Genomic DNA, 576,716 nt, shown 5'->3' on the forward strand with positions numbered 1-576,716 from the left:
TAGAATTATTTGAGGTTCCAAAAAGCACGTGGGCAAGGGTGATCTGGTGAACATAGTTTACTTAGACTTTCAGAAAGGTCCTACACCAGTGACTCCTAAGCAAAGTAAGCAGTCGTGGGAGACAAGGGAAGGTTCTTTCATGGATCAATAACTGGTTAAAATATAGGCAACAAAGGCTACGTCTACACTGGAACTCTATGTCGAAATAGCTTATTTTGACGTAGCGAAATCAAAATAAGCTATTTTGATGCGTAGCGTCCACACATCCTCCAGGACTGGTGTTCAACATCAACATAGGAAAGCACTAGGTTTAAATGGGCCCTGCAGGGGAGCGTCTACACACAAAAGCAGCCCCTATCGGAATAAGAGGGCTAGGAAAGCCTGTGGACAGGGTCACAGGGCGGACTAGCCCTTCCAGGGCAACAGCAAGCTGCTCCCTTAAAGGGCCCCTCCCAGACACACTTGGCCTGCACAGCACAGGTCCACAGAGCTAACAACCGGTTGCAGACCCTGTGCACACAGCATGGACCCCCAGCAGCAGCAGGAGCCAGACGTTCACATGGCAGTCTCTGAGGCAGTGGCTGCCCTGCTCAGCGCTGCGGAGGAGGCTGCCCAGCACCTCCTGGAAGATGATCTGTCCTCCTCGGGGGATGAAGGAGCTGCCCCAGACCATCATGTGGCCCTCCTGGTCCCCCCCCACCCCGGGCACACTGCCGGCTATGGAGGTACCCCACCAGGACGGAGTGGTGGAAACACCTGGTCCTTGAGCAATGGGACAACGACTGCTGGCTCCGGAATCTCTAGATGAACCGGCAGACTTTCCTCAAGCTCTGCCAGTGGCCCACCGCTACCCAGCGGCACCAGGACACCCCTATGTGGAGTGCCCTTATGGTCGAGAAACCATTTGGCATCACTGTCTCGAAGCTGGCCACTCCAGATGGCTACCGATCCATAGGATCGCAGCTTGGTGTGGGCAAGACCACCGTCAGGGCTGTCGTCATGCAGGTAAGGGGACCCTGGGGGGGCACCCCTAGGGGAAGAGAGGAGCCTGGGGGCCAGCTTGGGGGAGGGCCAGGCACACCTTGCTCACCCTCATGGGTGCTCATGTCCTCCTCCTGCAGGTGGTCCACATGCTGAATGCTCGTGCGGCTCGGGGACCTGGATGCGGCCATCGCGGGGTTTGCCGGTATGGGGTTCGCCGACTGCTTTGGAGCACTGGACAGGACCCATGTCCCCATCCGCACCCTGGAGCACAGCGGAGGATGCTTCCTGAACAGGAAGGGCTACCACTCGGTGGTCCTCCAGCCCCCGAAAATCATGGCCACCAAGGGAGACTTCCCCTGTATATCTAAAAGACCCCCGACTATATCAGCCGCTGGAGACTTTCCCCAGGCTGCTGCCAGCTCCTGAAAAACCTAGCTGCCAAGGGAGACTTCCCCTGGATGGCTCAAAGACCCCCGACTGTATCAGCCGCTGGAGACTTTTTTTCAGGCAGCTGACAGCCCCTGAAAATCTTGGCCGCTGAGGGAGACTTCCCCTGGTCAGCTGCAAGGCCCACGAATAGCTGCCAGCCCCCGCACTGTCCTAGCCACCAAGGGAGACTTCCCCCACCCGGCTCCAGGACCCTCACCATGCACAAGCTGCCTGGCACCTTGTGCAGCATGTCCTTTTATTGGTCTCGGTCAAGCCATGTGATTCATCTGGGCGTGGGGAAGTTCCAAACTCTGTGGAGCCTCTGGAGGGAGGGAAAGGAGGAGATGTGGCAGTCAGGACAAAATGTAAATGGCTGAAGAGAAGTTTCTCATCCTATTATAGAAGCACGACCCCCACCCACAGCCTAGCCACTACATGGTGCAAGGGAGGGAAGGGGCAGTGACTAGCCCTGGGCAGGGGCTAGCACCAGGCAGTGCAGAAGTAAAAAGAACGCTAGCAGCGGTAGGCACAGAACCACAGCCCCCACAGTGGCTAATAGCAAAGAAAGAAAGATTTTGCAGCCTCTCATACAAACATAACCCTACTGCCACAGGCTTCCTGGTGCTGTATTGAAATGGTCTTACTGTTGCCTAATTCCTCCATACCTGAGAGCAGTGAAGAGGGAAGAGGCCAGAACAGAGAACTGTGGGGCATTGTGGGGTATATATGGGACTTCTCTGGAGACCAGTGGTTTCAGTTTAAAGACATGGCACTTCCTCACTACTCTTCATTCCAAATTTTAAATTCAGACTGAACACTGCACCTGTCAGGTTAATACAATATTATGATATTGAAATAATGTTGATTTCAGTGCTCCATAAATCAAGCTAATGGAATTTACAGTGAAGACAGGCACTTGGTAAAATTGGGCTAAATGCCTTAAGATCAATATTATCTCATAGGCTGTTTCTACACAGGCAAGATCTTCTGGAAGAATGGTGCCTTCTTCCAGAAGATCTAAGGAGCATCTACACATGCAAGGTGCTCTTCCAGAAGAAATCTGGAAGAAGGTACTCCCTCTTCCAGATTCTGTACTCCGCTGCAGAATCAGGAAGAGGGCCTTCTTCCGGAAGAATCTTCTGGAAGAAGGCATGTGTAGAAGTTCCTGGACCGCTTCTTCCGAAAGAAGCGGTCTTCCATGGTGGCAACCTGGTGGAGAGCAGGGCCGCTCTAGACACCTCCAGCGGGCCTCTATAGTCTCCAGGTCCTGCAGCTTTTAAAGCTGCAAGGACCCGGAGACCCTGTGGTAGGAAGCTGAGAGTGGGCAACAGGCAGCACGTGCAGGGCTGCCTGCCACACTCCCCCGAGGTCCCGCACTGCCCAGCGAGCCCTTACCTGCAGAGATGGCCAGCAGGCCAGCACCCTGCATTGCTCAGGAAAGTTGCAGGAACCCAGATGAGGGCAGCCAAGACCCAAACCGGGCTCCAAAATGGAGGGCCCCCTCTTGGACTGAGCCAGAGCTCCAGGACCTCCTGGGGCTCTGGTGTGATGAAGAGGTCCTCTGGGACACCAGCGGGCACCAGAGGAATATCCCAGCTTTTGCCCACCTCGCCCAGGGCCTGTCTGCCTGTGGCCACCCCTCCCGGACACCAGAGCTAGTGAGGTGTAAGGTGAAGGAGCTGCAGCAGGCGTACATGCGGGCCTGGGACAGCACCTGCAGATCCGGCCGTGCCCCTGCCAGCTGCCCCTTCTACTGGGAGCTTTGGGACCTCCTAACTGTGGATGACGCCTCTCCACCCCATTGCCACCATGGAGATAGCCACACCCGAGCCCCCTGCCGCACCAGAGGAGGAGGGACCTGCCACTGTGGATATCCCATCTGATGGGGAGTCCACAGACGGATCCCTTGTCATCGCGCTGCCCTCTACTGCTAGCAGCCAGGCTCCCTCCAGTCAGGCATCACCCGACATATATGAGGCCACCTCGGGTAAGTGCGCAGAGTGGCAAAGCACAGTGGTGGGAGGGAGACACCTCGGCCCAGGCCCTGAAGCCCTAAAGTGCCTCCCCGGTCAGGGCCCAGGGCGCACCCATGCCTGCAGGCCGCACCCGGCTCCCTCTCCCATGGAGCACTCCCTCAGCATGCTGAGGCCTCCCAGGGCAGCACAGCCGCATCCGGAACCCCCCATGGCTGAGCCCCCGCCAGCTCACAAGCCCATTGTCAGGGTGGGCCACCATGGACAGCGCCCCGGCTGTGGCATCATGCCACAGGGGCTGCGGCGGCAAGTGCACACAAGCCCGCACAGCAGCCTCCCCTGGCACATGCCTGTCCTGTGGGTTCATGGAGGGTGTAACCAGCTGGGGAGACTGGGGCCATGCCACCCAGGTCCCAGATGTGGCACTGACTCCCCCCTCTATCCCCACCCTCTCTTTCTTAACAGTGGTACCATCCGAGGGCTGGGGCAGCCGGATGAGGAGCCTGGGGCCTGCCAGCCCCATCCAGGCCAGAGGACCCAGAAGCCAACTATCTGGGCCTGCACCAGGCCCCCCGCGCAGCGGCCATGGGTGCGTTGGACCAGATGCAGCCGCTGCAAGGATGAGGTCACGGCCTACACTGTGGCCCTCCGCCACCAGAACACCCTCGCCGAAAGGCGGCTGGCCCTCGATGAGGCCGAGCTGCAGTTGAGGCGGGACACATGGAGGGAGGTGGTGGGGATGCCAGCGGGCCAGCCCCCAGTTGTTCCCCTGGTGGTCCCCCCGGAGGCCTCCCCTGCATTCCCCTGCCCCTGCTGGCCCCTCAGCTGCTCTCGTCCCCACAGCCCATGACCCTGAGGCCCTGGCCACCCTACTGCTGCCGGGCCTGCCTGATGCTGCACTGAGGGACCTCACAGCATGGCTTGTGGCTCCGGTGGGACCTGTAGAGGGTCCGCTGAGCCACAACTCGCCCCCTTCCGGCTCCTCTGCTGAAGCTGGGCCAGGTGCTGACCGGCCCTACCTGCCAGTGCTTCTGGCCCCATCAGTGCCCTGCAGGGGACTGCGCACCTGGGGTGGGAGGGACACCCGCGGGTGCCAGGGCTTGCTGCCTTCCACCCCTGTCCCTTGAGGGCCCCCACCATTCCTGCCCCAGTTCCTGTCCAAGTTTAATTGCCCCTGCCCCCTTACCCCCATGTATATAGTTTGCTCCATATGAAGTTTTAGTTGTTATATTTGTATTATTCCCTACTTACTATTTATATTGGTCACTGCTGTTAAAAGGTGAGGGTTAAATACATGTTTACATTTAGCACCCCCCCATGTCCCTGATTACTGTGGGGAAGGGTGGGGGGATGGGAGGCGGGGTGTGTGTGCATGGGGGTATGTGTAGTGGGGACCTGTGGGAAGGGGTGCAGGGGTTAGTGGTCCCCTCGGCTGAATGCCTCCCAAAGTGCCTTCCAGATCCGGAGCCCATCACGGTCAAGCCGCTTGTCAGGGGCTGCAGTGGGCTGCTGGTAGCATGGGGGCCACCTCCACCATCCATCCCTGGGGCAGGGTCCCCTCATGTGCCTCAATGAGGTTGTGGAGCGTGCAGTAGGTGGCCATGACCTGCGGGATGTTCTCCATCCCCACATCGAGGCACATAAGGAGACACCTGAACCATGCCTTCAGACGGCTGAAAGTGCACTTGACAGCATACCAGCCCCTTGTGAGCCGGGGGGTTAAACAGCTCCTGGGAGGGTCTGAGGTGGCCCATGTATGGGCACATCATCGAGGGCTGGAGTGGGTAGGCCAGGTTGCCCACAAGGCAGAGGGGCATCACGACGTTCCTGACAGTGTGCTGTCATTGGCCGCGTCTACCCGTGCACGCTACTTCGAAGTAGCGGCGCCAACTTCGAAATAGCGCCCGTCACGGCCACACATGTTGGGCGCTATTTCGAAGTTGAAATCGACGTTAGGCGGCAAGACGTCGAAGTCGCTAACCCCATGAGGGGATGGGAATAGCGCCCTACTTCGAAGTTGAACGTCGAAGTAGGGCACATGTAGACGATCCGCGTCCCGCAACATCGAAATTGCGGGGTCCGCCATGGTGGCCATCAGCTGAGCGGTTGAGAGACGCTCTCTCTCCAGCCCCTGCAGGGCTCTGTGGTCACCGTGTGCAGCAGCCCTTAGCCCAGGGCTTCTGGCTGCTGCTGCCGCAGCTGGGGATCCATGCTGCATGCACAGGGTCTGCAACCAGTTGTCGGTTCTGTGGATCTTGTGTTGTTTAGTGCAACTGTGTCTGGGAGGGGCCCTTTAAGGGAGCGGTTTGCTGTTGAGTCTGCCCTGTGACCCTGTCTGCAGCTGTTCCTGGCACCTTTATTTCGATGTGTGCTACTTTGGCGTGTAGACGTTCCCTCGCAGCGCCTATTTCGATGTGGTGCTGCCCAACGTCGAAGTTGAACGTCGACGTTGCCAGCCGTGGAGGACGTGTAGACGTTATTCATCGAAATAGGTTGCTACATTGAAATAAGCTATTTCGATGTAGCGTGCATGTGTAGATGTAGCCATTGAGGCACACATGTCCTGGCCTCCATCCTGCAGAACAGGTCAGAATTCCACAGGATCCGCGCATCATCTGCCCTGCCAGCCAACATAAATGTCTGTGAACTTCCCACGGGCATCCATCTACATCTATGTAGCAGCCCTATTTTCAAATAAGATAGTCCAGAGTAGCTATTCTGAAAAAAATTAGGAAGAAAAGTGCTTTTGAAATCAGGGCACCATTTGAAAGGGACCCTGGCTGCATGGCTATTTTTAGTTTGCAATCAGCACTTTCAATGGGCTGGGTGGCTGTTATTATGCAAATGATGTATTGAATATTCATATCAGTGCCTAATTTGCATTTCTGAATGGCCATAATTTAGTCTGCACACATATAGCTTATTTTGAAATAGCTATTTCTAAAGTGCCATCCCATGTCTTAACAGCACCTATTTCAAAACAGTTATTTCGAAATAGATGCTATTCTTCCTGTAGTGAGGTTTACCAATTTCAAAATAACACACCCACTATTTTGAATTGATTTCAAAATAGCATGTGTGTTGTATAGAAGACAGAAAAGTTTATTTCAAAATAACAGCTGTTAACTCGAAAAAAACTTGGCTCTGTGGCCAAAGCCTCACAGCCCACTGCTCTAGTCCCTGTTTGTTGAACTAGAAGTTTTGCCACAGTAGTTTTTCCTAATATGTATAGCAAGCTCCTGAAAAAGTCTAGCAGTGGCCCTTGGGGCCCAAATTATGACATTTACAAGTGCAGTTCTGATGGTGTTTTGAAGGGCTGAAGGAAACATTTTGTTGGGCAGGCCCTAATTCTAAGACAAGGGTAGTAAAATCCTGCTCTCTATCAGAGAATAATGGTTTGCTTTGCTCCACCTTATGGCCTCTTTTGCAAGAGTTAAGGTTTTAGGAACATGAAAAAGTAGTGCCTGCACAAAATAATTTTTCTCACCTGGGAGCAAAATGTAACTGAGATAGAATCATAGAAATGTAAGGCTAGAAGGGACTTGAGAAGTTATTTAATCCAGCCCCACAGCCCTGATGCAGGTCCGTGTAAAGCTGTCCTTTTAGATTAAGCCCATTTCTGTTTGTCCTACCTTCAGTGGACATGAGTACTGTCCTCTTCATAATAGCCTTTGACAAATCTGATACAGCTGGAATGAGCATGAACTACTCGTGTGTAGCTCTTTAAAAGCTGGTGCACTAAAATAATTGAGAAAACAAAGGATGGAACAACACACACACTGAAATAGGAAGAAAGGTTTGAGATAACCTTCAGTTCTAAATAACCAATTTTTAATATTTTTTCCTAAGGCCCAGATGCTATTCGTGATTACAGAACAAAGCTGCCTGAGTATACTCGCTACATCGGAGCAACCACTCCAGCACAAGGAGCCACCGGTGACCTTGAGTACATGTGGCGGACTGCCCCCTGGACAACATCTATACTACCCCACAAATGTTACTGTCCTGGACAAATTGGCTGGGGAGTAAGAGAATTTAGCTATCTCAACAGAGGAAATCTGCTCAGTGGCATGCAGATTAAGGTAACTACTCAAATATTTCTCCAGAATTTTATCTGATGCCAGCTAGATGACAGCTAGATGACATGTCTTGCTTTGTAAAATTATGCTTTTTGATTGTATTACAATACTAATTGGACAATAAGATAGAACACATGTATATGATAAAAAGGGCACCGTTTTTAAGATCACAAACAATCAATGGTTACAACAAATGTATGAAAGTGATGGTACTTGAAATTATACGGAGCATTCAGAAATCATAGCTTTCATGAAACAAATTAAATGGGAAAGTTGTGTTGTATCATGTAGGCTACGTCTACACTAGCCAAAAACTTCGAAATGGCCATTTGCATGGCCGTTTCGAAGTTTATAATGAAGCGCTGAAATACATATTCAGCGCCTCATTAGCATGCGGGTGGCCGCGGCACTTCGAAATTGACGCGGCTCTCCGCCGCGCGGCTCATCCAGATGGGGCACCTTTTCGAAAGGACCCCGGCTACTTCGAAGTCCCCTTATTCCTATCTGCTCATAGGAATAAGGGGACTTCGAAGTAGCCGGGGTCCTTTCGAAAAGGAGCCCCATCTGGATGAGCCGCGCGGCGGAGAGCTGCGTCAATTTCGAAGTGCCGCGGCCACCCGCATGCTATTGAGGTGCTGAGTATGTATTTCAGCGCTTCATTAGCAAACCTCAAAATGGCCATTTGCATGGCCATTTTGAAGTTTTTGGCTAGTGTAGACATGGCCGTAGACGTGCAAGACAGCCATGCAAAATATTAGCATCTTAAATCAATTGAGCCTAGGTGTTTGCAGACATCAACCCACACTCATGAAAGCTTGGGAAACATTTTCAAAAATGTGTACCTGAAGTTAGGCTCTCAAGTGCATATAGAAGCCTAAATAAATGGCCTGATTTTAGGCAATGTTGCAGGCACAGCATTTATTACTGCTGTTAGCATTAGACATCCATTTTTGAAAATTTTGACCTTAATGGATATGCGCTGAATTTTAACACCTTGCTGGGAAACTGACCACTCAGAAGTGTAGAAGGAAGAAGGGACCAGAACAGCTGGGACAAGCTAACTTTAGGATGGAAGTTTCCCTTACAAGAGTTAGAAGGTTCACTTAAGGGTTTGAGATTAAACTTGAGCTTCAAGGTAGACCACTTCTAAATACCATAAAAAGAATGGTAGGAATGAGTTTCTGAATATTTCTTTCAGAATCCTGCCAGATTTGCACAGGTCTAGTACTCACTACCTCTGAGAACTCTCTTAATGCTTTTGTGGTGCTCAGCCTTTTGGAGAGCAGAAATAGACTAAACAATGAGAAGTCCTTTGGCACCATAGACAAACAGATTTTTTGGAGTGTAAACTTTTGTAGGCAAAGACTACACTGCACGCATCTGATGAAGTGGGTCTTTGCTCACAAAAGTCAGTCTGTAAGGTGCCACAGGACTTCTCATTGTTTTTGCAGATACAGATGAACACAGTTACCCCTCAGGTACCTGAAATAGAGACTAGAATCTCCAGACATTCTTGAGCTTGCATACCTCCTCTCTGGGCGCTATTGAAGTCATTATTGGGACACTTGACATATGGAAGGATTGCAGGAGAATGCCCTCAGTGTTCAATTTTTGCAAACTAGTTTAGTTTATATAGCCTCCTAAAATAAAAGTCAATTAACATAGTTAATCTCCCCCAAATTTTCAATTCTGAGTATATGAATTCTTATTCAATTCATGGGGTCTCTTTGTTTTCACGTTCCTCCACTGGATGCAGTTTCTTTCCCCACCCCTCCTCATTATTGTCGAAGGGAACAGAAACAAAGGATGGAAGAGCCTGGCCTGATCCTTCTTCCGACGCCTGGTGAAGAAATGCTGTAAGGGGGCAGCTCCCCTGGTTCAGCCCCTTCCCACCCAGATGACAACAAGGAGGAAAAGGTGGCCCCTCCAACCTTTATTCCCTCCCCGCAGGAGCAGCGTGTATACACAGACACAGCTGAAAAGATAACAGATTATTTTCTTTGGTGGATAGGTAGGAACTGTCAGGGTCTGTCTACACTAGCCGGCTACTTCGAAGTAGCTGGCACAACATCGAAATAGCACTCGTCGTGTCTACATGCACCATTTATTTTGACGGGGAGCACTTGTGTGTATAAGATCCTGAATTATTTGGGCATAGGAGCCTTCCTGGCACTATTGCCCTAAAGAAGAAGGAGTAGCGGGGTACAAGCTACAGCATCATGTTTAACCGCTCAATTCAATCTACAGTAATAGGGGGATAAGACCTCAATCATCTGGGCCAGGAAACAGCTGCATAAAATGCACAGTTCACACCCTATGCTGGTTTATCTCCTTTGCTCTCTTGGGCTGCGTCTACACGTGCACGCTACTTCGAAGTAGCGGCAGTAACTTCGAAATAGCGCCCGTCACGTCTACACGTGTTGGGCGCTATTTCGAAGTTGAAATCGACGTTAGGCGGCGAGACGTCGAAGTCGCTAACCCCATGAGGGGATGGGAATAGCGCCCTACTTCGACGTTCAACATCGAAGTAGGGACGTGTAGACGATCCGCGTCCCGCAACATCGAAATAGCGGGGTCCTCCATGGCGGCCATCAGCTGGGGGGTTGAGAGATACTCTCTCTCCAGCCCTTGCGGGGCTCTGTGGTCACCGTGGGCAGCAGCCCTTAGCCCAGGGCTTCTGGCTGCTGCTGCTGCAGCTGGGGGTCCGTGCTGCATATACAGGGTCTGCAACTAGTTGTTGGCTCTGTGTATCTTGCACTGTTTAATGAAAGTGTGTCTGGGAGGGGCCCTTTAAGGGAGCGACTTGCTGTTGAGTCTGCCCCGTGACCCTGTCTGCAGCTGTGCCTGGCTCCCTTATTTCGATGTGTGCTACTTTGCCGTGTAGACGTTCCCTCGCTGTGCCTATTTCGATGTTAGGCTGAGCAACGTCGAAGTTGAACATCGACGTTGCCGGCCCTGGAGGACGTGTAGACGTTATTCATCGAAATAGCCTATTTCGATGTCGCAACATCGAAATAAGCTATTTCGAAGTTGGGTGCACGTGTAGACGTAGCCTTGCTGTCTAGGATCTATATGGCATGAACTTGGCAGATATTAGTGGAACCCAGAATTGGGTTTAACAATTGCTCTCTGCCCTCCTTCACTGCCTCTTTGCCTATGACAAAGAAGCAGCTAAATTTAGTCTAACCTCTGTAACAGGTTTATTCCTTTATCAGAGAGCCATTAATAGGATGACCATTTTAAGCATAGAGATCAATACACAACTGTTTTTCCTATAACAGTTTTCTTATTTTACTGGATACTTCTAAGTCAGCTTCTTCTGGAACTAAACATGATTTTGAACTTCTTTCCCATATAGAATCAATAACATACATGGATTCTATGTCTCTCTCCTAAATGCCATATAGTCTTCAAATAATTTCAGATCCCTCATTTCTGATCTGCAGATGTTGCTGTCAATACAAATCATATGTATAAAGAATATCTTTGGATTGTAGATATGAAACTAGCTTTTAAAGCACCTTTTAAAGAATCAGACAGCTCTGTTGCTGCGAGTTTTCATTTCACTTAAATATTATTTACTTTCTTTTGCATCACAGAAGTTCGTGGTTAAATCAGATACACTAACCAGGCATACAAGACTTCAGTCTCTTTGATAACCAATTCTGTTGTCAAAGTGGTGCTGGCTGACTCCAGCTGTTCTGGTGCTGTAATGTTTCTGAAAATGAAAACAAACTGGGCTTGTCTACACTGCCACCTTCCTTCGAAGGAAGGATGGTAATTAGGGTGTTGGGAGTTTACTAATGAAGTGCTGCGCTGCATATGCAGCACTTCATTAAGCAAATTCCCCGCCCCAGCAACTTCGAAGTTTTAAATGAGGAGTAAAGTTTTACAAGGAGTAAAGGGACTTTGAAGTTGCCCCGGCACTTCAAAGTACCAGTGGGTGAGCCGCAGTTAGACGTGTGCTGGTACTTAAAAGTTTAAAACTTCGAAGTTGCTGCAGGGGAGGATTTGCTTAATGAAGTGCTACGTGTGCAGTGCAGCACATCATTAGTAAACTCCCAACACCCTACTTACCATCCTTCCTTCGAAGGAAGGTGGTAGTGTAGACGAGCCCACTGTGTTTCAAAGAAGAGCCCTTCATGTTCGCATTGGCTACATCTACGCTTGGCCAAAACTTCGAAATGGCCATGCTAATGGCCAAATTAGAGAATACTAACGAGGCACTGAAATGAATATTGAGAGCCTCATTAGCATGCTGCTGGCTACAGCACTTTGAAAGTGCCGCGTTTTGACAGCGCACGGCTTGTGTACGTGGGGGTCCTTTTCGAAGGACCCTGCCAATGTTGAAATCCCCTTATTCCTATCAGCTATTCCCTGTTCCCCCCAGCCCTTAATACTGCCGGAGTGCGGCGTCACTGCTGCTATGACAGCTGTGGTAGATGAAGCCCTTCAGCTGATAGGAATCAGGGGATTTTGACGTTTGCAGGGTCCTTTTGAAAAGGATCCTCATGTAGATGAGCCGAGCGTGAGTGAAACACAGCACTTCCGAAGTGCCGTGGCCGGCAGCATGCTAATGAGGTGCTGAATATTAATTTCAGTGTCTCATTAGTATTCTCTGATTTGGCCATTAGCATGGCCATTTTGAAGTTTTGGCCAAATGTAGACACGGCCATTGTAGATAGAAACCTCCAAACCTATATTCCTGTTGCCATCTTTGTATCACAGAAATGAGCTGAAAACTATGCTGCTTCTAAATGGCCAGCTGGGGTGGGATGAGAGGGGGAGAAGGGTGCAGTTGCCCAGGGGTGCATCAAAAGGGCCCTGGGCTTCACCTACCATAGCTGTCATAGCAGCAGTGATGTGGCACTCTGACAGTACTAAGGGCTGGGGGGTGGGCACTGTGTGCTACAAGTGGTGCTGAGGGCCAACTGCCCTCGGTTCTGCCCCTTCTGGGAGCTTGGAGTCAGCATTCCCCCATTGCCCAGGGGCCAATGGAGGCAAACCTGTTTTAGAGCCGGGCAAACCTGTTTTAAAGCCAGATATACTGCCAAATTCTGTTCTGTTCTACCAGGGTAAATATTCAGTAGCTTAATTATTTTGGATTTGCTGCCATGCAGCTGAGGGCAGAATTCATCCCTGAAACTTCTTCTTCTTCTTAGTCATGAAATATTTTGCTTTATAAACCACATAAACTAGGGAGTCACATATTTTATAGTCTGTATTGGTTGAGCTCATTCCACACACCTGGCTGGAGCGTCTCACATTCCTGCATTACACTTCACAAGCTTCCCATGTGCCACCCACCCATCCCCCAGGGGCTCAGGGGGCTCTCTGCAATTATCCACAGTATCTCCCATGCTAAACCTTCTGTGTGCCACTTGTCAGGCTCCCAGCAGGAATGGAGGGGAAGAACTAGAAAGAACTTGACTGTTTCCTTTCTCGTGGTCAGTGATATTTGTGGATATTGAGCCAGATTCTCTTCTGGCCCTCTGATCTGTCCTTCAGAATGGTAGTTGTTTATGCACCTATGTAAACACAATTTATTTTGACAAGTAACACTTAAGTGGTAACCCTAGAGCTTACTCCTGGTTTACCTGATGTAAGTGAGACAACTATTGCCTTTGTTTGTGTTACTATTCGGAATTATTCTGCTTTGCTGTCTTTTTGTGTGTTTTGAATTTTCATTCTGGTTTATTTTGTTTTCTATGAATTGCTGTTGCCATAGCAGCTAGACTTATAAAAATCTGTCAATAGAACAAATTTCATGACAGTGTTAGCACTGTAATGTTGCTGAAAAAGAAAACAAGCATTAAGTGATGGCAACCTAATTGCCCTTTGCATTACTGTCACCAATGTCTTATCAGCTACTAACACAAAAAACTCAAAACTTGAACCAAAATAAGAACTTAATTACGGTTGCCAACTCTGACTGAAGCTACTTCAGGATATTCCTTTCCACTCCCCATATGGTCTAATGTCATTTTCTTATTGCACCCACTTAAAATTTCCAGGATTACTTTTAGTGGTCACAAGGAGAGTGATGCCAAATCCAAGAGTCTCCAGGCCAATCCTGGAGGGGTTGGAAACCCTAGCAATTCATACAAACCATTCTTCAAGGGCCTACTGTCAGACCCTGTAGCTTGCTGAACTTTGGTTCTGACAGAGCTCTAAGGGGAATAAATTCTGTTGGTGGAGGCCCCTCACTGGAGAAAAGCCTACCACTGGCATTCAACCCTGGCAAGGTCTCACCCATGAGCCAACAATACCTCTTTATAGACACTACCTGTGTGTCCATCACGATGGTGTTGAGGCCCCAAACAAGAGTCACTAGTACCAAAAGCTGCTTATCTAATTAAGACACCTATCACATGCCTTAACCTGGTCTAAGCATACCCCATACCTCAGTAAAGATAAAAACAGAAAGCTAGATGATAAATCCTTCAGAAGAAGGATTGTTATTTTCTGTTTCCCACCACAGTGGGCCCTGTCCCAACTGGGGCTTTAGAGTGGCATCATAATTTGAATATTTAATTTTTATTTTATTAAATATTTAATATAATTAATATTCACTGCTATTGTTATTACTATAAATCGTCACTTATTGTTGCCCCAGTTAACCTTGTTTTGTTATGCTGTTTATCTGTTACAGCTTGTGCTCATGTGAAGTTTTGCAAAGCTCCCTTTTATTGTCCTTTGTCCTCATGCTTTTTCCAGTACTTGCAGGATGTTCTGGAAGAGCAGCCTGTGCTTGTGGGGGTTGAGGACCAGGGTGGGCGGCAGCCCCTTCTCAGCATCCCTAAGTTCCCTGTAAGACACGTTGTTCTGCCCCTCCCCCATTGCTGTGCTGCTCCTGTCTTCTGGCTCCTGCTTGCTGCGCAGAGGAGTGGGGAGGTGGGGTGAACAAAGGGGTACTGATGTCAGAATATCACCCCCATCCTGATTAAGCACCCCACTCTGTACCTCATCTCCACAAAGCAGGATACCACAACTGGAGATTCTTGAGTCTGAAATTCTTGATCTACAATACTGTTTAAAAGGGCAGTGTACTTGAATTTAGTTCAGTGTATTTAAAGGAGCAATGTGCATATGCCTCTCTTTCTTACACACACACGCACAGAGTACATCTCTCTCTCACACACAGAGGCTATGTCTACGCTACTGCAATCTGTCAGTAGAAGTTACTGTTGGAGGAGATCTACTGGCAAAACTTCTGTTGACAGATTGTGTCTACGCAGAAAAACAGATCGAAAGAGCAATCTGCTCTGTCAGCAGAGAGCAGCCAGACTGCCCGTTCCTCTCGCAACATAACGGCTGACCAGAAGCTCTTCATGGTGAACTACAAACCCTGTCTGTTGCCAAAAGGGCCCTGAAGCATTTACGTGGCTATTTTGTCAACAGAACTCTGTAGAGAGAAGTGTTATTCCTCAACGCAGAGAGGGATAACACTGTCGGGGAAAGAGCTCTGTTTTATGGAGACTGTCAAAAAAACACCTTTTATGTGTAGATGCTGCCTGAGTTCTGTTGACAAAAGCCCAGTTTTATCCACAAAACTCTGTAGTGTAGACACAGCCACAGTGTGTGTGTCTGTCTCACACCACATCCCTTGGCACTGTGCAGCTGTGCATGCACTATGAGATAGTGTGGATTCATCATCATGTCCAGTTTCTGCAGGGAAGCATTTACAGCCATTGCCATGCATCTCTTGTGTTTACTCTGTCCTGTTTCAGTCCATGCTACATCTAGAGTGTGAGGCTGTATTAAGAACAACCCTTGAGGCCTCTCTGAGCGCTAGTTCATCATTTAGTTCTAAGACATTCTCTGGGGAATATTCCACCCTCTGACACCATCACCTCAGCCAAACTTCACAATGATCATTGCTGTGTGCAGTACTAAACTGTTTGTTAAAATCCATTCAACAAATATTCTGTATAAGTATATACTGCCTTTTGTCTGCTGAATTTCCCTGGAACTTACTCCTCTCCTATTTACATAATTCTCCTGGGGAAATTGGATTTGCTTCAATAAGCATTTTTCAGTAGCATGACTACAATGTGAAGTTAAGAGTTACTGTACCTCTGTGCCTGTATACTTAGCTGTTCACGTCTTCCAGGAGGGATCATCAAAAAGGGCTCTCTCTCCAGGTCTCCTTCCTGTCTCACTCAGAAGCAGGGGGTGGGTGTGCCTGCTGCACGGCATAGTAGCAGCCAGCCAGGGAAGTTGGAGCTCCTTACGGTGTCCCTCTGGATACAGCACTCTGGGCAAAAAGCATAGTTTACCTGGCCCTAGGATCTGCCCTGCAGAGCGGTTGTTGTTTATGAACCCCCAACAGCGTATCTGAGACTGGAGTCTGTGCCTTATGATTGTGTACCTGTCTCAAAGATATTTTTATGGGAAAACTGAGATGGGGTGTACTGGCTCAGGAAGCTTTCCTGTAAGACTTAGAAGACCTGTGTCTTATGTTTGCATTTAGTGGCTTCTGAACAAGCCAGTAAGGAGGCACAGAGGGAAGGCTGGACAATGGATGCTGGATCTGCAGTTACATGACTCCAGTGGTCCTAACAAGGAGCATAAGTGAGGATAGGGGCAAGTAGGTGGGCAAGCGGGGAAAAGTGAAGCATAAAGGAAACTGTAGCTGGTCTGCTGACCCATAGCATGGAGTAACAACCTGCACCATACTAGGGATGTAAAATTATCCCATTTAAGCTGCGTCTACACGTGCACGCTACTTCGAAGTAGCGGCAGTAACTTCGAAATAGCGCCCGTCACGTCTACACGTGTTGGGCGCTATTTCGAAGTTGAAATCGACGTTAGGCGGTGAGACGTCGAAGTCACTAACCCCATGAGGGGATGGGAATAGCGCCCTACTTCGACGTTCAACATCGAAGTAGGGACGTGTAGACGATCCGCGTCCCGCAACATCGAAATAGCGGGGTCCTCCATGGCGGCCATCAGCTGGGGGGTTGAGAGATACTCTCTCTCCAGCCCTTGCGGGGCTCTGTGGTCACCGTGGGCAGCAGCCCTTAGCCCAGGGCTTCTGGCTGCTGCTGCTGCAGCTGGGGGTCCGTGCTGCATATACAGGGTCTGCAACTAGTTGTTGGCTCTGTGTATCTTGCACTGTTTAATGAAAGTGTGTCTGGGAGGGGCCCTTTAAGGGAGCGACTTGCTGTTGAGTCCACCCCGTGACCCTGTCTGCAGCTGTGCCTGGCTCCCTTATTTCGATGTGTGCTACTTTGCCGTGTAGACGTTCCCTCGCTGTGCCTATTTCGATGTTGGGCTGAGCAACGTCGAAGTTGAACATCGACGTTGCCAGCCCTGGAGGACGTGTAGACGTTATTCATCGAAATAGCCTATTTCGATGTCGCAACATCGAAATAAGCTATTTCGAAGTTGGGTGCACGTGTAGACGTAGCCTTAATGAGTTAATTTTTTAACCAAATAAACAGAGGGGGAAGGAGTGGGGAAGGCTTGCCAGGACAGCTGCAGCACCCCTGCCTGATCTGTGACACTCCTGAGGCCGCTTTGGACCAGGGCTGTTCCCTTTGGAATGGAGCACCCCTGCTGCTGGTGGACCCATGGGCTGGAGCAGCCCACTGGCCGCGGTGGGCTACTTCAGCCCCTTCCTGTTAATCATAACCAGTAAGCCCCATCCATTTAGGGTGAGGCTTACTGGTTAAACATTAACATCCCTATGCCACACAAGGATTCTGTTATGGTTGTTGTTTCTCATCCCCTCACACTTCATTTATAGCATGTATGCATGGGGTTTATGGCCCACTGTTCAGCAAGGTACATAAATACGTGGGCATAACTTTAAGCACAGATTTCCATGCAACTCCTCTCATGCATAAGGGGCTTGCTCACATTGCTGATTCAAACCCTTGGGATATGTTCATACTTCAATAAAAGACTTGTGGCATGGCCATAGATAGCCTGTGCTACCTCAGGCTTGCAGAGCTTAGGTTGTGGAGCTAAATATGCAGCATAGACATTTAGGCTCAAGATGGAATGCAGGCTTTGAAACTCCATGGGGTGGCAGCTTCACAATACCCATGACATTCCAGCCAGGTCCAAATGTCTACACTGCATTTTTTTGACCCGCAGGGTTTGAGCTACGAGGCTAAGTGGCTGACCCAGGCTTTGAGGTCAGTGCAGCAGATTTTTCATTGCAGTGCAGGCGTACCCTCCATGAGGGAAATACAATTAAAGGTAAAACAAAACAGCAGTGATGTAGCATTTTAAAGACTAACAAACTAATATATTAGGTGATGAGCTTTCGTGGGACACACCTCTTTCTTCAGATCTCTAGTATTTCCAGTCCAGACTCAGTTATATAGGACAGAGGTCCAAAAGAATTGCAATAAAAACTGACAAATCAAATACATGGAACTGAAGGAGAGGGGTGAGTGATGTTACGTGTCTTGCCTGAGATACATTTAACATCGCCCATCCATCACCCACCTCTTTCAGTTCCATGTATTTGATTTGTCAGTTTTTATTGCAATATTTTTTCGACCTCTGTGCTATATAACTGAGTCTGGACTGGAAATGCTAGAGATCTGAAGAAACAGGTCTGTCACACGAAAGCTCATCACCTACTATATTGGTTTGTTAGTCTTTAAAGTTCTACATCACTGCTGTTTTGTTTTGTTTCGGTTACAATTACAGATGTCATTCTTATATACGCAGACTCACTATTACAGCATAGCATGGGTTCACCTTTAAAAGATGTTTTTTTGCAGCCATAAGGAATAGAAATGTAACTTTTTTTTTAAATCATAAGCATAAATTCTTCAGAAGCTGAGAGGGGACCCAAGATAAGTGCTGGCTTGTCATTACAATTCCTGAGAAAAACATAACCAGATGTATCAGAGAGGTATCCATATTAGTCTGTATCTTTGAAAACAAGAAGTCCTGTGACACCTTACAGACTAATAGATATTTTGGAGCATAAGCTTTTGTGGGCAAAGACCCGCTTTGTTACATGCATCTGATGAAGCGGGTCTTTGCCCACAAAAGCTTATGCTCCAAAATATCTGTTAGTCTATGAGGTGCCACAGGACTTCTCGTTGTAAACAGTTGTGAGGCTGTAAGGGGAAACAGGACAGGAATGGCAACAGCAAGCAGGGAGACAAGCAGCAAGTTATGAACTGGTAAAAGCATGACATGAAGACAGGGTAAATTACAAATTAGGGTACTATAGTTCCATCACAATTGAAAATTCAGTGGGTTAAACAAAGAAGCTCATCAAAGCAAAAACAACACGGACAAGAGAATGAGACCAGGCAATAATTATGTGGCAAACTTGCTGCTGTTTTAGCAGTGGCTGGCATTTTCAGTGCGGGACTGCATAACACCTGCAACCATGGGCAGTGATGAATGTGATTTAGAAAGAGAAAAGCCAACGAAAACAATGAAGACATTATAAGATGCTTGAATTTCATAGATATCATTGAACTTAAGATTTAGAAATTTGCATCAGAATTGTTTGCAATACACTAAGTTCTGCCCTTGGATAACGAGCATTATAGGAACTGAAATGAGAAATGCTTAGACTGGCTTTCCTATTTTAATTTCTACCCTCGGATATATCAGTAGGTAAGATGCATCTAAGGTTCAACTTGGGAGAGAGATGGAAAGAGACAAAGATGGGTAAGAGTGGAGTGGGGAAAATAGGATCTAGTATTCAGGTGTGTGTGTGTGTGTGTGCTGCTGAAAAATGCACACTGTAGGCTAAATAGTTGCTTCCCCCATCAAGACACATGTACAAGAGTCTGACACACCAATCTTGCTGAGCCAATATAAGTTTTAAAAAATTACTTCATATAGATTAGAGAGCTTCCCTTTTGTTCCAGATTTCTCCTTTATGTGCCCATACTGGTATTTTCTGCCCTGCCCTCTCTGAGTTGCATCCTGTTGTGAGTGTTTGTTATTTTCAATTTTATGGTCCCCATAGAGGACCTGAGATGCAGTGGCTCCAATAGGCACCATGGGCCCCAGGGCAAGCTGAGAAGGGAGGAGTGGGGAGGAAGGCCCATTTCCGCACCCTAGAAGAGGGCTGGGCCAAGGGTGGAAGGGGCAAGACCTGGTCATTGAGCTCTCTGCACTGCCTGGCCCACAGCACTGACCCACGTGCAGTAGTGCGGCTGTGGCAATTCAAAGAGACCTGGGCCTCTGGCTGCCCCCTTTGAATTGTCTCCTCTGCTGCCCCCATTGTGTTTGCTTATTTATACAGTACCAGATATTACTCAACTCTTGAGTATTGTATTCCATTGCTTGAGACATTGCAGATATATTGTCTTACAATTTCAGTTTTATTGTCTTCCTTATTTCTTCCTCTCTAAATTTTAAGGGGGCCAGAGTACCGCCCCCAGGATGCTCTCACACTTCAAGATAGAGAACCATAGCACCCTTCCTTGCTTTCACCTATGTTAATGGATTCTCTTCCCACGCTTACTCTGACTGGAGAGGAATGGACAAATATAGTCTCAATTCACCTTGTCAATATGCTGTGGTTTTCTTTCTCTTTGACAGACTGGAGAACTCCGTCAAGCTGCTGAAGATGAGATAACCCATCGATACCAGAATCCATGGTAACTAGTGATGATTCTAACAAACCTCCCCTGGTGACTAGCCCACTGTTGCAGTCTACAGAGTTGCTTAGATTTCCCTGATATGTGAGAAGATCTGGAAGAGGCAAAACAGTGGCATGGTTGACCTTGGAGCAGTATGTACTTAACTGCTACATATGTCATTGCTAGAAAGACTCCGAGTATCTACTGCTGCACAAAAACCCTTCCTCAGAAATGCTGGTGCAGTGGGAGTGGCTAAGCAACTGGGTTTATAATAACCACTTAAGTGATGTGTTGTTATAAAAGAACAGCACTATAAATTAAGGGAACCAAAACCAAACTGTAGAAGAGGAGTCAGAAACCTTTCCAAGCGGAGTGCCTAAATTTGACCTTTTGACCTCTATGTACAGTGCAAATGCTGGTGGTACTTTTTAAAGTCACTAATAGTCCTACTTACAACAGCTGCATTAATAAATGAAGAGGAAGAGCTTTACCGTTTAGGCGGTGGCCGGTTACATTAGCTGGTCTTTTTTTAATCCACAGGCAGCATGGCTTTGAGCAAGTTCCCAGCTGCATGGGGGTGAGTGGTGGGGCTCAGTTCCTACCTTGCATGCTAATGAAAATTGGCTCATATGCCACTCTTGGCATGCATGCTGGCCATGGGGGTGGGGGTGGGAGTTGTTCCTGACCCCTGTTTTAGAACTTAGGGCAAACTCTTTGGGACTCCTGAACACTACTGTCAAGAGAAAAATCTTACTTTTCAGGTCACCTATTACTTATCAGAGGGAATTCCTAATCTTGCTTTTGCTTATAGGGTCTATCACATTACACCAAGAACCAAGTCAGTACTTTACAAATATTTATTAATTTTTGTTAATGATAATTTTAGGTAAAGCATGAGGGGAGAAAGAGCCTGAGGAACTCTGTGGCAGGAAAGAGAGTGAGGTGATTTATAGAATTCTCCTTGAAGAATAACCTTGCAGGGACTCCCAGCATCATAAAACTAATCCTATTGAAATGAGCACTAGGTTGTCACATGATGATCTACTCTGAAAAAGGGGCAGTGTCTAATTATGCTGCACTAGGAGAAACTTGTGACTCAGAATTGTGGTCTAAGTTTGCCTGCTTGCTCAATAAAGGAAGTAAACTGCAGCCAACCCATCCTGACACACTGCCATGTGTCCTGATACAGCTCTGCCAACTGGTGTGTGGCAGATGGGTGGAGTCAAGGCTGTCCTCTAGTCTGTGCTTTCTCTTTTTCCTCACCCCCTCTCTCCACCTACCTACATATGATGCGGGGGAGTAATGGTTCCTTGGATTTTGGTAAACTCAGAGAGCTGGTAGGTAGGGTCCCATGGGAAGCAAGACTAAGACGAAAAACAATTGAAGAGAAGTTGCAGTTGTTCAAAGGAACATTATTAAGGGCCCAGAAGCAAGCTATGCTGCTGCATAGGTAAGGTAGAAAGTATGGTAAAAGACCACCTCGGCTGAGCCAGGAGATCTTACATAATCTAAAAATCAAAAAGGAGTCATATAGAAAGTGGAAATCAGGAGAAATTACGAAGAATAAATATAAGCAAACAATATGCGTATGCAGGGGTAAGATTAGAAAGGCAAAGGCGCAAAATAAGCTCAAACTAGCTAGAGACATAAACACTGTGGTCACACTTGGCCAAAACTTCAAAATGGCCATGTTAATCGCATGGTGCCAGCTGCGGCACTTCAAAAGTACTCCTTTTGAACACTCGCAGCTCGGTGCGGCTACACAGGGGTCCTTTTCAAAAGGACCCCGCACATTTCAAAATCCCCTTATTCCTCTCAGCTGATTAGCATGGCTGTTTCGAAGTTTTGGCCAAGTGTGGCCACAGCCAAAGGGTAATAAAAAGACATTCTATAAATATATTAGAAGCAAGAGGAAGACCGAGGACAGGGTAAACCCACTGCTCAGTGAGGAGGGAGAAACAATATCAGGAAACTTGGAAATGGCAGAGATGCTTAACAACTTTTTTCTTTCAGTCTTCACTAAGAAGTCTGATGCAGAAATGCCTAACATGGTGAAGGCTAGTGGGAAGAGGGTAGGTTTACAGGATAAAATTAAAAAAAAATACAAGTTAAAAATTACTTAGAAGAATTAGACGTCTGCAAGTCACCAGGGACTGATGAAATGCATCCTAGAATTCTCAAGGAGCTGTAAAGGAGCTGATAGACAAGGATCTTTGAAAAGTCCTGGAAGTCAGGATTGATTCCAGAAGACTGGAAAGGAGCAAACATAGTGCCCATCTATACAAAGGGAAAAAAAAAGAACAACCCAGGAAATACAGGCCAGTCAATTTAATGACTGTGCTGGGAAAGATAATGGAGCAAATAAGTGAGGAATTAATCTGCAAACATCTGGAAGAAAATAAGGAAACAGGTAACAGCCAGCATGGATTGTGAAGAACAAATCATGCCAGACCAATCTGATAGCTTTTTTGACAGGATAACAAGTCTTGTGGGTAAGGAAGAAGCGGTGGATGTGGTATACTTAGACTTTAGTAAGACATTTGATACAGTTTGGCATGATCTTCATATCAATAAACTGGGCAAATATAACTTAGATGGGGCTACTGTAAGGTGGGTGCATAACTGGCTGGATAACTGTTCTCAGTTAATGGTTCGCTGTCATGCTGTCATGTAAAAGTGGGGTTCCACAGGGGTCTGTTTTAGGACCTTTTCTAGTCAGTATTTTCATCAATGATTTAGATATTGGCATAGAGAGTACACTTATTAAGTCTGTAGGTGATACTAAGCTGGGAGGGGTTGCAAGTGCTTTGCAGGATAGGGTCAGAAATCAAAAGGAGCTGGACAAACAGGTCTGGGGTAAACAGGATGAAGTTTAGTAAGGAGAAATGCAAGGTACTCTTTTTAGGAAGGAACAATCAGCTTCATACATACAGAATGGGAAGCAAGTACTAGGAAGGAGTACTGCAGAAAGGGACTTAGGGGTAACGGTGGACCACAGGCTAAATATGTGTCAACAGTGTGATGCTGTTGCAAAAAAAGCAAACATGATTCTGGGATGCATTATGTTGAGAGCAAGATGTGAGAGGTCATTCTTCCGCTCTACTCATGCTCATTAGGCCTCAGTCGGAGTATTGGGTCCAGTTCTGGGCACCGCATTTCAAGAAAGATTTGGAGAAGATCCAGAGAAGGGCAACAAGAATGATTAAAGGTCTAGATAACATGAGCTCTGAGGGAAGACTGAAAGAACTGGGCTTGTTTGGCTTAGTAAAGAGAAGACCTAGACGGAACATGATAGAGGTTTTCAAGTACCTAAAAGAGGGTTACAAGGAGGATGGAGGAAAATTGTTCTCCTTGGCCTCTGAGGATAGGACAAGGAGCAATGGGCTTAAACTGCAGCAAGGGAGGCTTAGTTTGGACATGAGGAAAAATTTTCTGACTGTCAGGGTGGTGAAACACTGGAATAAATTGCCCAGGGAGGTTGTGGAATCTCCATCACTGGAGATATTTAAGAGCAGGTCAGATAGACAACTATCTGAGATGGTCTAGACAGTGCTTGGTCCTGCCATGTGGGCAGGGAACTGGACTCGATGACCTCTGAAGGTCCCTTCCAGTTCTAGTTGTCTATAATTTCCTCTCCTGTGCTGCAGCCCATGGTATAAGAGCCAAGACATTCCCTTAGTTACCCTTACTTCCTTTGTGTGGCCACAGAATGGATCACCTGCTAGCCTGTGCCTACTGTTTCTTGTGTCCTGTAAATCATCAGTACAAAGCCATAAAATTTCTAAGTGCGTATTTGGGTTAATACAATGGAATTCTGTTGATGTTGCTGGATTCTGGTGACAGGTTATAAAATAAACAGCTTCTTCATTACATATTCCAACTGCTGCAAGCTAATGAAATATTCAGAGTTCCATGGGCAAGGACAGCTAAAGCAGTCACTTTCAAGAAGGCTTAAGAGTGCTTGTCCATCTTTTAGTGCCTTCATAAAACATTCATAAGGCATTCATATTTATCAAGAGTTTTGAAAGCCATCCTTGTGTATAACAGTGGTAGAGGGATTAATGTGTGGCTTGTTATAAAAGACATACTATAATTTACTTTTACCAAAGAAAGGTGGATAGGAAATCACAATGACTGGCATTTAAACACAGTAATTAAATGTGTGCAATCAGCTAATGGAATGTCTCACAAAAGGATTCACTATTAAATAATTAAATTTTGTCTAGTATGCTGCAGGTCTTTAAGGCATGAACACATTTTACAGGAACGGCATAAAATATTCAGAGCATTTAATTCTTACCATTGGATCTTTAACATATAGCTTCAGTGCTGACACTATAATATCACTGATTCTCTGGTCTTGTATTCAATACAGTTCCTCTCTGTTACAGTTCATTACAAGTATTTCTAAGTGAAAAAACACCAGTAAAAATCATCAGTGCAAGGATAATACTTCCATTAGCGTTAGTTATTTCAAACACAAAATATTCTCTGAGATCTGTTGCAGTATCCATTTTATATTTAGGACAGTTGCTTAAGAGTTGCATGTTCATTGATGTCTTCCAGTTCCACTTTTCCCACAAAACTACTAGAAATGTAAGCTAGAATGATCAACTGTCTTAACAATATTGATATCACAGTATTATTCAGGGCAATGGCTGCATGACTTTATATAATTTTCTAATAGCATGATGCAAATTCCATTCATTGTAAGTATAGTTCACTCTCTCTCCTTGTTACAAACTTTTGTGCCATTTCTTACTGACATTTCCTGAATTAGGTTACTTAGTAGAAGTCAAAACTATCAGAAATTCTCTGAAAAGGTACATTTTTATTGGGAAGAGAATCTGAAGTCTCCCATCTTAAGAAGCAGACCCAAAGTAGTAACTCGTCTATGCAGGAAGAAGAAATGACACCAGGAAGGCTGCTTTTCAGCTGGAAAAAAGTGGATGACCACTTCTACACTACAGCAATCCTTCGAAAGAAGATATTCCAGAAGATCCTCTTTCTAAGGCTCACGTCCACATATAAAAAGCAATTGAAAGAGTAATCTGGTCTTTGGAAAGAGTGTGTCCACACAGCCATGGGTGCTGTTTTGGAAAAATGGGCCAAGAAAAGCTGTGGACAGCGTTGCATGGCTGGAAAGCCATCCATGTTCACCCTTAAAAGACCCCTCCCAAACATCCCCCTCCCTGCACTTGCTGCTGAGGCCTGCTGAGCTCTTTACAGTGAAGCAGAGCCTGTGCCTGGCTCTGATCCTTGCCTCTGAGAGCCATGGACCACCTCAGCTGTAGACCCAAAGGATCACCCTGGCTTGCCTGCTGGCCATCCTCCTTGTGGCCATCGTTTGCCTCCTGCGGCACTGGAGACCTGGCCCCAGGGGTTGCAACCCACCACGGCCCCTTCCGCTACCCCCTGGGCCATCTAGCGTTTGTGGACCCACCCCATGAGCTGCAACTGGTGGGACCACGTGGTCCTGGCCGAGTGTGATGATGTGCACTGGCTGCAGAACATTCGAATGAAGAGAAATACCTTCATGGAGCTCTGCAGTGGACCCCGCCCCCATTCTCTGCTGCTAGGACACCTGGATGTGGCCAGCTCTCTTGGTGGAGAAGTGCATGGCCATTGCCATCTGGAAATTCACCACCCCGGAGAGCTACCACTCCTTTGGGCAGTAGTTCGAGGTGGGCAAGTCCACCACTGGGGCCATTGTCCTCAAGGTAAGGAGGATTCTCAGGGGCCGGGGCGGGGGTGGGATGGGGTGGGGAAGACTCACCCTGGGGGACTGTGACATTCCACCCATACACAGGCCCACTGCCAGTGGGGCAGCCTCAGTGGGGAGGGGACCAGAGGAGGCAGGGTAAGGGGGGCAGGGGCAGAAGTCCAGGAAGGGGACAGGGCACCCCTGTTCACACCCACAAATATGCTTGTTCTCCATTCCCTGCAGGTCATGAGAGCCATCAAGCAAGCAGGTGCTGCTCCCTAGGCTCATGTGTGTCAGGGACCTGTACACGGCTGTCTCAGGGTTCACTGCCCTTGGCTTCCCCCATTGCTTTGGAGTGATCAACAACATGCACGTATCCATCGGAGCCTCAGACTACCAATGCTACATGAATAGAAAGGGCTAACATTCCACTGTGCTCCAGTTAGTGGTGGACCAGCCTCTACTGCAAGATGGAGGTCGGGACCTACATCCTATAGTAGGACTGTACCGTAAGGGATGTCACCATGCCCCTCTGTATGTTGGGCAACCTGGCCTACCCCTTGTGGCCATGGCTTATGCAGCCATACATGGGCCACCTCAGTCCCACCCAGGAGCTATTCAATGGCTGTCTCGCCCAGGCATCCAGGTACCCCATGGAGTGCGCCTTCAGTTGCTTGAATGCAAGATTTAGGTGCCTCCTCACATGCCTTAATGTCTGGATGGAGAATGTCCCCCATATCATGGAGGCCTGCTGTGCCCTCTACAACCTCATTGAAGCCAGGGAGGAGACTTTCCTCCAGAGCTGGATAGCTAAGGCCGGCCCTGGCTCCACGCAGCCTGCCGTGGACCCCAACCACCATGTCCACTGCGATGGGCCCCACATCCAGGAAGCTCTCTGAACGGCTTTTGCCCATGGGCCACAGTGACCCTCCCCAAGGCTCCTACCTCTCACCGCTCCTGCCCCCTTCACCGTTGTCCCCCAGTAACGGGAGGACATGGGGGTGGTGAATAATGAAAAAAATGACTGGAACTTTAGAGAAATAAAAAGTGTAATTAATCATCTTCAGTGATGAATGGGGGTAACTATGTACATTGCGGGGGTCTTGGGATGGGGGGAATCTCAACCTGGGGAGCAGTGGCTAGGGGGCATTATTCTGAGGAGGGTGGAAGGCCATGAGCCCCAGTGGCTGTGGGAGCCCCTCTCATCTTGGGGGTAGGGTCCCTATGGGGACATGGATGGGGCTGGAAGCATGGAAAGGTGGTTGGGGAGTGCAGTGGGCTCAGCCTTGGCAGGGGGATGGGGAGGGCTGCCTCAGCAGGGCCCACCTTGGCCATGATTCAGGCCACAAGGCCCCACAGAGCAGCAGGGGAGATGTCTGGTGGGAGCTAGGCAGCTACAGCAGTAGGGGCACTGGGGGAGTCCACTAAGCAGGGGAACCCATTAAGCAGGCGGTGTGTTGGAGGGAGTCTCAGGGGGCAGCTGGTGGGGCAGCAGCTCAAAGAAGGCCATGCGCAGCAGGCCCACAGCTTCCACCCATGTCTCCCACCACTAGGCCATGTCGGCCTCATCCAGCGCCAGCCTCTGCTCCATCACGGTGTTCTGGTGGTGAAGAGTGGCCATATAGGTGGCAGCCTTGTCCTCCACCTACCGCAACATGCCCTCCACCTGCAGGCCTGCCCAGACAGCAGTTGTGAGGCATGGTCTGTCCCTCTGATGGCCTGGATGGGGCTGGTCAGCCCTGTGGGTGTGCTGGGTCTCTCCCGGCCCTCTGATGGTGCAGCTGTTAGGGATAGAAGGAGAGAGACAGAAGTGGGTGTCCTGGGAGCAGTGGCATGTGTACCCCGAATGGCAGACCATGGCACACATAGCCTCTGCGACACCTCGGGGATGGGGCTGACTGTTGTGGGGCCCCTCCATCCCCCCTGGGGAATGAGCTAGTGGGCATGGGGGGTTTGTCTGGGCAAAGGGGAGTGTCCCAGATTTGGTGGCAGGTGGGCTGGGCACTACCTGGCCCTTCCCACCTACGCCACATGTGTGCAGCTCCCAGCGCTGTCCACAGGGACTGGGTGTCACCTGCCATTGTGCCCAAGAGCTGGGGTCACATTCCTGGGTGGGGTGTCTGGAGTTGGGCAGCCACCCATGTGCCTGGGCTGCCTCAGGCTGTGCTGGGGTGGGATCCCCCCACCACCATCCCAGGATATGTGACACACGGGGCACTTAGTGGAGATCCCTTGAAGAGGTCAGAGATGCCGTGCTCGAGGTGGCATGGCTGGAGGGTATGAAGGGCACATCGATGACGAGGGTCCCATCTGCGGACTTGTCCTTAAACAGGATGTCCAACTCTGGGTCCATCACACTGGCCTGGCTGGTGGTTCCAGGCTGGTCCCCAACCAGACCTGGCTCCCACTCTAGTGCAGCAGGGGGCGCTGGAGCTGCTGTGTCCAGGAAGCTCCAGGGTGGGGAGCTGCCCTCGCCAGTGAGGAGCCTGTGCAGCTCCTGATAATGTGGGGAGGTGGCTGGGGCCTGCCCCAATCCACTGGCACTGTCTCAGGCCTGCATGTGTTCCTTGACCTTGCACCTGACCTGTGTGGTGGTCCAGGCAGGGTGGCCTCGGCTGGCCTCAGATGGCCAAGCCACTGGCCAGTTGGGCATAGGTAGGGGAGTTCTGCCAGTATCCCAGAGGACCTCCTCATCTTGCCAGGGCCCCAGGAGTTCCTGGAACTGTGGCTCAGTCCATGAGGGGGCCCTCTGATTTATGCCACAGGTGGGCTCCTGTGGCCCCTTGGCCAGCTCCCTGGGGGCCCTCTGAGTGTTGCAGGGTGCTGGGTGCTGGCTGTGGTGACTTCTGGTGCTGCAGTGGTGGCTGGAATGTGTGGGTCACAGCAGCACATGTGCACGCTGCCTCCATGCACTCAGCTTCCTGCCATGGGGTTTATTGGTCCTGTGGCTTTCAGAGTGGCCAGAGGCAGAGCCCATAGAACCCGATAAAGCTGGCAGGGGCATTTCTGTGCTCCTGCTGGCTGGCACCATGGAGGACCCCTCTTTTGAAAGAGGGGCCTGTGGAGTGTCTACACGCACTTTTTTTCAAAGATTCTTTCAAAAGGTGCTCTTCCTGATCCAGGATCCGAAGAGCACCTCCGAAAGAAAAGCTGCATTCTTTTGATTTACTTTTGGAAGAGTGCATTTTGTGTTTAGACACTATGCCTGTTCTTTCAAAAAAAGGCCGGAGTTTCAGAAGAACTTACACGTGTAGACGCAGCTGAGGAGTTGCAGATTTCTGATTCCAATTTGTATCGGTATCTGAAGTTTTCCAGTTTAAAACATGATTAGATCTGATGTCTTGGTTCCAGCCTATGAAAGGAGATAGATTATATATGCATACTCCAATATCTAGAGTAGATTATCCATGAATTTCACAATGAACCCGCTAAGCATATTACTCAGTGTCAGTCCCGGAACGTAAATAAGATGGAGGGAAAAGGATGCAGATAAAGAAGGATTCTGTATTGGCCTAAACCAACATTTCACCAGTAACAGGCTCACCAATGTACAGGAAAGGGTAGGAGTGTTCAAAGGTCTAAGGGGGGTTTAGGTTGGGAGCAGAGCAAGTTGTGGGGGAAAATTCCACAGACAACTTTAAAGAGAACAATTTCTCTTTCCCTCTGTTTTGTTAGATTTCCTTGGAAATTTTCAACTTTTCATTCCAAAAAAGTTAAATGAGTTCCCATCAAAATCAGTTAGGACCTGGCCTGCTTGAAAGAGTTTGTGTGAATAGAAGCAGCTGGCTAGAGACAGCAGCCTGGCAGGGTAGCTGGTTGCAGAGGGAAAGTTGGATGGCAGATAGCCTAACTGCTGCAAACTGAAAAACCAAGAGCTGTGCGTAGCCACAGTCTGTGGTTGTTAGAGAGCCTGTAATGGCAGCAGCAGAAAGAGGATACAGCTCTGCAAGAGGAGGGCATGGGACATGTGGATGGCATGTGCACAGTCCAGAGGGGCCAACTGAAGAGCTGAACCCTGGTGGAGCAGGCCTTCCCAGATCCAAGAAAGCACTGAGAATACACTTAACTTTAAGCATGTGAGTAAAGCAGAGCTGTCAATCCCAAAAATTTGTGATTAATGACAGTTTTAATTGAACTGTTAAACAATAATGGAATACCAGTTTAAATTATAAATAGGTTGGGTGTTTTTCTACACTTTCAAATACCTTGATTTCAATTAAAGCACAGAATATAAAGTGAGCACTACACTTTGTATTATTTTTATTATAAATATTTGCACCAGAAAAGAAAATTGAATCTTCAAGTTGAAGCATGCAGGCGCATGTGAATATGAAGAGATATATCTGATATGTAAATACTTTGCAGTGCTAGCTGCGCTTTCAGGTGATATTGGCAATAACAACAGAGCAACATTATCCCCTGTAAATGTAAATAAACTTGTTTGTCTTAGTGATTGACTGAACAAAAAGACTAATAGGCTCTAAAGTTTTACATTCACTTATGTTTTTTTACATTACTTTGCTCAAAATTAATTCATAGAATTCCAGGCTGGAAGGAACCTCAGGAGGTCATCTAGTCCAGGCCCCTGCCTAAAGCAGGATCAACCCCAACTAAGTCATCCCAGCCTTCAATATGTCAAGCCAGAACTTAAAAACCTCTAGGGGTGGAGATTCCATCACTTCTTCGTGCAACACATTCCAGTGCTTCCACCCTCCTGGTGAAGTAGTTTTTCCTAATATCCAACCTAAATCTCTCCCTCTGTAACTTCAGACCATTGCTCCTTGTCCTACCATTTGTCACTACTGAGAACAGTCTCTCTCCATCCTCTTTATAACCTCCTTCAGGAAGTTGAAGGCTGCTATCAAATCGGCCCCTCAGTCTTCTCTTCTGCAAACTAAATAAGCCCAGATCCCTCAGCCTCTCCACATAGGTCATGTGTTCCAGCCCCCTAATAATTTTAATTACCCTCCTCTAGACCTGCTCCAATACATCCACATCCTTTCTATACTGGGGGCCCCAGAGCTGTATGCAGTACTCCAGGTGAGGCCTCATTAGTACGAATAGTGGGGAATAACTACATTTGTAAGTTCAGTTTTCACAGCAGAGATTGTACTACATTACTTGTAGATGGTGAACTGAAAAATATTTCTGTTATGTTTTATGGTGCAAATATTTATAATAAATTGTAATGTAAAGTAAGCACTGTATACTTGTATTGTGTGTTGTAACTTAAATCAATATATTAGAAAATGTAAGAAAACGTCAAAAATATTTATAATAAATATCATTTGGTATTCTATTGTTTAACATTGTAATTAATCACATTTTTTAAAATGGAGTTAATATATTTTGAGAGAAACTCTTGAGTTAAGTGAGATTAATTGATAGCTCTAATGTGCTTAAATTTAATCACATGCTTTTCTGATTGTGGAAAGAGATGAGCATTGCAGCCCTAATCATCCCATATGTGAGCAAAGTATTTCTAAATGGATCAGTACTTTGAATGTTTTGAGAATGCATAGATACTATTGCTATGGAAACTGTTTCTGTAGCTGTAAGAGAAGGAGCTCCTTGTAGCTTGAAAGCTTGTCTCCTTAATCACTAGAAATTTCTCCAATAAAAGATATTACCTTACCCATCTTGTCTATATTGTGGGACCCACATCTCAAACTTAAATGGTAACAGAGAGGTAGCTGTGTTAGTCTGTATTCTAACAAAACAAACCAGCAGTCATGTAGCACTTTAAGGATTAACAAAATAATTTATTAGGTGATGAGCTTTCATGGGACAGAACCACTTCTTCAGAGCTGCATTTCCAGTACAGAATAACAGTTATATAACACAGTGGTCCAAACGAAAGAAAGAAAGAAAAACTGACAAGTCAGATACATAGAACTGAGAGGGGGGAGGGTAAGAGAAACTGAGGCTGCATCTACACTATGAGATAAACATTGAATTTAAAGGTGTTAGCTCAATATTAAAACATGACTGTCTTCACACGTCATACTGTTAACTCGATTTATTGAGATGTGATACTGATTACAAAATATTGATATTAGGGGATGGGTATAGCGTTAAATTCAAATTTGAAATCTCATATTAAGGCTGGTGTGGAAGCACCATGTCCTTAATTTTAATTTATTAGTCTCCAGAAGTGCCTCATATGTATCCCACAAAGCCACGCAGTGACCCTCCAAGTATGGCCCCTTTGTTGTGCACTGCTATCAGGTGTACAGGAAGAAGGTCAAAGTAAGCCTGCAAAGTTTTGATTGAATTTGAATTGGAATTCAGCAATCCAGCACTGAAAATATAAAGGGGCACCCATTATGAAAAAATCCCTTTGCCCATCGCATCGTACTGCATCAATTGCCATCGCACTGCACAGGTAGCACTTTTCGGTAGCCCTGTACTGCAATCATGAGCACTCAGGGTGATTTGACAAGCACCTCTCAGGTTCTCAAGAGAGCCGCAGCTTGGCCCCAGAAGGAGATTCTTGAGCTTATTGCCATGTGGGGAGACCAATCAGTGGTGAAGAGACTTCAGGTGGCCAAGAGAAACACAGCCGTCTATGATCAGATGACGCACCAGATGACCGTCCAAGGTTACTCCTGGAACTCTATGTAATGCTGCGTGAAGGTGAAAGAACTCCGGCAGGCCTATCAAAAAGTCTGGGAAACCAACCAGCAGTCAGGGTGGCTCCACAGACCTGCTGCTTTTATCAACAGCTGCACAGGCTTGTGGGGAGCGATCCCCATGCTGGAGCCTGGGCTGAATTACAACACATGTGGAGGCCCTGGCATGGAGTTTAGGGTGAGCCAGGAGGAGCAGGGTGGCCCAGAGGAAGAGGGCAATGGAGAGGAGGAAAGGAGCAATGAGCAGGGGACAGAGCAAGTTTTTCCAGACAGCCCAGAACTCTAAACCACAGACCTGGAACCAGTCTCCTCCATAGCAGTCCCAGAACACCCTGGAGCAAGCGGTTCAGGTGAGTATTTATTCTGCCTGCTAGAAGCAGGTTGGGGGTGGATATGGCTATAAGGCTGTGTATAACTACAGGTTTGCTAGCTGTGCTTCTGTGAACCTCAGAACAGTGTGTTAATGTTTCTTGGGATAGAGTACTTCTCCTTTTTGATCTCCTTGAAAGCCTCGTACAGGCACTCTTGTATTTTTTTTTCACAAAGTTTTTGGGCAGGCCTGACTTGTTCCGGCTTCCACGATAGGACATTTTGCCATGTCAGGCAACTAGATAGTGATGTGGTGTTATGGTCCCACATAGCATTTTAGCAAATTTTCCAGGCTTTTGGTCACACAGCAGGATTAACTGTTCTTTCTCTGTATCTGTTAGTTTTAGGAGGTGATGCTGTCTTTGGTAACTTGCAGAAGCATGGGAATTTGCATTTTTTTTAAACATGCTTCCTGCCCTGTGGCTGCCAGGGTCTGCTGGGCTTTTCCCCCTCCCATGTCCCCTTCCCCCAGCATTTCTTTTCCAGCATTTCTTTTCATTTTTCAGGACTCTCCCGCACCCTGTGGCTGCCAGGTGTTTCCCCTCCCATGTCCCTTTCCAAGCACCATTTGTTTTCAGTTTTCAGGAATCCCTCACACCCTGCGGGGCATTCTTCTGCTGTGCTTTTCCCCTCCCATGCCCCACCTTACATCCAACCTTTCTTTGGATTTTTTTTTCCTTTACATTTCTTTTATTGTACATCGAACCCCACCGCACAGCCGTCTATTTTTTCACTGCCACAGGATACCTGGCCAAGACACCTGGTGGCTTCGCTTACTTTGCAGACCTCCCCTTCCCACCATAAGAGGACAACTGCTTATAGCTTACCATGTCCACAAAGCAAAATACCCATTCATTGCACTTCAAAGCACGTTACATGAATTGTATCTTAGTTTTTACTTTCATTTTGCAGACCTACTGCCCAGCATTCCAGAGAAAAATAAAAGATGCAAGAAATGCAAACAAGATCTGATCCTGCAGCATTAGGAAAAGACTGAGGCATAGCATGCAAAGCTGACAAAGGACACTGACAAAGAGCACTGATGAAGGACACTGCTCAGTGGTGTCACAGTACAGCTGAGTGGCGTCAGAGTCAAGTATACTTTAATGAGACAATGCTTGACCTCCAGCAGCAGCGAGTGGCAAAGGTGAATGAGGCTGCGGCAAAGCTCGTAATGGCCGTTAGTGAGCAGACAGAGGTCCTGCTCTCCTTGCTGCAATTGTAGATGGACTCCCAATCCAGAAGTGCAGCATCCACTACCTGCTGGCCAGGGTTCCCTGAGGAGAGGTTGCCCACCGCCATCCTTGTGGTCCCCGCACAGGGGAAGGGAGGGCAAGGCTACCCTGCCGCTCCAGCCCCAAGGGCCACTGCAAAAGGCTATTCAAGTACCCTTGAGAAGGTTTCTACTCCTGGCCCCTTAAACCTCTCTTCCCTGCAAAATAAAATCCATTCCTTTGAGCTCAGTGTGATTTCTTGTCATGCAGGAGTTGGGGGGAAACACAAATCAAACCAGGAAGGTTGGGCGTGGGGAGTGGGGGTGCTGAAGGCACAGCTTTCCACTGATACTTCCTGGTCCACAGCAGATGAATGGCTGAGGGAACTGGGCAGGTTTTGGGGGGAGTGGCAGAAGGCACAGCTGCCTACTGGTACTCTCTGGTCTGCAGCAGAGGTGCAGCTGAGGGAACCAGGCAGGTTGGGGGGAGGAAGGGGCTGCTGAAGGCACAGCTGCCTGCCACATGCATTCTATTTACTGCAACTTAACCCCCTCCCACCAAGTAAAAGCATTCATTCATTACGGCATGGTATGATTTATTGGCATTATGGAGGAGAAATACATAGGTAGCATGTGTGTTGCAGATCAGTCATGAATTTGTTTTTTAAAGTGCCTTTATTGCTGCTGCCTGAGCATGGCTACTGGTGGATGGTTGTGTTGGCGGCTGTGAGTCAGCCCTGCCTATGGCCTCAGCTTCAGAATTCCAGATGGATGGGAAAGTCTCACACCCTCGATTCACATATGTTGTGCAAAATAGTGCACTCTATAATAACGGTGGGGCATTACCTTCAGAAATGTCCAAATGTGTTAATAAACATCTGAACCTCGCTTTTAAACATCCAAAGGCGCATTCCACCACCATTCTGCACCTGCTGAGTCTGTGATTAAAGTTTTCCTTGCTGGGGTCCAGGGCTCCTGTGTAGGGTTTCAGAAGGCAGAAAAGCAGAGGGTTAGCAGAGTTGCCCAATGGGCATCTCCATTTCATCAATCTTGATTTGCCAATCAGGGAAAAAAGTCCCATTGAGGAGCTTTCGGTACAGTCCCAAATTTTGGAATGTGCACGCGTCGTGAACCCTCCCTGAGCAGCCAGTGTTGATGTCAGCAAAAGGACCTTTGTGATCTACCAACCCTTGCATCACCATGGAGAAGTACCCCTTTTGATTTATGTACTCTGAGGCAAGGTGGGCTGGGGCCATGATGGGGATGTGCGTGCCATCTATTGCCCCACCACCACTAGGAAACCCCTGGGCAGCGAAAGCCATCCACTATGGCCTGTACATCTCCCAGGGTCACAGTCTTCCTGAGGAGATGCCAACAGATTGCATGGACCACCTCCATCATCATGGACCCCCACTATAGATATGCCCACCACGAATTGATTTGCCACTGACAGATAACTGTCAGGTGTTGTAAACTTCCACAGTACGATTGCCACTTGCTTCTGAACCCTTAATGCAGGTTTCATTTTTGTGTTGCTTCAGGGCAGGGGTCACCACATCACAAAGTTCCATAAAAGTGGACTTGCACATGCAAAAGTCCTGCACCCACTGCTGGTAATTCCAGGACTCCAAAACGATGTGGTCCCAACAGTGTGTGCTGGTCTGTCGAGTTCAAAACTGATGCTCCACTGTCACCAATGCAGCTAGGGCAGCCAGCAACTGTGAGTGCTTGGACCACAGTTTGGAGAGTTGCTCTTCCAAACCATCCTTGTCATCATCATCAGCATCACCACCATTAGGATATCTAACCATCACTGACCTTTGAAATTGAAGGACAAATTGCATGACAGCCACTGTGGTTGCTGAAATGATCTGTGCTATGAGTTGGAGCGTTTGTGGATCCATGCTTATGCTGGAATTCTGCAGCAGGAAATGGTGCGATCTGCAGTTCTTTTTTTTGTGTGGTTACTGATGCTGTAAATTCTGGGACAGTGCTTGGAATTCTGAGATTCCAACATGAAACACCCTCAAGCAACTGGGCTAAGACACTGTGGGACAGGTACCCACAATGCTCATGCTGTCAAACTTGCACAGGGAAATGGGGATGTGGAAATTCTACACGGAAGATAGATGGCTTGAATTTCAAGAAGCTTTGTAGACACTTTATTCAAATTCATTATATCGAGGTTAAATATTCAAATTGATGAAATATTGAATTTATATCATAGTGTAGACACAGCCTAAGTGTACTGCCTGAGATCATTATGAACACCAAAGGAAGGGAAAGAGTCCTTGTAATGCGTGAGGTAATTGCTATCTCTATTGTGGCCAAGTGTTAAGGTGTCGAATCTGAGTAGGGTTTCCCTTCCTTTGGTGCCCACCCCTTCAGTGCTGTGTGTCTGATTTTATGCATCTCTGGCTCTGCTGTTTCTCTGGTGCTCGCCCCAGCTCTCCTCCCCATCTCCCTGGGCTGGCTATTCTTTGCTCTGTCACCTGGGAATGCCTCACTGTAAGAGCAGCAGAACTAAAGCATGACCACCTGTTGGGATCTTTCCCTGCTGTTAAGAAACTAACATGCTGTCACACCACAAACATTGCTTAAATTCAAAGATGGAAAAAGTACCCAAAAAGTTACTTTAGTAAAAGTGCAGGTGCTTTTACTTCTGGATACTTGAGTACAATAAAGATGTGATGAGAGGGGTGTGTGATTAAAAGTGCACAGGTAGTTTTCCAGTGGGACATGGGTGACTAGTACTAAAGTACATCTCCTTCCAAAGCAGCTGCACTTTTACTCACATAACTTTTTGGGTACTGTTCCCACCTCTGCTTAAATTACATTTAAAACTTTCCTATTTACTTCTCAACTTTCCATTTTGGGGGAATGACAGTATCCCAGGGTGTGGCATCTATTCTTCCATTTAGTTCCACTTTGCAGGTGTCTGAGAGACTTTGTCCTTTTCAGTGGGCTGGGTCAGATTACCTGGTAGGGCCCAGGCTGTTACCCACATGTTGGATTTTAAGCAGGACAGCAAATGCACTTTTGAATTCTAAGGATGTTTTCTCAGAATTTCTTTGCTATTGGTTACTCTGCAGAAACAACAAATCCTTGCCCTAAGCAGCCAGCTCTTTTACTTCTTTTACAGCCTTTTTACTTCCTTCTTTTACAACTGGTAAGTAAGCTACAGAGAGAGACAGAGGGAGAGAGAGAGGTGGGGAGCCCAGCCACACACACAAGAGAAGGAAGGAGCCCAGCCACACATGACAGTGGAGATCAAGAGGGGAAATTGGCCCCTGGGCCAGCCTTTCAAGGGCAGCCACATGAAGCAGTTCACAGCAGGTGGAACAGTGTTGTGCCTCTCTACCACCCTGTCAGTTTGGGAGGGGGCTTGCCCTTAGCTCTGCCCTTTCCAGACCACCTCCCAACTTGCCCTGGGGCCCAGCGTGTCTGTCAGCCCCATTGTCCCTCCCCACCAAACCTGAAATGATGCCCCTGTTTGAGATTGCAAATTCTATTTCACATAAGTAGAGAAGAAAAGGCTGAGAGGGTCATCCGAAGGTACAGAATCCAGTACTCCTTAATGGAGCGAACAGGGGGCAGCAGCTAACAGGGAAGGGAGTTTGCCTCTGGGCAAAGTGTCCTAGAGGAGCTTGGGTGAATGTGGGATTTGGGGGGCTGTGTGGTGAGCTGGTGGGTGAATGTCTGTCTGTCTGCAGCTTGATCAGCTGCCTAGGTGCCTGAGCTTGTGCTGTGCAGAGAAGAGCAGTTTGCAAGGTGTGAATTGGGGGAGTTCCCTGCCAGGTGAGCCTTCAAGGGCTGATTAGACTGGAGGCAAGGCTTTGAGCCAGGCCTGACCAGCTGGGAGCTCTCCCTATAAGAAGGGAGCTCCCAGTGAACAAGGGGTGAGCAGCGAACAGGGAAGGGAGTTTGCCTCTGGGAGTTCGTCGAGGGAGGAGCCCCGTGTTTGTCTTTTTCAGGTGTGGTGTTCCACCTGTGCCCTGCAAGGCAGCACTACCAGGAAAAGGAGTCTCTGAAGAGAAGAGCCTGAAGAGCGATGGGAGAAGGTGGACCTGGGGGCACTGAGAGCAGCTATGGGGACAGGAGCCAGTGCAGTGAGGAGGGCGGACATGGGAACAGATGGGGGTAGTGGGTTGGGGAGGGTCCTATGGTGATGATAGCTGGGGGGAGGGGCGGTGAAAGGTGGGGAGGAGGGTCCTGGGGATATGGGGTCATTGCTCTGCAGGGAGCTATGGTGACTCGTGGTGACAGAGGTATGAAGTAGTGGGATCCTTAACCACATTCTCCACACCCCACTGCCTGGTGGGTTATCCTGGGAAGGAGAAAGGCTAAGGGAATAAACCCTGACAGAAAATCCGGAGTGGAGTCCAAAGGCGGTTCGGTGTCAACTTCTGGCACTGTCCCGGCAACTCCTGCAGCTTAGCTGGTACCAGACGTGGAGGTTATCCTCTCCTTTGGACTATATCAGTAAAGCCGAGAGGGGGACACTGGTGTCTGGGCAGCCCAGAGTCTCCATAATAAGTGCCCAGGCTCACGCCCGGAGAGGTACTCCGGCATCGCTGAACAGTGTTGCATCAACACGGGAGGCAACAGATACCAGTTATAAGCTCTTGCTCGACTGGCGTAGAGAACGAGCACCAGGGGTTGCCTTTGACGGTGGGAGAGATCCTCACATCTCACTGGACAGTCACCGCCCGCCTCAAGCTGGGCAGCCCCCAGCCAATAGGGTACTGTTCCGCCACAGTTCACCTGCCTCTCTGGGTGCGTGAGGCTTAAGGTTCCTGAACCTGACAAGTGACTGAAATTTGGGCACCAGGCAAACCAATAAGAAAATCAACAAGAAATGAGAAACATCAACAATTTAAGCTTGCTTGCTGGAATGTGCGGACCATGCTGACCAGCTTGACTGAAGATCTTCAGGCCATCAGTGACACCCGCAAGACTGCTGTCATCAACGAGGAACTGAAGAGGCTCAGAGTTGATATCGCTGCACTGCAAGAGACGCGACTCGCAGATTCGGGATCTCTGAAGGAAAAGGACTACACCTTTTTCTGGAAGGGTGAAGCCCAAGAAGAACCCAGAGAGCATGGTGTTGGCTTTGCTGTCAGAAACACCCTTCTACAAATGGTTGATTTAGTCATGGGCGGATCAGAAAGACTTCTTCGGATCACGCTTCAAACTTGCATCGGTCCTGTCCACCTGATCAGCGCTTATGCTCCAACCCTGTACGCCACACCAGAAGTAAAAGACAAGTTCTATGACGTGCTTAGTGCTGCTGTAGCGCAAATACCTGCTCGTGAACAACTGTACATCTTGGGTGACTTCAATGCAAGAGTTGGAGCTGATTGGGCCTCATGGCCTTCCTGCTTAGGACACTTCGGTGTGGGAAAAATGAATGGCAATGGACAGCGTCTCCTTGAACTGTGCTCGTACCACAATCTGTGCATCACAAACACCTTCTTCCAAACGAAGCCACAGCACAGAGTGTCATGGAGACACCCATGCTCGAAGCACTGGCATCAACTAGATGTGGTCATCACTAGGTGTAATAACCTCAAAAACGTCCTTCTTACACGCAGCTATCATAGTGCTAACTGTGATACAGATCACTCGCTAGTTTGCTCCAAGCTCAAGCTGAGACCCAAGAAGCTGTACCACTCTAAACCTGCTGAAAGGCCCCGCATTGACGCCAGAAAGACGGCAAACTCGGAGAAAGCTGAAAAGTTCAGAGAGACCCTCCAGGAAAATCTGTGCAGCTGCCGTGGGGGTGCCGATGCGACATCCAAATGGCAACATCTTAGGGATACAGTTTACAACACGGCCTTGTCGGTGTTTGGAAGAAGAGCTAGAAACACGAACGACTGGTTCGAAGCTAACTCCGATGAGATGATTCCAGTCATTGAAAAGAAGCGCGCTGCACTCCTGGAGTACAAACGTTCACCGAGCCAGAGTACCCAGGAAGCACTTAGAGAGGCCAGAAGAACGGTACAGCAGACAGCCAGGTGCTGTGCCAACAACCACTGGCTCCAGCTATGCAGCAGCATCCAGACCTGTGCCGACTTTGGCAATCGCAGAGGAATGTACGAGGGTATGAGGAAGGCATTAGGACCCACCCAGAACAAGATGGCACCTCTGAAATCCAAATCTGGTGAAGTCATTGCTGACAAAGCCAAACAGATGGAGCGCTGGGTTGAGCACTACTCCGAGCTGTACTCATGCGAGAATGTTGTGGTTGACGCAGCCCTCGATGCCATCGAGCTCCTACCAGTAATGGACGAACTGATCAAGAACCGACTGTGGATGAACTGAAGAGAGCCATCGACAGCATTGCAGCAGGAAAGGCCCCTGGTGAGGATGGTATACCACCAGAGGTAATCAGATGTGCCGCGGACACACTTCTGGAACCCCAACATGAGCTACTGTGCCTGTGCTGGAAAGAGGGTGAGGTTCCACAGGATATGCGCGATGCTAACATTGTAACGTTGTATAAGAACAAAGGAGACAGAAGCGACTGCAACAACTACCGTGGAATCTCCCTCCTAAGCGTCACTGGTAAACTGTTCGCTCGTGTCATCCTTGGCAGACTCCAGAAGATTGCTGAGGGGGTGTACCCCTAATCGCAGTGCGGATTCCGCGCAGAGAGGTCTACCGTTGACATGGTCTTCTCTCTAAGGCAGCTGCAGGAGAAGTGCAGGGAGCAGAGAAAGCCACTCTACATAGCCTTCATCGACCTCACCAAGGCCTTTGACTTGGTCAGTAGGGATGGTCTGTTCAGACTGCTCCACAAGATAGGCTGTCCTCCACGGTTACTCAAGATGATCCAGTCGTTCCACGAAGACATGAGAGGAACCATCCAATATGACGGCGCATTATCGGATGCTTTCAGAATCAGGAGCGGTGTCAAACAAGGATGCGTGCTTGCTCTGACATTGTTCGGGATCTTCTTCGCACTCCTCCTGAAGCATGCCTTTGGATCTTCAACAGAGGGCATCTTACTGCACACAAGATCTGATGGGAAACTGTTTAACCTTGCAAGGCTGAAAGCTAAGTCTAAGGTGCGAGAAGTCCTCATCAGAGACATGCTGTTCGCAGATGGTGCTGCTGTAGTGTCTCACACAGAAGACCAGCTTCAAAAACTACTGGATCAGTTCTCCAAAGCATGCAGGGACTTTGGGCTTACCATCAGCCTAAAGAAGAGAAACGTACTCGGTCAGGATGTTGCTGAATCCCCATCAATTAGCATTGACAACTATATGTTAGAGGTTGTCCACGAGTTCGTTTACCTTGGGTCCACCATCACTGACACCCTGTCGTTGGACACTGAGCTAAATAGGAGGATTGGAAAAGCAGCCACAACTCTGTCCAGACTCAGCAAGAGAGTGTGGAATAACAACAAGCTGTACACTCACACCAAAATGCAAGTCTACAGAGCCTGCATCCTCAGCACCCTCTTTTATGGCAGCGAGACTTGGACCCTGTATGCCCGCCAGGAAAAGAGGCTAAACGTCTTCCACTTGCGCTGCCTCAGGCGCATCCTTAGAATATCATGGAAGGACAGAGTGACCAACACCGCCGTCCTCGAGCAAGCTGGAATCCCAACCATGCACACCCTCCTCAGGCAGCGTCTACTCCGCTCGCTTGGCCACGTCCACAGGATGAGTGATGGAAGGATTCCAAAAGACATCCTGTATGGTGAGCTAGCCTCTGGCAAAAGACCTCCCGGACGCCCCCAGTTGCGCTACAAAGATGTCTGCAAGACAGACCTCAGAGAGGTAGACATCGAGCTGGACAACTGGGAAGAACTAGCAGATGACCGCAGCAGATGGAGGCAGGGGTTACACAGGGGCCTTCAGAAGGGTGAGGTGAAGATCAGACAGCTAGCAGAGTAGAAACGAGCGCACAGAAAGCACAATAAGGACTTGCCAGACACCCACTACATCTGCAAGAGATGCAGCAAGGACTGTCACTTTCATGTGGGTCTTCATAGTCACAATAGACGCTGTAAATGAAGTCCTCAATTGAAACTTTAAAGGGCGCGATCCATAGTCTATGCAGACTGAAGGATGCCTACTACTCCTTAATGGAGAGTAAAAATGATGGTTAATGAACCTGAACATTCTTTTACTACTATGAGCACACTGACCCTGTGGATACTGGATAAGATCATTTACAGTGAAATGTGCCATATTTGACACCAATAATAAAACACAGTTGGTTATATCTTGTGCTGGCAGAGGCATACAGGAGCTATCATTGTTCAGTTTGGATGGAAGCAATAGAAAAAGAGAAGCTGTTACTTTCAGAGAAAGTGTTTACACTTGCCTGTGTTTGAGGTCCAGAAAAGATGTTTCTTCATGAGTACAGAATGATGGGGCACACAGAAGACAAGCCAGATACCTTCAAGGAAAAAGTGTTCCGGGAGTTGTATGTGTACTAGGTCAGCATGCTGGCTGTAGCACCTGTGAAGTTAGAAATATTCTTAACCCTGGCAAAAAGAAAAGCAAATTCTTCTGTTTTCTTCTTGCATTCAGGTTTTTTTGTTTTGTTTTGTTTTTTTACAGTAACAAGTCACATTTTCCCTGGTGGAAATGTGATTTGCATAACATGGAAAATTTCCACTCATCTTATATTTATGATTGTGCTGATGTGCATTTCATTCATTTCATTACATTAAGCCCTCCACCTTTTAATTTTTCATGGGGTCCAGAGAACTTGGCAAACATGGTGAAATTTGTGGACAAATTCACCTCTCTCCCAACCCTATTTCCACCAGAAAACAGCAAGTAGAAATGGTACATCTTTGCCCTGTATATTCACGTAAACCTTTGTTTTAATGTGAATACTCTCAAAATTGTCATAAAGCCCTCTAGGCCTCAGCACCGCATGGACATGTTTAATTGGACAGACTTGATCACTGATTACTTCTAGTCTTCTTTGAATCTATGCTTCACCATTACAGTGTATTAACAGACTATCTCAAAATGTAAACAAACCATAACTATTAATTTACCATTAATTTCCAGGGAGTTAATTTTTGTTTGGGAGAGGAAGGAAATTTCGTATATGCTCTTCAATTTATGTGACTTTTAAAATCTAAGCTCCTGATCCTGCTTACACTGATGTAAATTTAGAGCAACTTTATGGAGTTAAATAGCTTTCCTCTGAAGTTTCACTCATATAAATGAGATCATAGTCTGGCCTTGCTTTCATTCCACCAAAACCAAATATTATAAGATCATATAGAGGCATACAGACTTTTAGACACTTAAGATCAAGAAAAAAAGTAAAAGGAGGAGGGTGGTGTTAACAGCCTGAAAGGAACTGAGCTGAAGCACACACATAATCCCACAAGCTCAATCGTTTGTCATGGATATGGTGATACACTCTTTGCTCTCTTGAAATAAGTATATTCCATGAAGGAATGCAATATGAACCAGTAGTTCAACAAGCACAGATGTTACTGGAAATATTTAAATTTATTTACTTCATGTTATTAGCGATCAACTGTGTGATTTTTGAAGGGGAGTCTTCCTCTTGATTTCACACGAGTCATACTATTTTCCTAGTTAGAAGGAGGCAATGACTATATCAGAGGCAGTAACAGAGAGGTACTCATGTTAGTCTGTACTCCAACAAAACAAAACAGCAGAAATGTAGCACTTTAAAGACTACCGAAATAATTTATCTGGTGATGAACTTTTGTGGGACAGACCCACTTCATCACATGAATCTCATTTGCAATACAGACTGACATTTAAAAGTACAGAGGACCAAAAAAAAAAATTGCAGTAAAAACTGACAGATCAATTAGGATAGAAGGAAGGGGGTGAGAAGTGGGGGGATGTTAATTGTCCTGTCTCAGATAATTACAAGCATGAAGGGAAGGGCGCAGTCCTTGTAATGCTTGAGATAATTGATGTCCCTGTTCATACCACGTGTTAATGTGTCAAATTTGAAAATGTACTCTAGCTCATAGATCTCTCGCTCTAATCTCTTGTTAAATTCTTTGTGTTGCAGGAACAGATTCTCAGGTCTTTAACAGAATGGCCCAGTCCATTGAAGTGTTCACTGACTGGCTTGTGTGTATTGAGTTTCTTGATGTCTGCTCTGTGTCTATTTATTCTTTGACAAAGGTTTTGCCCAGTTTGTCCATTCTACATAGTGTCAGGGCATTGTTGGCACATAATTGCAAGAGACTGTGCCTTTGATCTTGTAATGTGGTTAGGTCCAGTGATGGTATCCCCAGAAAAAATATGTGGGCAAATTTGGCAGCGCGGTTTATTGCAAAAAAAAGTTTCAGGATTCGTATTACTGTGATGTAGCCTGTGATTGCCGGTGAGAATCTTTCTCAGGTTAGGAGGTTGTCTGTAGGAAAGGCCAGGCCTGTCACCTAGAGCCTTCTGGAGTGTAGCATCCTGATCCAGAATAGGTTGCAGATTTTTAATGATGCATTGCAGGTGTTTGAGTTTGGGGCTATAGGTGATGACAAGTGTCATGACAAGTGTTGTTCTGTTGTTGATCTTCTTGGGCCTATCTTGAAGTAACTGGTTTCCGGATATTCATCCAGCCCTGTCAATTTGTTTTTTTTACTTCTCCCAGTTTTACAAATGCTTGGGGGAGACAGCTTTTGTAACTTAAATATTTCAGTCTGGCAATGTAACTAGTTTGCCAAAGTATGCCTCTTCCCATGCCTGGTCTCTTCCTCTCCCTACCCTCCCAAAATGACCAGCCTTATATCTTTTCTCCAACTATCCTTGAACCCTCAGCTTCTTAGTCTCTCTCTCTCTGAAAGCCACCAGTATGCTCAGAGAGGATCTAGCTCCATCTTCCCTCTGTGGTATCCAAAGTTCAGTTTGCTGTATTGCTACTTCTAAATTATTTTAGGGACCTAATCCTTACAACCTGAGGAAGTGGGAGTGGTTCCTTTGAGAGTTTGATAGACATCCAAACATGGGATCTCCTACACACAAACTTGCACTGGTTTAATTATAAACCTCAGTGTGGACATACTTACAGTGGTTTAAAATTGGTTACAGTGGCATAGCTTGCTTGTGTATTACTAGGGTTAAACTGAGGTAAGATTGTCTAATCAAAAATGCATTAATTTAACTAGCTTGCTTTAGAAACCCCCTAGTTTAGGCTTGTGCAACTTTGGATATAGGGATTCATGGCAGAAGTAGGTTGTTAGCAGCTGAGGCTTGGTTCTCTCTTCCCTGAGCCTCCAGATTTTCAGAATGAAAAATATGGTATCCCATATTACAGTAAAAACCAGACGTATGGGGAAAAGCTTTTTTTTCCTGTTCCCTTCATAGTGGTCACTCGCTGTACTATATTTGTACTCCAGAACATTATTTAAATGTGCTTTTTATTTATTAGTTGACCTCCTGTAAATCTTGCTTCCCTCTGTAGCAGTAACTATTAGCTGCAGTGGCTATCGATCTCTGTCAGATGGTAGATCTGACCTCTTGGATCAGTAGCTTATTTGATGTGCTAAAACTTTATTTCCTGCTCTCAATCTCATTCCAGCAGCCCTGTTTCATACCCTTCATGTCATTGCCCTTTTGTTGACTTTCCAGACTGCTCTCTCCTTCCCTTCCCATCCTTTCCTTCCTCACTTTACCTTCTGATGGTAGTTCTCTCATATTTTCTCCCCCGGCTTTTCAAATTACATCCTCTTTCCCCCTCCTTGATGTTTTGTGCTCCCACCTCAGCTGTCCCTTTGGTAGGCTAATGAGTGTGCCAGAGCAAGCCTGGAGAATGGGCACAGAACCCATTTCCCCCTCCCGCAGATGTTACAGGTTTACTGGGGACTCAAGAGAGAGGTGATGTATAACTGGGTTGGCTGGCAGTAGAGAGGGGAGTTGTTGCAGGGAGATGTACCACATTTTAGTGTTCAAGTGTCCAGAGAAAAGAGGGGCTTAGAGAGGAAAATTGGCTTGGTTTTTCTCCCTACCTATTTAAAAATGAGAAAAGGCAGCACAGGAGCTGCCCTGTGAGATATTAGGTCAAAGCCTTTCTGGGACCGCTACAATCTCAGCCACTCACATGCTGAAGGGGTTGACTGCTGTGCCTTTCTTGCAGGAGATTTCTTTAGTACCCAGCCAGCACTATACTTTAACAGAAGCACTTTCACTCTTGCCAGATTTTAAAATTTTCTCAGGAAAGGACACAATGATTCTGTTCTTACACTTGTGTAATTCTATCAGTGTCAGCAGAGTTACTGCAAATTTACATTGGCACAAATGTCAGAATGAAGGCTATCGATATGTAAATATTGATATTTTTTTCAGCATGTTACATAATTGCACATGCTGTCCTATACTCAATGAGGTGGTCAGAAGGTTACACAAATTGGAGTCTTATGTTTTATCTTTCCTCTGTATTAAGTCTTGTCCATACAGCTTCACTGCAGCAACATGTTTTATTCATGTGTAACTTTCAGGGTCAGATGGCAAAATGTAATCTGTACAGCCTGTGAAACCTCACAGAAAACTCTAACTTGCTGAAATAATAGGCTGGTAACATTCCACCCTCTTTCATTGGGATTTTTCACATCAAACATTCTGAGCACGTAGATCAGAACATGGCTGGCTCTTGTCATGCTGCCTGCGGCAGATTGGCTATGTAACTGTCAGAACAGGGCCAACTCTCTCAGCCAGCAGAGTCCACTGAGACTGAAAAACATGACAGTAGGAGAGGCAACTACAGAAGGATGTTTCTACTGAAAAAAGCTGGAAATCTACTCTACTCTTTTTCAAAAGATCTTCTCAGGCAGGGTGCTAAGTGTTTTACACATATGTAACCCTTCAATGGAACACAAACCATTGATGAAACATGGTCCATGCTGAGAGATGCAATATATGAATGTGCCAAATTTTCTTTTGGAACATGTAAATTCTTTAACGAAGACTGGATCGATGACAATGCTGACATTCTCAAGCCTCTTCTTGACGAAAAACACAAAGCACATCTGAATATCATAAAGAACCCATCTAAAAGCACAAGGGATCGACTTTGACATACGAGAGCTGTTCTTCAGAGAGTATCCAGGCGGTGTGTGAACAAGTATTGGGCTGATCTATGTTCTAATATTCAAAAGGCATCTGATTTGGGCAACCTGAAAATTATGTATGATGGATTGAAGAAAGCACTCAGACCAAACATTACCAAAGTCCCCCACTGAAGCATTTAAATGGACAGGTGATCACAGAGAAAAAGCTGCAGATGTCCAGGTGGGTGGAACACTACTTAAGTCTTTATTCCCACAAGCGTACAATGCAACCTGCATTTGACTGCCTCATTCCAACTCTTCCAGAAATGTCAGAGCTAGATGCAGAGCCTACGGAGGAGGAACATTCTCAAGCTCTTGATGCTTTCTCCAATGGAAAAGAACCAGGAAACGACAGAATTCCAGCTGAAGTCCTGAAGGTAAACAAGGCTGTGCTCTTCCCCTTCCTCTATGATTTACTCCTAAAATGTTGGAGAGCAGGAGATGTCCCACATGACATGAAGGACACAAACAACATCACTCTCTATAAAAGCAAAGGCGACAAGGGTGACTGCAACAACTACAGAGGCATTTCATAACTGAGCATCACAGGAAAAGCATTTGCCCGTGTCATTCTCAAACTCCTGCAAAGACTCACAGATGGAGTCTATCAAGAAACACAGTGTGGCTTCAGGGCTGGCAGGCCAACAATGGACATGATTTTTTCACTTTGACAACTCCAGGAAAAATGCAGAGAACATGGCATTATTCATGGCATTTGTGGACTTTAAAGTGTTTGACACAGGTACTAGATCAGGACTATACAGAGTATTAACCAAGATTGGCTGCCCACCAACCCTACTCAAGCTCAAAACTTCCTTTTGAGAAAACATGAAAGCAACAGCACAATATGATGGATCTACATCAGAACCTCATGCAATGAACGGCGGAGTCAAACAAGGGTGTGTTCTTTCCCTTACTCTCTTCAGCACATCCTTCTCAGTTTCTACTAAATTACGCATTTCAAAACTCATGCAGCGAGGTATTTATCCACACAAGATTAGATGGCTCTGTTTACAACCTGGCAAGACTCAAGGCCAAAACTAAGGCCAAGAAAGTCCTCATAGGGAACTCCTCTTCACAGCTGATGCAGTTCTCGTTACTAATAATGAAAACATGCTACAGTCACTGATGGATTCTTTGTCCAGAGCCTGCAAGTTGTTTTCCCTTGACATGAGCATGAAGAAAACTGTGTTGCATTCGCTCAAGGTATACCTCAGCAACCCAATGTCATTCTGGATAATAGCCCATTAGATGTGGTTCAATAATTCTGTTACCTTGGATCTACTGTCACCAGAAACCTATCCATGGACAAAGAAATGAACATCAGAATCAGGAAGGTGGCTCCTATTTTTGGCAGGCTTAGGAAATGAGCATGAAACAATCCTAAACTGACAATGAAAACAAAGATACTAATCTGCTAGGCATGTGTATGGAGTATCCTGCCGTATGGTTCTGAGACATGGACCACCTACTCGAACCAGGAGAAAAAATTGAACGGCTTCCATCTTCACTGCCTCTGCAGAATTATGAATATCAACTGGCTAGATAAAGTTTCAAATGCAGATGTCCTGTCAGAATCTGGCATATCCAGCCTCATAGCAATCCTCAGTAGCAGAAGACGACAATGGCTTGGTCTTGTGAGAGGAATGGGTGACGAATGTCTTCCCAAAGAAATCCTCATCAGTGAACTGTCATGTGGGGTGAGAACAAGAGGAAGACCAAAACTAAGAGTCAAGGATACGTGCAAAAACGCCATGAAAAAATTCCACATTGATCCAAAAAATCCTGAGAATCTACTTTGTCAGATTGAAATACCTGGTGACGATTGCTACGACAGGGCACATCCTCCTTCGATAGTATATGTGGAAGCCACGCAAAAGAACTTTGTCTTAGAAGGAAAAACTCTCAGACTCAAGAATTTGGAAATAGACTGACATGTGCTTATTGCAATCAACCGTGCAAATCCAATATTGGATGGATAAGCCATAAGAGAAGCTGCAGACTCAAACACTGCCCAGAGGTCACCACCGCTGCTGCTAACCACAGTCTCTTGAGATGAAAGGGGCCATATAACCCTTTAATTAATGGCAGGTGACCTCCAGAAGGGCCAGGTTCAGTTCCTAGGGGTTTCTGTCATTAATGAAACCAACTGGCTCGAGCCTCCATGCAGTAACCTGGGACAATCTCACCCCACCTGCTGGATGCCTGTAAAGTCAGTTCTTACCCTCTCACAAGCACAGAGTCTGAGATAGAAACAGCTTGTCCAATAACAATAGCCTACCAGGCATTTACACAGTGGCACATGCAATGTGCCTAAACAAAGGAGAGGTAAACCCCCACTAAGCAAGGCACTGTCCCCAGAGTCAGCTGAGCCACATCTACATACCCCTGCTATAGAGTGTACCTCCACCTCAGCTCTCCACTCACAGTATAGTTCGGTCCGTACCAACCCATAGATTTCAGCTCTAGGCCAAGCCACAAGAATCTCAGTATCCATCAGGGTGGATTCTCACAAAATAAAGGCAGAGACCAGCATTAGTTTAAGCTTTAGATCTGTCTTTGAACAGTGGGGGGAAGGACTGGACAAACCAGACTTTTGGCTGTAGGACTTATGGCTTATCCATCCAGTATTGGATTTGCACAGTCAATTGCAATAACCACGTCAGTCCATTTCCAAATTCTTGAGTCTGAGAGTTTTTCCTTCTAAGACAAAGTTCTTTTGCATGGCTTGCACATATACTATCAAAGAAGGACCTTTGGCTGCTGGTTCAACCACGTACCCCCTCACCCTCTTCTACTTCTCAGTGCTCTGCTGAGCAGAGCCCTGTGTGAGCCACATCTTACATAGTGATGATGACCACCCTGTACCCCCACAATAATCTCCAGCATTGGTGATATTCCACAACTCTTATACTGGGTGATAAATTAACTTGTGACTTTACAACAACAATTGTTCACAATAGACAAAACACTGCTGCTTCACCTGCTACCCAGAAGCTCTTGCCAAACAAAGAATTTATTTATATTCACACACCCTGCAACTCTTCGCATTTCCATGTGAATGATCTCAAAAGAACACATTCCTCATCCTTCAGCAGGATTGAGCTCCTGCTGCCACATTCCTTACACACATTACTGGTCAGTCCCACTCTCATGCATGTCATACTTTTTTCTAAATGATTTGCCCCGGCCACATGGCAAGGCTATAGCAGAGAAAGGATCACAACTCCTGATTGCTAGTTGAATATTTTAGCCAAAAGATCATCCCTCTTCCTCCCTGCCACTGACTTAAATGCTAAAAATTAGTTTAACACATAGCTGTGACTCAGACACACAATTAGCAGAATGTAGCTGGCCCCCATATTAGTGTGCCACCATCCTGTATCCCCTTATTCAGAGGCCAGTCAGTCACCCTTGAAGGACTTGCTATCCCTCTGTTCAGAACAAGCCACTCCACAAGGGATGGCGAGAGGCAGGACCTTCCTCAGCCTTTGAACTAGCTAACAGAGCTGGCCAGTCAGAGGGATGTGAACATTGGATCCTCCTGAAAGAGTGCAGGGGGTGAGCTTCTTCACCATGCTGTATTGCTCAGGCATTCATTCTATCTCTCTAAGTACTTGCTGTGGTAGAGTGGCTCTGCATCACCGCTCATGCAGGACTGTGATTTAATGGCATAATTCAGACCAACCTGTTCTAAACCACAAGCTGTCAACTACAGATTTAGAATCAGAAAGTAACAGAAGATTTCAGTGGGTCCCTCCCTCCCTGAGCAGATGAGGGGCTTGGCCACAACACTAATATCATACAATGTTTGCAAGTACACAGTTTCTTTAAGATCTGATTCAGTTGCCCTTAGAAATATGTTGGAAGAACAGGGATGACACCCAAGCTAGCTATGTCCACACCCTCAACATAGGTGGATGTTTCAGTATTTCTACTACTGTTGACTTCAGCAGAATGCCTGCCCACACACCAGGTAGTTCCCAAGGTGGCATTTGTTTCTATCTTCAGCTAACAGTAGTAGGTTCACATTTGGAAGACTTCCTCCACCAGTGGGGGAGGGGTGAGGGTGGGGGATGTCCTTTTCCAATCCTCATCTATGAACATACTTCAGTATTTCTCCAAAACTGAGTTCCACCCCTCCTTGAATTTTCCCTTCATTTTAGAAATGAGGAATTACAACTCTAATATTCTGTGGACTAGGTAAAAATAAGGTCCTTATGCTGGGCAGAATCCTGAGCTGCAGTTTAGCCCAATTTTGAAGAAAAGAAGTGTTAGAAGAAACTTCTTTGTGTAAGAGCTGTCTGCTAGGAGCTTGAATTAAATAGGTTTGTAATACTAGCAAAATAAAAAAAAAAGTTTAAACAATCTGACTTAACATCCCCGTGCTTTCCAATTGAGAATTGAGGGGGTGAAGGGGAAAACCCTGGTGTTAAAAAAATCAGTTATGATTTATATTAATCACTGAAGCAGCAGACAATAAAGAATAGACATGTGTAAATCTGTTGTCCAAGAGATTGCCAATTTTACAATAGAATTGTGCCTTCAGTTCTGCATAAATGGGGTCACCAGACAAAATGTCAATACTTTCTACCAAAACCACTGACTTTATGTAATCCCTAGTTGGCCTGTTTATAATACATATTTATCTACCTTCACAGCATGTTTTTGGAAGTGCGGTTAATATTTGCAAATACTTTGATGTACTCAGCTGTGTATGGAGATCTTATTTAAAATTATGGTAAACAGTCACTAGCTTTTATATGGATAAAATAAAATAAAATATCAATCACAATCTTTCAGTTAGTAGGAAAGTGTTTTTCCTCTACTTTTGACAGCTCATGCTCCTGTACTGCAATGTTTAGATTCTTGCAACATTCTGCCATTTCTCGAATGTCTAGGATTTCCTCCTCTGCATTCCTATTTTCTATTCCCAGAGAGTTATGAGGCATTTCCAGAGCATATAGATTAGATTTGCATTCTCTTCTTTACATAATCTAAAGTTACAGAGGGGGAGGAGTAGGTTGGATATTAAGAAAAACTATTTCACCAGGAGGGTGGTGAAGCACTGGAATGTGTTCCCAAAAGAGGTGGTGAAATCTCCATCAAATGAGGTTTTTAAATCCTGGTTTGACAAAGTCCTGGCTGGGCTGTTTTAGCTGATCCTGCTTTAGGAATGGGGTTGGACTCAATGACCTCTTGAGGTCCTTTCCAGCCCTAGAAGTCTATGATTCTATATCTTTTTTTTCAAGTCTCTTTTGCTTTCCTTCTGGACAATTTCCAACACGTTTCAAAGAATTTTCTGCTGGAGTTGCAGCCCTAAATCAGAGGTGGACTTATTGCACAACTTGATCCACCACATAATATTAACAAAGTTTAAAGTGTCTGCTCCTTGTCTCTGGTATGCGGTGTTATAGCCATGTTATTCCCCGGATATTAGAAACACAAGGTGGGTGAGGTAATCTCTTCTTATACTAACATCTGTTATGAGAAATACTTTGCAGCTTACACAGAGCTCTTAGTTAATGAGAGAATAATTTTGTAGATTAATGTTTGTAAATTTTAGTCTTTCCTAACAAATGTAAGCAAAAGGATGGAGGCTCAGCATACATGGGGTGGAAATGTTACGCTACTATAATACTCATTCTTTGTCTTAGTGATAGGTGAGGAGTGATTCTTTCTAAATGAAAGATTTATCTATCATAAAAGTGAGAGTCATTTGTATGTAAGGATTCTAAATATTCTGTATTAAAAGTACTGAAAACAGGGCCTTATGAGTTTATCAAACTTAAAACTTTTAAGTTTCAATTTTCAGTGTCAGATGTTCATCTCAAAACTGTTCCTGGAAGTTTCAGCTAGGATAGTTCTGATGTTTTTCAGGTTACATCTACACATACCAGGAATGTTGATGGCTGCTATGCAATTTTAGGTACGCAAACAGAGGTGGGGACAGAGCGCTAAGCAGGAGGGTCTGGCACAGTCTCCTCTGAACCTGGCATTGGGTCATATTCTTGAGTCTCAACATTGCTTTGGCATAACATGAAGCCCACTGGCAAGACGTGTGCCTCCATCCCCCTCACATCCTATCTTTTGCATATGTCTCTTGGCAATCTGGTGTTCTTTTAATAGTTTTTGGACATAAATTAAACATATTGCAGCAGTACCTCAAAGATGCCACAAGTTGGGCCCCATTGTGATAAGTAGTGATCAGCATACATAATATACAGCAAGTCCTGGTCAAAGTCTAAAAATTCTAACTTGAGATGTTCCTTTTATGGAAGGATTGGATAAACAATTCCTGTCCACAAACCAATTAGGGGTATGTGGGTGAGGGGGAAAGCATCACTTTTAAACATTGGGATTTTCTGTACAAGGTGGAAAGTAGCAATAACTAATACTGTCTACAAAGAAGGCCAGTCTTGAAAGAATTAATGCTGTAAATGGCACAATTTTAAAGTAAAGCTAGTTACCATAGTTCTGCTTCTGACACTGACACAAATGAGTATTCAAATGGCATATGACACATCCAGATTGGTTCAGTAGGAAACAGGTTTTTGGCTGTGTTTTTTTTTTTTGATGTGTGTTTATGGACAGGGAGAACCAGATGGATGAGGATTGTATAAGTACTGTCAAAGTTAATGCTGTTGAAAGGGTGACACAATTTGTTAAGTTAAAGCTGGATGCTCGGCTTTTCATCAACATTAAATTAAAATTGCAATCTGAATATTCCACTCTATTTTACAAGTTCATCGGCCAAAAATGTGAGCACATGAACAGCAGAGACTAGACTATTTTCCCTTTTGTGAATAAAATCAGTGCATAATATTTAAAAAAAAAAAGAAAAGAAAAAAGCAACATCAAGAACCTGATTTTTGGCACATTACACATGTAAGTCACACATAGGCATGCAAATAAGCTCATTTTCTAATTTACAAGCACTGGTAATATGTAAGGAAATTGTGCATGAAAAATGGACGTGCCTTTTTCCCCATCTACATTGCTGTGATTGTCCCCCTCAAAGTCGGTTGCTCTCTCTCCATGATGGGGAAAGGAAAAGTTGGGCTTCCGGAATGGCTTAAATACAGACTGCTTTAGTGACTATGGCTCCTCTGTCAAGACTGAAAAAGAAGTTAAGTCTCTCCACATGATCAAAATCATCAAATGGTCTGAATTCTAGATGAACGAGAAGCTCTGGCTGTGTCTATACTAGCTCCCAACTTCGAAGGAGCTTATGCAGCACTTCATTAAGCTTATTCTCCCGCATGGCAACTTCGAAGTGTGAAACTTCGAAGTGCCGGCTTGCATGTAGCCATGGCTCACCCACCGGTACTTTGAAGTGCCTGGGCTACTTCAAAGTCCCTTTACTCCTCAAAAGTGTACCGCAGCACTTCATTAGTAATCTCCCGACACCCTGTTTACCATGCTCCCTTCAAAGTTGGGAGCTAGTGTAGATACAGCCTGTCTTCTGAACTGTTTTCTGTCCGTTTTCTCAAATAGTTGCCCAATGCTAGGCAAGGGATTACAGTCATGTCCTTTAAATGCCTTCTAATTTCTCTGCAAGAATCATCTTCAGCTTTGATTTAATGAAAGATCCCCCGAAAGACCTAACACACTGTGCTATAGCTCCCTGGGAAACTCCTGTCCTTCACAGGACTTCTATTGTGTCATGCCCGAGGTTTGGTTCAAGAAAAAACAATGTGTTCAATGACCTTTACATGGTTCAACCAACAGCATGAAAGTTAGCTTTACTTCTATGTTGGGAGAGAAATAATTTGACCAGTAAGTAATTTTCTCCCCACTCTTCCCCAGCTTCTGTCGTATGTACCTGATCTGTGAGTTTTGATTTCAGTTTTTTGTTTTGTACCTCTTGGCTGTATAATCGTCATGCCAATTCACTTTCAGCACTATCTCCAGGGCTGAAGAAGTGGGTCTGCCCAGCCAAGCTCATCACCTAATAAATTATTTTGTTAGTCTTCTAAAATGCTGCATGACTGCTTTTTTTTTTTGCATTTTTTTTTAATTTAACCTTGAATGTGGTCACTTGAAGGCAGGCAGGTTTAAGTAAAGGAGGATGAGGAGGTAGGTGGAGATACTGAAGGGGACTTCTGGGCATCCCTGTGCCAGCTCCCAACCCCCAGCTGCCTCCCTCCCCTGTAGCTGCACATAGCCTCTGCTCATCAGGAGGCAGCAAGCGGTACGTGTCCTGGCCAGAAAATGTCAGAGGAGTAGGGAGCAGCTACGCAGCTGCAGAGAAGCAGCAGTTTCCCCTTCAAAGCACCATTTCTTTCCAACCACTGTCTGCAAGATCTCCCCCTGCTCCTCTGGAGTCCTCCAGCCAGCACCCAGGAGAGGAATGCTGGCCTGGCTCCTTCCACTCTTGCAGCTCTCAGTGCTGCGGCTACTCCAGCCCCCGGCTCTGAGCTGTCTGTGCCACAGCAGAGCATGGCCACCCCCAGCCTGGCAGCGGGCAGCAGAACCTCCATCACCATGGCTGCTGCTCAGCGCCATTGCAGACAGCGGCAGCTGGGCACTGACATGCTCCTCATGCACAGGGCTGGGGAAAGAGAACTCCTGCTGCCTGCCACAGGCCCGGCCTTTCCCCTGGCTCCTCTGGCCCTTGTGGTCCCAGCTGCTGCAGTGGCCCCTTTCACCATGGTGGCCCCAGCCACTCAGGCAGCTCCTTCAGCCCCCTCAGCGGCTCTCTTGAGTCTCTGGCATTTATTTAGGAGGGAGCGGGTGGAAGCATCCATTATTTCCAAAGCCCATTATATTAGGGTCCATTAAATCGACGGCTTGTGGTATATCCAGATTTGTCAGTTAAATATGCAAACCCATGATTCATATGCCAACCAGCACTGTCCTTAGCTTGGAATCTCTAAGACAAATTCAGTCAGGTGATTTCAGTGGCGTTACATCAGGTACATTTTTGCATCTGTGGCTTCTGCAAAACAGCAACATTTGAGACCTCAGAGGACCCCTCCAAAGCGTTCTTCCTTTTGAGACAATGGATAATTGAGAAAATATGGTAAGAATTATCACAATTCCTCCCACCACCTAGCCCCGTGAAGGGATGGATTGAGCCTAAAGGCCCTCTGCTGGAGACCTCAGGTCTCTGCCACACAGTGTTCCCTCTATTTTTTTCAATTTATTTGCAGAATTAGTGTTATATGCGTTGAAGCCGCTGTAGATGGGCATCACCAGTAGAACCATGCTGCTGGCTCTGTGTGCTTTGCTAATCGGGTAGGCAGCATCTGACTCACTCCTGGATGGCCATCTAAGTGCTCAGCTGACGGAATGCTGCTGCCACAGCCATCCCAGGAGGGCGGAAGCAGTAGAAGCAGTGGAGCGGTCATCCAAGCGGGCTAGAGGGCCTGCATAGGTAGCAACCCATGCATATAAATAGGAGTGGCCAAAGCCAGCAAGGGAGAAAGTAAGAGTTGTTGGGCTGAGCTGGCACTGGGAGCTAAAGTCTGCATGCCCAGCTACCTGAAAGAATTGCAGCACAACAATAACTACATGTGGGCGGGGACTGGCAAGTGAGTAACTTTTGCATGGCTGCTTAAACTAGGGGAGGACTGAGCCCAGGGAGAGCCTTAGGAGACTAGTGTCTCCAAGGGGGAAGTCCTGTGGACACAGCCCCACACTAGAGCTCATCTTATTTAGGGACAGAACCCCAGCTAGGGCTGGAAAAGCCACTTGTGACACACTAAAATGGGGTCACTAGAGGATACAGAACATGGACACTCACTCATGGGGGGTGCCTGTGAACGGTGGGTGTTGACCCCATCACACCCCCTTATCATGGTATCTGCAGTTACCAAAAAACGTTACACCCATTACAGAGTGCAGACAAGTGCCCTGCTGTGATGAGCTTACAGTCTAATTTTAGACATGTCAAGATGAATAAGAGAAGGAATACACCAAAGGACTGACAAGGATTATAGGCAATAAGCTCACTGTGATTTAATTTGCACATGTCCACATATTGATGTCTGTTATAATTATTGTTGGTGCCCCTTGTGGGCAATTTCTTCAATGACTATTTCGACCCCACTCAGCATAATTTATAGTAGAAGGAGCTAACCACAAGGACTCACCTTTCCCTTTCATACAGCACTTCACCATTAAGTCTTATATTTATGTACTAGTATCACTTAACGGCTACGTCTACACGTGAATGCTACACCGAAGTAGCTTATTTCAATGTAGCGACATCGAAACAGGCTATTTTGATAAATAACGTCTACACGTCCTCCAGGGCTGGCAACGTCGACGTTCAACGTCGACGTTGCGCAGCACCACATCGAAATAGGTGCTACGAGGGAACATCTACACGCCAAAGTAGCACACATCGAAATAAGGGTGCCAGGAACAGCTGCAGACAGGGTCACAGGGTGGACTAGCGCTTCCGGGGCAACAGCTAGCCGCTCCCTTAAAAGGCCCCTCCCAGACACACGCAGCCTGCACAGCACACGGTCTGCAGAGCCATAGGCACGCACACCTCGAGCGACGCAGTCATGGACCCCCAGCAGCAGCAGCAGCAGCAGCAGCAGCAGCAGCAGCCAGAGGTCCACCCAGCCACCCCTGCAGGAGCAGTGCTCACCCTGCTCCATGCCATGCAGGAGACAGCTGAGCACCTCCTTGCCACAGAGGAGGAGCTGCCCGCAGGGGAGGAGGACGCAACCCCCAACCCTGCAGCACCCCCCACCCCCCGCCGCACACGCCGCTGGCTGTGGAGCTACCCCACGAGCACCAACTGGTGGGAGCGGCTGGTGCTCGGAGAGTGGGACGACGACCGCTGGCTCCAGAACTTTCAGATGAGCCGGCAGACATTTCTGGAGCTATGCCAGTGGCTCACCCCCACACTGAGGCACCAGGACACCTTCATGCGGCGTGCCCTCAGCGTCGAGAAACGGGTCGGCATCGCTGTCTGGAAGCTGGCCACTCCAGACAGCTACCGATCCGTGGGGCAGCAGTTTGGCGTCGACAAGGCCACCGTCAGGGCTGTCCTCATGGAGGTAAGAGGACCCACGGGGGGAGGCGGGGGCAGCCCTGGCAGGGGAGGTGGGGGAGGCAGCCCTGGCAGGGGAGGGCCACACACACCCTGCACACCCCTCACTGGTGCTCTCCCATGTGCTTCCCCTGCAGGTCGTCCACGCCATCAACACCCTGCTCCTCCACAGGCTCGTGAGGCTTGGGGACCTGGATGCCGCCATCGCGGGCTTTGCCACCCTGGGCTTCCCCAATTGCTTTGGGGCTCTGGGTGGGACTCACATCCCCATCCACGCCCCGGAACACAGTGGAGGACGCTACTAAAACAGGAAGGGCGACCACTCAGTGGTCCTCCAGGTCTTGGTGGACAGCCGGGGCCATTTCCTGGACATTTATGTGGGCTGGTCTGGCAGCACCCACGACGCCCGGGTATTCCGGAACTCGGGCCTGTGCCGCCGGCTGGAGGTGGGGACCTACATCCCCCAGTGGGAGATCCCTGTGGGGGACACCACCATGCCCCTCTGCATCATCGCAGATGCAGCATACCCCCTCCGGCCCTGGCTCATGCACCCGTACATGGGCCATCTGTCTGCCAGCCAGGAGCGCTTCGACCAGCACCTGAACCACGCGCGCCAGGTGGTGGAGCGCACATTTGGGCACCTCAAAGGGCGCTGGAGGTGTCTCCTCACCCGCCTTGATGCGGGCCCCACCAACATCCCCCAGATTGTGGGCGCATGCAGCACCCTACACAACCTCGTGGAGAGCAAGGGGGAGGCCTTCTTTCAGGGCTGGGCTGTGGAGGCCGGCAGGGCCGATGTGCAGCCACTCGCTGCCCCCAGTCGCCAGGTGGACCCTGAAGGGACCCGGGCCCGGGAGGCCCTGCAGGCCTAGTTCGATGAGGCCGTGGGGTGAACTCTGGCAGGCCCCCCACTGCCCCCCCCATCCTCCACAACACTCCCTGCCCCAACGCCCACACCACAGAGCACCCAAGAGCACCCCCCCCACTTTTCTTGTAAATAAAAGCAGACAGTTGTTCGTCAACTCAAATATCTTTAGAACTCTTATTATTATTATCAACAAGACTAACTATTTACAGGGAAAATCTAACTTATATATATATATATATATATTATAAAAATAGGGATAACATGAAAGGGGAAGACGAGGAAGGGGAGAGCTATTTACATGGGGGGTAAGGATCAGCATTGTAACAGGGGTCAAATATACAAACTATTTACAGCAAACTAACTTAAAACTGGGGGTAATATATACAAAGGGGCGGGGCCACGTCCTGGGCCCCACACCCCTAAAGTCCAGTGCTGGGAGTGGGCGGCTGGGATCCCCGCCTCGGCCTCAGCCCTGGCTGGGGCTGGCTGGGGGCCGGGCGGACCGGGAGATACGGCCGGTGAGTGTCAGCTGGCCCCAGGTCCCCCTTGGCGGAAGGGCCCTTGGTGGCGGGTGGTGGTGCGACGGCGGACGGCGCAGCGGGTGGAGCAGCAGGTGGAGCAGGCAGGGCGGGTGCTGCGGCGGCCGGCGCGGCATGGGGGGCCACGTAGTCCACGATACGGTTGACGGTCCGCATGTAGGCCCCCCATGCCTCCTGGCACCAGGCCAGCACCCGCTCCTGCAGCTGGAGGCGGCGTTGCTCCACCCGCAGCCGCTGCTCGGCGACCTCCAGCTGCCAACGGTGGAGGGCCAGCAGCTGGGGGTCCGTCGCCCTCGGCTGGTGGTGCTGGGTCCGCCGTCTTCCTCGCCGTGGGGCTGGTTGGTCCTCCGCTGAGGGGCTGGCCTGGAGTGATGGCCCCGGAGGGCTGTCCGGGCCCACTGACGCCTCGCCGGCGCTCTCCGGTCCTTCCGATGGTGCAGCTGCGGAACACAGGAGCGGGGGAAGAAGAGTGGAGACAGCCGTTAGTGTGGGCCCCGAGCCATGGCCCTTGTCCCCCCACCCCTCTGCTGCAGGTTCCCCATCCCCGTTCCTGGGAGATGCTGCTGTGATGGAGTTCAGGGGTCCCCCTGCACTGTACCCCGTCCGCTGGCAGGAGTGACTCTCACTCAGCAGGTACAACAGGAGTTTTATTAGGCAACAGATGCCCAGTTTCTCACAGAGGCGACAGTACAGCAGTCAGAGACAGTCCTTCCAACCCATCCTGGGGAGAAGACCCCGAGGGGTGCCCCTCTGGGGTGTAGCTTTCCCCCTCCTCAGGCTGGCTGCCTTCTAGCTCTCCCTTCCCCTAGCCTCTAACTGCTGCCCCCGATTCAAACCCAGCTCGGCTCCTCCCTCCTCTTTGTTCAGGGCAGAGGTGTAACCTGCCACTTGTAGCCCCAGGATCATCCTTAGCCACTGGGAGCTATTCAGCTTGTTTCTCATATCGAGCCTGAGTCTCGCATTTGCACTCCCCCCACTCCATCACATGCTGCTGCTGCTGCTGCTGCTGCTGCTGGGTGTCCCACCCCCCTTCCCCCTGGGGGACCCTAGAGGTTCTGCTCCCCCCAGCCCCGGGGATGGGGCATGGCACTGTCGTGCTGTGGGTGGGGCAGGGGCTGATGCACTCTTCTGAGGGACATGCCACTGCTGTCCTTGGGGCCATGGTCATCTGGGCATGTGGAGGGCCCTGGTCATATCTATTACCCCCGCCCCTCAGCCCCGGGGGTGTGCACTGGGGGGGTGCATACCTGACGGTCCACTCCCACGGTCGGGGGACACCCGGGGGGGGTGGACGCCTGGCTGGAGCTCCGCTATGGGATGGCGATCCTCAGGCCGGCATCACTCGAGGAGGACTCCCCCTCCTCCTCCTCCTCCGGTGCCCCGGGGGTGGGCTCCTGGGGGGGCCCCCGGGGTGCGGGGCTTGCCTCCGGGGCCTGCTGGAGCTCCTCGGCTGAGGTATCAAAAGTGGCTGGAGGGGAGGAGGTGTGCCGGGGGCCCAGGATGTCCCTGAGCTCCCTGTAAAAGGGGCAAGTGATGGGGGCGGCCCCAGATCGGCCGGCCACTTCCCAGGCCCGGGCGTAACCCTGCCGCAGCTCCTTCACTTTACTCCAGACATGATCCGGAGTGCGGGCAGGGTGACCCCGGGCGGCCAGGCTTTCGGCCAGCCAAGCGAACGCATCTGCATTCTGCCTTTTGCTCCCCATTACCTGGAGCACCTCCTCCTTGCTCCAGAGCCCCAGCAGGTCCCGAAGCTCGGCCTTCATCCAGGAGGGGCCCCACTGCCGCTTCCCCGCCTGGCTGCTGGGCTGGGAGCCCTGGCTCCCCTTGGGGGGGTCCCCTGGGGGCGCTTAGGGGGCTGGCGTGCGGCCATTGCGGCTTGCAGGGGGTGGCTGAGGGACATGCAGGCTGGCCGCGTGTCTGGGCTGCCGCTTGCACGTTCTCTCAGCTTCCTGCACAGGAAGGGAGGGGGTGGGGAGCTTTAAGGGGTCGCTCCACGTGGCCACCATCGAGCTCGGGCTGGAGAGAGTGTCTCTCAACCCCTCAGCTGATAGCTGCCATGGAGAACCCCACAATTTCGATGTTGTGGGACGCGCAATGACTACACGTTCCCTACTTCGACGTTGAACGTCGAAGTAGGGCGCTATTCCCATCCCCTCATGGGGTTAGCGACTTCAACGTCTCGCTGCCTAACGTTGATGTTAACTTCGAAATAACGCCCAATACGTGTAGCCGTGACGGGCGCTATTTCAAAGTTGGCGCCGCTACTTCGAAGTAGCCGGCACATGTAGACGTGGCTAACATGAAAGACCTACTCCCTTTAAATGGGCAATATTTGTAGTAGACTCTATAGCTGTAAGGACTCTGAGGTATCTAGTTTAATGTGACTATAGTAAACAAAGTATTTTGGAAAGTTAGACAGATACTATATTTGAAATATTTTGGAGAAAGTCAATATTTCCCTGATTTGTGAGGAATTTTAGTCAGGTGACCTTGGCAATGAAGTAGCTATTGGGGGAGTCTTCCGAAGGGTTAGACAGGATTTGCTTAGCCTGCACTGCCTATGAGTAATCAGAAGCCCAGCTGGAACCCATAAGCAGCTATCAGCTTAGTCTTGTGATGTCACTGTGGCACTGGGAACATGCTTCGCAGTCTCTGACAGCTTGTATTCAGGCTGCTAGCCAATGGCGCTTATTAAGCAATCAAACGACAGATAGTGAAGTATTTCATTTTTGCAAGCTAAACTTTTCATTTTGCTGGGGTAATCATATATTGACTAAGCTTTTCGAATGCAGTGTGGGGTGTATATTTTTAAAAATGTCACCCTTGTCAGCCAACACCAGATAAGCTCAAAAGTATGAGAAGATTACATCAAACTGTGAAATCATATGCCTTCCATAGCCATTTCTTCCTCCTCCCCCACCGCCAGAGGTGACTGTCTAGGGAACATATTTCTTAGTTGTAAATATTACTAACTAGAATGTCAAAAATTCTGTGCAACACACTTAATACTTAGGCAGCATTTTAGCCAAAGGAATGACACTTTTATTTCAGTGGTGGCAGCTTTTGGGAATAATATGATTTTGAATACCAGTGGAGGTAGTTTCACAAATGATGAATCAGCCCTATGGTACTGTAACTATAGTCTCCCTTCCATTAGGCTGCAGTACAAGCCCACAGACCAAGGTTTCATGTTACGCTTTTGGGAGTGTGGCTGTAACAGGATCTCTACTCACCTCTGACTCACTCTAGCACAGTTACATCTGGGGAATCGCTCCACCTAATCTGACACCCTCTGCTGCTCAGGAGTTGCAGTTCTTCCTCTAAGTCACTTGGGGGCACTGCTTCTTTCTGGCTCAGCTCTCTGACAAGATCACTATTGTTTTCCCCTTTCTGGGCTATCAAAGTTTCAGTGGACTGGCTATTAATGACAGCCAGGCTACGTCATTTTCCTAGTGGCTGGTAGGGGAACCCAGATTCCCACTCCCAGGACACCAGGTTCCAGGCAAGGGACCCTTGGATCAGTGGCAACAACCTGCAATGTCCCAAATATTGCTGCCCTATCCCTGGGCCATTTGCTATTCCACCTTTACTAAATGTTCTCTCCAGCCATCTTTTGGGTAGAACTTTCCTTCAGGATTTAAGTCCCAGGCCTTCTTCACTTACCCTGGATTTCTTCCTCTACCACACTCATTGCAGAGATAAATTGCAGGATTCCAACTGCAGCCTTCTGGCTCACATCCTGCCCTTATACCAGCTCTACTGCTCTGGCTTAGCTGCACTCCATGTACGTTCAGTACATGCCTAGCAAGCCAACTTTCCCTCAGGTATGGCCTCTCAGGTAATTTAACCCCATTTGAGGCACATCAACCCGTTCAGGGCTAGCGTGGGGTAAACACAACATCACAGGAAGTATCACTTATCAGTCTTTCAGGTAGAGAACTTGCATCTAGTCACTTCAACTAGAGCTCTAGGTACTATTTCTAACTCAAATATATAAGAGCCAAGTACATTGCTAAAGGCTTTTGGAAGAAACATGCATCTTAGGTGCTTGTGTAATCCACATTAATAAATCATGTCATTTCTACAGGTAAAGCATGGAGAGAAGCTTATGAAACTGCTTGGACTTCCCTGTGTCTTTAGCTCAAGTGGGAAAGACTCAATTTGCACCCACACCTCCCAAGCAGAAGGCCCAAACAGTTGTTACATTTGGCTGTGTTGCCCCTAATGACTAGACCACAATCTGCTTCGAAAACCCTGGGGGCTGGATAGAAGGGGGAGGGGAGGAGATGAGAAATATACTCAGTCCTGGTGACCATCATTCTACTGTTGTAGCACAAGGAAAAGAGAGTTACCTGTTCTGTAACTGGTGCCCTTCGAGATGGGTTGCTCATGCCCATTCCAAGTTGGGTGTGTGTTAGCACATGCCCAATTGCCGGAAGCTTTTTGAAGTGGCATCGATATGGCAGCCAATATATGCACCACCTGACTCCACCCCTGCTCAGTTCCTTTTTGCTGGCTACTCTGATAGTAGGGTTTCAGAATGGACATGAGAAACACGTCTTGAAGCACATGCCATAGAACAGGTCTTTGCTTCTTTAAGTGATTGCTCATGGCCCTTCCAAGTTGGGTGAATACAAGCCAATGCCTAGGAGGCAGGGTCAGAGTCCCAAATGGACTGCAGGACAGCCCTGCCCACCTCAGCATCTTCCCGTGTGTACTGCATCAAAGTGTAATGTGCTGTAAACATACGACTTGAGGACCAGGTGGCCGCCCTACAGATGTCCTGGATAGGCAACTGTGCCAAATACGACACAGACGACACCTGCGCTCTTGTGGAGTGTGCCCTAACCGGAGGGGGAGGAACCCCCACAAGCCTGTAACACTCCTTGAGGCATGTCACTATCCAGGAGGAAATCCTTGGAGGAGACCGGAAGGCCCTTCATCCTATCAGCAACTGCTACAAAGAATTGCTACGTTCTTCTAAAGGGCCTAGTCCTATCCATATAGAAGGCCAGCACCCTTCTAACATCCAAGGTATGTAAACATTGCTCCCTCGGGGAGGCATGAGGCTTTAGGTAAAATACCAGTAGGGAAATGTCTTGGTTAACATGAAACAGAGAGACCACCTTAGGTAAAAACGTGGGGTGAGGTCTCAGCCTGATCTTATCCTTGTGAAATAGTGTGTACAAGGGGGCCCACTGAAAGTGTCCTCAACTCAGAAACGCTCCTGGCTGAGGTGATTGCCACCAAAAATGCTGTTTTATAACTCAGAAAAAGCAGGTAGCCAGTGGGTCCCCATAAGCTTGTCTAACACCAAATTGAGATCCCATGGGGGCAGTGGTGCCCAAATCTGGGGTTTGATTCTTTCTAAGCCTTTCAGAAATCTTTTGATGATGGGGTCTGAGAACACAGAAGATGTTCCATGACCTGGGTGAAAGGCTGAGATAGCAGCTAAGTGTATCCTAACAGAGGACAGGGATAAGCTTTCCTGTACCAGACCCCATAGGTAATCTAAAACCAATGGGATGGGGGCTTGTGAGGGAAGTAGCCCTCTGTGAGACACCCACACCAAAAATCTTTTCCACCTAGCCAAATAAATCACCCTTGTGAAGGGTCTTCTACTATTTAACAATACTTCCTTTATGGGATCCTAACAGGCCATCTCCCGGTCCCTCAGCCATGGAGCATCCATGCTGTGAGATGCAGTGACTGGAGACTGGGATGTTGCAGTCTCCTTTTGGTGTGTTAACAAGTCCGGCCGGGTTGGCAGCATCATTGGCTTGCAGCACGACAGGTGCAGGAGGGTCGAGTACCCGTGGTGGCAGAACCGTGCCAGTGCCACCAAAATGATCAATGCCTCTTCTGAGCGAATCTTGAGGAGGACCCTGTGAACTAGTGGGATCGAAGGGAACGCATACATCAGCCTGGTGGACCGGAGACACTAACGGCATCTGCCCAGGACCCCAGGCTCTGGTTGCAGAAGGAGCAAAATGTCCTGCATTTCACATTGAGGTGGGAGGTGAACAGGTCCACCTAGGGATATCCCCACCTCCGGAAAATAGAATGAACGACCTCCAGATGGAGAGACCACTCGTGATCCATAAAGGACCTGCTGAGGTGGGCTGCCGGTGAATTGTGCGCACCTGGCAGGTAAAGGGCCTGCAGCATGATGTTGTGCTGTAAGCAGAAATCCCAGAGCACTGTGGCCTTGTGACACAGGGGAAAGGAGCGTGTACCCCCGTTTGCTGATATAGTACATTGCTGTTGTGTTCTCTGTACTGACTGACACGCAATGTCCTGCCAGATTGGCCTTGAAGGTCACACACACTAGTCTGATGGCCCTGAGCTCCCTCACATTTATGTGGAGCCAAAGGTCCAAAACACTCCAAAGAGCCTGGGTTTGTAGCTGACCCAGGTGTGCTCCCCACCTCCTGTCCGAAGCATCTGTTACTAGGGAAAGTGAGGGCTGCTGAGGGGCAAAGGGGACTCCTGTGAGGACGACCCCCCTCGTCTAACCACCAGTGCAGGGTCAACGAAGTCCGTGCCGGCACCGTAACCACTAAGTCTAAACTGTCTCTTACAGGGCAATACACTAATGCCAGCCATAGCTGTCGAGGGCGCATCCTTAACCTGTAGTGCTATACCACAAAGGTGCACACTGCCATGTGACCCACCAAATGCAGGCAGCACCTGGCTGTCGTGGTGGGAACTGCCAGGATGTCTTGGATGGTGTCCCACATGGATCTGAACCTGTCACCTTGCAGGAATGCCCTGGCATATCTGGAGTCCAGTTGTGTCCCTACAAACTTTATTGATTGTGATGGCACCAACACTGACTTTGCCTCATTGATCAAGAGACTGAGGCGTACAAAGGTTTGATGGATCAACTGTACATGCTGAATCACCTGCTCCCTGGAACGACCCTTGACTAGCCAGTCATCCAAGTATGGGAACAGCTGCACCCCTTGCCTGTGTAGGTGTGCTGCTACTACCGCCGTGCATTTGGTGAAAACACTTGCGGCCGCAGACAGATCGAAAGGCAGGACTGTGAACTGATAATGGTCCCCATCTGCCATAAACCCAAGAAAGCTCCTGTGAGGAGGGTAGATTGAAACATGGAAATATACGTCCTGTAAGTCGACAGCCACAAACCAATCCCCCCGCTCCAGCATCAGGAGTATGAGACCCAGGGATATCATAAGAAATTTTATCTTTTTCATGAACTTGTTGAGACCTCTCAGGTCCAGGATGGGTCTCAAGCCCCGTTTTTTGGTTTTGGAATTAGAAAATACCAGTTATAAGACAGCTGTCCCCTGAACCTGGGAGGAACTACTTGTGTGGCCCCAGAACTCAGGAGAGATTGCAATTCCTGCTGTAACAGGATCTCGTGAGAGGAGTCCCTGAAGAGGTACAGGGAAGGGGGTTAGGAAGTGGGGTAGGAAGAGATCTGAGTGCGTATCCCCTCTCTACTGTACACCAGACCAGTCTGTGGTGATGCTGCACCATGGCTATGTCTACACTAGGACAGTAAGTTGAAGTAGCCTATTTTGAAGTAAGAACATCAAAATAGGCTACTTCGACATGTATCGTGTACACATCCTCCAGGGCTGGTGCCATTGACGTTCAATGTCGAAGTAGCAACAGAGAATGTCGAAAGGAGCTGCCCCGGAAGGAAATGCGGAGCATCCACACACACAAGTGCTCCCCGTCGAAATAAGGGGCCAGCAAAACACTAAGCCGCTCCCTTAAAGGGCCCCTCCCAGACACACGTGGCCTGCACAGCACAAGATCCACAGAGCCGACAACTGGTTGCAGACCCCGTGCACGCAGCTTGGACCCTCAGCAGCAGCAGCGGCAGCAGCCAGAAGCCCTGGGCTAAGGGCTGCTGCATGCGGTGATCATAGAGTCCCGCAGGGGCTGGACAGAATGTCTCTCAACCCCTCAGCTGATGGCTGCCATGGAGGACCCTGCTATTTTGATGTAGCAAGACGTGGATCATCTACACACGCCCTACTTTGACGTTGAACGTCGAAGTAGGGTGCTATTCCCATCTTCAAATAGGAATACTGGTTTCGACGTCTTGCTGCCTAATGTCGATTTCAACGTTGAAATAGCGCATGGTGCATGTAGACATGACGCGTACTATTTTGACATTTTGCCAGCTACTTCGAAGTAGCCAGTTAGTGTAGACACACCCCATGTGTGGTAAAAGGGGGATAGGTGGAATGAAAAAAGTGGGGATGCTGGCATGGGTGAGATCAATTCGACTCTCCTGACTTTGCCATCAAAACTGCGGCTTGGGTCCCTGTGGGCCTTTCTGGTGGCCCTAAGGTGGTTGGCCTGATGTCACCTGCCCACCCTGTTCCGTCTTCTACTGCTGTCCTTTTGTGGCTGCAGAAATTGTCTTTGCTGAGGATGGGGTTAAAATGTCTGCGCTGTGTATGCAGGCCCAAGGAGTGGAAGGTGTCCCTAGAGTCTTTCAGACCATGCTGTCTTTTATCTGTCTTATCTGAAAGTAGGGTAGGGTAGGGCCATCAAAGGGGACATCCTGGATTGTCTCCTGGACCTCATGAGGCAGGCCAGAAACCTGCAACCAAGCCCTGCTGTGCATTGCCACTCCGGAGGCCATAACTCTCATGGCAGCATCTGCAGCATCCAATGCTGCCTGCAGGGCTGCCCTTGAAATCAGTTTGTTCTGCTCCACCACAGCTAGGAAGTCCTGCTTGGCTTCGGGTGGCACCATTTCAGAGAACCTAGACAGGGCGCTGACTGTATTATAGGCATACCTACTAACCAGAGCCTGCTGATTAGCAATTCTTAATTGCAATCCTCCCATTCTTCCTCCCATAGAGGTCCTAGCGTTTAGCTTCTCTGTTTTTTGGGGAGGGACCCTGGAATCATTGGTGCTCTCTATGGTTAACAGCATCCACTATCAGAAAGTAGGGGGAGGGGCGTGAACTAATGTTCATTGCACTGGGATAGGACAAAGTACCACCTCTCATTCTTAAGGGCTGTAGAAAGAGTGGAAGCAGGGGTCTCCCAGACCATTTTAGCCATAGTGGCAATTGTTTTGATTATGGATGAAGCCACCCTGGTGGGACCTACAAAGGACAAAATGTCCATGAGAGGGTCCATTTTATCCTGGACCTCCTCCGCTTGCACCCCCAAGTTTTGGGCCACTGTCTTAAGGAGCTGTTGAAAAGCCCTGCCATTCTTCAGTACAGGTGAGGCTGATGAGCTTGCCACCGCCTCATCTGGGGAGGAAGACGATGATAGCCCTTGCACCTCCATTTGAAGGGGAAGGGCAGCAGTGACCTGATCAGGCACTTGGCCCCCTCATGGAAATTATGGGCAAACCGGGGGTGGGGGCACCATAGGTGGAGCTGGTCATCGATGATGCCGAGGTCAATGCCAACGAGGTAGAAGCAGGCGGCTTCACGATGACCACCACTTCCTATCTTTGTTCTGGTTGTGGGGTGCCCAGTGACACTGACGGTGCCGAGTGTGGGATTGGCGGTTCCCCAGCACTGTCAAAGACACTCCAATGGCCTGGACCTGCACCTTGTAAAATTCCCACAGGGTCCAGAAGGCTGCTGCTGAGTTGCCTGTGCAGCTGGTGGCCAACCCGTATTGTCCAAGCAATGACTACAGTGCCTGCAATGGCTATGGTGCGACCTCGAGCTCCTGCTCCATCCGGAGCTCAGTAGAAGGAGTCCGACTCCAATGCTGTTTCAGAAGCAAATGGCCACAGTGGGGCCCTTGGAGTTGGCACCAATGTCATGCGCGCTGAGGGCGGTGCCAGTGCCAGAGTATAGGGCAACTGAAACTGGCCGTCCGTCTGTTGGGTTGGCACCGGAGTGCACGGCACCGAATACAATGTGAGTGCCAGCATCGATAGGGGTTGGCACCACTGTCATGTCCATGAGCCCCGATCACTCCGTTTCAGTGCTATGGCACCTGTCCTCCACGGAGAAGCACCCAGCACCGTCATCTGTAGAAGTCCTTGTGCCACTTGAAATGCCTTTGGCATCAAGGGCAAGACCAGTGTCTGTGGGCTCCCACTCCGCATTGGCTTCAATGGACGCACCTACTGCCCTTCAGCAGTGTGCACCGAAGCTTTGGACTTGAGGTCACCCCACTTCTTCAGCAAGTGACGCCTCTCATGCCTCAGCCTCTTCATTGGACTTGGAGATTGACACCTATGGTTCCAAGAATCTGACGTTGCCTGTATCTGCTCTTGGTGCTGGGAGTCCTTAGGCGGCACCGTGGTTGATGGTGCCAATGTACTTTGCACTGAGGAGGCTCCACTCTCCGCTCCTGCTGGAGACTCTTGAGGCCTTAAAGCTGCCTCCATTAAGAGGACTTTAAAGAGTTGGGCCCTATCTTTCAAAGTTCTGGGTTGAAAGGCCTTACAAATAGGGCAGCGATTATGCAAGTGTCTTTCCCCCAAACAAATCAAACAGGCTGACTGAGGGGTCACTTTTGGGCATATGTTTGACGCATTTTGAACAAGTCTTAAAGCCTGGGGAGCCAGGCATTCCCCAGCACCAAGGCGCTGAGGGAGACAGAAAGCTCCGCCTTGGCTATTAGTCAAAACCCTAAGGCTGTGTCTACACTAGCCAAAAACTTCGAAATGGCCATGCAAATGGCCATTTCGAAGTTTACTAATGAAGTGCTGAAATACATAGTCAGTGCCTCATTAGCATGCGGGCGGCCGTGGCACTTTGAAATTGACACGGCTCACCCAGACGGGGCTCCTTTTCGAAAGGACCCCGCCTACTTCGAAGTCCCCTTATTCCTATGAGCAGATAGGAATAAGGGGACTTCGAAGTAGGCGGGGTCCTTTCAAAAAGGAGCCCCGTCTAGACGAGATGCGTCAATTTCAAAGTGCCGCGGCCACCCGCATGCTAATGAGGCACTGACTATGTATTTCAGCACTTCATTAATAAACTTCGAAATGGCCATTTGCATGGCCATTTCGAAGTTTTTGGCTAGTGTAGACACGGCCTAAGACTAACTATCAAGTACTAAACTATTTACACTTCTTCAAGAACTATTTACACTACAAGAGGTTACTAGCTAAAAATATGAGCAGAAAAAGCACGAGCTCCAATGATTGGTAGTGCAGTGAGAAGGAACTGAGTGGGGTGGTGGGGGTCCGGCAGTGCATGTATTGGTCGCCATATTAGCACCACTCTAGGGTGCACTGACCCTATGGCTACTGGTGAGGGCAAAAAGCTTCCGGCAACTGGGCGTGTGCCTATGCACACCCAACTTGGAATGGACATGCGCAATCACTCGAAGAAGAACTGTGTCATATGCTGGCAATGTTTGTGTTGCCTTTGTCTGTGAGGACTAATCCACAGCAAGGATAATATGCATTCTACTTCCAACCAGAAACTGCTCTAGCAGAAGTGTAAGCTGTTTGGCCTATAGTGCTGAAGATTGTGGGGTCAAGCTGTGGCAGACTGCTTGTCAGAATAATAGTTTGGAGATTTTGCTATTGTGTCCAGACACTAAAAGAACATGCCTGTATCAACTGAAAAAAGGCCAACCTTGTTTTAACGCACACACACACCCACACACATCCACCCACCCACCCCCGTTATAATAATTTTTCAGGCCATCTCTGCAAAGGTGTAACATTGGCTACAGGAAAGGATTGCACAGGGCAGGGTGAATGAGCCAAAGAAAGCCTTCTCCCTATAGGTTGCCAGTCTGAATGCTGCCATAATTGGCAGAGATTGCGAATTCTTGCAGTTTAAGGGACGCATGATGGAATCTCATTCTTTATAGAACCCAAATTCCAGCTCTCTCATCAAACACACCACTCTACTTTGCAGTAGACTGTTAATGTTTTGGGACAGCAGTTCTCTTGATTTTGATTGCTACACTGCCTAGCATAAAAGGGCATAACTTCAGCTCTGTCCAGGCTTCTAGTCAGAGCTTCTACTGAGAAGGCCAAACCCTAGAAGTTTGTTTACTGGTTGGTTTTCAGCTCCTGTGGGTGTTTTTCCTCACCTGAAATCAGACATTTTGGTGCAGGTAAACTCTTTAAAGAAGAAAAAAATCCTGATTTTGGACAAAACCAGGAAACAGGGAGTAGAGAGCCCAGAACATACTTGCGGAATTGTTTTGAAACAATTCCTTTCAAAATGTGCTTCAGCAACAGTAGCTTTTAAAAGATTGATAGCATGTTATGAGTCAAATGAAAAAGCAATAAGAGGGAGGACATATATCTCTTTGGCATACAGATGCCTGAAGTTCAGTAGACCAGAAGCATGCTGCTCTGGGATATGACCACACTGCACATTTTACTTACACCTTGCTGCCTCCTGTAAAGCTATTGTGAAGGCCAACAGGAAAATTACCACATAAATTATGCCATAAAACAGCAGAAGAGTAGGTATGACTGTTCAGAGCATGCCAACATGCAATCAGATTGGTTTGTTATCCAGCAGGACTTGAGGGAATGGTTGGTACAGTTTTGTTGTAATGACATTTGGGGTTTTTCTGTTGCCACAGCTTCTCAAACGTCAAAGTCTTTTTTTGCCAGTCACTCAAAGATAGAAAAATATTGCTATAGCAGTATTCATATGCTAAATACTTTAACAAAGTCTCTGCTACAAGTGCTACGCATTGATTACAGTTGTGAGTATAAACAGACAGAAAAGTACAAGGCACCTCAAAACAACTGACAATTATTTCTCACCTTTTGGAAAAGTAATGGGGGAAAAAGCAAGTCTTTTGGGATGTTAAATACTATCCCTCAGCCTTGCTGACCTCAAATATTTGTTTCGTTCCATACAGTCATCTCTTTAACCAGGGCAGTGTGTCCAGAAAGATGGCCCAGTGCTAGAACACTGTCTGAAACTTGAGTTTAATTTCCTCCCCAGTGAGTCTTGTGTGCTCTTGAGTCTTTAAAAATGAGGATACTACTACATTGCCTAGCTCCCAGGGCCCTTGTGAGGAGCTGAGACACTGTGAACAGATATCATTATACCTAAGGGTTTATCTAAAGTACAGGGTGAGCCTAGGCTCAGATTCATCATCTTGGCTACAGCCACGCAGCCAAATTATTTTGAGAAAACTGCAGTTTTTTCAAAATATCTTTACTGTCGTCTACACCACACAGATACTATTTCAAAATAAATGTGAAATGGTGGGAGTTTTATTTCGAAACTGGTAATCCCCATTGCAGGAAGAATAGTACATATTTCAAAATATCTTATTTCAAATTAATGCCGTAGTGTAGACATAACCCTTGAAACCACATCCCACTTCTGTCTATATGCAAATCTCACAGACTCTGACTTGGACCCCAGATCCTAGGAGCCTGTGGGGTTGGAAGGTTTGAAGTCCACTCAAGCCAGGATCCAGAGTTCAATCCCTATTGCTTTGCAGCATAGACAGATCCCGCTTAGCTCAGACCCTAGGAAGTCAGACTGGACCACAACCTTATGTGCCAACTTCCTTTGTCCTCTCTATCCAAAGAGCACTCAGCCGCGCCAGGGAAATGTAAACAATACCCCTTGCTGAAGTGCAGCAGCTTGGCAAGTGACCGTTTAACCCTGCCACTGTTTACTGACTGTCAAATTGCGTACACCTTTGGAAACCCTGGTGTGTTTGCAGTGACAGGTGACCAGATGAAGTCTTTTGCAAAGGACGCTGCTTCTTGGTTGCAGCCACACACCAGATTTTGTGAGGCCAGTGCAGCAGTGAATTTCAGTAAGAGTACCAGGAATGACCATATCTACCAGCAAAGAAGCGGAAGTGAAATTTGCTAGACCAGTGTCTAGTGCAGGGAGCAGATCGCATGGCTCAGGACTGAGTGGCAAACAAGCAGACATGAGACGTGTACCTTGGGCAATTTGCCCATCCCATGCCCACCTTATGAGGAGGTGGGCTAGATACTGAGCTGAGCACACAGTAAACAGTGGTGCATGATGACCTTATGTTGCCACATCTGTAAGTCTGCTGCTCTGTAATCTTTCAATGGTGTAATGAGCTAGTTGGAAACAGTCAACTGTCGAGCAGGCTATAGGTGATAATTATATTCCTGTTTACACTCTCACCCATTTCAGTTAAAGGCAGCCCACATAGTCTATAGGGCTACAGCCACAAAGGAAAGTTATTTCAAGGTAACAGCTCTTATTTTGAAATACCTGTGTGAGCGTCTACACTTGCAGGTGCATTATTTCGAGTTTCATAAACCTCGTTACAGGAGGCATAATGCCTATTTCAAACTAGGCACTGCTACGACACATAATAGCACTATTTCAAAATAAGCAATAATGGCGGTCAATGGCACTATTTGGAAATAGGCACTATGGCCGTGGCTACATTACCCCTCCCTTTCAAAATGGGCGTGTAAATTATGGCCATTCAAAAATGCAAATGAGGCTGATATGCTATATGCTACTTTTTTTGGGCAGATGGGTGCTTTTGAAATCGAAGCACCCTTTCTACAGAGCCCCAGCTACATGGCTATTTTTAGTTTAAAAAATCAGCACTTTTGACAGACCGGGTGGACGCCATGTATGCAGTATGGTGCTGAATATTCATATCATTGCTTCAGTTGCATTTTTGAAGGACCGTAATTTACGTGCTCCTTCTGAAAGGGAGGGGAAGTGTAGCCATGGCATCTGTGGCCAGGCATGCTGTTTCGAAATAGCTGGGTGCTATTTTGACATGCATTCTCTTGTGTAGCTATTTCAAAATAAGCTGTTTTGCAATAGCTATCCCAGAGTGGCTTATTTCAAAATAACACTGCTTTGTAGATGTGGCCTAGGTGCCAATCATTTGACTCAAATATAAGCAGGGTTTGAAATTTTGAGCAGAAGTGTGCCAGGGAGGGAGGCAGGGCGAGTGGATGGGGCAGGGGGGAATTGCAGAAGAGTTGTGCAAGCATGCACTATTAAAAAAGCATGCTAATACAGCATCCTGATGATTTTGCCATCATTCTTTTTAACCCAGTTCTGAGGGCCACTAGCTGCACCCTTTCCTGTCGTGGGAACATCAGCTGGATAGTCACATTCTGAGGGTCTCATGCCACATCCATTCACCACTAGAGGCCATGTCCAGAGGTTAGCTCCTCTCAGTCCTGGAAGCCCCCTTCTTTCTACTGCTTGCTGTAACTCTGAGTACTCTGTGTTCTTGGCTTAGCCCTTCAGCCAAGTCACTACAGACTACCCCTTTCAGGATGTCAGACTTAACCATCTCAGTGTGCCTTATGAGCTTCTGCTGTGGCTGGTAGGGGGACACAGGCCAGCTCAGTGATCTGTGTTCTGGTCCAGAGGCCCTATACTTGGTAACTGTGCAGACTCTGGTGCTCTTTCCCTGGACTCCTTCCTACCGGTCCCTCGTATATGTGTATACCAACTCCCTCCTCCCAGGGAGTAACTACAGACTACTGACCTCCATACTTTCCAACTCACCTCCCTACCCGCAGAGAGTGACTGCAACTAACCCCTCCTAGTCTCTGATTACATCTATTCTAGGTCTCAGGCATCTAGCAGGCACCTGTCAGGATGGAATTACACAATTTCTCCCACTCTTACACTGGACTTTGTGTTACAATCTACTATGTATCCACAGCAGGTTTGCCTTATGCCCAGACTCTGCAATTCTGTTCCCTTTGGGACAATAAGTTGTAATCAGTGACCAAACAGCTTCCTTACAGCATATTTTTATTCATACAGAACAAAAGCATTCAGAGGAAAAAATGTCTTAACAATAAACCGTGCATGTCTGACTTCCCTAAGGCAGCCCTGGCTCTGGGAAAGTCCTACTACCTAGACTCCCTCCACAGTCTTGCTGTGTGTCTGCTGGGCTCCCTTGACAGTTATGACAAGTGAACTTTTTAACTCTTTAGCAATAACCAAACTCCCAGCTTCAGCAAAACAATGATTGCAACTTGCTAGAAAGAGGATCCTTGAAGTTCACAGCTTGCCCCATTGTCTTTCAAGTATATAGTAATGTTCTTTTCTTGAAAGCCATGGCGTTGACTGTATACACAGCACCCCCCTCCCCACTGAATTCACATATTATAACCACAAACCCTCCATTATCCACAGTGTACGGCTCACTGACCAGGACACAAAAGGCATGTCTACATGTGTGCTATGTTGAAATAGCAGGCACAACTTTGAAATAGTGCATGTTGTGTCCACACACGTCACGCTACTTTGAATTGACATTAGGTGCAGAGATGTCAAAGTCATTATTCCTATGAGAAGATGGGAATAGTGCCCGACTTCGAGGTCTAACGTCGAAGTAGGACGTGTGTAGACTTCCTATGTCCTGCTACTTTGAAATAGCGGGGGGTCCGCCATGGTGGCAATCAGCTGTTAGGTGGAGAGGTGCCAGCCAGCCCCTGTGGCACTCTATGATCTCTGCTCCCAGTGGCTCTTAAAGCTGCGTGGACCTGGAAACCGTGTAGCAGGATGCTGAGACCGTGCAGGTAGCAGCTGTGCCATGAGGTGCCCCTCTACGGCCCACAGTGAGGAAATGGCAGCCAGCCAGCCCCCTGAGGGCCCCCCAGGGCCCCCCGCCTCCGGGACATCCCAGGGCTCCCAGGCCTCCAGCCAGTGGGGCAGGAAGCGGGGCCCATCCTGGACTGACTCCAAGCTCCATGACGTGCTGGGGCTCTGGGGTGAGGAGGAGGTGCTCCACATAATGGGGAGCAAGTGGCAGAACGTGGAAGAGCTCTCCCAGCTGGCTGAGGGCCTGACCACCCGGGTTCACCCTGCCCACACGCCTGACCACATCAGGTGTAAAGTCAAGGAGCTGCAGCAGGGTTAGGCCCAGGTGTGGGACTCCGCCAGCTGGTCTGGGAGCTGCCCCCCCTGCTTGCCCCTATTATCGGGCGCTCAGGGCTATCCTGGGGCCCTGGGACACCTCCTCCCCCACCCCGGCCAGCCTCAACACTGCAGCCAAGGAGCCCCAGCAGGATGTGGAGCCAGAGTTGGGACCGGAGGCCAGCTGTGCCCCACCAGGGCCAGAGCCAGGACCACCTGCCCCACCACCCAAGTGATTCAGTGAGGGGGTGGGGTGCTCATGATGGACGTCCCCTCCTGCAGCTCCAGCCAGGCATCCACCCGACGGGTCTTCCCAGACCATGGCAGTCGACTGTCAGGTACATAGCCCTCTGAGCACGTACCCCCACCCCCAGGGCATGGGAGCGGGGAACCATACATGACTGCCCCCTCCCGCCCCCCACCTCAGCCCACCAGGGCTCAGGCAGACCATGGCCCTGGGAAAGTGCCACGGGCACCGGTGCCTGTCAGCACCTGCACCCGTGGCCAGCACTGCACCCAGCCCTGAGAGCAGGGGTTGTGGATTACAGAAAGGGGCCGTCCATAGGGACACTGCACGCACTCACGGGGGGTTGGGGCAGGGTATGGGACCAGATATCCACGGGGGTGGGTGGGGAATGGCGAGTGTGGGCCATGGGACAGGGCTTAGTACTCATGGTCTCCCTCTTCCCGCCCCACCCCCCCACCCCATGTCTGCAGCTGCACCATCTGAGAGCCAGGACAGCATGGCACCATCCGTGGTGCCGGACAGCCTCCCCTGGATCCTCAGACCATGACTGCCTGGGGGCACTGCCGGTACCAGGATCGGCCCACTCCCACCGGAGCCAGAGGCTTACCTCCCTGGACCCCGAGGTGGCCACTGCCCTCTGGTGCCAGGCGGACAGCATGGAGTGGAGGCTCCACTTTGAGGAGCAGGATGCCATCTGGTGCCAGGAGGCCTGGCAGGACTTTATAGCCAACTTCAACCGGGTGGCCACTTCCTTTGAGGAGCTGGTGGCCCAGCTGCCCTGCCTGCCAGCTCCCCAGGGCAGGAGCCCACTGGGGGCCAACAACTGGGCCAAGGACCTGCCCTGGCTACACCTTCCCATCCTCCTGGGCCCCCCGGCCAGCCTTGTCAGGGACCACAGACAAGGGTGGGAGCCGCAAGCCAGACATGGCAGGGGTTTTACCTGTCCACCCTGCCCCCCCCCCGTCCTGAAGTGATGGGTCAATGGCTGGCCCGGCCATGTGCCCCCCCCTCATGTATTATACTTATCCCCTTCTTTATAGGTATTGAGCGCCTCCCCCATATACATAGTTATGGTATTTATTAATTGTTCCATAATCATAGGTGAGAATTTTGATTAGTTAACAAGAAATCAGTTTTATTTTTCCCAACCCTCCCCCGGTATGTGTGCTTTTGGTGTGGGTGGTGTGCAGGAGGCCTGCCAGGGATGGCCTGGGTGGCACTCACTGGGCCCCCACCCCCCAATCAAAGTGCTCTAGCAGGGCCTCCCAGACTCGGACCCCCACCCCCTCAGTAGGCCTGGCACCTAGGGTCGGCGGCTGGCTGCGGGTAGCCAATTCTGGCCTTCACCTGCACAAAAGCCTCCCCCTTGCTTTCCACCAGGTTGTGGAGCATGCAGCATGCACCCCGCAACCACAGCAGGGGGGGTGTTTGGGAGGCCCACATCCAGGTGGGCCAGGAGGCAGTGCCAGTGGCCCTTCAGGCGCCTGAAGGCCCGCTCAACCACTTGCTGGGTGTGGTTCAGACGGGCATTGTAGCACTCCTGGCTGGCATTGAGATGGCCAGTGTAGGGATGCATAAGCCAGGTCTGGAGGGGGTAGGTCACATCTGCCATGAGGCAGAGGGACACGGTGGTTATACTGATTTGATAATGTGGGGGAATGTATGTTCCTGCCTCCAGCTGGCAGCATAGGCCCAAATTGCAGAACACATGGGTGTCATGGGTGCAGCTGGGCCAGCCCACAGATGCATCCTGGAAGTGGGCCCGGCTGGCCACCATGGACTGCAGGACCACAGAGTGGTAACCCTTCCTGTTATTACAGCGGCCACCACTGTGGTCAGGGGACATGGATAGGGATGTGAGTCCCCTCGAGGGCCCCAAAGCAGTTCAGGAACCCCATGGCAGTGAATCCCGTGATGGCTGTGTCCAGGTCCCTGACTCAGATGACCCTCTGGAGCAGCAGGGGGTTAAGCATATGCGCCACCTATGGGGAGGGGACATGGGCCCCGCTGGCCCCTCCCTCCCGGGTTCCCCTCCCCAGCCCCCACACCTGGGCCCCCCCCTCTGGCCCCTCACTCTCAGGTCCCCCACCCCCCCGTGGGTGAATGCCCAGGTCTCCTTACCTCCATCATGACAGCCCTGACTGTGGCCTTGCCTATGCCAAACTGATGGCCCATGGAGCAGTAGCTGTCTTGAGTGGCCAGCTTCCTGACAGCAATCGTAACCCTCTTCTCAACAGTGAGGGCACGCCCCATCCATGTACCCTGGTACCTCAGGACCGGGGTGTGGGGGTGGGGGTGGGCGTGGGGCCTGAGCCACTGGCAGAGCTCCATAAAGGTCTGCCAGCACATGCAGAAGTTCCGCAGCCACGCGTCATCACCCCATTCTCCCATGACCAGGTGCTCCCACCACTTGGAGCTGGTGGGGTAACTCCAGAGCCGGTGGAGCACACGGCTGTGTAGGGCGGGGGGGGGGGGGAGCAGGTGGGCCTGATGGTCTGGGGTATCCCCTTCTGCCCCCGGGGAGGGCTCCCCTGCCAGGAGCTGCTGGGTGGCCATCCATGGAGCATCTAGCAGGGCACCAGCCCTGCAGGAAATGGCTTGGCGGGCTTCCAGCTGCTGCTAGATGTCCACATCTGCGGGTTTGAGGTCTGCAAGGCTTGTGTCACCAATGCAGGGCTCATGCTGTGCAGGCCAAGTGCATTTGGGAGGGGCCTTTCAAGGGGTGGCTTGCTGTTGCCTCAGAAGGACTAGTCAACCCTGTGACCCTCTCTGCAGGCTTTCCTGGCCCCTTATTTTGAAAGGGGCCACTTGAGTGTGTGTGGACACTCCCTTTTCATGTCCTGGGCGGCCCCTTTCGATGTAGCACAGTGCCACTTCGATGCTGAACGTCACTGGCACTGGGCCAAGAGGGTGTGTAGATGTTATGCATCAAAGTAACATATTTTGATGTCTCTGCTTCGAAATACGCCACTTAGACGTAGCAGGCTAGTGTAGACGTAGCCAAAGTGTTAATAAAATTATATACTGTTATTTGTATTACATATCACCTTAGCAACTGTTACAAGTGTTTCCATACAATAGAACAAGGTAGTACTCCTAGGCCATGTCTGCACTAGCCCCAAACTTCGAAATGGCCACGCAAATGGCCATTTTGAAGTTTACTAATGAAGCGCTGAAATGCATATTCAGCGCTTCATTAGCATGCAAGTGGCCACGGCACTTTGAAATTGACGCGCCTCACCGCCGCGCGGCTCGTCCCAACGGGGCTCCTATTCTAAAGGACCCCGCCTACTTCAAAGTCCTCTTATTCCCATGAGCTGATGGGAATAAGGGGACTTTGAAGTAGGCGGGGTCCTTTCGAACAGGAGCCCCATTGGGACGAGCTGCGCGGCGGCGAGGCGCGTCAATTTCGAAGGGCCGCGGCTGCCCGCATGCTAATGAAGCACTGAATATGCATTTCAGCGCTTCATTAGTAAACTTCGAAATGGCCATTTGCGTGGCCATTTCGAGGTTTGGGGCTAGTGTAGATGTAGCCCTAGTTTCACAAGAGGCAGGAGCTATGGCCCTGAAAGTTAGGGGAGAGGCTGGTTATACAACTGGAAAGCCCTACATGACAAGTCTGTACAGCATGCCTACAAGAGAGATTGTATGTGGCTCAAAACCTTGGTGCCTTCAAGTTACATCCTCTGTTGAAACAAGCAGGCATATTTAGAACTATAGGCCTCTTTCTCTAGGGGAAGAAGACTAGGTGTAACTATTAAGAGGAGATAGCTTGTTAAGTCCCCCGTCAACAAGTCTTTAGAATTAATAACCCATTTCCTATTAGAGATATTGAACTAGTATGTAAAGGTTTGTGAATGCTAATACAGTAGGGTCTCAACAGTCATGAACCTAAGGTTCACAAATTCAATTATTCGCAAGTGGCTGCTTTCCCAGTGCCTGCAGCCACCACTCACCCAGGGCCCCAGGCAGGGAGCGGTTGCCATATTTGCGAAATTCAGCATTCGCAAGGGTTCCCAACACAGAACTCATGCGCATGTTGAGACCCTACTGTACTGTAAACCCTCGATTTAACAGACTTTGGACATAATGGACACTGTCTGCCAGCCCGTCCCCCAAATAAATGCCAGCAACTCACCAGAGCTTCTGGAGTCACTGGAGCTGCCTGGGCTGGAGAAGCTGCTGGAACAGGTGGGGCTTCCAGGGCCGGAGAAACCACTTGAACCACCGCAGCAGCTGGGCTGCCCGGGCCAGAGGCACCACCAGCAGTGCCTGGCCTAATGTAGCTGATGAGTGGCTCATGGCAGGTAAACAGCACAAAGAGCCCGCTGCATTCCTCCCAGGCAGACAGAGTGCTCCCCAGTGCACATTGCAAGGCACTTCCAGTCCTGCAGATGCAGATGTAATGGACTTTTGCCATTAACAGGCATCCCGTCCCCGACGTCAGTCCTTTAAATGGAGGGTTCACTATATTCAAAATAGTAGTATCAGGAACAAAAACCTGATTTTCAAGTTTTTTTTTTGTTTCCTTTTTAAATTTTAGGCAGCCTCCACCACATATTCTTGACCTACAAGGCTGCAACACCAGGGGCAGGCTTGCCTGGAATTGCAATGACTATAACAACTTCTATCAAGCAAACAGCAAATGGGCTGCAATGACCAGGGATAACTGGTCATCAACGCCATATGCACTTCCCAAGTTAAAGGTACAGTACTTTCTCTAATGGTTGTATAGTCAGATCAAGGCTGCGGTCATGTCAAGAAAATGATAGATGCAGGTAGGAGGCAGGTTTCTTAAGAGTTGTGGAGTTTGGTCCTTGCACTGTAGCGCTTTGTGACACTTTTAAAATAGGGAACATCTTGCTGACTAGAGAATCATATACTGAGTGCTATAAGAGAGCTTAGCTGTATACACACTCTTGAAATGAAAGTGATCAACATCAGCAGGACAGGCTCCAGGTTTTTAGGGCCTACGCAGAATCTCAAAAAAATGGGTCTTTGCCCCTGTTGTGTACAGTATTATAAGACCATGGGAATAGTTGTAGCATTATAGTGGTCTACCTCATAAACCTGGAAGGGACCTTGAGGGGTCATTGAGTCCTGTCCCCTGCACTCACAGTAGAGCCTGTTACCCTCCCTGAAAGATTTTTACTTTAAATCTGTTTTGCCCCAGACCCCTAAATGCCCCCCTCAAGTATGGGGCTCATAACCCTGGGCGGAGGGAATCAATGCACGGACCATTGAGCTATCCCTCTCCCTAGCAGTCACAAAAGCATTACTGATTTGTTAATGATAAGTGAACAAATACCAAGAGGACAGTAACTGTCTGGACTCGTGTGCATGTGTGTATGTGCCTCAGCCACTACGTACAGCAGTAAAACAAAACGGCCCCACAGTTCAGATCAGAAAAGAAATGGTTATAGGCAGCATTGCAATTCAGCTCCAGACCAGGGCCATACTTTTTTGCTCATTAGCTACCAGCTCCAGTCCTCTATCCATAGTTGGATACCCCAGTCACCTCAGCAATCTGTGGTAGGAGAAATGCTATGAAAACAAAATACTCCTGAATCCATTTTCTACAACTGAAAACTGTTCACTCCATCCATAACACAGCAACAGATTGTTCTCTGTACAGGAATCTCTTCTCTCACGAAGGAACCCAGGAACTTTATGACAGAGGAAAAGGCTTTTACCGATCACCTTGTTATTGATGTAAATTCAAAATTTAGTTTATAGGACATATAAAGCTTGAGAGTCACTCATAAGCTCTCTAGTGCTGTCTTAAGCTTGAGGGATCGCTGGACAACATGCAGTCCACTACTTCTGCTACTTAGACTGTCTTAGTCCTGGGATTCTGCCAAAGCAGAAAATTGACTGTGACATAATACAAGAGTAGCTTTCCAGCATGTAGATTACAAGCATGTGGCAATTAAGCTAATTTTATGTGGGAACAGGAGTATCATAGGTCAAAGACTTATGCTTTGTTTACCAACCCAACCAGCTGCCTTTTCCCACATCTAAAAGCCTGTCTTACATTCTTAGTTTCACTCCATTGCTTTTCCTTCAACTGTGTATGTATACAGAAAATAGAAGAGTAAGACTATATTAATCCATCATTCGTTGTTGAACTGATTTCATCCTACCCATATTGTATCACATTTCCTGCACAGGAGTGAAAAGCTATTCTTTCAAAGACTCAGAGGGGTAGCCGAGTTAGTCTGTATCTTCAAAAACAAGTCCTGTGGCACCTTATAGACTGACTGATACTTGGAGCATAAGCTTTCATGAACAAAGACCCACTTCGTCAGATGCGTGAAAGCTTATGCTCCAAAAATGTGTTAGTCTATATGGTGCCACAGGACTGCTTGTTGTTCTTTCAAAGACTATTTTTCACCTGACTAAGTAGAATTGCACACAGTATTTCCAGTGCTTTATTTGTTTAAAAAAAAAGAGCAGACAGTACTCAGGCAGCTACCTGCCAACCCCACCTATGGCTAAGTACCACTATATATTATATACATATATATATTAAAAAAAAAAAAAAAGCACTGAGTAGCTCTATCAGTTGCAGACTGCTGGGGTTAAAAGAAATCAGTTACAATTACAGTTGCCATTTATTTTATGGAAAATAAATCTCAAACCATGTGTCTGCCAGTAGTATCAGGGTATTTCATTTTGTGTTTTGTTTCAGGGCACATTTTTAAACAATCATGAATATTGTTGGCAAGTGGCAAATCATGGACTTGAGGTTAATACTGAGAAATTACAACCCTAAGCCTTGACTGCCTTAATGGGGTTTGAATGTCCTATCTGTTTTATTACTCATTGTCAATGTCAGTTTTTTTTAAATTTACAGATGTACATAGACTCTCCTACTTCTGACCCTTCTGTTTGGGTGCTGCATGTGTATTAATCTACAGCTCCTTTTAGCATTCAAATGTATGCTCCTGCATCTTGTCCAACTGCAGAAGTTCTATTCCAGTCTCAATCCTTCCTTTATTCATAAAATTTACCCTAAAACAACAACATTATAAAAACTGTTAGGGGCAATGCATTATCTAGAGTCTCAGCCCTTTTAAATAAATATCAGGTTTATGGATGCATTCTAAAGCTAGTTGGAAGTTTGCACTGAACATGACTCAGCACCAGTGGTGCTCTGGCTAACGACAAGGGAAAGTGCAAGTCAGGATTATGACCCAGAGGCATAACTGTTCAAATGTACTCTGCACACTACCAAATATCTTTGATCTTTCAAACGGTTCACAGGTTTGGTAAGTCCTATGGAAGGGCAGTTCACCACAAAGTGAGTGAGAAATCAGATACAACACAGTAAAACAAGTAACAGGGAGGTAGCTGTGTTAGACTGTACTCCAACAAAACAAAGCAGCAGAAATGTAGCACTTTAAAGATAACATGATTTATTCGGTGATGAGCTTTCGTGGGACAGACCCACAAGACGACTTCTTGTGGGTCTGTCCCACGAAAGCTCATCACCGAATAAATCATTTTGTTAGTCTTTAAAGTGCTACATTTCTGCTGCACAGTAAAACAAAGTTGTGTTCACTCATGTCTATATGAGAGAGAGCTTGGTACCACACCAAGCACTGTAGGAGATTCACGATATGTCAAAAGACTGTAAAGTTTACAGTTAGTGCTACAAAATAAAAACCTGAAACCGTTTCAGGGAAATGTATGGCGAGAACTTCTTGATGCCATAAGTTATTTTTCTTGTGCCCTTTAACCTAAGATCTTACTAATCTTTAGGGAGTTCACACTGAAAATGGGTGGAAAGGCTAGAGAGACAGAAACCAAACTGTGGTTCGCCTGTATTCCCAAACATAAAGGTGCAAAAAACAATCAATACATTAATCCTCTCTCCTCTTTTCCTTGTATGTAGTCAGTGGCTGCACGGCCCCAAAGAGCCATTCTCTTTTCATTTCTCCATTTAAATCTCAGGCTGCCCTGAGGCCTCTCGCCTAGGCTGCGTCTACACGTGCACGCTACTTCGAAGTAGCGGCAGTAACTTCGAAATAGCGCCCGTCACGTCTACACGTGTTGGGCGCTATTTCGAAGTTGAAATCGACGTTAGGCGGCGAGACGTCGAAGTCGCTAACCCCATGAGCGGATGGGAATAGCGCCCTACTTCGACGTTCAACATCGAAGTAGGGACGTGTAGACGATCCGCGTCCCGCAACATCGAAATAGCGGGGTCCTCCATGGCGGCCATCAGCTGGGGGGTTGAGAGATACTCTCTCTCCAGCCCTTGCGGGGCTCTGTGGTCACCGTGGGCAGCAGCCCTTAGCCCAGGGCTTCTGGCTGCTGCTGCTGCAGCTGGGGGTCCGTGCTGCATATACAGGGTCTGCAACTAGTTGTTGGCTCTGTGTATCTTGCACTGTTTAATGAAAGTGTGTCTGGGAGGGGCCCTTTAAGGGAGCGGCTTGCTGTTGAGTCCGCCCCGTGACCCTGTCTGCAGCTGTGCCTGGCTCCCTTATTTCGATGTGTGCTACTTTGCCGTGTAGACGTTCCCTCGCTGCGCCTATTTCGATGTTGGGCTGAGCAACGTCGAAGTTGAACATCGACGTTGCCAGCCCTGGAGGACGTGTAGACGTTATTCATCGAAATAGTCTATTTCGATGTCGCAACATCGAAATAAGCTATTTCGAAGTTGGGTGCACGTGTAGACGTAGCCCTAGAGAGTTGCTGGGTGCACTCTGAACAGTACCCAGAATGGAAGCTTTAGAAAGATGACAGATTTGGCCCCAGAAGCTGCCCCAGAACAGGGGAAGTCTGATTGTTCAGAGGCGAACATTTTTTAAAAAAAATACAGGAAAAAATAGCACAAAAATATAAATCCAGGACTTGGGGCTCTTAGGGCACATGAACAAGTATAAATAGTTTCGTTTTTAAAACAAAGTCACAGCTGTTACAACAAAAACAAAAAACAAAAACAAAAACAAACAAAAACCTTCTGGCCAGTTCAGAGGTTGCTGTTGACACCTGAACATTTACACGCTGGAACACGTTAGTGTGGTGGTAAATGGAGCCAGAGAATGTCATGCAAGTTGGCCCTCCCCCTCCATGCCTCCCATCTCACCAATGTCCCATTAATGTGGTACATTTCCCAAATAATTCCTTTTTTAAAAGATGCTTTAAAATACATTGGAGATTGGATTGGGGAATAACAACTGAAGCAGGAAATGACCCCAGGCTCATGTGAAATCTATTGAGTTAAAGGATACTTACTTCTGTCACAGAATCTAATTAGTGAGGACATCTTTGATTGCTAATTTTCATTTCTGCACACAGACCACTTTTAAAGTGCAGTAAACCCCGATCTGTGCAATTTTGACTTGCACTTAACTTGTGCTGAACTCTACCAGCTCCCTGCTCCAGTCCCTGGCTTCCCTAGCTGGGGGAAGCCAGGGAGAAGTCACTATGGTGTGGCGGTCCGCCCACCTGGCTCCCCTAGCTGGGGATTCTGGGGGACAGACTGCAGTGGCAGTGCAGCTTGGGCACTAGCGCTGGTCATTTCCCCAGCTCCCACAAGCCCAGGGGAGATGGGAGTCGGCTGCACGAGACTTGAATTACTCGAGGGTGCACAGGAGCACAACCCTCACGCAAATTCAGGGGTCTACTGTATTAGCATTTGTCTTGGTATAAATAGGGAGGAGTTTCTATGGGCTTGATTAGGGTTTAGATAAGAGAACTCCCCCAGATCTTGTGAACACTATTACAATAGCATATCTTGCTGCTGGTCTACTGATAATGGTTGAATGTCTCCTGTCCAGCAACATCTGTAACCTAGCATGAGTTTAGTTAAGTTACTTTTGCGCGTGGCCAAATTTCCTACAGTCTCCAAGTTTGTTTACAGCCACCAGTTCTGGCTTTCAGTGTTCTGTGTTGTTATTTAGCTGTAATTTACCCCTAAATGTCTTCCAAGAACCCAGTAAGCAGTGGAAGTGTTGGTAATGCTGCTAGACAATATTGATCTCCGATAGTATGGCAAATTCTCTTGCTTGGTACCAGTCAGGTCCCAAAGGTGCCAAGGTGCCAGACTAGAGAGTTTCAACCTGTAATCAGAAAAACACTGAAAAGGAAAAAAATGCCAGACAACTTAAACTGAATTCAGAACATTTATTGCACTGAATATCTGCAAAGAAATAGACCAAAGTGACACTGTACATTAACAGCAGCAAAGAAAAAAATCCATGCTATTTGATACAGGTACTCATTCAGTCAATCCTCAAAAATAAAATCCTCTCATGAAATACACAATAGCAATACAATCAGATTTGCTTCTAGTCTGGAAAACTAGTTACATCATCTTAATCCATTTAATGGGAGTAGCTAATGGATAGCCATTTAGACTCACTTCTGATTTGAGTCTTTTTATGTCAAGAGTGAAGGATGAGGAGAGGAAAATCTTGTTTTTTAGATAGTGACCAAGTCATGTCTCCTTTACATGCAACAGTTTGGTGTTTTTGAAAAAAGGCTTTTCACTTTCCAGGGTGAAAATATACAAGCAAAACAACTTATTTATAATTTTGTCCTCCACATTAGAGCTATAAAACACATTAAGAAAAAGAACTATATTTAAAATGTATTAATATTTGGGAAGCTATAAACTAGATTCAAATGTTTAGCTCTTATTAAAACTGCTTTAGATTAAAAGATTTCAAGTTGATACCAGTCTTACAGTTTAGGCTTCACCTGTATCAGCATTTGTCCCCCAGGTTTGTAACAAGTTATTCTGAAGAGTGTATGTTCTTTAAATTGTAATGTGTAAACTTCATTTCTGTGGGGTTTTGAAAGATTATTCAACCTCAGTTGATAACAAGAAAAAACGCATAAGTAGTTTACAAAAGATTTATAATACTGATTAAAAAGAAAGCTTTGAAATCATGAAGATGTAAGCTACATTTTTATTTCACTGTTTTAAATATTTTCCCCTATACATTCATATCACTTTTCATTCTCTTAAAAATAAACTGAAACATGCTATAAAGATGTCTAACACAACATTTGTACTTACTGCTCCGTCATGCTACACTAATTTGCCCACCAGCAAGATGCTACAAAAATGTTCAACAGGTAAGACTTACAAAGTTGAAGCAGCCCTAAAGATAGTAACCCTGTCAACTGAGGTAGTATATTTGGTGGGAGGGAGAAATATTTAATTTTTTTTAGACTAAATCCACCATTTTTTTAAAAAAAAACATACAAACCTTAATTTTACAAATCATATTTGAGACTAAAAACAGGGCAGTCTCATTGTGTAATTTGTAAAGAGCAAAAAAGTGTTATATAAAAGGCAGTAACTATACTGTAAAGATTTTGAATCATCAATTCATACATATTTGTAAATTAACTTATAATCTTATCAAACAGCAGCATTTTGGGGGGGTAAGTACTAAATGAATGATTTCTGATTCAGGTACTAATCCTGCAACATGACGTGTACAGGCTGACCTGCATTCAATGGGTCTTCGTGTGGATACACTGGTCCACTTGCAGGCATCTGTGTAAAACTGGGACTCAAGTCAGTTCAGACTAAGCAAGACAAGCCACTTTTTGTTGAACATCAATGGGAACAAGACAATTATCATGAAAAACCTGCATGGCATGAAGTAAGGAGAATGCATAAAACACAGAATTCTTGAGCACTTCCAAGAGAAAAGTCATTACACATAGCTACACTCACACTAAGTGGAGAGAGGAAGATTGACCACAGGTGCACTTTCTATAGGATTTGTTTTCAAGCTAACTATGAAGTGGAGGTTAAAGCAGCTCAGGGGACCTAAATCACAGCAAACCAAAATTTCTTCACATGGTCAGCCCTTGGGTGCTTCATTGCTGCGTAGGCATACCCTGAAAGTATGAAGCAAAAGGAGGCACCTGGAATGTTACATTGTTGAAGGTCTGGGTTCTCCAATCTTATCCGTTTAGAATCATACCTGCAAATTAAGATTCCTTCAACTTGAACACACAAACCTTCTGCACAGCAATTTCTTCACAGAAAGAGAAAGACTAAGAAGGCAATTCTGTCACATTTAGAACAAAATGTAAAAGCACCATAATACTCACCTTTTCTCACTTCAGTTATTTCAGATTCTCTTTAGAAAACCCAGTCACCAGGGCAGTGTGAGAAACTCTGATTAAATGTGTCCCTCCAACGTTGGGCATTCTGGACTCACCAGCAAAGATGGGTCAGTTAGTTAAATAAATCATCCTAGCAGGCAGGAATGATTCTGGTATAAAAAGTTTGTATTTCTAAACATGTATTTAGACTGCTAGGTAGCAAGAGCCAAAAGTGCCCTGTATTACTGATGTCTGTTCCACCACAGAATGTTTGATAGTCTAACACTCTGCTTGGGTGGGTTCCCCTGCCTCTTGCTTCCTTGTTTTAAAAATAAATTTTATTTCCCTTTGCCCTTTCTTGACCCTAAGTAGTTCATATGCTGCTCAAAAATGTTTCATGGGTGAATAAATGTATCTATATAACTTATTTTACATCCATGACATGTAAATAGAAAAGTTAATTATGCTTGTGAGCAGAGCATATTAGATAGCTGTGTAATATTGTGTGGAGCCATAAGAGACTGGTGGAATGAACTATTGGACTTACGGGCAAGTTTCTTCTTCAAAGCAGTTAGTCCTTACAGAAGGCACTGAGATGATAGTGCAAATATCTGTTGAATCATAGTGGATGTTTGCAAATGTTCATACCAATAAATCATGAGGTCAAGGCTTGCACTTCTCCTCTTTGTTTCACTTGAAAATAGCCCATCCTTTCAGTGGGAATCGATTCATCTCCAGATAGCAATGCATTTACCAAGTGATTTTTTTATATATACTTTTAAATTTATGCCTACTGGTTGGTGTAGATGCACAAACACAGAGTAACATATTTGGTAGCATAGGGTACTTAAGCTTTTCAAAACAATTCTCAGCTGGCAATATCTGACTTAGGATCAATTCCCAATTTTGCAGGTCATACAGAAACTTAAGAAAAAAATCCATTAATGTTGCAAATGCAACAATGTAAACTTGTAGTAGAAATCCCAGAAGGTTTCCCAAAAAATCCTCTTCTCTCAAAAAGTTTTCTTCATCCTAATATTGGGGTGGCACTAATAATAATCAGAGCTCATTCAGTTTCTTCATCAGTAAAACTAGCAGCACCTGCAGCTTCCTTTTATCTTTACAAAAAAATCCTACAAAATAAATCTCACACACACCACATAACTCAGATGCTGAGTCCAACCTTCTTGTTTTGAGTTGGCCACTATTACAATACAAAAGGATATTTGTGTCCTGCAAAACTTCAAGACCCATCCAAAACACCTGTGTATTGGAATGCTATGTACATAGTATACAACTTTAGTTCTGCAACCAGAGAAGCACACAAAACACCATGCGATCACAAGTGCAGTATTAGAAGACCCATCCTTCTTCATCTGTTCTTTGTACTGCAACATTAAAGTTCTGGCAGTATTTTCTGCTGACAATTCAATGTTTGCTGTAGTGTTTACTTTTGTCACTTAAAAAGACTGCAAGGATGCTTTCACCTTCATGATTTGTTAACTCAGAGGTGGGTGTTTAAAACATTAACCTGAATACCTTTACATTATGTAAACTGAAGTCTTCGGATAAAGTGTCCAGCTGAAAGTCAGAATCAAAAGGTGTTGGAATGCACTGTCATCACTTGCTCCCCTCACTGTTCCCCTTAGTCAGTGCTTGACACTTCTATTCTTCATTCAAGATTCTTGTAGCTTTTTTGGGGGAATGACTATCCTGAGATTTAAACTATAAGAGTATTTGAGCAACATATGGGGAATGAGTGCTTGCAATAGCAGCCAACAGAGGCAGGTCATTGGATTCAATCCTAGAAGGTTAAGGAAATGAAAAGGTTTTAAATATATACAGCCACCTTTTACAGGAAAAATAAGATTTTCCTCCTCCTCCCAAGCCCACACCAGAAATAACTAGAGGTCACTCCTTAGTTCACTGTTGATTTAACAGGCTGAAGTGTGGGCTCTTGTCACTAAGTGTCCATTAGTTTTCTTATTATTTGAACATTCTTCATTTAATAAATCTATAACAATATTATTCCATTTGTAGATTTTTACAGAGTAAAAGATCAGTGTCACATGAGTGCAACACTACCTTTTCTTGCTTTAAAATTTCTTCACAAAATTCACAAATTCAACTTACAGCTTCTTCCAAGTTGGAAGTGTGATTTACTCAGGTTTTACTACGTTAATACTAACACCATTTTGAAAAATATTGTTTTTTCAAATGATACATAGAAAATCAAATCACACGCTCAGTGGGCCAGCACCACAACAGCTTTTGCTCTCTCTGAGGCTGAATCTACACTCACCTGTTATATGATGCACCGCAATCGATCTCTCAGAGTTTGATTTTGCCAAGTCTTCACAGCAAAAAAAAAGAAATCGATTTCTCTGGGTTCAGCTGTCAACTGACATTGGTGCAAGCCCAAAGAATGCTGATCTACAAAGGGGCAGGAAGTCAACCTTGATACGTCAATTCTAGCTACACTGACTAGCGTAGCTAGAATTGATGAATGAGGATCGACTTTACCCCTGTGTAGACCAAACCTCAGATAAAGATTCATATGGTTAGGTCAGCAGTGGTGCTTTAGCACTCTAGTTAATACTTAAAATTCATTCACCCAGACTCTCCAAGACTGCACAAACTGAGAGAATAGCCACACCAATAAACAATTTAACATTTCAAATAAATGTTGCACCAAAGTCTCAGTAGATGTTCTCTAGGACAGCTTCTGATCTGAGCAGATTACAGCTGAGGTAGCTTGACAAGAAAAAGCACAACCAAGTTAGTTTCTAATCACTTCAGCTGTGGCATAGTGACTGGGACATGGGAGGGAAAATAAAAGAACAGAGAAAGCAAAAAAGTAGAAGGGAGGTAGTATGACCTAGTGGCTAGGAAACTGGACTGGGATTCAAGAAACTAAAATTTCTATTCCAAGCTCTACCACTGGAACACTGAGTGTCCTTGGGCAATTCATGTCACTTCAGTTTTTCCCTTTGTAAAATGAGAGTAATGATATATGACCTCTTTGTGAAGTGCTTTGAGATCAGCAAATGAGGAGTGCTATAAAAGAGCTAGATATTACTGCTACTATTAAAAATAAAAGGGAACAATAAGAAATGCCCAGTGGAACTGTAAGCTTTTTTTGTACATGTTTGTACAGCTCTCAGCACAGTGTGGTCCTGGTCTATGATTAGGCTCCTAGGTGCTACCGTAATTCAAATAATGAACAACAATAAATGTAGGACTGACAGAAGGAGAAGACAAAAATGGACATAGTTTCTTAATTTGGCTCTTGGAGCAGAAGAATAAAGCTATAAAGTGAACAACTGAGAAAAACCTCATAAATGAAAACAAGTTATGATCTTAGTGACTGAATTACTGTATACAGCCGCTTTAAAAATAAAAATAAAAATCACTTATCCCTTTTTTTTCTCCACTCATGATTAACAGCAGCAAGACTCCAAGGACTCAGTGACTGTGGTCACTAACTTCTTATTTTATATTTAAACAGGAATGCTAGCCTGTATTTTTAACATTTTAAGCAAGTTAGTATGAGAACTGATTTGTGTGTGTCTTGTTTCTGAACACAGGATTTTAAATAATTGTGGAGAACAAAATCAGTGAGAAAGGGGAGCAGAGAACAGAAGCCCACCTGACTAGCACACTAATGACAACTGTGTGTGTTTGGTCTTCAGGATGTCAGACAGGCACACATGTACAGTCTGCATGTTGAACTGAGAACTGCTATTCATTTCCCACACTTGCCTTTCGTGTCCAGAGAAATGAATACTGCTCACCAAAGAAACCCCTCAGACATTTGGTCACACTGCTTTTGTGTACCCTCAAACTAATACAAAAGAAGGAAAAAGAACAGACTGACTGATAGCAAAATGGGATTTTGCTTGTTTCATCTTGACAACTTGCCTATGAAAAGTCTGTTAATTTTTCTTCAAGGAAATAAGGACGAGCAATTTGTTCTTAAATGTAAATTTGAAACAACTCAATTAGAAGTCCAGATAGCTGCTATTACACTTGATTTAGCATCTCATTGTCCACTAGGTTTGTGTGTGTGAGAGAAGCAAGCTTTTCACTAAACCTTAGGGTAGCATATGAACTTTAAGGGAGCTTGGTCACCCAAACTTGCCAACTATTTATTGCAGCTTTGAATCTTACTTACCCTAATACAGTTCCTAGCTCTTTTACATGAACTCTTGTATGTCCTCGCAGGTATTCGGAGAGCATTTTGCTTTTGAGGTACATCTCTTGTAACCTATCCTCAAGATGCATTATGCACTGTGAAAGCACACCAGAAATTTCAATAACTGATTAGTAATCAAGTGAAATCACTATAAATATGTAAGCTCATAATTTTAGCAACTGTACCAGGAGGAATGATGCATGTTTAGTGCAACTTAAAAGAATCTAAAGAATGGGCAAATTGCTTTTTTCAAACAGCCAAAATAATTTTAGAAAAATAGATTATTTTTTCATAGATTTGAACCAGTCTTTCCTGACTAGCACATTTATTGCACGTCAGTCGAACAGACAAATTCAACTCTTGCTATAGTCAATAGCAGTCTTTTCACTGACTTAATTAAAAGCTGGATTAAACCCAAAAGACATTCAAGACAATTATTTACAACTGAAGCCTGACAATATTGACTTGGTCATCTTCTTTGAAAATTACTGTTTTTCTGAAAGATACAACTTAAATAGCTGAACTTTAAATATCAGAACTTTTAGGTCAGCAGAATTGCCATTTTTGAAGAAACTGAGAATTTTAAAAACCAGAACTCTGTTTTATTATGTATTTGCAACAAACTACATGAAGACAGTAATCTGTGCTGTAGTGACAGGTTCTTTTGTTTATTAATATACTCTAAAATCTCATTTATGAACCCTTGGTAGATATTTTGCACTAATACAATTTGAACATCTCTAATCTGGAACGTTCTCATCTGGCAACATCTATAATCTGGCATGATTTTTAGTTAGGTGGATGACCACTTATGAGTGTGGCCAAGCTTCCCCTGGTCCCATAAAGTTTGTTTCCAGCAGCCAGTCTTGGCTCCCAGTGTTCTGTGGTGTTATTTAGCTGTAGTTTACTTCTAAATGTCTTCTAATAGCCTAGCAAGCAGTGGAAGTGTTGGTAATGTGTTAAACAATATTGACCTTCTGGGGTCCGGCAAATTCTCTTGTCTGGTACTGGTCAAGTCCCAAAGGTGCCGGATGAGAGAGTTTCAATCTGTAGTACTAAAGGAGTTTTAATATTCTTAAACTCTGTTGAAGCAAATACTAATTTTCAAAAGGTAACAGTTGAAATTAATTGGTAATTCAGTAATTAGACTTTTATAAATCATATTGTCCATTAATTTAATATGGTCTAAGTATAGTTGCATGTGCTTTTTACAGATTGGAGAGAAAATTTAAATGTCTGTGGAATTACCATGTAAGAGAGTGATGAAATCCCTGGTACCATTGAAGTCAATGGCAAAACTACCAGGTGGCCAGAAAAAAACAGTATTTTTAGTGCTTCAATGGGAACGGCTAAGACACTATTTCATATATTGGTTTGGCATACAGGGTGTGTATTAAACTGGATACATCCTCTTTCTGCAGCAAAGACCAGTCCGCCAAAATCAAACTAATCCAGTGCTGCACGCTACTAGAGATGAAGGCCAACGGCGTACATAGTATGTCATGTTGCAGAGTGCATCTGACCAGGAGGCAGCAGTTAGACATGCATCAGCAGCAAGTAACTTTATGTCTCATTAAGTGTTTCTCTGACATTTAAGAAGTAAAAACACTACATTTGCTAAAGCATGTGGAATTCTTAACATCGTCCTACGAATTTCAATTTCCTTTGGTATTTTATGCTAACATACAACACATTTTGCTAACAATCTAAAAGAGAAGAGAGCTGTGTTTGGCTAGGCAAGGCAGCATATATTCTTTACATGTCCTTTAGCAGTAAAAAGACTTGAAAAAACATTTTTCAGTTCATAATGGTTCTTGTATACTTCAGAACAGACAACGGGCCAAATTTTTAAATGTACTGGGTAATAGGAAAAAGAAATGCCTTCTCACCACATTGCTGAATTGACAACAGCATGACTTAACGTTTTCCCTTAATACCTAAATGACAGGGCACGGTCAGAACATGGTATAAATTAGGATAACACATTCTCTATAAATCTTCCAATATAAAAAGAATTCCATTAATGCATCCTTAAATCAGCTGGGTTAGGAATAGATACCCAGAATAAACAGGGTTAGTAGGAATTAATTCCATAAATGCTTGTCATCTCTTGACATTTGCATATCTATAGTTTACTTTCCTAGTCCTGCTATTACTCATGTGATATGGGATTTAGAATTTTAGGAAAGTAAAGACCATAGATGGCAGGTAATGAAAAGAGTTTACATCTTTGTCACACCCTATTCTAAAGAAGAATCAGCAGCACCACACACTCTGGTTATGGTACTTTACAAACAGAACACTTCCATGCACTGAATATCAGCTAAAAGTCAGGAGCCGCTTACGGATAGGACACCCCATCCCCGCCTCATGAAAAATGGGTTATGAATGTAAATACAATCAAACTCTTTCATATCCAGCAGCCCTGGGACCGGGAGGTTGGCGAATATTTAAGTATGCCAGACGACAAAATTAGTCTCCTCCCCTCACCTCCCACCCCTCCCCCAAGTGCCAGCTTCTGCTCAGCCACTGCCCAGTCATCCTGCTGGTGGGGATGCCAGGGAGCTCGGGCATGGCTGCGCCGCGCAGGAAGCCATTGCTGGCAGCAGGCACTGGGTGAGGAGCTGCTCTGGGGGTGGCTACACTCTGCTCCAAGGGCCGCTGTCACATAGCTGCTCTGGGTGGTGGGCACTGGGTACAAGAGCAGGGGGACCACCAGCCACATACGTACTTAGAGGCCACCAGAGTAAGAAGGGAAGGCTGGAGTGGGACGGAATGCTGGTTAATTGAGAATTCTGGTTGTTTGAATACTGGATAAAACAGAGTTTACTGTATGCACAACTCAGATGCTTTGAACAAAGTGTCTTGGGACCTACAGTTTTCAATGGTATAATCTGCTGGATATACCTATTCTCATGGAACTGGAAGGGACCTTCAGAGGTCGTTGAGTCCAGTCCCCTGCCCTCACACCAGGGCCTATCACCATCCCTGACAGATTTTTTTTTTTTAATCTGCCCCCGATCCGTAAGTGGCCGTCTCAAGGATTGAACTCACAACCTTGGGTTTAGCAGGACAATGCTCAAATCACTGGATCTGTAAATCCTATTTTCATGCAGGTATCATTTTGGTAATTGAGGCGACAAGAATTGCCTGCATTTTTGTGTTCCAAATGTTTGTCTCTATGAAGACTGAAAAAAGAGGTCTGACTACCCTACTGTGAGAGCATGACTTGTGAGGGGATAGCAGTATTTTGCTAACAAAGGGCCTTTAATGGGTGTCAGTTCACATCTGAAGAACTTGGCTGTCACGTTCAGACTTGAGAGTAGACAATGGCCGATTGCCTAAAAAGGAGAGGGACAGCTCATTTCACTGTTATGACAGTCTCCATTTTGGAGAACACTTTTACATGAAGAGAACAACATAATTCCCTTCACAGAGGAAGGATATATAGACGGCCCTCGGATTCCTCCATCTTTTGTCTTCAGCCTGCTTTGGAAATTGTCTGACATACCCCAGGAAAGACAGAATTTTACTGGAGACCCAGGTCAGGATAAGTTTATTTCTGATACAAAAATTTTACTTATACAAAGGCAACTGTTTAGGGTAAGGACTCATGAGTAAATAGATTTTTAGGGGAACAGAATTAGAGGTATGTGTTCTCTCTTTTGTTTAATTTGGTAACTGGCTGTGACCTGCTTGCTCTCATTTATAACTCTTTAAATCCTACTGTTTTGCTCAATAAAAGCCCTTTTGTTTATACTGAAGCCATTGTAAATGTTTATCATCTGGGTGGGGGGGCAACCACTCTACCTATCTCCGTTTCATTTATAAAGGAGACATATCTAATGAGCCCTCTCTGTGCATGTCTTTTGCACAGAGAGAGATGGATTTATTTGGGGGCTTTGATCCCTTCTGGGGGTTCATTTCCTGGATACTGTACCCTAGAACTGCATCCACCCAGAGCAGTGGTTAAAGAGTGTCTGCATTGCTTTGCTGGATGAGGGGTGGCTAGCTGTGCTCTGGCTGGGGGAGACCAGACAATCTGGCTCAGCAGGACAGGATGGTGGGGAGCCCCAGAGAGAAAGAAGGTGAGTGTCAGGCTACATCTACACTACAAAATAAAATCAGTTTTAATAAATTCCACTTTTTAACCTCAATGTTATGAACTCGAAGTCAATTGTCCACAAATCTTCATAGAATCATAGAATTCTAGGGCAGGAAGGGACCTCAGGAGGTCATCTAGTCCAGCCCCCTGCCTAAAGCAGTATCAACTCCAACTAAATCATCCCAGCCATGACTATGTCAAGCCAGGACTTAAAAACCTCTAGGGATTCCACCACCTCTCAGTAACACATTCCAGTGCTTCATGATCCTCCTGGTGAAATAGTTTTGCCTAATATCCAACCTATATCTCTGTGACTTCAGACTATTGCTCCTTGTTCTGACATCTGTCACCACTGAGAAGAGCCTCTCTCCACCCACTTTAGAGCCCCCTTTAAGGAAGTTGAAGGCTGCTATCAAATCACCCTTCAGTATTCTCTTCTGCAAACTATATAATTGTTGCTCTCTGCTGAACCCTCTCCAATGAGTCCACATCCTTTCTATACTGGGGAGCCCCAGAACTGGATGCAATACTCCAGATATGGCCTCACCAGTGCTGAGTAGAGGGAAATAACTACTTCTCTAGACCTACTGGTCTGCTGGAAATGCTTCTCTTAATGTACCCCAACATGCTGTTAGCCTTCTGGGCTACAAGGGCACACTGTTGACTTATATCCAACCTCAGATGCACTGTAATCCCCAGATCCTTTTCTGTAGCATTGCTACTTAGCCAGTCAGTCCCCAGCCTGTAACAGTGCTTGGGATTCTTCCATCCCAAGTGCAGGACTCTGCACTTCTCCTTGCTGAGCCTCATCAAATTTCTTTTGGACCAATCCTCCAATTTGTCTAGGTCATTCTGGACCCTATCCCTATCCTCCAATGTATCTACCTGATCCCCTAGCTTAGTGTCATCTGCAAATTTGCTGAGGGTGCAATCCACCCCCTCATCCAGGTCACTAATAAAGATTTTGAACAATACCAGCCCTAGAACTGATTCCTGGAGCACTCCTCTTGAAACCGACCATCAACTAGATATTGAGCCATTGACCATACCTGTTGGGCCCATCCATCCATCCAGCTTTCTATCCACTTTACAGTTCTGTAACGTCGACTTAGTGTTTCTCTGCGTCAATTTACCGTGTCTCCATTGATTTATTAAAGTTTGACTGTCCAAACAAAAAGCAGTCAAGTAGCACTTTAAAGACTAGCAAAAAAGCCAGCTCGGCTGTTTCTCTTTCCAGAACGGTGTGATAATTCCTTTTCAGTAACACATATACCTTTAGGTCATTGACAGAATGCCCCATTCCATTAAAATGTTGACTAATTGGTTTGTGGATCTGGAGTGTTTTGATGTTTTTAGCCGCGCTGGCTTTTATATTCAAATTCGGCCCATTAACACATGGTTTAAATAGTGATGGGAACTTTCTGAGTCACTATAGGGGCTCATCTGCATACTTGGCTCAGTCTAATTCTTGACCTTCCCCCCGACCCCTCCACTCTCTGATTTGCTCACCTTGATTATCTTTTTCTGATTTGTCCTCCTTGCTTACTGTTTTTGGTTCTCTGTGCCTTAAATATTGAGTCTTTTCTGGTCCGAAGAAGTGGGTCTGTCCCACGAAAGCTCACCTAATAAACTATTTTGCTAGTCTTTAAAGTGCTACTTGACTGCTTTTTGTTTTGATAGTGTATAGACTAGCACGGCTTCCTCTCTGTTACTGTTCAAGTTTGACTGTTTAAGCAATGCAGTGTAGGTACTTATCACACAGTGCCTTAGCCATGTGGCATTCTGGGAGTTTTGTACCATTGTCTTGTGGGGAAAAAAAATTGCAGCAGTTGCTAGTGGGTGTTTGATGTTAGTATCCCAGAGTGCAAACCACTATCCTAGAATTCAGAGCACCCACTAATCATGCGAAAACAAACAGCCCATTGCACCATCTTCTCTGGCACAGTGCTAGTGCAAGCATGGCTTCAAGTCTTTGCATGGGCTGTTATGGCCACTTCCTGGAATGTCATGCAGTATTTGCTTTGACAAAGGCAGTGGACTGATATGATGGTTGTGGATGAAGAGGACAAAGATTAAATCAATGAACTGCAGACCAGAAACTTAAAAATGGTGGCTGCCCTGGATGCATTGCATACAGTGGAGCAGAGTTTTTGGACTCATGAAACCAACACACACTAGGGGGACCACATTGTTTTGGAGATCAGGGATGACCAGCAGTGGGTGCAGAACTTTCACATGCTCAAGTCATTTTCATGGAGCTTTGTGATTTGCTGGCCTCCCCCCTGAAGCGCAACAACACAAGAATGAGACCGGCTTTAACGAGTGACCGGTTTTAACAAACAAGTGGCACTCTCTCTCTGGAAGTTTGCAACGCCTGACAATTACTGGTCTGTGGGAAGTGAATTTGAGGCAGGCAGATCTACAGTGGGGGCCATGGTGACGCAGGAAGCCAATGCAATCTGGCGGCGTCTCCTAAGGAATAACGTGACCTTGGGAGATGTCCAGCACATAGTGGATGGCTTTGCTGACACGGGGTTTCCTAACTGCAGAGGGGCAATAGATGGCATGCACAGCCCCATCGTGGCTCTGGACCATGTGGCTTCTGAGTATATAAACTAAAAAGGATACTACTTGATGGTGTTGCAGGTGGTGGTAGATTACAAAGGTTGTTTCACCGACATCAGTGTGGGATGGTTGGGAAAGGTTCATGATGCATGCATCTTTAGAAATTCTTGTTTGTACAAAAAAGCTCCTGGATGGGACTTTTTTCCCCAGACCGGAAAAATCAAGACTGGTGATGTTGAGATGCCTAAAGTAATAATACTGGGTGACCCTGCTTACCCTCTGGCTCCCTTGCCCCATGAAGCACCCTGGACCACAGCAAGGAGCACTTCAACTACACACTCAGCAAGAGCAGAATGGTGGTGGAATGGACCTTTGGCCCTTTAAAAGCAAGGTTCAGGTGCTCACTGACCCACCTGGACCTTTATGAAACTAATGTCCCCACCATGGTAGCAGTGTGCTGTAGCTGTATTTTGCATAATCTTTATGAATCCAGGCGGGAAAATTCAATGACCGCTGGGATTGCAGAGGCAGATGTCATGAGCAGGGCTTATGCGCAGCCTCCCAGAAGGGCATTCACCAGTGTGAATGCAGAGGCAGTAGCAATAAGGGAGGCTTTGAAAAACAGCTTTATGAATGACTGAGCAGCTACGGAATTCTGTTGTATTTGACTGTTGTGATACCACCCCTGCTCCCCACAATGATTTGTGCACCCCACCAAATGTGAACCAATAAATCAGACCATGGCTTTCACAGAACAAATACTTTTATGTGGGGGGGAGGGTTAAGGTGCAGGAAAAAGAAAGGATGCAAAGGGACGGTTATTTTCACAAAAATAATGTTTGTATTGTGGGGGATGAGGGAGGCTAAGGTTTTTTATAAGCAGAGGTGCACACATGCGTACAATAAGCCAGGTTTGGCACCTGGCTTACCTGTGCCTGGGGGGTCAGGTACCACTGGTGACCCACCAGCCCATGATCCTGGACTCTAGGCAGTGCTTCCAGGGTCTCATCTGCCCCATCAGCTTTGGCAACCTCTACCCGTGCCCAGGTCTCTCTGCCACAAATCCTCTGTGGACCTTTGTGTAGCAGCAGGCAGTTGTGCTATCAAGCCAGAGATATTCTGTGACCATATCCCTCTCATTCTTGATGGCTGAAGAGTTCAGGCTCATCATGCCTACACAGGCATGAGAAGTGCAGTGGAATTTAAGCTTCCTTAATAAAAGTACCATTGAATGAATGCAAAATTATCCAGAAGTCAGAATTAATATCAGTGGTACAAGTCGGACCTCCCTGCTCCGGCACCCTCAGGACCTAACCTATCCAGAATGATGCAATTTGTTGGATCAGGGGAGGTATCCTGCCTCTGGCCTTCCCCAGCCCATTGCCCTTTCCTGATGCCAGATCTTTTTCTGCCATGGCTAGCTCCCCTGCCTCTGGCTTGGCTGAGCCACCAGACACTGGTCCCCAGCCAAACTGCTGGACTCACAGACACTGGTTCCAGCCTCAGCTAACCCCACGGATGCTGGCCTTGTTGGGCTTCTGGTACAGCAGTGACGCTAGTCCCATCGTCATCAGGCTCACAGCTACTGGCCCTCTTGCAACTAGGCTCACAGCCCTGGGACTCTCTGGTCCTGGAACATCCATGGTCCTGCTGAACCAGGAATGTTGCTGGACCAGAGTGTCCTGATTTTGGGAGGTGTAACCTGTACTAACAAACTGGGATATAAAAGTTTTGTGTGAGACTTCTTATTAAAAAGGTGCATTTTAGCTGCATCCATGCGGATTTTAACTTGTTCTTTCCACTCACCACTGACACGCTGAAACCCACACAAAAGCCAGGATTTAATACCATCACAGATTTTTAAGTGCCACAATGAACACACCATTGGGCTTTGTTGCCTAGAGCTCAGAGCTGTTCTATTTTCTGTAGTGCCGTACAAAATACAGTCTGTTGATGTGCAAAATGCGTGGGTGGTTCAGAAGAAAAATTGACAAGGGAGACAGCCCTGCTAAAACAAGTTTAGCAGCATTATGCTCATCTTTGGCAGAAGTTCTGGGGGAAAGCAGTATGTGATCACGTAATTCAAGACTGTAGCATAACACAGGCACACAAAGGGTCTGAATTAAAGTTGATCAGGCAATTCTAATTCTTGCATTTGTTAACATGTCCCTGACTTTGCAATCTTAATGTTCTTTTAATACATTTTTGTGCATGTAGTGTATCTGTAGTTGGGCTGCACTGTTGTACCTTTAGTATACTGATTAAATTGTTACATTGTAACTGAAATGAAATCGGTGAATTCCTGAAAGCCCTAATATAAACAATTTAGCACATATGACCAAACAATTGCCATTAGCCACAGTTGTTCATAAGGAAATACTTACAAAATCAGCTGGGAGGTTGAGTTTGTAAAGCTGTAAAATGGACTGCAGCAAACTGGACACTTGACTGGAGACTAAGACATCTTTGCCTAGCTTCACATTGTCCATCATCTTTCTCTGGCTTGTAGCCACCTGAACATTCCATTTATCCATATCAGCTATAATGCAGGCAGCTTCTGCTATAGGCTCATCTAGTACTGGATGCTGTAACAGGTACAGAACAAGAACAGTAGCTGTTCAGAATATTTTCAACTGGTGTTCACAACTGAGATTAAAAGGCTTCATTAGTACTTAAGTTTTTGCAGAGGGGAGGTTGGGTGGGAACAATAAAGAAGGAAGAGTGCCACCCAAGTGAGACCAAACACTGTTTTTGTCTAGAAAAGAAGGTTTTTAAAAAAATAAAGTAGCACAAGAACCATGGAGCATTTGGACTGGATTTTTTTAAATAGTGAAATAACTAAAAAGACAAACTTGATTTGGGGCCAAAGTAAAAATACACAAGATGTATTGATTTTTTTAAAGAAGGATGTAAAAGAGACAGTTATGTACTGATTCATCACTGCAGATTCCTTTAATCAAAAGGAATCGCCAACTCCTCTATTAGACCAGCTTTAGTGTTGCTTTCTAATACGGGGGAGGCACAAAGGATTAGACTGGGGGCTAAACCTGTGCCCTGTGTGTTTCAAAGACAAATTTCTGTTCTGTGAGCATGGAAAAAATTGCAATTTCACTGCTCAATTCAAAACAAATCCTTTAGAGAAGCATGATTATTTTCAATGCTTACATCCTGAACTGCTACAGATAGCCAAAGGCATTTAATGCCACTAGGGCTTATTAATCTTTAGTCAGCATTTATTATACAACTATAAATGTTAATTTTGTGATAGATCAATTACAATAATTTACATGTTTTGAACTACAAACAGAGCAAAACGCAGTCACTTTAGACATGGTCTAAGAAACAAGGAAGCTTGTGCTTATAGCCAACTGCAATCTGCAGTCAGTTGTATGTGCTAATGGCATCTGGCAAAATCTAAGTCTTTGCAAGATTTCTCATATCCATAGTAACGTACTATATTAGGTGGCAACTCTATTAACAAGCTGCCAGGCACCTGCAGTTGTGTAAACTGCAGTACAGTCAGCCTATTAAGGTGACTGAAAAGGGAAGCACTTCAAAATATTTTTCCTATTATAAAGAAATAAACCAGCAGTCACATAGCACTTTAAAGACTAACAAAATCAAATTAAAGTGCTACATGATGGCTGGTTTGTTTTGTTAGAATACAGACTAACACGGTGACCTCTCTGTTACTACTGTAAAGAATAATTCTGTTCCATTTTTCAAGTTGTAAATAGAGAATTAGATTTTTCCCCATTTACATTGGTGTTATGAAAGATTTACACCATACAAGAGAAAGACTCAAGTCAAGAAGTGTGAAGTCTCCCTATTGGTGTGTGAAGTCTCCCATTAACAACCGATTTTTTTGAACAGTAGCTATCCTCTATCTTTTCTCCCATCTAGAATATGTTCTCAGTATGATCCTACCATTCCTACTACTAAGGGGTCAGTGGCTCTGAAAAAATGTAGGGAAACCTACATGCACTGCATGAAGCAGATCTGCTGGTAACCACTGCTTGAGTTTTTCATCATTATTTATTCCATGCAGTACCAGATCAGGCATGTATGTGGGACAGTAACCACCGAGAAGTGACCTTCCAAAGTTTTTCACACTTGGACTGCTGATTATGTTGGATCTGAAACAGAAGAATATGAAGCCCATTCACAAGCCAAAAGCACAGCCATCCTTAAGACCTCTTTTCCCACTATAGGCACATTAAGTATGGTGACACTGTCAGCATAATATACTTGTCACAAAATCTTCAGGTACATGAAACTGATACAATTCCTATCTGGCAGAATACATTTAGATACTGTTGAGAGATCTGACATCAACTAGCCCGCAGGCTCACTCTGTGCCTGGCTCTGTAGCCTGTTTAAATTTTGCATAGCAAGGCCTTTGGCATTTAAAATTAAGCGGTACTAAATGAAGCCATACCCCGTCCTCCCAAAAAATGCAGAGCTAATATTGGTGTAGGGCTCTTAACATTCCCTAACTAATTTTAAACAGGTCAGAACATTTTAGTTTCCTAGATATTAAGAAAAGATGACAAGCCTGCAACCATTAGGCCTTGTGCAACATATAAGCTGTTCTGAAGCTCATTGGCTTGCTGAACTTGAGAGTTCGTTGCTTGGGTCAACGAACACTTGAACTAAATGAATCTGCAGTCTCAAAAAAAGCAGTGGCATCCAAATCCAAATTATGCCTGTGTTAAATTTTAGATTTTATCAATTCTTTGTACCAAAAATGCTATTAGATTTTTCTTTTTTTTTAAAAACAGGAAAAAAAAAAGGATGAATAAAGTATTTTGCTCAGGCTTTCACAAATGTTCACCTGCTAGACCACAAAGATGGAACATTTCAGGATCAAGGGAGGAGTTTTTAAGACCCTAAACTAAAATAAAGCTGAGCATAGTCCACAGAGCTTTGCCTGGTAATAAGGGCTTCCCTGCGAAATTCAAAGCTTACATAATACAAGTGAGGTGGGAATGGAGAAGTTATAATGGAACTTGTTTTATAGCCCTAACTCTAATAATGACTTCTAGCAAATGCTAAAAGTAAATTTAATGTACATACTCCAAAGCAGTCAGATTTTTTGGGGGGTTGTTTTTAAATAAATGAATTTAATGCTCATGCTAAGCAGAGAGGGAAATTTTCAAAGCAAAAGGCAGTAACTATGTGTACTTCCCAACACACCAGCATGTGTCTCAGCCCTGCTGAACGATCAGAAATATCTGAGAAAAGAAACCCTGTCAAATACACTCACTGTCTGCCAAAAGAATTATCTTACTCAGTCTCAGCCTTCTGCTGAGACTTCCAACATGGGGACCTGGTTGCAACAACAATTTTTACAGTACGGGCACATCAGTAAGAAACTGAGACCCCATGAAATTCACGGACCATTGAACAGCTCTTGGGTAGCAACAGTGTTTGACCCCAGCTGCTACAAGTCTTATTCTAATACATTCTTTACCTTGGTAAAGGAAGTTCTATTTCTGTAAACCCTCCGTGCCTATTGCAGACATGGCCTTGAGTGTGTAGATCCGAGATACATGAAGCACCGTCATCGTCGCTGTCTCCAAGGGCACTATCTGAACTTTCATTCCTTGGAATAGCCCCTTCAATTCTGAAGGGGTTTTTCCTTCCAGCATCCCCATAGGGGACATCTTCAGCAACAGAGACCTGTATGTCAGAACTTGTTTTAACAGAGTCATGTGAATGGCCCTCCGCGTTCTTGGAGTGCAGAGTTTTAGCTTCGTTTAAGGTTTCTGTTTTTATAGTTTCTCTTTTGTTATTAGATGGTTTACGTGGTTCATCTGAGAAGCCCAATAGCGTAGAAGTATTTGCTACATTCATTTCAATTTTACTATCTTCAGCAAAATACTCATCAAATCCACTTGCACTTCCTTCACATGATGGAATTTGTGCATAACAGATATTACTCCTGACATGCAATGGTTTAAGAGAGGGTTTGGAAGTTTGTTGGCTCTGGGAAGTTTCAGCAGGCACATCTGGTGGTGTTGAAGTACAGCTTTTTTTGAATGCCCTAAAACTTTCATCCATTTCCCTTCTGTGACTTTCTAAATCTGACTCTGGTGATGTAGAACTTCCAATCTGGAAGGTGACCCTTTCTAAATGAGGACTTCTCTCAACAAATCTCTCACAACATGGTACTGCAGATGACCTGTCAGATGGCTTTTTTGCTACTTCATGTGTGGTGGCCTGGTTGCTATTTTTCAACTCAGCCATTTGGTCCTCCAGTTCAATTCGTTCTTCAAAGTGGTTGGACTCAGCTCCTGTATCATCAACTCCCTTCCCTTTCTTATTGTCACTTTTAGACTCAGGACCATCAACAGCACGGTCTTTGGATGCAATACAGGAGACCCGGCAGCTCTGATCAGTCTTTCTTGTTACTTCTTCATTCTTTTCTTTTGAGGACATTGGTGTAGCAGGAGAGCTCCCTGGGTTACTGACATGCCCCATGGTTTGATTTCCCCCATTCTTCAGAGGTAGGACTGGAGACACAAAGGCAGATTCATTCTTAACCGTGACAACCACATAATCAGATTCCTCAACTTCTCCCTTTTCCAATGTAGTTGTGATATTGCTTCCATTTACCAAGTGTTCCTCCTCTCCAGCTTTCCCATTCCAGGTCAGTTGATTTTCCTGTAGCTCAGAGCACCGTAGGAAGTAGGTCAGAACGTAGAGAACACGTTGAACTAATTCTTTATGTTTTCCAACAATCACAGTCCGTGTCAGCCTAACAGGAGAGCCTATGGCACCATACAGATCACCTATATAAACATATAGGGAAACAGGTACTTCACAAATGTGTATATAGTTACACTACATGCCTCAGAAGTAGAAAACAGACACAATGCATTCTTTGTAAGAATACACCTACTTACATAATCTGGGCAATTCCTTTTTAATAAAGTTTTAAAATGCTTTTTCTGACAAATTAATGGAGACTTGAAACATTTCAAAGGTTTTTCTTTTTTAAAACTACGTATTTCCTCTGTTTGCCCCCTGTGTGTTTTCATAAAATTGATCATGAGCACGAGACTCCTGGCATTCAATTTCTTTCACTCCCCAATAATTGGTTTTTGATTTTTTTTTCCAAAACAAAGCTTACAAGACACTATTTTCATTTGGAAATGAAGACAAGGAAAGTAAGTCCTTTTACTTAAAAGCTGAGTGCAGTTGCTGTGGAAATGACATTTTGAATAGGAGTTTCTAGGAATAAAAGCCAGATCAAAGCCTCAATCCTAAGAACATACTCACAAAATTAACTTTATGGATGCAAATAGTCCCATACGGAAGGAACAGGTTAAAGGCTATAAATAAGCTACAAATACAGAAGTTGGGAGGGCCTGACAAAATTGTACCTTAGGGTACTTAAGGAACTAATTGATGCAGTCTCTGAACCATTGGTGATGATCATCAGAAGCTCATGGAAGATGGAGATCACAGAGCACTGTGGAAGGGCAAACACAGTACCTATTGTTAAAAAGAGCAACAAAGGCTTTCTACACTAGAGCAAAAGTTGATTTTAAGGCACTTGATTTTACAGTGGGACCGTCTTCTCTGCAAATATCATTAGGTTGATTTTAAGGGGTGCTAAGGTCGACTTTCTTGCCCTGCCCCTCCAATGTGGTATAACACCAAGTTTGAATTCACAAGGTCAAATTAATGCCAGTGTGAAAACAGGATTACATTAAATTGATTTTACCAGCCTCTAGAGGTGTCCCACAATGCCCCGAGTGTCTCCATTCTGGCTACTTTCACTTCCAGGCATTCAGGAAGTTGGAAACAGGAAGCCCAGCAATTTGAGTTAATTCTCTTTCTGGCCAGCGTAGAAATCATATCTAACTATGATTTCTCTGGGTTGCAAAAGGGCTCCAGCATGGAGCCATCAGGAGATCCAGGATTCTCCATTAAAACAAAACAAAAAAGCTGCTTCTTTCCATAATGCAGATGATTCAAACAATTTCTCTCAGCTGGAACAAAGACTTCTGAAAAATGGCTGTTTGTTTTCAATGGCGGTGGGAATGAGAGCAATGCAGTCTGTGAAGATGACATAACACACCTACAACTACTTGCAGAGCATTTCTTCCCATCATGCACTGTCAAAAAAAACCCAGAATGCAACAGAGCTGAAGGAACTATGACATAGGTACCCACAATGCACTGCTGCAACAGTCAAACTTCAGCGATGTACTAGAGATGTACTAAGACAATTTTGTGAGCAGGTGCATACACGCAACTTCGACTTTATAAAATCCAGTATTACAAAGTCGACTTTAATACATTCAACTTTATTTTGTAGTCTAGACATAAGCAAAGGATATCAGGGAAATTATAGCTAAGTCAATCTTACTTCCATACTTGTTGGAAAGATACTGTAGGCAATTACTAAATTATAAGTTTTTACGTACAAAGAGGATCATAGGGAGAACAAGTAACAGCCAACAAGGATTTGTCAAGAATAAATAATCCAGAGCAACCTAATTTCCTTCTTTGTTGGGGTTACTGGTGAAGCTGATAATGAACAGGGAGCAGCAGTAGACATGATGTGGCTTGATACTAGTAAGACTTCTAATGAAGCCCAAATGATGTTCTCATAAGTGAACTAGGGAAGTGTCATCAGTTATCAATGATTCACCTTCAATGAGGCTGTATCAAATGGGATCACCCAGAGGCCTCTCCTGGATCCGGTACTATTCAGTATTTTCACTAATGACTTGGATAATTGGGGAACTTATAGATGACACCAAGTTGGGAGGGGTTGCAAGCAGGTTAGAGGACAGAATCAGAATTCAAGAAGTCCTCATCAAATTGGAGCACTGGTCTGAAATCAACAAGATGAAATTCAATAAGAGACAAATGCAAAGTACTTTGATTAGGAAGGAAAAACAAACAAAATGGGAATAACTGGGTAGGCAGCAGTATTGCTGAAAGAGATCTGGGAATTCTAGTACATCACAAGTTGAATGTGAGTCTATATTGGAGGCTGAAAAAGGCTAACCTAATTCCCGGTTGCATTAACAGGAATATCATATATAAGACATGAGAGGTAATCGTCCTGCTCTACTTGGCACAGTTGAAGCCTCAACTGGCGAACTGTGTCCAGTTCTGAAAGCTAACCTTTAGGAAAGAGGTGAACAAACTGGAAAGTCCAGAGAAGAGTAACAAAAATGATAAAAGGTTTAAAAGGCCTGACCTATGGGAAAATATTAGAAAAACTATGTAACCTTGGTCTTGAGAAGAAAGGAGGGGGGCCTGAGAACAGCCTAAAGATATATTAGACACAGCTATAAAGAGGATGCAGCAAGAAAGATTTAGGTTAGATATTAGGACAATTTAACAATAATGGTAGTTAAATATTGGAATAGGTTACCAAGGGAGGTTCTACAATGCTCATCATTGGAGGTTTATAAGAACAAGTTACATAAACACCTGTCTGGTTATATTTGGTCCTGCCTCAGCATGGCATGATGGGACAGATAACATCTCGAGATCCAGAAAGCATAAAGTTTTATGTTTCTGTGACTGACAAGTAAGTGTTAAAAGCAAATGCTTGCTTGCAGCATTCTGGCCTTAGTTAGTGTTATATACATATAAATCTACTTACAAATACTCTTGGAGCATTAATAATATTAGGGAAACAACAGAAAAATGTAATATAAAACTAAGGTTTGCACAGATGAAGCAGCTTCTTCAGCATTAACAATATAGTTTTATCACTTCTGGAATGTTGCAGTTGACAGAAATACAGGATTTACACAAAGCTTTCGATTTTTAAAGCTACGTGCAAATATTATATCCCATCCTTCCAAAAGGTATGTTTTTAGAAAGCACTTTTGTAGCATGAAGCCTGTTATTTGAGGAGGGACCCACCAGAGGGCAACATTTTACTTCATACTACATTCAAACTACAGTGAATACCTGAATTCTCATTTTTTATGCTGAGAATAAGAGAAAGAAGCTATTTTGAGATCAGCCATTTAGAATTTGTCTGGGTCTTTAAAACTAGCCTATTCTGTCACATGCTATATTACCAGATCTGAGCTTGGGTAACAATTTATTTTCCTTTTCCTATAAAACTACTGGCAACTATTCCTAGGAGACAGGACAAGACCCACTGGTCAACCAGGCACCCTACAGTGCCACTCCAGCTGGCTTATGTACACCCCAGCTCTGGCTTCTTATTCCCCAAATAAGCTTCCACTTTCCTGAACCTCAAAACACCAAGTCCCTTCCTCCTTTCCTCAGCTACTCAATAACATTTTAAAATCCATTTTTTTTTAAAGCAAGCAATACAATTCTCCACTAAATATCTATATCTATATAGTGAATTTAGGAATCCTCAGTGCTAGAGTGGCTACAGATAGAAGATTCTCATCAAGACTCAATAGAACCAGGCTAGATAATAAGCAACAGAAATGTGATGCTGACATAAAACTACAGTTATTCAAAAGTTCCTTCTTTAGAATTTCACTGCATCTGCTGGATTGTTTTACACTCAACAGACCACGTGTAAGAGGAAAAAATGGAGGGGTGAGAGAAGGATTACCCAAGTAATGGAATTTTTGAGTGTGTGATTTTATGCATATGACTATCGACTCTGCAAACATTCATGTCCATATATGCTGGCTCTGAAATTTTCATAGATGAACAAAACTGCCAATTACAAATATGCGGCCAGTCCTAATTCACTTGCTTCTTGAATAGAAGTCACCTGATTCTACATATCAAGATACTTAGAACATTATATTGGTGGAAGAGAATCACCATATCTGAGAACTTAGAACCAGATTTTCTAGCCAGTTTACTGTAACCCCTTTGTGCAACTGAAATGGAGAAAAAGGACTGTAATCCCACTGCCAATGGCCAGCAGAAAATTTGGGGAATTCTCTGCATGCTCACTTACACTATACCCAGGCTCTGTACCTTTCTCATGCTTCACCTTTTCCGGCAAAGAGATTGCACGTCAGCTGTATTGTGATGATACTCCACTGGCAGAGGGTCCACCACAGACCATAAACCAGTAACAGACTTTAGTGCTGCCTCACAGCAGCTTTAGCGTATGTCAGACAAGAACAGGCCGAAAAATCAGAGAGCTGGAACCAGATCCCTGACAACCACCCACCTACCACCATCCCCGACATGCTTGCAGGGGAAGTACATGTTCTCAACTTATCTGCCTCTGCAAAGTTCATGTTTACAAGGTATTTTTTTTTAAATATTTGCTTATGCCCAGTGATATATTTGTGGAGAAGTGCAAGTTTTCAATTAAATAGGTTCAAGTTTAGTAACTGTTTTATTTCAGATTGTTTTTAAACTTTTTCCACTGACCGAGCTGTGCCCAAAGAGGATTATAAGGATGCGATTTTGCCAACAGATTTACACATTGCGATGTTCCTTTCTCAGAGAAGGTCTTGGAGGGAGGATGGTCAACTGGCATTACAGTTGGGACCCAGGCCAGGTGATACATCAGCACAGCCGTCAACAACGCTGCTAAGAACCTAAAGAAAATAATACAACAAAAGTTAGAGATATGGGGGGGAAGGCATTCCATATATGCTCATATCTAGATGCTTCTATTATGTTTGCATGCATTAGAACACAAGTTACTGCAGGGTTAGGGGGATAATACAGGAGGAAGCATACTGGTTTTTGTTGATCTGTTCTATCAGAAATGTAAATTCTTTAAGAAAGCGCTGGCACAGCTGGCTCTTTTCTGAAGTGCTGGACATCATTGTAAGCCATACAGGTTCTGCTATCCTTGGAACTGAGTACAGGTTCCAGATTGTAAGCCTACCAAAAGAAAGAAAAAAAGAAACTATTAATCTGTGAACAAGGTTGCTAAAATATATGGAATTAAAAAAAGAAATGGTTTTCTTCCATCTTTTTAAGAACACCTATTAGGAGTTCTAAGAATTACATGAGTTCTTTGCAGTGAGTCAGAGGCTCCACGCATATGAGAGGTATTCTGTAGGACACTAAATTATTTGAAACACAAGTGTATCTACAATACTCTAATCACTGCAATTGTAATCCCCTTGACAAAAGAGAGCATTCCTCTGAGCATGCAAGGATATTTAAGGAGGATCTGAAATTCATCTCAGCACAAGCTGAACAGTTGGACTGAATATTATAATGTTTTAACAAATCAAAATTTATTGCTGCATCAAGTTCAAGAGGTTAGTTTTATTCAGCAGCTGCTTCACATATAAGCAGCATTTATTTCATCATACTTTCTGGTATGTGGCATCATCAAAGGATGGAAACAGATTCCAAAAGTACCTTTAAGACCGAAGAACTACACTGTTAAGAGTAACTCAATGAAATCTGCAGTTAAGTAGCCAAGATTAATCTAACAACCATCCAGGTATTTTTCCAACTGAGTAAATATGCCAGATTATTAGTTAATACAATGGAATTGCAATTTTAGAGGTACAATCTTAGACATACAATGATTTCATGGGCAAATTGAGAGCAAAACCCATCACAAAGTGTAGCCATCTCCAGTAAAGCTGTCAACATATCTCTAGTTTAATTCCAGACAGATTTGCATGAACCACAGTTAAATTTCAGGTTGAAGAGATTACTCGCTTCTACGTGTTTAAAGGTTTTGTTTAAATATTCTTCACAATTTAGCAAGATCAGAAATAACCTTACTGTAGTGACAATTCTGGGGCTTTCCAGATCTAGTTAAATTTTCTGTTGGTTTATCAGTGGCTAGCACATGACAAATTTACAACAAAACTTTGTCAATCTTGCATTTAAAAAAAAATCTACCATTTACTACAGCAACCTAACCCTGTGTCCCCAAGCAACTACTTGTGGTTATATGGAGTGTACACATATAATGTAATTTGTGTGTTTAATTTCTTTCCTTAGATATTCGCGTAAGTTAATTTTACCTTTGATCTGTTGTTTATGCCCATTTTACATTGTGTGCATACAATTTACTTTTTCAAATTTGCTAAAATCATGCCTAATGGTCAGGGCCAATGATTATAGTCCCTCTTGCACTTCAGTGTGCCCTGAACCCCCTACAGAGGGTTCAGCTAGGTCATCTTCTTTTGCTAGTACCCCTTCGTCATGTCCATCCCAGTGCTAGGCATGGGGGAATCGGTGCACAGGGAAGCCCGTCTCAGGAACCTCAGAGTATGTGAGGATGAGATGACGTGGCTTCAGTCCACTTCCTGCTCACCTTTTCCTGGACCACCTCCTACCACATCAGATGCATCAGTTTGGGTCAGAGCTGTCACTGTTTCACTTCCAAAGTCTTGGGGCTGATGCAGGCAACCCTCTCTATCCCCTGCATATGGTTCTCTATACCTGAGGCAATATTTCAAGGAGCAAGGGGGAGACTCACAACAGACCTCGTTAGAGGCTTCTTCTCCAACAGTTGCAGGACAATCCTTCCTCAGAAAATTGCTTCTCTCCTTTCCCCTTGCCTAAGCTGCTCATCTACTTTTTATATTGCTCTTTTCCCCCAGAAGTACAGTTGGCAGTGCCTGAGAGGCAGAGTCTTCCTGACCTAGTACTGCTCCAGCCCTTCCTCCGTCTCAGTGTGCCAATTATAAACCCCAACAATCTTGAAGGATAGGGAGCAGTATTCTGCCCCCCATTTTATAGATGTGGAACTGAGGCACAGAGAGATTAAGATAAAAAATACTCCCTAGTTTTGGGTGCTCAATTTGAGACAGCTAAGACAGGAGCCTTCACAATTCTTAGCCTTATATAGCAATGTGTGTTTGAAACACAGCTCTTCCTAACTTCAACTGTAGATTTGAGAGTTCAGCATTTCTGCATATCAGGCCACAAGCAAATGAGTCAAAGACCTGTGAAAAGTTGGGTTAAGAGGCTTTCCTAGCATCACACAAGAACTCTGTGGCACAGGCAGGAACAGAATACAATCCTCCTGCAGGGCAACATTCAACTGCCTTATCAGAAGACTGTCCTTTTTTGTTCTGCAACCTCATTCCTCTCCACAATCCCGGGCACTACACACCTTCCAAATTCTGCAAGTAACAAAGCAGGGATCCTACGGGCAACAAACTCCTTTATTATATAATTCTGATTCATTCCCAGAGCACAGTCCATGCTGAGCTTTAAATGAAGCAGAGATCTTGAAGAAAAAGTACTTTGTGATTATGTTCTTACAAAGATTTCTTCACGCACAGGAGGAGGCCATATTAAATGGGTCTCTGGGTCTCAGCAATCTTTAGACCTTTAGATCCACAGAACAGACCTATACCACTTTATCTAATAAAGTATCTGATAACAGTAATAGGCTGTTACCCTGTGTGGATAAGTGGCTAGAGTAGCACCAGATACACACTTTGCCAGTAGATTTCACACCTATCTGCTAACTGTGGAGGATTGTTAGATTTATGGTCAATGGGAGGAGAGAGTGGAGCAGGTCCAGCAGAGGGCAATGAAAATGATTAGGGGGCTGGAGCAAATGCCCTGTGAGGATAGGCTGAGGGATCTGAGCTTGTTTAGTCTGAGGAAGAGAAGACTGAGGGGTGATTTAATAGCAACCTTCAACTTCCTGAAGGGGAGTTCTAAAGAGGATGGAAAGAAACTATTTTCAGTGGTGTCAGATAGGAGAACAAGGAGCAATGGTCTGAAGTTGCAGAAGGAGAGGAGTAAGCTGGATATTAGGAAAAACTACTTCACCAGGAGGGTGGTGAAGCACTGGAATGTGTTGCCTAGAGAGGTGGTGCAATCTCCATCTCTGGAGGTTTTTAAGTACCTGCTTGACATAGTCTTGGCTGGGATGACTTAGTTGGGGTTGATCCTGCTTGGGGCAGGGGCCGGACTAGACGACCTCCTGAGGTCCCTTCCAGCTCTGTGATTCTAATGGTTATAGACCCTTCTGCCTTTGTGCCCACAGCTTGGCCATCTCCTCTACTCCTACCCATCTTCTACCTTATCATCTCTTCCACTCCCACCTTGAAACTCCTGCCTGCCTCCTTCCTTCCACCTCTGCATTCCAGTCAGGTGCTCTTCCCTCTCCTGCACATTGGGGACCTGAGAGACTTGGGGTGGGGAAAGGGGGGCAGGATGGAGACTGGGACGTTGAGAATACAGGAAACAGATTCCCTGCTCTCAGTTTCACTATCCAAGACCATAGCTGCCTCTTGCAGCCCAGGGGAGCAACTGCAGGGAAAGTCCTATTCAGTCTGTGGGCTGAAGCACACTCCTTGGTTCTGTGGGGATGGTGCATGTGCAGTCCTGTTGGCAGGAAAAAGCCACAATGAGAGATTGGCTATTGGATTACCCATCTCTCCTGAGCACATATAAACTGAGGTTTTTACAGAGACTTATCACCAGGCCACATGCGGGTGCATTTTCCATAGGGATGGCAAAAGTTACACCTCACCCACCAAATTTCAAGTGTCTGCTTCAAAAGAGGGAAGCATTCAGTCTGAGGCACACACCTAACCCAGAAAAAATTTAGTCCAAGTGATCACTTTAGCAAAGTTACCAGTAACTGAAAAAATAGGGTCTTTCCCAATGACCTTAACTTTAAGTGATACTATCTGCCTTCCCTATAACAACAACGGCTTACCTGAATTCTCCCAGGGCATCCGTGACACAGCTGATATAAACTTGTACTCTCAAGCTGGATTCTGCTATTTTTCTAGAGAGGATCATGGCCTTGAAGGAAAAACAACAACAAAAAGTGACCTCCTGAGGAAGGCGGGGTAGTTTATATCATCTTATAGCCTCATCAGCATGTCTGAATTGATGAAGAGACAATGTGTCTCTAGCCTTGACGCTATGTGGCCAGTTAGAATAGCAAAGGCTGCCCACGTTCCCATCTGCGATTGTGTATGACCAATGTAGAGCCTGTGACCAGAGCGTGTAGAGGGAGGAAAGCCAGGAATGTGTACCAGAAACTCTCCTCCTCCCAACCCTTTCAAAGCAATGTCGAACAGTGACAGAGCCATGTTAGTCTGTATTATATCAAAACAAACAAGCAGTCATGTAGCACTTTAAAGACTAACAAAATAATTTATTAGGTGATGAGCTTTCATGGGACAGACCCACTTCTTCAGATCTTTGGATTATTTTGTTAGTGTTTAAAGTGCTACATGACCACTTTTTTCTTTCAAAGCTAGTGTACACGCTTGTCTGCGATACATCCACTTTCTGAAAAAAACATCTAAAATGTGAGAAAGAGCCACACCTCACCCACCCAGAACATGGGAGAACAGGACACACATACAAATCCTCCTTTCAGGACAAGGAGAGAAACAAGGGACGAATTGTGATCCTGAGGTGCAACTTTTCTGCAGATTGCCTTCATCCCCTGATTACTTGTACCTCTGTAGGGCTCGAGATCGTTCCATCCCTGCTTAGCGCTTATACTCCACTGAACAGTATTCTGTACCTTTTCAATTGAGCTCTTTAACTTGTTCATATGGGATTCAAACAGAGGGAAGTGAGAGAAAAAGAAGTCCTGGAAATTCCTCTGTGAGTCTTCTTTTTCAGGCAGGGAGAAAATTATACTGATGGCAATTTTTTTCCTTCGAATCATTGCAGGATTGGAACTGCAGCTTTCATCAGCCATGCTAAAAGTCTCTTCAGTGGACCTGCAATGAGAGAAGTGATAGGCTAGTTACTCCGTATTCTCTACACTTGTATACATTTGTCACCAAGAGATTCTAGCCATACCTCTATGTCTGCTGCAATGCCCTGAAAAAATTTTGCCCTCACTTATTTCCCTACTTAAAATACCACATGCTCACAGGGAGCTCAATTTTCCCAGTGGCAGAACTCAAACTACAAAACTCTTTGCTAGAAGGCAAGAAACCTTTTCATGAAAGATTTCCTCTAGCAATAGTGCCCATAAACAGAACTCCTACAAACACTTTGGTGTGTGTTTTTCTGATTGACATCACGCTCATATTCAATTCCTTAAAAAGAATTAATCAATTTATTATAATGCCCTCCTACAAACTCCTACCTCAATGCCTTTAAATGGCACAGCAGTGACCCTGTTTTGACTGATGGTGAGGACAGTGGAATGTATTCTTCAGCATGTTCAACCACACTATTAATATGGTCACACTGCCAATCCACACAGTTGTCCTCCCTCTTGAAGTGGGTGCTAGGTAAGTTGAGGAGGTAAATGTGCCTCTGAGCATAGCCAGGTGCATGAAGAAATGGCTAAAACATGAATCAACAGGCCCCAACTCCTTGTGCGCTCCATTCTCTAATGATGGTGTGGAGAGTCTTAAATCTTAGTCGTCAGAAAAAGGACTTACCCTTATATCCTACAACTGTGGGACTATATATATACACACTAACTGCGGGCCACTGATGAGACACAATTCAATCAACCATCTGATGGAGGAGAAAGCAAAGACAGCTCTGGTTTCTGCACAACACAATAAAGAAAGGAGATAGAAGTGAAGTGGAGAGACAAAAGTACTATCATACTGGGAAAAAGAGGCGGTGTAAGAACCACTGAAGGAATTGGCTTCATCATCAAGAAGGAATGGTCTTCAAAAGTCATCTCCTGTAAGTTCAAGTCATCATGTGTTGGAGTACTACACCTCCAACGGAACAAGAATAGCACCCTCCACATCATGTAGAGCTATGCTCCCAGAAGCACAAGTGAAGATGATGATATGGAAGAATTCTGTCAGTAGCTTGATGAAATCCTCACTCTGAAATCCACATATATGATTGCAATGGGAGATTTCAATGCCATAGCTGGAAGAGGAAAAAAAGCTCATTTTCTGAAGATATGACATCAGTGAATGGAATACATGAGGAGAGTGACTGGCAATTCTGGAGGAGACAATAAATGTTTATTGGTAACACCTGTTTCAAGAAGGCAGCGGACATGGATTGTGTCTTATGCAAAGAATGAGACTGACTATATTCAGACTGATTGTACAAGACATCACAATAGTGCCATCATTTAATACTACTAGGGATTATCGCTTGCTCAGAGCATGTCTCAACTTCTATGAAAAAGAGGTAAAGTAAGTGCTGCATGCGAGGCTAGTGACCAGCAGCAGCATGACCAGCTGGGAGCTGCAAACGGGGCTGCTAACAGGGGAGTCTGCCTGGGAGAGCAGAGGAACCCCACTGAACTAGGTGAGAGCTACTGGGTGTATTTATTTCCTGGGCTATTTGAATTTGAATTCAGTTACTGGTTGATCTCAGTTACTTGTGGGTGAGTTTGACTGAATTCCAGTTACTGTGGCAGTGACAGAGAGACGAGGATTTCTTCAGACAACTAAGAAAAGCTTCCAAATCTCAGGCCCTAGTTCTCACAAGACACACTGATCACCCAGACATTTGCTGTGAGATCCATAGAGCAGCACACAGACAGTCCAGGAAGTTTTTGGAGATGGTTGGGTTAACTTCCCCGTACAAGTGCTGAAGGAACCAACCAGGGGCTGTGCACAGCTTGACCTGCTGCTCACAAACAGGGAAAAACTAGTGGGTGAAATAGACGTGGATGGCAACCTGGGCTGCAGCAATCATGAGATGGTGGATTTCAGGATTCTGACAAAAGGAAGAAAGGTGAGCAGTAAAATACAGACCCTTGATTTTAGAAGAGCAGACTTTGACTCTCTCAAAAGAACTAATGTGTTGATTTCCTGGGAAACTAATATGAAGGGGAAAGAAGTTCAGGAGAACTGGAAGTATTTTAAAAAGGTCTTATGGAAGACACAGGAACAAACCATCTCAATGCGCAATAAGAAAATCAAATATGATAGGTAACCAGCTTGGCTTAATGGGAAATCCTTGGTGAGCTTAAACTCAAAAAGGATGCATACAGAAGTGGAAGCTTGGAAAGGTGACTAAGGAGGAGTATAAATATATGTGTGGAAAGTGCTGGGGGATAATCAGGAAAGTGAAAGCACAATTGGCACTGCAGCTAGCACGGAATGTGAAGGACACAAAGAAGGGTTTCTACAGGCATGTTAACAAAAAAAAGGTTATCAGGGAGGCTGGAGAGAGACTGTTCTCAATGGTGACAGATGGCAGAACAAGGAGCAGTGGTCTGAAGTTACAGAGGGAGAGGTATGGGTTGGATATTGGGAAAATCTATTTCACCAAGAGGATGGTGAAGCACTGGAATGTGTTACTGAGAGAGATGGTGGTACCTCCATCCCTAGAGGTTTTTAAGTCCTGGTTTGACATAGTCATGGCTGGGATGATTTAGTTGGGAGTTCATCCTGCTTTAGGCAGGGGGCTGGACTAGATGACCTCCTGAGGTCCCTTCCAGTCCTAGAATTCTATGATTCTATGAGGTGGCAAATCAGAGATAGTAGCCAAAATAATCAATGAGGCAATTTTGACAGTAAACGCTTCCAAGGAAGACTGGAATCTTAAAGATCATTGCAATGAGGGTTAAAACCTTCACTGATAAGTAGCGCCAATGCATGAAATTGTCCAAGAAAGGAAGACTGAAAAGAGTGAAGGGAAGAACGAGAGATGAAAGCCAGAACTTGCTAGAGAGGTGCAGGAATATGAAGTGAGAAGATGGTGACAAGCCTGGGTACTCCCTCCTCTGCAAGCCGATATGAAAACAAGTAATGGAGAACTTTGAGATGTATCAAAATGAGAGGCTCTTAAAGACAGCTGAAAATTACAGAAGCCTCAAAAATGCAAAAGGGAAGTGACACTGTACAGTTCAGTAATAACGGTACTCTGGAGCCAGGATGGAAAACCAGTAATTGACATACCAGGGATAGAAGTAGCTTGCAATATTGTTCCTCAAATAAAAAGCCACAGTACCAAAACTCTTCAACAGATCAATAAGCACACAGGCACAGTCCCTGCCAGCAAAGTCTGACACGTAGTTCACCAAATCAAGGAAGGAAAAACCCCAGGTATGGATGGAAATTTCAGCACAATGGGCCATACTTTCACTATAAACTAGCTATTGAAATCAAGGGTATACAAACTCCCTTTCCGTATTGTGTTCATCAACTATGAACAAAAATTGACCACAGAGATCAATGCACTGTTGCCCTGTTCTGCAAGAGCTTTCACTGACACCAACTATATCAAACTATTAAAGGAAGCAAACTGTGACTGAACTAACTATATTAAACTTTACTTAGTATGTGTTTTTACATCTCAACTAAGAAAGATGTGAAACAAGGAGACACTGTTTCACTGAAACGCTTCACAGCCTTTTTTGAAGTGGTATGAGGTGGATGAATTGGAGGGTGGAGTCTACATTAATGGAGAACAGTTAAACCATTTCAGATTTATAAACAATATTGGGTTGCTTGATTAAACTACTATCAAACTACAGAAAATGCTGTGGGAACTCAACACAAAAAGCAGCCAAGTCAGAGTGAAAATGAACCATTCCAAAATGAAATGTATGTGGTCTGATGCCTGGCCCAATTAATAGTCAAAGAGGAACAAACAGAAGAAGTTCAGCATTATTATTTGGGCCAAGAAATGAACATGCACCACAATCAGGAAGGTGAACTCTTGCAAAGGAAAAAAAAGCAGGCTGGTGCATATTCAGTTCTGCTAAGGATGTCCTCCATGGGGGGGAGGGGGGGGGGGAGACTGACAAGGCAACAAACACTAACCTCCTCAACAGTACTACTAGCAACGCTGTACAATGGTGAAACGTGCACTGCTGAAGACCGAGGAGTAGTAACTGTCTCAGGCTGCTGCTACACTACCACTCTCCCGTCAGAAGAGCCATGGTAATGAGGCAATTTGAAGCAGGCTAATGAGGCACTAATGTGCATATTCAGCACCTTATTAGCATAATGGCAGCTATGCAAAGAGACTTTGAATTGCAGATTGACAGTGAAGATGGGGGCAGCTTCGAAATAAACGCCCCACTTCGACATTCGCTTACTACCACAGAACTAGATAAGGGAATGTCGAAGTGGAGCGCTTATTTTGAAGCTGCCCCTATCTACTCAGTCAATCTGCAATTTGAAGTCTGTTTGCTTGGCCACCGTTATGCTAATGAGGTGCTGAATATGCACATTAGCACCTCATTTTAGCCTGCTTTGAATTGCCTCATTACCATGGCTGCTCTGACAGGAGAATAGCAGTGTAGCAGCAGCCTCCTAGGGGGCAATATAAAATTTTTGGGAATTTCAATTCACAACTACGTCCCCAGTGTTTAGACAGCAGAGTGGAGTGCAGGACGTTGTTGTTGAAAGAAGGTGAAGTGAAATGTGATGGACCAGGCACAGAGCGAGGCTCATTGACAACTGATGGACTACAACTGTTGCCAAATGGTGCCCATGGGAACTAAAACAACTACTCAGCGGACCTCCAAAGAGAGGGGAAGATTTTATTGTGAAAAGACCCTGCCACACATGCAGAAGGAGGGCCAGTATATGAGAAGAATGGAACATGTGTTGTGACTGGTGCAAACTACATGAGCACTGAAGGACTGACTGATCAAAGTGAAGATGATCATAACATCTGTGTGTGGTAAGGGCTGTTATTGTCATTTTACAGTTTGGGAATTAAAGCACTGGGCATATTAAATAACTTCCCAAAGATCAGCAAGGAAATCTGTGGCAGATCTGGGAAAGGAATCTTGTTCAGTTGAGTCCCAGGCCAGCGCCTTAACTGCAAGGCCATTTTGTCATTGAATTCACACAACTGTGTTCATGGTGCAATTCAGAAAATGTATAAAAGACACAGAATTAAGTATCTGCTCCAAGGAGCTTACTAATTAAGAAATAAAAAAATTATTGAAGACAAATCACCACTACTTTGCAACTGAACTGGTGTCAGGTATCCTCATATAACGTGCGAGTGGAAAAAACAGATCGTCATTTCTTTTTTTAAATGATGTGGTTAGCTACTAAGCCATAGGTGTGCGGGGATGTCATCTTGACCTCAAAGAGCTACATCAAGGCAAAAGATTGCTTGTGCCTTGTCTCCATCATCAGGATGGTTCTGTCAAAGTTAAAAAGTTTAAAAAAAAAAAAAACAACAAAAAACAAAGACTTTTTTTTTTTTTTGCAGCACTGACATGGCCTTGTTTTGTGTATTGTTGCACAGGGCCAAGTTAAACAGGCAATTTAGCTGCTTTCCTTCTCCTACCATCAGTCCTCTCTGTTTCCTTTCTATCTTGTTCCGTTGTGTGCTAGCATCCCCAAGCATCAGTAGTTAATTTTAAGTACTTCAGAGCAGTAAGGAAAGCTCTAAATCGACCAATAATTAAGTCATGGCAACTGCACAAAGCAGTCTTAATAGAAGCCACAGAAATTTGTCATAGAATAATGCAGGATATTTCAACCTGTAAGGTATGACCCAAACCCACTCTTCTCTGGATTGAGTTGTGATATTCTTGAGTTCTAGGCACCATCTCTCTGACACTGGCATTTCATTAGGCCACATATATACTGGCTAGTTCATCCAGAAGAAGTCGTCACTGTTCAGAAAGATCCCAGGAGCATCTACACATGACAGCTGTTCTTCCGGAAGGAATCTGGAAGAATGCAGCATCTCTTCCAGAGTCCTTACTCCGCTCCTGTTTCAGGAAGAGTGTCCTCCTCTGGAAGAAGCCTCCAGAAGAAAGGGCGTGTAGATGCTCCATGAGCCTGTCTTCCGAAAGAATGTTCTCTTATGGCGCCGGCTGCAGGGAGCATGGAGACGCTCTACACAGCACCAGTGGAGATCTATGGTCTTGTCCTCCAGCCACCTTTAAAGTGGCAGGGAGTCCGAGACGACATCACACGACTGCAACTGCATTATATGAGCTGGGGCGTGAGCCAGGACATGAGCCACGCACCCATCTGGCCTCAGCCCCACCTGCACCCACCCATGGGCAGCACACAGCAGCCTTGCGACGCAGAGGGGCCACACAGGGAGATGGGCATGGGCTCACAGCTCCTGTCCCATGACCACCCCCTGCACGGCGCACTCAGCACTGCACAGCTGTCAACCCATCACAGCACCAACACGGCCAGTGTGAGGGACTCGCTGGGAAGCACCTGGTGTGTCCTGTGAGCTGCACATCCATGGGGAGTGCCTCAGGACCGAACTAGCCACGCATGGCCACATGCCACCCAAGCAGGGACCCCTGTGGCCAGGCAAACCTCCTGTCCCTCAGCCTGTTCCCTGGGGGGGTACACAGCCCTCTGTGACCAGCTGCAGGACCGACATGCCATCTCCCCCTACCCAGCCATCCATACAGTCACACCATCTAAAGGCCAAACGGGACCCACCCACCCTACAGGTAGAGGGATTGCTGCCCTCTCAACCCCCATGGAGGCCCAGGGTGCACTGTCCAGGATCACCCCCACAATGTACCTGCATCCTCATCCCTGTCCCACGCCACCCCCAGCATAGACCGGGCACCCCTCTGCATAGGTGGGAGAGAATGGTGCAGCCTGACAGCATTGTGCCTGCTTTAGCGACATTGTTTATTTTTTACAAAAAGCTATCTAAGTCACCTACATTACCCAGGGCCCTGAAAGAGCTCTCACAGCAATATATGTAAACCTCATTCAAGTAGGCCAAGGGGAGGATGGGCAAGGGAGGCATGGTGGGGATGAGGTAGTACGGTACCCAGCAGCCATGAGGAGCTGGCCTCAGGTGCGCAGGGACTGCTCACAGAGCCTCGCAGACCAACTCTAGCCAGCGAGCGTCCCAAATGTGGAGTGCCATGAGACTGACTTGGGGGCTAGGGGCCATCCCTGCCCTCAAAGAGTTTCTGCAGGACACAGCAGACCACGACAACCTGGGGGACATCTTCCACCCCTACGCTCATGGATGTCAGGAGGCTCCAAAATCTTGCCCGCAAGCGGGCAAAGGCATTCTTTTATGGGAGAGTGCATGAGCCAGGTGGCCACTGAAGAGCCCCTGGGAGGGGTCAGGGTGCCAGTGTAGGGCAACATCAGCCACAGCAGCAGGGGGCAGCCTGGGCTGCCCACCACACACAGGGGCATGCTCATGTTGCCGACCACACGCTCATCCTGCTGTACAGGCTGGAGGTGTGGAACATGGATGCTTCATGGGCCGGGCCCAGGCTGCCCACATAGATGACCATAAAGATGGTCCACCAGCACCTGCAGCATGACGGAGTGATAGCCTGGTGGTTCACGTAGTGGTCGGGCACCAGTCTGGGGCATGGATGGTGATGTGTGTCACATGGAACGCGCTGATGCAGTGGGAGAAACTGAAGCCCGCAAACCCTGTGACCACCTTGTCCAAGTCCCTGATGCGCTAAGCCTCCAGAGCAGCACATGGGTGATGGCTGCCATCGCCTGCAAGGGATGGAGTGTGGGCACACTCATGGCTAGGCACACGGCTGCTCCTGCCCCCCCCGGCTCCACCATCCATGGGCCCCCCAGGGAAATCCACCCTCTGGCCAACACTGCCCCTATACAAAGTGATTCCCCTTCCTGTTGTTGGGACAGTTGTCACTGTATGCTGGGGCCCTGATGGTGATACGTATGCCATCGACTGCCCCGAAGCAGTGGGGAAAGAGGAGGGTGGTGAACCCCACAATGGCTGCATCCAGGTTCCCAACATGCACCAGCCTCTGAATTAAAACCCAGTTGATGGCTCTGATGACCTGCGGAGAACAGAGTTGTGGTTGTGAACAAGGGTGCCCCTGCCCCCTTCCAGGCACCCCCACTTTGCCCCTCCCCCAGTTCCCTGGGTCTCCCCCATAGTGTGGCTCCCTGGCAGGGTGCCTGTGTAAGGGTGGGATGTCCTGGTTCCCCTGGGGCTGGACGTCCCGGCCCCCTCTTCGCACCTCTGCCCCCCAAGGGTCCCCTTTGCCTGCAGTCCCCTCCCCATGCCAGGCCAGAGAGTGCCTTACCTGGAGGATGGTGACTCCAACAGCCACCTTGTCCACCCTGAACTTCTACCCAATGAAGTGGTAGCTGTCTAGGGTGGCAAATTTCCACAAGGTAACAGCTATGCACTTCTTCATGATGAGGGCTGGACGCATCCGGGTGTCCTGGTGTCAGAGGATGGGGGCGAGCCAAGTGCAGAGCTCCATGTAAGTGCCCCTCTTTATTGTGAAGTTCTGCAGTCAGCATGCGTCATCCCTCTCAGTCAGAACCAGCCAGTGCTGATGGGGTGGGTCCAGACCTGCTGGATGGTGCTGGCAGGTGTCAGTGGGAGCTGTGGTAGGTTGGAGCCCCATGGCCAGAGTCTCCAGCATTGCTGGAGGTGTAGGAGGACTGCCAGAATGGCAGGCAGCAGGCATACTAGGGCAATCCTGGAGGTCTGTAGCCGCTGTAAGTCCACGTCTCTCGCAAGCAGGGGTCAGAAACGGGCACAGGCTCAGCTTCACTGTAAACAGCTCAGCAGACCTCGGCAGCATGTGCAGGGAGGGGTGTTTGTGAGGGGCCCTTTAAAGCATTGTGTGGCTGGCACTCCCGGAAGTTCTTTCCAGCCATGTGACCCTGTCCACGGCATTTCCTGGCCTGTTCTTTTGAAAGAGGGTGTACGGCTGTGTGGACTTACTCTTCTGAAAGGACGGGTAGCTCTTTCCAGCTGCTTTTTATATTTAGAAGTGATCTTCCAGAAGACGATCTTCAGGAAGACATCTTCCAGAAGATCACCTTCCGGAGGATTGCTGTAGTGTAGACATGGCCATAGTGTCAATGGATACAATAGGCACCAATTTGCAGTACCAACTGTTTGATCAAGGATGAGAAAGACAAGTCATCAGAAAGTGCTTGGTGCTAGATATACAGAAGCTGATGGCACAGGATGAAAACCAGGAACCACAAGTGGACAGGCTTATCAGTCCCTACCATCCTGAGCTCCTCAGCAGTGGCTGATCCCAGCTTCTCTGAAAACATGACAGTGTTAGGTTGGATGCTCTTTTCCAGCTAACTTCCATCAGGTGAGATGGAAAGCCTGCACCAACTTCATGTTGTTCTTAAACCGCACAAGTGGGGGTGGGGAGGGGAGCATGGGTCTCAGTTCTGTGTGCCTGCATAAACATATGCAGGCCTGTGTGTGAGCAAATAGGAGGAGGTGTAACAGAGAGGTATTCATTATCTTGCTTGGAAAAAACGAGGCTGCTTATAAGCTAAGCAAGTCTTTATGCACTCTGTGAGGTTTTCATTATACCAATGGCAAATGTGCTAAAGCTACTAAAACGAGCGTTTGCTATTGTTTCTTAGTCACAGTTCTTCCCTCCACCCTAAGGCTGTGCTAAAAATCATTCTTGCAGCATCCTGTATGTACCAAATGGGTTGTCACCATCTGTTACGCCAAGATGTGTCAATTAATCACAAATCAGATTTTGTTATAATAGAATATAATTGTGCCGCTGATGTCATTAAGTTCTCCTTCATGTCAACAGGAGTTCTATTCTTACAGTAACAGCTGAGAGTTTAATTGTGTTTGAATAGGTGCCATGGAGACAAAGGATAATCCTTCATTTGAAATGTGTTTATTTTCAGCCTCTGTTTGTAGGCACCCATTTGTAATAATCTTAAGCAACACCAAATACTAGGAAGTAAGAGAGATCAGACCATTACTAGGATATTTTTAAATTGACTTGCCTCTTTAAGAACAGAGGCTTGGTCAATATCAGCAAATGCAGCCTGTTGGCTATTGTACCCCAGAAGGTAGATGTTCCCAACACTCACCATCTTGGAATAATCCCATTTTCTAAACTTGTTGTTTGACTTCGGAGCCAGCGGCGCTGGTAACTACTGGAAGAGGAGGAAGAGGAGCTTGGTGATGGGAATGGCGTAATCAACAGACTGCTTAAAGAGGCTGTCAAAAAAGCACACATATTGGCATTTTGTAGAGTGCTGATTAAAACAAAATATTTCCTTCTGGCCAGGTTAACATGAATGTAATTCTTGGTTATTCATTTTCTTATAGGCTACATCTACACGGGCAGTCTCTGTCGACAGAAAAACCTCGGCAGTACCTCTGTAGACAGATTACATCTACACACAAAAGCAAATTGAAAGAGCAATCTACTCCGGCAACAGAGAGCAGCTAGCCCGCCCAGCCCTCTCTTGACAGAATGGCTGACTGGAAGCTCTGGAAACACGGCTACCTGGAGAATTGGAGGCCCTCCGTCAACAGAAGTGTCTACATGGGCACTCTGTTGACAAAACACTGTCGCAGGGTGCTATTCCTGATCGGAAACAGGGATAACTCTGCCAACTGAACAGCTGAGTTTTACTGGCAAACTCTCAGAGCGCTTTAACCATGCAGATGCTCAGTTAGTTTTATTGACAAAGGGGCTGTTTTGTTGATGGAAGCTGCCCATGTAGCTGAGGCCATAATGTTAAAAAAACAGCAGCTTTCTTTTCAGTCTGACTAGCTGGTGAAATAAAGTATTCTTTGTTTTTAATTTAATTTAATTTTTATTCTATTCTTTCCCCCTTATGAAAAAAAGTCTTCTGCAGGTTGAACCTCTCTAGTCTAGCACCCTTGGGACCTGATCAGTGCTGAATGAGAGAATTTGTTAGACCACGGAAGGTCAATATTTTCTAGCACATTACCAACAATTCCATTGCTAATAGTCAGCTCTTAAAAGACTTTTAGATGTAAATTACAGTGCAATAATAGCACAGAACACTGAAAGCCAGAACAAATGGCTGTAAACAAACTTTAGGAAGCCACAGGAAACCTGCCCACACCCATGATAAATGGACATCTGGCTAATGAAAATCTGAAGCCATCTGCTTAAAGAGACATTCTCAGCCATGAGAGACCATGTAACATCTACATGCTGTTTTTATTCCCACTGAGCAAAAATCCTCTCCCCTTGCCTCTTCCATGGAAACACGCCTACTGATTTCTTCCATAGCTTATACATTTATATTACTGAATTACTACATAGCCGAGAACCATGAGTTAATGTTGCAAAGGCAGAGAATATCACAAAATAAATCTCCCTTCTTACTGATTTTACAGGAGAAAGGGACGAGTGCGTTCTAGTGATGGACCTGATAAGCAGAAACCCAGTTTATTGATCAGGGAACTGCTCAACACACCTTCAAAGTTGGGTGGATGCACTATGAGCAGCAGCATCCCAACTCTACCCCAGTGGCTGGGCAAAAGCTGAATCTGTTGAATTGCTGTGATAAAAGCTTTGCTTTCATCAAATGGGAGAAAAAGAAACACACAAATACCTGACCGAGCAATACCGCTGTCTCTGTCTTCATTTTGCCCTCTGCTAGGCATATCAACAGGTGTGCTATGTGCTAAAGTAAACAAAGCAGATCAACAAAAAACATTAGGTGCTGCCTCATATTGTTGTCAGTGTTGAACAAATTTTGTATTTATGGGTCACACAATAGCAAAGTCACATCCAGTGCAGTTAATTAAAGCAACAGCTGTGCCCGTAGTGTATGGGAAGAGTAAAAAAAAATGTGTTTGAAGAACTGATAGCAAACATTTCAACACTGAACATTAGTACTGTGTTTGCCTATTTTTATTTTAGGCTAAAATCTCTTAAGCATCTTGAGGAATCTGATATATGCTGAAAAGTCATACAGCTAAGAACCAGCCCCCCACCCCCCCAAATTGTCTCAGGTGGACGATGCAAAAATGGAAGCACCCAAAATCTCTAGTCACACTTTAAAACCCTGACTCATTTGATTTTCTAGCATCAGTGGCACTGAACAGACTAACAATACTTTATATGGGTAGGTGAGTATCAGTTTCAGCTGTTTTTTAATTTTTTTGCTTGCAAGTTTCCAACATGATGAAGTGAAAACTCAAGGTTGTGTAGATCAGCAGTCAGTGTTGTTAGTACATAGTCATGTAACTTCTGAAGCATGCAAAATTTGTGAGGGAAATGAAGTAACTTTTCATTTTTGCAATTAGCATTATCAATTAGATCCAAGGTTCCCTCAACAGCATGAAGCATCATCACGCCACTAAGAGGACCCTTTCATATGTAAAGGAGGCTAAATGCTACTTTTGAAATTTAAGATAAAAGTCTTTAATATTGTAAAATCAAAACTTAAATCCTTTAGACTCAGTTCAATAATGTCACAAAGAGTAGTGCCAACAAGTGGAAACAAAAATTCCACTGGTCAAAAGAAATTGGAGGAAAGCAAAAAGAGAAAGAAGCAAAAGGGAACTGCCCACCAGCAAGACACCAACTGTAGACCAGGAAATATAAATCCTCTTAGAAACACAAGGGCTCATTTATTATTGAATACACATTACATTAGGAAATTTCCTTAATGTGAACATTTGTGGTAGAGGAGACAGAGAAGAACAGGAATCATTTTAATGCAGCCTGGTATTTCAGGAAGGCTTGAGTCAACACATAAAGCCAATATGTGCCTCTCATCAATATCTCCATCACTTTAGCCCTTTGTTTCTAGAGCGTAATTATGGACCTCCTGCCAGGATTCAGGAGGAGCTGGATTAATGTGGGTGGGTGGGTCACACTGTGCTCAGCATTCCACACAAACCTGCAAAGAAAGAAGCACTCCGGATGAGCCGGAGGGGAACTCCTTCAGATACACCCTGCAGCACTTTGCTGCTATACAACTGTAATACACCTAAAAACAGTAAGGCAGGAAGAGTGCCAGGCAAAAACAAACAAAAAACAATTAAAGACAATACAGAGAAAATAATTTAAAAACCAAACAAACAGATGTCATCAGGAAAAGAGTTTCAAAAACAAAATCTACCTAGATTACTTCCATTACGGCAGGTACCCAAGCCATTTTGATTGGAGGTCAACTTTCCCACATTGGGATCTTGATTGATGCATTCAAAGCTATCTTGCAAGCTAAAAAAAGAGAGAAATATCAATGTTTCTAAGGAGGTGGATAGAAGGTTTCCATTAGTATCAAGCTGCACTCAGTTTGTTTGCTTTATGATGTAAATATAAACTCAAGGATTAAACTAAACTCAAGGATTACCAACAAAACAAAGCAGCAGAAATGTAGCACTTTAAAGACTAACAAAATGATTTATTCAGTGATGAGCTTTCATGGGACAGATCCACTTCAACAGATCAATCTTATTTCCAATACAGACTGACATTTATAAGCACAGAGGACTCCCCACCCCCCCAAAAATTGCAATAAAAATGAACAAATCAAATAGAATGGAAGGAAAGGGGTGAGAGGTGGGGGGATGTAAGTTGTCCTGTCTGAGATAAATATGAGCATCAAAGGAAGGGAAGCAGCATCCCCCCACCCTCTCACCCCCTTCCTTCAATCCTATTTGATTTGTCAGTTTTTATTGCAACTTTTTCTCTTTTTGATTTTGGTCTGCTGTACTCATATGTCAATCTGCATTGGAAATGAGATTGATCGGATGAAGTGGGTCTGTCCCACGAAAGCTCATCACTGAATAAATCATTTTGTTTGTCTTTAAGGTGCTACCTTTCTGCTGTTTTGTTTTGCTGGAGTACAGGCTAACACGGCTACCTCTCTGTTACTATTCAAGGATTACCAGATACTTCTATACAGGTTGAAAAAGTCTCTTGTCCGGCACACTCTCTTCCAGGAGCATCCTTGGCGGCAGGGAGCCTTGCTGGCAGCCTGCTTTGGGGAGCCCCCAGGGGAACCAGGGCATAGAGCACTGCCTGCAGCTGCATAGCCGTGGGGACCTCAGTCATGGCAGGGGAGCCTGGAAGCCCCAAGAGGGAGCCATGCAGTAGTGCCCCTCCGCCCCTGCCCTCCAGGCAGCCTGGGGGCAGGGAGCCTATGGTGGCCAGGAGAGGAGCCCAGCCAGCAGGCTGGTGGGCCCCCACAAGGCAGCCAGGAGGCCTGACCTCTTCTCTTCCTGCAAATCCCCTCATTCGGGAACCCAAGGGTGCCAGATGAGGCAGATATAATCTGTATTACAGCAGATACTACAGTTGATTTTAGCCATAGAAAATAGGCCATGGAGGACTACAAACTTTAAGACTGTGCCCTTTGGAATTAACTAACTTTCCAAGTTTGGGTTCTGCTCAGTGATTTTTAGGGCTAAAGGGGAACAGAGGAAAATCTCATCAGCCAGTTTCAAAGAAGAGAGAAAGGAGGGAAAACTTTTGAGTTTCACTTACTGCTCATGCAGAGCCACTTGTATAGTCTAAGGGCATATCTACACAGCAAATCAATACCCACTGTAGGCCTGGGTCATCTGACTCTGGCTCGTGGGGTTTAGTGGCCGGGGGGTGGGGCTATAAAGTTGCCATGAGGATGCTTGGGCTTGGACTGGAGCCCAAGTTCTAAGGTCCCACATGGTACAGGGAGGATCCTGGAGGCTGGGCTCCAGCCTGACCATCTACACTGCAAATTTTAGCTCTGCAAACCAAGCCATATGAGCGCAAGTCAGCTGACCTGGGCCATTCCACAAGTCCTTTAGCGTAGATGTTCCCTGAATGATCCTGTTTGGGACTACTAGAGGTCAGTATGAGAATACAGCTTGGAAGCAGTCTCACTCTCTCTCCCTTTCACTCCCAGCCAGCAGAGATTCGGTCACTTGGTCTGACAAGCCCTCCAGTTTTACACAGACCAACCATACAAGCAGTGACAGAACCACCCTAAAAGGACAAAGGAAAAAAATACAGGAAGCAACTTAACTTACTTATTTGTGCTGCCACTGAAGCTTCCCACTCTGGCTGAGAACACTTTGCTTATCATAAGCTGCGGAGGAGAGCTGAAAGGATAAACAATCATCATCTCAGTGACTCAGGAATTCCAATACTTTCTCCTTCTCCGCATCTAAGCATTTGGCAATACGGAAAAATCCTAGAAGAAGAAAACAGACTTACCGTATATAGTGGATTTTCAAGGTACAGCCTTTGTAACTCATTGCCACTGAGCCAAACATCATTTCGCCAAGCATGTTGACATCGGAGGCTGGCCTGGTGTACTATAGGTAGGTGAGTTAAAGAAAAAGAAAAAGGAAAAGCCAGTCTCAGCTCATTGCATTAGTTTTTGGTTGCTGCTCAGCACTACCAAATTTTGAATGTAAAATACAAGTAATTTCTGCTTCCTGGTGAAGAGCAGCATATACCAAGAAGTGTTTGTGCAATGTGTGCATACAGTTACAGTATGTAATATATTTAGTTCTTTAGAGAGGCCCACTAGTTCCTTATTTGCATGGAAACTCCAAAAGGTATGCAATGAATAAATCAGCACAAGTTGTTTTATATCTTCTTGCCATACTCCTTTATTGTAGGCTGTTGCTTGAGAAGGACGGCAAGCACTGCAGGTCTGAAGAGCCTGGACCATTAAATTAACTCATTTAAATGGCAAGATATGCTTAGAATGGCTATTTTTACAAAATAAAATAAATCCTGTTTCTTATTACATTCCAAAGATCTCCAACCAGAAGGAGGATCAGCTCCTTACACATAAGTTCAAACCATAGTAAGGGTAGTATCTTGTATTTCAACGCAAAGATACATTCCCCTCACCCTTCTCAACATTACCAAATTTCTTTAAACAAACCCAATCTGCATGAAGTCTTTCACTTGTCTCTTAACACGAGAAAAATGTTTGCCTGGTTTGAGAAGATTCACACAAGCAACTTTAGAGAGGTATATTGGTATTAATGTAAAACATTATCTTTTCCTGAGTCTTGCATGTTCTTTTTTGAAATAAGCACCTAGAAACTGGTAGGTGGTAGGAGATTGGAAGAGTGCCAAAAAGCAACAAACCTTGCTCTGTGCAATTAGAAACCTTGCTTTGACTAAATTTAAGAATTCACTTACTAGGGCATGGCCACACTAGCGGATGTACAGGTACAGCTGCATCCCTGTTAGCTGTTTAACAGCTAATATCCACTATGCCACCAAGAGAGAACACTTCCATTAGCCTAACTACTACACCCCACATAAGCAGCAGAGGATGCATCAGTAGAAGAAGCTCTCCTGCCAACATAGAGCTATCCACACTGCACTTATGTTGGTGTAACTTATATCGCTCACGAGGTGATTTATCCCCCACATGTGATATAAGCTATGCTAACATAAGCTGTAGTGTAGACGTTGACTCAGTGGCAGGCTTCTAGGGATTTTGGAGGAAAAAATAAAGCAGAATATGGACTTTTTAAAGAAAAACTGAACATTAAAAAGTCACTTCCAACTGAAACATTTTTTTAAAATGCCCATTGTTAGGGTAAGTCTGTGTAGCAAAGAAAGCAACTGTAGCAGCAAGTCTCAGAGCCTGAGCTATCTTTCTCAGGCTTGTGCTACACCTAAAAAATAGCAGTGTGCATGCTGCTGCTCGTGCTGGAGCGCTCAAACTCTACTTCCTCACCAGTTTTCAGGGCCCAGGTTCCAGCTGGAGCCCAAAATGTCTACATTGCTATTTTTAGCTTCACAGCAGGAGCCTGAATCAGATGACCCCAGGCGCAGAGACTGGCTCCATTATGGGTCGAGGCGGTTTTTTTGGCTGCATAAATGTACCCTAAGATTACTAGAACCAAAAAACTGAAGAAAAGGAGCTCATCTACACACACAAACTTGCATTAACTACAATAATTAAAAAAAAAAAAAAAAGATTTTAGTTACATGTGTAAACAAACAAGTTTTATCTAAGGCCTGATTCTCTTTGTATATTTGACAGTATTTTGTGTAGTCAGTTTCACCGTTTCCTCAATGCAGTTAACACAGCACTGACTTAACTGAATGTAGGACAAGGCCCTTAACTTTTTATATGGCAGCAGTCACACTGAGTGCAGTGTGGGTGTACATGCTTTACATCTTTATAGCAACTTTACCTTAGCTTCTCATTTACATGGGACTTTGAAATGTCAGATCACAGGGGATGTTTTTTAAACAAACAGGGAAGAGGGCAATTGCCAGTTTTTGTGGTTTTATGGAGGGCCACATGCAGAACCTGAAAGTATTTAGCCCCTTTTAGAAGCTGACTAGATTTCACATTGACAGGCTCCAATTAATTTAAAATCTCTCTTATAATCAGTTGGGTTCAACAGCTCCTGAAGAAATTATGAACATTGGCTCTTGCAATGGAGATCCAAGACAGATGCAATATATTTTCTAGATCAAAATGTGGAAAGCCACAGAGCACTTACATATTTTTGGAAATTTCTAAATTGTAGTTGTAACATTTTTCTGTGATGTTCAGATAAACTGAAGAAATATGAAATTTTAAAAACTGGACATTGAAAGCTCAGGAACTACTGAACTTACATAGGAGTTTAACAATAAAATAAACCATCCCTTCTCCACAGCTACTCAACACATGGAAGGAAAGAAATGCAAATCAAATCACTTACTAAAAATTCTCCCTAAACATTTAAAAATATATTTGTGAATTTAACATGTTAGTATCTTTAGTCAGACTGTGTGTGTGTGTGTGTGTATATATATATTTGCATAGATGTGTTAATGTTACCTGGTACTTTGGAAGCTGGTCCTTGATATGCTGTGTGCAACCCACTGACGGATTATGGAAAGAAATACTATTGGTCCCACTGCTTGCTTGGCAGCACTTGGCAGAAGCCTTTCCTGGAGCATCCTCTACTATTTTCTGTGTCAGAAAAGGTTTATGATGAAAGTAAGTTTAACAGACATGAAGACTTGGGTTTTTAGCTGTACTGCTGTGATCTCAAAAAATTCTGGTTAAGAAGATAATTGGAGCAATTTCAAAGATTTTGTTTGTTGGTTTAAAAAAAAAAATCAAGTCATATTAGTAACCCTGGCTTTTCAACAGAAAGAAGGTAAGTGATGCCTAAAAGAAGGTAAGTGTAGGATTATTCTTGAACTTAGTCTACCAATGAATTAAACTGTTGCAGAAACACATGGCACATACATTATATAAATACTCTGCTTCTACAGTCATTGTGATCCTGGTCAAAGTAGCACAAATCTATCCACTGCAAACTTTTATTTTCTTCCTGTTAACATACATTTCTTAGAAAAATCAGAAGTGAGCTGTATTCTAACAATTTGATAATGTTTATGCAAATATATCATTTTATGAGCTGCTTTCTATGGATACTGTGCGGTCATTATTTTAAATTGCATGGGGTTTCTGATTCACAAAGTACAGTAGATTTCTTCAACAGAACAGCAGCAAGCACATAATTAGCAGGAATATTAGGATGAATAATCACTTGAGCAGAAGTTTAAAAACCAGCCATTAGCCGGTTGAATACATGCAATATTCACCTGTCAACAACTGCATTGTCAACTCCCCAAGTTTACTTGCATTGTTTTTCTTGCTCTATGAGGGAGCTTTTACTACAGGAAGACTTAACAACTGCATGCTGTTTAAATGGATAACATTGTGCTAAATGTTACTAAGCAATCATAGAATACTAGAACTGCAAGGAAACTCAAGAGGACCTCTGCACTCGTGGAAGGAACAAGCACCAACAAGACCATCCCTGAGAGGTGTTTAAATTTCACAATAAAATTAAAAATAGAAGTTTTTGCCTACAGAGTTGCAATGTAAAAACTGTATTTGTTTAAACACACCCACCCACACCCCTCTTAGCTCTCCATCAAAAGCGCTAGTTTGCCTAGAATGAATGCTTTCAATGCATGCATTTGGCTACATCTAAGCTAGTAGTGGGGGATATAAAATACTGTGTTCTTGTAAAAATATTCATGGCAGCTTTCATCAAGCCAGGATGCTAAAAACAGTAGGCTGGGGGTACAGCATCAGCAACAGCGAGCAGCAGCATGGACTAGCCACTCTGAGCACACACCTATGGGGTTCAGGCAGGTTTCTGCTTAGGACAGAGAGAACATGCAGCTGTTTGCTGCCACCTGTGCTGCCCCAACTAAACAACTGTTTTTAGAGGGCGAACTCTGACAGCCAGCATGGGTATTTCTATATGGGCAGGGAATCACACCCCCAGCTCCAAGTGTAGATATATTCTCCGAAATGTTTTCACTCCCTTAAAACTACTAGCATTGCGATAACAAAAGAGCTCAATCAGGACCTCATTGTACTGGACACTGTACACCAGGGGTGGGGAACCTACCGGAGCTGGTCTGCAGCTTGATCTGGCCCACAAATCTTAGGGCTCATTCCCGCACCCTCTCCACTGGGGCACAAGCTGATACTGGCACTCCAGCCACATGGCAGGCAGGCCGGAGGACACCATAGCTAGAGTGCCAGCCCCAGCTGGCTTGTGCCACGGCAGGTGGGTGGGGAACCCTGAGCCATGCAGGCCCAATCCCAAGAAGCTGGGATTAGATCTGAACTGTGGGCTGTGCCTGGTGGGCGGGGAACTGCACCACGATCAGTCCCGTTGGCTAAATTGTGGCCAATGGGAGCAGCTGTTCCCTGCACTGCACAAAGCCATGCAGAGCCATGTGGGTGCACACCCTTAGGTGTCCCCATCTCCTCCCAGCAACTGCCCCGACCCCATTCCCCAACCACTGCTCCACCATCTCCTTCCAGACCCTTCACACACTCCAGACCTTGCCCCCACCCCCAGCCAGACACCACAATCCAGCCTGCACCCCCATCCCTCGCCCTACCCCCACTCATGCACCGTCTCCACCCGAGCTTGGCACTGAACCCCTCATTTTTGACCCTATCCAGAACAGGGGGGACCCCACAAAATCTACTAGCCCTTGTCCCTCTGAGCTCCAAGGTGGAGTTTTGGCTACACGGACAGCTTCTGTCAACAGAGGTCACTGTCGACAGAGAAACCCCAGCAAAACTTCTGTTGACAGAATGCTTATGAGCGCAGATGCTGATTGAAAGTGCAAGCCGTTCTGTTGACAGAGAGCAGGCAGACTGCCCAGCCTTCTCTTGACACAACAGTGACTGAAAGCTCTGCAAACAGGGCTGCCTGGGGAACCAGAAGCCCTCTCCATCAAGAGAGGTGTCTACACAGGCACTCTGCCAACAAAACACTGTCAACAGAGGCGTTATACCTGACTGGGGAGAGGCATAACGCTGCCAACTGAACAGCTGAGTTTTGTTGACAAACTCTCAACAGAGTGCTTTCACTGCGCAGATGCTCGGCAAGTTTTGTCAACAAAGGCCCAGTTTTGTCGATAGAAGCTGCCTGTGTAGACGCAGCCTTTGAGAGTAGTGAGGTGAAAGTCTTTTCTGTTTCTCAGCTGGGAGCCATCTTTGCGATGTTTTATAGGCTTTTTCCTTTCTCCTCACTTCAGGGGGTAGGTTGCTTCTCAGAAACATGTGGCCCCTGACTGATTCTTCTTTGGGTCAGTGGCCTCCAATCCCAAAGTGGTTCCCCACCTCTGCTGTGCACAAATGCAAATGAATCTACAATCTCTGGCAAAAGAAACAAGCAGTCATGTAGCACTTTAAAGACTAACAAAATAATTTGTAAGGTTTCATGGGGCAGACCTATTTCTTCAGGTCTGGGGATAGTGCTTTACTGGAAATGGCAGGACAGTTTTATAACACAGAGATACAAAAAAAAAACTGAAATAAAAACTGACAAATCAGATAGATAGGACAGAAGGGGAGGGGCACGAATGATGGGGAGGAGGGGGAGAGAGTTACTAAGTATAAGTGTCCTGCCTGAGATCGCTAAGAACATGAAAGATGGGGAAGCTGTCTCTGTAACATGTGAGGTAATTGCTGTCTCTATTGTGACCGAGCTTCAACGTATTGAATTTGAGCATAAATTGCAGTTCACAGGTTTCCCTTTGTAATCTGCTGTTAAAGTCTCTTTGTTGTAAGACGCATCGTCTCAGGTCTTTAACAGTATGGCCCATTTCACTGATGCGGAGTAGGGTATAGTGAATTCAGTTGCATCTGTGTAAACTCTGCATTTTATGAATGCATTAGGAGTTTGCAATGAAACAGTTGTGACTGGATTTCCTTAATGTGACAGGGTTTTAGCAGCTGTCAAGAAAAAACGGAGAGGAAAAAACCAAAACCAAAAACCAGATGGGTAAACAGGGATAACACACGCTGTTGTGTTTCATGCAATAAGCAGCACATCTATTACCTAACCAGCATTAACTGTTTCATACATCTGATCATGGTAAAAAAGGAGTTTATAAAAGGGATAATAAAGTTCTTCCAAAATTAGACGTCAAATACCGCAACCCCCTGTTTTTAAAAGAAATTATTGTGCTCAAGCTAGCAGCCTGACTATTAAGTGAAGTGACAGTTACAAAAGCTAGAAAAAGGGAATTTAAGACAAGATCAGAGGGAGGAGGCAGACACAACCTAGTAGTGTAACCTTGTAATTCTGGAGAGGTGAAATGGGTTTGGACTACAGCAGCAGCAAAAGGAAGTCCTTTTACAATCAACTATAAAATGAACCAGATGTGTGCAGAGAATTTTGTTGTTTTTTCTAAATGAGGCTGACTGGTCTGTCATATTTTACTACATATTCGCATTCCTTTTGTGCTGCTTTTGCTTGGCACTGCATTTATGTAACTGCTGCTTACATAATCCCCAATGTGACTGTCATTAGGTGGTTACAAATGCACAAATGTTCGTAGTCATGTGCTTGACACAAGCTACTGACAAAAACGGCCTTAATATAAAAAAGTGTTCTCCTCTACGCTACCCACAGCAATAGAAAGAGTAACATTAAATATACTACAGCATGATTGAATATACATTTCACTATCCTTGTTAAATAGAAGATAATCTGCCTCGTTTCCCAAATAAGCAGATTTAACGGTAAAACTGCCATGAATCTCTCCTGTATATATGAAGGGGGAAAGCTCCATAATTCAAGGCTTGATGCTGTTCCAAATTTAAGTCATTTTGTCATAGACAAAATGCTGCAAGTTTGGGACCAACCCTGGAAAATAAGAGTGCACCAAGTACTAATTAACTCAGCCATGAAGCCTCTGAGGGTTCCATGCCAGTCCCAAGCCTAGATAAAGGAGGAGGGTTGGTTAGATGAGTGACGATGGGCTGACCATGACACAATAAAAAGAATGATGCCAGTACGACTAAATGATAAAAGATCCCAGCTCAGATGTTGCCCCAATAAACAAGGTCCGTGACACCAATCAAGCAATCAGGGCTGGGTCGATAAGTTCGCTACTGAAAGAAAATTACACCTAACACATTCTATCATTTGGAACATGGAATGTCTGAACACCGTGGGTGACTTGAAAATTAGAGCTGCTTCGGAAGGAGATGGAGAGATACAGATGTAATATACTTGGACTGGTGGAGATGCGTTGGATGGCATCAGGAGAGATGTGTGATTGAAAAGTCATTTGGTCAGGAAACGAAACGAAGCATGAGGCAGGAGTTGGACTCCTTCTTAGCAAACGAGCTAGAGGAGCATTATTAGTATACAACCCAGTGAGTGCAAGAATGATGGTAGCAAGATTCAAAGCAAAACCATTTAACTTCTTGATCATTCAGGTGCATGCACCCAGGCTGGACATTACAGAGGAAGAGATTGAGCTATTCTGTAAAGACTTGACAAAGACGCTGGAGGAGACAGTGGAGAGAGATGTGTTGATCATTGGAGGAGACTGAAATGTGAAGGTCAGAACACATAAAGGTTGGGAGAGGGTCATGGGAAGGTTCTGATATGGAGAAAGAAACGAACGAGGTGAGAGACTACTAGAGTTTGCTGCAGAGCATGAGATGGTGATCTGCAATGTGAGATTCCAACAAGAAGGACTGCAGGAAGTGGACACAGCGATCAAATGACAGGAAGTCTAACAACATGATAGATACAATTTTGATAAGAAGTTGGTAACATCAGTACAACAGTGCTGAATTTTCCAAGGAGTGGATATACACTCGGACCACAGCCTAATAATCATAAACATCAAGATAAAACTCAAGAGAAAGTGTAAGACACAGTTTAAGAAGAGAAGAGATGTGGCAAGGCAGAAATAGGGAATGCACATAGAGAGCACTTAAAGAGAAGATTAGGAATGTGGCCACAGACAAAGATCTAGATAAGAGAGTTGAAGGGATAGCCACAGCTATAGAAGAGGCAACTGAGCAGACTTTTCTGGAAGAAGAGAACATCAGAAAGAAGTAGATTATGCAGGAGACACTGAAGTTGGTCCAAGAGAAGAGAGCACTGAAGATCAGAAGGGATGTTTCTGAGAGTGTGGAACAGCAATACAGGGTGAAAAGAAATGAGGTAAGGAAAGTGGCAAGAAAGGATAAGGCAAAAGGGTTAGAGGAACAGTGTGAAAATACAGAGAGGTATTACGGTGAATGTAAGACCAAGGAGGTGTATAAAATGATCAGGAATATTAATAGGAAGTGGCAGCCAAAGCAGATGGTGATCAAAGATGAGAACAAAGAGGTGCTCGTGAACAAGAAGATTCGTGCAATATCTTGTCCATCACTGCACAATCCATACAAAGCACAGTTGGACCTGGGGTGTCTCAGAGAGACTGACTGAAGAACTGAAAGAGATATCTCCACTGAGCATCAAAAGCGAGACCGATATTTCGAAGGAGGAAGTAGAAAGAGCAGTGAACAAGATCGCTGGAGAGATGATCAAATACGGCGAAGAAAGTATAATTCAGGAAATACACCAACTGTAATATAGCATGGAAAGAAGGGAAAGCACCTAAGGATTGGACAGGATCTGTGCTAGTGATAATACACAAGAAAGGAAGTATATTGGAATTCCAGAACTACAGAACAATTGCCCTAACGAGTCATCCAGGCAAGGTACAGGCAAGATGATGATACTGATGGAGAGCCTAAGATTGCAGATAGAAGAACATCTAGCAGATGAGCAAGAGGGGCTCAGGAAAGATAGAAATGTATGAACAGATTATGAACATCAATAAAACAAAAACAAAGGTATTTTGAGATGAGGAAATAGGAAGGAAGATCAGTGTAGATGGGACTGAACTAGAGAATGTAGAGAAGTTCACATATCTGGGGAGCAACATAACATATCATCTAGACGTAAGAAGGAAATAACAACTAGAATAGTGAAAGCAAGTGCAAGTTTGAAGGTGATGGATAAGATCTGGAAAAGCAAAGCTTAGGAACGAAGCTGAGCATCTTGAAAACGTGTGTATTCAACAGCATGTTGTACAGAGGTGACACATGGGTGATAACGAAAGATTCAAAGACAAGGTTATTGGCATTCAAGAGGAGGAGTTGTAGAAAGATTCTGAGAATGGGATGGATACAGAAGGTCACCAACGAGGAATTATATAGGAAGATACAGCAAAAAGAGTACCTACTGCAGAAGGTTATACAACAGAAGTTACAGCTATTAGGGCATATTTGCAGAATGCTTGATGACTGAAAAATCAAGACCCTGGTATTCGGCATAATGGACAGCTCGAACAGGACAGGCAGACCCACAGAGAATGAGTAGATGATATAGTAGACTGACGTGGAGCTAGTCTACACAAACAAAGCCATTTCACGTTGGACAGGGAAAGATGGAAGGAAATAGTGAGAGAGGCATCAGACACCAGCAGGCACTGAGCCCATGGCTGTTGATGATGATGATGATGGATGATGATTAGCTCATTTAAAAGCCACACAGTCTGACATGCAATTCTGAACATTTATGCTTTAAATGGCTAATTTCAGTGTCTGATATGAAAATATGGTGCTATTTTTGTCTTCAGTACATCCTATACCAAATAAAAAGGAGAATCCCTCTCTATGGAAGGACAATACTTACGTGTCACACAATTAGCTTTCCTGCTTAAAATGTTTATGCCTCAAAGAGGAGAGAAACTTGTTTGCAGAACTGTAAATACGCCTTCCCGTTTTTCTAAAGCAAATGCAACGTGGGGCATCAAACCCTTTGATATGCAGTGCTGACCTTGGTATTGGGGCTAATAACAGGGGTGAAAGTAACATAAAATTTCTTACAGGTACAATCCTATTGCGACCCAGATCCTTGCCAGCTCTTGAAATAGCTCCCTGCCACCTTTTGCCACAGATCAACCAGGCCACACCTGCTTATTTTCAGCTCTGCTCTTGACAGAAAGAATGGGATTACTCCAGGCTGCTCTGACATGTTAATCCTGTTAACTAGACGCTCTGTCATGCCCACCACGTGTGCCTTACTAATGTGGGGTAAGCCAATATGTGAGACCCATGCAACTTAATTTACAAAATGCAGTTTCAGATGGCTGTCTAAACTGTATCATGAGAGCAATTTCCACAAACAACTGCTATTTTAAGTTTACATTATAGCTAGTTTTACACATTGATTGTACCAGTCAACACATTCCAGTCAATTGTATTAGCTGTAATTTGAAATCCATACAATGAAACTGTTTTAAAACAAAATGGAGTTTCAGAGTAGGTCCATGCTTAAAATGCCGAAGCTTCTCCTGTCAGTGTAGTTAATCCAGTTCCCTGAAAAGCGCTTCCATGAACATACAGCTGTCTACACTGGGCATTAGGTCAATATATCAGTAGTTATGATTTGAGGGGTTTTCAGAGCTCTGAGCGACTTAGTTAGACTGGTAACAGAGAGATAGCCGTGCTAGTCTATGTACTATGAAAACAAAAAAGCAGTCCAGTTGCACTCTAAAGACTAACAAAATAATTTATTAGGTGATGAGCTTTTGTGGGACAGACCCACTTCTGATCTGAAGAAGTGGGTCTGTCCCACGAAAGCTCATCACCTAATAAATTATTTTGTTAGTCTTTACGGTGCTACTGGACTGCTTTTTTGTTTTGTTTGTTAGACGGATGTAAATTTATAGTGTAGGCCTGGCCTCAGAACTATAATTGAGTAGAAGAAAAGTGTAGCTAACAAGAAAGGCCTATTGTGTCACTTCTGTCTTTTTAATAATACTTTTAAAGTATTAGAATACTTCATCCTTGTTGAGCCAGGTAGCGGCAGAGATCAGGCCATGCCTCAATTGTACATTTCCTTGCACTTGCTAGTTTGTGTACTGTCTAGCACTGTCTCAGTCATGGGCACATACTCTACAAAGAGTAACAAAACTGAGTTCTACCATTTTTTTTTAAAAAAAGTAGTGACTTTATTGCTTTAAATAAGGAGATCCAAAGGAGAAGACTAGTGCATCTGTACGTACACCAACTCCCTTCAGCAGTGCCTATGAACAAGGCCATATTGTTTTATATTAGTCACCATATTTTTTAAAAAAGGCAGTAAGCTGCAATGTGTTTTTTTAGTCTCTTGGGTATGGCTGTAGGTGTGTCCTGCAGATTTCAAAAAAGGTTGCAGTCACAATAAATGCAGCAAAAACTTCCCAAGTAAGATACAGAAATGCATATTTAAAAAAATAATTTCCATTTGGGGCCAGAGAACAAAAAAGAATCAAAGGACAGAACCGTATCAGCATTTCATACCTGAGCTGCCGCCTCACCAACTTTGCGGACTGCTTTGGAATCAAACAAGACTTGTCTGCCTCTTCTCTCACAATCCTGGTAAACTATCAGGCGGATTTCATTCAAGTCAAATTCTGAACAGGACCAGCTGTGGATTGCAAATACAGTCAGAAGTTATATTATCTCACCAGAAAAAATTGAGGCATAAGGGACTGGCAACAGAGGGGGGTTTAGCTGGCAGAGGCATGTCCACACGGCCTCTGTACTGCCTGCACCCCGCTGCGAACAGCAAAATCTCACGTGACTATGCTAATTAGCTGTGCGAGTTTGCAGATGGTCCTCCATTTGCAATTCCTTGAACTGTCATTAGCATAGCACTGCCAGCAGTGGTACTGTGCTAAAGGGCCATCTAGACGTGGCCTTGCACAGTGGCAGCAGGAACCAAATTGAAATTCAGCTGCATCTGAAGAGAATTTCACAGCATCCATGTTTTGATAATGAAAAAGCCATGTTATCACAACAAAGTACATGCAGGGAGGCAGTGCAGTTATAGCAGAAGCAACACAGTCTTTGCTCCAAGGATTTTTAAAATCCCTCTGTCACAGCCTCCTGCCCCATGTTTCGTGAAAACTGGCATCTGACCAAAGATGTGTGAGACAAAATGCATCATGCAATATACCATTTTTAAAATAATCCGCTGAATGTGTATGCTCTGTTTGGGTGTGTCTACACGGGCACAAATCTTCGAAATAGCCATGCTAATGGTCATTTTGAAGATTACTAATGAGGCGCTGAATTGAATATTCAGCGCCTCATTAGCATTAGGACACTTCCGGACACAGCGCTTCGAAAGTCCCGCTTTCGAAAGCATGCGGCTCGGCACGGCTACACAGGGGTCCTTTTTGAAAGGACCTGCCCCTTTCGAAATCACCTTATTTCGATCACTGATCAAAATAACGGGATTTCGAAAGGGGCAGGTCCTTTCAAAGAGGACCCCCTTGTAACTGCGCCAAGCCATGCGCTTTCGAAAGCGGGGCTTTCAAAGTGCCACAGCTGGAAGTGTCCTAATGCTAATGAGGCGCTGAATATTCAATTCAGTGCCTCATTAGTAATCTTCGAAATATAGCTATTTCGAAGACTTGCGCCCATGTAGACACAGCCTTTCTGTACGTGTATCATTCTTGTATGCGAAGTTTGAAATATGAAGCATACATCTGCTTATAATTCTAAAAGTCATAATGAAGGACATCTTCAACACCTAACGAATTTGTTAGTTTTTAAGGTGCCACTGGACTCCTTGTTTTCGCTGAAATAGATGAACACTGTTACCTCTCAAACTAAGAGGCACCATTACTGAAACTCTGGAAACTTAATGGCCTAGTGCTCAAAGTAACAATGGTTTTGTTTTTCCTGTAACCCTGAATTGTGGTTCATCCTAGGAAGACGTGTGACTATGCCACTTGATGTTGGAATCCTTCTTGAATTTAATATTTTTCCATGGTGATGGGGAGGCTAAACAAAGGGTTCCTGCCCTGAGGGAAGTCTGTTCAAGACAGAGAAAGAAATCGGGCTTTTGTCTTCAGATAGCTTTTGAAACTGCCTCCCTACTTTAAGAGGACACACATGAAGAAACCTGAAAACAAACAAACAATCTAAATAATTCTAAAAAGGTGTATACCCCAGCTAGAGAGAAAGAGAAACAAAAAACCACCAACATGGTCTTGGAAAGATTTTACCTGAAGCAAGGAGAACAAGGTCTCTTACGCTATGTCTACACTACAGCGATCTTTCAAAAGAAGTCCTTCTGGAAGAGATCTTCTGAAAGAACTTATTTCGAAAGAGTGCGTTCACATTCAGAAAAGCAGATCAAAAAAGTGATCTGCTCCTTCAAGAGAGAGCAGTCACGCAGCCCTCACTCTTTCAAAAGAGTGGGCCCAGGATCGAAAAATCAGGCACCATGAGAACTGCTCTTTCAAAAAAGGGCCTGTGGAGTGTCTACACATGCTTTTTTTTTTTTCCCCCTAAAGAACCTTTTCCTGATCCAGGAGTACTAGAGGGCTTCTGGAAGAAGGGCTGTGTTTTTTCAATTTCAGATCGAAAGTGTGTGTTTTGTATGTAGACGCTCCACATGTTCTTTCGAAAAAGGGCCAGATTTTCCAAAATAACTTGCTAGTGTGGACGTAACCTTAGTGTATTAGGGTTTATTGGTGTGTTTTGCTTATTTTGGCTTAGCACTTTATTTTGATCTGAGAGTTTTCACTTGCAATCTCTTAAATCCTACTTTTATACTTAATAAAAGTCAGTTATTATCAAGCCCAGTGTAAATAATTGTTATGTGGAGGGGAACAATCATTGTGCATAAATAAATAAAGGGGATGAACTTATGAGCTTTCTCTGTGTAAACCTTTTATACAGATTAAGATGGATTTCTTTGGGGGTTTGGTCCTCTCTGGGGGCTGTGCTCCTGGGTGCTGTCCTTAAAGCTGAGCCCTCCCAGACCTGAGCTGGTTCAGCATCCACGTTGCTCTGAAAGGTTTGGTGGGGGAGGGGAGAGACAGCTGTTACCCCAATTCTGTGCCTTGGCTGGAGGAGACCAGAGCTTCTGGCCCAGCAGAACAGGGCAGTGAGGTGCTCCAGAGGGCAGGTAGTCAGGCTCAGTGGCATGACCAGAACACCTGATGACAACCCTGGGGGGGCCCCCGTGATTCAAACCATCACACCCTCTTAACTAACAGCTGCGCTAGCCACATATTGTCAGGTATCAGTTATCCTCATATACTAAAGGAAGACCCTAAAGAGAGGGAAGTAATGTTTCCCCTATTAAAAAAAACCTGAGTGTTGAAAAAACTAAGATAATAGAGCCAAAAGGAAATTAACAAGAGCAAAACCATGAATAAAGATGTGCCACAGGGATCCTGAAAACCCAGAGAGCCACCAAATGCACTGGAACTTTAAACTTCTTCTGGAGAGGGGAGGAGACACCCTGAAGGCCACAGGCCACATACTTAACAATGGCAGCATAGGGATGTGTGTGTGAATAAAAGCAAATATGCTTTTATAATTACAAGAAGTTAAACAGTGGTAGTGCTATGGTCACATTTGAAGATAAAAGCAGACCCTTTACAAGGTACAAGAGCCTACACTTTTAAAAACAGCACTAACTGTGCATTTTTCTACAAGTCTCAGTTGTTTTCAGGAGGATTTTCAGCTGTGTGTGAACCATAAGTTTGGAGCTTTGCCATCAGAAACGTGGAGGCCCTCAACTGATTGTTGACCTATATCTAAGTTTTATCTCAAATAAGCATGTGACACAGTCAACTTATTTTTGGCCAAAGTGCAGTGGAACTAAATATTTGTCTTTGTTCGAAACACAGGACCCAAGGTTTCGGCATAGGTGTTTACCCACAAAAAACAAAAAGCCCTTCTTTCTTCAGTTCCTTACATTATTAAGGACCCAGGTTTAAAAATCACATGAACTAATAAAATTTCATAGATAGAAACTATGTGGACAAGTTACACCAACCCCTCCATCCCCACCAAAAAGTGTTTTCACTAATGACAATGTAAACTAGCAATTTAAAGGTACACAAACCTGTGCATCAATTTATGTCAAAAATGTAACAATCATTTAGAGATTATACATAAATGCACCATGATCAGAAACAACAGCAACTGCAGTAGGTAACTGTACTGATACCAAGACAAGAACTCTGTGCTAGTAGGTGTGAAACCTATGTATAATTAACATGTCTCAGTAATTCTCAAAACCTTTTTATGTCTTAATCTGTAAATTCTGAACGTCAAACTTGCAGGGTTCAAAGAGGCTGCAAACTTTGTGCCCTCAGCCTAGGTTAACCAACATATGTTAACAAAACACTGTTACAAGCATTCTAATTACAGAATGACTACTATGGAGATTTACTGCTATTTTATGCTTTTTTTCAAGTGGTCAAATATCTTAAGTGAAAGATTAAAGATTAGAAATATATCTTCACCTTCTTACACTGATTTCTTATTTTGGACTTCAAACAAAAAATCCAACAACTCTACTAAGTGTGAATAAAATTAAATGATCATAGACATGCCTGGTTTGTTAAATATGAGACTACACTCAATTAAATAAAACCATTAGAAACAGCATGTCATGGATGTGGTAATGATGCTCATTCAGTAACATGGTAACATCCTGCTTACTAACACAGAGGTAGCGGTGTTAGTCTGTATTCCAAAAAAACAAAGCAGCAGAAATGTAGCACTTTAAAGACTAACAAAATAATGTATTTGGTGATAAGCTTTCATGGGACAGACCGACTTCATGAGATCAATTTCATTTTCAATACAGACTGACATTTTATAAGTATAGAGGTCCAAAAAAAAAAAAAGGGGGGGGCAATAAAAACTGACAAATCAAACAGGATTGAAGGAAGCGGGTGAGAGGTGGGGGGATGTTAATTGTCCTGTCTCAGATAATTACGAGCATCAAAGGAAGGGAAGCAGTCCTTGTAATGCGTGAGGTAGCTGATGTCTCTGTTCATACCACATGTTAATGTGTTGAATTTAAATATGAACTCTAACTCACAAATCTCTTGCTCTAATCTGTTGGTAAATTCTTTTGGATTCAGGACAAAAATTCTCAGGTCTTTAACAGAATGGCCCACTCCACTGAAGTGTTCACTAAATAGCTTATGTCTATTGAGTTTCTTGATATCTGCTCTGTGTCCAATTTATTCTTTGGTGAAGGTTTTGCCCAGTCTGCGCCCCCACTCCTCACCCACTTCCTATTTGATTCGTCAGTTTGGTCCTCTGTACTTATAAATGTCAGTCTGTATTGGAAATGAAATTGATCTGAAGAAGTGGGTCTGTCCCTCAAAAGCTCAATCACCCAATAAATCATTTTGTTAGTCTTTAAAGTGCTATATATAAAAAAATTGTATAATGGAGATACACATCTCCTGGAACTGGAAGGGACCTTGGGAGGTCATCTAGTCCAGTCCCCTGCCCTCTTGGTAGGACCAAACACCATACCTGACATCTATTTGCTCCAATTCCTAAATGGCCTCCTCAAAGATTGAACTCACAACCCCAGCTTTAGCAGGGCAATGCTCAAATCACTGAGCTAACCCTCCCCCCGCCCCGTAACTTTGCTCTCACCCACAATTATTTCTGATTTGGGGACAACTTTTACACCTCCAGATTAGTGGAACTGCTATGGGCACTCACATGGCCCCACAATATGCTAATATATTTATGGCTGACCTGGAACAATGATTCTTCAGCTCTCGTCCCCTTTTACCCCTCCTCTACTTAAGATACATTGATGACATCTTTATGATTTGGACCCATGGTATAGAGACTCTAGAAGAATTCCACAGAGACACTAACAATCTACACCCCACCATCAACTTATGCCTCGACTACTCCACGCGAGAGATACATTTCCTGGACACTACAGTACAAATCGAGGATGGCCTGATCAGTACCACATTCTACCAGAAACCCACTGATCACTATACTTACCTACATGCTTCTAGCTTCCATCCTGCACACATAACTAGATCCATTGTTTACAGTCAAGCCCTTAGGTACAATCACATTTGCTCTGATCCTACTGACAGAGACCAAAAACTACAAAATCTTTACCAAATATTCATAAACCTGAATTACCCACCAGGAGAAATAAAAAAAACAAATCGACAGGGCCAGACAGACACCCAGAGACCAGCTACTCCAAGATAGGCCCAAAAAAGCCAAGAACAGAACACCACTGGTCATCGCCTACAGCCCCCAACTCAAACCACTGCAATGCATTACTGAAGACCTACAACCTATTCTTAATCAGGATGCCACACTCCAGAAGGCCCTAGGTGAAGGCCTGTTCTCTCCTGCAGACAACCTCCCAACCTTATGAGGATTCTCATCTACAACCACAGTCTATATAGCAGGAACACCAGTCCTGGAACTTTTCCTTGCAACAAAGCCCGCTGCCAGCTTTGTGCACATATCTATTCTGGAGATACCATCACTGGACCTAACCAGGTTATGCATAGAATCACGGGCACATTCTCATGTTCCTCAACTAACATCATATATGCCATTATGTGCCAGCAATGCCCAGATGCTTTGCATATTGGACAGACTTCAAACTCTCTTAGACTAAGAATTAACAGGCATAAAACAGACACAAAAACACTCCTGGATCCACAAACCAGTCAGCCGCCACTTTAATGGAGTGGGCCATTCTGTTAACGACCTGAAAGTCTGAGTCTTACTGAAGAGGAGTTTTCACAACCCTTTGGAAAGAGAGACTGCTGAACTCTCTTTTATATTCAAATTCGACACATCAACATGTGGTTTGAACCAGGATGGAAATTTTTTAGGTCATACTTGGCTTAATCTAATTGTTGACTCCCCCTCTCCTTCTGCCCCTCTACTCTCTGATTTGCTCACCTTGATAATATTTTTCTGATTTGTTAACCTTGATTACTATTTTTGGGTCTCTGTGCCTTAAATATCGAGTCTGTTCTGGTATGGCTATGGTCTGAAGAAGTGAGTCTGTCCCATGAAAGCTCACCTAATAAATTATTTTATTAGCCTTTAAAGTGCTACTGGACTGCTTTCTTGTTTTAATAGTATATAGACTAGCACAGCTCCCTCTCTGTTACTATTCTAAGAGAAGTGGAAATGAAAAGATGTTTATAATTTTAATTGTGTATTAAAAACACATTTCGAGAAGTAGTATTGTTCTCCTTTGAAAATCCCTCTCTAAAATAGCATGTGGAGGCAGTTTTCTTGAATTTTTCACAAAGCTATTGTATATTTAAATGCAACAGGGCCTAAAAAAATTATTGGTGCATCAGATGAGGAAGAAGGTGGAGAGAGAAAAACAAGAGAGACAATACTTCTGAATCTTTCAGGCAGTCAGACTATATATGAGAGAGTACTGAGATTTGAGTATCTTTCTTAGGTCAAATAATAGTTTTCACTTTATGTCGTGAAAGAGCGCACATGGATTTGAGCTTATGTAAGAAGCTAGAATGACAGATGCGCACTGTAATCTTTTATCTACAGAGCAGCACAGATAGCAAGAGTATAAATCTCTCCATATACCAGGCAACGTGGTTAGGTGATGTGCCATGTGCAAGCATGGAGCCCCAAGTGCTTCAGCTCATAACGCATCATTTCTCAATTTCACCTTCAGTTACAAAGTTCAGCGATGGTTTAGTATCAAGATGATGGTGATGATGATGACGATGATGACAATGATGGTTTGTATCAGAGAGGTAGTCATGTTAGTCTGTAGCTTCGAGAACAACAAGAAGTCCTGTGGCACATTATAGACTAACAGATATTTTGGAGCATAAGCTTTCGTGGGCAAAGACCCGCTTCATCAGATGCATGAGTGGGGGTGGTGGTTTCAGAGCGGTATTTAAAGAGTGGGGTCCCAGTAAGAGGGAGAGCCAGAGCTGACAAGGTCTATTCAGCAAGGTGGAAATGGCCCAGTACCAACAGTACTTATCAAAAGAGTTAAAAACAAGTCAGATCAGACAAGGGGATGTGAGCCTTTGTCAGAGTCTAATGGGAAGATAGCACCCAGAGCAGAGCCATTTCCACCTTGCTGAATAGACCTTGTCAGCTCTGGCCCTCCCTTTTACTGGGACCCCACTCTTTAAATACCCCTCTGAAACCACCCCCCCCACTCATGCATCTGATGAAGCGGGTCTTCGCCCACGAAAGCTTATGCTCCAAAATGTCTGTTAGTCTATAAGGTGCCACAAGACTTCTTGTTGTAATGATGGTTTGGAAGAGCAAATCTCTCAACTGTGGTCCAAGAACTCACAGCTGCTGGCTGCCCTGGATGCATGGGTGACAGTGCAGCAGCGGTTTTGGACTCATGAAATCAATATACACTGATGGGACCACATTGTTTTGGAGTCCTGTGACGACCAGCAGTGGGTGCAGAACTTTCACATGTGAAGGTCCACTTTTATGGAACTTTGTGATGTGCTGGCTGCTGCCCTGAAGCACAGCAACACAAAAATGAGGACTGCTTTAACGGTTCAGAAGTGAGTGGCAATCACACCGTGAAAGTTTGCAATACCCAACAATTATGGGTCAGTGGCAAATCAATTTGGGGTGGGCAGATCTACTATGGGGGCCGCAGTGATTCAGGTGGGCAACGCAATCTCTGGGAATCTCCTCAGGAAGACTGTGACCCTGGGAGATGTACAGACTATAGTAGATGGCTTTGCTGCCATGGGGTTTCTTAAGTGCAGTGGGGCAATAGATGGCATGCACATTCCCATCATGGCCCCAGACCACCTGACCTCTAAGTATATAAACCGAAAGAGATACTTCTTGATGGTGTTGCAGTGGTTGGTAGATCACAAAGGTTGTTTCAACAACATCAACACTGGATGGTCAGGGAGGGTTCATGACGTGCACATATTCTGAAATTCTGGGTTGTACAGAAAGCTCCTGGGTGGGACTTATTTCCCAGACCAGAAAAGCATGATTTGTAATGTTGAGATGCCAATTGTAATATTGGAAGACCCTGCTTATTCTCAGCTCCCTTGCATTTTGAGGCCCTACAAAGAAGCCCTGGACCCCAGCAAGGAAAACTTCAATCACAGACTCAGCAGGTGCAGAATGGTGGTTGAATGCGCCTTTGGCCATTTAAAAGCGAGGTTCAGATGCATACTGACCCGTTTTGACCTTTCAGAAGGTAATGTCCCTACCATGATTACAGCATGTGCCATTTTGTGCAACATTTGTGAATCCAGGCGGGAGACTTTCCCGTCCATCTGGAATTCCAAAGCTGAGGCCACAGGCAGGGCTTACTCACAGCTGCTTACACAACCTTCCACCAGTAACCACACTGAGACAGCAGCAGGAAGGGGCACTTTAAAACACAGCTTCATAAATGATCTGTAACACACATGCTAACCATGTATTTCTCTGTCGTAATGCCAATAAATCATACCATGTCTTAATGAATGAATGCTTTTACTTGGTGGAAGGGATGCAGTAAGTAGAATGCATTTGGCATGCAGCTGTGCCTTCAGCCCATCCCCAAGCTGCCCAGGTCCCTGTGCCATGCATCTGCTGCAGACTTGGGCACAGTGGAGGGCAACTGTGCCTTCAGCACTCCCCCAACCTGCTTGGGTTCCCTGGACCACAAGTCTGCTGTGGACCTGGGTGTAGCAGCAGGCAGCTGTGCCTTCAGTCCTCCCCCAACCCCTACTATGATTTTTGTTCCCTACCACTCCTGTATGCCACAAAAAAAAAAAAAAAATCACACCAAGCTCAAAGGAATGATTTTATTTGGGGTGGGGAGAAAGGAGGAGTTTAAATGGCAGGGAAAAGCAGCATTGTTAAGGGTGCTTGAATAGCCTTTTGCAGTGGCCCTTGGGGCTGGAACAGCAGGCTATCCTTGCCCTCCCTCCACGCTTTCGGGGACCCATGACAACAGGGGGTAGGCGACCTCTCTTCAGGGGACTCGGGTAGCTGATAGCAGGTATCAGCTCTTGCAGTGCTGTGTTGAGTCCCTCTACAGCTGCAGCAGGGAGCGCAGGACCCTTGTTTGCTCTGAAACTGCTGTTAGGAGCTTTCCTGAGGCCTCAGTCTGCTTTGTTGCTTGCTGTTGCTGGAAGTCTAGCATTGTCTGACGCCACCAAGCTGTACTATGATGCCACTGGGCAGTGTTCTTTGTCAGCTCAGTGTGTTCTGCTCCATGTGCTGCAGGACAGTATCCTACTTGCACCTCTTTCTCTTTCTGTTCCTCTCTCCTCCGCTGGGCATGGCATCTGGAAAGTGAAGGTCAAAATTAAGATACAGTTCACATAATGTGCTTTCAAATGGAATGAATGGGTCTCTGCATCTACTATCAGGGAAAGTTTCTTTTCTGAAGGCTGCTAAAGGCTTATTAAGGATGGGATAGTAAACCTGTGTTTCACAATACATCATTCGCCATCACTTATCCAGCACATTTCTTTGTGGACCTGATAAGCTATAAGTAACTGTCTGTTTTTCGGGGGCAAGGGAGCACTGCAAAGCAGGGGAAGGCAGGTGTCCTGGGACAGGGGAAAATTTTTTTCAGACAGTCCTGGAGCAATCCTCCCCAGTGAGCAAGCTGGGGAGAGGGGATGGTGGGGAAGGGCTGAATTACAGCTGCATGGACAGTTGCTTGAGGGGAATCCAGGTAAAATAAAAAAAGAATAAAAACAAAATACCTTAAAAATATCTAAAGAAAGGGACATGGGAGAGGATAAGCCCCACAGAGGCTGCAAGCCACATTGGGGGGGTGGAGAACAGAGCACCCACCAGCTGCTGCAAGCAAAGGTAAAGGGGCAGGAAGCATGTTAAAAATAATCCAATGCAAATTCCTGTGCTTCAGTAGATTGCCAAAGAAGATATCACCCTCCTAACACTAAAATATATGGAGAACGAACACCTGCTCATGCTGTGTGACCAAAAGCCCAGAAAATTTGCTAAAATGCTGTGTGGTGCCATGACACCAGATCGCTATCTGGTTGTCTTGCATAGCAAGATGTGGTACCATGGAAGCTGCAACAAGTCAGGACTGCCCAAGAACCTCTTGGAAAAAAAAATACAAGAATGCCTGGATGAGGCCCTCAAGGAGCTCTCCAAAAAAGGAGAAGCGCTCCATCCCAAGGAACATTAACACGCTTTTCTGATAGGCACAGAACCATACCAAACCTGTGTCCCTACCCAATGCTATACCTATAGCCAACCCACAACCCGCTTCTAGCCTGCAGAATAAATACTCACTGAACAGCTTGGTCCAGGGGGCTCAGGACCAGTGTGGAGGTGACTAGCATGGAGGGACTCAGTTCCAGGTGTATGGTGAAGGGCTCCAGGCTGTCGGGAACAACTTCCTCTGTCCCCTGCTCATTGCCCCCTTCCTCTTCTCCGTTGCTCTCTTCCTCAGGGGCACCCAGCTCCTCTTGGCTCACCCAGAACTCCAGACCAGGGCCTCCACAAGTGTCATAATTAAGACCAGGATCCATAATGGAGTTGCTCCGCATAAGTATGTGCAGCTGTTCATAACAGCAACAGGCCTGTGGAGCTGCCCCTCAACACTGGTTGGCTTCCCAGATTTTTTGATAGGCTTGCTGGAGTTCTTTCACCTTCACCTGGTATTGCATAGAGCTCTCATGAGTAACCTCGAACGGTCATCTTTTGCAACACTGCTGCATTTCTCTTGGCTACCCGAAGTCTCTTTGCCACCCACTGGTCTCCCCAAATTGTAAGAAGATCCAGAATATCCTGGTGGGTCCACGCTGGGGCTCTCTTGTGACCCTGAGAAGTACTAGGCAGATCACTACCCTAAGTGCTCATGATTGCAGTAGATGGCTAATAATGCGATTGCTACCAATGCAGTGCAATGTGACAGGTAAAGGAATTTTTTCATAATGGGAGCCCTTTATATTTGCAGGCCTGGGAGCTGATGAATTCAAATTCAAATTCAATCAAAAATTCACGGGCTTCCTGTGACCTTCTTCTGGCGCACCTGGATGGAAAGCAGTGGAGAAGGAAGCAGCCATACATGGAGGGTCACTGAGTAGCTTTGTGGGATACATATGGGACAATTCTGGGGGCTAATATATTCTATTTAAGGACATGGTGCTTCCACACTAGCCTTTATTTGAAATTTTAAATTCAAAATTGACGCCATACCTATCCCATAATAATGACAAGCTAATAGTATTTATAGTGAACACAGTGACATTTTAATATCAATCTAACTCCTTTAAATTCAATTTTACCTCATGGTATAGATGCAGCCTCAGAAACCATAGTGCTAATCTACTGAAAGGGGGACCCACACTCCTTTAAAACAAACAAAATGTAATCTATGCATGCAATATCTTGAATAAATTGTAAAGCTCCAAATATGTACCAAGCTGGCTGCTTTATCTACCTACGGATGCAAGTTTCCCCATACTGCCTCATGTATTTTTTACATGACCATCAAAGACACACACTTAGGGTGAATCTCTGCTTACTGGATGATCAGCCATGCTGCCATTGATCTCCAGTTTGATTTTTCTGCATCAGTGAAGATGTGGCAAAATTGATCTCTCTGGGCTCAGCCATTGACGCTGGTACTCCACACTACTGCGTGGCATAAGGGATGTGGGAGTGAGCTTGAAGAGTCCTGACCTACACCAGGGTACAAAGTCTACCCTGATACATAGATTCTAGCTGCTCTGGTGGCATGGCTAGAATTGTGTATCTGGGATTGATTTTGATTCCTAGTGTAAACCAGGCCTCAGACAGTAAGGCAATAGCCTTTGTCCAAGAAAGCTAAAATTCAGTCCAGTTCATTATATGTTATCAGCCGCTTAGGCACTGCATCCAGGTTTTCCAATCACAGATACACCACACACTAAAAACAATTAGAAATCAATACAAACTGACAACTTTGAACTCTAGATATTAGCCCATTCAGGTGATGTTACCTAAGCCTCTGTCAAGCAGATAACGACTCTTGCATGAGAGGGGACTGCACTAATTATACATAATATGCTGAATCGAAAGAAGGAACTTCAGAGAACGCTTCTCAAATTATTTTGTGGTGTTTTATTTTGACAGAACAAATTTTAATATTCCTAATTACACAGGGGAAGGAAAAGCAGGGAAATATTTCTTTAACAGTCTGGTTTCACACTACAGAAATAATCTCATTATAATAATGGACAGATCACCTATCCTTCAAATATGCATGGAAACACACACAGTAGTGTCATGTTCTTGTGGAATTCCTCACATAAGATTCTCACATAACTAGCACTTTTCCCCCTTCACAAAAGCAGATAGCTGTATTTCCCTACTGTATCATCTAGGCTGTTTCACATAACGCACAGCTCCAGCACTTTACTGTCTGATTATTCAATCATTTCCTACACTTTTGGTGCCCTGGAGTCTTATACACTGCTTTGTAGGTCATTGCATTTGATATACATTAAATATAACCATTACTATTGTAACTATCTATTGACCAATTTCATCCTTTTTATGAAAGCCTATTTTAGGCTTAGCCTCATGCAAGAGAATTTCCCCTCAACTATAATATAATTTAGCATTGCAGGAATGAGTCCATGTAAATTATAGCAAACTTGTGCTCTGGCAAATTATCTGCTGATGTGTAATGCACATTTATTTTGTTTAAGGGCTTGTTGGAAAAGAAAACCCACCCTCTCTTGCATCACTGATTTCTAAATTGCTGAGAAAGAATACTCAAAATAGAGAATTTATACTTTTATCCTGAAGTCCAAAGAGAATGCCAAGTGTAACTCAATTGTTTACTCACAAACCACTAAAAAAATTCTATTAATTCATTTCACACTATTTACAGAAAAATTTAGGAAAGCATGGTGCTTAATCAGTTCTAAAGCATGTTTCCAGTTCTTCAATTTCAATGCATAATCTAGTCATGGATATGCTTCAGTAGCTACATCTACATGTGCTCAGTTGAGAAATTCAAAATAGCTATTTACTTTTGTTCTGTATTCACTGTTCTCTATTAACAGATGGATCAGCTGTCTGCAATTACCTAGCTGCTATAGGGAACTTCACAGACATTATACAAGACCCAGCAAGCATTAGGGCTATTTTTGGACACCTGCTTAATACTGAAAGTTTTAATTTTCATACTAAGTTCACTTTGAGACAGTTGGAACTAAACAAAAATGAGGTGGTGTGATATACAAAGAGGGCGCTAGGGCAGTGTTTCTTAAATGCTATCGAGACCATGGAACAAATAATATTTTTAATGCAGAACATCTATGGAAAACTTTCTTACAAAAAAATGTTGTCAGACAAAAGGAAAGTCAAACTGCAACATACACAGCAAAATCAAAAACGAAGTACTTTAATCAGGTATCATAGCAATGAAGAAGTAACATTGTATCTGATTTTAATAACAGAAAATATATGCCATCAGCATGTGATATCAAACAAGCGTCGAGCCTGAAGCACACCTGCGAGTCGTTCACGGAACACCAGTGTTCTGTGGAACAGAGTTTAAGAAACACTGCCCTTGGGCAAGCTTCAGGCAGACTAAAAACTGGCAATGCTGGGTAGAAGCAGATCATCCCAGTGTATAGGAAAGATGCTAGAACTAATCATTTCAAATTTTAGAAAAATATTCAATGTTCATATAGCTTTTCCATAGTTAATACATAAATAACATGCTTCAAAATCTGTTTGTGGTAACATCATACACTCAGTATAACAAAGACCATATTTAGATTTTTTTGGGGCGGCGGGGGGAAGAAATGCTTAACTAAAAGCTAACTTATTCAGGGTTTTTCCATTAGGCTGCTAATTAGAATTATGTTAAACAAAAACCCAACAACACTCACCCTTCCAAAAATGGTAGCAAAGCTGCTTTCTTAGGCTTATTCAGATGTCTTATGCTATATGTAAGAGAGCCTATACTTGGAGATATGACCTCTTCTGCTTAGGAGAAAATTTATCTGCTTTTTAAAAACCCTGATTGCTGTGTCAAGAAATACACTTAGTTACTATATTATTTTCCATGTGTACATTACTATGCTCTGAAGGATAAGATTTTTTTAAACAAACTAGAAGTGTAATGCCAGTTGCTTCGGAAAATGTAAAGCTAGATCAAGATGTTAAATCAATTAAATTCTACATATTTCTTTTAATATTGGTCACAAGTTAAAAATTGATAATTTCACCCTACTGCACTCCAAATGATAAATAGAAAGGTGCAAATACCTAGACACCTTACCCAGCATACAGTAAATGCCCAATATATGCAATTTTGACTCATTCCAGCCCCTGGAGCCCCCACCTGAGGGAAGCTGGGGAGAAGCTGCCACAAATTCTCCCTGGCTTCCCCCAGTTGGAGGAGCCGGGTGACACAGCCGCACCACTGTGGGAGCCAGGAAACTGAACAGCCCTGGTTTCTAGTATCAGAGAGGTAGCCATGTTAGAATAAATCTGAACGAGGTTTATTCTACCTGGTACCCAAGATCCATAAACCTTGGAATCCCGGACGCCCCATCATCTCAGGCATTCGCACCTTCACCGCAGGATTGTCTGGATATGTGGACTCTCTACTTAGACCCTATGCTACAAGCACCCCCAGCTTTCTTTGAGATACCACCAACTTCCTGAGGAAACTACAATCCATTGGTGACATTCCTGAAAACACCATCCTGGCCACCATGAATGTGGAGGCCCTTTACGCCAATATCCCACATGAAGATGGACTCCAAGCTGTTAGGAACATTATCCCTGATGAGACTGAGGCACAAATGGTGGCAGAGCTTTGTGACTTTGTCTTCACCCACAATTATTTCAGATTTGAGAACACATTATACCTTTAAATCGGTGGCACTGCTATGGGCACATGCATGGCCCCCCAGTATGCCAAAATTTTTATGGCTGACCTGGAACAACGCTTTCTCAGTTCTCATCTCCTAGCGCCCCTCCTCTACCTGTGCTACATTGATGACATCTTCATCATCTAGACCCATGCGAAGGCGGCTCTTGAAGAGTTCCACCGTGATTTCAACAGTTTCCACCCCACCATCAACGTTAGCCTGGACCAGTCCACACAAGAGATTCACTTCCTGGACACTACTGTGCAGATAAGTGACGGTCACATAAATATCACCCTATACCAAAAACCCACAGACCGCTCTGCTTATCTACACGCCTTCGGCTTCCATCCAGGGCATACTACACAATCCATGGTTTACAGCCAGGAACTCAGGTACAACCGTATTTGCTCTGATCCATCAGACAGAGACAAACACCTACAAGACCTTTACCAAGCTTTCCTCTAACTACAATACCCACCTAAGGAAGTGAGGAAACAGATTGACAGAGCCAGACAGGTACCCAGAAGCCACCTGCTACAAGACAGGCCTCACAAGGAAAACAAGAGAACACCACTGACCATCACATACAGCCCACACCTAAGGCCTCTTCAACACATCATCAGCAGTCTGCAACCCATCCAGAACAGTGATCTTTCAACTCTCACAGACCCTGGGAGACAGACCTGTCCCTGGCTACAGGCAGCCTGCCAATCTTAAACAAATCCTTACCAGCCACTATAGATCACAAACCAGTAACTCTAAGCCTGGAACCAGCCCCTGCAACAATCCTCGCTGCCAACTCTGTTCACATATCTACAACAGTGACATCATCACAGGATCTAACATCAAGCATACCATCAGGGGCTCCTTTACCAGCACCTCTACTAATATAATATATGCCACCATGTGCCAGCAGTGCCCCACTGCAATTTACATTGGCTGAACTGGACAGTGTCCGTGTAAAAGAAAAAAATGGACATAAATCAGACATCAGGAACAGTAATGTACAACACTTCAATCTCCCTAGACAGATTTGAGAGCGGCAGTCCTGAAACAAAGAAATTTAAAAAAAATCAAATGGAGAGAGAAATCCCAGAGCTGCAATTTATTTTCAAATTTGACTCCATTAACCAAGGATTAAACAGAGACTGGGAGTGGCTCGCACTTTACAAAAGCAGCTTCTCTGCCCTGGGTGTTAATATCTCCCCATTAGACTCTGACATTTGATACGTGCTGTTGATAATGGGCCACTTTCACCTTGCTGAATAGACCTTGTCAGCTCTGGCCCTCCTTTTACTGGGACTCCACTCTTTAAATACTCCTCTGAAACCACTCCCCCACTCATGCATTTGATAAAGTGGGTCTTTGCCCATGAAAGCTTATGCTCCAAAATATTTGTTAGTCTATAAGGTGCCACAGGACGACTTGTTGTTCTCAAAGCACTGGTTCCCGGATCCCCCTCAACTTGCACAAAATTTGAGTTACATGAAGTTGCCCAGAAACGCAACCCTTGCATAACTAGGGGGTCTACTGTCCTGTTTTTAAATCATCAATTCCTTGCAGGGGTCAACTGAACTCTGATCTCAACAAACAAAGCCAGATGACCTTCACAACAGCCAAACATATTCTGAAATCTGTGTATATTCCAGCTGAACAGCAACCCATTTGTTTGGATTGGAGAAGTATTTCAATGTGCTTTAAAAACATTATTTTGAGATGGTACAAATGGACCAAATACAGAATGAGCTGTTGGTATAGTGATGTCATTTTGAACACAAGTCAAGTATACTTAGTAAGAAAGCTTCTATTTTTAAACTCAGGTTGGAAGGGAAACAGTGACACAGTTTAGTTGCACAGTAGCGTAAGAAAACAATACAACTGGGAACATAACAGTTTCCACTTACAAGTTTTATTCATTGATTAAAAACATCACTACGAAGTAAAAGTTTATGGAGAAGGATTTGGTCCTGGAGATGTTCAGTAACTGAAGCAAATGTTCCCCTCATTTCACCACTTTCTCCCCCCTTCCCCTGAAAAATGTTACTGACTGACCCACTGACATCGGGCAGGCAAAGATCAGAAATGGTCTTAGGAAGGGAAAGAAAGTTTGTGCTACAGCTGAAATTACTAAGATTTTTCAGCTATGGTCATTTAGGACCCAGATTACATGTATACACAATTTGTACTAAGGGTCATAAATTTAGTCTCAGTAACCAATGAAGAGTTTTGGATTATGGCCCATCCAGAATTAGAAAGCCCTACTTGGAAAACAGATTTTGAATTTGTTAACTTCATAGCATTTTAGGCACTTGGTTTCATTTCCAGTAAAATATAAAATAGAACACCCACCAGCTGGCCTATTTTGCAAGCAAAACAAACTTATTTCCTTTGTCAAAACAAAAAGCAGTCAAGTAGCACTTTAAAGACTAGCAAAATAGTTTATTAGGTTTAGTAATAGTTTATTAATATTAATAATTTTATTAGGTTTATTAATAGTTTATTAATAAACTATTTTGCTAGTCTTTAAAGTGCTACTTGACTGCTTTTTGTTTTGATAGTGTATAGACTAGCACGGCTTACTCTCTGTTATTATTTCCTTTGTAGTGATGTTTTTATTCAATGAACAGAATTCTTAAGGGCAAACTGTACAGGAATTCCAAGTTGTATTGTTTTCTAACGCTAAGATGCAGCAAAATTCTGTCCATCTTTCCCACCCAACATGGGATTAAAAGAAAAAACTCTTTTACTGAGTATAGTTGAAATGCATTCAAAAGACATCACTAGTCCAACAGCTCATTCAATATTTGCTGCAGTGAAACTTCAGTTTGTATCATCTCAAAATAATGTTTTAAAGCGTTCTCAAATCTAAACAGCTCAAATTTAAACAACCATCTAACCTTACCTGTTTCGACACGTGATGCTCTCTTCTGCCACCAAAGGTTTTTTAGCCAGTCCCGCATTTGAGATATTACTTCCCACTGGGCAAGAAGCACCATCGCTGTTTCTTGCTAGGTCTATTTGCCCTCCTGCGCTCTGTGCAGTCTTTGGAGTACCTCCACACATCTTCTCCGTGCAGACGTACTTTCTCAAAGATCCTTGAAAACACTGAACTTACAAGACAGCTTTAAGTGAGTTGCTTCGCTATGGCTCAGCATCTAGCAACCACATTTTCTTGCAGAGAAGAAATTCAACCAAGCCTTTTGCAGCAATTCACTAGGTTTCTTTTTTCAGTACAAGAGTAGCATGTTCTTTCAACCAATAATTAAGGAAGACAATTATATCCCATGTAATGTAGTATTTAACCCACATAAGTCCATCACACAGAACTTTCAAAGCCCATCCAAGATTATCTTCTGCTGCTGGAGATTTTCCACCCAGTCTGGTACAAGGCGGTCAGCAGATACAGCAGTTAATATTGATTTTAACTACCTTTGTTTCCTGGTGTGTGATTATGTAGCTGGCAATTATTTATTTGGTCACAAGACCAAACCATATGGCCTCTAAAAGAAAGAGCATAGGTGCTTTCGCACAGACTCACCCTTAGCTGCCAGGCTGTCCTAACACTGGCTGCAACACCCTCTTAATGGCTCTCATGTGAGCGAGTGTCATCTGACAACTCTTAGCAACCTCTTATGGCTCAGCAGCACACTTCAAATGCAAATAAAAATCTGTCATCAATACCCTACAGTTATCAGTAAGGAATGATTAACACCAACAAACACCCCAGAATTTTTGCACAGTAATGTTTTTACTCTGTAAACAGCCTGTGCTCAGGTAAGAACTTCATACGGCTTAAAAACAAGCAAACAGCTTTTACACAGTGGAAGGGAAATCTGTTCACAGAATGCTTATGAACATACCAAAAAGCAACATTTCACTTTTACACTTGCTTAAAAAATGTGTCCCTTAAAAAATAAAAAGACTGATGTTTTAAAACCAAAATTGGAGATATTAAAAATTGTAGTACAATTAAAAACAGCAAATTGGAAAAACTGGTTGAGTACTAAAAACCAGTTTTTACAATATATGGCTATGCAATCCCTTTAACAATATAGTAGGCCAAGGACACATTTTATACAAACTCAACTAACCTCATCCCTGTAATTGTTCCTTTTGGCACAAAAAAAGATTCCCCCCCCCAAAAAAAAAAATCCAAGGACCCCTCCTCCCCATGCCCCCCCCACAAATCACCATTTCCCTCTACACTTGCTATTCAGTACAGTCTACAAAAAAAAGAAGAAGAAAAAAGTTTGACTTTTATAAAACCCTTTTCATCCACAGACCTGAAAGCCCTCTCTAAATATTATCCCTGGGACAACTGAGGAACAAGTAGGTTAAATGATTTCCTCAAGGTCACTCAGCAAGTCCAGGATAGAGTCAATAACCCCAAGGACTCCCAATTGCCAGCTCAGTCCTCTTGATCAGAGTGACCAAAGTGGGAGACTGGGACTGGGGATGTGAAATTCTCTAAGGGAGGAGCAGTATGATTGGCTGATGGCTGATCAATCAGGCTCATTCATCTCATTAAAAATGTTGAAATATGTTACTGTTTTTCTGCATGTGTATGGACATTTATATACCACCTGAAGTTTTTACATGTGCCAAAAGGGGGTTTTCATATCAACATAACCAAAATTTCTGTCTTTTTGGCTTACATTAGACAGGTCAGGGAGGCCCTGCTAACAGCGGGGAAGTAAAGTGAGGGCTGATGTAAAAGGTGTGCTCACTCCTGCTCTCTATCACAATTGTGCCAGTTCATGCTAACCATGTTCACCTCAAATCTTCCCCAAAATCTTGGAAACTATGCTTCTAACCCAGCCATTCCCAAGTCTGTAGAATGACTCTGGACCACTTTCTACATGGCCACTCCAGTCTAGGCTATGGAACTAAGCCGCACACTAGAGGTGCAGCTCTTTAAGGGCTCACTTGTGGCTCCAGATGCTGCTGCTGCTGCTTTCTCTTGCAGTTCCCTGCCCTGCTGCCGATGAAATAATGGCACTAAATGTAATTCATTTAACAGCTGGCAGAATGGCAGGAGAGATCCGGCCATTAAACCAATTAAAGGTAGTTCCATTATTTCAGCGGTGGCAGGGCAGGGGGCCACCTGTGCTGCAGGTGGGGGAAGTGCTAAGCCTGCAGGAGAGCTGGAGGGAGGAGCAGCCAAGTCTGCCCCTGCTGAAACCATGGAGCCCTGCTGAGAAGGAGGCAGCAGTTGCAGAGGAGCAGCAGCAGCAGCACACAGAGCTGGCAAAGCTCATCAGCTGAGGCGGGTTAATCCTTGGTGGGGGGAGAAGTGTGCAGGTTTGGGTCTGAGAAGGGTTAAGCCTGGGGATGGGGAGGGGATTTGTGGGATTGGGGACCCCCATTTCCCACTGGGTAGCAATGTAAAGCATGGGGGAAACAGAGGCACGGGGCGTTAAAAATAATTACCACTTTTAAGACAAAAAACAGTTGTTTCTAGACTTGCACCCTTTTTCCTGCACACCTTCTGATTATGATCAACAAAAGCGTAGAAGTGAAACTTTGAGAAAAGACTGCATTTCAGCTCAACTTGAAAAGACTAGTGAATGTGTAGAACCTGCACTTGGGCAGTACTGTAATGCAGTGAACTACCTGAGAATGCAAAATCTAGCACACACACACACAGCGTACACTGGGGAGGGAAAACTAATTAGACATGTAATATTATAGTAACACAATTCCAAGATATTACTAATACTGAATGAAAAGATACAGATTTAAAGATATTATATGTAAGTGACTAACAATTTGAGGACAATAGGCTAAGACTAGTAGAAAACCAAAACAAAGATGCTGCCAATTGGACTACAGTAAACCCCTGAGTTAATCAGGGGGTGTGTTCTGCCACGTCCATGTAACTCAAATTTTTATGCAAGGCAGGGGAGACAGGAACCAGGCTGCCCCCTGATTTCCAGCTCCCCAAGGCTTGCAGGTACTTTATTTAACTGAGTGTCTGCAGGCACAGCCACGCACAACTCCTGATGGCCACAGTTCACTGTTCCCAGCCAATGGGAGCTGCATAAAGTGGAGGGCCAACCCGTGCCTCACAAACTGTGTCCAGTCCACAGGCTGCATATTGCCCACCCCTACTCTAGAAGATTCCTCATCCACATGCCACAGAAGAATGCTCAATTAAATCTACTGGAATCAAGATACAGTATCAGTGTCTGGTGCTAAAAATCAAAGAAATGTAAGACTGGAAGGAACCTTGAGAGGTCATCTAATCCAGTCCTACCTTCTGAGGCAGGATCAAACAGACAAGTCATCCTGGACAGGTGTTATTCTAATATTCTTAAAAACCTCCAGTGACCAAGATTCCAAGATCTCTCTTGAAAGCCTGTTCTAATACATGACTATCCTTGTAGTTAGAAAGCTTGTCCCACTATGCAATCTAAATTATCCTTGTCAACTGAGGTGGTCTAAAACACGAATCAAAAATAACTGCCTGATATTCGAAAATGCAGAATACTGAATTCCCACTGACTACAATGGTGGCTACAGTTAGTCAACATAGACTGACATTGGGCCACTTAGTTCTCTCATCATCTACTCATGACTTCATTTGACCTTTTGATTGGCATTGTCTGTCAAGGAGAAACATGGATTTATAGCATTGACTTCCTTTTTGCTCTTTCCTTTGCTACTAATGCCAAGTCTAAGGGCTTCTTGGTAGTCCATCATGCCTGACAATGACGTCTTGAGCTTGCACAGGCTTCTCAGTTGTGGACTCGCAGTCCAAGCCTTGAACAGCATAGGCATTCACAGTAGGAGTAAGAGAACTGTCCTGGCTCTGTCGGTGCAGCTGTTGCTTTCCTCCTCTCATCGCCGCTCTTCAAAGTTGTTATACGCATGTCATACAAGAGCATGCCAGCCTGTTTAGTCTTCTGCATGCTGCTCTAGCTGCTTTGGCTTTAATCCAGCATGTGCAAAGCTGGCCTTAATGCAGTCTTTATACTTCTTGCGAGGCCTACCTTGAGTCCTTTTGCCCTGGGAGAGTTCACCGTAGACGAATGGCTTAGGGACTCCTGACTCCTCCATTCGCATGACGTGCCCTGTCCAGCAAATCTTCAGTGCTTGTGGTTCCTACTCTGTCAAGGACTTGCAGGTTCGTGGCTCTGTCCTGCCATCAAATGTGCAGTATTGACCTCAGGCTGAGTTTGTGGAAGTGCTCCAGCAGTTTCACTTGTGTCCTGTACAAGATCCAGGTTTCACATCTACACAGGCAACCGGTCAGGACTACAGCCTTGCACACTTTCAGTTTAGTGGACTGTCGGATATTGTGATGATTCAACACTCGTGTTCTCAGACGTCCTAGCGCCTGGTTGGCCTGGCAGATCCTGGCATTGATTTCTTTGTTGAGGGAGCCATCGTTGGCTATTATGCTGCCGAGGTACTTGAACTTGCCTACTGTTTTTAACTCTGCTCCTTTAATAGATTTTAAAGTGGGGAAAACAGCAGATCCTGGAGCAAGGCTGAAACAGCACCTTGGTCTTTCCTAGGCTGATGGTCAAACCAAAGAGGCGAGTAATTTCAGCAAACTTGTGGACGATGAGCTGGAGATCAGATTCCTTGTGTGCCATGAGCGCTCAGTCGTCAGCCAAAAGGGCTTCAAGGACGAGCCTCTCTAGCATCTTGGTTTTTGCACTCAAATGACGAAGGTCGTAAAGTGACCCATCAAGCCTGTATTTTATGTAGGCTCCATGGTCCAGGTCCTTAAGTGCGTGGCTGAGGACACATGTGAAAAAGAGGTTGAATAGCACTGGGGCCAGCATGCACCCTTTTTTCATGCCAAAGGATATCTCAAATAGATATGAGGACTCTCCATTGGAAAGAATAAAGCCAGTCATGTCATCGTGGAACAGGTGTATGAGGTTAACGAATCTTCTTGGGCAGCCAAATTTTGATAAGATAATCCACAGAGCTTCTCTGTCGATGGTGTCAAATGCCTTGATCAGGTCTGTAAAGATGGTATACAGCTCCAGGTTCTGCACTATGCACTTTTCCTGAGTGTAAGGGGTTGTACAGGGAGTGGTAGCATCTCTGCTGTGGGGGACTTGTCGTGTCTCTTTGGAGGCAGTTTGTGCATCTTTGGTCTCCACCTGGCACTCAGCTCCCACCTGTGCCTCCAAATAAACAGTAACAGCCACCATATTGGAGGCATCAAGTGATTACCTGCTTACCAGCCCAACACTTCAATAGTAGCTCACCACTTCCATTCTCAAACTAATTTTTGAAGGATACTCAATCCACAATGCAAGATCTAAATAAGACATTAACCTATGGGAGACCAGACAGCATGCATAAAAACAGTGAATCAGGAAAGCTTCCCACCCTGCAGCTATAATCCATTTCCCAATGGAGGTTAGGCATTTCTTTTACATGACTATTTGACAGTATGTCATCCACCTATTTGTAGATTACTTCTCAACCTAGATAGACCTAACTCTGTTCCTTACTTTGATTGCTTTTAAAATGGCAGTACTGGATATGCATTATTAAATTCAAATGTAATTTCAACAAATACACCTCTCAAATGCCTCACAGGATCATGAAGTAGTTCAATACGATATAAATTTCTGCACCAACCATTAAAGTCCAAGTGTTGTTACCTTAGGATATTGTAGATTCATTCATATCTTTAGTAGAATATTCTTTCCCACACTCTTTAGAGACAAACTAGAGATATCTACAGACAAACCAAAACATACACAAAACTCCTTGCCAAAAGGGGAGGCACAACTGGGTAGTTCTCCTAACACTGAAGCGATAAATACAATAAATGAAGCCAGTTAAAAGGTAGAAAGTAGTGCCAAGTAGTTTGTCATATTGATATAAAAATACGGAAACAGACATCAGCTTTCATGTCACCTAAAGATAGATTTCCTTCTGTTCCATTTGTTTGTGGCACTTTCAGACAAAAAACCACCACACATTTACCAATCAATACCACGTGGCCCAAAATACACTTCGCCCCATCATGACCGTGCACATGCAAAACTGTGACATGCTATATAGCTGCATTCTTTTCCTTATACTTATTCACCTAAAAGAGCCCAGAGACAGTGTTCACATCAGCTCAGGGAACAAGCCACTGAACCTACATAATCCATCTTGTTTAATGTTGATGCATTGTTACCCATGTCATACAAGTTAGACCAGATCCTTTCTACATTAGTCATTCAGGTGAGCAAGCATGTGATTTACACTACCTATCTTTGGCTTCAGATTTTCCACATAAGCAGGGAAGGAGTAACAATGTAATGAGGAACTTGCTGTGGAGAAAGTTCTTAACGCACCAGATTAGAAACAGGAGAACTACATAAGAGGCAAGCAACGTGAATTTCAGAAAACAATTTACTTTACTAAATGAAACACCTAAGTAGTACCAGATGAGGGTTAAAATACACACTTTTAGGGACTACTTGTTTAACACAAACCATGCCTACTATTGGTGCAGGAGGAAAAAAGAGTATATTGAATATTCGCTTGCTTAAATGCAATTTGAACTATCTGTAGATTGCCAGAAAACAATCCCTCAAAGAAAACAAACTGTTAATGTTTCTTAGGCTCCAAATTAGATCACCTCAACTCATTCCCCACTGAATGTAACACAGTTGTCATAAATAACAAGAAAAGGTGTAAATAAATAACTCCAATATTTCAACTCCACCAACTTCAAGACCTGCCTTTGGCATCTTATCCTAATCTATTGAACTCAATAGTTTGGGAGCTAGCTACGAAACAGATCTGCAAACATAACATGGAAAACAGGAATAGTGACACTGAGGACAACCTGGACAAGGCTAAGTGGCAAAGAATGTTTACAGCAATAGCCCCAATAAAGAAATTTCTTGCCATAGAGAACACCCAGCCCAAGTATGGCTGTGTTCAGCTCAAAAAGTAAACATATATTTTCAATAGCAAAATAAGGGCCTTTAGCGGAGTAATTTTAATTGGTGGAAACTTAATACTGAATAAAAGAAAACAAGGACGGACAAAAAGTTTAATTACAACTCCATCTTCATCCCAATATTTTTCTGGGCAAAGAAAAGTTACATACAAGCAGAAATAATTTCCTTTATCTAAATAAAACTACTGACCATCCACTCCCAACTAAAAGATTGTTAAGAAGCTTGTTTGCATCAGCTACTAGCTCCCAGTTTATCATAAATTCATGTTATGTATTTTTTCAGATTTAAAAAAGAAAACCTCTTCGAGCTGTTTTCATTCTAGAATTAAAAAGGCATATTTACTTAAAACAAATAAACAAACAGGTCAAAGTACATATTTGGTAATCAAGTCCAGCCTTTGGCCTTTAACACCAATTTCATATTTGTCTGGACACCAACAGCTTGACTGAAGCCAGCAGTATTTGTTCAGTTTAATATGCTCCAATCGGCAGGAGAGCTCCACCTCATACAGTCAGCTCCCTGTCTTGGTCAATGCATCAGTCATATGTCACTTGTTCCAGAGAGAATCAATCATGTGATCAGGCCAGCTTACAAGAATGCAGCTTCTAAATAAAGATGCTGCCAAGACACAGCTGACAACTGCTTTTGCCAAAAATGAGGATGTGGTAAAATCTCATACCCTGCCAACTTTACCGCCCAGACACCTACCAGTCTTACCAGTTGTTGTAACAAGTATAATGGATAGGAAGAGGAAAACTACACATTGTACTTTTAAAGAAGGCCAATTTAGCCAATACAGAAGAAGATCAAAAAAAGGGGAGTGGGAGAATCTAGTATTGTTATACTACACCAATTCTTGGTATATTTTTAATCAAGTAATAAGGAATCAAATAATGGTCACCAACAGACATACCTGGTGTTGCTCAGGTCTTTAACTGAAATTGTTGGGTTTTTTGGTGGTGGTGGTGGGGGCGGGGGGAATAAATGAAAAATGCACATGCTGCATTTCAATGACTATTTTCAAACAGTGACTGAAATGAAGGCTGGAGTGTGTGTTCAGGAGTGCGGAGGGGAAAGTGGTTTAGAGCGGAGGGATGGAAGGTGCGAGGAAACTAAAGGCAGAGGGCTGGGAGCTTACCCAGGCTGTCCATGGCAGCAAGGGTGGTGCTGCTCTGGTGGGGGCTCCTCCCCAGGGGATGGGGCTGTGTGCCCCAGCCAGAGGTTCCTTTGAGAAGCCAGGACTGTGCGCTTGTTGAGCAGGGCCTGAGACTCAGTGGGATGGACCCAGCTTCCAGCCAACCCCTGCCTGGCCTACAGCCTGTTAGGGGAGGAGGTACAGCATTCTGGGGGCAGCCCCAGCCTGGTGTTGGTCCCTGGGCCACCAGCTGTTCTGTGAGGGCTGCGGTAGTTACTGAGGACAGTACCCTTCCAGCCTGCTGTAGGGGCAGTGGCAGCTGCAGGCTGGCTCTGGCCTCCAGCTGCCCCCTCCTTCTTGCAGCCTATTTGTGGGGACACTCCGAGAGCTGGTCGGACTCTGGAGCCTGCCCCTGGCTTGCAGTGCCCCTCCACACCACGGCCTGCAGGCTGTTGGAGGGGAAGGAGGCCAAGTTCTCAGGGCTACCCCCAGCAGCCTGCAGAGTTGGAGGCGAGGTGCTGAGGCTGCCCTGGCCTCCAGTGTACCCCCTCAACCCCAGTGACCTGCAGCCTGAGGGATGAGGTGCCAGGCTCTCAAGGCTGCTCCCGCTCCATTGTCCCCTCCATCACCTGCAGGCTGTCAGGGAGGGGGAACCAAGCTCCAGGGGCTGTGCTCCCTCCACTGCCCCCCCCACGACGCAGGCTGTCGGAAGAGTGGGGCCAAGCTCCAGGGTGCTCCTCCCCGCCACAACAGCCCTCCCTCCATGACCTGTAGGTTCTCCATGGTGGAGACAGATTCCAGATTTGGGGTAGGGGAGCTACTTACCAGGTCTTTGGGGGTAGGCAAAATAGCAGAGCCCCACCCCTGCTGGCCACTCTCAGTGCTGCAGCTGCTCCTACCAGCCACTTTCAATATCACGTTCCTCCTCTCTGGGCCCCTCCCATTCACATCTCTCCTCACTCTGCCCCCTCCCTTTCCATGTCATGGAAGATCAGTACTTTTTTGTTTTTTGTTTTGTTTTGTTTTCCGAAAGAGGATCTGGCACTCGGTCGCTCCTTGCTCCCCACCTCAGCCAATCCCATGGCTGGGGCTGCGAAAGTTACCAGTACTCAATACCAGCAAGTACCAGCACAAAAAAAAATAAAATAAAACCCACTGTGGAAGAGAGCCCCATTCCTGGCATTTCCCATCTTCTGGGAACAACCAAACCCTGGTTGAAGTTAGGGTAAGAGGAAGCAGCATACCAAATTTGGTGGTCCTAGCTCTTATGGTTTAGGAGTTCTTGAACAAATGGACTCATAAAAGAACAAACAGATGGATCTCAGACACACTAGCTACAGCTACACTAGCCCCCGCCCCTTTGAAAGGGGGATGCTAATGAGACACTTTGGGCTATGCTAATGAGGCACTGCAATGAATATGCAGTTCCTCATTAGCATGATGGCCACTGCGGCACTTGGAAAGTGCCACTTTTGATCGCGTGTGGCTCATCTACATGGGGTTCCTTTCCACAAGGACCCTGCAAACATCGAAATCCCCTTATTCCTGTTTGGCTACAGGAATAAGGGGATTTTGACATCTGCAGGGTCCTTTGAAAAAGGACCCTGAGTAGATGAGCTGCACACGATCAAAAGCGACATTTTCAAAGTGCCACAGCCACCACTGTGCTAACGAGGCGCTGGATATTCACTGCAGCATCTCATTAGCATATCCTGAAGTGTCTCATTAGCAGCCCCCTTTTGAAAGGGGGGGTGTTAGTGTAGACACGATCACTCTAAAATATATAAGAGAAGATTTCAGAACCTAAGGTCAGCAGAAACCCCTTCACAACATCATGCAGCTGACAGCCTGGAACATGGGCTTGCTTATTCTTTCCTGGTCTTTGACCCTCATATGTACAACCTATGTTATGTAACAGCCATACTGCGTCAGATCAAAGGTCCATCTAGCTCAGCATCCTGTCTTCTGACAGTGGCCAATGCCAGGTGTCCCCAGAGGGAATGAGCAAAACAGGTATTCAACAAGTGATCCACTCCCTGTTGCTCTCTCTTCTCTGTTTAATGCTCTTGAACATTTACTGTTTATTTTGCAACATACGAGGGAGGATGTACATACCCATTTGAAAAAACCAATCACTGAGAGAGAGAGAGGGAGATTCAGACAAAAGAAACCCAGCAACAACCCTCTCTCCATTCCCTCAGCACAAAGATAGCCAACAAGGAGATGAATACCAGGAAATCCTCGAGCAGATGAGTGAGGCGATAACTGCAGACGGATGTAGCGTCAAAACCAGAATTTTCTCTAGTTTTAGCCAGAGACATGCATTGTTCCTCTTGTTGGTTTTAGGACAGTTTGCCTGTTTTGCACAGAACACTTTCTTTAACCCTTTCTTGTAAGGAAGGATACTGATGAAATATTCTGTAAAAATACTGAAAAACTTTAATTAGTTCTAGGACAAAGCATTAGGGCTCTTCTGCTACATCACCCTAAACTCAGTTGCTAGAGGCTTTTTGGATTGTAGAAGAAACCACAACGTTGACTGCTGAATTTAGGTCCACTTTGCTCAAAATGACATGTGCCCTGACTAAATTCAGACACCAAGTTGCAAAATACATGGATTTCAATTCTGCTTTAAATAAAGGCTTAGGACAGGGACGGCCAACCCACACCTCTTAAGCCACAAGTGACTCACTGAGCCATTAAATGTGGCTCCTCCTCAGAGCCATGCGCCGAGAGTGTTGTCCACTGCCCTGTGCGTGTGCCCCAGTGCTTGGTGGGAGAAGTGCTTGATGGCTCTGGTGAGTTGCAAGCATCGAATTAGAGTAGGGGGGAGGGGAGGCCTGGTTCTGGGGGAGGGCACTGAGCCATGTATTATATTTTTTAAATATATCTATCGATATAGATAAGCATATATTATATCCTGATAGATACAGAGACATATAAATAGATAAAAATAAATAAATAAATACATAATTTTGCACTTTGCACTCTATCCGTGGCTCTTCCTCCCTAACTGGTTGGCTACCCCGGCTTAGAATATTACCTATGAACGTTTAAAAGAAACAAATTTTATAAAAGTCCAAGTGTGCAATACACATAGCCAGGTATGTGATCTTGTTTCACAATATGCAAGCTATTGAGAGTTTAAGCAATAAAAAGTTTTATAAATACAGTGTAATAAAAATTATCTTACACTCAGATGCCAAAAGGTTGGTGCAACCTAAGAAGCTAGTCAGTATTTTGGAATTCATTGAACTTGCCTGCATAAACACGTGCAAGGCTAACTACATCTAAAGACTGGTGGCTACCTTAAAATGTAGAGGTCTACTCTTCAAATGTGGAAAACACATTGCTGTTTTAAGATTTTTTTTTCTAAAGGCTGCCAAGAAATGTATGGTTAAATGGACAAGTGTTGAACATTGGCAACTCTTTTTTGACTGTAGTAAAGAAGGGACTGCAGTATAGCTAGAGTTAAAATTCTCAAATTCTTACTTCTTGCCAACTAAAAATTTGTCAGGACAGCTGGCCAAATCTCTGTTTCACATCATTGTTATTTTAATATTTCACTAATGCAAAATAAAAAAAGCCACTGTTGTATTCAAATATCTAGCAGACATGCCAACACCTCATTTTAATACAAATACAGTATTGTTCCTTTACACCACTGGAACGAACTGTAGGTACAGATCAAAATCTATGTTTCATCCAGTGTTTTGTTTTACCTTTAAAAAACAGGATGGATAAAGCAACAACAGTAATTTGTACCTGCAAGTGAACTAATGGGCATTAAGAAATAATGGGTATTAGAGTGAACTATGGGTATTTGTCTCAAGTTTGAAAGTTCTATTTCTCGTTTTCTTCTCTGTTACACCATTCGCTGCGGAATATTTTTTACTATTAAGACCAACAGTTATGAAGAGGGTGGGAAGGAAATCAAGAGTCTTAAAGAGATGGGAACGCAATTTCTCTCTCAAAAGTGCCTTACTCTCCACCGTTTCCTTATTAAGCTATTTTCATGAGTGGAATTGTTTGCAATCATTTCCATGAACTGAATGAAATACTCTGCAGCTGCCATTACTGGGGACAGAATGGTGAAGTACAGAACAAAACCTGTCAGTAAGAGACCACCACCTAGAAAGTCTCCTCACCTAGTTCTCATTGCTCCCACCTGGATAGTTTGGCCTTGAGTTTTGGCTCACCCTTCAAAATTGCTACCAAGAGTGGTCTCTTCAGAAGTTATACTTAAACCTTTTTAGGGATTTAGGGCCAGATTTTTTTTAAATATATTTGTTCAGTTACTTAGTGGAATTTCTGGCTACTATTGGAATCAGGATATCTACAAACAGCAAGTAGTCCAGGTGAAACCCAGTGAGATTATAGGAATCTACAGAATTAAACAGCAAGCAAACAAAACAAAACATACAGGTAAACTCAACAAACCTCACTACTGGTTCTTTCCTTTTAAGAAGAGTGGAATGCTGCCAGGCTTGCAATAAAGTCCTGTGAAGTACTGCTTAACAAATGGGACCAAAGGAATCACTTGTTTCAACTGCCAAGTGGATGATATCATACACCCAACCTAACAAACGATTACCAACTAAGGACCCTGCACAGTTAAAATACAGCATTCATTCCATAATGGACACTAGAAGCGCCAGTGAATATTTAAATCTTAAGTAGTGGCCTGTTTGCCAGTTTCAAACCCAGCTGAAACACCATGATCTCATCTTTTACAGCATGCATATTAAATGAAACTACAGTATATCCTCTTTTACAACACCCTTTCGCTCAATTCCCCAACAACGAGATCTTACAGAAGTCATGAAGCTGAGACCACACACTTACCAACCTAAATGTAATCCAAACAATCTGCTTTATTTTGCTTTACACATTCTGATGTGTTGTGTAAACTGTTACCTTCACACTTGTTTCCCTCTCTCAGAATTTTTACACAACTGTAGCCCTCAGCTTTCTGTAGACAGATTCACTCTCTAGAGTTGGAGGATGCAGAACACCATTAATATGAAATCTGGTTTAGAGCCAGAACAGGATTACCATTGTCATGAAATGTAAAACATGATCAATTTATCCAAAACCAGTCATTCATTTCTCTAGAGTCGCTACCCTCCCACACACAAATGTTTCACTTGCATAATTAAAGTAAACCCTCAATTTTATGGGCCACAATTTAGTGGGCTTCAGGATCAACAATGTTTGTCTGCCATCCGTTGCTCCCAAAGTCCTCTGAACTGGGGCCTGTAAAATCCTAAATCCACCCCCACACACACCAGAAAAGTACATAGGGTGACTTATGGCTGCCACAGCTGGATGGTCTGTTGTTTCCACTTGGCGGAGCCACCCCACGCTTCTCCCACCAGGACTGTCCTGCATAGGTGGGCAGACAGTATTAGCATATGTACCCCACCCTGGTGGGAGGAGCGTGGGGTGGCTTTGGTGGTGGAGATGCCTCCTCCAGGCGCTGACAGAGCCTTCAACCGCATGGGGCTCCCAGCCGCGGTGGCTCTTGCTGCTGTTGCAGAGGAGCTCCCAGCCATGGCAGAGCCTCCAGCTACAGTGGGACTCCCGGCCACGGCGGGGCTCCTGGCCACGGCAGAGCCTCCAGCTGCAGTGGAGCTCCCAGCCACAGTGACTCCTCCTGCTGCCACAGCAGGGCTCCCAACCACAGCAAAGCCTCCAGCCACAGCAACAGTTCTGGCTCCAGTGGCTGAGAGACACAGACTTTTTTTTGGTTGAGGGGAGGAACTGGCAGAGAACTGGGGGGAGAGGGGGCAGTAAACCCTCTATTTAGTGACTTTCAGGTTTAAACGGACATTAGTCCATAAAATCAAGGGTTACTGTAGTTGAAATACATGAGCATCTCGCTGAACGGGTTAAATTATGGTAGGAAGCTCCCTTACTGTATTACCCTCAATCTGCATTTCTGGCTTTCTTAATGGACTTTCTGCTGAGCTCATGGATATCAGAGCTTCCCATAACCTCTAGTAGCTCATTCTTTGAAGTGCAGTAAGAGCCTGTAGTAAGGGTTTTGAAGCATGTTTTCTCTCACACGCCTAAGATCAAGATTTCTGAGAAAGTTACCTGCAGCCCATCTAAGTTTTGTGTGTGTCCAGCAAGACATTTTATCATTGACCATGCGCAAGGGTGCCAGACTCCACTGCTTTCCATCTTTGTAGTTCTTTTTCCTTACCACTATTATTAAGGCAAGGGCATGTAAAGTGAGATGTGTGCTGACTGCAAACAACATTGAGCTGTAGCAGCTCTTCATTTTGCAGAGTATGTGGCTCTCACAGTCAATTGGCACAACCCACAAATTCTAGGTACTCAGGCACGCTTAGCAAAGCTACCCTATCCCAAAAGGTGGCCTTGATTAGGATGACCTTGCAGCCCACTGAGATGAAGCATGGCCACTCACTAGCTTAAGTTGCCCCTCACTGAACTACAGCCATCAAAAGCTTCTCAGCTGAAAGTAGCAGATATACTTTTTTTTTTTAAGTTATGAAGATGGTCTTATTTTTAATGTTATACAGAGTGTGTTTTCCTCTGAACACTGCTAAATGATGGAAATTAAACAGGCTTCAGAAATTCTTGTTACCCTACTGATAGATGACTAACTTTTCACGTGAAACAACAAGGATGTTTCATTTTCTTCAGAATTTAAATTTTCAGTTATTTAAAAAACCACAAATATTTCTCACCTTTATAGGTTCAAAGATAATTTTCAAAAATGTGATTCATACAGTAATGTTTTGCCAAGTTGCAGACTGACAATTTAGAATGTAAGAATGACCATATGTGGTCAGATCAATGATTCGCCTAGACCAGATGTCTTCCAACAGTGGCTGGTGCCAAATGCTTTAACGGGAAAGAACAGAACAAGGAAATTTATTGAGTGAACTAACCAGCATTGTACAATCCCGGCTTCTAAGGGTCAGAGGTTTAGGAATATCCAGACCCTGAGATTATATCCCTGACCATCCTAACTAATAGCCATTGATGGACTTATGTAATTCTCCTTTGAACCCAGTTATAGTTCTGCCCTTCACATTGCCCAGAGGCAATGAGTTGCACAGGATGACGGTATGTTGTGGAAAGACGTATTTCTTTTGTTTAAATCTTCTCTCTATTCATTTCATTGAGGGACCCTTGGTTCTTGTGTTATTTGAAGGGGAAATAATGCTTCCACATTCACTTTCTCCACATCATTCATGATTTTTAGAGCTCTCTATCACCCCCCCGCTTAAGTTACTCTTTTCTAAGAGTTTCCATTCTTTTTAAATTTTCTTCATTTAGAAACTTTTCCATACCCTTAATTATTTTTACCACCTCTCTCAGTACTTTTCCAGTCCTAATAGGGGTGGTACCTCTCTATTTCAGCACTCTTGGGACCAGACCAGTGTCAAACCAGAGGATTCTTCAGACCCCCAGAAGGTCAATACTATTTAGCAGCATTACCAACTCTTCCAGCTCTTACTGGGCTCTTAGAAGATTTTTAGGGGTAAATTACAGAGAAATAACAGCACAGAACACTGGGAGACAGGACTGGTGGCTGGAAACAAACTTTATGGGACCACGGAAAACTCGGCCACATCTGTGATAAGTGGGCATTCGGCTAACTAAAATCATGCTGGATTATGAATGTTGCCAGACAAGAATGTGCTGGACTAGAGTGATTCAACCTGCATATCTTTTTGAGATGGCATGACCAGAAATGCACACAGTATTCAAGGCGTGGGCATACCATGAACTTATAAGTGGCATTACAATATTTTCTGTCTTGTTTGCTCTCTGTTCCCCAATGGGTACTAATATTGTTAGCTTTTTTGACTGTCACTGCACATTGAGCAGATATTGTCAAAGAACTATCCACAGTAACGCTGAGCTCCCTTTTGAATGGTCATAGCTAACTGAGCCCCCCACCATTTTGTACGTATAGTTGGGATTATATTTTCCAACGTGCACTACTTTGCATTTGTTAACACTGAATTTGGTGGTGTCAGATGGCAGAACAAGAAGTAATGGTCTGAAGTTGAAGAGGGAGAGGTGTAGGTTAGATATTAGGAAAAACTACTTCACCAGGAGGGTGGTGAAGCATTGGAATGAGTTGCCTAGAGAGGTGGTGGATTCTCCATCCCTTGAGGTTTTTAAGTTCCAGCTGGACAAAGTCCTGGCTGGGATGACTTAGTGGGGGGTTGATCCTGCTTGAAGCAATGGGCTGGACTAGATGACTTCCTGAAGTCCCTTCCAGCCCTGTGATTCTGTGAATTTCATCTGCCACTTTCATGCCCAGACACCAAAGTTTGTGAGATCCTTTTTTAAGTCTACACTATCAGCTTTGAACCTAACTACTTTGAATAATTTTGTATTATCTTCAAACTCTTCCATCTCACTGTTTATCCCTTTTTCAGATTCTTTATGAATATGTTGAACAGCACTGGTCCCAGTACAGATTCTCCCTCCCCACCCCCTACAAGCTGCGCAAGTCCCTATTAAGACCCACACAGTGGTTCAGGCCTGCAGTGGGGAGGGAGAGGTGCTCCTCCCTGTGGGCCCCAGCATGAAGCTACCACGACCAAGGTAAGAGATTCCCTCTTCACCATTCCCAGCAGGAAGCCCAGGTAAATCTGAGCTCCAACTCCCTGTCCCACTTTGAATCCTGCCAGCCCTGAGCACCCTCCTGCACCCAAAATACTCATCTCCAGTCCCACCCAAAGCTCATATCCCCAGCCCATAGCCTATATCCCCGTCCTGCACTGCAACCCAGAGCCCTGCCCCAAACCTGGACCCCCCGACTGATCCACACACACCTCCCACACTCCAAACCCTTAATTCCCAGGCCCACGCCAGAGCACTTGCACATCAATCATCAATCCCAGCACTAAGACTCCAGCACCACCCAAGAGCCTCCTGCCACAATCAGAACCCTCTGGCCCCAGGCTTGCTACATGAATTTTGTTATGTGCACCATGAAGGTCACACATCTCAATGTCGCACATCACCTCCACAATGGAGCACATAAGAAAATCCATTTCGCTCAGGGTTGGGAAAAGTTAAAGGGAACACTGGACTCCGCTATTTGCCTCTCTCTATTGTGAAAACTTATTTCTACCCTTTATTTTCTATTTCTTAAAGTTACCAAGCCAGAAAAGAACTCTCTTTCTTATCCCATGACTCTTTACTTTGCTTAAAGCTCTTTGCTGAAGACCTTATCAAAGACTTTCTGAAAATCCAAGCACACTATAACTGCTGGATCACCCTTCTCCACGTTTGTTGACTCTCTCCATTAATTTTCATAGATTAGGTAAGGGAAATATGCCTCACTAATGCTTTTCCCCAACAAATCACGTTCATTTATATTTCTGTTTTTTACTAAAATTTCAGTAAATCTGTTTGATACTGAAGTAAGGCTGACTCGCCTGTAATTGCTAAGATTGCCACTGAAGACTTGGGGGGTGGGGGGAAGTAATATATTAGGTATATGCCAGTTATCTGGAACAGAGGCAAGTGACAAGTTAAATACAACCTTTTGTAGTTCTGAAATTCCATAACTGAGTTCCTTGAGAATTGTTGGATGAATATTTATCACCCAAAAAGGGTCGCTTGCATGTGGGATCTCCCACATATCCTCCGCCATAAAGACTGATACCAAGAATTCTTTCGCCTTCTCTATCACCATCCCCACATCCCGCCAGTAGTATAGTCCACCTGCTCTACTCTTATTACTCAAACACAGAATTTCAGTTCATAGAGATTCTATGATACTGTATGATAAATTTCAGATTTTTATTATATTTGACTCTGTGCCTCCTTTCACGTATAATGCCAAACCCCCTATCCCCAGTTCCACCCCACAGTTCAACCTGCTCTGGCATGCCTGTATATTTTATACCTTTGTATTTCCCTGTCCTAATAATCATCATCATGCCACCAAGTTTCTATGATACCTATTATACGAAATATCTTAATTCAATACCAGGCACTCAAGTTCAACCACCTTAGCATTTAGAGTTTTAACATTTGTACACACACGCTCATGAAGTGTGTCACTTTCATATAATGTAATTGAAGAAGACTCTCTCTCATTTGACTTTCTCATCACTTCCTACCTATACCAACTTCTGCACTCTTCTCTTTAACAAGATATAGAGCCATGGTTCCCAAACTTTTTGGCATCATGCCCCCACTTTTGATTTTTGAGAAACCTTCATGCCCCCCCACCTCTTCTTTACCATCATCCAACCCCTCTTTTAACAAAAAATACAATTCGTAATTTACAATAAACACAAAAGCTTGATATAAAAATGTTATTTATTTGAAGTTAAAAATAAGCACAAATAGGTTTCCTTGGCCCCTTGCGGGTGCCTGGTGCAGCCCCAGCTGGCCAGATGCCTGAGCCCTATGCCAGCTGCCCCACTCACCTGAGACCTGCGCCAACAGAGCCACCTGCCCGAGCCCCACATCACTGGGGCCAGCCATCCACTCACCCACCAGCTGCGGGCCAGCCACCCAAGTTGCCTGCTCAAGTCCCATGCTGCCTGGGCCAGCCACCCGCCTGCCAGCCTGAGCCACCCAAGCCCTGCACTACCGGAGCCAGCCACCCACCTGCCAGCCTGAGCCCTGCAATGCCAGGGCCAGCTGCCCAAGCCCGATGAATCCTGCAAGCTGGCCATCCGCCCAAGCCCCACAAGCCCCATGAGCTGCTCGCCCAAGCCCCTCCCTTCCCACAAAGCCAGGCACCACCAGCCCCCTGCTCTTACACCATCCCCATCCCCGCGCCAGACACCCCCAGCCCTCTATCCTCCCCCTGCCCCAACCAACACTCACTGACCTTTGCATGTGGGTCTTCATCAGCTGCCTGCTTTTTTAGCGGCTGCTTCACGTCACCCACGTAAAATGGCAGGGGCTAAGAGCTGGAAGCAAAGGCTGGCTCTTTCTTTGGGTGGGGGCAATGATGGGGGGGCTGGGTTGCCTCACAGCCCCCCTGGAATTTCTTCATGCCCCCCCAGGGGGGCATTTGGGTAACCATGATATGGAGTATTCCCTTTAATAAATCCTCCCCTAAGGGATGTGTTTTGTCTGAACCATATGCTCCTCCACGCCGATTGACTCTTAGCTGATCTTTTTAATTTTACATGCAGCAATCTGGCTCTATTTTGCAGGGGTGGCCAAGTTAACTAACTGTCTGAGCTGCATCTAATAGTCTTCAGAAGATCAAGAGCTGGAATGCACATGCTGCAGCTTCAGTCCTGTGGACAGTACCTGCAGGAGCTCAGGCTTCAGCCCGGTAAGGAGGGCAATCTCAGGGCGCATGGAATCATGTGCCTCCCTGATTTTTGCCAAGGTTTGCTGGCCCTGCTCAGTCACATAGTGTCTCTGGGCCCCCTCCCTGCTGTGGGGAGAAGCAAACGGAAACAGCTGAGAACTGCAGGAAGAGCGATTCCTCTCCCTGTGGAGCTAGAGCAGCAGCGACTCCCTGCAGTTACAGGGGTTCGCTGTGCAGAGAGGCAGTCGCAGATACCTAAGACCTGCAAGGAAGGACTGCTGATTGAAGGGGGGAACTGGGTGTCTGTGACTCAAGCTGTTAGAGGAGGCTAACCTTTAAATTGTGCCCCATCCACTCTCAGTAGGCATCAGAGGTCTCTGGAAAAAGCCCCATGCTACCCATCTCATTCCGTCAAGGTAGATGGAAATGGGAGATGGGGAGAGGGACCTATCAATGACACTTTAACTCTAAAAGAGCTACATGTGGAAAGTGAAGTGTGGTTTGACCATCTCCACATAAAACTGTGTAAGCTCCTTCTTTCCCAAAGGTCCCCCAGTTCCTAAGCTCTTCCTCTGCACACCACTGTTTGATTCACACAGAGAGACTCTGCAGTACTGCCTGTCACACTGGCCCTGCATGTTAGACCAGAAGCATTTCAGAGAATGCTACCAGGAGATCTTGGGTTTTAAGTCTCTTACCCAGCAGTCTAAATTTGCCCTCCAGGACCTCGCTCCTCTTTTCCCTGATGTCATGCATATCTACATGTACTCAGAGACTCCTCCCCAACACTGCATGTAAGCCTGTCTAGAAGTCTGAAAGGCCTGCAACCTTTGCACCCAGCCGGCAATTCATCATTCAATTCTCATTAGGAACCTATATTTCTCATAATCAAATGTCCCAGTATTACTACTTACATGCTCCTAATTCCAAGCGGACCCTCCTCCAGAGAAGCAACCTTACTGCAAGGGGATGACATAATACCATGACATCATTGATATGGAGGGTCCCAGTTATGGCATCATTTCCCTCTGCTCCAGCATGATGTTCGCCTTCTTGAGACCTTCAGTCTCCTTAATAGAGCACAGGCTTTCATCCTGGAAAGTCTCATGTGTGTACTCCTCTATCTCCCTGAGTTCCTCCAATTCAGCCACTTGAGTCTCCAGAGCCTGCATTTGGTCTCTGAGGGCCTTTCACCAAATGCTGTGCACATATGTCACTAGCCCACAAGGCAGGTTAAAAACACTGCATTCACTGCCACAAACAGTATCAGGAGGAAGGTAACAAGACACTAGTCAGTTTCATGGCTGAAATCCTGTGGGAAAAGGTGAAATTTACAAATATTGTTATAAATTTCACCTCATCTGCTTAAGAGTACAGAAGAGGCAGTAAAGGCAGACAGAGCAAGGTAAGGGTTAGAGACAGGAGAGAGGTAAAATACACACCCTCTTCTCTCCCCACCAGTTTCAGCCACATATCCCCATTAGTACAAAGTGCTTTCCAAATAGACTTTCTGTAGAATCATGTTGAGCTAGAAACCACCAAATCCCAGATCTTTGCAGGAGATTCAGGTGGAGACATTTCATTAAAATTAAATCCTACAAATAGGTTTGCACCTTGATCTGCTTCTGTGCCTCTTGCCCAAAAGAATATACATAAGACAGGCTTTTTTTTTTTTTAATTGACAAGCATTCTAAGTACATAACCTATGCTTTCATTCTCTCAGACCTTCTCCATGCCCCCCAGTACCACATGGCTTTTCTGCATTATGAATTAAAGGAACAATGAATTCTGGGCCTGACAATCTGAAGTCTTCCCAATCCAGTAGCAACACTCTAGAAATAACGTGGCAATAATATTAGATTCCCAGTGACCCATCACATTTACAACAATCAAATATATAATCCATATCTGACATTACCCAATGCTGGCTCCGGTCCTACAAAATGTTTCAAGCAGATATTTGATCTACGCAGAACACATCTGAAATCAAAAGGGTTCCGGTGATCCTCTATGATTGCACTAAGTCACTTGTTGAATAGTGTCTTTTTTGTGTGTTTGTTTTTACTTCTGGTCTCATTCCCCACAGCATTCTTAGCATTTCAGGAAGTGAAAGTCAGGAATCTTATCTATTTCTATATGATATCTACTCACAAGACCAAGCTAGTCATGAAGGTTTGGCTGGACATACATGTAATGCCATTTATTTTGCTTTCCAGGATTACTGTGGTCTTGTGACCAGGGAAGGTATAGGTAGAAAAGGAATCTGGAGCCTTGTCATGTAACTTGCTTAAAATACAGTCCCTGAAGGATTTTTTTAAAAGCCATAATAAAATCACAATTCCACATCCAGGCAGACCTCTAAAGGAATCCCTACACATTTCATGTGCAAAAGTTCATTAAATCATTAGCACCTAAAGTGGTGAAAGGCATATAGCTCCCAGATCTTCCACAGAATTAGAGATAACAAAAGAGATGAAACCCTGAGTCACCAGTATGACATTTCAACCCATTTTTAAATTTAAAATTAAAAGAGAAAATATTTTAATTCAATGTACCCAAGTAATAAGAGGTACACACTAAGAAAAGGGCAGGCATAATGTTTTCTGCACTATTTTACTTAAAGTCTGGTATTAAAAATTATAACAATTTATGCATATGAGGAGCTTTGAAATCCAGACAAAATGGCTGAGACATAAAAGAAAAAGAGGCAGAAGAAAGCAACTAATAGGTACAATTATAGTCACTTACTTCTCTGCCGCCACTATTCTTCAGCACAGGTTTTTCTGTACTATTTAGGGGCAGGAGGGAAGTGACATCAAGGCACTTTGTTTAACATTTTACTCCCAATTTTTAATAATCTGGTCCATAGTAAAACTCAATAATTTAAGACTAGAAAGTCTAGTGGTAGTAAAACTATTCAGTATATTGATAGTTGCAACACCTGTGGTCATACTACCGACAGCAGTTTTAACAGGCTGAAAAGTCAGAAGATTTTGATGTAATCCTAAAAGACTGAGAACCACCCTAGAAACCTGAAGATTAGGATGTTATGAGTGATGTGGATTACAATGAAAAATCCACAGAATAAAGGTTAGAGACTTCCTTTCACAGTAAGGAAAGATGGTCTGAGACAGATATCCCAATTATGTATGATCCATTCCACACCCCAGAAATAGAATCCATCACAGTTAAAGTTGGTTCACCCAATGTAAGACCCTGAAAAACAGCTGACCCCAGACAAGCCTGGCATAATGATTAACAAAACGACTTTTGCACAGAAGCCTGGTAATGAAAAAGAGCTCCCGAATATATTTAAGTAACTGGACTAGTAGAAATTTCAGACATTTCCCCAAACCTCTTAGTTCAGAGGCCAATCTAGAACTACAGAATCCTCCCCAGCAGACACACTAACTCTCCCTCTGGCTCTAAAACAAGAGTACTGAAGAAAACTCTTAAAAGAAGAATAATACCAAACACTTAACGCGCTTTTCGGTCCCACAGCACCGCGTGAATGTCAACAAATCTCTACCAGGCTGATGAGAAGCAACCTAGAGCTGGGGTGGGTATGCGCGCACTCCGGCTCCGGGGAAACGTACACACCCCTTCTTCGTTCCTGCAGATGCCCCCTCGCTGATCTTTGCTTTCTTGACTTTCAGTGCTTCCCCCCTCCCGCCTCCGCTGGCTAATGTCCTGTTCGTAATACCCCTAGCATGAAAGCAACAGCTTCTCACCTGAAAGCAGGTTCTTCCTTCAGAGCCCTGCTGGGGGGAGAAGTGGAGCTGCCACCCCTTTTGTTGAACAGCTTCTGGAGCAGAGTAGGAGCCATGCTGCCGCCGCCCGTGCTCGCACGAGCCCCAGTGGATAGCGCACGCACAGCAGCTCAGCGGGCTAGACAGGGACTGAGCGGCGGGGCGGCATCCCCACTGCAGCGCGGCCGCCCAGCATTGGACGCGGGCGGGAACTGCTGCTACGGCTGGCTCAGCGCCCCAGCTCCCAGCGATGGACACAGCCAGTCATATGACTAAAGAAGAACGAAGGAAGCCGTTTCCAAGGGGCACTGACAGCTCCCCCCAGCGGCACGAGCGCTTAGGCCAGAGTCCTGGGATCCGAACGCGCAACACCCAGGGAACGTTCTCCATTGGATACTCGGAATTCCAAGCCTTCCCCTGACACGTGGTCAAGAGCCAGCGTTAAAGGGACACGAGCTTCATTTTATTTCAGTCCTTTGAGGTTGGGGTGCTGGAAAGGGGAGCGGGGAGAGTAATAACAATAGAATTTCTCATTCTTTACGAACAAATATTTGTATCACATTTCTCTCCCCACCCGGCTCTCAGGCAGGCGTCCTCTTAAGGGAAGTAACCTATTGAAATGATGCACAAACTAACAACAGAAGAGAACTGTTAAAATCTGAATGAAGTGGGTCTTTGCCCACGAAAGCTCACGCTCCAAAATATCTGTTAGTCTATAAGGTGCCACAGGACTTCTTTTTGTTCTGGAAGCTACAGACTAACACGACTACGTCTCCAATACTTGTTCAGATCTCTGATTTCTTGAGCTAAAATCAGACAGCTCAAACCAAATCCCTGGATCAAAAAAGTCTATTGAATTCTGTGAAAAGCTTTTGCTATTCTGTATAATAACAAACCCAGACCCTTCACAACTGGAGATTTTTTTAAAGCCTTTATCTCTGTAACAGACTGACAGAGATCTTTGATCCAAATTCTGAGGAAATGCTAGCTTATCTATCAGGGATCCAAATTTTGGCCCTCCGATTGATTAGGCATATATTAGTTTTACCATTTGAGTAATCCCACTGCATGATTTAGGCCCAGTGTGGCTTTGTTCCTTTTTGCTTTTTTGTGGTTTCTTTTGTTCATAGGTAAAATAATTTAATTAGCTGATATCACAGTTCTGTTGGTTTTTTGGGGGAAGGGGAAGTTTTAAGTTGTTTTGTTTGCCAGAAACTGCATCACACATTTTATTTTTCACATTTTTTACAATAGCTTATTCTTTTAAATGTGACATGCTGTCTTTTTTCATATGTTCCACAGTGTACTGCAAGAGGAGATGTGGGGTTGACTTTTGGGAACAACGTGGCCCAATAGGGCAATGGAAACAAGCAGGCCAGTGACAGTAAACAGTGACTGTTTGGTACCAATACATACAGGTACTCCTGGGCCCTTTCAAAACTACAGTATTTCTGATAGCAATTTCAGAAAAATTATGAAGTAAATGAAGCTGCACACTGAGCACAGGATTGGATACATCTTCCATAACCAAAGTGCACTATCTGTCATATGCTTCTCAGGCAAAGTGAACAGCATCAGAAAGTAAAGTATAAGTGGCAAGGTAGATGGGTTGCTTTTTCACATACATACAAGTGCAAAACATGAGCAGGGGAAGTGCAAACTTGACTATTTGCTGATCAAGTTTAACAGATTGTGTAGAGTCCAGGAGACTGTGTGAATAGAAATGTGAGAGATTAAAAACAAACATGTATCTATGTTTCCTGTTCAGAGTCTGAAATCATGTTTACTGTAAGAAGCAATTTTTACAATGACTGTCTTGAGTTAGAAGAGAAGCTAGTCTTTATGAAAGATAGTCTGCCTCCCCATTAGAGAGCTATGGTGCAGACAGGTTATCACCCAAAACTTTTTGATAACTGTAGGCTTGGAAAATCAGAGAATTAAATATGCAGAGCTGCTACATTTCACAGGAGAGTAGCTCTTCAGAAGCTCTGCTCCTGCCAAGCTTAGGAGCTAGGTTCTGCATCCAGAATAGGGCAGGGAAGGAGTCATGTCCCCTGAAATACGCACCTGATTTTACAGCCAGTAGATGCAACTTCCAGTCCCATAAGGGCTGATGCCTCCAGCTTTTGTCTCTGAAACCTAAGCACACTGTGTGCACAATTTTCAGCTCTGAGGAGCTTCTAAACCATTCACAGTCAAAGCTGAGGATCTACAGAGGAGCTTAGAAGATCCATAAGAGTTCAACCTCCATTTAAACTCAGAAGACACAGCTGAGCTTTAGTTAATCAGAGTTTCAGTTATCAAGAACAGTTTACAAAAACTGGTTTGTTTAGTATAATGGTGTATATGTTATAATGGTCTTTAAGGATGGGGCTATATATTTTTATATGTTCTGTAAAGCACATCACACATTATAGGCACTATAAAAATAATTGCAATTTTTCCTTATACTTCAAAAATACTGAATAAAATATAATCAAGTTAAGAAATATCTACAGTCTTGAATTTGTAATGTATTATTACATAAAATGGAAAGCTTTCTTTACAGAAGAGTTTTAAAAAGACATGAATCGATGCCACCAAAAACATATTATACTTTGCAAACTGCCAAGCTTCTAGCAGCAGAGAGCTGGGGACTGAAGAAAGAAACTCCCCCTTTCAAACTAGCTTACTCATTCTTGGTTGAATGGAGTGTTATATAACATGCTGTTGCTGCAGCAACCATACCCCCAGCCCTTTGGCAACTGTGGTATCAAGGTGTTGCTATGATATAGATGAACTGTTTCGCTGTCTTTTATCTAAAAAGCATACTCAGTTAAAAGTGAATGAATCTTTAAACGGTTATGATTTTCTGAAGTAATGATCTTAGCAGAGTGATTCTGGTACATAAATAACATAGAGTAAAACAAAAAAGCAGTTATGTAGCACTTTAAAGACTAACAAAATAATTTATTAGATGATGAGCTTTCATTGGACAGACCCACTTCTTCAGATGGTCTGTCCCACGAAAGCTCATTACCTAATAAATTACCTAATACATCACCTCATACATGACTGCTTTTCGTTTTGATAGAATACAGACTAGCACGGCTACTTCTCTCACTATTCAACATACAGTAAAGCATTTGTTCTTTAACTTTCTCTGATATTAATTTTTTTTTAAAAAGGGTGTATTAGTAATGTCTTCTTTTAATCACTGCCATCTATATATTGAACAGTGTGGTAGGGTTGAAGGAGAAAGAAATTAAAGCAGTTATAGCTGTGGAAGGTGAGCTAATAATTTAGGCATGTTTTCAGGCAGTCTCCTTCTTGGCTGGATCTTATCTACACCCTTTTTTCTGTAGAGACCAGGGCATCGGTACATTGGTGGGAGATAAATGCATAACTTTCCCCTGAATCTTTTTAGCTCACCCTTCCTCTGTGAGTGTTTTTGTTTGGTTGTTTTTTTTTTTTTTTAGATTTTTAAAATCACAACAAGAAATTTAGGATGGTTGGCTCCTCCTCTTGTGTGCCTGTCAGGCACAAATACATTCAGTTAAATGGCAGTTTCTCTAAATCTTGCTAGGCATCAAACAACCCCCTTTGTCAGTGAACTGCAAGGCAGGATTTTCAAAAAGCCTTTTTGTTTTGAAAATCTGGCTTGAAATCTCTTTCTTTTAACACCAGGTCACATGGTATCTGGCTGAACTGCTCCATATTTTTCAGTTAGGGGTCAGTCCTGCAAGGTGCTAAATGCCGTTTTGGTCAAATAAGACATCTAAGCATGTGCTTAACTTTAAGCATGATTAAAGTCAGTAAAACTATTTACATTCTTAAAGTTAAATGTGCTTAGTTAGTGCTTTGTAGAAAGCTTGGCCTCTTGCAGGAGCAAGCTCTTACATATTAAACTTTTCTTCTCTAGGTCAAATGCAGTTCACAGTGTGCTAAATAGCAAAGGAATTAAAAATAAGAGCATATTTAAAAGACAGAAATCCTGGTGTGTAACAATTTAATCATGATCAAGTAACTGTGGAGAAGAAGAGAAAAGGTGCTAGGGTTATTCCTTAATGCCAATATTTTGTACATATAGTAGCTCTACCAACCAAAACAATGAAGCTGAGTCTACACGTGCCCCCTCCAAAAGGACTGGACATGCTCATGAGGCAGTTCCAAAGGTGCTAATGAGGTGCTGATATGAATATGCAGCGCCTCATTAGCATAATGGTGGCCACGCGTGATTTGAAAGTGCTGCTTTTGGAACTCACACTGCCTGTGTAGATGGGTCCTTTCAAAAGGACCCACTGACTTTGAAAGCCCCGTCTTCCTAAAACCATATGGCTGTGTCTATACATCCCCCCTCCTTTCGGAGGGGGCATGCTAATGAGGCACTGACACGAATATGCAGCACTTTATTAGCATCATGGCAGCCGCGCACAAATCGAAAGGCGGGGTCATGTGTAGACACAGCCAATAGGAAGAAGGGGCTTTTGAAGTCGGGGGGTCCTTTCGAAAGGCCCTGTCTACACGGGCGGTGTTCGTTCTGAAAGCAGCACTTTCGAATCACATGCGGCCGCCATTACGATAGTGAGGTGCTGCATATTCATGTCAGTGTCTCATTAGCATCTTCCCAACTGCCTCATTAACATGCCCCCTCTGAAAGAAGGGGGTATGCGTACACACTGTTTGAGAGACAATCTATATTATACAGGTTTTTGTCCTGATTATTGTTTAATAACTGTAGACTCTGAATGTCAGTTTTTAAACTGAGTTGAACATTATATATACTATACAAAATGTTATCAAATAAAGAGAACACTAATTCTTTGAAATGTATTTGTTTTTCTCTCAGTGTAAATACCTAGCTCCACTCTAGGAAATCCATGGTTTATATTAGATTCTGACTCCTATGTGAAAAATTCAGTCACAGTTTAGTATCATGCCAGCTTTCAGCTCTGAAAAGTTGTGTGATTAGAAGCATCACATTTGCTCCCTTTTTCAGCATGTGGAGGCCCATACTGAAATGCTTCCCCCTTTTCATGACTTTGAAATTTAGAATAACACAAAGGAAAAATAAACATGAGCAAGAAAAATAAGCAAGCCAGATGGTCCCCAAGTTAACTCCCCTTCACCAGAATGTTGACTATCTCATCTGCTCTACAGAAAGAGCTTGATTCTATTCACGCTACAGGAGGTTCATTGCAGCTGTACTTCCAATTTGTTGGTGCAGGAACTGTCCTGCTCTATGGGGCCAGTACTAGGGTATTATGAGGGTATTTGTGGAGAGGAGAGAAAGGAAGTTCGGGGTTTATCACTAAAGGCACATGTATGAGGGTTTAGCAATAACCCCCAAAATATCTCCTGAAGTGGGGGTATATGGAGAGAGCTGGGATATTGGAAGGCAAACCAGGCAAAGGCTTGGATAAGAGGAAAATATGGTCAGAAAGGAGACACATAGTGCTGCATTTCTGCTTTCCATCATTGGTATCTCCCATCTCTGTACAGGAGTAACCCTATTTAACAGGACTTCTAGAGCTCAAAGCTCCTTAACCCTGTCATAACCACTCCCTTTCTGATGAAGTACAATACAGGGAGAAATGTTATGCAGAATGTTAGATCATAATAATGGTGCCTTTTGGCCAGTGCTTTTTTTTGTGAAAAAAGAGGTGCAGGTACTTAGCCAGCTCTCTGCCTGTTTCCCTCAGTCAGTCCCATGGCTGGGGCTGCCCAAGTGCCAGTACAGAAGACCCCGAGTGATGTGAGGCTTGCACCCCTGTGCACCCTCACATAAGTCAAATTTTGTGCAAGTTGGTGGGGGGAGAGCCAGGAATCAGGCAGCAGCCTGGCTCCTGGTGCCCAAAGTGGTGGGGAGCCGAGTACCAGGCAGCAGCTGGGAGCCAGGGATAAGGGCCTGGCAACAGAGGGCAGTTTTACCAGCAGAACCACATCTATGCTGCTTGTTTTCTGCTGCAAATATGCAAATAAGCAGTGCAAATATGCAAATGAGTGGCCATTTCCAATTCTGAGAGCCCTCATTTGCATCATTTGCAGTGAAAAGGACCAGCAAACAGGGAGTTTGTCTGGGAAAGTATTCTTGAGGAGCTCAGGTGAGCATGGCATTTGGGGGGCTACGTTATGAGCTGGTGGGTTGAATTTCTTGTTGTGCATTTGTTTTATTTTGCAGAGAGGAGAGTTTGAATAGCTGCCTGTGTGCCTGAGCATCTGTTTTGCAGAGAGGGGAAGTTGGAAAGTGTGTTTGGCAGTTTGACAAGTTTGCAAGGTATGAACTGGGAGAGCTTCCTTCCAGGTGGGCCTTCAAGGGCTGATTAGATTGGAGGCAAAGGCTTTGACCCAGGCCTACCAGCTAACAGCTCTATAAGAAGGCAGCCACAGTGAACCCTGTGAGCAGTGAATAGGAGCAGCCAACAGGGAGTTTGCCTCGGAGTTTGCTTTCGGGAGGAGCCCCATACCTGTTTTCCCTTTCTTATATGGTGTTTCTCCTGTGCTCTTCAAGGCGGCACTAGAAACAAATAAGAGATCTCTGAAAAGGGAAAAAATGGACAGTGACATGGATAGTGAGAGGTCTGTTGTTGTGACCTGCATGTCATGTGCCATGTTTGTCTTCCTCCCGGACAATAGAAAGGATTTTCTATGTAGCGAGTGCAAGCTAGTAACCATTTTGGAAGAGAAGGTTAAAGGACTTGAGGCACAAATATCAACCATCAGGTCCATCAGAGAGTGTGCAGACTTTCTGGATAGAAGGCAACAGATAATACTGTGGGAACAGAAGGCTGCTCAAAACAAGGAGAAGAACTGGCAGCATGTTACCTCCAGGAGGAGAAAACCAGTTCAGGTCTCTCCAATTCCAGTGGAGATAAGTAACCACTTTCAGCCTCTCTCCACAGGTGATACGGTGGAGATAATTGGGGCTGATACCTCACAGGGATTGGATCTGAAAGAGCCCCCACGGTTTCTAAGGGATGGGATGTGCAGTCCTAGGGATGGGAGTTCTATGACCACCACCCCTAAGAGAAAAAGATGGGCGGTAGTGGTCGGGGACACCCTCCTAAGAGGGATGGAGTCATCCATCTGCCATCTGGACCTAGAATCCCAGCAAATTTGCTGCTTGCCTGGAGCTAGAATCCAGGATATCACAGAGTCCCTGCCAAAAATTGTTAAACCTGTAGACTATTACCCCTTCCTACTTCTCCATGTAGGAACCAATGATACAGCTAAGAGCAACTTTGAAGAGATCATGGCAGATTACATATCCCTAGGAAGGAAGATCACGGAATATGGTACACAAGTGGTGTTCTCGTCTATCCTCCCTGTGGAAAGAAGGGATCCGCATAGGGATCATAGAATCACAGAGGTAAATGTGTGGTTGCGTAGGTGGTGTAGCAGGGAAGGATTTGGTTTCTTTGACCACGGGATTCTCTTTCACGAACAGGGATTGCTGGGAAGAGATGGGATCCACCTCAGAAAGAGAGGAAAGAGCATCTTTGCAGGCACGCTTGCGAACCTAGTGAGGGGGCTTTAAACTAGGTTCACCAGGGGATGGAGACACAAGCCCTGAGATAAATGGGGAAGGAGGAGGGAACAAGCAAGTGGGTTTCCTGGGTGAAGAGGAGAAAGTGGGCCAATCGGCTCATTCTCTAAGATGCTCGTACACTAATGCCAGAAGCCTGGGGAACAAACAGGAAGAACTAGAGACCCTGGCACAATCAGAGAAGTATGAGGTAGTTGGAATAACAGAGACTTGGTGGGACGATTCACATAACTGGAGCACAGTCATGGAAGGTTATAAACCGTTTAGGAAGGACAGACAGGGGAGAAAAGGAGGAGGAGTTGCGCTCTATGTGAGGGAGCAGTATGATTGCTCAGAGCTCCAGTAGGGGGAAGGAGAAAATCCAGTTGAGTGTCTTTGGGTTAAGCTTACAGATGGAAGTAGCAGAGGCGATGTTGTAGTTGGTGTCTGCTATAGACCACCAGATCAGGGAGATGAGATACATGAGGCTTTCTTCAGGCAGCTAAGTGAAGCTTCCAAATCACAGGTGCTGGTTCTCATGGGAGACTTTAATCATCCAGACAATTGTTGGGAAACCAATACATCAGCACACAGACAATCTAGGAAGTTTTTGGAGAATTTTGGGGATAACTTCTTGGTACAGGTGCTGAAGGAACCGACCAGGGGCCGTGTGCAACTTGACCTGCTGCTCACAAACAGGGAAGAACTAGTAGGAGAAATAGAAGTCGGAGGAAACCTGGGCTGCAGCGACCATGGGATCATACATTTCAGGATCTGGACAAAAGGAAGAAAGGTGAGCAGTAATTTTACAGACCCTTGATTTCAGAAGGGCAGACTTTGACTCCCTGAGAGAAAGGATTAGCAGGATCCCGTGGGAAATGAAGATGAAGGGAAAAAGAGTTCAAGAGAACTGGCAGTATTTTAAAGAAGTCTTAGTGAAGGCACAGGAACAAACCAACCCACTGCATAATAAGAAGTAGGCAACCAGCTTGGCTTAACGGGGAAATCCTTTGTCAGCTTAAACTCAAAAAGGATGCATACAAGAAATGGAAACGTGGACAGTTGACTAGTGAGGAGTATAAACATACAGCTAGAGAATGTTGGGCAATAATCAGGAAAGCGAAAGCACAATTGGAACTGCAGCTGGCAAGGGATGTGAAGAGTAACAAGAAGGGTTTCTACAGGCATGTTAACAATACATGGGTTATCAGAGAAGGTGTGGGGCCATTACTGGATGATGGATGTAACCTACTGACAGATGATGTAGGAAAAGCTGAAGTACACAATGCTTTTTTTTGCCTCAGTCTTCATCGACAAAGTCAACTTCTACATGACAATGCAGTATGGGAAGATGGAGGGGAAGGAACAAGTTCTGAGCTATCTAGAAAAACTAGATGTACGCAAATCCATGGGTCTGGATTTAATGCACCCGAGGGTACTGAGAGAATTGGCAGAGTTCATTGCTGAACCTTTGGCAATTATCTTTGAAGACTCTTGGAGATCGGGGGAGATACTGGATGACTGGAAAAAGGCAAACGTGGTGCCCATTTTTAAAAAAGGAAAGAAGGACAATCCAGGGAACCATAGACCCGTCAGCCTTACTTCAATCCCTGGGAAAAGGAGGGAATCCTCAAGGAATCTGTTTTGGAGCACTTAGAAGAGGGGAAAGTGATCAAAAGTAGCCAACATGGATTCACCAGGGGCAAGTCCTGCCTGACCAATCTGATTAGCTTCTATGACACGGTAACAAGTTCTATGGATATGTGTAGTTAGTGGATGTGATATACCTTGACATCAGCAAAGCTTTTGATACAGTCTCCCACAACATTCATGTCCATAAGTTAAGGAAATATGGATTGGATCCTTGGACTATAAGGCTACGTCTACACGTGAAGCCTACATCGAAGTAGCCTATTTCGATGTGGCGACATCGAAATAGGCTATTTCGATGAATAACGTCTACATGTCCTCCAGGGCCGGCAACGTCGATGTTCAACATCGACGTTGCGCAGCACCACATCGAAATAGGCGCAGTGAGGGAATGTCTACACGCCACAGTAGCACACATCGAAATAAGGGTGCCAGGCACAGCTGCAGACAGGGTCACAGGGCGGACTCAACATCCAGCCGCTCCCTTAAAGGGCCCCTCCCAGACACACTTGCACTAAACAGCACAAGATACACAGAGCCGACAACGAGTTGCAGACCCTGTGCATGCAGCATGAATCCCCCGCTGCAGCAGCAGCAGCCAGAAGCCCTGGGCTAAGGGCTGCTGCACATGGTGACCATAGAGCCCCGCACGGGCTGGAGAGACAGCGTCTCTCAACCCCCCAGCTGATGGCTGCCATGGAGGACCCCACAATTTCGACGTTGCGGGACGCAGATCGTCTACACGGTCCCTACTTCGACGTTGAACGTCGAAGTAGGGCGCTATTCCGATCCCCTCATGAGGTTAGCAACTTTGACGTCTCGCCGCCTAACGTCGAAGTTAACTTCGAAATAGCGCCCGACGCGTGTAGCCGCGACGGGCGCTATTTCGATGTTAGTGCCGCTACTTCAAAGTAGCGTGCACATGTAGACACAGCTTAAGATGGATAGAAAGCTGGCTTGATGGTCGGGCCCAACGGGTAGTGGTCAATGTCTCAATATCCAGATGGTGGTTGGTTTCAAGCGGAGTGTCGCAACGCTTAGTTCTGGGTCCAGTGTTAGTCAACATCTTTATTAATGACCTGGGTGAAGGACTGGATTGCACCCTCAGCAAGTTTGCGGATGACACAAAACTAGGGGGAGAGATAGATACGTTGGAGGGTAGAGAAAGAATCCAGAGTGACCTGGACAAATTGGAGGACTGGGCCAAAAGAAATCTGATGCAGTTCAACAAAGAGAAGTGTAGAGTCTTGCACTTGGGGCGGAAGAATCCCAAGCATTGTTATAGGCTGGCAACTGACTGTCTCAGCAGCAGTATGATGGAAAGGGACCTAGGGGTTATGGTGGATGAAAGGCTGGATATGGGTAAACAGTATGCTCTTATAGCCAAGGCGGCTAACAACATACTAGGATGCATTAGGAGAAGCATTTTGAGCGGATCTAGAGAAGTAGTTATTCCCCTCTATTCGGCACTGGTGAGGTCACATCTTGAATATTGTGTCCAGTTTTGGGCCCCCCAGTACAAAAAGTATGTGGATTTGCTGGAGCAGGTTCAGCAGAGGGCAAAAAAATGATTAAGGGGCTGGAGCACAAGACCTATGACGACAGGTTGAGGGATTTGGCCTTGTTTAATTTACAGAAGAGAAGACTGTGAGTAATTTAATAGCAGCCTTCAACTTACTGAAGGGGAGCTCTAAAGAGGAGGGTGAGAAACTGTTCTCAGTGGTGTCAGATGGCAGAACAAGGAGTAATGGTCTGAGGCTGAAGAGGGAGAGGTGTAGGTTAAATATTAGGAAAAACTACTTCACCAGGAGGGTGGTGAAGCATTGGAATGTGTTTCCTAGAAAGGTGGTGTATTCTCCATCCCTTGAGGTTTTTAAGTCCTGGCTTGACAAGGTCCTGGCTGGGATGACTTAGTGGGGGTTGATCCTGCTTGAAGTGGGGGTTGATCCTGCTTGATGACCTCCTGAGGTCCCTTCCAGCCCTATGGTTCTGTGATCATGCTGCCCGCAGCTGGACTGAATCTAGATGCAGCCTATCTCTATAGTGCCTACCATATTGTGATCTATAGACATTACTGTAATATGAATTATAATAATAAGGCATTAATCACATGCAAACTAGGCCTACACCCTTTCTCACCCACATGGACATCTCCTAGTTGGTTTTAACTCAGGTCAAGACATAAAAACAACTGCTAATTGTAGTGTTCAGATATCCCTTTAGGCCAATGGACAGAAGCCAGATACCTGATGACTCAAGGTTTTGGTGACCTTTTACATTGTTGCACATGTGACATTACTAACACAGCTGCATGACCTGGCTTAGATAGATGGCATTGTCTGAGAACCACTCACTCCATTTTGATTGTTCCCAGATGGTGATGGATGACTGTTTCTTCTCCCAGATGTACAATCCTTGTGGACTTCGCCATCAATCATCTCCTCTTCTAAAAGGTGCTCCAAACAATCATGAACCAGTGCCATCAGTGCACCAGAGACAGCTCTACTTTGTTTTGTCTTTTGATCATGGAACTGTTGTCCCTGCATTGGCAGCTTCTGGCACATTCTAGGAGATGAATGAAAGCAGCTTGATACAGCTCAAATCAGACAATACAGAAGTGTTACAAAGTGGTGAGAAAAGTGCTCTGAGGACCTGGTGAAATCTGAAAGCTGGTGTATAGCCATTGTCAACCATTAACAATGTACTCTGCATTTAAGGGATTTTAATGGAACAGCTTTGTCCAACCTGTGGCCTGGAACAGAATTAAGAAAATTGGCACAATAGGTCTTTAAGAGTCTTTCCCAACAATCAGAACCACCACCATCTTGTTTGATATTGAAAATGTGCTCCTTGAGCCATGATTCATGATTTTAAAATGTATAATTCATAACATAGCAACAGTTGTTTTCCCTTGAGCATTCTTATGTGGAATATTGGTATAGTGAGCTTCTATATCCATAGTGTCCAGGGTGATGTTTTCAGGAAGATCTCTGATGAATTGTAGTTTCAGGCTGGAAACAGGAACAGTACCCCTGATAATGCAACAGCATAATTCATGGCTAACTTTTGGAATTTGTGCTCACTCACAACCATTTCAGCTTTGGGGACAATTCATACCTTCAAATCAGCAGCACTGCTATGAGCATCCTCATGGACCCACAATATGCCAACATTTTTATGGATGACCGAAAACAATGGTTCCTCAGCTCTTGTCCTCTAGTGCCCCCCGCCCACGCCACCTTTATGTAGTCTACATGGATGAGTAATTCCACTGGGATTTCAACAATTTCCACTCCATCATTGACCTCAGCCTGGACACAGTTAAATGCATGGAGGAGAACCATGCTGGAGGAGAGGAGGGAGGATCAGGAAGACAGGAGGGAAGATCAGAGGAGAGGAGAGGAGAGCTCTCAGAAAGGATGAAGTCCAGACTCAGAAGGAGATGTTGCAGCTGATGATGAGGCAGCAAACAAGAGTACCTGAGGTGCCTGGTACAAAACCACAGAGGCCCACTGCAGCCCATGATATAGCCATATGCCATCAACACCATCTTCTCTGCCCTCCACCATTGGAAGCCCAGAGTGTGTGGTGGGGGAAGTTGTCAAGGGCAGTCTCCCATTCCACTCCCAGAGATGCTTGTCAGCACAAAAAGCTGACATTTCACCACCTGTGCTGGCAAAATGTCTCTGGCCTTGTTTACCAACCCCTGAAGCCCCAGACATAAACTTCTTTACTGTCCCTTGAATAAAAGTGATTAAGCTCACAAAAACAGCATCTTTATTTTTTGTGTTGCACAGGAAGGTGGGGTTTACAGGATAAACAGGCCAATAAACGTCCTACAGGGGGCACCTCCTTAAGAGCAACAGAAATGACCATCGTTTTGCTAGCTGGTCAGTCATAAAGCTGTTTTTCAAAGTCTCCCTGATTAGCAGTGCTCCTCTCTGTGCTCTTCTTATTGCCCTCGTGTCTGACTGCAAATAATTTGTGGCCAGGTGATGTGCCTTGGCCCACTAGCCTGTCATGAAATTCCAACCCCCTCACTTTCACATAAATTATAGAGAACACAGCAGGCTGCTACCACAAGGGAATGTTGCTTTTGATGAGGTCTAAGAGTCAGGAGGCTCCTGAACCTGGCTTTTAAATGTTCAAAAACTACTACCATTCTGTATTTGCTCAGCCTGTAGTCGAACTGCTACTTACAGGGGTCAAGGTTGCCTATGTACAGCTTCATGAGCTAAGGAAGCAAGGGGTAAGCCGGATCACCCAGGATCACTATTGGCATCTCATTGTCTCCAATTGTGATTTTCTGGTTTTGAAAGAAAGCTCCATGCTGCAGTTAGATGCACATCATGCACCTTTCCAGACCATCCCATACTGACATAAGTAAAATGACCCTTCTCATCCACCAATGCCTACAACACCCTGGAAAAGTACCCCTTGTGGGTTATGTACTCTGTGAAAAGATGTCCTGGTGCCAATACAGTGATATGCATTCCATGTATTACACTACCACAGATTGGGAACCCCATGTCAGTGAAACCGCTGACTATGTCCTGTACATTTTCCGGAGTCACTGTCTTGTAGCAGAAGGGAATTAACCAGACCTTTTTTTCTGCCGGAATGCCACAGAACGGAATTCTGGCACCTTCTTTTGTGGTGTCACCATTTTGAAAGGTGGCTGGGCTACACGCCTATTCATCACCATATGCAAAAGGGGCAGCGAGGGCTGGTGAAATGTGGCTCAGTAGAGCTGCACATGTGGAGTGTTCCCTCCCCCACTCTGCCATGCACAGCTCCAGCTGGGAGCCATGTGGTCCTCATGTCCTGGCGTGTCTCCATCCAGGAGCTGCAAGGCTCCTGCTGCCCCAGTGCTGTGACCTGCTGTGGTCCTGGAGGCTGAGCCGGGCATGGTGCTTGCACAGCTCTGGTGGCCTGGTGTGGATTGAGTTGGAGAGGCTCCTGTGGTGGCCAGCATTCACTTGTGGGGGAGGGGAGAGGGCTGGGGGTGCTGGCTGTGGAGAAGGGGGAGGACATTCAGTTGGGGGGCTGGGGCTGCCTGGTTGTAGGAAGGGGGGATGGAATGCAGTTGGGGGGGCTGGGGGTTTCTGATTCTGGGGGTGCCTGTCCCTGGGGGAGAGCATTAACTTAGAGCAGGGAGTGGGATCTGGAGGAGCAGGGGCTTTAATTCTGTTGGTGGTTTGGGGCTACGAGCGGGGTTTAAAGCCTGGTGGCAGGTTGGGGCTGCAGGGGTTATGGTTTGGTGCTAGAGTTCCAGCACCCTTTTTCCTAGAAAAAAAGCACTGGCCTTGACTATCAGTATTATGGCCACCCCCACTGTAGATTTACCCACTCTGAATTGATTGCCCGTTAATGGGTTGCTGTTGCAAGCTGCCACAGAGCCAGTGCCACTTGCTTCTGAACTGTCAGAGCAGGTCTCATACAAATGCAAGAAGTATGGGTAATAAGCAGGAAGAATTGGAAGTGCTAATATAGAAATAAAACTATGACATTGTTGGCATCACAGAAACTAGGTGGGATAATACACGTGATTGGAATGTTGGTATTGAAGGGTACAGCCTGCTTAGGAAGGATAGACAGGGAAGAAGCAGGGAGGTGTTGCCGTATGTATTGAAAATGTATACGCTTGGACTGAAGTGGAGATGGATGTAGGAGATGGACGTGTTGAGAGTTTCTGGGTTAGACTAAGAGGGGTAAAAAACAAGGGTGATGTCCTGCTTGGAGTCTACTACAGGCTGCCTACTCAGGGGGAGAGGTGGCTGAGCCTTTTTTTAAACAACTAACAAAGTCATGCAGGGCCCTGGATTTGGTGGTGATGGGGGACTTCAACTATCCAGATATATGTTGGAAAACTAATACAGCGGGGTACAGGCTATCCAGTAAGTTCTTGGATTGCATTGGAGACAATTTTTTATTCCAAAAGGTTGAAAAAGCTACCGGGGGGAAGCTGTTCTAGATTTGATTTTAACATATAGGGAGGAATTGGTAGAGACCTTGAATGTGGAAGGCAGAGTGGGTGAAAGTGACCATGAAATCATAGAGTTCACAATTCTGAGGAAGGGTAGAAGGGAAAACAGCAAAATAGAGATAATGGATTTCAGGAGGGCAGGATTTTGGTAAATTCAGAGAGCTGGTAGGTAAGGTCCCATGGGAAGCAAAACAGAGGGGAAAAACAGCTGAAGAGAGTTGGCAGTTTTTCAAAGGGACATTATTAAGGGCCCAAAAGCAAGCTATCCCGCTGCACAGGAAGGATAGCAAATATGGCAAAAGACTGCCTTGGCTCAACCAGGAGATCTTGCATGATCTGAAAATAAAAAAGGAAACGTATAAAAAAATGGAAACAAGGACAAATTACAAAGGATGAATATAGGCAAATAACACAAGAATGCAGGAGCAAGACTAGAAAGGCTAAGACACAAAATGAGCTCAAACTAGCTACAGGCATAAAGGGAAACAAGAAGGCTTTTTATAAATATATTAGAAACAAGAGGAAGACCAGGGACAGGGTACGGCCACTGCTCAGTGAGGAGGGAGAAACAGTAACAGGGAAATTGGAAATGGCAGAGATGCTTAATGACTTCTTTGTTTCAGTCTTCACTGAGATGTCTGATGAAGGAATGCCCAACATAGTGAATGGTAGTGGGAAAGGGGTAGGGTTAGAAGTTGAAATAAAAAAAGAACAAGTTAAAAATCATTTAGAAAAATTAGATGTCTGCAAGTCACCAGGGCCTGATGAAATGCACCCTAGAATACTCAAGGAGCTGATAGAGGAGATATCTCAGCCTTTATAGATCATCTTTGGAAAATCATGGGAGACAGGAGAGATTCCAGAAGACTGGAAAAGGGCAAATATGGTGCCCATCTATAAAAAGGGGAATAAGAATAACCCAGGAAACTACAGGCCAGTCAGCTTAACTTCTGTGCCAGGAAAAATAATAGAGCAGATAATTAAAGAAATCATCTGCAAGCACTTGGAAGGTGGTAAGGTGATAGGAAATAGCCAGCATGGATTTGTGAAGAACAAATCATGTCAAACCAATCTGAAAGCTATCTTTGATAGGATAAGGAGCCTTGTGGATAGGGGAGAAGGGGTAGATGTGGTATACCTAGACTTTAGTAAAGCATTTGGTACGGTCTCACATGATATTCTTATCACAAAACTAGGCAAATACAATTTAGATGAGTCTACTGTAAGGTAGGTGCATAACTGGCTGGATAACCGTACTCAGAGAGTAGTTAATGGTTCTCAATCCTGCTGGAAAAGTATAACAAGTGAGGTTCCGCAGGGGTCTGTGTTAGGATCGGTTCTGTTCAATGTCTTCATTGATGATTTAGATCATGGGTGTCCAACCTTTTGGCTTGCCTGGGCCGCATTGAGTGAAGATAGTCTTGGTCTGCGTACAAAATATATAATATAGTTAATGTATATAAATCACATAATAATGTTAAAAGTTTACGATCTTGTGGGGCCGCATTACTAGCTGTCCAGGGCCGCATGCGGCCCGTGGGCCGCAGGTTGGACACGCCTGATTTGGCATAGGAAGTACACTTATTAAGTTTGCAGATGATACCAAGCTGGGAGGGGTTGCACCTGCTTTGGAGGATAGGGTCATAATTCAAAATGATCTGGATAAATTGGAGAAATGGTCTGAGGTAAACAGGATGAAGTTCAATAAGGACAAATGCAAAGTGCTCCACTTGTGAAGGAACAATCAGTTTCACACATACAGAATGGGGAGAGACTGTCTAGGAATGACTACAGCAGAAAGGGATCTAGGGGTTATAGTGGACCACGAGCTAAATATGGGTCAACAGTGTGATGCTGTTGCAAAAAAAGCAAACATGATTCTGGGATGCATTAACAGGTGTGTTGTGAACAAGACACGAGAAGTCATTCTTCTGCTCTACTCTGCACTGGTTAGGCCTCAGCTGGAGTATTGTGTCCAGTTCTTGGCACCGCAGTTCAAAAAAGATGTGGAGAAATTAGAGGGAGTCCAGAAAGAGTGACAAGAATGATTAAAGGTCTAGAGAATGTGACCTATGAAGAAAGGCTGAAAGAACTGGGCTTGTTTAGTTTGGAAAAGAGAAGATTGAGGGGAGACATGATAGCGGTTTTCAGGTATCTAAAAGGGTGTCATAAGGAGGGAGAAAACTTGTTCTTTTTGGCCTATGAGGATAGAACAAGGGACAATGGACTTAAACTGCAGCAAGGGAGATTTAGGTTGGACATTAGGAAAAAGTTCCTACCTGTCAGGGTGGTCAAACGTGGAATAAATTGCCAAGGGAGATTGTGGAATCTCCATCACTGGAGATATTTAAGAACAGGTTAGATAGGTGTCTGTTAGAGATGGTTTAGACAGTACTTGGTCCTGCCATTGGGGCAGAGGGCTGGACTCGATGGCCTCTCGAGATCCCTTCCAGTCCTAGTATTCTATGATTCTATTATTCTATGGTTGGTATCACGGAGCTTCAGGGTGGGGGAAACCAATTTGCAAAGTTCCATGAAAGTGGCCTTGCCCACGCTGAAGTTTTGTAGCCACTACTGATCATCCCATACCTACAGAACACTCTGGTCTCACCAGTCTGACCTTGTTTCACAGCACAGAACTGGCATTCCACTGTGTACAAAGCATGAAGTGCAGCCAGCATCTCTCCATTCTTCCTCTCCTGTGTTTCCCATTGTGTATGTCCACGTCCTCCTCAGAGTCTTCATCTCTCTGTTGGCTGCTTAGGCTCTGCTCACACTGCAGCACAATGCATGAGGTGCTCACAACAGTTGAAGCTGGATGGGATCTATGTTAGCTGTGCAATAGCATCAGCACAGATGTGGAAAAAGGGTGCACCCTAATGGAGATGCACTCCATTGACTTCATGTGCCAGTGTGGACGTACACCCTTGTCTGTACACAATTGGGTGCTAGAAAATCAACCTTAAATTCAACCTAATTTCCTAATGTAGATATAAACTTGATAACTAACTCCCTTTTTTTGATATGCTGATACATTATATATATAGATAGATAGATAGATCCCTTGCTCTGTGATTTTCACTCCATGCATCTGACAAAGTGTTTTGTACCCACAAAAGCTCCTGCCCAAATAAACTTGTTCGTCTTTTAAGTTGACACAGAACTCATCATTGTTTTTGCAGATACAGACTAACACAGCTACTACCCCTCTGAGACTTAACATTTAAAGTCCATTGAAGTTGCTCAAAGATGGAGAAAGGATCAAAACTAGGGTTATCCTATTTGAATTTTCAAAAAAGGAGACACCCCTGAGAGGAAGTGTATCAGTATCTACTAGTACTGATGTGTGTTGTGAGTTGGTAGATACTGATACAGATACACTCCCTCTCAGCGGTGTCCTCTCTTGTGAAAGTTCAAATATGGTAACTCTAAACAAAATGGCTAACAAGTTGTCTCCACCTCCAGTCTTGCTTCCAAGAGAGGAGGAGGGCACTCTAACCATGAATTCCTGAGGAACCTCACAGTCACTTGTTTATCATGTGGATATTTCCTTTTTTTGTTGTTGTTGAAAGCCCCCATTCACAGCCATTAGGTCCTTGCACAATATTAATGTTATTAGGGGCACAATGTTTTCTTTACATTTTATTACTTTGGGACCGGGGGCATCAAGATGTGAATTGTCCCAGGGTGTAAGAGAAATTGGACACTGGTGGTCTTCTCAAACAAGCAGAAAGGTCGAGATCCTCCAAGTCTAATTAGCTTAGAGAGTAACAGAGAGGTAGCCATGTTAGTCTGTACTCCAACAAACCAAAGCAGCAGAAATGTAGCACTTTCAAGACTCACAAAATGATTTATTCGGTGATGAGCTTTTGTGGGACAATTGATCTGGTAAAGTGGGTCTGCTCATCACCGAATAAATCATTTTGTGAGTCTTGAAAGTGCTACATTTCTGCGGCTTTAGCTTAGAGAGTTGCGCCAACGTGACTGGGGCTATGGTTACACTACAGCGCTGTCAACAGAAGTCTCTGTCGGAAGAAATTTCCCAACAAAACTTCTGTTGACAGAGGGAGGTCACACACAAAAGCCAATCAGAAGAGTGCTGGTCTCTGTTGACAGAGCAGCAACACTGCTGAGCTGCTCTCTTGAAAAGCAAGAAACCAGAAACACAGCAGACAGAGCTACCCATTGTCCTGGATGTATTGTCTGTTGAGAGAAAGCCCCCCCCAGAGCATCCACACAGCTTTTTTGTAGACTGATTCTGCTGACAGCAGCATTATGCCTCACAGCTAAGAGGCAGAACGCTGCTGGCAAAATTGCTAAATTGTGCCGACAAACTGTCACCAAAATACATTTTTTGTGGGACCTTTCACCAGTTTTGTCAGCAAAACTCACTAGTGTAACCATAGCTTGGGAGGAAAACTCAACCACTGTCTGTGAGCCAGGTGAGGCAACTCAGGCCCTCCCCTCCAGAGCCACACCTCAGGGGTGCAGTGAGCTGTCTGGGCAGCTCCATCCGAGCTGCATGTGGCTCTTTAAGAGCAATTTGCAGCTCTTTATGCTCTGGGGTAGGTAATACACCCCTCACTAGAAGAAACACGCAGGTAACATTCTTACACTCCTTTCCAGGGTGCCACGTGGGAACAGAGCTCAATCCCTTCTTTGCCTAAATCCCTCAAACAAATGATCTGTTCCAGTAACTACCCATGGCAGGGTCATTCTGATAGGCAGCATGTCCAATTTGCTGTCTCCCCAGCTGGATAATGCACTTCCTCTGCAACTATCAAAAACAAGAAGTCCTGTGGCACCTTATAGACTAACAGATAATTTGGAGCATAAGCTCCCGTGGGCAAAGACCCACTTCGTCAGATGCATGAATGGGGGTGACGCTCACTCATGCATCTGACGAAGTGGATCTTTGCCCATGAAAGCTTATGCTCCAAATTATCTGTTAGTCTATAAGGTGCCACAGGACTTCTTGTTGCTCCTCTGCAACTGTAATCTGTTCCAGCCAGCTCACTTGGTGCTTTGTGTACCTCCTGCCTTACCCATTTCTCCTGGCAGGCAAGGAGCTCTCCTCAACTGCAGCTGCCTTGGGATGTTTTGCACCTACTGTTTAATCTCCACACAGATTCTATAGAGCTGGTGTCTTCAGGTCCTGGGCAGGCATGTGGCTCTCGTAACTATAATAAATAACTGTGGTTTTGTTATTTATTATTTCCCCTTTTTTCTATGAAATAACTACTATGAATTTATAAACATAAGGGGATGCAATATTATATTTGCCTCAGGTGCAAAATTAGCTAGTTACCACACTACTGTATTAGAATAAAGTTCCAATGAAACCACATGACCAGTTTTGTTCTTATTGGAACTCATCAGATATGCGTAAACTGCTGTCTATAGCATGATTTGAACATGGGACACCTTTGTCACAGTCAAGGATGATACCATATCTCCACAGGTTCACAATATTGGTTGTGGGAAAGGAGTATACGTAGATCAGTTGGATTGATCGCTTTCCCAATAACTGGACCAACAACTGGTGGCCACATGTACTATGTTCACAAGCGAGTGAACTGTAAGCAAGCGCCAATCGGGGTTGACTATATTTATTAGATTGGGGCATGCTTATGTAAGGAATGTGGCAGCAGGAATGCAATACTGCTGAAGGCTAGGAGGAATGTGTCTCCCAAAGATCATTTGCATGAGAATGCAAAGGGGTGCATGTGTGATACTGAGGCTGGGAGAAATGTGTCTCCCAGAGATCATTTGCATGAGAATGCAAAGGTATGCATGTGTGACACCATTCAGGCAAAGCCTAATGGGTAACAAGTAAGCCATGAGATTTTGTCTATTGTAAACACATTGTTGTAAAATCACAATTTATGCTGACACTAAGTGTGGGAGTTGTGCGATCTCACCAATGCTCTGGGTTGTTGTGGGGGACAGGGCAGTCGCCATAGCTGTGTAAGACATTGATTACACAGCGCTCCCTAGTTTAAAGCATTGTAAGAGAAAAGGGGAGAGGTACTAGCTGAGTGCCTTAGCCATAGCCCTGGCTTAACTAGCCCTCCCCATCTGTTGAAAGGTAGAGCTAGATAATAGGGTTTTCATAAAACTCCACACTGGGCATACTAAAAGTCAAAATCACAGGGTGCTCTCTTAGGGTGACCCCTGGTAGGAGGCATGGTGGCTTGTGATGAGCATGAGGTGGTGTGGTGAATAGTGTGATTGGCAGGTGGCTGGTTAGAGGAGTGGCCAGCAGGTGACAGCAAGGGGATGCTGCAAACAAGTGGATAGCTAGTAGTGCCCTGGTGATGTATCTGTGGGTTCTGGGTCCGGGGCTGCACTGTGAGAGGTACACCCTGTAACTGTGTGTGGGGTAAAGGCCAAGAGCCCCAGCAAGAGACTTGGTTCTATAGCACATGGGGATGGTATCTTGTTAAAGGGGTTTGTCTCTCCTTTGCTTAGATATACTGCATCTGTCACTGTAAATTTGGGGCAGGTTATGGTCATTAAATAAGCTGTTTCTATCTTAGACACTATGCTTGCGAGTGGGGAGAGAACTGCCTTACAGGCACCCAGCAAGTGGGGTGAGATTGTCCCAAGCCACTGGGTGGGGGCTTGAGCCAGTTGGTTGTATCCTTGACAGTAACCCCCTAGGAGCTGAGCCCGGCCCTTCTGGCAGGCACCTGGCATTAACAGAAGGGTTATACTTACAGTTCACTGCTTGTGAACGTAGCACACGTGGCCAACAGTTGCTGGTCCAATTATTTGGGAAAGCAGCACATAGAGGAGGGGCTGGGGGGGATCCCACGTTCCACCCGTAAATCAGACGGCAACTGTGAGACAGGACGGGCACAAGAAACCCCCATGGGACGGGGCAGGGGCAGTGGGGCAGGTGGTGTCCGGCAGGCGGCTGCCCCTTCTCAGCTAGGGGACTAAACGCAACACCTGCCCGCACAACTGCGGCTGCTCTTCTGCGCCCCTTCCCCCCGGGGCGGCCAGGCGGAGCTCCGAGAGCCCGCCCGGCGCTGACCAGCTGCAGTAGAAGAGCCGCCGCACAAGGCTGGGTGTCGCGCGAGAGGCGGCAGGCGGAAGGGAAGCCCAAGCCGCACACGTGGTCGGGCGGGGCGGAGCACAGCGCAGCGCACTGTGCAGCGGCCCCGCAGCATGGCGCACCCGGCCTCGGCCGCCAGACCCCGGGTCTTCTTCGACGTGGCCATCGGGGGCGAGCGAGGTGTGTGAGCGCGCGGAGGGAGGACGGGGAGGCGCGAGACCCACCCGGAGAAGGGTGAGGACCGCGGCCGGGTGGGGAGCCCCGCTGCAGCCCCGGGGCTGCTGCCCTCCGAAGAACTGGCTGGCAGCCGCGGTTCTGCGTGCGTTGCCCGGGGACCCGAGTGGCTGTCGTACCGCCCTAGCTGGCGCTGTGCTCGCAGCCCTTGGCGGCCGCGCAGCGGAGGGCTAGTCCCCTGTGCCTGGCGGAGCTGTCCTATGGCAGTTCACTCAGGGTTTGTGGTTGTCACGGCGCCGCGGGGTGTGTGTGCCCAGCCGCTGTGCAGGCCCTGCGCGCTGCTCGCCAGGTGCTCTGAGGAGGGAGGGACGGAGGCCGCTTCTCCGGGGAGCCGCGATGCCTCGTTATGTTCTGGTGCTTGGGGCGCCCTCCCTGCGGCCTCACTGCATTGCAGCCTTAAGCAACGAGCCTGGGTTGATTCACAGCCATCGGTAATCCATGTGGTGGCTGATGGTCACACTGGGCTCCTCGTATCGGAGGGGTAGCCCTGTTAGTCGGGATCTGTAACAGCAACGAAGGGTCCTCGTGACCTTGAGGTGCCTCCTCACCAGGAGCACTTCCACTCACTGAAGAGGGGTGGAGCTAGGGGTTTCAGATCCCCAGCGGAAGCTTAGGTGCTCCCCAGGGCTTCTCAGCTTCCTGGGCCCAGCTAACAGTGCAAGGGCAGTCCAGTTTAGAGCTGCCCAGGTCTGGGATTGCTTGTCAGTTTCAGGTCTCCCAGTGATGGGCAATGCACAAGAGAGCTGATGTCCAGCATAAGGAACACAGTGTTTCTGCACAGTTATTGTGTTACCCTGTGGACACAGGACAGAAGCCCTATGCCTCCTGTGAAGGTGGTGTTACTATGCAATTGGAATAGGGCACTTACAGTGGTGGGAGCAAGCCTGCAGTGTGGACATTGACATAGATTGACATCAGAGGCCTTAAATTGACCTAGCTCTGAAGTGTAGTCGGAGCCTGGACTACACAGGCAGCTACCTGGAACTTATGTTGTCTATGTTTCTGTGTCAGTTACATTGACTCCAGCAGCTCTCCAGTTGTGATCAAACACTGCTCATCTCTGTACCGGGCTTTGCTAATGTGGCACTTCCAACAGCCATGCCACTAGTCCTAAACTTCCCCAAACCCCTGTGCTCTGAAACACTGAAAGGAATACAATGATCTGTTTTCTCCTTTAAAGATGACAAAATCTACCAGCTTGCCATATTCACTGGTGCTAACAATTACTTTCATTCAAATACTGTGCCATTGGCTAGATTAATAGTCAACATGTTTATTAACAAAAGAAGATTGTCTTTTAAGTGAGATCAAGAGTAGACATAATTACAAGCAACTGAAAATGAAAACATCTCGAAGTCTAAAACATAATTTCAAGGCACGGGCTTCATATGTGCAGGTACCTCACCTGTAATGAGATTCTAGAGACTTCAGTGCCCTCCTTGGTTGAAAGACCTGTCTTTCTCAGCTTCCAAGAGCTGTTTCCATGTGTCTATCTAATGATGGGCACCAAAGATGGCTGCTGTCCTTGCTTGTATCTTTCAGATTTCCATGACTTTGTTTCAAGAGATCTTTCATTCGTTTGTTTGTTCATTCATTCTTTGGTCTTCTGGTCCCCCTGCTGATATCTGTGTAGCTTGGGCTTCTGTAGTTTAGATTTCATCATATTTAATTTATGTAGGAAGCAGGTAAATAGCTGCTTTCTCTCCTTTCTGGGCGAGAATGTGTGTCTCTCTGGTCACAGATATCAAAACATATTATCATGAAGTGATATCATATTATCGTACCACACAATACTAATACACACACACATTTCACAGTGATATTAATTATCAGAGAGTCATTAGTTTCAGAAAAGACTTCAGTCTAAATACTCTTATGTACAGTCATGTTAGTTGTGTCTACATGTAAGCACCCTTTGAAAGGGCGAAAATTGAAAGACGGCATTTGAAAGCACGGCTTTCAAAAAGGAGTGACCACATGTAAAAAGCGGATTGACGGGTCAATCCACCCTTTGAAAAGCCCACTGCGTTCTTTGGAAAGGGAGTGTCCACATGGTTCCAGGCACTGTTTTGAAAGAAGGGGGCCAGAAATACCATGGATGGGGTCCCATGGCTGACAAGCCCTTTCAGGGCTGCAGCCTGCCACTCCCTGCCCCCCACAACCCTGCACAAGCTGAGTTCAGCCCAGCTGCCCCCAACCAAGCAGAGCTCACTTGTGCCCCAGGATGGAGTTCCAGCAGCTGCTCTTTGCTGAGGACACTGTCATTATGGAGATCTTACTGGCAGGGCTGTGCACTGTCACTGCAGCCTCCCCGATCTACTTGGGTGGCTGAGCAGCCCCCATGGGGTCCCCCCCGCCCAGGACCCTGCCCCTCGGGTGCCCCTGTGCCTCTGGACCCACCGCAGCAGCACCGACTGGTGGGAGCACCTGGTGCTGGAGGAGTGGGATGATGCCAGCTGGATCCAGAATTTCAGGATGAGCAGGCAGACCTTTCACGAGATCTGCCAGTGCCTCGCCCCTGTGCTCCAGCACCAGGACACCTGCATGTGGCCCACTTTCCCCCCTTGAGAATTGGGTTGCCATAGCCATCTGGAAACTGGCCACCTCAGACTCTTGCTGCTCTGTGGGACACAAGTTCGGGGTGGGCAAGGCCACCATCAGGGCTGTACTCACGGACATAAGTCAGGCTTGGGTCACACTCCCCCCCATGGGGTCTGGGTGGTCCAGGACAAGGGAGACTCTTGGCTGTGGGGGGCCGAAAGGGGGTGGGGCACAGGGATGCCCCACCATGGCCTCATGGGAGTGCATGTCCCCATCCTCCCCATGTAGGTCACCTGAGCTGTTAACACCATGCTATTGCTCAGGGTCATCCAACTGGGGGGATCCAGATGCTGCTGTCAGGGGATTTGCTGTAATGAGCTTCCTGAATGGCTTTGGCGTGTTGGGTGGCACACACATCCCCATCTGTGCCCTGTCACACGGCATCAGCCGGTATGTGAAGGGCAAGGGCTACCATTCAGTGGTCCTCCAGGCCGTGGTGGCCTCCAGGGGCTGATTCGCAGAAGTCTACATAGGCTGGGCTGGCCTCACACACAACAGCCATGTTTTCAGGAACACTGGCATCTGCTGGCACGTGGGGGCCAGCACCTTCATCCCACAGAGGGAGATTCTGGTGTGGGGGAGACATCACCATGACTCTCTGCGTGGTGGCAGATGTGGGGTACCCCTTACAGCCATGGCTCATGCAGCCATAATACAGGCCACCTCAACTCCACCCGGGAGGCATTCAAGGTCCCCCTCAGCCAGGCCTGCAGTGTAGTTGAGTGGGCCTTTGGGTGCCTTAAGAGGCAGTGGTGGTGCCTCCACTCGCAATTGGAGGTCGGGGTTCTGAACATGCCCCAGATGGTGGGTGCGTACTGCACCCTCCACAACATCGTGTAGAGAAAGGGGAGCTCTTGTGTCCCAGGTGGGGCCAGCGGGGCCTGCCCAGGGTACGAGCAGCCGGGCACTGTCTTCATCCACCAGTCCCACCAGGATGGCCTCCAAATCAGGGAGGCCCTCCGATAGAGCTTTGCGTCTGGGCTCCAGTGACCCCCTCACCCACACCCCATGCACATCCACCCCTCACTATCCTTGCTGCCGCCACCACCACCACACCTGCACAGCCACTAGCCCGCCCCAAAGAGAACGGCACATGGGGGCGTTGCAAAATAAATCTTTACCTACACACTATTAAACTCTGAATGGGAAAGTTTCAATGGGGAGGTGGGAGCAACAGTGTACAGAGAGGGGGAGGAAGGTATCAGTCCAGGGCTGCAGTCGGCTCCGTCATCCCCTGCCCCTCAGGGGCGCAGGGTCCTTGGCGGGGTGGGGAGGGGGCAGGGAGCACCGGGAGGTAACGCCATGGGAGGGGTTCAGGGCGGGTGGGGTGCTTGGAGTTGGGACACATTGGCTGCATGTTCCCGCAGGTGCTGCCGATGCCCTTGAGGTTTGTAATGAGCCTGTCCCAGGCTGCCCTCTGCCACTCAAAGTTGGCCTCAGCGAGCCAATGGTGCTGCTCAGCCACCTTGGCCTGGTGGTGGCTGGGCAGGTCCTCCTCTGCCAGCTGAGGGGCTCTCTGGCCACGCCCCAATGGCATGCCGTGGGTGGGGGCTGGGTGCTCTCCACCTTCACTAGGGGGCTCTCTGGGACAATGGACGGTGTGGGGCTCTCCTGGCCTTCAGAGGGTGCAGCTGTATGGACAGAAGGACAGCGTGTCGGTACTGTGTCAATGCCTTAGGGCATTGCTCTGTCTGCTGCTCTCCAGACAATGCCTTAGGGACCCACACCGTGAGGCAGAATCCCGCCCCCTGCTTCTGGGGGTGGCATCTCTCCCACTCAGCAGACAGAGCAAAGCATTGAGGGAAATTGTGGGTTACATATGCAACATCTCTGGAGGCACCCCTCCCCTTCCAGGGGCCATGTATCCCATCCGACTACACGGCAGCCAGAGGGCATCTTGAGGGTGGGCATTCCTTGCCTGTATGGAGCAGTCCCTGGGTGCTGTCTAGCCCCAACTACCCATCGCCCTGCACAGGGCTCATGGCGCTGTCCACCGGGGAGCATCATGGGGTGCTGTGTGCCACACCAGGCTGAGAAGTGTCTGGGCGAGGACCAGTGGTCCTGTGTGTGTGGCCACCTGGCAGCTGCGTCATCCCCAGACCAGGGTGCGTGCCCCCCCATACGTACCCGAGGTGGTCCCTCAATGACATCCGGCGATGCCAGGCTCATGGTCCATCCTCCGGCTGGATGAGCAGGAGGGGATGTGGATGGTAAAGTCCCTCTCCTCGCTTGACCACTCGATGGCCATGTCCACCTGCTGGATCCCTAGTCCAGGCTGCTCCTCTGCCTCCAGCTGTGGCTCATCTGCGGAGGGTTTAAGGACCATCGGTGGGAAGGGAGCTGTCCTGGGGTCTCAGGATGCCCTGTAGCTCTCTGTAGTAAGGGCAGGTGGGCAGAGCTGTCTCGGAGCAGCTGACCTCATCATGGGCCCGGGCATGACCCTGTCACAGTTCTTCTACTTAAGTTCAGGCCTGGTCTGCAGTGTGGTCTGGGTGGCCCCTTGTGAAAAGGCCCTGGGCCAGGTGGACAAGTGCAGTGGCATGTCACCACTTCACCCCCATCTCGTGGAGGACCTCCTTCTCCTTCCATAGGCCAAGAAGGTGTCTCAGCTCCTGCTCCATCCAGGAGGGAGCCTTTCTTCACTCCCAGCCCCCTGGGAGTCCTGCAAGGGCTCGGGGGGTTGGGGGGGCAGAGGGGTTCCTGCGGGGGTTGGCTACTGACCATGGCTTGCTGTGCTGAGGGCGTCCTGTGGGAGCTCATGGTGGGGCTGCTCCTATCAAGCCCTCAGCTTCCTGCCATGGGGTTCCTGCATCCGTGCTGCTTTAAGGGCGGCTGGATGCAGGGATCCTAGAGCTGCTGCAGGCTAGAGCATGCTTGTGCTCCAGCTGACTGGTGCCACGGTGGATCCCCCCTTTCGAAAGAGTGGGCTGTGGAACAGGTACTCTTTCAAAATGGGACGCTCTTCCTGATAGGGGATTGGGGTTCAGATTTTAAAGACTGCGCTGCGTTCCTTCGATTTCATTTTGAACGAACATGTTACATGTTCCTCATGTTCTTCCGAAAAAGGGCCGGATACTTTGAAGTTTCTTGCACTTGTAGACAAAGCTATTGTGTACAATCAGCTCATTCATTTGCAATGCAGAAACTCTGTTTTTATAGACCAGTAAGCTTTTAAAATGGATTCTTCTGAGGCTTTGAGCATTACCCTTCAAAGTAAAGTTTATTCAAGCTGCGAGGAAGACAGCATGGAGTCTGATGGTAAAGGAACGTCTGCGCTCTTTCTTCCCGTATGGGTGTCTATTAAAAAAGCTAATAGTTATTTCCTACAATCTCACTCCCTGGCTCCCCGACCTCTAGTTAATTGGATTGCTCTATTTGCTGCTTATATATGAACTGTGGTAAATCCTATTACTTTGGTTAGGATAAACCTGTTTAAAAATTCTCCCAGCATGACTGATAAATGCACTTTAGTTATAACTCCAGCATGTATCCATAACTCTTAATACACTCTGGCTGTGTCTACACTAGGACAAAACTTTGAAATGGCCACGCTAATGGCCATATTGAAGAATACTAATGTGGCACTGAATTTAATATTTAATATTCAGCGCCTCATTATCATGCATCATGAGGATGCTTCCAGCCGTGGCGTTTCGAAAGCTGAGCTGCGTGTGTTCAAACGCATTTTGAAGTTTTGTCTTAGTGTAGACACAGCCTCTGTGTGATGCATCATGCCACAATAGTAATGACTAGTGAGTCACCTTTCAAATGATACCTCACTGGGGAAAGTTTGTACAAAGATAATAGTTTGTAAAGTGTGAATAGAAAGATGCTTACAGGTACACTATCAGAACCCAGAGAGGCAGACCCATGCATCAAACTTTACAGGCTGACGATGAATTTTGGCATAAAATAGGAAAGCAAATTACTGTGGATTTGCCAGCATAATAAGAGGCCTCACTATGGCAGTAAAGACACACAGGCTGTGGCCGTGCTTGGCCAAAACTTCAAAATGGCCGTGCTAACGGTCAAATCGAAGAATACTAATGAGCCTCTGAAATGAATATTCAGGGCCTCATTAGCACTCTGCCGGCCGCAGCACTTCGAAAGTGCCGTGTTTCGCTTGTGCGTGGCTCGGCTACATGGAGATCCTTTTTGAAAGGACCCTGCAGACTTCCAACTGATAGGAATAAGGGGATTTTGATGTTTGCAGGGTCCTTTTGTAAAGGACCCCCATGTAGCTGAGCCACGCATGAGCCAAACTTGGCACTTTCGAAGTGCTGCGGCTGGCAGCGTGCTAATGAGGCCCTGAATATTCATTTCAGGGGCTCATTAATATTCTTCGATTTGGCCATTAGCATGGCCATTTTGAAGTTTTGGCCAAGTGTGGCCACAGTCACAGTGTGGCATGGCTGCTACCTTAAAGAGTACGGGCCTAACAACAAAAATGCTAATCAAAAGGCCCAAGGTGCTACATGAGTGTCAAACTTGAAGCAAGACCCAGTGTGGGTCATAGAGAGTAGCATACGCATTTGTTTTTACTATGAATGTGTTCCCCAGAGGGACTATTAGTGGTCTAATTGTTATGTTCCGTCTTGATTAGAGGGACCCTTTCAGCTGAATGAAGTCAGTAGTCCATGATTCAAAGCTTCATATTACTTTATTTGCTTGTTTTTGGTGCCATTGCACAGTCTTGGCAAAACAAGATGTATGTTGGGTGCTACTGCAGAAAGGGGAAGGTGCTGCTAGAGAGGAATAGATGGCATATCAGGAGCATGGTTCTTCATAGATATTTTTGCTCACAAATGCGTGTTATTCAAGAGACTCTTGAGATCATGGGTATCACTGAAGTAGAAGTTTCACGTTACCTTCAGCTTGTGAAAAATAAACAACAAAACACACCCAACAACATAAACACCAATTCTTGGAAAATTTAGCTGTTTGTGATTTAGGCAAGGACAGACATTTCCACGTTGTTAGAATTTCCTCTCTGATTTATTTTAACAATAATACTGAGAATAAAAAAGTTAAAAGTAAGCAATTATTTAATTCATGTTAAATCATCATACTGAATTAGAATTTCAGATATTTTAATTTATTTTCACTCCAGCATTAGATTACCTGTTCATGTAGTTAGCTTTCAATACAACAAATTTATGTAAAAAAATTGCCTTACTTGGAAGTTGTCTAATAGACTGTCAGGTTGAGAAGAAAATGGCATCATTGACAGCTAGCAGCTGCTTGGAGTGGAAAATCGTTGTGAGAAAGCAGCTCTGTGTTATTACATTAGTGCTCTATGGATTTGTTTACCAATTGAGGTTTCTCTCACTTCTAACTGAAAGCATTTGTTGCATATAGTAGTTGCAAAGGTTGCTGTGTTTTAAAGCGAAATTGTAGTTACACTTGGGTTGCATCTACACTGCGAGATAAATTCAACTTTAAGGCAGTTAGCTTGATATTACCACATGACTGTCTTCACTGTGAATACCATTAGCTCAATTTAGGGAGCACTAATATCAAGATTACAATATCGCAGTTACCTGATGGTTATAGTGTCAAGCTCAAATTCAGCACTTTGATTAAAGGGCAGTGTAGAAGCACCATGTCCTAAAATTGAATTTATTAGCCTCCAGAGATGTTGCATATGTAACCCACAATTTCCCTCAATGCTTTGCTCTGTCTGCTGCTCTCCAGTTAATTAGGTAACCGGAAGACTGTGAACTTCAAATTGGGACCAGGAAGCCTGTAGCTGGGGGCTCGTGTTTCTATGAAAGCCTGAGAAATGTCTGTCTTTGCTATTAGCGCTGTGAGTGCATCTACCCGTCACAAACAGCACCTGCAACAAGTTCATCGTCCCTGTCTCTACACTAGTTATTTTTTTTTCTGTGCTGCCTGCGCCAGCCACTGTCCCTCCGCACCACCTTGCAACAAGGCTGTTGTGGGAGTTGTGTTTGCATAAGACTCCGAGAAATTTCTCGGTGGTTGGAATACGTGCGTGAACCACCTTCCCTCCCCCACGGGCACCGCGCCGTCTGGGTCCTTTCCCCTTTCCATGCTCTGCCATATCACATGGGTAGCCCCTAACCCAATAAAAGGATGTGTCTGCCGTTCGGTGCTGTACATGCTGCCAGCCAGCACCATGTGATCCATTGTGCACATTTAGGGCTCCAAGGCCAAGAAAGGTATTTGGGGGCTTGAGTGGCTGGGGGGAGGAGGGGAGTCTCCCCCAGTGGCTAAGATACTCAGGGAGGACCACTTCAACTGGTCCCCCACTGGTCCCATAGCTGAGTTAGCAGTGGAAGCACTGGTCATGTTGCTAGGTAATATTGACATCCCGCGCTTTCTCAAATTCACTAGTTTGGCACCGCTCAGATCCCGGGGTGCTGGACTAGAGAGGTTCAACCTGTATTTGTTTTGATATCTGAACAAAAATAGTTATATTCAAGGGAAAATGACAATCAAAAAGAAAAAGCAGTTGAAAGCTTCCATAGAAGCAAAACTTTATTCACTGAATCACTTTTAGCAAGAATACATGCTGCACAGATGTGGTGCACTTCTAGGTTTTACGAGTGAGTCCTGTTTTTGCGGTCCAAGGGCAGAATTGGATTCATATATGCATGGATTATTTTTAGATCCATCTGTCTTTGTCTCTCATTTAATCAGTTCCTGGTGCTGGGTTTTCACTGGCTGTATCTATGTTAACAAAATGTATAGCTGTATTTCACCAGCTGCACTCATGCTAACAGTAGGAGATATATAGAAAATTGTATATTTTAAGAATTAGGTTCATATTACAAATGGCTTAAATACTGTTAATTCAGTTATTAATTCTTCCTGTCCTCTGACCCTCATACACATGCACAACTGCTATATAATCATGTTTGTCTTGAGATGGTGGGCGTCTCAACTTGTTTGTCAGGATTGGACTGAAATGTGTGTGTCTCTTACATTGCAGTTGGTCGAATTGTCTTAGAATTGTTTGCAGATGTTGTGCCCAAAACGGCTGAAAATTTCCGGGCTTTATGTACAGGAGAAAAAGGGACAGGACCTAAAACCGGAAAGCCTCTTCATTATAAAGGATGCCCTTTCCACAGAAGTAAGTTTGAATCATCTTTATTTTGTTGTTCTTTTTCCAGTAATTAACTCTGCCTACTATTAACAGTTTACTGCAGTATTTTGACACCAGTTTGATTTCAGTATTGCATTAGTAGGGATGTGAGTGTATTTCTAACAGTGATCGTTATTTAGGGTATGTGATGATCTGGCTTTCATGAAACTCTGAGTTTTCTCAGACTTTTGAGGTAGCACTTCAGAAAGGAAAAAAACAAAATGCAAAGTCAAGCTACCATAGAAGGTATACTCACTATAGTGAAAAGTGAGTTAAGCATAACATAGTGCCTTTCTAATACTCATTAGCTCTTTTGTTTTAATACATGTGTTTTCAGTTTAGAAAAGTAACGGGTTAGAGAATAATCTGAATGCATTATTTATTCCTCTTTATTCTAGGCCTTCTGACCCTTGTTCTTCCACTTAGGTGATGTTATTTGTAAAAAGGTTAAATGGTTTCTGGTTGAGGTGGGAGAGTCAAGTGTTCTTTGAAAAGCTGGAAATAGTTGGTTAGGTGGAATCTGATACCTAACAAGTATTGTTTTACTTTCATTTGGGTGTAACTCGCTCTCCTGACTATTTTGCTAATCCAGATTACATTGCCCCTAAGATTACGTTCTTGTTGCCTGTCCTTCTCTTTCATAAAGAATGGTAAAAATACATAGAATGTAGATCCAAGATATAATCAAACCATGTTAGATATTAGGGAAACCTTGTCCTGTTTCTGCTACTACACAATTATGTGCCTAGTGAGAAATTTGAAGGTGCGTGAGCCAATGTGCTCCTGCTTTATTAAGGCACAAGAAGTTACGAATAGTGTTATGAACTGTAGAAGCACTTAGGGCATTCTTTCTCAATAATAAAGGAATTAAAGCTGATGTTGATGAAGTGGCGTTGATCTTCACCATTGAATGTAATCTTGTTTAGTGCGCTTCCTACCTTAACACCATCTCTTATGACCCGTTATCTACTTAATAGTTATTAAGAAGTTCATGATCCAAGGTGGAGACTTCTCCAATCAAAATGGCACAGGTAGAGAAAGTATATATGGAGAAAAATTTGAAGATGAAAGCTTTCATTATAAGGTAAAGTAGTTAAAAGTGCTAAATGGAATCAGTTTTTGAAATTGAGGGGGTTTGATTCTTGTTATTCTGGTGTAATCTTAGTACATGTCCTGTGATCCAGGATGAGTACAATAAAATGCTAAGTTTACCTATGAAATATTTCCGTGTGAAGGAGACCACCACTCTTACACAATAAGGTCAGCAGCACTTTAAGTACACAGGATAATTTTAAAAATCTTGAACAAAATGACATCATTCAGTTGTGCATTACCTGAGTATCTTGGCTAAAGGAGAGGATCTCTTCCATAATAAAACTATCACATTAAATATTGGAGTAACTTTAGTTCTGGAGCAAAGTTTTATATACAGTGGTTTAGAATTAAATAAATCCTTTTTTGTCATCATATATTTGTGATTTAGAACAAGGGATTTTTCACATTTAATCTTGTAATTTCAATGGAGGAATCTATGGTATCATATCTGCTTACATTTTTCTGTAAATACTAGACTAATTGTTGTCTTCGCAGAATCCAGCAGACTCAAAATTTGGGCAGGTTGGGTGAAAGTGTTTACTTTCATGCAAATATCTTCCATAATAGAAAAGAAACACTTTAAAAGTGTTGCACACCTAACATTGCCTTTGTTGGAAAATCTTGCTTCTTTTAGGGTAAGCACATATAGTTCCTGAATGCAAGATAGGACTTTTTTTTTTTTTTAAAGCAGAAGGGCCCATATGAACCATGCTTGCACCAAGTGTCTTTTCATGCTCCTGTGTGAGACTATAAAGGGTAGAATGAACATGATCCTCACTCAGCTTCTTCTTACTGCCTGTGGCAAAGAGATGGAAGCCAGCAAGGGTCTGCCACGCTACTCCTGAGCTTCAAAGGCTTTCCTTCTCAAACTTTTTGGTGAAGAAAAGAGAAGAAAAGACCACCTGTGGTCCCCTGACCCTACTGCCGTGGTGGAATTATCCAGGTTTAAACTGTTCCTGGCCTTTGTTATCCTTATCTTGCCAGCTAAAGGACATAATCAATGTCTATTCTGTTTGAAGGAAATGTCACAATAAGTGTGTGTTGGTCTAATATTTCTCCTTTAGGACTTACAAATCGAGGATGTGTAGCTGAAACTACACCTCTTCTAACATTTGATACATGTCATCCTGGAGTTCCAGAGAATGAGAAGCATTCATCTACAGGAAGTGCTTCATTGAGTAGGTATCACTCAAAATCCGTGCCTATATATATATATATATTATATATTATATTATATTATATTATATTAGGGCCATGGACTCTAGCACCAAAAACTTCATTGGCTTTGATGCTGCCTTATTCAGCACTGCCAAACAGAAGAGAGTTTCTCAATATGGGTAGCCCAACCCCAGTCTGGGGAAGAACGGACACCAAAGAAGCATGGACACTTATTGGACCTCAAATAAACCAGTGTTTTTTCTCAGCTCTCTTAAAATCTGCCTTAGTGACTTCAGCTTGTTGCCTGCAGGTGCAATCATGGTCTGTCTTCTCTCACTCCATGGCATTGGTTTCTTGAGGAGCTACTACTATACAATTTCCCACCAATCAGAGGATGCACTTGTGTCATTGGAGCATCTGTTAGTCTTCAGAGTGAGTAGCATAGGGAGAATTTTATCTTCCTAGTCGCAAATCACTTGAGCCAGAAAAGCGAGTGGCTTGTCAGGCTGAATCTCTCTATAACATTCCATAGGGAGAAGGTGGTGCTAATGCCTCATATGAAGTTGTTAAAGTGGTCTCAGCATTTCATCTGAGCCAGTTCATTCAGGCTGTATGTCTTCTTCCTGAATCTACATCTGGGATGAACAGAACAGTAATTGCAAACACTGAATGTGTCCAGGACCTTGGTTTTTTTCACTACCAGGCCAAAGCTTTCAGATCATAGAATCATAGAACAATAAAGCTGGAAGAGACCTAAAAAAAAAAGCCATCGAGTCCAGCTCCCTGTTCTAAGCAGGACCAAATCCATCAGATCAGCCGCGCCAGGGCTTTGTCGAGGCGAGACTTAAACACCTCCAGGGATAGAGATTCCACTACTTCCCTGGGTAGACCATTCCAATGCTTCACCACCCTCCTGGTGAAAAAGTTTTTTCTAATGTTCAACCTGGACCTTTCCAGCCGCAACTTGAGACCATTGTTCCGTGTTCTGCCATCCGTGACCCCTGTGAACAGCCTCTCTCCAGCCTCCCTTAAGTAAGTTGAAGGCTGTTATCAAGTCCCCCTCAGTCTTCTCTTCTGCAGACTAAACAGTCCCAATTTCCTCAACCTTTCTTCATAAATCATATGCTTCAGCCCCCTAATTATTTTGGTCACCCTCCGCTGGACCCTCTCCAGTGTATCCATATCCTTCCTATAATTGGGGGCCCAGAACTGGACACAGTACTCCAGATGCGACCTTACCAAAGCTGAATAAAGAGGAACAATCACTTCTCTGGACCTACTGGCAACGCTCCTCTTGATGCAACCTAATATGCCATTAGCTTTCTTGACTACAACAGCACACTGTTGACTCATGTCCAGCTTCTCATCCACTACAACTCCCAGGTCCTTTTTTGCAAAACTACTACCGAGCCAGTTGGCCCGCAGCCTGTAACAATGCTTGGAATTCTTCCGGCCCAAGTGCAGGACTCTGCACTTGTCCTTACTGAACCTCATCAGATTTCTTGCAGCCCAGTCTTCCAATTTGTCTAAGTCAGTCTGGAGCCTGTCCCTACCCTCCAGCGTATCTACCTCTCCCCTTAGCTTAGTGTCATCCACAAACTTGCTGAGGGTGCAATCCAACCCCTCGTCCAGGTCATTGATAAATATGTTGAACAGAACAGGACCGAACCTTTTGGCACTCCACTAGAAACCGACTACCATCCCGACATTGAGCCATTGATCACTACCCGCTGGGCCCGACCTTCAAGCCAGCTTTCTATCCATCTTACCGTCCATTTATCCAATCCACACTCCTTTAACTTGCTGACAAGAATATTGTGGGAGACCATATCAAAAGCTTTGCTAAAGTCAAGATAAATCACATCCATTGATTTTTTTCCCCTATCCACAGAGCCAGTTATCTCATCGTATAAACTAATCAGATTGGTCAGGCATGACTGCCCTTCATGAATCCATGCTGACTGTTCCTGATCACTCTCCCCTCCTCCAAGTGCGTCAAAATGACTTCCTTGAGGAGCTCCTCCATGATTTTTCCAGGGACTGATGTAAGACTGACTGGCCTGTAGTTCCCTGGATCATCCTCCTTCCCATTTTTAAAGATGGGCACTACATTTGCCTTTTTCCAATCATCCGGGATCTCTCCTGATCTCCATGACTTTTCAAAGATAATGGCCAAGGGCTCGTCAACAACATACGCTACCTCCCTCAGAACCCTAGGATGAATTAGGTCCGGGCCCATTGATTTATATACATTTAGCTTTTTTAGATAGCTCCGAACCTGTTCTTTCCCCACCAAACGCTGTCCACCTTCATCCCACAATGCATCACTTATCGCATTAGTCCGGGAGCTGTCTTTGTCCGTGAAGACAGAGGCAAAGAAAGCATTAAGTACTTCAGCTTTCCCTACATCATCTGTCACTGGGTTACCTCCTTCATCCAGTAGGGCCCCCACACCCTCTCTGATCATCTTCTTCTTGGTAACATGCCAGTAGAAACTTTTCTTGTTGTCCTTCACATTCCTCGCGAGTTGCAATTCCAGTTACGCTTTCGCCTTCCTGATAACTGCCCTACATTCTCGAGCTATACGTTATACCCCTCCTGAGACATCTGTCCCAGTTTCCACTTTTGGTAAATTCCCTTTTTGTGCCTAAGTTTTCCAAGGATTTTCCCATTAAGCCAATCTGGTCTCCTACCATATTTATTTCTCTTGCTGCACATCAGGACAGTTTCTTTCTGCGCCTTCAATAGGGCTTCCTTAAAATACTGCCAGTTTTCCTGGACTCCTTTTCCCTTCCCAGGGGATTCTGTCCATCAGGTTTCCTCTTATCCCCTTCTTTCTATGTGTTTGGTTAGAGGTGTTCCAAAGGTCAGGCCATTTGATCATGATATTAAAATGGATTAGAGAGTGCATTTCTTTGTACAGGTTCAGGCTCCGTCCTCTGGCAGCCTCAGGACCTGAGCAGTCCCAGATGAGGGATTTTGTTAGACCCGGGGTGGTCAGTTCTGCCCCTGCCCCCAGTCCCTGGGTTCCCCTCCTGGCTATTGCTGTGGCTTCCTGACCCCATTTCTCCCTCCCCTCACCCGCCCCTTGCAGATGGCCCCAGCCACTGTTCTTCAGCCTCCTTGGGCTGCAGCTTCCTGCTCTGCCCCAGATGCAGTTTCCCAGGGCCACGGCTTTGTGCTGTACTATGGCTGTGGCTTCCCACGCAGCCCTGGGAATGAGAGAGCCTCTCCACTTCCAGGGGCTTTGCATGCAGCCGCAGCTTCCTGCCCAGCCCCTGCGATGAGCTGCCATGAGCCTGGGCTGCCAGCTTACTGGCCCAGGCTCCCTGGCTGCTGCTGCCCCCCCACCCCCCGCCACTTACCACCAGACCAGCTGAGGCTACCCTGCCCTGGGATCCTGCGACTGGTCTGGCAGGCCCCTCCTTCTCCCAGTGCCAGAACTCTCTGGTCATGCAAGATCTATGGTCCTGATGGATGTTGCCAGACCAGAGAATGTTGGATTTGGGAGTTTTAAGCTGTATTACCAGTCAGCTGCTGTACCTGTCCCACCAAACATTCAAATGTTCCTCACAACTCAAGTGACATCTTCTGCCTGTTCCTGAAATGTGCCAGTATCAGAGATCTACAAGGAAGCAGTGTGGAACTTTTTCTTAGCTGCTAGGTTAGTTACCAAGTTTGGGAGGGCAGTCAGTATTGAGGTAGCTGAAACTCTTCATTTGTACCATCCTGAAGGGATACTGCTTGCGAGCCACCTACTGTTGGATCCACACTGACTTATAGTCTGAGAAGAAAGAACTGGGTACTTACCTTATAGTAAGTGTGGTTCTTTGGGGATGGTCTTTTGAGGTCATTGTGGCTCCCATGGTATGCTCTCCATCCCAGTTCTCCAGAGTCCTTCACCTGCAATGGACTGTAAATTGATGGACTTGAGGGATGGTTGTGGCTGTCCAACTCCTTTTGCTCTCATACTGGAGCATAAGGAGCCACTGGTTGCATATATAACTTTGCCAAACAGCGCAGTAAAAATCAGTCATGTGTACATGAAGTGTATATGCACCTACAGTGAGATCTAGAGTGGTTAGGACTATGTCAAGAAGAACAGCTTCTATAGGATAAGCAACATTCTTCTGTAGAAGACCTGAGGAAAGCCTGTGTCACATTCTGTATTTCCAGTGTACATGAAGCTTTTTTGGCTGTCATTAGAAAAAAGTATTAAAGAACAAATGCCTGGATGCAAAATAATTATCAGCTTACTTACAGGGAGGAAAAGGAAATGTAGGGGAAAAGTGTTTGATTATACAGCAGTAAGTTTTAAATTTAAAGCCTCAATCTTGCAAACAGTATAAAATAAGTAATGCACAAGATTTTGCTGGGTAGGGCTTAAGAAAGTACTTAATTCCTAGTAATAATATAATTAAGAAGTCAGTTACTAAAAATTTGTTTATAATGGGGTACGAAGAGCTGTTTTTAATGTCAGGATATCAAATTAGGGAGCATCACATCTGGCACCTCAAACAATTTCTCCAGTTGTGGTGTTTAGACAGCATGAAGCTGATTGGTGCAGTTAAACAGTTAGTGCAAGACTTCATTTCAACTGGTTGAATCAGTAAATTTCCGTGCCACCAGTTGTGGGGAATACAATAAAGACACTTGTTCACTTATGTTAGGGAAGATGAAGGCAGTTGCACATTGTGTGGCCCTCAGATCCATTACAGGTTGTCACTCTGGACTCCTTATTTGGGATATACTGATGTCTTGGTTGCATATCATAGTAATCTTGTAGAATACTCTGATCTTATATTTGCTTTGATGGTGATTACTCATACAGCACGATCGGGCAGGGCTGCTGAGCATGGCAAATGCTGGACCCAATACAAATGGCTCTCAGCTCTTCATCACAACGGTGCCGACCCCTCACTTAGATGGGAAACATGGTGTTTGGCCAGGTGATCAAGGGAATGGGTGTTGTTAAAATATTAGAAAATGTTGAAGTGGATGGAGAAAAACCTGCAAAGGTAAGAGGTGGTAACTTAATTTCATTGTGTCGGGGTGGGCAATAATATTTGATGGGGTCCGTTCCAAAAATTTGGCAACCTTCTGCCTGCAGCACAATCCTCGCTGCTCCCATTTGTCGGTTTTTGGTCAGTGGGAGCAGCGAGGATTGTACTGAGTATGGGAGCAGCACCTGAGGTTTCCTTCCTCTCTCTCTAACAAGCAGCACATAGAAGGCCCCAGCAGCCATCTATTTGAGTATTTTGGAACTGCGGAAGATAGGAAGCTTGCCTAAGGGTCCTGGCAAGACACAGGCTGGATCCAAGGACTTGTCGGGCTGGATCCTGTCTGCCCCTGTGCTATAGGGTTCCTTCTGTGAGAACTGCTTTAGTATTTTGTGAGAGTTAATTTTAGATGTTTTCCAGTAGAATTCAAAATTGGTTTGCTATTGTTTGATCAAAACTAGAAAAAGTGTAGCATTTACTGAGCTATGCCTTGCAGAACATGTAACATTTTCAGGTTAGCTTTTGTCTTCCATTGTAAAAATGATTTCCAGGCCAAAAGTCACAGGATTGGTGAAGCTAATCCCAAGTGAAATATTTACAAAAAAAAAAGGCATTTAAAAACTGGGAAAGGGGAAAAAGTTATTTTGTAGTAAATAATGCTTGATATTTTACAGTGTAAAATATCTTACAGATCTTAACTGGTAATTACTAATCATTTTTCAAACCACCTTTGGAAATGAGGGAGGAAGATAATGAATCTGCATCTTGAAGGTGTGACAAACTGAAACTTCTATTAATGAAGTTGTGACCTGTCAAAGCCTGCAGAAGGAGTTAGTGTTCGAGCAGAGTAGAAATAGGAAGTTATTGGCTCCCATCCTCTGCTTAGGTCTGACAGCCTTGAGCAAACAATATACAGTACAAGCTTTATTATCTGGCACCCCTGAGGAAGCCGGATAATCAAATGTGCCAGTCGTTCGATCTGGGTCTGGCAGATGTTCCCAGTCTGCCCCCTGCCCACCCCAACAATGGGCAGCAAGCCCCACACACAGAGGACACCCGTGCCCATGGCCAACTGCACACTGTATAACTGGTCTTTTACGGTAATTAGTGCACTTAACATCGCTGTGGTAGCAGGTCATGCCTCTTCTTCGGACAGAAACTGTGACCAATTGTTTTTTATCCTGTATATCGCCACAGTATCTGAAATTTTGCTTTTGTTGTTAAAGAGGAAAGCATTTAGTTTGATTGATTTTACTATGACTTTATAAAACCTAAACATACTTGTACTTTTTATGTGTCAGTGTAGAGCAGCAGATCAGTCATTCTTAGTGAAATGGCTTCGTGTGATGTGATCCTACTAGAATTAGTACAAGCTAAGTGGCCTTAGCTGTAGTACTTAGGAGACTTCCAAGAAACAGAGATGCAGCAGAAAGTAGTAGTGAATCAATGTGTGCTTCACCCTCCACATAGGGCCTTTTTTTTTTTGCTGCTATAAGTGATTTTTTTTTTTAAATTCAGCAAGTAAAATGTATAACTTATCTTGAGCTAAAACTGCAGTGAAAACTGGCACTTTAGTTTTACTGTGGGGTAAATAGTCCTGTGCTTTCTCCAGGGGTTGGAGTTGATGAGTTTACCTCACAGTAAAACTGAAAGTGAAGCTGCTGAGTTTCATAAAGATAGTTAGAAGCAGCTGAAGTAAGCCTCTGAAATCTGTAGTTTGGGATTGGCAGGAGGACATTTTCACTGTTCTTTTGTCAGTGCACAAGAACTAAAACTTCCCGGTTAGTGAACAGCACCATTGCATATTGTATGTCATCTGTTTTTTTACAGCTGTGCATTATTGCAGAATGTGGAGAGCTGAAGGAAGGAGATGATTGGGGAACCTCCCCAATGGATGGCTCTGGAGATACTCACCCAGATTTCCCTGAAGATTCAGATGTAGATTTAAAAGATGTAAGTGGCTTTTCTTTTGAAGTGAATTATTTTTCCTGCACAGTGATTACATTGAAATAATCTAAGATACATGGTGTGTGTTTGTCAGGTTCACCAGACTTCAGTTTATTTCCAAGAAGTCTTCTAGGGCAAGTTAGACATGATGATGTGGAATCGTGTGATACTTTTATAGCAGCTCTTTTTAATGTAACTATGATTTATTTTTCTCAGTGTACATAAGGCTAAAACCAAAACCTTTTATTCATAAAATTTTATTTTTTGTTCTGTCTTTTTTTCTGCTACTCAGTTCTTCATTGTGGTGCTGTAGTGTCCAGGCATAATTTATTTATGATTTCATAGTATTAATAGAATACTCTGGAAATCATTTAAAGGTTTAATTAGTTTCTTTCCATACTTAGAAAGTCATCTCATTACCAGATTTTTCAACTACTATGCAATTTTTAGGCATTCCTCTTGTAGACAGACAACATTGCCACCATATTTGGTGACTAGGTAGTTATCTGCCACTGTTGTTGGGACAGTGTTACAATAGATTGAACTGAAACACTTTTCTGCAGCTCAAGTTTTAGTTATTTGTAGACTTTGCTGGGACAATCGTCTGCGGTAAAGGCCTCCCTAATTACAGCTTGTTAAATTACCAATAGAAAGACAGTTGTTGACACTTGAAAGTCTTCTGCCTTCTAAGGCTAGCCTACACTTCGAGATAAATTCAAATTAATTAAAATCAATTTTGTAACGTTGGGTTTTATAAATTTGAATGTGCATATCCTCACCTCCCCGCAAAGTCTACTTCTGCAGCCACACTCAATTGCTAAACGTCAACTGTTGCAGCAGTGCATTGTGGGAACCTATCCCACAGTTCCGTCAGCTCTGTAGCATTCTGGGTATTTTCACTGGTGGAATATGGGGAAAAAGTGCCCCATAAGTGGTTGTAGGTATGTGGTGATATCTTCATGTGTATATGATTACATTGCCCTCATTCCCCTCCCATGGAAAGCAAATGGCCATTTTTCCAGAAGTAAAGAAGAAAAAGTAAGGAATCACAGTGTGTATGTGGTCTGGGATCACCCAGATGACTATGAAATGCCAGCTGGTCCCTCAGTTATTTTCTCCCCCTTGAAACCATAGTGTGGTGTGACTGGTCTTAAGGAAGCCATTTAATAAGTAATTTGCTAAAGGAAATGAAGATTGGAAAGAAAGCATCAATGAAGATCGACAAATTAACTGAAATCTCTTGCTTTTATAACTGAATTATCAAAGATTTCACAAAAAGCAGCAGGTGTCTGTGTCTTCTCAACTGGCCCTCCAGCCACTTTTTTCTGTTTTTGGGGGGCATTTGATAAGGAAAACTTGAAGAAAGAGAAGGGTAGGAAAGGTTAGGAAAAAGAGTTTCGACTTCCCACTACACTACACAGAGTTGCCCAACATGGGGGATGGGGCTCGTTAAATTTGAACAAGCAGTGTTGCTCAGGTGGGGGGCCAGCCCCAATCGACTGTTGTGGGGCAAGCCCCCCCAGTCTCATCTGGGGGGGATCAGTGGTTGAAGGGCCGGTTGACGTGGTTCCTTCAGTGTTGTTCAGGAAGGGGGGCCAGTCCCAGTTGACAGGAGGCCCTTGAAAATCTTAGCTGTGGGGGGGGGAGACTCCCCTCCCCCACTACCCAGCAGCACAAAGCCCTTGAAAATCTTGGTCACCTTAGGAGCCCTCACTGCATGCAAGCTGAGACATGGTGCCGCCTGGTAGGATTGTCTGCGCTGAACAGCAGGCACGTCCTTTTATTGGGTTGGGGCTAACCACATGATGTGGTTGGGTGTGGGAAAGACCCCAACTGTATGGCACCTGTGGGAGAGGGAGAGAGGCCCCCTGTACAAATGTAAACCACAGAAACAGTTTCTCCATCTCTCATACAAGCATGACCCAACCCAACAGCCTGGTGGGCAGGGGCTGGTGCCAGTACTTGGGTGTGGGGCGGGGGTGGGGAGTGCTCAGCTTACAGAGGGAGAGACAGAACCATGAGCTCTTTGTTGGGGCTATTTTGAATGGGTAGCAAAGAAAGAAAGAAAAGCTTCTCGTGCAAGCAGGATCCCACAGCCTAGCCACCATAGGCTTCTTGGCGCTGAATTCAAATTTGCGGGCTTCATGTTACCTCATTCCTGCCACCTGGAGAGCTGTGGAGATGGAAATGGCCAGAGTGGGTGACTCTGGGGCATTGTAGGATATATACGGGACACCTCTGGAGGCTAATATAGTCTATTAAAAGACTTGGCATTACCACACTAGCCTTAATTTGAACTTGACACTGTTAAGTTGCTTCTCATGGTGTTATAACACTGACCTTAGTGTGGCCTAAAATAAACTTAATGGTATTTACAGTGAAGAGCGTGACATTGTAAAATCAAGCTAACTGCCTTAAATTCTGCTTTATCATGTAGTATAGACATAGCCTAGGTTGAAACTGGGGTGATGCATTTAGAACTGTCAGGCAAATAACTATCAGCTTTACTTTATGGATTTAGCAGGGTCTGGAGGGCAGTGCTGAAGAGTGTCAGGAGATGACTGTTGGGGCCTATGGAGTTCAAGAGTTTGTGCCTGACCTGTGGGAAACAAAAGACAAAATACTCTTGGGAATGAGAAGTTCTTCATTATATATCTGCACCGCTAACAAATCTCAGACTTTTTATGGCTACAGACAAAGCTTCTGTTTATCTGATCTTGGATTCAGGAGGAATGGATGTTCTGCCCCCTGATCCTAGAGGATAGGCCCACCCATGGCTAATAGCAGGAAGGCTGGGGATGCAGATTTGTGCTCTGGGTGTCCCTAACGTTCTGGGACTTGCCAGTAAGAGGTGGATCACTCAATAGTAGTACTGTTCTCTTCATTCCCTCTGAAGCATCTGGTATTGGCAACTGTCTGAAGACAGACTGAAAGGCTATCAAACCCAATATCTTGGCCCAGAATAGCTATTCTTATGTTCTTATCCTCACATACAATTCAATGGGAGTTTCAAACCATGGATGAAGGAGAATGTGTTGCCCATATAGTAGACTGTTGTAGCAGTTATTTTCCTGTGGGTTTTTCTTCAACACTTGGAATATTTGTTGTTTTGGTGCATTTTCTCAGTCTTTGAAAGATAGTGGACTTGGAATCCTAGTATTAAATACTTAGTTCAAAGATTTACAGCTTGCTATAAATTACATAATACGTAAATTTTACAGGATTTTTCCTCTTCTCAACAGGTTGACAAGATTGTGTCCATAGCAGAAAATATCAAGGATATAGGAAATACTTTCTTCAAATCACAGAACTGGGCAATGGCAACTAACAAGTACACCAAGGGCTTAAGGTAAGTGTTCCTGTTGTTATAAGTGAAATATTTGCTTTTAATCCATGCAAACTGTGACAAGTCTCTTGTCAGACTCCTGGGGTTCTGCACTGCTTGGTGGATTTTATTGTGTGCTTTAGAGACTTACAGGGGCCCTTCCACTGCCTTTAGCCTTTCCAGAGGCAAGGGTCTCTGCTTACCAAGACGTTTTCATCAGAGGCAAGTCCCAAGAGGGGGAGCAACACCCCTTCAGAAGCTTCTGATGGCTCTATCCTTCACTAGGATAGCTCTCCAGTGGAAGGGTGGAGGGAGCCCAGGCCCACCCATTACTGTGGGCTTTGGCCCAGGGACCCTAGATGGGAAGCAGTTGATGGATTTTTCTCCCCTGCCCCAAACACAGCAGCCTTTCCTTGGGCCGCTTCTTACGCCATGACCCTCTAGCATAGTGGTATCCAAAAGAAATTTAACAATCCCCACAGGCCCTCCCTCAAGCCAGGCACCCATGCAAACTGCTGGTGACTCACTGGAGCTGCTCCAGCTGCACAAGCTGCCCCAGCCATGCCTGGAGCCATGCCTGTGTTTGCACCACAGGAGGAGCTGCTTGTCCCACCAAGTGGTGGGGCGCATGCACAGAGCAGGCGGAGGGTGTTCCCTGTGTGTGGCTATAACAAGCTGCTTTGGCACAAGTGGTGAATGGAAAGTGTATTGGACACCATGGCTCTAGCACACCCCACCCCCTGTCCCGTAGCTGGCTGAGCTGCTTCTCTCTTCCAAAACCTCAGTCCTCCAGCCTCTCTTCCTGGTCCGCTCTTCATTTCCTTCCACCCTCCCTTCCTGGGGGGAAACCTTTTATAGTGAACCAGCAGACCTTAATTGGTACCAGGTTTAGCCTTTTTGCTGCAGACTGATTCTTAACGAGCCCCTGCTGCTGGTCCACTCTGTGAGAACAAAAAAGCACTGACCCAGCTCATAGCATATTTGCCTTCCACTAGCCTCCTGTAGCATGGTGCCTGTGGTTTGCCACAGAACATTTCAATGAAATGTTAGCACATGGTTATTTTTAAAATAAACTTCTCTCCCCCATCTTTGTACTGAAAATAGATTGTGTCATTTTTAGTTGCTCATCTAAAAATGAGTACATGCTGCAGAAATGTGTCTCTTATGCACACCTTGGGCATGTTTTGAAACACTAAGGCTGTGTCCACACTAGCCCTCCTCCTTTTGGAGAGGGCATGGTAATGAGGGATTTTGGCAGATCCTAATGAGGTGCTGCCATGAATATTTGGTTCTTACTCGGTTTTGGGAAGAAGGGGGCTTTTGAATCAGGGGGCCTTTTCCCGGCTACACAGACAACATGCGTTCTGAAAGCAGCACTTTCCAATCACACGCCGCTGCCATCATGCTAATGAGACGCTGCATATTCATGGGAGCACCTCATTAGCATATGCCAAAATCTCTCATTACCATGTCCCCTCGGAAAGGAGGAGGCCAGCGGAGACACAACCTAAGAGTCAAAAAAAAAAATGAAACAAACAAACATACATTACCTGCTTATTAATTCCAGTCCTGCGCTCATTTTTCTTTGGAAAAAACAATGCTTTGCTAGATACTTATTTTACATTTTTGAAAAGCAAAATTTATCCAGTTAGAAAAGTAAGGAACTTAGGGGTCTGAGTGGTTCAGGCAATGTGATACCTTCCATCTCTAGATCACTAATATAAATCTGCAAAAGATTTTTGGTGACCATAACCATTCTTGCTTGCAGTTCTGAATGTTATTGTCCCTTCCCTGGAATTTCTGCACTGTTCCCTAGTGTTTCACTGCAACTTCAAATTTTGCCCTGGCTTTCAAGGCTTTCAGCACTTTATGCATAGTCTCTTCACTCCTTCTCATGTCTGTTGCTCTGCTTGCTTGGCACCCTTTCATTCTTTTGCCTGTCTCTCACAACCAACTGTTCACCTTTTATTTAATGCTAAGTATTTTGGAATGTTGTTCTTGATCCTTGTGGCCAGGCAACCTCAGTCTCTTTCAAATCTCTTTTCTACTCGAGTTGCTTTTGAATATCATTCCTACATTGACCTCTTCACCTATTGCCTTACATGGCTCCACTGAACTTTCACTATGGTAACTTAAAATGCCAATATCAATTTAAATTAAATGTCTGATTTTTAACTATTAAAGACTAGAGCCTAAATTAGTAGGAGTAAAAGAATGAGGATGTAAATCAGGGTTTTGTTTTGTTTTTTGTGTGCATTTGATCGACTATATAAAGTATTATTTCACTACAGTCTGTCATTGTCTTCCTTTCTGAATGAGTCTTTGACACAACAGGGCAAATATTTTTAAAAATAAGATATTGTAAAACTGAAAAATTGGCAGAAGCCTTAAGGGGTGTGTGTAGTGATGACAATTACTTAACTCACCTTTTGAAATTGACTCTGTCAAGTTGTTGGTGTTTTTCCTAGAATTAACACAACCCCAGCACTAAAACAGCAATTAGAGTCTAAAATACTAAGCGTGGATGCAAAACAAAACCCTTTACTCTTTTTTTTATTATTCTTTTCATCCTTCCATGACCTCTATCTGCAGCATTTATTTCTTAACTCGTCTTTTATGGCTAATAGCTGAATACAGTTTGGAGCTGTGACACATTATTCTGCATTTGTAATGCCATGCACACCTAATAGTAGGATCTGTGGCAACTGTGTCACTGTTTCAAGGTTAAGCACACCTTTGACTCCTTTCAACTCCACTCCTTTACCTTCTGTCTTCTTTGAGGACACCCACATAAAGTTACAGCCTTTGTAACTGCCACCTTTCTTGAGTCTCTTTGGGTATCCAATGTCTCTTTTCCTCCAGACTAGGAATTTGTTTGTATTCTCTCTGCACCTCGCTTTTTGTCTCAGCAGGTCAGAATGGAGTCCAGTACCTGTGGTTAACCTTTCTCTAGAGGCTAAAGCACTGTAACAATTAACAATCTGTCTATACAAAGCAAAATAAATTTATTATCAGGGAAAAAAACATAGAAAATACTAAAAAGACAAACTTACTTCTGTACTAAACATTTAAAAGAGGTCAGCCCTCGAATCAAATATAGGGCTTTGGTGAGTGTCAACCTATCAGACTGTTCAACTGGGTGAACTCTACTGGTTACTAATGTATATTAGCTTTCAGATCAAGAACCAGATCCCCTTTGAGACAGTTCAGTTATTGCATACAGTGGTGTGGGCCTTTTGGCCCTCATCTCAGGGGGAAGCTTCTACAGGTTAAGGATTTTTTGGCATTTGTATTAATGATTCCACATTCTGCAGGAAACCCACCTTCAGTGAGCCAGAAACATACAAATACACATCATCTGGATTACTACAAAAGGCTGTGCATATTCTGTATCTCTTGCTGTCTGGTCAGTCGTAATATAATGATTTTGAAGGGTTCCATGATTAAAACAAAGGGCAGTATGATCCCCAGAGATGCTGTATGTGGTTCCAATATCTGTCATCTACTGAAGATAAAATGAGATGCGTACAACATTGAAAGGAATGCTGAAGTTGCAGAGTCAAACAGTGAGACGTAAGAGATTGCCAGAATTAGAGTTATACAGGCATGAGTGTGTCCAGTCATGCTTAAGTTGGTGTTTTCTAACTTTTGGGAGTTTGATTAACATGCTTTTATGTAGTTCCCTGGATTTTTTAAAATGCAAACTAAAACCAAATCCAACCATGTGAAATTATATGGGTACCCATATGGGTTATGAGAAGGTTACAGTATTGGTGCAGAATTCCCTTTACAAAAGCTATAATGTCTCTTCAGACAAACTGTGAACCATGTTAACTTTGAAGTTCAGTAGCAGGGTCTTGAACTGGCTATGACAAGTGTTGCGGCTGCATGCAATATCTTTGTTGGAAACATACTGTATTAGTTATGATCGGGTTTACTCCAGGAAAGTTACCACAGCTCTCCAGGAACTAAAACAGTGAGAGAATCACTCAAGTTGTAACCATTGCCAGAGAGGTGCTGTGCCTTTTGGAGACTTACGTATACTGGTTCAATCTTGGTTTCCAGAGTCTTAGAAGAGAGAGGGCTTTTGGCATGAAAGGGCTATATTTAAACTAACACATGGCTGCCTTTTGATCCAACTAATGGCCAGGACCATCTGTCATAGGAAGCCCCAAAATCCATGCAAAAAGGGTTGGAAGGACTTTGACTCACTAATGCCCCTAACAGAACTGGGAGAGCTCTTCCAGAGGGTACTTTAATTCAGTGTTTCTCAATCTTTTTAAAAATTAAAAAAAATTGGCCTTATTTTATGTTCATCTGATATTTTTTGTTGTTTATTCTTTTTGAACAATCGTAAGTATGATGGAAAGTTTATTGCTTATAGGCAATTTCTTCCAACCAGTCAATTATGATTATTTGTTTACAAATGTGATGCAAGGGAAGCAAAAATTGTCTGAACATTGTGGGTAAAGGGGGTACTTTTTTTAAAGGAGGACTTTATCAAAAAAACAAAAAGAGACTGAGAAACATTGCCCATAAGACCGACGAGTGACCTCTGGTAACATTTTAGTGTGCACACAAGGCATTTTCATTTTCTTTTTTTATTGAGGGGTGGGGGTCTTCTCTATAATGCTTTCTTCTTAATAAATGTGCTTACTTCAGAAGAGCCATATGTGGTATCTTGTAACTGTTGGCAAATATTATGTGCAGAGGCCTGCTAGAGAAAGCAATGGCATTTCGGTAGACTGGCTTGCTTACCCTGTATTGTGATATTCCCAAGACCTGTGCAGCCTTAAAACCCTGTCAGAAGGGAATGAGACAAAGGTTCTCGTCTAGGGACCAGTCTTTTGTCTGAGACTTTGCTAGGAATTCCTGGAACGGATGATGGAGTTGGGTGGGAGAGATGCAAGTGCAGTTTCTTCAACACTGGCATCACGAGGGAATGGGTGTTATATCCCTCCTCTTTTTTCTCCACTAAATTCTTATGGCAGCATTGTTTTTTGGAGGTAAATGACTGCATTTTGCAAACTCTGCAGATTATATAGTTTACCTGTACAGGCCCAAGTACAATGAATTAAAATAAGTCAGCATATAAGTCGGTGTTGCTGAATACTTGGAGAGGAGGAAGGGACAATATTGTGTAAAAGATGGCTATTGAAAATTGTGCTTTCTTACAGCCTGTTAAGGAAAGCAAGATAAGTTCAGCTTAATTCCTTTATATAACAATATAATGGGCATAGGTATTTTGAAATAGTAAACTAAGATGGGTAAGAGTACGTGTGACTGGTAGTGCATCCGCTTTCAGCAGATAGACAAGGGTAGAAAAAGTTCCAGCATAAACACATGTACTCTTTATAAATTTGTTTTGTGCAGGTATGTGGAGGCTGCTAAAGCCATAGCGGAGGAATCAGATACAACAAAATTGAATCCTGCTGCTTTGACCTGCTTTTTAAATATTGCTGCTTGTAAACTGAAAGTGTCAGACTGGCAGGGAGCTATTGAAAGTTGTTGTGAGGTAAGCTATACTTATTTGATTAGGAGAAGGTGATTTTGAAAAACTTAAAAGGCTTCTTTCAAAATTAGTTTTGGAAAGGCTCCTTTTCCTATAATAAAGGCAGGCAGGCAAGCCTTTTATATATTATAATTGGTTTACACTGTTTACTCATTTTTGACAGGCTACCCACTTGTTCAGAAGAAGTACTATTGGAGTTATATCAATTATATGTCAGAATACAAGTTATTTAGTTATTGGAGCTAAATGCAAGCTGTATTTCTCAGGCTGTTTTCTGGGAGCACTGTCATTTAGTACAGAACAGTTAGTTCTATTATCTTTAAGAAATGAAGGAATCTTTAATACATGTCTACTATGGCTAAACAGTAAAGTGAATGCAGCAATCAGAAAAATGAGCAGTACAGGTTGAATCTCCTTGGTCTGGCACCCTTGGGACCTTACTGGTCCTGGACCAGCAGAGGTCAGTGCCAGGCCAGTGGCCCCTGCCTGCCAGCCCCTGTTCTGATGACCCACTGGGGCTTCCCTGCTGGTCCCCAGGCACAGGGCCTCCACTTCCCCAACCCCGAGTGAGGCTCTGCTGCTGGCCCCCAGCTGGCTACTCTTCCCTAGTTCAGCAACACTTGGGACCCAGCCCTCTGGTTTTTCCCCAGGAGTGCTCTGGCACCAGAGCACCCAGTGGGTCACTGATGATGCCACCGGACCAGGTGTATTGCTAGACTAGGGAAGACCAGATTAGAGGTTAAACCTGTACAACCCACTGAAAAAGGGGGAAATGGTAAATTTGAAGTGAAAAAATGCAGAAGAATAATACAGAAAATTGAAGAACAAGGATAAAAGATAAATAAGTTCAGTTTGAGGAACAAACGAACACCTAGATCTTTAATAACTGAAGATGTTAAACAATATTTAGTTGGTCCAATAAAAGATATTACCTCACCCTCCTTGTCTCTAACCTTACTACAGAAACACTTGAAAACCAGCAGGCCCAGATAAATTGCATTCAAGTCCTGAAAATGTCAGCTGAGGCAGCCTCTAGTCTGACTTTTGATAAATTTTGGATTGCCAGGGAATTCTAGCAGATGGGGGAAATGCCACTATTTAAAAACAGGCAGAGAGGATGATCCAGCTGATTATAAGCCAGCTTGCCTAAGGTCAGTCCTAGGTAAAAGAATGTAAGAGCTAATTAAAAAAACTCAGTTGATAATGAATTAAAGGATAGTAGTAGAATTAGTGCCATTAGTATGGTTTTGTCAAACAAATCTTATTTTATGCTTTGAAAAATTTAACTGCATAAATGTAATATTAAAGCTTTTGTATGGAATTTGACTTAATACTAACATTCTGATGTTAAAAAAGTATTTTAAAAAAGTGAAGTTACTCACCTTGCTGCAGTAAGCGTCGTTCTTCGAGATGTGTCCCTTGTGGGTGCTTCACTGTAGGTGCTGGGCTTGTCCCATGGCTGCAGGTCGGAGACGCTTCATAGCTGTATGTAGCAGGTCTGCATTGCTGCTGCGCCTCTCTGTTCGCACTCTTTTAATCTCATGCATGGACCGGCTTGAGCCCGTTACTTGAAACTGCTCTGGAATATGAAAAGACCAGTCAGACAAGGCAGATTCTGAAGCAGGGAGGAGGGTGGGTATTGGAGCACCCACCGGGGAACACACATCTCGAAGAATAACCGTTACTGTAACAAGGTGAGCAACTTGTTGTTGTTCTTCAAGTGATGGCCTCATGGGTGCTCCACTGTAGGTGGCTGTGTAGCAATTCCCCAATAAATGGAGTTAGGAGTAAAAACCAAAAAGGAGTCGCAGTATAAATGGAGCAGAAAGGACCACTGTGGCTAGTGAAGTATCTGCAGCCCATCTGTCCCACACAGCGTAGTGTCGCCTGAAGGCATTGTGGGATGACCAGGTGGTCACTTTGCAGATATCTCTAAGGGACGCTCCCTTAAGGAAGGCTGTCGAGGTCACCACAACTCTTGTGGAATGCGTTCGTGCTTGCATTGGGAGAGGCATCTGGCTGGAAAAACAGCACTGTGTGATGCAGGCAGTAATGACATGAGCTATCTGTTGGGACGACAGAGGCTCACCCTTGGAGTGCTCTGCCAATGAGACCAACAAGTGTTCTGTTTTCGTCCTGTCTCTATAAAAAGCAAGTGTCCTGTGGACATCCAGAGTATGCAGCACTGCTTCCTGTGGTGATTTAAAGCAGTTTAGGATAAAATGCAGGTACGACTATGGGTATATCGATGTGGAAGTCCAAGGAGAATTTCGGAACAACAGGTGGATGGTGTTTGAGGGTCACTCTGTCCTTGGTGAAGATTGTGTATGGAGGCCCTGCCATGAGGGCTGATATTTGGCTGATTCTACGGGCGGATGCGATGGCAAGAAGACAGGTCACTTTCATGGTAAGTAGCTTAAGAGGGGTAGTAGCCAGGGGTTCAAATTGTGGTCTCATCAATGCCCATAGAACTAGATCAAGACTCCATGGAGGAGGAGTTGGTCTGCATGGGGGGTACATATTTATGAGCCCCTTGAGGAATCTCTCAGTAATTGGGTGAGCAAACACTGAGACCCCCTCAGTGTGACCCCTAAACAGTGTAATTGCCACAGGGTGCACTCTTAGGGAGGTCAGTGCAAACCCCAAGTCTCTTAAATATAGAATATAGTCCAGAATGGCATTAAGGGGACACAATGCCAGTTCCACTTGTACTGAACACCAACTGTCACACCTGCACCACTTGGAGAGAGATCAGTAGTTCTAGTAGTTTGTTTTTGGCTGTGTTCTAAAATTTTCCTGATTAGTGTGGAACAAAGGAGCTCAGGCTCATTGAACCAGCTAGGAACCAACATAAGACGTAGCCTGCATATCTGAGGATGCTGTAGAGTTCCCTGTTACTGTGTCAGCAGGTCCGGTAAAAGGGGGAGAGGATACGGAGGGTATGGCAACATCCGCTGCAGTAGAGGGAACTAGTGCTGTCGTGCCCACGCTGGGGCCACTAGTAATATCAAGGTAGCCCCGTCTGCTCTGACTTTCTGAAGTACCTTGGGAATGAGAACTGTAGGGGGAAAGGCATACAAGAGAGGGCCCTTCCACAACTTTAAGAATACATCGGCTAACAATCCCTGCCCCACTTCCACCCTGGAGCAATAAAGGTGACGTTTCTTGTTGCGACAGGTGGCGAAGAGATCGGTGAGGGGAGTGCCCCAACACTGGAACAGGGAGCGGACTGCTCCGCTGTGGAGCTCCCACTTGTTGTCTGGTGCAAAACATCTGCTCAGAGGGTCTGCAGCAACATTGTTGAGTCCAGGTAAGTAAGATGCCACAAGTGTGATGTTGCAAATGCATCAGTTCCACAGCTGGATTGACTTCGCCCAGAGGGAGCGTGAGCAGGGGCCCCTTCCTGGCGATTTATGTAATATATTGTTGCCATGTTGTCTGTTAGTATTTTCACTGTTGCACCCCGAATGTATCATCTGAAGTGCTGGTAGGCCCATAGGACGGCTCTGAGTTCCAGAAGGTTGGTATGTAGGCATTCTTTCGGGGACCATCACCCTTGAATGGTATTAGTGTCCATGTGGGTTCCCCACCCTAAAAGGGAGGCATCTGTGGTAATAAGCCAGGGTGGTTGTTTGGGATGAAATGGACCCCGAACAGAAGGTTCTCCCTGCTTTGCCACCAATGTAGAGATGTGAGATGGAAGTGCCACCAACTGGTGAAGGCTGCAGTATATGCTGTTGTATAGAGTAGCCAGCCAGTGTTGTAATGTGCTAACATGGAGTCTGGCGGCTGTGCCACAAAGGTCCCTGCCGCCTGTGGCCCATGAGTCTGAGGCATACTATCACTTGTATGGGGGGGCTGCCCCGAGCATCTTCACAAGGTCCTGGATCACCTGGAACCTGTGGAGGGGCAAACACGCTGTCGCTGTGGTTGCATCAAGTTGAGCCCCAATGAATTCTAGATTCTGTGTGTGTTGAAGGGTTGACTTTTTCTCATTGATGAGAAGGCCTAGGGAGTGCAAGGCTGGCTGTGTGGTGCGCACTATACGTGCGGTCTCCATAGGAGGAGGACTTTTTATGAGGCAGTTGTCAAGATAGGGAAATACCATGACCCCTTGACAATGCAAATAGGCCACTACTATTGCCAGGGTTTTGGAGAACACCCTGGAGGCTGTTGAGAGTCTGAAGGGGAGGACCCTGTAGTGGAAATGATCTGTCCCCACTGTAAATTGTAGGAACCATGTGTGAGCAGGATGAATAGTGATATGGAAGTAGGTATCTTGGAGGACAAGAGCAATAAACCCATCGTTGAGGTCTAGGATTAGAATTATTGAGGCCAGTGTCACCATCTTGAAGCATTGCTTGCGCACATACTAGTTCAGCAGGCATAAGTCCAGTATTGGCCTCCAGCCCCTGCTTTTCTTTTGTGTGAGGAAGCAGTGAGTGTAAAACCCTTTGCCCCTGAAGCCATGGGGAACTTGTTCCACTGCTCCATATAAAGGAGATGATCCACCTCCTCGCATAGCATGCTCTCTTGAGAGGGGTCCCTGAAGACAGATGGGGTGGGTGGGGTGGCTGGTGGTATGGAGATGAATGGAATGGTGTAGCCTGATCACACGATCTCCACTACCCACCTGTTGGTGGTGATGGGGGTCCACTGATGTGAGAAGAGCCTCAACTGGGGATGAAATACTCTGGGAGTCTGTGAGGTGATGGTAGCGACGTCGCTGCTCTCGACCCATAAGTCAAACTTGCTGTCTGGCGGACTGAGGGGGTTGGCTGTGTCCACCTTGGTTTCTGCACCTTCGTGATCTCTGCTGGGAACGAGGCTGATTTCAAGGCCTGGTTGGTTGAAACGGTTAGGATTTGTAGTGCCTCTGGCAGAGGTGATAGTGTTGCCTCGTGTAAGGAGGGGTATACATTCCTAGAGTGCGTAGTGTTATACGAGAGTCCTTACTAGAATGGAAGACGGCATCCGTGTTTTCAGCAAATAGTTTCTTTTTATCGAAAGGCAGGTCCTCAGCTTTCACCTGCAGTTCTTTAGGTATTGCTGCGGCTTCTGGTAAGAAGCGCGGCACATGACAACTGCCATGGCTCTCAGTGCTGTGTCAGCCACATTTAGGGCAAGTTGAACAGCTGTTCTGGCAGTGGTATAGCCCTCCTTAACCACTGACTTAAGGATAGGTCTTTTAGATTCTGGCAGGTACTCTAAAAGAGGCATTAATTTGGAATAATTATCGAAGTCATGGTTCAAAAGCAGAGCTGCATAGTTTGCTATGTGAAGCAGTTAGGTGGCTGAAGAGTATAATTTCCTGCCCAGGATATTGAGCCTTTTGGCCTCCTTGTCCGCCACCACTCCTCTAAACTGAGAGGTGCACAATCTTTGGAGCGCAGTGTCAGCTACAAGCAGTTGTGCTGTAGGTGAGTGAATAGAAACTCGTTCCCCTTGGCGGGGGGACAAAGTATTTCTTACCCAGTCTTTTATTTGTAGGAGGAACGGGGGCAGGGGTTTGGAATATTTCATCGGCCACCTCCAGGATGTCCTCTTCCATAGGTATGGATATCTTAGAAGACTGCGCTGGTTGTAAGTTCCTAAGCAGTTTCCATTGCTTTTCCTGAACCTCGTTGAAGGGGACATCCTGGCTGACAGCCACCCTTTTAAATAACTCATTAACTTGTTTTATATCATCCATGGGCATAACGTCTCCTGGAATGACAGCTTCATCCAGAGATGATGATGACTGGCCAAGGGGGGGATGTTACAGGTTCCTGTTCCTCTGTGTCTGATGCTAGTATTGTCTCCACCTGTAACCACTGAGGTGATGGAGACTGTGGTGGCAGAGATAGGGCCAAAATGTATTATAGCCGAGAAGCATTGACCAGTGTAGAGCGACCTCGGGATGGAGACCTGTCAAATGATTCCCAGCTAGGGGAGTATTGACTAGGAGAGTAATGACGGCAGTGGTAACAGCTGCTGGAGTGGTGGAAATGTGGTGATTTGTATAAGCGCCTGTGCCAGTCCCATGAGGGATTTCTGTGGCAGGAGTAGAACGATTTGCAGGAGATCATAGAAGATGGAGACGGCAGGGGGAATAGATGATTGGTACCCCATCATGATAAGCAGCAGATAGAAAGAGGGGAGGGTGGTCTGTGTAGTTCATGAGCATGGACTACATCTCTCCAGGTGTCCCAATCGCACAGGGGGCAATTTCAGTGCCGAGCCCCTCAGAGATAGAGAGAAAGTCAATGATGATGAGTACGGGGATGGGCTATGGTGCCGTGCCTTAATTGGTGCCTTTCTCAGTGCAGAGTCACGAGGAACCTCTGGTACCGGTGGTGGCAGTGCTGCAGATTGACATGGAGAAGGCTGTACCAGCAGTGCCAGTATTGGGGCCGGTGCTGTTGGGGCTGGTATTGGCGCTGTAACGGTCGTCAGTGCTGAGAAGGGTATTGGTACAGGTGGACTAGGAACCAGGTGTGTTGAAGGAGTTGGTGCCTTTGGTTCTGAAGGCTTCACTGGCTTAGCGGTGCTGTGGACCTCGACGCTTTACTGCTTGTGGCCAGCTTAGGCTTGACAGAAGTGGTGCTGGAAGTGCCAGGCTTTGATACAGCTCCAGGAGTGCTCTGTGAGACAGCAGGCAATGACCTGGTGAGCAGGGTCTTAGACTTCTTGGTGAGCAAAATAGTTGAGGAGGAAGCTGTATGTTTCAGTATAGGTTTCTCCTGAGCTGCTCTGGGCTCCTCAATCAGAGGTTGAAGAGCCTTGTTAAACAATATCATTTTTAGGTACATTTATCTTTTATGCTGAGCTCTGGCAGTTAGCTTTGTTTAATGCTGGCATTTTTGAGGGCTGTGACCCTCTCCCACACACCTTATATGCTTGGAGTGGCTGTTCGAGGCAGGTTTTGCTTCATGGCATTGTTCGCATTTCTTGAACCCTTGAGGGCCCGGCATGGTGCAAGGGCTCCACACAATCAGTTCTTCAGCTGGGGTTATGCAACCATTAACAATGAATGAGTTCAAAGAAAACTTAACTCTAAGGCTTAAGTCCAAAAACAGTAACTTTTTTTTCTTTTTTGTAGGAACAACGAAAGGACAAAAAATAACGACAGAGAAGAACAATATATGGAGTTTTGAGAAGAATAGTCAGTATCGTAATGTCAAGTTCATGAGAGCCAGTAAGCTCCATTTGCAGCCTGGGGCAGTTGAGAGGAAATGACTCGAGCCCGTCCACGCATGTGATTAAAAGAGCGTGAACGGAGAGACACAGCAGCAGCGCATGCACAGACTGGCTAGATACAGCTATGAAGAGTCTCTGATCTGTGGCGCTGGGATGAGCGCAGCATTTACAGTGGAGCACCCACGGGGACATCACTTGAAAAACTAATAAAACAAACATTAAATAGATTAAACTGTCTAGCTGAAAGATTTCAAAGTAGCTGTCAGTGGGAAATCATGAAATTAAGGAATTCCTGGTGTGATTCCACATGTCTTGGTACCTGGTGCTAGTCGGTATTTTCATCTTTTCATTAAGGAAGCCCATATAAAATTGCTGACAAAATTAGCAGATGATGCAGGTTGGCAAAATGGAATGAGGACGACAGGATAGCCCTAAGAGCAAACTGAATTGCTTGTAAGTTGTCCCCATTCAAAATGTAATAGACAAATGAAAATTATACATGAAAAAAGAAAGGAAATCAGTCCATAAGGCTAGGCGACCAGCAGGAGCTGCAAATGAGGCTTCTAACAGGGGATTTTGCCTGGGGGTGAGGGGAGCTCCATATTATTATTATTTGGTCTTTTTTTTATAGTTTTGTTTCTCTTCTGCCCTTCAGGGCAGCTCTACTATCATCTGAGGGAATTCTCTGAAGAAAGGGAAAAATGGGTAGTGATAAGTCTACTGACAAGTCAGCTGTTGTGACCTGCAAAGCTTGTGTTATGTTTGTCTTTCTCCTGGAAGACCAAAGGGATTTCGTAGATACCAAGTGCAAGCTAGTTGCTATCTTGGAAGAAAAGGTTAGAGGACTTGAGGCACGAATATCAACCCTCTGGTCCATCAGAGAAGGTGAAGATTTCCTTGACAGAAGGCAGCATTTAGTAATGAAGGCACAGCAGGCTGAGCAATGGATGAGGGCAGTAGAAACCAAAGAAGAAAACTGGAAGCACGTAACCTCCAGGAGAAGAAAGCCAATTCGGTTATCTCCAGTTCCAGGGGAAGTAAGCAACCACTTTCATGCTGTCTGCATGGGTGATACGGTGGAGAATGCTGTGGCAGAGACCTCTCAGGGAAGGGATCAGAAGGAGACCCAATGACTGGAAGGCATGGGATGTGTCATCCTAGGGATGGCAGTTCTGCAACCACCACCTCCAAGAAAAGACGGATGGTGGTGGTTGGGGACTCCCTACTAAAAGGGACGTAGTCATCCTTCTGCCATCCAGACCTGGAAACTTGGCATTTTGTTGCATACTAGGAGCTAGAATCCAGGATGTGACAGAGAGACTTCAAAAAATCATCAGACCTGTGGATTATTACCTCTTCGTACTTCTCCATGTAGGAACTAATTCCACAGCAAAGAATGACCTTGAGCAGATATTCCTGGGAAGGAGGATCAAGGAATATGGAGCGATGTTCTTGTCCATCGTCCCTGTTGAAGGAAGGGGTCCAGGTAGAGATCGTCGAATCGTGGAAGTAAATGTGTGGTTGCACAGGTGGTGTCGAAGAGAGGGAGCTGGTTTCTTCGACCATGGGATTCTGTTTCAGGAACAACCATTGCTAGGAAGTGACGGTATCCACCTAACGAAGAGAGAAACGAGCATCTTTGCAGGCAGGCTTGCAAACCTAGTGAGGAGGGCTTTAAACTAGGTTAGTTGGGGTGGTGACACAAGCCCTTATGTAAGTTGGGAAGGCGGCAGGAACAACGAAGAAGGACCCCTGCTTCAAAAGGAGGAAGTAGTCCAATCAGCTAACTTTCAAAGAAGTTATGTAGGAGGCCTGGGAAACATGAATTAGATGGCCTGACCCAGTCAAAGGAGAATAATGGACACTTGGTGGGATGACTCGCATAACTGGAGCGCTGTCATGGAAGAGTATAAACTGTTCAGGAAGGAGAGGCAGGGAGAAGAGGAGGAGTGGTGAGGTATGTGAGAGAGCAGTATAATTACTCAACGATCCAGTATAATATGGAGGGAGAAAAGCCAGTTGAGAATCTTTGGGTTAAGCTTAGAGGCAGAAGCAACAGAGGCAATGCTGTGGTTGATGTCTGCTGTAGGCTACTAGATCAGGTAGATGAGGCAGAAAAGAATTTCTTCAGACAACCAAGAGAAGCTTCCAAATCGCAGGCCTTGGTTCTCATGGGAGACTTTAATCACCCAGACATTTGTTGGGAGACCAATACATCAGCGCACAGACAATCCAGGAAGTTTTTGGAGAATGCTGGGGATAACTTCCAGGTACAAGTGCTGAATGAACTGACCAGTGGCCATGCTCAGCTTGACCTGCTGCTCAGAAAAAGGGAAAAACTAGTGGGTGAAATAGAAGTAAGTGGCAACTTGGGCTGCAGTGATCATGAGATGGATTTCAAGATTCTGACAAAAGGAAGAAAAGTGAGCAATAAAATACAGACCCTTGATTTCAGAAGAGCAGACTTGAACTCCCTGAGAGAACTGATGGACGGGATCCCCTGGGAGGCTAATATGAAGGGGAAGGGAGTTCAAGGGAACTGACAGTATTTTAAAGAGGTCTTATGGAAGGCACAGGAACAAAATATCCTGCTGCAAAGTAAGAAATGCAAATATAGTAGGCAACCAGCTTGGCTTACAAGGGAAATCCTTGGCAAGCTTAAACTCAAAAAGGAGGTGCATAAAAAGTGGAAAATTGGACCAATGAGTAAGGAGGAGTCATATATAATATGAGAGAAAAGAGCTCTCTCTATATATATAGCTGGAGAATGCTGGGTGGGTAATTAGAAAAGCAAAAGCACAATTGGAACTGCAGCTAGCAAGGAATGTGTAGGGCAACAAGAAGGGTTTCTACAGGCATGTTAACAATAAGAGGGTTATCAGGGAGGGTGTGGGGCCATTACTGGACGGGGAGGTAACCTGGTGACAAATGATGTGGGAAAAGCTGAAGTATGCAATTTTTTTTGCCTCAGTCTTCACAGACAGGGTCAGCTCCCAGAGTATGGCACTAGGCAATGCAGTATGGGAAGGCAACCCTCGGTGGCGAAAGAACAGGTTGGGCTATTTAGAAAAGCTGGATGAATCCATGGGTCTGAATTTAATGCAGCCAAGGGTACTCAGGGAATTGGCAGATGTCATTGCAGAGCCTTTGGCTATTATCTTTGAAAACTCATGGAGATCTAGAGAGGTCCTGGATGACTGGAAAAAGGCAAATGTAGTGTCCATTTTTGAAAAAGGAAAGAGGGACAATCCAGGGACCTATAGACCAGTCAGTCTTACCTCAATCCCTGGGAAAATAATGGAGGGAATCCTCAAAGAATCCATTTTGGAGCACTTGGAAAAGGGGAAAGTGATCAAGAGTAGTTAGCATGGATTCACCAAGGCCAAGTTGTGCCTGACCAATCTGATTAGCTTCTATGATGAGGTAACTGGCTCTGTGGACATGGGGAAATCAGTGGATGTGATATACCTTGACTTCAGCAAAGCTTTTGCTACGGTCTCCCATAACATTCTTTTCCACAAGTTAAAGAAGTATGGATTAGATAAATGGACTGTAAGATGGATAGAAAGCTGGCTTAGATGGTCAGGCCCAATGGGTAATGATCAATGGCTCAGTGTCTGGTTGGTGGTCAGTTCTGAGGCTGGTATTGTTCAACATCTTTATTTAATGACCTGGATGAGGCAATGGATTGCACCCTCAGGAAATTTGTGGATGACACTAAGCCAGGGGGACAGGTAGTTACACTGGTGAGTAGCGATAGGGTCTATAATGACCTAGATAAATTGGAGGGTGGGCCAAAAGAAATCTGATGAGGTTCAAACGGGACAAGTGCAGAGTCCTGCACTTGGGATGGAAGAATCCCAAGCAGTTATAGGCTGGGTGCCAACTAGCTAAGTAGCAGTGCAGCAGAAAAGGACCTGGGGAGTCTGGTGGACGAGAGGCTGGATATGAGTCAAGAGTGTGCCTGTGTACCCAGGAACTCTAACAGTGTACTGGGGTACATTAGGAGAAGCATTTCCAGTAGATCTAGAGAACTTATTATTCCCCTTTATTCAGCACTGGTGAGGCCTCTTCTGGAGTATTGGGTCCTGTTCTTGGTTCCCCAGTGTAAAAAGGTTATGGATGCATAGCAGCAGGTCCAGTGGAGGGCAACAGAAATTATTAGGGGCTGGGGTACATGACCTATAGGGAGAGGCTGAGAGATCTGGGCTTGTTTAGTTTGCCGAAGAGAAGGGTGAGGGGTGATTAGATAGCAGCCTTCAGCATCCTGAAGGGGGGGCTCTAAAGAGGATGGAGAGAGGCTGTTCTCAGTAGTGACAGATGGCAGAACAGGAAGCAATGCTGTCAAGTTACAGAGGAAAAGGTGTAAGTTGGATATTGTTTCACCAGGAGAGTGGTGAAGTACTGGGATGCTTTACCTGGGCTCTGTACACACTACAAAAATAACTTTGAAGTTGCAACTTCAAGGCAACTTCCAAAGTTGAGCATCTACACACACCCTTCTTCAAAGTTAAACTTCAAAGTAGGGCACTACTCCATTCCCAGTTGGGCTCTCTACTTTCAAGTTAACTTTGAAGTAAGGGAAAATGTGTGTAGATTCTCTGCTGGCTACTTCAATGTAGTGCCTAACTTTGAAGTTAGTGCCTAGTGTAGATGCACTAGAGAAGTGATGGAATCCATCCCTAGAGGTTTGTAAGTCTGGCTTGACAAAGTCCTGGCTGGGATGAGTTAGTTGGGGTTGATCCTGCCTCTGGCAGGGGGCTGGACTTGATAACCTCGTAAGGCCCCTTCCAGCCCTATGATTCTATCAATGAGGGGCTGTATCCTGGAAAGCAGAGACTCTGGAACAGGCTTTAAGGCAACTGGGGATAAATAATGCACTAGAGATCTGCCAGTATGATGTATTCGTAAAGGGAACTAATGCAATCCTTTGATGTATGAACAGGAGCAGTAGGAATAAGGTGGTGATTAATTCTGCATGTGGCACTGGTGAGACTGATACTGGAATATTTCACTGTTCTGCAGTTTGCATTTTAAAAAGCCACTGAAAAATTGAAGGATGTATACAAGAGACACTAGAACAGCGGTTTTCAAAGTGTGGTCCACAACCATCTTGCAGGTGGGCTGTGGGCTCAAGACTAAACTCTCCGCCGCAACCACCATAGGGAGCCCGTCCTGGCTGTCCAAGTGTAACCCCCCCATGTTACAGCTGCATATCTATGTTTTTAAGCTCCAGTAGCCTATTATGAATTCTTTATTATTTAAGGTATTTAGAGACAAGCAAATTCATTTTGACATCATGGGTGGTCCGCAGAAAGGTTTGTGTTGAGTGGGATGGGCGGTAGGCAGAAAGTCTGAGAACCCCTGCAGCAGAATAATTTGAGGATATGAACTCAATCAAAGTGAGTTAAGAGATGATCTGCTAGTGCACAAATAGTCAGGCTGTAGTGGCTGGGAAATGAGTGTTTTAATCTAGCCAAGAAAAGCTGAAAGATGAAACCAGACAAATACAAATAAAAATGAGGTCTACATTTTTAATTGGTAACAGAGGGAGCCGTGCTAGTCTATATACTATCAAAACAAAAAGCAGTCAAGTAGCACTTTAAAGACTAGCAAAATAATTTATTAGGTGAGCTTTTGTGGGACAGACTGACTTTTTCAGACCACAGCCCTACCAGAACAGACTCAATATTTAAGGCACAGAGAACCAAAAACAGTAATCAAGGAGGACAAATCAAACTGGAATACCAGTCCTGGAACCTTTCCTTGCAAAAAAGCCTGCTGCCAGCTTTGTCCACATATCTTCTCTGGAAATACCATCACTGGACCTAACCAGGTTATTCACAGAATCACAGGCACTTTCTCATGCTCCTCTACTAACATCATATATGCCATCATGTGCCAACAATGCCCAGATGCTTTGTATATTGGACAGACTTCTAACTCCCTTAGACAAAGGGTTAATGGGCACAAAACAGACATCAAAACACTCCAGATCCACAAACCAGTTAGTCAACATTTTAATGGAATGGGGCATTCTGTCAATGACTTAAGAGTGGATTAGTTCATGGTACTTTTATTTTAGTTGACTTTTAAAATAGGTGGGTTGCCTGTTGTTTGTGCTCTTCGCTGTTTACTGAAGGCTTTTGTGTACACTGAATATTATATTGATTATTAATTTTGCAGGCACTTGCACTAGATCCAGCAAACACTAAAGCACTATACAGACGGGCTCAAGGCTGGCAGGGAACAAAAGATTTTGATAAGGCTCTGGTAATTATTTTGTTGTTGTTTTTAAAGGCTCAAAAAAGAATCATAAAAAGCATTTATTTATTTATGTGTATTTTTATTGAAGGCTGATCTTAAGAAAGCTCAAGAGAGAGCACCTGAAGATAAAGGTAAGTTGTCCAGCTATTTTTAGCAGTGGGGCATATGTTCTTTAGGATGTTGCTACGCAGGGCTTTTTTCTGGGAGAACGCACTGGAACAGAGTTCTGGCATCTTCTTTCTGTTATTTTTCTGGTGTTCTCACTGCTAGTTCTTCAGCAGTGCAGGGACCAGGGCAGGAGCCCCCACCAGACTCGCATCAGTGTGGGGACTTGGCAGGAGCATCCACCCCCCACAGCAGCACGGGGATAAAGGCATTAAAATTGAACACCTTAATCCCCATGAGGAACCAGACTTGAGTGTCAGCAACTTTTTTTTCTATGAAGAAAGCACTGCTTATACATATTACATTAATTCTGTAAGAGATGAAACATCCTCAGTTCTATTGGATCATCTTGTAGGGTCCTTCCTATCTAGAAATTGGCAAAATTTTAGATTTTTAGAATCTACCCCTCTTTGTATTTGCAGCTGCAGGGCACAGAATTAATGCTGAAGGACAAAATACAGCTGTCAGTCTTCCTCTAGCATGTCTTGGAAAAAAGCCGCCTGCATCAGCCACTGTTTTATAGAAGGGAGAAGCAGTCATCTCCTTGGGTTACACAGTTATACTTCACCAAAAAACTAACTTGGAGTTTGTGCATCCTTTAACCCCAAAAAAGAGAAGTTACTCACCTGTAGTAACGATGGTTCTTCGAGATGTGTCCCCGTGGGTGCTCCACAATAGGTGTCGGGCTTGCCCAGTGCTGCAGATCGGAAATCTTCCAGCAGTTTCTCCTGGAACGCTCATGCGCTGGCGCGCGCCGCCCCCCAGCCACGTGCACGATCCGGTCCCCACCAGTTCCTTGACCAACCACCTCGGATGCTCCTGAAAAACACTAGACAGAGATCCGAAGCGGGGAGGATGGGCGGGTGGTGGAGCACCCACAGGGACACATCTCCAAGAACCATCGTTACTACAGGTGAGTAACTTCTCTTTCTTCTTCGAGTGGTCCCCATGGGTGCTCCACAATAGGTGACTACCCAGCAGTAACCCAAGTAAGGAGGTGGGTAATCGGTTTATGTGCAGCTTGACCCTGAGAGGACTGCTGTCAACAGACGGGTATCCTCTTCGAATACCCGAGGCAGGGCATAATCCTTGGCAAAGGTGTCATAGGATGACCAGGTGGCCGCTCTACAGATGTCTGTTAATGCGATGCCCTTGCAGAAAGCTATTGACGCCACCACCGCCCTGGTGGAGTGAGCCCTGGGCGGGGCCAGCAAAGGAGTCTTTCGAAGTTCGAAGCACATTTTTATACAGGACACAGTGTGCTTTGAGATTCTCCGGGAAGAGAGACCTTCTCCTTTTGACCCGGGAGCAAGAGAGACTAGAAGCCTGTCTGTTTTCCGGAAGGACTTAGTTCTGTCTGTGTAGAAGGCCAATGCCCTCCTCACATCTAGGAGATGCAGGCGTGCCTCCTTGCCGGAGCTGTGAGGCTTCGGGTAAAACTATTGGCTCGTTAAGATTGGACTCCGAAGAGACTTTTGGAACAAAGGCTGGGTGCAGCCTTAAGGTTACAGCCTCCTTTGAGAATACTGTGCAGTGCGGCGTTGCCATCACTGCCGCGAGCTCACTCACCCTGCGGGCTGACGTAGTTGCAAAGAGGAAGGTTGTTTTTATCGTAAGGAGACGTATGGGAACTGTGGCAAATGGGTCAAAAAGGTGGACCCGATAGCGTGCTGAGCACCAAGTCCAAATTCCACGATAGTGGAAGCGGTTTCCGAGGGGAGGTACAGGTTTACCAGCCCCTTCAAGAACCTGGTAGCGATAGGATGGGTGAATACCGTGGGCCCTTCCTCTGTATGCCGAAAGGCTGATATAGCGGCGAGGTGGACCTTTAGCGAGGATAGAGAAAGCCCGCCTCTCTTGAGGTCCAGTAAGTATTCTAGTATTACAGGTATAGGAACGTCAAGGGGAGCTAACTGCTTGGTGGAACACCAGGCTGTGAATTGAGTCCATTTCTGCTTGTAAGTCCTCCTGGTGGAGGTTCTTCGGCTACATTCCAGGACTTGTTGTGCTCCTTCCGTACATGTGCTCTTTAAGGAGCTGAGCCATGGATTAGCCATGCTTGTAGGTGCAGACCCTGAGGGTGCGGGTGCACTATGGACCCTTGAGCCCGCGTGAGTAAGCCCGGTGCCGCCGGTAGAGGGAGCGGTGGGCGGTCCAACATGCGCAGAAGCAAGGGAAACCATTGCTGCCGATCCCAAGCGGGACTATGAGTATCATGCAAGCTCTCTCCCTTCTGGCTTTGTGCAAGACCTTGCGGATAAGCGCTGCAGGGGAAATGCGTAAAGTAGGGAGCCCTTCCATGAAAACATGACCAGGGACCCCCGCCCCACTCCTGCCCTGGAGCAGTACTAGGGACACTTTTTTTTTTTTTTTTTTTTTTTTTGTTATACTGGGTGGCAAACAGATCGATCTGGAGAAAACCCCCATGTACGAAGAATGCGCTGTAGCAGATCGGAGCGGATCTGCCATTCGTGCGTGATTGCAAAGCGCCTGCTCAGCTGATCTGCATTCACGTTGTAAGCGCCCGGCAAGTACGAGGCTTTCAACGTTATGTTATTGGCGATGCACTGATTCCATAATCGGAAGTGCTTCCGCACATAGGGCACGGGATCGTGCTCCTCCTTGTTGATTGATGTAGAAACATAGTGGAGGTATCGTCGGTATTGAATCCTGACTACTTTGCCATGTAGGTAATCTCGAAAATGTTTGCAGGCGTTGAACGCTGCTCTGAGCTCCAGTATGGATATGTGCAGTGTCTGTTCCGCAGGGGACCATAGCCCTTGTGTTACCTTGTCGCCGATATGCGCTCCCCATCCCATGTGGGAGGTGTCGGTAGTAAGAAAAATAGAAATTTGTGGTTGGTGAAAAGGCACCCCCACTAGCAGATTCTCAGGGTTTTCCCACCACGCCAGGGATCTGCGCACCTCTGTTGTGGGCGACACCACCCTGTGGACAGTGTGGGATGCCGGTTTGTAAACGCTCGCCAGCCAATGCTACAGGCTTGACATGTGAAACCTGGCATTCCGTACCACAAACGTCGCTGCCGCCATGTGGCCCAGCAGCCGTAGGCATGTTAAGACCGGCAGCGTGGGGCTGTATGTAATGACTTGCACCAGCGAACCGATTGCGCGGAAGCGGGCGTTGGGTAGGTACACCCTTGCTGTGATAGAGTTTGTGTGTGCCCCTATGAACTCTGTATGTTGTGTGGGTTCGGACTTTGACTTTGCGAGGTTGATAACTAGGCCCAGCGAAGAAACGTGTCCGTTGTGACGCGTATCATGCGTGAGACCTCTGCCTTCGAGGTTCCTTTTAGCAGGCAGTCGCCCAGATATGGGAAAAATAAACACCCCCTGTCTGTGCAGGTAGGCTGACACCACTGCCAGGGTTTTGGTAAAGACTCTGGGGGCCGAGGAGAGGCCAAATGGAAGAACCCTGTGCTGGAAGTGCTCCTGGCCGACCATGAAGCGGAGGAAGCGTCTGTGTGCCGGGTGGATTGTTATATGAAAGTAAGCATCTCGTAAGTCGAGTGCTGCAACCCAGTCTCCATCGTCCAGTGCCGTGAGTATCAAGGCAACTGTGATCATCCGAAACTGTTGCTTGCGCAAGTAACGGTTGAGGCCCCGAAGATCTAAGATGGGCCTCTGGTGTCCTGTTTTCTTCCCTGGTAGGAAGTAGCGTGAATAGAAACCTTCCCCTGGAATTATTCCGGCACTCTTTCCACCGCCCTTATGAACATAAGGTGTCACCTTCTGCTTGAGCCTTGCCTCGTGGCAGCGTCCCTGAGGTGGGGCCTGGTGGGAGGCTTCGTCGGTGGAAGCGACTGGGAGGGGATCGCGTAACCCATGGCTATGATCTCCAGCACCCATATGTCTGTGGTGATCTTTTGCCATTGGGAGTGGAACGGTCTGAGGCGATGATGGAACATGAGATGGGAGTGGCATTGAGTGAGGGTATTGATAGTGCAGCCCCCGACATTCCCGTCAAACTTGCTGCCTTTGGGCCTGACCTGAGGGCATACGGCTTTGTTGAGAACGTCGCCTAGGAGTTCTGTACTGTTGCTGCTATTGATAGCGCCCTTGGCCGTAGCTCCGTTGATATTGAGCACGCTGTGGTTGTAAGCGTAGTGTCTTTGCTGAGGATAAAATTTTTTCCTCCTGTATGGGGGAGTATAAATGCCCGAGGTTCTAAGTGTAGTTCTCGAGTCCTTACTGGAGTGAGGGACCAAGTCGGTTGAGTCTGCAAACAACTTTTACACCGGGTTTTTATCTTCCGGAAGTGGATCCATGAGGGGAGTAAGCCCAGAGTAATTATCAAAATTATGGTTTGCTAGGTGTGCCCATAATTTTCCATTCTCAATAGCAGGATAGGAGAGGAATATACCTTCCTGCCAAACAGCTCTAGCCTCTTAGCATCTTTGTCCGATCCCCCGATTTGTACTGAGAAGCCTTTGACCTCTGGTGGGACGACCCGACCACCAAAGAATTTGGTTGTGGGTGACTGAAGAGGAACTCCATGCCCTTTGCTGGGTCGAAGTATTTCTTATCCGCTCTCCTGTTTGTAGGCGGAACAGGGGCCGGAGTCTGCCATGTAGTAGTGGCTGACTCCAGAATGGCTTCGTCCAGCGGAATAGAAATTTTGGATGAAGCCGGGGGTCTCAAATTTTTTAGGAGTTTGTGATGTTTCTCCTGCACCTCTGCCGTTTGAATGTCTTGTGTGAAAGCCACCCTTTTAAACAGCTCCTGAAAACTGTTTAAGGTCATCCGGGGGAGAGACATCCCCGGGGGCCACGGCCTCATCTGGGGAGGATGAGGAGGAACCACTAAGGTAAACCTCCCTCGAACCCTCAGGTTCCTGTGGTCGATGATACATTTGCTCACTGGAGGATTGTGAAGGAAAGTCTCGGGATTCTAAAATTAACTCCCCCTGAGACAACTGTGTTTCTGTCCCCGATTGGGAGTGCCCACGGGGGTATTGAGCAGTTGAGGGGGGAACCTGCCCCTGGGTGTAGGCCTGTGGTTTGTCTGTGTCCAGCATGATAAGGACGACCATGGCGGCATGGGCTAGGGTCCAGGGATGGAGACCTGGACCACTCACAGGGTGTGTACCCCCGATGTCTGGGAGAGCGAGACCTCCCTGACAACACAGTTAGAGGTGAAACTGGCTTGTGATAGTACTCCAGGGGATCCAATCCCAGAAATGGTGAAGGTGGCCCAAGCCATGGTGACATTGGTTGGAGGAACGGAGGAGGTGTGGTTTTTTTTGTTTTTGTTTTGTTTCTTTTTCCCGGATGAGCTGGTGGAGACACAGGCCTTCGGTGCAGCGTGTGTATCACAGGGGGAGGGCTTGGTGCTAACAGCAGCCATCCCCTGTCCAGAGATGGACTACGGTGCCGGGTTTTTGATGATGCCTTGCCCCTCCGCTGTGGGGCCGGCACCGCCCCCTCCCGTGCCGGGGATCTTGGCCCCGCTGTCAGCGCCGTGCTCGGCACTATCAGCTGCAGTGCCACGCGGGTATTCCCCTCCAGTGCCTGCAGGCTCCGTGCCTGGTGTCCCTGCACTGCTGGTGCTGCGGGGGTCTGCGCCACCTGTGGCGGTGCCGCTGGTTCCGGCGCTTGCCTGGCTGACGCTCTAGGCGCTGTGCATGCTGGCTGTTGTGTAACCGAAGGCTCAGCCTCTGCCACATGCGCTGCCGCTTGCCTGACTATGCGGCTGGTGGCTGTGTGCTCTGCTCGTGCTGCTCGCTGCAAACACACGGCAAGGATTGAGCCAGGGAGAGTTTCCTCTGTTTCTGCACTGAGGGGGGTCAGAGAAAAAACTGCCATCCTCTTATGCAACCCAGCGGGCCGTTCTGGGTGAGGCTTCTCCAGCAAGGTAGCCTGGAATTCCCCCCGGCATCGGATGCCTTCGCTATGCCCCACGGAGGCTGGCATAGCTTCACGGCATGACTCCCACTTTGTAAAACCTTAAGAGGCCATTGCGGTGAGTCCTTTATTGTTAATAGGGTACTTAGCACTTAATCCGTGCCTTTCCACCCCAAACAGTGATCACCGGCCTGTGGCAGCGGGTGGCCTAAATGGCCTTCACGTCCGCTCTTCTCTTCTCCGCTCCTCTTTTTCCTTTTTTTTTTTTTTTTGATATTCTTTCTTTGCTTTCTCTCTTTTTTTTTTTTTGTTTAATAACCAAAAACAACAAATTACACGTGGGAAAAAAAAACCACTAAGTAATCTGACTCTGGCCTTAGCCTGAGTGGATTCTGTCTGCAGCCGATGGCGGTTGAGAAGGAACTGGCGGGGACCGGGTCATGCACGCGGCTGGGTGCGCGCAGGGGGGTGGCATGCGCGATCCAGGAGAAACTGCTAGAAGATTTCCGATCTGCGGCGCTGGGTGAGCCTGACGCCTATTGTGGAGCACTCACGGGGACCACTCGAAGAAGAATCTTTGCTCCTTTCTGGTCTGATTCCATTCTCTGCTACTTAACTGAGTTAACTCTTTGGAGCAGGAATTGTGTGTCATTGTTTGCTACTTCCATTCCCCTGAGCTCATTTATCTTGTTCTATAACTGAATGGGAAAAAACCCAAGCTTGGAGGATTTCTTCCACTATTGCCTAGCTTGATGATAACCCTCGACGACGAGACTGCACTTAGGCACTTGTCTAGCCTATGCAAAGCATAAAATAAAACGGGGTGATCAGTATAAGGTTCTGGGACAATGCAAATGTATTTTTCCCCCCCAAACAGCTATCCAAACTGAAGTAATCAAGGTGAAACAGAAGATAAAGGCCCAAAAGGAAAAGGAAAAAGCAGCTTATGCTAAAATGTTTGCTTGAGTGAAGTTTTTTCTTGTTAAACTTTGAACCCAGAATGACTGTAAACACTCCTGTGTGGTCAGTGGTGTACAGAAGAGAGCATAGAGGCAAGTGTATCTGCCCCATACTGCAATCCATTTCTAATGTTTACCATTTAAACTGGAGTTCAATAAAAGTAACTGATTTATCCAATTGCAATTAAAGCTAAAGTGACTCAAAATAAATACATATTTAACCACAGTAGTAGTGATAATGCTTGTCCTTTCACAGTAGATATTCTTTTACCAGAATATTCGTTTACCAGAACGTCACATTTAACACCAGGAAGCAAGTAGTACACTATTCTCCCATTAATCCCTTCACTGGACCAACAAGCAGATGTTTCTTGGGAAGCATGTGTGCATCAGTATAAGTAGTGCCATCTAAAACAACCAGGCTGTTCCAAACAAAGTTTTATGGCAAATTAGCTTTATTAAAAATGTCTTTCCTTAAAACAATAGGGGGCTTAAATATTTCCCAGTCTACTTAATGTAACTGTCCAAAGCAATGATACAGTATTCTCTCACTTGCTTTATTTTCCTTAATGGAAGCAGAAATTAACCAAGATTGCAGTGATAGCACATGTTAGGTAGGAGCAAAAACATGAAAGTAACAAATTACAAGATTTCACTGTATTTTCACGTTGATGGTTCAGCATGGTTCCACTGCACTTTGGCAAGAGAGAGCTGAAGTATCAAGTTTTATGTCACAGAAAAAAAGCACTGGGGCGATGCTGCACCACTATCTCACCACAGTAAAAGGGTATTTTTTCATAAATCTGCCTGCGTTGACTGTGCATTCACTATTTAACATAGTATTAAATGTCATTTCTTACCACATAGTGGTATGAAATTTCACCAAGCTGAGTAACCTCACCCAATTAACATTCCATCAGTGATACGCTAAGTCACACCATAGCATATATTTGCATAAAATTTACATGTGTGAGGTTATAATATGTTAGGGGAATACACTAGATAGTTTTGGTCAAGTTTACATTCCGTTATAAGCCGGTCCTCCACCTCCTTCAGGCACTACCCAGTTAATATTCTGGCTTGGGTCTTTAATGTCACATGTTTTGCAGTGGACACAATTCTGAGCATTTATCTGAAGCCGTAACCCTTTTTCTGTTTCCAAAGGAACAAATTCATAAACACCTGCAAAGAAAAAAATAACGTGTGACTACAGTGGATACATGAGTATATACTGGTGTGCTATGACCTAGATTATACAAACTCTTGCCCTTTTCAAGCAGCCATTGTCTTACAGATACTGTGACAACAATCTGGGAACTTCATTATGTGGTTCAGTTGTCACTTGTATTCTAACATCAGTTACTTTGTCAAGAAATGCATTTTATCACCCAAAAAGTAGTTCAGGAAGGACCTTAGGTCAGATGTGCCCCTAAAGCCCACCCCCTCTTCTCAGCAGCACCAAGTCTGTAGAGCACGTACAGATCAGGGACAGACTCCAGCTGCTGCTTCTGCACCACTGATACTGCTTGGTGCCCAAACGAAGTGGCATGAGCAGAACAAAAGGAGCCAGGGAACACAGAGAAATTGCCTGGGCCCCATCCTACATATCTCCTAGTGGGGTAAGGTGTGCGAGCTTTGGTTAGAGAGTCAGCAGGAGTGTTCCCTATAAGCTAAGCATTTGGGCAGTCAACCAAGAGATTCAAATGCCCCGATAACTGACAGCACAACCACAGCATGTTTCTACTGGTGGCACTCATCTACACAAGCGTTGATGCGCATGACAAAATTTATTCCGTACATTGAGGATAAACAATTAAAATTACTGATCAACAGCTTGGTAACAATCACAGCCCAGCCATGAGAAGTATGTAGCTGGCTAGAGGGCACAGACGAAAGCAGACACATTGGCTGCTGGAAAGGGGTAACCAGGGATATGGGCGAGTCCCCAAGAGAGACAAAATGTAGTTGGTAGCTATGTTAATAAAAAGTTTGGGATCAGTGCCTTAAAACTAAAAAGTATACTGGGTCACTTCCCCTACTGAAAAACTTCAGCAAAAATATTCAAATATTTTTGCTGTCAATTTGCAAAGCTATTAATCTATTCAACCATTATTCATTTTAATTACCCACCTGCAGGACAGAATCTCTGTTCTGGCCCATCGTATATAGCTAAATTTTTGTTCACAGGGGCACTATCATCCTTCAGAGTCAAATGAGGAGGCTGATCATGTTCATGATTCGTCCCACTTAGAGCTACAGAGGACAGAAGATCGAAACTGATTTTTCCATCAGGCTTTGGATATTCAATAGGAGTGCAATCTTTGGCTGGCTTTAGCCGACCAGAGTCTGGACCTAAGGTAGTTTTGAATGAAACAATATTAGATTTCCAAGTGTGCAAATATTTAGTAGAAATTAATTTGCAGTTTCCAAATTAAACATTAGAATAAGGCAACTACGATTAAGATTCCCATTACCTTTCCAAACTGTCCTGTAGAATTCTTAGCTACAAATGGTCTCAAAGATTACCTCCAGTTAGGGTGACCGTTATCTCGCTGCCCCAAATATGGGGCAGAGGGGCAGCTCCATCAAGCCCCAGGGAGCAAGGAAGGAAGCGGCAGCCACTAGCCCTCTGTGGGAGCCCCAGGGAAGTGGCAGCCATCCATGCTCTCCCCGCTTCCCCAAGGGTCAGGGAAATAACCTACACGCTCTCCAGCCAGCAGCTGCTCTTGCACAGCTCCTGGCAGAAAAGGTCAGTGGGGGGAGGGCCCAAATACAGAAAAAATTGGGCCCTTTTAAAAAATAAGTATAGATGCCTTTTTGGCACCCCAAATACAGGACAGGTGGTCACCCTACCTCCAGTAGTACAGTGCCGTTTCATTGAGCTACACCAGCTCATTAATTTCAGAGTGAAAGAAAACCACCACTACAGACCATTACTTTTTACACTCTCCCTTTTCACATCTGACTTGAGTAATCACCCAGTCCAACCCTGCTTAATGCAAAAGAAGAAGAGACCATAAAACAGAAAAAATGTTCATCTGTATTTTCTGAAAAAATTACCTGGATGTTTTAATGTCCATGGTTCCATTCCCCTCAATATCCAATAAAATATACCAGTGTAAATCATTCCCCCATAGACACCCAGTGCTCCATGGCAAGAAGGTCGGATATTCCGAACTGAATAGAGTTCTTTCCACACCCACGACTTCTTCAATTTTTCTTCATATTCAGGTACATCAAGCCCTAAGGGTAACATACATTACTTGTTAAATACTTACAACATGTTTTCAGGGAAGATCAAATCCCTGATATAAGAATTTGTTGCAAGTTGAGAAGTTATTAATGGATGAAATAATTATTACATTTTTATGTTATCACCGAAGAAAACAGTAACGAAAGCCAACTGCGTTCCTAAAATGAGGATTCTTTTCTGAAATACAATTCTACCTTTCTTAGACACTTTTCTAGGTGTTTCTAGTATATTTGTGTGCAAGATCATCAAAGCAGGCATCCTTAAATTCAGTTCTCAAATATTTATAAAACAAAGCAGATGGGGCAATAGACTCTTTAAATCAGGGACAGGACCCCCAAACCCTTCTGGAAAAACCCCTTCTAAAACACCTCTTGCCAGGCAGTAGGACAAACAGGACTTTGAGAGTACACAAGACTACAGTGCTTCAGCATCATGATGACTGGATAGCAGATTTCTAGAGACCTGTGATTTACAGGTCAGACTAAATGAATTAATTGTTCCTTATGACTTTGAGCACAATCCTATGAATACTGAGAAATGTAAGACTTTCAGATAAAGGGAGCTTATGAAAACTGTTTTACTTTTGAAAATACTGAATGACTGCAAAATGACAAGAGGATGCAAATGCTGTAAATTGACCTGTGACTCCACTAATGTGTAAGATAACCCCCAGAGTAATTCAGCTGTAATCTGACCATCAATTTTCCCACTTTAGAGTGAAAACTGTTGAATTATATTGTTTCAGAAAAAAATATATATTTCAGAGGTAGCTGTGTTAGTCTGTTTCAGAAAAAAACAAAAAGTCCAGTGGCACTGTAAATTTTTATTATGGCATAAGCTTTTGTGAGTTGCAACTCACTTCACTGGATGCATGAGAAAGTGAAAAATTGCACACACACTTAACAGCTGGGCAACCATGAGGCACCAACCTTGATGCATCGTTTTTTACATTAGCTAAATGTAATTTCACTACAGCAAACTACCTTTTCCAGTACAGCTCAGAGAAGACCATTTAAACAAAACTCCATGAGGAGACATTTTTCCCAATTACTAAAGTTGCATGGGAATGGATTCTGAAATAGAATTTATAGAATCACCAATACTAAAAGCTACTACTGTACTGTACTGTACACTGTTCTGTCACTGGTTAGTGTGTTTGTTAAAATATTACTTATATGCATGGGAAAGCAGTTCTGTAACCAAGGTAAGATACAGTTTTTCTGTCCACACTGACAGCAGGTCTATTATAAAACAAATCCACATGATCACAGAATAGTGCAATAGTTGGTTTGTTAGTGTAGAGTCCCTAAATATCTTGTTTTGCCTATTGTATTATGGAAAAGCTGGAGAATCCAGTTGTTAAAAGCACCATGATAGTATCTCACCGTGCAACTTTACTTACCTACTACAAGACATTAAAAATAAATAAGAACTTGTATTTGTGGGGAAGCAGCTGTCATTAAAAAGTATAGGTTGCTCACACATCACACTTGAATCACTGTGGCTAACTCCAGAAGGGCTCAAGATGCAGCTAGGTCAATAGGCTCTATAGACATCTGCTGACGATGGCCATCAAAGTTTTTAAGAGAACAATTAATGCATAAATAATGTCTCACAATATCCTTCCATTCTGATGAACCATAAAGCAACCAGTGGAAGGAGACACTGAGGCTATGTCTACACTAGAAGCATCTGTATACAGGGAAATCTCGACAGAACCACTTTCAACAGATTGCATCTACACACAACTTGCTCTGTCCACAGAGAACTGCCAGACTGCAGTGCCCTCTGGTGCCAGAAAGTGGAACGGCAGCTATGTGAAGAGGGCTGCCCGGCAACCAGAAGTCCTCTCTGTAGACATATTGTTATACCTCAGATTTTTGAGGGATAACATTGTAGAGGCCAATGCAGAGTTCTGTCGAGAATCTGTCAACAGAAAGCTTTCATTGTGTAGACACTCCCTGAGTTATGTCGACAGAAGGCCCATTCTGTCAACAAAACTCTCTAGTGTAGACACAGCCTAAAAGTTTTACTGAATGGGAAGGTGTGTCAGAGGAGAGGTTACTGCATACATTAATAGTTCACTAAAACTGAAATTTTCAATTTACTTTTCACCATTAATGCTGTGAGGGTTTTGGTTTATTTGTATTTTTGCCTCAGCTGGGGCAATGAAAACAAACTAATCTTATCTTTGTGTTTATTTTTCTATCTTTCTGGTTCTGCACTAATGCCATAATCCACTGCAAATACCAAAGAATTTATAAACAAACAAAAACACTTTCTACAGATTTTTTAAGTGATGAGAACAAATCTGTTAAGGTTTGTAAAAACCGTAATTGATACACAGTGTAAATTTGGGTCTAATTTTCCTGAATGTCCTTTTAACTTGAAAAGCATGTATCATTCTTTGCTCTAGTCCAAGGACCCGATCTAACCACACAAAACTCTATTATAGTTTCTTCTATGTGTTACAATTTAAGATAGGTGTTCTCTTAAACCAACTTGAAGAGATATTTTATTTGGCTTCCAAATAGTTCCTTCGTAGTCAAATAGTTGTTTCAGCTGAACACGAAAGACAGCTAGAAGTTGAAAGATCATCTTACCTATTGTCTTTGACTGGAGGTTTTCATTAATTAGCTGGTTGAAAACAGTTTCTGAAGCCACCATGCCACTTTTCATTGCAGTGTGCGTACCTTTGATTTTAGGCACATTCATGAATCCAGGACTGCAACCAATTAATACTCCTCCAGGAAAAGTGAGTTTGGGTATAGACTGAAGAGAAATATGTGGTAAGATTTAATTATTTTATTTTTTAAATGAGCGTGCATGGTAGAAAACAAGTCTGGCACAAGAAAAGATCCTGAGCAAATAAGAGATAAAGGCCAGTATTGCAGAATATTATGGCTTTTGTTTAATCAAATGGAAAAACAAACGGGATCTCATTATACAATTCCTCTCAAAATAATTGCTCTGTTGAATAGACTATGAAAGTTGCTCAGCGGGTACATCCTTCCTCCCCACCTTTGGGTCTCTGGTTTAAAATGACAAAACACCTACTTTAGTAAGTGCGCTCTGTAGCCTGAATGCAAGTTTCTTTCACCAACAGAAGTTGATCCAATAAAAAACATTACCTCATTCACGTAGTAGTCTTTGCTTTAGTAAGAGTCAAGCTTCCCTCCTCCCACAGTAACCATATCAGTCTATTTCCCTGTTTAGGTCTCTGTGTCTTCTTAGCTTTCCTGGCATTACTGAGTTTGGCACCAAGTTCCAGTTCCTTTAAGGAAAAAAGGTCGTACAAAGACCAATAATGGAATGTTTTCTGAGCAAATCTTATCCTCTCCATTTCTTTGGAGAGGTGTAATATAATCAAATAGCGAGTGTAACTTTCAAGAAGTTTGCCTACTGAAAAGTAAATCTCTAAAGCTACATCCCTAAAATAAAGACAGGTTACTCACCGTAGTAACGGTGGTTCTTCGAGACGTGTCCCCGTGGGTGCTCCACAACAGCTGTCGGGCTCGCCCGGCGCCACAGATCGGATCTTTTCAGCAGCTTCTGCCGCACCGCGCATGCGCCGGCGCGCGCCGCTCCCTTGTGCGCTCCTGGCCACGTGCGCGATCCGGTCCCCGCCAGTTCCTCGACCAACCGCCTCGGATGCTCCTGCAAAACACTAAACAGAGATCCGAAGCGGGGAGGATGGGCGGGTAGTGGAGCACCCATGGGGACACATCTCGAAGAACCACCGTTACTACGGTGAGTAACCTGTCTTTCTTCTTCGAGTGTCCCCGTGGGTGCTCCACAATAGGTGACTACCCAGCAGTAACCCAAGATAAGAGGTGGGTAATCGGATTATGTGCAGCTTGTCCCCGAGAGGACTGCTGTTGAGAGACGGGTATCCTCTTGGAATATCCTGTGAAGGGCGTAATGTTTGGCGAAGGTGTCATAGGATGACCAGGTCACCGCTCTGCAAATGTCTTTTAGTGCAACGCCCTTGAAAAAGGCTGTTGATGCCGCCACCGCCCTAGTGGAATGAGCCCTGGGAGTGGCCAGTAAAGGAGTCTTTTTGAGTTCGTAGCACATTTTTATGCAGGATACGATGTGCTTCGAGATTCTCTGTGAAGAGAGACCTCCTTTCGATTTGGGAGCGAGAGAGACCAGGAGTCTATCTGTTTTCTGGAAGGACTTGGTCCTGTCTATATAGAAGGCTAGCGCCCTCCTCACGTCCAGGAGGTGTAGGCGCGCCTCTTTGTTAGAGTTATGAGGCTTTGGATAAAACGAGGGTAAAACAATAGGTTCGTTAATGTGAAACTCAGAAGAAACTTTGGGAGCAAAGGCTGGATGCAGCCGTATGGTTACCGCCTCCTTGGAAAAAACAGTGCAGGGTGGCGTTGCCATGACTGCCGCAAGCTCGCTCACCCTGCGAGCTGACGTGATTGCGAGAAGAAAGGTCGTCTTCACCGTAAGGAGGCGGATGGAAACCATGGCCAAGGGCTCGAACGGTGGTCCCGTTAGCACATTAAGCACCAGGTCCAAGTTCCATGAAGGTGGAAGCGGTTTCTGAGGGGGGTATAGGTTTACCAACCCTTTGAGGAACCTGGTAACCATGGGATGGGCGAACACTGTGCGCCCTTCCTCTTCATGTCTGAATGCCAAAATGGCGGCAAGGTGGACCTTTAACGAGGATAGTGAGAGTCCTCCTCTCTTGAGGTCCAGTAAATACTCTAATATCACAGGTATAGGCACCGAAAGGGGGGCTAGCCGTTTGGTAGAACACCATGCCGTGAAGCGAGTCCATTTCTGCTTGTAGGTCTTCCTGGTGGAAGTCCTCCTGCTACTTTCTAGGACTTGCTGCACTTCCTCCGTACATGTGCTCTCTAGGGAGCTGAGCCATGGATTAACCACGCCTGTAGTCGCAGGCCTTGGGGGTGCGGATGCACTATGGACCCCTGGGCTTGCGTGAGCAGATCCGTCGCCACCGGAAGGGGCATCGGTGGACGGTCCGACACGCGCAGGAGTAGGGGGAACCATTGCTGTCGATCCCACGTTGGGACTATCAGGATCATTCGGGCTCCTTCCCTCCTGGCTTTCTGCAAGACTTTGTGGATCAGCACTGTGGGAGGAAAAGCGTAAAGCAGGGGGCCCCTCCACGAGATCACGAACGCATCCCCCAGGGACCCCCGTCCCAGTCCTGCCCTGGAGCAGAATCGTGGGCACTTCTTGTTGTGTTGAGTGGCAAACAGGTCTATCTGGGGAAAACCCCATGCGTGGAAAATCGGTCGTAGCAGATCGGGACGGATCTGCCACTCGTGCGTGAGTGCAAAACACCTGCTCAGCTGGTCTGCCTTCACATTGTGAGCGCCTGGTAAGTACGAGGCTTTCAAGATTATATTGTTGGCGATGCACCAGTTCCATAACCGGACTGCTTCCGCACATTAGGCACGGGACCGAGCTCCTCCTTGCCGATTTATATAAAACATGGTGGAGGTATTGTCTGTACTGATCCCGACAACTTTGCCTTGTATATGGTCTCGAAAGTGTCTGTAGGCGTTGAACACTGCTCTGAGCTCCAGTATATTTATGTGCAGTGACTGCTCCGTGGAGGACCACAGCCCTTGAGTCACCTCTTCGCCCACGTGTGCTCCCCACCCTATGAGGGAGGCATCTGTAGTAAGAAAAACCGATATTTGTGGTTGGTGGAAGGGTACCCCTGTTAGCAAGTTCTTGGGGTTTACCCACCATTGCAGGGATTTGCGCACCTCTGCTGTGGGCGACACCACCCTGCGAACGGTGTGTGCTGCCGGTTTGTATACGCTCACCAGCCAGTGCTGCATGCTGCGCACGTGTAACCTGGCGTTCTGTACTACGAACGTCACCGCTGCCATGTGGCCCAGCAGCTGTAAGCACGTCAGGACCGGCACCGTAGGGCTGAAGGTGATGACCTGCACGAGGGAGCCGATGGCCCGAAAGCGAGTCTCTGGTAGATACACTCTCGCTGTAATAGAATTTATGTGTGCCCCTATGAACTCTATGTCCTGTGTGGGGTCTATCTTTGATTTTGCCAGATTGATAACCAGGCCGAGCGAAGAGAACGTGCCTGCTGTGACGCGTATCATGCCTAGTACCTCCTCCTTCGAGGCCCCTTTGAGTAGGCAGTCGTCCAGATACGGGAATATAAATACCCCCTGTCTGTGCAGGTAGGCTGACACCACTGCCAAGGTCTTGGTGAAGACTCTGGGGGCCGAGGAAAGGCCAAACGGTAGGACCTTGTATTGAAAATGTTCTTTGCCTACCATGAACCGGAGGAATCGCTGGTGAGCCGGATGGATAGTTATGTGAAAATACGCGCCTTGTAAATCAAGGGCTGCGAACCAATCTCCATCGTCCAGTGCCGTAAGGATGGAGGCGATTGTGATCATCCGAAAGCATTGCTTGCGCAGGTACCGGTTGAGGCCTTGAAGATCTAAGATGGGCCTCCAGCCTCCTGTCTTTCTCCGTGAGGAAGTACCTCGAGTAGAACCCTTTTCCTTGCAGTTGCTCCGGCACTCTTTCCAGTGCCCCTATGAGCATGAGATGGTCTACCTCCTGCTTGAGCCTCGCTACGTGGGAGGCCTCCTGGAGGTGGGGCCTGGGTGGAGGTCGTGGCGGTGGGAGCGACTGGAAGGGGATGGCGTACCCCGTGGCTATGATCTCCAGCACCCATTTGTCTGTGGTGATCCTTTGCCACTGGTCGTAGAATGGTCAGAGGCGATGGTGGAATAGCCGCTTCGGATGACCTTGTGCGATGGTAGTGATGGCGCAGCCCTGGATCTGTGTGTCAAACTTGTGGCCTTTGGCCCTGCCCCGAGGACGCACGGCTCTGTTGGGAACGTCGCCTGGGAGTTCTGTACTGCTGGTGCTGTTGATGTCGCCCTTGCTTGTAACCCCTGTGGTACTGGGGACGCTGTTGCTGGTGCTGGTACTGGTACCGGTACCGTCTTTGTTGAGGGTAGTACTTTTTCTTTCTGTATGGAGGGGTGTAAATCCCCAGGGTCCTAAGTGTGGCTCTTGAATCTTTACTGGAATGAAGGACCGAGTCAGTTGATTCAGCAAACAGCTCCTGTGAGTCGAAGGGAAGATCGACTATCTTTGCCTGCAGATCCCTCGGTATACCCGAAGTCTGGAGCCAGGACTCCCTTCGCATCACCACTGCCGTAGCTGTGGAACGTGCTGCTGTGTCTGCAACATCCAGGGCGATCTGAACTCCCATCCTCGAGGCCGCGTAGCCTTCCTGCACGATGGCCTTGAGCACCGGTTTCTTGTCCTCTGGAAGCGAGTCCATGAGGGAGGTTAACCTAGTGTAGTTGTCGAAATTATGGTTCGCTAAATGCACTGCGTAATTTGCCATTCGCAACAGTAGAGTGGAGGAGGAGTAGACCTTTCTGCCGAACAGCTCTAGCTTCTTGGCATCTTTGTCTGTTCCCCCTGTCTTGAATTGAGATGTCTTTGATCTTTGTTGCGACGACTCCACCACCAAAGAATTTGGTTGTGGGTGGCTGAACAGGAACTCCATGCCCTTCGCCGGCACGAAGTATTTCTTATCCGCTCTCTTGTGGACAGGCGGAATAGTCGCAGGGGTCTGCCATATCATAGTGGCGGACTCCAAGATTGCTTCATCAAGCGGTATTGCTATTTTGGAGGAGGCCGGAGGTCTCAGATTTTTGAGGAGCTTATGGTGTTTCTCTTGCACCTCTGCTGTCTGGATGCCTTGCGTGAAGGCCACCCTCTTAAACAGCTCTTGAAACTGTTTGAGATCGTCTGGAGGATGGACGTCCCCCGGGGCCGTAGCCTTGTCCGGGGAGGAGAGTGAGGAACCACTAGGGTACGCCTCTCTGGACCCTTCCGGTTCCTGTTGGTGATGGTACATCCTCTCACTGGAAGCTTGCAAGGGAAAATCTTGGGGTTCCATAACCAGTTCCCCCTGAGATACTTGAGTCTCTGTCCCCGTTCGTGATTGCCCTCGGGGATACGGGACCGTCTGTGGGGATCTTTCCCTGGTAGATTGCCGGTGGTGTCTATGCCCCGCGTGATAGGGGCGACCGTGGCAGTATAGACACTGTTCTTGGGAAGGTGACCTAGACCACTCCCTTGGTGCATACCCTCTGCGTCTGGGGGAGCGAGATTGTCGAGAGATCTGGGACACTGGAGAGAGCGATTTGTGATAGTATTCCAGCGGCTCAAACCCCAGGAAGGGTGAAGGTGGTCCCAGCCAGGGCGAGGCTGGTTGTAAAAATGGAGACGGGGGCTCCGGGTAGGCTAGGGGGGACCCCTGCCTTCTGGTTGGAGTCTGCAGCATAAGTGGAGGGCTGAGAGAAAGCAACTCTGCAGCCCTGTCTGGAGAGGGGCTGCGGTGCCTCGTTTTGTGTGCAGCCTTCCCCCTCCCTTGAGGAGGTAACTCTGCCCCCTGACGTGTAGGGGATCTCGGCCCCGTCCGCGCCGTGCTTGGCACACTCATGGGCGGTGCCGCACGGGTGGTGTCCTCCGGTGCCTGCAGGCTGCGTGCCTGCGCGCTCTGCACCGCCAGTTCCCCGGGGGTCGGTGCCATTGCTTGCGGTGCCGCCGGTACCGGCGCTTGTTTAGCTGCCGCCCTGCCTGCGGTGTGGGGCGGCTGTTTGATTATCGGAGGCTGAGCTGCCTCCACGTGGCTCTCCATGCCGCCGCCGATCAGCTGTTGCTGCGGCTGGGGGCTGTGCGCTCCTCCCGTCCCGCTCGCTGTTGCTGCCGGCAGGGATTGGGCTGGGGAGGCTTTCCTCCGTTTTTGCGCTGATGGGGTGAGGGAGGCGGCTTTCCTTTTATGGGCCCCGGAGGGTCCCTCCTGCTGTGGCCGCTCCGGCCGTCTGGCTGGAGGGCCTTGTCGAAGAGCAGCATTTTAAGCCGCATCTCCCTGTCCTTCCTTGCTCTGGCTGTTAATTTTGCATAGAAGGAGCATTTCTGCGTGACATGGGACTCCCCCAGGCACCTTATGCAGAGACTGTGCCCATCAGACGCTGGCATTGCCTCTCGGCAGGACTCACATTTCTTAAATCCTGAAGAGGACATTGTTGGTGAGTCTTTCAGTTGTTAATGGGTACTTAGCACCTTCTCTGTGCTGTTTTTCCCCTTCTCCGATGGCCTGCCACGGCAGGAGGCCTAATGGCCCTAGGCTCTTGGCCTCCGGTGTTCCGCTTGTTACTAGGACTGGACTGAATGCCATCCCGCTTGTTTTTTTTTTTTTTGAAAATAACAACTGGCTAACTTAACGGTAGCCTAAGAAATTGAAAACTTTAAAGAAAACAGTTAAAACCATTGAATACGCTAACTTGGCCGTAGCCTAGTCGGATTCCATCTGCAGCCGACGGCGGTTAAGAGGAACTGACGGGGACCGGATCGCGCACGTGGCCAGGAGTGTGCAAGGGAGCGGCGCGTGCCGGCGCATGCGCGGTCCAGCAGAAACTGCTTGGAAGACCCGATCTGCAGCGCCGGGCGAGCCCGACACCTATTGTGGAGCACCCACGGGGACACTCGAAGAAGAACTAATGATTCACAAGTATGTCACATGGAGGAAAGAAAAAAAACTAAGTATATCTAACCACATTTGGATTATCTTTGAAGATTTATTTCTTGCTAAGTCTGAATGCTTATAGAGGATAGTTACTAAAATTTGAAGACACGTTGCGGCATTCCTCCCTCTTTACAGGACAGTGTTTGTTTTGTGTGCTGCATACTCCCTTCAATCTGCAAACTTGGTGACTGCCTTTATAGTGAAGGCAACTGGACTTGGTGGACAAACAACACAATAGCAGTTTTTAAATTTCCAACTGAACATTTTTCTCAGATGTTTCTAAACAGCTACATCGCTAACACAGATTTCATGGGATTAAGTGTAGTAGTTAAATCTTGTGTTCATGAAACCTTTGGATGGCAAAAGATAAATTACATCTATTACTGAATTATAACTCAGGCTGCGTCTACACAAGATAAATTCGACATTTACTAAATTTGAATTTTTAACCTCACTCTTATGAATTTGAATTTAAGTGTCTACAAACCTTTTGGAACTTCAAGCCACTGTTGCTGTGTTGAGTTTCCACATCCCCATTGCCTTATCCAAATTCGACTGTGTGATCAAAGCACTGTGGGTACTGAGCCCACAATGCCTTAGCACCAGTTGCTTGTGGGTGTTTCATACCAGAATCCCAGAATGCAAAGTACTGTCCTAGAATTCAGAACACCCAGTTACCACATGAAAATGAACAGGAGATCATGCAATTTTCTGCAGCATTTTCTCTGGCACAGCACTAGCACGGATCCCCAATTGTTTGAAGTCATTGCACACATGGTTGCAGCAACTTACTCAACTGTTTGGCGATTTTGCTTTCTATTACAAAGTGTGGTGGTGATTCAGCATGATGATGATGATGCTGGTTTTGAAGAGCAAATCTTTCAACTGAAGTCCAAGAACTCACAAATGCTGGTTGCCCTGCATGCATCGCTGACAGAGGAGTGTCTGTTTTGGACTCGTGAGACCAGCACACTCGTGGGACCACATGGTTTTGGAGTCCTGCGATGACCAGCAATGGGTGCAGAACTTTCACATGTGCAAGTCCTCCTTTATGGAACTTTGTGATGTGCTGGCCCCTGCACTGAGGTGCAACACAAGAATGACACCGGCTTTAACTGTTCAGAAACGAGTGGCAATTGACCTGTGAAAGTTTGCTACCCCTAACAGCTACCAGTCAGTGGCAAATCAATTCGGGGTGCGCAGAGCTACAATGGGGTCCATGGTGATGCATGTGGCCCATGCAATCTGTTGGCATCTCCTCAGGAAGACCGTAACCCTGGGAGATGTACAGGCCATAGTGGATGGCTTTGTTGCCATGGGGTTTCCTAACTCAGGTGGGGGAATAGATGGCACGCACATCCCCATCATGGTCCCAGACCACCTGGCCTCTGAGTACATAAACCGAAAGGGATACTCTCCATGGTTTTGCAGGTGTTGGTAGATCACAAATATCCTTTCACCGACATCAACGTGGTATGGTCAGAGAGGGTTCATGACACATGCCTCTTCAGAAATGCTGGACTGTACAGCAAGCTCATGGATGGCACACTTTTCCCAAACCAGAAAATCCTGATTGGTGATGTGGAGATGCGTATTGCAATATTGGGCAATCCTGCCTTATGAAGCCCTATCCAGGAGCCCTGCCACAGCAAGAATAACTTCATTCACAGACTCAGCAGGTGCAGAATGGTGGTAGAATGTGCCTTTGGCCTTTTAAAAGCGAGGTTGAGATGCTTATTGACCCATTTGTACCTTTCTGAAACTAATGTCCCCACTGTGATTATAGCGTGTGCTATTTTGCACAACATCTGTGAATCCAGGTGGGAGAATTTCCCATCCATCTGAAATTCCAAGACTGAGGCCATCAGCAGGGCTTACTTGCAGCCACCCACACAGCCATTCAGTTATAACTATGCTAAGGGAGGAGCAATAAGGGATGCTTTAAAACATAGCTTCATGAATGATCTGTCATGCACGATAGTGATGTATTTCTCAGCTGTAATACCAACCAAGCCCCACCCCCCAAACTGCTTTCTGCTCCCCATCAAGTGTGAACCAATAAATCAGAGGGTGTCTTAACACAAAGAAAAGCTTTTACTTGGTGGTGGGGGGCTAAGATGCAGTAAGTAGAATGGATGACAAGGGAGGGTTATTTTCCTTAAGAAGGGCACCTGTGCTTTCAACCCCTCTACTCACCCCCTCCCCCCACCCAGGTCTGTCCGCCACCAGTCCCCTGCAGATGTTGGCTTAGTCGCAGGCACCTGTGCTTTCAGCCCACCACTGCCCTGCCTAGTTCCATCTACTGCCAGTTCTCAGCAGACAATGGCTTGGCAGCAGGCAGCTGTGCTTTCAGCCTTCCACCCACCCATCCCGTGACCTGTTCCATCTGCTGCCAGTCCTCTGTGGACTTTGACACAGCAGCGGGCAGCTGTACTTTCAGTCCTCTCCATCCCCGCCCAGTTCCTTAGAATGATTTGTGTACCCTGCCTCTCGTTCATGACAAAAAGTCATACCGAGCTCAAAAGAACAAGTTTATTTTGGTGAAGAGAAGTTTAAGCAGCAGGGAAAAGAAGCTTCATCAAGGCAGGTGGAATAACCTTTTGCAGTGTCCCGTGGGGTTAGAGCAGCAGGCTGTCCTTGCCCTCCTTCCGTGTGTTCAGGGAATGCAACACTGGAGGGGGTGGGGGCGCAACCTGTCTTCAGGGGACTCCAGGCAGCAGTCAGTGGAGCCTGCAGTGCTGTGTTGGGAGTCCCTCTGCAGCTGCAGCACGGGACCTCTGTTTGGTCATTCACTGCCATTATGAGATTTGCCACTTGCTCTTGAATTTTGTGCTGTAGTACGATGCCACTGAGCTGTACTTTGTCACCACTGACCTATGCCCTTTGTCATCTTACTGGCTTCTGCCTCAGACCATTCCATCTGCTGCAGGATGAGATCCTGCTTGCATCTTTTTTGCTTTCTCACCCTGTCTCCCATGCTAGGGATAGCAGCTGTATAGTAAGTGAAGGTCAAAATTAAGATACAGTTCAGATAAAACGCTTCTCCATGGACCAAATGGGTCTCCTGTCTCATCAGGGAAGGTTTCGTTTTGCAAGGACACTTAAGGCTTATTAAGGATGGCATTCACATTGTGTATGGCACAATCCATCCTTTACCATCATTTATTTAGAACATTTCACTGTGGACGAGTTAAGCTACTGTCCGCTTTTCAGGGGAAGTGAGAAGGCTGCAAAGCAGGGGGAGCCAGCTGATGTCCTGAAGCTGGGGAAAAACTTTTTTTCTGATGTTCCTGGAGCAATCCTCCACAATAACCAAGGCCTGCAGAGCCCGGCAGCTGCATGGCAAGAGGGGATGGTGGAGAAGGGTTCGATTCCAGATGCATGGATGGCTGGGTCAGGGGGATCCCTGTAAAGTAAAAAGAAATGCCGGGCGGGAGGGGGCATTTTGTGCCATCTCCCAAGCTGGGGGAAAAAGGTTTCACTCACTTGAGCAGCCCTCATCAGGGGAAAAAAAGGCCACTTAAAGGAGGGCAAACCTGCCTGCGTTGCACATGCCAATTTGTGGTAGCAGAGTCTGCTGAGCCCGGCAGCTGTGTGTAAGTTAACTGGGCTCTGTGGTCAGGTCAGTCCCAATAAGTAGGTGCAGCTGTTCATAATAGTGACAGGTCTGTGGAGATAACCCGGACCACTAGTTGGCTTCATGGACTCTGTGATAGGCCTGCCAGAGTTCTTTCACCTTCACATGGCATTGCAGAGAGTCCCAGGAATAACCTCTAGCAGTCATCTCATGGAATGTGATCAAAGAGGTTTGCATTTCTCTTGGCCACCTGAAGTCTCTTCGCCACTGACTCCCCTCCCCAAATTGCAAGAACATCCAGAATCTCCTGATGGGTCCACATTGAAGCTCTCTTGTGAGTCTGAGAACTACGAGGCAGATCACTACACTGAGTGCTCATTATTGCAGGAGATGGCTAACGATGTGATTGCTACAGATGTGGTGCAACATGATGGGTAAAAATTTTTCCACTATGGGCACCCTTTATATTTACAGACCTGGGTGCTGATGAATTCAAATTTAATCAAAAATGTGTGGGCTTCCTGTGACCTTCTTCCTGCACACCTGGATGGAGAGCAGTGGAGAAGGAAGCAGCCATACTTGTCGGGCAACCGTGTAGCTTTGTGGGATGCATATGGGACACTTCTGGGCACTAATAAATTTGATTTAAAAGGTATGTCACTTCCGCACCAGCCTTTATTTGAGATCTGAAATTCAAACTTGACACTACACCCACCCAATTCCAACAACATTATGATTTCGATATTATATCAATATTAGTGCTCACGAAATCAAGCTAATGGTATTTACAGTGAAGACAGTTGCTTGGTACAAATGAGATAACTGCCTTAAATCTGAATTTCTCTCGTAGCGTAGACGCAGCCTAAGTCTACTTAGCCTAGTACCAGGGACAATAAAAGTTATTTGCTGACTGATTCTTATGCTTTCCATGTCAATTGTATTTTCTTAAATTTTGTAAATTCCCATATCTTCCTGCATCAGTGCAACCACAGAGAACACAATAGTTAAGCCACTTGAATATAAATCACTTCCATTCCTATTTTGGGAATTTCACAAGACTCTCGAGAAGATAGTGGCCTGGATCTATCAGGAGAACCCCCTGAGTATTCGTGGTAGTGTTGCAGATAGAACAATCTCCTGCAATGTTTTTAGGAGACCTTCCTGGATTAAATCTATAGAATCATTGTAAAAGAGGGATTGCATATAATTTCATCTAACTGATTGCCATGGGATGTTGTGACAGCCATAAGTATAATTAGGCTCAAAATGAATTAGATAAGTTCACGGAGACTACGTCCATTGATGGCTATTAGCCACGATGGTCACAGATGCTGTGTGTGTCCGTAATTCTCTAACTGCTGAGGCTGAACAACCAATGATCACATGAAATTGTCCTGTCACGTTCATTGCCTCTGAAGCTTCTAGCATTGGCCACAGTCAGAGACAGGATACAGGGTTAAATGGTCCATTGGTCTGGACCAAGTATGGCCACTCTTACATTTTTATGACTATGATGAGAAGCCTGAGCAGAGGACATAGGGACTGGGTAGGTAAATATAATCTGATTGGGGTATGTCAGGATGGGGAAGAAATAGGACTGAGCTACAAAAAAGTTGGGGTAGAGGGCTGTAGGCACTGTGTCTGTGCCCACTATTAAATGCTCCCCCTCAGAATATAAAGGAAATTGATGTTTTTCTGTGTGCTTTTAAAAAAATTAGGAAGTTACACACAAGCTACATAAAAACAACATTTTAAGGTTGCAAAGTTAGGTGCTCAACGGTTAGGACATGCCAGAAATTAAGGTTACTTGCTTGTGTGACCTTAAGTTGTCCTCTTTGCATGTATGTATGATGATAAAGTCTCCAATTGCATGATCACATCCTCTTTTCTGTGTGACCTTTTCTCATTCAGCACTCAAGATGGACCTCCCCTGGTAATGAATCTGGCTTGTTTAGTAAAGGAGGTTATTGTCTGTAGGAACCCCTACCTGCAAAAGATTTAAAGTGTGTGGTGAATGGGGCAATGGGTTGCAGGAAGAAACAGCTTGCTCGTAGTTAAGGCTGCTGAATGCTGCTCTAGGAGATCTGACTCACATCCTTGCTTCTGCTACACAGTAAGGTCTCAGAGTATGTGAACTCAGACTATGCGACCCTGCTCTTATGCGTCTGACCACGAATCCTATTGTAAACCCTGCAGCGTGATTTCCAGTTGTGCTTAACTCACTCCCCCTGCCCTGGGTCAACCCCACTGGCTCTGCACGGCCTGGGCTCAGCCCTCTTCCCCAGCTCCGCTCACCATCCGCACATAGCCCCTGCTCAACCCCCACCCCTGCCTCTGGCTCTAGCTCACCTCCCCTCAGGAGGGAGTCCGACTCAACCTCCCCGGTCTCCGTTCAACACCCCCTGCCGGCTCACCGCCCATGCGCAGCTCTAGTTCACCCGCCACCACCACCTCTGGCTCATCATCCCTTGTGTGTGGCTCCGGTTCACCCCTCATCCCCCACCCCAGTTTAAACCCCCTGCACGGCTCCAATTCAAATCCCTCGCATGCGACCCCGTTTGCATACTCCTGCCCTGGTTTAAATCCCCCGGGCGTGGCTCTGGCTCAATCCCACCAGCCCCCCATGCGCAACCCCAGTTCAACCCCTCTGCTGGGTCACCACCCACGCCCGGCTCTGGCTCCAGATCAACTGCCTGCTACGGCCCGGCTCACCGTCCATGCATGGCTCTAGCTTACCTGCCACCTCCACCTCTGGCTCTGGTTCACCAACCCTCACGCATGGCTCCGGTTCACCCTCCACTCCCCGCCTGGTTTAAACTCCCACGTGCAGTTCCAATTCAAGCCCCCACCGTTCACCCCCCGCCCGCCAGGCTCTGGCTCCGGTTCAACCTCCAGCCAAGTCCTGGCTCACTGTCTGAGAAGGGCTCTGACTCACCACCCCACACACAGCTCCGCTTAGCGCCGCCCCTCTCCCCTCTGCAGCCCTAACCCACCCCAGCCTTAACCCCACCCAACCTCCTATGGCCCCAACCCACTGCCAGGCTTAACCCTCCCCAACTACCACCCCCACCCCAGGGCTTACCTTTCTGCTGCTTCCCTGGTTGAAGAACATGTGTTCTGCTGGGGAAAAAGCCAGACCTCAACTTGCACAAAATCCGGGTTACGTGAGGGTGCATGGAATGGAACCCTCGTGTACTCTGAGACCTTACTGTACATTTTTAAATGATATTGGACAAGTCACCAAGCTTTTTAAATTGCATGTTCCTCATTTTCTGGATGTCCATTTTAATATAACGGGAGTTGATCTGCAGAAGTGCTTTTGTAGTCACAGCTGCAAATGAAGTCAGTGGAAGCTATGCTTTGCACATACATAGTCCTGCAAATCTGAGGGTATATGCTTTACATCTGTGGACCATTTTTGTGGATTGCAGCTCAGATAGGAATATAAGTTTTGTATCTGCACAGGGCTCTGCAGCACACACTCACTAACATGGAGTGGCTCTCACTCAGCCCTGGCAGCACTTAATGGCAATAGCCTGCTGGAAATGCTGGTGGAAGTGGTAGATGGGTGAAATGTCGGGGAAACCACCCTATGTCACAACAACCCTTCTTCCTTGTGGAACAAGATGTACAGGAATGTTGACAGAATGCTCCTGACTGGCAGATCTCTTCTGAGAGATCTTCAGTCTGGATGCATACTCTGTAAACAAAACTTCTGTTGTCAGAAGTCTGCAGTCTAGATATAGCCTTACTGTTTTTGTTCCTATGGGCTTTTTATTTCCTACTGATTCAACAAGATGTTCTTAATGCCAGCAGGCCTGCATCTACAAGGCATGTATCTTGAAGAGTGGAGCAGATAAAAATTAATGATCAGCTAGCAGGTTTTAACATACAGATAAGTAAACTCCATTTAACATAGGTACAAAACGAATTACGTATCATAAACCAAGCTTTGCAGTAGAAGCTACATAAAATAAGTTACACATTATTCAAAACAGACAGAGGAGGGATGGCTACAAAAGCAGGATACATAACTGAACTCATGGTGAGCTCTGGAGAATCTCTATAGCTATTGCCTTATTCTCTCTCATATAAACTGATGTAGACTCAGGCAAAGAGGAACATCTGGCAACTTCCTCCTAGCAATAAATACAGTACTGACTATTGAACTCTCTCTTTATTGTTGTACACGTTTCATTGTAACACACACACACACACACACACACGAAATATCCTAAGACATGCTAGCTGAATAGACAGTGTGGCATTTTTGTAAGCCTGGCAATATTCATATAAATTGATCAATTTATTTGAGAATAGCCACTGAAAATCCTGGTACCAAAGGTGTCACTTCCTGTCCAGAAATTCCTTTGGCTGCATTCAATCATTTATTTCAAAGGATGCGTGCCAACAAACAAACGGAAGGCATTTCAGTTTAGATATTACTAGGGGACTGTGCCCCTCACTCGCTACATTTGTCAACCCCCTCTCTTCCTGGCCTTCCTGTAGAGCCCTCTTTGCCCCCACATTCCTGCGCCCTCTGTCTGCCTCCACTCCATGGGCAGCAAACGAATGTAATCTGCTTGATGAGGTCATTATATTGCTTTGGAGGACGTTTCTTTTATGTATGTATAGAAAGAAGTGTAACTAGCTACTAGGGCCACAGGGAATTCAGGGTAAATATCCTTGCAGTGTTGCAAGAGAAAAAGCCTATGAGCACATACTGTTCTTCCCATTCCCCCGCAAGCATACCCTTACCTGGAAACCACCTTCATTCAAAGCTCTAGCGCCATAGGCAATCCTTTTTCCACCCTCTAAAGTGGGCTTGATGCTGGAATGATGCTTCCATCTCTGGAATTCTTTAAAGGGACTCAAGTAGGGATTCTGGTAATCTAAACCAACCTTTAAGCAAAATAAGAAAATAAAACATGCCACAATGAATATTAAAATGTGAACATTTCAACAAAATAATTTATTTTATACTTCTAAAGTGACAGATCAGCATTAAAATATGGGATGTTAAAGCTATGTTCATGTTACACCAACTTCAGGATGAAAGAAAGAAAGATTATTTTTAGAGAATCTGGCCAAGGTTACATAGAGCATCCTGATTTCACCTCAGAGTCTACTCACTGCCAATGGAATTGACAGCTCACCACTTTCTTTATTAGATATGCAAGGAGATTTCACCACGAAGGCCTCTGTATTAATCGAAGCTATAGCAAAATAAGTTAAGGCATGAATTTAAAACAGCAATTCTGCACTAACTCACAGTGTGGACTCTCCAATTCTACACTACTACGTAATGCTATGCAGTTCAGTTTAAATGGATTAAGCCAAGGGTGGGCAAAAAGTGGCCTGGCAAGCCAGATACAGTTCTCTAGGGTTAGCACTTGGTTGGCAGCCAAATAGTACCTGAATGTGCACAGGCATGATTGCTTGCAAATCCCATGGCTGCAGTTTGCCATTCCCAGCCGGAGAGCTACCGGAACTGGTGGCCTAGCTTGTGCCAGAGAAATGGTGAACCATGGCCCATGGGAGCTGCAAGCAGCCATACCTGATGATGCTTAGATAAATAAAGAGTCTAGTGTCCTGCCAGGGACTAACTCTGCTGAACCACATCTGGCTGCTGCCCACTCTTGATTAAGCTAAGCTGCAGAAAATGATTCTTTGTATGGAATGAAGTGGCAGTATTGGGACCTAGCACGCAATTACTATTTGTGCTATTGCCTGATGCACACAAGACCTTAATACACTGATGTGCAACCTTTTCCAGCTATGCCCCCGCTTACCATTAACAGACTCCATCAGTGCCCCCCTCCACTATTGGATAGCCAAGGCTTTCTTAGCAGTGTTGCAGGGAAGGGAACTGGGGATGGGGAAGGAGCTGTGGCTAGAGGCAGAGAAGGTGAGAGAGAGAGAGAATGAAGGCAGAGCTGGGGGTTGAGGGGAGGTGTGCAGAATGGAAGTAGTTCTGGTCTGGAAGCAGAGCTGGTCCTGGAGGTGGAAAAGCAAGCAAGGTGAAAGGATGTGGGGGCAGAACAGGTCTGGTCACATGGTGCTCTCTCCCATCCAAATAGTGGCTGGCTCCTGGGCCCTGCCATGTACCTCCCACCCCCATGTCCCTTCATGATCATTATGGTAGTACGCTACACAGTTCTGGGACCACTGCCTTATTACAAAGTCCTTGTTACAGAAGTCTGGCCTGGCGGCTATAAAACTACAGAAGACAGAGACAGGCAAAGGGAAATAGGGATGGTGGGGGAGGGGACATTCTTGGTAATGCAAGAACCAAGTAATAACAAGTATTCTGAAAAAAGACGACAATATCTGCGGGTAAGGAGATGCCTGAGTGCTAACACACGCAACTGGTTATGCAAATTCATTTACAGTTTTACTCAACACTCTTATTATAGGTGACAAGTAGCAACATCTGCAATTATGCGTGGCTGGTACTTGCCACTATAGAAGACTGTTGCTTATAACTGTAATCACCTGGGTTGAAATTTCCAATGCTGATTCCTGCCTCCATTTGAATTTCTTTGAGAAAATTTTCATATAAGTGGTTTAGTATTTCTCAGAATGAAGTTAAGGAAAAATTACATAAAGTTCAGCATATGTTAAAAATTTTTACAAATGTTTGTTGAGACATTCTAACATTTCCTGTTTTAAAATAAGGACTTAAAATTTTGTTCTAGCAGCAAACCTTTACTTACCACAAACCCAAGAGCTACCAATGGTTCACCTTCATTTAAATGATAAAGAAATGACCCTCCATATGAATGTCTGTCCAAAGGCCAGCCAACAGTGTGTTCCACTCTTCCTGGTTTCCATTTCTTTTCATCAATAAGCCATAACTGGAATAAAGACTACATTATAATGCAAGTACAGGCTAGACATTTCAGTTACGTAATATAAAATCAAAACCCAAATTAGAAAGGATAGGGACAGGATTGCAAAACACATTACTTTGAATTTACTATACTGTACCATATGCTAAAACTTATACAGCTGATGAAAAAGTAAGGCAGTACAAATGCTCTGAGAATACTTTCAAGTGGCAATTCATCTACTTTCCTTCCTTAATACACCTCACATCAGCAACTTCAAACAAACAGAACGGTCCTTAATATTTATACTATGGAAGATAAAATGTGTCACAATCCTATGATCCATCATCAATCACAGAAAAGCCTGTGTTTAGCATCAATTATTTTAATAACCCCAGAAAGAACAAATGCAAGAAAAAGCATGTGCTTCCACTGACTTTAAAAAAACAAAACAAAAACACCAAAGTTTTTGGATTACTTGGTGAAACTTGTTTTAACAACTTCTTTATGTGGAACCTCAAATAAGCTACTGTAAACACTCCTTGGTAACCTCAAACTCAATAGCCAACCTTCAATTATATTGTACTACTAAAAAGTTTCACAAATTTTAAAAATACAGAAGTCTAAACATTTATTTTGCAGGTAATATACATAGCCTGCAGTAGACATTGATGGTGAAGGAACACTAGTTAATATATACCTTAACATTCTGAACATCCTTTGTTTAAAGCTAACAGTTAATTTCTGAAGGTAATATAGCTGTACTCAGGAAAAAAAAGAGACTTAATATTTTCCAAAAATAAAACCCCAGCACAATTCCTTAACTATAAGAATACTGAATTAACACAACAGATGATGTGTAGCTAGCACAAATTTGACATCTGTGGTATGGATAAAAGAAAGTTTTCAGCCATCACTTCAGTATAATTTAACAGAGCACCACGGAGGTTACACCCTGACATGTCACAGAATAGTCACAAGAGCTGTGTCTACATGGCACCTCCTTTTTGGAAGGCGCATGCAAATGTGGCCAATCAGAAATTCAAATGAGTCATGGATTTAAATCTCATGCCTTATTTGCATATCCCCACATGATCTGGCTTTCAGAAACCAAACGAGGTGCGTGGGTGGGTTTCCTTCAAAAGGACACCCCTCTTTCGAAAGCACCCTTCTTCCTGGAAAAAAAATTAGGAAGAAGGGTGCTTTCGAAAATGGGGGTTCTTTTTGAAGGAGCCCTGTCCACACGGCTGCTTTGGCTTCTGGAAATGGCTCTTCCAGAAGTTAGCTCACACATGAATATGCAAATGAGCCACAAGATATTTAAATCCACACCTCATTTGCATTTCTCATTGGCCGTATTTGCACGCCTCTTTTGAAAGGAGAGGCTCTGCAGGCACAGCTAAGGGGACTTGCAGACAGCTGTGCAATTTCCCAACTTAATGGCACCTTAGTCCTCTATTTATCAGAGCCACAGTCAATGCTAGGCTAAAAGTGGACCTTAAAAAGAAGTATTTAGTACACTTAAAATGTGAAATTGTATACAAGGTAAATCAATTAAAAGGAGTGAATTTTGTTTGGAAACAAAACCTGAAGGACAGTGAAATGACCAGTAAAGCGTCACAAGGATTACAGAATTCCTGCACTGTAAACGGAAGAAAGGGGCCTGTGGATCAAAGGAGATTACCCAGAGTTAGTAGCAGAAAAGCAAAGCGTTAATGTCATATAAGAAAATAAGGAGACTGAGAAGGAAAATGTACCATAAAGGACTAACTTGCCTTGGACAGGAGATGGGGGTCAGCTCTCAGGGTCTTTTCATAACCTTTATTTTACAATACTAAAAAGTTTCAAAAGTTTAAAAGCTGAACTTCAAGCTCTTGTCAAAATCCACCACTTGCTACTTAAGTATACTATCCAATGCAGAAACCTCATTTTTAGAAAGCTGTTCATACACACGTTTGGAAGCCATCTAGTTTGCACCAAGTCTGACATTCTAACCATTTAAGCATACAAGTATTGTGACAAAACCAAGTGCAGATACCTCTTTCAGTCCGATACCATAAGTCTGGGGTTGACATTTCTCCCTTAGATTGTATCGGTTGTACAGCTGTTTGGCCAGATGTCCATGACAACCTTCTGCAAAGAACGTGACTTTGGCATGTAGCTCCAAACCTCTTTCAAAGTTTGCCTGTAAAAGCAGAGTATCTGTAACCATCATACTGTTTAAACAACATTGCTGAGTGTAAAGGAGACACAGAGCTGCCATTCAGACATTTCAGAATCTTTCAGCATCATTTTAAAATCTGATTCTGGGACACTCCACAGACTGAAGCAGCTACTGAGCACCTACTGGTACTACTGTAGCCTTCCTGAGGTCGCCCAAAAACTTTGCAGCACTGTGTGTTGTAGTTCCACCACTGAAGTACTCTTCCCATCCCACCACAGTACTCAATACTAATACCAGGAAAACAATCCTCTGAACAAACGGGGCTCTTAGAGCACATTTTTTTTGTTCAGGACTTTTTACCCAGCATCAGGAGGCCAGAATGGAGGGAAGGACCTCACCCAGATAGCTGTGTCACACCCAGGTAGCTTTGTTCCGCTGTCAGATCCCACAAGATCTGTGCTGTGCCCTCAGCTTTTAAACAGTCTCTTAAAGAAACCTCTTCAATATACCAGACCCCCAAGGGCAAAGTTCCCTCTAATATTTTCCATCCATGAGCAGAATACTTTTCTGCGTGCAGCAAAACACATGTGAGCATGCACCACCATAGAAACAAAAAGCTAATTATAGATGCTCTGCTAATCAGCTGCGTGGCTTTTGATTCTCTCTTAAGCAGCTGCACAAATGCCCAGCTTACAGGGAACACTATCCAGGGGGTTTCACTCCTTCCTCTGGATAACCTTGAGGGCTTCATCACTCCCACTCCACATTCTGAGCCCTGCTCAGCAAGTCCGTTTGAAAGAGACTCCTGGTTAGAGACTTGTATGCACTTCAGGGACTAATGTGGCTTATCCAGTGTTTGAAGGACATCAAAGAAGCAATCTCAAAACAGTGACATTTATCAGTCAACTGGAACATAACATTGGAAGCCTTTAAGTTAGTATAAAGAAATAAAAGTTCATACATGTTTATTCTGGTCAGCCCAGCTAATGCAATTCACCAGCCAAGCTGCAGTGAACTTCATTTTCAGTCTCCCAGCCTCCTTAGTCAGTTCCCAGGCAAAAGCACCCATACACCTTCCAGAAGCTAACTCGTGATTCCTCTGCCTAGCACTGTTCTGTTCTTGAGATGAGGCTTCTGTTCAACCCTATGGATAGGATTCAGTATGCATATGCACAGTGGATCTCAAGTGACACATGAACAAAATTCATCACTGAATTTGGTGTTTTGGATGGATCATTAGCTGCTCTGGCTTGGACTAGGCACTGATAGGGAGCATCATGTGATTAATGATTTATGCCCAGCATCATCATCATCTTGGATGCATCTTGTGGTAGTGAATTATGACAAAGAATCCCCAGTTCACACATAGGACTTAGAGATGAACCCAGCCCTAGGGTACTGATAAAGTCAAAAAAGATGAAATGCCCAAATTACTGCACAAATCTGGTATGCTAAAATATACACAACTGTCTACTCCCTTTATAGCCTTTATTCACCAAGTAACTAAAATACACAATGAGCTCTTACTAGGATTGAATATTAGCAGGAAAAAAACCCAAAAGGTTTGGATACATAAAACACAAAACTTGATTTGTTATTTTAGTAGTAATTACCTTTGTCACCATAAAAGTTGTATTAATGTGTTTGTATATGTATTATATTATGGAAAAACCCAAACAATACTTTAAAAAGAAAACAAGATTTACAAAATATCCTGGGAGTTAGATTAATAATTCTCTTTTGGCATCTTGTCAGAAGGCTATATCCTACCTGAACTCAAAAAAAAAACAAACAGTACTGAAATTTTTAATTTGACTCAAGTTTATTACAGTTTTCTTACAGGTCACTGGGGATGGAATCACAAAGTACTATGTTCCTTCTATACTGGTATTAAAATTGGGTGGTAGGCAAATGCAATTTTTTTCCTAGATTTTTCTCCACTTTCTGCCTTTGATTGAGAAGCAGGAGGTGAACTGTGTAGCATTCAGATGACTAAGACTGAATTAATATACTTGTATTATTACTACGATGCATACAATACAATTTCACAGAAGCCATATCCTTGCTAAGATAATGGCAATTACAAAAGCTATTTAACAATGGTTTCTAAATGCAGACAGTATCCATGTTTCCAGATTTATAAATTTAAATAACAAAAATGTTTTGCAGTTACACCTATTCTAGAATGAATGTTTGTCTTATTGTGTATTATACCATTGTCATCACATTTTTTATTAATTTGTACCATGGTGGGGAACCCAGGCATGGATCAGATACCAGTGAATATGGACTGTTCTAAGACAAACAAGAGACACTCCCTGCTACAAAGAGCACATAATGTTAGTAAATTTAATTATCAAGGCCCTGATCTTGCAAACACTTGCATGTATTTAACTCCATCCACTATGAATGGTACAGCTGACGACAGTGGAACCACTCACAGATCCTCATGTGAAACCCCTGTGCCAATGTGTGTAGTATTGGGGTGCTAATGATTACAATTAATAAATTAGTTAACAAAAATGTTTGTTGAGGGAGACAAATTTCTGAATAAATGGTGCTATTTTCTTTTAAAAAAATCACAGAAGACATTCTGGTCCTTTTCCACGGTTCCTAACTCTGGGGCTTTCAAGCTTTCAACTATTGCAGCACATGTGAGTATTACCGATACCATCTACAGGTGAAAAAACAGAATTGAAAATTGTAGCCACTTTGTGTAACATAAAGGGAGGTGACAGTTCTGTTTATATTATTTCAAGACAAGAGTGCAGTAAATATAGCATTTCGTGGTTGACTATTTTACATACAGGAACCTCAACCTCCTTATTAGCAGAGAAAGTACATTTTAAAAAGTAAACAATATAAAACACACCAATAGAGAGGAAGCATTAAGTGGAAATGGACAGCTATCAGACAGGCAGGAAGATTCATCCAGCGTGCACCTTCCTCATAAAAGACTGATGGGATGGAGTCAGCAAAGTACAACAAAACTACAAAAAGGGCAGAAGGCAGCAACCAGCCATTAGAAAAAAACCTGTTAGATTTTATCAGTTACTTGTTTGACTGCTCTCCTACTGACCTTCATGTGTTCTCCCATTCAGTAACCTCTTCCAAGATCTCTTTCCTTCCACTCCATCCCTCCAGTCTCTACCTATGCTAAACAAACCTATACAAGTTTCATACAAATCCCTCCTTAAAACTATCTCTCCTCTGAAGACTTTCCCTGAAAGATGTAACAACAAGCACAACAATGGCATTAGAATGACGTATGTATCAACTACAGAATTGTACCTTTGCCTATTAAAATAAGTACTCACTTTAGGTGCTCCATCTTTATGAATGCCTACATCATTAGTTGCAATCCCTTTCACGCTTCCATCTTCATGAAAAAGAACCTTCAGAAAGAGTCAAGCAACTATTTTAATGACTTGTCATTTTAACCCCATTTCTAAAATTATTACCAAATGCTGAAAACAGAGGTTAAAAAATCTAAGCCTTTTAACGAAGGGCTCAATCTTGAAAACAATGGCCTTAATCATGTGCTTAAATTCTTTGATGGACGGGAGACAGAGTATTCAGGAGTATGCAGAACTGAGCCCTAATGTTTCAAGAATTTCTATGTAATATGGAACGTGCTAAAAACCAGAAAGTTAGTCTTAGATCTCTCTCACACACATAGTTATATTACCTCAGCTGCTGCATAGCCTGGATACACCTCAACACCCAAAGCTTCTGCTTGCTCCCCCAGCCACTGCACAAGGTGCCCCAGGCGCACTATATAATTCCCATGATTACTCATTGGAAGGCCTGGGAAAAAAAGGAGACACACATTACAGTCTGTTCAGGTTTAATGGATTTATTTATTTATTTATGGATTTATTTATATATATACACACACACACACTCACACAAGATGTACATGCTTAAAAATTAATACTTTAAAAATACAGAAGTTTGGTTCAATCCCAACTAATAGTATTGTTTTGCTAACATATAATCATAGGCCTAGAAGGGAACTCAGAAGGTCATCTAGTCCAGCCCCGTTCTAGCAGGATGAACCCCCACTAAGTCACCCCAGCCAGGACCTCGTCCAGCCGGGACTTAAAAACCTCAAGGGATGGAGAATCCACTACCTCTCTAAGGCAACACATTCCAGTGCTTCACCGCCCTCCTGGTGCAGTAGATTTTCCCAATATTCAACCTACTCCTCTCCTTCTGTAACTTCAAACCATTGCTCTTTGTTCCGTTGTCTGTCACCATTGAGAACAGTTCCCCTCCATTCTCTTCAAAGCTCCCCTTCAGGAAGTTGAAGGCTGCTATTGAATCACCCCTCAGTTTTCTCTTCTGCAAACTAAATAAGCCCAAATCCCTCAGCCTCTCCTCATAGGTCATGTGCTCCAACCCCTTAATTATTTTTGTTGCCCTCCACCCCCGCTCCAGCACATCCACCTCCTTGCTATATTCGTTGCAAGGGGGTGCAAAACTGGACACAATACTCCACATATAGCCTCACCATTGCCGAATAGAGGGGAACAACAACTTGTCTAGGTCTGCCTGAAACGCTCCTCCTAATGCACCCCAATATGCTGTTAGGCTTCTTGGCTACAAGGGCATTCTGTTCACTCATATCCAGCCTTTTCATCCTCCATAATTCTGGGGTCCCCTTCCACTGTACTGCTACTTAACCAGTCACACCTCAGCCTATAACAATGCTTGGGATTCTTCAATCCCAAGCGCAGGACTCTGAACTTCTTTTTGTTGAATTGCAGCAGATCTCTTTTGGCCCAATCCTTCAATTTATCTAGGTCACTCTGGTGCCTCTCTCTACCCTTCAACATGTCTACCTCTCCCCCTAGCTTAGCGTCCTCCACAAACTTGCTGAGGAATAGTAACAGAGAGGGAGCCGTGCTAGTCTATATACTATCAAAACAAAAAAGCAGTCAAGATACTATCAAATTTGCTGAGGGTGCAATCCAGACCCTCATCCAGGTCTTTTAATCAAGATGTTGCACAACACCAGCCCCAAAACCCAAGCCTTGGGGAACTCTACTTGAAACTGTACACCATCCAGATATTGAGCTATTGACCACTAGTAGTCGGGCCTGACCGTCAAACCAGCTTTCTATCCATCCTAGAGTCCATGGATCCAATCCATATTTCCTTAACTTACAGGCACGAATGTTGCGGGAGATTGTTATCAAAAGCTTTAATGAAGTCAAGGCATATCACATCCACTGACTTCCCCACGTCGACAGAGCCTGTTACCTCATCATAGAAGCTAATCAGATTGGTCAGGCACAACTTGCCCTTGTTGAATCCATGCTGGCTACTTCTGCTCATTTTCCCCTTTTCCAAGTGCTCCAAAATGGACACCTTGAGGATTCTCTCCATCATTTTCCCAGGGACTGAGGTAAGGCTGACTGGTCTATAGTTCCCTCGATTGCCCTTCTTTCCTTTTTTGAAGATGGGCACTACATTTGCCTTTTTCCAATCATCCGGGATCTCTCCCAGTCTCCAAGAGTCTTCAAAGATAATGGACAAAGGCTCGGCAATGACATCTGCCAATTCCCTCAGCTATCCTTGTCCATGAAAACTGAGGCAAAACGAGCATTAAGTACTTCACCTTTTCTTACATCACCTGTCACTAGGTTACTTTTCTCATCCAGTAATGGCCGCACACTTTCCCTGATAACCCTCTTATTGTTAACGTGCCTACAGAAACCATTCTTGTTACCCTTCACGTCCCTGGCTAGCTGCAGTTCCAGTTGTGCTTTCGCTTTCCCGATTACTACCTGGCATTCTCCAGCCATATATTTACACACCTCAGTCAACTGTCCCCGTTTCCATTTTTATACGCATTTTTTTTGAGTTTAAGCTGACCAAGGATTTTCCTGTTAAGCCAAGCTGGCTGCCTACCATATTTGCATTTCTTACTATGCAGTGGGATGGTTTGTTCCTGTGCCTTCAATAAGACTTCTTTAAAATACTGCCATTTCTCCTGAACTCTTTTCTCCTTCATCTTCATTTCCCAAGGGATCACGCCCATCAGTTCTCTGAGGGAGTCAAAGTCTGCTCTTTTGAAATCAAGGGTCTGTATTTTAATGCTCACCTTTCTTCCTTTTGCCAGGGTCCTGAAATCTACCATCTCAGGTTGGCTGCAGCCCAGGTTGCCACATACTTCTCCTTCTCCTACTAGTTCTTCCCTGTTTGTGAACAGCAGTTCAAGTTGCGCACAACCCCGGTTGGTTCCTTCAGCACTTGTACCAAGAAGTTATCCCCAGCATTTTCCAAAAACATCCTGGATTGCCTGTGTGCTGCTGTACTGGTCTCCCAAAAAATGCCTGGATGATTAAAGTCTCCCATGAGAGCCAGGGCCTATGATTTGGAAGCTTCTCTTAGCTGTCTGAAGAAAGCCTCATCTATCTCATCTCCCTGATCTGGCGGTCTCTAGCAGACACCAACTACAACATCGCCTCTGTTGCTTCTGCCTCTAAGCTCAACCCAAAGACACTCAACTGGCTTTTCTCCCTCCTTATACTGGAGCTCTGAGCAATCATACTGCTCCCTCACATAGAATGCAACTCCTCCTCCTTTTCTCCCCATTGCTATGACTGCTATCTTTATACCGAGATGTTGTGTGAGATTTAATAGGTGCAAGCTACTTACTTTTATGACTTTCATTGCTGTAATTTATTACATTGTGTACAAGGGTGCTAAAAGCAGCTCTTTACAGCTGTATTTAACCTTAGCCCATTTTTTTTCAGTAAGTGTTCTAGCTTTTTCACAAACTTTACCTGGAAGAATTGGCACTGGAATTCTGAAATTCTTTGTTAAAATCCCAAATCTATCTTCAGTTACAGGAGTTTGAAGTGGAGCCTAAATAATGAGAAGAGTCATAACTGTGAGCTATTTTTGTCAAGAAACTAATTGCATTATGCTACAATACATATTGAAAAATACACCGTGCTTCTTACAAGACCATTTTATCCAGCAGAACAATATCCACATAAAAAGGTCAACAAAATGAGCAAATCAACTATTGGAACTGGCATAAGGCTTTTATTTTTTCTTAACAATTCTCTTCTTACCCAAGGGCATTTTACACATGCATAAAGTTACTGTACAATGAAAGATCACATTCATAAATTTTATATATTATTCAGAAATAACATACAAAGGAATATCCTGGAACTTGATCCTGAGTTTTTTTCAAGTTAGAGATGAATCATAATGATTAAACATTCATACCCCTCGCTCCTTCCAGTCCGGTAAGAGTTCTTCCAAAGCACGTGGCTCAAGACAAGCACCAGAAAGTGTGTGCGCACCAATGTGAGCGGCCTTCTCCACCAGGCAAACACGAACTTCTCTGCCATACTCACTGGCTAACTGTTTGAGTCGAATAGCTGCAGAAAGACCTGCAGGGCCTGCTCCAACTATGACAACATCTGCTTCTTCTGCAAATCTTTCCATGTTCACCCCTTTAATAGAGCAAAATACGACATGCCTAAATTTCTCCATTAACACATCTTTCTCACTATTCTCCTCCCTGCTCTTTCTAAAGTTTACAATTTTGCATTGTCGTCTTAACCATCAAATGTCAAAATACTGTCACCTTAGACTAAGGTGGAGCTAGTAATCTGTGGACACTGAATTTAAATGATGTGGACACTGAATGTAAATGAGCAGCGTTTTAATTGTGCTTTTGCCTAATGTTTGGAATACAAAACTAAGCCTTTGGTAATAAAGCAGAAGACACAAGGAACTTAAGACTTCAATTTCCAGTGCTTGTGCCATTCTAGAATGCTGAAAGTAATGGACTTGGGATTTGCAATTTTCAGACTCTATCGAGCCCCGTTTCAAGAAAGAACTGAAGTGCAAGTTGTGAAGGATGTGGGAGATTATGCACTACTATACATTCATCTATGTGTTTGATTGTATTCATGTTTGTTAAATGGTTACAAGGGTTTAATTCTAACAGGAAAGTTGACAGAACATATACCAGAAAGGAAAACAGTAAGTTTCAGATAGCAACATTTACCAAAGCATCCAGTTTAGTGAATGGGCTTAACAGGTAGGCTATGTCTAGATTAGAGGGTTTTGTCAACAAAACCCACAGAGCATCCCAATTGCAATTTCACTTACCAGAACAGCATCTCTCCCAAATAAAACAAACAGTGCTGCTAACATTGAGAGATCCCTGCAAATAAGACAACAGTTTGCACAGAATATGCAATTTTTTATTTACCTTCCCATCGTTTGTCTTCATTTCGAGAATGAATAGTATAGTGTGTAGTGATACGAGGCACTGAGGAAGTAGAAGCCCATCTTGCAATACAGAATGGTGGTAGACTGTCTTTCTTTACTGACTTTAAAGCACACAAACAATGACGTGCTACAAAAAAAAAGGACAATTATATTAGCTGAATCATTTAACTGATAACATACCTAAAATTTAACAAGGGCCTGAACTCACTTTTTTTTTTTTTAAATCTTGAAGCTACTCAATAAAGAAGAATCCTAACATATTAACAAACCATGCCTTACCCTGTTCCAGAATTAAAGGAAGTTGATTGCAAGAAGCATAATTCTATATACATATATACAACACCTGAACCTAAGACCATGTGGCTCATTAGGGGTGGTTTATTTTGTCAGAAGGAAGGCTCTCTGCAGCCAGCAATGAACAGCTACATGTTATGCTGCTGTAAAATACACAGTCTTAGTTTCAGTTGTTAAATTTGGGGTATTTACTTTTCAAGCACACAGGGAATTTTCCGTTTTGTTAACTTTTCTCCTATTTTCTAGCTCTCCTTATTCCTTGCAGTTAGCCTGCAGCTTTACAACAGACTTAATTCCCTTTACTTATGCCTACTCTTAGCAATTTTAAAGGAAAGTAGTTAAGTAGATAGGGAGGAAACTTCTATGACTGCCATATATGTAAAGCTTGTGGGATCAGGAAGATGAATATCATACTAAAAATCTTAATTATATGGGCATCAAAATCAGAATTTATAATTGCATTAGTGCTTCACAATAAACCCTATTTTTGCCATCCCTCATTTCAGTCATTAAACCTGATTTTTAAAAACTTACAATATACAGATGTAACCATCTTTGCTAGAGCTCAGACACTAAAACATAATCCAGTAGAAGAATAAGTTTGAAACATAAGTTAAAATAGAAAATCCTCTCTAAATGTCAAATGTCAACTAGCTTATCATGTAAGTATAAACAATATTAGTTGCTTAGGCTGCATCTACAACTACTAGCTAAAACCAAAATTATTAAAATTGATTTCTTAACACTGAGTTGTATCCATTTGATTTTGAGCATCCTCACCTTCCCACACGCTCCCCACAAAACTGACTTATTGCTGCCACACACAAGTAGCTTAAATTGCGCTGAAATTGAGTCTTGCAGCAGTGTATTGTCGGAACCTATCACACCTTTCCCTGAGCCCCATAGGATTCTGGTTATTTTCACTGGTGCAGCATTGGAAAAAGTGCCCTGCAAGCAGATGTGGGTATCTGATGACATCTTCCCAAATTTCATTTCCCTCTTTCCCCTGATGTGATAAACAAACGTCCTTTTTTCTAGATGTGAGTCTGGGTTGCCTTTATAAGAGATTTGCTACCTCTTCTCTCCCCTCAATTATAAAAAGCACACCTGTCTCAACTGACAGGTTTTTGAAAAGGGGATACAAAAGTGCTGGATCTTTGCAGGCTTGGATCTGGATTTAGATCTCCTGGCGAAGAAGACCCTTAAAAGAAGAATATGTTTAAGGAGACACAGGTGCTACACTGAAACTTGAATGAATCATTGAAACAGTTACAGCTCAGGGCAGCTAAAAGACCACAGACTCCAGCTAGGTTTGGACCTGGCAAAAAAGACCCTCAGAAGAAGACTATTCCTCACTACAAGCCTTACTTTGAGAACTGTGGTAATTGTATAGCTACTACATTGCCTTCACTGAAACATGTACGACTTGGGGCAGATAAAAGAGCCCCGGCTACAAGCAGCACCCGAAAATCATGTCCAGGCAGCTAAAAAAAAAAAAAAAGCTTCTCCCAGACAGCTAAAAAAACCCCAAACTATAGCCAGTCCCTTTGACCTCTGTATAAATCCCATACAAAAGATTTGGTCTGAGAGGATGGCTACTCTAGTGACAAAGTATTTTCTTCTATTGACCAAAAATCATGTCTGCCGAGGGAGACATACCCCAAGCGGCTAAAAGAAGCCAGACTACAGCCAGCACCTGAAAATTGTGACCCCCGAGGGAGACTTCCCCAGGGCCACCAAAAGACCCCTGGCTACATCCAGCAACTGAAAACTGTGACACTCACCATGCACAAGCTGCCTGGCAACTTGTGCAGCATGTCCTTTTATTGGTTTGGGGTCAAGCCATGTGATGCAGCTGGGTGCAGGGAAGTTCCAGACTGTGTGGTACCTCTGGGTGGGAGGGAAGGGAGAGAATGCCCCGGGGTTGGGGGCAGGATGAAAACAAGCAGCTGAAAAGAAGTTTCTCGTCCAAGCATGACCCCCACCCCCCACAGACTAGCTGCCACGTGACGTGGGCGAGGGAAAGTTCCAGAATGCACTGCGCCTCTCGGGGAGGGAATGCAGGGGATGTGGGGAGCAGGAGAAAATGAAAATGTAAATGGCTGAAAAGAAATTTCTCACCCTACCAGACAAGCATGATCTCCACCCACAGCGTAGCTGCCACATGGTGTGGGTAGGAGGGGTGGAGAGGCACAGCCACTGGCACCAGGCAGCGCATAAAACAAGGCAGCTAGCAGGGGTGTACACAGAATCACAGACTCTGCAGCCATGCTACTGGCAAACAAACAAAGAAAATTTTTCAGCTCCTCATGACCCTACAGCCACGCGCTTCCACCTGCCAAACTGAAATGGTCTTCCTGTCGCCTAATTCCTTCACACCTGAGAGCAGTGGAGAGAGAAGAGGCCAGAGTGGAGAACTGTGAGCCACTGTGGGGCACATAAGCGACATGTTTGGAGACTAATTAATTTGATTTAAAGACACAGCGTGCCCTCACTACCCTTCATTCAGAATTTTAAATGAGAACTGAACATTACACCTGTCAGGTTACTACAATACTAAGATTTTGATATTATGATGATTTTAGTACTCCATAGACCAAACTAATGGAATTTACAGTGAAGACAGGTACTTGGAAAAAATCGGGCTAAATGCCTTAAAACCAATTATCTTGTAGTGTAGACAGAGCCTTAGCTCTTAAAATGAAAAAGAAAATTGAGCTTAGTTAGAGTTCAGGAAAATCTTAACTCTGAAAACTCAGTAAAAGTACAGTAATGGTTCCAGGTATGCGAGGGTTGAATTCCACACAATCCTTGAATACCCTGAATTTTGTGCAGGTTGGGAGGGCTTGGGGGGATGGGCTGGGGCCCTAGGAGCAGGCAGGACAGTTAAGCTTGGAGTGGGTTAGGGCTGCAAGGTGGTGGGGGGAGGGTGCAGATGAGCTGAGGTGTGCAAGGGGTTGGAGCAAGGGTTGAGCCTGGCCAGGTGGTTGGCGCTGGGGCCATGGGGGTGGTGGATAGGGGGGTTGGAGCTGGAACCCCACATGTGTGTGTCTTGGGAGCTGGAAGACCCAGGCGCAGGTCGAAGTTGGAACCCTGCGTGCCGGAGGGTGTGAGCTGGGGCTGCGGGGGGGGTGGAACAGGGTGAACCGGGGTGGGGATGCTAGCTGGGGGTCAGGGGCAGAATCTCTTGCACATGAAGCGGCTGACAACTGGAGCCCCACACACACTGGCAGCTGACAACCCACTTTGAAAGTGTTTGAAACCCTCAAAATTTTGAGGAGCAAAGGGACTTCGAAGTAACAGTGGGTGAGCCGTGGCTACACGCAAGCTGGCACTTAGAAGTTGCCACGGCAGAGAATTTGCTTAATAAAGTGCTGCATATGCACAGCAGCACTTCATTAATAATCTCCCAACACCCTACTTACCATGCTCCCTTCAAAGTTGGGAGCTAGTGCAGACACAGCCATAGCGTGAATAAAACTAGTATGCATATATAAAACACAAGCATATTGTAAGGAAACATTTCAATTTCAAACTTTTGAGGCTTTACAGTAAACATTAAGATACAAACCAAAAAGAGTTACTAAAATTTAAACTATTTTGTGTGCATTTAAGTTTCTTTCATATTACACCTGAACATACATTAGTGAACAGTAGATGGGTAGTTGGTCCTTGGGATGTGGAACTGAACAAAACTTCATAATCAACCCTAAACATTTAGCTCAGTTACATTATACTTTGTTTCAAAAGTAAGGTTTACATATATCGTTAACCCTCAACTATGCTTCCTAAAAGTTACTGCAAGCATAACAAAATCCTGATGGTGGTCAGGAGCTAACACCTGCAGCGTAGGCATTAAATTTCAGTAATTAAATTTTAAGTAATTAAAACAAGACCTTCAGAGTAGCTATTATATTCACATATGTAGTTTCCCCTTTTCACAAGTAATGTGAAGTACAGCCCAAGAACTGCTTTTCACTCATCAGGATGCAAAGGTAACATGAATGAATGAATGGAGTGCAAAAGTGAAAGAACAGAAAAAAGGTCCTGGTTCAGAATACTGACAATTGATTTCTCTGGTCTTACTCTTTTTAAAAAACAAAAAACAAAAAAAACAAAAAAAAAAAAACAACCCACCACCACCAACAAAAAATATTGGGTCATTTTAAACGTAATAAAAATAAAAGAAATCATGAACCTAATCATATTACACATCATGAAGCCAATGGCACTTTTGTCTGTGAGGTCTACAGGATCCGATCAAGTTAGTTCCTTTCAGTCTAAATACATAAGGGACTTGAAATACTCCAAGTGCACTAGCTTAACTACCCAGATTCATGTAACCATTCAACATCTTGGAAAGTGGATGAGAAGATGAGGATAGGCATTGGGAGATTGGAGGAGATACAGACAGGTTTACTTGTTATACCATGAAAAACTGATCCTATGATGAGCTCTGCACGTGCAGACACACACCTCACTGCAATGACGTAAAGAGGGAGAAGTTGCGAACTGAACACACACTGACAAATGGGGCAAATAACCCAAGGGTTAGTCTGGGCTGCCCAACGCGGGGACCAGGGCGCTTGCCCTTCTAAGGACGTTAGCTCACAGCCTCACCCCCCGCCCCACCACGGCCGACGCGCGGGTGTTTTGTAAGGCGCTCAAGACAGTGACCTTTGCTCCAGTTTTGTGCCTGGCGCCTGACAAGGGACAGGGCGGGGCAGTGGTGCGCGGTGGGCACAGTTTACCACCACGCTGGGCACGCAACAAGGGCCCGCTCGTCCCATCCACTCCGCCGCGCTACCCCCGCAGCTATTCCAGTACACTCGGGCCAGACCCCCCCGCGAGCGAGGGGCGGCGGCAGCAAGTGCAGGAGAGGAGAGTGGCAGGAGTGGCTGGCAGCCTCCCCTTCGTGCCCTGCGTCCGCGCCAGCCCCACGGAGCAGCAAGGGGCCCGCAAGAACAGCCCCGCGTTACCTCGGCTGGACAGCGAGCACAGAGGGAGCGGCATTCTGCCTGCCCGGCCGGCCCTCGAAGACGGGGCGGCCTCCCCTCGGGGACTGGAACGGGGCCGCCCGCTGCCTCGGTCCCTGCGAACCCTCCGCCCGCTCCGCACACCCTGCTGTGCCGCTAACGCCCGAGCTCCCCGGGCCGCCCGCCTCTACTCCGCCCCCCAACCCTAGTGCGCCTGCGCTTCAGTCAGCCTACCGGCCGGGAACCCGAACCACGCAAGGCTGGGCGGGACTACAGCTCCCGGAATGCCCCGCGTGGGGCGGGGCGACGGCCAGCTCCATTGGCAAAGCGATGCTCTACGTCAGGGAATGGCGCAGGCCGCAAGGAATTGTCCTACAATTAAACGAAAGCCCCGGGGCGCGAACAGCTGCGGCTGCACGTGGCGTCCGTAGCCGCTATAGCAAACACTTTGACGGACCCTAGCTGTAGCCAGAGCCACGGAACTGTCTGAATCCGGCACGCACTGCGGCTCCCCGCATGCACTGGTCCAACCCCTGTGCCTGGGAAAATGCCGCACTTGATGCTGGGAGCAGTAGTTCCCGTGGCGCTGCACTGTATGGCGGGATATTTGCGGAGCACTTTACCGAGCTCCGCTGCACCTTGGCTCGGATCCCGCCAGCAGAGTTGAAGGTGGCGCGGTCACTGCCGAGAGGGCGGGGATACGCTCTCACGGATCACCGGCACCACCGTGGGGAGCGGCGCACGTAGGGTTTAGCTCCGCCCCTCAGGGTGGCGCTAGCGAGGTTCGCGCGCGCGCTGCGAAGCCGGTTGGTCGGCGGGGACGGTTGGTGGCCGCTGAGAGCCTGAGGCGGGGAGCATGGCCGAGGCGCGGCCGGTGCTTCAGGCGCAGGGCGACTCCGCCGGCGCTGCCGAGCCTTCCAGGAGCTCGAGCGTCAGCGACCCGCGGGAGCTGCTGGAGGAGGTGGAGATGCAGATCGATGATGTGAGTCTGCCCCGGGCGGCTGCGCTGCTCTGCACTCGGCCGGGCGGGGGCGTCCGGTCCCGCAGCGCTTGGTGGCCCCCTTCGGTCAGTTGACCCCGGGCCCGGCGGCTGACCCGGCTGGCGTGAGAGCTCCGGGTCTGCCCGGGACACCGCTGTAAGCCGCCGCCAGTAGTGGAGGGGCTCCTCGGGGCCTGTGTGACCCCCTTTCCGAGCGGTCTGTAGTCTTGGGCAGAGCACGGAGAAGCCCCCAGCCCAGTAACTGGCTACCCAGGAGCATGAGACAAACCCCAGACCGGCTGTGTCCCCGGATCTCTGAACGCCCCGGGCTGCGCTCTGGGTGTGAAGCGCCTTTCTAGGGGTTGCTGTGAAGGCCACAACAACTCCAACTGGGGTTCCAGGGGGAGCAGGGTAAGTTGGTGAAGGATTCGTGGAGGTCCGGCAGTGTTTGGTACCCACGGTGGTGTGAGATGCTTGAAGTGTCCTAGTGTCGGATTGCAAGAAGCTGGGAGTGGGCAACGGGGCTGATCACTCCGCTCAGTGTTTGTTATCTTCTCTCCCTTTGAAGTAACTGGCACTGACCATTGTTGCCAGACAGGCTGTGGGGCTAGAGGGTCCATTGACCTAATCAAGCATGGTTATTCTTATGTTTTTACTGCAGGCAGCATTCTCACTAATGAAGATCCTGGAAGCAACATCAGCTGTGTCAGCCCAGGTAGAAGAGCTTGCATCTAAATGTTCAGAAAATGCCCGATTTCTTAAAACATGGCGGGATCTTCTGAAGGAAGGGTATGACTCTCTGATGAAACCCAGTGATTGAGGTTGCACAAGCATGCATGGGAGGAAACCTCAAGAGTTTACCTGGGCAAGCTGAAGCTGTACCATCCCACATCATTTTTACTTTGCTGCCCTTGCAGTGCTAGAACTTGACTCTCGCCTATAATGAATTAAGAACTGTCTGTATAAATGAACACTTTAACAACTGATTGTGCTTTTTTGTTAAAAAAATGTTTGATGACATAACAGGGTATTTCATCAACTATCCCCCTTCAAGAAAATGTTTTGTGTACAAGCTGTTGCTGGGATAAAATACCTGTTGATACTTTTGGCACTCATGAACACCCTTCAGAATTCACTGATAATAGAATAGTCTGTTTTAATGTGACTTGGCAATAGGGAACAAATTTTGATTTTTAAACTGTCTATTTCCTTGTAGTTCTGTTGATTAAAGTTTTCTATATAGGTTCATATTTACTTGCTAATTAGAGTAATTTACACTTGAGTACAGTATCTGAACACGGTGAGATATGACACCTCTTTAATTGTCCTGTTTAAATCAAGAATTATCCACTGTTGGAACTTTGTAATCCCTTGCAGAGAGCTCTGTTTTTCTTATTCCCCTTCTCCTATAGGCATGTATACAAGCTTGTCACTGACCAAATGTCTTTTTTTTTAATCTTGATAATGAAGCAAGACTACCTGTGCAACTTTCTGCCCTCGCTTAGACCTATACAAACTCCATTCTTACTCTGCCGTTTAACAGGGGATTAATGTAGATACAACTGAGTCAAGAACTTAGTCTCCTATTTTAAGACTATAGTCAAGCTCCTTCCCTACAATGACAATCACCTTAGTCATTTTTTCAATACATTATTGCACTTTCACATATTGATCACTGCCAACCCTTCTATGCCTGTTTTTACTAAACTGTATTTAGGGTGCCTTATTGTATGCTTAGCTCATATTTTTCTTATGATAAAAACTCAGCTGTATTTTGTATTAAAAGTCTTTAATTGCTATTTGAAGTATACATTTCAGTTTCAAAAACCACTATGCTAATTCTCCACATCTTTGAGACAATATACTAGAACTTTTTTGCATTTCTTCCCATTTAAGTGACTAGTAGGTTTGTGAGTCAAATCCTACAATCTGACATACCATTGTAAACAGGGATCTATCATCTAAAACATTTCTAATTTGTAGTAAATATCTGGATCATACCAGAAACATATGAAAAAGCAGAAACATAGCTTGCCAACTAACTTATGGAAAATGTAGTGGTTTGCCATGATTGTGCCATAATTCATTACTATTTCAAGTCCCCCTTCCCCTGCCCACAACAATATGTAATCTGTTTTGTTTATATGAAGAATAAAAGCCATTAGAACAAATATTGAACAGATAATTGTGATTGGTTTTTTTCATTATTAGTTGTTTTTTATTTTTTCTTACAACCTTTTTTATATGCTGACAGATGGGAGAAAGTAGTACCTGTTCTCTTACTGTTTCGAAGTTATTTAGCTAATCAATGTGATGCTTTCAAAATAGAGTAAAGATAAAATTAATGTTACAGGCATTCTGCCTTGTACAGAGTAACAAGTGAGGATCAATGTAAAATTCAATATGGTGTGCTTACTGTTTTCATCAAAGGGAAAACAATCAGTTTGATCATCAGGTAAATATTTATTCTAAATAATCAATATATACAGTAGTGGAAACAATACATATCTGTATTTGACTCTAACATAACCAAAAGTTTTGTAAACAGTAAAGTCACTTACTTTCTTGTGTCTTTTAAGAAGTTGAGTGCAAACATTAAAAACATCTTTTTTTGCATTTTTTTTTTTGAAAAAAGCTTCAAAGTGTAAATGCAGAAGAGCATTTTTACTGGCTGTGTCATCCTGGGGACTCAGCAGGCCTCAAGCCATTTACTGAAAGTCTCTTTATCCAGTACCCCTTTCTTTCATAATATCAGAAAGTGTCTTTTAAAAAGAATCTGACATATGGATGAATCTGCTTCATTGCTCCATTTGGAATCCCCAAAAATGCAGCTCAACATTGTACTTTTTTTAAAGTATTCATAAGTCGGAACCATTTTAATTGGTGTCCGGTACCCCATGCCTGATCGGAGTAATTCCTCAGAAAAATACTGCAGTTGACTTAAGTCTAGGAAAAAGCATAGCCATTCAAAGTTAAATTTTATATTGCTAGTATACTGGTGGCCTAACACTAGAGTACATTTGAATTACATTTTAGAATTTAGAAAGATACAAAGTGACAGTTGTAACATTTGTGACTGCTCAGCCACAAAATAAAAAATAAAATTTGCCAATAGTGGAATTTTTATTAGCATAAATATTTTTGTCTTATGGCTATTACTCCATAAGGCTCTTCAGAAATGTACATACCATTAAGTTCACAATCTGTTGTCTTTATCTGAAATGTCTTCATGGCCGTCACTGGCATGAATCAATGCTATAGCCTTTTCCTCTTTTCTTACTGCTATAAAACAATGAGTCCACATCTGAAGATGACTGCAAATTTTTCTGTGACTATTCAAAGCATATTTATAGGTATGAATTCAGTCTTGTGGAGTGTGTAGTTATTGATGTTTCAGAGGAGTCTGTATAAATAGCAGGCTTCGTTAACTCCTGTGTAATCTCTTGCATTGGCCACATCTCTACCCAGATAAAGGATGGGCCATACATTTTCTGACTGCTTTTGCTTCCTTTGGATCTTCTTTGTTTGTAGTTATACCAAACTCGATGAATCATCTCTTTGAAAGGTCTTGTGGTTAGAGTATAGAGGAGAGGATTCAATGCACTATTTATGGGCAGTATAAAAATCACCACCCAGGAAGTAATAGTACCTTGAGGGGGAAAAAAATATATTCAAAAGTGTATGTGCTCAATAACATTGTATTGGTATATAGTACTTTGCATTAAAAACAGTGTATACATATTCATCTTCACTGTGGCCTTTGAGGTAATTATTCCATTTTACTCTTAGGGTATCAAAGGTGGAAAGTTTGAAGGGACTTTCCCAAGCTTGCCCAGCATGTCAGTGGTGAAGATGGGGTGTGAATTCTGAATTTCATGACTTGGCTTTGTTCTTTCAAACATCACTGTGACTACTTCCAACAATACTTATAGAATTACATTTTCTTAGGTACTTGAGTGGAGACTTGCATATCTTAAACGCATTTTCAGAACAAGTTTCATTTGCCTACTGGTGGTGTGGGACATTTGCTATGCATGTATTGGTGTCAGGCATTGGATATTTGACTACATCTTTCAAAAGGTAACTCTGGCACACACTTGCTGAACCCACTTTTCTGAAAGGCAGGTATTTCTCACTAGGCCTCTCCTTTGACAGGTATTTATAACTAAAATTGATAGAGTTGTAATTTCTGAGCGTACTGTTGTTGGTGGCATCCTTTATGCTAAACATGTATTTTTTGTGATATGGTATAAAAGCCCTAAGTAAAAAGATAAGTCACTCTTTAAAGCTTTTGTGCTTGTAGAAAAACTCCGCCAGGAAGCCTCTATGAGTTCTGTGCCAGTCCCAAGCCTAAGCCTGGATGAAGGAGGAGGGTTGGTCAGATGTGTGTCAATGCACTGACTGTCAAACAACAGCATGAATGAAATCTGATGCCACTACAACTAAATGATAAAAGATGCTGGCTTGGACGTTGCTCAGATAAACAAGGTCCATGATACCAATCGAGCAATCGAGGCTGGGTCAATAAGTTGGCTACCAAAAGAAAATTGCAACTAACATATGCTATCCCTTGGAACATGGAACGTCCAAACACTGAGCAATTGGAAAATTAGAGCTGCTTCAGAAGGAGATGGAGAGATACTGATGCGATATACTTGGACTGGCAGAGATGTGTTGGACGGCATCAGGAGAGAGATGTGGTTGTGCAGTCATTTGGTCAGGAAATGAAACAAAGCATGAAGCAGGAGTTGGATTCCTTCTTAGCAAAAGAGCTAGAAGAGCTTTATTAGGATACAAATCGGTGAGTATAAGAGTGATGGTAGTGAGATTTGAAGCAAAACCATTCAGTGTCTCAGTCATTCAGGTATATGTACCCACGTTGGACAGCACAGAGGAAGAGATTGGGCTATTCTATAAAGACTTGACAAAGATGGTGGAGGAGAAACCAAAGAAAGATGTCTTGATCATTGGAGGAGATTGGAATGCAAAGGTTGGAACAGATAGTGAAGGTGGGGGAAAGTCATGGGAAGGCTTGGATATGGAGAAAGAAATGAATGAGGTGAGAAACTACTGGACTTTGTTGCAAAGCATAAGATGGTGATCTGCAACACAAGGTTCCAACAAAAGTACTGTAGGAAGTGGATGTGGCGATTGAATGATGGGAAGTCCAAGAATATGATGGATATGATTTTGATAAGAAGAAAATGGATTGCATCAGTACAGAAGTGCCATACTTTCCAAGGAGTGGATATAAATTCAGACCACAGTTTAGTGATCGCAGACATCAAGATAAAACTCAAAAGAAAATGTAAGACACAGTTTAAGAAAAGAGGAGATGTAGCAAGGCTATGTGAGGAAGAAACAGGGAATGCATACAGAGCAACAGTCAAAGAGAAGATTAAGAATATCGCCACAGAGAAGGACCTAGATAAGAGAGTTGCCGGGATAGCCATTGGTATAGAAGAGGCAGTTGAGCAGACTGTTCCAGAAGAAGAAAAGAACAATAAGAAGTAGATTACCCAGGAGAAACTGAAGTTGGTTCAAGAGAAGAGAGCATTAAAGATCAGAAGAGATGTTTCTGAGATGGCAGAACAGCAATATAGGGTGAAATGCAATGAGGTAAGCAAAGCACCCAGAAAGGATAAGGAAGAAATGGTTAGAAGAGCAATGTGAAGATATAGAGAGGTATTACGGAGCATGTAAGACTAGGGAGGTGTATAAGACAATTAGGCATATTTAATAGGAAATGGGAACTGAAGCAGATGGCTATCGAAGATGAGAACAAAGAAGTGTTCATGAACAAGGTGAAGATTGTGCAGCAATGGATGAGATATTGCACCAATCTATACAAAGCACAGTTGGATTCTAGCGTCTCAGAGGGACTGTTGAAGAACTGAAAGAGAGATCTCCACTGAGCATCGAGAGCGAGACCGATATTTCGAAGGAGGAAGTAGAAAAAGCAGTGAAACGACTGAACAACAAGAGCCCTGGAAATGATAAGATCATGGGAGAGATGATCAAATACAGCGGAGAAAGCATGATTCAGGAAATACACTGACTATGTAATATAGCATGGAAAGAAGGCAAGGCGCCTAAGGAATGGACAAGATCTGTGCTAGTGACAATACCCAAGAAAGGAAGTACATTGAAGTGCAAGAACTACGGAATGATTGCCTTAACGAGTCATCTAGGCAAGGTGCTGATGATGATACTGACTGAGAGACTAAGATCACAGATAGAAGAACATATAGCAGATGAGCAAAAAAGGTTCAGAAAAGATAGAAGTACCATACAGCAGATATTGGCACTAAGACTGATAGCAGAAAAAGCTTGATGAAAGGACAAGAATGTATACACTTGTTTCGTCAATTTTCAAAAGGCATTTGACAGTATAGATCAGAAAGTTACTTGGGCGGTGTTGGATAGACTGTTACGATTGTTGAAGGATGTCAGTGACAATGCGGAGGCAGCAGTGAGAACATGCAGGGAGTTAGGAAGTGGGTTTAAAACAAGTAGAGGTATGAGACAAGGAGATCCAATATCGCCAAATATCTTCATTGCACATCTGGAGAGAGCAATGGACAAGACCAAGGAAGAGGTAGAAGGGGTATCTGTGTACAGGAAAAGAAGTAACAACTTGAGCTTTGCAGATGATATAGTTGTCATTGAGGAAGATGAGGAGAAGCTAGCAAAAATGGTGCAGGTGTTAAACGAAGAAGGGAAGCAGTACAGACTGATTATGAACATTGATAAAATAAAAACAATGGTATTTGGAGATAAGGAAATAGGAAGGAAGATTGGTATCAATGGTATTGAACTAGAAAATGCAGAGAAGTTCACATATCTGGGGAGCAACATAACGTATGATCTAGACTGTAAGAAGGAAATAGCGACTAGAATAGCGAAAGCAAGAACGACTTTGAAGGCAATGGATAAGATCTGGAAAAGCAAAGCAATTAACTTAAGAACGAAGCTGAGTGTCTTGAAAATGTATGTTTTCAGCAGCATGTTGTATGGATGTGAGACATGGGTGATAACGAAATATTTGAAGAGAAGAATATTGGCATTTGAAAGGAGTTGTTATAAAAAGATTCTGAGAACAGGATGGGTGCAGAAGGTCACCAATGAGGAATCATATAGAAAGATACAGCCAAAAGAGAACCTGCTGCCGAAGATTATAAAACGGAAACTACCACTATTTGGGCATTTTTGCAGAATGAATGATGAACGAAAAATCAAGACCCTGGTACACGGCATAATGGACGATTCGAATAGGGAAGGCAGACCCCACAGAGAATAGATAGATGATATAGTAGATTGGTGCAGAGCTAGTCTACATAAGATAAGCCACTCTGCACTGGACAGGGAAAGAGGGAAGGAAGTAGTGAGAGAGGCATCAGACACCAACGGGCACTGAGCCCACGGTTATTGATGATGATGATGCTTGTAGAATGTTTAAGGGAAAAAATTTAAATATTTAACATCTTGGGTGCTGTTGCCTGAGCCTCTTATAGTTTTGGTGTGACAGTAGGCAGAGGACATGAGTTCAAACATTCCAAGGCCAGAAGAGCCCATTGTGGTAATTTAATCTGGCTTTCTGGATAACACAGGCCATAAAGCTTTCTTAAATTCTAGAGCAGTGTTTCTCAATCAGGGGTACGTGTATCCTTGTGGGTAAACTGAGGTCTTCCAGTGGGTGTATCAACTAATCTAGATATTTGTCTAATTGTACAATAGGCTACTTAAAAACACTAATAAAGTCAGTACAATCTAAAAGGTCATTCAGACAATGACTTGTTTCTACTGCTTCATGTCTTATGCTGATTTAAATGTAAGTACAATGCTTGTAATTTATTTATTTGAAAATAAGATGATAGAAATTCAGAAAGTTTTCAGTAATAGTCTTCGGTGTTAGTTTTCCATGTTTTTGTTAGTAAGTAGTTTTTAAGTGAGGTGTAACTTGGTGGTAAGTAAAATAAATCTGGCTCCTGAAAAGGGTACAGTAATCTGGAAAGGTTGAATGGCACTTATTTCAAGACCTCTGATTACTTTAGGACCATGTTTCTTAACCCGTGGTATGCGTACTCTTAGGGATATGTGAGAGAAGTCGGCGGGGGGATTTATAATTTTTTTCTTTTTTTCTGAAAAGGAGTACTTTATATATTTAAAAAAAAAAAAGGTTGAGAAACACTGTCCTAGAGCATGCAGTTTAGTAAAACATCCAATCTTGCTTTTAAAAGTGCTACTCATGGTGACCCTTTGTAATTAAACAATAGAACAATTTACTGCTTTTCAGGGATTTCTTTTGTTTGTAATTATGTCAATATTATTTTCAAGTATCGATGACGGTATGGTCATATCTTTTATTGGACCACCTTTCAGTAAGCTGTGTCTGAACTGTGCGGAACTGCTGAGGAAGCCTTTCCTGACATTTGGGTTGGTCACAGGGTTCAAATATTAGAAAAAGCCCCTCTGGTGAGACATTCCTTATGAAGACTATATTAAAAACACATGTTCATGGATTGCGGGATTGTATGTAATATTCCTGGGAGAAAGCATGTGTAATGTAAACCCTGGAAAGTTTTGTGAGTTTCAAAAATCTTAAACAGTATATCTTCCCCTTCCCTTATGATGCACAAGCACAGACTTTTGAAGCTTTGACCTGAAGAAGGGACATTTGTCTGCTGATTTTGTTACAGGAGGACAAGATCAGTGGCCCATACCGTAAAAAGAGTGACTTTCAGAATCATGGATGTTCTGGTTCTGAGGAGGATATTTTGTGATTTTTTTATTTAGAAATGAAACAACCTACCTGGTATTTCTACTTGAAGTAAAGAAAGCAATTTCAAAATAAAAATGGGAATCCAGCATAATGCATCAGTAAAAACAATGAAAAAAAAGCGTTTAGCCAGGGTCATCTCTTTTTTAATATGATTCCGGATTTCAGTTGCTGTGATGGCTGTTTGGTGAACGCTGTAAAACATACTTCCGTAGGAAAACACAATGATGATAAAAGCGGCCAAGTTTACACCTGTTCAAGAAGGAATATTTTCAGACACGAATGGTTATTTCCATGCATGAAGCTTACTGGTGAGTTGGAGACGGTATAGGGCAATTAGCAAAGGAGAATCCTGTATACAAACTTACTAGGACATGGATGGCTAACCCACAGCTCTTGAGCCACATATGGCTCTTTGATCAATGAACTGTGTGCTCCTGCTTGGAGCTGTGTGCCAGGACTGCTTACCGTCGCTCTGCGCAAATGCTCCAGCGCCTGGAGGGAGGAGCAGGTGGCAGCTTTGGCGAGTCCCAGGCATAATGGGCATTGGGTTAGAGCAGTGGGGAGGGCTGGGGGTGCCTGGCTGTGCGGGAGGGAAAAGGGCTTGGTTTAGAATGGGTGGAGGGGAGCTGGACATGCCTGGCACTGGAAGACGGGTGGGGATTGGGTTACAGTGAGGGGCTGGGAGTGCCTGACTTTGGAGAAGGGGGAGGGCTTTGAGCCACATATTATATTTACTTTCATCTATTTAGATAAGGTATAGCTATATATATGGACATATAATATGCAGTAGACTCCTAACTTACACAATTTTGACTTACACATTCTTTGTAATAATGCAAGTCAAAATTATGAGTGGTGGGGAGCTGGGAACCAGCTGGCAGCCTGGGTCCCAGCTCCCCTCTGCTTCTGGGAGCTGGGAAACTGACCAGCAGCACTGGTCAGTTTCCTGGTTCCTGGGAGTGGTGGGGAGTCAGGAATCGGGCAGCAGCCTGGCTCTGGAAAGTGGTGGTGAGCTGGGAACAAGGCGGCATCCCGGCTCGGGCCACTCCTGGGACCCAGGAAACTGACCAGTGCTGCAGTTTTCCAGCTTCTGCAAGCGGAGGGGACCTAGGAGCCAGATTGACACATGGTTCCCAGCTCTCCTCCACTTGAAAATGACCAGTGCAGCAGGGCTGCTCAGTTTCCTGGTTCTTGCAAGCGGAGAGGAGCCAGGAGCCAAGCGCAGCCAGGACTGGGGGACCCTAAGGTGGCAGGGTCTACTGTATGGCTATATCTGTAGATAGATACATAAATAGTACGTGGCTCTTTGCACTTTATCCACAGCTATTTTGGCTCATAATCTCTAACCGGTTAGCCACCCCTCTACTATTACAACTGGAATTTAGACAGGTGCGTAGAACTTGAGTCAGACTTTCTCCAGGACATTGGGGTTGGTGGCCCCACTTAAAGCATATCTATTGATTAATGCTAAAAAGTGAACATTTGCCATGTAAACTATTTAGTAGTTCTGATGGGGTTGCATTTAATATTATTTTGTTTCTCTGACACCCACCTTCCCAAATACATATACTACCCTTAATCCCTCTAGGATCTTAAAACCACAAATGGATTTTTAGCTTACATAGGGCGGGATGGTCCTGTATTGGGGATGCCGAAAAGGCCAATTGTCCCATATTTGCACCCCCACCACCCCAGCCTCAGGAAAGCAGGGGGAGTGTTGGTAGCTGTTGTTTTCCCCAGGGCTCTGAGGGATGCTAGCAGCCGTGGCTTTTCTGGGTCTCTGTGAGATTGCCAGTGGCTGCCACTTTCCCAGGGATTGCTGGTGGCTGCCACTTTCCTGGGCTCCCGGGGAGCACCGGTGGCTGCCACCTCCTTTCTGGCTCCACGGGGCTTGGAAGAGCTGCCCCTACCTGCCATATTTCCCCTGTCCCATATTTGGGACAGGGAAGATGTGGTTGCCCTGTGCTTACAGCATCCCGCTCAGGTCGTATTTCACAGTGGATCCATTTTCAAACATGAGTAAATAAGGTGTTCAAATGTAATTCTTGGGTCATTTTACTTAACTGCAAAGGTGAACATCTGTATGATAATTAGAGCATGGAAATTTGGATTTGGGCATCTTAGTGAGGTTGCCATGTTTGTTTGAAAATTGGGTTCCTGCAGTAGCTCCAGCCAGAATATTTAAAGGAAGAGACATACTCACCTAAGAAAATAACAACAGAATAAATCTGGCTTGCTGTATTTTCTGCCTGTTCGGAATGAAGAGGGAAACAGACTCCATTGGTACCATAGTAGTTTCTGAAAAGTTCCTTGTGGGTCAGTGGAATAAAAGCAATCACAAATCCTATGAGCCAGATGAGAATCAGAATGGAAATTGTCCTGCATTTTCCTGGCTTCAAACACCTAAAAGGGTAAACTATGCAGATGCACTTTTCCAAAGTCAAGTAAGTCAACAGTAAAACTGACACTTCGGTGGACAGAATGGCCAATGATCCCACCAATTGGCAGTAGATGCTGTCCATCCACAACTGAGCATGCTTGTTGTATTCTCCACGATATTTAAGGTCAGAGGCTCCAATCACAAATAAATATATTCCCATCAGAAAGTCAGCACCTGTTTAAAAAAAAACATAAGCATTTAAGAACACAATTTACATGGATAAATGACATTATGGGGATTATTTATCTGAATTGTCCTTTATTTTACAATTTATATGCTAATAATGTACTTGAAGTTCCTCCAATAACTATAATTAAGCATGCAAAATTCTCATTTCTAATGGTTTTCAGTGACTACCACCATCTTATGGAAATATCCAACATTTGGACTGACATATTTTCATTCCGGCTCTCTTTCCTTAAGGTGATTTTTTAAGTTAATAAGAAAAAATGCTTTGAAGCATGAAAGAAAATAATACACATATATCTCTACAAAAATACCTTTTGCACTTTTTTATGAATAGTTATAGTCCCACAGTGGCTAGAACACTCACATTTGATGTGTAAAGAGTTGAGATTGAATAAAATGTTTTGGCTAGGGCTATAAACATTTGGTTTTAATTTGACCAAGCTATCATTCTATGAAAATCACATGATTGGCATGCACAGTACTGATTTTGCAGAACATCCAGCTAAGATTGAAAAGATCGCAAAGCAGGGCACATGCCACGTGTGGCTAGCTAAATTAGCTCCACAGTGAAAAATAAATTATTTTGGGGAGGTTCCTATGCACTTTTCAAAGTGGGCAGCAGCAAGTGCCTTGCTGAGCCGCCTTAGCCATTGTCAGGAATAGACGTGCAAAGAAAGGTAATTTTGTTTTGTGAAGGAGTTCAATATTTTGAAATTTGGTTTAATTCTGATCTGGAACAAAAACCAAAAAGCCTTGGAATTCGCAATTTCAGGCTATGGCTGATGACCTGAAGCTGTGGACTGTTGAATCCGTGAAGTCCCTGGCTCAGGGACAGTCCATCTAGCTGGCTGCCTTAGAGCCACAGCCTCTACAGAAAGCCATAGGCTATGTTTACACTGCAGCGCTCCTTCAAAAGAAGTTCTTCTGGCAGATCTTTTCTGAAAAAACTTCTTTTGAAAGAGTGCATTCACACACAAAAAAGCGTATTAAAAAAATCAATCTGGTCTTTCAATAGGGTCCACACAGCCCCCACTGTTCCAAAAGAACTAACTAGGGATTGAAAAATCCAGCACCATGGGGTGTCCCCTTTAGGGAAAAAAAGGGCCCCTGGGGTACTAATACATGCTTGTTTCCAAAAGAATCTTTTGCAGAAAGGCTTTGTTCCTCATCTGAGAGAGGAAGAGGGCTGGCAGAAAAAGTGCCACTTTCTTCTGGTTTAGTATCAAAAGAATTTGTGTGTGGACACTCTGTTGGATTTTTTGAAGGAGCCCCAGCTTTTTTTTTTAAAAATCTCGTGGGTGTAGACATAGCCATAGAGTCCCTGACTCCAGGGCAGTGTGTATGAGTGGCTGCCCCAGAATTCTGGAACCTGGAAGCTCTGGAGTCTCCAGCTTACATGTAGTCTCTGGTTCAAGAACAGGCTGCCTGACAGGCTACCCAAGCATGATGATTCTGGGAACTGGTGCTGGTAGGAAGGGTTCCAGGAGAACTCTCCCCTGCTTTCTGTGAGGATTTTGTCAAAATCAAACAGCTTCTGCAGAAGTTCGATTTTGACAAGTCAGCATTTTCTAGGGGAGAATTTCTGACCAGATCTAGTCAACAGAAACCCTCTGTTGCAGGTCTCCTTGGGTGCATTGGTGGGGGACAGTATGCCAAACCAAATGCTCAAAATGCATGAGTCAGACCACCTCCTTCCCAGACCATGAAATTGATTTAAAAATCCCAAGGGTTGTGCAAGGGGCTTAATACTACATTTGGGATTCTTTTTATTTGCCATCTAATTTTTACTTCAGTTTTCCATCTTTTCACTACAACCATGAGTGTTAGAAACTCTTTTGTAAAATGACAGTTGAGGTTCCCATGCAGTCTCTTTTTTATTCAGTAATTGGGGCTTTAAGGAAATGAGTAAATACCATGAGGCATGCAAGAAAGTTGTAAAAGATGATAATGTAGGAGGTGACAGGTTGCTCTCCTATTAACATCCTTGGTGGGGGGTTCCTGGCTTGTTTAGGCAATAGTTCCAGTATTTTGACAAACCAAAGGGCATTTAGAAATGATGCCATCTGGTTTTACATACCATTGAAAGAGGGCCAGTGTAGACGCTCTGCAGGCCACTCTTTTGAAAGAGTAGTCTTCCATGGTGCCGGCCAGCTGGCATGTGGAGACACATCCGCCAGCACAAATGGGGCTTTATGAACTGCACATCCGGCCATGTTTAAAGATGTAGTGACCCAGAAATTCCATAGCAGGAAGCTGAGAGCGTTCTGGCTGCAACAACTGCTTGAGCCTGTAGCAGAACGCCCTCCTGGTGATGACAGAGGCACATGAGGCACTCAGTGGCCCCATGGCCAGCTCTCCTGACCCCCTTGCCCCCCAGGACCTCCCCTCCAACCCACTAGAGGGGTCCCTGGAGGGCAGCCAAGGGTCAAAAGAGAGGACCTCCTCCTGGAGTGAGGGGGAGATTAAAGACCTGTTGGGGCTGTTGTGGGAGGAGGAGGTGCTTTTCCACACCAGTGGCTAGTGCTGGAATGCCACAGCCTTCGTCTGGCTGTCGGCAGGCCTGAAGACCCGGGGTCACCCCTGCTGCTTGGCTGCCAGGTCAGGTCTAAAGATAAGGAACTGCACCAGGCATATACCTGGGCCAGGGATGCGGCTGGCTGCTTGAGTGCAGTGCCCACTGGCTGCCCCCACTACAAGGCGCTCAACTGGCTGTTGGGACCAAGGGACACTGCCAAGCCAGAGGCCATGGTGGGTATGGCAGCAGCCAAGGCAGAGGCCCAGCTGGTACTGGGTGACTAGGCAGGATCCATGGCCAGGAGCTGGAGACATCCTCAGATAAGGAGGGAGCCCTGGTCTTCGAGAACCCCTCTGGCTCCTCAAGCTGGGACCCATCCAACCAGGACACTCCTGAAGTCCTCGAGGCACCCACAGGTAGGTGAGCGGTGACTCAGACACCCCGGGCCGGGGGTTGAGCCACCAGGTAATGCTGGCAGTGGGATCCCAACACAATCTGGCTGGCTGCGGTCCTGGAGCCACGGAGTGGCTCATGCATGGCACTCCGCACCTCCTGCTGTGGATAGCATCACAACCCACAAGATCAGGGAGAGGGATCGGGAGTGGCATGGACCGCACCCCAGCATGTGGCCCACCCATACGGGGACTCCCAAGTCACAGAATCCTCCACAGGCAGTCCAAGTGGGCTGGTCACAGGTGGTGGAAGGCAAGGTTCCTGGGGCCAGATCACGGGGCTGATGGGTTGCCCCTATCCCCCTTTTATCTCCACAGCACCACTTCTCAAGGCCAGATGAGCCCCGTCCAGGGCTAGGGGTGCCTCTCCCCAAATGCTGAGGGGGCTGGGCCTTCGGGATACCCACCACCCATGAGGGTCCATGCCCAGAGGCCATGCCACCACAGCCACAGGGGGGACAAGGAGGAGTCCACTGCACAGACAGGGGCCATCCGGGAGCAGACCGTCATGCTCTGGCAGTGGCTGAAGCTAGAGGAGGTGGACATAGGGTGCCAGCATGAGGCCTGGGGCGCAATCGCCGGGGCCCTATCGGCCCTCACCCAGGCTGTCATCCAGCGCCTACACCCACCACCTCCCATGCCACCTCCCCTGCTGCTTCCCATGCTGCCTCCCCCGACACTTCCCATGCCTCCTCCCATGCAACCTCCCGCCCTGCCAGTATCCTTGCTGCCCCCAGCCTCGCTGCCCTGCTTCCACCTGGTGTCCCTCCAGCTGCCCTGCTGGAGCTTACACAGCTGCTCCTGGCCAGGGTGGGCCATGCTGCGCCAGCTCCCCGCATGCCTATTGCCTGTGCTGCTGAGGCTGCAGCCACAGCACCCCCACCATGGCCCTATCTCCTCGTGGTCCCAGCCCTGTTGGGCCCCTGGACCCTGGGGTGGTGGGGCATTCCACAGCCATCATGGGTCACAGCCCCCCCACCACCACAGAAGACTAATCTCCCCTCCAGGTTCCAGTGCCCCCACCCCTCCTCTAGGTTCAGGTGCCCCCCGCCAGGTTCAAGTGTCCCCACCTCCTCCCACGCACTCTACATAATTCCCCCCATTTGTGGTGTTGTTCCCAGACAGTTCATTTTTAGAGTAACAAGTTTATTTTCAAACACCCCCATGTCCCATGTGATAGGTGGGGGAGGGGCGATGGGTCTATGTGAGGGGCAGTGGTGAGGGGCACACATACGGGGGCAGTAGTGGGGCATGTGTGGGGGGGGGTCATGGTGGAGGGTGTCTGGAGGAGGGTCCTTGGGACACCTTGGCAAAGGCTGCCCTGAGGGCCTCCCTCACCTGCACCCTGTCCCAGTTCTCCTGATGGCATGGGGTGGCTGCTCATATGTAGCCACAGTCTTGCAGTCCATCCCTACACAAAGTGCTCATGCTTACTCTCCACAATATTGTGGAGAGCACAGCATGCACCCACCACTGCAGGTGTGTTCCTCAGGCTGACCTCCAGCCTTGTGAGGAGGCAGCAGAAGCGCCCCCTCAGCCAGCCAAAGGCCTGCTCCACCGTGTCCTGGGCTGGGTTCAGGCACGTGTTAAACCACTCCTGGATAGGGTCAGTTTGTCCCGTGTAGGGATGCATGAGCCATGGGTGCAAGGGATATACAGCATTGGCCACAATGCACGAGGGGAAGGTGGTGTCCCCAATGTGGAGGTCCCATGGTGGGGACATAGGTCCCCTGCTGCAGTCTGGGGTCCAGCCAGAAGTTATGGAAGATCTGGGCATCATGGGCCTGCCTGGACCATCCCATGCAAATGTCCAGCAAGTGGCCCTGGGCATCCATGAGGGCCTGGAGCACCAGAGTGGTACCTTTTTCCATTGACATATCACCACATGCTGTGGTCCGAGGTCCTGATGGGGATATGGGCCAGCAAATCCCTTCATGTCGGTGTCGAGGTCCCCAGCGTGGATGATTCTCCACAGGAGGATGGCACTGATCGCTTGGATGACCTGCATGGGATGGAGGCCATGCGCACTGTGAGTGCATGTCGGAGTGCCCCAGAGCTCCCTTTCCCCAGCCCATGCCTCCCAAGGCCCCTCCCCTGTCCTCTCTTGGGCCCCTCCTGGGCACCTGACTCCCATCCCTGATGGTTCCCTTGCCTCGGAGCCCCTGTCCGCCCCGGTGTGGGTGTATGACCTGAGCGTCACTTACCTCCAGTAGGATGGCCCCAATGGTGGCCTTGCTCACACCGAACTGGTGGCTAGCTTCCATGTCGTCATTGCCACTCTTTTATCCAGAGGGAGCATGGGCCTCATCCACCTGTCCTGGTGCTGAAGGGCAGGAGCCAGCCAGTGGCATGGCTCCAGGAATGTCTCCTTCCTAATTCAGAGATTCTGGAGCTATCGCTTGTTGTCCTGCTCCTGCATCCTCACTCAGTCTCACAACTTGGTGTTGGTGGGGTAGTGCCACCAGCGGTGGATGAAATGCTGGATGGAGTACAGATGGTGCCCTGTGGGGAGAACCTACAGGAAAGCAGAGGAGGGAGGGCGTTGGCTTCCAAAGGAGGTGGGAGGTGGCAAGGCCAATCACGGCCAGAAGTCTGACCACATTGTCGATGGTGTCCCCATTGGGGAGCTGGATGAGATCCATGGGGGTCTGTGGGATCCTGGTGTAGCTCCAGGCACAAGGTCTGTGATTCTGTGTCCGGCAGAGCAGCCCTCAGCATGTGCAGGCTGGGGTTGTTTGGGAGGGGCCGTTTAAGGAAGCGGATGGTTGCAGGGCCCAGACGGGCTTGTCTGCCATGCAACTCCTGTGTGTGGCATTTCCTGGCTTGCTTTTTCGAAAGAGCTGCCATGGCAGTGTGGATGCTCCCTTTCAAAAGAGTGCCTCGCCCTTTTGAAAGAACGGATCAGGGGGGTCCACTTTGGGGTGCATGTGTGCTCTTTCGAAGCCCAGTCTGTCCAAAGGTGCCTTCCAGAAGCTTGCCTTTCAAAAGCGTGCTGTAGCAAAGACATGGCCAATATGTGTAAAATTGAATTGTGATTATTATGCAAATTGGATGGTTTTGACCAGAAATCCTGCCGGCATGCACCAATTACTATATGTTCATAATTGTACTGACATTGGGGTAATGATCCTTCAAAAATTTGGGGCTCATTCCTTCTTCTACTGAAGAGAGCAAGTTGGCACTCAGTAGCTGTGTCTGCACTTGCCTGTCATCTTTGGTGCTAATCCATTCACTATAGCAACTTAAAGGTAGACTCCAACAACCTTTGTACTGTGTGTAGTATCTTAATTATATTGGCAGAACTTTCTGTGGGGGAGGGAGAGCTCAGTGGTTTGAGCATTGGCTTGCTAAAACCAGCATTGTGAGTTCAGTCTTTGAGAAGGCCATTTGGGGGACTGGAACAAGTAGATTAATAAAGAAATCTGTCAGGGATGGTGCTTGGTCTGGCCAAGAGGGCAGGGGACTGGACTCAATGACCTCCCAAGGTCCCTTCCAGCTCTAAGAGATGTGTAACTTTCCATGTCTTATGATTTAGCACTGTGGGTGTTTCATTGCTGTATAATAAAATTTACAGGTAGGCATACTAAAACAGATTTTTGTATTTGTTTGATACCTTTTTCCCATGGGAATACTCACAGCAGAGAGACATGATTGACATGGCATGGAGCTTGTTCTCAGATCTGATGTAAGGCCGCATACAGATAACAAAGATATTTCCAAAGCAAGTGACAGCAGAAACAACCCAAACAAATACTTTCTGTACAATGCTAGCTAAGAGATTCTCAAAGGATGAAATCCCATCTGTATTTGGCTTACAGCTGCGCACATGAGGGGCATAGCCACAATACTGGAATTTCTTAAAATATCTGGTTGAGGAAAAAGAAAACAAGAAAAATGTTTCACTTTGATTGTCAAACTGATGTGTCTTAGGATATATGTCCACAAAAATGCATCAATTCATTCATAAATTTCAAGGCTAGAAGAGACCATTGTGATCATCTAGTCTGACTTCCTGTATAATGCAGGGCACAGACCTTCCCTGAAATAATTTCTAAAGCACGTTAGTTAGAAAAACATCCAATCTTTATTCACAAATTGTGAGTGACAGACTCCACCACTACCCGAGGCAAATTGTTCCAGTGATTAATTATTCTCACTGTTAAAAATCTAAGCCTTATATCCAGTGTGATTTGGAATTAAACTTCAAGTTATATAAACCCTGTTAGGGTATGAACTGATTAGTTAATATCCAGTATCTAAGTGTGTGTGCTAAATATTAGGAATAACAGTAATTTAAACAGTAATTATTTTAATTGAATCCATAATGTACACTATAAACAGAGAGGATTGTGACAGTCTGCAGAGACACATGCTGGTTCCCAGTAAGCACCTCCTCCACTTGCAGTTGTTTACTTGGTCCTGTGAAAGCATACATAAATGTCTGCAGGAAAGCGAGAAGAGGAAGAGTGCCTGAGTTGGGGGGAGGGGGGTTGGCCTTTGTTTTACTCATGACAATTTGTTTTGATTTATGCTGGTAAATGTTTGAAACATTCTTGCTGACTGTGGTTGTAGTTCTTCATCAGCTTAAAGTGATCAGGTACATTTTGAGAATTTCAGAACCATTATTAAAATTTGCCTGTGTCAGAATGCATTGTTCATTTACTAGCACACCTAAACTGGTGCTATCACTATCTCTTTAGAGCTGCGTCTACACGTGCACGCTACTTCGAAGTAGCGGCACCAACTTCGACATTAGGCGGCGAGACGTCGAAGTCGCTAACCTCATGAGGAGATAGGAATAGCGCCCTACTTCGACGTTCAACGTCGAAGTAGGGACCGTGTAGACGATCCGCGTCCCGTAACGTCGAAATTGCTGGGTGCTCCATGGCGGCCATCAGCTGGGGGGTTGAGAGATGCTCTCTCTCCAGCCCCTGCGGGGCTCTATGGTCACCGTGGGCAGCAGCCCTTAGCCCAGGGCTTCTGGCTGCTTCTGCGGCAGCTGGGGATCTATGCTGCAGGCACAGGGTCTGCAACCAGTTGTCAGCTCTGTGGATCTTGTGTTGTTTAGTGCAACTGTGTCTGGGAGGGGCCCTTTAAGGGAGCGGCTTGCTGTTGAGTCCGCCCTGTGACCCTGTCTGCAGCTGTGCCTGGCATCCCTATTTCGATGTGTGCTACTTTGACGTGTAGACGTTCCCTCGCTGCGCCTATTTCGATGTTGGGCTGAGCAACGTTGAAGTTGAACATCGACGTTGCCGGCCCTGGAGGACGTGTAGACGTTATTCATCGAAATAGACTATTTCGATGTCGAAACATCGAAATAAGCTATTTCGATGTTGGCTGCACGTGTAGACGTAGCCTAGATCATGCATACACCAATAGCCAAGCGAGATAGAATCAATATATCTCTACCCAAAGAACTGAATTTTGCTGTGTAGGAGATTTAATAATTACAACTTTATCGGCTGCGTCTACACGTGCCGGCTACTTCGAAGTAGCGGCGCCAACTTCAAAATAGTGCCCGTCACGGCTACACGTGTTGGGCGCTATTTCGAAGTTAACATCGACGTAAGGTGGTGAGACGTCGAAGTCGCTATCCCCATCAGGAGATGGGAATAGCGCCCTACTTCATCTTTCAACGTCGAAGTAGGGAACGTGTAGTTGTTGCGCGTCCCGCAACATTGAAATAGCGGGGTCCGCCATTGCGGCCATCAGCTGAGGGGTTGAGAGACGCTCTCTCCAGCCCCTGAGCTCGATGGTCGCCACGTGCAGCGGCCCCTTAAAGCTCCCCGCCCCCTGCCTTCATGTGCAGGAAGCTGAGAGAGCGTGCAGGCAGCAGCATTGCCACACGGCTAGCCTGCACGCTCTCCTGCAGCCAGAAAAATACCCCTGCACTGCGATGGCTGCCCCCCAGCCCCCTAAGCGCCCCCAGGGCACCCCCCCCAAGGGGATCCAGGCCTCGCAGGCTGGCAGCCAGGCAGGGAAGCAGCAGCGGGGCCCCTCCTGGACGGAGGCTGAGCTTTGGGACCTGCTGGGGCTCTGGAGTGAGGAGGAGGTGCTCCAGGTAATGGGGAGCAAAAGGCGGAACGCGGATGCATTCGCTTAGCTGGCCGAGGGCCTGGCCACCCGGGGTCACCCTGCCCGCACTCCGGATCATGTACGCAGTAAAGTGAAGGAGCTGCGGCAGGGTTACGCCCGGGCCTGGGATGCGGCCAGCTGATCTGGGGCCACCCCCGTCACTTGCCCCTTTTACGGGGAGCTCAGGGCCATCCTGGGCCCCCGGCAAACCTCCTCCCCTCCGGCCACTCTTGATACCTCGGCCGACGAGCCCCAGCAGGCCCCGGGGGCGGAGTCCGCCCCGGAGGCAAGCCCTGCACCCCGGGGGCCCTCCCAGGCGCCCACCCCCGGGGTACCGGAGGAGGAGAAGGAGGAGGGGGAGTCCTCCTCCAGTGACGCCGGGCTCCGGATCGCCATCCCATCCCGGAGCTCCAGCAGGGCGTCCGCCCACCGGGTGTCCCCCGACCGTGGGAGTGGACCATCAGGTATGTAACCCCCCGGTGCACACCCCCAGGGTTGAGGGGCAGGGGTAATAGATATGACCAGGGCCCTCCACATGCCCAGATGACCATGGACCCAAGGACAGCAGTGGCATGTCCCTCGGAAGAGTGCATCAGCCTCTGCCCCCCAGCACGACAGTGCCATGCCCCATCCCCGGGGCTGGGGGGAGCAGAACCTCTAGGGTCCCCTGGGGGGAGGGGGTGGGACACCCATCAGCAGCAGCAGCAGCATCTCCTGGGGATGGGGATGGGGAACCAGCAGCAGAGGGGTGGGGGGACAAGGTCCACGGCTCGGGGCCCACACTAATGGCTGTCTCCACTCTTCTTCCCCCCCCGTGTTCCGCAGCTGCACCATCGGAAGGACTGGAGAGCGCCGGCGAGGTGTCAGTGGTCCCAGACAGCGCACCGGGGCCATCACTCCAGGCCAGCCCCTCGGCGGAGGACCGACCAGCCCCACGGCGGGGATGACAGCGGACCCAGCACCACCACCCGACGGCGACGAACCCCCAGCTGCTGGCCATCCATGGTCGGCAGCTGGAGGTCGCCGAGCAGCAGCTGCGGGTGGAGGAGCGCCGCCTCCAACTACAGGAGCGGGCGCTGGCCTGGCACCAGGAGGCATGGGGGGCCTTTATGTGGACATTCGACCGTATCGCGGACTACCTGGCCCCCCATGCTGCGCCGGCCGCCGCTGTGCCCGCCCTGCCTGCTCCACCCGCTGCTCCACCCACTGCGCCATCCGCCATCGCACCACCACCCGCCGCCGAGGGCCCTTCCGCCGAGGGGGACCTGGGGCCAGCTGACACCCGCTGGCCATATCTACCGGTCCGCCCGGCCCCCAGCCAGCCCCGGCCAGGGCTGAGGCCGAGGTGTGGGTCGCGGCCGTCCACTCCCAGTGCTGGACATTAGGGGGTGTGGGGCCCAGGACGTGGCTCCCCCTCCCCCTTTGTATATATTCCCTTCAGTTTAATGTTGTTTTGTAAATAGTTTCTATATTAGACCCCTGTTGTTATGCTGATCCCTGCCCCCCCATGTACATAGTTCTCCCCTTTCTTGTCTTCCCCTTTCATCTTATCTTATTTATAATACATATATATAATTTTGATTTTGCCTGTAAATAGTTAGTCATGATAATAATAATAAGAGTTCTACAGATATTTGAGTTGACGAACAAATGTCTGCTTTTATTTACAAGAAAAGTTGGGGGGTGTGCTCTTGGGTGCTCTGTGGTGTGAGCGTAGGGGCAGGGAGTGTTGTGGAGGATGGGGGGGTGCTGTGAGGGGGTCTGCCTGCATTCACCCCATGGCCTCGTCAAACTGGGCCCGCAGGGCCTCCTGGACCCGGGTCCCTTCGGGGTCCACCTGGCGACTGGGGACAGTGGGTGGCTGCACATCGGCCCTGCCAGCCTCCACAGCCCAGCCCTGAAAGAAGGCCACCCCCTTGCTCTCCACCAGGTTGTGAAGGGCACTGCACGTGCCCACAATCTGGGGGATGTTGGTTGGGCCCGCATCAAGGCAGGTGAGGAGACACCTCCAGCGCCCTTTGAGGCGGCCAAATGTGCGCTCCACCACCTGGCGCGCATGGTTCAGGCACATGTTGAAGCGCTCCTGGCTGGCTGACAGGTGGCCCGTGTACGGGTGCATGAGCCAGGGCCTGAGGGGGTATGCCGCATCTCCGATGACGCAGAGGGGCGTGGTGGTGTCCCCGACAGGGATCTCCCGCTGGGGGATGTAGGTCCCCGCCTCCAGCCGGCAGCACAGGCCTGAGTTCCGGAATACCTGGGCGTCGTGGGTGCTGCCAGGCCAGCCCACATAAATGTCCAAGAAATGGCCCCGGCTGTCCACCAAGGCCTGGAGGACCACAGAATGGTAGCCCTTCCTGTTTAAGTAGCATCCTCCACTGTGCTCCGGGGTGCGGATGGGGATGTGGGTCCCATCCAGAGCCCTGCAGCAACTGGGGAAGCCCAGGGTGGCAAAGCCCGCGATGGCGGCATCCGGGCCCCCAAGCCTCACGAGCCTGTGGAGGAGCAGGGCGTTGATGGCGCGGACGACCTGCAGGGGAAACACATGGGAGAGCACCAATGAGGGGTGTGCAGGGTGTGTGTGGCCCTCCCCTGCCAGGGCCCCCCTCCCCTGCCAGGGCTGCCTCCCCCTCCACCCGTGGGTCCTCTTACCTCCATGAGGACAGCCCCGACGGTGGCCTTGCCGACGCCAAACTGCTGGCCCACGGATTGGTAGCTGTCTGGAGTGGCCAGCTTCCAGACAGCGATGCCGACCCGTTTCTCCACAGTGAGGGCACACTGCATGAAGGTGTCCTGGTGCCTCAGTGCGGGGGTGAGTCACTGGCATAGCTCCAGAAATGTCTGCCAGCTCATGCGAAAGGTCTGGAGCCAGCAGTCATCGTCCCACTCTCCGAGCACCAGCCGCTCCCACCAGTCGGTGCTGGTGGGGTAGCTCCACAGCCGGCGGCGTATGAGGTGGGGGGGGGCGGCGGGGTGCTGCAGGGTTGGGGGTTGCGTCCTCCTCCCCTGCGGGTGGCTCCTCCTCTGTGTCAAGGAGGTGCTCAGCTGCCTCCTGCATGGCATGGAGCAGGGCGAGCACTGCTCCTACAGGGGCGGCTGTGTGGACCTCTGGCTGCTGCTGCTGCTGCTGCTGCTGCTGGGGGTCCATGACTGCGTTGCTCGAGGTGTGCGTGCCTATGGCTCTGCCAACCGCGTGCTGTGCAGGCTGCATGTGTCTGGGAGGGGCCCTTTAAGGGAGCGGCTAGCTGTTGCCCCGGCAGCGCTAGTCTGTCCTGTGACCCTGTCTGCAGCTGTTCCTGGCACCCTTATTTCAATGTGTACTACTTTGGCATGTAGACATTCCCTCGCAGCGCCTATTTCAATGTGGTGCTGCCCAACGTCGACGTTGAACGTTGACGGCACCAGCCCTGGAGGATGTGTAGACGTTGTTCATTGAAATAGCCTATTTCGATGTAGCATGCATGTGTAGACGTAGCCATCATGATGTTAAACAACTTCAAAACAAAATCCTACCTATCACTCTTTCTCTTCATGATACTCTCATCTTACCTGACATCAACTGGTTTTTCAACTACTCACCATCCACAGAGAGAGAGAGAGAGACAGACAGTAAATGCGAGTTCTCATACATTTCTGTTTTAAACATTATGTATTGTGTCAAGTTAAAAAATCAGACACAAAGAGGAAAACTGACATAATCTACTTACATGTGGGAGAGATTTGTAAGTGGTCTGAACATCCTCCTTTGGATATTTGTAATTTCAATGCCCTCCAGGCCACTATAACCAATATACTCACAATCAAAAAAAGCAACATGAAATCAGTGATAGAAAACAGCAAGCTGATTGGGGATAAAATTGTATAATTTTGCTTATGTGAAACTGTAGGTGAAAGAGAATTGCATCTAGTCCCTTCTTAGCTTTGAAACTTCTGCAGTAGAAAATCAAAATCAAAATAAAAAGTGAAATAAAATAAATTGCAGTTAACTCTAATGACCTCATTGTCTTAGAAGCATAAGGAACTTTTTTTCAATGCTCTCAGGAGTGCTACATATAATTATCGATTTGCCCTTCCATAGTACTGTTCTACTGATGTTCTTCCAATTTCTCAGGAAGAATAACAGTTTGTTTTAATAATAATATTTTACATTTATATTGTGCCTTTCATCACAGAGGATCCAAAGCATTTCACTAGCTATAGTAACCACCAATGGAATTCACCCCATGACTGGAATATAGTACAAAGATCGAGGAAAATCAAAAAATCATAGAAATGTAGAACTGTCAGGCTACAGCTACACTACAGGGTTATTTTGAAATAAGATATTTTGAAATGCCTATTTCAAAATAACACAAATACAGACAAAGGCTGTGGCTACCCTACCCCTCCCTTTCAGAAAGGGCATGTAAATTATGGCTATCTGAAAATGCAAATGAAGCATTGATATCACAGAATCATAGGGCTGGAAGGGACTTCAGGAGGTCATCTAGTCCAGGCTCCTGCTTCAAGCAGGATCATCCCCCACTAAGTCATCCCAGACAGAACCTTGTCAAGCCGGGACTTAAAAACTTCGAGGGATGGAGAATCCACCACCTCTCTAGGCAACACATTCCAATGCTTCACCGTCCTCCTGGTGAAGCAGTTTTCCCTAATATCTAACCTCCACCTCTCCCTTTTTAACGTCAGACCATTAGTCCTTGTTCTGTCACCTGACATCACTGAGAACAGTTTCTCACCCTCCTCTTTAGTGCTCCCCTTCAGGAAGTTGAAGGCAGCTATTAAATCACCCCTAAGTCTTCTCTTCTGTAAACTAAACAAGCCCAAATCCCTCAGCCTGTCCTCATAGGTCTTGTGCTCCAGACCCTTAATCATTTTTGTTGCCCTCCGCTGAACCTGCTCCAGCAAATCCATGTCCTTTTTATACTGGGGGACCCACAACTGGACACAATATTCAATATGTGACCTCACCAGTGCTGAATAGAGGGGAATAACTACTTCTCTAGAGCTGCTTGAAATGCTCCTCCTAATGCACCCTACTGTGCCGTTAGCCTTGGCTACAAGGGCACACTGTTTACTCATATTCAGCCTTTCATCCACCATAACTCCTAGGTCCCTTTCCATCATACTGCTGCTGAGCCAGTCGGTCCCCAGCCTGTAACAATGCTTGAGATTCTTCCGCCCCAGGTGCAGGACTCTACACTTCTCCTTGTTGAACCGCATCAGATTTCTTTTGGCTCAGTCCCCCAATTTATCCAGGTCACTCTGGATTCTTTCTCTACCCTCCAACGTATCTACCTCTCCCCCTAGTTTTGTGGCATCTGCAAACTTGCTGCGGGTGCAATCCAGTCCTTCATCCAGGTCATTAATAAAGATGTTGAATAACACAAGCCCCAAAACTGAGCCTTGCGGCCCTCCACTTGAAACTGACCGCCATCTAGATATTGAGCCATTGACCACTACGTGTTGGGCCTGACCATCAAGCCAGCTTTCTATCCATCTTATAGTCCAGGAATCCAGCCATATTTCCTTAACTTATGCACAAGAATGTTGTGGGAGACCGTATCAAAAGCTTTGCTGAAGTCAAGGTATATCACATACACTGAGCTTGTTATGAATATGATATGAATATTCATTACCTATTTTGCATAATGATGACCATCTGGTCCTTTGAAAGTGCTGAGTTCAAAATAAAAATAGCTGTGTAGCTAGGCTTCCTTTGAAAGGGTGCCTCAATTTTGAAAGGACCCTTCTTCCCCAAAACATTTCAAAATCGGGACACCCTGTCAAAAGAATCCTGGCTACACAGCTATTTTTATTTCAAAATCAGTATTTTGGACAGGCCAGGTGGCCACATTATGCAAGTGAGCTGCTCAATATTCATATCAGCACCTTATTTACATGCCCCTTCCGAAAGAGAGAGGTAGTGTAGCCATGGCAAAAATGTGTTTAAAAATAGCACCCAGCTATTTCAAAATAGCATTTCTGGGTCCAGAGCACTATTTTGAAATACTGCCATTGGAGGCCATTATGGCTTATTTCAAATTAGTGTTATTCCATTTTTAATAGTGCCTATTTCGAAATAGCAATTTCTTGCTTTGAGGGTTCTCATTTTCAAAATAACACACCTATTATTTCAAAATTATTTTGAAATAGCACATGCATAGGGTAGACAACAGCTAAGTTATTTTGAAATAACTTCTCTTTTTTCAAAATAACTAGGTAATGTAGCTGTAGCCACAGGGCCTCTGAAAAGTTGTCAATGTCAGTTCCCTGCACCGAGTCTGAACGAAATAAATGTGCTAGCCCATCTTGACAGGACTGTCAAATCTATTCTTAGAAACCTACAGTGATAGGGATGCCACAACTTTCTTTGAATCTCATTCCAGAATTTAGTTTAACTATCCTCATGTTTGGAAATCGATTCCTGATATGTAACAAATATCCCTGACTGCTCTTTCAAAAGGAAATCGGAGGAACCCAGTGCTGCTTTGGAAAATGCTGCTCTGGTTCTGTGTTAGGAAAAGTGCCTTCTTTCAAAAGATTATTTGAAAAAAAATATGTGTAGATGCTCTGCAAGTTGCAGATTAACCCATTTATTTTTGTCCTGTTCATGATTGGCATGAAAGGCAACTGGTTGATATCCTCTTTATAGTAGCCTTTTAACATATTTCAAGACTGTTATCAGATTCCTCCCTCCCTCTGCCCTTTGGGTCAGAATTCTTTTAGGTACCCACTGCTTGACCACATGGTTATTGGTACACATCAAGCTAGGGGTGTGTGTGTAAATCTATAGCACATTAGGTTTCTGTGCCTTATATAGCCCTCTAGTCCCTGCTATCACACACCAGGGGCTTGTCTACACTACCTCCCTACTTCGAAGGGAGGATGGTAGGTAGGGTGTTGGGAGTTTACTAATAAAGGGCTGTGCTGCATATGCAGCACTTCATTAAGCAAATTTCCCCCCTGTGGCAACTTCAAAGTTTTAAACTCCAAAGTGCCGGCTCGCATCTAGCTGCGGCTCACCTGCTGGTACTTTGAAGTGCCTGGGATATTGTGAAGTCCCTTTACGCCTCAAAATTTTCAAAGCTGGGTTTAAATGGGTTTAGATGGGTTTAAATAAATGGGTTTAAAACTTCGAAGTTGCCATTGGGGGGAGGGGTGGAATTCGCTTAATGAAGTGCTGCATATGCACTCCCAACACCCTACTTACCGTCTTCCCTCCAAAGTAGGGAGGTAGTGTAGACACAGCCTTGAAGTTCCATTTTAAAGTGTGCTAGAGAACTTTTAATGTGTGCCAGTGTTCACATGGAGAGTGAATGTGTGACACACTGGTCTGCTGTAGATTTACACCCCAGCTTGAGGAACACTAACAGCTCATCTACAAAACCCCAAGCCATTGTGACAAGGGACTTGATTTCACACTTCTGAACATTTTATGTGATATCTGACTGGTCTATTTTTGTGCTTTGAAAGTCTCCCCTATCAAATAAAAAGAAGATCTGAGGAAGAAATATGAATATGGTCAGTAATTTTTTTTCAGGCTCACTTCTTTGAAGGACACCAACAAATACAGCGGAGGAGTAGAAGCACAAAGGACCTTAGATATGACTTCCAATTACACTTATTCTGAAAACATAATTTTTTGAACAAGAATTACAAAATCCAAAAGAAAATATCCATAACACATGTATCACAAGGACTAAATACTTACAGGGATTTGAGTTTTATTAAGTAATCAAACTGGTCTACTTGTATTTTCTGGATTGGGTTATATGACAGGTTCCTGTAAATGCAAACAGTGGTATAAAAATATTACTGCACAAATTCCTTAAACTTGCTCTAATGCTGAAGTCTAGCCATGTTATTGCTTTGTTTTAATATCTATAATAGTGATTCATAATAATAGCAATTGAAATTGTAAATAGCAGTATCCCTCTATCTGACAACAAGAACAGACTGATGCTCCACAGGCATTGTGTTAAAACAAGATATTTTATGCACTATGTTATATCGTAGAAATATTTTAGTTACTCAATTTCCCACTGTATTTTTAAAAAACCCCAAACAATTCATCATTATCTTCATCGTACCCAAATTCCATAGTCGTTACATTTGCCACGCACAAAGTGCAAAACATGTACTTTCAGAATAGATTACTTCTATTTCAGATTAAGACAAACACACAGGGCCTGATCCTGCAAACACCTGAGCCGCATCTGCACTAGCAGGTACACTCGGAAAATCCAGCCCTCTTTCAAAAGAGCGCATGGAGTAGCTACACACAAAAAGAGCTCTTTCAAAAGGAAATTGGAGGAGTGCAGCGCTGCTTAGGAACTGCTCCCCTGGTCCTGCATTAGGAAGAGTGCCCACTTTCGAAAGATTCTTTTGAAAGAAAATGTGTGTAGATGCTCTGCAGGCCACTCTTTCGAAAGAGGAGTCTGCCAGTGTGCTGCCCAGCTGAGGCACAGAGACTCCCTGGCCAGCAGCAGTGGAGCTCTATGCTCCCTGCATCTGGTTGCCTTTAAAACCACATGCACCCAGAAACCCCATGGTGGGCAGCTAAGAGAGTGCCAGCAGCAGGGACAGCATGAGCTGTGCTGGCACACCCTAATGTTTGTCTCTGCAGGCCAGACTCCTGATGGCCAGCACCTGGGTCCACCCCTTGGGCTCACAGGAGGGCTCACAGGAGTCCAGCCAGCTGCAGAAGAAAAGGGCTTTCTCCTGGACAGAGACAGAGCTGCAGGACCTCCTAGACTGTGGCACGAGGAGGAGATCCTGAAAGAGAAGTGGGGCAAGTGCCTCAACACAGCCACCTTCGCCCAGCTTGTGAATGGACCGGCCATCCAGGGACACCCTGCCCACACCCCAAGCAGATGTGGAGCAAGGTGAAAGCGCTCCAGCAGCCTCCTGGGGCCTCTGGCTATGTCCAGGCTAGGGGCTCCACTGGCCGCTTATCCTGCCCCTACTACAGGGAGCTCCACAATCTCCTGGGGCCCAGGGGCTGCTCCCTACCACCAGCTGTCCTGGACACCTAGACAGAAGAACAGCACCCCAGCGACAAGGAGGAGACGGGACCAGAGGACTGCCCCATGCACCCGGAGCTGGAACTAGGTCTCCAGCAAGGAGGGGAACCTCGTGATTGACCTCCCATCCCAGTTGCTGAGCTGGCCGACAGCCAGACAGACTTCACTTGACCTCAGCGAGGGATCGTCCAGTAAGTACCTGGCAGGGTACACACCCTGGCTCGCAGGGTGGGGGACACACAGCCACCAGCAAGCCACCCCCATGCCCAGCGGACCTGAGCTAGACATAGCTCAGCTGGCCCGGCTCCCAGCATGATGCAACGGTTGCTGGCAACGCTCAGCACCCACACCCGTGGACAGCGCCACAAGCCACACACTTGGGTGGGGGTAGGCAGGGCCACATGGGTGGGGACCGCTGCCGCATGTGCAATACTTCATGGCTGCCTGCCTGCCGCTGGGTGGGTGTTGGTGCCCACAGGGGGTGGAGGGCATGGCCCTCACACCAGTACCAAGGGACTGACCATCTCTTCCTCTCCATCCTTGCTGCTGCACCGCAGGAGGGGCTGGGAGAGCCTTGATTCCTCCATGGTCCTGGACAGCCAGGTGGAAGAAGGGGACTGTTCACCACTCCCAGCAGCACCACAAAGGGCCCAAAGCAGGAGGCCATGACAGTGGGACACTGGCACTGATGCCACCTGTTGCCAGGCTGAGGTGGCAAAGTGGCACCTCCACATGGAAGAAGCCCACCACGTGTGGCGAAGGCCCACATGTGAGGAGGATGCAGCAGGTGCCCACCACCTGTATGTTCCAGAGCCCAACCTTCAGGTGCATTAGCAGGCACTGCCAATGGCCCTTCAGGTGCGCAAAGGCCTGCTCCACGTATTGCTGGCCTGGTTTAGGCATGTATTGAGCACCTCACGGTGAGGTCGGGGTGGCTGGTATAGGGCCACATCAGCCAGAGCTTCAGGGGGTAGGCAATATCTGCCACCATGCAAAGGGGAATGGTGAGGTCCCTGACCACTGCAGTTCTCACAGTGGGATGTTAATCTTGCCTTCATGCACTGGCAGAGGCCAGAATTCCAGAACACTCAGGAGTCATGTGTCCGGCCCACCCAGTGCACATAAATATCAATGAAGTAGCCCTTGCTGTCCACCTGCGCCTGGAGCACAACTGGGTGGTAGCCCCTGCAGTTTATGTAGCTGCCATCATTGTGTTCTGGGGCATGGATGGGGATGTGCAAGGCACAGAAGCAGTTCAGGAAGCTGTGTGCTGTGTATCCCATGACAGCCACATCCACATCCCTGATGCAGATGACTGTGCAGCAGCATTGCATTAATGGCATGCATGGGAGGTCATGAGGGCAAGATGAGGCATGTGTGGCACCCTCCTCCCTTCTCCCTCCTGGCCCCTCCCCTCTTTCCCCTACTAGCCCCTCCTCCATTCCCCCTCATGCCCTCCTATGCCCCCTCCCCCATTCCCCCTGCTGCCAAGGGTCCCCCTTTCCTGGGAGTCCCTTCCCCCTCCCATGATGGGTGTGTAACCCAAGCATGCCTTAGCTCCATGAGGACAGCCCCCCCGGTGATGGCCTTGTCCACCCCAAATTGGCTCTCCATAGACTGGGGCGCATGCAGGTGTCTTGGTGCCTCAGGGCAGGGGTGAGCCAGTGGCAGAGCTCCCGGAACCTCTGCTTGTGCATTTGGAAATTTTGGAGCCATCGAGTGTCCTCCCAGTCCCCCAGCACCAGCCACTCCCACCAGTCAGAGCTGCTGGGGTGGCTGCAGAGGCACTGGGCACTCGGGGTTGGGGGTGCTGATGGGATCCTAGTTCGGGGGGGTGAGGGGGGGCTCCAGAGCCCCAGAGGGGGGAACCTTACCTAGGAGGAGGTGGAGGGCAGCCATGAGCACCATTGCCACGTGGCTGACCACAGCACCGAGGATGGCCAGCTCAACAAGGTGGAGCTGCTGCTGGAGGTCCGTTGAGGTGGCCCTCCAAGCACCGTTGGGCTCTGCGTGTGCAGGGCAGGGGTGTTTAGGAGAGGGCCTTTAAGGGGAAGGCTGGCTGCAGGCCTGGAAGGGTTTGTCTGCCATGAAGTCCCTTCCATGACATTTCCTGCTCCGCTCTTTCCAAAGAGCACCTCTGGCTGTGTAAAGCTCTCTTTCGAAAGAGTGGAGTGGTCTCTCGAAGGAATGGTTCATGACCTTGATTTGCTCTTTGTGTGTAGACGTGCGCTTTCAAAAGGTTGCTTTTGAAAGCTCGCCTTTTGAAATCGCACTGTAGTGTAGACATAGCTTTGCAGTTTGGTTTAATACTAGATATGGTAATTAGTCTGACTGAAGTCAGGAGTCAAAAAGTCAGTAGAACTGCTCATGCTTAGCGTTCTCTGTAATATTTCCATCCACATGCAGATTTTTTCTGTCCAAAGCATACTAGCATAAATCACAAAAATTAACAGATGCCAGTGGAGGAAAGGTGCTATTTTAACAGTTGATTCAACGCTCAAGGAAGAAGTGTATTCCTAAAATATATTCTTAGGACCAACTGGTGCCACATGCTGAGCTCCATGAGATTTCATTCTAAATGGTTATATTCTTTTTGTGTGTGCTGGGTAGTAGCATCTAATTATTGCAAATACTAGCCAACTGTGGGGTAGGAATAATTTTAAATCATGCTCATTTTGGGCAATCATGATGCTATGCATCTTTTATTCAATTATTTAGTATATAATCTTTTCCAAAAATCACATTTCAGACTAAGTTTGATATTTTCAGATAAAACACAGATATGAACATGACTTTTTTTAGTTTCACTTCCTGGTGTGGATGAATGAAGCTATCATTTTGAATGCATTACGTACAACATCACACAGTATAAGGAAGAGTTATTATAAAGTCTTACAGCTGTGAAAGCTCCTTCAGATCCTTGAATAAGTAAGGAGGAAGTGTTTCTATCTTGTTGCTAGCCAAGTCTCTGTGGAAACAACCCCAGATAGAATATAATTAGTTCTTATCTTCTCATCTTCTCTTCCTTCCTGCTGCTGCTTCTTTCCAGTTCCCCATCTTCTCCCCAGTCAGTTTAATTTTGGTCTTGTACAGAAATATCAAAGGATTTTTCCTGTCTAGGTTGACCATATTTCCCTATGTTGAATATAAGACACCTAGCGAGTCCAAGTGCAATCAATAAACACCATGTAGTAAAAACATTCAAGTTAACATCCAGTTGACCGCGTCCCAGTTAAAAAGAAATACTGAATGACTAGACTTTTTTATTGACCTTCTTATCTGGCTGGAAACAGAGTGGGGGAGCTTGCTGGCCAGGAGCTGACACATAGCAGGGACTCCACGGATGGACCAGAAAGGGGAGCAGCCATGCCCACCCACTGCAGCTTTGCCTGACCACCAGCCTTGGACACACACACACAAACACCCGTCATCTGCCACTGGATCTCCTCACTCAATAGTGATGGATGTGTGACTGGCAAGCAAGGATCTGGCTAGTAGTAGGACTCACCAGAAATGAGGAAGGAAGAGATAGGAAATATGGGACAAATTGCCCATTTTTTTAAAAAGAGGGATATCTACAGGAGGGCTTAAATACGGGACTGTCCCTGTAAAAATGGGGCATCTGGCCACCTCATTCCTGCCTATATTAACCAAATAATCTAACTTCTGTGCTAGTAGGATAGGGCCATTTCAATTATATTTACAGTAAATGGTTGGTCAGTTTCCATTTTAATTTCTTGATTATTATAGTAAATTGATTTGGAACAAAATTCCTAGTCACTGTGCAACAAAAATGTATTTTAAAATAATGTCCTTGGCTACGTCTACACAAGCCCCAAACGTCGAAATGGCCACGCAAATGGCCATTTTGAAGTTACTAATGAAGCGCTGAAATGCATATTCAGCGCTTCATTAGCATGCGGGCGGCCGCGGCACTTCGAAATTGACGCGCCTCGCCGCCGTGCTTCTCGTCCCGACGGGGCTCCTTTTCGAAAGGACCCCGCTTACTTCGAAGTCCCTTTATTCCCATCAGCTCATGGGAATAAGGGGACTTTGAAGTAGGCGGGGTCCTTTCGAAAAGGAGCCCCGTCGGGAAGAGACACGCGGCGGCGAGGCGCGTCAATTTCGAAGTGCCGCGGCCGCCCGCATGCTAATGAAGCGCTGAATATGCATTTCAGCGCTTCATTAGTAAACTTCAAAATGGCCATTTGCATGGCCATTTCGAAGTTTGGGGCTCGTGTAGACACAGCCCTTATGTTACATTTAATTACTACTATTAAAATTTATCATGTAACAACATAGTTATAACAAAGATTTAAAATGAGCCTATCCCAGGCAATGGGATTTGCATGCTTTGACATGATTTTAAAAATATGATATTTTCAAAGTCCCAGAAGTTTCCCCAAAATGTTAAGGTAATCAATGAGCAATATCAAATCGAATGCTTAAAGTCAATAGTGATGCATCCAGTTATGTGAGTAGAGAATCTGGTCACTGACCTTTATCAATCACATGAAACATCCATCTATCAACAAGGACAGTGGATGTAACAGGCCAGGGGAGACTAAACCTCTCCTAAGCTAAGCTCTGTCCATGCTCTACCCTCTCCTCCATGCTGGTGGCCAAGCTGGCAGGAACTCTCTTCCACCACTGGCCAGAGTCCAAGAGAGCATCCAGGGGGCTGGCACTGGGGCAGTCTGGTGATCCAATGCTGGGACCTGAGGTTGGTTTAGTCAGGGTTCCTCTGGACACGGGGGTGGGGGAAGGGGCAGGTGCTCAGGTTTCCAGCAGATGGGACGTAGTGACAGGCTCATGTGTCCAGTGTCCTTAAAGAAGGGACTCACATACATGTCTCCCTATGTGACCAGTGCAGAACTGGTGTTGTAGTTAGGCTCCTCAAATGCCTGACATAATAGTAGATAACCAGTTGTCTCAAAATTCTCTGTAACTTTAACCTAAAACAAAAGATTACTGCAGTATACATTGGCCAAACTGGACAGTCTCTACATAAGAGAATAAATGAATGCAAATCAGATATCAGGAATGGTAACATATGAAATCTGTACCAGAACACTTCTCTCCCCCTGGACACTCAGTAAAAGATTTAAAAGTAACCATTCGGCAACAAAAAACTTCAGAAAACAAACTCCAAAGAGAAACTGCAGAACCGCAATTCATTTCCAAATTTGACACAATCAACCAAGGACTGAATAGAGACTGGGAGTGGCTGGCCAATTACAAAAGCAGTTTCTCCTCTCTTAGTGGTCACACCTCCACATTAGGTACTGATAATGGGCCATATCCTCCATGACTGAACTGACCTTGTCAGCTCTGGCCCTTCTTTTGGATGGGACTCCCTCCTTTTCATGACCTATAAATTTAAACCCTCCTCTGGAACCCCCACTTGTGCATCTGATGAAGTGGTTCTTTGCCCACGAAAGCTTATGCTCCAAAATATCTGTTAGTCTATAAGGTGCCAGAGGACTTCTTGTTGTTTCTGGTGGGACTGCTTACATTACTGGCTCAACTTCATGCAGCTGTGGTATTGCTGGCATAAGGGTCCTATTTTTTATAGTAGACATATCCTCTGTGACATGTCTTGTCCTTAATCAGGAAAGACAATGCTTTTGTGGCTTGACACACAACACCATTTCTCCCAGATTATGTATTTTCATATATATGTATTTTCATATACTGAATGACTGTGAAGTTTGATGGTTTCCCTAAAGCTTGTTATATGAAAGCAGAATTGCTAATAAATGTGTAAAACCAGCTTCACAATTTAAATAACAATAATTCTTCAATTGTTGATTGATTTAAAAATCAACTTACAGTTCATCTAACTTCTGGAGAGAAGAAAAGCTGTTTTCACTTAAGGAACTGATTTTATTTCTTCTCATAACCCTGGAATTATAAAACACAAATACATGTGTCATATGTGTTTGTTTTCTGAGAGGACTGTGATACATAACCAAGTTATTGCTTACATTCTATATAACTTATTAAAAGTTCATATATTTTAATATCTGGTGAACATTTTTTTCTATGAAATATATATTCACAGTGAAAAGTTTTTATATATAGCATATATATTTGTTATTTACTCTTCTAGTTCTTTTGGCATCTATTGACATCCAAAGTTATTCAGAAATGTCAGATACACTATCTTGATATGTTGTATGCCATGTGACAGTACAATGGCATTAACTATTAATTATTTGAAAATTCAGAACATTCTTGAGTGTCTGATTGAAATACTTGTTTTATATGAAAAGCATTGAAGTCCAAATCCAAAATCTGATTATTCCTGAGAAATTCGTCCATCCAGGACTTGAGCCTTCATGTCTTTATTCACCCAAAGCCTCCCAAAACATAAAGAATAATCAGGAAGAGCTGTGTAGGAAAAAGACAGTTGAGAGAAAGAAGTGCAGAAGAAATGAGAAAGTGACAAAAAGGCAGAGTAGTATGAAGCTCATCAACAGCATTAGAAGGCAGACAAAGGGAATTGGATGATTGCAATGGGTCTGAGGAAGCTTTGGGGAAATTCTTCAATATATTCAATCAACAACCTGACAGAATGATACCCATGAATCTGGTCAGTTCGTATGGTAGAATTTTTTTCTTTTATATTTAATGGAATAATTTCTATATACATTTTTAATTTTAGTGTTTGATACTATCGCTCAAATTCACTTAAATGGACTTGTGCTGCAATTCTCCATGGTGATTTTTGTCACATGTTCATGGAATAGTTCTGCTTTTCTGCGCATAATTACAATGTAGCATTTTAATAATCTTTAATAAGCACCAAACAGTATTTTGGGAATTTGATGTTGGCCATTGTGCATAATGTAACAGTTGTTCACCCCCACCATGGCTCATTCTGGCTACACAGAATGTGCTATTACTTACAGTACAGTTAGAGTGTTGCAGGAGACAAAGGTGACGTTTCTTAAACTATGTATATGGTTGCCTTCAAAGTCCCTAGGAGATAACACCAAGACATTTTATTACTGAGAAAGGTTAACTTCAGTTGGATGATTACTTTGAAGTAATTAAAGGTAAACCTCAGCAGAACAGTAGAACTGCACAAAACATAATATTAGCATGATTCGTTTTTCAGCACAGCCTGAACTCCTTTAGGTGACAGCGCTGTCCTCAACTGAGGCCAGGTCTACACTAGGAGATAAAATTAATTTCAGATAGGCAAATCCAGCTATGAGAATTCTGTAGCTGGAGTCAACTTCTCTAGAATTCATTTTTGCCACCATTCACACAACAGGTGATTGAGGGGAAACAGTCTCTGGTTGACTTCCCTAACTGCAAAAGAAGGACAGGAGTAGAATCATGGACGCAAGTGCCCTGTAAGTTCAATTTAGCGCATCCTAATAGGCACACTAAGGATGCATCTACACTATGGGATAAATTAGAATTTAAGGCAGTTAGCTCGAGATCACCAAGTGACTGTCTCCACTATAAATACCTTTAGCTCAATTTAGGGAGCACTAATAGTACGATTACAATATCACCGTTACCTGACTGGTACAGCATCAAGCTCGAATTCAAAAGTTCAATTAAAAGCCAGTGTGGAAGCACCACGTCTTAAAATCAAATTTATTAGCTTCCAGAGGTGTCCTGTATAAAACCCACAATGCCCCACAGTGCTTCGCTCTGGCTGCTGCTCTCCAAGTTTACCAGAATTAGGTAAAAGAAACACCATGAATTTCAAAGGGAGAGCAGCAAGCTTGTGGCTGGGGGCTCATGTTTGTATGAGAGGCTGAGAATTGTCTTTCTTTCTTTGCTATTAGTGCTGTGAGTGCATCTACCCATTACAAATAGCCCCTGCAGGGAGCTGCTGGTTCTGTCTCTACACTTGTTATTTTTTTCTGCACTGCCTGCACCAACTGCTGTCCCATTTCACCATGTGGCAACTAGTCTGTTGTGGGAGTCGTCCTCGCACAAGCAGCTGAGAAACTTCTTCTCAGTGGTTTACATTTGTGCATGAATCCCCCTTCCTCTCCCACAGGCACCATGCAGTTGGGGTCTTTCCCATGCTCAGCCACATCATGTGGGTAGCTTCCAATCCCATAAAAGTACGTGCCTGCCATTTGCTGCTGACCATGCTGCCAGGCAGCACCATGTCCAGGCTTGCGTGCTTTTAGGGCTCCAAGGGCAGGAAAGAATTTTGGGGGCTTGCAGCTGCCAGGGGGAAGTCTCCTCCAGAGACTAAAGATATTAAGGGGCTTGCAGCCGCCGGTAGGGGAAGTCTCCCCTGGTGGCTAAGATAGTCAGGGGGGACCACTTCAATTGGCCCTCCACTGAATCACCCCCATGCCCTTAGCGAAGGACCAGTGGTGCTTGCAGCCACCAGGGGGAAGTCTCCCCCAGTGACTAAAGATATTCGGGGCCTTGCTGCTCTCAGGGGAAGTCTCCCCCAGTGGCTAAGACACTCAGGAAGTACCACTTCAACTGGCCCCCCCACTGAATCCCCCCACCACACCCCTAGCAAGGGGCCACTGGTGCTTGCAGCCGGCGGGGTAAAATCTCCCCTGGTGGCTAAGACAGTCGGGGGGACTATGTCAGCTACTTCAACATTCCAAGTGGCTCTTCAGCCACAGACCACAGCACGCCATCCCCACCAAAAATATTTTCAGAAGCTTGTTGTCCATTGCAGACGCCGGCTGGTCTGATATTTCGGTTATACATTCTTTTTGCTAACATCTCCTTTCATGCTTTGACCCCCACAGAAACACGGGGCGGGGGGGTGGGTGGGGCAGCTACTTGAGATTCCTGTTTCTCTTATACGTTCAGTGTATGATATCCCACTGCCATCACCCATGTTGGCAATGTCTGTGTAGCGAAGAGGAAAGTCAAAAATAATTTTTCCTAGACTTTTCTATTTTCTTTCTTTCAACTTTGAGAATATAGTCTGCCCCTGTGTTAGTTTCAGGGATCGGATGTAATCACGGGAGGGGGGACTCTCCGTGGATGGCCAGTTGAGAATTCAGTCACAGAAGAAAGACATTTCTGTAAGCTTTTTTGCCATCTCTGTGGAAGCCCGACTTTCCTTCCTTCCAATGGGAAAAATGGATGTTTGCTTAACTTAGGAGGGGAGTGAGGACAATGCAATGTGGGCAGATGATCTCAAAGACCAGACAGCATACCCAGAATGCTATGGGGATGAGGGAACTGTGGCATAGGTTCCCACAATGCACTACTGCAACAGTCAATGTTTGCCAATTGAGTGTGGCAGCAATAAGTGGACTTTGTGAGGAGCACGTGGGGAGGTGAGGATGGTTAAATTTGAACTTACGAATTCCAGAATTACAAAACTGATATTCATTAATTTGAATGTATCTCATAGCAGAGATGCATCTGGAATCAAACTCTGAAAGATTGACAGTTGCAGGGTCAATCTTCCCTGTAGTGAAGGTGTACTCTTAGATACTATCAAAACAAAAAGCAGTCAAGTAGCACTTTAAAGCGCTACTTGACTGCTTTTTGTTTTGATAGTATATAGACTAGCATGGCTCCCTGTCTGGTACCCTTAGATGTGTGAAAATCCAAATACTGAACTTAATGAATTTTTTATAACTGGTATTGGAGACACTAATTTTTTGTTTGTTTGTTTACAAAGCCTGAGGCCAAATTATGACTGGCTGACTTACTGTGCACGGTCTTGAGGAAGAAAGAACACAAGGAGCTCCTTGTATATAGTACTTGCAGCAGGGTACAATCATAGTTTAGGTGCCTGCTCACATTTACTCCAATATTCTCCTAGAAGAATTCAACACACCACAGGGAGTCTGTCTGTATGCCATGAAATGGGGATTGTCTATTTTGCAGCATCCTTGTATTACTTTGTATTTCCTTAGGAAAAAGTGTCATGGAATGACACTGACGTAAAGAAGACAAAAATGTTATTTGTTTGTAAAATGAAGACTTACAGCCAATGTAGTCTGGGCATGTGCTGACAAAGAGGTTTATCAGGCAAATGGGCAAGAGAATTATTCATCAGCACGCTGGAAAAAGAAAAATAGCATTACTAGCCATTGATATTATAATAAAACAATACCCCTTTTAAAGTTTTCTTCCTTTTTGGTACAAGGCTGGCTGAATTTGTTCATTTGTCACATTGTTAGAAAATGATTGAAGTATTTTGTGTATTTCCTTAGGAGTACTGATGTGATCCTATCACCTCTTGAATTACTAAATGACTGATTTGGGAAAGGGAACAATTTTTTGCAGACACTGGGGCGGATTCACTGGTATATGCTGGCTGCCATTTGCACTATCAAAGCAGAACAAAGCACCTGAAGTGTTTATGTGAATATGATCCTATTTGCCTTTTTTAAAATTAAACCAACAGCCTGACACACTTTTCCCACTGAATCAGAAGGAGGAGGGTTAGGTCTTAGTTTATATTCACTTTGTATTTGCACAGATACAGAATATACTTACTACCTAACTAACTAGTCTTTTCTCGCATTGGTTTCAACTACGTTTCTCTGGATTTACACTGGAGAGAGTTGATTCTGGCCTTTTAAAATCTGCTTCATGGCCTTCCCTAAAAACTGCAAGGATACAGATGGAGAACAAATGGATACAGACATATGTCTTTCTCTTTTTCTCTTCTTCCTCTTCTCCCTAGTTTGTCAGTACCAGGCCCACTGACTTGGGGTGAAGGTGGGGGTGTGGAGAAGGAGTGGGAGGAAGGGGCAGTAGCACCTAAGCCTGGTGTTTCAAAGGGTCACAGAGCTCTGGTCACCACCACTGCTATTTTGGCAGGGCCAGAACCTCTGGGCCCTTTGGAAATTCTCCAGCAATTCTGCTTTGGCTACACACAGCTGTGAGAGAATATTGTGGTGGGCTCAGAGCTGTGGGCCAGGTGGAACTGAGAACTAACTGCCCTTGTCCCCACCCCTTCCACGGCATAGAGCCAGGCTCCTCTCCCACTTTGTCCAGGGGCCCACGGTAGCGGTCAGTGCTGCTGGTCAGTGCCCATGTGTTTATTGGCTCCCAAATTATACAGGTGATAGTTTGGGATATGGTATATGACTGACTTTATAAGGCTGCTCCTGCTGATGCTGATAACCCCCCACTGGGCTGGCCTAGTAACACCACCTCCCCCAGCTGTGTAGAATCACAGTTGATGTGATAAGGTAGATGCAGTGAGAGCATAGACTCTCCATTACTTGCACCAGCTATTAATAATAGCCTCCAGCAACTGTCTCACAATGCTCCACACTGACCATTCTGGTCACCGCTGTGAATTCTGCTGCCCGTTGGCGAGACAGACCACCCCCTTTAAAGCCTCACACATTTTGAAATTCCTTTTTCTGGTTGCATGGCTTTGTGAGCACACCTACCAGCCCCCATTAGGGCCGTGACTACACTAGCAAGTACATTTGAATTTGAGGTCGGAAGGCAGCCCTCTTTCAAAATAACCAGTGGAGCATCTACACTCACTACGTGATCCTTCAAAAGTAACATCGACACAACGGGGGAGTTCCTTCAAAGTTGGTCCTCCGTTCCCGCGGTGGGAAGAGCAGCCCACTTTGAAAGAGTATTTTGAAAGAGAGCAAGTGTTGATGCTCCACAGACAGCTATTTCGAAAGAGGGAGCCCACCATGGTGGCGATCAGCTGGCAGGCGGCAGTGCCGCTCTCAGCAGGAGCAGAGCTCTATGGACCCAGCATCAGGAAGCTGAGAGCATGCAGGCAGCGGGGAGCTGACGCTGCTCTCCAGCTCACCAGTCTCTGCAACGGCCAGCCAGTCCCTCACCCCACCCAGACCCGTGGCCAGCCACCTGGACCCCTCCCCACTCCAGGGGTCCTCCCAGGAAGCGAGCCAGGCCCTGAAGTGCTGGGCCCCCTCCTGGACGGAGGCCAAGCTCCAGGACCTCCTCTCCTTATGGGAGGATGAGAAGGTCCTCCAACAAACGAGGGCCTGATGCTGCAAAGCATGATCTTCAAGCCGCTTGCAAAGGGGCTGATCGGCTGGGGCCACCCCACCCACACGCCAGACCAAGTCTGGTCGAAGGTTAAAGAACAGTGGCAGGGGTATTGCAGGACCCCGGATGCAGCCAGGCATTCGGGGCCAGCCCCCACATGCTGCCCCTACTGGTGCCAAAGGAGGTTGGACCCCTCATCATCGTGCTCAACACAGCAGTGGCTGATACCAAGCCAGAGATGGTGACAGAGGGCGAGGAGCACCCGGGACCAGCAGCCAGCACTAGGCACCTGTGGACAGCACAGCGACTGGACCACACCTTCAATAATGAGGGCTTAAGCAAGGGGCCCCTCATCATTGACATCTCACCCAGGCTGTCCAGCCATGTCCCATCTACCCATGTCTTACCCAACTTCCCGGCGTGATCCATAGGTAGGTGGCATGCATGCCAGCTGCCCCAGGGCCCAGGGAGGGAGCGTTGGGTCCTGCCCAAGGTGGCCGCAGGCATCTCACATGGCCGCCAGCCCTGGCACATGAGGACCCTGGATGGCTACGCTCCCTGGGCCTGGGGGGTACAACATGCTGTGCTCAGCACCCTGCGGATGGGACAGCACCATGGGCCTACCAGCCATGGAGGAACCGAGGGGCAAGGGAAGAGCCCACGCCCTTGGCGCCCACGTGGGGCACCCAGGGACATGGGCACCACATGGACCCCAGGATGGACGGTTGGGCAGGGACATGGGGACCTGCACCTGGGACTAATGGCCCATTCCCTCCTCCCTTTCTGTCTCCACAGCTTCTGCTGCAGCCAGCAGCCATACCAGCCCCACGACCTAGGGTGTGGGGGAGCAGCCTGGACCCTGAGTGCAGACTGCACAGGACCACCACTGGGGCATCCATTGGCACCACCAGGGTGGGGAGGAGGCAGTGGAGGATGCTGCCCACACTGCTGTCCTGCAGGACCTAACCTGCGTGCTGAAGGAGTGGCAGGCCTGGGCCTGGGTCGCAGCAAACCTTGATGGCCTGGCCTTGATGGGCTACCTGGCCCTGGCCACCACCCCCTTGCAAGCCACTCCTGCATCTGCTTCTCTAGCCCCTCACCCCACCATTCCCCATTCCCCTGTCACCCAGCCACACTCCCGCCTCCCAGCCCTCTGACCTCCCCCAGCTCCCCTGGTCAGCCTCCCCCCATCCTCCTCCCCCAACCTCCCCCCCGGTCCCCTCCACCACCCCACCTAGCAGCAATTCCCCGCCCCCCATGACCCTGACCTTGCCACCCTGGTCCTGACCCACCTGCCCCTGGCTGGCCTAATACAGCTGGCCCATATGTTGCTGGCCAGGGCTGGCCAGCAGGATGCTGCACCCCCCACCCTCAATCCCCTTGTGCTGAACCCAGGGAGCCCAATGCACCCCAGTTGCACCCCAGCTCCCCATGCTGCCAGCCCTGACTCAGGCCTGATGGGTCCCTGGACATGGTGGGGGAAGGCACGGGCATGGGCGATGGGGATCCCGAGCCTCAACCCCCATTGATAAGTAGACCCCCCCCGCCGCCACCCCTGCCCCTGGCCATCCTGGGGCTTGTATGGCACCTGCCTGGGACTGCAACACCTCTGTATATAGTTCCCTCCAAGCCCCCTGTTTACAGTCCCCCCCATATATCTTTCCCCCCAGCCCCCGTTTGCAGTTCCCCCCCCATATATAGGCACAGACCACTGTCAGTTGGCATTAAAATGTTTATTATGTGGCTCAACTTGAGTCCTCTGTGCATATGTGGGGGTGGTGGTGGGATGTCTGTGTGAGGTGGGGAGGTTACTGCGGTCCCCATTCAAAGGCCTGGTGCAGGGCCTCCCATACCCGCACTCTGTCCTGCTGGGCCTGGTGGCATGGGGCAGCATGGGGCTGCTCATACCAGCGTCCTGCTTCCACTGCCCATTCCTGCACGAATGGCTCATGCTTCATCTCCACGAGGTTGCGTAGGACGCAGCAGGCCCCAACCACTGCTGGAATACTGGGGAAACCCACCTCCAGTCTGGTGAGGAGGCATCTGAAGTGCTTCTTCAAGTGGCCAAATGCCTCCTCAACTGTGTTGCAGGTCTGGTTCAGCTGCTCATTAAAAACGTCCTGGCTAAGCTGCGTGTGTCCTGTGTACAGCCTCATCATCCAGGCCTGCAGGGGGTAGGCTGTGTCTGTCACGATGCAGGGTGGCATTATGGTGTCCCCAACGGAGAGCTCACACTAGGGGATGAAGGTTCCCTCAGTCATGTGGTGGTCCAGCCCTGAGTTCCGAAACACCCTGGCATCGTTGGTGCTGCCAGACCAGCCCATGCAGATGTCCTGAAACTGACTGTCAGTGTCGATGAGTGCCTGCAGAACCATGGAGTAGTAGTCCTTGTGGTTTATGTAGGCCTTGCCACTGTTGGATGGCAACGTGTGTGCTGTCCAGGCCTTGAAGGAGTTTGGGAAGCTCAGCTCCTCGAACCCTTGGATGGCATTGTCCAAGTCCAACATGGATCAGTTGCCATAGGAGGACCCTGTTGATGGCCCAGATGCCCTGCAGGGTGTGTGTGGGGGAACATGCTCATGAGTGTGGGGCAGGGTGCAGTGTGCCCACCCATCCCTGTCCCTCCCCTGTCCCCTGAGGGGCAGGCCTCCCTAGGGCCCCTGTCCCTCTCCACTGCAGGGCAGGCCTCCCTGGGGCTCCTGTCCCCACCCCCATCCCTGCCCCTCTGCCATCCCTGTGGGGGCCACCCCCAGTCCTGAACAGTGCCCCATACTGAGGTGCTCCCTACCCCCGGCCTCTGCATGCAGTGGGGTCATGACCCAGGCTTGGCTTACCTCATTGAGAACGGCCCCAACAGTGGCCCTGCCCACTGGTGGACGACAGATCAGTGACTGTCTGGGGTGGCTAGCTTCTGGGGGTGATGGCCACCCTTTTCTGGAGTGGGATTGCCAGCTGGAGGGCTGGGTTGAGCCCGTGGCACAGCTCCAGGAATGTCCCCTTGGTCATCCTGAAGTTCTGTAGCCACTGGTCATTGCCCCAGTCCTGCAGCACCAGCTGGTCACACCAGTCCTGGCTCGTGGAGAAGCCTCATACACGGTGGGTGGCCAGGGGGACCTGGTGGGGAACTTGCACCCTCAGGATGGCTTCCAAGAGGGTGGGTAGTAGGGTGGCCACCCAGAGCTGCTGATGCATGATGGCCAAGACTGCAGCCAGTGTGCTAGCCACGGCCTCAATGGGGAGGAGCTGCTCGGGGTCCATGGGGCCCTGGGGTGCCTCTTCTGCTCTACTTCAATGTGCTTGCCTGGGGACAGGCAGCTGGCCCTCAGTGTGTGCAGGCCGAGGCTTGGGGAGGGGAGCCCTTTACAGGGGCAGCAGGCAGTGGCCTTGGAAGGGCTCATCTGCCATGCGACCCTGCCCGTGGTGCTTCCTGCCCCTATACTTTCGAAAGAGCGCCCTTGGTCGTGTGCACTCTCTCTTCTGAAAATGCACTCGGGGACTTTCAAAAGAGCAGATCAAACCTGCATTCCCCATTTGTCTGTGTGTGGACACTCCCTTTCGAAAGGATGGCTTTCGACATTCTGTTTCAAAAGCCGTCCTGTTGAGAGGGAGCTGTAGTGTAGACATAGCCTAGGAGCATAACTGCTCATCTGCCCATGTGCCCTGTGCTTGCAGTGTTCATGACGGTACTACAGAGTTGTATAGGCCCCATGCTTCTGTCAGAGAAGAGGGATGTGCTGGTTGATGGGACTTTGAAAAGAAGGTATGGAAATTATGGGATGAAGAGGAAATTATGTGCTAGAGAATATAAGTGAAGACGACCTCATGCTCCTAGTTATCCCCGTGCTACTTTCCAGCTCTGTCAGCCACTGCAAAAACTTCCCGAAAGTCCCCTGCACTCAGTGGTGGCAACTTGCACAGTGGCCTATGTGCTCATGGCACACTGTACTCTGCATCCATACAAGCACTCCTGATAAGGACACACATCTCTGACACAACAAACCAAGTGTGTGTGGGCACAAACAATGTAATAACTTAGGTGGCTGTTTGGTGATGTAACTTAGGTTGAAATAAATTTGTACTATAGACATGGCTAAAGATAGAGAATCATGTGCACCCTGCTTGGTTGCTTACGTGCCTTTTAAAAAGCAAGAACACAGAATTCAATTGTCATCCTTCTGCGTTTAGTGGATTAATATAGAACCCATATAGTTCAGCATATAAAAGACTGGAAAAGCCAAGTTTTGGAAGAGGGAGATTAGTTCACCAAAAGTAAGCTGCACTACTGGAGAGAGCTGACAATACGACATCACAAACCTTATAAATACACAGTTTGCAGCTGTTCTATTTTTTAAACATTGTGTTTAATTCATATTTTAATACCTACAGCAGAATAAGTGAGCTGAGTCCATGAAAAGTTACTGGAGAGATCTGACTGATCTTGTTACCTTCAATTATCCTGCAAAGTGAATTAAGCATATATAAGACTGATATACCACTGGGATCTGAAACTGAACAGACACTAAAAAAAGATATGTAACCTGTTGTGGTATTATTCAAATATGTATTTAAACTACATAGGCAAATTGAATTAGCATACTGTGATATATTTCAATAGAATATTGAAGCTTCATTATAGGGCATGGGAACCCCCTTTTCAATGTGGTTCACATGATTATCTGAAAGAGTTTTTAAAGCTTAAAAACAAGAGCAAATTTCTTGTTCTAGCAATTTTGAACTTTTAAACCAATGTCATCAGAACTTCAACACCACAGAAGAGAATTTTTCTAGAGCAGTAATATATCAAAACATCCCTGAGAAGTCCTGCAACTGAACATGCACAATAAAAGTTTGTGAACCTTTCTTCAGCAGAGATATTGTCAGCGCTGCCTTCAAATCTGTTTTTTTGGTCCAAATCTCACTGTCAGAAAAAGCAGTAAAATTGTCAAGATTTCAAGTTATGAATGTTATCTCCTCTGTGGGATTTCAAGAACAGAGAAAGGGCTGTCCAGGATATTCCATTATAAAGTATTCTATTATTGAAATTTTGGGGCATCGCATGTATTTTATGTGTAATTTTGTGGTAAGCAGTTACATATTTATAACTGTATGCGCTGCAGATTGAGCCTCGTTAGTCCAGCACTCTCTCGTCTGGCAAACTCCATAATCTGGCATGATTTTAGTTAGCCAGATGATGACCTATCATGGTGTGGCCAAGTTTCCTGTGGTCCCATAAAGGTTGTTTATAGCCACCAGTCCTGGCTCTCAGTGTTCCGTGCTGTTATTTAGCTGTAATTTATCCCTAAATGTGTTCTAAGAGCCCAGTAAGCAGTGGAAGTGTTGGTAATGCGCTAGACAATATTGACCTCCCATGATCTGGCAAATTCTCTCGTTGAGCACTGGTCAGATCCCAGGGGGACCAGACTAGAGAGGTTCAACCTCTACTGAAAAATAAGCTACAAGAGAGACATCTAACTTCTAGGGCTCCATTCTGCTTCCAAAGTCACTGGGGCTATATCTACAGGGCGGGTGTTATTTCAGGATGTGAAGGTATACTGAAATGCTGCCCAGGTCTAAGTTGTCTCAAAATGGTGTTCGAGATTATGGGCATGCTATTTTGGCATACCTGTACAATTCATCGCATGAGGAGTACAGGGATGCCACAAGATAGGGCTTTACTTTGGCATGCGGCGCTGTTTAGACAGTGCCACGTGCCGAAATAGCCTATTTTGAGCTTATGGTGCTATGTAGACATAGTCTGGGAAGTTTTACCAATTGGGTGTAGAATCATAGAATCATGGTATCACAGACCTGAAAGGGACCTCAAGTGGTCATCGAGTCCAGCCCCCTCCCCCATGCAGGATGAACCCCAAGTAAGTCATCCCAGCCATGACTATGTCAAGCTGGGACTTAAAAACCTCCAGGGATGGAGATTCCACCACGTCTCTAGGCAGCTCATTCCAGTGCTTCACCACCCTCCTGGTGAAATAGTATTTCCTAATATCCAACCTTTTCCTCTCCCACTGTAACTTCAGACCATTATCCCTTGTTCTGCCATCTGTCACCACTGAAAACAGTTTCTCTCCATCCTTTTTAGAGCACCATTTCAGGAAGCTGAAGGCTGCTATTGAATCATCCTTCTGTCTTCTCTTCTTCAAACTATATAAACCCAAATCTCTCAGCCTCTCCTCATAGGTCATATGCTCCAGACCCTTAATCATTTTCTTTGCCCTCCACTGAACCTGCTCCAGCACATCCACATCCTTTCTATACTGGGGGACCCAAAACTGGACATAATACTCCAGATGTGACCTCACCAGTGCTGAACAGAGGGGAAGAACAACCTCTCTAGATCGGCTTAAAATGCTCCTTCTAATGCACTCCAATATGCCATTGGCCTTCTTGGCTACAAGGGCATATTGTTTACTCATATCCAGCCTTTCATTCACTATCATCCCGAGGTCCCTTTTCACTGTATTGCTGCTTAGCCAGTCAGTACCCAGCCTATAACAATGCCTGGGATTCTTCCGCCCCAGGTGCAGGACTCTACACTTCTCCTTGTTGAACATCATCAGATTTCTTTTGTCCCAGTCCTCCAATTTATCCAGATTACTCTGGATTCTATCTCTACCCTCCAGCATATCTACCTCTCCCCCTAACTTGGTGTCATCCGCAAACTTGCTGAGGGTGCAAGTCCCTCATCCAGGTAATTAATAATGATGTTGAACAACACTGGCCCAGAACCGAGCCTTCGGGCGCTCCATTTGGAACCAACTGCCGTCCAGATATTGAGCCATTGACCACTACCTGTTGGGCCTGACTGTCAAGCCAGCTTTCTATCCATCTTAGAGTTCATGTATCCAATACATACTTCGCTAACTTATGGGCAAGAATGTTGTGGTAGATGATATAAAAAGCTTTACTGAAGTCAAGGTATATCACATCCACTGACTTTCCCATGTCCACAGAGCCAGTTACCTCATCTTAGAAGCTAATCAGACTGGTTAGGCATGACTTGCCCTTCATGAATCCATGTTGACGACTTTTGATCACTTTCCCCTCTTCCAAGTGCTCCAAAATAGATTTCTTGAGGATCCCTTCTATTATTTTCCCAGGTACTGAGGTAAGGCTAACTGGTGTATAGTTCCCTGGATTGTTCTTCTTTCTTTTTTTTAAAGATGGGCACTGCATTTGCCTTTTTCCAATCATCCAGAATCTCTCCCAATCTCCAAGAGTCTTCAGAGATAATGGCCAAAGCCTCGTCAATGATGTCTGCCAATTCCCTGAGTACCCTTGGATTCATTAAATTGAGACCCATCGATTTTTGTACATCTAGTTTTTCTAAGTAGCTCTTAAATTGTTCCTTCCTCACTGAGGGCTTCCCTCCACCTTCTCACACTGCATTGTGTAGCACCATAATGTGGGAGCTGTCCTTTCCCGTGAAGACTCAGGCAAAAAAAGCATTGAGTACTTCAGCTTTTCTTACATCATATATCACTAGGTTACCTCTCTCATCCAGTAAGAGTCCCATACCTTCCCTGTTAACCCTCTTACTGTTAACATGCCTGTAGAAACCCTTCTTGTTACTCTTCACATCCCTTACCAGCTGCATTTCCAATAGTACCTTTGCTGGACTGATTACTGCCTAGCATTTTCTAGACATATATTTGTACTCCTCTTTGGTCATCTGTTCAAATTTCCACTTCTTATACACATCCTTTTTGAGTCCAAGCTGACCAAGGATTTCCCCGTTAGCCAAGCTGGTTGCCTACCACATTTGCATTTCTTACTATGCAGTGGGATTTTTTGTTCCTGTGCCTTCAGCAAGACTTCTTTAAAACATTACTAGCTGTCCTGAACTCTTTTCCCCTTCATCTTCATTTCCCAGGGGATTCTGCTCATCAGTACCCTCACGGAGTCAAAGGCTGCTCTTCTGAAATCATGGGTCTGTATATTACTGCTCACCTTTCTTACTTTTGTCAGGATCCTGAATTCTATGATCTTGTGATCACTGCAGCCCAGGTTGCCACCCACTTCTCTTTCTCCTACTGGTTCTTCCATTTGTGAGCAGCAAGTTAAGTTGTGCATGGCCCCTGGATGGTTCCATCAGCACGTGTATCAGGAAGTTATCCCCAGCATTCTCCAAAGACTTCCTGAATTGTCTGTGTGCTGCTGTATTGGTCTCCCCAAAACTGTCTGGGTAATTAAAGTCTCCCATTAGAACCAGGACCTGTGATTTGGCAGCTTCACTTTGCTGGCTGAAGAAAGCCTCATCTACCTCATATCCCTGATCTAGCAGTCTACAGCAAACACCAACTACAACATTACCTCTATTGCTTCTGCCTCTAAGCTTAACCCAGAGACACTCTACTGTTTTATCCCTCTCCTTATACTGGAGTTCTGAGCAATCATACTGCTCCTTCACATAGAATGCAACTCCTCCTCCTTTTCTTCCCTGTCTGTCCTTCCTAAATAGTTTATATCCTTCTGTGACCATGCCCCAGTTATGTGAGTTGTTCTACCAAGTCTCCGTTATTCCAGTCACTTCACACTTCTTAGATTGTGCCAGGGCCTCTACTTCCTCCTGTTTGTTTCTCAGGCTTCTTGCATTTGTGTACAAGTACCTTAAAGAAGTCACTAATCGGCCCACTTTCTCTTCTTCACCCAGGAATCCTACTTTGGTGTACCATATTCCTTCCCCACTTACCTCAGGGCTTGTGTCACCATTCCCTGGTGAACCTAGTTTAAAGCCCTCCTCACTAGGTTTGCAAGCCTGCCAGCAAAGATGCTCTTTCCTCTCTTCATTAGGTGGATCCCATCTCTTCCTAGCAATCCATGTTACTGAAATAGAATCCCATGGTCAAAGAAACCAAATCCTTCTCTGCTACACCACCTATGCAAGCATGCATTTACCTCGGCAATTCAATGATCCCTACCTGAACCCCTTCCTTCCCCATGGAGGATGGATGAGAGTACCACTTGCGCTCCATATTCTTTTATCTTTCTTCCTAGGGTTATGTAATCTGCAGTGATTTCACCAAGGTCCTCTTTGCTGTATTGTTAATTCCTATATGGAGAAGTACTAAGGGATAATAGTTTGCAGGTCTAATGATTTTTGGAACGGATTCTCTTTCCTCTTTTTGTTAGGTGGATCCTGTCACTTTGTAACAATCTTTGCTCTCAAAACAGAATCCCATGATCAAAGAAACCAAATCCCTCTTTCCAACACCACCTGCACAACAATGCATTTACTTCCATGATTCAGCAGTCTCTACCTGGACCCCTTCCTTCAACATGGAGGATGGATGAGAATACCCTTGAGCTCCATATTCTTTGATATTCCTTCCCAGAGTTACATAATCTGCAGTGATCCGTTCAAGGTCGTTCTTTGCTGTGTCATTGATTCCTACATGGAGAAGTAGGAAGGGGTAATAATCCACAGGTTTGATGATTTCTGGAAATCTTTCTGTCACACCCTGGATTCTAGCTCCCGGCAAGCAGCAAACTTGCCAGGATTCTAGGTCTGGACAGTAGATTGTTGACTCCGTCCCCCTCAGGAGAGAGACCCCAACCACCACCACCCTTCTTCTTTTCTTAGGGGTGGTGGTTATAGATCCCCCATCTCTAGGACTGTGCATCCCATGCCTTACAATCCGTGGGGTCATCTTCTTATCCATTTCCTGTGAGGTATTTGCCCCAGCAATCTTCACCGTATCACCCTTGCACCGAGGCTGAAAGTGATTGCTTATCTCCACTGGCATTAGAGAGACCTGAATTGGTTTTCTTTTCCTGGAGGTAACATGCTTCCAGTTCTCTTCCTTATTTTGAACAGCCTGCTGTTCCTGCAGTACTAAATGGTGACTTCTATTCAGAAACTCTTACCCTTCTCTCATGGAGCTAAGGGTTGGTATTTGCACCTCAAGTCCTCTAACCTTCTCTTCCAAAATGGCTACCATCTTGCAAATGGGACATACAAAATTCTTCCTATCATCCAGGAGAAAGACAAACATGGCACATGCCATGCAGGTCACAACATCAGACTTCTCAGTAGCCATGTCACCATCCATTATTAACCTTCCTTCTGGACGCTATGCTGTCCAGAGTCTCAAAAATAACCCAGACATTATAATCAAACTAGCTGACAAAGGGGGTGCTGTTGTCATCATGAATAAGTCAGACTATGAACAGGAGGCAGCCAGACAATTCTCCAACACCACATTTTACGGACCTCTCTCCTCTGATCCCACTTTGGAATTCCAAAAGAAATTACAACTACTACTTAAGGAATGCTCTGCTGCTACTTGGGACCTTATTCACTCAGACACATCATGTGAATCCCATCCTGGATTATTCTATTTACTTCCCAAAATCCACAAACCTGGGAACCCTGGACGACCTATAATTTCGGGTATTGGCACCCTTACCACTGGACTATCCAGTTACATGGACTCTCTCCTCAAACCCTATGCCACCAACACTCCCAGCTATCTCTGAGATACCACTGACTTCCTGAAGAAATTACAAAACATCGGAAAAGTTTCTGACAACACCATCCTTGCCACAATGGATGTAGAGTCTCTGTACACCAATATTCCACATGAAGACGGATTACAAGAGATCAGGAATACCATCCCTGATGTCACCACAGCCAACCTGGTGTCTCACCTCTGTAACTTTGTTCTCACCCACAATTATTTTTGATTTGGGGACAATTTATACCTCCAGATTAGTGGAACTCTATGGGCACCTTCATGGCCCCACCATATGCTAATATATTTATGGCTGACCTGGAACAATGATTCCTCAGCTCTCATCCCATATTACCCCTCCTCTACTTAAAATACACTGATGATTTGAACCAATGGTATAGAGACTCTAGAAGAATTCCACAGAGACTTTAACAATCTGCACCCCACCATCAATTTATGCCTCGATTACTCAATGTGAGGGATACATTTCCTGGACACTACAGTACACATCAAGGATGGCCTGATCGGTACCAGACTCTACTGGAAACCCATGGATCACTATACTTACCTACACGCTTCTAGCTTCCATCCTGCACACATAACTAGATCCATTGCTTACAGTCAAGCCCTTAGGTACAATCGCATTTGCTTTGATCCTACTGACAGAGACCAAAAACTACAAGATTTTTACCAAATATTCATAAACCTGAATTACCCACCAGGAGAAATAAAAACACTAATCAACAGGACCAGACGAATACCCAGAGACCAGCTACTCCAAGATAGTCCCAAAAAAGCCAAGAACAGAACACCACTGGTCATCACCTACAGCCCCCAACTCAAACCACTGCAACGCATTATTAAAGACCTACAACCTATCCTTAATCAGGATGCCACACTCCAGAAGGCCCTAGGTCACAGGCCTGTTCTCTCCTACAGACAACCTCCCAACCTTATTAGGATTCTCACCAACAGCCACAGTCTATAACGCAGAAACACCAGTCTTGGGACTTTTCCTTGCAATAAAGCCCGCCGCCAGCTTTGTCCACATATCTATTCTGGGGATACCATCACTGGACCCAACCAGGTTAGTCACAGAATCATGGACACATTCTCCTGTTACTCAGCTAACATCATATATATGTGCCAACAATGCCCAGATGGTTTGTATATTGGACAGACTTCAAACTCTCTTAGACAAAGAATTAACATGCACAAAACAGACATTAAAAACACTCCTGATCCACAAATCAGTCAGCTGATGTTTTAATGGAGTGGGCCATTCTGTTAATGACTTAAGAGTTTGTGTGTTACTGAAGAGGAATTTTCACACTACTTTGGAAAGAGAGGCTGCTGAACTCTCTTTTATATTCAAATATGACACATTAATACATGGTTTGAACTGGGATGCGAATTTTCTGGGTCATTATAGGGGCTCTTTTGCAAACTTGGCTTAATCTAATTCTTGACTCCCCCCGCACCCATCTACTCTCTGATTTGCCCACCTTGATAATTTTTTTTTCTGATTTGTCAACCTTGATTACTATTTTTGGTTCTTTATGCCTTAAATATTGAATCTGTTCTGATGTGGCTATGGTCTGAAGAAGTGGGTCTGTCCCACAAAAGCTTACTTAATAAATTATTGTGTTAGTCTTCAAAGTGCTACTTTACTGCTTTTTTGTTTTCTTTCAGAGAGTTCCCCTAGATGTCTTTAGTGCCACCTTGAAGGGCACAAGAGAAATAAGCCTAAAAGACAGGGACAACTGGTATGGGGCTCACCCCCAAGGAAAACTCTCTGTTAGCTGCTCCTGTTCACTGCTCACAGCGTTTGCTGTGGCTGCCTTCTTATAAGGCTGCTGGGCTGGCAAGGCCCGGCTCAAAGCCTTTGCCTCCAATCTAATCAAAAGGAGTCTTTTAATTATCATACTGTATTCAAAGAAATGTTACACAGATAAAAATATTTCTTTGTATTGCCATAACTATTTCTTGATAAAATGTATATAAAAATAAGACAGTACGTACAACCACTCAAGCTTATGTAGATCTTCAAAGACACCGGGCTTTAAAAAGGTTATCTTGTTGTGACTCAGATACCTGAAACAAGATCAATAAAAGTAAAAATACACTAGACTTTCTCATCAGCATTAAAGGAGTGATGAAGAATTGTAAGATTTTCCTTTATTATTCCCAAGAATATTGTTAAATTGTCTCCTCAAGAAATTCCATTATTTACAATAAAACCTTTACCTTTGTGTGACTATGATCGCACACTGACCTTAAGGTTCTTTCAGGAAGCTAATGTTTGTCAAGCCTTTGTCAAGGTAGTGTTTGTCAAGCAGCCTGACATTCTGATTAAAGACACGGCTATATGAGCAAAGGTGAAACTACATCCACCCGGATCTTTGCTGGCAATGGTCATTTAGAACAGTGAGGGGCAACCTAGGCTAATGAGTGGGTTGTATGAATGGCTCTCCATCTCAGTGGACCAGAAGATTGTCATAATCAAGATGGTCTTCTGAGATAGGATAATTGTGCTAGCTGCACTTCCATACCCAGAATCTGTGGGGTGTGCTGACTGAACTGCAGTTGTACTTTGACTACATGCAGAAGGAGCGCATGGGTCTACTCACAGTCAATGTTTTGTACAATCAGCACCCACCTCACTTCAAAAGCCCTTGCTTTAAGTGTGTGTCACTTTCATAATACCAGTAGGAAAAAAGCTATGCAGGTGAAAATCAGCAGACTCTGTCAATCTGGTCCATGAGCAACAGTAAACCAAATGTCTCGTGGGTCACATATAGAAACCCAGTAGGCTGCATGCAGTCCTCCTACCGCAGGTTGCCCCCCTCACTGAGCCAGAATGTTTTTAACCCTTCTGATAGAGACTTTTGTGTTTTCTAACTACCTTCCCTGCATCAGCAACGAAGGGTCCTGTGGTACCTTATAGACTAACAGAAAAGTTTTGAGCATGAGCTTTCGTGCTCATGAAAGCTCATGCTCAAAACTTTTCTGTTAGTCTATAAGGTGCCACAGGACCCTTCGTTGCTGTAACAGATCCAGACTAACACGGCTACCCCTCCGATACTTCCCTGCATCAGACACTTTTGAGGGCTGCTTCAGTTCCCATTGAAATGATTTGCAAAACTCCAATTAACTAAAATGGGAGCAAGTTAACAGATTGTAGAACATTAGGTATTTGTTTTAAATACTGAAAAAGACTAAAAATTAAAGAGCAGGGCTACAAGAATAATCACAATCAGAATCACTATCAGAATCATTATCAGAATCAGAATAAGAATGAACTAGCACTGAAAACTGGGCTGAAAAATACAAAGAATAAGGACAATAGCAGATTTGGAATTATAAGCCATTTGAATATGAGAAGTTACTGTTTTTACAGTTTCACTCACTGGCCATAAGTATTTTTAAATGAGAAAAGAGTAATCTTTTTGTAAATCTGCTGCAGAATAAGAAACAAGAGTCCTGTTTCTCTGCAGAAAAATAAGCATTTCCAATTATTTTATTCTAAAAATGGCAGTCCTACTTTTTCATTCCTGGCTCTTAATTCCATAACAACTAGTTCCAGGACAGCTGGCATTAAAATCACTGAGATTTCTTCTTTTTCTTTTTGGAACACAGCAAACTTTGAGACTAGGAACAGATTGCAAGATCCATGAATATCTTCGGTACTTTCCTGCTAAATAACATTGCTACAACTCGTCCAAACCCTCTGAAGTTTTAGTGACAATAAGAGCTCAGTAAAACAATGGAGTTCAGGATTTGGGCTGGTTCAGAATTGCCTAAAGTTCACTATAATTGAAAGAGAAATCTATAGATGTTTTCAAAAGTAGCCCCATCCCACATTGCTCCAATACTGTACAATGATATTTACAGTTTTGTCAGGTTGTATAATCCTCTGAAAGCATGTTCCGATACTGCTCTGATTTTATTGTTCTGAAGATACCTGCAAAGATATAATAGTGACAACAATTAGTTTGGTAAAAAATGGAAACAGAGACAGATCCCCAAACTTAGCATCATAATTGCAAAGTAAGGTACGTATATTATTTAAAAGGAAGCTATCAAGTTGTCTGGGCCTTAAAATTAAACTCTTATGACAGCTATTGCACATAGCTAAGCTTAAATATTTCAAAAACCTTTCCTTCAGTGATAACTCAAAATCAGCCAGAACAAACACCTGATTTGCTTTTTATTCATTGTGAATGACCCAGTCCCTGCTTGCTTCCTCCTGATTTCCTAATCTTGCAGATGAATAAGGAGACATTTATGCCTGAGCAGAGTCTTACTGTAGTCAACAGACATGCAGAAGTGCAGGATCTGCCTCTGCAGATAAGATAATAAAATTGGGATAATGGAATATGTGCAATGGTGTGTTTATTACTGATGTATATAGATAGTTGCGGGGTTGATTAGACCTTCAGCTAAGATCAATTAAAATATATAATGCTGAAATTTCTATTTATAATATGGGACAATTGTCAAAGGGCTGCATTTAATCATAAATTATGATGAAACTAGCTGATTGTTGCTAATTGAACATGTTACGCATACTTTTTTCTCTTTTTTGCGCCAGCTCTTTTGCAATTACAGAACTGAATTTCAGAATATTTTTACTTTTGATACACTGTTAGACTAGAATTGTATTTTAAAAAGTGTGCTTTCCTCTCTCTATATTATTTTTGTCTTTTTAAAAAAATCTTTTCAACAAAATCAAGTAAAGGATTCAAACCTGTTCCTGTTGAACTCAAAGGAAGATTTGACATTGACTTCAAAAGAGAAAGGATTGGATCCCAAAGATCTTACTACTTTGTGAAAGGTCCTTTGAAAACCCACACTTACAAATCAGAAGTAAAGTAAAGGAATATATATATTCCTATATATATATATATATATATTCCCTTTTAATGAAACAAGACACTTTGTTTATACAATTTATTTAGAGATTATAACTGTGCTTAAGTTTACAGACACAAGATGGTGCTGTACAACCTCAGAATTCAAGTTAGTAGGCATGACTCTTCTAGGAAAAATGCTGTGTATCTTGAGGTGGCAATAGTGAAGGTGGTCCTATGTGTTCACACTTTATTTCTCATTTGTCCCTTATTTTTCATGATTCACCAGCACAAATGGATTGGGGATTTAAAAAAAATAATGATGTGTATGCAGAACACATATAGTAATATACAAGAAAAAAATCAATCAAAATGTACTGGTCATGGTATAACTCATTTTTTGGTAGCAGACAACAGGTAATAGTAATCCACAAGAGGCTCAGAAATGAATTTTAAAAAAACCTTCTCAAAGACATGAATGAGCCTCTTCATGGCAAGGAGTGCCTTTTTTGCAAACTTTCAGAGTATTGAGTGAAACTGTTTCATTTTCATTTCATTTATTTTGATGCATAGTTCAGAGTTTTGTTGCATTTATATCTATTATAAATTTAATTTCCTTAAGGCATGATAGATGTTAAGACTGGACTGGAATATTGGCATAGAAGGGTACAACTTACTCAGGAAGAATAGGCAGGGTAAACAGGAAGAAGGTGTTTCCTTATATATCAAAAATGTGCACACCTGGACTGAGGCGGAGGCGGAGGCGGATGCAGGAGACAGACATGTTGAGAGTCTCTGGCTTAGGTTAAAAGGGGTAAAAAACAAGGATGATGTCATATTAGGGATCTACTACAGACCACCTATTCAGGTAGAAGAGGTGGATGAGCCTTTTCCTAAACAACTAACAAAATCATCCAAAACACAAGATTTGTTGGTGATGGGGGACTTCAACTATCCCAACATCTGGTGTCTGACCTATGTGACTTTGTTCTCACACACAATTATTTCCAATTTGGGACAATTTACACCTCCAGATTAGCAGCACTGCTATGGACACCCACATGGCCCCATACTATGGTAACATTTTTATGGCTGATTTAGAACAACTATTCCTCAGCACTTGTCCCCTATTACCCCTCCTTTACTTATGCTACATCGATGACATCTTTTATCATTTGGACCCATGCTGAAGAGACGCTGCTAGAATTCCACAGTGATTTTAACAACCTGTACCCTACCATCAACCTCAGCCTTGACTATTCCACATGAAAGATACATTTCCTGGACACCACAGTACAAGCCACTGATGGCCACATCAACACCACTCTGACAAAAACCCACTGACTGCTACACTTACCTACATGACTCCAGCTTACACCCAGCACACACCACCTGATCCATCTTTTATAGTCAAGCTCTTAAATATAATTGCATCTGCTCTGATCCCACTGACACAGACTGAAAACGTCAAGATCTCTAACAAGCATTCATAAAACTTAATTACCCACCAGAAGTATTAAAAAAAAAAAACAGACTGACAGGACCAGACGAATACCCAGAAACCAGCTACTCCAAGATAGGCCCAAGACTGCCAATAACAGAACACCACTTGTCATTACCTATAGCCCCCAGCTCAAACCCCTGCAATGAGTCATTAAAAACCTACGACCTATTCTAGACCACGATGCTACACTCTGGAAGGCTCTAGGTGACAGGCCTGTTCTCTCCTATAGATAACCTTCTAATCTAAGAAAGAGTCTCACCAGCAATCATGGCATATACCACAGTAATATTAATCCTGGAACATTGCCTTGCAACAAATCCCATTGCCAACTTTGTCTACATATTTATTCTGAGGATTCCATCACTGGACCTAACCGTGTTAATTACAAGATCAAGGACACATTCTTATGTACCTCGACCAATATTATACATGCCATTATGTGCCAGCAATGCCCCGCTACAATGTACATTGGACAGATGGGTCAAACTTCATCAAAGAATGAAAGGACACAGAGCAGACATCAGGAATCTCAATGCACATAAGAGTGGGACATTCTGTTAAAGACCTGAGAATATGTGTCCTACAACAAAGAGACTTTAAAAACAGATCACGTAGGGAGATTAGTGAACTGGGCTTCATATTCAAATTCGACACATTAACAAGTGGTATGAACAAAGACAGCAATTATCTCATGCATTACAAGGACTGCTTCCCTTCCTTTGATGTTCCTTTGATGTTCCTAACGATCTCAGGCCAGACACTTTATCTTCCTCACCCCTCACCCCACTCCTTCAGTTCATGTATTTGATTTGTCAGTTTTTAGTGCAATTTTTTTAGACCTCTGTAATGTATATCTGGGTCTGAACTGGAAATTTTATAGATATGAAGAACTGGGTCTGTCCCACAAAAGCTCATCACCTAATAAATCATTTTGTTAGTCTTTAAAGTGCTACATGATTGCTGTTTTGTTTTATCCCAACTTATGTTGGGAAACTAACACAGCAAGGCGCAAAAGATTCAGAAAGTTCTTGGACTGCATGGATTACAATTTTATATTTCAGAAGGTGGAAAAAGCTACTGGGGGAAAGCAGTTCTAGAAACTAGGAACTTGTTGAGAATTTGAAAGTGGAAAGTAGCTTGGGAGAAAGTGACCATGAAATCATAGAGTTCATGATTCTAAGAAATAGTGAAAGGGAGAGCAGCAAAATAGAGACAATGGATTTCAGAAAAGCACATTTTGGTAAACTCAGAGAGCGGGTAGGTAAGGTCCCATGGGAGGGAAGACTGAGGCTGTGCCCACACTATGGCTAAGATACAGGAGGGCTTGCTGCTGCTGGAGGGAAGCCTCTCCTGGCAGCCAAGACAGTCCAGGGGACAACTTGAACTGGCTTCACATTGAACACCGTCACGCCCATAGCAAGGGACCAGTGGTGCTTGCAGTTGCCAGGGCGGGGAGGGGAGTGTCCCCCAGTAGCTAAGATACTCCAGGACTTGCTGTCACCAGAGGGAAGTCTTCCCCAGCAGCTAAGATAGTTGTACTTCAGCTACTTCAGCAGCTGCAGACCACTGGATCCCCACCTGCCAAAAATATTTTCAGGAGCTTGCTGTCCATTACAGACACCTGCTGGTTTGATATTTCTGTTATACATTTTTTTCCTGAGATTTCTTATCTGTCTTCATGCTTTGACCCCCCGTCAAAAAAAAAAACCCATGTGGGGGGAGGGCCAGTTGAGATTCTTGTTTCCATTATAAGTTCAGTGACATCACCCATGCTGGAAATGTTTGTGTAGTGAAGAGGGAAATCAAAATTTTTGCCTAGACTTTTCTATCCCCTATCTTCTAACTTTGAGAATACAGCCCACCCCTGTATTATTTTCAGGGATCGGATGCAATCACAGGGCGAGGGGGGTGACACACTCAGTGGATGGCCGGTTGAGAACACAGCCTATGCACAGAAGCCATATAGTGCACCAGAAAGCCAAAGACCCTTCCCTCAGCAACTCCCTTTTTCAAAAACTTTCCCATCTTCTCTTTCTTCAAGCTTTTCAGGGATATTTCACTGCCATCACCCATGTTGTGCCATATCTGTGGATACTTTTCCTTCCTTCCAACAGGAAAAATGGACATTTGCTTAACATGGGAGGGAAATGAGGAAAATGCAATGTGGGAAGGTGATCTCAAAGACCAGTGAGCATACCCAGAATGCTATGGGGATGAGGGAACTGTGGGATAGGTCCCCACAATGCACTGCTGCAACAGTCAATGTTTGCCAGTTGAGTGAGGCAGCAATAAGGCGACTTTGTGATGAGCACGCGGGTAGGTGAGGATGGGCAAATTCGAACTTATAAATTCCAGAATTACAAAATCTATACTAATACATTTAAATTTATCTTATAGTGCAGACACAGCCTAAGAGAAAAAACAACTAAATAAATTTGCCAGTTTTTCAAAGGGACATTATTAATTGCCCAGAAGCAAGCTATACTGCTGCATAGGGAAGATAGAAAGTAAGGTAAACGAGTGCCTTGGCTTAGCCAGGAGATCTTGCAGGATCTCAAAATCAAAAAGGAGTCATATAAAAAGTGGAAATTAGGAGAAATGACAAAGGATGAATATAAGCAAACGATACATGCATGCAGGGGCAAGATTAGAAAGACCAAGGCGCAAAATGGGCTTAGACTAGCTAGAGACAAAAAGGGTAACAAGAAGTCATTCTAGAAATATATTAGAAGCAAGAGGAAGACCAAGGACAAGGTAGGCCCTCTACTCAGTGAGTAGGGAGAAACAATATCAGGAAACTTGGAAATGGTAGAGGTGTTTAATGACATCTTTGTTTTGGTCTTCACCAAGAAGGTTGATGCAGAAATGACTAACATAATGCATGTTATTGGGGAGGGGGTAGGTTTAGAGGATAAAATAAAAAAAGACCAAGTTAAAAATTACTTAGAAAAATTATATGTCTGCAAGTCACCAGGGCTGATGAAATGCACCCTAGAATACTTAAGGAGCTGATAGAGGAGATTTATGAGCCTTTAGCTATGATCTTTCAAAAGTTCTGGAAGTTGGGAGAGATTCTAGAAGACTGGAAAAGGGCATGTATAGTGCCCATCTATAAAAAGGGGAAAAAGAACAACCCAGGAAACTACAGACCAGTTAGTTTAATTTCAGTGCCGGGAATGATAATGGAACAAATAAGTAAAGAATTTATCTGCAAACATCTAGAAGAAAATAAGGTGATAGGTAACAGCCAGCATGGGTTTGTAAAGAACAAATCATGCCAGACCAACCTGATATCTTTATTTTACAGGATAACAAGTCCTGTGGATAACGGAGAAGCAGTGGATGTGGTATACTAGACTTTAATAAGGCATTTGACATGGTCTTGCATGATATTCTTATCAATTAACTAAGCAAATACAACTTAGATGGGGCCACTATAAGGTGGGTGCATAACTGGCTGGATAACCAGTCTCAAAGAGTGGTTATTAATGGTTCGCAGTCATGCTGGAAGGACATAACAAGTGGGGTTCTTCAGGGATCTGTTTTGGAACCAGTTTTATTGAATATTTTCATCAACAATTAGATATTGGCATAGACAGTATGCTTATTAAATTTGCAGATGATACCAAGCTGGGAAGGGTTGCAACTACGTTGAAGGATAGGGTCATAATTCAAAATGTTCTGGACAAACTGGAGAAATGGTCTGAGGCAAACAGGATGAAGTATAATATGGAGAAATGAAAAGTACTCCACTCAGGAAGAAACAATCATCTTCATAAATACAAAATGGGAAACGAATATCTAGGAAGGAGTACTGCGGTGGGGGATTTAGGGGTCATAGTGGACCATAAGCTAAATGTGAGTCAACAGTGTGCTGCTGTTGCAAAAAAAGCAAACAAGATTCTGGGATGCATTAGCAGGAATGCAGTGAGCAAGACATGAGAGGTCATTCTTCCACTCTACTGTGTGCTGGTTAAGCCTCTGTGTCCAGTTCTGGGCATCACATTTCAAGAAAGATGTGGAGAAGTTGGAAAAGGTCCAGAGAAGAGTAACAAGAGTGATTAAAGGTCTAGAGAACATGAGGTATGAGGGAAGACGGAAAGAACTGGGCTTGTTTAGTTTAGAAAAGAGAAGACTTAGAGGGGACATGATAGTGGTTTTTAAGTACCTTAAAGAGGGTTACAAGGAGGAGGGAGAAAAATTGTTCTCCTTGGCCTCTGAGGATATGACAAGGAGCAATAGACTTAAACTGCAGCAAGGGAGGTTTAGATTAGACATCAGGGAAAACTTCTTAACTGTCAAGGTGGTTAAACAGTAGAGTAAATTACCTAGGGATGTTGTGGATAGGGTCAAAATGATCTGGACAAACATTCAAATCTCCATCACTGGAGATTTTTAAGATCAGGTTAGATAGATACTTATGGGGGATGGTCTAGACAGTGCTTGGTCCTGCCAAGAGGGCAGGGAAGTGCACTCAATGACCTCTCGAGGTCCCTTCCCGTTCTAGTGTTCTATGAGTCTATGATCCACGTTGTTATTAGTTTTCTAACGTACAAAATTCCAAATGATAATAATGTAATGTCTAGAAAATTTAGTTAGCCTCATCAGGCTATTTGAACAAAAATAACTTGAATGAATGAAAATTTCAGTGAACAGTAAGAAACAGTAGAACTTTTAGCATAATCAGAGTTTTTGTCAGTAAGCCATGAAATTGCCTTATCAGAGTTTGCTGTTATTTAAGTTTTTATGTTAAACCAATTCCTTACAGATTTTTAAGGTCCTGGTACTTCTTGAAACTATCAGCTGAAAGTTTTCTTAGTTGATTCCATTGAAGGGACCTGTAATAAAAAAAAAATTACTCTGTAAATACACAAAGTTGGTCAAATTCATCACCAGTATAACTCTGTTAACTTTATTTTGCTCTAATGAATTTGTACTGTGTTTTAGTTTGCAGAAATTTCTATTTCCAGTAAGCTTACCCTACATGCCAGCATTCATAGATGTATAGTTAGAAAAGTAAACAGAGAAGGGATTACTGCTTCTGCACATATTAGATCATTAAAATCCATTTGCCTCAAAGGATTCATATCAGGGATGAGTTTGGAAGAGAAAAAGGAAAAGGGTAGGTTAGACAGATTGGGGGTAAAGTTCACTTTCTTTATGTTTCTAGGCTGCATTTTGCTTTGAGTTTCATAAGCACTGTATCTTCCCCCACTATGTAAGTCTTCCCCCACTATGCAAAATATATCAGCTGCATATGATGCAGCCACTGTAAAATTCAATTAAACTGGCAAAGTAATCTTACCAAAAAAGGCTAACAGTATGTCTGTACTTGAACAGAAGGGTGTAATCTACAGTTTGAAGAGACATAGGTACAGTTGCTCAGCAAGCTACATGCCAAAAACAGAAGTGTAGCTGTCACAGCGCAAGAGACAGGACGGACTAATCATCTGAATGCAAACCTGGTGTCTAAGGCTGAGTCTACACTACGAGACAATATCAATGTAAAGTCAGCTAGCCCAATTTTTCCAAGTGCCTGTTCTCACTGTAAATTCCATTAGCTTGATTTATGGAACACTAAAATAGACATAATATCGAAATCCTAAAATTGTAGTAGCCTGACGGGTGTAGTGTTCAGTTCGTATTTAAAATTCTGAATGAAGGGTAGTGAGGGCGAGCCATGTCTTTCAATCAAATCCATTAGCCTCCACAGATGTCCCATAGGTGCCCCACAATGCCCCACAGTTCTCTGCTGTGGCCTCTTACATTTCCACTACTCTCAACAGGAAGACCATTTCAATTTGGCACCTGGAAGCATGTAGCTGTAGGATCATGAGAGGCTGAAAAATCTTTCTTTTTATTTGCTAGTAGCACAGTTGTGGGGTCTGTGGTTCTGTGTATACCCCTGCTAGCTGCATTTTTTTTCTGTGCTGCCTGGCACCAGCCACTGCCTGCCCCCCTGCTCCTCATACCATGTGGCAGCTAGGCTGTGGGTCGGGGTCACGCTTGTCTGGTAGGATGAGAAACTTCTTTTTAGCTGTATACATGTTGTCCTGTCCCTGACATCCTCTTTCTTCCCTCCCTGAGAGGTGTCACACATTCTGGAACTTTCCCTTGCCGTGTCACATAGCAGCTAGTTTGTGGGTGGGGGTTGTACTTGGATGAGAAACTTCTTTTCAGCCACTTACATTTTGTCCTGACCCTACCACATCCTCTCTCTTCCTTCCTGATGGCGGTACCATGCAGTCTTGAATTTTCCTGAGCCCAGACACATCACGTGGCTTGACCCCGAACCAATAAAAGTACATGCTGCACAAGCTGCCAGACAGCTTGCACATGGTGAGGGTCATGATTTTCGGGGGCTGGCTGTAGCCCAGGGTCTTTTATCTGTCCCTCGGTGGACACAATTTTCGGTCAATGGAAGAAAATACTTTGTCACTAGAGACCAAATTTTTTGTAGGGGCTTAATTCAGAGGCCAAAGAGTCTGGCTTTATTCAGGGGTCTTTTAGCTGCCCTGAGCTGTAACTGTTTCAATGATTCGAGTTTCAGTGTAGCAACTTCATCTACTTAAACACATTCTCCTTCTAAGGATCTTCTTTGTCAGGGGGCATAAATCCAGATTCAGGTGCAAACAAAATGAAAGGGTCTTTGTGGGCAGTCACAATTTCAGATCCTCTTTTCCAAGAGGTCTAAATCCACATCCGAGGCCAAATTAAAGCCTAGGCACACTGCTAATAGGGGCGGGTAGTGGGTGTCTGTGGGTGGACATGGTTTTTTGGGGCTGTCAAACATCTGCTGTCGTTTAGCTGCCCTGAGCCGTCACTGATGATCCACTCAAGTTTCAGAGTAGCACCCATGTCTACTTAGAGTCCTCTTTTCCGGGAGATCTAAATCCATATCCAAGGCCAAAATTAATCACAGTCTAGGCATGCTGGCAGGTGGTGGGTCTTCCTGGGCAATCACGGTTTTGGGGCTATCAACGTCACCATTTTTGGGTGCCGGCTGTAGCCAGGAATCTTTTAGCTGTACCTGTTTCAATGAAAGCAATGTAGTAGCTATACAGTTACCACAGTTCTTGAAATAAGTCTTGAAGTGAGGAATATTCTTCTTCTGAGGGTCTTTTCTGGCAGGTCCAAACATGGCTGGAGTCTGTGGTCTTTTAGCTGTCCTGGGCTGTAACTGTTTCAATGATTCACTTGAGTTTCAGTGTAGCACCTGTGTCTACTCAAACATACTTAACATGGCAGGGGAAAGAAGGGAATGAAATATAGGACGACGTCGTCATATGCCCACATCTACTTGTGGGGCCAGAATGCTATGGGACTTAGGCCACTGTGGGATAGGTTCCCACAATACACTGCTGCAGCACTCAATTTAAGCTACTTGTGTGTGGCAGCAACAAGTCAGTTTGGTGGGGAGCACATGGGAAGGTGAAGATGCTCAAAATCGAATGGATAAAACCCAGCATTAAGAAATCAATTTTAATAAAATCAATTTTAGCTCATAGTGTAGACGCAGTCTAAGTCTTGTATGCCTTCAGGGGGTTATCTCCACCTGTCATTTGTACCACTGTAGCTTTACTTCTATTTTTAGCATGTTAGCATGTTAGCTTCACCACAGCTGGTATGGCTATGTCTCCTTTAGCTGGAAATTACACTCCCTAGCTCCATTGTAGACTTACCCTAGCAATATCAGCTCGGGGGACCCAGAAGTGAGAACTAGGTGTTTGATCAAGTGTATCCTGCATAAAATTACTACAGGTTGAACCTCTCTCCACCGGCATTGGTTAGGTCCCAAGGGTGCTGGACAAGAGAATTTACCGGACCATGGGCGGTCAATATTTTCTAGCAGATTGCTTACTGGACTCTTAGAAGATGTCACAGCTAAACAGTGGAAAAATAGCAGCACAGAACACTGAGAGACTGAACAGGTGGCTATAACCAAACTGTATGGGATCACAGTAAACTTGGCCACCCATGACATGTGGTTGTCCAGCTAACTAAAATCATGCCAATAGTGACAGACAGTTAGCCATGTTAGTCTGTATTCTGTCAAAAAAAAGCAGTCATGTAGCACTTTAAAGATTAATAAAATAATTTATTAGGTGATGAGCTTTCGTGGGACAGACCAGCTTCTTCAGATCACAGTCTTACTAGAACAGACTCAATATATAAAGCACAGAAGTCCAAAAATTGTTATAAAGGTTGACATTACCTATAGCCCCAAACTTAAACCACCGCAACTCAACATTAAAGACCTACAACATATCCTAAATCATGATGCCACACTCCAGAAGGCCTTAGGTGACAGGCCTGTTCTTTCCTATAGACAACCTCCCAACCTTATGAGGATTCTCTCTGGCATTCATGGGATATGGAGGCATCCTTCAGTCTGCATAGACTATGGATCGTGCCCTTGAAAGTTTCAATTGAGGACTTCATTTACAGCATCTATTGTGACTATGAAGACCCACACGAGAGTGACAGTCCTTGCTGCATCTCTTGCAGATGTGGTGGGTGTCTGGCAAGTCCTTATTGTGCTTTCTGTGCGCTCGCTTCTCCTCTGCTAGCTGTCTGATCTTCATCTCTCCCTTCTGAAGGCCCTTGTGTAACCCCTGCCTCCATCTGCTGCGGTCGTCTGCTAGTTCTTCCCAGTTGTCCAGCTCGATGTCTACCTCTCTGAGGTCTCTCTTGCAGACATCTTTGTAGTGCAACTGGGGGCGTCTGGGAAGTCTTTTGCCAGAGGCTAGCACACCATACAGGATGTCTTTTGGAATCCTTCCATCACTCATCCTGTGGACGTGGCCAAGCCAGCGGAGCCGACGCTGCCTGAGGAGGGTGTGCATAGTTGGGATTCCAGCTTGCTTGAGGATGGCGGTGTTGGTCACTCTGTCCTTCCATGATATTCCAAGGATGCGCCTGAGGCAGCGCAAATGGAAGACGTTCAGCCTCTTTTCCTGGCGGGCATACAGGGTCCAAGTCTCGCTGCCATAAAGGAGGGTGCTGAGGATGCAGGCTCTGTAGACTTGCATTTTGGTGTGAGTGTACAGCTTGTTGTTATTCCACACTCTCTTGCTGAGTCTGGACAGAGTTGTGGCCGCTTTTCCGATCCTCCTATTTAGCTCAGTGTCCAACGACAGGGTGTCAGTGACGGTGGACCCGAGGTAAACGAACTCATGGGATTCATTCATGGGATATCCCACAATAATACTAATCCTGGAACTTTTCCTTGCCACAAACCCTGTTGCCAACTTTGTCCATGTATCTATTCTGGAGATATTGTCACTGGCCCTAAGCATGTTAATTACAGCGAAAAAACTGTGCTAGTCTATACACTATGAAAAGAAAAAAGCAGTCCGGTAGCAGTTTAAAGACTAACAAAATAATTTATTAGGTGATGAAATGGCCTGATCAGTACCACACTCTACTGGAAACCCACTGATAGCTATACTTACCTACATGCTTCTAGTGTCCATCCTGCACACATAACTAGATCCATTGTTTACAGTCAAGCCCTTAGGTACAATCGCATTTGCTGTGATCCTACATATAGAGATCGAAAACTACAGGATCTTTACCAAACATTCATAAACCTGAATTACCCACCAGGAGAAATAAAAAAAACAAATTGCCAGGGCGAGACGAATACCCAGAGACCAGCTACTCCAAGATAGCCCAAAAAAGCCAACAACAGAACACAACTGGTCATTACCTACAGCCCGCAATTCAAACCACTGCAACACATTATTAAAGACCTACAACCTATCCTTAATCAGGATACCACACTCCAGAAGGCTCCTGGGGTCAGGTCTGTTCTCTCCTACAGACAACCTCCCAACCTTATGAGGATTCTTACCAACAACCACAGTCTATACTGCAGGAACACCAGCTCTGGAACTTTTCCTTGCAACAAAGCCCGTTGCCAGCTTTGTACACATATCTAGTCTGGAAATACCATCACTGGCCCTAACCAGGTTAGTCACAGAATCACAGGCACATTCTTATGTTCCTCAGCTCACATCATATATATGTGCCAACAATGCCCAGATGGTTTGTATATTGGACAGACTTCAAACTCTCTTAGACAAAGAATTAATGGGCACAAAACAGACATAAAACCACTCCTGATCCACAAACTGGTCAGCCAGCATTTTAAGGGAGTGGGCCATTTTGTTAATGACCTGAAGGTTTGCATCTTACTGAAGAGGAATTTTCACAACAGATTGGAAAGAGAGGCTGCTGAACTCTCTTTTATATTCAAATTCGACACATTAACACGTGATTTGAACTGGGATGGGAATTCTTTAGATCATTATAGGGCCTTTTTTGCATACTTAGCTTAACCTAATTCTTGACACCCCTCTGCACTTTCTGCCCCTCTACTCTGTGATTTGCTCACCTTAATAATATTTTTCTGATTTGTCAACTTTGATTACTATTTTTGGTTCTCTGTGCCTTAAATATTGAGTCTGTTCTGGTATGGCTATGGTCTGAAGAAGTGTAACCGGCCCTGCGGACAGATCCCCCTGTTGTCCACATGGCCTGATACCATGGCAGCATAATTGGCCCCGTGGCCTGTAGCCAGACCTACCTGCCAGCCCTGTACTGCTGCAGCCGAACTGGCCCCACAGCCAGACCCCTTTGCCGGACCCTTGGCCCCGCAGCCTGATGCCCCCCACCCCGCCCAGCCCCAAACCGCAGCAGCCAGACTCCCCCCGACTGCTTGTATCCCCCACGGCCCCGCAGCCAGAACCCCCCCACCAGAATTTAATCCTCCCTCCCGCTCATGGCTCCAAACTGCCCCCCAGCCTTTAACCCTCCCCAACCCAAGGTTAACTTGCCCTTCAAAAGCAGTCACCTGCTGCCACTTCTTCCCCAAGTTAGGAGCCCTTAGAAACCAATTAGAGACTTTTACATGTATTTTAATAGGAATTTAGTGTTCCTCTTACAAGTTCTTGCTTATGAGCGAGAAGCTGGGAACCAATTGTGCTCGTATAGTGAGGGATGAGTGTACTCAAACCTGAACAATAAGAAGTCCCATGGCACCTTATAGATTAACAGATATTTTATACATTGTATTGTAGATGTTTGTCTCTGATGGATCAGAGCAAATATGGTTGTACCTTAGTGCCTGGCTGTATACAATGGATTACGTAGTATGCCCTGGATGGAAGCTGGAGGCGTGTAAATAAGCACAGCGGTTCATTTTTATGGCTGACCTGGAACAACGCTTTCTCAGTTCTTGTCCCCTAGTGCCCCTCCTCTACCTGTGCTACATTGATGACATCTTCATCATCTGGACCTGTGGGAAGGAGGCTTTTGAAGAGTTCCACCGTGATTTCAACAGTTTCCACCCCACCATCAACGTTAGCCTGGACCAGTCCACACAAGAGATTCACTTCTTGGACACTACTGTGCAGATAAGTGACGGTCACATAAATACCACCCTATACCGAAAACCCACGGACTGCTCTGCTTATCTACACGCCTCCAGCTCCCGTCCAGGGCACACTACACGATCCATTGTTTACAGCCAGGCACTAAGGTACAACCGTATTTGCTCTGGTCCATCAGACAGAGACAAACGTCTACAAGACCTTTACCAAGCTGTCCTCAAACTACAATACCCACCTAAGGAAGTGAGGAAACAGATTGACAGAGCCAGACGGGTACCCAGAAGCCACCTGCTACAAGACAGGCCTTGCAAGGAAAACAAGAGAACACCACTGACCGTCACATACAGCCCCCACTTAAGGCCTCTCCAGCGCACCATCAGTGATCTGCAACCCATCCTGAACAATGATCTTTCACTCTCACAGACCTTGGGAGGCAGGCCTGTCCTCGCCTACAGACAGCCTTCCAACCTTAAACAAATCCTCACCAGCCACTATAGATCACAAAACAGTAACTCTAAGCCTGGAATCAATCATTGCAACAAACCCTGCTGCCAACTCTGCTCACATATCTACACCAGTGATATCATCACAGGACCTAACTTCAACCATACCATCAGGGGCTCCTTTTCCTACACATCTACTAATATAATATATGCCAGCAATGTGCCAGCAATGCCCCATTGCAATTTACATTGGCCAAACTGGACAGTCTCTCTGTAAAAGAATAAATGGACATAAATCAGACATCAGGAAGAGTAATGTAGAGAAGCCTGTGGAAGAACACTTCAATCTCCCTGGACACTCAGTAGCAGAGTTAAGGGTGGCAGTCCTGAAACAAAGAAATTTCAGAAATCAAACGGAGAGAGAAATCTCTGAGCTGCAATTTATTTGCAAATATGATTCCATTAAACCAAGGATTAAACAGAAAATGGGAGTGGCTCACACCTTACAAAAGGAGCTTCTCTGATCTAGGTGTTAACATCTCCACATTAGACTGAAAATGGGCCATATCCCCCCGTCTTATCTCACCTGTTTTTGACTCTCTTCATACATATTACTGATAATGGGCCTTTTTCACCCTGAGTGTATAGACCTTGTCAGCTCTGGCCCTCCCTTTTACTGGGACTCCACTCTTTAAATACCCCTCTGAAACCACCCCCCTCCACTCATGCATCTGATGAAGCGGGTCTTTGCCCACAAAAGCTTAAGCTCCAAAATATCTTTTAGTCTATAAGGTGCCACAGGACTTCTTGTTGTTGTTGAAGATACAGACTAACACGGTTACCTCTCTGATCCCTGTACTCAAACCTGTCAGCCACTTTAATGGAGTGGGTCATTCTGTTACAGACCGGAGAGTTTGTGTTCTGCAGGAAAGTGACTTTAACAGCCGTCTACAGAGATAATGTTCTGAACTAACATTTATATTCAAATTCAACATGTTAACACATGGTTTGAACAGGGACAGCAATTCCCTGGCCCTTTATATGGCCTCCTTGACACACTTTGATGTTTGAGGTAACTTTTAACTTTCCCACCCCACACCTCCAGCCTCTGCTTTTCTGATTTGCCAACCTTGATAACAATTTTTCTGATTTGTCAACCTTGATAACAATTTTTGGACTTCTGTGCTTTATATATTGACTCTGTTCTGGTAAGGCGATAGATCTGAAGAAGTGGGTCTGTCCCATGAGAGTGCATCATCAAATAAATTATTTTGTTGGTCTTTAAAGTGCTACTTGACTGCTTTTTTGTTTTGATAAAATCATGCCAGATTATAGAGTTTGCTGGATGAGGGAGTTCTGGGTTAGAGAGGTTCAGCCTGTAGTGGAGATCTCAGGTAGGCATTGTAGGACTGTGTTTTTCCCTCTCAGAAAGGAGGTAGACACCTGAGCTCCGAGCAATCTTCAGTGTTCTCTTCACTTTTCTCCACTTTCCCATGCAGGGTCTCACCTAACAGCCACTATCCTTCTGGTCAAAATCGTACTCACTTTGGCTCCTTATCATTGCTGCACCTTAAATCAATTTGAAGGGTGGCTGTTCTATGATATGGGATGGTCAGCGCCAAATCTGCCACCTTTGCAGTGCTATGTGGACTTGCTGACTGAGGGAGCAAGCGACTGGGACTGGGACTTTGACCCAAGTCTCTTGTGTTGCAGAAGACAGTAGTGAATCTGGGAATCACATGGTGAAGCCATTTTAATTACACAGAAAATGAAATCCTGTCAGAATCTTTTAAAATATGTTTTTCCATGTTTCTGCTTAAGCATGGAGAACTCATTTTTCACCTACTTTAAACCTGTTGTACTTCTGTGACTGATGCATATCGTAACCACTATCCTTCCAGTTCAAGCTTCATTTGAATTCCCATCACAGTTCACCAATACACCATTCCTTAACCAGTGGAGAGGGTTATAGGGTAGGGATAGCTCAGCGGTTTGGACATTGGCCTGCTAAACCCAGCGTTGTGAGCTCAATCGTTAAGGGGGCCATTTAGGGATCTGGGGCAAATAGATTAAAAAAAATCTATCAGGGATGGTGGCAGGTCTTGCTTTGAGTGAGGGGATTGGACTCAATGACCTCTTGAAGTCCTTTCCAGTTCTATGAGATAGGTATATCTCCATATTAACTATTATTTTTAAATAATATGAAAAAAATGAATTACTTGGGAGCTGAGTGAGTTGTTTCCACAAGCAGAGCAGCCTGAACTTTATGCTGGTAGTTAAACCGAAATATTAACAGGAACATTATTTTCTTCACTACATGAATGAACCTTGTGCATATAAAGAAAGAATTTAAAGATGTTTGGAGGAAGAGTTGGCTCTGGCATTGCCTGATCATGGATTGTCATTAGTTCATAACACAATTTGAAGGGTGGAACAGCTTGTGTAAATAAAGTGCTATTCCTTCTATTCAGGAGTAAAATGCACAGCTATGTGTTACAGCACTATATTGATCAGAATATGCAGACAAATCAACACTAGATGCATGGGATAGATTTATGTAGCAGGCTGCCACTTTATTAATTTAACAGTGGGGAGGGATGATATGTGCCTACATAACAAATTCTTCCATTGTGGGGCTACAGGACTCCTGCCAAATAGCCAATAGCTTAGGATAGACATCCTCAGCACTACCTTTAGGACTCACCTTGCTTCTGACTTCTCTCTGCCTCCCTCACATGAAAAGTGAACAGAGATTACTAAGGTGGATCGCAATCGACAATGACTTCAGGTCTCCCTACTCCTATAGGCAAAAGGTCCACAAATAACTGTCCATTCCATGACTCTCAGAACTGGCCATTAATCTGCACTGGATACTGGTTGCAAGTTGTAATGAGCTAAATACTATCTTCTTAATGTTAAACTTTCAAGTCCTGCTGGTTGGCCCAGCTGTGCCTCCATTGGCCTGCCTGCACAGCCAGCAGCAGCCCATGGCAGTAAGCTTCTGGGCCCAGCTCAGTAGACTTGGACTCATGGTACAGCTGTATAGACAACACTTTGAAGTTTCAGCTCAGGCTCTGAAACTCACCACTTCCCTGGGCTTCACTAGTAGCTGTATAGTCTAAGCTGCAATATCTGTTCAGCTACTATTGGTGCTGTAGGGTAAACCTTGCAAGCCTGAGTATTTGACAGGGGCTCAGAGGCTCACTGCTGTGAGCTGAATAAACATACCCTAAAATGCCATCAAGATGGTGAAAAAAACTCCACTGGCTTCCTTTCAGTTTTGTCCAATGGGAAAATTTTCTTCCTGTTACCAAAACAGGCTAAGGTAAGGGAGGGTCATTGGTTCTTGCATACTCTCTTCACCCCGCCCTCCCCAATGTATTTAATTCTCCAACAAGCAGGAGCAACAGCATTATGAAAAGCCTTGAAGAATTTAAATAGGTGGTAAGAGAGGCAAGACTCACATGACTAAGATTCAGACGGGGCAGCTGAGTCAGTCTGTAGCTTCAAAAGCAACAAGAAGACCTGTGGCACCTTACAGACAAACAGATATTTTGGAGCATAAGCTTTTGAGGGCAAAGACCTGCTTTATCAGATGAATGGCTAAGGTTGTCCCCCGTTACCAGTCAATGGGAAAGCAGTGAACCTGAGGAATGCTGCTTGTTGCCATGTATTGCGTTTGCCACACCCTTGCGTCTGGGCATTGTGTTATGTTACGTGGTATCCATTCAAGATCCATCCGCAGTTGATTACATTTATTGGTCCTGCTTTGAGCAGGGGGTTGGTGACCTGATGTCTCCTCCAACCCTATGATTGTATGATTCCAGGAGCAGAGTAAAAGCATAGTGGATACCAATGTGAAATGGTTTGAATCTGTCAGACAGGAAATTGTTACTTGGCTGCCTGGACCTCCTTTCAGAGCTGCATCACCATGGAGGCCTGAGTCTACACTACAAACTTAGGTCAACATCAGCTATGTTAAGCTGATCTAATAATGTATGTGTCTACACTACTGAGTTGCCTGTAATGTCAACTTCTGTACTTCACCTCCATAGCTGTGTCTACACGTGCACGCTACTTCGAAGTAGCGGCACTAACTTCGAAATAGCGCCCATCGTGGCTACATGCGTCGGGCGCTATTTCGAAGTTAACTTCGATGTTAGGCGGCGAGACGTCGAAGTCACTAACCCCATGAGGGGATAGGAATAGTGCCCTACTTCGACGTTCAACGCCGAAGTAGGGACAGTGTAGACGATCCGCGTCCAGCAACATCGAAATTGCCGGGTCCTCCATGGCGGCCATCAGCTGGGGGGTTGAGAGACGCTCTCTCCAGCCCCTCAGCTCACTGGTGGCCGCGTGGAGCGGCCTCTTAAAGGTCCCCTCCCCCGCCCTGACTCTGCAGGAAGCTGAGGCAACGTGCAGGCTGCAGCCTGCACACGCGGGCAGCCTGCACAGCCCTCAGCCCACCACACAGCAGCGATGGCTGCCCAGCAGCCCCCCGCAGCGCCCCCAGGGGACCCCCCCCAAGGGGAGCCAGGGCAGCCAGCCCAGCCAGAGGGCCAGGCAGTCTGGGAAGCGGCAGCGGGGCCCCTCCTGGACGGAGGCCGAGCTGCGGGACCTGCTGGGGCTCTGGAGTGAGGAGGTGCTCCAGGTAATGGGGAGCAAGAGGCGGAACGTGGATGCGTTCGCTCGGCTGGCCGAGGGCCTGGCTGCCTGGGGTCACCCTGCCTGCACTCCGGACCATGTCCGGAGTAAAGTCAAGGAGCTGCGGCAGGGTTATGCCCGGGCCCGGGATGCGGCCGGCCGATCTGGGGCCGCCCCCGTCACTTGCCCCTTTTACAGGGAGCTCAGGGACATCCTGGACTCCGGGCACACCTCCTCCCCTCCGGCCACCCTTGACACCTTGGCTGACGAGGCCCAGCAGGCCCTGCAGCCGGAGTCCGCCCCGGAGGCAAGCCCCGCACCCCGGGGGCCCCCCCCAGAGGCCATCCCCGGGACATCGCGGCAGGAAGAGGAGGAGGAGGAGGAGGGGGGCTCCTCCTCCGCAGAATCCAGCCTGCAGATCCTCCTCCTGCCACCTCAGACCAGCAGCAGGGCCTCCGACCCCCGGGGATCTCCGGACCGGTGGAGCGGACCCACAGGTAGGTACCCCTCTCTGGTGGACACCCCTGGGCTTGAGGGGCGGGGGTAACAGAGATGTGTCCAGGGCCCCCCACATGCTCACATGGCCATGGCCCCAAGGACACCAGGGCCATGGCCCTCACAGCACTGCAGCCATCAGCCCCTGCCCCCCCCCACCCTGCATGACAGTGCCATACCCCATCCCCAGGCCAGGGGGAAGCGGAACCTCGAGGGGCCCCTGGGCGGAGGGGGTGGGACACCCCGCAGCAGCAGCATGTGATGGAGTGGGGGGAGTGCCAAAGGGAGACTCAGGCTACATATGAGCCACAAGAGCCGAAGAGCTCCCAGGGCCAAAGGAGGATCCTGGCGCTACAGCTGGCAGGTGACACCTCTGCCCTGAACAAACAGGAGGGAGGAGCCGAGCTGGCTTGGAATTGGGGGGCGAGGGCGGGGGCCACAGGTAGAGGCTAGGGGAAGGGAGAGCTGGTAGGCAGTCAGCCAGAGGAGGGAGAAAGCTGCATCCTAGAGGGGCCCCCCTTGGGGTCTTCTCCCCACGACGGGTTGGAAGGACTGTCTCTCCCGACAGCTGGTGCTGTCACTCCTGCCAGAAACTGGCCATCTGTGGCCTAAGAAACCTCTCCTGCTCTCAGACCCTGCGGGCTGAAGTGAGAGTCGCTCCCACCAGGGGACAGGGTGCAGGGCAGGGGGACCCCTGAACCCCGTCCATCACAGCAGCATCTCCCGGGGACGGGGATGGGGAACCTGCAGCACAGGGCGGGGGGGACAGAGGCCACGGCTCGGGGCCCACACTAACGCCTGTCTCCATTCTTCTTTCCCCCCTCCTCTCCTGTGTCCTGCACCTGCACCTGCACCATCTGAAGGACCGGAAGAGAGCGCCGGCGAGGCCTCAGTTGTCCCGGAGAGCCCTCCGGGACCATCGCTCCAGGGCAGCCCCTCGGCCGAGGAACCACCGGCCCCACGGAGGGCAAGATGGCAGACCCCGCGCCTACTACCGGCGACGGCCACGGACCCCCAGCTGCTGGCCATCCTCCGCCGGCAGCTGGAGGTGTCGGAGCAGCACCTCCAGCTGCAGGAGCGGGCCCTGGCCTGGCGCCAGGAGGCATGGGGGGCCTATATCCAGACATTTAACCGCCTGGTTGAATACCTGGCCCCCCATGCCACGCCGGCCCAGCCATCGCCCGCCCCGCCCGCTCCTGCAGCCCCACCACCAGCTGCTCCGGCCGTCGCCGGGCCGTCCGCCGTCGCCCCACCACCCACCCGCGAGGGCCACAGCGCCGAGGGACCCCTGGAGCCACCTGAGACTCGCCGGCACCGATACCTTCCGGTCCAGCCCGCTCCCACCCAGCCGCGGACCAGACTGCAGGCACGGTGGGGCTCCCAGCCGGGCACGCCCAGTGTTGGGCTCTAGGGGTGAGGGGCCCGGGACGTGGCCCCCCCCTTGTTGTTGTGTATATAGTTGGACTGTTTTTTTTTGGTGCCCCGTTTGCCCCGTCCCCCCCATGTAAATAGTTCTCCTCGTTCTCCTCCCTGGATTTCTTTTTGGTTGATGGCGCACACTTGTTTGCTTTGTTGTTGTATTGTTTTATTTGTGCACATCTTGCTTTTGTTGAACATTTGTCCCTACTTTTTGGTTTGTGTTTGACATATTTATTGAAAAAAAAAAAAAGTTTCTGAAAGACAAAAAAAAAGTTTACGTTCAGCCACAAGTTCGTGCTGTCATTTGTCCAGGACAAGTGGGAGGGGGGGCGCGGTGGGGTGCTCCATGGTGTGGGCATTGGGGCAGGAGTGTGGGGGAGGAAGGGGCGGGCAGTAGGGTGCCTGGGCAGAGTTCACCCCGTGGCCTGGTGGTTGAAGTGGGCCCGCAGGGCCTCCCGGACCCGGGTCCCCTCGGGGTCCACCTGCCGACTGGGGGCAGCAGGTGGCTGCACGTGTGCCCTGCCGGCCTCCGCGGCCCAGCCCTGCAGAAAGGTCTCCCCCTTGCTCTCCATGAGGTTGTGCAGGGCGCAGCAGGCACCCACAATCTGGGGGATGTTGTTGGGGCCCGCATCCAGGCGGGTCAGGAGACATCGCCAGCATCCCTTGAGGCGGCCAAATGAGCGCTCCACCACCTGGCGCGCACGGTTCAGGTGCTCGTTGAAGCGCTCCTGGCTAGCGGAGAGATGGCCCGTGTACGGGTTCATGAGCCACGGCCGGAGGGGGTAGGCCGCATCTGCGATGACGCAGAAGGGCATGGTGGTGTCCCCCAGAGGGATCTCCCGCTGGGGGATGTAGGTCCCCGCCTCCAGCCAGCGGCACAGGCCCGAGTTCCGAAAAACCCGGGCGTCGTGGGTGCTGCCAGGCCAGCCCACGTAAATGTCCTGGAAACGTCCCCGGCTGTCCACCAAGGCCTGCAGGACGACTGAATGGTAGCCCTTCCGATTGAGGTATCGTCCTCCACTGTGGTGCGGGTCGCGGATGGGGATGTGAGTCCCATCCAGAGCCCTGAAGCAGTTGGGGAAACCCAGGGTGGCAAAGGCGGCGACAGTGGCATGTGGGTCCCCCAGCCTCACGAGCCTGTGCAGGAGCATGGCGTTGATGGCACGCACGACCTGCAGAGAAAGCACATGGGACAGCCCCAATGAGGGGTGAGCAGGGTGTGCGTGGCCCTGCCCTGCCCTGCCCTGGCCCCCCTGCTCTGCCCTGGCCCCCCTGCTCTGCCCTGCCCTGCCCTGGCCCCCCTGCCCTGCCCTGGCCTCCCCCTGTGGGTTCTCTTACCTCCATGAAGACAGCCCCGACGGTGGCCTTTCCGACACCAAACTGCTGCCCCACGGATCGGTAGCTGTCCGGAGTGGCCAGCTTCCAGACAGCGATGCCGACCCAGTTCTCCACAGGGAGGGCACGCCGCATGGCGGTGTCCCGGTGCCTGAGTGCGGGGGTGAGCCACTGGCACAGCTCCAGGAATGTCTGCCGGCTAATCCTGAAGTTCCTGAGCCAGTGGTCGTCGTCCCACTCCCCAAGCACCAGCCGCTCCCACCAGTCAGTGCTGGTGGGGTAGCTCCACAGCCGCCGGCGTGTGAGGCGGGGGGTGGAGCGGGATGCTGCAGGGGTAGGGGTTGAGCCCTGCTGCCCTGGGGGCATCTCCTCCCCTGGGGCAAGAAGGTACTCAGCTGCCTCCCAAATGGCATGGGCCAGGGCAAGCCCTGCTCCTGCCGGGAGGGCTGGGTGGACCTCTAGCTGCTGCTGCTGCTGCTGCTGGGGGTCCATGACTGCGGCGCCCGGGGTCTGTGTGCCTATGGCTCCTCAGACCGCATGCTGTGCAGGCTGAGTGTATGTGGGAGGGGCCCTTTAAGGGAGCAGCTAGCTGTTGCCCCGGAAGCGCTAGTCCGCCCTGTGACCCTGTCTGCAGCTGTGCCTGGCATCCCTATTTTGATGTGTGCTACTTGGGCATGTAGACGTTCCCTTGCTGCGCCTATTTCAATGTTGGGCTGAGCAACGTCGAAGTTGAACATCGACATTGCCGGCCCTGGAGGACGTGTAGACGTTATTCATCGAAATAGCCTATTTCGATGTTGGCTTCACGTGTAGACGTAGCCCATGAGAGGCAACATCCACAGGTTGACATAGGGACAATGTAGACACTGTGCTGTGTAATTCAAATGAATTGGCTTCCAGGAAGTGTCCCACAGTAATTTGCTGTGACTGCTTTGGACTTTTAACTCCACTACGTATCAGCGAGGTACACAAGAAACAACTGTTCCCCTGTTAAGGCCCCATTTCTTGTTTGATTGATGTGGAGAACTCTCCAGCACAGTGAAGATTCACAGGAGGTGGTGGATCTTATTCTTGTACGGGGAGATGAGTCTGTGCAGGTAGAGCTCCCATCCATTAGAAGAAATGCTGACTCACAGTGCTATGTGACAGTAAAGGAGCTTCAGCAAATATACCAGAAAACAAGGGAACCAAACCATCATTGTAGTTCTGCCCCACAGACATACCACTTCTATGAGGTGCTGCATGATATTCTCCATGGTGACCCCACCACTAACACAAAATGCTCCATAGATACCTCCCAGGAACCAGGTGCGACTCTGAGCAACAACAAGAACACTGTTGATGAGGAGAATGTGAGGCTGGCAAGTGAAGGACCCATTTTACCTGATAGCCAAGAACTGCTTTTAACCCTGGAGCCCAACCCTTTGCAGGACCAGCTGGCAGCAGAATGTGATGCTGGGGAAGGCACCACTGGTCAGTGAACATTTCCCATCAAATTTTAGGGCTTACACACTGTTATTTCTTATGCTTAATCTGGACAAAAAAAGTAGGGAATAGCAGGTTTCAGTGGCCACTTCAGTTACACATAGCTTGTTTGTGTGCATGGGGGTGGTTTGGGAGTCCTCCGTGAAGATCTCTAGGAAACTTTCCTGGTGGTACTCTGCAACCCTTTGCAGCAGGTTTCTGGGAAGGGCTGCCTTATTTCATGCACCATGGCAGGACACTTTCCTGTGCCACTCTAGCATTAACTCTGCTAGAATCAATGAGGCATAAGGACAGTCTGCACCAAACGCTTGCAGCTTCTGCTCCCTTCCCACCTGTGTTGCCCTCAGGATTGGGAAATAACACAGGGTCACCTACTGAAATGGGAAGTTTTCAGTGCTAGCCCTTAAACTGCAAACAAATCAGCAAGTAATCCCACCCCTCCCCACATTTTGTAAACCAGGGGTCACAAAACCACGCTTTCCCAAATGTACTGGGCTGTAGTTGCAAGGGATCCCCATGTACTGCAAGCAGAATTGGAGAAAAAATGGGGGTGGTTCCTGTTTGTCTCCCTTCCCCGCCTTAGCCAGGGCTGCTTCTGTAACAGGCTATTGGAGGGGAGGGAGGGCGGGGGAGGGAACTTCACACTGGTGCCTGTCCTCAAGCACCATCCAGGTTGTTAGAGGGAAAGGGGCTTTTCTCAAGTTCAACCTGTGACCCAAGGATGTCTTTACTAAAGCAGCAGCACAAAATCTCTCACTCATGCCCTATGACCTTACTCACCAAGCTGGAGCAGCAAAGTGACTCTTGCAATAACCAGCACGTGTGGTTACCTTGCAGTGAAGTATATTGAGGGGTGTTTTTTTTTTAATAAAAAGCAATTAATGTTGCACCGGAAAAAATGGTGAGCGCTACCCTTGTGCTTTGCATTCCTTGCAGCTGAAACCTTGTATGTTGGCACATCCTCCATTCCAGGACAGAGACTCTGTCAGATTAGAAGGCAGGAAAAAAATATTTAGGAGGCCACGCTGAATGGGTTAATATGAGCTGCTGAGTGTGAAAAGACAGAGCTCAGAGGCCAAGGTGGATTACAGTGCCTGAGAAGAGGGACGTGAACAGGGTGGATGGGAGAGCATTCACTAAACAAGAGCATGCCACTCGGGAAAAGATGCTGTGGATTATGAAGGAGCACTCAGACATGCTGAGGTGTCTGGCTGAGGTTCAAGAAAGAAAGCTGGATGTTAGAGTCTCCCTACAGTCTGTGCTGCCCCTGCTGCCCTCATTGCCCAAGTCTTCATCTTCCCCCACTCCAAACATCCTGTGAAGCTCGCGTGGGGGAGCTCAGCATCCCCTGCCCTGAACACCATGGGAGGGTACTGTTCAGAAGGTGCCCATTCCCACACCTTTGGTTGTCACTGTAGTGTACCAGTAAGCAAACGTCCTTTGTTTCTAGCCCAACAGTGTTATCAGTGCTTTTGCCCCATGTTATCTTACTTTTCTTTGCTGTACCTGTGTGTTTATGTCACAGCTGCTCCGCACATAGGATGGGTTGGGGTGGCTGCTCTTGGCTGTGCACTTTGGGGCCCCTGCAACAGTCACTCCAACACTACTGTGGGTGGGACAGTCCTCCATATTAAGTCTAGCACCAACCTCATTCAGTGAGCCCAGGGCAGCCTGGGTAGTTACTTGAGGGTCTGGAGCTGGCAGCAGGGGTTGCCCCACCCCACACTCACCATGGTGGTAGGAGCTGCAGGAAGTGGAGCAAAGCAACAGCCTGATCTATGCTCCACCATCTCCCAGCTGGGTTGCTCTAGCAGTGGGAAGTGAAGCAACTCGGTTCCAGTGCACTCCACTACCCCAAGCAACAGGGGCTCAGGGAAGTGAAGCAGAATGGGCTGGGGATGGGTCACTCATTTCCCAGTGTAACCCTTCTGTTAACGCCAGGTGCCTGCCAGAAGGGCCGGGCTCACCTCTCGTGGGGTTTCCTGTCGAGGATACAACCAACCGGCTCGAGCCCCCACCCAGTGGCTTGGGACAATCTCACCCCACTTGCTGGGTGCCTGTAAGGCAGTTCTCTCCCCACTCGCAAGCATAGTGTCTAAGATAGAAACAGCTTATTTAATGACCATAGCCTGCCCCAAGGTTACAGTGACAGATGCAGTATATCTAAGCAAAGGAGAGACAAACCCCTTTACCAAGATACCATCCCCACGCGCTATAGAACCAAGTCTCTTGCTGGGGCTCTTGGCCCTTTACCCCACACACAGTTACAGGGTGTACCTTCTTTGGTGCAGTCCCGAACCCAGAGCCCACAGATACATTACCAGGGCAGTGCTAGCTGTCCGCTTGTCTGCAGCCTCCCCTTGCTGCCACCGGCCACCTGCTGGTCGCCGTCATCCACCGCTCCTCCTACCGGCCGGTCGCCGTCGTCCGCCGCTCCACCTACCGGCTGCCCACTGGTTGCCGTCGTCTGCCGCTCCTCCTACCAGCTGCCTGCCGGTCTGCCGCCGCTCCTACTGGCCACCCGCCAGTCGGCGTCATCCGCCGCCGCTCCCAGCCCCACTGCTTGGGATCACCCTGAGGCAGAACCCTGTGATTTCAGCTCTGCGTGGCCTCAGCTGCCACTCTGTGATTTTAGCTCTTGATATCTCTAGTGTGCGGTTTCACAAACACCCTAGTATCCAGCTCTACCTTTCAACAGGTGGGGAGGGTTAGTCGAGCCAGTCTTATAGCTGTATGGCCAAGGCATAGGCAGGGCCAAGGCACTTAGCAAGCTGGCTCAACTAGTACCCCTCCCCTCCTCCTTTACAGCATCGTGCTGAAGTGGAGCGACCTGGCTGGAAGATGGGCAGTGAGACGGAGATGGCTGCTGTGTCACTCTGCTTCCTGTGGTTCCTGCTGCCACAGTGAGTGTGGGAGGGCTCAACCCTGCTGCCATCCTGAGCCAGCACCCCCCGGTAATCCCTGGGGTTGCGTTGCATGTGTGTGTGTGGCGGGGCTTTGAAGAGGCAATGTAATGGGGGCAGGACAGGGCGAAGCTGGGACAGGAAGAGGCAGAGCAGGGTTGTGCTTGGAGAAGCTGTGAAGTAGGGGGCAGGGTGGAGGCAAAGCAGGGGTGAAAAGAGGCAGAGTCGGGGGCAGGGCCTGAGGTGGAAGGGAATTTATGTCAGGCATTACCCCCTCCTAGGGATCACCCTGGTTTGTGTGTGTAATAAAACTTAAGAGATTGATTAGATAAGGCTGTTCAGTTCAGGTGGAAAAGGCCACCATTGGGGCTGTTCTGATGGAGGTAAGGCTAGGGGTGAAGTTTACAGCGGGGGAATGCAATGGAGAAGGGTACAGTTCGGTAAGGAACAGCACAGATGTAACACAGAGGTAGCTGCATTAGTCTGTATCTTCAAAAACAATAAGAAGTCCTGTGGCAGCTTATAGACTAACAGCTATTTGGAGCATAAGCTTTTGTGGGCAAAGACCTGCTTCATCAGATGCACAGATGTGTTAACGTTAGGCTTATCACTAAAACTAGTTTTCAAAGCCTCACACAGACACAGAGCCTGTGGATATGGTCTTCTTAGTGCCATGGGATCTGGCTGCTCAAAATTGGGTGCCGGAATATCAGGCTGAACCCCTTACTCTGGTGGACACTTTTCACCCCTTCCTTCACAGATATCAAGGAGCACAAAGCAGGCAGCACTAACAATGGGGATATTGCTTTCATGAGCTGTGTCTACACGTGCACGCTACTTCGAAGTAGCGGCACTAACTGCGAAATAGCGCCCGTCACGGCAACACGCGTCGGGCGCTATTTCGAAGTTAACTTCGACGTTAGGCGGCGAGACGTCGAAGTCGCTAACCTCATGAGGGGATCGGAATAGCGCCCTACTTCGACGTTCAACGTCGAAGTAGGGACCATGTAGACGATCTGCGTCCCGCAACGTCGAAATTGCCGGGTCCTCCATGGCGGCCATCAGCTGGGGGGTTGAGAGATGCTCTCTCTTCAGCCCCTGCGGGGCTCTGTGGTCACCGTGGGCAGCAGCCCTTAGCCCAGGGCTTCTGGCTGCTGCTGCGGCAGCTGGGGATCCATGCTGCATGCACAGGGTCTGCAACCAGTTGTAGGCTCTGTGTATCTTGTGTTGTATAGTGCAACTGTGTCTGGGAGGGGCCCTTTAAGGGAGCGGCTTGCTGTTGAGTCCGCCCTGTGACCCTGTCTGCAGCTGTGCCTGGCACCCGTATTTCGATGTGTGCTACTTTGGCGTGTAGACGTTCCCTCGCAACGCCTATTTCGATGTGGTGCTGCGCAACGTCGAAGTTGAACATCGACATTGCCAGGCGTGGAGGACGTGTAGACGTTATTCATCGAAATAAGCTATTTCGATGTAGGCTTCACGTGTAGACGTAGCCATGGAGGTCTAACCTCATAAGTAAACAGCATAAACAACCTTATAAATGTCCAAAGGCACATTATACCACCATTCTGCAGTCTTTACTGCTGTCCAGGCTGTTGGTGTACAGCTTAACGTGAACATGGGGTACGCTGGGTCTCCCAGGATCTCAACTGGCATTTCAGCATCACCAATGGCTATTCTACATTCTGGAAAGAAATTTCCTGTTTGCAGCTTTCTGAACAGAGCTATGTTTCTAAGATGCTCATGTCATGCACCTTTTCTGACCATCCCATGTTGATGTCAGTGAGACGACCTGTGATCCACCCGTGCTTGCAACACCACTGAGAAGATTCCCTTTTGGTTTATGTATTCTTTGGCCAGGTGAGCTGGTGCATTCCATCTGTTGCCCCATCGCAGTTAGGAAATCCCATTGTGGCAAAAATATCCACCATGTCCTGCATGTTGTCCAAAGTTGCTACACTTCTTAGCAGCAGCCTCTTAATGACTTTGCGATCTTGACTCACAACAGATATCATGGTAGATTTACTTGCTCCAAATAGATGCCCCATTGACCCATAACAGTCTGGCATTGCAAGCTTCCACAAAACTATCACCACTTGCTTCTCCATTGTCAGAGCAGCTCTCATTGAGGAGCTGGGGAAAGCTCTTCCCACAGTTCCTAGAAAGTGGCCTTCAGCACTCAAAATGTCTACGGCCACTGCTCATCATCCCATAGCTGCATAACGATGTGGTCCCACCAGTCAGTGCTTGTTTCCTGGGGCAAGAAATAGTGACTTTTGCAAGCAATTATGAATTGCTCTGCTCTGTCTTCCAGCAGGGCTGCTTGTGTGGTATCACAGAGACTTCTGCATCAGTTGTATAAGTATTGCAGGATAAGGTGTGAGGTGTTTGCAATGCTCACAGTGTACAGCTGGAGTCCATGCTTATCGTATTATGGCATGTGCATGGGTAACTCAGGTTTACACAAAAGACATGAAAGAGGCTTGGCTCGTTTGCCATTGTTTCGGGGAGAATGAAGGTAAGTGCATCATGGGAAGCGAACGCCATGTTACCATAGCCACATAAGGCATTGCAAGCCCAACTTCAAATTCCGCTCCACTACGTGCACTGTGAAATAGCTACTCACAGAGCAATGCTCTGTGCCTCAGTGCAGGCTGGTATGAATGCACTCCGCTAACACAATGAGCTTAGTGCGGTCACGTAAGACTGACTTGCTTAAATCAGAAACCTGATGTCAATTCGCATTAAGTTCAATTAACTTTGTAGGGTAGACATAGCCAGAGTCTGACCTGGTGTCCACATTCCATAAATGGCAGCATAGCTAAACCCAAGAGTTCCAAAATCAGAACATTTATTTCACAAAACTACCCCTCAGCGAACATGCCTCTATGCTCCACATGTCCATGAAAAGCACCACTTCAAGTAGTTTCATGTTTTGAAAACAGCAAGAAACTTTATAGAAAAATTCCTTAGGCGGGGGATGTTTGATGCTGCTTTTTGTGTGACAGCTTTCAGTTCTAGTGTGCAAGCTAAGACCCACCCCCGAAACCTCTCTCAAGTCTCAAGTCTTGCTGTACTGACTTTTTGTCCTGAGATAGTGAGCAAAATCCCTACCTGTAAACCATTTTTCATATAGGCTATTCCCTGAATTCCGAGTTATTGGTGTAATCAACGATTACTTCCAGGAGTAGGTATTTCAGAATCAGCACCTGAGCATGTATGTATCAGAGAGTTGTTCCTCTCGGAGTATTTCTTGATTCTGGTGACACTGTACTCCTTTGAGCTATTACTGCAAATAACAACTGACTGCGGACTCACTATCTCTCACCCACTGAATTGTATTTTAATTTCTTTTCTTTCATTTTATGCAACAGTAACCTGGGTTTAAAAGCATTTTGCTCACAAGGCTTGTCAACACAGCATGATAATGTACTCTTAGTTTACACCAGTTTCAGTTAGATCAAGAGGCTATAATTAAAAGGCTATAATTATGAACTGGTCTGAAGAATTGATATTCAGTGCTGGTCAGATCAAGAAGCTGCTTGTTCCCTCTACTTACATCAGAGTTACATTGGAAGAGACTGAAGGGACAGCGCGTAAATTGGTACCATCACAGTCAAGCTCTAGGCCTCGGCACAGACATGCTGCTGGCACAGAATCAACCACTGAAGGAAAAGAAGATAGAGGTCATGGCAAAAGGTGGTTAGTGGGGTTGGGAGACAAGAGGTGGAGAGGAAAAAGGCATTTAGCAGAATAATGTCAGGGTGCACGGAACAGAGATGGATAATACTGTTCTCAAGTACACATTTGATTTAGATCTAGTAAGACAATGACTGATATAATACAGATAATTAAAAAAAAAGATTGGTATTCACTCCTGAGACTAACACAATAGCAGCACATTCAGAACACAAATTTGAGTTTGGAATTATGATTGTGGTCTTATGTGGTGGGGAGGATCTGCCTTGGGTCCCATTTCTGTGAAACCCTCAATCCATGATTTGCATGACTTCCCCTGCCAGAATGTTTAGTTGCCATTACCTTATCTGGGGTAGCCTGTGCATTGTTCTGTGCAGTGTGCAAGGGGAGACGAATGGAGCCAACACATTTGTTTCCTCTTTAATACCAACCTTGAGCCATGCCTGGGCATAATCCCTGTTTCTCTGCTTTGACCTAGCACCTCCAGTAATGCTAGCTAAGGTTAGGTGGGGTTAGCTAAGGTCCATGGCCTCTGCTCAGATCTGTCCTGGCCAATGAAGAACCTGTTGCTGGCTTTCAAGTGCACAGGGGAGATTTTCAAAGGCACAGATAGCTAGTAGATGCCCATGTCTCATGGAAAGACAATGAAGAATGGAAACTTAACTGCAGCTTAGAAAATCTCCTCTGATCGAAGCAAGCAAACTGCCCCTCCCACTACCCCCTCAGACTGCGTCTGACTGCCTCACATCTCCAGGAGATCTTGCTCGTGCAGTGTTGCCCTCTGCCCATCCCCTCCTGAATGCTGTGAAGCCTTACGGTATGTCTACATGCAGCTTTACTCCAAAATAAGCCATTCCAGAATAGCTATTCCAAAATTTTCCAAAATACCTTATTTCGAAATAACAAAGCTAGACATAAAAATGCATTTCAAAATCACACTTAGGCTGTGTCCACACGGAGCCCTAGTGCTGGCAGTGTGATGCAAATAAGCTGTCTTGAAAATGCAAAACAATATGCATATTCATGAGGTTAATTTGCATATTTACAGCAGAAATCAAGCAGTGTAGATGTGATTCTGCCAGCAAAAACCCCCTTTGTCAGCAGCCCCTTATGCCTGACTGTGCTTAATGGCACAGTGTTGTAGCATGTAATGGAAAGCAATTGATATAAAAAGCAGAACAAAAACAGAAGATGTAGCAAACTGTACTTTAAATTTCACATAAATGGTTACATTTTGAAAAATGGAAGCTTGAGGGCCATGCCCCAAATTGCAAGCACGTGATTTGTGCTGCACAATGATGATTTCAAGGACTAATTGGTCAATTACACATCATTAGTCCAGGGAATAGCCTGATTTACATGCAACAGTGCTCATGCAGAGAGCTTTCATTTTAAAGTTTTGGCCCTAAGATGATGAATAAAACTAAATTACAAACACAAAGAAAAGAATGCATTCTCTTATAAGAATGGCCAAACATTTCCACTTTTTTCATTTCGGACACCAAAGGCTTGTCTAAATTTGAAACGCTGCTGTGGCAAAGCTGCCAACCTGCTGTAGACTTCACTACAGGATTTCAGTGAAGGCCCTTCCTAGTCTGATGGGAGTTCTTTTGTAAGTGTAGTAATCAATCTCCTCAAGAGGTGGTAGGTAAATTGATGGGAAAATTCCTTTGTTGACCCAGACTGTCTAATCTGGGGTTAGCTCAATCTAACTATGTCACTAAGGTGTGTGGATTTTTTATTCTGCTCACATAGCTGAGTCAACTTGCCTTGTTAGTGTAGACCAGGCCTAACTTAGTGTTGAATTATTTGCCTACAAGAATTGTGAGCTATTACTTGTAAATAAGGAGATCTAATCTGAATGAAATGTATATTTAGGAATCTTACTTCATCTTTACTCAATCTTTCTACACCATTTTTCACATCTGGTTCTTCAGTTAAGTCAGTTTGTGGCAAGACCACAATTTGATTCAATAAAACAAAAAACTGACAAGTAATACCAAGTTGCCTTTTCCTTTTGGTCCCTGTAGTTTGCACTATCAACTCTTCTTTGCACATTTATGATCCTGCTAATTTCTGTTTGTTCTGTTCTGTTCTTCTATAATAGTTAGCATTTCCACAGTACACTAGAATATTTCCGAGGGGTATTAGCAGTAGTGATTACTGCAGTGAAAGAAGATGGTTAAGCCTCTTGGTTCAGCAACTGAACTGTACAGAACCACTCAATAAAAGGTTCTATTTTTCAACATTTTCCAGTGCAGAAAAAGTTAATTGAAAAAAATACTGACATGGTACTTGTGGAAAAAATCATTCTGCTTCTCTTCGTTCCCCAGGGTGTGAAGCTACCCGCTATACCTCCTTCTGCGGCTGGGATGCAAACCTCAATTATTATGTCTTCTTTTAATCCTAGCTCTGTATAGAGGAGATAGTAAGTAATGAGCTTACCTAATACAGCATGACCCATCTGACAAGAATGGTGGGCAATACACTATCTTAGTCTAATGAATGTAACTCTGACTGAAGTAGCAGAATCTCTGGCAAATAACTGGTTTCATCTGTTACTTCAATTATGTTACTGAAATTGATGGGCACAATCCAAAAGATCTAATCTAAAATCTCACAAATTTGAATTTATTCAAACAGAATTGGAATGATCCTTTTTGGTTCCATGTTTATGTATAATACTTCATAACAAATTGCTACTTGCAATTATATTCGGATCCTATACTTCTTTCTCTATTTCTGGCTTTCTCTATTATCTGCATGGCTTACAAATTTTTTAAAAGAGTATATAGGCTCTGGTTTCTACCTCTCCTGGGAGGGGGAGATTATTTTTAAATATTTATCCATTTATTTATTTTGGTGTGTGGACATTGTAGGAGAGAAAGGCTGAGATTTTTTAAAATATATTTTGTTCTGAAAGATGTGGGTTCTGATCATTCCAGTTTGTTTATCTCTCTAAGAATATAAATTGAGTTGATAACTGATGTATCAGTGATGTTTCCAATAGAGGAATTAATCTCCTTCACAGAGCAACTTCACTGTAGCCTGAAAGTAACTATTAATAGAACTGAAATTTGCATCAATGCATTGAAATGACATAGAATTTTCATTCTATAGCACTATAAATGGAATTATGCAGCAGACGAATATGTTGTAAGAAAGTTGCAATATATTTTCTTCTGAGAACTTATTGTAATAAACACATGCATATCTTCTGTTAATACTTACAGCACTCAGATGTCTTTGCCTCAAACGCCTGTGGGGAAGTAATTTCTTTGTAATTTGCAAAATATTTATCAAATTGCTGAGACCATCCATTGTTGTCTCCTAATAAGAAATCAGAGAAGGCACGTTTTATCAAAACAAAACCAAAACAAACAAAAATACATTTCAAAACATTTGCCACAGATATGGCAGGTTGTAGGCGCTTTAGTAAATTTAGTTTTGAAATTTGTTGCTTAGATTCTTCATTTTTCTTTCTGTCATGTTCTCTTTCAGGAATTCACATACACCAATGAGAAAATGGCTCCTGCATAGATGGCTGTCCATACATAACACATACACACACCCCGTTACGGAACTATGTGCGTTTGACAGACAGGGTTTCTTCCACCTTACAGAATTCCAGCATTTTGCTGTGATGAAGAGAAAAATAAAAGACTTCCATCACAATGTCTCCTCAAGCAAAATAAAAAAAAGATGGGTAAAAAGAGAGCAATAAGGCTTATCCACTTGTTCCACGTTATAATAGGCTGAATATTCTCAAGTGCATTCTCCAATTTAGTTTAAATGACTCATAGGCATGGGTGCCAGTTTTATATAATTTTTGGTGGTGTCCAGAAAGGGTTCAAGCAGAGTCATCCTGTCCATAGGATGGACCAGTGCAACTGCTCTGACCCACTTACTTTTGGGGAGTCCTGCACTTCAGGGGGAACTGGGGTCCAAGGCAGCCTTGAAGGTTAGTTGACCGCTTGATGATGGCAGTGGAGAATGACTCAGCTCCAGCCTGCCCTGCCCCTGTTCTGCTCCCTCCCACTCCCTTCTACCCTTTCCTCTAAGTCCCTGCCCTGTCTCTTCCCACTCCTGCTCCACCTCCCACCCAGCTCCCATTCTGCTCCTCCCCTCCAGCCTCTGTCCCACCCAACCTCTTTCCAGCATCCAGCCCCTCTTCCAAGTTGTACCTGGAGCTAACAGGCTGGGACTGATGGAACAAGGCAGGTTACTTGCTGCTGATTATGCCAGGCCCATCATTAATCTCCCACACTGCCCTGCACCCTACATCTCCCTGATGTCCAAGGTTACCCAAAGCAAGGGGCCTGGAGCAGTTGCCTTGATCCATTGTATGGAAGTGATGGCTGTGGAACTATAACCCCAAATGTTGATGAAGCTGGGCCCATGTTCCTGAATATTGATGGGGCATGAACACCACACCATAAAACTTGCTGCCTGTGCTCATGTGATGGGACTTCCGTAATGTTTCTTGGAAGATTGTTCCACGTTATAATAGGCTGAATATCAGGAAGTATTTCCTCACAGTGCCATCTTTCTCTCTGCCCAGCATATAGGGGTCAAGTTATATGTGTGGTATTTTTGAGGACAAGTTGTGTGACCTAGTTTATACTTGTTGGTTCAAGTAAGTTCACCATAGACTTCCTTAAATAAAGCAGCATTGAGCACCATTACCTGAAACTAGTTATTGTGCATACACTGGTGCAACAGATCAAGGATGTAAAAATCAAGTAAAGAGAGTCTCTTTTAACTTCTTCCCACAAGAAGGAACTTTCAAATATGCTGATGCAGTGCATCCAGGAAGGTACTGTTGCTTTGGAAGACTTTCACATGCTGTTGTAAATAATGTGTTCTGGTCAAATCAAAACTTCATAGAATTCTAGGGCTGGAAGGACCTCAGGAGGTCATCTAGTCCAGCCCCCTGCTTAAAGCAGGATCAACCCTAACGAAATCATCCCAGCTATGACTATGTCAAGCTGGGACTTAAAAACCTCTAGGGATGGAGATTCCACCACCTCTCTTGGTAGCACATTCTAGTGCTTTACCACCCTGCTGGCAAAATAGTTTTTCCTAATATCCAACCTACACCGCTCCCTCTGTAACTTCAGACCATTGCTCCTTGTTCTGCCACCTGTCACCATAGAGAAGAATAGTAACAGAGAGGAAGCCGTGCTAGTCTATACACTATCAAAACAAAAAGCAGTCAAGTAGCACTTTAAAGACTAGCAAAATAGTTTATTAGGTGAGCTTTCATGGGACAGACCCACTTCTTCAGACCATAGCCAGACCAGAACAGACTCAATATTTAAGGCGCAGAGAACCAAAAACAGTAAGCAAGGAGGACAAATCAGAAAAAGATAATCAAGGTGAGCAAATCAGAGAGTGGAGGGGTGGGGGGAAGGTCAAGAATTAGACTGAGCCAAGTATGCAGACAAGCCCCTCAAATTCGGCATATTAACACATGGTTTAAATCGTGATGGGAACTTTCTGAGTCACTATAGGGGCTCGTCTGCATACTTGGCTCAATCTAATTCTTGACCTTCCCCCCACCCCTCCACTCTCTGATTTGCTCACCTTAGCTACGTCTACGCATGTATGCTACATCGAAGTAGTGACATCGAAATAAGCTATTTCGATGAATAGCGTCTACACGTCCTCCAGGGCTGGTGCTGTCGACCTTCAATGCCGACGTTGGGCAGCACTACATCGAAGTAGGTGCTGCAGGGGAGCGTCTACATGCCAAAGTGGCCCACTTCGAAATAAGGGTGCCAGGAACAGCTGCAGACAGGGTCACAGGGTGGACTAGCACTTCCCGGGCAACAGCAAGCCGCTCCCTTAAAAGGCCCCTCCCAGACACACTTGCACTAAACAACACAAGATCCACAGAGCTGACAACTGGTTGCAGACCCTGTGCATGCAGCATGGATTCTCAGCTGCAGCAGCAGCCAGAAGCCCTGGGCTAATGGCTGCTGCACACGGTGACAATAGACTCCCGCAGGGGCTGGAGAGAGCATCTCTCAACCCCTCAGCTGATGGCCACCATGGCGGACCCCGCTATTTTGATGTTGCGGGACGCGGATCATCTACACGTGCCCTACTTCGACATTCAACGTCGAAGTAGGGCGCTATTCCCATCTCCTGTTGGGGATAGCGACTTCAATGTGGTGGGTGCTATTTCGAAGTTGGCACGGCTACTTCGAAGTAGCCAGCTCATGTAGACATGGCTCTTGATTATCTTTTTCTGATTTGTCCTCCTTGCTTACTGTTTTTGGTTCTCTGCTCCTTGAATATTGAGTCTGTTCTGGTCTGCTTATGGTCTGAAGAAGTGGGTCTGTCCCACAAAAGCTCACCTAATAAACTATTTTGCTAGTCTTTAAAGTGCTACTTGGCTGCTTTTTATTTTCATTGAGAAGAAGTCTCTCTCCATCCTCTTTAGAGCCCTCTTTCAGAAAGTTGAAAACTGCTATCAAATTGCCCTTTAGTCTTCTCTTCTGCAAACTAAATAAGCCCAGATCTGTCAGCCACTTCACATAGGTCATGTGCTCCAGACCCCTAATCATTTTTGTTGCCCTCTGTTGAACCCTCTTCAGTGCATCCCCATCCTTCTTATAGTTGGGGGGCTGGAAGGCAGAACTGGATGCAATACTCCAGATGAGGCCTCACCAGAGCTGAGTAGAGGAGAATAATTACTTTTCTAGATCTGCTGGAAATGCTTCTTCTAATGCACCCCAATATGCCATTAGCCTTCTAGGTTATAAGGGCACACTGTTGACTAATATCCACTGTATTCCCTAGGTCCTTCTCTGCTGCACTACTACTTAGTCACTCAGTCCCCTGCCTGTAACAGTGCTTGGGATTCTTCCATCCCAAGTGCAGGACTCTGCACTTTTTTTTGTTGAACCTCATCAGATTTCTTTTGACCCAATCCTCCAATTTGTCTAAGAACATAAGAACATAAGAACGGCCATACTGGGCCAGACAAAGGTCCATCTAGCCCAGTATCCTGTTTGCCAACAGTAGCTAATACCAGGTGCCCCAGGGGAGGTGAACCGAAGACAATGATCAAGCGATTTGTCTCCTGTCATCCATCTCCCGCCTTCGACAAAAAGCTAGGCACCTTACCTTATCCCTTGCTAATCGTCATCTATGGACCTCACCTCCAAATATTTATCAAGCTCTTTTTTAAACTCTATTAGAGTCCTGGCCTTCACAGCATCCTCTGGTAAGGAGTTCCACAGGTTGACTGTGTGCTGTGTGAAGAAAAACTTTCTTTTATTAGTTTTGAACCTGCTACCCATTAATTTCATTTGGTGTCCTCTAGTTCTTACATTATGGGAACAAGTAAATAACTTTTCTGTATTCACTTTCTCCACACCATTCATGATTTTATATACCTCTATCATATCGTCCCTCAGTCTCCTCTTTCCTAAACTGAAAAGTCCCAGTCTCTCTAGCCTCTCCTCATATGGGACCCATTCCAAACCCTTAATCATTTTAGTTGCCCTTTTCTGAACCTTTTCTAATGCCAATGTATCTTTTTTGAGGTGAGGAGACCACATCTGCATGCAGTACTGAAGATGTGGGTGTACCATAGTTTTATATAGGGGAAGTAAGATATTCTTCATCTTATTTTCTATCCCTTTTTTAATTATTCCTAACATCCTATTTGCTTTACTGACTGCCGCTGCACATTGTGTGGATGTTTTCAGGTTACTCTGGACCCTATTCCAACCCTCCAATGTACCTACCTGACCCCCTACCTTGGTGTCATCTGCACATCTGTTCAGGGTACAATCCATACGCTCATCCAGGTCATTGATAAAGATGTTGACCAGTACTGGCCCTATAACTGATCCTTGGGGCACTCCACTTGAAACTGACTACCAACCAGACACTGAGCCATTGGCCACCACCCATTGGGCCCATCTGTAGAGCCAATTTTCTATCCATTTTATGGGCCATGTATCCAATCCATATTTCCTTAACTTATGGGCAAGAATATTGTGGGAGACTGTATCAAAAATCAAGGTATATCACATCTATTGACTTACCCATGTTCACAGAGCCAGTTATCTAATCATAGAAGTTGATCAGATAGGTCAGGCACAACTTGCCCTTGACTATTCTTGATCACTTTCCCCGCTTCCGAATGCTCCAAAATGTATTATTTGAGGATTTCTTCCATGATTTTTCCAGGGATTGAGGTAAGGCTGACCCATCTATAGTTCCCTGGCTTGTCCTTCTTTTCCTTTTTAAAGATAGGTGCAACAATTGTCTTTTTCCAATCATCTGTGAACTCTCCGATCTCTGTGAGTTTTCAAAGATAATGGCCAAAGGCTCTGCAGTGATGTCTGCCAATTCCCTCAGTACCCTTGTATGCATTAAATCTGGACCCATGGATCTGTGTGTGTCTAGCTTTTCTAAATAGCTCTTAACCTCTCCATTCCCCACCAAGGGCCGCCCACCTCCTTCCCATACTGCATTGCCTAATGTCATAGTCGGGGAGCTGACCTTGTCCGTGAAGACTGAGGCAAAAAAAGCATTGAGTACTTCAGCCTTTGCCATGTCATCTGCCACCAGATTACCTCCCTCATCCAGTAATAGCCCCACACCCTCCCTTGATAAGCCTCTTATTGTTAACATACCTGTAGAAGCCCTTCTTGTTGCCCTTCACATTCCCTGCTAGCTGCAGTTACAATTGTTCTGTCGTTTTCCTGATTACTGCCCCGGCATTCTCCAGCCATATATTTATACTACTCCTTAGTCATCTGGCCAAGTTTCCACTTCTTATATGCATCCTTTCTGAGTTTAAGCTCACCAAGGATTTCCCTTGCAAGCCAAGCTGGTTGCCTACCATATTTCCTTTTCTTATTGTGCATCAGGATGGCTTGTTCCTGTGCCTTCTATAAGATGTCTTTAAAATACTGCCAGTTCTCCTGAACTCCTTTCCCCTTCATATTAGCCTCCTAGGTGATCCTGCCCAGTTCTCTCAGGGAGTCATAAGTTTGCTTTTCTGAAATCAAGGGTCTGTATTTTACTGCTCACTTTTCTTCCTTTTGATAGATTTCAGGACTCTGACATCTATCATCTCATGATCACTGCAGCCCAGGTTGCCACCCACCTGTATTTCTTCTACATGTTCTTCCCTGTTTGTGAGCAGCAGGTGAAGATGCACATGGCCCCTGGTCGGTTCCTTGTGCACTTGTACCAGGAGGTTATCCCCAATATTCTCCAAAAACCTCCTGGATTATTTGTCTGCTGCTATATTGATCTCCCAACAAATGTCTGCATGATTAAAATCTCCCACGAGACCCAGAACCTGTGATTTGGAAGCTTCTCTTAGTTGTCTGAAGAAATTCTCATCTACCTCATCTACTTGATCTGGTGGCCTATAGCAGACACCACACACTACATCACCTCTGTTGCTTTTGCTTCTAAGCTTAACCCAAAACCACTCAGCTGTCTCTTTGCCCTCCATAAACTGGAGCTCTGAGCAATTATATTTCTCTTTCACAGAAATCACAAATCTTCCTCCTTTTCTTCCCTGCCTGTTCTTCCTGAGCAATTTATACCTTCCATGACAGTGCTCCAGTTATGTGAGTCACCCACCAAGCCTCTGTTATTCCAATCACCTCATACTTTGTCTGTGCCAGGGCCTCTAATTCTTCCTGTTCATTTCATAGGCTTCTTGCATTCAAGTATGAACACCTTAGATAATAAGCTGATTGGCCTACTTTCCCCTTTTTAACGAGTGGTCCTCCTTTGTTGCACCTTCTTCCTTCCCCACTTACCTCAGGACTTGGGTCACCCTCCCCCAGCACACCTAGTTTAAAGCCCTCCTCACTAGGTTTGCAACCCTGCCCACAAAGATGCTATCTCCTCTTTTTGTTAGAATTCCATGGTCGAAGAAGCCAAATCTCTCTCTCCAACACCACCTGCACAACCACACATTTACCTCTGTGATTTAATGATCTCTACCTGGACCACTCTCTTCAACATTGAGGATGGATGAGAATACCACTTGCACTCCATATTCTTTGATCTTCCTTCCCAGAATTACATAATCTGCAGTGATCTGCAGTTAGGGACCTGGACCATGGATTCTACATAAAATACAGACTTGATGGGTCACTTTTCAACCTTTGTTGTCTGAATGCTAAAACCAAGTTGCTTGAGAGGCTCATCCTTGAAGCCCTTTTGGCTGACGACTGAGCACTTATGGCACACAAGGAATCTGATCTCCAGCTCATCATCAACAAGTTTGCTGATGCCACTTGCCTCTTTGGTTTGACCATCAGTCTAGGAAAGACAGAGGTGCTGTTTCAACCTGCTCCAGGATCTGCTGCTCTCCCCACTTCAATCTTTACTGAAGGAGCAGAGTTAAAAACAGTAGAGCAGTGCAAGTACCTTGGCAGTGTGATAGCCAATGAGGGCTCCCTTGACAAAGAAATCAGTGCGAGAATCTGCCAGGCCAGCCGGGCACTAGGACGTCTGAGAGTGCAAGTGTTGAATCAGCACAATATCTGACAGTCCACTAAACTGAAAGTGTACAAGACTGTAGTCCTGACCAGTCTCCTGTATGGCTGTGAAACCTGGACCTTGTACAGAAAACATATAAAACTGCTGGAGCGCTTCCACACGCGCAGCCTGAGGTCCATACTGCACGTTCGATGGCAGGACAGAGTTACAAACCTGAATGTTCTGGACAGAGCAGGAACCACGAGCATTGAAGTCATGATTCTGAAAGCCCAGCTTCGCTGGACAGGGCACGTCATACAAATGGAGGAGTCAAGAATCCCTAAGCAACTCCTCCACGGTGAACTCTTCCAGGGCAAAAGGAATCAAGGTAGGCCTCACAAGAAGTATAAAGACTGCGTGAAGGCCAACATTGCTCATTCCGGTTTAAAACCAGATCAGCTAGAGCAGCATTCGAAAGACCGAACAGGCTGGCATGCTCTCGTACGACATGCGTATGACAACTTTGAAGAGCAGTGACGTGTATGCCTCATTGATGTTCATGAGAGGAAGAAAGCAACAGCAACAGCCTCACCAACAGAGCCAGGACAATTCCCTTGCCCCCACTGTGAACGCCCATGTCGTTCACAGCTTGGACTCCTCAGCCACATGCGAATCCACAACTGATGAGCCTGTGCAAGCTCAAGATGTCATCATCGGATTTGATGGACTACCTACTAGTGATCCGCTCAAGGTAGTTCTTTCCTATGTCATTGGTTCCTACATGGAGAAGTAGGAAGGGGTAATAATCGGCAGGTTTGGTGATTTCTGGAAATCCTTCTGTCACATCCTGTATTCTAGCTCCTGGTAAGCAACAAACTTCCTGAGATTCAAGGTCTGGACAGCAGATGGATGACTCCATCCCTCTTAGGAGGGAGTCCTTGACCACCACCACCCATCTTCTTCTCTTGGGGGTGGTGGGCGTAGAACTACCATCCCCTAGGACTACTCATCCCATGCCTTCCAGCCAGTGGGCTGTTCTCAGAGAAGGGATCAGAAGGGTCTCTACCACAGTATTGTCCACTATATCATCCATGCAGAGAGCTTGAACGCAGTTGCTTACATCTACAGGAATTGGAGATAACTGAACTGGCTTTCATTTCTTGGAGGTTATGTGCTTCCAGTTTTCTTCCCAATTTTCTACTGCCCTCATTGGTTGATCAGTCTGCTGTGCCTGCAGGACTAAGTGCTGTCTTCTTTTGAGAAAGTTTTCACCTTTTCTGATGGACCAAAGTGGTTGATATTTGAGCTTCAAGTCCTCTAAACTTTTCTTCCAAGCTGGTGAGCAGCTTGTACTTGGTACATATGAAATCCCTTCTGTCTTCCAAGAGGAAAACAAGCATAGCACATGCAGTGCAGGTCACAACAGCTGAGCTGTCAGTAGACTTGTCACTATCCATTTTTTTCCTTTCTTCAGAGAATTTGCTCAGAAGATATCACAGCTTATTTGAAAGGCAGAATAGAAATAAAACTATAAAAAAAGAATTCAAATAATAATATGGGAAAACTCCCCTGTTTGCAGGTCCCGCTGGTTGCTAGCCTCTGGCTTGTGAAACCTTCTTTCCTTTGGTCCCTCCTACTCCTGGTGAGTCACAGGAGGAGGGTCTCTCTCTCTCTTTCGCTCTCTCTCACACACACACACACACACACACTAACCGCCACAGTAACAGGAATTCAAATTCAAGAAATCAGCCTAGCAAACTGAAATTCAGATTCAAACAATCAGCCTAACAATCAAACTCACCCACAAATAACTGAGATCAATCAGTAACTGAAATTCAAATTCAAACAACCAAACTTAATAAAGAAGACAAATGAACACTGTAATAAACAGAAAATGGCATTGACTTGCCTGTATCAAAGTTTCCATTCTAAGATGGATTTTGATTTTTCTTTAACTTTATCAAAATACTCCTTTTGGCCTAATTCTTTTTCTTTGGATCAATTTGGACCAATATCATAAACAATGCCACTAATTATCAAGATAGCAGCCACCAACTGTCACTGTTGATGGTTATTTAAAGTGTTATTTGTACTTGCAATTATATATTTCATTGTTAGAAATGCTTCTTGTGTTATGAATTTAGCCAGATGATTACAGCTTTATTCTGAGTGTCATGAATCTATGGGAATTCTTCCCCCTGAATTTTTAATTTAGTGTATACTTGCTTTCATTCACTGTGGAAGCATTTTCTAAAGTTTTGTAGTTAAGGGCCCCTGTTCACATTTATCAGTTTGGTAATACTGAAAAAGGCAAAAGAAATCAGAAGTAGAATTTACTTGTCAACCTGTAATTTTTTCTTATTGTCTCCTTACCTTCCAACCATGGAAGCTTCTTATTTTTAATTCTTACTCCCCGCCGCCATCTTTATAGCTTTATAATGCAATACCAACATATAGAGCTGTTCACAAATCTGATTACTAGCCAAAACCAATGAATTCCATTTCATGAAATATATTGTTTTGACATGTGTTTCTTTCTAACATACATTGACATTTTTAACTAAAAGGAGAGAATGTGCTCCCAAGAAAGCCAATAGCTCAGCGATTAGAGCACTCATGCAGGTTCAGTCTCCTTGCTCTACCTGACTCAGATAGTAGAGTGCTCTAACTGTTGAGTTACAGAGTTAGTTACTTTCTGGTCTGAAGAATTTTTACTTATTTATAAGGCAGGGAACAGCCGCAAATGGAAAGATTGCAAGAGAGACTACCAGTATAGCCCAGAGTTTAGGCCACTCGTGTGGGTTCAAGGCAAAACTTCAAATCCAGGAGAGGAGGGATACACACAGGTGTCCTAACATCTTAGCTATTCTAGGTTGAATTTTCTCATTTGCTCATTTTGAGCAGAAACTCCATCCCAGACTGGAGAAACCTTCTGAATAAAATCCGGCAGACAAAGGTATAATTTTGTGAAGTCTTGTCTTTGAGAAATCAATATTTCCTGATGAAAGGATGTTTAGTCTTAAAATTCCCAAGCAGCTCTGTTACCTCTATAGTAGGCCTGCAAATTAGGTTAGCTGAGAAAGCAAATTATACACTCTGATTGATAAATATTATAAAAATTAGCCGTCTCCAGGCAGTCTGCTGTTATATTTCATTGACCTATTCATTTATTATACAAAAAGTAGAAAAGAAGACTTAAGGCAAAGCAAGACCCCAACATTATTGTTATTGAAGCCCGCCATGGCTGCCATGTTTCACCTGGGCCTGGAGCACCAAATAGCCAGGGAATACTGACTTGGGGAAATTTTGCAAAGCCAGCTCCTGAATTTCTACCCCAAATAGGTGAAGGCTAGTCTTGCCATATTGCTGTAAAATAGACAAAGCAGCATTCTATTGCACATGTGGGCAATGATCAGGAGCCCTTCTGATCTTGACCTGCTACTTGGCCACATTTTCTCCTCAAATGCCATTTTCTGAAAGATAACTATTCTCAGATGTAAGGAATGTGCCAGCAGGAGCTCAATACTGCTGAAGGAGTTGGGGAATGTGTCCTCCAGAGATCATTTACATAAAAATACAAAGGTGTGCATATGTAATGCCTTGTAAACAAAGCCTGATGAGAGCAGGCAAAGCAATGACGTTTTGTCTATTGTAAACAACATGTTGCTATAAAGTCACAATTTATGCTATCATTCAGTGTAAGAACTGGGGAGTCTCAACAATGATTGAAGTTTTGTGGGGGTACAGGGCAGTCATCACTACTGTGTAAGATATGGATTGCAGGGAGCATCCCCCCTCAAAGCATTGTGAGAGTGAAAGGGGGGAAGTAGAGTGGTTGAACCAGACAGCTGGAAGCCTTTTGGCTATAGGTCTGTAAAAGTGGCTGAATGACAGAACGCATCAGGGTGATGTGTCAGGGCCTGCACAGACTGGACCGAGTTGTAAGTGGGCATTTGAAAAGGGGTTATGAAGAAAGTTTGGGTGTGTGGATTGGCTGGTTCCAGTATTGGACTCGTGAGCTTGAGAGGCAAAGGACACTGCTCAATCCATTTGAGTTGGCACAGTTACATAATGATTGGTTATGAACTCTGGGTGTGGTATTTTCCCAAGCTTATGCCATATGACTTTTTTGCCTCTTTAATTAAAAGTTTCTTTTCTACACTCAGACTCAGTGTTTGTGAGTGGGGAAGCATTGCCTCTCCGAGGTGCCCAGGGGTATTTGAATTTCCCAGGCTGCTGGGTGGGGGCTCGAGCCACTTCTGTGTGAGATGGATGAAAGGGAATCCCTAGATGTTGAACCCGGCCCTGGGTGCTGCCAACTCCTTCTGGCAGAAGGGTTACACAAAAAACAAAAACAACCAAAAAGCAAAACAAAAAACCAACCAACCAACCAAACAATAGAAAACAGCCATATCCTTGCCTTGAGTTAGGATATGTCTATCTTATGCGGAAGATCGACCTAGTCAGGGTTGATCTTCTGGGGATTGATTTTGCATACCTGGTAGGGATGCACAAAATTGAACTATCTGGGGTTGGCAGTCAACCCTCGCACTCTTCAAAATCATGAGGAGAAGGGATGTCAATGGGAGAGTTTCTCCTATCAACCTCCCTCTGTGAGGCTGGCAAGGTAAGTCAAGTCAATTCTAGCTATGCAATTGCCAGAGCTAGAATGGCCTATCTACTGTACACCTGGCCTTAGAGAAAGAAAAGACCTAGAGCAGTGGTTCCCAAACTTTTCTGCATCACGCTACCCTTTTGACTTTTGAGAAACCCCCACCCCCACTCATCTTTGCCATCATCCAACTCCCTTTTTAACAAAAAATTGATATAAAATATTATTTAAAATTAAAGATAAGCACAAATAGTGTTTCTTGGCCCCTTGTAGGTGCCTGGTTCAGCCCCCCTGGCCAGCAGCCTGAGCTCTGTACCACCCACCAGAGCTTCCTGCACCAGCCACCTGCTTGCCCACGCCCTGTGCTGCTGGAGCCACCTGCCCGAATTGACCAAGCCCCATGCTGCAGGGGTCAGCCACCTGCCCACCTTAGCACTGCACTTCCAGAGCCACCCATGCGGCAGCTGCCCAAGGCCTGTGGTGCCAGGACAGCTGCCCGACCAGCAGCCAACTAAGCCCCGCGCTGCTGGGACCAGCCACCTGCCCGCCAGCCACCACAGCTGTACACCCAAGTCCTGAGCATTGTACAGCTCAGATTCACTAAGTTTTCTAGTGTCCAATGATTGAAAATGCTAGTCTTTTCTTCTGCCACTTTTGGCCCTGGTTTCCACTAGCACTGAAGAGACATAGAAACATTTTTAAACAAAAAGGAAAAAAGTTACTCAAACTTTCCAGAATTTCAGAAAATTGATCTGATTTAGTTTGGTTGAAGTTTTCGCACAAAGTATGGGACACCTTTATTTTAGTTAATCATAGATATACACTCTGACTGCATCTACACTATAGAGAACTTTCAAATAAAGCCCTTCCAGATCTCTCTTCTTTCGAAAGAGTGTGTCCACACACAAAAAAGGGGATCAGAAGAGCAATCTGCTCTTTCGAAAGAACAGACGAGGGATCAAAAAATCAGGCCCTATGAAGACGGCTCTTTCAAAAAAAAAAAAAAAAAAGAAAAAAGGGCTTGTGGAGCATCTATCCATGTTTTCTTTCAAAAGAAGCATTCAAAAGGGGATGATCGTCCTGAAATGGGAAAGGAAGAGTGATTTTGATTTTGGACGGAGTGCCTCATTCTTTCAATCTACTTTCGAAAGGACAGTTTTTGTGTGTAGATGTAGTGTAGATGCAGCCTCTGTGTAAATAAGGATATTTAATATAAGCACTCTGGTGCAGCATGTCAGAGATATAAATCAAATGGTGGTCACTTAAAGTTCATGCTGGGGGAATCTGATCTCTTGACACACCATTTAGAAGAGGTTTCTCAAAAACTTTCAGAAATGATTAATTTTAGTACTGGCCCATTGATTAAACATTCATCATTTTGGGGAGTCCAGCTGAGATGACATGATTTTCCTAAGTCAATTTTTAAATGGGTTTTACTGGCTGTACTTTTGACAAAGTCAAATTTTGAGATAATGGGACACCAGCACATCTTGTCTGATTTGTAATAAATGAAATGAGCAAGTGTCAAGGCCCTACCCAGGAACACGGCAAAAATCTGGGGTCAGTTAGATGGATTTACATTGTGTTGATTACCATTTATGTACATAGATGATGAATCTGGACACTAATCCTGACAAACAACAATTTGAAAAAATGCCTATTATGACCAATCCAAGAAAATATCTCCTTCTGAACTAAAGAAACAAAATAAATTGTTTAGAATGGAGTTTACCATATGAGTTCTGTATACAAGAATTCCTGCTCTTTGAGACATGACCTGATAGGGACGTGTGCATAGGCATTATAGCATTATACTTATTTCAAGGGGTCAGGCAACTGTCTGCATATCTAAAAGGCCTCATGCCAACAGATGATTTTATCTTTCCTATGTCTGGTAGCAGAGCATGGGACATATTACTTCCTGATAGCCATTGCAGTACATCTTCTCCTATACCAAGGGTTTGCAACTTCCAGCTCTGAAGCCATGTGTGGCTTCTGATGCTATAATTGAAAAGTGAAAAAAAAAAAAAAAACCAAAACAAAAAAAAAAAACCAACAAAAAAACCCCCTTCAGATTATTTTTGATAAATGGTGAATGTCTAAAAGGCCAAAAATGAACAACTTATATTTAAATAGCAAACAATATGCGGTCTTGAAACATTGTACAACTCCCCCTAGCATCCTCCACAGGGAGAAGATTTGAGAGTGAAAGTCAGGAAGACAGAGGTACAAATACACATGTAAAGTGTGAGCAAATAGAATATGTAAAAAGTTTTGCACATCCTGAAGTAAATATGTATCTCATTAGCTACGTCTACACGTGAATGCTACATCAAAATAGCTTATTTCGATGTAGCGACATCGAAATAAGCTATTTCGATGAATAGCGTCTACACATCCTCCAGGGCTGGTGCCGTCGATGTTCTACATTGACGTTGGGCAGCACCACATTGAAGTAGGCACTTCAGGGGAGCGTCTACACGCTGAAGCGGCACACATCGAAATACGGGTGCCAGGAACAGCTGCAGACAGGGTCACAGGGCGGACTAGCACTTCCGGGGCAACAGCTAGCCGCTCCCTTAAAGGGCTGCTCCCAGACACACTCAGCCTGCACAGCACGCGGTCTGCAGAGCCACAGGCACGCACACCCATTGAAGCAGTATGGACCCCCAGCAGCAGCAGCAGCAGCAGCAGCAGCAGCAGCCAGAGGTCCACACAACCGCCCCTGCAGGAGCAGTGCTTGCCCTGCTCAATGCTATGCAGGAGGCAGCTGATCACCTTCTAGTCACAGAAGAGGAGCTGCCCCCAGGGGAGGACGAAGCAGCCCCAGACCCTGCTGTCCTCTGCCTCCCCCACCCCCCCGCCCCCTGTGGAGGTACTCCACGAGCACCGACTGGTGGGAGCGGCTGGTGCTCGGCGAGTGGGACAACGAGCGCTGGCTCCAGAACTTTCGCATGAGCCGGCAGACATTCCTGGAGATCTGCCAGTGGCTCACCCCCGCACCAAGGCACCAGGACACCTTCATGCGGCGTGCCCTCAGCGTTGAGAAACGGGTCGGCATCGCTGTCTGGAAGCTGTCCACTCCAGACAGCTACCGATCCATGGAGCAGCAGTTTGGTGTGGGCAAGGCCACCGTCAGGCTACGGGGAGGTGGGGGGAGCCCTGGGGGGCAGGGCAGCCCTGGGGTGGAGGGAGCCCTGAGGGGGAGGGAGCCCTGGGGGGGGAGGGTCAGACACACTCTGCACACCCCTCACTGGTGCTCTCCCATGTCCTTCCCCTGCAGGTCGTCCGCACCATCAGTGCCCTGCTCCTCCACAGGCTCGTGCGGCTTGGGGACTCGGATGCTGCCATCACGGGGTTTGCCAGCCTGGGCTTCCCAAATTGCTTCGGGGCTCTGGATGGGACCCATATCCCCATCCATGCTCTGGAGCACAGCGGAGGATGCTTTCTGAACAGGAAGGGCTACCATTCTGTGGTCCTCCAGGCCTTGGTGGACAGCCGGGGCTGCTTCCTGGACATTTATGTTGGGTGGCCTGGCAGCACCCACGATGCCCAGGTGTTCAGGAATTTGGGCCTGTGCCGCTGGCTGGAGGCGGGGACCTACATCCCCCAGTGGGAGATCCCTGTGGGGGACACCAACATGCCCCTCTGCGTCGTCACAGACGCGGCATACCCCCTCCGGCCCTGGCTCATGCACCCTTGCACGGGCCATCTGTCAGCCAGCCAGGAGCGCTTCAACACGCGCTTGAACCATGCGCGCCAGGTGGTTGAGCACACTTTTGGCTGCCTCAAAGGGCACTGGAGGTGTCTCCTCACCCGCCTTGATGCAGGCCCCACCAACATCCCCCAGACTGTGGGTGCATGCAGCACCCTCCACAACCTGGTCGAGAGCAAGGGGGAGGCATTCTTTCAGGGCTGGGCTGTGGAGGCTGGCAGGGCTGACATGCAGCCACCTGCTGCCCCAGTTGCCAGGTGGACCCCGAGGGGATCTGGGTCCGGGAGGCCCTGCGGGCCCATTTCGACCAGGCTGCGGGGTGAACACTGGCAGGCCCCCCACTGCACCCCCCATCCTCCAAAACACTCCCTGCCCCCACGCCCACACCACAGAGCACCCAAGAGCACCCCCCCCCTGCTTTTCTTGCAAATAAAAATAGACCTGTTGTTTTTGAAACCAAAACCGGTGATTTTTCTTATTATTAATAGTACAAATCTCTCTCTCTCTCTCTCTCTCTATATATATATATATAGAGAGAGAGAGAGGGAGAGAGAGAGAGAGAGAGCAAAACAAAAGGGGGGAACTATTTACATGGGGGGGCAGGTACCACATAAAACAGAGCAGGGGTGTAACACAAACTATATACAACAAATAGGTATGATGGGGGATATGTACAAAGGGGTGGGGGCCACGTCCTGGGCCCCGCACTCCTCTACTGTCCAGCACCCGGGGTTGGCAGGCGCGACCCTCGCCTCGGCCTCAGCCCTGGCTGAGGCTGGCTGGGGGCCGGGCGAACCGGCAGGTATGGCCGGCGGGTGTCAGCAGGCCCCAGGCCCCCTCGGCGGGAGGCCCCAGGGTGGCGGACGGCAGTGGGACGGCGGTCGGAGCGGCAGGTGGAGTGGGCAGGGCAGGCAGAGCGGCGGGCGGAGTGGCATGGGGGGCCAGGTAGTCCGCTATGCAGTCGAGGGTGTGCATGAAGGCCCCCCATGCCTCCTGGCGCCAGGCCAGTGCACGCTCCTGGAGCTCCAGCCGCTGCTCCTCCACCTGCAAGTGCCCCTCCAACACCTCCAGCTGACGCCGGAGGGTTGCGAGCAGCTGGGGGTCCGTTGCCGTCCTCTGGTGGTGGCTCCTCCTCTGGCGGCCCCATCCTGGGGCTGGCTGGTGCTCCACCAAGGGGCTGGCCTGCTGGGATGGTCCTGGTGGGCTCTCCGGGACCACTGACACCTCTCCAGTGCTCTCCGGGCCCTCTGATGGTGCAGCTGAGGAACACAGGGGGGAAGAAGAATGGAGACAGCCATTAGTGTGGGCCCCAAGCCGCGGCCCTTGTCCCCCCACCCCTCTGCTGCTGGTTCCCCATCCCCGTCCCCGGGAGATGCTGCTGCTGCTGGGTGTCCCACTGCCCCCCCCGGGGGACCCTAGGTTCCGCTCCCCCCATCCCCAGGGATGGGGCATGGCGCTGTCCTGCTGGGGTGCAGGGGCTGATGGAGTCTTCTGAGGGACATGCCACTGCTGTCCTTGGGGCCATGGTCATCTGGGCATGTGGAGGGCCCTGGTCATGTCTTTTGTCCCCGCCCCTTAACCCCAGGGGTGTGCACCGGGGGGGTCCATACCTGACAGTCCACTCCCACGGTCGGGGGACACCCTCTGGGCGGACGCCCTGCTGGAGCTCCGGGACGGCAGCGCGATGTGGAGTCCCCCGTCGCTAGAGGAGGATTCCCCCTCCTCCTCCTCTGGCGTCCCAGGGGTGGGCTCCTGGGGGGGCCCCTGGGGTGCGGGGCTTGCCTCCGGGTCAGACGCCGCCTCCGGGGCCTGTTGGGGCTCGTCGGCCGAGGTGTCAAGAGTGGCCGGAGGGGAGGAGGTGTGCCGGGGGCCCAGGATGGACCTGAGGTCCCTGTAAAAGGGGCGACGGGGGCGGCCCCAGATCGGCTGGGTGCATCCCAGGCCCGGGCATAACCTTGCCGCAGCTCCTTCACCTTACTCCTGACGTGGTCAGGAGTGTGGGCAGGGTGACCCTGGGTGGCCAGGCCCTCGGCCAGCTGAGCGAATGCATCCGCGTTCCTACTCTTGCTCCCCATTACCTGGAGCAACTCCTCCGCGCTCCAGAGCCCCAGCAGGTCCCGGATCTCGGCCTCCATCCAGGAGGGGCCCCACTGCCTTTTCCCAGGCTGGAAGCCCTGGCTCCCCTTGGGGGGTGCCCTGGGGACGCTTGGGGGGCTGGCGGGCGGCCATCGCTGCAGGGGTGGTGGCCTGGGGCTGCAGAGATGCGTGTAGGCTGGCCGCGTGGCAGTGCTGCCACCTGCACGCGCTCTCAGCTTCCTGCACAGGATCGCAGGGGGTGGGGAGATTTAAGGGGCTGCTGCACGCAGCGACCATAGAGCTCAGGGGCTGGAGAGAGCATCTCTCAATCCCTCAGCTGATGGCTGCCATGGCGGACCCCGCTCTTTCGATGTTGCAGGATGTGGATCGGCTACACGTGCCCTACTTCGACGTTAAACGTCGAAGTAGGGCGCTATTCCCATCCCCTGATGGGGATAGCGACTTCTGCATCTCGCCGCCTTATGTCGATTCCAACTTCGAAATAGCGCCTGCCACGTGTTGGCGTGGCTACTTAGAAGTAGCCGTCACGTGTAGACGCGGCTATTGTGTGTGGGCTGTTCTTACAATAGGGCTGTGTCTACACTAAGACAGAACTTTGAAATGGCTATGCTAATGGCCATATTGAGGAATACTAATGAGATGCTGAACTGAATATTCAGCACTTCATTAGCATTAGGACGCTTCCGGCCGCAGCGCTTCGAAAGCTGAGTGGAATAAGGGGATTTCAAAATGTGCGGGGTCCTTTCGAAAAGGCTCTCATGTGGCCATGCTGAGCCTTGCACGTTCAAAAGCGGTGTTTTTGAAGCACTGTCGCCAGAAGCGTCGTAATGTTAATGAGGTGCTGAATATTCAGTTCAGTGCCTCATTAGCATTTTTCGATATGGCCATTAGCATGGCCATTTCAAAGTTTTGCCTTAGTGTAGACACAGCCTAGGGGTCGCAAAAGAGTATGATTTGACATAATTTATTAAGGGACATCTCATATTCACATGCATTGCAGCTCTTGAATTATTGATTTTTTTAGCTAGTTGAAAAAAAAAGGCTTTTCTTGCTATTTTGGTTGCTGACTCCTGTCCTATGCCTCTTAAGAAATGCATCAAGGTACCTCATAGTTAGAGCTATCTTTAATATGGTCAAAGTTGATCCATACTTATATTTTCCCCACTATTTCCACCACTGTCCCACAACAATAAACTCCAATAATTTGTTCCTTAGCCTACAACCTTACTTGTTTTTGATGACACACTAAGGCTGCTTCTACACATGCCACCTCATGTCAGAGAAGCCATGGTAATGAGGCAATTTGAAGCAGGCTAATGAGGCATTAATGTGCATATTCAGTGCCTCATTAGCATAATGGCAGATGTGCAAATTTCAAAGTGCAGATTTCAAATTGCAGATTGACAGAGTATATGGGGGCAGCTTCGAAATAAGCGCCCTACTTTGACATTCCCTTACTCGCACAGAACTAGATCGGAGTAAGGGAAAGTCGAAGTGGGGCGCTTATTCTGAAGCTGCCCCCATCTACTCCGTCAATCTGCAATTTGAAGTCTGCACTTCGAAATTTGCGTGGCTGCCATTATGCTAATGAGGTGCTGAATATGGACCTTAGTGCCTCATTAGCTTGCTTCAAATTGCCTCATTACCATGGCACCTCCAATGGGAGGTGGCATGTGGAGAAGCAGCCTAACTCGAATAATTCTGTTGGGCAGGATTTCACTCCTGGTTTTAATGGGACTAATTTTATAAAGACAGCAGGATTAGATTAGATCCTCAGAATGTATACATTAGAAAATATGCCTTAATTTATCTAAACTGGCTTTAAACCAATTTACCTAATACATAATGTAATCAGATTAAATCAATTAATCTGATTAACTGTTGTTTAATTGAACAAATTATTGACCAATTTTTGCAAGCGTTAGATAAGACTGAATGATTCTTCTTTTGGGGGCTTGTATCAGTTTACTACTGATTTAAAATCAATTTAACTAAATCAGTGCAATTTTTCTGAAACAGATAAACTGTGATTTACAAATGACAGATATATTCTCAGCACCCATACTCTTCTGATAAATTCTGATAAGCATGAATTCTCTCTCTAAATTAGTACAAAAGCTGCTGTTGCTCAAAAATTCCCTGCTAGCCTGTCGATACTCTGCATATCAAAATGGACATAAAAGCCACTGAAATATGTCATGAATGACAGTGCATGTCTATTACGAATAAACTGTTACACATCAATTTTAATCACCGTTCAAATTTTTTAAAAAGTGATGGGGCCAAATTCTGGGTATGGGTATGGTCATTTACACCAGTGTAAACCTGGAATTATGTCAGTGTGATTATTTTGGATTTACCCATGTGAGTGACAGCAGAATGGGGCACGCCTGGTATTTGTGAAAGACTACAAAGGGGTCTGATATTCTGATCTTCCGTCTGGTGGTTGCCACTCTCATCTTCCAATTTTTCTTTTGGCCCCCTAATTATTTATGTAATTTCCCACTCAAATAACAAATGTAACTTCTGAGGCTGGATAGTGTCACAGAATCTGAAATCTGTGATTTTAATTCACATTTCTGGGAAAAGTTATTGTCAGAGACAGATGCGAGACAACTAGTAGAACTGTAAAAATGATTGATTCTTATTTTTGATTGAACATACAGAAGAACAAGCTTCTTTAAAGACTAACATAATGTTATGTTAGTATTACATTTCTATATACTTTTAACGGTTTGCTAACCAGCTAGCAGCTCTCTCTATAAGAAGGGAGCTTTCAGCGAACAGGGGGCAGCAGCTAACAGGGAAGGGAGTTTGCCTCTGGGAGTTCGCCGAGGGAGGAGCCCCGTGTTTGTTGCCCTTTTCAGATATGGTGTTCCACCTGTGCCCTGCAAGGCATCACTATCAGGAAAAGGAGTCTCTGAAGAGAAGAGCCTGAAGAGCGATGGGGGAAGGTGGACCTGGGGGCACTGAGAGCAGCTTGGGGGAGAGGGACCAGTGCAGTGAGGAGGGTGGACATGGGAGCAGATGGGGGTAGTGGGTTGGGGAAGGTCCTATGGTGATGGTAGCTGGGGGGGGAGGCGAAAGGTGGGGAGGAGGGTCCTGGGGATATGAGGTCATTGTTCCACAGGGAGCTATGGTGACTCGTGGTGACAGGGAGGTATGAAGTAGTGGGATCCTTAAGCACATTCTCCACACCCCACTGCCTTGTGGGTTATCTTGGGAAGGAGAAAGGCTAAGGGAGTAAACCCTGACAGAAAATCTGGAGTGGAGTCCGAAGGCAGTTCGGTGTCAACTTCTGGCACTGTCCTGGCAACTCCTGCAGCTGAGCTGGTAGCAGATGTGGAGGTTATCCTCTCCTTTGGACTATATCAGTAAAGCCGAGAGGGGGACACTGGTGTCTGGGCAGCCCAGAGTCTCCATAATAAGTGCCCAGGCTAGCGCCCGGAGAGGTACTCCAGCATCGCTGAACAGCGTTGCATCAACATGGGAGGCAACAGATACCAGTTATAAGCTCTTGCTCGATTGACGTAGAGAACGAGCCTCAGGGGTTGCCTTCGACGGTGGGAGGGATCCTCGCATCTCATTGGACAGTCACCACCCGCCTCAAGCTGGGCAGCCCCCAGCCAATAGGGTACTGTCCCGCCACAGTTCATCTGCCTCACTGGGTGCGTGAGGCTTAAGGTTCCTGAACCTGACAAGTGACTGAAATTTGGGCACCAGGCAAACCAATAAGAAAATCAACAAGAAATGAGAAACATCAACAATTTAAGCTTGCTTGCTGGAATGTGCGGACCATGCTGATCGGCTAGACTGAAGATCTTCAGGCCATCAATGACACCCGAAAGACCGCTGTCATCAACGAGGAACTGAAGAGGCTCTGAGTCGATATCGCTGCACTGCAAGAGACGCGACATTCGGGATCTCTAAAGGAAAAGGACTACACCTTTTTCTGGCAGGGTAAAGCCCAAGAAGAACCCAGAGAGCATGGTGTTGGCTTTGCTGTCAGAAACACCCCTCTACAAATGGTGGAATTAGTCATGGGCGGATCAGAAAGACTTCTTCGGATCACACTTCAAACTTGCGCCGGTCCCGTCCACCTGATCAGCGCTTATGCTCCAACTCTGTACGCCACACCAGAAGTAAAAGACAAGTTCTATGACGTGCTTAGTGCTGCTGTAGCGCAAATACCTGCTCGCGAACAACTGTACATCTTGGGTGACTTCAGTGCAAGAGTTGAAGCTGATTGGGCCTGATGGCCTTCCTGCTTGGGACACTTCGGTGTGGGAAAAATGAATGACAATGGACAGCGTCTCCTCGAACTGTGCACGTACCACAATCTGTGCATCACAAACACGTTCTTCCAAACAAAGCCACAGGAGAGAGTGTTGTGGAGACACCCACGCTCGAAGCACTGGCATCAACTAGACGTGGTCATCACTAGGCATAATAACCTCAGAAACATCCTTCTGACAAGCAGCTATCATAGTGCCGACTGTGATACAGATCACTCGCTAGTTTGCTCCAAGCTCAAGCTGAGACCCAAGAAGCTGTACAGCTCTAAAACTGCTGGAAGGCCCCGCATTGACACCAGAAAGATGGCAAACTTGAAGAAAGCTGAAAAGTTCAGAGAGACCCTCCAGGAAAATCTGCTCGGTGGCCCTGGGGGCGCTGATGTGACATCCAAATGGCAACATCTGAGGAATACAGTTTACAACACGGCCTTGTCGGTGTTTGGAAGAAGAGCTAGAAGACTGGTTCGAAGCTAACTCCAATGAGATGATTCCAGTCATTGAAAAGAAGCGCGCTGCACTCCTGGACTACAAACGCTCACCAAGCCAGAGTACCCAGCAAGCACTTAGAGCAGCCAGAAGAACAGTACAGCAGACAGCCAGGCGCTGTGCCAACAACCACTGGCTCCAGCTATGCAGCAGCATCCAGACCTGTGCTGACTTTGGTAATCTCAGAGGAATGTACGAGGGTATGAAGAAGGCATTAGGACCCACCCAGAACAAGATGGCACCTCTGAAATCCAAATCTGGTGAAGTCATCTCTGACAAAGCCAAACAGATGGAGCGCTGGGTTGAACACTACTCCGAGCTGTACTCACGTGAGAATGTTGTGGTTGACGCAGCCCTCGATGCCGTTGAGCTCCTACCAGTAATGGACGAACTGGATCAGGAACCAACTGTGGATGAACTGAAGAGAGCCATCGACAGCATTGCAGCAGGAAAGGCCCCTGGTCAGGACGGTATACCACCAGAGGTAATCAAGTGTGCCGCGGACACACTCCTGGAACCCCTACATGAGCTACTGTGCCTGTGCTGGAAAGAGGGTGAGGTTCCACAGGATATGCGCGATGCTAACATTGTAACGTTGTATAAGAACAAAGGAGACAGAAGCAACTGCAACAACTACCGTGGAATCTCCCTCCTAAGTGTCACTGGTAAACTGTTCACTCGTGTCACCCTTGGCAGACTCCAGAAGATTGCTGAGAGGGTGTACCCCGAATCGCAGTGCGGATTCCGCGCAGAGAGGTCTACCGTTGACATGGTCTTCTCTCTAAGGCAGCTGCAGGAGAAGTGCAGGGAGCAGAGGAAGCCACTCTACATAGCCTTCATCGACCTGACCAAGGCCTTTGAATTAGTCAGCAGGGATGGTCTGTTCAAACTGCTCCACAAGATAGGCTGTCCTCCACGGTTACTCAAGATGATCCAATCGTTCCACGAAGACATGAGAGGAGTCATCCAATACGACGGCGCATTATCGGATGCTTTCAGAATCAGGAGCGGTGTCAAACAAGGATGCATGCTTGCTCCGACATTGTTCGGGATCTTCTTCGCACTCCTCCTGAAGCATGCCTTTGGATCTTCAACAGAGGGAATCTTGCTGTACACAAGATCTGATGGGAAACTGTTTAATCTTGCAAGGCTGAAAGCTAAGTCTAAGGTGCAGGAAGTCCTCATCAGAGACATGCTGTTCGCAGACGATGTTGCTGTAGTGTCTCACACAGAAGACCAGCTTCAAAAACTGCCAGATCAGTTCTCCAAAGCGTGCAAGGACTTCGGGCTTACCATCAGGCTAAAGAAGAGAAACGTACTCGGTCAGGATGTTGCTGAATCCCCATCAATCAGCATTGACAACTATACGTTAGAAGTCGTCCACGAGTTCGTTTACCTTGGGTCCACCATCACTGACACCCTGTTGTTGGACACTGAGCTAAATAGGAGGATCGGAAAAGCAGCCACAGCTCTGTCCAGACTCAGCAAGAGAGTGTGGAATAACAACAAGCTGTACACTCACACCAAAATGCAAGTCTACAGAGCCTGCATCCTCAGCACCCTCCTTTATGGCAGCGAGACTTGGACCCTGTATGCCAGCCAGGAAAAGAGGCTGAATGTCTTCCACTTGCGCTGCCTCAGGCGCATCCTTGGAAGATCACAGAAGGACAGAGTGACCAACACCACCGTCCTTGAGCAAGCTGGAATCCCAACCATGCACACCCTCCTAAGGCAGCGTCGGCTCCGCTGGCTTGGCCACGTCCACAGGATGAATGATGGAAAGATTCCAAAAGACATCCTGTATGGTGAGCTAGCCTCTGGCAAAAGACCTCCTGGATGCCCCCAGTTGCGCTACAAAGATGTCTGCAAGAGACACCTTAGAGAGGTAGACATCGAGCTGGACAACTGGGAAGAACTAGCAGACGACCGCAGCAGATGGAGGCAGGGGTTACACAAGGGCCTTCAGAAGGGAGAGATGAGGATCAGATAGCTAGCAGAGGAGAAGCGAGCGTACAGAAAGCACACTAAAGACTTGCCAGACACCCACCACATCTGCAAGAGATGCAGCAAGGACTGTCACTCTCGTGTGGGTCTTCATAGTCACAGTAGACGCTGTAAATGAAGTCCTCAAATTGAAACTATAAAGGGTGCGATCCATAGTCTATGCCGACTGAAGGATGCCTACTACTATCGGTTTAATCCTATTCAGTTTTACAGGACCTTTTGTTATTTCAAATGTTGAATTTTTGTAAACTGTGCTTACAAGGCATTTTTGTATGATGGAGGAAATCTCAAGAAATCAGCCATTCTGATGAAATTTCTCCCATACTTAGCAGCATACTCACTGGCTATGGCAGCTAGACCTAACCCTGACTCAAAATGATTGAGGTAACTTCAGATCCAAGTACCACCGACAGTTGGGGGAAGGAAATATTTGGATTTCAGGAGTGATAGACCCAGGCCTGCAGCCAGTCACAGCACCCTGTGAGAGGGCAGATATATAGGCAGCTGGGTGTGTGCTTTTATGTTTCCCAAGGACTGAGGCCCAGGAAAGGATCAGCCTGCAGCACCAGGGCAAGCCAACACCTGGGGCTAATTAAGCATTGGCAGCCAATCAAGGCCTGTGGAGCCCTTGGAAAAGGCTTCCTCCAGGAAGGAGGGGGAGGGAAAAGGAGGATAGATAGGGACGGAAGAGAGAAGGACTCACAAAGGGGAAGAACTATGGTTGTTAGAGGAAGGTACTGGGGAAAAGGGGCTCTGGCAGAGGTGGCCAAGGGAGGTGGACTGTGGCACTAGGAGGGCCCAGGGAGGGAAGCCCCTCTTGCTACTGCTGCCTAGGGTCCCTGGGCTGGAACCTGGGATGTGTGGGAGGGGACTGGGTTCCCCCCAAACCACTCCATGCATCAGGCCAGCCCTCTAGGGTGGCAGTTAAGGGGCAAGCCTCCTCCCCAAAAGATTGAATTTTTGGACTAGCCAATGATGAGAATGGCCCAGTGATGCTGTGATCCAAGCCCCTGTGAGCACAGAAAGCAGAACGGACCTCTGAGGCTGCTTTTAACCTGCCACTCAGTGCAGGGACCCACAAGTAAAAGCCTGGGGCTTGTTACTCAGGCTCTTTACTATTTTAAAGTCACAGTGAACAAACCATTCAGATTATCCAGAAAAAAATATTGGTGTATTATGGATAAGTGTGGATGACAGTGCTCAAGAGATCACAGAGAAAAAAATTGGGGAATTCAACTCATACAGTAACCTAAAATGTTACCATGTGAAGAAGTGTTCTAAAGCAATAGCTCTTGGTAGGTTTTTCAAATATTTTCCAAATTACAATCAACAAAAAGAATGACAAGGTAGATATGGGACTGTAATTTGTTGCATATGCTGTTTGCTTGGGGGTTTTTACACAAATCGGCAAAGATGAGAACCATTACAATGGCATTGAGAAAGTGCACAGAACACTTCATTGTGTATGAATGGAAAAAATGAGAGTAATCACAAGAATCAGCCAATCAAGGCATTCAGAAGGGTTTTGTAAATTTAGAAAGCTGAGACGGTGTTGGGTTGGTGAGTGTACTGTTGTCAAGGACAGTTTGGATTCCTGGGGTAGATTAATAAATCAGTAGAAAAAGACACAAGATGTGATCATTTACCATCAGAAAACAATGTGTAAATGGCTCTTTTTCCCCTTGAACAAAGAAGGTACAATGGTCAAACAGAGAACTCCACACAGGTCTGTGTTTGTGATCTCTGTCCAAAACCATTTCTCAAGTTATTTTCAAATTCCTTTGGCTCTGTATTAATCCCATATCCAACCTACCGCATGCTATTGTCCCACATCCATCACTCAAAATCCTTCATTGGGATGACAAGTTATATAATGTCACTAAAGTACATGGAAAGAAAGATTTCATGCTTCCGTAGGAAGTAAATACAGGGCAATAAGCATCTTCCCATAATTAGGCTTCACTTGTGGTCTGGCTTTAATCTCCTTCCCCATTTCTGATTCACTGGAGAATTGCTCCACAGCATGTTGGGTGTCTCCCTCTTTTTTTCTCAGGTTAAGTGCCAAGAAGTGTGGAGGTCCCTAGGAGAACAGAGGGGTCCATTTCCAATTTCAAAGAAAGTTCACTGGGATTAACAACCCCTTTCTTTAGTAGACCAAATTTAGAATCATGACATGTTTTTCCTGAAAACCTGTCCCTAGCCCAGGATCAAATTCCGTCCATGCTGGGACTCAGGCAGATATAATTTTGTGCGAGGCAGAGAAAACAGTCATCTGGCAGGTAGTTATTAAAAGGGTGGCAGTTTAATGCAACTCAAGTGTGGATTTTGAGAATAAAGTTCAGGAGACTGACCAGCAGGCAGGTGAGGTGGTCAAAGATCAATCAGACATTTATTTACGACACGACCTTGAATCTTGCCATAATATTTTGCCACTTATTACACAGTTATCTTGTTAAACACACACACCCTCCCATTAAACTAATGAAATATGCATTGTTTCTGAGAGAAAATAAGTGACAAATAATATAAAAAGTAGGACCAGAAGCACTATTCTTCTTGTCTACCTTTAGTTATCCTACTTTAATGTTGTTAATCATTAAAAACTGACTGCTCCAATGGTGTCTGGGGACCTTCCTTGAAATGCAGTTGGGTGGTAAAAATATATATCCTAGATTCTGCAGTCCTCTTCTAAATCTTGATGAAATTATTAGTAATTGTGGGATTCAGCAGTTGCACTCCTGTTCTTATTTAGTATGTACAAAATAAATCTTTCTTTGTTTTAAGTATAACATCTAAGCTGCGTCTACACGTGCACGCTACTTCGAAGTAGCGGCACCAACTTCGAAATAGCGCCCTTCGCATCTACATGCGTCGGGCGCTATTTCGAAGTTAACTTCGACGTTAGGCGGCAAGACGTCGAAGTCGCTAACCTCATGAGGAGATAGGAATAGCGCCCTACTTCGACGTTCAACGTCGAAGTAGGGACCGTGTAGACGATCCGCGTCCCGCAACGTCGAAATTGCTGGGTCCTCCATGGCGGCCATCAGCTGGGGGGTTGAGAGATGCTCTCTCTCCAGCCCCTGCGGGGCTCTATGGTCACCGTGGGCAGCAGCCCTTAGCCCAGGGCTTCTGGCTGCTGCTGCGGCAGCTGGGGATCTATGCTGCAGGCACAGGGTCTGCAACCAGTTGTCGGCTCTGTGTATCTTGTGTTGTTTAGTGCAACTGTGTCTGGGAGGGGCCCTTTAAGGGAGCGGCTTGCTGTTGAGTCCGCCCTGTGACCCTGTCTGCAGCTGTGCCTGGCATCCCTATTTCGATGTGTGCTACTTTGACGTGTAGACGTTCCCTCGCTGCGCCTATTTCGATGTTGGGCTGAGCAACGTCGAAGTTGAACATCGACGTTGCCGGCCCTGGAGGACGTGTAGACGTTATTCATCGAAATAGACTATTTTGATGTCGCAACATCGAAATAAGCTATTTCGATGTTGGCTGCACGTGTAGACGTAGCCCTAGACAAAACTAGCATACTGCAGTAGTTGCTGCTAAAAGGGCAGACAATATTTGTGGCTATATGTTGTCACTATCTTTTATCTGTTTCATCCAATATTTATACCGTACTTAAATTCAAGTGGGTGTAAACATTCGTGCTCTGGAAACCACATCATGCACTGGGTGAAGTAGGTTCTAGAACATGAAAGTCTATGCCCAAACAAATGTATTAGTCTTTAAGATGTCAGAGCAGCCTTGTTGGTTTTGCTGAAACATACTTACATGGTTACCCCTCTGAAACTTATATTCAAGTGAAATTCTATTTTATTTAATATTTTAATTCACATGATAGCACAATTATTGAAATTATACATTAGCTATTAACTAACTGATGCATATAAACTGTTATCTAACAGATTAAATATATTTTATTCTGAACCTCCATTCCAAAATCTCTGTTACAGAATTTGCAGGCCCAAGACTTCCAGTCAGAAAACAAGAAAAAAAAGTGTTTCCCCCCCAACTGAAAATGGTCTGTGCTGGAAAAGCTGACTGAAGAATCATAATGTAGGACAATTTATCAAACTTGCTGTGCTGACCGCCAGTTGGAGTTTTAATTATACTTATGCAGTGCAGGGTGCTAGAATTACTACCACTTTCACACATTTCCTGCATTTGTTAATAGTTTCACAAGCAACTCCAAATTACATACAGCATATAGGTCAAATTGTTCAGCATAATCCTTAGCCTTTTTAAAAGGAACCAAAAACTTCTGAAAATCATTGGCAATGGGTAAAACAGTCCTGACCATAAAATATCTTTGGAATGCTACTGTGTTTTGACATCAGAAAACCTTCACATAAACACTACTAGAGGATTTTGCAGCAATAGGAGCACTGAGATAAATTAATCTCTGATGTTGCTACTTTGCCTTTAAAGGAGTTTTTACACTGGCGATAAATTTGGTCATATGAATGCAGATATGTCAAGCAATTATGTTCAATATCTGAAGTCTAATGAATCTTTTATAATTTATTACAAAAATAATAAAAATGCGCTTAAAATAAAACATATTCAAGGGTGAATACAGAGTGTGAATATTTACAACACACCACAGTTTTGCAGGGTTATTATCTGGATTCTATTTGTTTATAATTTTTTAAAGTAGAGTTCATCCCTGTTATCATGGAATGTTCCAGCAGAATCAAAGTTAGTCTCCACAACAGCCATCTGGGAGTCCTCAACATTGTCTGAGCTGGACAAGCACACACTGCAATGAATCCGTGGCCATCTAGGACCAGCGTGGTGCCTCAGAGCCATGGTAACCAAGCAGTCAAAAACTGTGAGTGGGACTGGTTTTCCCAGGCATGACCACATTTTTGTTCCTCTGATCTCCATCCAGGCAGATTTTTGAAATATGAATATATGTCTGGGATTTTTGCATCCTCATTCTTTTTCCAGCATCAATTCCAATAGATTGCAATTCCTGGGATACCTTGACAGTAGCCTTAGTGTATACAGGTTGAGCTTCTCTCACCTGGCACCCTTGGGACCTGAGTGGTACCAGACAAGAGAATTTTCCAGACCATTGGTGGTCAATATTGTTTAGCACATTATCAACACTTCCCTTACTTACTGGGCACTTAGAAGACATTTAGGGGTAAATTATAGCCAAATAACAGCACAGAACACTGAGAGCCAGGACTGGTGGCTGTAAACAAACTTTATGGAACCATGGGAAACTTGGCCACACCCATGATAAGTCATCATCCCACAAACTACAATCAGTTGGGATTACAGATGTTGCTGGATAAGAGAGTTCTGGATTAGGGTGATTCATACTGTCCTAGTTTGTCACCCTTCCTTGTGTGATGCTACTGGCAGTAAAGTTGGCTTCAGAGCTGAGTGGCTGGAGAGAGGCAGGCCCACTGCCAGCAGCTATGCAGAAGTAAAGGTGGTAGAAAGAAACTACTCAGACGAAACCGTATTCCACCTTGCTCTCCCTTCCGTTATGTGGCCTATTTGGGAACTCGAAATAGGATAAGTTTAAGAGATATGCCTGCATAACTATGAGATTTTGATATAAGTAATTGTGGGATATATATTTTTTTCAGTTTTCTGATTTACAAACCTTGAGTTTACAAAAATTGCTGCTGGTGTGATGCCCTCTCATGTTGACAAAGAAATCCTAAGGGCACTTGAATAATGTGGGCCTGCTTGCTGATTGTTTGGAAGGAGACTTCCCTTACTCTTTCCTATAACGTGGTATGATGAGCTGTCAATATATTCCTCTCTGAACCCCATCATTATCACTATCTTGTCTTCTTCCTTGTCCTGTAAGGACTAGAGCTGATTGGAATTTTCTGAGAAAAACAGAGTTTAGTTAGAATAATATGGATTTAGTACACCTGAAATGTTTCACAGAAATATATCAGATTTAATGAAGTTCTGAGAAACCAGAGGCAACTCTGCCTGATTTCCTTTTAGCTTGAATGTGCCATGTGGACTATCCTGGGGCTGGGGACTCTAGAGCTATGGCTATACTACAAAAATAACTTTGAAGTTGGTTACTTTGAAGTTGAGTATCTACATACACCATACTTTGAAGTAGGGTACTGCTCCATTCCCAGGAATGGAGTAAGGACTTCGAAGTTGGGCTCCCTACTTTGAAGTTAACTTCGAAGTAAGGGAAAATGTGTGTAGACTCTTTGCTGGCTACTTCAAAGTAGTGGCTAACTTTGAAGTTTGTTCCTCGTATAGGTGCACCCTAGATCTCTCAGTCTAGGTGCCTGGAGTACTGATTCTTGGGGAAGCTGGCTCCTTTAGTCTGTAGGGGTCAGGCAGCCCATGGACTCAACTGACCCAGGAGGAGCATGAGTTGCAAGAGAAAAGTCTGGCATAGACACTTTGCTTGAATACTACCTGCAGCTGCTGCATCTCTGTCAATACAGCTCTTTATACAGAACCAGTTTCATTTTAGAAACATGAGCTGCGTCTACACGTGCACGCTACTTCGAAGTAGCGGCACTAACTTCGAAATAGCGCCCGTCACGTCTACACGCGTCGGGCGCTATTTCGAAGTTAACTTCGATGTTAGGCGGCGAGATGTCGAAGTCGCTAACCCCATGAGCGGATAGGAATAGCGCCCTACTTCGACGTTCAACATCGAAGTAGGGACAGTGTAGACGATCCGCGTCCCGCAACGTCGAAATTGCCGGGTCCTCCATGGCGGCCATCAGCTGGGGGGTTGAGAGATGCTCTCTCTCCAGCCCCTGCGGGGCTCTATGGTCACCGTGGGCAGCAGCCCTTAGCCCAGGGCTTCTGGCTGCTGCTGCTGCAGCGGGGGATTCATGCTGCATGCACAGGGTCTGCAACTCGTTGTCGGCTCTGTGCGTCTTGTGCTGTTTAGTGCAAGTGTGTCTGGGAGGGGCCCTTTAAGGGAGCGGCTGGCTGTTGAGTCCGCCCTGTGACCCTGTCTGCAGCTGTGCCTGGCACCCTTATTTCGATGTGTGCTACTTTGATGTGTAGACGTTCCCTCGCTGCGCCTATTTCGATGTTGGGCTGAGCAACGTCGAAGTTGAACATCGACGTTGCCGGCCCTGGAGGACGTGTAGACGTTATTCATCGAAATAGACTATTTCGATGTCTCAACATCGAAATAAGCTATTTCGATGTTGGGTGCACGTGTAGACGTAGCCATGGAGTCCTTTCATGTAATTTGCCAGCATGAGGGGCCTACCTTCATAAGCCCAAAGACAGATAAATGCTATAGGAGTAAATTGATAAACTATCAAGCTATGTACAAATACAAACACTCTAAGAAATGTGTATGGCAAAGACCCCAAATTCTCTGGGCAGGACTACCTATTCTCCCAGACTAAAAACCTATGGGACTGTATCAGTTTACATAATACATACCCTGAGTGCTACATGCCACTCTACCATTTTGGGGGCAGCATGAAGGTCCACAGCTCCAGAAGGAAATCTGAGAGTCCAGATGACTTTTAAGAGAGCATAGCATGCACTTCTTTGAGTGGTTTGCTCCTTCTGCAGGGTGGGGTCACGTATCTGAGGCTATAGGCCCATCTTCTCTCAGCCTGTTCGCAGAGGCCTGCATACCTAGTTTGGATGACACTTTGGAATTGTTTTCACAAAGCACAAGGAATCCTAGGCAGGAGATGTCAGGGATAGAGCATCCAAGCATTTTTCCCTCAGCCTTCCACACGTGCATAAGCACTCATGTAGCCTCCCACAGGTGGACTTGAACCTGTGACCTCTGGAACTTAGTGCAGGAGCCTCTATAGTTTGAGTGAAAATTCACATGGGACTTGGACCGAGGACCTCTTACAGCTCAGTGCATTACAGAGGCCCAGCTGAAATCCTGGACAAGCTCCCCCTTGCAACCACCCACATGCAGACTCAAACCTCTGGAGCTTAGTGCATAAGCACCTACAGTTTGATCTAAAAGCCAGCTGGCTCTCAGTTAAGGCTGTAGAGGAGATTCATTCTTTCTCTCTGTAAGTGACCTAGTGCCACTACATGGGACAGTGAACCACAGCCAGCCTGGTGTGGGTTACACCAGGCATGATCCAGTCCTAAATATTTGTCAGTAGATAATTCCATTTACTCTGCACATTTGTACATACTATTCCTTAATATATACATCAAACAAAAATAAATTAATGTAATTGCCTAGCAGATTACAGGGCAATTGCATTTGAAGTTGTCAATGCAAACAAAGATACTATAGCATCTGTCCTTTTAAGATTTTTATGAGAAGGTTCTGATTTGTATGATAATAGTGCCTTGATTCATGTTGCACCTTATCCTAGTTTCTAGCTACACAGGAAGGGCTTGTCTACATTCCCTCCCTACTTCGAAGGGAACACGGTAGGTAGGGTGTCGCGAGAATATTAATGAAGTGCTGCGCTGCATATGCAGCACTTCATTAAGCTAATTCTCCTTTGAGGCAACGTCGAAGTGCCAGCTCATGTGTAGCTGCGACTAACCCGCCAGTACTTTGAAGTGCCTGGGCAACTTCGAAGTCCCTTTACTCCTCAAAATTTTGGGCAGGTTACCGGCAGGTTAGTCACAGCTACACATAAGCCAGCACTTCGAAGTTTAACACTTCAGAGTTGCTGTAGGGAAGAATTAGCTTAAAGAAGTGCAGCACATGCAGCGCAGCACTTCATTAATAATCTCACGACACCCTACCTACCTATCATCCTCCCTTTGAAGTAGGGCAGTAGTGTAGATACAGCTGAAGTGATTATGCTGTGTAAAAATGGAGACATTTGAAGAATTCTACAAGGATCTTCTCTTGCTTGATTATGCTCCTGACAGATGTTGTAGTCCTATGGCATACCATGAGGATCATACTGTCATAAGTTTATGTCGCATTGTGGACCAGAGATTGTATGGTGCTCCGGGGCTGGGAGGGGAGTTACCAACATTCCTGCAGGAATCAAAAACAGTGGTGTGATTAATGTGAATCATGTCCGTTGTCAGCACCTCCAGAAAAGTACTACCTTTTGGGAAGGCTCATACTGGCTTTTCTAGCAAATGCACAGGACTGTCTTGACAAGTGAGGCCCTGACCCTCACAGCAGGGTTGGAAAGACTTTGGTCTACTAGGACCCCATAATATTGATGGGTGACTCCAGGTATGTTTACTGTTTGTTTAAATAAATATATTGCTTTTCAATTTTCTGTAATCATTTACCTTCTGAGCAAATGTGCTTGGTTGGAATAACTTATAAGAGCTGGTAATACACTGTTCACAGTCCCTCAGAGAGAAAGCAATGCACAGTCTCCAGCCCTTAGGCAGACTAGCTTGCTGTGGCCACACAAGCCCCTCCTTTTGGAAGGGCTGTGGTAATGTGGCACTTTGGAATATGCTAATTAGGCATTTCCAGGAATATGCAGTGCCTCATTAGCATAATGACAGCTGCGTGTCTTTCGAAACTGTTGGTTTCGAAATGCATGCCGCCCGTGTAGCTGGGGGCCTTTCAAAACAGCCTCCTGATTTCAAAAGCCCCTTCTTCCCATGTGGTTTTGGGAAGAAGGGCCTTTCAAAATCAGGGGGGTCATTTCGAAAGGCTCCTGGCTACACGGGTGGCATGCGTTTTGAAACCCGCAGTTTCGAAGGACACGCAGCTGCCATTATGCTAATGAGGAACTACATATTCATGGAAATGCCCCCTTAGTATATTCCAAAGTGTCACATTACCTTAGCCCTCCCGAAAGGAGGGGCTAGTGGCCACGGCCTTCATGTCACTCTCTAAAACAAGTATCATACTGAACGAATCTGAGATTGAGCTAGGCTCCTATATCCAAAGTCAATGAACCAGTGAGAAACTACCAGTGATATGATGCCAAGATGATACACACTTCACCTACTAAAAACAGACCCAACGAAGGAAGCCACAGAACACCACCAGCCATTACTTGCAGCCCCCAGCTAAAACCCCTCCTCCACATAATCAAGTATCTATAACCTGTCCTAGATATTGATCCTGTGTTTTCACAGTCTTTGGGAGGCAGGCTAGTCCTCGGGATGCAGGCTAGTCCTCACTTACAGACAGCCACCTCAACCTGAAACACACACTCATGTTCAACTTCATACCTCACAACAGAGCCGTGTCTACACGTGCACGCTACTTCGAAGTAGCGGCACTAACTTCGAAATAGCGCCCGTCACGGCTACACTTGTTGGGCACTATTTTGATGTTAACATCGACGTTAGGCGGCGAGATGTCGAAGCCGCTAACCCCATGAGGGGATGGGAATAGCGCCCTACTTTGACGTTCAATGTCGAAGTAGGGAACGTGTAGTCGTTGCGCATCCCGCAACTTTGAAATAGCGGGGTCCTCCATGGCGGCCATCAGCTGAGGGGTTAAGAGACGCTCTCTCCAGCCCCTCAGCACAATGGTGGCCGTGTGGAGCGGCCCCTTAAAGGTCCCCACCCTCTCCCTTTCTGTGCAGGAAGCTGAGAAAGCGTGCTGGCAGCAGCAATAACACGCGGCTCGCCTGCACGCTCTTCTTCAACCACCCACACCCCCAAACGACCTGATGGCCGCCCGGCAGCCCCCCCAGCGCCCTCAGGGAACCCCCCAGAAGGGGAGCTAGGGTTCCCAGGGCAGGAGCCAGGCCGGGAAGTGGCAGTGGGGCCCCTCCGGGACGGAGGCTGAGCTTCGGGACCTGCTGAGGCTCTGGAGCGAGGAGGAGGTGCTCCAGGTAATGGGGAGCAAGAGGCGGAATGCGGATGCGTTCGCTCGGCTGGCCGAGGGCCTGGCCGCCCAGGGTCACCCTGCCTGCACTCCTGACCATGTCCGGAGTAAAGTGAAGGAGCTGTGGCAGGGTTACGCCCGGGCCCGGGATGCGGCCGGCCGATCTGGGGCCGCCCCCGTCACTTGCCCCTTTTACAGGGAGCTCAGGGACATCCTGGGCCCCCGGCACACCTCCTCCCCTCCAGCCACGCTTGACACCTCGGCTGAGGAGCCCCAGCAGGCCCCAGAGGCAGAGTCCGCCCTGGAGGCAAGCCCCGCACCCCGGGGGCCCCCCCAGGAGCCCACCCCCGGGGCACCGGAGCAGGAGGAGGAGGAGGGGGACTCCTCCTCCACTGACACTGGCCTCCAGATCCTCCTCCTGCCATCCCAGAGCAGCAGCTGGGCGTCCACCCCCCGGGTGTCCCCCGACCATGGGAGTGGACCGTCAGGTATGTACCCCCACGGTGCACACCCCCGGGGTTGAGGGGCGGGGGTAATAGATATGGCCAGGGCCCTCCACATGCCCAGATGACCATGGCCCCAAGGACAGCAGTGGCATGTCCCTCACAGGAGTGCATCAGCCCCTGCCCCCCCACAGCATGACAGTGCCATGCCCCATCCCTGGGGCAGGGGGGAGCGGAACCTCTAGGGTCCCCCGGGGGGAGGGGGTGGGACACCCAGCAGCAGCGGCAGCAGCAGCAGCAGCAGCAGCAGCAGCAGCAGCGTGTGATGGAGTGGGGGGAGTGCAAATGCGAGACTCAGGCTAGATATGAGCAACAAGCTGAATAGCTCCCAGTGGCTAAGGATGATCCTGGGGCTACAAGTGGCAGGTTACACCTCTGCCCTGAACAAAGAGGAGGGAGGAGCCGAGCTGGGTTTGAATCGGGGGCCGCAGGTAGAGGCTAGGGGAAGAGAGAGCTAGAAGGCTGCCTGCTTGAGGAGGGGGAAAGCTACACACCAGAGGGGCACCCCTCGGGGTCTTCTCCCCAGGACGGGTTGGAAGGACTGTCTCTGACTGCTGTACTGTCGCTTCTGGGAGAAACTGGGCATCTGTTGCCTAAGAAGCCTCTCCTGTCAGACCTGATGAGTGAAGTGAGAGTCACTCCTGCCAGGGGACGGGGTGCAGTGCAGGGGGACCCCTGAACTCCATCACAGCAGCATCTCCCGGGGACAGAGATGGGGAACCTGCAGCACAGGGGTGGGGGGACAAGGGCCACGGCTCGGGGCCCACACTAACGGCTGTCTCCACTCTTCTTCCCCCCCTCCTGTGTTCCGCAGCTGCACCATTGGAAGGACCGGAGAGCACCGGCGAGGCTTCAGTGGTCCCGGAATCCCCTCCGGGGCCATCGCTCCAGGCCAGCCCCTCGGCGGAGCAACGACCGGCCCCACGGCGGGCAAGACAGTGGACCCAGCAGCAGCAGCCACCAGCGATGGACCCCCAGCTGCTGGCCCTCCACCGCCGGCAGGTGGAGGTTGCGGAGCAGTGGCTGCGGGTGGAGCAAGGCTGCCTCCACCTGCAGAAACAGGCGCTGACCTGGAGCCAAGAGGCATGGGGGGCCTACATGCAGACATTCAACTGCATAGCAGATTACCTGGCCCCCCATGCCGCGCTGGCCGCCGCTGCACCCGCCCTGCCTGCTCCACCCACTGCGCCACCCGCTGCTCCAGTCGCCGCGCCGTCCGCCGTCGCCCCGCCACCCGCCACCGAGGGCCATTCTGCCGAGGGGGACCTGGGGCCAGCTGACACTCGCCGGCCGTATCTTCCGGTCCGCCCGGCCGCCAGCCAGCCCCGGCCAGGGCTGCGGCCGAGGCGGGGATCCCGGCCGCCCACCCCCAGTGCTGGACTGTAGGGGCGTGGGGCCCAGGATGTGGCCCCCCACCTTTGTATATATTCCCCCCACTTTTTTGGTTTTTTGCCCTGTACATAGTTTGTATTTATTTATTTGTGACCCCCGTTTTCACTGTCTGATCCTTCCCCCCCATGTAAATAGTTCTCCCCTTCCTTGTTATCCCTGTTTTTATATTAATATACATACATGTAATATATAAGTTAGTTAGAAGTTCTATAGTTATTATGAAGAAGAGTTCAAGTAAACATGTTTGATTTCACAAACAAGTGTCTGCTTTTATTTGTACAAGAAAAGTGTGTGGGGGGTGTGCTGTTGGGTGCTCCGTGGTTTGGGTGTAGGGGCAGGGAGTGTTGTGGAGGATGGGGGGGGGTCACTGGGGGGCCTGCCAGCGTTCACCCCGCAGCCTCATCGAAGTGGGCCTGCAGGGCCTCCCGGACCCGGGTCCCTTCGGGGTCCACCTGGCGGCTGGGGGCAGCGGGTGGCTGCACAGCGGTCCTGCCGGCCTCCACAGCCCAGCCCTGAAAGAAGGCCTCCCCCTTGCTCTCCACCAGATTGTGTAGGGCGCTGCACGCACCCACAATCTGGGGGATGTTGGTGGGGCCTGCATCCAGGCAGGTGAGGAGACACCTCCAGCACCCTTTGAGGCAGCCAAATGTGCGCTCCACCACCTGGTGCACGTGGTTCAGGCGCTGGTTGATGCGCTCCTGGCTGGCAGACAGATGGCCCGTGTACGGGTGCATGAGCCAGGGCCAGAGGGGGTATGCCGCATCTGCGATGACGCAGAGGGGCATGGTGGTATCCCCCACAGGGATCTCCCGCTGGGGGATGTAGGTCCCCGCCTCCAGCCGGCGGCACAGACCCAAGTTCCAGAATACCTGGGCGTCATGGGTGCTGCCAGGCCAGCCCACATAAATGTCCTGGAAACGGCCCCGGCTGTCCACCAAGGCCTGGAGGACCACTGAGTGGTAGCCTTTCCGGTTGATGTAACGTCCTCCACTGTGCTGCGGGGCGCGGATGGGGATGTGAGTCCCATCCAGAGCCCCGAAGCAATTGGGGAAGCCCAGGATGGCAAAGCCCACGATGGTGGCATCTGGGTCTCCAAGACTCATGAGCCTGTGGAGGAGCATGGCATTGATGGCACAGACGACCTGCAGGGGAAGCACATGGGAGAGCAGGGTGTGTGTGGCCCTTCCCTGCCAGGGCCCCCCTCCCCTGCCCTCCCCTGCCAGGGCTGCCTCCCCCCGTGGGTCCTCTTACCTCCATGAGGACAGCCCCGACGGTGGCCTTGCCGATGCCAAACTGCTGCCCCACGGATCGGTAGCTGTCTGGAGTGGCCAGCTTCCAGACAGCGCTGCCGACCCGTTTCTCCACAGGGAGGGCACGCCACATGAAGGTGTCCTGGTGCCTGAGTGCGGGGGTGAGCCACTGGCATAGCTCCAGAAATGTCTGCCGGCTCATGCGAAAGTTCCTGAGCCAGCGGTCGTCGTCCCACTCCCCAAGTACCAGCCGCTCCCACCAGTCGGTGCTGGTGGGGTAGCTCCACAGCTGGTGGCGTATGAGGCGGCGGGGGGGTCGGGTGCTGCAGGGTTGGGGGTTGCGTCCTCCTCCCCTGCGGGCAGCTCCTCCTCTGTGGCAAGGAGGTGCTCAGCTGCCTCCTGCATGGCATGGAGCAGGGCGAGCACCGCTCCTACAGGGGCAGCTGGGTGGACCTCTGGCTGCTGCTGCTGCTGCTGGGGGTCCATCATGACTGCGTCGCCCGAGGTGTGTGTGCCTATGGCTCTGCAGACCGCGTGCTGTGCAGGCTGCATGTGTCTGGGAGGTGCCCTTTAAGGGAGTGGCTGGCTGTTGCCCTGGGCTACGTCTACACGTGCACCCAACTTCGAAATAGCTTATTTCGATGTTGCGACATCGAAATAGGCTATTTCGATGAATAACGTCTACACGTCCTCCAGGGCTGGCAACGTCGATGTTCAACTTCGACGTTGCTCAGCCCAACATCGAAATAGGCACAACGAGGGAACGTCTACACGGCAAAGTAGCACACATCGAAATAAGGGAGCCAGGCACAGCTGCAGACAGGGTCACGGGGCGGACTCAACAGCAAGCCGCTCCCTTAAAGGGCCCCTCCCAGACACACTTTCATTAAACAGTGCAAGATACACAGAGCCAACAACTAGTTGCAGACCCTGTATATGCAGCACGGACCCCCAGCTGCAGCAGCAGCAGCCAGAAGCCCTGGGCTAAGGGCTGCTGCCCACGGTGACCACAGAGCCCCGCAAGGGCTGGAGAGAGAGTATCTCTCAACCCCCCAGCTGATGGCCGCCATGGAGGACCCCGCTATTTCGATGTTGCGGGACGCGGATCGTCTACACGTCCCTACTTCGATGTTGAACGTCGAAGTAGGGCGCTATTCCCATCCGCTCATGGGGATAGCGACTTCGACGTCTCGCCGCCTAACGTCGATTTCAACTTCGAAATAGCGCCCAACACGTGTAGACGTGACGGGCGCTATTTCGAAGTTACTGCCGCTACTTCGAAGTAGCGTGCACGTGTAGACGCAGCCCTGGAAGTGCTAGTCCGCCCTGTGACCCTGTCTGCAGCTGTTCCTGGCACCCTTATTTCGATGTGTGTTACTTTGGAGTTTAGACGTTCCCTCGCAGCGCCTATTTCGATGTGGTGCTGCACAACGTCGATGTTGAACATCGACGTTGCCAGCCCTGGAGGACATGTAGATGTTATTCATTGAAATAGCCTATTTCAATGTCGCTACATCGAAATACGCTACTTCAATGTAGGCTTCACGTGTAGACGTAGCTCAGAAGTGTTAATTCAGGAACCAAGTTCCTGCCGCAAATCCCATTGCCGACTCTGTCCACAAATCTACCCTAGTGACACCATTATAGGACCTAGCCACATCAGTCACACCATCAAAGGCACATTCACCTACAAATCAACAATATGATATATGCCATCATGTGCCAGAAATTCTTCTCTGCCTGTACATTGGCCAAACTCACCTGTCTCTACACAAAAGAATAAATGGCCACAAAGCAGACATCAAGAACAGTAACAAAAACCAGTGGAAGAGCACTTTAACATCCCCGGATACACAGTTATACACTTGCACATTGCCATTCTCAGGCAAAAAACCTTCAGAAACAGAATGCAATGTGAAACTGCTAAGATGGAATTCATATGCAAGTTTGATACCATTATAATGAGTCTCAATAGAGATGTGGCACGGCTCTCTCATTATAATAAGTAATTTCCCCTTTAGGTACTCTCATCTTCTCATCACTGTTGGAGGTAAATCACCTCCTCCCCGATTTACTGATGTTATACTCCCATCTCTCTATTCCTGCCTTTCTTTCACTTCAAGTACCTGAGGAAGTGAGTTGTATCTCACAAAAGCTTATGCCGTAACAAATTTGTTTCACGTTTGCTCTTGTTCAACATTGCAAGAATTAAAATAAGACTCTTGGAAGTTTTGAGAAACAGAATTTTGATGGATGTGTGTTTACATGGAAAATGTCATGTTTTCAATTACTCTTTCTCTGTAGAATTGATCACAGAGCCCCTCCTGATATTCAGAAAACATTCAACCAAAATCGAAAAACCCCAACATCTCCATGAAACATTTCATTTTCAGTGGGCTGATATTTTTGACTGAATGAGTTTACTTGATTTTTATTCTATTGTGTGCTTTTTCCTTCCTCACCACAAAGAAATTACCTTTAGGGTAGCAAAAAAGCTCGCCACATAAGAAAACAGCTGTTAAATCTTTATAGTCAGGTCCATTTACATCTTTCAAACTTCTGGTCATATCCTTCAGAGGGCCAGAAATCTATGAGACTGAGGCCATAGACAAAACCATTATTCCTGAAACATCAAAGAGGTATATTCCAGTTCACTATCGGGATATAATTTTATAACCTACGCTGAGATTGGATAACTGGTAACCTTCAGCTGATTCTCCTATAAATGTTTCATATGCAGCCCTGTATTATATCTTCTGTTTTAAATCATTTTCACACAAGATTTTTAAAGCAGACATTATTGGGTGAGGTAGGAAAGCGTGGCTCAGCACACCAATCAGGGAGACCAGACAACCTGTACAGGACTCACAACAAGACAATTAATTTGTATATTAATTTCAAGGAGAAGTACTAGACCAGCAATCACTAACCTGTTTTTGTAGTAACAGAAATCAAGGGCAAGTAGTAAATGTTTGTCTGTGTATCTGCATCATGTTAGAGGTTTAACAATGGATCCAGATTAGCTTGTTGATGGTTCTTCTCTATTATGTCTTAATTACCTTTATTATAGGTATGTGACTGCCTTCAGTCAAACTTACAATTAAAGATATGATATGTTGCATGAAATGTACAATATTATTCAGTGAGGCCAACAGCCACTGTGGGTCTGGGGGTAAGGTGGGAGGGGGGCCTGGCTCCCCACCCTACCAAGGGTGGAAGGGTGGGTCTTAGGGAAGTCAGCCCTGCCCTACCACCTCAGACCATGGAGCAGCGGTGTTTCAGAGGGGCCCAGAGCTCCAGGCCACTTTCAAGGGCACGGCCCTAGAGCAATTGTCCCCTTTGCCCCCTTGTCAGGAGGCCTGCTATTATATGTATTGTCTTCAGCTTATCTGCTTTATAATATATGTCCAGGAGTTGTCTTCTGCTAATCAGTGTAACTGGATTACCGGTGTATGCACAGCAAATGGAATGTTAATTTCTAGGCAACAGGACAGTGTGTGCTCAACAACAACAACAAAAATTCTGTCACATACTTTGCTCGCAGCACTTGAAAAACCTGCTTAAAGATAAACCTAGGGCCTGATCCTTTCATCTTTAGTCTGTTGAACTTCAAATAGGGAAAATGTAGCCTGTGGGACTGAGATGTCCTATGCAGTTATTTGGTGTCTCCTGGAAAATATATGGAAACCCTAATAGATTTGACACCTAAGATGACCTATTGGGATAGTTCCAAAGAAACTTTTGCAAGCTATGATTTAACAATAGATCCAAATTAGCTTGTGGATGATACTTCTTTATTACCTTTATTTTATGTGTGTGACTGTGTTCAGTCAAACTTAAAATCAATGATGTGATATGCACTTTCATTGCTATGATCCTGATCTATGAACACTGAGAATCACTCAAAACAAAAAAGCAGTCAAGTAGCACTTTAAAGACTAACAAAATAATTTATTAGCTGAGCTTTCGTGGGACAGACCCACTTCTTCAGACCATAGCCAGACCAGAACAGACTCAATATTTAAGGCATTGAGAACCGAAACAGTAATCAAACTTGATGCAAACTTCCTGGGACATTATAGGGGCTCTTTGGCATACTTGGCTTAATCTAATTCTTGACTCACACCCCTCTGCCCCTCTGCTTTCTGATTTGCTCACCTTGATAGTTTTTTTCTGATTTGTCAACTTTGATTACTGTTTTGATTCTCTGTGCCTTAAATATTGAGTCTGTTCTGGTATGCCTATGGTCTGAAGAAGGGGGTCTGTCCCACGAAAGCTCACCTAATACATTATTTTGTTAGTCTTTGAAGTGCTACTTGACTGCTTTTTTGTTTTGATAGACTAACACAGCTCCTTCTCTGAGAATCACTCGTGTGCGATTCTTTAGCCATTCAGTTTCTCTCTCTTTTGATTAAAAAAATCATTAGGCAGTTTGCTAATGGTTGGCTGACATCACAATATTTGGGAAAGATCTGAAATATATGCTGACCTGGGGGTATCTGATCCCTTGAGACTGGCAGAACTTTAAGGCTGCATCTACACTACAGACTTGCTTCTAAGCTAACTTCAGATTAAGCTGGTGCTTGGAAGTAGCATGCGGAGAGTCTACATACACTTCCCATGTCTTTGAAGTTAACTTTGAAGTAAGGGAGGTGAACTTTGAAGTCACTACTCCATTCCCAGGAATGGAGTAGTGGCTTATTTCTAAGTTTAACTTTGAAGTTAAGTGTGTGTAGACTCTCTGCACTCCTTACTTCGAAGTAAGGAATCCTCCAAGGAGCCCCCCCGCCCCCCTGCCAGAGGACGGAGACACTCTGGCTAGCCCAAGCAGGGCTTTACGGTCCCTGCCAGCCACCTGAAAGGAAACAGCTCACTGGCAACCCCAGGCAGGAAGCTGAGACTGTGCCACAAGCAGGGGCAGCACGAGCTCCCACTCAGACTGCCCCTGCTTGAAGCACCAGTCTGCCTCTGCACCCCATGGCCACCATGGCAGCATGCCAGGCCCCTCCTGCTCCCCCATGAGCCACAGATGATGAGTCTGAGGGCTCATGTCACCCGGGCAAGGGCCATGCAAGGAGGGGACCCTCACGGACAGAGGATGGGCTGAAGGACCTCCTCGCTCTGTGGTGGGAGGAGGAGGTCCTTCACCAAACTGGTGCCCGGCAGAGGAATGCCAAGGCCTTTGACTGGCTGGCCAGCAGGCTTATGGCCTGAGGCCACCCTGACCACACTGGCAGCAGTGTGTGGATAAAAGTTAAGGAACTCCGCCAGAACTACATCAAGGCCCATGATGCTGCCAGCCAGTTGGAGGCACGGCTCGTCCACTGCCCTCGCTACCAGGAGCTGCACAGACTCCTGGGGCTGAAGGAGGTGGCCACCCCAGAACATCTGGTGGACATCTCCACTTCCTCCTTGCAGACAGCGTAGACGAGGTGGGCCCCTCTGGCCCCACGAGTCGCCCCTGTGTGGGGAGCGGCCAGTTGAGACCGAGGAAGATGATGAAGGCTTCAGTGATGGGACCTTTGTTATTGCCTTCCCCTCCGGGATGCCAAGCTGAGCCTCCTCCAGCTGAGCTTTGCCTGAGGCCTGGGAGGTCGCAGCCAGTAAGTATGGGATGAGAGGGATGTCCCCAGAGAGGGAGGAGCCCCCCCAGAACAGCCCCACAGCCCATATGCCTGAGACGGGCGAGGCGGAGGGAACACGGGCCAACTCTCACCAAGTGGGAACCTCTGGGCACCCGGGATCCCATGGGGCTCACGGGCTGTCGGGCGGCAAGGGAGCAGGGTGGTGACCAGTGGAGTGGGGGCCCTGGCATCCCCTGGGATTGGGACCCAACACTAATGGGTAACCCCCCGTCCCTTTCTGTCTCCACAGGTCCATCGTCAGGAAGGTGCTGCAGCCCACTACAGCAGGCTGCAGCCGCAGGGGGCTGGGAGGCCACTCCATCGCCCCAGCCATATCCCCCTGCGGCCACAGCAGGGCCACTTGAAGACGATGCTGGAGGGATAAGGAGGCGGCCGTCAACCAAGTAGTCATGCAGGAGATGACTGGGGTGCTCCGGGACTGGCTGGCAATGAAGCAGGACATGTGGGTGTGCCTGGCCGGCAGCCTGGACACTGTGGCCCAGGCCTTGGCTGCCTGCCTTGCCCAGCTGCCCACCCCCTTGCTAGCCCAGCCTGCAACCGCCGCCCCTGCTGCAGCCGCCCACCCCACAGCCGCCCACCTCCTGGTGGACCTGTTGCATGGAGCTGGCTTTGTGGCTGCCAGCCAAGGCGGGTGCAGCTAGCCCAGCCCCAGTGGTCCCCTCGCATACCCTGCAGAGGCCAAGTCTGTGGCACCCCCACTTCTGCCCTATCTCCCTATGGTGTCAGCCCTGTTGCAGCCCTGCAGGGGGCCTGGACCCAGGGCGGTAGGGGCAGCCGTGGCTGATGAGGCTCCCAGCCCCACATCTTCCTGGATGACTTAGTCTTCCCCCTCCTAGCCCCCCTCCCAGTTCAGTCCCCCCACCCAGCCACCTGCCTTCACCCTATGGCCCGTTCCCTATGTGCACCGTAAATAGTTTCACACATTATTCTGTTTTGTTTTGCCAAACGTGTTTATTCCCCCAGTAGTAAAGTTTCTTGTTCCCACCCTAACCCCATGTCCCTGGTGCTTGGTGGGGGAGCAGTGAGGGGCTGGGAGCATGAGGGAAGGAGAAGTCGGGGGGGCCTCTGGTGTGCAGTGTGGCTGGGAGGGTCAGGGCAGGTAGCCCTGGGTGAAGGCCTGGAACAAGGCATCCTGGATCCTGACCTCCTACCTCTGTGCCTTGTGGCACGGGGCAGTGGGTGGTTGTTCATAGCTGGACCCCAGGTCTGTGGCCCAGCCCTAGATGAAGGGCTCCCACTGGCCTTCCACAAGGTTGTGGATGGCATAGCAGGTGGCAATAACTGCAGGGATGTTTGGGAGGCTGACATCCAGCCTGGTGAGGAGGCTGCAAAACCTCCCCTTCAGTCTTCCAAATGCCCGCTCAACTGTGCCCCTGGCATGGTTGAGGTGACCATTAAAGGTGTCCTGGGTCAGCATGGTGCTTCCAGTATAGGGCTGCATGAGCCATGGGTGCAGCAGGTAAGTGACGTTGGCCATGATACAGGGGGCATCGTGATGTCCCTGAGTGGGATCTCCCAGCGGGGCGGGGTTGACATACGTGCCCTCCTGCATCCGGTATCCCAGCCACAAATTCTGGAACACCCAGGCATCATGGGCCTTGCTTGGCCACCCCATGCACATGCCCAGGAGATGGTCCCTTGCATCCATTGGGGCCTGGAGTGCCACCAAGTGGTACCCCCTCCTGTTAATGTAGGCACCCCCACGGTGGCTTGGAGCCTGGATTGCCATGTGTGTCCTTTCCAGAGCTCCAAAACCACTGGGGAAGCCCAGGTCTGTGAACCTGGCCAGGGTGGCATCCAGATTCCATATGGGGTCATGAATTGTGGCAGGAGCACCCTGATGATGGCTTGGATGACCTGGGGGGGTGGTGCAGGGGTGGAAGGGAGACACTTCCATGAACACCTGACTGGGAGGCCCTCCCCACCAGGGGCCCCCTGCCCCCTCACTACAGTGGGTCAGTGGTGGGGGTGGGGCTTACCTCAATTATCACTGCTCTGAGGGTGGCCTTGCTGACTCCAAATTGGTGGCCAATGGACCAGAGGCTGCTGGGGGTGGCCAGCCTACATCGTGTGATGGCCACCCTCTTCTTCACGGGGAGCGCTGACTGCATTCATGTGTTCCAGTGCTGGAGGACTGGGGCAAGCCAGTGGCAGAGGTCTTCGAATGTCTAGCAGGTTATCCGAAAATTCCTCAGCCACTGCTCGTTGTCCCAGTCCTCCAGCACCAGCAGGTCCCACCACTCAGTGCTGGTGGTGAAGGCCCACTGGTGCCCGATTAGGGGGGCCCAGGGGAGGGGCAGCGGGGCCATGGCCAGGGCCTGGAGTCTGGGTCCTATGCAGGTGACTTGGCTGCGCATCTGGAAGAGAAGAGCAACCAGCAAGGCCAGCAGGCTGGCCAGGGTGGAGAGGACATTGTCCTCGGGGAGGGTGGGAGCAGGCATGGTATACGGCTCTTCTCCCCAACACATGCTCTGCTGCTGTCCACAGCCTGGCAACCTCGAATATGTGTGGGCCCAGGGGGTGCTGGGAGGGGCCCTTTCAGGGATCAGCTGGCTGTGAGCCCGGAAGGGCTTGTAGGCCATGTGACCCCCTGCCTGCATCATTTCCTGGCCCCTTACTTCCAAGTAGGGGCTAATTGTATGTAGATGTTTAACTTTGAAGTAGGGGGAACTTACTTCAAAGTAAGGGAGGTGCATTTTGTGTGTAGATGGTCTACTTTGAAGTTGCTTACTTCAGCGTATAACTTCGAATTAAGCAACTTCAAAGTTATTTTGTAGCATAGACACAGCCTTAGTGTTCTAAATATGGTTTTCAGTAACCTGTCACTGTATTAGATTAGCTTGGCTGGCTGGAAACCAAGATCCAGAATTGCCTAAACAGGATAGTATTTGGCTTTTGGTTGATCAGCGTTGTCCTACAGAAGCTCTTTTGTTACTTTTTTGGTGAATCTAATTAGAACTACAGGCTAAACCTCTCTAATCCAGAACTCTTTTGTCCAGCAGCATTTGTAATTCAGCATGATTTTAGTTAGCTGGGCAATCACTTATATTTGTGGCCAATTTCCTGCAGTCCCATAAAGTTTGTTTACAGCTGCCAGTCCTGTCTTTCAGTGTTCTGTGAGTTATTTAACTTTAATTTACCCCTAAATGTCATCTCAGAGCCCAGTAAGTGGTAGAAGTGTTGGTAATGTGCTAGACAATATTGACCTTCTGGGGTCTGGCAAATTCTCTTGTTCAGCAACGGTCAGATCACAAGGGTGCCAGAGGTGCCAGGGGTTCAACCAGTACCAGCTCTGGGAGATTGTCTGCCCTGTTTCTCACAGTCTATCCTGAGTGTGAGGTTTTCATTGTGGCTCATCCCTGGGATGGCATGATTGACAGAGCTGGATGTGTACCCAGAAGCCACGGGGTACAAGACAGGCCTCACAAGAAAAACAAGAGAACACCACTGGCCGTCATATACAGACCCCAGCTAAAGACTCTCCAGTGCATCATTAGTGATCTGCAACCCATCCTGGACAATGATCCTTCACGCTCACAGACCTTGGGAGGCAGGTCTGTCCTCGCCTACAGACAGCCCGCCAACCTTAAATAGATTCCCACCAGCATCTATAGATCACAACACAGTAACTCTAAACCTGGAACCAATCCCTGCAACAAACCTCACTGTCAACTCTGCTCACATAGCTACACCAGTGATAAGATCACAGGACCTAACATCAACCATACCATCAAGGGCTCTTTCACCTGCACCTCAACTAATATAATGTATGCCATCATGTGCCAGCAATGCCCCACTGCAATTAACATTGACCAAACTGGACAGTCTCTATGTAAAAGAATATATGGACATAAATCATTCATCAGGAACTGTAATATACAAAAACCTGTAGGAGAACACTTCGATCTCTCTGGACTCTCAGTAACAGATTTAAAAGTAGCAGTCCTACAACAAAAAATTTTCAAAAATAAAACGGAGAGAGAAATCTCTGAGCGGTAATTCATTTGCAAATTTGATTCCATCAACCAAGAATTAAACAGAGACTAGGAGTGGTTGGCCCATTACAAAAGCAGTTTCTCTGCTCCTGATGTTCACACCTCCACATCAGAATCTGACAATGGGCCACATCCCCCGTGACTGATCTGGCTTGTTTTGTCCTCTCTCGATGTATACGAGTGATAATGGTCCATTTCCACTCTGACTGAATAGACTTTGCCAGCTCTGCCCTCCCTTCTACTGGAACCCCCCTCTTTAAATCCTCCTCTGAAACCCCCCTCCCCATGCATACTGTGAAGGGGTCTTCGCCCACAAAATCTTATGCTCCAAAATACCTGTTAGTCTACAAGGTGCCACAGGACTTCCAGACTAGTTGCTCAACCTTCTGTGCCTGCAGCACTAAATTCTGCCTTCTGTCAAGGGAGTCTTCACCTTCTCTGATGGACCAGAGGGTTGATATTTGGTCCTCAAATCCTCTTATCTTCTCTTCCAAGATGGTGACCAGCTTGCATTTGGTACATATGAAATCCCTGTCTGGGAGGAAGACAAACATGGCCCATCAGGTCACAACAGCTGACTTGTCACTATCCATATTTCCCTTTTCTAAGACAGTTCTCTCAGAAGTTTCCAGTGCTGCCTGGAAGAGCAGAAGATAAACAAACTGAGACCAATCTGTGTGGGGCTACCTGCAAGGCCAGCTCCTAGACAAATTCCCTGTTGGCTGCCACCCTGTTCGCAGTGGCTGCCTTTTTATGAGGCTGCTGGCTAGGCCTGGCTCAAAGCCTGGCCTCCAATCCAATCAGCCCTTTGAAGGCTCATATGGAACAAAGCACTCCCAACTCACACTTTTCAAACTTATCAAACTGCCAAACACACTTTCAACCTGCCCCTCTTTTCAAACTGCCAAACAAATGCTCACAGGTAAACACTGGATATCCAACCCACTAACTCACAGCACAGCCCATCAAAAGCCACAATTACCTGAGCTCCTCTCAGATGTTTCCCAGGCAAACTCCCTGTTGGCTGCCACTCTGACTAAAACGATTTTGAGTGAGTGGATATCTCTGCAGACAAAAATGAATGACCTTATTATTAGATCAAATATCGAATAGGAACTAGAGGAATGTCAAGTGTTTGGCAATGATCAAGTGAGTGATTTCTCATTTTCATCTTGGCTTTTTGCCAATATCACTTTTGATAATTTAAGAATATATTATTTTAATCCAAATTTTAAGTGTTTCGGCACCCACGAGGACCCACGTTTTAGTGACTGGGAACATTTTCATACCAATTTGTCTACTGTTTTTAAAAAATAGGGTTAATTTTACAAATAAAGTGTCTTTGAAAGATGGGATTTGCTATGTGAATCTTTTAATTGTCTCATTTGCCCACAAATTTTAGTTTCATTTGGAAAGTGAACAAAGCACATAAACCAGGTCCACAAGAGTAAGGTTCTAAGGGTGATTGGTAAAAAGTGTGATCAGTTCTCTTCATTCATAACATAGCTTGCCACTACCCGAAGGATGAGCTCAAAGAGGTGGTCGTTCCTAAAATTGGCCATGCCTGTTTGATCTGTGGCCTAATTTTCCATACAAAATCGGGACTGAGTCAGCATACTTGTCACAGACACCCTGTAGTTTGTAATGAGCAGAACAGGGGAGTGGGGAAACAGCAGTGGTAGTGAATGCTACCATTTGATGGGAAGACAATCCCGAGAGTCTGGAGAAGACCCACAGGGAAAATGTGAACTATTACTCTGATTTGGAGGAGGTTATTAACTGGGAGTAGAAGTGCCACTTTCTTTGCCTCATAATTGCAGCTCAAGGCAAATAGACCCAAGGTAATGATGAATTATTAAGGCCCCTTAGAGTTGAGAAAGGAAAGAATTTTAATGAAAATTTGTGGGGACTCGTACTGTATGCCACTGCTAAAATTATGGCCATGTTCAGTGACAAACAGCTCCATTCCGAATGTCGTACTCCTTCTGTATTTATATTATATATGTTTCTCCATATTTTAATTGTTTTATCTTTATCGTGGATCATTGGTTGATGGTACCCCTAGATCCATGGCTACATTTTCACCTGTCCTTTTATATATGAAGGTTTTAATATATTTAATAAACATTTTAATAATATGGATTATTACAATTGTATTTTACATTATATTTTTATCTTACTGGACATGACTGAGGACTGGCTGCAAAGAAGAACCAGGGAAGGGCAGGAGTCATGCCTGTACAGAAAGGTGAGTCCCAGCTAGGTGGGGAACTGAGTAGTAAGTTTAAACAGAGGGAGTTTGGTGTACAAGGGGCTGCAGAGAGCATGAAGCGCTCTGCAGTGTCTCTCTGGGATGACAGAGGCCAGGAGCGATCAGGAGAAAGCCTAGAAGGAAAGTTGGGCCTGGGATCCTCCTATAAGTAGAATAGCCAGAACCAGGCCTGCTGACAGGAGCTGTGTCTACACGTGCACGCTACTTTGAAGTAGCGGCACTAACTTCGACATTAGGCGGTGAGACGTCGAAGTCGCTAACCTCATGAGGGGATCGGAATAGCGCCCTACTTCGACGTTCAACGTTGAAGTAGGGACCGTGTAGACGATCCGCGTCCCGCAATGTCGAAATTGCCGGGTCCTCCATGGCGGCCATCAGCTGGGGGGTTGAGAGATGCTCTCTCTCCAGCCCCTGCGGGGCTCTATGGTCACCGTGGGCAGCAGCCCTTAGCCCAGGGCTTCTGGCTGCTTCTGCGGCAGCTGGGGATCCATGCTGCAGGCACAGGGTCTGCAACCAGTTGTCAGCTCTGTGTATCTTGTGTTGTTTAGTGCAACTGTGTCTGGGAGGGGCCCTTTAAGGGAGCGGCTTGCTGTTGAGTCCGCCCTGTGACCCTGTCTGCAGCTGTGCCTGGCACCCTTATTTCGATGTGTGCTACTTTGATGTGTAGACGTTCCCTCGCAGCGCCTATTTCGATGTGGTGCCGCGCAATGTCGAAGTTGAACATCGACGTTGCCAGCCATGGAGGACGTGTAGACGTTATTCATCGAAATAAGCTATTTCGATGTTGGCTTCACGTGTAGACGTAGCCAGGGAGAGGCAAAGGGGGACAGTTACCCCTGGGTCCAGTGTTTCAAAGGGGCCCAGAACTCTGGCCACTGCTGCTAAAGTAGCAGCAGTTACAGGAGTTCCAGGCCCCTTTGAAGTGCTGCTGTCCACTGTTCTGCTTGGTTGAGTGGGGGTTGGTTGGGACTAAGGGATGGCTGTCCTTGGCCTCAACCCTTCCGCCCTTGGCCCCCTTCCACTTTGACCCAGGACCTGTGGTGGCTGTTGGCCTTGGTGAGACTGGCAATAAGCCAGGAGGGATCCAGAGCCACAGGGGTGGAGCGGGCAGGCTGTCATGGTAAACCCTGCAAATCTAGATTCCACCCCTGGAGGTGCTCAACTGAGGCTGCGTCTACACTATGAGATAAATTCAAATTTTTTAATATCTATTTTCTAATTCTGGAATTTATAAATTCAATTTTGACCATCCTCACTTCCAGCGTGCTCCCCACAAAGTCGAGTCATTGCTGCCACACACATATTGGCTAACATCGACTGTTACAGTAGTGCATTGTGAGAAGCTATCCTACAGTTCACTTATCCCCGTTGCATTCTGGGTATGCTCATTGGTCTTGACATCATCTTCCCCCATTGCATTTTCATCATTCCCTTCCTGATCCCTGAAAATATGTTGATCCTTGGAAATAACACAGAGACCCTCAAAATAAGAAGAAAGAATTTTTGATTTCCCCATACACTATATTGGTGTTGGGGAGAGACTTAATGTGGGGTCCCGGACTGTTTTTTACAGTTGGAAGAAAGAGGATAGAAAAGTACAGGAAAAAAAGAATTTTTGGTTTTCCCCCAGTGTCAGCAAACCCTGGTATGGGCGAAGCATGAGGGTGGGGAGCAGTAGGCAGCCAGTTGAAGTGTTCCTTTCCCATTGACAGCAAGCCCCTTAGCCACCAGGGAGACATTTCCCCTGTGGCAGCAAGGCGAGGTATGGGCCAAGGAGAGGTGTCACTGGATGACCAGTTGACGTGGTCCTCCCTTGGCGGCAGCAAACCCCTTAGCTGCCGTGGGAGAGTTTTCCCCAGTGGCAGCAGCAAGCCCTTTAGCCACTGGGGTGGACTTCTCCCTGGCAGCAGCAGCAGTGAGCCCAGGTATGTGCCAAGGGGGAAGGGATCAGTGGATGACCAGTTGAGCTGTTCCTTCCCTGGCAGCAGCAGCAAGCCCTTTTGCCGCCAAGGGAAAGTTTTCCCAGCGGCAGTGAGGTCTGGTATGGGCAAAGGGGGGCGATCAGTAGCTGGGGGGGGCCAGTTGAGGTGGCCATTCCCCATGGCAGCAAAGCCCCCAGTATCTTAACTGCCCAGGAAGACTTCCCACGGGAGCAGGAAAGCCCAGACCATCTTTCCCATCCTTGGAACCCTAAAGGTGCACCTGGCAGCATGGTCAGCACTGAATGGCAGGCACATCCTTTTATTGGGCTGGGTTGGGGGCTACCATGTGATGTGGCTGAGCACAGGAAAGACCCAGACTGTGTGGTGCCTGTGGGGGAGGGAAGTGGGGTTTGAACACAAATGTAAACTGCTGAGAAGAAGTTTCTTGGCGTGTTATGAGAGCATGAAGCCCAGCACAGCCTTGTTGACACGTGGTATGGTGTGTCAGGGGCTGGAGCCAGGCAGCGCAGAAAAAAATAGCTAGTGTCCAGGCAGAGCTGCGAACAGCACAGAAAGAAAGAAGCCATTTCTCAGGCTGTCATACACAAACATGAGCCCAGAGCTAAAGGCTTGCTGCTCCCCTTGGAAATTCAGGCTCTTCCCATTACTGGAGAGCAGTGTCCAGAGTGGAGCACTGAGAGGGGCATTATGGGCTACATACGGGACAGGTCTGGAGACTAATAAATTTGCTTTTAAGATGTGGCACTTCCACACTTGCATTTAATCAAACTTCTGAATTTAAGCTTGATGCTACACCCGTCAGGTAACTGTGATTTTGTAATCTTGAGATTACGGCACCCAAAATCGAGCTAATGGTCTTTGCAGTGATGACAGTCACATGGTAAAATCGAGCTAACTGAATTAAATCTGATTTTAGCTTGTAGGGTAGATGTAGCCTGAGTTCCATCCTGATGGAGGACAGAAGGGAGCATTTTGTTGTGAGAGGATTCTGGCTCTGTGAGTCCTAGCCCAGAGAAAAAGGTGAACCTAGAGATTTTGTGAGGGGAAGGCATAAAAGAGAAGCTACAATAAGATGACCTGGGAGGAAGCAGCAAGGAGTATGACAGAGCAGACCTTGACTGCTGTTTATGGGGTCCTTACACTGGAACCGGGGTTGCCAACCATCACTACATTCATGGACAGTCCATAAAGTACAAAAAAACCCATTTTGATATCAGTTTTTTTTAAATAAAAAAGCTTTTCAGGGGAGTCCCTCCCTACTTAGTCCTGAGAGAAGTTCTGCACTGCAGGACAGTGCCCAGGAATCTACCATTTCTGGGGTGGGGGCAGAGAGAGGAATTCTTCTGGCAGGGGCCCCATCTGATGTGCTGCTGGCTGGTGGGAGCTGCTGTTCTCCACCTCTGTCTTCAGCATTACTAGCATCAGCACAGCCTTAATTTTTGGTGGGTGTACATATGCAGCAGGCTGGGAGGGCTGGAGAATGGCAGTCTCTCACAGGCACCCCACTAATAAGTCACTGGTGGCAGCCCCTGACCTCAGGCAGTGGTCCCAACCAGTCATCTCCAGTGCAACCCCCTGCCCCCTGCACTGATGCCTCATCATAAACTTGAGAACTTAGAGGACGCTGATGTAGCTAGTAAGTAGGTTAAATTAGCATAATAACATTGTGGCTGTGTTGTATGAATAAAACATTGAATCTTGTTCACTTTCTGTCCCTTTGAGACATTTTTATATTACATAAGTGTGTCTGTTAAAAAAAAGTTTGGTTGCCTGTAATTTTTTTTCAGTTCTGTCCATAAAAATCTTCTACAGCATTTGACAACCCTGACTGGAACCCAGGGTAGAGCACAGGCCTGGTTTTCTTAACGGACACTGGTGAGATGGTATGAGGCCAAAGAAGGGGACAAGCATGATGGTGAACCGTGAAAGAAGTGTGAGCATCATGAAGTCCATAGTTAGGGTTGAAAACCTTGGTGAGGACGCTGAACTGTTTGTTGAAGTTCTTTTATCTTGCAGAGACTAGACCCAAAACATGACTTGGACCAAGAGCTGAGTCACAATAAGAGAGACTTACACAGAGCTGGAATGACCGTGGGCAACGTGTGTTAGAGGGGAAGGACCTTACTGCACCTTGCCCAGACATAGGGAGATGTAAGCGGTGAGTCCATTCATATAGTTGTTTGAGTAGAGTTGTCTGAAAGAATCTTGCATGGGTGGTGCTTGTATTAAATCTGATTCCAGACTGAGCCAATCCCAAAAGGATTAATGAAAATGAGAAAAGGCCCATTAGTGTTACAGAGTCCATACAAATCACCCTTAGAACCTTACTCTTATGGACCAGGTTTATGTGCGTTGCTCACTTTCCAAATGAAACTAAAATATGTGGGCAAATGAGACAATTAAAACATTCAACATGATATTCCAAATAGCAAATCCCATCTTTTAATAAACCTCTATTTGTAATTTTAACCCTATTTTTAAAAAACAGTAGTCAAATTAGAATGAAAATTGGTCCCTTTCACAAAAATATGGGTCCTCTAGGGTGCCTACACACTTAAAATTTGGATTAAAATCTTTTCTTAAATTATCAAAAGTGATATTGGTAAAAAGCAAAGATAAAAATGATAAATCATTAATTTGATCATCTCCAAACACTTGACATTTCTCTAGTTCATATTCAATATTTGATTTAATAAGGAGGTCATTCATTTTAGTTTCCAGAGATATCCTCTCACTTAAAATCATTTTACTCAGGGTGACAGCCAACAAGGAGTTTGCCTGGGAAACATCTGACAGCATCTCAGGCAATTGTGGCTTTTGGGAGCTGTGCTGTGAGTTAGTGGGTTGAATATCCAGTGTTTGCCTGTGAGCATTTGTTTTGCAGTTTGAAAAGATGGGCAGTTTGAAAATGTGTTTGGCAGTCTGATAAGTTTGAAAAGTGTGAATTGGGAGTGCTTTGTTCCAGGTGGGCCTTCAGGGGCTGATTGGATTGGAGGCCAGGCTTTGAGCTAGGCCTAGCCAGCAGCCTTATAAAAAGGCAGTCACTGTGAACAGGGTGGCAGCCAACAGGGAGTTTGCCTGGGAGTTGGCCTTGCGGGTCTCAGTTTGTTAATCTTCTGCCCTTCAAGGTGGCACTAGAAACATCTGAGAGGACTGTCTTAGGAAAGGGAAAAATGGATAGTCAGCTGTTGTGACCTGAACAGCATGTGCCATGTTTGTCTTCCTCCCAGAAGGTAGAAGGGATTTCATATGTACCAAGTGCAAGCTGGTCGCCATCTTGGACGAAAAGATTAGAGGACTTGGGTTCCAAATATCAAACCTCCAGTCTACCAGAGAAGGTGAAGACTTCCTTGACAGAAAGCAGCATTTAGTCCTGCAGGCACAGAAGGCTGAGCAACTAGTCATAGCAGTGCAAAACAAAGAAGAAAACTGGAAGCATGTAACCTCCTGTACAAGAAAAATAAATTCAGATGTCTCCATTTCAAGTGGAGGTAAGTAACTGCTTTCAGGCTTTCTTCATGGGTGCTAAGGTGGAGACTGCTGTGGCAGAGACCTCTGAGAAAAGGGAGTGGAAGAAGATCACACTGACTGGAAGGCCTGGGATGCATAGTCCTAGGGACCACCTCCCATAAAAGAAGAGGACTGGTGGTAGTGGTCGGGGACTTCTTCCTAAGAGGCACGGAGTCATCCATCTGCCATCCAGACCCAGAATCTTGAAAAGTTTGCTGCTTACCAGGAGCTAGAATCCAGGATATAACAGAGAATATACCAAAAATCATCAAACCTGCAGATTATTACCCCTTCCTACTTCTCCATGTAGGAACTAATGACTCAGCAAAGTACGACCTTGAGCAGATCACCACAGACCCTTCTGCATGGGTTCCATTGTTTGGGAACAAATAACCGTTCTTAACTAATTTTGGAGCACTGGGTTCAAAAATTATATCCATTTTTGCCCATGATGCACAGATTTTTCTGAAAACTGGAATCTACTTTTTTAAAAAACTACTATTATAATGTATCATACATAGCGCTTCCACACACGCAGCCTGAGGTCAATACTGCACATTTGATGGCAAGACAGAGTTACAAACCCAGAAGTCCTGGACAGAGCAGGAACCATGAGCATCGAAGCCATGATTCTGAAAGCCCAGCTTCATGGACAGGGCATGTCATATGAATGGAGGTGTCAAGACTCCCTAAGCAACTCCTCTACGGTGAACTCTCCCAGGGCAAAAGGAATCAAGGTAGGCCTTGCAAGAGATATAAAGACTGCGTGAAGGCCAACATTGCTCATGCTGGTTTAAAACCAGATCACCTACACCAGCATGCAAAAGACTGAACAGGCTGGCATGCTCTCGTACGACACACGCAACAGCAGCAGCCGCACTAACAGACCCAGGACAATTCCCTTGCCCCCACTGTGAACGCCCATGCCATTCAAAGCTTGGTCTCCTCAGCCACATGTGAGTCCACAACCGATGAGCCTGTGCAAGCTCAAGATGTCGTTGAATGCGATGGACTACCTACGATACATTTTATGGTGGGACTTATTTTCAAAAACTTGCAAACAAAAATACCTGAAACTGATTGAATTCATCAAAATGAATGCTATCTAGATTAATTTTGTTGAAGAGGATCACCAAAGTATTATATTCTATATAATAGGAGTAACAAAACACAATTGTTTCATTGTTTTATATTTTGAATGATATTTATTACTGTATTTTCTGCATTTTTCAGGTAATCCCCTAATATGGCATCTTGAGGTTGCCTGAATGATCCAGACGTATTTTGTTACGTTTTTGGCAGTTTTGTTCCAAAGAAGCAAAGACAGAACATAACAGATTTTGTTAGAAATGTATGTCTACTTTGGTATAAAACTTGGGGATCAAGACAAGTCTGGGGCCCCTCATAAAATTCATTGGTCATGTGTGCAGTCTTTGAGACAATGGAGTCAAGGAAAGAAGTCGTCTATGACATTTAGAATCCCAATGGTTTGGTGTGAGCCCAAGAGGCATGTGGATGACTGTTACTTCTGTTTATGTAATGTAGAAGGGTATAACATTTGAAACAAACATGATATTTCTTACCCAGACCTTCCTTCTGCATTATGGCCAATACCACATAGACCTGATGTGCCTATCCCTAACCCACCAAATTGTCTTGAAAATTCAGTGTTGTCTTCTGACACAATGGGCTGATAATGTTGGAGGTGATACTGAGTATGGACCAGAACATGCCAGTAATAAGCCACAACTTTCACCCAAAGTGAGTTGAATGACTTGGTGAGGGACCTCCATTTGCCTGAAGATTCCTCTGATGTTTTGGGATCCAGACTTCAAGTGAAGAATTTACTTTCCCTGGGACAAGTCTTGCCTAGTCCAGGAACTGTGAGAAAGAGTTTGTTCCATATTTTTCTATGGATGGTCTGCTGGTATACTGCAATAACATTGCTGGATTACTAGACAGGGGAGGAGTAGCTCAATGGTTTGAGCATTGGCTTGTTAAATGCTGGGTTGTGAGCTCAGTCTTTGAGAGAGCCAAGCAGTTTGGGGAAAAAAAGAAAAATGTGTCAGGGATGGCACTTGGTCCTGCCGAGAGGGCAGGAGACTGGACTCTGTGGCCTCCCAGCTCTATGAGATGTGCATCTCCATGTAGCATTATTATATTTATTTTAAAAGTTTGGGGACAGCTTACCAACTAGATGGCTGGAGACTGTTTATTAACTCTTCAAAGACAAGCCTGAAAGGTGTTCTGCTTCTTAATGGCAATCAGCATGCCTCTGTGCCTTTTGCTCATTCTGTTTACATAAGAGAAACCTATGAAAATCTTGAGCTTCTCCTTGAAAAGGTGGGTTATCCAGAGCATGAATGTGGAGATCTGAAGGTGCTGTGTATGCTGCTTGGTCAGCAGGCTGGTTACACAAAATACCATGCTTTTTATGTGAATGGGATAGCAGAGCAAGAGATCTTCATTGGGTAAGAAAACAGTAGCCCCCAAAGGAGTGTCTGACTCCTGGCTCCAGGAACATAATTCACGACAAATTGATTGAGCCAAACAAAGTACTGCTACCTTCACTCCACATCAAGCTAGGTTTGATTAAGCAATTTGTGAAAGCATTAAACATGAACAGTGGCTGTTTCAAGTGAATTTTCAACAAGCTTCAAGTTACCAAAAAGTTAAGTAGGGTGTCTTTGTGGGTCCTCAGATCAGGCGACTGATTCCTGACACTAACTTTGAAGAAACCATGAATGACACAGAGAAAGATGCTTGGGTGGTCTTCAGAAGTGTCACACAAAACTTCTTAGGGAATAAGAAAGATCCTGATTATAAAAACGTTGGAAACACATTAAACAAATTTGAAATACTTGGATGCAACAAGAGCTTGAAAGTTCACTTTTGCACTCCCATCGGGGTTATACTCCTGAAAATCCTTGAAGTGTCAGTGAAGAGCAAGAGGGAAGATTTCATTGGGATACCAAGAGGATGGAAAACAGACATCAAGGACACTGGGATCTCAACATGATGGCTGATTACTGCTGGTCCCTGAAAAGAGAAACTGATGGTGAATTGAATAAAAAGTTGTCAAGAAATCATTGATTCAGTCGAATCTAACTGTTTAAAATTACTCATTTGCTAAATTTCACACTTTGTTCCTTTGTCCTTTAAGCAAGGGCTTACAACAGATCTCCTAAAAGAACTATAACTTACTATTTACCAAGTTTTTAATGAATAAGGTGGCATAAAAAGCATGAAAACTTCCATTTTATTCTTTCAGATTTGTGAAAAATCCTTACATGATAGAGCAAAAAGGATGCCATTTTTTTAAATCAGCATAGCAAAATTATGTAAAGTCACCAATTTTTATCAACACAAATAAAACTTTGTTTCAATTTACAGACCAGTGTTATGTAACCCTGGGAAGAAAGATCAAGGAATATGGAGCAAAAGTAGCGTTCTCGCCCACCCTTCCTGTTGAAGGAAGAGATCCAGGTAGGGATCATCAAATCATGGAAGTAAATGTGTGGTAGTGCAGGTGGTATCGGAGAGAGGGATTTGGTTTCTTTGGTCAGGGGGATCTGTTTCAGGAACAAGAATTGCTAGGAAGAGATGGGATCCACCTAACGATGAGAGGACATGCTTGCAAACCTAGTGAGGAGGCTTTAAACTAAGTTTGTCAGAGGACAGTGACACAAGCCCTGAGGTAAGTGGGGAAGGAGGAAGGAACAACAAAGGAGGAGCACTGATTCAAAAGGAGAATTTAGGCCAATCAGCTAATTATCTAAGGTGTTTGTACATAAATACAAGAAGCCTGGAAAACAAAGAATTAGAGGCCCTGGCACAGTCAAAGTATGAGGTGGTTGGAATAACGAAGACTTGATGGGATGACTCACATAACTGGAGCATGGTCATGGAAGGGTATAAACTGTTCAGGAAGGACAGGCAGGGGAGAAAAGGAGAAGCGGGGCTGTATGCAAGAGAGCATTATAATTGCTCAGAGCTCCAGTATATGGAGGGCAAAAAGTCAGTTGAGAGTATTTGGGTAAAGCTTAGAGGCGGAAGCAACAGAGGTGATGTTGTGGCTGATGTCTGCTACAGACCACGAGATCAGGTAGATGAGGTAGATGAGAATTTCTTCAGACAACTATGAGAAGCTTTCAGATCACAGGCCCTGGTTCTCATGGGAGACTTTAATCACCCTGACATTTGTTGGGAGACCAATACAGCAGCACACAGGTAATTCAGGAAGTTTTTGGAGAATGTTGGGGATAACTTAGTGGTACAAGGGCTGAAGGAACCAACCAGGGGCTGTGGTGTAGCTTGACCTGCTGCTCTCAAACCAGGAAGAACTATTGGGAGAAATAGAAGAGGGTGGCAACCTGGGCTGCAGTGATCATGAGATGGTGGATTTCAGCATCCTGAAAAAAGGAAGGAAGGTGAGAAGCAAAATAGAGATAACTGATTCCAGAAGAACAGACTTTAACTCCCTGAGAGAACTGATGGACAGGATCTCCTGTGAAACTAATATGAAGGGGAAAGCAGTTCATGAGAACTGGCAGTGTTTTGAAGAAGCCTTATGGAAGGCACAGGAACAAACCATCCTGATACACAGTAAGAAAGGCAAGTATGGTAGGCAACCAGCTTGGCTTAACAGGGAAATCCTTGGTGAGTTTAAACTCAGAAAATATGTGTATAAGAAAAGGAAACTTGGACAGATGCCTAAAGAGGAGTATAAATCTATTGCTGGAGACTCCAGGGGAGTAATCAGAAAAGTAAAGCATAATTGGAACTGCAGCTAGCAGGGTATATGAAGGGTAAGAAGAGGTTTTACAGACATATTGACAATGAGAGGCTGATCAGGGAGAGTGTGGGGCCATTACTGGATGACGGAGGTAACCTTGTGACAGATGATGTGGGAAAAGCTGAAGTACTCAGTGCTTTTTTGCCTCTGTTTTCATGGACAAGGTCAACACTCAGATTACTGCATTAGGGAATGCAGTATGTGTAGGAGATGGGCAGCCCTCAGTGGAGAAAGAACAGCTAGACATACACAAATCCATGGGTCCAGCTTTCATGCATCCATGGGTATTGAGAGAACTGGCAGATGTCATTGCAGAGCCTTTGGCCATTATCTTTGCAAACTTGTGGAGTTTGGGAGAGCTCCCAGATGACTGGAAGAAAACGCAAATGTAGTGCCCATATTTTAAAAAAGGAAAGAAGGACAATCCAGGGAACTATAGACCAGTCAGCCGTACCTCAGTCTCTGGAAAAATCATGGAGTGGATCCTCAAGGAATGTATTTTGAAATACTTGGAAGAGGGGAAAGTGATCAAGAGCAGTCAACACGGATTTACCAAGGGCAAGTCATAACTGACCAATCTGATTAGCTTCTATATTGAGGTAACTGGCTCTGTGGACATGGGGAAGTGAATAGATGTGATGTATCTTGACTTTAGCAAAGCTTTTCCTACAGTCTCCCAAAACATTCTTGCCTATTAGTTAAGGAAGTATGGATTGGATACATGGACTGCCAGATGGACAGAAAGCTGGCTAGATGGTCTTGCCCAACGGGTAGTGACCAATGTCTCAATGGCCGTGTCTACACGAGCCCCAAACTTCGAAATGCCCACGCAAATGGCCATTTCGAAGTTTACTAATGAAGCGCTGAAATGCATATTCAGCACTTCATTAGCATGTGGGCGGCCGCGGCACTTCGAAATTGACGTGTCTCGCCGCCGCACGTCTCATCCCCACGGGGCTCCTTTTCGAAAGGACCCCGCCTACTTTGAAGTCCTCTTATTCCCATGAGCTGATGGGAATAAGGGGACTTCGAAGTAGGCGGGGTCCTTTAGAAAAGGAGCCCCGTGGGGACGAGACGCGCGGCGGTGAGACGCGTCAGTTTCGAAGTGCCGCGGCTGCCCGCATGGTAATGAAGTGCTGAATATGCATTTCAGCGCTTCATTAGCAAACTTCGAAATGGCCATTTGCATGGCCATTTCGAAGTTTGGGGCTCGTGTAGATGTATCCAATGTCTGGTTGTGGTCAGTTTCAAGTGGGGTACCCCAAGGATCAGTTCTAGGGCTGGTACTGTTCAACATCTTTATTAATGACCTGAATGAAGTGATGGATTGTGCCCTCAGGAAATCTGTGGTTGACACTAAGCCAGGAGGACAGGTAGATACCCTGGTGAGTAGCAACAGGGTCCATAGTGACCTAAAGAAATTGGAGGGTTGGTCCAAAAGAAATCTGATGAGTTTCAACAAGGACAAGTGCAGAGTCATGTGCTTGGGGTGGAAGAATCCCAAGCATTGTTATATGGGGATCATGGTGGATTGGCGGCTGGATATGAATCAACAGTGTGTCCTTGTAGCCAAGAAGTCCAATGGCATATTGGGGTGCATTAGGATAAGCATTTCCAGCAGAGCTAAAGAACTTATTATTCCCTTTGATTCAGTACTGGTGAGGCCTCATCTGGAGTATTGCACCCAGTTCTGGGGCCTCCAGTATAGAAAGGACATGGATGCATTGGAGAGGGCACCAAAAATGACTAAGGGGCTGGAATACATGACTACTACAGGCTAAGGGATATGGGCTCAGTTAGTGTTCAGAAGATTAGAGTGAGGGGTCATTTGATACCAGCCTTCAACTTCCTGAAAGGGGGCTCTAAAGAGGATGGAGAGAGGCTGTTCTCTGTAGCAATGGATGGAAGTACAAGGGGCAATGGTCTAAAGTAACCATGCAGAGGTGTAGGTTAGATATAAGGAAAAGATATTTCACCAGGAGGGTGGTGAAACACTGCAATGTGTTTCCTAGAGAGGTGTTGGAATCTTGACCCTGAGAGGTTTGTAAATCAAGGCTTGACAAAATCATGTCTGCGATGATTTGGTTGGGGTCAGTCCTGCTTTAGGCAGAAGGCTGGACTTGATCACCTCCTGAGGTCCCTTTCAGCCCTAGGATTCAATGATTCTATGATCCAGAGACCTGAATATAAACCCTTAATATATTTAACATTGTCATTCTGGGCATCAAAACCAGCAGGTGGGGAGTTGTTTAAGCATTCCGGCATCAATCTGGTAAGAAAACAAAAATTGCTTTCCTCTATGATTAAAAATATATAATTCTTCTCAGACGGAAGCTATCCTGGACCAGTTGTTTGTACCTGGATATAAAAGCATCACTCATCTCAGATGTGGGGAGCGACCTAGGGGATGACATAAATTGAGTTGCATCCATTGTCAAGGCACATGCATGTATTAGTGTAAAACTGCTGGCATCCAAGTGGGGACAGCCAGTGTGCTAAAGCCGATGTCAACAACAATAAACCTGGCTCCAGTTCCTTTGTACCTTGCTTGAATTGTGGTATTGGGGGCACTCAGAAGTCTGCAGTGTGGGCTAACTGATCAACGCCAGCACTGGCATTTGCAGAGGGCAAAGTCACACACAACCAACGGCTATCAACACAGCAGGCAGCAGAACAGACATCTTAACACCACACTGCTAATGGCATCTTGTGACAGGGAGGTTGACATTCAAGAATGGGGAGTTTGTGAAAGTTAAGCAGATACTGATGAAGCCAAATTACTTTGCCTAGAAGCATGTTTTCTAGCTGTTAGGGACAGGACCTAAAGGAATATACATCCAAGAAAATCAGATTGGGGCCAACTTGAAGGTCTTACAAAGAATAGAATGATCTCTAGACATCTCAGGCTTCTTAAACACCTGCAGGCTGTTCCACATGCTATAACCCCAGGAAAATAGCAGCCTCCACAGGGCCCTCCTGAGGAAGAAAGTGAGGATTTTGCAGTAGGGCAGAGGGAGAGAAACAATCTGCATGAATTATCATAATGCTTTTTCACTCTGAGTCATGCTCACACTATATCTGAGCAGCTACTATATGTTCTTGGTAAGCCTGCCTGAATAGCTTCAGCGTGTGAATAAGGCAGGCTGGCCTGCAGTTTCCATATGCATTACCAAAGGACTTTCCAGATTTGTCTCTGCAGTTATATTGTTTAATACAAATTCTGAGTAAATTTATGTGAGAAAAAAAGAGTGGCTCTTATGACCCTTTCAATCCTGTGGTCCTTTTCAAGAACCATGCCGTGTGATATCAAAACAAAGTAAAATGATGATTAAGTGTAACATTATTTCAGGAAGAGAACTCATTCAGTCCTGGTCCACAGGCTCTCTTGCTTGCAATGTCATTTATACTATGTGTTGTGAATCTAGCATAAGAGCATGTTCTTTCCGCTGCAGGTTTCCACTAGAAGTCCATAGTGTAGGACTAAGCTGTATGTAAGCTACTTGACCTTTATTATAAATCTTGTGGTGCTATCATAGCTATTTCACAATGATCTTTGCTTTTTGTATCACAAGTGCCAATCAGATGATAAAACTGGAAAATGCATCAAGATAAACAAACAAAGATTTGCTCTCTTCCTCGCAAATGAGTGATGAGTTCTCTATATTTATCTTAAGCAAATATCTGTGTTCTCATGTACAGTATATTTAATTTTTCTACAGTTCCATTAACTTGGACTATTTATGTAGCCTGAATAGCATTTAAGTTTCACTGAAGAGTGACCCTCTGGGTACATGTACTTGAAATGAATAAAATAAAGGCTTTATTAGCCTACCGCAGTTGTCTTCATCAGCCTTGTTTCCACAGTCATCCACACCATTACAGTGAAGAAGTTGAGGCAAACACTTTGTTACATTACCACAAGGGAAATATCCGAGAGGGCATATGACTTCATGTCCAGAATCCCAACTTTCTGAAGTAGAATGAATAACTAATAAAAAAACAAAACAAAGAATATGCTTTCTTCACACATATATTTTCATGCTCAGCTGAATTGCTCAGTTGCATTTGAATGTGACACTCCAAATTACTATGCAAATTAGTTTGCTTTGTGTATAATTATAATACTGTATCACCAGTGTTAACTTAGGAGGAAATACTTGTGTGTCACAAGGTAACTAAAACTACAGGGTAATTACTTTCCCCCACATCCTAAGGCATACTCAAAACACTAGGACAGTGGTCAGCAACCCCTAGCCTGTGCTCCAAGGGTGGCACACAAGCCAATTTTTACTGGCACATGAAGCAGGAGCCCAGCCTCATCCCTTCCTCCCTAAGCAGCCAGTAGCTTGCTCAAAGACATGTTGCTGGTGCATTAACAAAAGACCAGCTAGTGCTACCAACCACCACCTAAACGGTAAAGCTCTGCATCTTAATTTATTTATTAATGAAGCTGTTGTAAGTAGGACTACTAGTGACTTTAAAAATTATCACCAGCTCTTGGACGGTACCTTGAAATTAAATGGTCAAATTTCAACACTCCACCTTGGAAAGGTTACTGACCTATGCCTTAGGAAGACTACAAGTACTAGAGCCCCTGTCTAAAAGGAAAGGACAATGACATGGTGTGGCCAAATGATAAATAAGAGGTGATCATAAATACAGCATTTGAAATGTGTAAACTGCTTAGTGCACTTTGAATTGTAGGCCCTCCAGCTGTACTGTATCACCTTCCCAATTAATGGCCCAATCATTCGTCCTTTACTCTTTTCAAATTCTTTAATCCAGAGTTGTGTAATTTCTGACAATTAGTTTAGTGGCTGATTGATCTTTCTTACAGACCCCTTTAAATTAACTCTGTGTAGTTAGATGTACTGATGGGAAGCAGATAAACTGAGGTACAAATCATATTAATAAAAATAATAAAGATCTTCCCCATGTTATCCACAGATAGCAAAAGTAAAATCAGTAAAAGAGAAACTCTGCAAGTGTCCCATGCACAGCAATAGCAGTGCCAGGAAAGCTCACCCAGAAAGTTAGGGGACATAGAAATTCTACATAATGTTAAGAAACGTAAAACTCCATAAATGTTGTTCCTGTATATAAACAATACTACTAAATTTACTCACATTTCATGCATTCAGCTTGTAGTAGACTGAGTTTTAGTTAATGGAAAATGCAGGTGCACACTGGTATTTTGTTCTGTAAGAACCACATACAGTGGAAACATCAGTGGCAGCAACAGAAATAAGGCAGAGTCTCCCAGGGACGATAAGGTACAAAAGACCCCTCTCAACTTTAAATACATATTTCAAACATACAGCCTGGTGCTTCAGTCTGGTCGGGTGCTCTAGCGTGGGGGTTGAACCTGGGCTCACTGAAGTCAATGGGAAAGCTCCCACTGATCCCACTGTGGCACACAGAGCAACATTTTCAAAAGATATCAAGGCACCTACAGCTGCATATCAGCTCTTTCACAGGAATTAGGCTCATTCTCACCTGCAGCTCCAATGATAGGGGCATGGGAGTGGAGGGGAGAAGAGGGCAACTCTCCAGGTTCCTGGGCAATTTAACAGGGCCCAGAGTCCTGGCAACTACTGTGGTACTTCTGCCTCCTTTGGCAAAAGCATCTCTTGTTACAAAGACACTTTTGATATGTCCCATGCAGATTCCAGGGCAGAGGTACAAGGTGTCAGAACATGCATGAGGCACAACACAAGAGTCTTTTGAAGAGAAGAGAAGACTGAGGGGTAATTTAATAGCAGCCTTCAACTTCCTGAAGGGGAGTGCTAAAGAGGAGGGTGAGAAACTGTTCTCAGTGGTGTCAGATGACGGAACAAGGAGTAATGGTCTGAAGTTGAAGAGGGAGAGGTGTAGGTTAGATATTAGGAAAAACTAATATCAGCAGGGCGGTGAAGCATTGGAATGCGTTGCTTAGAGAGGTGGTGGATTCTCCATCCCTCAAGGTTTTTAAGTCCCGGCTGGACGAGGTCCTGGCTGGGATGACTTAGTGGGGGTCGATCCTGTTTGAAGCAGGGGGCTGGACTAGATGACCTCCTGAGGTCCCTTCCAGCCCTATGATTCTGTGATTCTGTCAATCAAGAGACATTGCTGTGGCTTTCCCCAAGCAGGTGTGTTGGGTCCAGGGAATAGAGTGGAGGCACAGTGTGGCTGCCTTGGGGCTCATCCAAGGGGGGAAGAGGTGAGAGAAGAGGGCTTAGCTGGCTCCAGGCACCTCTGGCAGGTGTGGAGGAGGGGTGGAGCTTCTCCAGGCTGCAGAGTGGGGGCTTATAGCCCTAGTCGAAAGGGATAGGGACCCATTGATTTTTGGGTCTATATAGGGAAAGGTCATAGGGTTATTGTCAAAAGGGCTGGGTAAGTTCAGGCAAATGGAGAGTGGCAGAATGGGGGCTGCTTGCTTTAGGAATCTCAGATGGGTTGGGAGTTAAGCAAGGGTGGATCCCTAGAGCAGAAGTGGACGTGACTGGTGGAAAGGAGTGTGTCTGGTGTTTCATTTGGGACTTTGATTAGTCTGGGAGCGAAACGAGTCCTGGAGGAACAGAAGGTCGTTGACTTCCTGTTGCAGTAGACTTCTAAGAAGGAAAAAAACTTGCCAGTCAGCATTTTGGCAAGTGTGGGAGTGGCCAAAGAGTGTGAGACCAGAAAAGTGCAAGAGGGTCTTGTTTATATTTTACTCTCTGCTAAGTACATAGGTTGTAATTAATTTGGGCACTGAAACACACGAAAGGGAAGTGAATTGTGAGAGTGACCACCCATAAAGGCCTGAACCTTATGAATCCATGAGAGAAATGGAAAACCCTTTGGAAGGCATACTGAGGCAGGGATCCTTCAGGCACAGCTCATGCCCTGAGGGGTGGTAGGGGTCTGAAGGGAGCAACCCTTACATAGCCAAATGAATGTGTGCTATGCAATTTTAAATCACCCACAACTGGTGTTTTTAAAGTAAATTTTATTGAATTACAAATGAATTTGACCTAGCTGAATATTAAGCTTGCAGCAAAAGTAAAAAGCCTTTGTTTTTTTTAAAAAAAGGCTTTTCTTGAATTATTCATGTAGCAAAACCAAGGAGACTAACACATTTCAGCTTAGAATTTTTCTTCTGAAAGTTCTTAATTCCTATAAACATGTAGGCTGTGTCTATAGTGAGCTCTAGTGCCCACAGTTTGATGCAAATAAATAGTCTTAAAAATACAAACTGACATCCATTTGTATATTCACAAACTAATATACATATTCACAAGGCTAATTTGCATATTAACGACCAAACTCAAGCCATGTAGAAGTGGTTCTGCCAGTAAAAACCCCCTTTGTTGGCAGCCCTTTACCCCTGATTTTTTCCATTACTGTACATTGCTGTCAGTGCATTTAATTTTCAACCCTACCCTGCCCAATTCTCTTATTACAGTAAGCATTTGGCTCAGCAGATGCTATCTCAACAATGATATTTATTCCACTGAAGAGTTTTACTTAATTATATAATACTGGCACTTCACAGTGCTTGAAAAACTCTGTTTGATCTTAGTTAGCTCTGTTGCTTTGCTTATGTAGATAGTACTGGGCTTCTGAAATACATGATCGTTTTATTGTACTAGTTACAAGCACACAAAAAGCATATTTTGCATTCACCTTTACCTCTATACCAGGCATTTATTTCTTCAGAGCATTGTACTCCTATTTTCAGTCTTATCCTCGATCAGGGGTAAAATTTTCAAAAGCACCAAACTTATTTAGAAGCCCAAGTCCCATTTTCAAAAGCCTCATAGGAGTATAGGGGTTTTTCCCTAAATCCTTTCAGTTTAAATATTATCTTAAAAGGCCAAGACTACAGTTCACAATCACTTCAAAATTAAGATCTCAGAGCAATATTGTCATCTCAGATCTATATCTCAGACCTGAGAATACAGTGTTCCATTTTTCTTGTATGCACTGAACTCTCACTGCTGTCAGAGTCATTCAGAACACCTAGATAAAGCAGACTATTGGAGAGGAGCTTCATTATGTGGTGCTGATGGTATAATTTCACCTTAATGTATAATTGCCAAAATTAAATGTTCAAAGAGCAGTCCAAGTCCCTGTTTCCTAAACATGTACAGATAATCTCATATTTGGTTTGCTGGTGTCTACGTTAGTGTTTATTCAAAGGATATGTTTGAATACATAAGTTCATTAACTTTCTCTGTTGCTCTGGGCTCAGATTTGAAATATTGTACTATCTATATGCCTGCTCCACCTCAGGACAAGTAGTAAAACAACCTTCCCTCATCAATGCCCACTACTTGCTAAGTATCAGAGAGGTAGCTGTGTTAGTCTGTATCTTTAAGAACAACAAGAAGTCCTGTGGCACCTTATAGACTAACAGGTATTTTGGAGCATAAGCTTTCGTGGGCAAAGACCTGCTCGTCAGATCCACGAGTGTGTGTGGGGGGTGGGCTTCATAGGAGTATTTGGACTCCCCTCTTAAAATACTCCTCTGAACCCCCCACCCAAACTCATGCATCTGATGAAGGGGGTTTTTGCCCACGAAAGCTTGCGCTCCAAAATATCTGTTAGTCTATAAGGTGTCACTGTTTGCTTAGATAGTACTGGGCTTTTGAAATACGTGATCAAATTTTTCATTCACCTTTGCCTGTATACCATCCATTTATTTGTTCATGGCATTGAATTCCTATTTTCACTCTTATCCTAGACTGGGGTAAAACAAACACACAAACACCACATCAGGTACTATATGGGACATTCCTAAAGTGTCTAAAGCCTCAGAGAGGAAAAAGATGTGAGCGGTGAGACAACTGGAGTTTGGATGGATGGAGTAAACTGCAGGAGCTGGAGCCTAAGTAACTAATGAATTTTCGAACACTTTTTTTGAAAATTTTCAACCAGCCCTTTCCTTCTTAAACCTTAGGTCACATAGGTTAATATCAGGGCGGTACCCATGTTAGTCTACATTTGCAAAAACAACAAGAAGCTCTGTGGTTCCTTATAAACTAACAGATTTATTGGAACATAAGCTTTTGTGGGCAAAGACTGACAGACATCTGATGAAGTGGGTCTTTGCCTATGAAAGCTGATGCTTCAATAAATCTGTTAGTCTATGAGATTTCACAAGAGTTCTCATTGCTTTTATAGGTTAATATGTCACTGATGCAAGTCCAGATGAACTGCAGTGGAATTCCAGAGATGTGACTATAGGGAGATGTGAAAGCATAATTGAAAAAAAAGCTAGAAAAGGCTGTTTTACTTTGGCAGACTTTAAAGACAAAGACAAATACCTTGAATTTACCATTTGATGTTTGAGAATTAGGAGCTTAGTAGAAGCACTGTGACTGCAGTTTTGACCATTTTACATTAAATATTGTATTTAGGATTTTTTTTTATGTTCCAGACACTATATTACCCTATTTCACTGCACATACATGTCTGTTATTGCTCCCCTTTTTGATCAGAGCAGCTAGATAAAATTAGAGGCTTTGGGGATGTCTCATTTAGGATGAGAAATTAGTGATAATGGGGTGTTTCTTTGTACAATCCTTGTAAGTAAACAAGATTACAGCAAAATCCCATGTCTCTGAAAACAGAAGGAATTAAACAGTAGGGCCATGTTTACACCACGTCCTTTTCTGCTACACTGCTGCTTAGCCACTCAGTCCCCAGTCTGTAACAATGCTCGGGATTCTTCTGTCCAAAGTGCAGGACTCTGCACTTGTCCTTGTTGAACCTCATCACATTTCTTTTGACCCAATCCTCCAATTTGTCTAGGTCACTCTGGACCCTACCCCTACTCTCCAACGACCCCTTATCATGATGTCATCTGCAAATTTGCTGAGGGTGCAATCCACCTCCTCATCTAGGTCGTTAATAAAGACTGTGAAGAGTGCTGGGCCTGGAACTGATCCTTGGGGCACTTCACTTGAAACCGACCACTAACCAGACATCGAGTCATTGATCACTACCTGTTGTGCCCATCTGTTAAGCCAGCTTTCTCTCCATCTTACAGTCCACGTATCCAATCCACACTTCCTTAACTTATGGTGAAGAATGTTGTGGGAGACTGTATCAAAAGCTTTGCTGAAGTCAAGATCTATCCCATCCACTGATGTTCCCATATCCACAGAGCCAGTTACTTCATCACAGAAGCTAATCAGATTGGTCAGGCAGGACTTGCCCTTGGTGAATCCATGTTGACTACCTTGGATCACTTCCCCCTCTTTCAAGTGCTCCAAAATGGATTACTTGAGGATCACCTCCATGATTTTTCCAGAGACTGAAGTAAGGCTAACTGGTCTATAGTTTCCTGGATTGTTCTTCTTCTCATACATGGACACTACATTTGCTTTTTCCCAGTCATCGGGGATCTTTCCTGATCTCCACAAGTCTTCAAAGATAATGGCCAAAAGCTCTGTAATGACATCTGCCAATTCCCTCAGCACCCGAGTGCATTAAATCTGGACTCAGTGGATTTGTGTATCACTAGCTTTTCTAAGTATCTCTTAACCTGTTCTTTCCCCACTGAGGGTTGCCCACCTTCTTCCTATACTGTATTGCCTAGTGCTGTAGTCTGGGAACTGATCTAGTCCGTGAAGACTGAGGCCAAAAAAGCATTGAGTACTTTAGCTTTTCCTGGATCATCTGTTACTAGGTTACCTCCCTCATCCAGTAACAGCCCCACACCCTCTCTGATGACCCTCTTATTGGTAACATGCCTTTAGAAACCCTTCTTGTCACCCTTCACATTTCTTGCTTGCTGCAGTTCTGGTAATGCTTTCGCTTTCCTCATTACTTCCAGGCATTCACCAGCAATATATTTATACTCCTCGTTTGTCATCTGTCCATGTTTCCACTTCTTATATGCATTCCTTTTAAGTTTGAACTCACACAGGATTTCCTTGTTAAGCCAAGCTGGTTGCCCACCATGTTTGCTTTTCTTAAAGTGCATCAGAATGGTTTGTTTCTGTGCCTTCAGTAAGACTTTTCAAAATGCTGCCAGTTCTCCTGAACTTCTGCCCACCATTTCTCACAGGGTGTCAAAGTTTGCTCTTCTGAAATCAAGGGTCTCCATTTTACTGCTCACCTTTCCTCCTTTTTTCAGGATTCCGAAATCTACCAACTCATGTCCACTGCAGCCCAAGATGCCACTCACTTCTATTTCTGCTTTTAGCTCTTCCTGGTTTGTGAGCAGCAGGTCAAGCTACACACAGACCCGTTCAGGTCCTTCAGCTCTTGTACCAGGAAGTTATCCCCAACATTCCTAAAAAAACTTCCTGGATTGTCTGTGTGCTGCTGTATTGGTCTCCCAACAAATGTCAGGGTGATTAAAGTCTCCCATGAGAACCAGGGCCTGTGATTTGGAAGCTTCTCTTAGTTGTCTGAAAAAATCCTTATCTGCATCATGTATCTGATCTGGCGCTCTACAGCAGACACCAATCACAACATCACCTCTGTTGCTTCCACCTCTGAGCTTAACCCAAAGTCTCTCAACTGTCTTTTTACCCTGCATATACTGGAGCTCTCAGCAATCGTATTGCTCTCTCACATGAATAACAACTCCTCCTCCTTTTCTAGCCTGCCTGTCCTTCCTGAACAGTTTATATCCTTCCATGACTATGTTCCAGTTATGTGAGTCATCCCACCAACTCTCTATTATTCCAATTACCTCATACTCCTTTGACTGAGCCAGGGCCTCTAATTCTTCCTGTTTGTTTCTCAGGCTTCTTGCATTTGTGTACAAACACCTTAGATATTTAACTGATTGGCCCACATTCTCCTTTTGAATCATGGCTTCTCCTTTGTTGTTCCTTCCTCCTCCCCCACTTACCTCAAGGCTTGTGTCACTGTCCCTCGACAAACCTAGTGTAAAGCCCTCCTCACTAGGTTTCCAAACCTGCCTGAGAGGATGCTCTTTCCTCTCTTCCCAGCAATCCTTGTTCTTGAAACAGATTCCCATGATTGAAGAAACCAAAGCCTTCTCTGACACCACCTGGGCAATCACGCATTTACCTTCATGACTCAATGATGTCTTCCTGCTCCCCTTCCTTCAACCAGGAGGATGGGAGAGAACACCATTTGCGCTCCATATTCCTTGATCTTTCTTCCCAGAGCTACATAATCCACAGTGATCTGCTCAATGTCGTTCTTAGCTGTGACATTACTTCCTACATGGAGGAGTAGGAAAGGGTAATAATCTATAGGTATGATGATTTTTGGAAGAAACTCCATTACATCCTGGATTCTAGATCCATCCCTCTTAGGAGGGAGTCCCCAACCACGACCACCTGTCTTCTTCTCTTAGGAGTGGTGGTTGTAGAACCCCCATCTCTAGGACTATGCATCCCATGCTTTCCAGTCAGGGGGGTCTTCTGATCCTGTCCCTGAGAGGTCTCTTCCACAGCATTCTCCACTGAATCACCCGGGTACAGAGCCTGAAAGTGGTCGCTTACTTCCACTGGAATAGGAGGTACCTGAATTGGCTTTCATCTCCTCGAAGTTACATGGTTCCAGTTTTCTTCCTTGTTTAGCACTGCCTTCACTGGCTGCTCAGCTTGCTGTGCTTATAGTATTACATTCTGCTTTCTATCAAGGAAGTCTTCACCTTCTCTGGTGGACCGGAGTGTTGATATTTGCGCCTCAGGTCCTCTAACCTTCTGTTCCAAGATGGCGACCAGCTTGCACTTGGCACATACAAAATCCCTTCTGTCCTCTGGGAGGAAGACAAACATGGCACATGCCGTGCAGGTCACAACAGTGGACTTGTCACTATCCATTTTTACCTTTATTCAGAGAATTCTCTCAGATTTTTTTAAACGTCTCCTTGAAAGACAGAAGAGAAACAAAACTACAAGAAAGAAAGAGACACCAGTATGGGGCTCTCCCCCAAGGTGAACTCCAAGGCAAACACCCTGTTAGCTGCTGCCCTGTTCACTGCTTACAATGTTCGCTGTGGCTGCTTTCCTAAAGGGTGCCGGGTAGGCCTGGCTCAAAGCCTGGCCTCCAAGCCAATCAGCCCTGGAAGGACCACCTGGAAAAAAGCACTCTCAATTCACACCTTTGGAAACTTATCAAACTGCCAAAATACACTTCCAAACTGCTCCTCTTTGCAGAACTACAAAAAATGCTCACACACAGACAGACAGTTGGGTATTCAACCCACCAGCTCACAACACAGCTCCCCAAAAGCCACACTTACCTGAGCTCCTATCGGATGTTCTCCCAGGCAAACTCTCTGTTAGCTGCTGCCCTGTTTGCTGGTGTTTTGCTCACAGCACCAACACTCTTTTCTGCCTGCATTGCTAATCCAAAACCCTTTCCCTAGGTGATGTCCAGGGTCAGACACACTGTAGCTGTGTCTACACGTGCACGCTACTTCGAAGTAGCGGCACTAACTTCGAAATAGCGCCCGTCGCGGCTACACGTGTTGGGCGCTATTTCGAAGTTAACTTCGACGTTAGGCGGCGAGACGTCGAAGTCGCTAACCTCATGAGGGGATCGGAATAGCGCCCTACTTCGACGTTCAACGTCGAAGTAGGGACCGTGTAGACGATCCGCGTCCCGCAACGTCGAAATTGCCGGGTCCTCCATGGCGGCCATCAGCTGAGGGGTTGAGAGACGCTCTCTCTCCAGCCCCTGCGGGGCTTTATGGTCACCGTGGGCAGCAGCACTTAGCCCAGGGCTTCTGGCTGCTGCTGCGGCAGCTGGGGATCCATGCTGCATGCACAGGATCTGCAACCAGTTGTCGGCTCTGTGTATCTTGTGTTGTTTAGTGCAACTGTGTCTGGGAGGGGCCCTTTAAGGGAGTGGCTTGCTGTTGAGTCCGCCCTGTGACCCTGTCTGCAGCTGTGCCTGGCACCCTTATTTCAATGTGTGCTACTTTGGCGTGTAGACGTTCCCTCGCAGCGCCTATTTCGATGTGGTGCTGCGCAACGTCGAAGTTGAACATCAACGTTGCCAGCCCTGGAGGATGTGTAGACGTTATTCATCGAAATAGCCTATTTCGATGTTGCTACATCGAAATAAGCTATTTCGATGTTGGCTTCACTTGTAGACGTAGCCTGTGTGTTGCTGCTCTTTCAGCTCATTTCTGTTTCGCTGTGGTCCTCTTTGTCCTGCCTTCCTTCTCACACACATACCCACCAATCACCATTCTGCATAAACTCCTAAATGGGTTTCCATATTCCTCTTGACCTAGGTGCAGACTAATTTATCCATACAGTTATGTTAACTGAAAGGTAGGTTCATACCTATCAATCTCAGTGAGGTTTTAGCTCTCCTTCGTCACAGTTTCTCCCAGCTTATAAAAGAGTATTATGGAGGTATCAATTACGGATCACAGTTAAGGCTGGTTTTCATTGTGTGGAATTTATTCTTCCCAAAATAATAGCACTTGCCTCTTTGACTATAATATGAATGTGTACAAAATTTGAAAATAAATCCATTGCTTAGTTTAGAAATTAAAAATAAACAAAAATGTTAATCCCTAAACTAATTAATGGATTTATTTCTTATGACTCTTCGGGAATCTGTAAGAATTTTTGAATTCAAGTTTGATTTTATGAACTCTGAGGCCATGGTGACACAAAATCCTGCCTTTTGGAAGGGCATGCTAATGAGTCACTTCAGTAGATGCATAATGATAGCTGCGTGCATTTCGAAAGTGCTGCTTTTGAAATGCACCCCGCCCATGTAGACAGGGGCCTTTTGAAAGGACCGCCCCCCCTGGACTTTGAAAGCCCTTTCTTCCCAAAACCAAATGGGAAGAAGGGGCATTTGAATTCCAGGGGGTGCTTTCAAAAGGCCCCTGTCTACATGGGTGGAGTGTGTTTTGAAAGCAACACTTTTGAAACACGTGCAGCAGTTATTATGCTAATGAGGCACTGCATATTCATGGAAGTGCCTCATTAGCATCTGGCAAAGTGCCTCATTAGCATGCCCCTTCCAAAAAGTGGGTGCTAGTGTAGCCACGGCCTGTATGTTTACACCCTTATTGATGTCTTTCACTGGATCCTTGCATCATTGCTTTGTGTTAAAGGGAGAGAATCTGTCACCTGTCTGTCGCTGAATGGAGCAGAGAGATAGGTGGGTGAAGTTATGTATTTTTTTGGACCAAATGCTGTTGGTAAGAGACAGTCTTGTCCACTGGGTTGGAAGCTGTAGCACAAAGGAGATTAAAGAATGGAAAAATCCTGGGAATAGTACAAGAAGGTGAGCAGTGCTTCAGAATCTGCTGTTAAACGGGTGACTTTTCCCAACATGTGAGAAAAAAGCAGACCAAGAACCAGAGGACAAGAGTGTACAGGAGGAAAAGAAGTGTAGAAGAATCCTGGACTCCATGGAAGACACTAAGCCCCTAAAAATGCTCAAGAGTGGTGATGAAACTGAGTCATGATTTTTCACTGAGGTGTTTATTTTTCTATTGGTCTTTATCCTTTCTATGCACTCTCTGCAAGGTTTAGGAGTATTGTAAAACCTCATAGTTACAAATGCCCTGGAAATGGGGGTTATTCATAACTCATAAGTGTTCATCACTGGACAAAGTGTTGCGGTTGTTCTTTCAAAAGGCTACCACTGAATATTGACTTACTATAACTTTGAAACTACTATGAAAAGAAGCCATCTTAATTTTAATCAAACAAAACACTGTTCCTTTACTGGGTCAAATCTTTTTTTTTCTTATATTTCTCCCTTTTTAAGTAGCCTGCATTTAGCACAGCGCTGAACTATATTTGGGCTTTTTTGTTTTGTTTGACTCTGTTGCCGGCTGACTGTATACCTCTAGTTTCAAATGAGGTGTGTGACTGAAAAATCAGTTTGTAGCTCTTTTGCAATGCTGAGGTTCTACAGCACCTTTGCAAAGTCTCTGTGTTACTTGCTTTAACTGTCACAAAGTCCTCGAACATTGGCATAATTCAAAGTAGCCACATGGATAGGGCCCAGAAAGTGGAGTGTGAACTACTGAGGATATTTGGGAGGTTAGCATCTGTCTTGAGATTTAAGGTAGTTTGACTCCACATCCTGAGAAGGGATATGACCACAGATCATACCTAATCTTGTACCTGAAAGACCAGTGTTGGGATGCTGTTCAGACTCAGTAAGATTAGAAGGATATGGGACCCATGGTTTGGGCCTAATAGAGCACTGGTGACTGTTGATGGGCAAGGTCAGATGTAACATTTGAGAACACCACAAAAATTCATTCTAATAGGCCATTTCTACACATGCCAGTTGTTCTGAAAGCAGCATGCTAACGAACAGCCCCGAAAGCGTCAACGAGGTGTGGATGTAAATTTTTGACACTTCATTAGCATATGGTCATGTGATTCAGAGACCAGAAGAAGCTCTTCTGTACTCCAAAACAGCCGTGTAGAAGCATGGCCCACAGGGATCTCCCAGACGGAAATCCTCTTTCCAGAAGTCCCATTTTCTTTACATATGATCTTGCCCAGGGATAGTCACCAGTGCTCTGTTGGACTCAAACCATGTGTCCCATATTCTTCTAATCTTACTGAGGCTGAACAGCAAGCCAAAACTGTTCTTTCAGGCACAAGATTAGGTATGATCAGTGGTCATATCCCTTCTCAGGATGTGGAGTCAAACTGCCTCAAAGCTCAAGACAAATGCTAACCTCCCAAATCTCCTCTGTAGTTCACACTTCAGTTTCTGGGCCCTATCCAGATGGTGACTTTTCAGGAAGATGGGGCTTCCAGAAAGAGGATTTCCTTCTGGGAGATCCCTGGGGGCTGTACTTCTACATGGCTATTTCAGAGTCCGGAAGAGCTTCTTCTGGATGCCGAATCATGTGACTGAATGCTAATGAGGCACTGGAAATTTACATCTGTGCCTCGTTAGCATTTTCCAGACAGCTCATTACCATGCTGCTTCCAGAAAAAGGTGACATGTGCAGACAGCCTAACTGAATAGTCAGAGACACCTCAAACAGGAAACTGAGAGTCCCAATTAAATTTAGAGCAAACCAAACATAACCATAGGAACACCAAAACAATGTGAAGTCTGCCTCATAGTGCTAGCAGAGGAAAAAGAAAAAGATGTGACCCTAGCTTTAAAAATGTATTTACAGTTTGCTGGGACTACAAACACAAAATACTTTAATTATAAATGTATGGCCATTGCATTGCATGATGTTACCATAGGACAGAGTTCTTTGGATGCTCTAAATGTGCACTTCCATATACTAGCACATTTGGATGTCTTTTAAAATTTAACTCTCTCTAATTTCCTGGCATTATGTATGTAGTAGGTTTTGAAATAACTACAATATTAATAATAATGTATTTACCTTAAAGTACTCTAAACCTTCAAATTTTAATTTAGTTTACATCTGGGAATGAGTAGATGTCCTTTAAATGTATTTTATCACTCGTTTGTCTTAATTTACCTAATTTTGTAATTTTACACAAGAAGGTACATGATGCTCCAATTCACTCCATTATTGCTATCAAAGGACTGTTCCATACTGACGTTACACCAAGAGAAAGGGAAACATTAATTTTAATAATTTTATTGCCAATTCATTGTTTTGTGATCTCATATTTACCTTAAGCTTCACTTAAGCTTCCGATTAAGCCTCTACTGTTCTCTAAGTTGTTTCTCATTCAAGGCCCACCCAGGCTAGAACAGCAGATCTTCGCTTCTTAGTCTTATGGCCCAAAATTGAACTGTTAAATCCTGAAATGCCCAAAAGTGCTCAAGAAGTATCATCAGGGAACCTTATAAATTAACTTTGACAATCTCAACGTCAATGGCTTGATTCATATTTTTAATAACCGAGATTCACAATGTGTGAAGTTGGGCCATAACTGTGTGTGTCACATATATTCGGCTAAATTTGGAAAGGCATCCTCAAATTCATCCTCAAGTTTTGTGGCTACAAGCAGATGTGTGCCTGAAGCCTGCATGTACACTCACAAATCAGGCAGACAAAAAGTTAAAACAGAAGAAGGAAGTAAAATAAATAGCTTAAGGACTATAGTAATGAGGGACATATAAGTACCTAGATACATAAGCAGAAAGGAGAGAAAAACATGTAGACAAGGAAAAAATATTCAGGGCTTTAGCTGTGAGGGCAAAATATCTCAGCTGGAGGAGGAAGGTAAATATATACCGGAGCAAGACTTGGTTTTCTCTTGCATTTGTAACCACATATTTTGTAAGTAAAATGCTGAAGAACAAGTAGCATTTTATAGAATGCCCCCGTATGTGTCAGCTCAGCTAGTCACATGCAGTTTAGTTGTGATCATCCTACGTGGATACAACTATTTCTTCAAAATGTCCAAATGTCCAAATCAAAATGGATTTTGGAGCTATATTTTCTACACATCTGGCACCAAGTAAAATGAGAAATAGGTGAATTGTTAGTTATATATGACAGCCCAGCCATGAAAAAAACATCTTGCCTGCAGTGGATACGCCATTTCACATAAGAAAGGGTAAACATGTTCAGTTAAATATTCATGGCCCTGCACACAGCTCTACCACTTGTCTGTAGATGTTTTCTTGCATTGTACTCTGTTGTCTTCTGCTGCCTGTGCCAACATGACTAAAATGGGGGTTTCCTCAGACAAAATGGAATTTGATGCCTGGCTTACTTCAGCCAAATACCAGAGACAAAGAGGGAACTTCAGCTGCTTGTCTTCTTAGATTCATCCTTTATCCTCAAGATTCTTCTGCACTGACTCATGTCCAGATATGGTTCCCAAATCTACATAATATGGCCCTCTACTGTTCATTGTGGAGAAATGAATTAATTCCAAATTGTTGACCTCCCCCTGCTCCTTTGACATCCTTGTGTTGCAGGGCAGGCAAATACAGTCTTTCCTCTAGCTGCATGGAAGGAGATGGCTCGCTCTTTTGCTGCTGAACTCTGGATGATAAGGTAAATTTAGCACAGGAACAAAGAGGACGCAGCTTATGCTTTCCTTATTCAGAATGGTGATTTGCTTTCTGCTGCAAGGATGCTCTTTTAGCTTTCGCATTTGTTGCCATGAGTGAGAAATTCCTTGGGTGCAAAATTGTGCTTGCCACACTTTCCCAAGCCCCTACTTTTATTACTAGCTGTTGAATCTCTCTGATCTGGCACTCTCAGGACAAGAAAATTTACCAGACAATGGGAGGTCAACATTTTCTAGCACATTACCAAGGCTTCCATTGCTTACCGGGCTCTCAGAAGACATTTAGGGATAAATTACAGAAAAAGAACAGCACAGAACACTGAGAGCCAGGACTGGTAGCTGGAAACAAACTTTATGAGACTACAGGAAACTTGGGCACACCTATGATAAATGGTCGTCTGGCAAATTAAAGTCATTCCAGATTACAGAGTTTGCCAGACAAGAAAATTCTGGATTAGATAGGTTCTACCTGTACCATTTAAAGAGGAGAAAATGGAATGAGCAAGCCACGCACAGCCTAAGAGAACGAATATAAGAATATATTTAGGAGTTGAACTAAAAAGTTATAACTCTTTCACTAATTCTTGGCCATTCATATTACTTGGGCTTTATTAAGCATACAGTCTAGTGCTTCAGGTCATAAAGTAAGGTTATGGAGATGTTTTGTGTTTGGTTTTGCTACTTTCATCTTCTTCCATGCAGTAGCAGAATAGGTATGTTTACATGCCTATTTTGTTATTTCTGTAAAGCAAGTGAATATAAATTCAAATATAGGCCATGAAAACAGCACAAACTGATTAAATGCCAGAGTCCTGAGCAAGGAAATTAATCTAAACAGTATGATTCAGCGTTTGGTACTCGATAATGACATCACCTTCAAGCACACTATTATACTCATAGAAAGGCACAACAAAGTAGTAGAGAAAAGGTTTTTTTAATTATTTCTTTTTAACAATAAAAAGGCTTAACCTCATTGAACATGAATGGATGAGTCAAAAATGAATCTCAGATCCTATTGATCAGGTTCTTTCTTCCAAACTGGAGTAACCAGTAGTCAGGCTTTAGAAAGTAGCAGCCCTTTTGAAAACCCAGCTTCTAGTTTGGTAAAGGGGCTTTGCTGAAAAAATATATAAGTAAGGAGAGAAATATTGCAGCAATGTTTGCTTGACTTTTGCTTTCTTCTGACACTAAAGTGTGTTTGTGTGTGTCTGCATGCTTGTGTGTCTGCATGAGACAAGCTGGTGGAAAAGTTTCTACTAAAAAGCTTTGTTGACAGATTTTAGTTTTCTTGACTAGCTGGACACTTTCACCACAATCCAAAGCATTTTGGGATTTTTACTGACTTATTTTTTAAAAAAATATTGAATAACTTAATAAAATTCATTGCTATTTTTAGTTTTTGTGCCAGGAGAGGGGGTAATCCCTTTCTAATAAGGTTAAGGTTTGGGTTAGGGTTGCAAAAATGTTATCCCTTTTACACAAAAAGGTCAATTGCCATTGACTTCAGAAATTCCTATTACCTAGTACTTAGTAGGATACAGAATCCTAGATTGGGGTTGGAAAAGAACTAGGAGGTCATCTAGTCCAAAACTCTTCTGAAAGCAGGACTGACTCCTAATAATTCATTCCCTCCATGTCTTTGTCAAGACTGGCCTTAAAAACCACGAAGAATAAGGATGAAGAGTCCATCACCTCCCTAGGCGACCCATTCCAGTGCTTCACCACTCTCCTAGTTTAACAGTTTTTTCTAATGTTCAACCTAGTCCTCCACCATAGCAACTTGAGACCCTTGCTCCTTGTTCTGTCATCTGCCACCACTGACAACAACCTAGCTCCCTCCTCTTTGGGACCCCCTTTCAGGAAGTTGAAGGCTGATATCAAATTCCCCCTTATTCTTTTCCTCTTCAGACTACACAAGACCAGTTTGCTCAGTCTCTCTGAAAGTCATATGCCCTAATGCCCAAATAATGTCTGTTGTCCTCCACTGCTTTCCAGCTTGTCCATATCTTCTCTGCTGTGGACCCCAAAATTGGACACAGTACTCCAGGTGAGGCCTCACCAGTGCTGAATAGAGGGGAATGATCATTTCCCTTGATCTGCTGGCAATGCTCCTGCTAATGCAGCCCAATATTCTGTTAGCCTTCTTGGCTACATGGAACACTGTTCACTCATATTCAGCTTCTAATCCACTATAATCCTGAGGTCCTTTTCTGCAGAACTTTTACTTAGCCCATTGGTCCCCATAGGATTGTCTCTGCACTTGTCCTTGTCGAACTTGATCAGATTTCTTTTGGCTCAATCCTCCAATTTGTCTAAGTCACTCTGGACCCTATCCCTGCTCTCCAGTGCTTGTACTTCTCTCCCCCATCTTAGTGTCCTCCATGAGCTTGCTGAGGGTGCAATCCAGCCCATCATCCATATCGGCATGGAGATTATGCTTATTAAGTTTGCAGATGATACCAAGCTGGGAGGGTTTGCAACTGCTTTGGAGGACAGGTCAGAATTCAAAATGATCTGGACAAATGGGAGGAATGGTCTGAGGTAATCGGGGTGAAGTTTAATAAGGACAAATACAAAGTACTCCACTTAGGAAGGCACAATCAGCTTCATACATACAGCATGGCTGTGTCTACATGGACACAAATCTTTGAAGTAGCCAGTTTTGAAGATTACTAACGAGGCACTGAATATTCAATTGAATATTCAGAGCCTCATTAGCATTAGGATGCTTCCGGCCACAGCGCTTCGAAAGCACTGCTTTCGAAAGCGCACGGCTCGGTACAGCTACACAGGCTCCTTTTCGAAAGGACTCTGCACCTTTCGAAATTCCCTTATTCCAATCAGCGATCGGGATAAGGGGCTTTTGAAAGGTGCGGGGTCCTTTTGAAAAGGACCCCCCCCGTAGCCACGCCAAGCTGCACACTTTCGAAAGCGGCACTTTCGAAGCACCATGGCCGGAAGCGTCCTAATGCTAATGAGGCACTGAATATTCAATTCAGTGCCTCATTAGTAATCTTCGAAATAGCCATTAGCATGACTATTTCAAAGATTTGTGCACGTGTAGACACACCCCATGGGAAGTGAATGTCAAGGAAGGAGTACTGCAGAAAGGGATTTAGGGGTCATCGTGGAGCACAAGTTAAATATGAATTTACTGTGTGATGCTGTTGCAAAAAAAAATGATTTTAGGATGCATTAACAGAAGTGTTGAGAGCAAGACACAGGAAGTCATTCTTTCTCTTTATTCAGCACTCATTAGACCTCAGCTGGAGTACTGTGTCCAGTTCTGGGCACGACATTTCAAGAGAGATGTGGAGAAATTGAAGAAGGTCCAGAAAAAAGCAACAAGAATGATTAAAGATCTAAATAACATGAGCTATGAGGGAAGACAGAAAGCACTGGTCTTGTTTAGTTGAGAAAAGATTTAGGGTGCATCTACACTTGCATTCCTCTTTCAAAAGAGGTATGCAAATGAGGTAAATTAAAATGCAAATGAGGGATGCATTTGCATATTCGTCACCTAATTTGCATATTCTAATTTCAAAACAGCTTCTTTCGAAAGAAGAAAGCCAGTGTAGACGCTGCTCTTTCAAAAGTAAACCCATCTTTGAAAGAATCCTTCTTCCCCTTAAGGTTTTCCCCCAAGCTGCAAAAGAGACAGGTTTCAGGGCTGGGGTGAACCAGGCCAAGTACATGCTTATGCACATGGCTCCACGAAGAGGATGCCAACTGATGTCCCTGGTGGGCCTCAAGATCAAGGTGTAATACAGACTGGCCCATCAGAGCTCCTCACTCTCTGTTAATGTTAGATCATCCTGTTGTTTGTATTGGGCCAGGACTCGAGGGTGAGGAGATGGATGGTATGGAGCATGAGCATGTACAGATGTTCTCTGGGCATGGTTCTGAAACAGATTGGCTGAAAATGATGCAGCCAGCTGGGACTATAGAAGGTGAGAGGCCAGGGGGCTCATGGAAATGGGGCCCCAAAGTCATTGCCAGAAGAATTGCAGTGTTGGGGGTGAGAAGTACCTCTCATAAGGCTCGCTCTGGGAAAGTGAGCAAGGGGCATGGCAATGCCACCCATGTGTCCTGGACTGTGTGCAAGGCGGTGTGAATGGCAAAGAGCCCCACGCAGTGTCTGAGTGCCTGGGGAACCACCCAGCACCCCCTCACATAGTTCAGGAGGTCCCTGACATGAGTGGTTGCTGCCAGGACCGCCTTTGGTGCACCAAGGGAGACTCTGCTGCCTGAACATGAAAGGCTGGATTGTGTACCAGGGCCTTCATGAGGCAGTCTCCCACTTCGGTGGCCACAAAGGACCTGGTTGCCTCAAAGAGCTTCGAGGTCCAGAGGAAGTCCTAGTAGAACTCCGACAGCTCTGAAAGGTCTCACAGAAGGCCTCTTGGGATGAGGAAAAAGAGCTGCCAGTCATACCAGGGCCCTCAGAGGCTGTGGAGGAAGGTGTGTACCAAGATGCTCCTCTGGACTACCTGCACCATTAAGGAGTCTCTGCAGGGCTTGGAGGTGGAAGGTATGGACCTGGCTGTGGATGCCCTCTAGGGGAAGGCTCAGAACTCCTGCAGAGACTCAGTGCAGTCCTGGCTAGAAGAACTCCAGAATCATATTCTGGAGCTTGGCCAGGAGCTCTGGGGAAGGCTTCAAGGTGTTGAGCCATTGCCAGAGCATGGACAGGACTAGCTGGTTCAGCTCCAGTGCCCTCCCCCAGAGGGAGAGACACCAGAGCAGTCTTGTCCATCTCTGCAGCTCTTCACACACCCTGGCCTCCTAACCCTGCCAGTTCTTCAGGATAGGGAGGGATGTGTGGCAGAGAGATAGATGCCCAGATATAGCAGAGGGCCTGTGGTCCACCAGATGGACTGAAGCGTGGGTGGGAGGGAGCCTGCTCATGACCCGGTCCTGACCATCAGGCCAGAGCCCTTGACCCGGTTGACCTGGGTGGAGTAAGCCACCGAATACACGGATTGGCAGTTCTCCAGGCTGCCTGGGTCCTGGACCATGAGGAACACATCATTGGTGTACACTGACAGGAACAGTTGCAGTTCTGGTTCACAAAGCACCAACCCTGTCAGACTCTGGCAGAGGAGACAGAGGAAGGGTTCAATCCTCAGAGCATATAGCTGGACTGACAGTGGGCAGCCCTGACATACTCCTGACCTGAAGCTGACTGGCTTGTTCAGGGTCCAGTTGAGCCTGACCAGACACTCTGGAGAGGCATACACCACCTGGAGAAACCCCACGAAAGCAGGCCTGAATCTGGAGGCCTGCAGAGTGCCCAGGAGATACCCATGGTCCATCCTATTGAATGCCTTCTCCTGGTCCAGGGACAGGAGGGTGAGCAACAAGCCATCCCTGCACCCAAGCTTGAGGAGATCCCAGACCAGATACAAATCATCAAAGATGGAATGGCCCTGAGCAGTGTAGGTCTGGTTGGGTTGGAGAGGGCAGGCAACAGGGGCATGTTGGGAAGGAAAGGCAGGACCAAGATCAGGGACATCCGCATGCCCAGATCTTCCAGGGGCTCCAGGGGCACATAGATTCCCCGCTACTGCCAAGCACCTCTCCACTGCCTCTTGGGCAGTGGCCTCCGAGGCAAGGAAGAAAATGACCTTGCCATACATCTTGGAGGCCGCCACCATGGCTGTGGAGCCCACCACCCTTTCCGACGCCCACACGTAGGTTTCAGTGTGGGGTGAGGTGGGCACCAGGAGTCAATGGACTCTGTGCCTCCCGGTGAGGTTAGGGAAGGGCCCCCCAGCCACTCAAAGTGGAACTGGAGGCAGCGGTTGGGGCAGATGGTGCAGTGGTTTTCGGGAGGGTAGCAGCCACCTGGGCGAAGGTGCGGGGAGTTGCAAGTGGGACAGTGGCAGAGCTGGTGGAGGGGACTGCAGGGGAAGAAGGGGCCATGGGTGGGGAAGCTGCAGCCACACGGGGCAAGGGCAGTCAGGCTGGGCTTTTGCCCTTTTTCTTCCCCTGGCCATTTCCAGGGGCCGAGGGAGGACCCCCGCCAAGATGGAGCGGGGAGAGGCCATGGCAGCAGCAGAGTCTGGGCTAGGGGCCGTGAGGTCAGCCATAGGGTTGCTGGGGGGCAGCAGTGTAGGCAGCCTTGGGGGTGGGAGTGTTCACCATCATGAGTGGGGCAGTGGTGTCCAGGGGTGCAGATCAGCTACTCCTCCCTGCCACTGAACAGCTGGCAGAGGAGGAGGGTGTCAAACAGACAGGATGGGTGGGGGTCACAGAGGGGATCCACCTCTCCTCCCTGCCTAGCAGTGTGCAGAGGAGGAGGGTGCCAGAAGGGGGAGCCAGAGGAGGAGGGTGCAGTGTGCAGAGGATGCAGTGTGCAGAGGAGGAGGGTGCCAGAAGAGGGAGCCAGAAGGAGGGTGCCAGAGGGGCCGGAGGGCCAGCAGGAGAGGGGCAGGGGAACCACTCCCTGCTGGGGAGAAGGAGGGCACTCAAGGGGGAGCAGGGAACTGGAAGTGGGGGAAGGAGTAACCACTCCCCCTCTGCTGAGATACAGAGAGGCAAGAGAGAGACAGAGCAGAGGCAAGGGTGGGGGGGTGACCACTCCTCCCTACTAGGCTGGAGGTGAAGGAGGAGGGTATTGGTGGAACAAGGGAAACCAGGGAACACGTATGGCTCCTCTGGCTGCACTGGGATGAGGGTCAACTGTTGATCAAGTGGGGGGAGTGAGGGCGTAACTCAAAGGGGAGTGAAGGGGGCATGAGCACGTAGGGAGAGGGATGGGGGTGCCTGGGATTCAGGGCAGGGTGGAGAAGAAGGGGACAGGGAATGGGAATAGACTGAGCAGGGCAGGACAGGGTGGATCTGGCAGGAGGCTTGTGAGGCTGGGTGACAAACTGAGTAAAGGGGAGGGATGACCAGGTGCGAGGGTGGGGCTGCAATCAGGTAGGGCCGGGTAGCCAAAGCAAACTCAGGATGGGCAGGGCAGGGCAGGGCAGGCAGGGGCAAGCTTTGGGACTAGGGTAGGGCAGGTGAAGCAAACAAACAAACTTTGGGAGTAGGGTAGGGAAAAGACTGGGAGTGGGGGCAAGCTGCTGCAGGGGAAACAAGGGGCAGGGCCCAGCCAAACGTAGGTGAGGTGGGGGTCCAAGTCCTGGGAGAAAAGAAGGGTGTGTGCCCACAAGCACTCATGGGCAGTTCCTCACTCACTGCTGCTTAACTCAGTCCTAGGTGGAAAAGGACATGATGGTCGTGCCACTGAGGGGCAAACAGGCAGTCCAGATGGTAAGGTGAGCATTGGCGTAGGGGGCGTTGGGGATGGTGGTGGTGGTGGAAGCGTGGGGGGCAGCTAGGCTTGGGGGGGAGGGCTCCCTGCCTCTTCCCCAGGCACATTCATCAGGTAAAGTTCCTACCACCACCCCAGAAACAGACAAAACAGAGTCACTGACCCCTGCCACAGTCTGGGGCTGAGGTCCTCTGTCCCCTCCGTGGCTGGCACAGATGGTGAAGGTAGCAGCAGCAGTGAGGGAGTGGTGGCTGTCCGGGGGGACTCCAGGGGGCTGCTGGCAGTGCTTGGGTCCCTTGTTCTGTCTCTCCCTCTGGAGGGGACAGCTGGCAAGAGCCCCTCCCCCTCTTTGCAGCAGCAACAGGTGGTGGTGCAGCAGTCCAGGGAAGAGGGCCAGCAGCAACAGTCCAGCTGGGCAGGCAGCCAGGGGTGGGGTGGGAAGTGTCCTCGGGGGCAGCAGCAGGAGAAGAAGCACATCCTCCTGTAGTGGGGTGAAGTGGCCGGCTGCAGTACCCGGGTGGGGACGGTGTGGGGAGACACACCTCTCTGGGAGCCATTTTTGACTGAGCCTGGCCCCTCCCAGTCACCTGATCAGAAGTCAGGAGGAGGGACCACGACTATAAAAGCCCAGCCTGCAGAAGGACCAGAGATCTGCTCAGAGCTCCCTGCCTGGGAGGCGGAGGACCAGCTGTGTCCATGCCTCTTTTGGAACTGCATGTTTGTTGGCCCGCCCTGCACCAGGGCCTGGGCTCTCTTGTGAGCTGCGTTTGCTGCCTTGCCCCAAGCCAGGGCCTGGGCCTTCTGTGACCATTTGTTGTCTGCCTTGCCCTGAACTGGGGCCTGGGCACATTGACAGCATGTGCGCACTGCCCTGCCCTAGGATTAGGCCCTGACTTAATTTCCCCAGCAAGGCCAGGCTTCTGAGCTGCTGCCTCTCACGCACCTGAGGCAAGGTGGGAATCAAGGAATTATTTACTTGGGGGTCTGTTGTGGAACCTATGGCAGTGGGGTTGAGCGGCCGCCCACTGACCTGATGAGAGGAACCCCTCCGGCAAGCCAGATGGCTACACTCTGCTTGCTAGACCTATGCCTTCTTTAATTGCAGCGTAGACCTGCCCTAAGAGATGAATCAAAGCACCAGTACTTTCTTCAAGCACTCTTCCTCCATTCATAAGAAAACTGAAACCACATAATTTACTGGTCAATCCCACAGCTTGAATAGTTAACTCTGAAACATCAATAATTTGAAGAATCATTTGTTAGGCTCATGCATAAATAAAACATGCAGATAAGGACTAGCTGTTCTTTGTGTGTCCTTGTCCCCACTTAGATGTTTGTCCAGCAATGGTAGAACCATCAACTGTTGATCAACTACAAATAATCAAATTCATGCTTGTGTGTAAGGTTAAAATTTTGTAACTGTCATTTCCAGTAAAAATCGCTGGCAGGTTACGGGAAATAAAAATTAGTAAAAATCACAAGCTTTCATTCAAAGAAATGAGATGGTGAGAGAATCGTAACTGAAGCCAAAAGTGGGCAAAGGGAGACAGCCTTCCCTCAGCTCTGTGTGTGTGTGTGTGTGTGTGTGTGTGGGGCCATGTCTACACTAGCCCCAAACTTCAAAATGGCCATGTAAATGGCCATTTCGAAGTTTACTAATGAAGCGCTGAAATACATATTCAGCGCCTCATTAGCATGCTGGCGGCTGTGGCACTTCGAAATTGACGCGGCTCGCGGCTCATCCCGACGGGGCTCCTTTTCGAAAGGACCCCGCCTACTTCAAAGTCCCCTTATTCCCATCTGCTTATGAGTCCCTGGGCCAGGCGGGCGAAGGCTGTGTCGCTTCACCCCCATCTCCCTCAACACCACCTCCTCCGTCCAAAGTCCAAGGAGGTCTCAGAGCTTGGGCTTTGTCCAGGATGGAGCCCTTTTCTTCTTCTCACCCTGCTGCTCCTGGGAGCCCTGGGAGGGCTCTGAGGGAGGGTTCTGGGGCTTCAGTGACAGATAGGTGCTGGCCATAGCCTTTTTTCAGTGACTGGGGGCAGCTGTGAGGGTGTGTTGTGAGCAGCTCCTACTTTTGCTTATTGACTGCTCTCAGCTTTCTGCCACAGGGTTTCTGGGTCCATGCAGCTTTAAGAGTGGCAGGATACAGTGATCATAGAGCCCCTCTGCTGTGGGCCAAGGTTTCTCCGCCCTCCAGCTGGCCGGTGCCATGGCGGACTCCTCTTCCGAAAGAGCGGGCCCTGAAGCATATATAGGTACTTTTTTCAAAAGAGCTTTTCAAAAGGGGTGCTCTTCCTAATAAGAGATTGGGGTCCAGATTTCAGAGTCTGAGCTGCATTCCTCCAATTTCCTTTACAAAGAACACATTGTACGTGTAGACGCTCCCTACGCTCTTTTGAAAGAGGGCCTGTGTTTTCGAAAATAAGTGCACATGTAGACACAGCTTAAGGGAATAGCTGGCTGTGGGGGTGGGTGGGGGAAAGAAAGGAAGACAGGGGACTGACAAAGAGGAATAACCCTGAGTAAGACATAGAAAAGTAACAGGACTGACAATGTGAAGGAAAAGTTAGAGGTTACACAGAGAGAACCAAGGTTACAACATCAGTGAAAGGTAACTTATTTCCTCCTTCTTGTCACATCTTCTGAGCTATTATAATTCCTTTTTCTTTATTGGAAATACTAATAGTTTGGGTCTGTAAACAATCAAAATCTATCAAGAGGAAGTGGACTCATAATGGACGTCAAACCAAAACCAGTGTGTCTTAAGGAAGGATTTAAAGGGAGTGAGGCAGCACAGCAAAGAGAATTTTGTGTGTATGCATGTTTTTAGCTGTCTGGTACAATTTGGACAGGTCAGCCAGCAGTGATTTTTAGCTGAATCAGTGCTTATGGGAGCTTTCATTTTTAAAAGCAACTCTGGAGGATCTGTGCCTCGGAGAAGTCTTTAAAAATGGAATAATCTCAAAACAAACTCCTTGATATCTGTGCTTACTCTTAGTACCTACTGGTGCAGATAGTGACTGAAAAGACTCTTAACAAATAAAGTAAAATTAAGAAAGTACTGAACGTTAAATTTCTCCCATACTCTTTAAATTGCACAAGATAAGTTACATTCAAAACAAAGAACTAAAGGCAAAAGTTGCAACTGTGTGTGGGGGAGGAAGTATATTAACATTGTGGACACTTTAGAAGGGAAAAACACTACAAAGGACCAAAATGATAGAAATGGATTAATAAATGTAGATGGGTCACGACCAAAATGTTGTTAATATGATACACATTACAAGGCAATTGGGGTGATGGACCAACTTTGAAGCTTGTCTTTCACCAACAGAAACTGGTCCAATAAAAAGATATTGCCTCACCTACCTTGTCTTTCTAATGTCCTGGCACCAATATGGCTATAATTTTTCATATGTTATGTATTGGGAATCAATAAAATCTTCAAGTTAATTGACATTGCAGTTAGAGTTGACAGAAATACATTTTTATGATTTTATGATTTTGCTGGATAATAATTTTTAGATGTTTATTTATTTAAATTCACAGATTCAGGAAATTAGTGTGGGAGGGTCAGACTTTAACAACAGCAGACGTCCAGGTTCAAAAAGTTAAAGCTTTATAACTCTTAAAACAAATTATTGTATGTTAAGGTATACAAAGTAAATACATTGCATTCTGAGTACTTAGGCGGCTTTTTACTTTCTTTGCTTATATGTGAATTTCAGGTGTAAGTGTAAATATTATTTACTGGATTTGTACATGTTTTCTGTTTACCAACATTTGGCATTACCAGTATAATCTTTCCAATTACGCTACTTCGAGACTTGGAATCAGAGTTTTATGCTTTAATGTATTGCAATCTGAATTAGAAAAATTTCACGTTGGCAGCAAGTATATTTGAAGTCTTTATTTAGCTGATAGTAGAAAATTCGTAAATTTGCATAGCCATCTCTTGTGTATATTTTTAACTTCTCCCTTGCTATTTTGAACTTAATATAATAATGTGGAACAATTTTAAGTCTTCTTTTATTCCTCAAATAAACAAAACTTATTGAGTGACTGACCCTATAATAAGACTTTATTAAATCATACAGTGCTAACAGACTGTGTCAAGATCATAATCACATGTAACATGATCTGTAACCCCTCAGGAATGTTATCACATTAGCTCAATACTGAATGTCTTGTATATCTGAAGTTCACAGATTAGGACATCTGTAAACACTTGAGGAGAGAGGGCATTGTCCAGTGGAAAAGGTGTTTAACTGGTGGCTTAGGAGACCTGGGTTCCTACTTTTGCCTGCACCACTGACCTACTGGATAGCCTTGGGTAAGTCATTTCACCTCTGGGTGCTCTTTCTGGTCAGGTGAGACTCTGACATGGAAAACAGTCCATTTGGTAGAAAATTGGTATGAAAATTCTGATCTCAAACCAAGCCTGGTGGTTTGCAAAAGTTGTGCAAATTACATGCCCTATATGGGTCTTTACCATTGACACCGACTAATGGGCCAGATGAAGGCCAAGCAAGTTGTCTAAGGGTTCAATTCCAATCAAGCTGCGGGTAACAGAAGTTTTTCCAATGCCATCAATGTGCTTTAGATCAGCCTACATACAGTAACAAACATATCTATAGGGCAATTCATTTCTTACATACCCTAAACCCCTGTTTAGGGTCAATGGGAGTTTACCTTGTTGAAGGATACAGGATCTTATTTACACTGAATAGTGTCTTATCTTTAAGTACAGGTGGGGCCTCCCTGCTCCAGCATCCTCAGGACCTAACTGGTCCCAGACAAGGGAGTTTGCTGGACCAGGGAAAATAAATTTTGGCCCCCCTGCCACTGACTCGCCAGCCTGATTCAGTACCTGACTCGGCCACCAGCCATCCTTCTGACTCGCTCCCTTCCACTGGCCCTGCTAGGATCTGTGCCATAGTAGGGCTCCTAGCCCACTGCTGCACTGTGCCAGGCTTCTAGACTCAGGACTGAAGCCATGCCAGGCTCCTGCCTGACAGCCCTGCTGGCTCGCTGCTGTGCTTGTTCCTCCCCACCCCCCAGCTCCCAGCCACTGGCCCCAGCAAGGCTGCCAGCACTCTTGCTGCTGGCTCAACCAGGAGCTCAGCCACCTACTCCCTTTCCACCCGCCTGGCAGGGCTTCCAGCACCAGCCCTCCACTGGGACTTTCTGGTCCAAGAACATTGGACGTTGCCGGACCAGAGAGTACAGGTTTTGAGAGGTTGAACCTGTAGTCCCACTGTATGCAGAAATGACTGATTTCAGTGAAACACCACGAAGAGCCAAGTTCAGCTACATATAAGTGAGAGTGCCAGAATCTAACCCTATGTGATGATGATATTTTAGGAGGTCAAACATTTTGCTAAATCGTTTTGTTTACACAAACTAGTCAAATTTAGTTTCAGTGAATACAGAATTCTACAGTAGTTATAAAATTATAGAAGAAGCACATATATTTATTAAGGAATGGAGAACCTAAGAAGAAAGCCAATGCCTTAATCAATAACTAGGAGAACCTATTCTGAACAGTGCAATGCACATTTCTACTACTGGTTTTACAAAGCTGTCTTATGGCAAGAAGAGAACCAGTTGTTAACTGAGAGGACACACATGCCCTTCCGATTTATAAAATAGTCTATTGTGCCTAAGAAACTTTTTCCATTTCCAGTAACTTATAAAGACATGAATGAGGTCAAATAAGGGTTATAATTCTGTGGGTGCAGCTTTACCTAAGTGGATGTGCTGCACTTTAAAACAGAATATTCAAATTAAATGAAAATGAAACAGCCATTAAAAACAAAGCGTGACACACAGATCACAAAAGGTCAGCTGAAAACCCATCACAAACCTTATTAGCATTTCAAGGAACACTGAAATTAAAGTCTACTTTTGTCTTCCATGAAAGGCTGTTGACCTTGTTTAATGTGTAACATTAAGGTCCTGTAACACCTTAGACAAGAACAATTTTTATTTTCTTTGGTAATGAGTTAAATAAATGTCTTTGTCTTTAAGGGGCTACAGTACTTCATGTTATTTGTGAAGCTACAGACTAACACAGCTACTCCTCCGAGTCTATTAACAATGTTTAGTATAATAAAAAACAAATGTGATGAACTTCAATAACAGATTTTTAAAATACATATGTATGATTTAGCACTTTAGTTTAACACTTCTTTGTGACAGTTAATTTTCTTTGATGCATTCTTGCCTTGTAATACACAGTAATTTACTGTCTTTCTAGCTAGCAGCAAACACAGCTAGATTTGTACATATTTTTGACTTTCACTCTAGTTCCTATTAATATAACTATCAAAAGAACAAGTACAAAACCATTGTACTAAATAACATAAAAATATTAGGTGTACTTACAATTTGTTCCAAAAATCAAGAATATGTAGAAGCAGCAGCCAGATGTCATCTCTCCCTCTCTTTTTCACAGTAATAGAGTTAATAAAATTGAATGTATATTGTCTCCTAAATTGCACGGAAACCAGTGATTGTTCTATGTTCTATTTCTGACTGCAACCTTCTGCAGAATAAGAAGCAAGCTTCCTTCCTTCCTTTTGCTCCCTCATTTACTCTCCTTGCAGTCTCTCTCTCTCTCTCTTGCTCTTCAAAGCAGTGATGGGGGAAAAGTTTCAGAGAATGTACAGTCTCTTCTTGCATACATTAAGGGTCTTGTTTCTGTGTCCTGTGACAGACTAAGGCTGGGGCGGGTCCACTGACAGATATTTGCTCTGATCAAAGCCACTGCTACCCAGAATAATTAGACCTCTAGAAAGTTATCATTGGAACTAGGGACTATTTAATATTGTCATTAGGAGACTATTAAAGGGAATTTGCCCCATTTAAAATTTAATCCCAACTAAATTAGATATTTGTTGCAGCTTCGATAAAAGATTAAACGGTTTTCTGATAAAGGGAAGTAATATGTGTAAAAGCAATTTCCTATCAGAAGATCAATGATTAGCTAGAGTATAAGAATATAAACAATAGAATTAATTTCCTGTAAAGCACTACATGATTATTAAAAAGAATATTTGTTTATATTAACATTAAGTACTCTTGCAACTTTTTGCAATGGTAAGATAAATTATCTGAAAGGGTGAAGGAAAAAGTCCCACTTGAACATTTTTTTACCAAGGAATTGATATTACCATAGCTCCTGGAATGTATTTTTTCTACTATGGAAACACCTTAAGTCTTCGTCTTCAGTCCTGAAGCACTAATCCTTATGAGACGAGTTGGTTTATGTGTTCAGTAGTACAATTCACTCTAAACACCATCTTGTTCCTCCATCTTATCCTCAGTCTCATACACCTGCCTACCATGGGGAAAAAGGTAGGTTCTAAAATGTGATAACAAATATTTTAACATCTGTTAGCCAGGTGATGTTAACTGGAGTGGGGAGTTGAGAGGTTGTCTCCCCCACCACCACCAAAATCCAGAAAACTCAATCAAAAAGACTTTCATATTTTCCAGTTTCAAAAAATTTCCGTGCTGACACACCTCAGCGAGCCCTGCAATATAAATGTTATCTTGCCAATTGCTTTGCCACCACATTTTAGAAAAGGACATTTTGAGACATTATGTTTGTGTGAATGTGATTTTGGAGCATGTGAAAAGTACCAATCATTTTGGAGAGTGAATATCACTTTATTATTATGGCAATTGTGTTAATGCAATCCATCTTATAAATTGTTGGTACCGACACACCCAATATGACGCTTCCAATAGAAAGAGTTAAACATAGAGGACTTTATCCACTGAACCACAAATCCCAGCTGCAGCAACCAGATTATCTTTAGGATGTATCTATAGATAAGAGTATTTTTGTCTTATGTCTATTTAACTCTTCTGAAGACTGCCAACCAGGTGCCAATTAAAGTCAGGTTTGACAGGGATGCCTGTTCCCTGGGAACTGTTGTGATGCAACCCTCCCCCCACCCGCCTCCAGTTTTATCTCGCCCACCAAAAATGTACAATAGTTGACATATATAAGGATTTATATCACATTTCCAGTCCCAAGAAATACTCAGTTGGTGTCAGAAGCAAACAAGCTAGAGTGACATTGAAAAATGTAGCCATTGTAAACTTCAGAAAAGAAAAGGGAGTAATTACATTTTCATGTTCTGTGCAAACACATCTCAGCGCTATCCCCATTTTATCTTGTAAGAAATAATTTACCTTTATTAACACAGCATCAAAGGGTAGCTGGTTCTCTGAAGTGGATAGGGACTAGCCTGCTCCTGACCGGCTCTGCAAGGGAATGAGGCAGCCAAAGTTCACTTGAAGCTATGTCTACACTACATACTAAAGTCAATTTTAAGGCAATTAGCTTGGTTTTACAATGTCACTGTCTTCACGGTGAATGCCATTAGGGCGAATTTAGGGAGCACTAAATTTGATATTACACTGACAAAGCAAGATAAGGTCATAGTGCTCAGTTTGAATTTCAAAGGTCGAATTAATGCTAGTGGGGAAATACCATTCTTTAAATAAACTGTATTAGCCTCCAGAAGTGCCCCATACGTATCCCACAATGCCCCACGGTTGTCTGCACTGGCCACTTTCATCTCCACTGCTCTCCAAGTGCTTAGGAAGTAGGTAACAGGAAGTCTGTGAATTTGAATTCAACACCAGGAAACCTTGGAAATTGAAGTAGGTGCCTGGGCCCATTTTCGAGTCATTTGTTTATTATCAGTGCAGCAACCACATCTACCCAGGAAAAAAGTAGCCTCAACCTGGAGTGGTAGCTTCTTCCCTGTACAGTATATAGCAGGAGAAGCCACGATTTTTTTTCAATGCTGGCACCGGTCCATGACCCACTGCACCACGAGGTGCTTAGCTTGTGGGAAACATGCTTGTATAAGAGGCTGAGAACCTTCTTTTCTGTGGTTCACATTTGTACAGGGGCAGACTCCCTCCTCTACAGGCACCGTGCGGTCGGGGTCTATCCACATCATGTGGCTAGCCCTCAACCCAATAAAATCATGTGCCTGTGGGGCAGTGCAGACCATGCTGCCAGACAGCACCATGTCCTTGCTTGTGCCCAGTAAATGCTGCAAAAGCAAGAAAGATTTGGGGCGGCTGCCTGTCGCTGGGGGAAAGTCTCCTTCCCATGGCAAAGATTTCAGGGTCTGGCTGTTGCCAGGAGAATGTCTCAACTGGCCCTTCAACCACCTCCCCCAGCATAGCCCTCATAGGATGTGGGGAGCGGTATTTGGGGCTGGTCCCCCACTGGCAAAAGCTGCTGAGAGGACCTTGTCAACTGGCCCTTCAGCCAATTCCCCCAAAACATCCCTCATTGAATGCGGGGGCAGCTATAACCTGTTCCTGTAATATTTTCATAGAGGGTGTTTCTGGTGGAAGTTGTACCATTCTGCCCAGGCAGGGGTGCTATCAAGGGATGGGGAGTGGCTGGGGGTCCAGTTGAGATGGCACAGTGACCTGGGCGATCCTAGGGCATGGACCTCCCAAGTAGCTTCTGGCAAGCTCCATGTTCGACATGTCTATGTAGTGAAGTAGGGACCCAAAAATCCTTTCTAACTCGGTGAACCACAAATTGTCTTCTTTCCATTCATGGATACTGGGAGCTGCAGGTTTTTCCCCTGTCTGAGGGAGCTGGTGTTAGTTGTGGTTTGCACTTTCCTCAACTTTACTATTATCCTACTGTACTTCATGCAGATTGGCCCAAAAATAGCACACTCTGATGGCATCTGTCATCACTGGGTTGCACTCCAGGAAGCATCCTGACTCAGGGTCAGGCTTTAGAAAAATGGTGCACAAATTCCTTTGGGTGTTTGTTTTCAACTGGAGGGTTGGGTGGTGTGTGTGTGGATATCACAGCAATAATCTGTTCCTGTAATATTTTCAGGGAGGATGTTTCTGGTTTCAAGGGGAAAAAGTGGTTGGGGGGTCAGTTGAGATGGTGATTCTAGGGCACAGAGTCATTTTGGCATGTGGATATGACAGTCCCCTGCCTGGCGCGCTAGTTGGCTGATCAGGCAAAAAGTCATACCTAAAGGTGTTCTTTCTACGGGGGAAAAACAGGTGAGCGACCAGTTTATGAGGTTCAGTCAACTTCTGAAGCCAATCTGTTTGGTTTTCTTTCGCCTGTGATTCCCTACTTTTCCTGCTTTTCTTCCAAAAAAAAAAATGGCTGTTTCCTTTCCACAGGAGGGGAATGAGGGCAATGCAATGTGGGAAGATGACATCATGTATCCACAACCACTTGTGGGGCATTTTTTCTATGGTGCACCAGTGAAAAAAGGCAGAATGCTGTGGGGCTGAGGGAACTCTGGGATAGGTTCCCACAATGACTGATGCAACAGTTGATGTTTGGTGATTCAGTGTGGCAGCACTAACTTGACTTTGTGGGGAGGAGAGGGTAATCAAAATTGAATTTAGAAAACCCAGCATTATAAAATTGAATTTATATCATAGTGTAGATGTAGCCTGAGAGTAGTTAACTCACTGATTAACTGGGAGGCAGTTAATTAGGCAGGGGTGCACCTGGGCACAGTAAAAGAGTAAGGACCTAAGTTAGAGGGGAAATGACTTAGCAGAAAGTGGTAGGGAGAGGGCTGAGACTGCAGAGATTTTTCTAGCCAGTAAGAAGCCAGACCCCAAGCAGGGAGCAGTAGTACATTAGTCTGGGAAAAGCAAGAAAAGTAAAAGGTAGGTCAGGGAGCCCTGTGGGCCCTGAGCTGGGGCACTGTAGGGTGCATGGCTGGGCCTGGGTTTTTCTACCTACTCTAGCCAAATACTCTACAGAAGGCTCAGGAGATCTAGAGGTGTCTAACTTCATCATAATCATGAAACTGCTGACTCCCCTGTGTCCTGCTGGGGACAGAGACTATTGAAGATAACAACAGGATGAATGCAAAATTGTGTGGTAACAGAATGGGGTTGGAGACAGGTGGGGTAGCTCTCCATCTGAGTGCAAAAGGGTCCCAACAGGTGAGGATTCAACCTCACACGCAAACATTTGGCTGATCTGCACAATAGGGTGTTTGGCTGACATTGTGATATGACCGATCAATGTAGCACTTCACTGAATGGTGACCAGCACTCCATATTGTGAAAGGCCTTTTTAACCGTTGCCAGAGCGGTGCTCTGGGTGGTGCTGAGGGCTGCCTGGCCTCGGATCTACTCCTTCTGTGAAGTTGGAGCCACTCCCTCTGCCCCCCGTTGTCCAGGGCCCACACAGCTTTTTGTAAGAAACTAATGCACAGGTTATATGTCAACTAGTGACAGAGCCAGCAGCAATAGGCACACTGCACTGAAATCAAATTTTTGTTCCAGTCAACTTCAGACTGATATTCAAGTGTGTTGAATGTCAAGAGGGTCAAAATCTTAATAATTTTCCACCTGTAGCTGTAGCAACCTGTATTTTTTACACTTGAAATTTTAGTATTATAAGGACACAATGTTGACGAGAGAGTAAGCCTGGGTTACCTTTATCAGTGGAGTGCAAACTGTGTGTGTTTGGTGGGGGTCTTCCAAGGAAGGTGTGGGGAATGAGCAGTGATGCCAAATGGCTTGTGCAGAACGCCCCAGCTGCAGAGCCTGGGCCAAGCCCTGTGAGTGGTAAGGGGGGAGGGGGCAGTACCTCCACTGACTCACCTCAGTGGGCCCCCCAGGCCTATGGGTCAGTGCACCACGCTGATTTCCACTGCCAGCAGCCTCCCTGCCCACACCAGCTCCATTCCTGCTCCTATCCTGAAAACCCCAGGGGCAGAGGGGCAGGTATTGGCCCTTTCCTAGCAGTTGCCTCCTGGCTGTAAGGTAGAAGAAACCTGGTGCTGTTGAAGTCTTGGCTGTGTGGTATGGGGGAGGGCACTGACAGAGTCCATTAATGGAAAGACAGGACTTGACTGGAAAGCTTTGCACACCACTGATCTACGTTATAAAAGCTTTGATAGTCACTGACAGTGGTAGATATGTTCATCTAGTTTTACTGGGTTAAAAACCCCTCATTTGAGCTTTCACTATGGAAAAACAAACTGCTCAGACTTTCAAATGATTCCCCAGCTGATCTAGCAGCAGATATTTGTTGGAAACGTCCATGAAGACCCCACTTCCTTCATGGAAACTCACTGAGGCAAATCCTATGCTAGTATAATCTTGGATTGGAGCCAGTGCTGCTGCAATGACAATTTACAAGACCAGGGGATCTGTCTGACTATATTCAAACATATGTTGTGGTTGCAATATTATTGCAAAAAGCTACCTAATAATGCTGCTATCTGAATGAACAGAAGTTTAACCTTGAATTAAATCATTATCATCATCAACAACCATGGTCTCAGCTCCCTTTGGTGTCTGATGCCTCTCTCACTATTTCCTTCCATCTTTCCCTGTCCAGTGCGGAGTGCCTTCGTTTCTGTAGACTAGCTCTGCACCAACCTACTATATCATCTACCCATTCTCTGTAGGGTCTGCCTCTCCTAATCAAACCTTCCATTATGCTGAATACCAGGGTCTTGATTTTTTATTTGTCATTCATTCTGCAGATATGCCCAAATGGATGTAAGTTCCCATTGTATAACCTGAGCCACGTCTACACTGGGATGCTACATTGAAATAGCTTATGTAGCGAAATCGAAATAAGCTATTTCGACGAATAGCGTCTACACATCCTCCAGGGCTGGCGCCGTCAACATTGAACGTCGACGTTGGACAGCACTACATTGAAATAGGTGCTGCAGGGGAGCGTCTACACACCAAAGCGGCCCAAATTGAAATAAGGGTGCCAGGAACAGCTGCAGACAGGGTCACATGGCGGACTAGCACTTCCAGGGCAACAGCAAGCCGCTCCCTTAAAGGGCCTCTCCCAGACACACGCAGCCTGCACAGCAAGCGGTCTGCAGAGCCACAAGCATGCACACCCCGTGTAAGCAGCATGGACCCCCAGCAGCAGCAGCAGCAGCAGCAGCAGCAGCAGCAGCCACAGGCCCACACACCAGCCCCTGGAGGAGCAGTGGCTGTCCTGCTCAGTGCCATGCAGGAGGCAGCTGACCATCTTTTATTTGAGGAAGATGAGCTATCCTCGGGGGATGAGGAAGCAGCCCCAGACCTTGCTGCCCTCCCAGCCCCCCTCCCCCACCACACACGCTGCCGGCTGTGGAGATACCCCACGAGCACAGACTGGTGGGAGCAGCTGGTGCTCGGCAAGTGGGACAATGACCGCTGGCTTCGGAACTTATGAATGAGCCGGCAGACATTCCTGGAGCTCTGCCAGTGGCTCACCCCTGCCTTACAGCACCAGGACACCCCCATGCGACGTGCCCTACTGTAGAGAAATGGGTCGGCATTGCTGTCTGGAAGCTGGCCACTCCAGACAGCTACCGATCCGTAGGGCAGCAGTTTGGCGTGGGCAAGGTGACCGTTGGGGCTGTCCTCATAGAGGTAAGAGGACCCGGGGGGGGGAGCCTGGGAGGGGAGGGGGGGAGCCCGGGGGTGGAGGGCCAGACACACCCTGCACACCCCTCACTGGTGCTCTTTCATGTCCTTCCCCTGCAGGTCATCCGCGCAATCAATGCCCTGCTCCTCCACAGGCTTGTGCAGCTTGGGGACCCAGATGCCGCCATTGTGGGTTGTGCCAGCCTGGGCTTCACAAATTGTTTTGGGGCTCTGGATGGGACCCATATCCCCATCTGTGCCCTGGAGCACAGCGGAGGACGCTTCCTCAATAGGAAGGGATACCATTCCATGGTCCTCCAGGCCTTGGTGAACAGCCGGGGCTGCCTCTTGGGCATTTATGTTGGCTGGCCTGGCAGCACCCATGACACCCGGGTGTTCAGAAATTCGGGCCTGCGCTGCCGGTTGGAGGCGGGGACCTACATCCCCCAGCAGGAGATCCCTGTGGGGGACACCACCATGCCCCTCTGCCTCGTTGCAGATGCGGCTTACCCACTCCGGCTCTGGCTCATGCACCCTTACGTGGGCCATGCCACAGCCAGCCAGGAGCGGTTCAACATGCGCTTGAACCATGCGCGCCAGGTGGTCGAGCAGACTTTCGGCTGCCTCAAAGGGCGCTGGAGATGTCTCCTCACCTGCCTGGATGCAGGGCTTGCCAACATCCCCCAGGTTGTGGGCGTGTGCGGTGCACTCCACAACCTGGTGGAGAGCAAGGGAGAGGCCTTCTTCCAGGGCTTGGCTGTGGAGGCTGGCAGGGCCGACGTCCAGCCACCCGCTGCCCCCAGTTGCCAGGTCAACCCTGAGGGGATCCGGGTCCGGGAGGCCCTGCGGGCCCATTTTGACCAGGCTGCGGGGTGAGCGCTTGCAGGGCCAGCTGCGGGTGAGCCACCCACTGCACCCCCCCACATCCTCCACAACACTCCCTGCCCCCACGCCCACACCACAGAGAACCCGAGAGCACAACCCCCCCACACTTCTGTGCAATAAATGGAATTTTTTTTTTAAACAAAACCTGCAACCTTGTATTAATTATTAACAGAAGAAGAAGGGGGGAACTATGTACACGGGGGGCAGGTACAAAACAGGGGTAGAACAAAAACTATTTACAAAGATGGGGGGAATATGTCCAAAGGAGGGGGGCTTTGGGGGCAACTTCCTTGGCCACACACCCCTATTGTCCTGCGCCTGGTGTTGGGGGGGCGCGACCCATATTTTGGCCGGAGGCCCGGTCGAGGCTGCGTGGGGGCCAGGAGAACCGGCAGATAGGGCCGGGCAGAGTCCGGAGGCCCATGGTCCCCCTCGTTGGCAGGTCCCAGGATGGCCGATGGTGGAGGGACGGCAGGCGGAGAGGCGGGCGGAGCGGCGGGGGGGGCCAAATGCCGCACAATGGCCTCAAAGGTGCGCATGAAGGCCCCCCAAGCCTCCTGGCGCCAGGCCAGTGCTCGGTCCTGGAGATGGAGCTGCCGCTCCTCCACCTGCAGGCACCACTCGGACACCTCCAGCTGATGCCAGAGGGTGGCGAGCAGCTGGGGGTCCTTGGACACCTGCAGATGGCTCCACCACTGTTGGGCTCTTCCTGGGGCTGGTCCGTGCTCCGCTGAGGGGCTGGCCTGGTGGGATGGCCCCAGTGGGCTCTCCGGGACCACAGACACTGCGCCGGTGCTCTCCGGGCCCTCCGATGGTGCAGCTGCGGAACAGAGGAGGGAAGAAGAGTGGAGACAGTCGTTAGTCTGGACCCTGACCCATGGCCCTTGTCTCCCCACCCCTCGGCTGCTGGTTCCCCATCCCTGTCCCCTGGAGATGCTGCTGCTGCTGCTGATGGGTGTCCAACCCCGCCCCCCCCAGGGGGACCATAGGTTCCGCTCCCCGCATCCCCAGGGATGGGACATGGCGCTGTCCTGCTGGGGGGCAGGGGCTGATGGACTCTTCTGAGGGACATGCCACTGCTGTCCTCGGGGCCATGGTCATCTGGGTGTGTGGAGGGCCCTGGTCATGTCTCTTGTCCCCGCCCCTTAACCCCGGGGGTGTGCACCAGGGGGTACATACCTGACAGTCTGCTCCCAAGGTCCGGGGACACCCATCGGGCGGACACCCTGCTGGAGCTGTGGGAAGGGAGGTCGATTTGGAGCCCCCCCATCACTGGAGGCCCCTTCCTCCTCCTCCGGTGTCCCAGGGTGGGCTCCTGTGGGGGCTCCCGGGGTGCAGGGCTGGCCTCCGGGCCAGACTCTGTCTCCGGGGCCTGCTGGGGCTTGTCGGCCGATGTGTCAAGAGTGGCCGGGGGGGAGGAGGCGTACCGGGGGCCCAGGATGGCCCTGAGCTCCCTGTAAAAGGGGCAAGTGGCGGGGGCGGCCCCAGATCGGCTGGCCGTGTCCCAGGCCCGGGTGTAACCCTGCCGCAGCTCCTTCAACTTACCCCTGACGTGGTCAGGAGTGCGGGCAGGGTGACCCCGGGCAGCCAGGCCCTCGGCCAGCTGAGCAAATGCATCTGCATTCCGCCTCTTGCTCCCCATTACCTGTAGCACCTCCTCCTCGCCCCAGGGCCCCAGCAGGTCCCAGATCTTGGCCTCCGTCCAGGAGGGGCCCCACTGCCTCTTCCCCCGCTGGCTGGCAGGCTGGGAGCCCTCGGTCCCCTGGGCGGGGTGCCCTGTGGGCACTTGGGGGGCTGGCTGGATGCCATGGTGTGCAGGGTGGTGGATTGGGGCTGCTGAGGGACGTGCAGGCTGGGCATGTGGCTGTGCTGCTGCCTGCATGAGCTCTCAGCTTCCTGCACAGGAAATAAGGGGGCGGGGAGCTTTAAGGGGCTGCTGCACGCGGCGACCATAGAGCTCAGGGGCTGGAGAGAGCATCTCTGAACCCCTCAGCTGATGGCCGCCATGGAGGACCCCGCTATTTCGATGTTGCGGGACACGGATCGTCTACACGTGCCCTTCGGCATTCAACGTCGAAGTAGGGTGCTATTCCCATCTTCTGATGAGGATAGAGACTTCGACATCTTGCCGCCTGATGTCGATTTCAACTTCGAAATAGCACTCCGCACGTGTAGACGCGGCGGGTGCTATTTTGAAGTTGGCACGGCTACTTCGAAATAGCCGGCTAGTGTAGACGCAGCTCTGCAGTAGGTTCTCCTTCGGCTGTATCTTCCTATATAATTCTTCATTGGTGACCTGCTGCATCCATGCTAGTCTCAAGATCTTTCTATAACAACTTCTCTTGAATGCCAATATCCTTCTCTTTGAATCTTCCGTTATCACCCATGTCTCACATCTGTACAACATGTTGCTGAATACAGACATTTTCAAGATGCTCAGCTTTGTTCCTAAGCTAATTGCTTTGCTTTTCCAGATCTTATCCATCGCCTTCAAACTCGCTCTTGCTTTCACTATTCTAGTTGCTGTTTCCTTCTTACAGTCTAGATCATACATTATGTTGCTCCACAGATACAAGAACTTCTCTATAGCTACGTCTACACTGGGACGGTACATCGAAATAGCTTATTTTGATGTAGTGAAATCTAAATAAGCTATTTTGACGAGTAGCGTCTACACATCCTCCAGGGCTGGTGCCATCGACGTTCAACGTCAACGTAGGACAGCACTACATCGAAATAGGCGCTGCAGGGGAGCGTCTACACAAAAAAATGGCCCAAATCGAAATAAGGGTGCCAGGAAAAGCTGCGGACAGGGTCACATGGCGGACTAGCACTTCCGGGGCAACAGCAAGCTGCTCCCTTAAAGGGCCCCTCCCAGACACACACAGCCTGCACAGCACGCAGTCTGCAGAGCCACAAGCACGCACACCCCGTGTAAGCAGCATGGACCCCCAGCAGCAGCAGCAGCAGCAGCAGCAGCAGCAGCAGCAGCCAGAGGCCCACACACCCGCCCCTGGAGCGGGGAAGAGGGGGAGCCCAGGGGGGAGTCCTGGGGGGAGGGGGAGCCCGGGAGGGAGCCCTGGGGGAAGGGGGAGCCCGGGGAGAGGGCCAGACACACCCTGGACACCCCTCACGGGTGCTCTTTCATGTCCTTCCCCTGCAGGTGGTCTGCACAATCAATGCCCTGCTCCTCCACAGGCTCGTGCAGCTTGGGGACCCGGATGCCGCCATCACAGGGTTTGCCAGCCTGGGCTTCCCTAATTGCTTTGGGGCTCTAGATGAGACCCATATCCCCATACGTGCCCCAGAGCACAGCAGAGGACGCTTCCTGAATAGGAAGGGATACCATTCCGTGGTCCTCCAGGCCTTGGTGGACAGCCAGGGCCGCTTCTTGGACATTTATGTTGGCTGGCCCAGCAGCACCCACAACACCCGGGTGTTCAGAAATTCGGGCCTGTGCCACGGGCTGGAGGTGGGGACATACATCCCCTAATGGGAGATCCCTGTGGGGGACACCACCATGCCCCTCTGCCTCGTCGCAGACGTGGCGTACCCCCTCCGGCCCTGGCTCATGCACCCCTAAATGGGCCATGTCAGTACCACCCAGGAGCGGTTCAACACACGCTTGAACCATGTGCGCCAGGTGGTCGAGCGGACTTTTGGCCGCCTCAAAGGCAGCTGGAGGTGTCGCTTCACCCACCTGGATGCAGGGCTCGCCAACATCCCCCAGGTTGTGGGAGTGTGCTGTACACTCCACAATCTGGTGGAGAGTAAGGAAGGGGCCTTCTTCCAGGGCTGGGCTGTGGAGGCTGGCAGGGCCGACGCCCAGCCACCCGCCGCCCCCAGTTGCCAGGTCAACCCTGAGGGGATCCGGGTCTGGGAGGCCCTGCGGGTCCATTTTGACCGGGCTGCAGGGTGAACGCTGGCAGGGCCAGCTGCTGGTGAGCCACCCACCGCCTCCCCACATCCCCCACAACAGTACCTGCCCCCACGCCCACACCACTGAGCACCAGAGAGCACACACCACGCATACACTTCTCTTGTAAATAAACCAAAACCTTTTTTTTTTTTAAACAAAACAATGAACTCTACATTAAGAAGGGGGGAACTATGTACATAGGGGGGCAGCTACTAAAGGGCGGGGTGGAACAAATAAACTATTTACAAGTATGGGGGGAATATGTACAAAGGCGGGGGGTCTTGGGGGGGCAACATCCTTGGCCCTTCACCCCTATTGTCCAGCACCTGGCGTGGCGGGGGCGCGATCCACGTCTGGGCCAGAGGCCCCGTCAAGGCTGGGTGGGAGCTGGAAGAACTGGCAGATATGGCCAGGCTGGTTCCTGAGGCCCGCGGTTCCCCTTGGCGGCAGGCTCCAGGACAGCTGCTGGTGGAGGGCGGCTCAGAGGGATGGCGGGCGGAGCGGCGTGGGGGGGAGGCCAACTGCTCCGCGATCTGCTCAAAGGTCCGCATGAAGGCCCCCCAAGCCTCCTGGTGCCAGGCCAGCACTCGTTCCTGCAGGTGGAGCCGCCGCTCCTCCACATGCAGGTGGCACTCAGAGACCTCCACCTGACGCCGGAGGGTGGCGAGGAGCTGGGGGTCAGTGGACACCCTGGGATGGCTCCAGCACTGTTGGGCTCATCCTGGGGCTGGTCCCGGCTCCACTGCTGGGCTGGCCTGGTGGGATGGCCCCGGTGGGCTGTCCGGCACAAAAGACACAGTGCCTGTGCTTTTGGGGCCCTCAGATGGTGCAGCTGCGGAACAGAGGGGGGGAAGAGTGGAGACAGCCGTTAGTCTGGGCCCTGACCCATGTCCCCTCACCCTTCTGCTGCTGGCTCCTCATCCCCATCCCCCAGAGTTGCTGCTGCTGCTGATGGGTGTGCTATCCCCCCCCGGGAGGACCTCTAGGTTTTGCTCCCCTCATCCCCAGGGATGGGGCATGGCGCTGTCCTGCTGGGGGGCAGGGGCTGATGGATTCTTCTGAGGGACATGCCACTGCTGTCCTCGGGGCCATGGTCATCTGGGTGTGTGGAGGGCCCTGGTCATGTCCCTTGTCCCCAACCCTTAACCCCGGAGGTGTGTACCGGGGTACATACCTGACGGTCCACTCTCACGGTCGGGGGACACCCATCGGGCAGACGCCCTGCTGGAGCTGCGGGAGGGGAGGTCTATGAGCAGCCCCCCATCGCTGGAGGCCTCCTCCTCCTCCCGTGCTGTCCCAGGGATGGGCTCCTGTGGGAGCCCCTGGGGTGCAGGGCTGGCCTCTGGGCCGGACTCTGTCTCCAGGGCCTGCTGGGGCTCGTCGGCCGAGGTGTCAAGGGTGGCCAGGGGGAGGTGGTGTACCGGGGCCCAGGATTTCCCTGAACTCCCTGTGAAAGGGGCAAGTGGCAGAGGCGGCCCCAGATCGGCTGGCCGTGTCCCGGGCCCAGGCGTAATCCTTCCGCAGCTCCTTCACCTTACTCCTGACATGGTCAGGAGTGCAGACAGGGTGACCCCAGGCAGCCAGGCCCTTGGCCAGCCAAGCAAATGCATCTGCATTCCACTGCTTGCTCTCCATTACCTGGAGCACCTCTTCCTTGCCCCAGAGCCCCAGTAGGTCCCGGATCTTGGCTTTGGATGAGGAGGGGCCCCGCTGCCTCTTCCTCCACTGGCTGGCTGGCTGGGAGCCCTGGGTCCCCTTGCGGGGGGGTGCCCTGTGGGCGCTTGGGGGGCTGGCTGGCTGCCATGGGTGCTGGGTGGTGGGTTGGGGCTTGTGGAGGATGTGCAGGCTGGGCACGTGTGTGTGCTGCTGCCTGCATGCTCTCTCAGCTTCCTGCACAGGAAATAAGGGAGTGAGGAGCTTTAAGGGGCTGCTGCACGCGGCAACCATAGAGCTCAGGGGCTGGACAGAGCGTCTCTCAACCCCTCAGCTGATGGCCACCATGGAGGACCCCGCTATTTCGATGTTGTGGGACACAGATCGTCTACACTTGCCCTACCTCAATGCTGAACATCGAAGTAGGGCGCTATTCCCATCTCCTGATGAGGATAGCGATTTCGACGTCTCGCCGCCTTACGTTGATTTCAACTTCGAAATAGCGCTTGGCACATATAGACGTGGCGGGCGCTATGTCGAAGTTGGCCCGGCTACTTCAAAATGGCCGGCTAGCGTAGATGCGGCTTATGTTCTCTAGTTTGATCCCGTCTATACTGATCTTCCTTCCTATTTCCTTATCTCCAAATACCATTTTTTTTGTTTTATCAATGTTCTTAATCAGTCCCTACCACTCCCTTTCCTCATTTAGGATCTGCACTGTTCTCGCTAGCTTCTCTTCATCTTCATCAATGATAGTTATATCATCCACGAACCTCAAGTTGTTAATTCTCATTCCATGCACAGATAACCCTTAAGACAGAAGTACTGTATGGTTTAGATGGGAATTTCCACCCTATCAGCCCATAGGAGTGGGTGAAAACATGCACTTATATTGCATATGCATAGTCTAGCAGTACATATTTAATAGATTCCTAAATTCTAAGTACAGCTTCCCCACAATAACTCCTTCTGAAAGCGTGTAAGGCTGATAATGGAGTGTGTAAGTTGAATTTCTTCATGTCAATGTTATCATTAACCAAGCATACTAATATATGGATAATATTTCTAATCTTTCTAAGGTTTATTGTTATTATCAATAATGCTATAGTTATGCATTTTACATTAGGATTTTATGAATTACTGCAGCAACCTTACTTCTAACTTAAGTTTAGGAATTATTAGATGTTCTAAGTGACATCATATTTTTCCAATGTCATTATTCCTTCACCTATGTCTTTTTATTGGGCTTTCCTTTTCTTTTGACATAACCCTTAAGTTATAGTGTTTTCTGGGGGTTGCAAAATTTTCTCTAGAAGCCAAGCTTTCATTTAAAAAATGTTTGTAGGATATCTGTTGGCAAAGAAAACCTTGCTAACCAGATGCAGAAATTTGATTTGTTGAACATATGCCACTGGATGATGTGCAGTTCATGAAATGTTCACTAAATATACATATTTTAAAATGAAAAAAAATTACTTTCAGTGAATATATCTCTTGCCATGATGTACATTAAAAAAGCACAATGAACAAACCATCTTATATTAAACCATTTGTTGGAATTATTGGCTAAGGAAATGAAAAGAATTGTCATAGAGACAAACTGGATGATTTTGATGATTTGGAGATAAAAGGCTGAGACTGTCTGACATGGAGATCACTGGTCTGTCTACCAAGTAGGAGATTTTTGTTGTAAGTGCCATGATTTTTTGACACCAGTTACATACCAACCTCTTTATATTACTATAATAATCAACGCCCTTTGTGTAAGGTGGTGTCTTATAGTCTCATTAATGTGAAAGTAGAGTTCACATTATGTCAGAAAACCTGTTACCTTCTTGCCTTTTTTCTGAACCCTTTATTTGTTAATAAATATGGAGATTTGAACCAAAGTTCAGCCACTGATTAATGCGTGTGACAAATGACCTCCAATCTGTATTTTGTCATGTTGGGCTTTCTTAGGAAATTTGGGAAAACTGGGAAAGCCTGATTCTTGAACATATAGTGTATGTTTGCTGACCCCTCCTGCGTTGTGCCACTGGACTACTAGAACATAATCACAGGCAAATCTTTCAGGAGCAGTATTTGCCAACCTTTTTATGCTGACGACCACTTTTGGAATTTAAGCCTTGCTCTGAGACAGGGCTCAGAGCTGGGGCTTGGGGTGCTGGAGGGGGTATGGGAATCATCGGCTACGTCTACACGTGAAGCCAACATCGAAATAGCTTATTTCGATGTAGCAACATCGAAATAGGCTATTTCGATGAATAATGTCTACACGTCCTCCAGGGCTGGCAACGTCGATGTTCAACTTCGACGTTGCGCGGCACCACATCGAAATAGGCGCTGCGAGGGTACGTCTACACGCCAAAGTAGCACACATCGAAATAAGGGTGCCAGGCACAGCTGCAGACAGGGTCACAGGGCGGACTCAACAGCAAGCCGCTCCCTTAAAGGGCCCCTCCCAGACACAGTTGCACTAAACAACACAAGATCCACAGAGCTGACAACTGGTTGCAGACCCTGTGCCTGCAGCATGGATCCCCAGCTGCCGCAGCAGCAGCCAGAAGCCCTGGGCTAAGGGCTGCTGCCCACGGTGACCATAGAGCCCCGCAGGGACTGGAGAGAGAGCATCTCTCAACCCCCCAGCTGATGGCCGCCATGGAGGACCCGGCAATTTCGACGTTGCGGGACGCGGATCGGCTACACGGTCCCTACTTCGACGTTCAACGTCGAAGTAGGGCGCAATTCCGATCCCCTCATGAGGTTAGCGACTTCGACGTCTCGCCGCCTAACGTCGAAGTTAACTTCGAAATAGCGCCCGACGCGTGTAGCCGCGACGGGCGCTATATCGAAGTTAGTGCCGCTACTTCGAAGTAGCGTGCACGTGTAGACACAGCTATAAAGTTCTATATCATTGTGCATGATGAATAAATATAGGACTACATATTCAAAACTTTTCATGGTGTATGTGTATTTTCATGTTTATTTCTGATCTATACTCTCAAATCTGGAGACACATGAACTCTCCAAAACTCTTCAGTTTGCTAAAACAGAATGGTAACCTCACAGAATCTGTTTCTAGTGAGATTTCTAGTCCTTTTATTTTCGAATGAATATCAAGTTCAAACATGCCCATAATTCAGGAAAGGTACAGTACAAACATTGTGCAAAAGTTTAGAGAGGTCATTGATTTATGCAGACTGCTTCAGCTACAGCTGTCAAAACTAGACAAATACGTTATGTATTATTTATTAACATATTATTTATGTATGTATTCACAAGATCACATGAAATCAAGCTGTGGATTTTCCATGAGCATAAAATTTGACTTGGAATCACCTCTTCCTGTGAAGCTGTGCTGCAAAGTATGCAAATTAAGATGAACCTAAGAATTAATTGAGTAGCTAGTAATATCATGAGACTGATTCTGTTCCATTCTGGTTTTAGCTACACATAAGTTCAGTGAGGTTACTCCTGATTTACACTGGTGTAAATGAGATCGGGCTGAAGACAGCTGAATATATTAAAACTCGAATACACTTCCAAGGATTTAGAGTCCCATAGTATATAAGGTATACCTTTTGTTCATACATAATATATAGAGCAAATGCTGCTGACCATGCTGGATCTGTCTGAGGGAAAATGGAACGTACAATGTACCGGCGTATCATTCAAATTATATAAAACCTTTACAGCATCAATAAATGATAACCAATGATATAACTTTAAGGAGAAATACTCAGTGTGGGAAAGTACGATGGATGATCATAGAATTGTAGGACTGGAAGGGCCAGTCCAGGTCTAGTCCAGTCCCCTGAACTCAAGGCAGGACTAAATATTATCTAGTTCATCCCTGACAGTTGTTTCTCTAACCTGCTTCTAAAAATCTCTATTGATAGAGATTCCACAACCTTCCTAGGTAATTATTCCAGTGCTAAACAACTCTGAGGCTGTGTCTACATTAGCACTGCACTTGTGAAAGAGGCATGCAAACGAGGAAATCAAAAATGCCAATGAGGTGCAGATTTACATATCTGGCACTCCATTTGCATATTATTCTTTTGAAAGAGCTTCTTTCAAAAGACGAAAATTAGTGTAGATGCGGCTCTTTCAAAAGTAAACCCCATCTTCGAAAGAACCCTTCTTCCCTTTTTTAATGGCAAAAGCGTTCTTTTGAAGATTGGGTTTACTTTTGAAAGAGCCACATCTTCATTGCTTTTCTTCTTTCTAGAGAAGAATATGCAAATGAGGCACCAGATGTGTAAATATGCACCTCATTTGCATTTTTGAGTACTTGCATTCATCCTTATTGAACTTCATCCTATTTACTTCAGAACACTACTCCAGTTTATTTTGATCACTTTGAATTTTAACCTTATCACCCAAAGCTTGGTATCAGCCACAAACAACGCCCTCATCTGAATAACAAGAAGATATTGGACGGAAGGGGACTCAGACTCAATCCCTGTGGGACTCTACTTGAAATGCTCTTCCAGCTTGACCATGAACTACTGATAACTACATCTGGGACAGGGCAGTCCCTGGGGGGATTGGTTATCATTTATTGATGCTGTAAAGGTTTTATATAATTTGAATGATACTCCAGTACCTTGTACATTCCATTTTCACAAGTGCAGTGCTAATGTAGACTCAGCCTCAGAGCCCAGGGCTACCCCACACCCCACCCCATGTCGTGACCCGTTCCTAGATGTTCCAGGCCTGCTCCACCTGGTCTGGGAATAATTTTTCAACCAGTTATCTACCCTCCTTATAGTAGCTCAATCTAAGTTTCATTTCCCTAAATTGTTTATGAGAAGATCATGCCAGACAGTATTAAAAGCTTTGTTAAAATCAAGATATACCACATTTATCACTCACCCTCTCAATCCAGAAAGCTGTTAGGTTTGTTTGACATGATTTGTTCTTGACAAATGCATGTTGTTACTTATCACCTTATTATCTTCTAGGTATCTGCAATGTAGCTGTTTATTTTCTGCATTATTTTCTGGGTAGCCAAGTTAATCTGACCAGTGTATAATGATCCAACTAGTTCTTATTCTGCTTGTTTATAGACCGGTACTGCATTTGCCCTTTTCTGGTCCTCCAGAATTATTCCTGTTTTCCATGACTTATGGAAGATAATTGCTAATGGCTCAAATATCATTGCAGTTAGCTCCTTGAGTATCCTAGCTTGCATTTCGTCAGTACCTAATTTATCCAAGTAAGTTTTAACTTGTTCTTTTCCTATTTTAGCCTCTGATCCAACTTCATTTTCACTGGCATCATTAAGTTAGCTGTCCAATTTCTACTAAACTTTTTACTGAACGCTGAAAATAAAAGGCTACTTAACACTTGTCATTTTCTGTGGAGGTAGCTGTTTTCCTCTCATGGGATGCAACAGCACAAATCCTCTCTGTGAAGGAGAATGTGAGGGCTCCTGCATGTGGAGACATGCATTGTTTTTAATCTTTTTTTCTTTGTATGTCCCTACTTTGGGGTGACGTTGTTTCTGCTTTTACGCTTGTCTGACCCTTATATTTTTATTGTTGTGGGAGTGGACTTCAGTTGCATTTTTAACAGGAACCAGGAGCAACCCCATCCTCAGTCAGCCAGAGAATTTTATTGTCTCCTGCCACCTTTTGGGCTCATAGATGCTTGGAATTCTCTCACCCCGCTGTTAGGCAGTTCTCAGCTGAAGGCTAGTCTCAACCACATTTCAGGGGCCAGATCAGATTGCTTTTGTATCATGAAAGTCAGTGTGAATGTATTTTGACCTTCCGTGTTTTCTCTTCACTTGTCTAATCATCAGAACAGTCAGTGTGTTTCTTCCTCTGTCTGCCTGTGCTTCTCAGTGAGGTTATGACACAACATTATTATAGAATTTGAATTTCACACAAATGTTTGCTGTATTTTGGGGGTGTTGCAGAAATATAGGTCTCTAAGACAGCAGTGGGATGTCAGAAATGTACGGATTGACTTCTGTCAGCATTATACACAGGCTGCCACAGGGTCCTGAGTGCGCTGGGTGCAGTCCAGTAAGGATGTATCACCACTGCCCTCCAACCTTGGATGCCTTACAATACCTTGCTGGTAGTAGAGTCCACCTGCACAAACAACCTTCCAGTGTGCAGCTCATACCCTGAGAGGCTGTGTAAGTGCAGACTGCCAGCCATACTTGGGTTACAGGGCCCTAGCTGGAGCCCTGCTGCAGGACCCACTGCCTTGGCCACCCAGGACACAGCAGGTGGGCAAAGAAGATGGGCCGCTGAAGCAGGTATTTGGGGACCTTTGGCAGGGACATCCCCAATCATTGAGGACTGGTCAGATCCCAACCCTGCTGGATCAGGGAGGAGCAACCTGTATCTTTTCCAGCTAGACAACGGAGACTTCTGCTGTTGGAAGTCTTCTCCTCAGAGGATAATTTTAAACCATGATCAAGTTATTTCTTCTTAACCTTCTCTGTCATGCTAAGTATTTTTATACTTTGCAGTAAAATAGGTTTCAAGCAAAATATCAACCCAAATTTGAAGGAAATAAAGTGTTACCTGAAAGTTAGGAACTCTTAGAATGATCAGTTATGCACATGTAGCTTAGAACTTTTCTATTTGGCTTTTGCAAGTGTCCTATGAAGGCAAACCTGTCTAGGCTGCATTAGAGGATTTCTTTTAACAATACTCCTCCTATAGGTCACAGACATAAATGTTACAAGATAAATGTCTCATTTATAAGGTCTTACACACAATGCTGGTGAAGCTAGTAAAGATTTTCACCTCCCCATGCTCCACAGCTCCATGTGAGGAACTTGCAATACCAGTTAACTCTTTTGGAGCTGCTGGGGCTGGGAACCTGCAGAGATTTATAAGGTGTGCATGGACAAGAATTACTGGGTTGAGATAGAAACAGAGAGGTAGCTGTGTTAGTCTATATCCTAACAAAACAAAAAAGCAGTCATGTAGCACTTTAAAGACTAACAAAACTATTTATTAGGTGATTAGCTTTCGTGGGGTAGACCCACTTCTTCAGATCTGAAGATAGTGCGGTAAAGCTCATCACCTAATACATTATTCAATTTGCTTTTATAGTGCTTTTTGTTTTGCTGGGTTGGGATATCATTAGCATATGCCCAGGACTGCAAGCTTATGCAAACATTGAGAATGTCTGTAGGGACAGGTATTTTTGCTGTTTTCCCCCTTTCATTTCTTTTGTCTTTTAAAAAATGGACCACATTTTTTATTAAAGTGGGTATAGTTACCATCATTGATGGTGTTTGTTGGGGTCAGAGCTCTGTCCCAAAGCTTCACAGCCACAAGACAGTCCTGCTTACATGGCAGAAGGTGACCTGCTTCATTACTGACTGCAGTGAACTGCAAAATGTGACAATGCTAGAGGCGAAACCCATTAAAATAGATCTTTACAATGGTTAAACGGGATCCAGGTTCAAGGTTTTTAAAAATATAAACACTTTAAAAGTTATATGAAAGATTGTTATTTTTAAAGGCATTTCAGGCAGTGACCAGAAAAGGTCACTAGGAAGGATGATCTACCATATAACATGGCAACCCAGCTTTAAGAACACATTTCTTTTATTCTGTTTGTTTTGGCCTCATCTATACATTCACTCAGCTCATTTGATTTTTACCTGCACATACACATTTTTAATCAAACAACTGCTTTGCACTTGACACGCATTTTTGCCCCCAGAACAATTCCTGTCTCTTTTGGTAAGCAACTCATTCATTTCCTGAGACAGCCAAACAAAAATACTGCCATTATTTCAAACACAATATGTATTTTAGTTTTTGATGACATCGCTGAGCGCTACTTAGGAGTATCTGCATAACTCAACAAACATAAAAAATTGGCCAGAACCTCAGATCCAAATGGGAAGAACATAATACAATTCACATGGTCACATGAAGTTAAGACATCAAATCTATTATAATAGAGATTGTGACCCTAAGAGCAGCCCAATGGCACACTATTGCAATGTTTACTTGAAAAATGGCCTCTAACGTTTATTGGAAAACTAGTAACTCATCAATCATTAATATTCCCATATGACATACATATAGTTAAATCTCAGTGAGCTTTTCAGATGTGCTAGAAATAAATTACTAAAATGTATCTACACTGGGCAGATCTGGAGAATTGACAAACAGGTTCCAGAAAAGAAAAGAAGCCTGGACTTCACATACGGCCAAATTCAGTGGGCTTCTCCTTGTATCAGAAATTGCAGGAAGAGATCACTTCCACTGTATAATCACCATTGTGGGAGGAAGCAGTAAGAAGTCTACACTAGGCAGCATAGGGACTACACCCAGCAGGAAAAGGGTATGTTTCATGAGAATACGTTTCTAAGATTTATCAGACTACTAAGATAGGGGGAGATCACTCTTAAGTTTTAGGTAGAGGAAAGAAACAACTTCTGTCAGTTTTCTTCTACCTGAGAAGACAAGGAAACTGAGCACCTTGAATTTTGTGAGGGGTCCTGCTAGGGTTGCCGGGTGTCTGGTTTTCAGCTGGAACACCTGGTCGAAAAAGAACCCTGTCTGTTCTGGTCAGCACTGCTGACTAGGCCATTAAAACTCTGTTTGGCACAGGGCCAGCAGTCTCCCCTACATGGTTTCATGTGACTGCCCAGAAGCAATATCATAGCCCTTGGCTCCTAAGTGGAGGAGAAGCTGATGGGAGGGGCACAATGTGCTGTCCCCAAGCACCAGATCCACAGAAATCCTGGCCGATAGGAGCTGTGAGGCAGCATCTGCAGGTGCAGGCAGCATGCAGACCCCTCTGATTGGAGCTTGCAACCCTCACACCTTCCTATGTCCCAGCCCCCTGCTCCTGCCCTGAGTTCCCTTCAGCATCCAAACTCCCTCTCAGAGCCTACTGTCTTAACCCTCTGCCTCACCTCCAAACATCTCAGCTGCAGTTCAAGCCCCTCATCTTTAGTCTCATCCTAGAGCCTACACCTCCAGCTGGAGGCCTCAGACTCTCACACCCTCTCTTGAGCCACTGCACCAGCCTGGAACCCTCTTGCACACCATGAACCCCTCATTTCTGGCCCCACTCTGGAGACTGCACCTCAACCCATAGCCCATATCCCCCCACAAACCCTTCAGCCCCCGCCAGAGCTGTACTCCCAGACAGAGCCCTCACTACCTCCTGCACCCCAACTCTCTGTCTCCACTGGTGCAGATGAGTGAGTGAGGGTGGAGTGATGATATCCCTTTCACATATCTTTCCCTTGAGTGTAGGCAGAGGGAGGGGAGATGAAATGAGCAAGGGGTAGGGCCTCAGAGAAGGGCAGGGGTAGGGCAAGGGTGTTCAGTTTTGTGGGATTAGGTAGTTAGAAAACCTAGTCCTGGCTACAAAACTGGCTGGCCATGCTAGGAGAAAGACTTCTAAACAGATAGTCAATTTAAAGGGTCATCAAGAGCTAAAGAGAAGTGAAATGCATCGTCAGGTGTGAATGTATGTGCTTTATCTGGAGCCAACAAGTTAGGCTGATGTAGGAAACAGAACAAACACAACCACATCAATACTGTTACTTCAAGGGTACTTTGAAACAGAACCTGCGGTGACAAAAGCTTCATTTTAGGTAGTGGAAAGAAGTGAGTTCTGTCAGTCTCTGGTGACTGGAGCGCTGAGAGGCAGTTTTCTTCCTGTGTGCCATGGCTTGGAACATTTTGGGTTGTGCTCAGACATTAGGGTGATGTGATCCCTAGGATGGAATGCAGACAGGTTTGACAGACCTCGTGCCACCTCCTGAGAACAGAGTGTCTTCTAAATCCTTCCTCAAAGTCCTGATTTACTAAAACCCAGAGACTCAATATTATACCTATGAATTTAAACTTATCTCTACACAGAATGTGGCTGGACAATGAAGTAGTAGTCTAGTATCTCAGTGCCTTCCAGAAGTGTATTAAGTGACATGAGTAGTATCTCTAATACATAACATCCAGCATGTCCAAATCCTTGAGGACATTGAAAGGAAGACTTTCCGAGGGAGCTCTGAATAAATATGCCCTGAAGATTTAAGTGTTGGAGTTAAGGAAATATTCAAGGTTATGAATATTTGCTTCCTTATGGACACTGATGTGATTTACCTTGCTTTTCTTCTAAACCAGGGGTCTGCAACCCAAACAGTGAGAAGAGCCATTTTAAAAAATTCAGTTACAAAATCAATACTTCATGAGCCACAATGTATGGGAATAGGAGATGGTCCTTAATAAATAACATTGAAACATACCTTTTGTAACCTGTATTTTAAGAACAACACACACATAATGATTTGTACCAGTTAGAAAATTGTTATCCCCATATCCAGGCTTTACCCTCCTCAGCCCCCAAATCTGCCCTCCTATCTCCAGGTTTAACCCCTCTCAGCCCCAAACTGCCCCCGCCACCCCCAGGATTAACCTGCCTCTGACAACAAGCTGTGCCATCCCTTGTCCCTTCCCTGCCTCCAGTAAGAAAGAGCCTGTGAGATGCAGATGCAGATGGCTGGGTCAGGGCTGATGTACCTAAGCTGCGCTGGATCGGTAGCTCAGGTGCTGCCCCCATGTCACAGCCGCAGAGCCCTTCGATCCCTTCCCGCTCATGTGAGGCTCAGGCAGGGTTTCTCTCCTGGTGCAGATGTGGGGTCACCCCATAACTCTGCTCCCAGAAGCAGCAGTGGCTGTAGTTGCAAATCCCTGCCTCAGCCCAAGTGCACGTGATGGGGGAGAATGAGATGTGGGGGCTTTGCTGAGCCTGGGTCCAGCCTGGGAGTAGCCCTGGCAGCACGGCATGTGTGAGTGAGAGCCGCGAGAGCCACGTTGCTCTGCCCACAGGTTGCCCTCCACTCCCATGCTCTGCCCAGCATGTGGAGCTGCCTCAGGGACCTCTTCCTGCTGTTGGGGCTGCCCCATCCCTGTCCCTGCACTGAGGCCCTGCACAGCCTACGCCTCACTGTTCGGCGCAGCGTGGTGCGGGATGAGCGCAGAACTCCTTGCTGCTTCTCCAGCCACTGCCACCTCCCCTACTTCTCAGTCTAGCTGCATGGCTCTGGCAGGGGCAGGTGCACCCATCTTCCCCCCAGTCCTCCAGCACCCTTTCCCCACGTGCAGCTCAGGTGGCTCCTGGCCCTGCCAGAGGCCACGTTACAATAATGGCTTCCACCCTCCTGGCTGTTAAACCAATTCAAAGTCGTTTCAGTATTTCAGCGCACCTGCTGGCAGAGCAGGGAGCCACAAGAGGAGTCAGCAGTGGCACCACTCAGAGTTGCAAATGGCTCCTTAAAGAGCCTCAGGTTTTCGTCCCCTGTCCTAAATGCTACTGGAACATTTATAAAATTACCCAGAAGACTTAGAGATGGGCTCAGAGTACTTAGTCCCAAAGTTCAAATAGGGTGTGAATCTGCATTTGGTCCTGGAGTTTTCATTTGGCTACAGAAATAGGGACCAGATGCCAAATGTAGATAACTGACCAACTGTGCCTGACAGTAACCCTGTTTGCTAAAAACAAACATCTTCTTTAGCAGTGATGAACAACATCAGGTCGCTTGATGGAAAAATGGTCGAATAAATGAGACAGTAGCTCTGCACAGTCATTGATAAAGTACTGGACAGATCTGAGCTGTTTGCAAAAAAGGATAGTTTTTACATTTGCACCTTTATTTACAGTGACCAGGATTGTTCCTAATGCTGTATAACGATATAACACAGTCAAACTTACCTGCATTGGCCTGAGCTAATCAGTTTGTGAAAATTATTTCTTTATTCAACAGTGCCTTGTGAATCTTTTCTTTTACTGATTCCAAAATGTATTTTGACAAGAGAAGAATTTTTCTTTCCTAGCAATAAACTGTACTTATACACATATGTCTTTGCTTTTGTGGCCTGAAATAAAACAAGCGGTATATTTGGAGAACTGTTAGATGAGTGTTCTGATTGTGCATTTCTCTTAATGCTGTTTCTAAACATCCCCAAGGACCTAAATATGTCCAAATATGAAGTGCCTCCCCAAAAAGTTTCGCAATATGCCACAATTTTAGTAAAAAGCTACTATAAAAATAAAGACAAAAAAGTCATGGTTTTGGTTAGACTTTTATTTTACAAATAGCTGGTTGCAAGGAAGATATGATTTCATCTCCAAAGCGAATCTGTATCTAATCACATCCTGTCTGAGTGTTGTCCTTTATTGGGAATATCTGCAGTCCAGTAACATGAAGAATAACAACTAATGTACCATGCTGAAAATTATTTATTAAACAATCTTTTGCTTAAATCTCTGAACTTTAATGGATGTGTTTTTTATTTTTAATTTAATTTGGTCTCAGTACTGTTTGTATTTCACACATTACTAGGATTCCTAACTGAAGTCCAAGAATAAGAAGGGGTGAAGACTGGAGCAATACATGACTTAAGAATTGTTTGCCAAAATATGTTGCTGTAAAACAAGGGGTCAGCACCTATCTGAGGCTGAGTGCTGAAATTTGACATTTTGACTTCTATGTATGGTCCGAGTGCTGGTGATACTTACAACAGCTTCATTAATAAATAAATTAAGATGTAGAACTTTACTGTATAGGTAGGTGATGGTTGGTAGCATTAGCTGTCCTTTTGTTAATCCATAGGTGACATGGCTTTGAGTATGTTCCAAGTTACATGGAGGAGGAGGAGCAAGAGTAGGAGCAGGGCTGAGTTCCCGCCTCGCATGCTGATGGAAGTCAGCTTGCATGCCACTCTTGGCACGTATGTTGGGGGGTTGCCGACCCCTGCTATAGAAGATAAATGTAGACGCTATAATTTTTCTAGGTCATTCCATATAGGAAATTTCTAGTTGCTAATCATGATGCATAACATACAACTAAACAATGAGGGATAATGTAGTGGATATATGTGCATTCTATCTCAAATGTAATGTACTCTAGTTTTAGCAATCTGGGTATAAAAATTAAAAATAACATTGAGATTTGCTGGTTATTTATGAGTGAATTTAGTTTATCTAGTTACTCTGAATGATCTTAGAGGATCTCAGGCTGTTTCAAAGAAATATATGATGTTGTTTCTAATGTGTCCTGGATTAATCCTGAAACAGTGAAAATTATTCTGTCAAATATAGCATACTGGGTAAAATGGCTATTTAAAAATACTCAGTATCTTTAGAAGAGTCTTTCAGGATAGGAGTGAGTTACTTTTTCTAGGCTAGAGTACGTACATAATTACAGTATTGATTACAGTATGCAACTGAGAGAGTTGTTGTATAATGTAAATGGAACGACTGATACATGCATCCACCATGTATGTGGTTCATGACTAAAAGCTTCCAGATTTCACAGTTCTGCTCCTGTTGCCATTCACCAGTTGCTGTTGGGCTTAAGTTTAGAAGAGTAGTACACACAGGAAGACACCTGTGCGTGACTTCTTTTAATGTGGGGAGACTGTTGCACTGTAGCCACCACATGGTTCTTGATGGACAGAATACTCAGGTTCAGTGGCATGGAATCCACAACAACTGGGAGTCTCCTGTCTGCTGCAGCCTTCATCCACCTTCACAGCCATTGTAGCATTACCTTTGCCATCTGCTGCCTATTCTGCTGTTGAGGACTTTAAAGATAATTTTTTGTCTGGACCCTACTTCTTGATCTTGCTGTCATGGGTTACCCTGCTGGGAACACGGGACTCCCTGTGGCATCATCTCAGGTTCATTGGAACACACAAGCCCATTCACCATTACAAAGTGACGATCTGGAGCTCCACAATGGCAATTAGGATAGTTACCACATGGAGAAGTCAGAGGAAACAGATCATATGAAAGATCACTATATAAGGCTTGAAAGACCCCATCAGAGGAAGTGACTTCCAAATAGCACTCCAAAGGAAGCTGCCAACAGTACACCCTGAAGATGTGGAAGAACACTGGTGTCAATTGAAAAATGCCATCATTGGAGCTTGTGGAGAAACCATTGGCTACCATTCCAGAAAGCATCGGGACTGGTTTGTTGAGAATGATGTGGAAACTGAACACTTGACTAAGGCAAAAAGGAAAGCCTTTAGGACCTGGCAAAGCTACATCAATTGCACGACGAAGAGAGACGTGCATGCCAAGGCCAAGGCAGAAGCGCAACATAAAACAAGGAGTTTGAAAAACCAGTGGTGGACTGAGAAAGAAAGATAAATCCAGCATCTCACAGACATCAGCCATACAAGACATTTCTTCAATGCTACCAAAGCTGTTTATGGATCAAGAAATCATGGAATCAATACCCTGAGATCAAAGGATGGTACCCAAATCTTGAAAGACAATGAACCCATTGCCTGTCACTGGATGGAGCTGTATAATGAGCTCTTGAACCTCCCCTCCTCCAGCATGGTCCTAGAATCCCTTGACCAAATCCCTCAGCAACTGCCTAGACAGAATCTTGCAACACTTCCTACCCTGAGTGAGGGCCAAGCTGCCATCAAAGCAATGAAGTAAAATAAGGCAACTGGACTAGATGGAATCCCCACCAAAGTCTTCAAAGAAGGTGGGCCAGAGCTCCACAAACAGCTCCCCCTCATGATTTTCAAGATCTGTGGTAGGGAGCAGATGCCAAAAGATTTCAGAGACACACTGATTGTCAGTCTTTTGAAGAAGGGCAACAAGTCGGACTGTGGAAACTTACGTGGACATGGTCTTCACTGCCCAGCAACTGCAAAAAAAAATGTCATGAACACAACCAAGCTTTATATATGAGTTTAATTGACCTGATCAAAGCATTTGACTCTGTCAATTGTAGCGCCCTGTGGACCATCCTCTCAAAGATTGTCTGCCCCCCAAAAATCATTAGCCGTTTAAGGCTGCTTCATGACAACATGACTGGTGCAGTATTGAGCAACAATGGATCCCAGAGGGACTCCTTTGAGGTCAAAATGGGAGTCAAGCAAGGCTGCATCATTGCCCCATCACTGTTCTGCATCTTCATCGCCATGACCCTTCACCTTATTGATGGTAAGCTTCCAGATGGTGTGAAGTTTGTCTGCAGAATGAATGGGAAGCTTTTCAATCTCAGGAAACTAAAGTCTAAAAGCAAGACCTCTACAACCTTGATCATGGAGCTTCACTATGTGGATTACAATATGGTTGTTGTTCTTTCTCCCACAGCCATTCAGACTATCTTAAGTGACTTCACTGAAGCATAAGAGAATCTCGGCCTCACACTGAACATCAAAAGGACCAAGGCGATATACCAACCTTCACCAATGGGGCAATCTCATGTACTTTCTATGGAAGCCAATGGAAAACTGCTGGAAAATATGGAACACTTCCCATACGTTGGAAGTCATCTTTCTGCTAAAGTCAACACTGATTTGGAAATCCAGCATTGTCAGAGACATGCAAACTGTGCTCTCACTCACCTGGGACAAAGGGTCTTTGAGATCCAGGACATCTGTTCCAAGACAAAGCTCCTTGTATACTGTGCAGTGGTTGTTCCAATGCTGCTATCTGCATGGGAAACCTGGACAACATACAAGCGTCATTTGAAGGCACTTCAACAATATCATCCATGCTGCTTCAGAAGAATCCTAAATGTCTCTTGGGAGGATCGGCACATGAACACCAGAATCCTGGAAGAGACAAACATGACCAGCATTGAAGCCATTATCATTCATCAACAACTTTGTTGGACTGGTCACATGGTTTGGATGTCTGATTAACAGCTCCAAAACAGATTCTGCTTTCCAAATTGGAGAAAGAACAGAGGACTATTGGGCTACGTCTACACGTGCAGCCAACATCGAAATAGTCTATTTCAATGAATAACGTCTACACGTCCTCCAGGGCCGGCAACGTCGATGTTCAACTTCGACGTTGCTCAGCCCAACATCGAAATAGGCGCAGCGAGGGAACGTCTACACGTCAAAGTAGCACACATCGAAATAGGGATGCCAGGCACAGCTGCAGACAGGGTCACAGGGCAGACTCAACAGCAAGCCGCTCCCTTAAAGGGCCCCTCCCAGACACAGTTGCACTAAACAACACAAGATCCACAGAGCTGACAACTGGTTGCAGACCCTGTGCCTGCAGCATAGATCCCCAGCTGCCGCAGAAGCAGCCAGAAGCCCTGGGCTAAGGGCTGCTGCCCACGGTGACCATAGAGCCCCGCAGGGGCTGGAGAGAGAGCATCTCTCAACCCCCTGTAGAAATATCCTCTTCTGAGGTGATTTATATGTCCCTGTCCATGAGCTGTGGTGTCTGTATGGTTGCCCTGCATCCTAACCAAACAGCTCTTAAGCTAAGCATTTTAAACTTATAACCTGCTTTACCAGCAGTGGTGACATATTTCCCTCACAAACCACATCAAAATTAGATAAATTAAAAAACCATATTCACTGTTAAAATGGAGTTTTAGAAATCCAAAATGGCCACCGGAGAATGACAGTTAGAAAATGACAGTTGCAATTAATATTCGGCGGGCTATGAATATGTATGAAGTTATGGTTTGAAAGGCTTCAAACTGATTGGTTACTTTAGGATCCTCATACATATGTAATAGTCAAACGCCCCTTTGATACATTGTGGCACTGAGGAGGACCTAGCAGCCAGAGGTTGTCAAACAGGTCCACCCAGGCTGCATATATTCAGGAGAGCAGCCCTGCTTGGGGCATTCCGGACCAAACCTTGGAGGGGAGCAGAAGAAGAAAGAAGACTACAGAAGGACTGAGCTAAGAGCTGGACTGAGCCTGTAGCTGAACATTGCTGGCAAAAGAGCCAAAGCTGACCTGCGTGTCAGTCATCGCTCTCTAGCCGCCGTGGGCCGTCAAAGAACAGAAGAGCTCCAGCCTGAAGACCAGAAGAGCTCCAGTCTCCATAGAGCTAAATCACTAGTAAGGCTCCGGTTTTTTTATCCGGAGGGTTTGCCTGGCAGACCGCACCGCCCAAACAACGGTGCCCTGCACGGGGAAACCGCAGCAGCGACCCTGCCCTTCCAGTCACCGACCCTAGCTCAGGCCGGTGTCTGAAATATCACGGTCGTTCCTAAAAAGCACAGGAGGTTTTTGTTAACCAAGCCGGTTTTTCCTCCTGGCTCTCTTTCTCCCTCCTTTACTGTCTGACCTGACGCGGCTGCCGTACAAGCGCGCCGTGAGGGTCATAACTTCCTAGCTCGAAGAGAACTACAGGCCCAGTGCCTGAATCACAGAGCAGGAATAAGGAGGTATTTATGGTCTGGGTTTAGAGTTAAATAATTAGGTGAGCAGTTAATGTTTTTATATAGCTTTGTAATAAAGGGTGGATTGGGACTTCCCCAAGTCCATGATCTGCGCCTTATATTTTGTATTCCTTGTCTTTCTGTAAAGGCACAGGAGGCCAATGCTATTGGTCTAGCTTAAAACTATTGCATGCACACAGAAGGGTAGTTAGGTAAACTGCGTTGTTACTATAATCCAGAGCTATAAGCTCCCCGCTATTTAGGAGGGTAGAGCGGTCAGGGATAACCCAATAAAGGAAAAACCCTGGTATTCTTAGTAACCCTTTAAGGGTAATGAAGGTCTGCAATAAAGGGCTACCATAACAAGGTGGTCGAAATAGGCAGTACCATTTTTTAAGGGGATAACCTTTAACTAGGAAAACCCCTCCACTTAACTAAGGGGAAAACCTCTCAGTAGGAAACCCCGCATATACTGGGCTCTCCCCTGCTTGGCCAGCAGGGCAACCCATTTATCTAGAGAATTGACCTAGCTTAGTGCAGGCAAATTCTTATAAGATCTGCTCCCCGCGGTAGTCGGCCAAGGGTTAAGCGACCTGGTGAACCTCAGGAAGATCCAGGAATAAATAAATAAATATAACTCAGCTCTGAAGTTAATCTTTCCATTTTACAGCACGCATCAAAGGCTGCACGGTCCGTCCCGGAAGCACAGTAAGTAGCTGAGGGATTAGATAGTAGTGCTGTTACAGCAGTTACCTATTGTTTAAGGCTACAAGCCATAGTATTCAAATCCTGTGCCTATTCCACAAAAACAAGGGCTTACATATTTTGTGCAACTTAGCTTACCAAAATTCATACTTTTGAGTTATAAAATAAACCCTGTCTCCCTGTTTAAACCTAACATCTTGTTTGTATTTTCTTCCTTGGGTAAACACACCGCAGCAGCGCAGTTCACACACCCTGAAACCCCGTTGTAATTAGACCCACCGTAGACGGCGAGCAGGGTCGCGGGGTAAAATCCTGGGAGCATTGGTAAGGACTCAGTTTTAGTCCAGTCCATTGCTCTGGTGTGATTGACTTGACCTAATCAAATATTCAAATTTATTCATACGTCACTCGCATCCTCGATATGGCGTCACGGACAGGATGTGTGACGTTAGACGCTGCGTGTTGCCCCTGGAAGAACGGTCAGGTTCAGGGCAGAGAGCTGAGCCACTTAGTATTTCATGCCCAAGAAAAGGGAGAAAAAAATGAATATACTTTTGCTTTCGAGGGTAGTGAGACCATAAGGAACACCATAGAGAAGGTCACGTGGTCTGGGTTGGCTTGCCTGATTAGCTGCCACCAGAACCTAACGTTCTACCCAGTAGATAAAGACCCACAAAAAGTGGAATATGATAAAAAGCCCCAAGCAGGGACTCCTGAAGAGACCCTGCAACAAATCAAAGAAATGATAAAGAAAAGTGGGATAGATTATTCTATCCTAAAAACTCCAACTTTACTTAGGCCTGGAGCTAGGGGGACCATGATTTTAAATGAATGGAAGGGGACCTTAGCAGGTGCAGGAACAAGGGGTCTGTTTGGCCGGATTAATTATGACACAAAAGTCATGGCCGGGACCCTCCTTAATTGTCTAGTGGAGACTCTCAACAAGTTTACTAGGTTGGAGTCCACACTAGACAAGACTCTGTGTATGGCTGGGAGTGAAACATCCTCCCTCAGCACAGTGAAATCAGCCCAAGATATCCAGGATGTTAGTGAACAAGCTGAAGTTTGCCCTGCTGAAGCTTGCCCTGTCACTGTGACAAAACGTGTCACAGACGTGGCAGGCAATGTTCACAGCACTGTAACAGACAGGAGTAGAACACAAGCGGAGATGAAGTCCTTAATGGACGACACCCGCAAAAAAGACAAAGAGCCAATTATGGTATGGTTAGGGAGGCTAATACTAGAATATGGTCAGGAATGGGTGGATCAGAGAGAAGCCTATTATCTGGCTAGAAACGCTAGCTGGTGTGGTGGCGCGGGATCCACCACGGAGTTGGATCGCAACACGCATTGGCCCATCCTAGTTCCAAGCCTTGCCTTATTGATAGTTAGATCCACTTGGCAGGCATATTCGCTCCCTCAGGGAGCGATTACTACAACCAAGGATCTAATTAGAGCCATAGCTGGTGTAGCAGTGGCCAGCTGGAGGCCAGAGCAGGGAGGACCGGTAGGGCTCACTACAGACCAGGCAAGGAGACCTAACTTTTTCTGTTATATATATGACTACTCTGCCATACCAGTTTCTAACCTAGCCATAGAGGCAGGAGCGTCGGGGCTTCCTTATAAATCCCCAACCATAAAAATCTGGCTACGGTCAGTAGAAGGGAGGCCGGTAGGAGCCCTCTACGATGTAGAGGGAGAACTGCCAGCGACCTTCCAGCAAGGAGACCAATATGACGGGTTTAACCACGACAAACCCAGTAAGAACCCCGACCATAAAAGTGCCAAAAAACAGGCATACCCGGTGGACACTAAGCCCAGGTACCAAAAACAAGAGAAAAATAGACAACAAAAGCCTTGGTTTAGGTTTAAGCCCAAATTTCCCCAACAGGAAAGGGAGAAGGAGAAAAGGTCTGGGGATGATGAAGAGGCATCAGTTGTAACAAAATACAGGCAGGCTATTACTAGATACCTGTTTAATAAGGGGACAGATCTTACCGACATGCAGGGCAAATCTGATGCCCAACTTGAAAAACAGGCAATAGAGTTAGGGTGGCGTCCGGAATGGTGGTCGTATAGCTCCAACGGACCTAGGCGACCAGCCCCCTCCTCACCAAAAAACGCCTAACTGTCCCCGGGTGGTGCCGCTCCCGGGGGCGTAAGAAAAAGCGGCAAGACGCAACCAACGCCCTGGTCGAGCAAAACAATATTCAAGAAACAGATACCAGACCTTATATTACTCTGTTAGATGAAACAGATCAGTCCCACCAATTTCTAATAGACACGGGAGCCCAAATAAATGTCATTTCCCCTAACGTTGCCCATAAAACAACAAACACAAAGTTGTGGGTACAAGGGGTAAATGAACTGAAAGAAGCCCCGGTAGTAAAAGTCACTTTAAAGCTACCAGATGGGGAGAGGAAAAGAACAAGGGCTATATTGGGCGCCCGGAACTTGATTGGAGTGGACTCCATCCGGGAATTTCAGTTGCAGCACATCTTGTCAACGCTCCCGGTGGAGATTACTGCTCCAAAATTATCAAATGTACACATACCTCAATTAATAAATCCCCAAAATTGGAAATCTAATGTAATCCCAACCAGAGGGAAAGATGGCATAGAGGCTATAAATACCCTCCTAAAAGACCTAACAAAGGAGGATAAAATAGCTAGAATTTATGAAACCAAATACATCAGTAGCGCCTGGGGGATTCTAAAACCCGGTTCAGACCCTAGTAACAAGAAATATAGAATGGTCATAGATTACCGTAAGGCCAATGACCATATTGCTGAAACACCCTACGTTGTAAAGTGGGACAGACCACATATAGAGGAAGTTATCAGCAATAAAAACTATCTTTGGGGGTGCACGTTGGACCTCAAAGATATGTTTTATCAGGTACCCATGCATGACCCGCAGGGTGTCCTGAATTTTCAATTCAATGGGCAAATGTTCCGGTGGAAGGTTCTTCCCCAGGGATATAAAAACTCACCAGCAGTCGCTACACAACACGTAGCTAAAACGCTAGAAAAGGTGGTTGTCCCTCAAAATTGTGAGGTAATGTATTATGTGGATGACGTTGCCATAGTGGGGAAAGAGGAACACGCTGTAAAACAGCTTACCCAAGAGGTAATTACCCAGCTAAAAGCAGATGGCTGGAAAATAAATAAGGAAAAGTCTCAGTTAGCCCCCAAAACTGAGTTTAATTTCCTAGGAATTAAAACAAATCCTACTAACTGGTATACAGAAATTGAGAAAGAAAAATTAAATGAATGGATTGCACGTCCTCCAGAAACCAAAAAACAGTTACAGGAGGTGTTAGGGTATTTAAATTACCACCGGTTTTTAATACCCATAAAAATGGCTCCAAACTTAGCCGTTCTACAAAGAAAATTAAAGAAAGGGGACAAAATAAAATGGACTCCAGGTCAAAAAATAGCATATGAAATGCTCCTGGAGGCTCTAAAAAATCCCCAGCCTTTGGCGCGGATAGATCCGCAAAAATCTATAACCATCACTATAGATTATACACCCAACCAAATAACAATAGAAGCTGCCCAACAAAATCAGCCTGTTGGCCGTGTAGTTAAGAAACTGCAGCCTAGTCAGCTAAACTATGGGCCATATGGGAAGGTGCTTCTCGCACTAAAAGAAGCCAGAATTTGGAACCATTACCATGGGACGGTAAAGGGACCAGCAGTTAAGTCATTGCAGTGGTTAAAATCAGAGTATCCCTTGGAGTTTGGGGGAGAAAGCACCACTTGGGCACAGTTGCTTTATGAGGCACATTCCTCGTGGATGTCTTGGACCCTGGTTAACACTCCTATACCTGCTGAGAACAAGCCAAAATCATTGGTTATAAAAACAGATAGCCAAGAGCCTTGGTTGTTCTGCGATGGGTCTACCAAGCATTACCCTAAAGCAGGAATTTATTGCTCCAAGTGTCACTATTTGAAGATAGTGACGGAGCCATCAAAAATATCTGCTCAAGAGGCAGAAGTAAAGGGAGTACTCTATGCAATCCAGCATGCTAACGACAAGCATAAGCTGGAAGCTCCAGTCTTAGGAATAGACTCGGAGTATGTGATTAGAGTCTTGTCCAAAGAGGCAAAACCCACTGCTTATTCTCACCACTGGGACCAATTTTTTCAAAAAATCAAACAAAAGCCAAGACCCTGGTATTTGGTCCATTGTCCTTCCCATAAACCAGACTCCAATCCTTTGCATGAATTCTTAGATCACCATCTTCAAAAAGAGAATGGTTTGGCTCCAGAAGTTGGTCTCGCAGACAACTCTGGAAATTCCCTAAATGTGGCGCAGTGGTTCCACCAAGAATGGGGTCACTGGGGCCCAAAAACATGCAAGGAGATCTGGAAAAAAGAGATGGAAAGCCCATATGTGTCTCATAAAACTTGGCAACAGATTGCCAGAGGCTGCTTAACCTGTAATGTCAACAAAAGAATGAATCGACCAAGGTCACAGGTTAGCGCGTTAGATGCGGCTTATTTCAAACCAGGTTCTACCTGGCAGGTGGACCTAATGGGCCTGCTGCCGGGGGCAAAGCTATTCCCAAAAGCTTTAGTGGTTGTTGATTTGGGATCCCATCAAGTCTGGGCGGTTCCCACAAAAAAGTCTACAGCCAAGGATATAATTCGGCTTTTGTCTAAGTGTGCAGCCAATTGGTCTGTGCCTACCGAGATCCAGTCAAACAATGGACCTCCCTTCAATTCAAAAGAAGTTGAACAGCAAATGAAGACATGGAATACTCGGTGGCATTTCCACACTCCTTACCATCCACAAAGTAATGGGGTAGTGGAAAGAAAAATTGGGGTATTAAAAACTCAACTAAAAATTTTAAACCCCAATGCAGACTATAAGGGCTGGCATGCATATTTAGACACAGCCTTGTTAAACATAAATCGGGCGGTGTCTAGATGGCCGAACATACAGCCCAAACAAAAAGAACCTTGGCGGCCGGTCTATGCCAAAGGCCAAAAAGTATGGGTAACGCTTCCCGGTGAAGGAGCAAAAAAACCTTTCGCTAACACTATTCAAAGGGTCGGTGAACATCCTAATACCTATTATTTGGGTCCACCAAAAAACATGCTGGTACACCACAACTGGTTAAATAAGAGGGAATAGGCTACAATTCAGTTGCATAATTTTATAAGATAATAATGTTAATTTTTCTTGTTTTAGGTTTACATTATGCTGTTGTTACTACTGGCCATGACCTGTGTTGTAAATGGTAAACTGCAAAATTGGGAAAGCAATGCATTTATTAGAACCGCAACCTTGGTGGCAAAAGCTCTAAACAAAACCGACTGCTGAATATGCAGTGTCTTCCCTGCCACCAGCAGAGTTGGAATTCCCATGATACCTATTCCTCTGACCACTCAAAACATGACAAAATGTATTGGTCAGAGGAAAAACGCTTGGGAAGGAGCACAAGCCAAACATCCTAACTATTTGATAGTGGAAAGAAAACAGGGACTTTGGTGTTTTGTGTGTAATGGTTCTAATTTGTATAAGCAAAAGGTAGTTAAGGTACCCGGCACATCTGAATCACGTGCAGAATGGCGGTTTAAAGAACACAAAGATGTTTTTGTTGGCAAAAGCAAATGCGAAACCTATATTTTAAGTAAGGGTATGGCACTCCCACAATCTTGGGGAACCATGTATTTCCCACGTGTTAAGTCATACTGGTCTAAAAACAACGACCAGGGAGAAAATTGTGCACGAACAAATGCTTCTATGCTCTGGAAGTGTACACCTTCAGGGGGAGCCCTATGGCCTTTCTCTGGCTACTATCAAGAAGCTGCGGCTTCATTACAATCCAACCTTCAACAGGGTAAGGGAAGCTGCAACCAGCCGCTCTATGCTATTACCGGCCATTACTGGGTGTGCGGTGACAAAGCATATAAGGTACTCCCAGCATATTGGCATGGCTCCTGCTATTTAGCCTACCTGTTGCCTTCCCTGCACATCCGCAAAACCTTACCGCAGGGGGGAATAGGTAACGCTTTTCCCTACGCTTTAGGGATAAATTTTGATTTTAAGGTTGAAACCAATGAAGTCTCTGGTACAAGTGACCAGGAGGACGACGAAGTAGTGCCTGACGAATCCTTTTCTCAGGATATCATCCCCAAGCCTAAACCTAACCAAAAGACATTTTGGGGTCGGGGCCCCTTGGCTAGGCGAAAGAGAGATTTGGAGCAAGCACAACAAGATATAAAAAACAGAAAGCCTCTAACTATGCAGGAAACGATAGGCTGGGCCCTATTACCACCAGCTGGCATTGCAAAAGTTGGTGGAGCAGTCCTCAGACTACAGTCAGTCTTAAAGGTTGTGGCCAATGAAACAGGGCAATCCCTCAAGGAGTTAGCTGATGAACAACATCAGATCCGTCAGGCTGTAATCCAAAATCAAATAGCATTAGATATGATCCTCGCGGACAAGGGAGGTGTCTGTGCGATTTTTGGAAAACAGTGCTGTGTATACATTCCAAATAATGCAAATAAGGTTTTTAACAGAGCAGACCATATAATGCGTGTGGCCTATGTTCCGCCGGCACCACCTGTGTGGGATCTGTGGTCATGGGTCACCAACAAACTGGGATATGTGGGTACCCAAATATTTAAGGAAATTGCTTTATTTTTTATAATTATAATAGCAGTCTTGATCATATACCTTGTAGTAAGACTTGTGTTAGCATGTGTAGCCTACATCAAATCAGGGTAATAAAATAAGCCTAAAGAATAAATGTAAATGTGCTTTGTGCGGGAACTATAGTTGTCTAATTTGGCGCATAGTTGTTTAACTATTAAGTCTTAGCTTATAGGCTGGATGATTGGGTAAGGAGTGAACCGCTCCGCCTCTGTCAGGGTCACGGGGGCATGGCGCAATATCCCTAACGTGGGGTGAGTGTTGTGTCCGCGTGTCCTGTTATGTGGTCCCGGTTGTGTCCATATCCTCTAACATCAAACCATCGTTTGGGCTTAGGATGGACCGTAGGTGGCCCAGGATGGGTGGCACTGGCTTGCTGGGGTCACTGTACCTGTCTCCCACTACGGGTTCCAGGACGGGTGGCGCCATCTGCTGTTGGCGGCCGTTCCTGAGTTCTTGTAAGGGAAGTACAGGATGAGTGGGTCCACTAGTCAGCGTGATTGTACCTGAGGCACCATGGGTCGTACCTAAGTGGATGCAGTCATCATGCAGCTCCTGGCCATGGCCACGGGGGCATGTAGAAATATCCTCTTCTGAGGTGATTTATATGTCCCTGTCCATGAGCTGTGGTGTCTGTATGGTTGCCCTGCATCCTAACCAAACAGCTCTAAGCTAAGCATTTTAAACTTATAACCTGCTTTACCAGCAGTGGTGACATATTTCCCTCACAAACCACATCAAAATTAGATAAATTAAAAAACCATATTCACTGTTAAAATGGAGTTTTAGAAATCCAAAATGGCCGCCGGAGAATGACAGTTGAAAATGACAGTTGCAATTAATATTCGGCGGGCTATGAATATGTATGAAGTTATGGTTTGAAAGGCTTCAAACTGATTGGTTACTTTAGGATCCTCATACATATGTAATAGTCAAATGCCCCTTTGATACATTGTGGCACTGAGGAGGACCTAGCAGCCAGAGGTTGTCAAACAGGTCCACCCAGGCTGCATATATTCAGGAGAGCAGCCCTGTTTGGGGCATTCCGGACCAAACCTTGGAGGGGAGCAGAAGAAGAAAGAAGACTACAGAAGGACTGAGCTAAGAGCTGGACTGAGCCTGTAGCTGAACATTGCTGGCAAAAGAGCCAAAGCTGACCTGCGTGTCAGTCATCGCTCTCTAGCCGCCGTGGGCCGTCAAAGAACAGAAGAGCTCCAGCCTGAAGACCAGAAGAGCTCCAGTCTCCATAGAGCTAAATCACTAGTAAGGCTCCGGTTTTTTTATCCGGAGGGTTTGCCTGGCAGACTGCACCACCCAAACAACGGTGCCCTGCACGGGGAAACCGCAGCAGCGACCCTGCCCTTCCAGTCACCGACCCTAGCTCAGGCCGGTGTCTGAAATATCACGGTCGTTCCTAAAAAACACAGGAGGTTTTTGTTAACCAAGCCGGTTTTTCCTCCTGGCTCTCTTTCTCCCTCCTTTACTGTCTGACCTGACGCGGCTGCCGTACAAGCGCGCCGTGAGGGTCATAACTTCCTAGCTCGAAGAGAACTACAGGCCCAGCGCCTGAATCACAGAGCAGGAATAAGGAGGTATTTATGGTCTGGGTTTAGAGTTAAATAATTAGGTGAGCAGTTAATGTTTTTATATAGCTTTGTAATAAAGGGTGGATTGGGACTTCCCCAAGTCCATGATCTGCGCCTTATATTTTGTATTCCTTGTCTTTCTGTAAAGGCACAGGAGGCCAATGCTATTGGTCTAGCTTAAAACTATTGCATGCACACAGAAGGGTAGTTAGGTAAACTGCGTTGTTACTATAATCCAGAGCTATAAGCTCCCCGCTATTTAGGAGGGTAGAGCGGTCAGGGATAACCCAATAAAGGAAAAACCCTGGTATTCTTAGTAACCCTTTAAGGGTAATGAAGGTCTGCAATAAAGGGCTACCATAACAAGGTGGTCGAAATAGGCAGTACCATTTTTTAAGGGGATAACCTTTAACTAGGAAAACCCCTCCACTTAACTAAGGGGAAAACCTCTCAGTAGGAAACCCCGCATATACTGGGCTCTCCCCTGCTTGGCCAGTAGGGCAACCCATTTATCTAGAGAATTGACCTAGCTTAGTGCAGGCAAATTCTTATAAGATCTGCTCCCCGCGGTAGTCGGCCAAGGGTTAAGCGACCTGGTGAACCTCAGGAAGATCCAGGAATAAATAAATAAATATAACTCAGCTCTGAAGTTAATCTTTCCATTTTACAGCACGCATCAAAGGCTGCACGGTCCGTCCCGGAAGCACAGTAAGTAGCTGAGGGATTAGATAGTAGTGCTGTTACAGCAGTTACCTATTGTTTAAGGCTACAAGCCATAGTATTCAAATCCTGTGCCTATTCCACAAAAACAAGGGCTTACATATTTTGTGCAACTTAGCTTACCAAAATTCATACTTTTGAGTTATAAAATAAACCCTGTCTCCCTGTTTAAACCTAACATCTTGTTTGTATTTTCTTCCTTGGGTAAACACACCGCAGCAGCGCAGTTCACACACCCTAAAACCCCGTTGTAATTAGACCCACCGTAGACGGCGAGCAGGGTCGCGGGGTAAAATCCTGGGAGCATTGGTAAGGACTCAGTTTTAGTCCAGTCCATTGCTCTGGTGTGATTGACTTGACCTAATCAAATATTCAAATTTATTCATACGTCACTCGCATCCTCGATACCCCCCAGCTGATGGCCGCCATGGAGGACCCAGCAATTTCGACGTTGCGGGACGCGGATCGTCTACATGGTCCCTACTTCGACGTTGAACGTCGAAGTAGGGCGCTATTCCTATCTCCTCATGAGGTTAGCGACTTCGACGTCTCGCCGCCTAACGTCGAAGTTAACTTCGAAATAGCGCCCGACATGTGTAGACGCGACGGGCGCTATTTCGAAGTTGGTGCCGCTACTTCGAAGTAGCGTGCACGTGTAGACGCAGCTTTGGGGGCCAGTGAAAGCAATATAAGGACATGCCGAAGGCATACATGAAAAGGTGCAGCATGAGTGTCGACACTTGGGAGAAGCTTGCCCAAGACAGTCCCCAGTGGAGAATGGTAATCCATGAAGGGGTGGCACAATGAGAGGTCCCACTGCAGTGCAGATGAGGAGAGCCAGAGAAGAAGAAAAGAACGTCAAAATTGCCCTGAACCCCTCCAACAACTACTAACACCTGCCTCTACTGTGATAAGATCTGTGGCTACAGAATCAGGGGGATGAGCCATCAACAGATTCACAAATAGGAGGGAGACATGAAGAAGTCCTACTTGTTATTGAGTGACCACCAAGAAAATGTATAATGTAAAAGTTGAGATAATGTTTAAGTTTCTTTATTTTGGATTTTTTATATAGCAGCATCTGCAATGAATGTTGAGAAGGTTCTATTCCATGAGAGAGTCTTTCTAGTTTCTGTAACAGGGACTTGGCTAGACCATTAGATGCTTATAACTGGGAGGGAAGTGTGAACTCTGGCCCAAAGCCTTTCATGACCCATAGATACGGAGTGTCTAGTTTTTTGTGATTTTTTTAAATTGAAGAATGTGGTTTAACCAAGGGATATTTTGTATTAAAGGTGATGATGGATAAATTGATTATTTCCCTAGCCTGTTTTCTATATGTAACTTAACTGCAAGAGAGAATTGAATGAAAATTAATTTATTGTATAGGAAACAAAAACATTTTGTTTATGCACAATCTCTTTCCTCTAAAGAACAAACAGTCGAACAACTAAGCATTCAGTCCTAGAGTCAGCCCTGGTAACATAGATTCCTGGACTGCAAACAGATGCATATGAATAATACAAAACCCTAAGGCATAAAGATAGTTAGATTTGCCCAGGACACTGATTCGGAAGGCATGCACTCTGCTTCATAAGTGGCATCTTCAGCCAAGCATAATTTCCTTAAAAAAGTGTCAGCCATAAGAGTGACTGTTTTGACTCTTTCTAGATATACTGGGGAAGTTGATAGAAATTGTCCATCACTTCAGTGCTTATTTCAGGCTGACATTTCATTCACCACTTTTTCAAGCTTGGTGCACTGATAGCCTAGTACACGGGTAGCCAACCCATGACTCTCAAGCTGCGTGCATCTCTTTGAGCAATCAAATGTGGATCCTGCTCAGAGCTGCACACTTGCACACTGGGGCTACGTCTACACGTGCACCCAACTTCGAAATAGCTTATTTCGATGTTGCGACATCGAAATAGTCTATTTCGATGAATAACGTCTACACGTCCTCCAGGGCTGGCAACGTCGATGTTCAACTTCGACGTTGCTCAGCCCAACATCGAAATAGGCACAGCGAGGGAACGTCTACACGCCAAAGTAGCACACATCGAAATAAGGGAGCCAGGCACAGCTGCAGACAGGGTCACAGGGCGGACTCAACAGCAAGTCGCTCCCTTAAAGGGCCCCTCCCAGACACACTTTCATTAAACAGTGCAAGATACACAGAGCCAACAACTAGTTGCAGACCCTGTGTATGCAGCACGGACCCCCAGCTGCAGCAGCAGCAGCCAGAAGCCCTGGGCTAAGGGCTGCTGCCCACGGTGACCACAGAGCCCCGCAAGGGCTGGAGAGAGAGTATCTCTCAACCCCCCAGCTGATGGCCGCCATGGAGGACCCCGCTATTTCGATGTTGCGGGACGCGGATCGTCTACACGTCCCTACTTCGATGTTGAACGTCGAAGTAGGGCGCTATTCCCATCCCCTCATGGGGTTAGCGACTTCAACGTCTCGCCGCCTAACGTCGATTTCAACTTCGAAATAGCGCCCAACACGTGTAGACGTGACGGGCGCTATTTCGAAGTTACTGCCGCTACTTCGAAGTAGCGTGCACGTGTAGACGCAGCTTGGGAGTGCTTACTGCCAGTCTGCATGTGTGCTTCAGTGCTTGGAGGGAGAAGTGCATGGCAGTAGTGGAGGCGGCTCTGGTGAGTTCCAGGCGTTTAGGTTGGAGTGAGGGAGGGGAGGAGAGAGGGAGAGGGGCTGAGGGTGCCTGGCTCTGGGGGAGAGGAGGGAGATTGGGTTAGAGTGGGGTGGCTGGGAGTGCCTGGCTCAGAAGATGGGGAGGGCACTGAGACATATATTATATTTATTTTTACCTATTTATCTATCTATTGATTGATTGATCAATCAATAGATATATAAAATAAATGTATATCTATCTATCTAAAATTAATATATAATATGTGGATCTTTGCACTCTATCCACAGCTATTTCGGTTCTTAGTTTCTAATTGCTTGGTCGCCCCTGGCCTAGTTGCTAAATCTTGGATGTTTCTGGCAAAGCTCTGATTTAAACCTTATTCTTTCCTTTTTTCTCTGAAGTTCTGGCACCGCAACATTAACAGAATTAAAACAGACACTAGAAGCATCTGTCTGTAGAAGGTACTGTAGGAAGAGATGTTCCGACAAAATTTCTGTCTACACATAAAATTGGATAGATCTTTTGATCTGCTCTGTCGACAAAAGGGCAGTCTTTGTCGACAAAATGCATTTTGTGTGTAGACACCCCACAAAACTCTACACAAATCTCCAGAGTAGACATAGCCTTAGCGAGAGTCTACACTAACACAGCATTTTTGAACAGTGTGGAATGGCATTCTGGCACATTTCTTCCCAGCACTCCCATTATGGGAGGCAGCTGAGCTGTGGTCCCCATTCAGGACAGTGTGTGTGTGTGTGTGTGTGTGTGTGTGTGTGTGTAAATGCGTGCTTTCTTCCACTCCATGCATATGCAGCTCCAGGTGGGAACTACGCAATTCCTCTGGTCCTGGGCGTGTCTCCTGCAATTCAACGGTGAGCAGTCCAGCTCCTGCTGCCTGCTGCTGCTCCGGCAGCTGTGGCCCAGTGTGTGCTGCCTCAGTGCCTGTGGCTGGGTGTGGCCTCAAGGTCTGGCACAGCACCTGTACCCCAGCCTGACCCAGGAGGCCTGGCACAGCCCTGGAGGCCTGGCATGACGCTTTCATCCCAAGCTCCATCAGCAGCTCTGGTGAGTCAGGTTGAAGTACAGCAGTGGTAGAGGCTGGGGTTGCCTGGTTCTGGGGAAGTGGGAGGGCATTGATTTAGAGCTGGGAGGCAGGCTGGGGGTGCCTGGCTCTGAGGGAGGGGGAGGGCATTCATTTAGAGCAAGGATGCAGGGGGCTGGAGTTGCAGGGTTTGTGTGTGCTGCCTGGGGGTAGTTTGGGGCAGTTTGGTGGGAGCAGGGGTTAAGCCTAGAGGCAGGGTGGGAGGCGGTTTGGGGCTTGAGTTCTGGCACTTTTTTTGTGGAAGAAAATCACTGTACACTAGTATAATTTTTCTTTAAAGCCTTATATGCAATATTATCCAAAGAAACAAGAGATCACATTGTTTTTATGGTTGTTGTTATCCTCGCATTGCCCTAATGAAGCTGAAAAGTGGTCAGTACTTTATCTTAATGTACAGGGTAAGAGAAAGGCACTTTCTTCTCACCAAATAATGGTATAATTTCAATTTTAAAAAATTGCTCTGTAGAGGAGGATGGAATCTTCATGATTTTCCTGTAATATTCTTATTCCCCTGTTTTTGGCAATCCCTTTCCATTTAATCTGTCCCTTCCGTGTCTCCAAGTACCCTGTATAATTCTTCACTGGCCTAAAGTCATTTGAGGGTGAGATTACATTTCCAAGAGCGGAATTCATACTCTGCTGGCTGTGAGGCCAACTGGGGAGTATAATTGCAGTAATTTCAACTGGAGTACATGACCACTCATTTTTCTTTGAAGAGGAAGAAAGTATTAAAATAGCTGTGAAATTTTAACATTGGATTTATTTAAAAAATTATCTTTTTGATGTATTACATGTTTAGTGAGGCATGACAGCATATTTATTTATTAACATAAAATATCATCTTTATAAGTGCATCACTGCAAAGAAAATCACTGCCAGTATGGCTTATAAGAGAACATTTTACATTATTTGAAAGACAGTAAGTGGTACACTATGAAACCCTCACTGTATCTCATGGCACCATCTCCCAAAGGGTCTGTAAACCACATTACAGATGTCAACCAATTAATCTGCTCACCACAAGTTCCATTACAAATATATTTTCTTCAAAATGTTTTTAGAAGCAGAGAGAAATTCCATTGCTGAGATAATCTTTATGATTTAGAGTTAGGACTGTAAAGCTTTTATTAAAACTTACCTGAATTTCCCTAATAGAAACCTTAATCTGTTTGCATTCTTACAGTAGGTTAGTTGTTGCAGTGACTGAATACCCAAGGAAAATGTGACTCTTCAGCAGTCATGTTTCACTAATTGTGATTAGTTCATAGTGCAGCTATCAAGTAATTGCATAAACAAATGCAATTAACTAAAAAATTAATTGCAATTAAAATTTAATGGTGATTAATTGCACACTTAAACAATGGAACACCATAGACATTTATTAAATACTTTGATGACTTTCTACTTTTTAAAATATTATGATTTCTATTGCAACACAGAATACAGTGTTAACTTCATAATATTTTTATTAGAAATATTTGCAATATAAAATATTAAAATGAAATAATATTTTTCAATTCAACACATGTATATACAATAGTGAAATCTCTTTATTGTGAAAGTGTTTTTTACAAATGTTGATTTTTTTTGTTATACAAAACAATGTAAAACTTTAGAGTCTGCAATTCAGTCCTATTTCCTTTCAATCTTATTTTTGTTCAGCCAATTGCTAAGACAGCCAAGTTTGTTTAAGTTTATCGGAGATAATGCTACATGCTTATTATTTACAATATCACCTGAAAGTGGGAACAGATGTTGTACATGATAGTTCTGTAGCTGGCAATGCAAAGTATTTATATGCCAGATATGTGAAACATTTGTATGTCCTTTCATACGTAAGCTGCCATTCCAGAGGACTTGCTTCCATGCTAAAGGTGTTCATTAAAAATATGTTAATTACATTCGTAATTCAACTCCTGGGGGGGAGAATTATATTTTCTGTTTTACTCACATTCTGCCATATGTTTCATGCTTTAGCAGTCTTGGAAAATGACCTAGCACATGTTCATTTTAAGAACACTTTCATTGTAGATTTGATAATAGGTAAAGATACCAAAGTGAGATTTCTAAGAATACCTACAGCACTAGACACATGGGTTAAAAATCTGAGCTGCTGTCCAAAATCTGAGTGGGACAAGGCGTGGAACATGCTTTCAGAAGTCTTAAATGAGCAGCACTACAATGTGGAAACTACACAACCTGAACCACCAGCACCACCACTGCAAAAAAAAAACAAAAACCAACCTTCTGCTGGTGGCATCTGACTCAGATGACGAACATGAGCATGCATAGGTCTACTCTGCTTTGGATTGTTATCAAACAGAACTCATCACCAGCATGGATGCATGTTCTCTGGAATGGTGGTTGAAGCATAAAGGGACATATGAATTATTAGTACATCTAGTATGTAAATGCTTTGCAATGCTGGCTACAACCTGGCCACGAGAAAGCCTGTTCTCACTTTCAGGTGACATTGTAAATAAGAGGCCTCTAGCATCATCATCCATAAATGTTCCCTTTACCTCCACCTTTGTGGGAGGTCATGCCTCCTTGTCATGTGCAAGTTGTTTGTGCATGTGTGAAGAGTATTTCCTTTTGTTTGGTAATACCTATTAATTTCATTGCATAACCCCTGGTTCTTCTGTTATGTGAAGGGTTAAAGAATATTGCCTTATTTACTTTCTCCATGCCCCTCCAGTGTGGCAGCGGTCTCTGAAGCTGCCATCTCCATGGTGGTGTGGGGTAGGGAGGTGTCATCACCTGCCAGGAGGTTGTGGAGCTCCCTGAAGTAGGGGCATATTGCTGGGGCCTGACCTGACCATCTGGAGCTGTTCTGGGCCCTCATGTACCCCTCCTTCACCTTGCCCCAGACCCATTCAGGGTTCCAGGCAGGGTGGCCTCATGTAGCCACATCAGCAGTGAGGCAAGCAAAGGCAGGGGCATCCTCCAGTGGCCAGTCACATCCCTCAGCACCTCCTCATCTTGCTAGAGCCCAGGAGGTCCTGGAGCTCTGGCTCTGTCAAGGATGGGGCCCTCCTTTTTGTAGCCTGGTCAGGGTCCTGACTGCCCTCAGCCAGCTCCGTGGGGGTACCTTGTGGGGTGAGGGGTGGCTGGCTGCTGGCCATCGCAGGGTCAGCGGTCACAGAGGGGTGTCTGACAGATGTGTGTGCTGCAGCATAGCATGTACTGCCTGCCTCCATACTCTCAGTTCCTGCCACAGGGATCCTATGTCCTCTCAGCTTAAAGAGAATCTGGAGTCAGAGACCATAGAGCCCTGCCGTGGCAGACTGCTCTTTCCGAATAAGGGGTCATGGAGTGGTTACATGTTTTCTTTTGGAAGAATCTTCTGGAGGAAGGTGCTCTTCCTGGTTTGGGAGTGGAGTATGGAATCCAGAAGAGGCGCCGCATTCCTCCAGACTCCTTCCAGAATGGCACCTTTTGTGTGTAGATGCTCCCAGGATCTTCCAGAAAAGTGCAGCCTTCTTCTGGAAGAGCTTGAGTGGTAGATGCAGTCTTAGAGAGCAGTGCAGATAAATAACAGTGACGGCAGAGGAGGTGAGCAGCTCCTGCAAGGAGTTTTTGGGGCTCCCTGCTCTTGATAACCTCAGGGCTGAGCCAGAGGCTGAGGGGACTGGGTACTGAGCCTGTTCAAGCCAGGTGGCTCCTACCTGCTGCCCTTCAAGACCAGGGACCAAAGCCCAAACCCCAGCAAGAGCAACCTGCCCCATGCTGTGGGATTTTGGACTGAGCAGAGGCCTGGGGCCCAAGAGTGACAGCTTAGGTTACAGACCCACGGCATCATCCTAACTGCTGTGAGCTGCTCTGCCTGTCAGACTCACATCCAGCCTGACTCTCACCCCTTTTACCCACTCCATCACAGTACAATCAATGCAAGAATGTCTGCATGGGTTTGCAGAATGTGGAATCAAAACTCCGAATGCTTGTCTATGGGTAAGTTACTACACAGCAAGCCAGCATGCAAATACACATGGACATTTCAGCTTCTCACATGGACATTGCTACAACGCAATGAACATCCTCCGGAGTGGCTGGATGTGTTATGCTTTTGCACAGTTAGTTCACTTCTCCTTGAAAGCAAAATGCCTCAAAACTCACTCCAGGATTTTTACTGTACCGTTATGGTGCTGTAGAGTACACACCCTAGTTTGCAGCACGGTACCTTGCTGTGCAGACACCCACTGAGACGTGTGAATTGCTCCATTAATCTTAGTGAAAGGGGCTAACTAATGTACCTAGTGATGATCATTTAAGTGTTGACAAAAAGTGACTGGTTCATTCTTCAGGAAGCAAAGGAGAGAGAAGATCACAGATCTGCACAATTTGCTCTGAGTGGCTTCTCATTTTGGTAGGTAGTGAGCCCAAGGAGCCCCTTGCATGTCGTGCCAAGGGGGAAACTTGAGAAGCTCAGTGCAGCCCAGACAGTGAGACCAATCATGTTTCAAACAGTCTGTTATGAGGAGGTTCTCACTGCTGTAATGCACATGGGTGGAGATTTGGAGGATGGAGCTTGGCCGAGTACTATTACCACCTCTCCAGTCCTTGTCCAGGATGTAGCTTTTCTGTATCTCCACAGAGTAACCCCAGGTGAAAGAGATGAGGCTGCATGGGACCCAAGGGTCTCTGAATTTTCCTGCCATGTTAGGGTATGTATTTCCACATCATGTATATTGTTTTGTCATTGAGTACACTGGGGCATCTTATGCACTGATTGAGCAAGGGACTTATCATTAGCCAAATACCTTGCTGAACTGGGATCTTATTGAGTACCTTTGCTAAAACACAAATCGTAATTTCATTCCAGAAAATACATTTCTGCCTTGGGAACCAGTTGGGCTCTTTGCATCCAGTGCATACATGTTATTTCTCTGCATAGCCAAGTGCCTTGATATTAATTTGCATATATATTTGTTTAAGTCAGAATATTTTACTTTTTTAAAAAAAGTGATCCTAGATGATTTACTGGCAGTTTTTTGTTTTGTTTTTTTTTAAATATAGTAACTGGCCGTGAGCTAGATTTCATGTCACATACTGGAATAACCAAGGTGGACTCTGAAGATGGCAGTTTAATTTTTTTTTTCATTTCACTCCCCCCACATTCAAAAGAGGGGGAAGTTTAATATAAAAAAACTGAAACTCAGCAATTGAATTTTAACCACAACACAATTGTGATATAGAGTCACAGTGACCCAGTGAGTATATTACAGCACACTGATTTTCAGAATCCCTGCTTTTTTCAAATGTGAGAGATTTCCTTTAAAAGAGCTAATGAGGTCAAGTGATCAACAGTTCTTACTTGGGACTTTAAACTGTGACTAAAACACCTTTAGAACCATCTGAATAGCTGTTTGTTAGATCCCTCAAGGAATAGAATGATTAACGACGCACTCATATCAGAAATTATTGGACATCTTGGAAGGTTTGCGTTCCCTAGCTCCCATGTGGGTGAAACGTGTAAGAATATCACTACCTTCTTCCTAGTCTTCTCCCTGGATGTGCATACAATTGTTATGGATATTATTTGACTCTTCTTGGAAGATGTTGAGCTCCCTCAGCACCCATTAAACTTTCTTCATGGATGCTAAAGGTGTTAAACATGTCAGAGGTTCCTAGGAGGCCACTTACCATATAACTGTCAACTATAAGAAAACAACAACCACCCACCCTCGTGCCTTAAAAAAAAATACAACTCACCAACCAGCTAAAGAAACAAAACCCAACCAGACAGGCAAGAACAGCCAGCTTTTTACCCATTTCTGATTTTGAAGGTCAGTGACCAACAATGATCTAAGGGACTGATGGTCTGCAACTGCCAATGAGTCTTCCAACTAGACTGCTCCTTTCAATGTCTCTCTTTTTTTTCCAAATGCAGTGCTGTGTTCCTTTTAATATGACCTTTCAGAGCTTAACTGGAAGACACAAGTTAATAGATGGTGAAGAAAACTGTTCAGACATGGATGGTTTCTACATGCTTTGATGCACAGGGTATCTGGTGAGCAGCATTCAGTTAAATAGTTTATTCCCTCTCTATACTTCAGTGAGTGATTTATTTGCCTTTTATTCAGCTATTTTACCCCCACAAGAACACGCAAGACTGTGAGTTCTTTTAACCTGTGTTCTTCCTGTCTGTGAATAGTAATAGAAACAAGATGCTTTGCCAGGCAATCTTCTTTTCGCTTCCAATCCTCCCACTTCTGTCATCCCACTCCCTTCCTTCTTTTCAAGTCCACTCTTCTGTATGTTTCTTCTTTCCGTCTGTCCCCCACCCCCACCCATGCTGATTACCCCAACTCTCTCTATTGCTCCTCCTCCTTTTTTTCCTGTCTCTTGAATTTACCTGGCTGTTTTTCCTTCTCACCTTTTTCCTAGTCTCCCCTTCCCCTCTGCAAAGAGTCTGGCCAATCCTCCTACCAAACAGAGCTGTTCTTCCTCTCACTCCACTGTCTTTTTTCCTGGCTCAGGCTGTGTCTAGACTAGAGGGTTTTGTTGGCAAAATGGCTGTTTTGTAGGGAAAACCCGCAAAGTGTTCAGATTGGAAGTGGGTTCTGTTGACAGGAAGTTGACAGATTGCTGCACTTTTTTTGACAGCTGTACCCAGCTTGCCATGAGACAGAATGCCTCTGTCAGCAGGGATTTGTCAATAGAAAGTTGGTCTGAATTTTCTCAGGGAGGACTTCTGTGGACAGAAAGGTCTTCCGGGACCCTGGGCAACCCTGTCTGGTGTGCTCCTGGTTGGCTGGTTTGCTGACAGAGTGGTCGGGCAGTCCGACTGCTTTCTGTTGACAGAGCAGACAGCTCGTTCGATCCACTTTGGCAGTCTGGCCTTGATCTGTCAACAGGTTTTGTTGGAAGATATCTTCTGATGAAAACTTCCGCCGACAAATCTCTGTAGTTTAGAGATAGCCTCAAAAATCTCCTTTCTACTGAGTGGCTCTCGTACACCAACTGGTCACCTCAGTTCTCTCCCTCTTCCTACCTGCTGTCCTTCACCTACCACCTACCTGCAGTTACTCCTTCACTTAACCCTCCTCTCGCATTTAATCTTTAGCTTCTCCCATTTCATTCACCACCTAACAGCTTGCCTCCTGTTTCTGTGGCTGATTATGTCCTCTACACCCTGCTTGCTTCTACCATAATCCTAATTTCCCTTTCCTTTTCTCACAAGAATCCTTGCATAGGCTGGTTATTGCTGCTTTCTAGAATTCCTCTTCAACATGCATCTTGATTTTTTTTCCAATTCTGCTGCCACATTTGTGACCCCATTAAAACTTGCCAAAGGAAATAATAACATACTACTCCCTAGGAATTCAAAGGAGTAATTTCTGTGCTTTTTTATGGATTCCCCTGGTTTGGTCTTACCTTACACTGAATGGTACAACTTTTCTCTCTCCAGTTTCTGTATTTTTCACGTTTCTTCTCTCCCTCTATCTGAAACATCATTGGAGTTTATCATTGTCTTTTGTTGTTCAGAACAAAACATCTCATCTTGTTTAATCCCTCTGCTAAATTCAGTGCAGAAAAAAAATAAAGCTATTTATCCTCAATTTCAAGGTCCTATATAATTTCCCTTGTTACTAGATTTGCCCATTACTCTGCAGTATGCTCATTTATTTGGGGTTATGGGGGACAGGTGAGTAATTCTATCAATATGCTGCTTGTGACACTAGTGTTCCTAAGGAGCGTTACTTTTCCCTTCTGCTAATTCCCTCCCAATGGAGCTCTAATGCCCAACCCAGGGTCCACAGGATTAAGTTCTTCCCACCTGGGACTCAGGTGAACACACACACAGAGCCAAAGCTTATCTGAGAGGGCCAGTTAATCAGCACTGCAAAGCTGACACCTTATATGTCCCTGTACTCAGTGAAGGTTATTTATTTCTGGGTAGTGAATATATATTTCATAGTTACAATAGCAAATAAACTGATTACAAATGTTAGGGTTAGCAAACCATATAACTAATTACATAAGACAAGGTTAGGAGGCTATGCCTAGAAAGAGAGAGATCTCACCACTCCAGGGCACTTGCATTGATTGGGAGTCCCACTTGTTGATGGTAGCTGGGGATCTAGAGGGCAGGAGACAAGCCGAGCCCACAGCATGATCAGGCAGATGATGATGAGGTCTCAGTGGAACTGATGTAGAGCTTACATCCAGGAATCAGAACATTTTCTTGAGCAAGGGTAGATTTTTTTGTAGCATCAAGGACAATGGTTCAAGACGAACACTGGGTTTGATGATGGGTAAAGAGAGGCAAGACAATGGATACAGATCATGCCTGGCTGTGGGTGATGTTCCTTAAATGAGCCCACAGTGCAACTAGGCAGTTTCAGTATTTTGGGTATCAATAGGATCCATTACTAGAACTGATCTGTTAATGACTAATTTGGGTGTGAGTAGGCCTGGGTTTATTAGCATCTGGAGTACAGATTTCCCATTAGGCAGTGCTTCTCTGCTTTCAGTATCCCATAGTTCAGTGGGGTTCCTGCTTTGGAAGAGCTGTTCTCCATTCATTATGCTAATGGAGCACTCTTTCTGTTCCATCTTCAATACAGATGAGGCCAGGGGTGTTCCCTCAATCCAATCACCCTTATTGGTAGGACTTAGGGGTGTCCATCCCGGTCAATTTCAGTGCTTTGTCTTTGATTTAAGCAGAGGCCTGGAGGAAGGGGATTGTTTTCCATGAGTGTCACTCCCTAATTCCCCAAGAGCACAGGGCTGACAGGTGGTCTTGCTGTAGTTCCCCAAAACCACAGAGCTGATATGTAACACCCTCAACCCTTCATTTCTGCTACCATTCCTTCCTTCTCACCTCATTGCTTCAGCCTAGAGCTGGATTAATAATGCATTTTTTTCTTCACTGGTAATTTGAGGCATGCAGGAATATTTTTGTCTCAGGTCAAAGGAAGCAAAATAGTTAATTTTGATTTAGAACCTTTCCTAATGTTCTTTACTTTTTAAAAATAAAATTAAAGGAAACAGAAATGAAAAGTCATTTTCAATATAAATAATTGAAACACTTTATAAAGAAAACTTCAAAATGGAATATTTTAAGGGTTTATTTACTGAAACAATGCAGCAAAATAGACACATTATCAAATAGCTTTGTGTCTTTCAATATGTATTTTTAGCTACCAAAGATTTTGTAAAGAACTTTTGCCTGGCCCTTCTCCCTTCCCGTTTTTTCTTATTTTTCCACCATGTCAACTTACAGATTTCAAGCCTTCCTTTATGCTATCCTTGTGCTTATAATAGTCTTCTGCATTCTGACAAGTTCTTTGTCTTCCTTTAAATCTCCCCCACCCTAAAATCTTCTTTCAAACTCTTTTTCCTTCTGTTCTCACTAAGAATCACTCTACAGTTTCTTACCTGAACCATTGTGACTTATTTCTAGCTATCTTTGTAAGTTTTTGGGGGCAGGAGTGGGAGTGGAAGCTGAGGGAGCTCAACTGTTAAATGACAGCCCTACCTGAATGATGACATTTAATAATAACTGTCTTTTAAGGTAATTTTGCTCTTTACAGTGTTTGGTATCAGACGATTGGATACACTTAACAAAAAAAAAGTCCATCCGTGGGAGTAGTTTTAGTTAATTAAATTTTAGGGGTAACGTGCTCTGTTACCAGAGAGTACTTCTGGTTTAGAACGCAGACCAAATTTGTGTACTCTGTTACTTGTTTGCAGAAGAGTGACTGGTCAATTTGTGTATAGATAAGAGGTAGACATTAGCTTTGTTTTAGGATGAGGAAGGTGATAAATAAAGACTAAGAGTGCTTGGAACTTTCTAAATCTACTTTAGCTTAGTGGATTGGAAAGAGCTAACAAGACCAAAGATGAGACTATCCTTAAACTGCAGGTTTCAGATGGAGCATTTTAAATTGTATTTGCCATTTCTTCCACTTCACTAATGGTAGTTAAGCTCATATGTGAATCCACCAGTTTCATCTCTGCATTTTTAGAACTGTCTGAAGCTGCCAAACTTTACACTGTGTATTTTAAAATAAAAATTATATTTTCCTGAGTGAAATTCCTAGGAAAATATTGTTTTAAGCTTAAATTACAATGCAGAAATAGATAGGTTCCTGGGATTGTAATGCAGGGGAATATATTCATTCGCATTAGCAAAAGTACCAAAATTAGCAAAATTGAGTTGTTGAAAAATTTTCTGGAGCTATATTCATTATCTTTACAGAGAGAGCAAATTTTAGGAACCCCTAAACCTCCCTCCATTCTCCTACCACCCCCAAAAAAGAAGAAAAAAACCCTTAACCTGTGTTACTGGATCTGCCTTTCATTTTTGTCAGAAATGTGAGGCAGAAATGAACACTGTTTCCTGGCATGGATTGAACAATAAAAGCATTCAGTTGGATTTCATTAAGGCGAAGCTGTATTGTTCAGAGATTCACCCATGAATGAGAGAAATCAGACCGGGAGTCATACAAGTTTCCAGAATTTGCTCTTTTCAACCAGTTTTCCAGGACAGGCACTTTTGATCAGCAGATGGAGCATTTCAGGGATTGCAAATGTCTTTGATCTATGTGTGACTTCCTTTCTGCCAGAAACACAATACAAGGTTGGAGCCAAATTTATTTATGATGCAAGCAGCATCAGCTCACATCAGTTCAAACTTGGCTAAAGTAGTTGGAGTGTGTGCTATTGGAGGATGTTAACACTTCAGTTACTGGATCAACTGCTAAATATTTTGCATCTCTAAACTGGTAAAATATGATTTTTCCTCATTCTCCCCTTTGGTATTTTACATAATTCTAATAGTTTGGCAGTCCCAGAGTAGTCAATGAAATGTTTGATGATAACTTCACAGTGACTAGGATTTGAGAGAAGGATGATGTTGATGTTTGATGATAACTTCACAGTGACTAGGATTTGAAGAGAAGGATGAAGTTTTGCTTTTGTTCCCTTGCTCTTGAGGGACTGAAGTTAGACCTTTTCATGTTAACTTTTGTCATTTAATTTTCCTTTTAGTTTTTGTTCTGAGTTGCTCTTTTACAGCTGTATTTCAAAACCAAATGGAACCTAAAATATACAGGACATAAAAGTACAGACTCAAATGGCTGATTTGAACAATATATCTATTGTAGAATACCTACTAATAGTTTTTTGGACTACTTATGTGGTTTCATGACAATGTACAGAAAGAAGCTCTTAAAAGGGAAGAAGGCAGCACATATTAAAAGGCATCATAAGGGAGAGTTACTGCTCATGGACAGATATTAATTGGCAATAGATCTTCTATATTTTATTACTGAAGTGGTTAGTTCACAAAAGCACAGTATTTTTTAAAGCAGCTGTCTTTAGAATTAGAGGAATTAATCTTTAATTTGAAATTGCAAAAAATGTATTCTTGTTAGAGGATATTTCTATTCCTTTAAGTGTGGTTCTTCCCTGAAAATTAACAATGGGTACATATTGGAATGGCTGTGACACTCAAAAGACAGGTCACACACGAGTGATGCAGTTAAACCAACTTAGCCATTGGGTCAGACAACATTATGTTAATGGCAGGGGCTTCTATTCACATAACTACTTCCTCTCCTGGATTAACTGTGATAAACTCTTCCATCAGTGTAGTAATGCCTTGACTGAAGAGTTACAATGGTGCAATTGAGCTGGTGCAGTTTTAAGTATAGATCTGCCTTGAGCACATTTCCCAGATCTGAAAACAAGCTCTGTGTCAGCTTCAAAGCTTGCCTGTGTCACCAAGTAAATTTGGCCTGTAAAGGTTTAAACCATTACCTTCTTTATCTCTCTAATATCCTGGGACCAATGTGACTGCAGCAACACTGTAGTAGAAAAAATGTTCATCGCAAGAGAATGCATTTTCATAGTTAGCAGTTAAAAGATATCCATAGTTTAGTGACTACCATACCAAGACAATATTCCACCCATGCTTTCCCATATGAATGTGCAGACTTCCACAAGCACATCACAATCTCTTTGTATATATCTTGTATTGCAAAGTTTTATTAAAGATAGAGTTGAGTGGAAAGCAACAATTGTACACAATGATCTTCAGGAAGAATTGTTAGGAATATAGTTTTTAAATTGCATTCATAGTAACCTGTCACTCACTTACAATAGATAGATAGTGATATTAAGGACTAGTAATACACATGCCCCAACACTTTATGATAAAAGCAAGACTGAGTTTTCATATTTACTAATTAGTAGGTACCACCAAATTAAATTTATTTTACATTTGAAGGCTGTGTGTGTATGCTTTTACCATAGCAGCTCAACTCTGTTTTAAAGACAGTTTGCTATAAAACAAATTTCAAAATATAATAAAATAACATTACCCAGTTAGAACAGGATTACCAAATTAGGGTAAAAAGTTAATTTACAGATGCCTTATTGCACAAGAGAGTCTGAAAGAAAAGAGTGGAAAATCAGAGGCAAATACAACTTTGCTTGGACCCTTAACTTGTTTGCTTTTTTTTTTTTTTAAATATATACAGGTTCAACTTTTTAAAATATATACAGGTTGAACTTTTATAATCCAGCACACTCTCATCCAGCAACATCTGTGTTCTGGCAGTTTTTCGTTAGCTGGAGGTCCACTTATCATGGGTGTGACCAAGTTTCCCGTGGTTCCATAAAGTTTGTTTACAGCCCCCAATCCTGGCTTTCGGTGGTCTGTGCTGTTTTTAGCTGCAGTTTACCTTTACACTTTTTAAGAACCCAGTAGGCAGTGGACATGCTAGGAATGCTGCTAGACAATATAGACCTCTTGTGGTTTGGCACAACCAAACCCTTACATTTCTGTGTTATATAAGAGGAAGCTCTATACCAAGCTTGGTGGTCCTAGCTCTTACTTTGCAGAAGGAGTAGTCTCAGGCTGCGTCTATGCTAAAAGATAAATTTGAATTTAAGGCAGCTAGCTTGATTGTACCAAGTGACTGTAAATACTGCTAGCTTGATTTAGGGAGCGCTGATATTGATATAATATCAATATCGTAATATCCTTGGAACTGGGTGGGTATAGTGCCAAATTTGAATTAAAATCTTGAATAAAGGCCAATTAATAAACTGAATTTATTAATGTCCCGTATGTTGCCAAGTATGGCAGCTTCCTTCTCTGATGCTCTCCATCCAGGTGTGTAGGAAGAAGGTCACAGGAAGCCTGTGAATTTTTGATAAAATTTGATTTTGAATTCATCAACAACCAGGCATGCAAATTTAAAGGGCACATTTTACTCATTGCCACTGTATCACACCACACTGGTGGCCATTGCACTGCATCAGTAGCAGTTGCATTGATAGTCATCTCCTGCAATCATGAGCGCTCAGGGTAGCATTCTGCCTAGTAGTTCTCAGGCTTGCAAGAGAGCTCCAGCATGGACCCATCAGGAGAGTCTTCATCTTCTTGCAGTTTGGGGAGAGGAATCAGTGGCAAGGAGACTTCAGATGGCCAACAGAAATGTGGACATCTATGATCACATGTCGCATGAGATGACCACCAGAGGTTGTACTCCTGGGACTCTACGCAATACTGGGGGAAGGTGAAAAAACTCTGGCAGGGCTATCACAAAGTTTGGGAAGCCAACTAGTGGTCAGGGTCATCTCCACAGACCTGCCACTATTATGATCAGCTGCATGTGCCTATTGGGGCTGACTCCATCATAGAGCCCGGTCTTAATTATGACACATGTAGAGTCCCTGTTCTCGGTGATACAAGAGGAACTGGGGGCCCAGGAGGAAGAGGCCAATGGAGAGGAAGAAGGGGACAATGAGCAGGGGCCCAAGAAAGTTATTCCCAGCAACCTTCACCCTAAATGTGGAACCAGTCCCCCCTTCACTAGTCCCCAAGTCCCTGGGACTAAGCTGTTCTGGTGAATATTTTTTCTGAATGCTACAAGTGGGTTGTGGGTGGGTATAATTATAGGTATGGGTGTGGGTACAGGTTTTGCATTGATCTGTGCCACTCAGAACAGTGTGTTAATATTTCTAGGTATAGAGTGCTTCTCCTTTTTGGAGATCTCCTTGAAGGCCTCTTTTAGGCACTCTTGTATTTTTTCACAAGGTTTTTGTGCAAGCCTGACTTATTGTGGCTTTCACCTTGCCACACTAGGCAAACAGATAGTGATTTCGTATCATAGGGGCACACAGCAATTGGGCAAATTTTCCAGGCTTTTGGTCACGCAGGATGAGCAGCTCTTTTTTTTTTTTGATATCTGTTAGTTTTAGGAGGGTGAAGCTCCTGAATTTGGATTTCTCTCCCCATGCTTCCTGCCCCTTTATATTTCCCTAGAGCACTTTCCTGCACTACATGGTTGGCAGGCACTCTGTCCCCCACCCTCCGGGGGTTGCAGGCTCTCTGGACCTTCTACCCTCCATGTCCCTTCCCCCCAGAATTTTTTTTCACTTTACAGGCATCCCCCCACCCAGCCATCCATGCGGCTGGAATTGAACCCTTCCCCATCACCACACGGCTCTGGGAATGCTCAAAAAAGTTTTTCCCCAGGCCCAGGACACCAGATGTCTTCCTCTGCTTTGCAGCCCCCATCCCTTCCCCCCAAAAGTAGACAGTAGCTTAAGTCCCCAGTGAAATGTTCTGGATAAATGATGGCAAAGGGTGGATTGTGCAATGCACAAGGAGGATGCCATCCCTAATAACCCTTAATCGGCCTTGCAAAAAGAAACTTTCTCTGATAACACAGACAGAGGCTCATTCATTTCATGGAGAAGCACTTTGCCTGAATTGTATCTTAATTTTGACTTTCACTTGCTTTACACCTGCCACCCCTAACATGGAAGACAGGGCAAGGAAACATGAAAGGTGCAATCAGAATCTCATCCTGCAGCTCATAGAGCGGTCTGAGGCAGAAACCAGTAGAATGACAAGGGACACAGCTCGGTGGCATCATTCTGCAGCTGAGTGGCAGCACAAAATGCAAGAGCAAGCAGCAAGTTTCGTAACGGCAGTGAACAACAAAACAGAGGTCCCTCGCTGCATGCTGAAGCTGCAGAAGTATTCACAATGCAACATTGTGAGCTCTGCTGTCTGGAGTCCCCTGAACACAGGTCTCCCCCGCTCTCCCGTGTTGCAGTCCCTCAATGTGAGGAGGAAGGGCAAGGGCAGCCTGCTGCTCTATCCCCAATGGTCACTGCAAAAGGCTTTCCACCACCCTTGATGATGATGATGCTTTTCCCTGGTGCTTAAAACCTCACCTGCACCGAAATAATCTTATCCTTTTGAGCTCAGTGTGATTTTTTGGCATTCATCAGTGTTAGGGTGCACAAATCATTGCATGGACCCACGTGGGGTGGTTGTGGGCGGAGGGCTGAAAGCACTGCTGCCCGCTGCTAAGCCAAGGTCCGCAGAGGATGGCTGGCTGGGGATGGGGTAGACAGCTGAAAGCACAAGTGCCCTTTCTTAGGAAAATAACCCTCACTTGTCATCCATTCTACTTCCTGCAATTCAGCCCTTTCCCACCAAGTAAAAGCTTTCATTCAGCAGGCCACAGTCTGATTTGTTGGTTCACATTTGGTGGGGAGCAAAAATCATTTTGGGGAGTGGGGCTTGGCTGGTATTACAACAAATACATCGCTATCATGTGTGTGACAGATCACTCATGAGGCTATGTTTTAAAGCATTCCTTATTGCTGTTGCCTGTGCATGGTTATTGGTGAATGGCCCTGTATGTGGCTGTGAGTAAGCCCTGCTGAGGGCCTCAGCCTCAGAATTCTAGAAGGATGGGAAATTCTCTCCTCTGTATTCACAAATGTTATGCGAAATAATGCGTGTTGTAATCAGGGTGTGGACATTAGTTTCAGAAAGGTCCAAATGGGTCAATAAGCACCTGAACCTCACTTTTACATGGCCAAAGGTGCATTCCACCACCATTCTGCACTTGCTGAGTCTCTGAAGTTTTCCTTTCTGCAGTCCACAGCTCCTGTGTAGGGCTTCATAAGGCAGGGGAGAAGAGGGTAAGCAGGGTCGCCCAGTATTACTATAGGCATCTCCACGTCACCATTCTTGATTTTCCAGTCCATGACCTTTCTGTACAGTCCAGAATTTCTGAAGATGTGTGTGTCATGAGCCCACCCTGATCATCCAATGTTGATTCAGTGAAATGACATTTGTCATCTACCAACACCTGCAAAAACAAGGAGAAGTACTCCTTTCTGTTTATATTCTCAGAGGCCAGGTGTGCTGGGGCCAAGATGGCGATGTGAGTGCCATATATTGCCCCACCGCAATTAGGAGACCCCATGGCAACAAACACAAAAGAAATCCTGGGGCATCTTATAGACTAATGGATATTTTGGAGCATAAGCTTTTGTGAGCAAAGCCATCCAGGATCTTTACATCTTCCAGGATCACAGTCTTCCTGAGGAGACACTGTCAGATTGCATGGGCCATCTGCATCACCATGAACCCCACTGTAGATCTGCCCACCCCAAATTTATTTGCCACTGACTAGTGACTGTCAGGCGTTGCAAACTTCCACAGTGTGATTGCCACTCACTTCTGAACCATTAAAGCTGGCCTCTTCATTGTATTGTTGAATCTCAGAGTGGGGGCCAGTATATCACAAAGTTCCATAAAAATGGACTTACATATGCAAAAGTTCTGCATCCACTGTTGGTCGTCCCAGGACTCCAAAATGATGTGATCCTACCAGTGTGTGCTGGTCTCACGAGTCCAAAACCACTGCTCCACTGTCAGCAATGCATTCAGGGCAGCCAACACTTGTGAGTTCTGGGATCACAGCTGAAACATTTGCTCTTCAAAACCGTCATCATCATCAACATCATCATACTGAACAATCAATGTGCTTTGTAACAGAAAACAAAACTGTGTGACAGTCTGGGAAGTTGCCACAATGGTTTGTGCAATGAGTTGAAACAATTGAGGATCCAAGCTTGTGCTAGGACTGTGCTGGAGAAAATGCCAGTCAAAATGGCATGATCTCCAGTTCGTTTTCATGAGGTTACTGGGTGCTCTGAATTCTGGGATAGTACTTTCCATTCTGGGATTCTGACATGAAACATCCACAAGCAACTGGGACTAAGGCACTGTGGGATAGGCAGTGGAGATGCAGAACTTGGATGAGACAAAGGGTATGTGGAAACAACATGGAGAAATGAGAGTTTGAATATCCCGGAGGGTTGTAAACCCTTAAATTCGAATTCATAAGAGCAAGGTTAAAAATTCAAATTTAGTAAATGTTGACTTCATCTCATAGTGTAGACACAGCCTCAGAGGGTTAGTCTGTAGCTTCACAAAAAACTGGCAGTCCTGCAGCACCTTAAATTTGTTAGTCTTTAAAGCGCTAGAGCACTACTTGTTCTTCATTTAGGAGGAGGTCTTGATCAAACAGACAAACTCTAAAATATATCATAGGTTTTGTTTTATTCAGGAAGACGATACAAATCAAGATTGTCAACCAAGGGCACTTCCCCTTTCAGCTGTCTTATCCTGATTCTAAATTTTCAATGACTTCTTCAACTTCCTTGCCTTCCTGTTTTTGTGGGTTTTGTATTATCATCATTTGCTAAATACAACACCTTGACTGTACTGCGGTTCATGGCGGTAAGGCTTCCTTTGTGCTTCAAGCTTATATTGCCTATCCCAAGCATTCAAAAAATCATGAGACATAACCCAAAACAGTCGTGAGACTGTTTTAAAATACCTTGTTTGGGGTTCTTTACAGTTCCTTCTGATTTTTTTGAGCTATCCTTTTTTAGGCTATACTTTCACAGCAAAACTTTTTCAAAATGAAAGCTGAAATTCTCATGGAATTGTTGGAGTCTCCGTGTTTTAAAATTTAGTGAATTTAGTAGGTAAAGAGACAGAGTTTTGCTATTATGTCTATGTTAATAAGGTTAGAGGGATGTTGAAGGCTGAAGCCTTAATTATTTGATTTATAATGCCTTTTGCTCTGCTTTCCTCTGAGAATCCTTCAAAGAATTGTTTATGTGTGAAAATAGCATTGGGGGGTTTTCAGAAAAGCATTAAATATTGCAGGGTGTGGTACAGTCATGAGAGCTGGTAATGCTATGTTTCTTCTGCTAGTATTTTGCAAATAAACTGTTGCTGGGCCACAAATGGACAAAAAATCAGGCCTTGCGGTCCAGATTGATCTCAGTAATAGCAGAAAAGCCAGATCTTAAGAGCTACTGAGCACTCATTTAGAGCTCCCTTCAATCAAAGGAATTTGTCAGTATTCAGCTCTTATTATGGTTTAGCTGACAGTTTTGAGACTCTGCAATGAAAGTGCCATGGCTATTCTGTGTAGGGTGTGTTTGAGGAGCCTGTGTGCAATGGTGGCTGTTCAACATGAATGGGTGTAGAACCTGCTTCCAACTAGTTCTCCATGTGTTAGAGTCCAGATGATGGGGAGTGTGAGACATGAGTGTACTGAGGGAGATGTAGCCTAGAGAATCCTCTTACTCTTATTCTTTTTCATGTCATACAGAGGTTCTGAGGAAGGCATCACATTGATTTCTCCAACCATTGAGTAAGTATAGCCTCCATGAAAGAACTTAGTGGCTGTGTCTATACTAGCCCCAAACTTTGAAATTGGCATGCAAATGGCCATTTCGAAGTTTACTAATGAAGCGCTGAAATACATATTCAGCGCCTCATTAGCATGCGGGCGTCTGCGGCACTTCGAAATTGACACACCTCGCCGCCGCGCGGCTCATCCTGATGGGGCTCCTTTTCAAAAGGACCCCACCTACTTCAAAGTCCCCTTATTCCCATCTGCTCATAGGAATAAGGGGACTTCGAAGTAGTCGGGGTCCTTTCGAAAAGGAGTCAGCAAGGGTGAGGCTTATTACCAGAAGTTGATCTGGAGGTGTGAACCCCAAGGGAGGGGAAGCTGCTTCTGTATTTAGCCAGCCATTCGCAGTCTTTGTTTAAGCCAGAGGTAGTAAGCCTCACCCTTGCTGACTGAGCTAACCTTGTTATCCCCACCCTTGCTCTGGCTTATTTATACTTGGCCCTGCAGACTTCCAAGACCAGCATCTGATGAAGTGAGTCTGTGCTCATGAAAGCTCATGCTCAAAACTTATCTGTTAGTCTATAAGGTGCCACAGGACCCTTCATTGCTGTTACAGATCCAGACTAACAGAGCTACCCCTCCGATACTTGGTAAGAGTAATCTTGGCACCTTTACATGGGCACATTCAGGGGTGCTTATCGAGAAGATTAAAGCCAAAGAGACAGTAACAGCATAGAGCAATAACACATGTGTTTTGAGTACCAGCCTGGGATAGCAAATGGTATGGTGCTATATCCTGGTTCTCACTTGCATGGCATCTTCTTGGAATCTGACTGCTGGGGCAACTATCCCTCTCTCCAAACTCCAGAGCCCTGTCTGAGTTGGGGCAACCTTCATTGGGTCTTGTGAGTGAGATGGGGCAGGGCCCAGTGGGGATAACCTTCCACTCATGTGGGTTTCTGAACTATAGGATTATAGACCTACTCCAGACTTTAAGCTTCGAATAGGGGCTTTTCAGCAGAATACCATAACCTGCCTCAAAAATTTCCATCCTACAGGAGACTTGACTTTCAACTAGACTGTCCTAGGGGTCCAACCATTTACTTCATCACTCATTTAAAACTGTGACTGTTTAAGCCTCTGTATCCAGAGCAGTTGCAACCTTTTCCTTTCCATCAGCTATCGTAAGATAACTTTTCCTTTGTCCAAATGGCTGAGTGATTACTGAGACCTATCTGGGCTAGTCCCAACAAGGCCTAGCTGCTGAAGTTCTTACAGTGCTGACCCATTGGGCATGCCTTTGAAATCCTAGGGGTTTGGTGTGTTGAGCAGCCTTATCATGAAGCTTTTCTATTAGAAAACTACTGTAACAATTGCTGTTGCTGTAAAATAAAATCTGATCTAAAACAGTATTTGGATAGAGGGGGAAAACATTAATTCTTCTTCCATGTTCTCTGAAGTGATCAAAGTGGACAAAAGCAATGCACACCAGTCACAGATTATTAATGTTACAAACATTTATTCAGTGTAGAACCTGTGTGCTACAGAAGCTGAGAGCTGGGCGAAGAGAGGACAAGGTATTTAGGGATACTGTGGAACATTGGGAAGTTTACATTCTTTGTTTTAAGAAGTCTGTGGCCAAATTTGGGCTAACCTTTTACTGATGGAGAAGGAAAACACAAAAGTAGGCTTCACTTGTCCTTATGAGTCCATAAAAAGGCTAGCCACAATGCAGCCTTTCTGGAGGGTAGAGACAGCTGGAAGGTCCATGGCTTTGTTCATTGTGTTCACCCACAGAGTGTGCTGCCTGCAGAAGCAGAATTAAGCTAACTGAAGCTTTTGAAACCCACCATATAGCAACATTCCCTGGTTCGAATGTTTTTAAATTTATTGGTCTTCCATTCTAATGTGTTCATAATGAGAGAGCTGCCAAAAGCAAACTAGTGCTGATGAAGATAATTTCTGGGCTTAGATTTGAATATGCCCCTGGTTGGTCTCATCCTGCTATTTGAGGTGAAGCAGCTGATGAAAGTGACAAGAATGGAAAACATCAGCCTGGTATTACTCAGCTTTCCTCAGTGCCAACAGTACAATCCATACTATAGATTCAGTATAATGACAGTTCTATAGATGTACAGCTTTGTAGCAAGATTGCTGTCACAACATTCCCACAGAGCCAGTTGAAGGATCCAGAATATAGCACCAGCTGCTGCTCTATGCATATCTACCTCTTTGGAATATCCCCCAGCACTGCCTATGATACTGCAAAATACTTGACAGATGCCAGCTGCACAATGACCTATATTGACTGAGGTAATTCAGCTTCATCGGGAGCCCTGGGAAGGAGCTGGGGGTAGGTTGTGTGTGAGTCCAAGGTGCTCCCACTCCAACCTTTGCCATTCCTGACTTGCCAAGGAAAATGGGTGGGTTTTCAAGCTGGCAGGTGAGCAAGTTGTTCTTAGTGGTGACAGAAGATGGAACAAGGAACAATGGTCTCAAGTTGTGGTGGAGGATGTCTAGGATGGATATTAGGAAAAGCTGCACTAGGAGAGCAGTGAAGCTCTGGCATGGGTTACCTAAGGAGGTGGTAGAATCTCCTTCCCTGGAGGTTTTTAAGTTCCAGTTTGACAAAGCCCTGTCTAGGATGACTTAATTGGGATTGGTCCTGCTTTCAGCAGAGTGTTGGACTTGATGACCTGAGGTCTCTGCCAATCCTATGATACTATGAGTAGTGACAGAACACAGCCTGGCTGCACTCCATCAAAAACCATGCCATGTGGAATCATAGAATCCTAGGACTGGAAGGGACCTCAGCAGGTCACCTAGTCCACCCCCCCCCCCGCCACGCCTAAAGCAGGACCAACCTCAGCTAAATCGTCCCAGCCATGACTATGTCAAGCTGGGACTTAAAAACGCCTAGGGAGCAGATCTGGACAGGTTGTTGTTCCCCTCTGTTCGGCACTGGTGAGGCCACATCTGGAATATTGTGTCCAGTTTTGGTCCCCCCCCCACAGTGTAAAAAGGATGTGGATGTGCTGGAGCAGGTTCAGCGGAGGGAAACAAAAAATGATTAGGGGCTGGAGCACATGACGTGTGAGGAGAGGCTGAGGGATCTGGGCTTGTTTAGTTTACAGAAGAGAAGAGTGAAGGGTGATTTAATAGCAGCCTTCAACTTCCTGAAGGGGAGCTCTAAAGAGGAGGGAGAGAAACTGTGTTCTCAGTGGTGTCAGATAGAAGAACAAGAACCAATGGTCTGAAGTTAGAGAAGGAGAGGAATAGGTTGGATATTTGGAAAAAACTACTTCACCAGGAGGGTGTTGAAGCACAGGAATGCGTTACCTAGAGAGGTGGTGGATTCTTCATCCCTACAGGCATTTAAGTCCCAGCTTGACAAGGTCCTGGCTGGGATGACTTAATTGGGATTGATCCTTCTTGAAGCCAGGGGGTTGGACTAGATGACCTCCTGAGGTCCCTTCCAGCCCTATGATTCTATGATGGAGATTCCACCACCTTTCTTGGTAATACATTCCAGTGCTTCACTACCCTCCTGGTGAAATAGTTTTTCCTAATATCCAACCTACACCTCACCCTCTGTAACTTCAGACCATGGCTCCTTGTTCTGCCTTTTTGTCACCACTGAGAACAGTCTCTCTCCATCCTCTTTAAAGCCCCCTTTCAGGAAGTTGAAGGCTGCTACCAAATTGCCCCTCACTCTTCTCTTCTGCAAACTAAATAAGCCCAAATCTCTAAGCCTCTCCTCATAGGTCCTTTGTTCCAGCCCCTTGATCATTTTCGTTGCCCTTCTCTGAACCCGCTCCAATGCGTCCACACCCTTTCTATTCTGGGAGGCTCAGAACTGAACACAGTACTCCAGATGTGGCCTCACCAGTGCCAAATAGGGGGGTATAATAACTTCTCTAGATCTGCTGGAAATGCTTCTCCTAATGCACCCCTATATGCTGTTAGCCTTCTTGGCTACAAGAACACACTGGTGACTCATATGCAACCTCTCCTCCACCATAATTCTCAGGTCTTTTTTCCTTCACTGCTACTTAGCCAGTCGGTCCCCAGCCTGTAACAATGCTTGGGATTCTTCTGACCCAAGTGCAGGAATCTACATTTCTCCTTGTTGAATCTCATCAGATTTCTTTTGGCCCAATCCTCCAATTTGCCTAGGTCACTCTGGACCCTGTCCCTACCCTCCAATGTATTTACTGTCCCCCTTGCTTAGTGTCATCTGCAAATTTGCTGAGTGTGCAATCCATCCCCTCATCCAGGTCATTAATAAAGATATTGAATAATACCAGCCCTAAAACCGATCCTTGGGGCTCTCACTTGAAACTGCCTGCCAACCAGACATTGAGCCATTGATCACTACCCTTTCAGCCTGACCAGCTAGCCAGCTTTCTATCCATTTTACAGTCCATGTATTCAATCCATACTTCCTTAATGTATGGGCAAGAATGCTGTGGGAGATTGTGTGAAAAGCTTTGCTAAAGTCAAGGTGTATCGCATCCATTGACTCCCCTATGTCCGCAGAGCCACTTACCTCATAGAAGGTAATCAGACTGGTCAGGCATGTCTTGCCCTTGATGAATCCATGTTGGCTACTTTTGGTCACTTTCCCCTGTTCCAAGTGCTCCTAAATGGATTCCTTGAGGATCTCCTCCAGGATTTTTCTGGGGACTGAGGTAAGGCTGACTAGTCTATAGTTCCCTGGATTGTCCTCCTTTCCTTTCATTTGCCTTTTTCCAATCATCCAGGACCTCTCCTGATTTCCAAGAGTTTTCAAAGACAATGGCCAAAGGCTCTGCATTGACATCTGCCAATTCCCTCAATACCTTTGGATGCATTAAATCTGGACCCCTGGATTTGTGTATTTCTAGCTTTTCTTAGTAGCTCTTAGCCTTTTCTTTCCCCACCGATGGCTCCCACCTCCTTCCCATGCTGCATTGCCCAGTGCTGTAGTTTGGGTACTGATCTTGTCTGTGAAGACTGAGGCAAAAAAAGCATTGAGTACTTCAGCTTTTCTACCAGTGACTCAAATGAGCTTTCATTTTCATTATAGTGCTCTTCTATGGGGGATACTATCTTCTCAGGAAGGGCAGGTTACTTCGTCAGAGCTCTCCACCTTGCTAGAGGCACTGAACCAAAGGAAGTCTGGAAATGTGATGGAAGTCTATAAACAGTGCTGTGCAAAGTTTATTAAATGCTGGCATCTTCTCAAACTAGTCAAGTATGCCAAGTGCATCATTATAGTTCTAGAAGTTTAATTGTGAGGTTATTTTTAGAGGAAGTATGAATGGGACGATACTAATGACATACTGGTATTGTAGGGACTATGCTAATAGCTGTGTAAAATATTGGCTTGATGTGAATTACCTCCATTAGCTGCTGAACTCAGCTGTGATTTCAGCCTGTATCATCAGCACTGCCAAAGGAGCTACTTACTTTCTACTGGGAGGAAGGTAGCTCATGGAAATGAGGCTCTTATAATAACTCTTGTCTTTGTAATACTGTTTCTGAGAACTTTGAAGTGTCTCCCTTGTGACTGGTAATAAGTTAGTTTCCAACTCTAGGCTTAAGGGACTCATGGTCCATTCTTTTGCCAGACTGTTTAAAAGAACAGCTATCTGAGCTACTGATCTATGTCATCTACCTCTCTGAATGGCAGTGTACTACAGGAGGGGATGATTATCAGAGTTCTTTTGGGGGGGTGAAGCTTCCGCTACTGTTTGCAAAAGTAGTACAGTGGGAAAAGCATCCTGTGCCCTGCATATAGTAAGGGATTTCCTGTTTTTTATGGAATGGGAGGTACACAAAACATTTGGTCTCTTATTTTATTTTCCTGGTAAGTGACTATCCATTGGTTTCTAACAAGTGGACCAATTCACTAATACATACAGCTTTTCTAGACTGTGATGCTAGGACTAAGTCAGCAACTTTGGAACAGTGGTATTGTAGGTGATACCTAAAATGAAGGTTCTAACCAACCATCCTAAAGACACAGGACAAAGCACGTGATCTCAATGGCTTTTGAAGTCAATAGCAAATAAGAAGTAAGTTTGGGTTTGCATTTTTGTAAGCTTGTCTGTCGGGGAGCCCAAACCCCCCTTGGAACCTTAGGCAAGATGGAGTAGGAAGAGGCCCAGCTCTGCTTCCCAGAAGGTGCAAGGGTGGGGTCAGAGGCAGCCAGCTCTTAGTGTTGCCTGGAGTGCGGCATTCTGCAGCTCCAGCGGTGATCTAAAGGCCTGGTGCTCTGGGTGCTGCTGCAGTAGCAGTGGTGGTGGCCAGGAGCCCCACACCTTTTGAATTGCTGGCACATGAGATAGTTGCCCCCTTTGCCTCCACCTCTCCTCCCTTTGTTGGCAGGCCTGGTGTCAGTATCTCAGACAAATTTCCAGTTAGGCATTTACATTCTGACCATTGTTGTAGCCCAGCCTTGTCAGTTGAAGAAGTTAACTTTAATTTCTTCTGCTAGTAAACTTTGGCAAGGGTTGTCGGCACAGAATGGTGATCAGAATTCAGCCCAGAAATAAATGCGTTTTCAGACACCTATAGAGCTCCTATATAACTATCAGTTATTGCTGTCCATGAAAAATACTGTATACACACATCGGGGACAAATGTGATAGAAGGCTCATACAAACCCATTGAAGTCATCAGGAGTCTTTCTGTTTACCTTAATGAGATTTGAATTAGAGCCTAAACTAGTAGGTCGAAGCATGGTAAAACGAAAATTGTAATCTCATCCTTGAAACTATCCCGTGTGCTACAAATATATTTAAAAGGTTGTGAAACAAAGCAGATCACAGAACTTCAGTTGTTCTAAGGTTTTTGGAAATCAGTGGTGCCTAATTTGTTGAATACTGAGGTGGAAATCCATCATCTGACAGGAAAACACATTGTCTAACTTAATTAATGTGTAAAGAGAATGTAATGAACTTGATGTTTGCATTAAAAATAAATTTTGCTAATGTTAGTTCCATTAGTAAATCAACTTCACTCCCAGTAATTTATTTTTGACAAAGGACATTAAATTGTCAAGACAGACTTCATCATTAACTGTTGCAGTATATTGTGACCAAGAAAAAGCCAGATGCAGGCCCAGTGGCAGTAGTCTTGGGGCAATTGCCCTGGGAATTTAGAAGGGCCCATGGCTTCTATCAGAGTGGCAGTGGTCAGAGCCCTAACCCTCTGAAACTCTCACTAGAGCCCTGTGTGGCATGCTCCAGACAGTGCTCAAGACTGATTGTGGTGAGGGGCCAGTGCAGCACACTCACGGTGGCTGCCCAGTCCCACCCTTTCCTCCTGAGTTTTTGCACCTTCTGGGAGCTCCTCCATGCCTTGTCCAGGGGTCTAGCAAATCTGTCAGCCCTCTCAGGCAGATGAAATTTAATATTGATAAATACCAAATAACGCCAGTGGAAAACATAAACCCAACAGTACATAATGGTGGAGCCTAAATTAGCTGTTACCACTCAGTAAAGAGATCTTGAAGTCATTGTGAAAACATCTGCTCAATGTGTAATGGCAGCCAAAAATGTAATGTTAGGAATGTTAGGGATAGGGATAAATTGAGATAGGGATACATAACAATAGAGAGAATATCATCATGCTTCTATATAAATCCCTGGGGTCCTGCACTTTGAATATGAGTAGCCAGCCCATGCTCCATGCTGTCAGGTGAACTGTGATGGGGTGTAGGTCAGGGAGGCCCTCGGGGTAGCCTGTGATGGGGTGCCCCAATGCCCCTCCCCCAGGCACCAACCCCTCCCCAGTGCATGCCCCTCACCACTGTTCTCCACACCCCTCCACCTCCCTCACCTATCACACGGGACACAGGGCTGTTTATAAGTCAACTTGTTAACTTTCAAAAAGAACTATAATTAAAAAACACAAACAAAGGGGACTATATACGGGGTAAAAGGGGGGAACTAAGTCCAGCGTGGTGCGGGGGGTGGGGGCTCCTGAACCTGGAGGTGAGAAAGGGTGCTCAGTCTCCTGTAGAGATGGGGGAGCTGTGACCCATGATGGGCATGGGAGGCTCTACCACCCCGGTCCATGGTTCCCCAGTGGCACTGGGACAGGGACAGGATCACATGAAGGTAGGGGCACGTCAGGAGTGCTACGGCCACAGGACTGGCAGCAGGGACTGGAGTGGTGGAGGGACCTGGCCCAGCATGGCCCACCCTGGTGGTAAGAAGCTGTACCAGTTCCAGCAGGGCAGCTGGAGGGAGGTTGGTTGGGAGCAGGGCAGTGAGGCTGGGGACAGCGGATGGTGGTGAAGGTGGCAGGGGGTTTGGCAGGGGGAGAGGGAAGGTGGGGCAGGGAGGTTGGTGGTGGTGGTGGCAGGGGGCAGGCGCTGGACAACAGGCCAAGTGACCTTGTCACAGGCCTCTCACTAACACCCCATGTTCATCTCCTCAAGCTCCAGCCAATGCTGGGGCACGGTGGTCTGCTCCCGGATGGCAGCTGTGTGTGAGATGGCCTCTTCCTCCCTGTGGTGGCAGTGGCATGGCCTCTGGGTATGGGCCTGCCTGGGCGGAGGGGGTTGTGATGTCCTGTCCCCTTTTGCATTTCATGGGCCTCCCCTGACCCTGGCCAGGGTTCACCTGGCCCTCTGACAGTGGTGCTGTGGAAACAGAAGGGCAGAGGAGGCAACCCGTCAGCCCTGTGATCTGGCTCTGTGCACTGTGCCCCCCCACCAGAGCCTTTGGGCCCTGAGGGATCCTGAGCACTCAGGGGTCCCCCCATGGGTGGGCCATCCACTGGGTGAGATCTGTCCCTTTCCCGGAGCTTGTGGGTTGTGGTGCTGTACACGGCCGGGGGTGCTAGTGTTGTGCATGGGTCACGCCATGGCCTGGGAGCTGCTGCCGGCTGGGATGCGTTGGGATGGGGCTGACGTCCATGTGGCCAGCCCACTGCCAGCTTTGTGTGGAGGCCCCACACCCAGCCCAGGGTATCCCAGTGGCCAGTTACTTACCTGAGGGTCCCTCAAGGGTCTGCTGCAGCTCCTTTACTTTTGACCTCACCTAGTTGGCTGTGAGGGAGGATGAGGGAGGATTATGGTAAGGGGGTGGGCCTGGGTCCTGTCTGGCTGGCTGAAGGCCATGGCATTCCAGTGCTGGCCACTGGTGTGGAGGAGCACCTCCTTGTCCCCCCTCCCCACTGTCCCAACAAATCTCCCCCTTGCTCCAGGAAGAGGCCTTCTTCTTTGGTCCCTGGCTACCCTCTGGGGATCCCTCTGGTGGGTCAGAGGGGGGCCACGGGGGTCCTGGGGGTCCTGTGAGCTGGCCATGTGGCTGGTGGGGTGCCTCACTCTGCTCTGGCGTCACTGGCCAAGCGCGCTGCTGGAGGCTTGTGGGGTTCCTCTCTCAGCTTCCTGCCACGGCGTTCCTGGGTCCCTGTGCATTTAAATGCAGCTGGCAGCACCAACCATTGAGCCCCACTTGTGCTGGAAGGGGCATCTCCACACAGCAGCTGGCTGGTGCCATGGAGGACTTCTTTTTTGAAAGAAGGGCCCATGGAGCGTTTACACTTGTCTTCTTTTGAAAGAATATTTTGAAAGGAGGTGCTCTTCCTGAAAGCGAAAGGGAACAGTGATTTTGAAAGGTGCACTGCCTTCTTTCAAAATTATTTTCAAAGAGCACTTTTTGTGTGTGGATGCTTCGCAGGATCTTTCGAAAGAACTTGCTAGTGTAGGTGCAGCCATGATGACTGCCTGTTCTGTTCATTCCTGCTGGACCACCTGGCATTGACCACTGTCACGATACTGGGCTAGATGGATTATTGATATGACCCAGTGTGGCTGTTCTTATGTAGTATGTGAGAAGCCTACAAGAAATTTAAACAGCTCTCAAAAGTAGCAGAGAATGCAAGCTTGCCAATTAGTTAGCCCATGAGTGATGTTCTGGTGTGTCTCTTACCTTTCCATGGTGTGTGTCAGTGTTGGCTGGAAAACGCTTTTTAATGAACATTGAAAATTTTAAAACAATAATCAGCAAAGGCCTCTGCCCACATACTTCACATTCCTGAATGGAATTGGATGTACCCCTGTTTTGGGCAGTGACGTATGACTTCTGTTTTCATTAGGAGACCAGTATTTCATAAAGGGGGATAGCTTCAATGAGATTTAACTTAACATACAAAATACCATAGAACAAGATAGGAACTATCAAATGAGCACACTGTTATCTTGTACACAATATGAGATCACCACTGCTTTTAGACTCATTCTTATTTTGGTCATAGTGCTGTAAAACTGACATAGGATCAGTAAAGGTAGAACATCATTTCCCAGCCAAGATTCCAGTAATATGGTTAACTCAATTTTAGTTTTCTACTGAAAAGGGAGAGGCACTCAAAGGAAACTGAAGAATCTTTGATTGCTTCTTAGATGGTCACTTTGTGTCCAATTCTTTTTTCCCCTTAGAATCATAGAACACTAAAACTGGAAGGGAGCTCAAGACGTCATCGAATCCAATCCCCTGCTTTCACAGCAGGACCAAGCACCATCTAGACCATCCCCGATAGATGTCTGTCTCACCCACTCTTAAATATTTCCAGTGATGGAGATTCCACAACCTCTCTAGGTAGTTTATTCCAGTGCTTAACCACCCTGACAGCTGACAGTTAGGAAGTTTTTCCGAATGTCTGACCTAAACCTCCCTTATGCAGTTTAAGCCAATTGCTCCTTGTCCTACCCCCAGAGGCCAAGGAGAAAATTTTTTCTCCCTCCTCCTAGTAACCCTCTTTCTGGTACTTGAAAACCGCTATCATGTCCCCTCTAAGTCTTCTCTTTTCTAAACTAAACAAACCCAATTCTTCACTGTTTCCTCATAGCTCATGTTCTCTAGACATTTAATCATTCTTGTTGTTCTTCTCTGGACCTTCCCCAATTTCTCCACATTTTTTTTAAAATGTGGTGACTGGAGCTGGACACAATACTCCAAATGATGACAAATAAGCGCTGAGTAGAGCAGAAGAATGACTGCCCATGTCTTGCTCTCAACACTCCTGTTAATGCACCCCAGAATCATATTTGCTTTTTCATGCTTGCTTTGAGGCCCTACTGTGAGGTGGAATAGGCTCTCACTGGGTCAGAGAAGGAAGAACCACTCTTCAGCCCAGGTGAGTGGAACCAAGCGGTGCCCACCTCTTCAAACAGAAGTCAAGAGGCAGGACAGGAAGTATAAAGGGTGAACCCTGAAGCTGAATTAGGTGGCAGCTGCTGGAGGAGACAGCTGCCTTCTGTCTGCCCCTGAGCTGGAGTCTGAAGATGGACTCCACTAAGCTAAGGACTGGCCTGAACTCTTGGTGCTCCTAGCTGACCAAGACCATGCATAGTCACTGGTACTGCTGCTAGCTATCTATGCTGTGGGAGAAGAGCCCACCTGTGGATCCAGGTACACCTTGAAGTCATGGTAGGAAGAAGCCCAGAGACAGCCCACTCCAGTCTGCCTGAATCATAGTCATGTATTAAGTTTGGATTCCCTGACAGGCCATTGCTGTTACAGCACTGGACTGGACTCAGGGTAACTGAGGATCACTGGACTCCACTTACTCCCGGCTGTCCAATCCACCCACCTTTGGCCAGGAGACCTGTGTTAACCGACCATCTTCCAGAGCTAGGCCTCTAGATTTTTCACTGCTCAGCCCTACCTGAGGGCTGAGCCCTAGATTGTTTACTGCCCTGCCCTGTCAGGAGCTGCAGTACACAGACTACATAAAGCCTTCTGGTCTGGGAGCTGGAGCCCCTTAAGTTTGCCCCACTTTTCCACTGGGGTCCTGGATACCCGCTCCAGACTTTGCTAATTCCCCGAGAGTGGGAAACACCCACTAACATAGAGTGGTGGAGTGGCATCGTATTGAATCAGGGGGAAGGACCCACGCGTAATGCACTATTGGGTCCTTTACATTTTCTCTGTCAGAGGAAAAGAACAATGGAGCCAACAGATCAGGCCCTTGGAAGTACTGGAAAGGAAATGTAACTCCAAGTGCCATAGCAAAAACTACAGACAACATAGTCATAGCTCCATAATATGCATTGAACATTTGGAAAAGGTGGGTTTTTTTAAAAGCAGAACGGTGATGCCCTAAAATATGCTGTATAGTTTTAGCATTAAATAATAAATTAATGCGGCATTAGTCTCAAAATTTGCTCTTAAAAATTTTATTCTGATTTCAATTTTAAGTGTGAATAATTATGATTTTGCTTTTAAGACAAAATTGGAATCAAGCTTTATTTAAAGAAGACAATCCTTTGATTAACTTGACATCATTTTTAACTTCGTGGTCTCTGTATCTCTGTTGTATGTATCTTAACTGTCACATGTCATTTTTTTGCTTGTTCATTAATGCTAGTACCCTTAATCCTGGTGTTACTCAACAATCCAAAATCATCTAGTTGTCCTCCAGATGAATAATTTTGATTGCTATTTAAAAACTCAACATATAAACACAGTTTCCCCAGTTTTCTCAGAAGAACACCACAGGGCAGACTTTGTTCCTTACCTGGTCAGTCATCTCATATGAGGACAGGAAATTTATTTATATCTTTGCCAGGTTTCTCTCTTATTTTTCCCATCCATGGGCAGAATAAATTTTGTTATGTGCACTGTGGCTTGTGTGGATGAGCACCACCAATAGAAACACATGCTGCCCCCTGTGGGTGGCTGTGCACGCTCTGCTAACCAGCTGGGCAGCACCTGAGTCTCTCCTGGGCAGCCGCCCAAATGCTCATCTTACTGGGAAAACTGATCCTTTCTCTCTTTGCCAGCCTACCATGATATTGCTTAAAATTCCCACAGGATGACTCAGTTCTGGAATGAATTGATTCCTGTTGTCTGCCTTAAAGAGCCGGCTTGTCCTGTTACAATTTCTTAGGCCTTTTCTCTTTTTAATTAGCAGTCAAGAGGTACAAATGAATGTAGAATTTGGCCCAAAGTACGTCTATTTGAGCATAATTAATTTACAAAAACAACAAGAAGTCTTGTGGCACCTTATAGACTAACAGATATTTTGGAGCATAAGCTTACATGGGCAAAGACCCGCTTCATTAGATGTATTGGTGGGGTTTGGTTTCAGAGGGGTATCTAAAGAGTGGGGTCCCATTAAGAGGACAGGCCAGAGCTGACAAGGTCTATTCAGCAAGGTGGAAATGGCCTAGTATCAACAGCACTTACCAAAGGAGGAAAAAACAAGTCAGAACAGACGGGGATGTGAGCCTTTGTCTGTGTTTAATGGGGAGATATTAACACCCAGAGCAGAGAAGCTGTCTTTGTAAGCTGTGAGCCACTCCCAGTCTCTGTTTAATCCATGGTTAATGGAGTCAAATTTGCAAATAAATTGCAGCTCAGAGATTTCTCTCTCCAATTGATTTTTAAAATTGTTTTGTTTTAGGACTGTCACCCTTAAATCTGCCACTGAGTGTCCAGGGAGATTGAAATGTTCTCCCACAGGCTTCTGTACATTACCATTCCTGATCTCTGATTTATGTCCATTTGTTCTTTTACAGCGAGACTGTCCAGTTTGGCCAATGTAAATTGCAGTGGGGCATTGCTGGCACATGATGGCATATATCATATTAGTAGATGTGCAGGTAAAGGAGCCCCTGATGGTATAGTTGGTGTTAGGTCCTGTGATAATGTCTCTGGTGTAGATATGAGAGCAGCATTGGCAGCGAGGACTGTTGCAGGGGCTGGTTCCAGGCCTAGAGTCACTGTTTTGTGATCTATAGTGGCTGGTGAGGATTTGTTTAAGGTTGGCAGGCTGTCTGTAGGCGAGGACAGGCCTGCCTCCCAAGGTCTGTGAGAGTGAAAGATCATTGTTCAGGATGGGTTACAGATCACTGATGATGAGCTGGAGAGGCCTTAGGTGGGGGCTGTATGTGATGGTCAGTGGTGTTCTCCTGTTTTCCTTGCGAGGCCTGTCTTGTAGCAGGTGGCTTCTGGGTACTCGTCTGGCTCTATCAATCTGTTTCCTCACTTCCTTAGGTGGGTATTAATATCTCCCCACTAAATGCTGACAAAGGCTCACATTCCCCTGTCTGATCTGACTTGTTTTTTCCTCCTTTGATAAGTATTGTTGATACTGGGCCATTTCCACCTTGCTGAATAGACCTCGTCAGCTCTGGCCCTCCCTCTTACTGGGACCCCACTCTTTAACTACCCCTCTGAAACCACCCTCCCCCACTGATGCATCTGATGAATCAGGTCTTTGCCCACAAAAGCCTATGCTCCAAAATATTTGTTAGTCTATAAGGTGCCACAAGACTTCTTGTTCTCGCAGCTACAGACTAACATGGCTACCTCTCTGATAATTTACAAAAGAATTTGTTGTACATGTGCAAGGAGCTCCATAAACATAGTCTACTTATGTGGTCACCTCAAACATTTGAGAAAAACAAATGTGCAAGGTAGGACATTCTTAGACTTTTTCAAAGGTCTGTGCCCTACTCTAAATGGGCTGACTCCTTATTTCGCACAAGAAGCAATAAAGGAAATGAAACAAAGTCATCACTGCAAATTTAGATGCTTGGTGGCAGTTCTGATCCGTTGGCTGTCAAATGAAAATACAAGTCGAAAAAGACATAGTAGTCATAGAGCTTTCCCGATAATGAAGTCTGCAGCGTGCTGAATGTTATCAAACCCTAGCAGCTGCTTGGATGGCACATCAGAGAGCGGAGGAAAAACTGTAAAATATTTGAATCAAATGCCTTGAATTTCCCTCTTGCATTTGTGGCAAGCTGCAGGTGAGAGATTTTTTTTCTGAAGGGGAGAAAATAATCATCTTAAATTTTACTTAACCCCTTTCATCTAATAAAGATGCTAAAATGCGGTATAAACTGATATAAAAGGGTGCCTTTAGCCACTCCTGAGTGGCATCCATCTTTGGGGTGCAATGGAGTAGCTATTCAAAAGCACACAACAGTTGGGGCCTGGAATTGAAGAATATTACTACATCCAAATGAAACTGCAGGGGAAATTTAGAGAAGAAAATTGTAAGTATCGGAGTTAAAATTTAGGCATGATATTAGGATTAAAACAAGTATGTAAGAAAAAGTACTTCCTATGGTTTCTAAAAATTTGCTACTGTTTCTTTTCACCAAAAGAAACAAACAAACAAACAAAACCAAATCAAACCGATTCTGGCTTTTAGCTTTTGAAGTTTCCAGCAACAACCCCCCTCAATGCTGTAAGCTTAAATGAGTTGTAGTTTAGGTCAGGAGAATAGGGTGCCTGAGGTTCAAGGTCCTATTTTCCATTGCAGATCATTTATGCATTAACACATACAAAAATAGACTAATGGTGTAAAAGAAATACATTGGAAGATAAATCCACTCTAGTCCATCTATTTGCATATTTTACATAGCTCTGTGCACACACACATCCACATGCATCCCCACCTCTGTTCTGTAATCAAGCCAAAATCCTTAAAAGAGCAATCCAGAGATTTCCCATAGCTAGGTCTCTCTGCAGGTTTAGTGGGAACAGAAATTAGTAAAAATCCTTTACGCTAATTAGTAAGATAAGCAGAAATATCAGTAAACATATACACACACACCAGGATCAAATCTGAAACAAGGGTTAATTTTGTACAGTTACGTCTCAGAATTGAATCACACTTTAAAGCTGACCCCAGTTAACTACACTGTAGATTTTTTGAATTAAGCATGAACATATTCCTGTTAGATGTAGCACCACCAATGAACAGTTTACACCTATTCCGATGTTTTCAAATATTACTTATTGAAAAGAGGTACAATAATAACCTAGGCCTAAAAATCAGGAAAAAGGAAACAATATTTTAGTTCTATATACATATTTATTTAAAATATTTTGAGATTCAAATGATGAGCCATATCATGGTGGAAGGTAAAAGAGGTTTTGAAAATGTTCAAATGAATCCCTGTTCTAACTCCTCTGAATGGATTGCTTTGTAAAATATAGACAGAACAAATTAAAAGAAAATTGAGACTATTATGACCCCAATTCAGTAAAGCACTTTTTATGCATCTGCTTACTTCTCATTGATACTCAAATGCCTTGCTGGACTGGGTCCTAAAGGAAGCAATGGGCAGGAAAGCAGTCATAATATTGGTTTGGGAAGGAAAAAGACTCTTTACTGAATCCAGGTCTCTCTCTTTTCTATGTAGTTTATATTCAGTCAAAGGGAGATTCTCAGCAAGACACCAATGTTAAATTCCCTTCAGCAGTTGTAGAAGGTCTCAGACTCAGATTTCAGGTCTGCCATCAAAATGATTCATTTTTGTCCCTATGCCTGAATAAAAAAGAGAATGTTTTGTGTTTGTAAATACCCATACTAAAGGATTTGTAATGCTGTATAAATTATAAGGTCATGTGCTAATATATAGAAACAAGTTAGTTTTGTTTGGGGGTTTTCTATTGAAGAATTCTCTGGTTTATTTCACTGAATAGCTTAGGATATGGGAACATATTTTTACTCTACATGGAACAGTTGTGCAAACTGTACAGAGTGTGCATGCCGGAGTAAGCTGTACCTGAGGATTGTTTTTACACTTGCAGGGATAACAAACTGCAGAAGAAAAGTCTGAGTGTCTGGTAGTTAAGATTTCAGGGAGGACTGATTTGGGACACTCAGGATTTAGAAGGCTGTTGATGTCACCCTGCAAGGAATAAGTAGGATGGCGAAAGCTAGGATGAGATCTCATGACTGGTGTCAGGGGTCTGAACTAAAACAGCAAAAGGCACCCAAGGCTGCATGGCAGGTGATGATGGAACCTTTTTCTGCTCTGAGTGATCCCCAAAAACCTCACAAGACGACTTTGATTTTCAGACCTGTCAATCTGGAACATTTTAGAGGCACCTTAATTAAAAACAGTAATACATTACAAAAGAGCATAAGTGTTTGCCCTGGAAGAAGAACATATTCTTTGGGAGGATGAATAATGTCTTATGAAAACCATAGCAAACAATCTGCAAAACTTAAATTGGTTCAATAACTTTAATAAAAGAAACAGTTATGCACTCTAGGGGGAAATGCCTTCTGGTTAATGTAGATAATTTCCTCATGAACTGGGATTGGCATCAGTTCTGTTATTATGGTATACACATTGTGTGCATTTTTATCAGTCTTTGTTCTAGAATAGCTTATATTTGGGAGAAATAATTTACTGTATCAGCAGGACACGTTGCCCTAGGATGTGCAATACTTCAAAAATTAACCAAATTGGACCCAACTGTGAAAAGGAGCAGGTCATTTAAGCAATAAATCTAATATCTATTATAAAATGTACTATGTGTGAGGGTAAAAAAAATGCTTAAATGGCTTCACTGTCAGCCATGTAATGGCAAAAAGCCAAAAAATATTTCTTTTTTGATATGTCAGTGAAGTCTGGAACTCCAGCATTAGTAACTGGTCTGAAAAACTAACCAAGTGGAGAGCAGATTATAATGTATATCAATGACCGTGGCTTCCATTGTTTATATGCTAAAATGATTACCAGAAAAATGCTATTGCACTGAAACAGAACTGCCTCACTGATTAATAGTGGTTACAAGATGGTAGTATGTGTCCATATTTTCTGCTGCTAAATTCTGCATCTCTGTAAATCAGCTTCCCTAAACTGCCAGTCAATTTTTGCAGGAATCTAAGTGCTAGTGCTGTGGAAATTGGAAGCAGCTCAAAACAAACTGGCAGAGAGAAGAAAGGATTTTTAAAACAAAATGCTTATTTCTCCTTAAATGCCCTCTCCTAACTTCTTTCTAATACTGATAACAAACATATGCTGAAAATGGGCAGTTTAAATAATGCCCTATTATTAATAAATGTAATCTGTGGCAACAGAAAGTTGTAATTTAAAAGAGCTGAAGTCAGTTTATTTTCAATGTCCAATACTATTCATTCTTTCTAAAGAAGGGGAAAGGACTCTTATGTCTTACTGAGGTCTTATTTTCAACATTTAAATACATGATGGTTTTCTCATTATTCAAAAGTTAAGCAGCTAGCTCTTCCCTTGATTCACTGAAAGGAAAAATGACATTTCATTCTAAAGCAATAGCTGGGATCAGATTACTGTCACACTGTGACATACACATTATTTTTGCATTTTTGTTCTCTGTAGCTTTTGGGAGCAACTTTAGCCCTGTAGATGATGTACGTGGAATGTGATTAAGCAGAGTGGAACCAAATGTGGTTTCACTGTCCAGCATGGTGAGACAGATGAAAGGAGAGCACAGGTCATGCAAACCCCATGTGTATTTCTGGGGGCAGTTTTCCAAACTTTCTCTGTGTCTAGTGTTGCCAGGGGCCCAGGTTTGGACCAGAATTCCCGGTTGAAAATGGACACCTAGTAGCACCAGTAGGCACTACTGAGCAGGGACTAAGTCAGGCTTCCTACTTGCCCTAGTTCTGTATGGTTCCTGGAAGTGGCTGCCAGCCAGGTCTCTTTAGCCTCTAAGCACAGGGAGACGTTGCACACAGCCATCTCCCTCCCCCAAACCCAGCGCTGTTTCCTCAACTCCCATTGGCCTGCAAGTGCAACCAACGTGACCTGTTTCTGTGGTGCCTGTGGAACTGAGGGCAGTACACGAAGCCTCCTTTGTTGCCCAAGTGCATAAGGGCAGTGGGGACCTGGAAGCTCATCTTCTGGGAGCCGAGGTAAGTACCATCAGGACCCCGCACACTCTCCCACATCCTAAAACTTTCCCAGTCTGGAGTCCCCTCCCGCCCCACAATTCCTCCCAGAACCCATATTCTTCCCCTAGCACACATACACTCCCTCTCCTCTTTCCCCAGCCAGGAGCCAGTGTTCCCTCTAAGTTGCATGCTCGGATGGCTGCCCAGCAGAGATTCAAGAGCTGCCCAGCTGATAAGTAGAGTGTCCACAACCACACATATCTAATTGCTTATATTTCTATTGGTGGTGCACATCATCACATACCTTGGTGCACATAACAAAATTTATTTCACCCATTGATGGAAAAGTTATAGAGAACACTGCCTGGAGTCCCCTTAAATACTCCATCCCCATCCCTACCCCCACATGAAAGCCCTCACCCCCAGCTGGAGAACTTGCACGCCCCCAAAACCCAACCATCTGCCCCAGCCCAGAGGCCCTTCCTGCCTCTCCCCCTGAATTCCTCATCTCCAGTCCCACCTCTCATCCTGCACCCCCAGCCATAGTTCTCACCTCCACACCACCAGCCTAGTGCAAGTGACAGTGGAGAGGAGGGAAGGAGTGAGAGAGGGGTAGGGCCTTGGAGCATGGCAGTGTAGGGCAGAGTGTAGGGTAGGGGTATTCAGTTTTGTATGATTGTACAATTAGCAACCTTCCTGCATCCCACTGCACACATGGCTTGGGGAGTGGCCAGAGATGGCTGCCATGGTGGGTCATTACTGGTGCCTCTCACCTTTTCCATTGAATAGAGATGGGGGTGGAGGTCAGATGGCATAGCAACAATAGAGGCCACTATAGCCTTGAAACTAAGAAAGATTCTGTCCCCTGGCAGAACATGCCCCCATGCATATATACTCAAGCTTCATGTTTAGAATAAGATTTGGCTTTTGGTGAATTATTTATGTAACCCTTCTGTTAACGCCAGATGCCTGCCAGAAGGGCCGGGCTCAACTTTTGCGGGGTTTTTTTATTAAGGATACAATCAACCGGCTTGAGCCCCCCACCCAGTGGCCTGGGACAATTTCACCCCCGTGCTGGGTGCCTGTAAGGCGGTTCTCCCCCACCTCGCAAGCACAGAGTCTGAGATAGAAATGGCTTGTTTAATTACCGTAACCTACCCCAAGGTTACAGCGACAGATGCAGCATATCTCAGCACAGAAGAGACAAAACCCCTTTTACCCAGATACCATCCCCATATGCAGTAGAACCCAGTCTCTTGCTGGGGCTCTTGGCCCTTTTCCACACACACACAGTTACAGGGTGTACCCTTTGCAGTGCAGTCCCAAACTTAAAGCCCACAGATACATTACCAGGGCAATACTAGCTGTTCACTTGTCTGTAGCCTCCCCTTGCTGTCACCGGCCGCCTGCCGGTCGCCGTCGTCTGCCGCCGCCGCTCCTACCGGCCGCCTGCCCGCCGGTTGCCGTCGTCTGCCGACGGTCGCCGTCGCTCCTCCCGGCCGCCCGCTGGTCGCCGCCGCTCCTACCGGCTGCCCGCCGGTCGCCGTCGTCTGCCGCCGCCGCCGCTGCCGCTCCTACCGGCCGCCCGCCGGTCGCTGTCGTCTGCCGCCGCCGCCGCTGCCGCTCCTACCGGCCGCCCGCCGTCATCTGCCGGTCCTAACCCCACTGCTTGGGATTGCCCTAAGGCAGAACCCAGTGATTTCAGCTCTGTGTGGCCTCAGCTGCCACTCTGTGATTTCAGCTCTTGGTATCTCTAGTGTGGGGTTTCACAAACACCCTAGTATCCAGCTCTATCTTTTAACAGGTGGGGAGGGTTAGTCAAGCCAGGCTTATAGCTATATGGCCAAGGCATAGGCAGGGCCAAGGCACTCAGCAAGCTGGCTCAACCCATACCCTCCCCTTGCTGTCTCACAATGCTTTAAACCAGGGAGCCCTGTGTTATCAATGTCTTACACAGCTAAAGCGACTGCCCTGTCCCCCACAACAACCCAGAGCATTGGTGAGATTTCACAACTCCCACCTTAAATGTTAGCTTAAATTGTGATTTTACAACTACAGGGTTCCTTTGAAAGGGTGCCCCGATTTCAAAAGCACCGTTTCCCCCCAAAAAAATTGGGAAGAAGGGTGCATTTGAAATTGGGGCATGCTTTCGAAGGAACCCGGCTACACAGCTATTTTTATTTCAAAGTCAGCACTTTTGACAGTCTGGGTGGCCACTATTATGCAAATGAGGTGCTGAATATTCACATCAGCACCTCATTTGCCTTTTGAATGGCCGTAATTTACATGCCTCTTCTGAAAGGGAGGGTAATGTGGCCATAGCCCATGGAACATTGCAGAAAAATGAACTTTTCATGTATGAATAAGGAGATCTCTTAAGTTATGTCTACACTACAGCCCTGTTTCAAAATAAGATATTTTGAAATTGCTTTTTGCAAAATAATGAATCCACACATGAAAACATTTTGAAAAAGCATTCAACTATTTTGAAATACACTGGCCACACATTTACCTTGCTAGCCCAGAACTAGGGCCACCTGGCAGCTGTTCTGGCAGAGCTCTAGGGCAGTAGCTGTTTCCTGTGGCTGCTGTCTGAGGGCATCTGAGGCTCATGCTTAAAGGGAACAGCTGTCCTCCCTTCAACACCCCCCCCCACCCCCGGCACAGGTGCTCCTCAGGTTCCCTGCCTGCTTGCGTACCTCTCTGAGGGACAGCAAAGCATTGCCCTGCTGCAGAACACCACATCACTCCTCACCGTGCAGCCAGAACTGCCCCTCGAGAGTATCTACCTCCTGCTGCTTACAGCTACTTCCCCTGCTGCTGAGCTAAAGTTCTAGCACAATAGATTCAATATTTTGTCCTGTAAAAACTGCGAATTGGTCTAATAAGAGCAAAATAAATTAGAACCAGGACAATAACAAGCTTTAAAGTGGTTTCCAAAGATACCAAGCCAGCTTGAGAGGCTTCTCTCTTATTAATGCTCTTTTTGTGTGAATATCTTCTGCAGCTGTGGTCTATGGTTCATAATCAACATAACATAATTTTATAGACATAAACATAACCTGTTATTTTAATTTAATTAGCCAGTAGTTAATTGAATGATCACGAATACATAGAAAATGAAATGGCCATGACTACAACATCAGACAAATTCTTGGAACTCATTTGGCATTATGACACTAAGATAGCAATTTTCTCTCCCTTCCATTAAAACCCAGGTACTGACAGCTGATTCACATGTTATTCTTACTCTAGAAAACACATTCTCAAAATCTCAGTGGTTTAGTTTGTAACTTAAGCAATGTTTCACTTCTCAATTTGCATTTTAAAAACTGGTAACTGGATCAAAAGCTAAGTAGGTGTAAACTGGCCTAGTGCCAGTGATGACAATGGAGCTGTGCTGATTTACACCAGCAGAGGATGTGGTCCATTCTTCTATTTCTATTCTCTATCTTTTTTATGACAGGTTCAAGACCACAGATGTTGCTGGATCTGGGAGAGTGTTGACTGGGTGAGAGATGGGAGGGCAGTGATTGGGAGGTGGCTTGGGGATCAGGGGGCTGGTGGCTGGCAGCCCAACCAAACCAGTGGCCAATGGGCAGGGAGCCCTACAGCCCAGGGGCCAGCAGTGGAGTCCTCAAGCCAGAAGGGGCACCAGACCAGATCTGATGACGAACCTTGGGAAAGCCCTGAGTCGATCAGCAGAGGGGCTGTATTTGACCTGAACTGGCCTGGAAAACTTCCTCATTTGGGACTGGTCAGGTCCCAAGGGTGCTGGACCAGGAGGTCCAACCTATGCATTGTATTACTTGTAAATTTATGTTATGGAGATTTTCAATTAGAGTTTATGTTCAGTGATAAATGCCATTTAATGATTATAGTTGTCAGAATTATGACTATTAATATTATTTTAGAATATGCTATTTAATATCCAGCACTATAGATTCTGCTCATGTCTAGCTGCTCCATTTACTGTGCAAATGTGGGAGCAGATGTAAAGAGCCTTTCCATACTCTTGTATGCCTATTAAAGAGCCTGAGCGCTCTGGATGTTCTTGCAGTCACAAATTGCAAAGTTACTCTGCTGGGTCAGTTTTACAGCTGGGATGAGTCTGTGGTTCTCAACATTTTGCGGGGTCAATGTGTAAAGATGAAAACTGCTCTCTCACAGACTTGGAAGAACATCAATACACTAAGCATGAATATTTCTGGTTGAGACAAAAATGGGTGAGGTAATATCTTTTACTGAATCAACTTCTATTGGTAAGAGAGACAAGTGTTAGAGTTTACACAGAGCTCTTCTTCAGGTTCTGAAGAAGAGCTCTGTGCTACCTTGAAAGTTTGTCTTTAACCAACAGATGCTGGTCCAGTAAAGATGTTACCTTGTGTATTTTGTCTCTTGAATATCCTGGGACCAATACAACTGCAACCACACTGATTATTCTGGTTGACACGGGCCAGAATAAAAGATTTCCCTCCTTTCCTGTAGCTCACTCATTTCAGGTGAGATTGTGGATTGAAGGTCTTTGAGTTATTTAGCAATTTTGTCATGTGCATCCTTTGCCTGCTCTCTTCTTCATGCCTTCTTCCATGCCTGTAGCAGGCTTCTAGGCCATGTCTACACTAGCAAGGTCTTTCAGAAAATCAGGCCCTTTTTTTCTAAAGAACACATACAAAATCTGCTCTTTCAATCCAAAACTGAATGAACACAGCTCTTTTTCTGGAAGCCCTCTTCCTCTCCTGGTTCAGGAAAAGTGCCTCATTTCAAAAGTTTCTTTTGAAAAAAAAGCAATGTAGATGCTTCTCAGGCCCTTTTATTGAAAAAACAGACTTTATGGCTCCAGATTTTTTGAAACCTGACCTGTACTTTCAAAAGAGCAAGGTCTGTGTGGACACTCTGTATCGAGAGAGGATTGATCTTTCAATCCATTTTTTTAATGCATGGATGTACTCTTTTGAAAGAAGAATTTTTGGAAGAGGTCTTCCAGATGATTATCTTTCAAAAGATCGCTGTAGTGTAGCTGCGGCCCTCGTGTGACAGCCAGAAATTGTAACTGGCTGTTTTTAATTTCAGTGCTGGTGCCTATGTATATTCCACATGGAGATTTTAATAAGGCAGGGTGGGTCAACACCAGCCTACTCAGTTCCTTTTCACTGCCACATGGACTGTATTGGAATCCAGAGTCCTCTCTTCAGGTTTTCAGAGAACATACAACATTTGTTAGTAGTTATTCTTATATTTCTGCAAAGTGCAGTATTTATCACTTTTTCCAACAGAACTTATGAGGCTTGGAGCTTCTTCTTGGGAACTAAGGAATTAGAAGCCTCCACCATGTATGTGCTTAGGAGTGCGGCTTTCAGTATCTAAGCCCAAAGACATGTCCCATAAGAGAAGGTGCTCTTACAGTCCAAGGAAAGAAGATTGTCAAGAACTGTTCAAGAGAGAGACATGCTCCTTCCTTGAGCTTCTCAAGGTAGGGTGAACCTTCATATGAAGACCCAAAAAACCTCCAGACCAGAGGGCAAAGTGTGTGGAAAGAAGTATGTGTAGGTTCCCTCAATGATTCTAGCATGAAAACATCAGGCTATCGTTTGCTGGTTCCATCTGTGATGTGGGTGCAGATGCCTTAGTACTGACTTGCCTGCGAAAGCCCAGCAATACACTAGTTCTGTTGGTGCCCCTCTGCCCTGACAAAACAGGACATATAAGGACCTACATGGCACTGTATCATATCTTCTTCCTCTACCCGCAGGCCCCCATTCTATTTGGCCCAATCCTCCTGAGAGATATCATCGTCATCAACAACAACCATGGGCTCAGCATCTGTTGGTGTCTGATGCCTCTCTCACTATTTCCTTCCATCTTTCCCTGTCCAGTGCAGAGTGGCTTAGTTTCTGTAAACTAGCTCTGCACCAATCCACTATATCATCTACCCATTCTCTGTGGGGTCTGCCTCTCCTATTCGAAACTTCCATTATGCCTAATACCAGGCTCTTGCTTTTTTGTTTGTCATTTATTCTGCACATACACCTGAATAGCTGTAACTTCCATTGTATAACCTTCTGGCTACGTCTACACGTGCTGAAATGCATATTCAGCGCTTCATTAGCATGCGGGCGGCAGCGGCGCTTCGAAATTGACGAGCCTTGCCGCCGCGCGGCGCGGCCAGACAGGGCTCCTTTTCGAAAGGATGCCACCTTCTTCGAAGTCCCCTTATTCCCATGAGCTCACGGGAATAAGGGGACTTCGAAGTAGGTGGCGTGCTTTCGAAAAGGAGCCCCGTCTGGACGCACCGTGCGGCTGCAAGGTGCGTCAATTTTGAAGTGCTGCTGCCGCCCGCATGCTGATGAAGCGCTGAATATGCATTTCAGTGCTTCATTAGTAAACTTCGAAATGGCCATTTGCATGGCCATTTCGAAGTTTGGGGCACGTGTAGACACAGCCTCTGAAGTAGGTCCTCTTTCAGCTGTATCTTCCTATATAATTCCTCAATGTTGATCTTCTGCATCCATCCTATTCTCAGGATCTTTCTAAAAACAACTCCTCTCAAATGCCAATATCCTTCTCTTCAAATCCTTCATTATCACCCATGTCTCACATCCATACAACGTGCTGATGAATCCACATTTTCAAGACACAGCTTCATTCCTAAGCTATTCCGTTTGCTTTTCCAGATCTTATCTATCGCCTTCAAACTTCCTTTTGCTTACACTATTCTAGTTGCCATTTCCTTCTTACAGTTTAGATCATACCTTACATTGCTCCCCAGATATGTGAGCTTCTGTACATCCTCTAGGTCCATCCCATCTACACTGATCTTCCTTCATCTTTCCTTATCTCCAAATACCATTGTTTTGTTTTATCGATGTTCATAATCAATCTGTACTGCTTCCCTTCCTCATTTACCACCTGCACCATTTTCACTAACTTCTCCTCATCTTCCTCAATGTTAACAATATCATCTGCAAAGCTCATGTTGTTAATTCTTTTCCCATGCACAGATATCCCTTCTACCTCTTCCTTGATCTTGTCCATCACTCTTTCTAGATGCACGATGAAGATACTCAGCGATATCGGATTTCCTTGTCTTGTACCTCTAAACCAACTTCCCAACTCCCTTCACGTTCTCACCACTGACTCTGCATTGTTACTGATATCCTTCAACAACTGTATCAGTCTGCTATCTGCTTCATATGACTCCAACACTGTCCAAGTCACTTTCTGATCTATAACGTCAAATGCCTTCTGAAATTCGACAAAGCAAGTGTATATGTTCTTGTTCTTCTGTTGAGCTTTCTCCACTATCAATCTTAGTGCCAACATCTGCTGTATGGTATTTCTATCTTTCCAGTACCCTGCTTGCTCGTCTGCTATATGTTCTTTTGTCTGCGATCTTAGTCTCTCAGTCAGTATCATTATCAGCACCTTGCCCAGATGACTCATTAGGGCAATTGTTCTTTAGTTCTTGCACTCCAATGTACTTCCTTTTTTGTGTATTGTCACTAGCACAGATCTTGTCCATTCTTTAGCTGACTTCCCTTCTTTCCATGCCGTATTACACAGCCAATTTATTTCCTGAATCATACTTTCTCTACAAGATTTAACCATCTCTCCCATGATGTTATCATTGCCAGGGCTCTTGTTGTTCTTTAGTCATTTCACTGCTCTTTCCAGTTTCTCCTTCCAAATATCAGTCTTGGTCTTGATGCTCAGTGGAGATATCTCTTTCAGTTCTTTGATTGGTCTCACTGAGACACGCGGGTCCAACTGTGCTTTTATTGATCGGTGCAATAGCTCATCCATTGCTGCGCAATCTTCTTAATAAGCACCTCTTTGTTCTCATCTTTGATCGCCATCTGCTTTGGCTGCCACTTCCTATTACATTCCTAATCATCTTATACACTTCCCTGGTCTTACACTCACCATAATACTTCTCTATATCTTCACACTGCTCCGCTAACCATTTTGCCTTATCCTTTATGGCCACTTTCCTTACCTCATTGTATTTCATCCGGTATTGTTGTTCCACCCTCTTGGAAACATCCCTTTTGATATGCAGCGCTCTCTTCTCTTGGACCGATTTCAGTGTCTCCTGAGTAATCCACTTCTTATTGATCTTCTTTTCTTCTGGAACAGTCTGCTCATTTGCCTCTTCTGTCTCTGTGGCCATTGCTTCAGCTCTCTTATCTAGGTCTTTCGCTGTGGCCGCATTCCTAATCTTTTCTTTGAGCACTGCTTTGTATGCATTCCCTATTTCTTCCTCACCTAGCCTTGTTACATCTCTTCTCTTCTTAAATTGTGTCTTACACTTTCTCTTGAGTTTTATCTTGAGGTTTGCGATCACTAGGCTGTGCTCTGTCTGAGTCTGTATTTGCTCCTTGGAAAGTTCGGCACTGCTGTACTGATGTTGCCATCTTCTTATCAAAATTATATCTATCATGTTCTTGTACTTCCCATCATTCAATCACCATGTCCACTTTCTACAGTCCTTTTGCTGGAATCTCGTGTCACAGGTCACCATCTCATGGTCTGTGGCAAACTCTAGCAGTTTCTCACTTCGTTAATTTCTTTCTCTGTAGCCAGACCTTCCCATGACTCTCTCCCAACCTTCATTATCTGTTCCATCCTTCACGTTCCAATATCCTCCCATGATCAACACATCCCTGTTCGGTATCTCCTCCAACGTGTTTTGTCAAGTCTTTATAGAATAGCTCAATCTCTTCTTCCACGCTGTCTGACATGGATGCATACACCTGAACGACCGAGATGTTGAATGGTTTTGCTTTGAATCTTGCTACCAACATCTTGCACTCACCTGTTTGTATCCTAATAATGCTCCTCTAGCGCTTTTCCTGCCTTATGCTTCGTTTTGTTCCCTGACCAAATGACTTTTCATCTGCACATCTTTCCTGATGCCATCCAACGCATCTCCACCAGTCCATGTATATCTCCTTGGTATCTCTCCATCTCCTTCTGAAGCAGTTCTAATTTTCCAGTCGCCTACAGTATTTGGATGTTCCATGTTCCAATTGACAGCATATGTGTCAGTTGTAATTTTCTTTTTGTAGCCAACTTACCGACCCACCCCAATTGCTCGATTGGAGTCACAGATGTTGTTTATCTGGGCGACATCTGAGCTGCATCTTTTATCATTTAGTCATACTAGCATCAGATTTCATTTGTATTGTTTCACTGTCAGCGCATCATCACTCATCTGACCAACCCTCCTCCTTTATCTAGGCTTGGGACTGGCATGGAACCCCCAGAAGCTTCATGGAGGAGTTTTTCCACCTTACTCCAAATTTCCTGGTGGTGCAGGTTGCTATGGACAGGACTATACCTTAGAACCATCCCATTAGACAAGAACTCCAAGGTCTTTTTCTCTGCAGGCCTGCAGTTCCACACAGCTGGTTATGCTCTGCTATGACTTCAGCTACTATTCTTGGCTTTCAGGATAAGTTTGCCCTGAGACAGAGTCCATGTCCTTTTCCTTGAGGAAGACAAGTTGATGGCAAAAACAGCTATTCAGGCTATGGTGAATGCAGTGGATACAACATTCAGAAGTTTGGCCACTTGTATTGTTATGAGAAGGGATTCTTGTTTGCAGTCCTCAGACTTTCCTAGAAAGTGTAGGACCTTATATTCAATTAATTGAACCTCTTTAATGAGAAAAAAACTGACAGCTCTCTTTATTAGTTGAAGGACTCTAGGTCAACCCTCTGCTCTCTGGTGATCTCCCAGCTCCAAGAAGCAAATACTAGAGGCAGACCTGTAAACCAAGACTGCTCCTTCCTCCTTCTCATGCTTTGTACTATCACATCCTGCCAAGCCTCCACACAAATGACAAAGACCCAGAGGTCCCACTTTTTGCCCCCTGTCACCACAACCATGACCAGCACCCTGCTACTAGAAGGCACTGATATTCTCCTAGCATGCTATGGATCCAGTCAATTTTGCCTTCCAGAGCTTCTGCTAATGTCAGCACATCCTCCTGTCAAGATCCACCCTTTTCCAGAATTTCTGATGCAGACTGGAGCAGACTCAGACACTCCAACCCAGGCTCACTTTCCCTCAATGCTTGGTTTTGTGTGGATGTTAGACATACAGCCCTCTTGCTCTTTCCCCATCCAGACTAAACTTACCCAGAGTAGAAAAGATTCAAATAGGATCTGCTATTTAGCTAAGGGGAGGCTCGTATGGCACAGTCTCCCCAGTCATGCTCTCTCGGCTTGCTCTTGGTGGATAACTAGTAGGATGTCTTCCTGTCACCCTCCTAGTTGTGAGTCTGTTGATGGCTGATCAGCCCGATTCTGGAGCTGCAGGTCATATCACAGAAAGGGCAGGTGTTGATAGCTGTTGGAGGGGCACAGGGCGGTTTTATGTCATTCTTTTCTCCTTCTCTGATTCTCCTCATCTGCAAGGCAGCAGGACCTCTCCAGTTATGCCACCCCCTCACAGATTGTGCCTCTCCATGTGACAAGGTTCTCCCCAAGTCTCGACACCAGTGCTGCACTTTTTCATGTGTGCCTACAGCATGTCTTTAAATCACTTCCTGGGCCCCCAACACTCCTGTGTTCTTCCTTCAATTCTGAATACAGAATCTGTTTTGGGATGCACTAATCAGACATCCAAACCATGTGACCAGCCCAATGAAGTTGTTGGTGAATGATAATAGCTTCAATGCTGATCATGTTGGACTCTGCCAGGATGCTGGTGTTCATGTGCCGATCCTCCCCAGAGATATTTAGGATTCTCCTGAGACAGTGTTGATGATATTGTTCAAGTTCCTTCAAACGATGCTTGTATATTGTCCAGGTTTCACATGCGTATAGTAGCACTGGAACAACCACTGCATGACAGTGGCATTTTCAGTGACCATGGTTTGGGTCAGGAGGTCAGCAAGCTCATGGCAGAGCATCCCCATGAGGCCCTTTGCCTCCAACCTAGCTTTGTCCCCAAGCTTGTCTGAATTTCACATCAACAAGTGCATTAACTTACCTGTTTTTTTTCCAACCTTCTTTCCCTTCTTCCCCACGCTTTTCCTGCAGAGAAGAGTCTTCAGTCTTTTGACATCTGGAATGGACTGGCTTTTTACTTGCAAAGAATCAGCCTTTCAGAAAGTCATGAGGATTATCTATTGCATTAGAAGACACACAGCAAGGTCAAGCCATATCTTCTCAAAGAATTTATAAGTGGGTTTCTGACTCCACCGAGTGCTACAGGCTAGCTCCTATCCTTTCTTCTGGTGGTATAATATCACACTCTAGAAGAGCATAGGCCACTGCTGCAATATCCCTGAAGAAAGTCCTGATGCAGGAGATATTCAGAGCAGCCACCTGGCACACTATACATGGCTTCTAAACATTATACAGTAGATCAAGCCCCTCCAGCACTATATCTCCCACTGCCATTCTCCAGGCATCTTTGTCGCTGGCTTCCTCATACCCACCTCTCATCTGAACTGTGTTCGCCAGTCACCCATCTGTGGAATACAAAAAGGGACCAGAATTGAAGAGTACTTAATGTGTGGTCCCTATCTGTATTCCAGGGCCCACTGTCCTTCCATTCTAGTTAGATTTGATTAGAATCACAGTTAGAAGAGGAACCAATAGGATGACAACCCACACTCCTCTTACACCCTCACTTGGGTGCATGAGAAGACTTACTGTGTGGACCAAGGCACCTTGCTTGTTAACATCTCCAGACTCAGGAGAGCACGCATACTGACCTGTGAAATTGCGATAGGGACCACACATCTCAAGGAACTTCCAGTTAGACTGAATCACCTCTATATTTGCTTATGGTACTGATAGAAAGATTGCTAACCAAGCTATAACAAAGTTCCATTTGTTGGAGTTTCCTGTGCATCTACACTAGTTCCCTTCTTTCAGAAGGGGCATGGTAATGAGGCATTTTGGAAGATGCTCATGAGGAATATGCAGTGCCTCATTAGCATAACAGCAGCCATGTGCGATTCGAACATGGCACTTTCAAAACACATGCCACTGGTGTAGCTGGGGGCCTTTCAAAAGGACCCTCTGATTTCAAAAGCCCCTTCTTCCTATTTGGTTTTGGAAAGAAGGGGCTTTCAAAGTCCGAGAGTCCTTTCGAAAGGCCCCCATCTACATGAGTCATGTGCATTTTGAAAGCAGCACTTTCGAATTGCATGCGGCTGCCAGTATGTTAAGGAGGCCTCATTAGCAATGCCAAAAACTTTCATTACGATGCCCCTTCTGAAAGGAGGGGACTAGTGTAGATTCAGCCTTGGTGTTTTATACCAAACCTGGGACATGCCAAACATTAGAAACTCCACCCTTCTTCATTTCCTCTCTTCATTTTAATCCCGCCTGACAACACACTTCTTCCAAGAGGCTTTCAATTGCAGCTCACCAAATGTAGCTAGTTTGTATTTTCTTATTTTAACCAGTTGAAGCATCTGCCTTGTGATTCAGCCTGGATCAACGAGCACAGCAACATGTGATTAAAAGAGATAAATACTTTATTAGCAATAACCTGGAAATGACATCATAGGTCAATGTTATTTCCAGCTGTAGTTAAACCTACTACATTAATGTTTAAAATGCCTTCCAGTACAGTATTAACTTTCATCCTGTACCTAATACCTAACCATGCCTGCAGACACAGGGTACCTATGTGCGGACTGCTGTCTATAATTTATATTGGAAATATATTGTCTTAGGCAAATTACACAGTGCTAAACAGCGTTTTATGAGATAAACATCAATTACTTACTTTTGCAAGGAAGATGATTTCTGAGAAACAGTGATGGTAAATTTTGCAGCAGATTGGACATTGTATAGTAGGATTAGAAATATTAAAACTATAGGGTATTTTTGTTGAATTACCTAAAACTAACTGTATCAATTTACTGTTTCCTGAGTCATATTTTGAAATTGCAATTAACTTCTTTTACATATGTTCACAAACTTTCAGTTTGCTGGATTTTTTTTTAGCTGGAGGCACACAGTTGAATTACAGAAGATATCATGGAGCATGCTAGAGGCATTTACTAAAGCTGTCTGGAGAAAGAAAGTTTTGTTTTGTGGAAGATATTGACATTTAGAAATGTGGTTTCATTCTGATTAAGTATGAAAACAATGAATTTAGAAATTATCCCCGAAAGGGAATGGAGTGCACGGCTGACTGTTTCAGGGCCACAGACCTGGCAGCCTGTGCTCCTCAGCTGCCTGCCAAGTTGCTGGGCAGGTGAGCTTGCAGGAAACCAATCAGACGATCTCAGCAAAACATAAAGATTTGTGTTAGAATTGATCATTTGTCCCAAAGCACTAGAACTTTTAAAGCCACCTCAGGGTTGACACCTGGATAGGGGACAACTGGGGCTTCTGGTACTTGTGGAAATGTGGAAGGGCATTGGAATTTTGGCATCTAGCAGGAAGTTGGGACTTTTTACTGATGGGGAGGAAACAAATTTTTTTCTCTCCTTCCCTGTAGGACAATGTTCATGATGACTTGACATTTTTGAGACACTTGAACTTCTTACTTTCCCCACCAGTTCCAAGCTCAGCAACTGCTTTCAAAAGCAACAGGAAAGTGTATTAACCAGATGCTTCTGCTGAAAGGATCTGTTGTGAAATATTTAAGTGCTGACATTTATACTTTCATTCATTTTTATAACCTTAGCATAGTTTTAAACATTTTTTTTATTTTAGCTTTGTTACATGGTTCTTTCTTAAGGGTCCTATTTCATCTCCAGGATTCATCCTCTGTGTCTGAGCCTGGAGTAACCTAGACAACCAAACAGTACTATTTGTAATACACAGTAGCATTTGTTTCCTATTGATAACTTAAGCATTGCTCCGCTGATTGAGAGTGTAATATAGGTGCTTCGAGATTTGACGTTCAGATTGATTCTGCATCAGCTGACAGACATCACAATTCAATACACAGCTTCTAGTGACCATTGTTATAGTACAAGCTCACTATCACTCTTCACAGTAAATAACCTCACAGAGACTTTGGCATGGCTCCATCATTATGCCTTAGCTGCAGGTCCAACTCTAGCCATTCTCCCTCTTTGAAGATTGTGTTTTTAAAAATGATGTGCCAGATTCTCTGCCCAAGAATATGGCACAGAAAGATAGGAGGGATAATAGGTAATAGGGACTTATTCATTTCCGTATCCTTGTTTTCACTATGCATGGGTCTGAGACTCAACACTCGGATAATAACTTGGGTCTGATTTTTGAACCCCTCATACATTTGTTTGAATCTATGAGCCTTTGACATAATTTATTTTGTATTCTTTTAAATTTGTTTGGTGTAAAAATGTTTTCACCCTGATTAGCATTAGATTAGACATTCTGAGTTGCCTGCCTGTGAGCTTTATCAAAGAATCATAGAATTCTAGGGCTGGAATGGATCTTGAAGTCATCTAGTCTAGCCCCCTGCCTAAACCAGGATCAACCCCAACTAAATCATCCCAGCAATGACTATGTCAAGCCAGGACTTAAAAACTTTGAGGGGTGGAGATCACCACCCTTCTAGTGAAATAGTTTTTCCTAATATTCAGCCTACACCTCTCCCTCTGTAACTTCAGACCGTTGCTCCTTGTTCTGCCATCTTTCACCTTTGAGAGTAGTCTCTCTCTATACTCCTCAGAGCCCCCCTTCAGGAGGTTGAAGGCTGTTTATCAACTCTCCCCTTACTCTTCTCTTCTGCAAACTAAATAGTCCAAATCTCTCAGCTTTTCCTCAGATGTCATATCCTCCAGACCTCTAATAATTTTCGTTCCCTCCACTGAACCCTCTCTAATGTGTCTACATCCTTTCTATCCTGGGGGCCCAAAACTGAATTCAGTACTGCAGATGTGGCATCACCAGTGCTGAGTTGAGTGGAATAGTAACTTCTCTAGGTCTGTTGGAAATTGTTCTCCTAATGCACCCCAAAGTGGCATTTGCCTTCCTGGCTACAAGGGCACACTAACTCATATACAGCCTCTCATCCACTATAATCCCCAGGTCCTTTTCTGACACACTGCTACTTAGCCAGTTAGTCCCAAGCCAGTAACAATGCTTGCGATTCTTCCATCCCAGGTGCAGGACTATGCACTTGTTCTTGTTGAACCTCATTTAATTTCTTTTGGCCCAATCCTCCAATTTGCTTAGATCACTCTGGGCCCTATTCCTACCCTCCAATGTATGTACTTAACCCCCTAGCTTAGTGTCATCTGCAAATTTGCTGAGGGTGCAATCCATACCCTCATGCAGGTCATTAATGAAGATGTTGAATGATACCAGCCCTAGAACCAGTCCTTGGGGCACTCCACTTGAAACCAGCTGCCAACCAGACACTGAGCCATTGACCACTATCTATTGGGCCTATCCATCTAGCTATTTTCTATCCATGTATCCACTCCATACTTCCTTAACTTATGGGCAAGAATGCTGTGGGACACTATCAAAAACTTGCTAAAGTCAAGTATATCACATCCATTGACTTCCACAGAGCCAGTTACCGCATCATAGAGGATGTGTGCAGGTAAAATTCTTATTTTGCTTTGCTTTAAGGTATGGTTTGCCTGGACTAATGTAGCCCAGGGCCTGGGACATTTCACTCTTCCTTCTCTTCCAAATTATAGATTATAGCTGGGCTGACTATCCATTCAAATATTCAAGATATTTAGTACTCCACATCCTTAGAGCAGAAACTAAATTATGTCATAGTTTCCTCACTGTGTAGTTGAGTCTTGAGGAGGAAATACAGTAAAACTCATTGTTACCAATATTTTCTCCTCTGTGCTGATCATCTGATAATATACATATACTCATTGGTTGTGGCTACACAATGGATGAATTTCAAAACAAATTTTGAAAGCAGGGGACATTTCAAAATTTGCCATGGAGCGATTACACACAAATAGTGCCTTTGAAATTAATTTTGAAAGAATTGGGCTGGCCTTTCGAAATCATTGTTCCATTTGTATGTTGACAAAAGCGCCTCATTTCAAAATTAATTTAGAAAGGATATGTGTGTAGTCGTACCACGGGCTGCTATTTTCAAAGAGCAAGTCCTCTATGTTGTCAGGCAGCTGGAGCGCAGACATGGCCTGGCCAGTACTAGAGGGGCTCTATGGTTACTATCCCTGGACACTTTTAAAGATGCAAGGACCTAGAAACCACATGAAGGAAGCAGAGAGCATGCTGGCTGCCACTAGCACATGCGGCTGCAGCTGCATGACTTCCAGCATCCCCCCATGACGAAGGCACAGCACCTGTTGGAGCCATGGCCAGCAGTCAGGACCCCTGTGCATCCCAGGGATCCCAGATCAGTGCTCCCCAGGGCTCCCAGGACACCAGCAATGGTTGGGGCTGTCATCATGGAGGTAAGGAGGCCTGGGCACGCACCCACTGGGGGGCAAGGGAACCAGGCATGGGGTTGGCGGGGGGAGGGAGGGAGGGAGGGGCTGGGTGTGGGGCTGGGGAGGGAGGAGCACCGGTGAGGGAGGGGCTGGGTGGGTGGGGTACCTGGGGAGGTGCCCGGGAGTGGGGCCTGGGGGAAGGGCCCTGGGGCACCCTGCACAGCCTCATGGGTGCCTGTGTTCCCTCCCCACAGGTGGTCCGTGCACTTAACGCCATGTTGCTCCAGAGGGTCGTTCGACTCTGGGACCTGGATGCAGCTGTCGCCGGATTCGCCTCCATGGGGTTCCCGAACTGCTTTGGGGCCCTGGATGGGACCCACATTCCCATCCACACCCCGGACCACAGCAGAGGAAGATACATAAACCACAGGGGCTACCACTCTGTGGTCCTGCAGGCCATGGTGGACAGTCGGGGCCGCTTCCAGGATGTGTACGTGCGCTGGCCCAGCTGCACACACGATGCCCCTTTTTTTAGGAACTCTGGCCTGTGCTGCTGGCTGGAGGCAGGGACCTACATCCCCCAGAGGGTGATCCCTCTGCGGGACACCACCGTGCCCCTCTGCCTCATGGTGGATGTGGCTTACCCTCTCCAGCCCTGGCTCATGCGCCTGTACACTGGCCACCTCAACACCAGCCAGGAGCGGTTCAACGCCCGCCTGAACCACGCCCACCAGGTGGTGGAGAGAACATTCGGCTGTCTGAAGGAATGCTGGCGGTGCCTCCTTGCCCAACTGGACGTCAGACTCCAAAACATCCCCCAGGTTGTGGGCACGTGCTGCATGCTCCACAACATCGTTGAGAGCAAGGGGGAGGCTTTCGTCCAGCGGTGGGCAGTCGACGCTGGCACAGGCTTCCCCCAGCCGGCCGCCGCACCCAGCCGCCAGGCCCACCATGAGGGGGTACAGGTCCGCAAGGCCCTGCAGGCCCACTTCAATCAGGGAGACCCCGAGCACCTCCCTGGCCTTCCCCAGAAGACCCCCCCCCACACAGCCTGCACTGCCCGCACACTGCCCCCAACACCCGCATGCCACCCCCGCAAAAAGCACACGCCTCCAGCTTTTTGGAAAATAAAACCATTTTTTTTCTGAAATCTGAAAACCTGTTTTGTTCACAACAGAAACTGCAACGAATATACAAAAAGGGGGACACCTATATACATGGGGGACAACTATACACATGGGGGCCCCGTGGATGGCTCGGCCATTGGCCCATCATTCTGGGGTGGGGGTAGAGGGGCGGATGGGATAGCGACTACGACGTCTCGCCACCTAACGTTGATTTCATTGTCGAAATAGCACACGGCACGTGTAGACGTGACGGGTGCTATTTCGACTTTGTGCTGGCTACTTCGAAGTAGCCGGCTAGTGTAGATGCACCCTTGGAGGAACTAATTGTAATAAAAATGATCAGACAATCATCTGGGTTGTTTCAGTACTTCAACAACAAGCATGAATTTGCATGATTGGTAAAGATCTCAGCATCTTTTCTGTTTCATTCTCGCCTAGAGAATGAGCAAGATACTCTGTCAAACAATCTTGGAAGACTCGTGATCCAAAATGTGTACTTATAAGACTGAAGCTGCTTCTTGCATTTGTACTGTAAGCTAGAGTACTGGAATCACTGGAGGCTAGTGAGTAGCTAGATCTGAATTCTTCTGGATGATATGTCCTGTGTGACAGGGTGCTATCAGTAGACCCTGATCACTGACATTGCTGCAGCATGAAGAAAGTGGCATGCCCACCTCAGGGCAAAAGAACACTTTCTTTTGAGGGTAGGATTGTGCGCCCCTCTGTGATATGGTATTTGGGGAGAATATAGGAGAAGCAAAAAGAATCATGGAATCCTAGGGCTGGAAGGGAACTTAGGAGGTTATCTAGTCCAGCCCACTGCCTACAGCAGGATCAACCCTAACTAAATCATCCAGTCAGGACTTTGTCAAGCCAGGACTTAAAAACCTCTAGGGATGGAGATTCCATCACCTTTCTAGGTAACGCATTCCAGTGCTTCACCACCCTTCTGGTGAAATGTTTTTTACTAATATCCAACCTACACCTCTCCCTTTGTAACACCAGACCATTGCTCCTTATTCTTCCGTCCATCACTACTGAGAACAGCCTCTCTCCATCCTCTTTAGAGCTCCCGCTTCAAGAAGCTGACGGCTGCTATCAAATCATCCCTCACTCTTCTCTTCTGCAAACTAAATAAGCCC

At 45.9% G+C, this 576,716-nt stretch overlaps 6 protein-coding genes across 12 annotated transcripts; 3 read left to right on the plus strand and 3 right to left on the minus strand.

The window, feature by feature from the left end:
* Positions 1-770: 770 nt before the first annotated feature.
* Positions 771-81,212, plus strand: SPMIP2 (sperm microtubule inner protein 2). Its single transcript, XM_074993967.1, has 4 exons — positions 771-1,005; positions 7,236-7,468; positions 20,000-20,058; positions 81,032-81,212. Exons 1-4 carry the CDS (start codon positions 771-773, stop codon positions 81,210-81,212), a joined length of 708 nt encoding a protein of 235 aa, XP_074850068.1.
* A 5,395-nt stretch (positions 81,213-86,607) lies between these two features.
* On the minus strand, positions 86,608-184,264 carry FNIP2 (folliculin interacting protein 2). Of its 6 annotated transcripts, none has more exons than XM_074993118.1 (18): positions 184,027-184,264; positions 142,592-142,718; positions 133,742-133,876; positions 131,149-131,249; positions 130,962-131,033; positions 129,068-129,168; positions 128,846-128,935; positions 127,550-127,621; positions 126,044-126,173; positions 115,849-116,050; positions 115,024-115,112; positions 111,105-111,251; positions 110,790-110,959; positions 104,905-106,225; positions 103,411-103,567; positions 101,816-102,016; positions 92,741-92,856; positions 86,608-90,370 (listed from the first exon to the last, which is right to left on the minus strand). In XM_074993118.1, the coding sequence occupies exons 1-18, from the start codon at positions 184,119-184,121 to the stop codon at positions 90,292-90,294; spliced, it is 3,405 nt and encodes a 1,134-aa protein (XP_074849219.1). In that variant the 5' UTR covers positions 184,122-184,264; the 3' UTR covers positions 86,608-90,291. The 6 variants fall into 6 exon arrangements, with proteins under 6 accessions (XP_074849219.1, XP_074849218.1, XP_074849222.1 ...); XM_074993117.1 differs by lacking the exon at positions 184,027-184,264 and adding an exon at positions 160,850-161,490; XM_074993121.1 differs by lacking the exon at positions 128,846-128,935.
* Positions 184,265-206,350: 22,086 nt separating this feature from the next.
* Positions 206,351-254,997, plus strand: PPID (peptidylprolyl isomerase D). Its single transcript, XM_074993126.1, is given in 11 exon segments — positions 206,351-206,424; positions 216,035-216,175; positions 217,165-217,271; positions 223,272-223,375; positions 223,377-223,458; positions 225,271-225,393; positions 228,630-228,736; positions 234,086-234,227; positions 247,590-247,676; positions 247,759-247,801; positions 254,573-254,997. Coding segments are annotated over 11 exon segments (1,092 nt in total). The 5' UTR covers positions 206,351-206,357; the 3' UTR covers positions 254,662-254,997.
* A 104-nt stretch (positions 254,998-255,101) lies between these two features.
* Positions 255,102-293,774, minus strand: ETFDH (electron transfer flavoprotein dehydrogenase). Of its 2 annotated transcripts, none has more exons than XM_074993124.1 (13): positions 293,591-293,774; positions 288,298-288,444; positions 287,301-287,530; positions 286,847-286,928; positions 283,741-283,859; positions 283,370-283,447; positions 279,927-280,073; positions 277,775-277,915; positions 275,817-275,960; positions 260,511-260,679; positions 257,715-257,897; positions 256,785-256,907; positions 255,102-255,836 (listed from the first exon to the last, which is right to left on the minus strand). In XM_074993124.1, exons 1-13 carry the CDS (start codon positions 293,622-293,624, stop codon positions 255,673-255,675), a joined length of 1,761 nt encoding a protein of 586 aa, XP_074849225.1. In that variant the 5' UTR covers positions 293,625-293,774; the 3' UTR covers positions 255,102-255,672. The 2 variants fall into 2 exon arrangements, with proteins under 2 accessions (XP_074849225.1, XP_074849224.1); XM_074993123.1 differs by having other exon boundaries at positions 255,104-255,836; positions 256,785-257,006.
* A 266-nt stretch (positions 293,775-294,040) lies between these two features.
* On the plus strand, positions 294,041-296,737 carry C4H4orf46 (chromosome 4 C4orf46 homolog). Its single transcript, XM_074991880.1, has 2 exons — positions 294,041-294,569; positions 295,228-296,737. The coding sequence occupies exons 1-2, from the start codon at positions 294,444-294,446 to the stop codon at positions 295,384-295,386; spliced, it is 285 nt and encodes a 94-aa protein (XP_074847981.1). The 5' UTR covers positions 294,041-294,443; the 3' UTR covers positions 295,387-296,737.
* Positions 296,738-297,131: 394 nt separating this feature from the next.
* On the minus strand, positions 297,132-449,473 carry RXFP1 (relaxin family peptide receptor 1). Its single transcript, XM_074991881.1, has 18 exons — positions 449,458-449,473; positions 448,164-448,319; positions 383,865-383,963; positions 380,494-380,599; positions 357,581-357,652; positions 350,350-350,421; positions 348,480-348,551; positions 340,376-340,447; positions 333,987-334,061; positions 330,952-331,023; positions 329,872-329,943; positions 326,936-327,007; positions 322,728-322,799; positions 318,724-318,795; positions 312,581-312,810; positions 305,552-305,962; positions 303,379-303,597; positions 297,132-298,215 (listed from the first exon to the last, which is right to left on the minus strand). Exons 1-18 carry the CDS (start codon positions 449,462-449,464, stop codon positions 297,914-297,916), a joined length of 2,253 nt encoding a protein of 750 aa, XP_074847982.1. The 5' UTR covers positions 449,465-449,473; the 3' UTR covers positions 297,132-297,913.
* Positions 449,474-576,716: the final 127,243 nt, after the last annotated feature.

Source organism: Carettochelys insculpta, chromosome 4 (genome assembly GCF_033958435.1).
Source record: "Carettochelys insculpta isolate YL-2023 chromosome 4, ASM3395843v1, whole genome shotgun sequence".
NCBI classification, from domain to species: Eukaryota; Metazoa; Chordata; order Testudines; family Carettochelyidae; genus Carettochelys; species Carettochelys insculpta.

Coding starts and splice junctions, on each gene's coding strand:
- SPMIP2 (XM_074993967.1), top strand. CDS start 771: ATGGGACAACGACTGCTGGCTCCGGAATCTCTAGATGAACCGGCAGAC. Junction 7,469..19,999: donor TCAGTGGCATGCAGATTAAG/GTAACTACTCAA, acceptor TCTCTTTGACAG/ACTGGAGAACTCCGTCAAGC. Junction 20,059..81,031: donor CATCGATACCAGAATCCATG/GTAACTAGTGAT, acceptor TTTAAATTTTAG/GCAGCCTCCACCACATATTC.
- FNIP2 (XM_074993117.1), bottom strand. CDS start 161,010: ATGTGTGGAGGTACTCCAAAGACTGCACAGAGCGCAGGAGGGCAAATA. Junction 102,017..103,410: donor ATCTGCTTCATGCAGTGCAT/GTAGGTTTCCCT, acceptor TACCTGTTACAG/CATCCAGTACTAGATGAGCC. Junction 90,371..92,740: donor GAGCTAGGAACTGTATTAGG/GTAAGTAAGATT, acceptor TTAACCTTCTAG/GATTGAATCCAATGACCTGC.
- ETFDH (XM_074993123.1), bottom strand. CDS start 293,624: ATGCCGCTCCCTCTGTGCTCGCTGTCCAGCCGAG. Junction 257,898..260,510: donor CCTCCAGTCAAAGACAATAG/GTAAGATGATCT, acceptor TGTTACCCTTAG/GGCTTGATGTACCTGAATAT. Junction 257,007..257,714: donor ATGGACATTAAAACATCCAG/GTAATTTTTTCA, acceptor AAACTACCTTAG/GTCCAGACTCTGGTCGGCTA.
- C4H4orf46 (XM_074991880.1), top strand. CDS start 294,444: ATGGCCGAGGCGCGGCCGGTGCTTCAGGCGCAGGGCGACTCCGCCGGC. Junction 294,570..295,227: donor TGGAGATGCAGATCGATGAT/GTGAGTCTGCCC, acceptor TTTTTACTGCAG/GCAGCATTCTCACTAATGAA.
- RXFP1 (XM_074991881.1), bottom strand. Junction 305,963..312,580: donor GTCAATCATGTCTCTCTGCT/GTGAGTATTCCC, acceptor TTTTTTAAACAG/GTGCTGACTTTCTGATGGGA. Junction 298,216..303,378: donor ACTTCAAGTAGAAATACCAG/GTAGGTTGTTTC, acceptor TTCCCCCTCAAG/GTACTATTACTTCCTGGGTG.